Genomic DNA, 456358 nt, shown 5'->3' with positions numbered 1-456358 from the left:
CAGTTACTGTTGTTTGGCTGCCAATGTGGGCAAACTGCAGCCTACGAAAACCAGCAACCCTTGTAGTCCAGGCGAGACCTATTGTATGTGCCTGCACCTCATTAGGGGTCATGACAGTACTTGACTCTTTATGGGATTTGGAGCCCATGGATGTTATTGAGCTTCTCCTTTTCAAATGGTTTTTCTCAGGATATTTATAATAAGGCCTACTAGAAACAGAAGGTGGTATGTGTGAGTTGTGGGTGTTTGGATTAAAGGTGGGGGCTTGACTTGAATACTGTGAGGACAAGGTTTCTTGATTTCCTCGAAAAGGGGGAAGTGTTTAATGACAATATGCCATTAATGTGTTGGGTGTCAGAGTGTCCTCTTTAGGGAAAATGGGGAATACTGTGCTTCATCCAATGAAGTAATAACATCTCCCCCGTAGTTGTCTCCTCCCATGTGACCCTCCCTCATAAAGCCACCCTCGCGGTCAGTATCAGGTAGTGGCTGCCTTCCCCTAGCTACATGGGAGGAGATCTCCACCGGGGAATCTGTGATGACTCCACTGGAGTCATCACATACTGTATTTGCTTTCATTATCAAATTGAAGTCTAGAATGGAATTTATTTTGTATTTTCTGTGAATAAAAATTGTACATATATTTCAAGGAATTACATTTTTTGCACTAATTGTGACTCATTTGAGTATATTAATAGGTGTTCAGTAAAGTAAATAACATCTTTGAGTATCATGTATTGTCATGTTCAAGTATCAGTGCACTAAGTAGTGTTCACATTTAGAGATTAGATGTGACAAAACGTATACAGGTGAGACATAATGAGCACTTTTGGCTGCATCAAGATACATCAAATTTCTTAATTTCTTAAAATTACATCAGTGCGGTGTGAGAAACCTGAGGGTATGCTCACTCCTAGACCCCTTGAATCCTCTGTGCAGGTGGCCAGGGAAAGGCCATCACTATTGGATCCTGACCCTGAAAAAGTGAGGGAGGATCACTGGGGATGAGCGTCTGTGGGGTCTGGGAGTTGGGTGCCCTTAGGCGTGACATGGTATTCCCCTTTCCCGAGTGACAACCAACCCAACCCTTTGCCAACCTTTATGGGCTTTTGTTAGCCAGCTACCCTCATTTATCCACAATTGACAGTTGACAGTACTGGAACGAAGGAGAGGCAACTAAGAGCAATAAAAACTATGCTCTTTCACCACTCTAGAACAAGGACGAGGAAGATGACTGCTAAGAGCAGTGAAGGTCAGGCATGTCCCTTTAAATGTGATCAGGCAAGGCTGAGTAATCACCCACACCTGGAGTTGTCAAGGGGCTGCAGGTATATAAATGGGGCCCTGGCAAATGGCAGAAGGGGGCCACAGGAGAAGGACCAGGAGGTTGGTGCATGCAGCTTAGGACTTGACAGTGTGGTGTGGGAGCTGGGACTCCCTGAGGCAGACTGCAAAATGCGACGGGTGCCAAGCAGGAAGGCTGCCCCTTTCGTTTATACTCAGCGTGCTTGGTCCACTGTGGTGAAGGACCACCTCAGGAGTGTCTGATGGGTAGGAACTGGAGCCCGCAAACTAAAGGTAGAAGGTTGTGTGATCCGCGCAGCAGCAGCAAATTCTTAAAGCGAACAGTGAGTTTCTGGTGATTGAGAAACCCAGTGCGTGCCTGTGTGAACTTGAACATTTCCTGAATACTTTGTATCGGAATGGTTGCATGCTGTAGATTAACATGTTTTCAAAAGTCTGATAATTTCATTTGTCAGTTATCAAACAAAGCTGAAATACTTCGTATTGGAGTAGTCACGTGTGGCAAGAAACATGCTTTCAAAGGTCTCCGAGCAATTAACTATTCAATTAAAGTGAAATGAACAACTATTGAACTACATTTAAAGGGAAAATGAACCATAAGCAAGAGATATAATTATTGAATACCTAACTGAACTAAAACTTTGCTACCAATCAAAATTAAAACTGTTGGAATCTCAAAAGGGGAAAGGAAGTTTAAATCCAGCCAAATCATCATATATTGAAACGCTAAAATGTATATATTTCTCACCACAACACAGTATGCTGAAATCTAATATGACTTTAAACAGTACAGGCATACAAAGGACACTGAAGCCTGATTTACAGTGCCATTTTCAACTTGTATGAAAGTTACAAATTATTTGAACAAACATTTGAAAATAAAATTGACTGAACTGTGGCATTTCATTTCAAGGTTATTTGAATTTTGTGACTTGGAGAAGGGAACAACAAAACTTGAATATGACTATTGTATCCTAAATTCAAGAAAGGGAATTCTGAGTCTTTTTCTATGTGAAACTGTTTTATTCTTGGGGAAGGGAGCTGAAAGGAAGCCATGAGCTAGAAGAAGCTCAGAACTTTGCGTCAAACACTGTTTTCTTTTTGTTTGCCGATATCCCTACACATTGTATAGTTAAAGTTGTGAGGGAAGTATAGGGTTTAGACACAGACAGATTCCTTAGTGGAACTCTTTGACTCAGACTTTCCTTAGTTTTATTTAGGTAGGGAATCCCACCTTATCTTAGGGCAAGTTAGGCCTTTTTTGTCCTGACATTTAAGTTAATAAAATGGGTTGTTTTTTAATTTGGAATCTGTTGTCTGTGTTCTTCTTCATGATGGCTTCACATATCGTGTCAGAGTGGGATGCATCTCCACCGATACAAGTTGTGAGACCCCAAAACTTGAGCAACTCAGTGCCTGAGCATCAGACCTTTCAGTATCCACTAAGGGCTCTATCGGGTTTGACATGTGTAGTAGGGACACAACAATTCCTCCAGGTGAAAGAAGACTGATACCTACTGACTTAATATTGATTCCACACCCTGATACCTACATCAGGTTAGCACCCAAGTCAGGGTTAGCATGGAGATTTGGGATTGATGTTTAGCGGGAGTGATAGACCCAGACTTCTGAGGTGATGTTATGGCATTACTACAGAAGCATGGAAAGGACCCATTCCGGATCCATCAAAGAGATAAAATTGCTGAATGGGTGCTTGAAAAAACAGTATTCCACAGGCTTAAGGAAAAGTCTGGAAAGGGAAGCACCGACAGGGGAACTCTAGGCTTTGAGGAAGCTGACAAACACCCGAAGACCCTCCCACAACTGAAACTAGAAAACCTACGGAGGAAGAGCCCAAGACCCTCCCTGGTTTAGCTTTTACTCAGAGAAATGACCCCTTGTTGGCTGAAGCCTTCTTGTGGGCAGTTTTGGAACCCGAGTGTCGAGAGAAAGGGGACCCATCTTTTTTGCAACATCTGGACTTTTTATAGAGGAGATGACACTTCGGAACGTCTAGTAAAAACACAGTTGGTGGTCCCTAAATGTCATAAGCGGGTGGTATTAGAGATAGACCTTTCCCCTCTGACTGGAGGTCATCTGGGGAAGGGTATGTGAGAAACCTGAGGGTATTCTCACTCCTAGACCGCTTGGATCCTCTGCGCAGGTGGCCAGGGAAAGGGATCAGTATTGGTCCCGACCCTGGGGGCGGAGAAGGGAGGGAGAATCACCTGGGTGGAGGGTCTGTGGGGACTGAGAGTGGGGTGCCATTAGGCGAGACATGATATCCCCCTTTCCCTAATGGCAACCAACCCAACCCTTCCCAAACCTTTATGGGCTTTTATAAACCAGCTCCCCTAATTTCTCCACAATCGACAGTCGACAGTACTGGGACGAAGACGAGGCAACTAAGAGCAATGAAGACTATGCTCTGTTACCACTCTAGTACTGGGATGAGGAATATGCCTGCTAAGAGCAATGAAGATCAGGCATGCCCCTTTAATTGTGGTCAGGCAAGGCAGAGTAATCATCCATGCCTGCAGCCTGTCAAGGGGCTGCTTTGGGTCTATAAATGGAGCCCTGCTCATTGGCAGAGGGGAACGAAAGGAGAAGGACCAGGAGGTTGGTGCATGCAGCAGAGGACTGGACAGTGGTTCCATGTCATTTCATTGCGGGATGTTTTTTCGCTGGGTTTTTTACTGCAGATTATTTTTTGAAAAAACTCATCTAATTTTTTTTTTTCCTGGAGGGTTTTTTTCTTGGGGGGTTACCCCCCAAACCACCTATCCCCTTTAATTTTATTTTTATATTCCTGTACACCTACACCCAATTTATATAATTTTTTTAACCCCACCCAAAATATTCAATTAGTTTTTTCGAAAAAAAAATCTGCGGTAAAAAACCCTGCGAAAAAACATCCCGTGATGAAATGACGTCGGACCTGGACAGTGCGGCGTGGGAGGTGGGACTCCCTGGAGCTGACTGGAAAATGCAAGGGGAGCCATGCAGGGAAGCTGCCCCTTTCCTTTCTACTCAACGTGCTTGTTTCCATGTGCTGAAGGCCCACCCCAGCAGTGTCTGAGGGGCAGGAACTGGCACCCCAACAATAAAGGAAGAAGGCTGGGTGATCTGTACTGCAGCAGCAAACTCTTAATGTGACCAGTGAATTTCTGGTGATTGTGAAACCCGTTGCACGCGTGTGTGAACTTGAACATTTCCTGAATATTTTGTATCGGAGTGGCCATGTGCTGTGGATTAGCACGTTTTCAAAAGTCTCTAATAATTTCATTTGTTAATTATCAAACAAAGAGGGAATGCTTTGTATAGGAGTGGTCGCATGTGGCAAGAAACATGTTTTTTGAAGGTCTCTGAGCAGTGACCTATTCAATGGAAGTGTCATGACCCACAGAACGTGCCCCTTCTGGACTTCCTGGTCCTTATCGCGGCGGGGCTTGCATTCATTGTTTCTCCCAATATGGCCGTATTACGTGACACGCCTCGCACCAGCCTTCACGGCGGACGTAGTACATCCCACAAATATGCCATGCCCCCGGGGACCCGCGCGTCTCAACGCTATCAACAGGTAGTGACTAGACGTGTACTGCGCAGCTTGGCAAACCCTTCTGTTATCCAAGTTCCTGGACCCTTATTCCCACTCCTTCCACTCTCTCCTTTCCACCCTGTTCCTGGAATCCACGTATCCTTGCGACTGCTTCTTCCTTCCTGGACGTCCTGAACCCGTGAGTATCCTGGAACGCTGAACGCACGCTGGAGTCAGAAGAGACTCGTGCCGGCCTGTACAAAACCCGATCCGCCCGCAAGAAGAATCTTCCCGCGGATCCCTGCAAGAAGCGATCTCAGGTGAGATGGTGGAGATTCACGACAGTTTGAGACGCCGAACGACCGATATTGAAACCGATATGGAAAAGGCCGTCCAGGATCTCATGCGTGGCATGCAAGAACTAACAACCGAGGTGCAGAACTTAAAAGCAGAGAATGCTGCATTAAAGAAACTTGTTTTGTCTCGCGATTCTGCTACAAAAGACATTGTGTTAATGGGTGGTGTCGTAGACAAGTATGATGGGTCTGCAAAATCCCTTTGGACTCCTGTTTGGTGCATTTTACCTTTAAGCCCTATTATTTTTCAACTTCCAGGGCAAAGGTGGGCTTTATAATCTCACACCTCGCAGGAAATGCATTGACTTGGGCTACTCCCTTAGTCAATTCTGGAGATGCCCTCCTAGATGATTATGACGGATTCATACAGGCTCTCAAAACCATGTTCGACCGCCCAGAACAGGTTTATAGTGCCCAGGAACGCCTACTTGACTTTCGGCAAGGATCCCAGGACATGCTAATGTATGTCACAAGATTCAAACAATTGGCCAAGGAAGCAGATTGGTCCTAAGAAGCAAGTTTCACTCTCTTCCATAGGGGCCTAAACGAGGATATAAAAGATGAATTAGCCCGAGTGGCTCGTTCTAGCTCATTCCAGGCTCTTATGGATTTAGCCATGCAGATAGACTTTCGTATCCAGGAAAGAAAGGCAGAGAGAAAAAAGACCAAGATGCCCTTCCAGAAAAGTTCTCTTGAGACTTCAGTAAAAACTGATCCTGTTCCAACCCCTGACACCAGAACCCATGCAAATAGGAGCCTTCCGTGGACCCATTTCCCAACAAGAAAGGGTGAGAAGGATCCACACAGGCTTGTGCATGTATTGTGCATTGGATAAACACCTGGTTAGAGAATGTCCTCTAGCCCCTCCACAGCGTTCGGGAAACACCAGCTCCCAATCCTAGATGGAGCGAGGTGTCGGGAGAGAGATGTTTGCTCCACATCTATTCCATCCTTGAACTCTCCTGGACAGAACAACCTAGTGGTTCTACAAGCCTTCTCATCGTTATCAAAGAAGGAGACCTACCCCATCCTGCCCTTGGTGGATTGTGGGGCTATGGGAGTATTCATTGATCAAGATTGGGTCTTTAAGCACCACATTCCATATGAAGCCCGGGGTGTAATGCAACCTGTGGAGGCAATTGCTGGAAGACCCCTCAGTTCAGGACCCATATCCTTGCAGACCAAGGAAATACAACTTCCAATAAACCATCACCAGGAATTGATCAAGTTTGATATTATCAAATCAGCCCACTACCCCATGGTACTAGGCATGCCCTGGTTGCGAAAATGCAATCCATACATCAATTGGACAGCAGGATCCTTGTTTCTTGGTTCACAGTATTGTCTGTCTCATTGTTTATCCCCGGATCCCTCCTCGATATCGTCTGAAAGTAATCCAGCAGATCAACAAGAGGAACTCATGGTTTCCAATATCATTCAGGTCCCAAAGGCCTATAAAAGTTATGCTGATGTGTTTTCAACTGCCATAGCTCAAGCTCTACCCCCTCACAGACCTGAAGACTGTGCCATAGACACAGAGCCTTCAGCAGTGATTCCCTTTGGGAGGATGTTTATTCAATCCGAACCTGAAAAAAAGGCCCTCTGAGAATACTTGGATACCAACCTTGAAAATGGCACCATAAGACCATCGAAATCCCCAGCTGGAGCCTCGCTGTTCTTTGTTCCCAAGAAGGACACCAAGGAACTTAGACCTTGCCTCGATTAGTGTGGATTAAATCAATGCACCCTCAAGGACCGCTACCCCTTACCCTTGATCTCGGATATCCTGGAAGCGGTGAGAGGTGCTGTAATCTTCACGAAACTGGATCTCAGGGGTGCCTATCATCTGTTTCGTATCAAAGAAGGAGACGAATGGAAAACAGCCCTTAGAACACCTTTTGGACACTTCGAATATCTGGTCATGCCCTTTGGACTTGCTAATGCCCTGTCATGATGCCTACCCCCGGGGACCCAGACCACGTCCAGCAACCCCGGAAGCAGGCATCAAGTTATCCTAAGCCAGCCCAATAACCCCTGCTAGGGGCTATTTGGGTCCAGTCCTGGCACCTACGCCAGGCTCATATGGAGAGTCAGTCCTGGCGCCATAGGCGCCAAGCTCATAGATTAAAACTTACCTGATGCAGACCATGCTGCAAGAGCTCCAAGACAAAAGAAGCTTGGAAGGGACTACTTTACTTAGGGACTATTTTTTACTCGGGCGGGGCTGGGGAGGAATACTTACCTGGGACTACTTTGGAGGCTAAACCACGCCCAAAGAGCAGCACACACTTCGCGTTATTCTGCATCCACCAGCGTAACGCTCACCGTGCCTGCAAGTCTGCATCCAGCCTTCTGCCACGCCCGCCTCGAGTTTGGAGCTCCTAGAAAAAGGGAGAAAGAAGAAGAAAAGGTTAGAACAAGAGCAATACCTTTAATCCTTACCTGAATTCCCGATCCAACACGCCTTCGAGCTGGAAGAAAGAAGTTATTTTATGCGCGTCGCCTCGCCTGCTGCAGCGCCGCGCTGAACTCACCGGCCTTCGCAGCATCTTCACATTCCACCGCATCCTCCTGCATGTTCCCGCCGCACTCCGGCACCTAAGGAGAAGACAAGAACAGCAAGGTGAGCCAAGGGAATACACAGAGGAATATTAGTTACCCCCCCATAGACTTACCTGATTTTACCACCGGGGTACTATTCCTCTTCGCGGGTCGGCGCAGCTTCCACTGCATCTTCGCCGAACCCCGGCCCCTAAGGGGAAACAAAAGGACAGCAAGGTGAAACAAAGGGACTAACAAGGGGAACCCTCCTCACCACAATAGACTTACCTGATTTTACAGCCGGAGGTATTATTCCCCAAGACTTCATACTTTCTCTCAGCACCTGAATAAGGGAGAAAGCAACAGGTTACATATTGACATTATTTTATCGAACTGTGTTGGAAAATACAAATCCTTACCAGAATACTACCGGTTGCCACGAGGAACTCTTCATTAGGGTCAAGCTGCAACCTGCAAGGAATCGGACAAGAGTGAAAGTCAGGCATTTGAACTCTTACGAAATTTATACTTACGGCGTCTTGCCGGGAATCTCGGAGTCAATATTGTTCTGGAACTCACCAATTCCTTCGAGCCAGTGAAGCAACTGGTTATCAACGCGCCCCTCCGCTCAATGCAGGATGGAGAGCTCATCTTTTCAAACCATCAGGTGAGACTATAAGAGGGGACATCAAAAGCGATCTGTGGGGAGAACAGCAGGGGGTGGGGGGATTTACGCTCAACTCCACAGGTGGTTAATTCCCTTTCTCCATTTGCAGAAGAATATTCCTACGGGCCAAGCAAACGAAGCTAGGTGGGCCAGTCCAGTCCGTCATCTCAGCCCTACGCGTCACATTGGTGGCGATCGCAGCTGTCCAGTTCCGATCGACGCTTCTGTGGGAGCAAGGTGAGCGTAACAGAACGCGAAGCCTACCCACAAATTCTCACCCGGGCGTTATGGATACCTCAGAGACTGACCAATTGGCCCAATTACTAGGGGAACTGAGGGCTGAAGTGCATACCGCCCATCAAGAAACCAATGCTCTTAGGAGAGAACTGATTTTGTCAAAGGAGCGAACTGATGACCTTGCTAGGCAACTATTGCAAAGCCAGGCTGGACAAGCACCCCTACCTGGTTCCGGGGGAAATGCAGCTCCTGTGTTATCGAGTAACCCTGTGCAAATAAACCTACCAGGAAATATTCCATTAGCTCCACCCGAACGCTTTGCCGAAGATCCCAAAAGGTTCGCCGTGTTTATGAACCAATGCCGCTTGCACTTTTTATGCAGACCTGGAGCCTTCCCAAACGATCAAGCCAAGGTAGCCTTTGTATTGTCATATCTCAGCGGCAGTGCAGCTGATTGGTCAATTCCACTAGTTACTCAGGGTGACCCAATTCTTCAGGATTTTTAGGGCTTTCAAACGAGCATGGAAAGACTATTTGCCCGGCACTCCCAAGGACAGGTCCTGGATAACAAACTTTTGTCCCTACGACAGGGTAACCAGGACCTTCTATCCTACATCGCAACCTTTAATAGGTTGATAGTGGAAAATGGATGGCCTGAGGTAAAACGAATCACGTTATTTCATCGAGGGCTTCGAGGAGAACTCAAGGATGTCTTGGCTCAAGTCGTGAACCCACCTCAAGACTGCGCTGAATATATAGACTTAGTGGTCCAGTTAGATCACAGACTTCAGAACAGAAAGGCTGATCGAGCCAAGTTTGAAAATCGGGTGTTGGTCAAAACCCACGCTAACCCCAAAGGAGCAGATGCTTCAGAACCCATGCAAATCTGAAGGGTTAAAGGATCCTTAACCCAGAAGGAAAGAGAAAGGAGATGGCAAATGCAATTGTGTCTATATTGTGGAAATTCTGGGCATTTTCTATGGGATTGCCCTGTCAAACCACCCAAGAAGGTGGTAGGAGCTGCTGATAAAAGCCAGATGGAGTCAGACTCGGGAAACGACCACGCCCGACAAGCGTAGAAGTCCGCTTGCCGAGCTTGAAGAAGGATACTCAGACCTCGCATTTCATCATACCAATGGTCCTCGTAGATACAGGGCAGCCATCGCGTAAGCACGCAGTAAGGGCATACATTGATAGCGGGGCCATAGGAAACTATGACGACTATGAATAGGCTTCCAGGATGAATCTACCTCTCTGCCGAAGAACCACCTCAGATGTCATCACCACAGTCGATGGAACTGAAATGGTCTCTGGGCCTGTAACCCATTCCACCGTAGAGATGACACTATTGGGTCAGGATGGGCATCGAGAAACTATTGTGTTTGATCTAATCAAAGCCCCACAGTTCCAAATAATACTGGGGATACCTTGGTTGGAAACACATAATCCTTGTATTGATTAGCGAGAGAAGAGAATAACCTTCCCGGATTGTGCACAAACCTGTTACCCAAAGAAAAGTCAGAACGCAGGCCTGGCCACAGTTACCACAGTAGTCATGCAACTACCTCCAGAATACCAAGAATTCCAGGATCTCTTCCAAAAAGAACAGGCAAACACCTTACCTCCTCACAGATCGTACGATTGTCAAATCGATCTCATACCCGGTGCACAACCCCCTTGTAGCAAGATCTATGCCCTTACGGAACCTGAGAACCTTCACCTACGACAATCCTTAGTACCTTGCCAATGGCTTTATTCGCCCATCCAAGTCCCCTGCATCTTCAGCTTTGTTCTTCGTGCCCAAAAAGGAAGGTGACCTCAGAACGTGCATAGACTACCGCGCATTGAACCAGATAACTGTTAAGAACCGATACCCATTGCCTCTGATCCCTGGACTACTAGACCAAGTGAAGGACGCTTGTATATACACTAAATTAGATCTCCGGGGGGCATACCATCTGGTACGTGTAAAAGAAGGCGGCGAATGGAAGACTGCTTTCCGCACTAAGTATGGGTTATTCGAATACCAGGTGATGCCTTTGCCTGAATAAGGGAGAAAGCAACAGGTTACATATTGACATTATTTATCGAACTGTGTTGGAAATACAAATCCTTACCAGAATATTACCGGTTGCCACGAGGAACTCTTCAATAGGGTCAAGCTGCAATCTGAAAGGAATCGGACAAGAGTAAAAGTCAGGCATTTGAACTCTTACGAACTACATACTTTTTGGAGTCAATATTGTTCTGGACAGGCCAAGCAAACAAAGCTAGGTGGGCCAGTCCTGTCCGTCATCTCGGCCCTACGGGTCACATTGGTGGAGACCGCAGCTGTCCAGTTCAGATCAACGCCTCTGTGGGAGCCAGGTGAGCGTAACATGTACTCCTTTAACTGAACTTGGTGATGGCCACTTAAGGATTGCGTCCACCTTTCGTGAGTCCATTCGGACTCCCTTTGGGGTCAGGATAAACCCAAGGAATTCAAGTTCTGTGGCATAAAAAACACATTTTTCTAGTTTTGCATATAGTTTGTGCTGGCGCAATTTCTCAAGGCCTGCTCGGACGTGCTTCACATGGTCAGATTCTGAAGAGGAATATACTAGAATATCATCGATATATACGACAACACAAACGTCAATGAGTTAACGAAGGACATCGTTCATGAAGTATTGGAAGGCTGCTGGTGCATTGCACAACCCGAAAGGCAGCACCTGGTATTCGAATAACCCATACTTAGTGCGAAAAGCAGTCTTCCATTCGTCGCCCTCTTTTACACGTACCAGATGGTATGCCCCCCGGAGATCTAATTTAGTGTATTAACAAGCGTCCTTCACTTGGTCTAGTAGTTCAGGGATCAGAGGCAATGGGTATCGGTTCTTAACAGTTATCTGGTTCAATGCCCGGTAGTCTATGCACGTTCTGAGGTCAGCTTCCTTTTTGGGCACGAAGAACAAAGCTGAAGATGCATGGGGCTTGGATGGGCGAATAAAGCCATTGGCAAGGTACTGATCTAAGTATTGTCGTAGGTGAAGGTTCTCAAGTTCCGTAAGGGCATAAATCCTGCTACAAGGGGGTTGTGCACCGGGTATGAGATCGATTTGACTATCGTACGATCTGTGAGGAGGTAAGGTGTTTGCCTGTTCTTTTTGGAAGACATCATGGAATTCTTGGTATTCTGGAGGTAGTTGCATGACTGCTGTGGTTACTGTGGCCAGGCCTGAGTTCTGATTTTTCTTTGGGTAACAGGTTTGTGCACAATCCGGGAAGGTTATTCTCTTCTCTCGCCAATCAATACAAGGATTATGTGTTTCCAACCAAGGTATCCCCAGTATTATTTGGAACTGTGGGGCTTTGATTAGATCAAACACAATAGTCTCTCGATGCCCATCCTGACCCAATAGTGTCATCTCTGCGGTGGAATGAGTTACAGGCCCAGAGGCAATTTCAGTTCCATCGACTGTGGTGATGACATCTGAGGTGGTTTTTCGGCAGAGAGGTAGATTCATCCTGGAAGCCAATTCATAGTCCACATAGTTTCCTATGGCCCCGCTATCAATGTATGCCCTTACTGCGCGCATGCGCGATGGCTGCCTTGGATCTACGAGGACCATTGGTATGATGAAATGCGAGGTCTGAGTATCCTTCTTCAAGCTCGGCAAGCGGACCTCTAAGCTTGTCGGGCGTGGTCATTTCCCGAGTCTGACTCCATATAGCTTTTATCAGCAGCTCCTACCACCTTCTTGGGTGGTTTTACAGGGCAAACCCGTAGAAAATGCCCAGAAGTTCCACAATATAGACACAATTGCATTTGACGTCTCCTTTCTCTTTCCTTGTGGGTTGAGGGTCCTTTAAACCCTCCTACTTGCATGGGTTCTGAAGCATCTGCTCCTTTGGGGTTAGCGTGGGTTTTGACCAACACCCGATTCTCAAACTTGGCTCGATCAGTCTTTCTGTTCTGAAGTCTGTGATCTAACTGGACCACTAAGTCAATATATTCAGCGCAGTCTTGAGGTGGGTTCAAGACATCCTTGAGTTCTCCTCGAAGCCCTCGATGAAATAACAAGATTCGTTTTACCTCCGGCCATCCAGTTTCCACTATCAACCTATTAAAGGTCACGATGTAGGAACGAAGGTCCTGGTTACCCTGTCATAGGGACAAAAGTTTGTTATCCAGGGCCTGTCCTTGTGAGTGCCGGGCAAATAGTCTTTCCATGCTCGTTTGAAAGCCCTGAAAATCCCGAAGAATTGGGTCATCCTGAGTAACTAGTGGAATCGACCAATCAGCTGCACTGCCGCTGAGAATTGACAATACAAAGGCTACCTTGGCTTGATCGTTTGGGAAAGCTCCAGGTCTGCATAAAAAGTGCAAGCGGCATTGGTTCATAAACACAGTAAACCTTTTGGGATCTCCGGCAAAGCGTTCGGGTGGAGCTAATGGAATATTACCTGGTAGGTTTATTTGCACAGGGTTACCCGATAACACAGGAGCTGGATTTCCCCCGGAACCAGGTAGGGGTGCTTGTCCAGCCTGGCTTTGCAATAGTTGTCTAGCAAGGTCATCATTTCGCTCCTTTGACAAAATCAGTTCTCTCCTAAGAGCATTGGTTTCTTGATGGGCGGAATGCACTTCAGCCCTCAATTCCCCTAGTAATTGGGCCAATTGGTCAGTCTCTGAGGTATCCATAACACCCGGGTGGGAATTTGTGGGTAGGCTTTGTGTTCTGTTACGCTCACCTGGCTCCCACAGAGGCGTCGATCTGAACTGGACAGCTGCGGTCTCCACCAATGTGACCCGTAGGGCCGAGATGATGGACTGGACTGGCCCACCTAGCTTCGTTTGCTTGGCCTGTAGGAATATTCTTCTGCAATGGAGAAAGGGAATTAACCACCTGTGGAGTTAAGTGTAAATCCCCCCACGCCCCCTGCTGTTCTCCCCACGGATCACCTTTGATGTCCCCTCTTATAGTCTCACCTGATGGTTTGAAAAGATGAGCTCTCCATCCTGCATTGAGCGCAGGGGCGCGTTGATAACCAGTTGCTTCACTGGCTCGAAGGAATTGATGAGTTCCAGAACAATATTGACTCCGAAAAGTATGTAGTTCGTAAGAGTTCAAATGCCTGACTTTCACTCTTGTCCGATTCCTTGCAGATTGCAGCTTGACCCTAGTGAAGAGTTCCTCGTGGCAACCGGTAATATTCTGGTAAGGATTTGTATTTCCAACACAGTTTGATAAATAATGTCAATATGTAACCTGTTGCTTTCTCCCTTATTCAGGCACTGAGAGAAAGTATGAAGTCTCAGGGAATAATACCTCCGGCGGTAAAATCAGGTAAGTCTAATGTGGTGAGGAGGGTTCCCCTTGATAGTCCCTTTGTTTCACCTTGCTGTCCTTTTGTTTCCCCTTAGGGGCCGGGGTTCGGCGAAGATGCAGTGGAAGCTGCGCCGACCCGTGAAGAGGAATAGTACCCCGGTGGTAAAATCAGGTAAGTCTATGTGGGGGTTACTAATATTCCTCTGTGTATTCCCTTGGCTCACCTTGCTGTTCTTGTCTACTCCTTAGGTGCCGGAATGCGGTGGGAACATGCAGGAGGATGCGGTGGAATGTGAAGATGATGCGAAGGCCGGTGAGTTCAGCGCGGCGCTGAAGCAGGCGAGACGACGCGCATAAAATAACTTCCTTCTTCCAGCTCGAAGGCGCGATGGATCGGGAATTCAGGTAAGGATCAAAGGTATTGCTCTTGTTCTAACCTTTTCTTCTTCTTTCTCCCTTTTTCTAGGTGCTCCAAACTCGAGCGGGCGTGGCAGAAGGCTGGATGCAGACTTGCAGGCACGGTGAGCGTTACGCTGCTGGATGCAGAATAACACGAAGCATGTGCTGCTCTTTGGGCGTGGTTTAAATAGCCTCCAAAGTAGTCCCAGGTAAGTATTCCTCCCCAGCCCCGCTCGAGTAAAAAATAGTCCCTAGGTAAAATAGTCCCTTCCAAGCCTCATTTGGCTTGGAGCTCTTGCAGCATGGTCTGCATCAGGCAAGCTTGCAGCATGGTCTGCATCAGGTAAGTTCTACTCTATGAGCCTGGTGCCTACGGCGCCAGGACTGACTCTCCATATGAGCCTGGCGCCATAAGCGCCGGACCGCCCCCAAACAGCCCCTAGCAGGGGTTTTTGGGCTTGCCCAAATAACTTGATGCCTGCTTCCGGGGTTGCTAGTTATTTTATGCGCGTCGCCTCGCCTGCTGCAGCGCCACGCTGAACTCACCGGCTTCGCAGCATCTTCACTTTCCACCGCATCCTCCTGCATGTTCCCGCCGCACTCCGGCACCTAAGGAGAAGACAAGAACAGCAAGGTGAGCCAAGGGAATACACAGAGGAACATTAGTTACCCCCCTATAGACTTACCTGATTTTACCACCGGGGATACTATTCCTCTTTGCGGGTCGGCACAGCTTCCACTGCATCTTCACAGAACCCTGGCCCCTAAGGGGAAACAAAAGGACAGCAAGGTGAAACAAAGGGACTAACAAGGGGAACCCTCCTCACCACAATAGACTTACCTGATTTTACCGCCTGAGGTATTATTCCCCAAGACTTCATACTTTCTCTCAGCGCCTGAATAAGGGAGAAAGCAAAAGGTTACATATTGACATTATTTTATCGAACTGTGTTGGAAAATACAAATCCTTACCCGAATACTACCGGTTGCCACAAGGAACTCTTCATTACGGTCAAGCTGCAACCTGCAAGGAATCGGACAAGAGTGAAAGTCAGGCATTTGAACTCTTACGAACTTTATACTTACGGCGTCTTGCCGGGAATCTCGGAGTCAATATTGTTCTGGAACTCACCAATTCCTTCGAGCCAGTGAAGCAACTGGTTATCAACGCGCCCCTGCGCTCAATGCAGGATGGAGAGCTCATCTTTTCAAACCATCAGGTGAGACTATAAGAGGGGACATCAAAGGCGATCTGTGGGGAGAACAGCAGGGGGTGGGGGAATTTACGCTCAACTGCACGGGTGGTTAATTCCCTTTCTCCATTTGCAGAAGAATATTCCTACGGGCCAAGCAAACGAAGCTAGGTGGGCCAGTCCAGTCCGTCATCTCAGCCCTACGTGTCACATTGGTGGAGACTGCAGCTGTCCAGTTCCGATCGACGCTTCTGTGGGAGCCAGGTGAGCGTAACATGCCCCTGCAGTCTTTCAACGATTCATGGATAGGGTGTTCTCTGACATGCTGTTTCTCTTCGTCATCGTCTACCTGGACGATATCTTGATTTACTCTAAGGACCTTTTAAAGCATGAAGAGCATGTAAAGGCAGTCTTACAATGACTACGTGAACACAGACTCTTAGCCAAACCTGAGAAATGCCTGTTTCACGTTACTTCTGTTCATTATCTAGGATATGTCCTTAGTCCAGAAGGAATTGGTATGGATCATTCGAAGGTAAAGGCCATACTGTCTTGGCCAGCTCCCACTTCCGTGAAACGAGTTCAATCCTTCCTGGGGCTTACCCACCTTTTCTGAGATTGTTCAACCAATCATCGCTCTCTTGAAGAAAGACACTCCCTTTCTCTGGTCTGCACCTCAAGACAAGGCATTCCAATGACTAAAGACAGAGTTTACTCAAGCCCCCATCCTAGCCCAACCTGACATTAATCGGCCATTCCTAGTGGAGACGGATGCCTCTAACTACGCCATAGGGGCAGTCTTGAAGCAAGAATTTGAGGACAAGTTGGAACACCCCATTGCTTACCTTTCACGAACCCTGACTCCCAGTGAGACACATTATTCCGTCTTGGAAAAGGAACTGTTAGCCATCCGCCAAGCCTTCACAGAATGGCAACATCTACTCGTGGGAGCTAGACATCCAGTCCAGGTATGCACGGACCATCGAAACCTTCAAGTTCTACAATCCTTGGAGTGTAGGAACAGTCGTCAGGCCCGTTGGGCATTCTTCTTTGCCCAGTACCATTCCACATCAGTCATGTTCCTGGATCACAAAACATAATTGCTGACGCCTTATCTCGACGTCCTGATTACGAAACTATTTAAGATCGGGCCTATCCCAAGATGTTTCCCCACACGATTTTTGTAGCTCAAGCAGTCAGTCTTTGTGAAGAAGTCCAGATGCAAACCCAATCCTCTGAGCTCTGGAAGGATATTTCAAGGAAGAATCCATGGAATCTGAGAACCAAGGACGGATATTTGTTCAAAGATAATGCTCTAGTCATTCCCACACAGAAACTACAACAAAGGATAATAAACCTCTGCCACGATACCCTCCACTCCGGACATCGTGGCATCACCAACACTCTCCGTCTTATACAAAGACACTTTTGGTGGCCTAGAATGAAGACTGATGTACAACTGTACATCCGAGCCTGCTCTATCTGCAGTCAAAACAAACACGATAACAAGAGACTGGCGGGTCTCCTACTGCAACCTACACTACCGACAAGGCCATGGGAATTCATCGCTACAGACTTCATTGTGGAATTACCACCTTCCAGGGGATACACGACTATCATGGTCACCATTGACTTGTTCACTCATATGGCTCATTTTACACCCCTTTACAAACTACCATCCTCATCAGAACTCGCTGGAATCTTCCTGGAACACATTTTCCGCCTTCATGGACTTCCTTCCAAGATCATATCAGACGGAGGACCTCAATAAGTCTCACAATTCTGGAAACATCTCTGTCGCATTCCAGGAATCCAACGTGCTCTTTCATCTGGTTACCACCCACAAACTAACGGAGCTACGGAACGTGTAAATCAGACCCAAGAACAATTCCTTTGTTGTTTCGCCACCAAGGTACAGGATGATTGGTCGCCACTTATACATGTGGCTGAATTCGCCTACAACAATTCCGATCACTCAGCAGCCAAGACCAGCCCCTTTATTGCAGTCAAGGATTCCACCCGTCAGTTTTACCTTCTGTTCTTCCACATCCTACACCAGTACCGACCGTCGACTCCTGGATCGAAACTCTCATCAACATACACAAGGAAGCCAAAGAACATTTAGAAAAGGCCCAAACACACACTAAGCGTTATGCGGATTCCAAGAGAAGACCATGGCCTTCTTATTCAGTCGGTGATCAAGTCTGGTTGTCCTCGAAACTACTACCACGACATTTACGACCAAACAAATTGGCCCCCCGGTACTATGGGCCATTTTCCATAAAAGAAGTCATCAACCCAGTCTCAATCCGGCTCAAGCTACCAGACTCCTGGAAGAAGATTCACCCAGTTTTTCACACTTCTTTATTGAAACCCTACATCTGATCCTCCCAGAAATCCTGCAGACCCAGTCCTGTGGTTGTGGATGACCAACTGAAATATGAAGTATCCAGAATATGCGATTCCAGGTATAAACGGGGTCAACTTCAATACCTGGTGGAGTGGAAAGGATATCCTCCTAGTGAAAGAACCTGGGAACCACTTTCTAACCTGAACACCCCTCGATTGCTCCGAAGATATCATCTCATACACATCGGCAAACCTGGTGGAACAGGTTTTCGGAGGAGGCATGCTGTCATGACCCACAGAACGCACCCCTTCTGGACTTCCTGGTCCTTATCGCGGCAGGGCTTGCATTAATTGTTTCTCCCAACATGGCAGTATCACGTGACACGCCTCGCACAAGCCTTCACAGCAGACGTAGTACGTCCCATAAATATGCCACGCCCCCGCGGCCCCGCGCGTTTCACCGATATCAACAGGTAGTGACTAGATGTGTACTTCGCAGCTTGGCGAACCCTTCTGTTATCCAAGTTCCTGGACCCTCATTCCCACTCCTTCCACCCTCTCCTTTCCACGATGTTCCTGGAATCCACGTATCCTTGCGACTGCTTTTTCCTTCCTGGACGTCTTGAACCCGCGAGTATCCTGGAATGCTGAACGCACGCTGGAATCGGAAGAGACTCGTGCCGGCCTGTACAAACCCGATCCGCCCACAAGAAGAATCTTCCCGCGGATCCCTGCAAGAAGCGATCTCAGGTGAGACGGGGGGAGATTCACGACAGAAAGTGAAACGAACAACTATTGAACTACATTTAAAGGGAAAATGAACCATAAGCAAAAGATATAATTATTGAATACCAAACTGAACTAAAACCTTCCTAGCAATCAGAATGAAAACAGTTGGAATCTAAAAAGGGGAAAGGAAGTTTAAATCCAGGCGAATCATCACATATTAAAGTGTTAAAATGTATATATTTCTCACCAGACCACAGTAAGCTGAAATCTAATATGACTTAAATTTAAACAGAATAGGTAAACAAAGGATACTGAAGACTGATTCACAGAGCCATTTTCAACCGGTATGAAAGTTACAAATTATTTGAACAAACATTTGAAAATAACATTGACTGAACTGTGGAGACAAGAATATTTTGTGTTTCTTTTTTCTTTGAATAGTGTCACTTGGAACGTCGGGAAGGGAACTCTGAGTCCTGACCAGAAGCCTTCCATTTTAAGGTTGTTTGAACTGGTGATTTTGGAATGGAACTTGGGGAAGGCAACCCTGAGTCCTGACCAGGAGCATTTCATTTCAACGTTATTTGAATTGTGTGACTTGGTTCTTGGGGAAGGGAACCCCGAGTCCTGACTTGGGGAAGGAAACCTTGAGACTTGTGTAAAACTATTGCATCCTAAATCCAAGAAAGGCATGTGGAGGTGTTTTATACGTGGGGAAGGGAGCAGAAAGGAAGCTATGAGCTGGAAGAAGCTCAGAACGTTGTGTTATACACTGTTTTCTCTTTGTTTACTGACATCCCAACACATTGGGCCTCATTATAAGTTTGGGGGTAGCCTTGCTGGTAAAACCATTCCAGCACCCACGAATGGGCAATTACCAGGTCCTTACGGCCCTGCCGGACCCGGTAATTGCCCATTCGTGGGCGCCGGAATGAAATGCTCCCCATTCCCATTGAGCCGCTTTGGGCTCAATGGGAATGGGGAGGTCGGATGCACCGGCACCATTGAGAATGGTGCCGGCGCATCCAACATGCCCTGCTCGCAGGTGCCGGTACGGCCGCCAGAACAGACCTGGCAGCTGTAATGGCACCCACGAGCAGAACTGGTAGTTTACGGTCGAGGAACTACGGTACCGGCAAACTTGTAATGACCCCCATTGTATAGTTATAGTTGTGAGGGCAAGTATATGGTTTGGACACAGACAGATTCCTAAGTTGAACTCTTTGACTCAGACTTTCCTTAGTTTTATTTAGGTAGGGGAATCCCACCCTAGCATAGGGCGAGTTAGGCCTTTTCCATACTGACATTCAAGTTAATAAAATTGGTTGTTTTTGAATTTGGAATCTGTTGTCTGTGTCCTCCTTCATGATGCCTTCACAGCGGGTACCTGGAGGGAAGGATACTCATGAAGAATCAGTGCAACAGCAGTCATTAGAACTACAAAAACACTCTGTGACATCAGAGATTTAGTGTTTTTGGTTATGGTGTATTCAAAAGTTCCTTTTCTTGTTCCTGCGCGTGCACTCCAAGAGAGTGCTCCAGTGAGTGCTCCAGTGAGTGCAGTTGCGGTTTGGCAGTCCATTATGCTTTTCTTTGGATTGTGCTGGTCAATAATTGAGCTTTGGCTCGAACTGCTGACCCATCCCCCTGCACCTGGGAACTAGAAAATCACCACAGTGCACTCCTGCGTGCACACTCCATGAGAGTGCTCCAGTGAGTGCAATTGCAGTTTGGCATTTCGGTGGCTCTGACGGCTACCTTCGTTGAACGTGTCTCATCGGTAAATCAGGAAAACTGGCTGAGATCGTAGACAGCATGGATACCTCTGAAATATATTTGATACGAAAACAGAGGTATAAACTGAGACAATTAAATATTAACAAGACCAAAAAAGATCACCCTATTGTCAACAGTAAGTCTTTGGCTGGCGAGAGGGTAGGAGATGCACTAGTGATCACGCCTGATAAACGAGCATGCAAAAAGCACCCACGAGGAGAAAAAGTGAAGCAAAGAAAGCGGGAACCCTCACAAGTTTGCTATTGAAAGATCAAAAGGAGGGCAATAAATCTGCACATGAAGTACTCAGTGAACTTGAAGAAACCGGGTCTGATCTTGAATTATTCACAGAATTATTCACAGAATTATTGTCGACAGATGTTCAACACCGGATACTTCTGTAACTGAACCACAAACTGCTAAAAAGGCCCCTATGTCGCATGATATTGGAGATAAACTATATTGTAATCCTACTGACCCTGTTGATTCAAGAACTGTGGTTATGACCAGTGTGAAAAACCTAAAGGTCTTTCCCAACCTATTCCTCGGGGATCTTCTATGCAGATGGGCAGGGGGGCGGGCCATCGCTTTTGGATCCCAACCCTGGGGTGGATAAGCGAAGGAGGATCATCTGGGTAGAGGGTCTTCAGGGATTGGGGAGGGAATACCTTAGGGCAAGACATGGTACCACCCCCTTCTTGATAATGACCTTTCCAAACCCCCTTCAGCCTTTAAAAGGTATATTCAAGGACACACACTCCTCCTTTCCCTAAACACTATTCAACTAATGAGATGAAGAAGAGGAAATAAAGAGGAGTACAGATTTCCCATGATAAACATGTCCCATTAACAAGGCAAGGCAGGGTCAGGCAATTGACTTCAACTATCCCTACCTGTGGCCTGTTAACTATTTAGATGGATATAAAAGGAACACATGCTTGGCAAGAACAACAAGTTGGGGAATGAGTTGGGGACAAGTTGGAGCGCGAGTTGGAGAACGAACTGGGGGTAGAACACAGCAGAACCAGGAACCGGGCCAAGGAGAACGGGATGCTGAAATGCTAAGGGGCTGTTAGATGAAGCCGAGAGAAGCATGGCGAGGGAGCCATATCTCCAGGGAGCTGGAGGTGTCTGCATGTTTTGCTTCAGCCCGGCCACGTGGGGAGATTACATGCTTACACTCTCTGGACCTTGCAAAATCCGTTATTGGACCACAATTACACATACAACGCTGGTTATAGTTATAATATAAATGGCGCGTTATAGGCCCTTTATTCATTCATAACATACAGAAAGAAAAAGAAACAAATAATCAATTATACATAGACAAAGAGAAAATTCATGACCGTTAGTTTTGTTGCAGAAGACACCTTCATCTCGTTCACTACGACACTGCTTAGTCCCACAGCAGGTAGGCAAAGAGATTGATCGTCCTAACGGGATCTGGAGCGGAGCGTCCTCCTTCTCAACAAGACTTTTATCACCCGGGGTCCAAATTCTAACTGCTTTCCCAAGAGTAAAACCTCTTCTCTTTATGGGGCTACATTCGATCCCCACCCCTCATGGGTTACCATGCTGCCCTCGGCCGAAGAGCAGACAATAAGAATGAGGCACAATAAGAGTGGAACATTCCAGTTAGAAGCGGAAAAAACCCAGCTTCTCTTCTTGCTCTCCTTCCCATTGTCCCTTATAACTGCACCTGCAGAGCGCTCTGACTTCCTTTATGGATTGTCCTTCGGTGGACAATACAACTTTTCCCCCCGGCTTGGTCATCTGACATAAATATGTGATCTTGTCTTTCCTGCAGAAATACATGTTTACTTGCTGCGCCCGTGAAAACGTAGGCTTTCATTGTTATTTAATTGCAGTAAATGGAGTTAAATATCCAAGATGGCCGTGCATCTGCGCCATGTTTTCTGGCTCATTTCGCACACGCACTGCACTGCAGGAGGAAGGCGAGGGGCGTGCATATCCTGTGGTGTATGCTGTCCAGTCCATGCTCGTTCCACTGGGTAAGAATAAGAGCCCAGGAGGATATGCGGGCAGATGGGGAGGCCCTGACCTGAGCCGCGATGACCATAACAGAAGGAAAGCTGAAGGGGGCTGTTAACTCCTTTGTCGGTAAAGAAAAGGCGTCATACATTCTATCAGAGTGACTGCGAGTGAAAGTGTTTGTCATTGAAAGTCCGTGTACCCAGTTTAACAAATGTGCAATGCAAAACGAATACCTTTCATAAGAAGACAATGGTAAAAGCGTTCTGGAAGGAAACAGTATCACAGAGTGCTCACGTATACGAATAAACGCATTTGAAAGTCTCTGTGAAAACAAAGTGAAGCGCCGCAACGTCAGGGGAGCTGTGCATGGCTGAAAACTGAGCCAAATAGAAATCCTTACAAAAGCTCCTCGTCGGAAAGGGAATGAGAAGAAAATGGAAGTAAAAGGGAAAATAGAAGTAAGAGCAAAACTGTGAAATACAAACAGAGACATTGCGAGGGAACGAAAAGCAATTAGAAGCATTGGGGGTGGCCCCAAGGCAGGAGGCTGATCCAGGAGGGCCAAAGAGAATCCATCCTAAGAAACTGTGAGTAAAGTTAGGCACCTGGTTGCGCGACCTGTAATGGGTGGAACGTGTGGTCTGCAAACTGCGCCACCATCAGGGCACGTCTTGGTATAAGAAAAACTTGCTTATGCATGGGGAAGGGAGTCCCACAAGGAACCAATCATGGGTGATATTTTCTGAAGGAACTGTTTTATACTTTTGTGGTTGAAAACAAAGTTAAGAAGAACTTGTTTGAGATACCAAAGTTGAAGGCCAGAAGGACTTGGTTTTGCATGGGGAAGGGAGTCCCTCATGCAACAAGTGAAGAGTGATATTTGGAACTGTTGGGAATTATCATTTTGTGTTTGAAAATAAAGTAGCTTTGAACATTGACACTTTGAAGGATAACCAGGAGGGTCTAAGCTCAAGACAGGGGAGCCTGGAAGACCCTGAGAAGAAGTGAATCCAGATAAGGAAAGGTACTGTGAATTTTGCCAAGTGAATCCTAAGAACTTGTGGAACGTTCTTACCCTGAGTTTCTTTAATTTGGGAAAGGGATCTGCGGAAGAGCTCCACGTTCACATTGACTTTGCTTTGAACACTGTTGAGTTGGCCAAATCCCACACATTCTATTTCTTTATAAGGCAAGCATTGGTTTTGACACAGACAGTGATCTACTTTTGACTTACAAACTTAGACTTACATTGGTTTTCTTTTCATTAGGATGTATTACCACCCTAGAGTTAGGGAAAAATAGTTATTTTTCCATCCTGACCACTAAAAATGAAGGTTTTCCAAATGTATATATTTGTCTGCTTCATCTTTTGATACCATGCCTGTTTCACGCCAGTTTGTATTCAAACAACCTGAACCAAATAATGAACCATTCTGTTTTTTTTTTTCATTTACTGCAGTTAATTCCCTGTTTGAAGGTGTTGTGCATCAACACTCTGGAATTTGTTGAGATCATTGTGGGATCTAGGATGAATAGGACTCTTGTACACTGTATATCTGTTGTAATTTCAGAATTGATAAAATCGCACACAGCTGGTTTTCTCAAGTTAGGATTTTATTTGGCCATTGAATTACCAACAAGAATGTGGAAGTCTAGCAATAAAGTTGGAAAGTCCAAAGCATTTCTGCTAAAATCCCATGCAGTAACTGCCCCAATAATTATGACCCCCTAACCAAATCAACGATGAGCAGGGTTGGAATTGGCTTGCAAACTGTCTACCCATCATGTCAAAGGGGTCCCAATGAATGAGTATATTGTCATGGAATACTTGTGGGCACTATCATCTGCTGGACCTGGCTGGCTCCTTTAACTTGTTAAAGAAGAACAATATTTTTATGTTACAGGAGTGCTGGCTGGTTTCAGAATTGGTAATGGATGGGTATACCATGTTTCAAGATGTTTCTTCTGAGGGCCCTATTGGACGTCTGCAAGGCGGATTAGTAATTGGGGTACATCACTGCATGAATGTAAATAGCATTAACGTTCCATCACATGAGGAAAGCATTCTAGTGGTGGAAATCCGCTTTTTGAATTTGTATAAACCCTATTGTGTTGTCCGGGGACCTTAATGCTTATTGCAAGGATCCAGTTGTAATAGAGGGTAATTAATAGGTTTCTGCTAGTAGTGTACGTGCCCTAAATAGATCAAATAGTCAGGGTAGATTATGCACAAAATGAATGTACAAATTATTAATGATCATGCTAAATGGCTGCACGACTAGAGATCTTCCTGGTGGACATACCTGGCATAGTGGGGAAAAAATTGCCACACTTGATTACTTTTTCTTTTCTAGCGAATTTGTTAACTTTGTTAGACATTTAGATCTTATTGATGTTGGATGTAGTGATCACAACGCTTTCGAATTACAGATTGCTGTTGACTCTGGAAGCCTTGAAATGGTAACACATGCAGGGGGCATAGCCAATCCCAGCAGTAACAGGATTGGTTGGTCCGCTCGAAATCTTGATAGAATCAGAGAGTTCGTAGAAGGGAAATTAGAATTGGTGCTCCCTGATTTTATGGATATGAACGCTGACGATATTGAGAACTGGATACTTGAGTTGTCCAGAAATGTTGCCTCTGTCAGTTCCAATGGCATCCTTAAAGGAGGCCAGGAGTGGAGAAAATACTATGATAAAGAAATACCAATGGTTAAACACAGGGTAAGATATGAGATTAGGGTTGCTGATGCAGTTTTTGGTAACACGCTTGAGTATAGAGGAATTGCAAAAAGAAAACAAAATAGATATTTTGAATTGGTCTAAGCGACACAAGCATTCTGTAAACAACATACTATGGCAGAAGATGATACAGGTACTTGCTGTTGGTAACTCCAAATGCATATGGGAAATGTCGGGATCGCATAAAGGTAATTCTACTCCTTGCACTATTAATCCTATCTCAGAAAGTACTAGGAGATATTATATTACAGCTACTCTCTTTTATGAAACAGTATTATTAATCAACAGTGCAACCTTTTCAAATGGGCCTTTTGATCTCCATTTTGATAATGATGATGTCATGCAGATTATAAAGAGACTCAAGGGCTCACGAGGTAGGGGGCCCGATGGCTTGCTAATGTAGTATTGAAACAGAACCCTGGAAAATGGGCCATAATATTAAATATACTATTCACAAGGTTTGTCAAGAAGGTCGAGTCCCTATGTCACAGAGACGATCTATACTGTTTCCTGTCCATAAAAAAGCCAGAAGAACTAATCCGTCCAATTACTGTTTATTGTCCATGCTGGACGTAACCAATAAAATTTTAACAACTTTAGTAAACAGGGAGCTTCAGAAGTGGGCTGATTAATCACACGTAATAGGAACCTTCTAACAGGGTTCAGATGAGGTTCTGCCACTGTCCACAGTATGTTAATGCTGGACACTTTCATGTGTAACGCACGTTTCGTTTAAAGGGTGCTCCGTCCCTTTATGTATTGTACGTTGACCCAAAAGCGGCGTTGGATACTGTCAATTGCTATAAACTTTGGCAGAAATTATGGAATTACGGAATATCTCCTTGGCCGCTTGTGGTCGTCGTGCAATTACATGTATCCACATCGGTCCTGCTACATTTGGAGAGTGGGCGGACTGGCACTAGCCCTATCTTCAATAACAGAGGAGTCAAACAGGGCTGTGTTGACCCCCTACTTTTCAACTTGTACATGGCTGACTTGCCTGACCGCTTATGAACTGTAAATCACTGCACACCTGACAGGGTAATTCATAGAATTTCACAAAAAAGTTGCGCACGCGGCTGTCGCACAGTGTGCGCGTGCAAATGTCTGCGCCAGCCGCGTGCGCTAAAATCGATTTCCGCGCACAGCGTATTCATGGATTTTAGCCTCCAAAAGCAACCGTGGCGCAGAGTGGCGCAGCGTCCCTGCAGCAGCGCCAGTTACACCCCCAAGAAAAGAAAAGCCATCAAAATCCCCAATCCAGCGCAAAGGGCTGCCCTAACCCAGGACCAGTTTACCGGGCTGCCAAACAGCAAAGCCAAGCGGGGAACGTGTATTACTGGAGTGCGCGGGAAGTTTTACACGCAATTTCAGCAGGGTACGTGTATTTCAGGGGTGCGTGGGAAGTTTTACACGCGATTTCAGCAGAGTACGTGTATTTCAGGGGTGCGCAGGAAGTTTCACACGCGATTTCAGCAGGGTATGTGTATTACAGGGTTGCGCAGGAAGTTTCACACGCGATTTCAGCAGGGTACGTGTATTTCAGGGGTGCGCAGGGAGTTTCATACGCGATTTCAGCAGGGTACGTGTATTTCAGGGGTGCGCGGGAAGTTTTACACGCGATTGGCCTGGGTACGTGTATTTCAGGGGTGCGCGTGAAGTGTTACACGCAATTTCAGCAGGGTTTGTGTATTTCAGGGGTGCGCGGGAAGTCTCACACGCGATTCGATGCGAGTACGAGAAAGGGCCTGTGCGAGTAGGGTACGTGTATAACTGGGGTCCGCGGGAAGTTTCACCCGCGATCTCAGCAGGGTACGTGTATAACTGGGGTTCGCGTGAAGTTTCACACGTGATTGGAGCAGGGTACGTGTATTACGGGGTTCGCGGAAAGTTTCACACGCGATTTCAGCAGGGTACGTGTATTTCGGGGGTGCCGGGGAGTCCTACACGTGATTTGGCAGTGTGGGAACTCCCAGGTATTCCCTGTACACCCTCCACGGCCCCTGCAGACAGCCCACACCACAGGGGACTACCCTGCACCCCTGGTCATGTCCCGCAGGCAGCCCACCCAACATGGGCATGCCCCCCAGCAAAGCCACATGTCTCCTTGCACTACTGATCACCAACTAATGTCCCCTTGCACCCCTACCCCCCAGCAGTGCAGGGCACCTGCCAGCAGGACCCCACTCATGTCCCACTCATGTCCCCTTGCACCCCCACCCCCAGCAGTGTGGGGCACCTGCCAGCAGGCCCCCACTTATGTCCCACTCATGTCCCCTTGCACCCCCACCCTCCAGCAGTGCGTGGCACCTGCCAGCAGGCCCCCACTCATGTCCCACTCATGTCTACTTGCACCCCCACCCCCCAGCAGTGTGGGGCACCTGCCAGCAGGCCCCCACTTATGTCCCACTCATGTCCCCCTGCACCCCCAACCCCCAGCAGTGCAGGGCACCTGCCAGCAGGCCCCCACTCATGTCCCCTTGCACCCCCACCCCCCAGCAGTGTGCAGCACCTGCCAGCAGGCCCCCACTCATGTCCCACTCATGTCCGCTTGCACCCCCACCCCCAGCAGTGCGTGGCACCTGCCAGCAGGCCCCCACTCATGTCCCCTTGCACCCCCATCCCCCAGCAGTGTGGGGCACCTGCCAGCAGGCCCCCACTCATGTTCCACTCATGTCCCCTTGCACCCCCACCCCCAGCAGTGTGGGGCACCTGCCAGCAGGCCCCCACTCATGTCCCCTTGCACCCCCACCCCCCAGCAGTGTGGGGCACCTGCCAGCAGGCCCCCACTCATGTCCCCTTGCACCCCAACCCCCAGCAGTGTGGGGCACCTGCCAGCAGGCCCCCACTCATGTCCCCTTGCACCCCCACCCGCCAGCAGTGTGGGGCACCTGCCAGCAGGCCCCCACTCATGTCCCCTTGCACCCCCACCCCCAGCAGTGCGTGGCACCTGCCAGCAGGCCCCCACTCATGCCCCCCTGCCCCCAGGTCATGACGATCCTCAATCATGGCCCTTATGGCCAGCCTCCCCAGCCCAAAGACCCAACCAAGTATTGCATCCACCCACAAAGAAAAGGCAATTACATGATACAACCCCAATGGCAAGTATGTAAATAAACACATGTCCGTCACACACACACAATGGTTGCAAGTGAATGTGAAAACCCATATCATGACATGCATGAAACCAATGAGATAATACCACACATCGAAGTATGAACAAAAAAATGTATTAAACACAACATGAATGTAATGAAAATCAAACAAACAACAATGGTAATTAAAAAAAGAAAAGCTGCATGTCCGTTAAAAACTGAAAAACAAGAAATCAGAATCCAAAGAAATCCAAAGGAAATAGTGTCCAAAGTCACAGTCCAACAAAGCAAATCCAAGGGAAAAAAGAAAAGTGAAAACCATTGCTCCATGGTGAAATAAAAAAAAAAGAGAAGAATCCAATGGTGAACTATATACAGATGAACAATCCAGGCTCCATGAGCCCAACTGAAGAAATTAAACCTATCAAAAATACTACCTAATAAAAAACTATATACAGAAACGTGGTCATTGTCCAAGCGCAACCAAAATAAAGAAAAAACAAAAGGAAACCTAACACTATCTAACTATATACAATGGCGGTGGGCAAGTCCAGCAGCTCACCGCCTGTGGTGTCCCGGGCCAGGGAATCATCGAACTCCATGTCGATGTCCCGGAGGCGGGCCTCTGCCCTGGCCCCGAGGTCTCGCAGGGAGGCACTCATGGCCTGTTCCAACTCCCTGCGAGTTGCCTCGAGGCACTCTGCCCGCCTCAACGCCCGACGCATGGAGTTCTCCGCCCTGACCATCGTGAGCCGCGCCTCTTCCACCCGCCGCCGCTCCGCACCTATCTGCTGGCCCAACCGCAGCCACACGGAAGACACTCCCATTCCTGGGTCCTCCTGCCCTATGGCCGATGCCTGCCCCTCCGATGTTGATGGCCCCGAGCCATCATTGCTCCCACCTACAGCCTGCTCCTGCTGCTGCTGTTGCTGTCCATGTGCCCTGTCTGATGGTGCCTGCACATCCTCCATCTGCTGGTCTCCAGTTGTGGTGTCCACCCCTGCTGGACCGCCAACTCCTGACTGTGGCAGGGATGGGATCTCCACCAAGCTGGCTGTGTTGGTCAGGCCAGGTCCACAGGGGGCCCTGGTGGAATCTGGGCCGGAAGGCGATGTGGAGAACGACCGGCTCATAGCCTCCACAGAGGAGGAGAGGTCCGCCAGAGTGCGCGACACATGTAGGAACCCACCGACCAGGGCCCCTCCCAGCAGTGCCACATCACGACGCTGCTGTTCGTGATGGCGTGCGTATTCCGCCCAGGAACAACGCACGTCATCACGAATGTCACGTGTGCGCAACGCGACACCCACCAGGACGGATCCCATACGGTCGCGGGACCCCTCGCCCGCAGGTAGTGGAGAGGCAGGTGACATGGCACTCTCCCCTATCTGCAGACGGGCCTGGGACAGGGCCTCCCTGCTGGTGCATGATGGTGCAGTCACAGGGTCAAGGACAGGGACATGCACAGGCCCCTCTGCGGTGACCTGTGCTGCCTCCTGACCCTGGACTGCACCACTTGCACCAGTGGTACTACCCCCACCAGACACCATGTGCGGCTCAGTAGCGGGCTCCTCCTCCTCTGTCGAGACCACCAACCTGGATGTCTCCGCACCGTCTTCCGCCATTGGAAGCCCCTGTGGGGGCTCACCCGGCCCTTCCGCCACAGCCGTTGTGGCAGAAGCGGCACCAGCCCCCTCGCTCCCGGATGATGGTAATTCCTGGGAGAGTGGCTGGGCCTTGCGCCGCCGCCCAGTGGAGGCATCCCCGCCGCTTGGCTCCACAGCGCCGTCTCCGCCCTCTTCTTCACTTGATGCTGCGTAGAGGGAGACATAGAACACAAGCATCAGGGTACAGCACAAAATACCGTAGACAGGAAGCAATAACACATGAGTGGCACTGTCAAATGTCACTTCCATCCTGTCCTTCCACAACACATGGGTCAATGCATGCAACACACATGCAGAAACACTCCCGGCGCCTGCAATCAACATCAACACCCATGTACAAGGGCCCCTGTAAACCAAGATGTTGCCTTCAAAGTCACATGCATCCATGGCGTTTCAAAGTCAAACACACACTTCTCTGGCGCACACACACACACACATACGTGCACCATACATGTACATGACATCAGCACCCATTCCTCACCCCCCCTCCATGTCCAGGAACAGAGACTGCCATGCTTTCAGGTGTGCATTCTGCTAGAGGTCCTCATGTTGCATTAAAACACATGCACCTACCATGTGGTTCACACATAACTGGTCTCACATGGATGACCATGATGTCCCTGCACACACACATCCATACATGGCCTATGTCACACATACAGGCAAGTATCAGACTACCAGCACACTGCAACATGACCTGTCTCACACAGCACTGCTTGGCCACTTACCGCTCAACTCCAGACGGGTCTGCCTCCGAAGGATCTGGGCATGGAGTGCTGGGCCTACGCATTCCAGGACCCCCATCTGGATGTTGCTCAGGCTGACCCGGCCCCCCTCCGCGAGGCGCCGAGCCTTTATGAGAGTCCTGGACCTGAAGTCCCCCCAGCGCTTCTTGACATGTTGGTAGTTGCGGGTTGCCACCCCCTCCGCATTGATGGCAACCACTGCGTCATCCCAGATCCTCTCCCGTCCTTCCTTGTTGGCGCATCTTGTTCCGAAGAGGGCATCATAATGCCCCAGGACATGCTCCACCAGGACACCAACTTCGGTGGCAGTGAAGCTGGTGGCCCTATGCCTCTCTGGCTGGGGGTTGCCAGTGGTGCCAGATGGAGATGTGCCTGACATGGCAACCCCAGAGGCAGGAGTGGGTGGGCAACTGGGTCCTGGGGTTGGGCTGTGGAGTGATGGAATCCCAGTCGGGAGTCTTCTGTTCCAGCAGGGGTGGACACAGCAACTGGTCCCCTGCAGATAGCTGACGTGCAGGCACCAAATACCGGGGCACGTGGGCAGCAGGCAGGCAGGCAGCAGCAGATGGCTGGTGGGAGCGTGCTTGGGCCTCTTGGGGGCAGGAAAATGGCCTTCAGGGCAGGAGCGTGGTCTTCCGTGTGTGTACGCGTGGCCAGCTTGATAAGGAGTGATTTGGCACATGAAAATCTTGCACGTCAGCATGTAATTCGAGGAAAGGCCCTTAGCGCGTAAGCGCGTCAGCACACGTAGCGATATCATTGGACCAAAGGCCCTTAGCGCGTAAGCGCGTCTGTGACATATTGTGCATGGGCGTTGCCCTTTCGCGTGTAAAACTTGCCGCGCACCCCTGAAATACACGTACTCCGCTCGAACAGGGCCCTTTCGCGTGTGAAACTTCACGCGGACCCCGTAATACACATACCCTGCTGAAATCACGGGTGAAACTTCACGGGAACCCCGTAATACACTTACCCTGCTGAAATCACGGGTGAAACTTCCTGCGAACCCCAGAACTACACGTACCCCGCTCGCACAGGGACAATATTTCTGGGGGTTCGCGTGAAGTTTCACACGCGATAGGCCCTGTGCGAGTGGGGTACATGTACTACTGGGGTTCCCATGAAGTTTCACACGCGATAGGCCCTGTGCGAGTGGGGTACGTGTATTACTGGGGTTCGCGGGAAGTTTCACACATGATTTTGCTGTCAGAGCGGGGTACGTGAATTTCAGGGGTGCGCGGGGAGTCCTACACGTGAATTGGCAGTGTGGGTCCTCCCAGGTGTTCCCTCTACACCCTCCACGCCCCCTGCAGGCAGACCACACCACAGGGGACTACCCCGCACGCCTGGTCATGTCCCGCAGGCAGCCCATCCACCATGGGCATGCACCCCAGCCAAGCCACCTGTCCACTTGCACCACTGATCACCAACTCATGTCCCCTTGCACCCCCACGCCCCAGCAGTGCGGGGCACCTGCCAGCAGGCCCCCACTCATGTCCCCCTGCACCCCCACCCCCCAGCAGTGCAGGGCACCTGCCAGCAGGCCCTCACTCATGTCCTCCTGCACCCCCACCCCCCAGCAGTGCAGGGCACCTGCCAGCAGGCCCCCACTCATGTCCCCCTGCACCCCCACCCCCCAGCAGTGCGGGGCACCTGCCAGCAGGCCCCCACTCATGTCCCACTCATGTCCCCCTGCACGCCCCAGCAGTGCGGGGGCACCTGCCAGCAGGCCCCCACTCATGTCCCCCACAACATGTCATCACGATCCACAATCATGGGCCTAATGGCCACCCAAATCCCACCCCACGCCACCCCAGTCGAAACACACAACCAAGTATTACATACACCCCACATTGAAATCCCCATCACATGAAACATCCCAAATGGCAAGTATGGACATCAATACATGTCCATCACACACACACAATGGGTGCAAGTGAATGAGAAAACATGCATCGTGACATGCAGGAAACCAAGGAAAGCATACCACACAATGAAGTATCAAATAAAAATGTATTACACACAAAAGCAAGGGAATGAAATGAAATCACACAATAATGTAAATAATAAATAAAAAGCTGCATGTCCAAAATATGAAAAAGAAGATGTGTGAAACCAGAATAAAAATCAATCCAAAAGCAAATGGGTCCAAAGAGTCTGTCCGTCAAATCAAATCCAAAGTGAAAAAAAAGAAAAATCCATTGATCCATGGTTAAAAAAAAAGGCAAATGAAGTGAAATCCATTGTGGAACTATATACAAAGTACAAATCCAGGGTCCATGAGCCCAACCATTGAAAGGAAACCTACAAAAACCCTACATAATGAACAACTATATACATAAAGGTGGGGCATTGTCCAAGTGCCCCAAATGAAAAGAAAAACAAAAGGAAACCTAACACTATATAACTATTTACAATGGCAGCGGGCTAGTCCAACGGCTCACTTTCTGATTTCCCGGGCCAGGGCATCATCGAACTCCTGCTCGATGTCCCGGAGGCGGTCCTCTTCCATGGCCCCGAGAGTTCGCAGGGACGATGACATCTGGACCTCCAGGTGCCTGAGAATGGCCTCGAGGCACTCGGCCCGCCTCAGGGCCCTATGCATGGAGTTCTCCGCCCTGACCATCGTGAGCCGTGCCTCTTCCGCCCGCTGCCGCTCCGCATCTATAGCATGGCCCAACCGCTGCCACATGGAAGACACTTCCCGTCCTGGGTCCTCCTGCCCTCTGGCCGATGCCTGCCCCTCCGATGTTGAAGGCCCCGAGCCATCATGGCTCCCACCTTGTTGCTGCTGCTGCTGTGCCTCTGCCTGTGCCCTGGCTCCTGCTGCCTGCACATCCTCCTCCGGCTGGCGTGCAGTTGGTGAGGTGGCCACCCCTGCTGGACGTCCGACTCCCGACTGTGGCAGGGATGTGTCCTCCACCAGCCTGGCCGCAGGGTCAGAGGCAGCTCCACAGGGCACCCAGGTGACACATGGGTGGGAGGATGGCATGGAGGACGACTGGCGCATAGGGGGTTCAGTTGAGGAGGGGGTCGGAACAAGGTCCAGAAAACGGAGGAATCCGGCCCTGGTGAGCTGTCCCAGTGGGTCAACGCGGTCAACGAGCCATGCGAGAAGACGTGCAGTCTCCTCATGAAAAGACTGCAGGTCAGCTCGCATGGCACGTTGACGCAACGCCTGTCATGCCACGCGGTACTTGGCGCCTGTGGAACCGCTGGCGGCGCGGACATTATCCGGCCGTGCACGCTGGTAGCCTGTCACGCCCACTTTCAGTTCCGCCCGTGCGTATGCGCGCTTACGCGGCCCGGAGTATAAATACAGCTCCTTCCGGGTTGTGTACGCGTTGCAACGCTTCCGGTTTCCTCCGTTAGTGCTGTCTGCCTTTTCGCCTGCTCTCACTCACTGCTGGTTACCCGAATTCTATCGGGTCCTTTTTCCTATTCCCCTTGTCTTGCCTTCTGCCCTTCCTGTTTTTCTCCTCCTGCCAGCCTCTTTGTGTACCAGACCTAGGCCTGTTTTCTTGGATTGCTGATTCTTCTGATTCGGATACCTTCCTCTGTGATCCCCCGTGTACCAGATCCCGGCCTGTTTAAGGACTGCCTACCTTCCTTCGGAGCTTCATCCTATACCACGGAGTATCTGCTTCAACCGACTGCATTCCAGCACATTCCAGCTCATTCCGAAAGAGAGTCACGCAGGTCGCTTCGGGGTTTTTTGTGCCTTTCGGCTTTTTCCCCTTACCGGCGTTCCCGGGAGGAAGCACCGGAAACCCTTTTTGGGTACACGGTGGCTTCCTTCCGTGGGCGCCCCTACCTACATAAAAAAAAGGAGCGACCAAGAAGTAAAGGGAAGAAGGGTACTGGAAGAAGAGACGAAGGTGAGGAGTTAGGGGAGGGTGGCGAATCGGATTATACGTTCTCTGACGAGGATATCACCAATCCTGGTGACAGTTTGCAACGCCTAATTGAAGTTGAGATGGCTACACCACAGCAAGTACAGGAACTTGTAGCAGCAGTCCAGAACTTAAATATGGAAATGCAGAATCTCAAGGCCGCCAATGCCACCCTTCAGCAACGAATAACAGAGAGAGAACGACCTTCCACCGATCTTCCACCGCTCCCCCTTGTGTCGGGCAAGTTTGATGGCACTCCAAAAAAAGTAAAAGAGTTTTTGGATGCGTGCCATTTGCACTTCTCATTCCGCCCTCAGACCTTTTCCTCGGACCATGCCAAGGTGGGGTTTATGATAACACACATGTCAGGTAATGCCCTGGCATGGGCTACTCCGTTGGTGAACCTGCCGGATCCAGTCTTACAGGATTATGATGCTTTCAAGGGCTTGATACAACAAACCTTTCTACGTACTGAAAGTACCTACCTGGCTTCAGAGGATCTGCTGGACATCCGTCAAGGAAATTCGGATCTGCTAACTTACATTACAACATTTAAACAGGTGGCAGCTGAAGCCGGGTGGCAGGAACAGGCTCAGTATGCAATCTTTCGGCGAGGTCTGAGAGAAGACTTAAAGGATGAGCTAGCCAGGACAGAAAGACCTGTATCCTTTGCGGATCTACTTACGGCAACCCTCCGGATAGATTTCCGCCTGACCGAACGACGGATGGAAAGAAGAAAGACCAAGACAAATGCTCCCCCTCTTCTGGAAACACACCCGTCTCCTTCTGTACCCTTCTCCCGCTCCTCCAAGGAGGAGCCCATGCAAATTGGGACAGCGCGTGCTCCGCTTACCCCTGAGGAACGCAAACGGCGCAGGGACGGCTGCCTGTGCATGTATTGCGGAGCTTCTACTCATATGTTACGAGACTGTCCGGAGGTTCCACCCAGAAGGTCGGGAAACGCTCGCCCTCGGTAAGTGTTGGGACTCACTACCGAGGGGCTGGTCCTAGTCCTTACGTTTCTCTATCTGTGTCATCTCCCGAAATCCCTGAAGACTCTCGTCGTATGGTGCTCACAGTTACCCGCAAACTAGAGTCTACAGATGTGACTACATTAGCTCTACTGGATTGTGGTGCTGCCGGCAACCTCATCGACATTCACTGGGCCAAACAAAAAGGTCTTAAAAGAATTGCCAAACAGGAAGACCAGAAGGTTGAAGGTGTGGATGGTGAACCTTTGAGCTCAGGCATGATCACCCACACCACCGAGGAACTCACCTTGTCGATACAACAGCACACGGAAAGAATTATTTTTGACATCATCAGAGCCGCGCACTTCCCCATCATTCTGGAAATCTGCTGGCTACGCAAGCACAACCCCAGCATTGACTGGTCAAAAAATCTATTGAGTTTCCAATCTTCCTTCTGTAGAGCTGAATGTTTACCCGAGCCAAGATTCGAAACTGTCAAGACATCTAATAGTTGTGAAACCAAGTCTGTCCATTGTTTGCCCCATTATCTAAGGGAGTTCACAGAGGTGGTGACAGAAAAGATACCTATTGAACTACCTCCACACCGGCCTGAGGACTGTTGCATCGAACTAACTCCAGGACCTTTAGTACCATTCGGCAGGATGTTTCCTCTGTCACTGGAGGAAAAGCAATATCTCAGAGGTTATCTGGACGATAACATGGCTAATGGACTGATCCGACCTTCTAAGTCTCCTGCTGGAGCTTCCTTGTTTTTCGTTTCCAAAAAAGATTCGAAGGACCTAAGACCTTGCATTGATTATCGAGGCTTAAATAAAGTCACTGTTAAGGACCGTTATCCAATGCCTTTGATAACTGAGATCTTACAAGCCGTCCACGGTGCAACAACATTTACTAAGCTCGATTTAAGGAACGCCTACCACCTTCTCCGAGTACACAAAGGAGATGAATGGAAAACTGCCTTCCGGACTCCGTTTGGGCTCTTTGAGTACCAGGTCATGCCATTTGGGTTGGTTAATGCCCCTTCTATTTCCCAACGGTTTATGGACAGACTGTTCTCTGATTTGTTGTGCCAAACAACTCTAGTGTATCTTGACGATATTCTAATATTTTCCAACAATGCCAAAGAACACGAGGAACATGTCAAGGAAGTTTTCCTTAGGCTTAAGAACAATCACTTGTCGGTTAAAATTGCAAAATGTGTTTTCTCCGCTTCATCCATACCTTATCTGGGTTATATCTTGTCCAGTCAGGGTATCTCAATGGACCCCCACAGGGTGTCATCCATCCTAGACTGGCCTTCACCCTCTTCAGTGAAAGAAATTCAAAGATTCCTGGGTCTGGCGAACTTCTATCGTAGGTTCATTCCCAATTTCTCCCAGAAGATCCTGCCCATCACTACTCTCTTCAAGAAATCTTCTGAGCCGTTCAGATGGTCGGCTGAGGCCGAGGATAGCTTTGGGGATCTTAAGAACGCTTTTTGTGCCGCACCCATACTTCTACAGCCTGACCAGGAGCTGCCCTTCATTCTGGAGACCGACGCCTCTGCTGCTGCCATAGGAGCTGTCCTTCTCCAAGAGGTTCGGGGAGTAGAGCATCCTGTCGCCTACTTCTCGAAGACACTTAACGCCAGTCAAAGAAACTACTCGGTCATTGAACGAGAATTACTAGCAATGAAATCGGCTTGTGTGGAATGGCGGCATCTCCTTCAGGGAGGCAGGTATCCATTTACAATCCGGACTGATCACAAGAACCTGCAAGTTCTGAGGCAATTCGAGTGCTACAACACCCGACAGGCCCGATGGGCTCATTTCTTCGCCCAATTCGATTTTCACATCACTTATATCCCAGGAAAGATGAATGTGTTGGCTGACTCCCTTTCACGGCGTTGTGACTACCTACCCGATTCCGAGTCTCCTCGTGAACACATGTTTCCCCGACCCAGAAGCATCGGAATGGTTTCGACGTTCCTCAGTCAGGTAAAAGATGAATCGGGAGGGCGCTTTGAAGTAGAGAGACATCCCAAAGGATTGACGTACGAAATAAGAGATGGTCTTTACCTGGTCAAAGGTAGACTCTATCTACCCACGCCTGCCTTTCGCAAGATGGCCTTGAATTGGTGTCACGACACTAAACTTGCTGGGCATCGGGGGGGTACAGGCACCCTGGAATTCCTTCGTCGTCACTTCTACTGGCCTAGAATGAGGGAGGAAGTGGATCGTTATGTACAATCCTGTATCATCTGCCTCCGAAGTAAATCCCCGCGTCAACGACCTATAGGATTACTCGAACCTTGTGCTGTGCCTGACGGCCCCTGGAGCTCAATCTCTACTGATTTCATTGTGGATCTTCCCATCTCACAGGGGTGCACATGTATAATGGTGGTGGTTGATTCATTCACTAAAATGGCTCACTTTTCCCCTTTGCCCGGAGTTCCCACTGCAGCCAACATGGCCGAAGTATTTCTCCAAGACGTCTTTAGACTGCACGGTATGCCCTCTAAGATCATCTCTGACAGGGGAAGTCAGTACACCTCTCATTTCTGGAAGGCTCTCTGTGAGCGGCTGGGGATTGAAAGAGCTCTCACGTCGGGGTTTCACCCCCAGTCTAATGGACAAACTGAACGGCTAAACGGAACTCTGGAACAATACTTAAGGTGTTTTACTAATTCCCAACAAGACAACTGGCACTCGTTATTGGCTCTAGCCGAATTCTCCTACAACAATTCCGTACACTCAGCTCTTGGGGTTAGTCCATTTTTCTGTAATTATGGCTACCATCCCCGGTCTATTCTTCCTATCTCCTGTCTTTCTACTAATATACCATCTGTAGATTCCTCACTCACCCGCCTTAAAGAGATACACAAGAAGGCTATGGAAAGCCTTCAGGCAGCGCAGGAACGCTATAGGTCCCAAGCCAACAGACATCGTCAACCCGTGCCAGGTTGGGAGGTTGGTTCCAGGGTAATGCTTTCTACGAGATACTTACCTCGTTGGGCCCATCCATCCAAACTATCCCCGAAGTTTTTAGGGCCTTATAAGATTGTACAAAGGATCAACCCTGTGGCCTTCCGTCTTAAACTTCCTGCCAGCTTGAACAGAGTTCATCCTGTCTTTCATGCGTCTCAGCTTAAGCCCTTTCATGTTGATACCTGGAGCCGTCAAGCTGAGGGAGTTAATGTTCCTCAGGATTCCACTCCGGAAGAATACGAGGTAGCTCAAATTTGCGACTCCAGATATCATAGAGGCAGACTAGAATACCTTGTACGATGGAAGGGCTTCCCCTCCTCTGAGAATTCCTGGGAACCCCTCTCCCATATTTCTGCCCCTACACTGTTGCGCAAATTCCACTTTTACCATCCGGGCAAACCAGGGGGAGGGTCCCTTGGGAGGGGGCATACTGTCATGCCACGCGGTACTTGGCGCCTGTGGAACTGCTGGCGGCGCGGACATTATCCGGCCGTGCACGCTGGTAGCCTGTCACGCCCACTTTCAGTTCCGCCCTTGCGTATGCGCGCTTACGCGGCCCGGAGTATAAATACAGCTCCTTCCGGGTTGTGTACGCGTTGCAACGCTTCCGGTTTCCTCCGTTAGTGCTGTCTGCCTTTTCGCCTGCTCTCACTCACTGCTGGTTACCCGAATTCTATCGGGTCCTTTTTCCTATTCCCCTTGTCTTGCCTTCTGCCCTTCCTGTTTTTCTCCTCCTGCCAGCCTCTTTGTGTACCAGACCTAGGCCTGTTTTCTTGGATTGCTGATTCTTCTGATTCGGATACCTTCCTCTGTGATCCCCCGTGTACCAGATCCCGGCCTGTTTAAGGACTGCCTACCTTCCTTCGGAGCTTCATCCTATACCACGGAGTATCTGCTTCAACCGACTGCATTCCAGCACATTCCAGCTCATTCTGAAGGAGAGTCACGCAGGTCGCTTCGGGGTTTTTTGTGCCTTTCGGCTTTTTCCCCTTACCGGCGTTCCCGGGAGGAAGCACCGGAAACCCTTTTTGGGTACACGGTGGCTTCCTTCCGTGGGCGCCCCTACCTACATAAAAAAAAGGAGCGACCAAGAAGTAAAGGGAAGAAGGGTACTGGAAGAAGAGACGAAGGTGAGGAGTTAGGGGAGGGTGGCGAATCGGATTATACGTTCTCTGACGAGGATATCACCAATCCTGGTGACAACGCCACCCCACCCCACCCAGCACAGGCTCAACCCGGTACCGGATAGCCACATCCGCAGGGAGAGGAAGGCCAGTTGGTGTAAGCCGATCCCCTCCCTGAGAACGGGTCTGGACGTAGGCATCCCTGCTGGTGCGGGATGATGCAGTGACAGGATCGGGGACAGGATTACACACAGGCACCTCTGCGGCGGCCTGTGCTGCCTCCTGTCCCTGCCCCTGCACTGCACCACTAACACCAGTGGAATCCCCACCTCCAGACCCCGTCTCTGTCCCTTGCATGACCTCCTCCTCCACCAAACCCCCCAACAACCTGGATGACTCCATGCCATCTTCCTCCGTCGGACCCTGTGGGGTCTCAGCTGCCCCTTCTGCTGCCAAGGAGTCCAACACCGACCTCCGCCTCTTGGACCTACCCTCGGCAGCTGCGGCCTGGGACGCGGCACCGGACTCCTCACTCCCCGACGAGATCACAACCTGGGAGGAGAGCCGGGCCTTGCATCTCCGGCTGGCGGTGCGATCCCTGCCGCTGGGCTCCACAGCACCCTCTCCGCCCTCTTCATCAGTTGATGCTACAGACAGGGAGAGATAGGAGACAGGCATCAGGGCACTGTACAATGGACTGATACACACATGACAGTTCCACATGAGTGGCAGTGTCAAATTTCAGATATGGCATCATAATCCCCAACACACATGTCATTTGAAATCACACACATGAGCTATTCCACAGCCATATCACAACGGCCAGCACCATCCATACACATACAACAGCATGAGCAGCTAAAGATGAGCCAGACATCACATGAAACACAGGGAGTGCACTAGACATGCACACACGCCACCACACTTACATGCATGTGTACACCTCCACCAACTGTCACAGTGATGAGATCGGCATCCATGTCACATCTGGCAATCAGCCTTCCACATATCAGTGTCACATGCATCCATGTTGCAGCACTGTTGCACCCTTGTCAAATACACACACATGCACATGTACACGGTGCAGATACATGCAGCTGGAACCAACATCCATGTGTGACATCACTACCATGCCAACTTACAAACACAGTCATTCAAACATGTGTGCTCACACATATGCATTTGGCCTGCATGCTTACCCACACATACAACATCCATGTGTCTCACACATGAGAGGACTCACATGTGTTAGCCTCACGGCCCTATACATACACATCCATACATGGCCCTACAAAACCACATGTGCAACCTGCACACTACTGGCACACCACAACACGCACAGCTTCCAATCAGTATGCATGTACACGTACCGCTCGACTCCAGACGGGTCTGCCTCTCAAGGACCTGGACGTGGAGCGCTGGGCATATGCGTTCCAGGACCCTCATCTGGTGTTCCGACAGGTGGCCCCGGCGCCCCTTAGCATCCGCTGCCTTCAAGAGGCACCGGGCCTTGTTGAGGGTCCTGGACCTGAAGTCCTCCCAGCGCTTCTTGACATGTTGGAATTTGCGGACTGCCACCCCCTCCCTTTGATGGCAGTCACGATGTCTGTCCAGATCCTGGTCCGTCCTTCCTTGTTGGCGCACAAACTTCCAAAGAGGGCATCATACTGCCCAGGACTTGCTCCACCAGGACACCAACTTCAGTGGCAGTGAAGCTGGTGGCCCTCTGCCTCTCTGGCTGGGGGTTTCCAGTGGTCTCAGATGGGGGTGTCCCCGACATGGCAACCCCAGAGGTAGGTGTGGTTGGGCAACTGGGTCCTGGGGCTGGGCTGTGGAGCGATGGTATCCCAGTCGGGAGTCTTCAGTTCCAGCAGGGGTGGTCACAGCAACTGCACCCCTGGCTGATGTGCAGGCAGCAAATAGCAGGGCACGTGGGCAGCAGGCAGGCAGGCAGCAGCAGATGGCAGGTGTGAACGTGCTCTGGGCTCTTGGGGGCAGGAAAATGGCCTTCAGGGCAGGAGCGTGGTCTTCCGTGTGTTTTCGCGTGGCCAGCTTGAAACGGAGTGATTTGGCACGTGAAAATCTTGCACGTCAGCGTGTAATTCGAGGCAAGGCCTTTAGCGTGTAAGCGCGTCAGCACACGCATGCGATTCCATTGGACGAAAGGCCTTAGCGCGTAGGCGAATAAGTTACATTACACGCGCGGGCGTTTCACTCATAGCACGTGATGACGGAGCACACGTGGAAAAACTCCACCTCTGAGTGTCATGGCGTGTAATTGGATGAAAGTGCCCACGTACACACGTCTCTGACGTATACGTGTGGGCCGATTTAAAAGCTGCGTGTAGGACGCCATTTCCTTGTACGTGCTTTTCGTGGAGAGTGAGTGGGTGAAATCTGTACTTCTTGTCAGTTCACACGCGATTACTTCACAGCGTTTCTAGTTCGTACTCCCTGTTACCTCTGACAGTTATTTTCTCAATTTTTGTGTGCGCGTATTTTTCACGTTCTTTTTCCAGGCAGACGGTGAGTTCCGCACGTACTTAGCAACTGTGCTTGCCCCGTGTGTCGCCCTCCCCTTCAGAGGTCATTGTAGGCTGCGTGTATTACGCGTACGCTTATTTTTGTGTTTCTGGGTGCCACAGCGTAGTGCGGGTTAATTTTTTCACGCACGTGGTCTACGAGGGGTTGCGTGCATGTTTATTTTTGATTTTGGGCTGCCTGTGCGTTGCGTGACCCGTCATATTCCCCCAGGGGTCACAGACAGAGTTGTTAGAGCACTAGGGTACGAATTCCATCTGGTATCCTACCCATTTGACCCCCAATTGCCCAGGACAATAGTTTACTGCAACTCCCATATGCACAACAACATCAGTGCCATGGCTGGGAGGCGAGCAAGCGGTAAGGGAGGCAAAGGTGGCCGACCCTCAAAAGGTGGGCGTGGTGGGCGCGGTAGGGGACGTGGCCCAGATTTGCAGGGTGCCCCTATGCCCCCATGTGCAGAGGAACCATCAGGGACACCCAAGCCCCCCCCCATGGTTGAGGGAAACGTGGCTGACACCATCCAAGCTCAGCCCCTGTTGGACCAGCCCATTGTGGCACCTGACCTGGCACAGGATGACTCCCTGGCTGACTTCCAGGTCAGCAAGTCGAGGCCATGTGTGGCGGTGCAAGTTGTTGTCAACAATCCACGTGTATGTGGGGCAGCTATGTCATCTGCTGCCCCAAGTATGCAGGGTGGGGAGGCTGCAGGGGCAGCTGGAGCTCCATCCGCCCCAGCTCTGACTCTCCCAGCCAGGACAGTGTCAGTCCCAATCCATCAAACTGACGTTCCCCCTGCCAACATTATCCTGCAACCAATGCTTGCATCAAGGAATATGGTCATTGTGCATTCCCACACTCCTACTACCCAGTCCACCGGTGATTCTGCCCCTACTGACCAGACCGGCGTAAGCCACTCTGGCTCTGCTCCCCCTTTAAAGAAGAGGAGGAAGGGTGCTCTGGCACGACAGGCTGAGACCCCAGGCACAGCTACACACTCCGGTACCTCAAGAAAGCCTTGCTTCAATGATTCGGAACTTGATGCACTTGTGAGCTATGTGTTGGCACATAGCCACGAAATGGTGGTGACTGCAGGGTCCAAAACCACAACTGGTCAACGTAAGGCACACTGGCAGACCATCGCCGACCGCATAAGTGCCCTTGGGTTTGTGAGGCGCTCAGCTGATGATTGCTACAAGCGGTGGAACGACCTGAAACGCAGAGCAAAGAACAAGCTGGCCTCAAATCATGCCGCTACTCTGGTGACTGGCGCTGCGTCTCCACAAGAGGACAACGAACAGACAATGAACATGAGTCTGTTGCTGGAACCTTCGTCACAGAGGAACAGATCCGAGGTGTGGGAGAACTACCCGATTATGACACATTGTCCGGTGAGTGCCCATGCGTGTGTGTGTAATGCATGTGTATGTTGTTTGGGTGACGGGTTCTTATTGAGTGGCAGGTGAGGGTGTGTGTGACTGAGTAGTATGGGTCACCCGTGTGCTTCATCGAAAACATTCCGCTGCCTTGAATTTGGGTGTGACAGTATCCCTTCTGCCCACAGTAGTAATTTAGCGCAACATTACTGTAGTTGCCCTTGAGGTGGCATCATGCAACAACATTGTTTGTATTTTTCAGTGTTCTTTCAGGCTGATTATTTCAATTCTCCCACTTTTGCAACGCATTCCTCAGCCCTATTGTGACATATGTGAAATTCTTCTGTCATTGACGAATCCCACATTGGCCCACATGTGTCACCTTGGTAGTTGAATGATTTCACCATTCAGGCTGAATGAGTATTGTCCTGATCACATGATGTTTTTGGGCCTGTTTGAATGTGGAACATGCTAGTTGTTTCCTGTCATGTTGAAGTGCACAACCATTGATGTGTACATGGCCCTGCAATTACTTTATTTTTGTACACTGGATGTGTTGCAGTGTGTGGCACATGGCGTATCTTTTCACACTATGTGGCATTTTTCATCTCTTCATGTCCATCTCACATGGATGGGTGACAGTACTCATTCACTGACATATGGATGTACTTGTGGAATGTACCATGGCTATGGTACATGCCATCTGTGTGATGGCATGTGTCATTTATGTGTATAGAACATGCCACTCACAGACCAATGTGTGATGGCATTGCTACCCAGCATGCAGCAAATGTGTTGATCTTCCATCTTGGTGTCATCAGTGTCTGGCTTTTGCCTCCCCTTCCAACTCTGTGACAGTGCATGCATGGGAGTGTTATAGTCATGTGGGACATGTGTAAATCATGTACTGGTTCTGTAGCTTGTCAGGCCTATTTGTGTGCTATGGTGCTAATGCCTGTTTCCATTTTTTGTCTTTCATGTTTTTGCAGGGGCTGACGCACTTGATGCTGTTGAGGTTGAGGACATGGTGCAGACCCAGGAGGAATCTGAGGCACAACCGGCCACCAGTGGGGGACGTGGTGTGGTGGTGGGTGAGAACCCACTCTTGCTGCAGACGATTGTGTCAAAGGGTGTCTCTGGGTGCACCTCCCCAGACCTCTATTCAGGTGCTGATTCGGATGATGAGACCTATGTGGCGTCGCAGGTAAGTGATTCTGGAAGGGATTCTGTTCTGTCCAACCCACCTGCACCAGGGGTAGAACCCTCTATGGGGATGTCAGTGTTGGTTAGTCAGCCTTTGGCGGTTACGGGTGCAGGGTCACACTCCACAACATCTGATCCTGTTCGTGGGCCAGCAGATGAGAGGGGGAATGCAGTCCTGCAGCCTCAGGCAGTGCCGGCACAGCAAGGCGCAGATCGCCTTGCCCCAAACAGGTGTGGTGCCCGCCGACGTGGTGGCCGTACGCCACCAGGCAATACCGCATGGGAACAATCCATGTACGGTATGGCAACCCAACAGGCAGCATCAGTTGAGATGATGGCTCAGGCAATGGAGAGGGTGGCCACTTCCATTGTCCCCCCTGAAAGGCAGATGGAGCAACTACAGCAGGCAACAGACTCCATTTGCCAATCACACAGGGAGGACATGTTGGCGTCCAACAGGGACAGACGGGCGGCACTGGAGACTCTACGCCAATCAATATCAATAGAGTCCCAGGGCCACAGGGAAGCCCTGAGGGTAGAACTCCATCACCTCAGGGAGACTCTTGTTGACCTTGAGACTTCCACTAACTTGAGGACAGAACAGCAGCTGGAGCGGCTCACACGTTCGCTCTCAGCTGAGATGCAGGCAACTTGGGAGGAGATCCGGGCATCACGCCAGGTGCTGCATGGGGATCTCCGCACTATAATCCTCCAGAACGAGACCTTCCACACCTGCATGCTTGCTGCCATGGAGGACCATACCAGGGCTTTGCGTGGGCTGCCTTCCATAGCACCACCACCTCCTGTGGCAGCAGCAGAGGGTGTTCAGAGCGACAGCAGCAGTTCTCCCACACTGGCATAGCCGTGCAGGCCATGAGCCCATGGAGGTGTTTTTTTCCCCAACATCAACACAGGCGGCTGTTGGTGCGCACCCTGTCCTCGGACCTTCTGGGTGGCCTCCCCCCCCCCAGCCCCCACATGGCCTTTTTTGATTTTTGATTTTTGATTATTTTTTGACAGTGAGTTGCCTTGTGTGGCTCCCGTGGGCATCCACTGTATTCCGACTGGGCACATGCAGGCTTGTCCTGAGTTTGGGTTCGATGCTTGGGTTCGTGAGACACACACCCCTCCTGCTTCCCGTTTCCATGGGCTTGCAAAGGGTGTGACCAAGTGACAGTGATGTACACAGTGATGAGTGCTCCCATGAGCTGTGTGGGCAGTCTGTAGTCAATATTGTGTAGACATTCCTTGTGTAAATTATTGTTGTATTGTACACTGCATGTTGTAATTATGTATGCTTCTGCTTCCATGTCTCCCTCTAAATTTGCAGGTTCATTCCTCATGTCTTCACAAGGCCGTCTACTTTGGAGATGGAGTTCATGTTGTATGCAGTACACAGACAAGTTTTGAAGCTTGCAAGACTACAGTTGGAAGGGGGCGATGTAGTGGCATATTCAGGTTGTAAGACTACGACTACTTTAACTTAGTGCTGTCATGTTTTAGTTATGTTTGAGCTTGTGTAGCTGCATTGTATTGTTGGTAAGTATTTGGTCATGTGTGTTGTTAGTTCAACATTACTGGGAGCATATTGCGTGTGGCCAGTTTCCATTAGGGACACTGTACTTTGTGACACTTGTGTCAGGTTTTCGGGATTGCTTTGTTTGCTCTCACATAGCATGACATGACATGGTGTGTTGGGTGGCGGTGCTGGGGATGGGTTGGGTGACATGGCACTGTTCTCATGTTGTATTTTGCAAGGGGGTAATGCATTTAGCAGCATATGTGTCTTTTGATGACACAGCATTGGTGGTGTTTCTGTAGGTAGGGATGCACACATTGTGACACTTCCAGGTGACCAATCTCAGGCTGGTATGGTTGTGACAGTTGACTGTCCCTTATGTCATCATCATTGATTGTCAGCTGGTATGTGGCAGGGCTGTGTGCACTCCACAGGGGTGTGATTCTAAGTGAAGTAATTTAGCCACCAGCTGCGTTCAGGCTGCCTCACCCCGTGCACTTCCCCTCCCATGCGCAGCGGGCGTGCATGTGGTTGGGGATGTGGGGGCACCACCATGTCCACCGGCAGGCCCCAGCGTGTTGCAACTTTGTGCAGGACACATGCTGCCACTATGATCCTGCACACTACTGGGGGAGCGTATAACAGCTGCCCTCCAGAACGGTCAAGGGAGCGAAAGCGTGACTTGAGCACTCCGAATGTGCGCTCCACTATGCACCAGGTTGCAATATGGGCTGTGTTGTATATTACCTCGGGTGGCCTGGTGGGGTTCCGAATTGGCGTCATCATGTGGGTGCTCAGAGGGTAGGCACTGTCCCCTGGGGAGGTGGTGATGGGTATCATTAGTGGGGTTGTGACATTACTCAGTATCTGGCATGCATGCATGTGCTGTGGCATTTATACTCACCAAGCAGCCATGTATCGCCATGCCGCCCAGCTTCTAGGTCCCGGTTTAGGGTTGACGTTCTGTAAATGAAACTGTCGTGGGTGGACCCTGGATAGTTGGCATATACTGAGGTGATGATTCCCTTGGCACCACATACTACCTGCACGTTGATGGAATGCCAGTGCTTGCGGTTTCTATAGATGTGCTCTGATGCCCTGGGGGGACGTAGAGCCACATGGGTGCAATCAATGGCACCTAGTACTTTGGGGAATTGTGCCACCCTGTAGAAATCCTGGACGGCAGCCTGCCTTTCTGCAGGTGTTCTGGGCAGGTATATGTGACTGCGGACTGATGGGCGTGCAGTCATGATGACCAAGACCTGGTGTAGGCAGCGTGACTGCGTGGCCTGTGACACCCCCCCACTATGGCACTTGTCCACTGAAATGATCCGGTGGCCAAAAAGTGCAGTACATTGAGGACCTTCTCCAGGGGGAAGAGTGCTTGGGAGCAGAGGGTGGGTGATGTGAGGTCATCCTCCCACTCACTGACCAGGTCGAGTATTATGTGAGGTGGAAACCTGTACCTCCCATACACTTGGTCATCAGGCATCCCAAAAAGGCTGGTTCTGGGTGTGAAAATTCTGGGCCTAACTATCCTCCTCCTCCTCCTGCGGTATCCCACGACCACTACTGCTAGGAACGGTATGTTCATCCTGGCGTCTGAGCTTGCTTGTTGTTTGCGTGCACTTTTATGCTGCGCGGGTCCACGTACGCCTGCTTCCTGCAGGCGTACGTGTTTCCGGATTAGCGCGTCTTTTTTGGCGCACGCTTTACCCCCTTTCGATTCCATGAATACGTGTTTTGGACCTGCGTGTGGGCGTTCGGCGCATTTGCCTCCTGTACTTCCCCGCCCACCCCAGTAATACACGTACCCCGCTCGCCCAGGCCCAATCGCGTGTAAAACTTCCCGCGAGCCCCTGAAAAACACGTACCCCGCTCGCCCAGGCCCAATCGCGTGTGAAACTTCCCGTGCACCCCCGAAATGCACGCTATTTTTGACACAGCGGGTGTCCGTGTTTGTCGCGTACCCCTTTGCACGTTCTTTGTCCTAGAGGGCCACAGTATGGGACATTCATCAGAGCTGTATATACGTGCTTTTTGCGCTACCGCCTGCCTTCGTGTGGCGGACGTGTGTTGATGTACATAGTTGACTTTTGGTTTGTGTCATGAGATCGCCATTTCACTGCTGGGGGGTGGGGGTGCTGGGGGACATGAGTGGGACATGAGTGGGGGCCTGCTGGCAGGTGCCCTGCACTGCTGGGGTGTGGGGTGCAAGGGGACATGAGTGGGACATGAGTGGGGGCCTGCTGGCAGGTGCCCTGCACTGCTGGGGGGTGGGGGTGCAAGGGGACATGAGTGGGGGCCTGCTGGCAGGTGCCCTGCACTGCTGGGGGGTGTGGGTGCTGGGGGACATGAGTGGGGGCCTGCTGGCAGGTGCCCCTCAGTGCTGGGGGGGTGCTGGGGGACATGAGTGGGGGCCTGCTGGCAGGTGCCCTGCACTGCTGGGGGGTGGGGGTGCAAGGGGACATGAGTGGGACATGAGTGAGGGCCTGCTGGCAGGTGCCCTGCACTGCTGGGGGGTGGGGGTGCAAGGGGACATGAGTGGGACATGAGTGGGGGCCTGCTGGCAGGTGCCCTGCACTGCTGGGGGTGGGGGTGCTGGGGGACATGAGTGGGGGCCTGTTGGCAGGTGCCCCTGACTGGTGGGGGGTGGGGGTGCTGTGGGACATGAGTGGGGGCCTGCTGGCAGATGCCCTGCACTGCTGGGGTGGGGGTGCTGGGGGACATGAGTGGGGGCCTGCTGGCAGGTGCCCCTCAGTGCTGGGGGGTGGGGGTGGAGGGGGCCATGCGTTGGTGATCAGTAGTGCAAGCTGACATGTGGCTTGCCTGGGGGGCATGCCCATGGTGGATGGGCTGCCTGCGGGACATGACCAGGGGTGCAGGGTAGTCCCCTGTGGTGTGGGCTGCCTGCAGGGGCCGTGGAGGGTGTAGGGCGAACACCTGGGAGGAGCCACAATGCCAATTGACGTGTAGGACTCCACGGCAGCCCCGAAATACACGTACCCTGCTGAAATCGCGACTTGAGACTTCCCGCGAACCCCAGATTTACACGTACCCAGGCCAATCGCGTGTGAAACTTCAGGCGAACCCCAGGAATACACGCACCCCACTCGCACAGGGCCTATCGCATGTGAAACTTCCCGCATACCCCCGAAATACACGCACACGCTATTTTTGACACAGCGGGTGTCCGTGTTTGTCGCGTACCCCTTTGCACGTCATTTGTCCTAGAGGGCCACAGTATGGGACATTCATCAGAGCTGTATATAGGTGCTTTTTGTTAGCGCACATTTTGGCGCACATTTTTTTCATGTGCAGAGACTCTACCGCCTGCCTTTGTGTGGCGGACATGTTTAGGCCTGTGCGCATCTTTGCCCGTGCGCTTGTTTGCCCTATTCGATTCCATGAATACGTGTTGTAGGCGAGCGTGTGGGTGTTCCGCGCACTTGCCTCCTGTACTTCCCCCGTGACGCCCACATTTTCATGCGTTGTTCCCCATTCCGCGTGTCACGCCCCGTGTTACGCCTTTTTTTGTTATGTGCGCCGCGTTATGTGTGCTTTCGCTGTGGCCGTAGCGCACGCCGTTAGATGACCTGTGCTCCCGGCGTGCGCTACGCAGATTTTCAGCGCACATCCCAGATTTTACTCGCGCATCGACTTCCATGAATCGATGTGCGCAGGGTTTTGCTGCGATTTTCGCACTTGCACTGTGATTTTTGCACTTGCACTGCGATTCGGACGGTTTCGCACGCTTGCACGGGAATTTTCAGCGCACATTAATTCCATGAATCGGCCTCTAAATTGGGTAGCGTTCAAGTCGAATGGCTGCCCTATGTGGACAACATTTTTTATTCGATCATACTTATGTTGGACTGCATAGGACGGCTATTGAACTGTGTACGTATGTCCAGGGAAACGATCTGGTCTTCAACGTGGTTAAGACAAAGTACATGTGTTATGGCAGTAAAGGCTGCATGAAACCCCCTCTGCACCTGATGGAAGATGATGTGGAGCTTGTATATGAATATAAATATTTAGGGCTTTAGTTTGGCCATGGAAAATACATAGTTATTTGCTGAGAAAAGTCATAAGGCTACGTAACAGATGGCCTTGATTATGAAATGTGCAGGCAGTACCTCTGGTTACAGTTATCAGGTGATACTCCAGTTCTATAAGCAGAGTTTTTGCCCCGCAATAATGTATGGCTTGGAAGCATATCTCTTAACCTTTCATGGCCCTTGGGCGGGCGAAAACACCCAACTTTTTCATTTGGTGGGTGAAAGCCCCTTGATTCCTATGGGCGTGTAGGGAGCTTGGCGGGTGAGTGGCATACATGCCAACCCTCCCGATTTAGGCGGGAGACTCCCGATTTTAGAGAAAAAAGATTGCTATTTGTTTTTTACTCCTGCCTCAAATAAGTAAAACCCTAATGCATTCCTATGGGGAAATTCCTTTCTCCAGTTTCTGGAGTCAAATCTCCCTCCTGGGTAGTCGAGAATGTTGGCATGTATGAGAGAGCTGCCTAAGTGGCAGGTGACACCTGCCAAAAGCGTGTGAGTTGAGAGGTATGTGAGAGGCCCTGAGGATTTCAGACTATCATTGGCTTAACGTTTTAGAGGGGAAATTTTGGAGGACACTATTACTGCTGCCTCAATGTGTCCCGATAGAACTGTTGCACCTGGAATTTGGATTTAGATCCCTTGTCTGCTTGGTGCTTAGAAAGAAAGAGATACATTTAAACGCAATTTTAGCCTTATAGAATACCCGGCCCACATTCAAAGGCGATATACATATTTGAGACGCCAACGTTATTTGATTAAATGGTAGGAGGTCTTCCAGCTATGATGTACCAGACCACGCATTGAAATAAGGACACAGATGCTAGTTATCACTTAATAACCCTTCATCATTGGTAGGAGGTCTTCCAGCTATTATATACCAGACCACGCCTTGAAATCAGGGCACAGATTCTAGTTATCGCTTAATAACCCTTCATCATTGGTAGGGTGTCTTCCAGCTTTGGTGAACCAGACCATGCATTGAAATCAGGACACGGATGCTAGTTATCGCTTAAAAACCCCTCATTATTGGTAGGGTGTCTTCCAGCTATGATGTGCAAGACCATGGCATCCAATGCAGGGGAGGGCTGTCGCTTATTATTTTATAAGTCTTCCTCATTGGTTACAAGTCTTCTAGACATAATGTGCTAAACTTGGACATCCATTCCAAGGAAGGGCTGTTGGGTATTGCTTATAAGAATTCCTCATTGGTAGGATGTCTCCAAGACTCAACCCTACACCATACAATGGTGAGAACTTCAAGTATTGAGAAGTGGATTGCATTTTGCGGTCAACTCAACTTGCACTGACAATACTGCACACTAAGCACCTCACCGTAGTCCGTAGAGTGTCTGCGACTAAAGACTGTGTGGTGTAACTTTGAGATTAGCCTAACTCATTCATAAGAACAGCCTTTTATCTTTCTTAGGATTTTTTAAGATGCTTATTGCAAGCATGTCTCTCCCGGAGGGTGTTGGGTTATTTGTTTGGGGATACCATAGGTTTAATCGTTGACTTCTATGCAAGCTTTTCCATATCATGTTCCTGGACGTTGTCGTTGTAACTGCATGCCTTGATGTAACCGCTTTGCAACATGAGGTCAGGCTTTTCCATATCATGTCCCTGGACTTTCTAATTGTAACTGCATGCCTTGATGTAGCCGCTTGCAACATGAGGTCAGGCTTTTCCAATGCGTGTACTTGGTCATTAATGCACTTTGTAATTGTTGTAAACACATTCTTAAGCTTAAAGCATCCAGATACCTCAGGGTTCGGGGCGCTATATAAATGTCAAAATAAATAAATAAATAGACACCTGGGCTGCCTTGGCTAAAGTTGCGGCACCAGCCACTCAAGTTCAGTTGCACATTTCCCAACACAGACATTGTTAAGACTGAGGGCCAAGAGGTGACCCTGATGTCTCATGGAAGTTGACTTTGCCTGTTGACCGCAGACCTCTCATTTAAACAAACACATATGGCTGTAATGTGTACACTGGCAACTCTGACAAGGTCCCATGTCAAAGTGCAATGGTCTTGATGTCAGCTAGACAGACAGCTCAGAGAGTTCACTGCTCGCAGCAGGCATATGGGTGCAGCTTGCACTGCAGAGGCTCAAAATACTGAAAGCTTAACATAGCCATTCGTTGTTCCAAGGCTGATAAAATTGAGTACCATTAAATTAGGTTATTACAGTACTAGAAGCTGGAGGAATCTGGCATGAAGCGCTATATAAAACCCTGATGCTATTATAATTTTCTATTGGTCCATTTCCCCATGTTTCTCGCCTTTTAGTCTCCCGTGAGGACTTGCTCCTTCTAGGCCGAACGTTTATGCCTTATTCAGTGCCCTTTTGCCAGAAGCCCCCCTCAGGTGCCCATTACTCAACATCAATTCCACGCCTCACGTGCCCCCGCAGCAATGTTTCTTTCCGGGGGTGTGGAATTGTTTATCCAATGAGCCTGGTGGTTTGACTGACATATCATTAAGGATGTTTATCTGCAGTCTCTGCTTCCAGGAGACCCCTTGTGGGCCCACACTTTCCATGCGACTTTTCACTGGGGTCTGGCCCAGAATTCTAGCCCACTCCTTAATGGCGAGATAGCAGCTGCTGCCATAGAACGGGGAGGGCGGCAGAGGGGTTTCCACCCGCACCCAACCTTCCAATCACCAAGTCAACAGGACAACAAATTATTTGAAGGCAGCCAGGGTCGCTGGGGCATGTCCCGAGGCAGCCTGGTCGGATTCTGTGCGGTAAGTATGCAGCACCTCTGGTTGGCATGGAAACCGAGCTCTGGCACTTGGCCCCTCTCCCAGTGAACGGCTCCTACAGGCATGTTGAGTGGCAGGCAGGGTGAGACCTCATTCTGCCCTGCCTGGCGTAGGCCTTTCTCCCACTATGCAGGACTCTCAAATCTAGCTGCGTTTTAGGATTGTACTGAATTATTCAATTGTTTCTCAAATCCAGATGTGCATAGTATTATACTCAATTGTTCGGTTAGGCGGGGGCCTCTCGCATCACGATGCAGGACTCTCAAATCTAGCTGTTGTCGCACCATGCAGGATTCCCAAAATCTAGGCATTTAGCCATTTTGTGAAGATTAGCTGCAAAACATATAACCCACTAACAAAAAAGCTCAAATTCTCTGCATACTTAAATCATTAAAAAAACTCACACAACCACCTCTCGCACTGCAAGCCGCATGCCCTTCACCACACTGCAACAACACATAAGCTGCACCAACAGCACACGAGGTCTGACATCGCTCTGATACTCGCACCAAAGCTCAGCACACAGTGTATACTGAGATGAAGCTGTCAACAGAACACCACTCCTCTCACTATCCTACTCCCTCTCCACTCTACTAACCCATCCTGCCTACTCGTTTGCAGATCCGCCAGAGCGCCTGGGGACCAACTCCGTTGGTGACGGTGCGCGGTACAAATCCTTTTAACATTTAACATCTGTCTATGGAAGAAGATTTCATTTAATGCTAAGGCATAGCTCTCAACCATTTGTGTTGCAAAGGCGGGTGAAATCACCCGATTTTGTTTTTGGCGGGTGAGACGCCCATTGGAATGAATGGGCGTGCAGGAGGCTTGGCGGGTGAGTCAGCCCTTTACAAGGCGGGTGACACCCGCCAAAAGCGTGTGAGTTGAGAGCTATGGCTAAGGATAGATCAACTTCCCATATAGGGTCCAAAGCTGTAAGTGCATCGGGAATAAAGGACATGTAGAATGTGCAAATGGCCTAATGTGCTCGAATCTGCTCAGCATGTTTTGACAGCTTGTAAAGATTTGTGTTTGTTGTACATGAGTAGATTAGTGTGATTTGTACATGACCATGAACCAGTCCATGGTGATGTGTTTTGGCATTTTTGACTGAACTCTGGTTATACAGCTATGTTGATTGTCTTATTTGACATAGGAAAGAAGTGGGAGCCAAATGAATTGCGGATATAGGGAATTCTGGTTGACACAACCCTTTGGATTTCATATTTTATTGAGTCTCGTTTTGTTTTAAATATATATTGCTTAAAGTGTTTATTGATTTAATATTTCAGATTCATTTTAACGTGTGTGTACAGGCAGTATTTTTTCTTATTAGAATTATTGTATGAAATGACTTTATTTTACACTACAATCTGTTCGTGCAAAGGTCAACGGCACACTGACATGGAAAGATGGACCATATTTTGACGTAAAGCCGGAAGTATATTGATTTTCTCTTTTTTATGTCTACCCACGGGAGGGTGGCCAAACGCAAAGAAAGTAACTCACGTCAGTTTGGCATCCATTATGGTGTGGGAAAGGGACAGGTGCTATGTTTTCGCGGTGTGAAATTGTAGAACTGGAAACGACACAGACCCGTTCTAAGATGGTGGCATGTTGGCAGAAGTTGCGAGGGCTCCTTGTTGTGACCAGGACGTTCTCCTGCTTTATGACGGTTGCTCCATCTGCCTGCGACGCCAATGACCGCCATGTTAGAACGGAGACGCTCAAAGCGGAAAGAGATGCAGAGCACAGGATGCGAGTCCGTTCCAAGATGGAGCTTGCGCTGTGAACCTGGCAGGGCGCTTGCCAACGAGTGAGCAGCAGTTTATTTACGACAGTTCTGTTTGGTTCCGTCCTGTTTTCAGGCCGAAGCTGGGGGAGCTAGAAGGAGTAGCAGTAACAGCAGCAGCAAACAGCAGATATGGCGCGACTGGTCGCAGTCTGCAGGGACGGCGAGGAGGAGTTTCCCTTTGAGAAACGACAGATCCCTCTCTTCATCGACGACACCCTGACGGTGAGTTCGAGGGGCCAGTGTGACAAGTCCCGGTGTTAAGAGTACTGTGCACTAGGCCTTCCCTAAAATAAACTCCGTCTTCTTACATGGGCCCGCCTTTGCTAAAATAGTGCTGCGTTAGCCTCAGAATAAGCGACAGGGTCCGACAGGGTCTATATTCCTAATCTGTGTTTGTTCACTGCCAGACACTATCCGTTCAAGCCCAAGTGCTCCTCTCCGAAAACCTGACACATGTTAAGTGTATGATTGTTGTGTTGCAGTGCAAGCAGATGAAAGCTGTCATATCAACTTCATTCAGCGCACACAACCTCCTGCCTTTTCATAATTGATAACGCTGTCTTTGCATATCCGATCCAGAACCAAACCATGTATGCCTGATCACATTTTGAGCTACGAATGTTTAATAACACAGCCAGTTAACTTTTGTATCACAATTAAGAGTTCCTAGAAAAAAATCACGTGCACGGTGATTGTTCTGCACAGTTTTTGATGCGAGCACTGGCTTGTCGCAGTGTCACGGGATAAACGAGTACTTCTCTGAAAGAGCAAAGGCTCTGCGTTGCAAAGCTTAGTGGATCACTTGCTAAATTGCTGGTTAGCAGACTCTCCAGAAGTAGGGTTTGTGGTAACACGATTTGTTTTCAAGTTATTTGTTAAATCCCCAAAAAGGTAATGGCGTGATACAATAATGTAATCGAGGGCTTCTGCTGAAATGATAAACCATATGACCTACTGACTTGTCATTAACTATTACTATAACCCAGAGCTATATTAGGACTAAAGCAGGGTTATCGTTTATGTTATGCATATTAATGACCATCCTTCAGTGCTGTTTATGCACCCGGCAAAAACCCTACTCTTAATATTTAAGTTTTTAGGCCTAAAATTGTTTGTATAGGTGTGCATGGTTTTTCTAAACTTTCTTGTGGCATCGCAAGATTAGCTTTTGTGTAGGTGTATTACTTCTTCATGCTGGTCCATCGACTTTTGGCATGGATGCTCTAGTGTGTGGTGTCACTGTGAGATTTATTCAAACGCATTTTGCAGGATACATTGTATTTTTTTTCCATGCAAGTGACTAGTACGAGCCAATGATACATATTTACACTGAAGTTGTTAATGGCTCTAGCAAACTGGGAGTCTTGCCTGCTTTATACAAATTTGAATAGGATATATTTCCCACCGAGTTGATGATGCAGGTCTTTATGTAAGAGCCAGATTCTTTTGCCTTGTTGGGTGCCAATTGGCACATTTCTTTGGGTACCTCTAGAATAATGTAATGTCTCCTGGCTAAACATATTAAACAAAAATCCCTAACACGTTTAAAACGAATGGGCTACATCATCTACCATTCATTACCTCCATACCCCCCTTCCTCACCCGAGTACGTACTTGTGCGATCCGAACCTCCCATCAGGAACACATTCTTTTATTTTAATAAACCGTGCATGCTCCACCCCTCTTTACTGAGAGCCTAACACTCCCAGCCACCACAAAGTGTCAGTTTTAATTTTCCAGCCATCCTGACAGGAACTCTGGTGGGTAGCTGGCCTTCTGCTGCTCAATCAACATTTGTAAGCTTCATCCCCTCTCCTAATGGGACCCTCAGCACTTTTTGCTGGACTTCTGGACCTTGTTCTGAAATCCTGATGAGTGGAGCTTTCTTCTATTCATTCATTCTTATGGGTTGTGTTTTACCTGTCCTATGGGGTTCATAGTGATAACATCGAAAACAAAAAAGTCGAAAGTCATAATTTCGAGAAAAAAAAAACGTCAAAAAATAAAAAGTCGAATTTCTTAATGTTTTTTATTTGAAATGGGGGGACTACCGTCCTATGGAGTCTACTTTCCTCCATACCACTTTAAGGCATCTGTATTTTACCATTGTACCACACAGCTAATTATGGGCACAGTTGCTGGGGACCCTTTGGGTCCTCCTTGGAGATTATTTTCTTTATCCTAGGTAACTACAGTTTTTAGTATCTCTCCTAAAACTTTATATTCTGAGAGATTGACACACCCCCACCTTATGTGGAGTGCCAAGTGGATACTTGGTATCCCCCGCCCCCTTCTCTGCTCATGTGACGTTTTGGTCACATAAGACAACCTCCTAGTTATGGCTGGTGGCAGTGGACGTGTTCTACTACTTATTGTATGAATTGTCTACAGCAGGCTATGTCCTTAGCCCTGGTAGTGCACAATAGGGGCATCCAAGTACTAACTGGGGCGGGGGAGGAGGGGGGACTTTTTTCACCATTTCTAGATTGGCCGTTCTTTGTTGGCCCTTCTAGCATTCTGGGAGGGCGAGGTCTGTGTGTGTTTTGCCTTTGGCTGAAACCCTTGGGTGTCCCTGCATAGGCTCCACAGTATCTGGGCAGGCAGGAAGTGGGGGAGAGTTTTCAACCCCACGTTCTTTGCCTGCCAGAGTGCGTGAATGGGACCAGCTCCCACTAGGGGGTCTGGCTGTCCCGATTTGGACAGCCATACACCCCCATCTGTAAACTGCTGAGCGAGATTGCAGAGGAGTGTGTGCTGGAACCGTATAAAAGGTGAGGCTCCTAGAGTGAACATCAAGTCGACCACTGGAAACTGAATTAACCGAAGAAGACAACCAGAGACGCCTGCAGACCCTTTGCAATGCTGTCAAGAGTCCACTGCTGTCCTGACCCTGCTTTCTATGCGACATACAAACTCTGAAGAGCAGTCAAAGGCCAACTTTAATTTGAGCAATCTACCGAGGTCTGGTGACTTTCCGGAGCTGCAGAATCCCACTACCAGGACACCGGCAACCCATTTGAAGTGCATAATCATGGAAAGGCTTAATTCATCTGTTTGCTGAGCCCTCCAGGACACTCCAGAGACGCAGTCCGACTCGTCCGAGTCCCCTGAACAGAGTGTAGAACTGCAGGAACCGAAGATTGACTGGGCGAATCACATCCTTTGTTGTGCTGCAGAAAAGGCTCCAAAACCAGAGTGACCATAGAAGTTGATGAAAGCTGTGCCAGTGACTCCCTCGAGACTGCTGCTGAGGGATCCCATCCATTGTCCTGCCTTTTGTCATCGACCAAGGAATCCGTAGGGCCCAGAGCTGCCACATCGCGAAGCATCCAGCCACGAACATTTTTCTAACCAAAGGTACTATGGGGAAAAGGTATTGCTTACCTTTTAATCCAGAAAGTCACTCCAGAGCATTGGAATGTACCTGGAGGTGTCCAGGGCAACCCCCTCTTACCTCTGACCCAAGCCGCTGCTTGTGTCCTCTTAGCAAGTCCTTTAACGGGGTCTCCGATGTTGCATTTATTATCCTAGAGACTAGAAAAAGTATCCACAGCAACTTTTGACTTTTTAAGCCCCTATTAACTGCCTTTTAGTTAGGTACGTTTTGGTCTTTAAAAAAATTGCTGTGCGATGAAACTGCCTCTAGAACCTATATTGGTACACTAACCAACTATTTTCTTTCCTAAAAATCACTATCTTTTATGTCTTTGCTAACTTAATTCAATTACTGTTTTACTTTGTGGGTGTGCGTTATTACCGATACAGTAGACCTGTTAAAACTCCTGTAACAATTATGTGCTCAGCAACTACCAACTAAGATGTGGCCTGTTGAAAGTATCTACAAGTATATCTGTGTGTTTTTGGTTTATTGCGTTAAGTATTTAACAGTGACTCTTGTATAAATATAATTTATATTTTAATATACATTTATGTGCAAGTGTTTCTTTTGATGTGCATTACTGACTAGGTTCAGTTTACTTACCTACAGCTCACGTCTTCCTCTTATAAGCCTGACTGCTCTGTCTCTCTTACCAAGGCTCCTGAGTAGTAAGAGTTGGGTATCTACAAACTACTGGGATAGCTTACTAAAGTCTTACCTCCAAGTGGGACTTTAAGTAAACGCACAGCGGCCTATGTACCGGTGGCTGTTTCTTTGCAGCAGCCTAGGATGGAGAGTCCTTCTACTCCAGGGCATCAGTAAGGAGGGTGGGGGCTATTAATTGGCCCAGGTAAACATTCCCTGTCATCTGGTACAAACCTGTTAGCAGAAAGTAACAGGTTGGAAATGGCATAAGCACACAATTTACATGTTTTTAACAAAGATTTTGCTTACTTCGTTCTGTTCTTTCCTTTGAATTTTCTTTGTAAAATAGAATCGGCTTCTGGGATATTGGAACAAGCAGGTGTTTGACCTTAGCAATCAAAACCTTTTAAAAAAGAGGGATAGCTTTGAACTAAGTTTGTAATGTTCATTACAGAAACCTATTAACCTCATAAAATACTCCCATTACGAATTGAATTTTTTTTACTGTCTAACAATCGTTCTGCTCCCAATTTTACCGGAAGTAAAATCCCACCTTTAAAATCTTGGGTATTGGTGACAAGTGAGGATAACATCCTGGTGGCAAGAAGGTTTACATCTTGGATTTACATCACATGCAAGTAGTTATAATTGTAAGGGTTTGAAGTGATGTTACACAATCTCCCCAACACTTACCTGTCCAGACAAGTCGGTTGTGCTCTGCCAAAACAAATAATTGAGAAAATGTTGAGTATGGCCAAAATGTGGAGGATGGCCATCGTCTCATCAGCTTCCCTCAATCGATGCAAACTCGGGTCTGAATCTTTCGAACGTTTTATATCGGAAATGCCAACTTCATGCTACAGTCCTTTAACCATAGGTGAGATACTTGTATCAGACCTTTACCCCCATCCTGAAGAGATCCTACTTGGTGGACAAGATGTCTGATCTTTTGAAGGGCTTACCTATCAAGAAATCATTTGGTTAAAACATGAACCTTTTTTTACAAATCAAGGTAAAGATAATGCATTCAATTAATAAAACCTAGTGTAAAAATTAGTTTATTACAAAATGTGTGCATTAATTCCTCACATTTATCCATTAAATAATTTGTTTTCCCAGGAATCTTGGGTACCCGAAAAACAGATAGTTTGTCCACCATTATACACTGCCAAGCAATTTCTGTTTACACAAATCGCATTCTGTTCACAAAACCTTTAAAATACGTATGTAAAAACAAGGCACGGCAATGCAGGGTGTGCTCGATATTTTAAATTTCCTGTAAAGTAAAAAAAACTGCAAAAGGATAAAGTTTTTGATTGTGAATGCACATTATTTCCCTAGTCTGTAATAAATTAAATCTAAACCTCATAAAATTATTGCAGTAATTAGCATTGGGGAGTTTTATTAAGCAAGGAACGGGAGTTGCTGATTTTCTTTTTCTGCTCCTTCCCACGAGGGTTATAAAGGGTATATTTCTGTATTGCAGTGTAGATGTCTATCCAGTCTTTACTGATTTACAGTCATTTTCACCCTGCTGGGCTTCTGAATCAAGACTTTGTTGGTAAGATGTATATCAGATAAATATTTCTGTACAGTTTTCTTTATTTTATTTTTTTTGGGGTCCTAAATCTCTGTGACCGCACAACGGGGTCTTTCTAAATCGAATAGTTGCGCCCCTGCCGCACATCAGTACGTGCAGGGACTAATGGGCTCAGCAGGATCCGGAAGCATGGGACAAGGAAAACGGTTAAGCATGTGGGTGCGTGTGTTTTGGTGATTTGGATTAAGGGAGTCTTGGGTGGTGACGGATGGGGCGGGGGCTGAGAGAGGGGGGCTCTGGGGGTTTAAACCTGGATTTGGAAGTAATAGCGCAGGAGAGGCGGGGGTGGTGGGTGGAGCGAAGGGGGATCGGAGGCTGACACCCCTGCCAGATTGTTAAAAAAAGAAAGCGGTTCTATGTGAAAAGGCCTCATTATTAAGATCTCATGATATACGATCAAAAGAAAAACGGCAATAAAAATCGGTCTCTTTCATGAGACCTTAATGAGGTCTTTTCACATAGAACCGTTTTATTTTAGAAGCTTTTACCAGGTTGCCTAATGTTTCTGCAGCTATTGCAGCAAGACTAATACAGCGGATGGGCTGGAGCTTCTGAAATGTTGCTTCTGTGCAACTCAACCTTTCAAGGATTGGAGTCCTAGTTCATAGCTAATGCTGGTAAGGGAACACAGTTCAGCAAGAAAAGCGACTTCCTCCAGATGAGTGCCTCAAAATCCAATTTTTCAAAAATCCATAATCTCTAAACCCCAAATTTAGGAACAACTTTTTTCAAGTAATTTTATTTTAATATTTATATAGCGCCGGTAGCTCGCGAGTCTCGGGACGCCGAAACAAGAACACGAAAGACAGACAAGTGGTAGGACGGATAGGACGGGACGAACACAAGAAATTACTCTGACTGGGAGTTGGAAAGGTTGGCAGATTATTTGAATATATGGGTTTTTACCATATTGCGAAAGCGGGTGTAGTTGGGTTCCAGTCTTAGATGGTCCGGAAGGTTGTTCCAAAGACTGGCAGAAAGGGTCGGAAAGGCTCTGCCTAGGCCGCTTTTAAGTTTGTGTGGGGCCATAGCAATTTTGCCGAGTTGGGACGATCTCGGTGTTCTATTTGGGACGTATGGTTTGATCCTCATTTTTAGGTACGTTTGTGCCTTTCCGTGAATGCATCTATGAACAATGGTTAATGTCTTAAAGTGCACCCTATCTTCAATTTTCAGCCAGTGAAGCTCCCTTCTGGAGTTGCTGATATGATCTGTTCTAGATTTAAGCTTGACAATTCTTGCAGCCAGGCCTCCAGATAAGGTGCGTACCTGGCCTTTTTACGCATGAAAATCTTGCAAATACGACAGCTTTTTTATTTTCCTGCGTACATTTACACATAGGTTTAGAGCAGAGGGCAGTGCAAAGGTCGGGTTACTTGACAGAAACCAGAAGACTTCTTTTGATTTTTATCTACATGGATGTAATTGCAAGCCACCTCTGAAACAGAATGTATTTCTCTGAAGCCGGCTAGGTTTTTGTGATTTCAACATTTAAATATATACAGGAGAGATCAAATGGCCAGACCTTAGAGAAATAATAAAAGGTGTATTCTGTCACAATGCAGAAAGCTGCCGTACGGTAAGGATTTCCATACAGTTTGTGCATGCGTCGCTCGATGTCACATACATTTTACTCTCTTGCAAAGGAGAAAGTCATTTCTACTCTCGTAAAATCACATTTACTCTCAAAGTTTAAAAACCGGGAGTAAAATACTCCCACCTCAAAATCTTATCTGGAGCACTGCTTACAGCGTTGTTCTGTACAACTTGGTAGCTTTGTAAGCACTGCTTGGAGGCACCCAGGACTAAGGCGTTGCCATAGTCGAGGCGCGACAAGATGGTGGCTCTTGCTATGGTCGCGCAGTTGTCCTCTGATATAAAGGGTCTGATGGCTTTTATTAGTCGGAGGTGGTAGGCACAGTTTTTATTTAATGTAATACAAGTACGTGAATCAAGAGCAATCTTCAACATTTCCTGTTCATTTTAACTTTGCACTGCTAACATTAGTGCTTTTCGCTTCAAGTAGTCTTTTACTTACTTACTTTTTTCTAGGATGTGCAGTTAGTGTTTTAAACCTTTGTGCTTGGGAATATTATCTGACGGTTGGGCTAGTTGATTCAGCCTAACTTGTGTGGAGGTGAACAATAATACAAAGGCCCACAGGAATTGTCTATCATGCAAATTTCACCCCCACAGCAGGTGCTTGTCTAACGGATCGAAAGCGACGACTAGTTAAATGATGCCATATAAATTGGGACAGAATGCCTGCCCCAGTCCCTTTCTTGTAAACTATTTATTGTAAACCCTTTAATACTAGTACTGTTTTTTTTTCATCTTTATTTAACATTTATTCCAAGAATATAAGAGAAACATTCAAGTGAGAACAAAGCATAAATAACTATATGCATAACATTATCTTAGCTAAACAGTACAGCAAATTCCAGCCCCAAAATAGACACACACGTGACAAACACACAGCACAAAACACCCAACTCCTGTCCTTTATCCTTATTATACACAAGGATAACAAACCTACACCATATCCAAATAAAGCGTTAAAAGAACCCCATTACTCACTATATTCAGTCTCCCGATGAAGTCTAAATGCATGGGACTTCTCATAATGCAAAAGTGGTCGCATGTCCGCTAACCAAATTTCAGGGTGCGTTTTTATTTTCTCTAGATTTCCACACTTTTCATGAAATGTTTTATTAACAATGCCCTATCGATCCAATCTGAGTTAGACATTTCCTCACTTCTACCTTCAGCTGAGAGGAAGACTACAGACAAAGTTTGTGGAAATGATATACTCCCACCAGATCAATCCGATTCAAAACATTCTTTCCAGAAGTCTAACACTCTTTCTCCCTCCCAGAGCATATGCAAATATGACCCTCTTGAACGGTTACAACCCCAACACAGGTCCGTATCCGCCAATACCCTCAAATTCATTCTCACTGATGTCCAATATATACGACCTAGAATTTGTTGGTGAATAAACCGCAGACTTGAATCCATTTTGGCTTTACTGTCACCTTCCAAACATCATCCAATACTTTCTCAGATGAGTCTCTTCCGAGTTCTGACACCCACTCTATTCTCAAGTCTCTCCCAAGAACCCTGCATACATTCCTAGGAGGCATCAATTTAGAGGAGTACTAAACAACTCGCATACTTACTTGACGGACTCGCATTGAGCGGGAAACCCAATGTTTTCCCCAATTTACCTTTTTATAGCCTGATATTTCCATATTATTGAGTAGAGACCCTCCATCATCTGGATTTGTTAACACCATCGTCAGATCATCAGCGTACGCCAAAACTTTCACCTCACCATTCCCTATCTTCCAGGCGCAAAGATTCTGCTCCTGCCGAATGAATTTCAGTAATGGTTCAAGGGCCAAATTGAATAAAAAAAGGCGAGAGCGGGCATCCCTGTCCGGTTCCTCTAAACAGCCTGAATGCTTGAGACAATACATTATTGACCCATAACTTAGCATAAATATTATATTGTAAGGCACCAATTGCATTCAAGAATTGTGGACCAAGCCCCATCCGAAGTAAAGTATAATTCAATAATGACCAATTAATGCAATCGAGCGCTTTCTCGGCATAAAATAATATTTCTTCTGTTCTAGTACTAAATAGACCTATTATATTCAGTAAAGTCCTGATGTTGTCACAGCCATACCCAGTGCCCCAGATAAGATTTTGAGGTGGGAGTATTTTACTCCCCAGTTTTAAAGTTTGAGTAAATGTGATTTCCAGAGAGTAAAAATTACTTTCCTCCTTTGCAAGATGTGACATCCAGCCGACGTGTGCAAAAACTGTATGGAAATCATTCGAAGCGGCGGCTTTCTGCATTGTGACAGAATACACCTTTCATTGTTTCTCCAAGGTCTGGCCATTTGATCTCTCCTGTATATATTCAAATGCTGAAAACACAAAAAACTAGCCAATTACATTGTACAGCAAACATGAATTGTGTTTTTGAGGTTCGATAGAATTGTTTTTGATGTTTAATGAGTTCTCATTTCCTGGAGCTATTACCACCTAATGTTATGCTAAAACAGTGCAAAGAGGCAAGGACTCCATGCTAAATTATATATCTAAACTCAGGTCAAATATATTTATCACATGTCGGTACTCCTTTATTGACCTCGAAAGGATGAAAAGGCTGAGTGGGCGTTGCCGGGTTTCGAACCTACAGATTGCAGCAATGAGCTCTTAGCTGACTGAGCTATCTTATTGGCTAACATCCTTCAGAGGTTACTAAACAGAGTATCGACTCAGGTATAGTAATCTGTGCCTAGATGTTGGACGAACCATGTATGAAGTGCTACATGAAGTTAAATACCCATCTGGATTATCACAGGGACAGGTTTTGCTGAGATTCTATTTCAATTACAAATGTAACTTTCTTTTGTTTGTTTTTTAACAGCGCCTGCACTTCCTGCAGAGTCAGGTTTTTGATGTTTTAATTATAGTCTTGAAGATTTGAGAGGCTAGAACACCTGTGATTGTTGTAATGACAATCGCTCACCCTTGAGCAAAGACTGCTGCCACTGACCATTTATAGTGATGTACCATGTTGAATGGATGTAAACTAGACAGTGCATACTCCATGTTATATAATGTTTTTATAATTGGAGTGTAAATTTAAATTAGAAGTGTAAAAATTCTCTACCTCCACATGATTAGCACAGGAACTCTGAAAAATATAATTGTGCAATACTGGTTTGCTTTTACTAGGGGAAAAAAGTATTTGTTACAAAAGATTAATTCTCAATTGCAACTTAGTTTTCCATCTTATTAATTATACAATCCTAAAATGCTAGGAAAACAAATATGCACAGTGCTTCTGTTTGCTCCGTGAGCATCAACACAGCAGAATCTGAACAGAAAAACAATTCCTTTTTCACAGAGTGCAGTTTCTTTTTTTGAAAGGAGAGAAAGGCATTCTGTTTCAAAGGCTTTTATCCATGGCTTGCAATTGCATCCACGTAGATAAAAAATCAAAAGAAGCGTTCTGGTTTCTGTCAAGTAACCTGACCTTTGTACTGCCCTCTGCTCTAAACGTGTTTTGTAACTGTACACAGGAAAATAATAAAGCTGTCGTATTTACACGTTTTTAATGCGTAAAAAGGCCTAGTGAACACCTTATCTGGAGGCCTGGCCAGACCTATTGCCCATAAATCCCACTTGTGAAGAACCAATTAGCTCCCCTATATATTTATTCAATCTAATGGCCATGATTTTTGCAAACATTTTTACATCTACATTCAGTAGAGAGATAGGTTGGTAGTTACCACATTTAGAAGGCACTTTCCCTTGCTTAGGAATCAGTGTAATGACTGCTTCGCGCATTGAAGGACATAATACCCATCCGAAAGAAACTGATTATATAAAGCACACAATTTAGTCACTAAAGCTGTGCTAAAGGATCTATAAAACTACAGGTAAACCATCCAAATCCAGGGATTTACCCGTACTAAGTTGACAAATAGCTCCCTTCAAATTCAATGATCTGTGCAGCTAAAGCATCCCTCCCCTCATCGGAATAAACGGGGAATTTCCATCTTGGCAAAGAGACTAGCTAACTTGTCATCTTCGATCTGTGGCGCATCCGAATAAAGGGAGGCATAGAATGACCTGAAGCATTCACAATGTCTTTGCGTTTAACCCTAAAATCCCCTTTCTCAGCCTTTATCTTTTGGATAAACGCTCTTTCCGATAAGCTCTTCAATTTGTTTGCCAGGAAGCACCCTCTTTTGTCCCCCTCCTCCCAAAATGTTTGCTTATAAAATATAAGCCTTTCTCTGGTAGTTCATCTAATGCGTCCATCAATTTATCCTTTGCGCAATCAATCTTCAACTTATCTACCCCTTTATTGGTTAGAGCATATTTCTGCTGTAATGTTTTCTGATTCTAAATCTTTAACTCTTGCCTCTCCCAGCCTCCTAGCTCTTTGACGTCCAATTAATCAATCACCCTTGTAAAGTCGACTTAAAAACATCCCACACCAGCAAGCTATCCATAGAATCCATGTTTTCAGTAAATCTTGCAGTATAAATGTTTTAAGTCTCCATTTAATATCGATCGGTCCGTACTGACTCCAACACATGCTTAACTTCACCAAGAGTGGTCAGAAGTTCCCCTATGTCAACTTCTGAAACCACAGCGACCAATCGACCAATCTATCTGAGATCAGTAAGTGATCCAGCCTCGAATAAGAGTCATGAACTGGAGAGTAAAACGAGAATTCCTTTTCAGTAGGATGTAATGACCTCCAGCTATCTACTAAGGCAAAGGTGTCAAACTCCCGAAGGGCACAACTAAGTTTGAGGCCTGTGAATCTACACGCTGATATCTAGTGTGGCATCTAAAACAGTTAAAATCGCCCCCAAGAATAATGCAATCACCATTCATGCTCTTCAGGGATTCTGTCAGTTCCTTGAAAAAACGGACACCATTAGTGCAGAGTATACACAGAACCCAACGCCATCACTTTCCGTTCATGTTTAACATCCACTAAGATAAAACGGCCTTCCTCATCAATGAGTATATTCTCTACCACCATACCTAATGTTTTACTAATTAGTAATCTTACTCCTCTCGAGCTTCCTGAATAGCAGTTCAGCAGAACCTTCATGGACTTGGAAGCGCCGTAAAATTGATCAGGACGCTCTGACAAGTGTTTCTTGTAGAAAAATAACATCCGCTTTTTCTCGCCGTAACCTTACCATAACATTTTTCCCCTTCTTGGGGCAATTTAGTCCTTTAACATTCCATGTCACAAATCTCAAGGACCCCCATCACATACAATAAAGAAAATCATTCCTTATCATTCACTTGAAGACTAGTACACACATACTAATTCTTCCCAACACCTTGAAGTGAGATAATCAAAAATAATGGTGTAGATCATTGAAATCGCCCCCCACACATATAACACATAAAACACAACACGTGACAACAGCAAGCCATTTAAATTGGAAATTGTCCATCAGCCTGGACCAATTGATGAGGTCTAAATATATGAACCTCTACTACTAAATTGCAACCCCAAATTCCTATGCCCAATAACGCATAGATATATATCAATACATCCCTTCCTATCGATCTCTAATCCTAGAAATACTTCTCCATAATGACTTAATATCACCATAATAACACTCCCATATCCTAATACATCCAACACTAAGAACCATTAACACCCATAGTATTTGCTCCCTTCCCAGAAGACGGCCATGAACATCGATCCCCATTAATCCTTAAAATCTTGCTATCGGCATCTAAGGGGGTAATCTGTTTGTACCTTTTTGGATCCATTTTATTCCCTTTAAAATAAATGTGAACCATGTATGAGGTTTTACGCGTGATGGGAGTTTTATGATGGCATATAATGTATTTTAATTAGGTAAAGGATTGGGCCCAAGTATCTGAGGCTTCTTTAAGTCTTTGAATTCGGACCCCCTGCTCTGGTGCCACTTGCTTTATTAATGATTACACCTGTATCTACGGGCTGAAAATGTAAGGCACGATGGGGAACCAGGTTCACATCCGGCTCAAGTTCCTGCTCTTTCCAGTAGTTATCCAAAGAAATTCACCCATACATGTTCCAGACTAGGGTTAATTTGGCTTTTCACTTGTTTTGTCTCGAGCATTCCTGGCGGTCCAGAAATATAATTTGCCCGCGACCATAACTAGCATAGTTTCCCCGTCTCGTTGAAGGAGCAAATGGCAGTGCTGTTGCGACCAATCCTATTATTTTTGTCGCTCTTTGCTGATTGCCCTTTTTATGTGATGTGAATCAGGGCCATTACTCTTGATATATTTAACCATATTCCTCAAGTTTCTTTTTTGGGCAAAGACTTGTTAGTCAAACACGTCTGGGTGTTCTCCCTTAACCAAACATCTTGAATGACATCCTGTTCATACTGAGGCTTTATTACGAATTAGTGAAATTGATCTGGAGTGAACGTGTCCAATTTCCATTCCAATGTGGTACTTGTAAATATACTACTTTTTTTTTTTCTTCTCATTACATTTTCTCATGTTGCTGTCATTCCATTTTACATCTTCCCACAATATATTTCTAGTTCAGTTGAACCCTCATTCGTAACGTTAACTTGTAGGTCAAATGTTGATGTGATCATGTTATGGTTACTTAACGAGTGATTTAGTGTGCTAGACACTACTTTATGTGGCTCCATAGAGACAAACGTGTAAACTGGGGTGTAGAAAATTCTCATCTATGTGTTGTGCTGTTCATTGGAATATCTCCAGCTAAATTCCCATTAAGCATGTGTAAACCCCAGGATTCTACAGTATGAATCCAGATTCCCATGGTGTTCCATATGAGTTTGTACATCATTGATGTCATAGTCTGTCTCTTTCCAAACACGATATCACTGTGTGCAAGTGGAACTTGCATAACCCACCAGGGTTATATTTCCCCTAGAATACCATTTCACAAGAAATATGGCTATTCTGCCCAAAATGCGGTTAAGCTTGCTAAATCCTGGATGCCAATGGATGTTAAGAATACAGAGCTCTACAGTGGAATTTTCGTGTTTGAGAAATAGTGGTTGCTAGCGTGCCCCTCTCAATAGTAGATTGGTTGACCACCTAAATACCAGCATTGTGCTGAATAGCAGTTAAGCCCCCAGAAGGCGCCCCTAAGGGCCTTATACTGCAGCCCTTTACCCCATCTTGAAGAGCTCCTACTGCAACGTCCTTGATATTGGATATTGTGGACAACCGGTATCTTTTGAAGGGCTTGACTGTGAAGAAATCATTAAGAATTGCCCCTTCTCTAGACCTTTGCTACAGGCTGCAACAATATTTCGCAACAATTTGCAAAATAAAGCTTAGTAATGCTTATTCACAATCTTGAATTTCCCCCATCTCCTTGCATTGCACATAATCTGCATTCCCCAACTCTGGGGTTCTCTGCTTCTGACATACTGAAAGCTATTCATGGAGCTGGGCACTAGGGTCCAGTAATGATTTCTTGCTCGGCCTCGATCTTTTCTTAACCTTCAACTCCCAAACTAAAAGTAGTCAACAAATCCATTTTCCAAATTATCTTTATTGGTTTTTTTTAACATACAAATGCGTAACATATAACAATTCATACCCTGTCTGTTTCACAATAACTTTTCAAATTCATAAATTGATCAAATATTCCTAAAACTGATTATTCAAAGTTAATTGATAGAGGGAAGATTAGTTCGCAGGCAGAAACGTCGAGAGGGGGGGGGGTGTAACTAGGGGAAAGAGGGGCAAATATAGCACAAGGGGAAAGTGAAGAAAAAAGAAAACGAAATGACCGAATCGGGTCAGTAAGCCATCAATTCATAGTCTGCATTGAGTATCAAGGATTCATAAAGTGTCATCAGTTGAGGTTGAAAATACATATGTTCTGTCTGAAACATAGTCTAAAAATAGGCTCCAGGTTCTTACCAATTTCAGGAGTTTCCCTTCAAGTATAGCTGCATGTTTCTCAATCCCAACAATTCCCACACCTTTACCCACCAGTATGCTATTTGTGGTCCGTCTACAGTTTTCCAAAATCGGGCTCTTGTAATTCGGGCAGCGATAAGTAATTGTGAAATCAAAGTATCCCTGTGTCACGTAATTGGAAAAGACCCATCCGCTGGTGCATCCCCTAGTACCAACACTCTTGGTTCCATGGGGAGTAGAAAACCAGTGATTTCTTTATTTGTAGACCTCCCCTCCAGCCAAAATGTTTGGATAACTGAACAATGCCACCACATGTGAGCTAGATTTCCCCCCCCCCCACTCCCTGCTCACCACAGCCATGCCAACATGTCTGGCTGTTCTGGATTCATTGCGTGAAGCCTACTTGGAGGTAAGTGCCACCTGAAACAGACCTTGATGGCTTTCTCCTTCACTATGGTGCATCTCAAACTCCTTTGGACCCTCTGCCAGATCTGTTGCCATGACTCTTCTGAAATTTCCAGGGCCAATTCCCTTTCCCAAGCTGACATATAAGGGAGTTTCTCCTCCAATGGAGAATTCTCCAAAAGTCTGTAGCATGTGGCTAACTTATGAGATTTTTGTCCCTCTAGGATCTTAAGTTCTATATCGGCGGGGGTTCTTAAAGCGGCTTGGCGGGTGCCCTTATTTGTCAGCCAGTTCTGGTATGTACCTAAATCGTTCTGTCTCAGAGACCCTGAGTTTTGCCTTGCATTCTTGAAAGGTCGGGGGGTTCCTGGGATGCATATAAATCCCTCAACCTCAGGGGTTTATCTAAACTCCAGTTTTGGTAAGACTTGGCGCATAAACCTGGGGTGGATGCAGGGTTCTGAGAGATGGGGGACAACAAGTCCAACCCTGACACAATACCCCTCTGCGAACATGCCCTATCCCAACTTCGAAGTGTGGCTAAGGTAGTGGGTAACAATTCGCCTTGGTACTTCCGAGCCTCCTTGGGAAGAAATGGAAAATGATCTAGGGGGAACGGGGTCATCGCCTGTTCAATCTCCTGCCATCTCGCAGGTTCCGGTGAGTTCCCCCAAGATAACATCGCCGCTACCTGGGCTGCTCTAAAATATCGTGAAACCATGGGGAGGCCCAGCCCCCCACCATGTTCCCTCTTGTGAGGAGCTTACAAGGGACCCTTGGTTTTTTCCTTTTCCAAATAAACTGGCCAATCTCTTTTTGCATAGCTATGAGTTTGTTCTCGGGGATAAGTACTTGCAGGGAATGAAGTGTAAAGAAGTTTTGTGATCAGAGACCCCTTGACCGTGCTAACCCGGCCCAGCAAGAGATCTCTTAGAATCCCAGTGATGAAGCCATTCTTGGCTTCCTTAAGTAGAGCAGGGATGTTTGCCTTATGAAGGCCAGCATAAGTCTGAGTCCATTTTATTCCCAGATAAGGGATCTCATTCGAGGACCATGGAACTTGTGATGTTGCTTGTGTGCCCCTTAATCTAGAGGGATCTTCAGTTAGGGCCATTCCCACAGAGTTAGTTGGGTTCAACTTTAAGCCAGAGATCGAGGCAAACCAAGCCAGGAGATCCATAAGAGTCGGAATTGATCTGGCAGCGTTGTTTAAAAAACAGCGCAAGTCGTCCGCATATAGAGCTACTTTATGACATTGCCCTGCTACTTCAAAGCCGAGAATTTCAGGATGTAGTCTAATATGTTGTGCCAGAGGCTCCATTGCTAAAGCAAAGACCAGGGGAGAAAGGGGGCAACCCTGCCTGGTGCCTTTACCGAAGACAATTAGTGGGGTCCAATTCTTATTCAGTCTGACCCCGGTCGAAGGAATCTGGAAATTTTAGAGAATCAATTTCGAAAACCCGGAGCAAAACCCCTCTAGTACAGCTTCTAAATATCCCCAGGACATGCTATCAAACGCCCTCTGGGCATCCACCGACAATGGGGACAGTCTCCCCGGGATCTTCAGGGGCAAGGCGATCAGATCTATAGCTCTGCGAATATGAGGAGTTGCTTACAAGCCTTGTATGGTCATTCCCCATCGGCGAAGGGAGAATTCTTCCTAACCGTCCCGCAATTATTTTACCTGGGAGTTTTGTCTCTGTATTTAACAGCGCAATTGGCCGGTAAGAGGCGCAGTTCGCAGGGTCCTTCCCGGGCTTCTGCAGCAGTATTGTGGCTAGTTCGGCCATTGTTTCCCAGACCACATTAAACAGTTTTGTTAAATGGGGGGGGGGGGGGAAGAGTGCGGTCCTGTTTATTCGTAAAGCCATCCGTCCCTGGGGCCTTGCATAGGGGAAGGGTTCGAATAGCTGCATCTGTCTCTTCCTCGAGATCGGTTCTTACAAAAGCCCACAAAGCTTCAGAGAAATCTGCGGGAGATGCACCTCCTGTATAAATTTACGGGCTAGCTGGGAGTTCGTGATATGAGGGGCTGAGTGTTCTCTGAAGAACTTTTCAACTACCTGGAGTTTCTCGATCTCTGAATAAACTTGCTTCCCATCAGTATCCCCTTAAGGATTCTATACGATTACACCTCGTTTGTTTTTTTAGTTTAGCCACTAATAGCTGGTTGGCATTGTTTCCTTTTGGATAATGTTTAATACGCATCAAAACATAAGCCACCCAACTCATATGATGAGCTTTGAGCGCTTTCTGGGCCACCCTTGCATCCCTAAGTGCTCGTCGGGAAGCCCTTTTTTGTGCCTTTCTTTCTTTTGCAGTTCCAGCTCCAATTGGGCTTGGGTTTGTCTCCTGGTCCTCCCCTTTTCTACCGTTTGGGCTATAATCAGAGGTGCGGCTTGACACATTTGGTCACCGCCTAGTGAACCGTGTCGGAAGCGGCCTCACTACGTTGCGATACTGACGAGTGTCTTACAGAGGTGTGGTATGACGCGCACGCTGTATGCGCGGAGCAAAGAGTGAGGGTCCTTTCCTCTAACTGTGGCGAGCCCACGAGAGCTCTGTACTGGGCGTGAGGAGTAATCGCGCAAGTGACTGCCCGTGAGGTCCTGAATACGAGGTGGTCATACGAGTCTGCTCCGGACCCCTGGAGCCAAGGGCACGCACAGGAATCGGTGAGCAATGAGTACCCTGGAACGCTGAAGGGTATTATAACTTCAGCATTCTGTAGGCTGAGTCCTACACTTGACAGGATAATACGTCTTTCCAGTTACATTTAGCTGCCACTGTTATCTATATCCTATTGTGTTGTAGGCTGAGCTCCATTTCATTTACATTACTATGCTCCACTCTCTTTAACAGTTCTCGAAAGAAGGAAAGTAGGGAAACTGAGTTGTATCAGGAGAAACTGGCCAGGAGACTGACCTTTGAACTTGAAATTCGGAAACGGTTTTCGTAAAAGCACTCTTAAACTGAGGTGCATGGGATAAAGCAGGTGAAACTACGGGGAGACTGGGAGATAATCCTTTGATCCCCGTTGTTAATTACTACAGTTGTATATGCTGTTTGTCCCTGGTTATCTGTTTCTTGCATGAGGCTGACTTAAAAACGGTGCTCAGCCAGTAAAAATTGCACACTCGATAGAAGTCATCGATACTTTGTAGTTGGAGTGTTATCAGCCTCCTGGTGATCCTCCACTTAAGGAAACTTGTGGAGAGATGAGTACCTGTTCGGTGGGGGCTGGTTATAATCTGCGTAAAGCGAAACAGAGTACTACCAGTGAGAATTGATAATAAAATGGATAAAAGTAAAAAACCACTCCCGGTAACAATGGGAACTATTACTGCCTTCTTTCAACCCAACCCACCAGCTGAGGGCAACATGACACAAGAACAGTATGTGGTACCACCCAGTGATCTGAATAATCACTCATTGGAGCAGACCATTAATGGAGAGATGGACAATAACTCCCTCCTGGATATGTCTCTCAATACAAAGGCAGATGACTCCAGGAGTGATGATAAATTCCGGAAGTGCATACTTTGAATACCTTGTCTCCCAATTCAATGTAATCATTGAACATGGCATTTAGGCTGTCTGCCTCGCCAAATTTTGAGGCATTGGTGGACCTGTCGGCAGTCGACTCTTCCAATGGCTCCTTTACCTCGACGTGTGGGTTCAAGGAGTTACAAGCCTCAGTGGCGTCATTGCAATTTGCGCTTAAAATATTATTAAAAATGTGTGGGCGTATCCTTGAAAATACCATCAATGTGACTTCGGCAAATGAGGCTAACTGCAGCGAAATGGACGATGTGGAGAATAATCTCAATTGCGGCTGGTATGGTAGAGGCAGAACCAGAGAATGAGAACTCGGTTCAGGAAATCGAGGAGCAGACAGACTCTGCAATTTTATTCTCTCGTAAACAGAGGAGAATGGTCAGAAGGGCTATAATGAGGAAGAGACCAGTGGTTGAGGCCTCAATACCCCCATCAACTGCTGTACTCATCAAGACTACAAAAAAGCTAAGAAAAAAAGCTTAACGGGCAAAGATACTAAAGTTGGTAAAAGAGGGGCGCCTCACCAGCTGGTTGATTACTGAGAAGGCCAATGAAGATAATGTGGTAGAATAATTCAATTGCCCTTCCGGATTCATTCATGGAAGAAGATCCTGACAAGATCTCTTCTACTCCTTGTAGTAGAAGTATGACCTCCCTTATAAGAGAGAATGTCAATTTAACGATGAAGGAGGTAGATTTGGACCAGGTGGGGAGCAAGAGGAATATATATATCATTAAGAACCTCTACCAAAAGAATGAATCGGATTGACTTACAAGAACTGAATTTCTCACTAGACTGTATTGTATTCCTCAACTGAGAGTCTCTTAAGATCTGAGGATTTTGAATTTATTGAACCTTTGACTTGTGTGAATACCAATGTCTCGGCTATCCACTGTAAATTTCAATCTACTATACAACTGATGTTATCATAGAAAGATAACTTGGTTGAGGTGAACGTGCAATTGGATGTAGATCCTGAAAAGGAAGACCATAATTGCCCTAGGAAGAAGACGCCGGTGACCAAGAATAAAACTATGACGCCTGTGGTAACCAAAGAGAAATCTCCCCAGATAGAGGACATCCAGAATATTTTGAAGTGGTTGGTTGAAGCATTACCAGCGGTCCTCAAACTAGAATTGAAATTTTGCCGCTATGTCTTGGAATTGTAAGGGTTTTAACCATCTTTTCCAAGCAGGAGGCTCACTGTCTACAGTAACTAAATTCCCTTGTTTTTGTCTACAGGAAACATGGTTAACCTCATTAGTTGTACTAAATGGATATACAGTATATCAATCCATGGCTAATAAGGGTCTTCGGGGAAGACCTTTTTGGGGGTCTGATTGTGGGAATTAAGCATAATGTTAAATCTCGTCAGATTAAGACTAATTCAGATGAATTTTCTTGTTGCTTTAGAATTTGAATTGTGCTCTATGGATCATATAGAAAACATCTTGTTAATCACTCTGTACTCCCCGCCTGGTGCGGTCCATATTGAAGCAATCCAAGAATCTCTGCATGAGACTATGATGATATGGTCTATAAAGCAGGGAAACAAATTGATCGCGATTATGGGGGACCTCAATTGCCACATTGGGGGGGGGGAGGGAAATGGTCGTCAAGTAATCCTCTCAAAAGGGCTGAGAGTAACATTCGCCAGAGGAGGACTGACATGGTGGGATTACAATGGTTGAGTTTTTTTCAAATTTTGGGACATGGAAATGATTAACGGAAGATCGTTGGGTGATAATCTGGGTGAAGAAACTTGGGGGGGGGGGGGGGGGGGGGGGGAAATGGTACAAGAGTACTCTTGTTCTTTTGTTACCCCGGAACTGGCTACCCTTAGAGACTTTGTGGTGTTAGAAAATGATTGGAGTGACCATGCACTACTCTCATTGACAGTTGCCCCTTACATGATTAAACATGCTCATAAATCTCTGGGGACTCTGAGGGTAAATCATGCCGCCACACATATTAGCTGGTCTGAGAAAAACATAGCTAAAGCAGCCCAGTTTATAGCAGAGACGAGTCATCCAGAGAGAGCCATTTTCCTGGAAATGACAATAGATAATATCGAGAACTGGATATCTGCCTTTTCCATTGAACATGCTTCAGCGAGTGTGGGACTAGCCTGGACTGAGCAATTTAAGGTAAACGAGTATGATTTGGAAATTAGGTATGCTAAAAGATCACTTAGAAACAGCAATTTGTAAAGCTAAGAAGTCCTGTCCCACTATACAGTCCTTTCATATACTGAGTAGATCGCTTAAAAATAAATGTAAAACGTGGATAAAGCAAAAAAGATACTTAAATAAACTCAAGCAGTGGCAGGACACAGTGCGAGGTTTATGCACTAAGAACACTCGTAATATATGGGCAATACTAGGGGATATTCAGGGTAATAGGGTAACCCCTATGATCAACCCTATTAGCTCAGAAATGGGAAAGATTTTTGTCAGAAAGTAATGGATATGGGAGAGAAAAGCAGCCTGATGTGGAAGATTATTCCTCCTTTCTCGATTACTGTTGACCAACTTATTAATAAAATAAAAGAATTAAAATCATCCCGAACACCGGGGGCGAACGGTTTGGCTAATGTAGCACTGAAAAACAAGCCGAGGTTCTGGGCGGAGCTCCTAAAGATCCTGTTTGATAGTCTTTCGCAAAGGGAAAATCCCAGACTCGTGGTGTAGGGCAATACTGATCCCTATACACAAAGGGAGACAAGTTAGAGCCAACAAATTATAGACTATTGTCCATGCTGGACTGCACTAGTAAAATCTTTGCCAGTTTCCTATTAAAATAACTTCAAAGTTGGATTGATCGGAAGTCTTTTTTTATCGTTTCCAGAGTGGTTTCAGGCAGGGATATTCCACTACGCACAATTTGTTTATTTTGGATAGCTTGCGGATGAACGCTAGTAAAAAGGGGAATCCCCCTATTTATGCCTTATTTGTAGATTTCAAGGCGGCTTTTGACTGAGTACGCAGAGAGCTACTTTGAGCTAAATTAGAATTGATTGATTTGTCCTCAAGGTCTTCTATTTAAGACTCCTACATGAAAATAATACTCTTTGCCTAAAGCTTGACACACAAGGTAACATGACAGCACAAGTGGAGCATAATCGAGAGGTTAAACAGGGATGCGTCACTGCACCAACGTTATACAATCCATTTGTGTATGACCTCCCCTTAGCTTTTGATGTATATAACTGTGCGCCGCGGATAGGGGCTGATAGATGCCCGGTACTGGCTAACGCAGACGATCTTGCCATTCTTGACCACATATTTAGTGGTCTGCGACGGTCTGCGGAAGCACTCTGGTCATATAGTAAAAAGAACGCGCTGGAAATTAATTTGGAAAAGACCCAAGTGATGGTTTTCTCCCGTAAAAAGATTGCGCGTGTAAAGTCCTAGAATCTATTATGTTATACTCCTTCTGATAGATATCTGGGCATTGAGTTCAAGATGTCCAACGACTATGTGCATTGCATTCAAGTACGCAAAATTAGAGCAGCTCAAATCACAGCGCTAGTCTTTTACTCTGTCCCATGGGGGTTTCAGCATTTGGGCAGCGCGGCAACTGTTCCAGCAGGTCTTCGCCCCTATGATGATATATGGCCGGGATGCCCTTCAAAAAATTGATCTTAAGTGGCTACAGGTGGTGGAGGGTACATTTTGGAAAAAAGTGCTGGGCCTCCCCACCTGTATCCCGATGGCCATCATTAGACTTGAACTGGGGTTGTTATCCTTGAAATCGGTGGTACTCGAGAAAAGGACTGAAGCTCAATAGTACCTCTTATAATCAATTGTTGGTCTCTTTATGGCAAGAACTGTGCATGGATCTAAGATCACTTCTAAAAACTAGTACTGAAAATTTTCTGCAGACTATAAACTGGAGCTGTCGCAAGGATATATTTACTCTAGCAGCTAAATCTGCTCTGTCAAAGAAAATTGATTTGGCTGACTGGATAGACAATTATGCCCATTTAGAACAACAAAAAAAAAATACAATTCTGTGATGTATATACATACAAAAAACCTCAACTGTATTTAAATATATGTCCACGCGTTCGACTCCGACTACTGACTAGGATTAATTATCTACTGGTATTAGAAAATACTGGGGTAATAAATTAATGAATGAGGAGCGATGCTGTAGACTATGTGAGGACAAAGATATAATTAAGACAGGGCCACATGTTTTGACTCGCTGCTCGAGAATGGTAAACTCTTACAATAGACACTATGGGAAGTTTGTGCAAAATATGGAGCATATAAAGGAAGAAATATTCTGGTGGCGGAACCTGAACTCCACAAATTTTGAAATGTGTGGTTAGGGATTGAGAGACTATTGGGTATCTCTATTTGAGTCAATTGCAATGCCCCGGAATTACTTACGTGCACAGCTAGAGGTAATGGGAATGAAATATACACTGGATATCCTTGGATGTACATATGTTTTAGAGTAGATTTTATTGAATGTATTTTAGGTATTTTGGTATGGTTTTAGTAAGTTTTATGAGTATTAACTATGAATATGTAATTTGGTTTCTTTTTTGCTATTGGAATATGTATATAAATAACATTTTCACATGATTATATAAACTGTAACACATTAATAATCTGACCCCCGGATTACTGCTTTTGCCGCATCCCACACTACAGCATAGCCATCTCCTCCTTATCGTTGTCAGTGAAATAGTGAGTTATAATGTCTGAAATATGGGAGCAGAACTGTGAATCCCCTAGGAGAGTTCATTCAACTGCCACGTACGTGCAGGCTCCGGGGGTATTGTCTAAGGGAGCTATTAACATCACAGGGACGTGATCCAACAGTCTTTTGGAGGATCTCTGTCAATTGTTTGCGGGATAAGGTTATCTGAAAGAAAGAACATATCTAGTCTAAAGAACCCTCTATGTACCGCAGAAAAAGTGTAGTCCCGCTCCCCATGGTGAAAGAAACGCCAAACTTCTATAAGTGAATGTTCTGGGAGGAGTGTTGAGAGCGAAGACCTTTTTTATTTTTTTTATTTTATTATTATTATTTTTTTTTGTCTGCCACAATTGGAGGCAAAGACTTATCCTCCAACGGGTTAATCACTGCATTGAAATCCCCTCCCCATAATGAGATCCTTCAACTTGTTCATACATTATCTTTGACATGGAGGTGAAAAACAAATCTGGCTGAGAATTGGGAGAATTGTGTGCATATAAAGATATCTGGGTCACCCTCGTCTCTTGCAGTGTAGCCACTACTAAAATGTATCTCTCTTCCCTATCTCGCAAAATCCTTAACAGAACCCCCTTTCGTACCAGAATGGCTACTCCGTGTCTCTTTAGCCCCGAGGAGGCACAGAATTTGACTGGGAAGAGCGTTTCATTGAGTCTAACTTCGCCAGAAGGTAAAAGATGAGTCTCCTGGAGAAACAATATATTGGGGCAAAGTGTGCCAGTGGCCAGAGGATGGAATAAAGCCTTCCGCTTTAGTGGGGAATTTAATCCTGTACATTCAGGGTGAGACGGTTTAAATTCGGAATTGCCATTCTGGTGACCCACACCCCCGTTCCTCATGCACATCCAACATAACTGATTTCCCACATAAATTCCTCCCAGAGAATTCCCCACTCCCTCCCCATTGCCCATGTGACATGTATCCGGATTCAATGGACTATCCAGGATAAACCACTCCCCAGATTAACCGTGTTGTAGTGTGGTGTCAACTCTCCCATAGTGCTAACATTGCAGGCTAAATAGTGTTTCCAGTAGAACTGACCAACATTAAAACAAAATTTTCAAATTAAAACCCATGAGAGAACATGAACATACAGAACAAGAAAAACCATTAACTGATAGGCTTCAAAAGCCTTTAAGAGTTTAAATTGTAACCCACTCAGGGACACTATGGTCGGTGTAATCCATATATTGGGCACCCATTGATATTAGATTTCGCATTTGCCCTTCTGCTAACTACAAAACAAAAAAAAAACATTCTGCAAAATGGAATGGTGGTATGTAGAGCACAGATTCAGCCAGTGGAGTTAACTTATGAGCCTGCAGACCACAGACACCTGTGTGGAAACCATTGGGATTAACACATAGGAACCGCTGACGAAAGCCATTGGGAAAATTTCAACCAGTGCCATCACTCTGGAATGTCATTATTAAAGTATCTCCCTCCCAGGGAAACTCCCTATGGCAGAGAGGCAATACCCTTCGATGAGTCTTCTTGTGAGAGAGACAGCAGCTCTCCAGAGTCAACCAGGGGGATGAAAGGCAAGAAAAGAAGCAACCAAGTAAACGGGAGAGACGATAGCCGGCTTGCATCAGGTACAGTCTACACCCCAGGGGCCAGCAATGTGTTTCCGCAGTAGGTATAGTCTGGGGACGAAAACCCACCTGTACAGAGTTAGTGTTTAAGGTTGACATAAGGCCGTCCTCTTCGGACCCTCCCATGGAGCAATTCACTGTGCTATTATTTCTGCATATCATTTGAGGTGCGCACCGCCTCTTATTGCGCCAGAAATCCCCTTCATTGCATGCCAACCTTTGGGTTTCCTTCTTACATTTTTCGGCGTGGGGCTGTGGGATCGATCTTCTGTAACATCGGCTCTCGTCCCAACATAACTACCATCACCTTCGTCTCCCCGCATTAATTTCTCTGCTTCTTCCTCAGAGTGAATTGCATAAGAGCGGTTGTGGTATTCAAAAAGCAGTTTGCATGGATAACCCCATCAGTAGCAGATCTTCTCCCGGAGCCAGGCTGTGACCTTCTGAAGCTGTCTGCGATTTGCCAGAATAAGAGGAGAAAGATCTTGGAAAAGAGTCAGCGTGGAGCCCCGAAACCTCACCGGCTCGGCCATTCTTGCTGCCGTATGATCTCCTCTTTTTGATTAAAAAAAAAAAAAATGAACTCTTGTGAGAACATCAGGCAGAAGAACTTTTCTCTGTTGGATTGAAGAGTAGACTCGATGGGTCCTGTCAAGTCGGTTCCCCACATGTTGTGTTCTTTTTAGAGTACCTCGTAGTCGTGCTCCTGCTCACATGCCGTGTTCTCTAACTTATTGACCCTGTCTTTCAGACCTTTTAGGTGAGAGTCCAATTCTGCGATAGATTGAGTCCTTGGAAGATTTTATTTTGGATTTTATTTCTTGCGTAATATCTTGTTTGAGGGCCACCATCACTTTCTCAGTATTGTTTAGAGAGCGCGGGTTCCATAGAGGGGTCAACTTCCTGCAGGGAATTAATGTCTGCCATTGTTGATTGCATCTTCTGCTCCCCCCTGCCCTCGAGACGTTGAATATGCCGTAATTCCCCCCCCCCCCCCCTTGTGCTTCTGTGCAGACCTGGGCATTGCCAGATGAAATAGTTGTGCCAGCCCCTCCTAGGCTTCTTCTGTGTTCTGTCGTTACATTAGCCTCATCTAAGAGCGCATTGAAGCCCCTGTGAGGTAATGGCCTGCGAATTCCTATTACAAGCTCTGTGCCATATTAAGATATCTGTAAGCGATTCCTCCACTAGGAGTAGGCGTTCTCAGTGGGCCCACTCGTTTGAAGGGGGGGTGAGGGCTGCATTATGGCTGTGTTATGATGGAGGGGGCGGCGGGGGATTCACCGCCACGCAGGCACGAGCAAACCGAGCAACAACTCAGCAGCCAGGTCCGATTAGCTCCTTCTCAGCTCAGACCTCTTCAAGCCTCGCCCCTCCCCCAGACCCGCAACTGGCGGACCGCGTTATCCTTGGGGCCTCGGGCATCAGCTTACCGCTCGCCCGCAAGTCCAAAACTGAAACCAGGCAGGCTGGCAGCGTGAGGCACACCACCACCCGCCGGGGCTCCTCACATCAGCAAGCCCTCTCCTCGCCACAGCAGGTCGCCGCAGCAGCTCGTCCGTGTCTTGGAGACGCCCGCCATTTTGTCTGCAGCGGGCCCAGATGAGCGAGTCCAAATGCCGGCGTTCTGCTAATCAAGAAATTCCAGGACGAACACAGGGTTCTGGCACCATCCGACCACCACTCCAGTTAAACTCTTGCTTCAGGGCGCCATAAATAACAACAATGGGCGCCTCAATACAGAGCTTACAGCAGCTGCTGTATGGCGTGCTGCCTAGCCACGCCCCCCAACAAATGTTTCCTTAAGATACCTTCCCTTGATCCATCCTTACACTTCACCTACCATCTAATGTGACTGTGCTTGGAACCGAGAAACCTGTGAGTTGCCTAAACAGTTTGTCATCAACCTTTTCGTATCACAAATGAACAGTCACATGTTGGTTTCCACAAATAAACAGACCAAATAACTGGCCAAATTCAAGTGCCCTTCTAGGTTTATAGCACCTGCTTAATCTGGTCATGTTATGCAAGCTGGAAAGGGGAGCATGATATGTGGGAGCCGGATAGGGAGAGATTAAAACGCTGAGACAAATTGAATTCATGGCAGAGTTGAGTAATGCTTTTATTTTTGGTTGGGGGGGGTGTGGGGTGGGGTTATCCAAAATGGATTGATCTACAGTCAGGGCAATTATTTTATTGCAGCAGTTGCCATACCCGGGTCGATGCGGTCTTGTCATTTGTCCACAATATTTATGGAAATCCCAAATGAGACACTGGTGTTATATATTGAAATGTAAATGTTTATTCAAGATACACCCCTACTTCAAAACGCTTGCTTTAAATGGTCCGTTGCTAACATCCATGCTACAGTTCAAGTGAGTCTTGTGGTGTAATGAGAGTAAAAGTACAGTTTACTGTGTGATTGACTGGTGGACTGTGTCCACAAATTTGATGTCCTCCATAAGAGTCCATTTGATAAACTTGCCAATGACTGGCAAGTGATATTTAGCTTCTTGGTTGCCAATTGTTGACAAATGCTCCCTTATTCTTATTTTAAGTGGTCTGATAGTGCTCCCTATATATTTGAGTCCGCAGACACAGATCACACAATACACCACAAATTTGGAATTACAATTTATGAAAGATTCAATCAAATGGTCACCTAATGTATCAAAGTGGACCAATGAAGTTTCAAAAGCATGGATGCACATGGAGCAGCTCCCACATTTATGGCACCCTTTATTTTGGGCCAAATTCAGCCAACACGATTTCTGTGTAGGGTTACTCGTGAATGATGGAGATGGCTTGTTTTTAAGAGATCGGCCCTTGCTAAAGGTAAAACTCTGGTTTAGACAACCTGCGTCTTCCCACCGTCTAATAGCTCCCTGCTCCAATCCCAGTGTGACCTGGGGATTACGAAATGGGGGCATAAACAGGGAAGGGAAATGTGGTGATACCAGTCCGCCGTACCTCTGAATCCCACACATTTCCTATTGGGGCTGTGATTTAACTTCTACACATTAGCGGGCAGGTCGTGCCATGAGACTTCCTGAAGGGGCCTACCCACCACTGCTCTGTCCATCCGCAACCAGATTCTCTTGGTCCGTCCCCCCACAATCCCCAAACCATGCCTGGATGATCCGCAGCTGAGCCGCTTGATAAGTTCTGAAATTCTGAGCCCCTATCCCTCCTCTGTGTGGGCACTATTAATGCACTCCACCCTTGGTTCCTTTCCATTCCATATAAAGATCCCCACCATCTTATTGAGTCTTAACCTTTCTGACAGACCGATATTGGAAAGCTTGAAAATTATACAATACCCTTGAAAGGACCACCATTTTAATTACATTAATCTACCCGTCCAGGAAGTGGTCAATGAATTACGAATCTTCAGCTACTTGTTGATTGAATCTAGTAACTGGAGATAGTTTGCTTGATGCATGGATTCCAAGGAATTGGTTAGCTGTACTCCCAAATAACGTAGACTTCCCCCCCCCTCCCCATCTGTCCTGACGAACTGACCTGTATCAATATCCTGTTCCTTTGGCCATGCCTCCTTGTAACATTTCCGATTTATGAATATTAATTTTCAGGCCTGCCACTTCCTGGCTACTTTTCAGAGTAGTGCATAAAGCGTGCCCACGTGTTCAGGCTCCCAGAATGAATTGCTGTAATCTTTTCTGCCACAATGAATTCCCAGCATTTTGACCACCATAATGGGGTTGAGGGGTTCTCCGTGTTTTTCCATAGTCGGGCCAGTGTGATTTGCGGCAAGCAGGAGGTGAGTGCGAATGCCCCTCCCAATTTTCTCCCAAGAGAATAATTCCTGGGTCCCACGGGATAGTTAGTCCTGTAATTGCTTTAATATGGCCCATAACTCCTCCCCCACCCCAATAATACCTTTCCGCCCTAGGGCATGACCACAGAAGATGGAACAGAGTACCCCTCTCTGCACAGCCCCTCCAGCAGTTCAGAGGGATGTCTGCGTTGGCTCTATTTAGCTGTGCAGGGGTGGTATAATATCTATAGCATATATTATAGCCCCCTTCCTTATTCGTGATGCATTGGGCACTTTTATGTAGCCTGGTCCAGATTTTCCACTATTCCTCTACGTCTATAACTCGGCTGAGGTCCCTCTCCTATTCCAGCATAAACTTTCTTTCTTGGAGGGGTCAGTTCTAGCTAAGAGTTGCGGGTACCTTGTATGCTCTAATGCCATCAGGACTCTCGCCCCCTTCTCCCTCACTGCCTTAGTTGAAGTCCAGTGCCGCAGCTGGGCGTAATGAAACATTTCTGCTTGTGCTACCCTAAATTTCTCCTTACATTTATCAAAGGTTAACGGAGAGCCTTCCTCCAAGAAGTCTGAGTTTACGTAACCCTCCCTCCTGCCATGCTGCAAACCCATGTGGGGGCATTCCAGGTGTAAAATCCGATTGTTCCAAATCGGCGCAAGTGGTCCTAGCAAAGTTGTACACCCCAACTTTCGTGCCGCCGCTTTCCATTTTTGCACAGTGTTTAATTTTGCCGAGAGGGGTTCTAGTTTGCCCTGGGCTTTTATGTACGGTAAGTGCGGGTGATCCGCTAACCGGACCGGGCACCATGCCTCCTCTATTTGTCTCCATAGAGGCTGGGTCTGATAAGCGAACCTTAGCGAATGCATGCGAGTCGCGCTGCCTGTGCATATCTAACTGCATCTGGAACGCCAAGCCACCCACCCCGGTACCCCAGAGCATATTATTTGCTAGTCTGGGTTTCTGGTAGTTGGCTGCTTTTCTGGAATCTGCACCTGAAGTGCAGCGCAGTGGTACAGTAGCCTAGGGACCAGATACATTTTCGCCGCGGCTATTCGGCCAAACCACAATTTCTCATTAGCCAATGCTCCAGATCATGCCTGAACTCGCCGAATAGCTGCGGGAAGTTGCTCTGATATATGTGGGAGGAATCTCTGGGGATCTGAACTCCCAGGTACCCAATCGTGGAGACTGCCCTGGGGATTGGTATTGCCGGACTTATGACTGCCTTTGTTTATTAGTGAGGTTAATTGCCATAGCTTCCGAATTATCTAGATTCACCCTGAACCCTGAGACCCTCACGAATTCCTCAATTTCTTCCCAAAGCGGGCCCAGAGAGGAGCTTGGTTCGGTCGTGGCGAGCAGTACATCGTCCCCCTAGAGCGCAACTTTATATTCTTGACCCCCTCCACACCCCACAGTGAGCCCCTTTTTATCTCTGGATTTTGCCGGATCCTATTGGCAAAGGGCTACATGGAAAGGGCAAAGATCAATTGCGATAAGGGACAACCCTGTCTCCTTACCCTGGAGATCAGAATTATTTCAGACATGTTATCATTCACCTGCAGCTGCGTAGTAGGCATTTGATAATTAGCCATAGCCCATGTTATAAAGTTTGGGCCAAAATCCCAGTGCCGTAAAATGTTCTGGATATAGCCCCAGTCCACAAAGTCGAACGCCTTGCGGGCATCCAAAGAGATTACCAGCATTCCTTCCCCCTGTCCTACCTGCACTTTCAATGAGGTCTATGCTACGCCTGATATTATCGTGCGTTCCCCCCCCCCTCCAACCCGTTTGGTCTTGGGCTATAATGTGTGGGAGAAATGTTTTTAGCCTGGCTGCTAGTACTTTCAAGTACATTTTCCCATCATTATTCATTCGGGTGTTTGGTCTGTATGAGGCTGGTTGTTCGTGATCTTTCCCTGGTTTGTGAATGCGAATTGTCAGTGAATTTTGGGACAGTACCTGTGTTCAGAAAGGAGTTAAATAAGTTGGTCAATCGGGGAGCTAGAATGTGCAAGAAGGATTTATAGAATTTTGCAGTTAGCCCATCCGGGCCCGGTGCTGAGTTTTTCAGTGATTATGGTTTCTTCCTGAGTAATGGGATAGTCTATGGAGTTAATAGGATTTTATATTGGGTTTTGCTGGCTCGCAGATAGCTGGGCAGATCAGTTGGTGGGCCAGTCATTATAGCTTTATGCTGATTAACCAGCACCTCCATCTTGTCCCGCTCCCTGTATTGGGCCTGACCCTTTGGGTCCTCGAGGCAAGATATGTTGTTCCTGGTGTGTGTTTTCTTCAACTTGTATTCTAAAATATGATTTGCTTTGTTACTTTTACTGTAGTAAAACTGTTTTGTGTAGGCCAGTGATTTTGCCGGTCGAGGCAGCCAGTGCTATTTTGGCTTTACGTAATGCCCTTTTCCCCCTTCCTTGTCCAGTGGGATTGCAGAGCTTTTTCCCCGCAAGGCTACTGTCCCCTTTAGTTTGGACATTTGGATTTGCGAGACCTTTCGCTGCTCCACCCCAGCACTAAGAGTGTTCCCCATCACCATCGCTTTCATGGCATCCCAAACTACGCTGATGGGAGTATCCTCTGCAGTGTTTTCCAGAAAGTAGTTAGTTTCCTCCGTTTCCCCTTTTATGTTTGTATCTAGCAGCATGGAGTCGCATAGCTTCCAGAACCTCACTGGGGTTTGGGGGGGAACCGTTAATACTCAGGTCGGCCGATACTGGGGCATGATCCGAGAGTGCCCGTGCGTGTATCTCCACCTTGTCCAAGTATGGGTACATTGCATCTGTAACTAACAATAGGTCAATTCTTGAGAACCCTCTATGTGCATGCGAGTAGTGGGTATAGCAGCTGGCCCCCTTATTAGCCAGCATCCATGCATAGACTGTTCCCGTTGCCCTAAATAACCTAGCCAGTTATAGTGCCAATGTATGGTCCAATCCGGTTTATCTGCTTCAGAGACCATATTGAAATCCCCACCCACAATTGGTTATCCCTCCGAGAAAGCCAGGATTGGCGAAGAACCTTTTCTTAAACCTTTTGAAACTGACCGTTTCTCGTTGCCCTGGAGCAGGTTAGTCTCCTGGAGAAACCCTGTCTCCTGCGAACTGATCTTGTGCTCCACTGACAGTTTCCCCGAGGAATTGAGGCCCAGGACATCCCATGTAAGGAGTCCGAGTGTCCTTTCGTCATCCGACCCCATGAGTTTCCTTAATGGGTACAGCTATGGTAGAAATGTCCACCGCCCCCATTCGGGCTCCCTGTGTGGTATTGTTCTGGTGGCCCATACTTGTGATGTTTGAGGATGTCAAGTGCTGTAACATAGCGTTAAATGTGGCAGAGTACTTTCTTGCGCCCCTCCCCCGCCCGAACCACCACCACCCCACCCCCTAAGCCCCCCAAACTAAAGAGATATTCTCCTACCCAACGGGGCAACTGGGAGTGCTCCAACCACGCGTACCACTGGCCAGCCGTGCCCAACTTGTCAATAGCAAAGCATAGTATTAACTCGGCTTCACAGCACAAAATGGAGTTACTAATCAGTATTAATTTGTTATGAACTGGACTAACGCAGATGTTTGCGAGTACACATCACCCCACCCCCTTCACACTCCACTCTACCCCTCCCAACTCGGCCAGGGATGAATTTCCAGCTGTGTATCCCTCACCCTCCTAATTGTCAGAGACCCCGTGGGGTCTAAAACTAACCTTGATTGCCCTCATAATTCAGTAGCTGCTTATACCGGTTTGGGTTTTCTACAGGGGGTCGGGGTGGAGGTTTGGGACACCGGATCCTGCGTCTTCTGTTCACCATCTCAGGTTCCGTAAACACCTCAAAACCTTCCTCTTTGCTTCTGCTTTCTCTCCCCCTCTCCCCTGCTGAATTCCTGCTGGCTGATACTGCACTGGTTACCTGGCCGCCCTGCTGTTCTCGGGCCCAGGCCCTGCCAGCTGCACACCTGCACTGCCTCCTTGGCAACCCTTGCACCTGGGGACTGTTTTCTGTAGCCCTACAGTCCCCTACCAGCACTTATCTGCACTTACCCTGCACTTGGCGCCTTCTGGCCGTTACTATCTTGTTGTTCTACTATCCTATGTACTGCACTTCCCCTCTCCCTCTCACTTTTCCCTTTCCCCTTCCCCCCCTCCCATTTACTTTGCGCGATCTGAATGACACTGGGCCTAGTAAGATAGTTGTCTTCCCCTGTTCCCCTCCCTTGCCTCGTCGCGCCTTGAAACACTTGTGTATAGGCGCGTTATAAATGTCATATCGTATATAAAACCCTTGTCCATGTCAACCCTTCCTGCTTTTTGGAGGGACCTCCGGTGGTTGTTTCTGCTTCAGACTTCTCATTTACTCCGCCGATGCCCTTAAGCTTTTACAATGTTCACAATTGTACATCAATGCATTACAAATCTAAAACGTTTTAAAAATAGTTTTGAAAAATGTATCCTACCCAACTCGACATAACTGGTTTAACCTCAAGCATTTGGCATTCTCATTTGACTCAAATTATACGCCCCGTTTACCTTTTATTTCACACCAGATTGTGTTATATCGTTCGGTATTTAGACAGTAGCTCCAAAATGCCTCCGTTTTTATGGAGTCCTACCGGCTCACGAATTTGACCAATAAGCACATATACCTTGTGATAATTTTTCCACACTGGGTCAAGGTTTGTCTAGTAGTCTCTGGTTTATCCGGGTCTTGACAAATACAACCAATTTGCTGGTCCTTGGGCATTTTGGTATGTTCCCCCCTGGACAGTAAGTAAAGGTAACTGGCTTATCCTAAGCCACAGCCTAAAACTACGTACAAGGGTACTTGGATTTCTAGTGAAATAATACTGTGTTTGTAGGTATTTATGTGAGACTCCCACCACCGATCCATAGCTAAGCTTGAGAATCCTAAATTCTTTCCTTAAAGTTGCGCTCACGTTAGTTTCCATTTTGCCCATAACCGCATTCAGTTGTAATTCCAGATCTTTCTGTAACAAAGCCAGTTGTTTTCCTCTTAGGGCTCTCTTTACAATTAACTCGCCCCTCATGGTTTAAATTTAAAAGCATCTACTCACACATGACCGGGTCCCTCAATAAATGATCTGGAAATGTCCAGCGCCTCAACCCTGACCCTTATATTTCTTGATGTAGATCTATTGTTATGGGTGCCTGCTCTGATACAGACAATTGACCTGGGGGCTATTAATTAATCTGGCCCAACAAATTAGCCGACGCCCAAATATAATCAAACCTAGAAAGACTGATGAACATGGGATTAAAATGTGTATCACTATTTTATTCCCCTCTGAGTCTCTTTCCAGGAATCCAGCTTAGCCAATTGAGACATGCATGATTTTAAACTGTGTGGCACCTCCTGAGATGACTGACCACCTTCACTCCTATCTAGCGAAGGATCCATTCCATATTAAAATCCCCCATTAATATTATTTGTCCTTCTGCATATTTTTCAAGTTTAATCGGAGCCCCTCCAAAAATGTATCTTGCCCTGTATTTGGTGCATATAGGGTGGCTCCGCCATTGAATACAGGCAAAGATGTGTCTACCCTGTTTGTCCACCTCCTTCGCTATTATCTGTAATCCAACCAGACCTTTGTCGGCTATGAGTACCCCTCCCTTCTTAAACCTATTAGCTTCCAATATATGTGGGTACCCGGTAATCCTTAATGTGTGACTATCACTCCTACTTAATATGGGTCTCCTGCAAGGTCACTATATCCAGCTTGCCACGTTTCAGGAATGTTTCTACTTTACTTTAACCGGGGAGTTTAGCCCCTACTATTCTGCATCATTTATTGAAACCCTTTATTTTTACCCCCCACAACCGCCATGGTGCAGTGAATCCTTCAATGGTAGCTTGTCTTTGTAAAGCTAAAGCCGTTACTACATCACATCGTCTGGCCCCCGGATCCCCTCGCTTAGGGCCCACTCTGTGAATGCGATCTAGGGGAACCTCTTCCCGTGTACAACTCCAAGGAGGTCTGCAAAAACCTACTGCACTTAACTTTTCTTAAGGCCCCTTTGCGTTTAAGCAAAATGCTTTCAGTGTGGCCTCCTTTTCAATAGCTTCTTATCTGTAGGTCGTGCCTCCTTCCACTGAATCCAGTATTTTCACCCCCTCCACACCCAGTTCCAAATGTTTTCTTGATAAGTGTACCTCTCTTCTCCTGCATTAGCGATTGGACCCCCTCTATCTTATGAGTTGTCTCCTTGTTCTGCACAGCGTCTCCTCTCACTGATCAACCCTTGAACGTTACTAGTCCCCTTTTCCAGAAAGGGTAATGGCCGCACCACCACCTGCTCTGTAGGACCTGCAGCTCAGCTCGACATTAATGTTCTCCTTCGCCACGCCTTCCATGGCCTTCTCAACTCATTCCGGGTCCAAAATGGCGACTGACACGCCCAGGCCAGGCTACATGGATCTTTGCTAGAGTGCTCTGCACTGAGTGGAATCCACCTCTCTCCGAAAATTCCTGTGGCACCCACTAAGTTCTCGGGGGCACAACAATGATCCACTATCACCACTGAGGGAGGATCAGCTGAAACAATTCAATGAGGTAGACCGCGCCGGGTGGGAGTCCGCATCGCACAGTGTTTGTATCCCGGCGGCCATCATGGAATCCCCACACGCCATTTCTTGATGAGCATGACTTGCCAAGTACATCAAACGGCTGAGATTTTTTTTTTAATTATGATTTAAAGGATGAAATGTTTAAAAAAAAAAAAAAAAAAAAAAAAAAAAGTTAAATGTTTCCAGGTCTTTGTACTTTAAACACCCTGGGGTTCTATGTTTTACTAATGGTCTATGTCCTAATGGCATGTCTTAACAATTCCCTCTTCCTGTTGTACTATTAGAAGAGACTGGCGTTTTTCTATTGCTGGACCTCGCCTTTGGAATAATTTCCAATCCAGCTTCCATCTATGACCTCATTTTTAGCGTTTAGAAGAAACCTTAAAACCTACCTTTTCTCATTTCATCTGCACAACTTTATCCGCGCACAATACTTCTGTAAACCCATAACTCTCGTGGAGTAATCTGCGCCTAGACAGTGAATTCTGCCCAGTACCCTAGCTTGGGTTTTGTGTCCTATCTAAAATTAAAACCCATCTTGGTGTTTGCTCTATCGCCACACATTGATTTTCCTGTGAATGTCTAATAGTTTGTCAGGGACTGAAACATATGGGACATTATGTACGGCTATGATAAATTATATTTATGTATGTGTTGTGCTATTTATTGTAACTATGTACTAATGGTCATTGTTGGTATGGAGTATTTGACCTATGTTGTTTAAAATAAGATGTTGGGGGGTATTGTTTTCTCTTAAATTGGGGTATGTTTATTTCAATTCGGAGTTCTTCTCTTTTCTGTATTCCCACACTGCCCAATAGATTCTTTAGTTATTTTTTGATTTTTGCCCCCATGAGACTATTGTGGGGTTTCTGTTTACCTTCAGTGTTCTTTTTCCATAGCTAATCTTCTTGCTAGGTGTCCTAATTTTAGTCTGTTTCTCCTCATTCTTCTTTTATATTTCATGCTTGACTTGCAGGCCACAGATTTCTCTTTCCTATTCCTTGAAGTTTTTATTACTAGAACATTCCTAAAAAGTAACTAGTATCCCCAAATCAAAAAACACTCTTGGCATCTCCTTTTTAAAAGTGTGTGTTTGTAGTTCCATGGTCTTCTGGAAGGTTTGGAGCTGGATACCCCTTTTTCTAATTTCTGCTTATACTTTTGAATATGAAGATTCAGCTCTGTTCCTGCTAGTAAGGATGCTGCTCAAACATAGTCTGTACCATGGGAAGTTGAAGCTGCTGTTTGGTCAGAGTAGCTCCTTGTGACACTTCCCTCCTGCGTTGACGCAGAAGACCTAAAGCCTGGTGAGACATGCCACTCCTAGCTAGTCTTAGAAGTTTGAGTTCTCCTTCAGGTGAGGAGCTCAGAGTAAGATGCTGCTCAAGAGAATACTGCGAACACCTGTATGTGTTGGGTTCTGGAGAACCAGCCTTCATGGGGAGTCGAAATAAACTCTTTAACGGGTAGTGTGCCTCCACGAATGATAGGCTCAACATAGCAGTTATGTCCTGATTTTTAAATATTGTAAAAGATGGCAAGGAGGCAATGTGCTAGTTGCTGAAGTCCGTATTGGACTCTGCTCATTGTTAGCCAAGCAATGGCAGCTAGTTCTGTCTTGCAGGTATTTGCCTGGTTGCATAAATCTGGCTCCGCACCAGATGCCCAAGCACGGCTTCTAAACATGCCTTTCGATGGCTCCTATTTGTTTGGCTCCAAGGCAGATGAAAGCTTGGAAAAGCTTCAGACCTCGCGCAGCAGCAAAATCGCTGGACGCAGCAATTTGACAGCTGCAACAGACCCACAGTTTCTCAAAGTTGGAGGGCCGGTCCTTTTGCTACTTTTCGTCGGTTGGGAGGACAAGGGGTCGGAGCACCCCAAAGGGGCCAGAGGAGATTACTTTGTGGTGGGCGAGGACATAAGTCCGCCCAAGCAGTTGCAACCTCCTTGCCACCAGCAGCCCCCACCACTATACCAGAATCTCCATGAGTCCTTGGTACACAGGACCATGGTGAGGTCATGCTGACTCAATCTGTATGAATGGTGCAGCATTACTTCCGATGCTTGGGCCCTGCAGTCTGTAGCCTAGGGCGACTGCCTACCATTCTTGAAAAGGCTCCTGATTGTTCACCGGGGAGTCAATCCTTCAAGATACTGGATCTACTCCTTTTGCAGGAGATTTGCATCCTGCTCGAGAGGTGCTATAGAGCCAGTACCTGTAGCCAAGAGGAACCACGTCCCTTTTCTTAATACCAAGGACCGAGACCCATCTTGGACTTGAGATGTTTGAACAAGTTCCGAAAGGACATGTTCAATATGTCTCACTCTTTCTCAGATGGTCCAGCTCCAGGATTGGATATTATTGGCCCTTCAGGAGGCTTACTTCCATGTGCCTATTCATCACAAGCACAGGAAGTACCTGAGGTTCGCCATTGGCCTTTCCTATTTTCAATTTCTGGTTCTGCCAGTCAGGCTCACATCTGCACCAGGGTGTTCACCAAGTTGATGGCAGTAGTGGCAGCTAATCGGAGGAGGGAAGGAAGTCATATCTACCTGGACGATTTGGCTGGTCAGGGCCTGTTCTCCCGAACAGGTACTGGAACATCTCGGCATCACATACCACTCTGCACAAACTGGGCTTCTCCTTCAATTCCATGAAGACCCACAACTTCTCTGAAGCTTCAATTAATTGGAGCTATCCTGGGGCTTCCTCGGGGCGGGGGCATGCCTCTACACCCATGGTGAGAGCTCAACCAATTCAACAGATCATCCTGTTTTAGAATGGCCAATGTCTACCGGGCATCCTTTTTATTTTTTCCCTGAGGTTGCTCAGTATTGTGGCATCCTGAATTGTTCTGGTACCAGAGACCTGTCTTGAGGATGAGATCCTTTCAATGGGCCCTCTGATCTCAATGGTCAAAATTCTCCAGTAGAATGATGGTCCTATTTCAGACTGTGAGCAAGTTCACACAGGATTTTCTGCGGTGAGCCTGTGAGGAGAATGTGTTTTAGGGGGGGGCCTTTTGGCAACCATGGCTGGAGGTCCCATTCTTCATCCAGAAATCGGACCCTGAACCTTCACGTCTGGTTTCTGAGAGGTTAAGCTACAAAGATTGGGACCTCCCGGAAGACGTAATGGAGATGTTGCTTTCGGCTAGAAGACCAGCAACAAAGTCTATGTGCCTGTGCCACTGAAACAAGGTTTGCAGCTAGTGAAGAGCAAAGACACACTGTTTCTCTTGTGAAACATTGGTGCTGGTCTCTTTGCTTCATTTAGCCCATCGGGGGGGCTGCAAGTTGCGAGTTCGGAGATATTTGGCAGCATTGTACATCGTAAGCACTTGCCAGAGCAGGGTTGGCTTTTTAGGTTCCAGTCATGATCCAGTTTCTAAAGGGGTTAACTAACTTTTCCTTCCTGTCCCATTTTTGTACTGTTCTGGGATCTAAATATGGGGCTGAAGTTTCTCATGGGAGCTCCATTTGAGCTTCGTCCGTTAAAGATGTTGACCCTTAAAGATGCTGATTCTTGACTGTCTTAACAGCTATTACCTCTGCTAGTAGAGTCCGTGAGTTGCAAGCTTTATCATGTAATCCTCTACCACCTTTTACAAGAAAAAGGTTGATGGTCTTCCCTTCTTATTTTAATTTGGCACAGAAGATTGTGCTGCCTACTTTTTATCCCCCTCCACGTACTTAAAAAGAGGAGTGGCCTAATCGCCTGGATCCATAAAAGGCCTTGAGTTTCTACTTCAATAGACTAGCAAAAAGACAGGACGATCAGCTTTTTGTGGGATATGCTGAGTCAAGCTACAATCAAGAAAACCCTATCCGGTTGGAATTGTTTATGCATTTCTGAAGGAACTCGTTCAGCTTTGCAACGGGAAGGGAAATGAGGGGGCGGGGGGGGGGGTTACCAGTGCTGCAACTTGGTCTTCTCTTCATGCCTTCACAAGACATTACCTGGATTCTGCATCGGGTCAGGAGGCAATGTTTGGGAGAGCTGTTTTGCACAGCATTAATGGAAAGTAAATTCTTTGTTGCCGCCTCTTACAATACACGGCTAAGTCTAGCAAAGATGAGGACTACGTGGCAGGACACAATCCATTCAAAGAAGAAATTACATGCCCCAGGTAATGTTCTTTCGACTGGATTCATCCCACGTAGTTGCCCTTCCGAACCTGCCTGCCCCTCTACTTTCGAGAGAATGTTTTTATTTTACACTTTCCTCACTTCCAACATGAGAGCATCTTGTGGCCTTAGCTACGTCTGTGCATACGACAGGGGAAAAACTAAAAACTGAGGTAACTGGCAAGATGTGTGCTGTATAAACCGACATCATGCGCTAGAGAGGAGGGCTGCTGAGGGGCAAGAGATCGTTGCACGGCACCCTTTACTGTGAATATTTTTTCAAAGCAGCTGATGCTGGGTGGGATGTATATCAAAGAAGAGTATATCAAAGATGAGGAATATGTGGGAGAAACAGCCAGGCGACAGAACATTACCAGGGATAAGTAATGTGTTCTTTTACATGTCCTCACCCCCTGCTGAAGCCTTTGTCCTTAGAATAGCTTCAAGTTAAAGAAAACATAACCCCAGATTAAGGGTTAAATATTCTTGCAAATATTCCCAAATTCTGCTAGCGAAAGCCAAAAAGGTCTGCAGCTCCTCTGCATTATATTAGACCTTATTAACACCCCTGGCTCTGGTAGACTTGACACATTCAAGGGAAGGGAAGGAAGCACTGATTTGGTTCCCTTTCATCCTGGCGTGAGTGCTGCAGGGTTTAGATGTGCAGTTCAGGAGCCATAATCTTTACCTTCTTTCGGTAAATCCTCTTCCAGCTACTTTGGGATTAGTCCTAGCATTTGTGAAGGGTATAGAGCACACAATCCTCCTTGTATAAGGATGTTGGGTACATAATGCACGTTCTTCCTCCATTCAGCACACTGAACTATTCAATTACTTGGCGAGTACCCAATTACTAATAGTTACCAGAGTTAAACGTTGCTAGGTTGCTTTTAGCTTCTCATTGGACTATTCTAGTGGTGACTTCAGGGAACAAGCTTTTGTTCCTTGGTTAAAATGGCTGGAGACGTGTCTATTCTTCTGAAGATTAACAAATGAGGTGGATGAGGAGCAAAGCAGGGTGACTTGCTTGGGGCTACATACTGCAGTGCCCTTTTGGGGTACTTTGAAATGGATTTGTGGACTCCCAGGGATACTTGCACTGAGGTACATCGGCTTTGAGGTCCTGGATGGGCAATTCCTGAGGCAATTCATTGCTTGAAGCATGAAATCGGGAGTCTCTCCAAGTCAGTTTAGGGTGTTAATCTCAACCGTGCATTAAGCAGGAGCGCACGGAGTCCATTGGCGCACCCCTCTCATCTAAAGCCTTATTGTCTCTGCCCCACCCCCGTAGATCCCTCCCAACCGTCCCTCAGTAGAGCAATTGGAAAGCTAATCACACCAAAGCTGCCAAGGTCAATTCATGTAATCCGCCAAGGTAAATGATGAATAAAGTAAATTAAAATATTTAAATTGTGCTTTAAGACTAGGACAATGCATCATTTTCAGAATGCAATAGGTTAGAGCGAAAGAACAGGCAAATCTTTCGGTGTGCAGAGGTAAAATCAGTCTAGTATATGCAGGTTACTTGGGATATATACTTTGACAGAGGAGTATGCTGATTGAAGCACATCTAAGCCAACTCGCGGTTAGTTGTAAGTTGCTAATGGAAAGAAGGGATGAAATGAGAGCGGTTGATGTATTACTGTTGGTATGCTAGTATTATCGAAATGAGTGGGGTCTTGGGTGAAATTTAACTTTCTATTGTCTTCAGTGTTTTTATTGTTAAGAAAAAGGTCTCCCAATATACAGAAAGGTGCCTACTGAAATGGCAGAAAAACATTTGAGCCCCCTTCTCGCATCTGTCGTGCTTATTATCTCCCCCAAATATACTTTTATAATTCTCTAAAATTACTTAACCATCAGCAAAACCTACATTCCCAAATAAGACCATGCTGGGGGTAGGAAGGCGAGACGATGAGCGGAACCAATGTGAAACCCCTTCCTCCAGGCCCCAAAATGTCTGCTTTAGCGGGTGATGCAGATTTTACAACCAAGTATAGACTAGTAGGTAAGGAACCATGTGCAGCTACCACCCAGTGAAAACACTTTGTGCAGGCTGTCTGTTTGGCACAGTTACCAGCCCATCACAGACTGTTTGCACTACCGTAGGCTTCATGAGGTCAGTTATTTGCCTTGCGGATTAACTTTAACTGTGCTTGGTATGCAGCTGTGGGGGTAATATCAATTTTTGTAAGCTCCTTCCTAGCCTCCAACAAGGGCATCTTCCTAGACGGTTTGCGTCGGCAAAGACCTGGAAACGTTAATCCGATTTTCTACTATAGTAGTTCTTTTAAGTAGTGCTTCCCTTGTCTTTCAATCTAGGAGAAGCAAGATTATTCTGCCTCATCACCCTGTTATCCCTGCTTTAACAGCCTTGTATGTTCTCTAAACTGAAGGTTATCCACTGACTCATTTACCGCTTCATGTATGAATCCCTATAGAAAGCAAACACTTAGCTGTAGTTTGAAATGCTGTATGCTACAAAGAGAAGGTTCCTGTCGGAAAAGCGGGACAAATTATAATTTGTTTAAATTATTCATAATCACAAATGTGGAAGTAAAGGCAATCGGCATCATTCCAAATTTGAATAGCATATACAATTTTTATTTTAAAAAAAACAAGCATAAGACACATTTTGAGAAGACAAACTGACTGATTACAAATAACATGATCTAACAATTAATACAAAATTTGTCTTGCATGCTTAATGTCACGCAGTACAAAGATATAATGTGAAATACAAGTCCATCACCATCATTGAAGGATAGACCTTGTTAGGCAAGATTGTGTGCAGTACCCTTTGGGTACACTAAAATAGCCCTCACCTCCTGGCAAAAGGGACCCAACCTTGGGTTTAAGTCTGAACTACACAGGTTGGTAGTGTGGCTGAGCAGCCAGACTTATTTTAAGAGGGGCCAGTGTGAGCAGTAATGTTGTGACAGTTTCACCACACAATTATCCAAATAAACACTTTTCTGATGTTTGTTAATCTGCTTAGAATCACATGCTGTGCATAGGTCCGACATCCAGTGGTCACTGCAGAGTATTGCCTTTTGTTTTTCGTAGTCGAAAAAGGGGACGTCGACAAGGCGTGTCTGTAACACTATCCCTATAGTGACGTGCGTTGTACCCACAATCCCTCACGCGTCGAGGTCCCTCAGATTGTTTTTTTCCGCCCAGTTTATGGTCGCCTTACGCGGAGCTCCTAGAGAGACATTGCAAAACAGTTACTACGGACCTCGGTCCTTAATATATACTTATTGTAAAGATCCCTCCCCTCGACGTTAGCTGTGAAGCTGTTTCTCCGCCGTGCAAGTTCTCGACGGAGGGGAAGAGACGGAGGAGATCCCTCGGCGCTGCCGAACACGTGGCCAGGCCTCGCCGGCCAACATACAGTAGGGAGAGTGGGGGTTCGAACTTTTTTCTTCTCGTCGAGAATGTCTTTCTTTCTCCCCTATCTTTCCCTTGGGGTTGTTATCACCAGTTTTTATTGCCTCAGCTATGGAGAGGACACCTTTTAAGTTTTGCCCACGCTGTAGGGGCAAATACACTTGGAAGGACAAACACAAGCTCTGTAATCGTTGCTTGCCCCTCGATCATAAAGAGGACAGCTGTGCGGCCTGTAAGCTCTTGAAACCAAGAACACTTAAAGAGCGGAAAGTTAAAAGGTGGGCAGACTACGCTATGTCGAAGTCAGTTTCCTCACCCGCTGCCGCTGTTACAGAAAGTGACGAGGAGGGTGATAACTCGACGTCCGTTACCGAAGTCATTAACCCCCAGAAGGAGCGCTCGCGCTCCTCGACGTCCGTCCCCGGCCCCGACGGGCTCGGCTCACGCCCTGCTTATGGGGATGAACACCCCGGCGACAAGGACGCACACAGACCCCATAGGCCTAAGCACACAACCCACGGCTCTTCTTCGTCGAGGACGAAGGATCCACCAGCGCCGAAGGGGACGCAGGGCACTCCGGCGTCGACCTCAGACCGCAAGGGTCTCAAGCCCCACCCGCAAACGCAGCCGCGACCAGCGATTGGGCTTTCATCTAACACCGGCGCTACCTCAAAAACATCCGACGTAATGCTCCATAGAGCGGCTGTCGAAAAACAACGCGCAACGCCGACTCCAGAACCCTCGACTGACGAACTCGTCGTCGAGAGTCTGGCGAGAATTGTTTCCGAGGATAAACGTAAGCGGACGACGAAACAGACGTCGAATACCGCACCCAAGGAAATAGAAACGCCGAAAAACCACAAAAGTAGTCAGGAACTGCCCCATTCATCTAAAGGCACTTCTGAACTACCGGAGGGCTTTTCTGAGGGCGACGGAAACCTTTCGTCGACGTTGTGGGAGCGTTCGAAGCGTTTTGAAGGTGATAACACTGATTTCCCCCCTCTAGACTATTCAGGGGTTCCCCATGAGACCATGGAAAGACTCCATTCTTGTATGGAAAAGATGGAGAGGTTTTTGGGTAGCCAAAACCCACCCACACCCAAAAGACCAAGGGAATGGACCCAGGATGACCCTAGGGTCAAGATTCCTAGGCTGTTTCCCCCTTCTACAGATGCATATGACCTCACTGAAGAGGAGCAATACCTCCAGGAAGATGAGGAGTGTTTAGGTGGAGAGGAAGAAAATGAGGAGGAGAGGTTTGAGGAAGACCCTTACACTTTTGAGGAAGATACAGCTACCTCACAGCCCTGGCACTCCCCATCAGTGCAGCCTTGGCAATCCCCATCAGTGCACTCAGACCCTGATGTCTTTCACCCTTCTCCTCCCAAGGACTCACCTATTGGGAACACCTCCCCCATAGATGACCAGCCTCCACTTAATGCACTATTGCGCAAGGCAGCAGCGCATTTTGAAATAGACACAGGGAAGACTCTTCCGGACATAGACTTTGTAGAAAAAGTTATCAAAGAAAAAGCCTCAGTCAGTCCATTCCACTCCTGGCTTCTATAAGGAGAAGAATAACTCCTTCCCTTTCCAATCCGGCCTTAGTCAGAGGGGTCAACCCTCGGATAGAAAAGCTCTTCAGCCCTTCGTCTTCGGACTCTCTGTACATCAGGGGACATTCTATTCCGGACTCTCTGGTAGTTACTAACGCAAGAAAGAGAGCGGGGGTACCACTATCTACTAGTGAGGCACCACCTGACAAAGAGGGCAAGAAGCTCTATGCACTTGGGAAGAGAATCACGACCTCCGCCGCCTTCTCAACTAGGATTGCGAATAACAATTCCCTATTAGCTAGCTACGCAGATGCACAGTGGAGCAAGCTGCGCAGCGAAGCAGAGGATGCACCTGAACCCCTGCGTTCACGCCTGTTGGCTACTATATCAGAGGGAACTCTTGTAAACCAGGGCATCGTAAAGAACTCCTTGGATGCCGCAGAGACAGCTGGACGTTCCCTGGTTCAGGGACTACTTCTCAAACGCCATGTATGGCTGCGCAATTCGGGATTTAAGCCAGAAACCCAGGCTTCCCTAGTAAATAAGCCCATAGAGCAAACACATCTGTTTGGAAAAGCAGTTGATGAGGCCCTAGAACATGCGAAGAAGGAGTTTGATACCATCAAGACTCTTGACCAAATTTCTAGGCCACCTAACAAACGCAGCTATGGCAATAGACGCTCCTTTCGTGGCCAACGCCAGCAGCATAGCCAACAACAATTTTACTCTGCTACCAACTGGCCCTCTAACCAAAGCACCCAGTTCAGTCAAAGAGGCCAACGTCGTGGCAAAGGAAGAGGGCGCGGCTCCAGCCCAAAAGGCCCCACGCCCAATACCAACAAATGACCCAAAGATTCGGGTCCCCTCCCATGCATCACCGGTCGGGGGCCGGCTAACATCGTTCCTTTCAGCATGGGAGGGAATAACGTCAGACCGCTGGGTATTATCCACCATAGCCCACGGATACTGCATCGAATTCAACGGTTCCCCAAAATACAGACCCCCACGGAACCGGCGCATGACACCGGAACACCTCACTATTCTTCTTCAAGAAGTAGAAGAGCTACTGAAAAAAGAAGCTATAGAGGCTGTCCCCCTATCGCAGGTAACAGAAGGTATTTATTCAGTGTACTTCCTTGTACCCAAAAAGGATTTAACCATGCGCCCTGTATTAGATCTGCGTCCAGCGAACAATTTTGTCAAACCCCAAAAGTTTCGTATGGTAACCTTGCAGGATGTAATCCCACTGTTATCACAGGGGGATTACATGACAACACTGGACATGAAAGATGCATACTTTCATATTTTAATGTTGCCAGCGCACAGAAAATACCTCAGGTTCAAGATAGAAAACAAACACTACCAGTTCAGAGTACTACCCTTCGGGATAGCATCTGCACCAAGGGTATTTACGAAAGTACTGGCAGTGGCAGCGGCCCACCTGCGCAGATTATCCATCCCGGTTTACCCGTACCTCGACGACTGGCTCATAACGGGATTCTTACGAAACATGCTTCTCCAATACCCAAAGGACCGTAGACCTTTTGTCCCAACTGGGCTTCTCCATCAACGAAAAGAAGTCCAGCTTAGACCCCAGCCAAAGCAAACAATTCCTAGGGGCTCTAATTCGAACAAAGGACGGCCTCGTCTTCCCCTCCAACGAGAGGGTCCAAAACATGCTGTTTCAGATCCCCCATTATGGGACAGGTCGAGAGGTTACGGTACGCAAAGCAATGCGTATGCTAGGGATGATGGCGTCATGTATTTATTTGGTACCTCACGCGCGCCTGCGCATGCGCCCAATGCAAGAGTGGCTCTACAGCCAGTGGTGTCAGGCCAGCGGACAATGGGACGATCTAGTGGTGGTCTCGCAGGCCTTGGTTCTCTCGCTACGGTGGTGGACAAAGGAAAACCTGTTATTAGGGAAAACTTTTGCCACACCCGCAGTGGAAGCCACTCTAACCACAGACGCATCCCTTACAGGATGGGGGGGCTCACCTATCCCATCAGACTGCTCACGGAGTGTGGACTCCGAGCTTAGCATCCAAACATATAAACCTGCTAGAACTATTAGCAGTGTTCAAAGCACTGAAAGCCTTTCAGGAACACTTACAAGGAAAGACAGTGATGGTCCTCACAGACAGCACCACAGCCATGTACTATCTCAACAAGCAAGGGGGCACTCACTCTCCAGGACTGTCCAAGCTGTCCCAGAATATATGGAAGTGGGCTCTCAAACACATGTTCCTACTATCACAACATGTACCAGGGGAACTCAATCTGCTAGCAGACAAACTCAGCAGAGACTTCCCCCTACCCAAAGAGTACGAATGGCAATTGCAAGAAGACATCGTCTTAAACGTCTTCACGCAATGGGGTTTCCCGGAAATAGACCTGTTCGCAACCCTGGAGGACTCACAATGCCAAAGTTACGCCTCCAGGTACCCCCAGAACCAGTCCAAGGGGAACGGTCTGTTGATTCAATGGTCAGGGAAATTTGTTTACGCCTTTCCCCCGACTCCCCTCCTCAACAAGGTGGTGCACAAGATGCACCAAGAGCTGGTGACCATGATACTAGTGGCCCCAATGTGGGCCCGGCAGCCATGGTTCGCTCACTTGATGGAGATGTCCCTATCTCCCCCAATGAAACTTCCTTGCCCGTACAACATGCTGTCACAAGACAAGGGCAGGACACTGCATCCATGCCCTCAGACCATGAACTTAGCAGCCTGGCTCCTGAGATCATAGAATTTGGACATTTACATCTCCCTCAGAGATGTATGGACATCCTCAGGGAAGCCAGAAAACCTAATACTCGCCACTGCTATTCTAGCAAGTGGAAAAGATTTGTCATCTGGTGTAGAAGTAAGAACATCAACCCGGTTGACTGCTCTGCCACTAACATTATTCTGTACTTGACCCATTTACTGGATTCAGGTCTAGTGTTTAATTCCATTAAAGTCCACCTAGCGGCACTTTCTGCATACACCACTTCCCAACTTAAAGTGTCGTGGTGGAAGATACCAATTATAAAGGCCTTCATGGAAGGGGTAAAGAGAATACACCCCCCCGATAGCTAGCCCAGCTCCCGGATGGGACTTAAACGTGGTACTTTCTAGACTCATGGGCACTCCTTTCGAACCCATGCACAAGGCAACTCTTAAATACCTCACTCTTAAGACTGCCTTCCTAATAGCTATCACCTCCATTAGGAGAGTAAGTGAACTACAGGCTCTTTCTGTATTAGACCCCTTTGTATCAGTTCACAAGGATAAGGTGGTTCTTCGCACACACCCAAGGTTTGCACCAAAATTCATCTCTAAATTTCATGTAAACCAATCTATAGAACTACCAACGTTCTTTCGAAACCCTTCCAACTTGGGGGAAAAAAGTCTGCATACACTAGATGTACGCAGAGCTGTCATGTTCTACATGGAAAGAACCAGACCACTGAGAAAGACTAATCAGTTCTTTGTCTCGGTGGCAGCAGGAAGAGAAGGAGATGCAGTCTCTAAGTCCACTATATCTAGATGGATTGTACAATGCATCACTCTCTGTTACACTCTTGCTAAGAGAGAACTACCCTTCAAGCCAAGAGCACATTCCACTCGAGGCACTGGGGCATCCATAGCATTCATTGCAAATGTTCCCCTTGAGTCCATCTGCAAAGCGGCTACCTGGAGTTCTGTGCACACCTTTACAAAACACTACTGTCTAGATGCACACTCAAGATCTGACTCCCAGGTGGGACAGGCAGTATTAAGACATCTTTTCTCTACTGTTCCTTCTCATAACCCACCGCCAACTCCGGGTACTGCTCGCTAGTCTATGCACAGCATGTGATTCTAAGCAGATTAACAAACATCAGAAGACAATGCATTACTTACCGTAAAAGCATTTCTGATGGTTGTATCTGCTTAGATTCACATGCGCCCACCCTTCCTCCCCGCTCGGATGGAAGGAACATAGACTTCCTTTTATATCTTTCTCTTCTGTACTCACTCACGTCTAGAAGGCTCCCTCAGGGCAGAAAAATACAAACAGAGGGACCTCGACGCGTGAGGGATTGTGGGTACAACGCACGTCACTATAGGGATAGTGTTACAGACACGCCTTGTCGACGTCCCCTTTTTCGACTACGAAAAACAAAATGCAATACTCCGCAGTGACCACTGGATGTCGGACCTATGCACAGCATGTGAATCTAAGCAGATACAACCATCAGAAATGCTTTTACGGTAAGTAATGCATTGTCATACTCAAGGTTTCAACAATTATTAATTTAGTTCAGTCAGTTATATAAGCCTTCAGAAATGTAGCAAAACATGCAACACTTAAATATACTTCAAAACACACTCTTAAGTTTCTCTAAATCAGATGATACCCATTGGGGATGGCACACAGACCCTTCCTACACCCTCAAGTGACTTAAATAGCTAGGACACTGTACATTGATTTATCACTGGTATATTCAGAGCAATACTGAGTTTGGTGGGGAAAAAAATAGAAGAGAGGAATACAACAAAGGTTAACACATGATTCATAAACTGGTAAGTACTTTTAAGAACCTTCCTAAGCAGAGTAAATTAACCATTTGCTGGGGGAAAGGCCAAAGCACAAAGTCGGAGGTAAGAAGAGTCACTCAGGTAGCCAGGACGGCCAATGTCAATTGTACGATGTCAAGGGGGACTGAAGATATGCTTTGCAGGTAGGTAAAAAGTCTTGCACAATGTTTTTAGAAAATGGAACTTGTGAGGGGCAAAACTTTAGCAACTCTGCAAGGTAACCAGGACAGGTCTTAATCGAGAGCAAGTATGGCTACACAACAAGAGGCAATTTCTCTTAGACTTTACAGTACCTCTGGTTTGAAGAAATGCTTCCAGCTGGCTTCTGTTCCTATACAGCTTTGCAGATCCTGTTCCTGAGCCTCAGTGGTGGGGTCAAGAGGGAGGAAGTCTGGGGACTCCTGCTCTGCAATGGGACGGACAGCGGCAGCAATGGTCAAAATTCATTTCAGAAGTCCTTCAGTGTTTCAGCTCCACGTGTCTGACCGCAAAGGGCAACACTGCGGTTCTCGGATACCCCTTCAGACTTTCCACGCATCTGGGGTCCAGCACTCTGAGGCGGCTCAGGCTTGATCAGTCCAGCATCAGGGAAGTCCAGAGGATCTTCCTAGCACTCGGGTCTGACTTATAGCAACCCACATAATCTAGTGTTACTCTCCTTGGCTCTTCGGTTCCATCAGCAACTGCAGCGGAAATACAACCAGCTTTGAGAAGTTGTTTAGATGGATTTACTTTGGAGTTGATTTGGTCCCACCAACTCAAAAAGAGAAGTCATCGAGGGGAATTCGGAGCTTCAGCACAGCAGCAGACCTTCACCGTGCAAACCAACGGTCCAGGTGTTCCAAAAGGCGTCTCTTCCAAGTTCTTCTTCGGATTCCTTTGTCTAGTGGTCGACTCTGCCTTCCAAGCCAACAAGCCTCACCTTTTTTTTTTTAATGCAGGTTTCTCCCATTAATTCCAGCCTAGCTGTCAATCATACAGCAGGGTGGCTGTCCTTGCCAGACAGCCGGCCAATCACCTTTGGGTGCATTTCTGTAACCAAGGGGGATTAAGCACAGGGAGTTGTGGCCACCTCCCTCACTTTCTGCCCCTGCCAGACATACTGGAGCCAGAGGCAGGCTTCACTTGTGAACCCTGCCAAAGACGAAACTAACAAGGGGACCAAACCTGGTTTGTCGTGCAGAGTAAATCTCAAAGTACCTTTCCAACAGAAAATGGTGAAAAAAGACAACCAGGGCCATTTTGATGAAATGGGCACCCATGGGTGCCTTACCGTGGCTGCAAACGCAGCCTGTGGTAAAAACACAATGTTAGTTAGAAGTAAACCACTGCCACCAGCCATTAATTGTAGAAAGGCTAACAAAAATGTTACATGAGAAGCTAGACAAAGAGGATACTAAGTAACCCCTCCACCCAATTGTAAGATAGTGTGTGCTGTGTCTAGAATGTTACAAAAGGTAAGCGAAGTCGATTTCTGTTTACTGCTCTTGGAAACAGTAGTTTCAACAAGAGTAGGTATTTAAACCTTTGGGAAATGAGACTTTCTTGTGCCACTGCACTGAAGGCGTTGTGTGTGACGGTGTTAAGATGCCTATGGAGTTTGTCAGACTAGTCAAAAGAAACACTGAGAATAAATCACATTAAAATTATATAAGATAAAGTCCTAAAAACCAGCAAAAAGAGATGGTGGGTGGGGATGGGGGTCTCAAAGGTAGAAGGGAATGAACACATTTCTGAGAATTCACCCTATCTCACCCTCATATCAAATCCAGATTAATGATTTCATTTCCCAGCTGGTTCATAAAATCAAACAGGCCCATCTTTGACACTGACACTTCAACCTTTGTCATGATCTCCTGGTTTGTGACGCCCTTTCAGCTAGGTCCTTCGGTCTGTCCACTGCTCAGACCTCACTCTCTAGCCAATCCATCGTTGCGTGCAACGTGTCAGACGATACCCAGATTCTCCTACCACTTACTGTGGATTGAGGAATATCTGGCTTTGGTGAATAGTCTATAGCATTGTTCAGGCATGGATGGCTAACCATGGCCTGTGTCTGAACGATGACAAAACGGAGCTCATCATCCTGGGCACTGCAACTCGCATCTCAAAGCTCAACCTTAATTACTCGGCATTCATTATTGATGGGAATACTATTAAGGTTGCCAGAGAAGTAAAAACCTTAGGCTTTTACCTCAACTCAACCTTATCCCTCACTAAACGGGTAAATTAATTGGCTTCATCTACGGCCTACACATGTAAACTAATAAGAGCAGGAAAAACAATTCCTGTCAGTTGACAGTTGCTTAACCATTAACAGAATAAAAGTTCTACAAATAATGCTCTCAGTGCTGCTCTAAGCATCCCTAGAAAAGTTCACATCTACGAAATAAGAAGGAAACATAAATGGCTCTCCACCCAAGAAAAAAATAATCTTCAATCTGTTTCCCTCATCCACAAATGCTTAAACAAAGCCCCTCGCTACCTAACGGAACGATTATCAAACTACATCAGACCGCCTAGAATAGCCAACCCCAACTGTCTTCAAGTGCCAAGATTCAAACGGTCTACCATTGGAGGGTCCAGTTTCCCAGTTAGGGCAGCACAATTGTGGAACTCCCTGCCCCACACACTTGGATCTGACCAAACATTTATCAAATTCAGAAAGAATACAATTAAATGGCTCATGGAGCAAGATATGTAACCCACTCTCCCGACCATACTAACTTGGCCCTGCCTGCATGCAATGTATTTCGGACATAGTTTGGTTAAATATGTAAATATCTGTAAATGACGACATATCTACATTCATATGCCGTTATACCTGTCCTATGCTATCTACCTTCTTCCTGTAACATGGAGGTAACCTGTCTTTACCTTTTCCCCTAACTTCTGTAAACCAAGCTGTAAGTTCTTTTGTAACCTGCGCCCTGATACCTCTGGGTCCGGCGCGCACAACAAATGAACAAATGGAGCTCAAGGTTAGGTTTAAAAAAATAATTAAAAAATTAAAAAATTGCCAGCGCCCGCCATGTCCCCCATTTCCACCCCACGACCCCCCCACCTCCCTCTCCCCACCGGTATCCCTGCAAGGGTCGAGCCACAGTGTTGAGTGATTTTACATATGTTAAATTATTCCTTCCCATCCGCTGTGGAACCCTTAGAAACAGTGATGAAGCAAATTGCTTCTCCTTTAGAACTCACACAGCCTGGCATATGTACCATAAATTGCTCCCAGCCCACATTCGAAAAGCCTACAGTTTCACTTTGTGAATCTTTTACTGCCTGTTGGAGAATGATCCCTCGGAGACCGCCTGTGGCTTTTGACATTTATTTTTAAATGTTTTTATTTTTTTGGGTGTTCTGTCTAGGTGTTTGGTTTTTGATACAATGTAACATATTTTAGCTTACAGCTTGTGCCAGGCCACTGGGCTGTGTAGGGTCAACTGCTGGGTCTGAGAGCCTTTCTTGCTGGCTAGCCAAGATAATGAACCTTGTCCTTGTTTAATTTGTGCTTCAATTACAACTCTTCACACGCATCATCATCATCATCATGGGGGATGCAGGCGGGGATTCCTCCAGGACCAAGGTTGACTGAGAAAGGCGACTCCTAGCCTGGCTGCACAAGCCTGGAGGTGAGCAGTCTGACAAGGTTGCAAAGGAGGAAAGTGCTGATGGGGGACAAGAGGCTGGTTTGGAAGGCTGAATTCAAGTCTGTGAGTGCTCTAGCCGGGGAGTGTGTGTGTGTGTGTGTGTGTGTGTGTGTGCGCCTTCAGATGGGCTTCAGATTCTTCACTAGGCGAATAAATCGGTGACTTGCCACACATGGCATTTGAGGAAGGTGGTCTACCATAGGCCGACGAAGAAACCACTGACGTTGCTACCACAGTTGCTATCTATAGGTGCTTAAATGCTACCCTTAAGTGAGCAGCTATCATCTGAGCCCCAGCGTCGCTGAGGAACCACCCACTTTCACAGTCTTCAGAGGTGGTTGTGGTGTTGCCGGTGAGATTTCAGTTGCCAATCTCAGCAAGCTGCCCCTTGCTCTGCTATCAAGGGATTCTGGTTGTCAGGTTCTCAATGCTGATGCTCATTGTCAACAGTACCGACGTTGCTTTGCCAAAGAAGGCATCTGAGCAGAGGTGGTGGCCAGAGTTCCCATGGCTGTGGCAAGCAATGCAGATGGTATGGTACCTTCTTGGTTGGAAAACATTGAGATGGTCCAGCAGTTCAGTGCAAATGACCTTGGACAGAACGTAGTCACTGCAAGAGGGTTTGGGGGTTCACAGGGCACACACCTATATATTTCGAGGAGGTCTCAAAGAAATAAGGTATACTGGGAGTAAGCCACTACTTCAAGGGAACTACTCACTACTGCCCTTCTCCACAGCATGATATTATGGCCTTTCAGCATTTGATGGTATGGTTGGCTACCTCCCTCCAGTTGGAAGTTTAAGGGCTACCAGAGGAAGCAGGCTTTGTACTTACAACCAAATTAAACAAGTCCTGCAAGTCTCTTCTTCTTGGCACGCAGATGCTAGCCAAGTGTCTCTTCAATACTCCAGCATCAACTCCACTCCTCAGGGTGGACATGAAGTGGAGGGTCCCAGATTCTGCTCTAGTGGGCACTTCAGATACCAACCTCTTCTGGATTCAGTTGTGGCGACTGCACTGAGATGTAAGTAGACCATTCTTGGGGCTTGCCTTATTTGGCCTCCTGAAGGACCCCAAAGGAGGAAATGGTCCTTCTATCTTGGCATCCTTGATGGTAAGGTCATCAAACACTGTACCCAACCTCGCCCGGTAAGAGACTTGTGGGACAAGGTGCACACGCTGCTTGACTTCCTTCAGAAAGACCAGCAATGGGAGCCAGAAGTGTTATGTCAGAAAGAGGTCCAGACCTCCCAACATTAATCAGGTCACCTTGGATTTTGTTAACCATAGCTTTTCGAGGCATGATCCGCAGGGTGGCGCTTTAAGTGCAATCCTGGTTGAAGCCAGTAGGCTTTAGGCTGGAGGTGCAATCACTGTTAAACCACCCGTTTGATGACATGCAGCTTTTTGGCAAGAGTACTGATGACCCCCTCATGTCATATAAAATCGATGGAGAGGGCAGCTGGGATAATGCTCTCCAGAAGTCAGAACTGTCTATAATCATTGAGATGCCGAAGGTTGTCTCCTTAACGTAGTTTTCCATCAGAACCAGCCTCGCACTCTGGAATCTAAGGCAAGGTTTGAAGCACCACCAGTCTTGAAGGGCAGTGTGCCTTTTAGATCACTTTAGGGCATATAGAGGAGGAAACCGGGTCAAGGTGGCAAAGCAGCATCGCTCCGAGCTAGCCTCCCTTTCCACTCCACTGGATCGTCCCAATAGCACCCCATCCTCACAGGAAGAGGGATGGCAATCATGTGTCATCTTGGCAGTCAAAAAAATCTGAACAATCGTGGCTGGACATCATGGCGAGACAGACTAGGTGGGCGGACAAAACCCTGTTGGATAGTGTGGGGGGGGAGGGTGTGGGGGGCGCAAAACCCCGGAGGTGGGGTATAGGAGAAATCTCTGTCGGGTGGTGGTGGGCAGCTGCATCTGAACCCTGGTGGGGGGGGGGAGCGGACTGATGAGGGCAGAGGGAGGATAGCTAGAATAAAGTGGCAAAGGAGGTAGACACCGAATCGTAGTGAGACACTGAATCAGATGGAGAGACAGAGCACAAGGTGGCTGGGAGAGGGGGACAGCCAAAATGGACAAGGAGGTAATGAGCAGGAGAGTGTAAGAGGGGGACGGAGACCAGAAGAGAAAGCCGAGATGGAATTAAAATCTGGGTAAGGAAGAAGAGTAAGACTGAAGAGGGTATTCAACAATGAGGCAGTGATGAGGTGATGACAACCTAATGATGCAAGGGGGTTAGTTGCTGCACTACACAATGTAAATCCCATGCTGTGGCATCATTTGGATGCTGTCTGGTTGATGTGTGCTCACACTTCTGCATGGGAGGCTGCTGGAGAAGCTTCTCCTGAACCCTCCTACTACAAAAAACATCTCTGCTTGCCATCCTTTTGATAGTGCGATTAGTCCAGTAAGAATACCATTAACACTTCAAATTCCTGATGATGAATTCATGGGGCCATCCCCCATTTCACTCTCCTTGGAGACTCAAAATGTTCAGCGTTGTGTATGAGTGCTACCGGCTCTCCGCTCTTCCCTCTTAACCTGGATAGAGGTGGTCTCTTAAGCTGTGTCAGCCTCGGTGGAAGCGAGATAAATACTGTTTGGCTTTTAGGCCCTTGCCTCTAGCCAGTAAGATTTTAGATGGTAGTGGGTTACTGATCTCTTGTGACCATCTTGGGGAAGTCTGGACTAGGGTGGATGAGCCGCACAGGCACTACAGAAATGCTGGGAGAGAGCTGCTGACAGCCCAGAGACCCCACTGCCCCTTAAATTATAATAACCCTTGCAGTTATTGAAATTAAAATTGAATTAGCGGAAGCTAAAAGCAGCTCCTGGGTATCCAGCATTAACCAGTGACCAGGAGCTACCACTAGGGAGTGATGTGCTAGTACATACTGTTCCGCAAATCTAACTTCCACATGAGATGCAAACATTGGGGGTTGGGAGGGGGAATGCAAGAAAGTCGCTACATACCACTGAGGACTTACTGCATCATCTGGCATTCTTGGTATACGAGAAGAAGCCCATGGAGTCAGATTCTAGGAAGTTGCTGTGGCTGATGGCTCTTGACCTGACGCAACGTGGGGTGTGCTTTTTATTCTGTTCTGCAAGCTGCAGAGGAGTGCTGCAGGAGCAGCTGCATCTTTAGTGGCATCTGCTGAATGGGGCTTGGGAAGAGAAGTGCAGTTGGGTTTGTTGGAGTCACCTACTCGATCTAAGGTAGTTGGTCAGAGGCGACGGTCCCCGTCGGAAATGAACTACGCATCATTTGATCGTTTTTTTTGTATAGCACCTATACACAATGTGTTTCAACGCGTTTTTTATGGATTTAAGGGAGTATGATTTGCTGTCTCTAAGGCCCTCCTCTGCATGGTCCCGAGAAGGTGCATGGTGTCCGGGAAGGTCATCCGGCACCAGACTCCCAACACAACTCAAATGTTTTGCAAGTCACTGACTTTGTCCGAGGAGGCACAAGGTGCTGTGATGGTGACAGGTGGTATTGTCTGCTCGAAATCTCATGGGGTTTAACTTAATTGCAGATATTCTTGGCGCGGAGCTAAAAGACTGTCACGCATTGGAGTTTGGTACTCTCCTTTTCTGGAAGATATATTTGGCATGTGGTTTTGTCCAGAGGTTGGTCTGTTTAAAACCACAGAAAATATATAGGCTTAACCTCTACCGTTACTATGCAGAGTCTCGGGGGTGGGAGGATGTCAGTTTGGATCAACTGGTTGGGTTTAATTTGTTTATGGTTTTCCTCTCCCTGGTATTTAATGTGCCCAAAAATCTGAAAAGCACCCACCTGCAAGATGATCCTGTGGCACTGACCTGGGGCAAGCACCACTGCTGAAGCCCTGTAATTTGTTGCTTTGTTGATGCAAACTGGTGGCCAGGGCAATGTGTTCCAACTCTCCAGCTGTTCTCATTCTGCTTGATCTCTCATTTGATAGTCAACTCCATCATTAAACTGCTCCATGATACCCTGGGTATCTTGAAGCGGGCACTGGACTGGATGTGCTCCTTCCTCAGTGACTAGCTGTCCCTGGTTATTTTGTGCTCTTTCTACTCCCCCACCTCCATCTCCACCTGCAGTGGTTTCCCAGGGCTCCAACCTCTCCCTGGCTCAGACACCTATCTTGCGCCACTGCTACACCTCATTTCCACCTTCTCCCCTAACTTCCAGTGTTACGCAGATGACGCACAACTCTTCAAATTTCCCTCTGACCCTTTCATTACTACTTCGATCAACCCTGACTGCCTATCCAACATCCAGTCCTGGTGCACCCAAATGATCTCTGCCTCAATGCCAGTAAGACTGAGATCCTGCCCATCTGGACTCCCTCTTTCTTCCACTCACTCTGGCCATCCTCTATGGGCTCTTCCCTTCTCCATCTGAAGCCAGAAACCTGGGAGTCTTCTTCAACTAATCTCTTTACTTCCTCCCTCACATTCAGGACATTGTCAAGAAGTCCCACTTTCAACTTTATCTCCTCAAAGGAGTTCTCACTTTCCTTACTTTCCCCAGAAGCTCAATGTCTCCAGAGCTCTGGTTCTCTCTAGCCTAGTGCAGTAGCATTTTTCCTTAAACTACCCTCTACTTCCCTTTGACCCCTCCAGCTAATCCAGAATAGAACAGCGAGACTTATCCTTGGCCCCAAGCCAAGGGACTGCATCTCTCCAGCCCTAAAAACTCTCCACTGGCTGCTGACAAGGATCAAATTCAAATCGCTCTTCATCCATACAAGGCTGTCTGGGGTCGAGACCATGCTATCTACAACTTACACTCACTAAATACTCTTCCCTCCAGAACTTTATGCTCCTCCGGCACCAACTCTGTCAAGCGTTTCGCTAAACAGAGCTGTTGGCCGATCTCTTTAGTATGTTCCCTCCTTTGGAACAACCTCCCCTTCCTCTTTGTCTTGAGCCGTATCTCCAAAAAAAAAGAACAGAAGCTCCTCAGGCTTTTCACCTCTTCCTTCCCTTTCTCCCTCCGTTGCTAATCCTAGAGTTGCTGAGATTGATGACCAGGGCTCTTGTGTCCTTCTAGGCCCTGTCCTCCCACACCCCATTGCCTTCAATCCCCCTCCTGCTTCCAGCACTTACCTTGGCACCATTGGCCTATGCAGGAAGGTAAGTAAGTGGGCACCACTTGTTTAAATTCACTTTCAAACAGATCAAAAAAGGTTGAGGTTATAAATCATCTTTCAAAAAATTCACAGGAGCTGGCTACGATGAGTCTGGAGACACCATTGGCCTATGCCACTGCATGCCTGCACATTTATTGGCAGCTGTCCACTGCCTAGCACTTCCCTCCTAGCTTTCCCACCCCACCCCACCCCACCCCACCTTCCCTTCTCTTCTCTGTACTTGCGCGTTCTGAATGCTCACTAGGCCTAGTAGGTCCGCCTCTTTCCATCATTGTCTTAATTTGATTTTCATTCCCATGTTCCCTACTTGTTTCCCTGTGGGCCCTTTGAAACACAATTTACTTGTTGTATGAGCGCCTTACAAATGCACATGCCATGATATACAGGCCCCCAAGCACCATCTCCCCTTCCTATTGAATGGGCTTATTTTCTCCTCTCTCCTGACTAAACTCCTCCTCCTGGGTGACTTCAACATCCACCTCGACTCTTCAGTCATGGCCTCCACTCTTTTCTGTGTTCCCTGCACCTCGGGCCATTCTCCCCTCTGGTTCTACCCACTCAGCTGGACACTCGTGGCCATCATCCATGCTGGTCTAATGCTCTCACTCTCTCCACCCCGCTCTCCTTGTCCGACCACTCCCTCCTCTTCTCCCACCCCAGACCTATCGGCCTTCTGACCGAACCTCCTCCAGCTCTGCCAGCCTCGTTTGCGGGCATCTGCCCGATGAAACGAGTGTCAGTTGCAGCAGCTCCCCCTCCGACTCACCCACTGACTCTGCTCTCAGCAATCTCATCTCGCCATCACGAACACCCTCGTCATTCTTGCCTCGGTCAAGTGGATCATCCTGAAACCTGTCACCAAGCGTAACAATTGGTATGATTCTGATTTAGCAGCCCTGAAATGCAAGTGCAGAGCTGCAGAATGGAAGTGTCGGACCTCAAGCTCATCCTCTGATAAACTTTCTTGTTGCCTACTCCAAAGGCAATATAGTCTCCATTTGCTCCAAGAAGAGGGGTCGCATCCAGGGCTGCTGTGTTGGAGCTTCTACCAACACGGCTGAAATTTTCAAAATCTGCAAAGAATTGGCCAATCCATTCGCAGTCTCTACTTCGCCTCTTCCTTCCCACTGCACTGGCCACCCACTTCAATGCTAAAACTCAGGACATCCTGACTCATCTTCTCCCCCCCCCCCCCCCCCTCTGCCTCCACCCCTCCTCCTTTGCCTCCTGCCACCCTTGGCCTCTCCTCCCCCATCCACTCTCCTATCACATTTGACGAGATCACTAGAGTTGTCTGCTCTGAGGGTCTCATCCAAGCAGGTCTCCTCCTGCTCTTCTAGAGCTATTAAGGACGGCATATGTTCTCTTGCCCCTGCACTTGATGATTTTGGCAACCACTCGTGCATCTGGGTCTTTCCCCTTTGTCTCAAGCACTTCCATGTGCACCCCCTCCTGAAAAAGCCTTCTACCGACACATGTCTGGCTAATTACTGCCCCATCGCTATTACGCCCTTCCTTGGGAAGCTCCTGGAGAAGTTGGTCCTCCCCCTACTGACCCTGCATCCTGAGCTTGTGGGTTGCTTGCACAACACTCTCCACTTGTGGCTTTCCCCAGGGCTCTAGCCTCTTGCCTTGGCTCTTCAACATCTATCTTGCCCCTTTTGCTCATGATCTCCACCTTCTCTCAACATTTCCAGTGTTATGTAGATGGCACCAATAATTACTTAAAACTCCCTTCTGCGCCTCTTCCTACTTCCTGTACCATTCCCGATTGCCTGTCTGCTATCCAGTCCTGGTGCGCCTCTAATCTTGTCTCAATGCCAGCAAGACTGAGGCGCTCTTGCGCGCGCTCGCTCGCTCGCTCTCTCTCGCGCTCGCTCTCTCGCTCGCTCTCTCTCTCGCTCTCTCTCTCGCGCTCGCTCTCTCTCTCGCGCTCGCTCTCTCTCTCGCGCTCGCTCTCTCTCGCGCTCGCTCTCTCTCTCTCTCGCGCTCGCTCTCTCTCTCTCTCGCGCTCGCTCTCTCTCTCTCTCGCGCTCGCGCTCGCTCGCGCTCGCGCTCGCGCTCTCTCTCTCTCTCTCTCTCTCGCGCTCGCTCTCTCTCTCTCTCGCGCTCGCTCTCTCTCGCGCTCGCTCTCTCTCTCGCGCTCGCTCTCTCTCTCGCGCTCGCTCTCTCTCTCGCGCTCGCTCTCTCTCTCGCGCTCGCTCTCTCTCTCGCGCTCGCTCTCTCTCTCGCGCTCGCTCTCTCTCTCGCGCTCGCGCCTGCTCTGAATGTCATGAGCCCTAGTAGGACTTTATTTTTTATTTATTTCCTTTGGCTTTTCATTGTTCTTTTATTCCATTGTCTTGTGTCCTGTTCCTTACCCTTTTGTCTTGTGGGCGCTTTGAAACACACTCCTTACAAATGCCCAATAACTAATACATTTAGATTTGCTTGCTTACCTGAGCATTTGGAAGCCTCAGCGGGGTGCACTCCAAGTCTTGCAGTGGCACTTCATCGATGAGGCTGGAGGAAACTGCTCCGACAGTGGGAGTGCACGTGGGTAGACACCCTGAAATCTTCAGGACAGTAGCATAGGGTGTGCGTGGCGTTTTGCTACAGGCGGCTCCACCTTTGAACTATGCCATGAAAAACTTCAAAACAGATATACTAAACCAGGCCTACCCTCTTTGAAAATCAAAGACGGGGGGGGGGGGGGGGGGGAAGAGAACGAAAGCTGTTGAACTGCCATGATGCAATCAAGAATGGAACATCATGAATTGCAAACTAATTGGCCTACCTTTTGAAAAGGGAACTAGGGATCGTGAAACTTTGAGGTGTGGTGTTTTTCTTTTCTCTTCCTTTTAATATGCCATAGAAATCCCAAATGCATAACGTTTCTGACACTCACTTGCATCTGGGGTCTTGCTCTCTCTGGGGTCTTGCTCTCTCTGGGGTCTTGCTCTCTCTGGGGTCTTGCTCTCTCTGGGGTCTTGCTCTCTCTGGGGTCTTGCTCTCTCTGGGGTCTTGCTCTCTCTGGGGTCTTGCTCTCTCTGGGGTCTTGCTTGTGCGCTCTCAGCGACATTCATGTAGCATCACCGGTGGCTGCATGCAACAAAGAGCAGTTTTAGGGTTGACTAGATTTTAAAGACAGTTGTGGTAGTGGGGTGTTAATTGGGGAATACAGGAGGTGTGGAGGTCTATTTCATTTATATCTTGACTGATATTTTTTATTTTAGACTTGGGGGCTGTTTTTCTGGTTGTATAATTAGGTGTACATTTTGGAGGTCAAGATTTGGGTAGATCATGTCTAGACTTGGGACAGTTGACATAGGTGACTTAAAAGACATACATCTGTAATAAGTCACCTGTTTTATGTGCCAGCCTCCTTCTAGTCTCTTGGTACATCTCCTGACTTCACCCGAACATGCTCTGTTGCTCCCGGGTATTCTTCCCTTGTGATTTCAAATTTCTCTCCAGCAAGATATAAGACCTGACGGGAACCCTCTTATATGGACAATTTAACATTACTCTATAACATCTGGCCACTTAAGCAGCCATGGTGCCCCCGGCGATTGCACAATAACTTGGCAAGATCCTTCTGCTTTCTTTGTCAACTTTGAGATGGTTGCTGAAACAGCAGAATGGCACTGTGACTGCTTGCCTAAGTGCATGCACCACTGACAGCAGAAGCCCAGCCAAGCATTCCAGGCCTTAAACCGGGACTGAAGAACCCTCTGTGAAAATCTGAAGAGGGGCTTTCTAGAAGGTCTTGGACAAACATTCAGTTATTTCTCTTACAATTCTTTTACAACAAGGGTAAACTCCTAGACAACACTATCTAAGAGTAAGGCATCTCCTCAGAAAATGGCTGAAACCTAAGAGGAGGGGAAGGCAATTCTAGTATTCGAACAATTCATTGACCCTCTGACTTGCGTCCCCTGCCCGAGTACCTGCAGAAAGTAATCTGGCAGTTGAATTAGCCCATCCTAAAACAGGAAACCCAATTAGCCAACGCCCACTGGATGACTGTGTATCCCAGGGACATCAGTGGTTGAGGGAGGGTGGGGGGTTGGGGGGGGGGGGGGCATGGAGCAGCGAACATGAAGGACACGGTTTTTACAACAGGATTTTTACCTAAATTAAAGAAACTCTTTACTGTTCCTACTGTTTGTAGGTAATTTCCCTACCTACTAAAGTAAGGGTTCTCATCAATACTCGTCAAAATAATAAACCTTGTCCTCTGTCCAAACACGAACCTCTAAACTGGCCATATAACTTTGAAAAACAACTCAAAAAGAGAAGTTGTAATATAGGTTGCACTCCATGGGCCACACTACCAGTTCAGCGGTGTGGTTTAAAAAAAAAAAGGTAATGCTGTGTTAAGTTACCAAGGCATTACTGCCACAGTGCCAAAGTACGGGTTCCGAGGTTAGTCAGAGGGAACTCCTCCAGCAGAATGCTGGAGCTAATGCCTCCACCTTACTCCCCAAAAACGGCCAAATCGGCGGTATTGCTGCCAGTGGGAATAACGCCAAAATCCCTGTGGAGCCCTATGGACTCAGCTAAATGGGGACTAATGGACTACCACCACTTGTAATTGGATGGTAATACCGCCGGACCAAGTGGTGGTAATGGTAGTACTTTTTGTGTCGGTGGTATTGCTGCTGTGATGCCACCAAACTTGTAATGTGGCTGAATGTTCTTTGTCTTCCATTCACAGAAATGTCTCCTGATATTTTTTTTTTAGTGTTTTCAAAGATTTTATAGGAGGCATGTGTCCTAACTTTCAATTCTTGCCCATCTTGGTCAAGTTCCTAAATAAAAGTATATAGCATAAACTCTCTAGTTCCAACAAGTCAATTAGCTCAGTGCTCTTAGATAAGAGATCTCTTTAATCTTCCTCCACTAACTACTTGGATCTCTTCCCCACTGGAGTCCAGACTTGCTTTTATTCTGATTTTTCCTTTTGGGTGATTTGATTCATCGTTTCATAGGTCCCTTGGTTCTCTTGTTCTCAATTGCTCACTAGATTGACATGTGTACGGGCATTCCCTCCTGGTAAATACATGGGTTACACAATGTACCTCACACAATTAAGAAAAAAGGGGTCATTAAGGGCTATGGGACTATAAAAATGCCAGAAACAATGTGAGCTTTCAGCGCACTGGTAATTCAAAAAGACAAACCAGGTCTCCCAAAACGAGCAAGAATGCATGATGGTGAAAAATCTAAATCGCCCTAAACGTTATGAACAGACTGGTAGTGCTGGGGCTCAAAAGTAGTGGAATGATTTGCATAAAGAAAATCTCTAGCAGCAAGTTATCCTCCAACCTATGAAGACCTAGAGCGCAGGTCTGGAAAATCAGTTAAGGTACCCACTTCACCAAATGTCTGCTGCCATGTTTGAGCGATCTACATGCAAGAATTTTTGTACTCTTGCCTGTAGATCGCTCAAGCCATGAATACCTCAGTCTGTTATCCCTTTACTCTAAGTTCATATGAATACATGTTTCGAATAGTGTCCTCATGTAGTCCTCATCTTTGATCTAGTGACATCCAGTGTCTGCTGCTTTTGGAGGTTTTTTCATAGCAGAGGGTGCCGTACGTGTCTCGTGTCCCTTGGCAGACTCTCTCGGCTCTCTAGTACGACGCGGTTATATAGAGCATGCACCACGTCCGTTACTTCGGTTCTGTTTTTCTGCATGTTTCGACAGTTCATTTCTACTGCATAGTAGCAGTTTTCTTACAAAATTTCTTCCTAAAAGGGGCTTCAAAATTATTGTGGGTTGAGGATATTTATCACTGACTTGGGTGCCTTGGAATCGACCACAAGGTTGACGACTGCAGTTGTGGTTCCTGTCGGGTTTTGACTGGGAAGGCCTTGAAAGAGAGGAAGGGGAAAATCTTCCTTGGTAGGCCCCTTTTCGAAGGGCGTTTCACCTCTTCGGAAGTGCTCAAAATCCTCCAAGTGCGCTCAATCCAGAAGTAGTTCCCACCACTCTTCATTTTTTGGAGTTCCGCAAAAGATCGAAGAGGCGGCGTTGTTCGTGCTCTTCATCTTCGGACTGCTTGCCCGACTGCAGAGTTTCCCCAGGTAAATCTGCTTCGTAAGCCGAATGCAAGGATTTTTGCCTCGTGTAGAATGTTTTTGAGAAGACTGCTTCTCCTGCTCCTTTGAGAAAATTGAAGAAGGCTTCCGACCCTATAGTCTCATAAGGCATCCATGAAGGTTGCTGCTGGCCTGCACTCTAGCCTGGGCAAAAACCTTTGAAATTTCGGAGACCTCAAAGTCTCAAGAGAAGCTGAAGGTTGTTCATGCCATGGCAGATTAGTTTGCCGATGAAGGTTTTCAAACCTGCCTAGAACAGACGTTTAATTCTGTCTTCAATTTTTGGCATGGAATCTGGAACTCCCAATGTTCTGAAGCCTAGGACTCTATATCTGGTGGACTCATTAAAAGATGCTAGTGGGCTAGATGGAATGTGCCATCCCAAACCCTTCTGCACATGCAGATGCTTCTTGTAGAGGATTAGGGTCACTGAGTATCTGGGCTGGGGAAGGCCAGCTGCGGTCTGTGAACAGGAGGACCTCACGGATATTCTAGAAGAGGGCCCTCCTAAAGACCTGTTTCGAATGGATTGTGTCCTCCAACGTATTCCTCATCTTAGATATGTATTCGTCCAGCTTTGGCTGCTTCGGAAATGTTTTCTCGGCAGAGGGCACCGTGCGTCGATGCCGAGTCCCCTCGAAGGCCTCCGTCGAGGGTGACTTCATCGGGTATACAAGTAGCACATGCGCTGCCCGTTGGCCTCAGGTGCTTCGGAGACTGCACGCCTCCATAGTTCTGTGTCAGTTATTGTGAAGAGAGATTCGAGATGTCCTCATCATCGATCCCTACTACCCCGCGTTAGGGGTTCAAGAAATGTAAAACCTGCGGTTCCAAAATGTCGATCACAGATCCGCACCGGGAATGTCTGTGGTGCCTCGGCGGAAACCATGACATGGAGGCCTGTGAGAAGTGTTGGGCTTTGACGAGCAAGGCCTTGCGATGGAGGAAGGGAAAGTTACAGGTAGGTCGAAAACCCTCGAGCGTCGAACCCATGAGGAGAAATCTCGACGCGAAAGGCAAAAAACATAGGTCTAGGTCCCGAAGTGGTTTCCACCACTCTTCGTCTTTGACGAAAAAGTCTAAAGAGACGCCACCGGTCCCCTTCCACCTCGTCTTCTGATGAATCTCCCAAGAATATGAAATGCCCCACAAAACATTCTTCCGAAGAATGGGAAGCATTTAGAGTTTAAATGATGATTTTTGAAAAGGCTAAGCCTTGGTCCGCGCCTTCCTCGGAAGCCGGCCGAGAGCGTTACTGTTCTGACACTCGTGCACCCTCGAGTCCGGGTGATCGAAGGAGAAAAGATCGGGAACCTTCCAGGACCCTGAGTGCTGAGGGCTTGAGTCGACCGCTGGATGTCATCGACGCTGTCTGGAACCGGACACATCTCGAAGGACTAGCCTTCAAAGAGCTTTTCGATGCCCTCGAAGCCAGCTGCATGAGCGACTGTTTCATTGACGCCTTTGTCGATGACCCCCGAAGCCTTTGCTGCCAAAAGTTTCAAAGGCTCCAGTTCAGCCAGAAACTGACAAAATAGCAGCAAAAGAAAAAGCTGCAAAGACTACAAAGCCTTCAGCCTCCACTGTGACAGCTCCTCCAGAAAAAATGTATAAACCTCTGCCAGGGAAAGAATATTTTAAATCCTTGTCTTCAATTTTTGAAGAACAAGAAATGTCTGAGGAGGATGTTCCTTTTGGCCTAGAGTATGGCACCCCTAATGTCCCAGAATGTCTTATTTCTGAGTAAAGCAGAATGAGGTATTTAGTGGAAACTTTGCTTAACGCAAGTGGAGTTGACACATCACCTGAGACAGAATTTGGCACACCAGAACCAGGGGAACATGCCAGTCCCTCATACAGGCAACTGATGACAAAGGTGGTGGATTATTTAGGATGGGCTAGACCACCAACTCAGTTCACCCAGAATGACCTGACTGACATACTGGATCACGGCCCCACCAAAGATCCGATTTTACCCTTCCATGTAGCCTTACAAAATAGGGTGGCCAAAAATTGGGAGACCCTGACTCAATATGGCCTGTGAATAAGTCCCTTGAATCAAAATGCCACCCTTCCAGTAGCGAGCCCGGCTATCTGTCAAAACACCCCACTCCTGAGAGTCTGGTGGTCCAGGCAGCCACAGCTATATCAATTAAGGTGGCATACCCTTCCCTCCCTCCCGGATAGGGACAAGTGTGTGGATGGTTGGGCATGCAAGGTATTTTCAGCTGTGAGTATGGCATTAAAATCGGTCAACTCCACATATGCCTTTGCAAAATTTTCGTACACTCATGGTATTGCATTAAAATGGAGGTGGATCAAATACCAGAAGGGCAAGGAACGGAAGGATTCCTAGCCATCGTTAGAGATGGAAAGGAGGCTATGCAGGAATCCCTTCAGTCCGTATTGGACACTGCAGATAGTGTGAGCAGGTCCATGACCACTAGCACAGTGATGCGCAGATTTGCGTGGTTGCGAAGTCTGGTTTCGCACCAGACTTGCAAAACCGTCTTTTGAACATGCCTTTTGATGGGTCTCACGTTTTGGGCAACAAGGCTGACGAGAGCATTGAGAGGTTGCAGACCTCGAAAGCAGCTGCCAAATGTTTAGGAGCTGCTATTGGGCAACCTCAGCCTTTTCGTGCATCAGGACAATCTTGGAGGGGACGATCCTATCATTACTCCTCATATGGAAAGGCGAGAGGAATAGCCAGTCAGAGGCCAGAGGAAAACAACTCGTGCTAGATGAGGTAAACATGCTAAGCCAGCCCCAGCTGCAGCTTCACCATCAACAACCGCCACAAAACCACTTTGAGGACCTGCATCACAAGACACCTGTGGGAGGCAGGCTGTCCCAGCATCTGCAAGAATGGCGAGCCATTACTTCAGATGTTTGGGCTCTAGAAATAATAGCCCAAGGTTACTGCTTTCCTTTTCTAGTGCAACCTCAAAGCAATCCACCGGGGAGACACTCTTGAAGTTTCCAGACCCGCTCCTACAGCAGGAAGTCTTAACCCTTCTAGAGAAAGGTGCTATAGAACCAGTACCTGTAGCGGAGAGGAACAAGGGATGGTACTCCCCATATTTTGTGATTCCCAAAAAGGACCAAGGACTGAGACCCATCTTGGATTTAAGAGGCTTGAACAAGCTCCTCAGGAAGGACAAGTTCAAGATGGTTTCTCTTTCTCAGATCCTTCAGGCACTTCAACTTCAGGATTGGTTGGTGTCATTGGACCTTCAGGATGCTTATTTTCATGTGCCAATCCATCTCAAAATACTTGAGGTTCGCGGTTGGTGACTCGCACTATCAGTTTCGAGTCTTACCATTCAGGTTGACCTCCGCCCAGGGGGTCTTCACCAAGTTGATGGTAGAGATGGCAGCGCACCTCAGGAGAGGGGATTTACGCCTACCCCTACCTGGACGATTGGTTGATCAGGTCACGTTCTGCTGAGCAAGCCCTGAATAATCTGAAAGTCACCTGCCACTTCCTCCACAGACTGGGCTTCTCACTCAATTTCAAGAAGTCACAAATGACACCTTCCCAACAGCTCCAGTACATGGGGGGTCGGGGGGGGGGGGGGTGGGTGGGGGAGTTGCATTACACATCCTTGGGAAAGAGCTCTCCTCCCAAGTCGAGGGCTCAAGACATTCTTCAGATGGTTTCCAAATTTCAAAATGCCCAAAATCTCCAGGCCTACGACTTCTTGAGGTTGCTTGGCCGCATGGCATCCTGCATTTTCCTAGTGCCAGAAGCACGCCTGAGGATGAGATTCCTTCAATGGGCTCTAAAGACTCAACGGTCCCAATTCTCAGGACAAATGACGAATCTCCTTCAGATTCCGAACATGGTTCAGCAGGATCTTCTGTGGTGGACTTGCACAGAGAACATCCTAAAAGGAGAACATTTTTGGCAACCGTGGGCGGAGATTACAGTAGTGACGGACGCCTCACTCATGGGGTGGGGAGCTCATGCCAACGATCTGACAATCAGCGGTCGTTGATCTCCATCTGAGTCCAAACTACACACCAACCTTTTGTAGCTGAGAGCAATAAGACTAGCGTGAAGGCTTTCCTGAATCTGTAAGGGGAAAAATAATGGAAAACAGTGGCTATGCATTACCTAAATAAGAGGAGGTGTAGGGTCCCTACCTCTGTGCAGAGAGGCAATGCAGCGCTTGTATTGGGCAATTCAGGAAGGAATCTCGTTCTCAGCAGTTAATCTAGCTGGGGAGGAGAATGACGGCGGATGCTCTGAGCAGGCAGAGTACTGTGTCCCACGAGTGGAAACTGGCTCAGGAAATCCTTCAGGAGATCTTTGCCCTTTGGGGAACCCCTCAAGTAGACCTGTTTGTGACCGGAATCAACCGAAAGTGTGAAAGGTATTGCTTAAGGGAATTTCCCCCTAGAGGATTCCTAGTGGACGCGTTCGTGGTGCAGTGGAACTTCCCACTGCTATACGCGTTCCCTCGATACCCATCATTCCTCAAGTCATCAGGGGGTTAAGACGGTTCGGAAACCACATTATCCTAATTTCCCCGTATTGGGCCAGGAGAACGTGGTACCCAAACCTTCTAGATATGCCCATCTGCCCTCTGTTACTACTTCCTCCGAGAGAGGACCTTCTCTCACAACCTTCTCTCACAAAAGGAGGGCCAGATTCTCCATTCAGAGGTCAGGACTCTTAACCTTCATGCTTGGTATCTGAAAGGCTGAGGTACAAGGGTTGGGACCTTCCAGATGACGTCATGGAGGTGTTACTTTCGGCAAGAAGGCCAGCAACAAAATCTTTGTACTGTTGCCGCTGGAAGAAGTTTTGCAACTGGTGCAGGGAAAAGAATCTTGATCCTTGTCCTTCCTCTTATCACTGGCACATGGAGGTCTCAATGTTGGTACCATTAAAGGTTATCTTGCAGCGCTTTCCATTTTCAAGCGCTCTTCGGAAGAATGTTCCTATTTTAAAATTCCTTTTTAATACAATTCTTAAAGGGACTCCCCAATGTGTTTCCTCCTCCTTTCCAAGTCCCAATTTGGGACCTTAATCTGGTTCTAAAGTTTTTGATGTGTGCCCCTTTTGAACCTTTGCACACATGTCCATTAAGATTACTTACGTTGAAAACCGTTTTCTTGGTTGCTGTAACATCTGCACGAAGAGTGAGCGAATTGCAGGCACTGTCTTCTGGGCCACCCTATACTGTGTTCCACACGGACAGGGTTGTATTGAGGGTTAAACCCTCATTCTTACCTAAAGTTGTGTCCGATTTCCATTTGAATCAGAAGATCATTCTGCCCGCGTTCTATCCTCCACCTCATCACAGCAAGGAAGAGGAAAGCTTACACAGGCTGGACCGGAGAAGAGCTCTAAGCTTTTACATTTCTAGGCTCTCCACGCTTACAGTGGACGATCAACTTTTCATTGGCTACACCGGAAGGAAGTTGGGTCAATTGGTGTCAAAACAAACCCTATTACGTTGGATTGTGCTTTGCATCTCAGAATGCTACAGATTGGTGGGCAAAGATCCACCAGAAGGCTTGAGGGCCCATTCAACCAGAGGCATAGCCTCTTCGACAGCCCTTCAAAGGTGTTCCCATCTAATCTTTTTGTGAAGCCGCAACTTGGTCTTCGCAGCACACATCCAGGCTGACACCTGGCTACCTGCACCATCTATACAGCAGAACAAGAGGGGGAAAAATAGAACTGAGGCCAACGGCGCCGCACGTGCTACTTGTATACCCGATGACCCTCAACTGAGGCCTTCGAGGGACCTCAACTCGACTACATTGAGAAATTTCCGAAGCGGCCAAAGCTGGACGAATACATATCGAAGATGAGGAATACGTTGGGGGAACATCCAGTCGAAAGAACGTTACCAGTTGGTAAGTAACTTGTTCTTATTTCCATACTGCTCTGAAGAGCAGAGTCATAGCAAATTGGGGAAAGTCCTGATACAAATCCTGCAGTTAATAAGGATTTCACCTAGAAATAAAGACCTTCGAATGTAGATCCGGAGTTCTTATCAAAACATCCATCTCTGGAGAGTCTAGTGGTGCAGATGGCTACTTCTTCATTAAGGGCAGCCGCCTATCCTACAATTCCTCCTAATAGGGAAGATAAAAGGTTTGATACTTAAGGAAAGAAGTATATTGGCCAAATTTACATTCACGTTGTGGGAAGTGGGTGCTATGGCTGCTCAACACATCACATAGATGTAATATTGTAAAGGATGGTAAGGATGCAATGTGCCAGTCCGAATTAGATTTAGCTGACCATGTTAGCCGTGCGATGGCAGTCAGTACTGTCTGGTAGAGATTTGCCTGGTTGTGCAAGTCTGGTTTTGCACCAGATTTCCAAGCAAGGCTTCTGAACAAGCCTTTCGACAGCTCCCATTTGTTTGGCTCCAAGGCAGATATAATCTTGGAAAAGCTTCAGTCCTCAAAAGCAGTGCTGAAATTGCTGTGCGCAGCAAATGACACCCACAACAGACCCAAATGGCTTCTCAAGGTTGTAGGGGCTGGCCCTTTCCATATTTTTCATCGGTTGGCAGGACAAGTGGTTGGGGCACACAAAGGGACCAGAGGAGATTTCCTCGTGGTGCACAAGACGTGGTATGTCTGCCCAAGCAGCTGCAACCTCCTTCCCATCAGCAGCCGTCACTGCTACACCAGAACCTCTGAGGAACTTGGTCCACAGGACCATGGTGGTGGGAAAGCTGACTCAGCATCTGGAAGAATGGCAATGCATTACTTCTGATGCTTGGGCCATGCAGACAGTAGCCCAAGGTTGCCGCCTCCCATTTTTGCAAAGGGCTCCGGATTGTCCACCAGAGAGGCAGTCCTTCAAGGTACTGGGTCTACTTTTTTATAGGAGATTCTCATCCTGCTGGAGAAAGGCGCAATGGAACCAGTGCCTATAGCTGAGAGACTCCCCTTATTTTCTCATACCCTAGGAGGACTGAGACCCATCTTGGACTTCAGATGCTTGAACAAGTTCCTCGGGAAGGTCAAGGTCAAGGTCAAGTTCAAGATGGCCACTCATTCTCAGATCCTCCATCTCTAGGAGTGGATGGCATCATTGGACCTGCATGATACTTACTTTCATGTGCCTATTCATCACAAGCACAGGAAGTACCCGAGGTTCACCATTGGCAGTCCTCATTTTCGATTTTGGGTTGTGCCTTTTGGGCTCACCTCTGCCCGAGGGTCTTCAACAGGTTAATGGCAGCAGTGGCAGCAAATCTCAGGGGAGGAATTCATATCTACCCCTACCTGGACAATTGGCTGATATGGGCCTATTCTTCCGAACAGGTCCTAGAACATCTCTGCATCACTTGCCACACTTTCCACAGACTGGGGTTCTCCCTCAATTTCAAGAAGTCCCTCCTGATACCTTCTCAGAAGTTTCAATTCATTGGAGCGATCCTGGATATTTCCTTGGAGCACTTCCATCTAAGTGAGGGCTCAACCTATTCAGCAGATAGTCATAAAGTTTCAAAATGCCCAATGTCTACCAGCCTTTCGACTGTCTAAGGTTGCTTGATCTCCTGGCATCCTGCATTTTTCTGGTGCCAGAGGCCCGTCTGAGAATGAGGTCTCTTCAAAAGGGGCCTCATCTCCCAGTGGTCACAGTTCACGAGCAGAATGACTGATCTACTTGGGGCCTGAGCAAGGTTGCGCAGGATCGCCTGTGGTGGCACTGCGAGGAGAATGTGTTGAAGGGCGGGGGTCGGGGGGACACTTTTCTCAACCATGAATGGAGAGAACAGTAGTTATAGCCACCTCCCTGACAAGTTCAGGCGCTCACGCCAACGATCTGGCAATCGGCAGTCGCTGGTCTCCATCGGACTCCAAACCACACATCAGCCTTTTGGCGATGAGGGCAATCAGACTAGCACTGATGACCTTTCTGCCCTCTGTGCGATGGAAGAATGTCTGATGAGGGACAACATGGTGGCCATGCATTACCTCAACAAGAGAGCTGGTGTAGGGTCACTACAATTGTGCAGAGAGGCATTGCAGCTCTGGTTTTGGGCACTGCAAAAAGGAATCTCTTTTGGCTATTCACCTTGCCAGAGAGAACACAGCAGCTGATGCTCTGAGCACGCAGATCAGTCTCCCACGAGTGAGAGCCAGCTGAGGAAGTCCAAAAGATCTTCACCATTTGTCAGTCCCCTGAAGTGGATCTGTTCACGTCAATTTTCTTACAGAAAGCGCAACCTGTTCTGCTCCTGGCAATTTCCTTAGAGGAGCTATGGGTTACCCATTTGTAGTGGACTGGGAATTTCCACTCCTATACGCGTTTCTTCTATTACCGGTGAGTCGTCATGTCAGGAGTTTGAGTAACTCGGGAAGCCCATTATGCTCATTGCCCTGGATTGGGCGAAGAGAACGTGGTACCCGGACCTTCTGGACATGTCCATCTGTCCTCCAATTTGTCTAGCACATGTGGTGCTGTCCTTTTTGCTTCATTTAGCCCATTGGGGCTGCAAGTGGCGACTGCAAAGGGATATTTGGCAGCATTGTTTATCTTTAAGCACTCGCCAGAGCAGGGTTCTTATTTTAAGGTCCCTGTTGTGTGATCCACCCCTCTCCCTGTCTAATTCATTGTACCGTCTGGGATCTACATCTGGTGCTAAGGTTTTTCATTAGCTTTATTTATTAATTTCCTTTAAGGATGCTGTTCCTTAAAACGGTCTGCTCATAGTCTGAGTTGCAAGCATCATCTTGTAATTCTCAGTTGCCCATCTTTTTACAAGGGAACCGGTTGTATTTAGGGTTCGCCCTTCTTTGCTACTGAAGGTCTCCTCTGAATTTCGTTTTGCACAGAAGATTGTGCTGCCGACTTTTTATCTGCCTCCATATCCTTCAAGGAGATGCTTAATCGCCTAGATCCAAAAATGTGGAATTTCTATATCAATAGACGAGCAAAACTCACAGGACGATTAGCTTTTTGTGCGTGCTGTTCAAACTGGGTCAAGCTGTAACCAAGCAACATTTGCCAATTGAGTTATTTTATGCATTTCTGAATACTACGACGTGCCGGGCAGGGATGCCCATACTGGCCTTACGAGCTCCTTTTACCAGAGGTGTGGCTACTTCTCTGGCTTTGCAACAGGGGTATTGGGGTTGAGGCGAGGGGAAAGGGGGAGGTGTAATAGTGCAGGGTATCTGTAGTGTTACCTGGTCTTCATACATTCACAAGGCGGCATTACCTGGATTCTGCATCGGGTCAGGAGGCAAAGATTGGGAAAGCTGTTTTGCACAGCATTAATGGGAAGTAAATTCTCTTGTTTTCCCACCTCCTACAACACACGGCTATGGGAGTCTTATCAAAGATGAGGCATATGTAGTAAGGCCCAATCCATTCGAAGACCAAATTACTTACCCCTGGTAATGTTCTTTCAACTGTATGGTCCTTTCACTTACTCATTGCCCTCCCAACCTGCTCATCTACCTTGGGGCCAATTCCGTTTTACACTTTCCTCTCTTTCAACATCAGGTCATCTTGTGACCTTAGTGATGTCTGTGCATACGAGAGGGAAATACTAAACTGAGCGAACTGCTGTGGTGCGTGCTATATATAAACACTCATGTTGAACGAAGGTCAGACAAGGGACATGAGATGGACCCATGGCACCCTGGGCTGCAAAAAATTTTTTGAAGCTGGATGGGAATATATCAACGATGAGGAAAGCGTGGGAGGAACATCAAGTCGAAATTTCCACGGGTAAGTAATTTGTTCTGTACCTCTACAAATGCTATATAGCCCTTTGATGGACAGACGATGCCACTTTGTGTAAAGGGTTTAAAGCAATAATATGGAATCTCCCTTGTATGTGTTAAAATCCAGGCCATGTTTTGAGCCATTCAGGATGTCTACATTATTTTGGATACATTGTGTATTTCTATTCAGGTATTTTGCTGGTTTAAATGTTTTTGCCACTCTTGATAGGCATCATTTATAGGTCTAGTGGTCTATTGCACAGACACGTTTTTGACATGCAGAAATAGTAGATTCAGTTGAGGCCTCCACCCTAATGAAATTTCGTTCTGTATTGCCAAACTAAGGCGATTTCAAGAATTTACCCAGAGTTGTTTTTTGCAGATGAATGTTATTTTTGTTTCCTTTTTCATCCCGATAAGTATGCAGTTGTTGCACTAATTGAAATGTTCCAGCATACAGTTTAGTTTGGTGTTGATAAGATGAAGCAACTCCATGTTAAACGCAGAGACAACAAAAGTTGATATAACAGCTGGCCCTGAAGTGCATACACATCTTGGTGCAGAAAGGGTTCAGCATTTGTAATGTGTATTTTTTTTTTAAAATCTTGAGGCCTATTGCTTAACTTTGTTCAAATTCCTTATTTTTTTTAGATGGTTATGGAATTTTCCGACAACATGATGAATCTTGATGGGCATCACATTAATAGTTCACAACTGAAGCAGTTTGTCCAGGTAAGTTGGAACTGCGCTATAAAACTTGTAGCTCTTAATACAGAATTGTTTGATTTAGTAATACAGAATTTAACTATTATCAGAATGGTTCTCTTTGCTGGCCTAAGGACATTTACAAATGCACAGAAAATGAAGTCCAAGCACAACCTACATTTTCTCATTCCAAAATCAAATCCACAGGGGCCATTCAAAGCACCAACCTTCCTCCTAGCACCTAATGAAAAGTGAATTTGACTGGCTTACTAGAATCACTTTATACACGCAATTGCACAGTTTTCCAAGGTACATGGTCGGAGGCTAACAGACCTGACAAATCACTTCCTCAGGAGTGTAGAGGCCTCCTAAATTTTGCAACACTTTACTTGACTGGGAACCAGAGTGCGTGCCTTGCCATCATTCTTAACACTTTCCAAGACATTCCCAATCTTTTGTCATACTCTATTGCTTAAGTGAATGCAATAACATCTTGAATATGCTCTGCTGTGTATGGCTTCCTTGGCTTGAACAATCTGTTATCTATTGACCTGTGCTATACCTTGTTTTTTTAGACAATAAGTATCAGTTATTGATCGCTCCCTTTTCTCACCCCAACATGGAGACCCTACATCCATCGGAGCCTACCTTGCGATGGCACAAGGTAGCAGTCCTTAACGCCTAAACAGACTATATTTAGGTATCCGGTGCTATGAGATTCTTTACATATTTGCTTAGATAATTCCATTGATTGCTTTACATCAGTGGTCTTTGACTGGTTAGATGCTTTGGACTGCACCACTCAACAGCTATAGCCAGAATAGTCACTGGTGGGGGATTATGAGCCGTTTACACGGTACATGAACTATCTCTTACTCTGCTAGTTAAAAAAAAAAGGCCTATCTAAGCCAAATTGTTTCAAAGCATCAATCTAGAGGTACAGACCTTCATTTATTTTGAAAGGGCTACCGCTGCCTCTTAGCACCTCCACTCCTCCTGTGATCCTCAGTATTGCAACCTTAACTAGTGTGCCCCAGAGCAACACTGCATGCTTGCTTTTAGAACACAAACTAGCAAAGCTTTCTGAAAGGGCATTCATCAGCACACTATTATGAAAATCCACTGCCTGTTTTCAGGAGGTTTTCTGGCCATGTCAGTACCATTGCATAGCTTGCCTACAATTGATGTTTTCACCAAATTTGTGTTGCGTTACACCGTTCTAGCAGCACGTTCAAACCATTGGCCTAGTGATTAAACAATTTTGTTGTCTGATAGACCCCTGCTTAACACTGATGTCAAACTGATGGGTTTCCACCACTGCTATTGATGAGCAACCATGATCTGTCAAACCAAATAAAAAGCCCAGAATCTCTGTTGAAGGCATAAAGATATGCCTTTGTTACACCAGACCTATTTATGAACTTTCATGGCACAAAGCAATGCACTATTTTTTTTTTTTTAACCTCAAGCCTCCTTTAATTCGATAACTTAAGTTTAATATCTTCAATGAGAACTGCTAGGCAGCAATCTCGACACTGTCCACTTAAAAGTAGGATTGAGTAGGTTGATGGGTTTCGTGGGAAATCCTAGTCTTAAGAAAGCTTTTGAAGCAGAGAACACAACTGTTTTGCTTGTTTGAAATAGTTCAAGCATCCGGTTATAAATGTCGCTGTGCTACCAGTTGCCTTGTCTCATCACAGCACCTGATGGGCTCTTACCAACCTTTTAGCTTTGATCAGACTCCTGTCCTTGAAGCACCCATCAGCCTCTCAGTTTCTATTCTGTTGTTCATGTGGTTCATGGAAGCTTTCGTTAACCTCCTTGGCTTTATCAGGTACTTGTCCCTTAGACTTTTGCAACTACCTTGGTAAAAAAAGTTGTGCAGACTCTCCAAGCTTCTTGGTTTTGTCAGCAAGACCACCCATACTGTAAGGGTTGCCTGCAGACCTATCGTCCAGTGGCTTCTGCTTTGGATGGTCTTGTGCAGCTAATGTTTCCTGCCAATTCATTGGTGCTACTTCCTAACGGATGCCCTTCCTTGGCATGTAATTTTTTTTTTTCTTTTCTTGTGCATAATGTGTTTGCCTACTGTGGATGCAGTGATTCTCTAGTGTTTCTGGGTCCAAGTTGGCGTCGGGGCTTTCAGCCGTACTCATTCACCCCCTCCCCAAACAGCCGTTGGGTTGTTTCACTTATGTGGAATGGGAAGGGTTACAAAACATCAGTGACCATTTTGTTTCTTTGCAAATGTTTGGACGGTCTGGTATTTACGTGGAACGAAATGTTTAACTGTGAGTAACTTGGCATTGTTTTGGTTCTCTTTTCCACATGTGAATAATGGGCCTGTTTCAGTATAACGGATGCAGGAACTGATATCTAAACTACCATGGATATAGGGACATGGTGTTTTTTTTTTTATTGCTGAATTTAAAGTCTTGAAAAAGTTCTCGCAGCTCTAAATATATTTCAAATACATCTCAGAAAAGCCATAGTGGCCTAAGACTGTGATTCTTGCCTTTTCCCTGATGGTAAACTTCTGTACAATAACGGGGCCAATCCTTAATGTCACGGAAGCCAGGCACACCCTGGAGTGTTTCACCTTGGTGACGTGACTAGGCATTAATTCTTCATTAGCAACAGTCTCACTCCCATCAAGCACATGTCATTGCAACCCTACATGTTACCACATATATTTTGATTTCAAGTGTCAGTTAGGGATATACCTCTATGCTGAAACATTGATATCCAACACATTAGTACAATGTTCTACAAATGCCAATATTATGTAAGTATTCATCACACTAAAGTTTAATTTTGAGCAAACCGTGGCAATAAAACCCTACAAAAAAATGCAAACATGACATTCATAGGATTAAAAACCTCTTGCATCATTAAAATGCAAATCTCACACTGAATAAATAAAATACATTGGAAAAGTATACATTAATAAAATAAAGGCACACAGGCTGACAAGTTTTCCATACAAGCATGGTGTACCTGGTTGTTGGGGAGATTTTCTTTAAGCCCTCTGGTCACGGTCTTAACATATGTCTTTCCTGTTTAGTTACCAAGGCTTCCCACAAGCTTTACCAAACATGGTAGTGTGGCAGAGCAGCACCGGCTTGAGACTTAAGTGGGTTAGTTACCAGGTACATGCAAGAGAATGTCCACACGCTATAATACTTTTATAAGAACATCTTTATATAAGAAAAGGCAAGATCTAAATCACAGGTAATCCAATCTTCTAAAATCAAATCAACACTGTCAACAACCCAGTTTTTGCAGATTTTGGGCAGTCCACAGCGGTAGGTTCTGAAGCTCCGGTGGTGCTTTGACCTCTCGTCGTCATTGGGAGTATTTTGTGGCTTAAAATGAAAGTTCAAGCGAAAAAAGGACTCTCCAGCAGTGCCGGATTGTCTAAAGAGCAATACCCCAAGTAAAAACAGTTTTGCAGCAAGCAGTTTTGAGGTCACTACATTTTTGGTGACAACCGTAGGTTAGTGTTGACACCATGGTACAGGAAGGACTGAAAAACCCTGGCAACAGTGATTATTGTGGATTTTGTGATTTCCCCAGTCGAGGGTTTGAGCTAAAGGCGCTGAAAGTCAAAGATGCAGTCAGCAGTAATCTGGTATGCAGGGTTCGTCTGTAGTCATCGGGCATAGGATTTAGCCTCTGAGACTGAGGAAGACTTCAGAAGACTGCAAGAAAATCTTCAATAATCTCCCTTTCCTGGAGAGTACACTTGAGGCTAGTTTGTTGATGCGGTTGCAGGACCAAGAGCAGTACAGGCCCTGGACCTTCTCAGATTGGGGAAATTAACTAGGAAGCTTGCCTGATGTCTTGGGTCAATGAAGCTCTGTGACATCTCTATGCAAAGGGACTCCCATCTCTGGGTATGGGGATGTATGCACAGTCATCTTCAGTGACCGACCTTTAAGCAGGTAGTGTGATCCAGTTATACCCACCTGATCAGTGCGAAGGAGCGCCATAGTCTGTGGTCTTGGAGTGGCAGAGCTTCTCTGTTCTGTTTCGGTTGAGCGTCCATCGATTCTGTTGCTCCTTACTTTTGCATCGGGCCCTCCAGGAGTATGGCTTCAGTGCTCCAGTAGTAGAAAAATTGAAAGAGTAAAGCGGTCTGCTTTTATAACGCTTGGGGATGCTGTGAGTGACAGCACCAAATCACTCTTAACGTTTTAACTGCCATGCGTGCCCCCCCCCCCCCCCCTCCCCAGTGCTAAGGCCTTTTTTGGTGATTTTGGTATTTCGCCATTCAATGCCTTCTAACGTTTTCTGTTTCAGTAACCCCTTAAGTGCCATGGACGAGATATCTCGTCCTTGGCAACAGGGAGTTCTCCAGCATGGGGTCTGGCATGGATTCACATGCTCATGAATATTCCCCGTCGTCAGGCTGGGAATCCTCGGTAAAGAAAAAACCAGTATCAGTTTCGTTTCTGATCTGTCTTTCGTAGTAATAACCAATCACTGGTCTCTGCGTCATACTGACCACAGCCAATGACTGCCCTCTACCTAAGCACCGCCTCTGGCAGCCATCTTCAGATTTTTACCGCACGTTCATGTGTTGGGATCCTCGTGCTATTGCTCTCGAGCGTTAGTGCTATTTTTTCGCGCTTTTTACAAAAAACTTCGATTCTTTCGGTCAAAAGAGCCTCAAGCTCCACCGATCCTACATCCGATCAACGGGGACCCGTGTCGGATTTATCTGTGCCCCTCAAGGGTGAAGATTTCGTCGAGCTACACTTCGGAGGACTCCAGAAGCTTCTCAGGCCCTGTCTCGGAGATGGCCCAGGAGAAGGGAAGCTCGACGCCCGGAAAGCTGTTCAGGGTCTGCCCTGGATGCCAGCTGCAGAACGTCTTCAAGGAGGACGAACACTCTTTCTGCCTTTACTGCCTTCATGAGGACAAGACGCACGTGGAGAAGGACTGTGCGTTTTGCGGCAACATGTCGGAACGGACCATGAAGGACCGCCATCAACGTCTCGCCAACTGGCTGGAGGGTAAGAGCCCGTCTGGCGAGAAGAAGAAGAAATCCGAGCGGTCTTCTAAGACCTTTGAGGGCGCCCCGGCGACGGGGGCCCAACATAAGGCCAAGCACCGCGAGTCCGCTGGCACCGGGAGCGCCGAACGGTCGGGCTCTACGGGCGCCAGGCAGGGCGCACCCTCCCCGGCACCATCAACCACGAGCCAACGCTCTGGGTCGGGTAAGAGGAAGGCCGAGCACCCGGCGAAGCTCCTGGAGAGGCCCCGGTCGAGCTCTAAGGCAGAGGAGGAGCGTGGCAGTGCCCCCTCCCTCAAGGATAAGGCGGTGAGCGCACCTAAGGTGGTGAAGGCCTTGATCCATCCGTCCAAGCCCTCTATCGAAACGGTCGCGGCGGCCCTGGCTCAGCCTGTGGTGGCTGCACCAGTGGTGGCGACCTCAGGGCCCAGAATCTCCCTGCCTCCTCGGAGGGAGTCTTCCTTTGTGCCCATCGATAGGACCCCCGTGAAACCCTCCGTGGGGAAGAAGAAGGGGGGGCAGGGCGTCGTCGTAGAGTCGGCCTCAACCTCAGAAGAGGAGCTGATCGAGGTCTTAAGCCACGGCCTAGGCGTGGAAGAAGGCCAGCCCGTCGGAATGGACCCCGACGCAGGTGACGACGACGACATCGTCGAGGATACCGACGGGGCCCCTGCTCGCCCGTCGGATTCCCCTCTGCCAGCGCCGCAAGACAACTCGGCGGCCATTTTGTTGGCCATACAGTCCTTATGCTCCGAGATAAGGACGAGGCTACCGTTACCGACGGAGGAACCTCTCCCGTCGGGGGATCCAGAACCGGGACCTTCTGGTGTTCCCTCTACCAAGAAAAGAAGGATCCATCCACCACCTCCTTTTCAACCGTCGCGCCCCTTCCAGCCCTCCTCCCCGTCCACCCGAGGGGATGATACGGGGACTGACACGGCAGCGACGGGTACGGACGACGAGGCATACGACGAGGATTTTCCGTCGTCGCCTCCCACCAGGGCCTCTCCGCCCGACGAGATCAGATCTTTCCACTCCATGATCTCCAGGGCTTCCGAGCTTTTCCAACTCTGCCCTGAGGAGAAGAAAAAGGAAGGCTTCCTTTATCAGCGGCGCGAGGCCAAGAGGAAGACGGTCCTCGCAGTGCCTCTGTTGGACGACATTTGGGATGAGGGCCTTTCCCTCCTCAAGAACCCTTCCACGACGCCAGCTAGAAGAGACCGGTACGAGAAAAAGTACCGGGTCCCGGACACGGCCCCCCTATGCCTCCGGGCGCAGCCTACCCCGGACTCCGTCGTCTCCGCGGCAGCCAGGAAGAAAGCGGGGGGGGGTGCGGCCTCCACATCGACTTCCCCGCCGGACGGCGAGGGAAAGAAATTGGATACTATGGGGCGTAGAGTCATCTCGTCGGCAGCGACGACGATTAAAGCGGCCAACGCCTTGGCTATCGTGGCCCGCTACGACAGGGAGCTCTGGTACAAGATGGCTCCCCTGCTGGATTTTCTGCCGGACGACAAGAGGGCGGAGGCCCTTGAGATCCTGCAGGAAGGTGAGGTGGCCTCGGACCACGCCATCACCGTGGCGACGGACATCGCCGACACTGGATTCCGCCAGCTGGGCAACGGTGTTTGCCTTCGACGTCGTGGATGGCTCAAAGCTACGGACTTCCGGCAGGACGTCCAGACCAGGGTCCTGGACATGCCCTTCGACGGGAACAACCTGTTTGGTAAGACAGTGGACGATTCCCTTCAGGCCATCAAGGCGGATACTGAGACGGCCCGGGCCCTTGGAGTCCTGCAACGACGGACGCCCTTTCGGAGCGGCGGAGGCAAGGGCGCCTCCAAAGGTTCCGGCGGCGGTTTCGCTTCCTACCGTCAAGCGGCCCGCTCGTCGTCGCAAGAGGCCTACAGAGGACGAGGCAAGTCTAGCGGACCCCGCCGTCGTCGCCAAGGAGGTCAAGGCGGCAAGGCCACTTCCAAGCAGGATTGAACCGGCCTTGGGGTCGGGCCCCCACCGAAGCACCCCGGTGGGAGGCCGGCTGGCGGGCTTCGTCAGCGTGTGGGAGTCCATCTCCACCGACCGTTGGGTGCTGGACGCCCTGGCCCGGGGCCACGCGCTCGAGTTTCAAAGAAGGTGCCCGCGCGTCCCCCCCGTGGCCAGGAAAGAACTTCACGTCCCTCAACTTCTCCTGGAGGTAAAGGCGATGCTCAGAAAGGGCGCCATCGAACTCGTCCCAAAGAGGCTTCGGGGCTCCGGAGTCTACTCGAGATACTTCCTCGTGAAGAAGAAGACGGGAGGATGGCGCCCCATCCTGGACCTGCGACGTCTGAACAAGTTCATCAAGGCGCAGAAGTTCCGGATGGTCACCCTCCAGCACGTCCTGGGTCAGCTGGAGGAAGGAGACTTCCTATCGTCGTTGGATTTGGAGGATGCCTACTTCCACATTCCCATCCTAAAGGGGCACCGCAAATTCCTCAGATTCGTGGTCCAAGGGCGTCATTACCAGTTCAAAGCCCTTCCCTTCGGACTACGGTCGGCACCCAGGGTATTCACCAAGTGCCTTGCACCGGTGGCGGCGCAGCTGCGCCGCGAGGGGATCCACGTCTACCCCTACCTGGACGACTGGCTCATCCGCGCCAAGACGAGGGAGCTCGCCGTGGTCCACACGGCAAGGACCGTCCAACTCCTCACGGACCTGGGATTCTCCGTGAACTACGCCAAATCTCACCTGGTGCCCACGCAAGTCGCACTGTTTCTGGGAGCGAGGCTCGACACAGTGTCCCTTCTGGCCTCCCCGTCGGAGGAGAGGACCAGGACCATCTTGGGCAAGGTGCAACGGATGTTGGTGGCCGACGCGGCCAAAGTGAGGTCCATCAAGTCCCTCCTCGGGATGATGTCTTCCTGCATCTACCTCATTCCCATGTGCAGGCTCCGGATGCGCCCGTTGCAAGAATTCCTGGATGCGCGCTGGATCCAGACGACGGGCAGCTTCGAGGAAAGGATCAAGCTCGACGAGAGTTTCCGACGAGCGATACGGTGGTGGGGCACCCGCGCGCATCTGACGGCGGGCATGGACTTCCAGACCCCAGCCCACCAGGAGACTGTGACCACGGATGCCTCCCTGGAAGGGTGGGGAGCGCACACCGAAAATCTGCACGCAAGGGGACTCTGGCTCCCGACGGAGAAGTCCCTACATATCAACGTCCTGGAGCTCCGTGCAGTGTTTTGGGCCCTCAGGTCCTTCCTTCCGTCCCTCAAGGGCAAGGTGGTGAGGATCTTCACCGACAACACCACCACCATGTTTTACATCAGGAAACAGGGCGGAACCAGGTCCCCAGCGCTGTCCAAGGAGGCGCAGAACCTGTGGCATTGGGCCGTCGCCCAAGGGATTTTTCTGGTGCCGTTTCATCTGGCAGGGATAAAAAACACCATCGCCGACTCACTCAGCAGGGAGCTGCGCTCGTGCCACGAGTGGGAACTACGGCAGGATCTGGTGGATCGCCTCTTCCGACGGTGGGGCACACCCCAGATCGACCTGTTCGCGACGGCGACGAACACCAAGTGCCGGAGGTTCGCCAGCAGGTTTCCCCAGACGAGGAGCATGGGCGATGCTTTCTCGTTCCCCTGGGAGGGCCTGTTCCTCTACGCGTTCCCTCCCTTGCCTCTGCTAATCCGGCTCGTCAACCAGCTCAAGAGGTCACGGTGCAGGATGATCCTCGTCGCACCTGCGTGGCCGAGGCAGATATGGTTCCCGGACCTTCTGGACTTGTCAGCGTCCCCGCCGATCAAGCTGCCGGCGGACGCGGATCTACTCTCCAGGGAAGGAGGCGCCATCCTCCACCACGACCCTAAGTCGCTGAACTTTCAGGCCTGGCTCCTGCAGCACTAGAGTTTGGAGGATACGACATACCGGCCGATTGCAGAGAGGTTCTTGCAAAGGCCAGGGCGTCCTCGACTCTTAAATGCTACGGACACAAATGGAAGAGGTTCTCTGTCTGGTGCCACGCACAGAAGATTAACCCTCTACGGATTACGGCTCCCCAAGTACTGCCGTACCTGCTGACGCTGGCCAAAGCTGGTCTGGCACATGCGTCCATCAAGATTCATCTTGCTGCGATCTCCCGATGCACCAGAACCACGGGCCGGACGTCCTTGTGGTCTCATCGTCTGGTGAAAGAGTTCATGAAGGGACTGTTCAGATCGTTCCCGCCGGTGAAGGCTCCGGCCCCGGCGTGGGAGCTCAACGTGGTGCTGACCAAGCTCATGGGACCTCCGTTCGAGCCTCTGCACTCGGCCCCGTTGAAGTTTCTATCGTGGAAAACAGCTTTTCTTGTGGCCATCACCTCCGCACGACGAGTGGGAGAGATCCAGGCCCTTTCCTGCAAGGCCCCGTACTTGACTTTCCACGACACGAGGGTAGTGCTCAGGACGCACCCCTCCTTCATGCCCAAGGTACCGTCGGACTTCCATCTCAACGAACCCTTGGTGTTACCTGTGTTCTTCCCGTCGCCTTCGTCGCCGGCTGAGAGGACTTTGCACTCGCTGGATGTAGCTAGAGCGCTGAAGTTCTACGTGGACCGCACGAAGGGTTTTCGGAAGACGTCACAACTCTTTGTGAACTTTGGACCTGTCAATCAGGGGAAGGCTCTCTCGAAGGCTTCCATCTCCAGATGGCTCTCCGGCTGTATCATGGTTTGTCACCGGTTGGCAAACCGACCGCTGCCTGGCCGTCCGAGAGCCCATTCCACCAGAGCGATCGCAGCTACCACGGCGTTCCTATCTGGTGTGCCCCTGCTGGACATATGCAGGGCTGCTACGTGGAGGTCGACGCACACCTTCACGAAATTCTACTGCGTCGACCGGGATTCCAGGGAGGAGTCCAGGGTCGGCCAAGCAGTGCTGCGCAACCTGTTCGCCTGAGGTGAGCCTGGTGAGGAGGTAAGATGCTTAATGTTGAGTTGATGTGATGCTTAATGTTGAGCCTTTGCCACCTCCCGTGGTTGTGCATGTGTGTACTGCTATGTATTCTTTATTCATGAGCATGTGAATCCATGCCAGACCCCATGCTGGAGAAGGAACAAGTTACTTACCTGTAACTGTTGTTCTCCAGCATGGGTCTGGCATGGATTCACATGCGAACCCTCCCGCCTACCACTCTGCGGCTCTTCACTTGGTCATACTGCCACTTCACGTGCTTCCAAATCTGAAGATGGCTGCCAGAGGCGGTGCTTAGGTAGAGGGCAGTCATTGGCTGTGGTCAGTATGACGCAGAGACCAGTGATTGGTTATTACTACGAAAGACAGATCAGAAACGAAACTGATACTGGTTTTTTCTTTACCGAGGATTCCGTGCCTGACGACGGGGAATATTCATGAGCATGTGAATCCATGCCAGACCCATGCTGGAGAACAACAGTTACAGGTAAGTAACTTGTTCCTTAATCCCAAGGACGAGACACCTTGCCCTTGGCAGTTAAGGGGTTAAGCCTCCAAAGAGTAGGGTTGTTTGCAAATGGACTACAATCCCTCCAAGCACACCTAGGCAAAAGGAATGGGGTTGAAATAAAACAGTGAGGGAATCCGCAGTGTCCCAGACTGGCATCTCAATATGCCAGTCGGAACTGGTTTCAAGTCGACTACAGCCACCAGATCTAGAACAGGCAGCAAGTGACCAAAGATGGCCTCTTTCCAAAACTCGCACACGCTCTCTCGCACACGCACTCTCGTACATGCTCGCTAACCTTGTGTCGTCTAGGCGCAGACTACTTACATTTTCTGACATGGAGGATGGTCAAAGGACGCATCCAAGTAAATTGTTTTCCAAAAAGTGGAGCTATTTTAAACCAACCAAAAAGCTACCACCATCCTTGGTCTTGCGAGAATAGCTCGCGGGCAACATGCTCGCTTTGGAAGCAAGACTCAGAGCAACATAGGTTCGATCCCTGGGTCCACGCTTGGAAACCTCTGGGTATTGAGCGTTCTAAATAACCAATTAAATTCAAATTAAATCCTAGCCATGTAACTGCTCTTTGGCACTACAGCACAGAAAAATTAGTCGGTCGGGCTTTGAAGCCTGACTGAGGAAAAGTAAAAAAGCAGTGAATCCGGAAAATGTGGAGGGGTTCCTCAGTTGTTAAAATAGGATTTCTGCCCTAAAAATGATAAATAGCTCTCGTACAAAAGGAGTGTCTATGGCAGCAGTTTTATGCACCCATAGTCCCTCTTATATTTTTTTGTATTTGTTATTAGAATGATAGTTTATTTCTAAACTTCATTTCTATACATTGCATATAGATTTTTACAACAAATTAGTATAACATTTCCTCTGTCTTTACATCTTTTGTAATATTCCTCCAAAAATGAATAATCGTATAGGTTAGTTTCTTATTTCCTAGCAAAATTTGGTCCCACCGTTCCTTTGCATCTAGCTGTAGCATAGACGTCAGTACATTCCTCCTATTTCAAATAACTTTTTTTCCATCAGTTCCTTGCATTCCATTAATGCATGGAAGAGGGATTCAATCTTTTCTGGGTCTTTACAGAATCTGCAAAATGCCTGTGTACGCGGTATTTGTTTGATTTTCGACAAGCGCTCTTGTGTGGGGAGCAAATTAAGGCGTAATCGCAAGGAATATATCTCTTATGTCTTTTTGTCTGGGAACAATTTCAGGTAGTTCAGAAGCTGGTTAACCGGCCTGGTCTTCAGATCGCAGTTGAGATTCATGTGATATTGCGTCTTCACTTGCATTGTAAGAATCCAGTCATTAAGCAGTATTCCTTTTTTTTTTTTCCCGCATGCTGCAGGTGTTGGGATCAACATTTCCATCAAAATCTCTGCTTTCTCAAGTTCTTCCTTTTTATTTTTCCAATCATTCAGCGTATGCTTATTGATTGCTGCAGAGTTTGTCCGGAGTATCTCAATTGATGGAATTTGGTCCTCACACTGGATTTTTCGGAGCAGATCAAAATGTTTCCACATTACGATGTATTGCAGTGACTGAGTTGCGGTTTCATAGCGGATCCTTACCCTAGGAACCGTGGGCGGTAATGCTAACCCCTTTCGCCAAAAGATGTCTTCTACCTGTTGCCATAAATCAGGATCAAGATCAAAATTGATCCTTGGTTCTGCTCCATAGTCTAGGATTGCTACCACTTTTTGACAGAAAAAGGTTACCACTGATTTCAGTGAATATTTCCTATGGATATATGCCCCTTGTCTAGCTAATGCGTGTGCTCTGGATTTTAGGTGTAGGGCCCATTCTGATTCAGATTTGGATTGGTTGATCCATACACCTAAATATTTCACTGTTGACTTGCATACGTTTGTTATTCTGTAGAAACCAAGTGAATGTCGATTTCATCTGTTTCTTCGTTAGCAGCATGATCTGCGTTTTCTGTGTTCATTTGTAGTTCATTCAGCATCATGTAGCTTTCCAATCGGTTTAGATATATCTGCAGACCGCGCTGCATTTTATCAAACGCCACAATATCGTCTGCATACATCTGTGGTAGAGAGATGGCATTGACTTTTGGTGGATTTCCAGTCAAGATATTCATATAATCGTCGAAATCAGAGGTAAAAAGATTCAAGTGTCGCCGCCAATGGACAGCCCAGTTTCAGGCCATTCGATGTTATAATCTGTGCAGACACTATGCCTTCTGCCATCATGCGAATTTGAATGCTGGTGTTACTGTATAGTAATTTGACTGGCTCCAGGATTTCAGGGGGACATCCCCAGGTTTCCAATTTATTCCATAGTGCTTGTCTTTTGATCATAACAAATGTAAGTTTTAGATCGCCAAACACTGCGTATATCTGAATTTTATCACATATGGACTCTTGTTTTAGAAGGTTTAGTAGATGTTAGTGGCAACCTTTTTGGACAAAACCAGTTTGTCTTTTTGCTTGCCAATTATTTTTCGCAGCCCAGATGTGTAGCTTTTGCAATAGGTATGAGGCAAACCTTTTCCCTAACGGGTCAAGCAGGGTGATGGGATGATAGTTATTCGGCTGCTTTCTGTTGCCCTGCTTAAAAACCGGCACAAGTATGGTAGATTGAAGAGTCAAATGCCATACCTCGAACATGGCAATCAGTTTGAACAGTTGCATACATAGTTTTGTCCAATGGTGAGGATTCTGATTAATAACTGCGTTAGATAGCCCATGTGGTCCTGGTGCATGAGACATATTGAGCTTAGCGATAGCTACCTGGATGTCCTCTTGATTAAATTCAAGTGTCCATTTTGTCGGTTGTTTTTCAAGTTACGCCTTCAAATTGGAGTCTCTTATAAAAGTCAACTGGCCAGGTTGCCGGCCTTGAAGGAGTACAAATTTAAAAGGCAGTTGACCTTGCCTAAAGTTAATATTTTTTTTAACACCAATGCAATTACTTTCCTTCTAATATCTACATGCACTGACTTTTCCAGCAACCTGTAACTGCATTGATCAGCAAGAGTTTGAATCTTACTCGCATTATCAAATGATAGTTTCCTTAACTGCACAGAGTAAATGTGATTGCTCAACAAGTGGGTATGATGACCCCCAATGGCAAACTGGTTGCAAGAGCCACCTGTTGCTCTTCTTGCCGATCGTACCATTTGGTAAATGCTGTCGCAGCTTTAGTTAATAATTCCTCACATTTTCCTCCTGCCCATTGTTGTGGTGATTTTAATGTGATGCGTTTGAGCCTATTTTTCTCATGATGATTTTGTGTGGCTATTAGAAAGCATGTACCATGAAAGTCTATGGTACGATCTATGAAAGTCTCATCAAAGCAGGTTCTCCCCTGTTCATGTTTAACAATCAAGGACCACATTGACACCCTTGCTCCAGCTTTGGCCGATTTCTGCAATCACTCCTTTGCCACTGAACTTTCCCCTCCCCCTTAAGCACTCTTGTGCACCCCCTTCTCAAGAGACCGTCTGCTGATCCTTCCTCTTCGGCTAACTATCGCACGATCTCCATCACTCCTTTCCTGGGCAAACTCTTAGAAAAGCTGGGCATCTCCCAGCTTAATCTACATACTGAATCTGTTGGTTGTCTCCATGACCACCAGTATGGCTTCAGAGCTGCCAGAAGCTCTCCACCAGTCTGGACTCCAATCCCCCCCCCCCTGCTGTACTCATTCTCCTTGATCTATCCTCTGCTTTTGACAGTGAACCATGCCATCCTGTTCAGTCGTCTCCGGGACAACCTTGGAATTAATGATCGGGCCCTGGCCTTGTTGACCTCCTTTCTCACTGACCCTCTGGTCTTTCCTCTCCTCACTCTCTCTCTATTTGGGGTGTTCCCCACGGGTCTACCCCTTCTCCCTGGCTTTTCACCACTACCTGGCACATCTTGCCCACTGCATTGCCACTTTCTGCTCCAGTTTTTAATGTTATGCGGATAATCCTCTGCTCTCCTCCAGGCTCCCCTCAGCCATCTCGGCTTCTTCTCTCATAACGGACTGCCTGGCCGCAATTCAGGAATGGTGTGCTGCCAATGATCTCTGCCTTAATTCCAGTAAGACCGAGATTCTTCTCATTGGGGCACCCACTCCCTCATTTCCGCTCTCTTCCCACTCTAGGCCCTCTTTCGGCCTACTTCCTGTGAAGCTAAGATCCTTGGTGTCATCTTCAACTCCACCTGCTCCTTCACGCCTCACATCTGACGTCTCTAAGAAGTCAAAAGTATCAGTTGCACCTCTGCAGAGGTATTGTTCCTTCTCTCTTTCACCCAGAAGCTCACGGTCTCCAGCGCTCTTGTCCTCACCACGCTGGACTATTGGAACAGCCTCTTTCGAATCTTCCTGCCTCTACTCTTCGACTTTTACAACTTATCCAAAACAGGACTGCAAGACTTTTCCTTGGACTCCAGCTCAGTGATTGTATCTCTCCAGTTCTGAAATCTCTTCACTGGCTCCCAGTGGCTGCAAGGATCAACTTAAAGATGCTCTGCATTGTCCACTGCAGGCTTTCTGGGAATTGGCACCGCTCTACCTCCAACTTTCTCTTCCAAAACATCTTCCTTCTCGAGCTCTCTGCTCATCCACCTCCAACTCTGAGGGTCAGATGCTTCTCCAAGCAGAGAGTTGGGGCGGCAGATCTATCCCCTCGGCTGGGGCCTCCCTCTGGAACAGCCTCCCTGCCTCTCAAACTTGAGCAGAACCACCTCTGGTTCCGGAAGCAGCTCAAGACCTTCCTTTTCGCTTCTGCTTTCTCTCTTCCTCTCCCCTGCTCATGCATATGACTGCTCCGAGCACTGATCACCTGTCACCCTCAGAACTCTAGCCCAGGCTCCTGCATGTCCAGTTGCCCTCGAACTGCCTCTGCACTCCCCAGCACTTGGGTCTATCTGCAACCCTACAGTCCCTTCTCTCTGCACTTATGAGCCACCCGCTGGCTGCACTTGTGAGTTAACTGCACTTCCCCCTTCCCTCCTGCCCCCCAGCACTTCTCTTCTCTCTTCCCTGCACTTGCGCCATCTGAATGACACAAGGCCTAGTAAGATCATTTTGTCGTCCCTTGTTTCCCCCTAGTCTTTTTGCGCCTAGAAACATTTGTGTACAGGCGCATTATAAATGCCATATCATATACCATGGATTAATAGTCAATCATCTGTGGGGTGGGACTTAGCAAAGGTTTGGGGTTGTAGATTTGCACCTCTAGTGCCTGATGCTTCATAATTCTGAGAGTACAGACATGATGATTTGGTGGTGGTGGATCCGCTGTCTGCTTAATAAGGTGCTTTAAAGTGTAGATGTAGTCTGTTTTGTGCAATGGCTTCTTGATCAGTCTGCAGTTATTCTTCATGACTTTTTGTACAAATGACTAGTAATTTTAATTGTGCAGACCCATTTGATTTTCCAGAATTTTGCTGAAATCCCCCTGACAGATTAACGGTTGAGTAAGTCTGTAGCAATGAGAAAATTGGCCATACATTTGTTGTGTTGGTGGGAATAAATATTCACTTTTAACCTTTTTTGTTTCACTTTTGTTTTTCTCCCTACAGCGACATGGTATGCTTAAACAGCAGGATCTCAGTATTGCTATGATGGTAACCACACGAGAAATCTTCAGTGCACTTTCTCAGCTCGTCCCTTGTGTTGGTTGCCGCCGTAGTGTTGAACGCCTATTCTCCCAGCTGGTAGAGTCTGGAAATCCAGCATTAGAGCCCCTCACTATTGGACCCAAAGGTGTCCTTTCAGTCACACGGACTTGTATAACTGATGCAAAAAAGCTTTACACATTGTTCTATGTGCATGGGTAAGTTGCTTTGTATTTTGTGCGTAGTTTTACCTGTTCATGGGTTGGAGTAGTTCGTAGCTTCATGGGGAACAGTGTATATGAATAATTGGCTTACCCAAAAGTAATGGTTTGAATCAGTACCACTGGACATTACTCTGGGCAGCTTCATCAAACACCTTTTATAGCAGTCCTCATTCTCACACGACAATGACAACTCTGACCACCTGGTCCAATTAATTCAGCCATTCAAGGTTGAACTTGGTGTTCCTACTACCTTGAAGTCTAATTGCACGGATGGCTCAATAGCATGTGCAATCGCATTACAGGTGGTCACTGCTACTTGTCTTGTTTCAGTTAAATCACTGAGGAAGCTCTGATACAGAATAGAATTCTGTAGTAATTACAAACTTTTTAACGCTATTGTTTAAACAAAAAAAATAGGGGAACACGTGTGTTGATAGCGTGACATTCACTGTAATTTCAAAGAAATGTATTTGTTATTGCAATTCTTTACCTGTGTCCAGTATAAGCCATATAGAAAAGCAAGGGCCCACCCAAGTGGTCAAGTGCCCAATTCACTTTTGGAATTTAAAAATGTAGTTATTATCGGTATTGATGGCATTTCTTTTACAGGTCCAAACTAAATGACATGATAGATGCAATTCCAAAAAGCAAGAAAAATAAAAGATGTCAGTTGCACTCTTTAGATACACATAAACCGAAGCCTTTGGGGTAAGTTTGTCTTTTTTGCGGTCTGTGTCCGTTCCTCTTGAGGAAAATGCTCACCTATGTGTAAACGTGGTTTTGACCGCTCGGGCTGAAGTAGAGGATTGGCGTAAATGTATTGCTTATTTAGTATTCACAATGCATGTCTGTTCGCTTTGTTATAAGTCCAAAGCTATGGTCTCAAAAAACATGCAGAAGGTTGGGCAGCACGGCTGTGCAGGAAAATAAGGTTGTGCCCTTGTCATGCCAAACTGAGTATGACAGCTGTGTGCTTGACAGTAGATGTTTCGAACTTCCTATAGGAAATTGTGAATCGGTGAGTGCAGAGTAATCACATTTGGTCCGAAAATATATTAAAAAAAGCATTTTATTTTTACTTCCCAGCAGGTGCTAAAGATTAAAACTAAAGGGTCCTAGAGCAGCCTTCCATTTTAACCAATGTTCATTATTTCTCCCTTTTTGGGCGGGTCCGTCCATACTTCATGCTTAATGGCAGGCCGACTACAGAAAGTACTTTCCAAATCCTTAAGCAGGACTAATGTTTGTCCATCAGTTAGTAATGGATATGAAGTACTGGCAATATTTACAGTTAAGACCAAGTTTGCCTAGATGAAGTGTCACTAGGCATCTAGGTGCAGAGTACACTTAGGACAGCAGCTTCTGCTTCCCTAAATAAGTGCATTTGACGTTTATCTGCACTTAAGATATGCATCTGAGATTGAGAAATCTTTTCTCTTGCCTAGAGGTCATATTGCAATCTTCCTTTCTAGAGCTTTCCTAAGCTTGCTAGTTTCATTTTCTATTGATCAGGTTTGCTGTAACTTGCCTTTCTAGAGCTTTCCTAAGCTTGCTAGTTTCATTTTCTATTGATCAGGTTTGCTGTAACTTGCCTTTGTTAGGTGTGTGCATATTTGGTAACCTAGATGAAGGCTAGGACATTACCACATATTTTATTCCTTTTAGGTGCCAGCATTGTTGCAGACCACATTGATTCAAAGCTGGTTTTACGATCAGGGAGACTGACTGCCTTCTCTCCCTTTTTGATAACTCAAATTATTGCATTATATTAAATTGTTGATTTGACCCCACACTCTTCATGGTCTGTTGGTCTGGTGAATCTGAAAAAGAGGGTGCTAGGTTTGCCTAGTGGTTAAACTGCGAAAATGCACAATGGCTTTGCTGTTGATTTTTGCAGTTTGGTGTCCAGGGTACTATGTATGGGTCTGTTTTCTAAGTGGCTCATGTCGAAAGCATGTCGGAGGGGATCATTGTGTGCATGTGGTGTAAGGATGCAATGGTCTGGACTGTAATAGGGTGGTTGGAGAGTTGTAGCATTTCAATGTTTGTTGCAGTGATGTTGAATTGTCGTCTGTGGGTGGCTTAGTTGGTACGTGCTTTGGCTGTTGAAATTGAGGTTTTAAGCATGTTAACACGGGGTGCAGGTTGTGTAGCTTTCAATGCGGATTTGCAGCATCCACCTGGTGTGACCCTGCTGACATGGTTAGTAATGCTTCTTAGGGCAATTATAATGTCCTATGCCCATTGCAAAAGGATGAGTTAAGCAAGCCAGAAACACTGCATAGTTCAAAACCAGGAGATCAATCTGAACGGATGATGGGCAACAAACTTGGGCAGCGTCTTCTAGGAAAACTCTGAAGAGCACTGCTGCCTGCGTTTACTAGGCCTTTGTTACATCACCGGAGTGGGGCGGGTGTGCTTTACACACAGTGGAGCTTTCTGGGTGTTGTAGTTCTGCCGTCATAATGAACAGTGCATCGTGCTTGGTAATGTCCCTAGAGGGAGATCCACTGGTGCTAGACTGTTTCCAGACCCAAAGGAGCTTGTGCGATTTCTAATGGCAGTAGAAGCCTGTTTGTGACACTTTAACTCTCAAATGACCTGCAAGTGGAAATTGAATCCACTTTTTTTTTGTTGTTGGTAAAATTGCTATTTAAAGTGAGTTGAAAAACCTCTGCTTTTGATGCGTGCAGTAATTGTTCTATGTCGGATGTCTATTACGAACACCTATGCCCGTTGCATAAAGTGTCTTAAGGGCTTGCCATAACAGCGAAAGCTGTGATGTCTTCCCGGGCCAGGCACTTCATGGAGCATGAACAGTATGTCGCAAGCGAAGGCGACTTGTCTGCCACTGGAAGGTTGCAAGGGCGTAGCTGGCACCCACTGAACACTCGTGAGGTAGGGGGCATAGACGCAAGTTCTTTTGCTGGGTTCAAAGGGAAAAAGCACAGCAAAAGATTTAATTGCAGGAGTCCCTGAAAATCCTCTAAGCAGAAGCACTCCAAGAGAAATTCTCCTTTCAAGGACCCACCTGTCGAATTGGTGTTGGTAGTGTTATGGTTCTATTGTGGACACACTTTAGTCTCCATTGAAAGGTTGTACATGTTCTTGATTCTCCCATGATTCCAGCACCCTTAGTTTGCTGGTTTGGGAGAGTTCATTCTCTGCCATTGTAACAATCTATATAGAACCCCAAAAGGGTTGATACTGCTTTAATTCCCACGCTACTTGTTAAGTAAACAATTCAACATGATGGAAGCTTTAGATTACTTGTTTATGAAACATTCTCAAAACTACCTTAGCCTCGGCCAGAATAAAACCATGATTGGTTGCTCCAAGGCCTTCGGAAGCAGACGCCGTCATCAGGGACTGCAAGGCAGCCCGTCTACCTCCAAGCAAGATTGAACCGGCCAAGACGTCGGGCCCCCACCTGTCCACCCCGGTGGGAGGCGGTCTGTCAAACTTCATCGGCATGTGGGAGGCTATCGCCACCGACAGATGGGTGCTCGATACTCTCGGTCAGGGACGCACCTTGGAGTTTCGTCAAGTGTCTGCGAACACCACTGGTGGTCCGACGGAAAACCACATCCCTCCGCTGCTGCTGGAGGTTTGGGCCATGTTACGAAAAGGGGCAATGGAGCTGGTTTCACAGCATTTCCGGGGCTCCGTATACTCAAGATATTTTCTTGTAAGCAAGAAGACTGAGGGCTGGTGGCCCATTCTCGACCTACGACGGCTCAATAATTACATAAAGTCTCAGAAGTTGAGGATGGCCGTGCTACAGCACGTGCTCGGCCAGCTGGAGGGGGGGGACATTCTGTCGTATCTAGAGGACTCGTACTTCCACATCCCCATACACAAAGGACACCGCAAGTTTCTGCGCTTCGTTGTTCAAGGCACTTCCTTTCGGACTGAAGTCGGCGCCCAGAGTCTTCACGTGCTTGCCGTCGGTGGTGGCCCATCTGCGACTGCAAGGGATCCACGTTTACCCCCTACCTGGATGATTTGCTAATACAGGCCAGGTCAAAGGACATTGCCGTCGACAACACTGCACAGACCGTCCGCCTCCTGACTGAACTGGGGTTCTCAGTGAATTATGCAAAGTCCTGCATAACTCCATCGCAGGACACGCTGTTCCTTGGATCCAGGCGGCGTCATGCCTGGTGTCACCGTTGGAGAAAACGATATGGGCCATCTTGGGCAAGGTGCAACGGCTGTTCGCACTGAAGATCGCCACAGTGAGAACCATAGAGGCTCTACTCAGCATGATGTCATCGTGCATAGACCTGATTCGGCTCTGCAGGTTGTGGATGTGGCCGCTGCAGGAGTTCCTCGATGCCTGTTGCTTCCAAGTGTCTGGAAGCTTCCAGGACCGGTGTCGCCCGGAGACAGTCACAACGGATGCTTCCCTGGAAGAGTGGGGAGCTACACCGACACCTTCACGCCAGAGGCCTGTGGCTGCTGGAGAAGACACTGCACATCAATGTTCTGGAGCTACGAGCAGTGTTTTGGGCCCTCGAGTCGTTCCTGCCGTCCCTCAAGGGCAAACTGGTGAGGATCTTCACGAACAATAACACCACAATGTTTTACATTCGGAAGCAGGGGGGGAGGGCGCACCAGATCAGCTCTCTCCAAGGAGGCACAGGACTTGTGGTACTGGGCCGTCACCCAGGGGATGTTCCTCATTCAGTTTCACCTGGCAGGAGTAAGGGAGTTCACCTGGGAGCTTTGGCAGTTTCAAGTGGACATTTTCCTAAAATGGGGTAGTTCCCAGATCGATCTGTTTGCGACGGCAATGAACACCAAGTGCTGGAGGTTCGCCAGCAGCAGGTTCCCCCAGCATGGGAGCATGGGGGGGGACGCATTCTCATTCCCCTTGGAAGGCCTGTTTCTGTATGCGTTCCCTTTGCTTCAAGTCCTCAATCAACTCGGATGGTGCCGGTGCAGGATGATCCTCGTCGCATCAGCGTGGCCGAGGCAGATCTGGTACCCGAACCTTCTGAGCATGTCAGCGTCCCCCTCCAATCAAGCTGCCATTGGTCGCAGATCTTCTCGCTAGGGAAGGAGGTGCAATTCTGCACCACGACCCGAGGTCTCGGAATCTGAAGGCCCGGCTCCTGCAGCATCAGCGTTTGGGGGCTACAATCTTCCAGCAGACTGCAAGGAGGTACTCGCTAGGGCGTCTACTTTAAAATGCTAGGGATACAAATGGAAGCGATACGCAATTTGGTGCCGTTCCAGAAGATCAACTCTGAGGGTCACGGCCCCTCAAATACTCTATTTGCTGTCATTGGCTAAATCGGGACTGGCTCACGCCTCCATCGTTCATCTGGCGTCTATTTCCCGTTATATTAGATCTCCGGGACGGTCTTTATTGTGGTCGCACCGTCTAGTTAAGGAATTAATCAAGTGACTGTACTGTTTGTTCCTGCCGTTGAAGGCTCCGGCCCCGGCATGGGTACTCCCATGTGGTGCTGACTAGGCACAGGCGAGCTCCGTTTGAGCCTATGCATTCAGCTCTGCTCAAGTTTCTGTTGTGGAAGATAGCTTTCCTCGTGGCCATCACCTCTGCATGACGAGTGGGAGAGATCCCGGCCCTATCCTGCAAGCCACCCTACTTTTCCACGATACGAGGGTGGTGCTGTGGATGCACCCCTCCTTCATGTCCAAGGTGCTGTCGCTCATTTCATCTTAACAATTCCTTGGTGTTACCGGTGCCTCCCCAACCCCTCCCCATCCTTTGTTGCCAGCTGAAAGGACCTTGCACTTGACGGATGTGGCTAGAGCGCTGAAGTTTTGTAGCCCACACAAGGAGTTTCTGGAGAACCTCTGAGCTTTTTGTGCATTTTGGTGCTGTAAACCATGGGAAGGCTCTGTCCAAGGCTTCCATTTCCCAGTGAGACTCTGGTTGTATCGCTCACTGTCACCGGTTGGCAAACCGACTGCTGTCTGAGAGCCCATTCTACCAGATTCATCACTGCCTCTACGGTGTTTGTATGGTGTGCCCCTGCTGGACATTTGCAGGGCTGCTACATGGAGGTCGACGCACACCTTCACGAAATTCTACTGCGTCGACAGGGATTCCAGGGAGGATCGGGTTGTCCAAACAGTGATGTATGGCATTTATAACGCGCCTATACATGTTTCAAAGCGTGACGAGGCAAGGGAGGGAAAACGTAGGGAAGACAGACAACGATCCTACTAGGCCAGGTGACATTGAGATCGCACAAGTACAGGGAAGGGGGGGGCAGGGAAACGTGCAGGGGGGAAAGGGCAGTGTAGTACATAGGATAACAGTAAAATATGCAATAAATAAAAGTGCGGCCAGCTGGTGGCAAGTGTGGACAGCAAGAGTCAAGTGCTAGTAAGGGCTGTAGGGATGCAGCAACAGTCCCAGAGTGCAAGGGCTGCCAGGGGACAGTGCAGGTGTGCAACTGACTGGGAGGGGACCTGGGCCAAAGATCAGAAGGGGACCTGGGCCCAAGATCAGAGGGTAGTCTGGTAACCAGTACAATTACAGATTCAGCCAGGAGATCAGCAGAGCAGTGGAGAGAAAGCAGAAGCAAAGAGGAAAGTCTTTTGTATTTTTGTTTATTTATAACGCACAAGCCATCAGGCCCGGAGGCATCAGGGCGCAATTTGTACAAAGTTACAGAAATGCATATATACAGACATAAAAATTACATTGACAGAAATGTTAACACTGTATCTATCTACATATAATAGTGGTTTCAGTGCCGCTTAGGCTTAACAGTGGATATACCCATAGGGTGTATAGAAAAAATAGTAACGGAGGTCAGTGGGCCAGAGTGTGTAAAACAGGGCGCAGAACATGTCTTAGTGCTGGTCAAAAAGCCACGATTTGGTTTTGGCTTTAAATGTGTTGAATGAGTCTTCAGCTCTGATTGTAGCGGGGAGGGAGTGCCATAGCTTAGAGGTTAGGACAGGGAAGCTAGAGCCCCCCGCTTTTTAAAGTTTAAACCTAGGGATCGTTAGAGAGAGGGTTTGGGCAGTTCTTGGAGGTCGGGAGGTCGAGTGGCGAGACAGCCGACTGCAGAGGTAGATTGGGGGGGGGGGGGGCTTATTAGCCACGCATTTGTGCGTGAGGGCAAGTGATTTTAGTGAAATTCTCTGCTTGACAGGTAGCCACTTTAAGTTGGTTCTAGATTCTGAAATGTGGTGGTTGCGGGGGATGTTTAGGGCAGCACAAATGGTGTTCTGGGTTATTTGGAGTTTATTCAGATTCTCTTGGCTGGTACCTAAGTAAAGAGCACTACAATAATCAATTTTGGCCATAATGAGGGTTCTAGCTAGTGTGACACTGTTAGGAGTGGTAAGAAACAGCGGTCTGCAGGCTGCAATAAGTTTGCATGTGTATGCAGAAGCAGATCTGACTGCATTTATTTGTCGGGATAAGGATAGGGTAGCGTCCAGGTAAAAACCTAACGTTTTGGTATCTTTCGAGACTCGTATGGTATTACCGTCTATGTTGAATGACTGATGGGACGGCTCTAGTTTGCTCAGGCGCTGTGCGGTGCCCAGGATAAGGCGCACCGTCTTCTTGTCATTTAGGCATAACTGGTGTTGGGCCATCCAGGCTTGGATGACCAGGTAGACATCGTTAAGGGCCTTGGTGTCAGCTAGATAATCACCTGTGATGGTGATGAGTATCTGGGTGTCGTCCGCATAGTTAGTGTAGGAGACACCCAGATAGTCCAGCACATCAAAGAGTGGTTTCATGGAAATGTTGTAGAGTGTAGGTGACACGCAAGATCCCTGAGGTACGCCGCAGTGAATTGGGGAGGGGTCCGCAGCTGCGGAAGGGGCAAAGACCCTCATGGATCTATTGCTCAAAAAGGATTTGATCCAGGCCGCAGCAGAGGACGAGAAGTTGGCAGCCGAGTGGAGGTGCCTGCATAGGATCTGGTGGTTGACCAAATCAAATGCGGCAGAGGTCGAGCAGTAGTAGCATTGCTAGTTTGCCCTTATCCTTCAAAACCTCAATTTGGGTTTTTAGGTCTATTAAAGCAGTTTTCGTCCCGTGTCTGGGATGAAATCCGGATTGTCGTAGACCTAGCAAATTGTTTGATTCCAGGTAATCTTGGATCTGAAGGTATGCTGCGCGGTCTAAAATTTTAAGCAGAAACGGTACCGTGGTGATGGGTCGGAAGTTAGTGGGTATGCTTGGGTCTAGGGAAGGTTTTCTGAGCAGTGGGATCACCGAAGTGTCCTTAAGGTTGTCCGGGACAATACCTGTTTTAAAGGAGGAGATAATGAAGGCCGTATGGATGGGGCCAAATCATGTGCAGAGCCCTTTATGATGGGAGCTGGGCAAGGGTCACCTTGGCAGTTGGATGGTTTGATTCTCAGGATGATGCTTTCTACCTCAGTAACGGTAAGCGGTGAGAAGGCAAATGGTTTGGTGTTAGCAGTGTCTAGAGGGAGGGCCCTAGCAGGGGAGAGAGCGGTTGTCAAGCTTCAGGCTGTCCTGCTTGTCTTTGATTTTAGATTGTAGCGTGGAGATTTTATTTAGTAAGGCTGCTTGAATGTTAGCACACCATTTACTATCTTTCGTGCAGCTGTCTGGGGGGGGGCGACTGGAGTTTCTAGCTCTTTTAGGATTCTGAAGAGTTCTTTTGTATTCGAATCAGCTTGCAGAATGCGTTAAGAGATTCTTTTTTTGCAGTGATGATAGCATCTTTGTAGGTGAGTGAGGCAAGAAGGAAACAATCTTTATGCTCATCAGAGGGGTGGCTTTTCCTGCGATTTTTCAGCACAGCGCTTAGCTTTGCGGAGCATTCTTAACTGTGGAGTGAACCATGAATTAAGATGTGCTTGGGGTTTGGCCTTCCTAAGTTTGATGGGTGCTATGGAATCTATGGCAGTGAGCATAGTTTGGTTATAGGTGTCTGCTAGTGAGGTGGGATCATAACGGGTGTTGGTGGCCGCAATGAGGGAAGGGAGTAACAGTGGGAGGAGTTTCTCCTTAGTTATGTCCTTTTTACTTCTAGTTGGGAGTGCTGGGGCTATTGGTGTCGGAATTCGCGGGGTTGCTTCAATATTCAAAGTTATGATGTGATGGTCAGACCATAAGCAAGGGGTATTGTCGAGAACTTTGATATTGCAGTTCGAGCCAGCTAACCAGTCAAGGGTTCTGCCTTTGATATGGGTGGGTTCTTGAATGTACATGGTGAGGCCGAGGTCAGTTAGAACATTCTCCAGATCTATTGCCACAGGGTCTTTTGGGTCGCCAAGGCCTAAATTAAGGTCGCCTAGGATGATTGTTTGAATTGTTTTTGGTTTTGTCGAGGAGGAGAGTGGATATTTCACTGACAAAGGTCTGTGCCGGACCTGGGGGCCTGTAGATAAGGTGGAGTGTGGCCGTTTGGTTAGGCGTTAGTGATAGTTTGACTGACAGCGACTCGGCTGATTCAAGTTTATAGTCGGATATCACTCTTAGGTCAAGAGTTTTTATGGATGAAGGCCACGCCACCGCCTCTGTGATGGGCAGTGTTACGGTCACATTGCGTGATGCCGTAGTCAGGCGGTAGAGCCAAGGATAGTGAGGGGCCAGATGCAGCATGTAGCCACGTTTCGGATATAGCGATGAAGTCAAGGTCAGAGGTGGTGATGAAGTCAGCAATGTCTAGTGCGTGTGCTGTGAGGGATCTAGCGTTGATAAGGGCGCCCCTGAACACAGGCAGTTTAACCTCTGTGGTGGATGAGGGTGAGCCCGGTGGTGTATGTGAGATTTGCTTGGTGGCGTTGTTGCAGGAGTGTCGTAGGCGGAATCTAGTGCCTAGTCTCTTGTTTCTAAGGAGGAGGGGGCAAGTTTGGTTGGGTGTGGGTTTCCTGGCGCAGTGTTCCAGCTACAGAGCTGGGTCATTAAGGTCTTGGTTGATATGGTTACTAGAGTAATGTAGGCCTGCGGTGGTTGCTGCAAGGCCTTATAGGAGTCAGTCATAGTAGGCAGTGCTTGGTGGTGTCGGTTCGGGCTGGCCAGACTGTTGGGTGGCTGATTGGGTTTAGCCCCAATGGGGTAGGTTGTTGCAGTGGGTAACTGAGTGACTGGGGCAGCCTGTAGGGCTAGAGTATAGTAGAAGGAGCACACTGACGTGCATGATGGTAGTACTAGTTGTAGGATATCTACTAAGTTCACACAGGTCAAGATTGGGTCTCATTAGATGGGACTATAGTATCAATGACCCGAGGGGCACCGTGAATACAAGTGCCCAGATTTGACTAAGTGTCAGCAAGCATATGGGTGACCTGTGTACAGTGTGTGCAGATGCCTAGCATTGACTAAATGACCTCAATCATATAGTGACCAGGGCGGCACAAAGGAGAGTTGGGGTTAGTCGGGCACAACAGGTTAGGGCAATGCAAAATGCAGCGCAGCTAGATTAAAGTGTCGGGCACACCAAGTAAAACCATGCAGAATGTACCAAGCAGAAGTCGGGTTGTTGGGACAAAGGCTAGGCAGTGCAGAGTGCAGCTAGGTGGATGCCAGGGTGGATGAGTCAGTGAGCAGCAGAGGCATGGCATGGCCTAAGCACGGACATCTGGATTCAATATAGCAGTGAGGGCCAGAAAGGCACTAAATTCAAATGCATAAACAAAGCCAGAAAGGCACTTTATTCAAATGCATAAACAAAGCCAGAAAGGCACTTTATTCAAATGCATAAACAAAGGACACCTAGATGCAGGGTACACAGGCAGAGATACATCTGGGTTAGGCACTGTTGCAAATGTTAAGTGGCATTCAAGTCCAACACAGTGATTAGTGCACATGGCAAGTGCAGTTGAGGTAATGGAAGGAGCTGTTTAGAGTGGATAGATATATAGAGGGTGAAGAGGAGGTCAGTTTGACAGACAAGGATTACTCTGACTCTGTCTCTTGGGGTATGACTAGGGGGTATGGCCCTGGGCTCTGGTCAGCTTGGGACTGTCTCAGGACAGTTGCTGGCCTTACCCTCAGGCCTTTCCAGGAAGGGCCGGCTTACGCCTGCCGTTTTCCGGTAGGCTCAGAAGGGTAGTCCACGGCCCAATCAACACCAGGCATCTCTCTGGTGGGGATGCCGAGCCTGGCGTGCCATGAGAGTAACACGGGCGGCCATCTTTCAAATGAGCACACCTTGTGTGTTGCAATGCCGACTTGGTGCTTGTTTATGAATTCGCTGGGGCAGCGCAGCTCATGTGCCTCAAAAGCACATAATAATAAAAGCACACTATGTTGTGCAAATTTCAGGGGCTACCGCGCTTAGTGCGCTAAGAATAGCCAATTCCTAGTGATGCCGTGCTAAAACTAGGGTCCGCAGCATACCTTCATGTAGGGCTGCCTTGCCTCGGATGGTGCTGTGAACCACTGTTCCTTGAGGTGCTTCGGAACCGGTGATGGTTCTCCAAGTTTCAGAGAGGCAGGGAGGCTGTTCCAGAGGGAGGCCACCGCAGAAGAAAGATCTACCACCAACTGGCTGCTTGGAGAAGCGACTAACCCGGAGGGAGTTGGAGGCGGATGAGCGAAAAGCTCTAGGGAAGATATTTAGGAAGAGAGTTGAAGGTATTGCGGTACCAGGCCCCAGAAGGTCCTGTGAACAATGCAGAGGATTTTTAACTTAATCCTCGCTGCCACTGGGAGCCTCTACAGAGATTTCAGTCCTGGAGAGATACGATTCCTGGGCTTGAGGACAAGGACAAGTCTTGCAGTCCTGTTTTAGATAATTTGCAGAGAGTAGAGACGGGGCAGATTTAGAAAGAGGCTGTTGCAGTAGTCCAGCTTAGAGAGAACCCAGTGTTCTGGAAACAGTGAGCTTCTGGGGGAAGGAGAGGAAGGGAAGAATACCTTGGAGGAGGTGCAGCTGGTAGTGTGACTTCTTAGAGACGTCAGATGTGAGGCAACAAAGAGAGGATGGAGTCGAAGATGACCCCAAGATTGGTGGGAGCAGGAAGAGGCCAAGAGGCCAGCCTGGAGAGTGACAGGAAAGGAGGGAGCAAGTGTGCCGAGGAGAATTTCTGTCTTACTGGCATTAAGGCAGAGATCATTGGCGGCACACGACTCCTGGATGGTGCACAGACATTCAGAGATGAGAGAAGGTGGCAGAAGGGAGCCTGAAAATGAATTGCCATCCGCATAGCACTGAAAGTTGGGGCAGAGAGCAGCAATGCGGTGTGCAAAAAGTGCCAGGTATTGGTTGAACAGCCAGGGAGAGAAGTTGTACCCCTGGGGTGCACCACAAGTTTAGAGATGGAGGAGAGGAAGGGCCCAAGTTGGACCTGGGAGGTTCGGTCTGAGGTGAAGGGTGACCAAGCCAGGGCCTGATCTGTGATACCTAGGTTATCACGGAGATGGTTGAGCAGGATGGCATGGTTGACCGTGTCAAAGGCAGAAGAGATCAAGCAAGATGAGGACACGGGGTGTTGGAATAGAGGTTGGAGAGCAGGGCTTCACGGATGTTCATGAGAGCAGTTTCCGCGCTTCTGGTATCTCTGAAGCCAGACTGATGGTCATGGAGACAACTAACAGGATCAGAGTGAATATTAAGCTGGGAGATGGCCAGCTTCTCCAGGAGTTTGCCCAGGAATGGAGTGATGGAGATTGAACGATAGTTAGCCGGGCAGGAAGGGTCGGCAGAGAGTTTCTTAAGCATAGGGTGCACAAGGGAGTGCTTTGGGGGGGGCAGGGGAAGACTCCAGTGGCAAAGGAGTGGTTGTAGAAATCAGCCAGAGCAGGAGCAAGGGTGTAAATGTGGTCCTTAATGGTTTTGGAGTAACAGGGGTGAACCTGTTTTGATGACTTTCTAGAAACCTCATCTGAGGAAAACAGGAAAGGCAGAGGCGGGAGGAAAGGTGGCCGAGTAAGGGTTTGGCCACCTGTTCGCTTGAAGGGGAGCCTGGTGGTGAGGTGTGAGTGATTCTGTTGAGCCTTGCCACCTCCCATGGTTGTGTATTGCTATGTATTCTTTATTCATGAGCATGTGAATCCATGCCAGACCCCATGCTGGAGAAGGAACAAGTTACATTACTTACCGTAATAGCATTTCTGATGCTTGTTAATCTGCTTAGATTCACATGCTGTGCATATAGTCCAACATCTAGTGGTAACCGAGGAGTATTGCATCTCGTCTTTCGAGGATTGAAAGGGGACGTCGACATGGGCGTGCCTGTAACACTGTCCCTAACGTGACGTGTAGTGTACCCAAAATCCCTCACGCATCGAGGTCCCTCAGATTGTTTTTTCCACCCAGCTAGTTGGTCGCCTTATGCAGAGCTCCTACTTATTGCAAAGTTATTTCCGGACTTGTGGCTGTTTATTATTGCCACCTTCGATTACTTCCTAAACCACCACCACCGACGACGGCAAAGAACAGGCTTCGACAGCGGGTGCTCCGGTTGGCGCTGCCGACCACGTGGCTGGGCCATCTGGCCAGCTTATATAGTAGGGAGAGTGGGCTCTGGGGGTTTTTTCCATTCTTTTCAATAATGCCTTTCCGCCTTTCCTTCTCCCTTCTTTGATCTTTTGGTTTTGCCATTGCCGTCACACACCTGAGCTATGGACAGGACACCATTTACATTTTGCCCTGCCTGTAAGGGAGAATACCCCATGAATGACTACCACTGTCAGTGCAATAAGTGTCTTCGCCGCAATCGCAATGAGGCATCCTGTAACCCCTGCCTACTCCTGTGTCCGAAGACTATTGAGGAGCATCAAATAAAGCGGTGGGCGGCCTATGCTATGTCGCAGGCAGAGGGTAGCTCCCCTGCCGCAGCAGCCGGCGAAAGTGATGAGGAGCGAACCGACGTCCATTGCTCCAATCCGGCTGTCGTTGACCTCACATCTGAGCGTGTATGCTCCACGACGTCTGTACCCGGCCCCACCAGGCACGCCGGTAGTCCTGCTATGGGGAATGTATACCCCGGCGACAGGGATGCACACGATAACCTTAGGACCAAACGCACAACCCTCGGTACCACCTCGGCGGATCAGTCGAAGCGGTCCATTGCACCAATGGGTACATCATGCGATCGGCAGATGCCGTCGAGAAACCCGATCGGCTGCTCTCCCCATAACCGTGTCAGCGGCATGTGTCCAGGCAATCTACAAGTAAGGGTGCCAGCACTAAGCATTGAGACGCCTCCTAAGAGTGCGCTGACACATAAAGCTACAGTTGCGTCGAAGTCTGTAACGCAACCGTCTAAGTAGCCTAAACCCCATCTGGTAACGCCGAACATTGTTTCGGCGGCCAGTAAACAAAAAGACCAGTCTAAAGACGCGTCGATACACGTCTGAACGCCGGAAGGGCAGGAGGATTATTCTGAAAGCCCTCAGTCCTTATCTAATACCCTCATTGAGGAATCTCTGCGTTCTAGGCTAGGGGATCCCCAGGAGGAGCACTTTCCCCTCTGGACCCATCTGGCTCTTCTCCATGGACCAGAGAGAAATTTGAAGGGTGTATGTACAGGTTGGCTACATTTGTGGACTTCTCTGAGAGGTTCACACCTAAGAGGCCTAGGGAAGACTACCTTTTATCCTGCAGTGGCCAAGTTTCAGAAGATATCCTGCCCTCTTCATGAGGAGGTTTCTGACCTTGCAGATCAAGAAGAGCCACTTGACCCTTACTTGCAGGAGGGTGATCCCTTTGTGGATACCACTGATCAGACCCAGGATTGGGGGATGACCAGCAAGGGGGTGGGGGAATGACCAACCCTGCCTTTAACCCTCCCATATCCTGGACCAGATACCATATGTATGAACCCTCCCTCCTCCCCTTCGTCAGGCTTTGCCCGTCGATCAGATGGCGTTTAACGCAATTCTGAAGAAGGCAGCAGAACACTTATTAAAGGAGAAGCCTCCTTTACGCGACTTGTTTGGCAAGGCCATTGAGGAGGCACTGAAAATGGCCAAGAAGGAACAAGTCTTTAAAGACTTTGAATCACATCACTCAAAGACCCTTTCAACATGGGGGCAAGACCTTGTTGTGGGTGCTTTTTGGCAGCACCAATGCAATGTAGTTTATTGCTCTGTCCCAGCAGCTTCCCCATAGATTTCAAACGTCTTCCAAGCTGGGATTCTTCGCGTTTCTCTCCTGTGAGAATATTTGCATTTCTTTCAAGAACATTTTTTTTTTTTTTTTTTTTCCTCATTCAAATTTCAGCTTTCTGGTCTTTTTGACCTCCATTATGGAAAAATTTCAGGACTGAAAGTCCTTGTTTAGGCCAGGTGAGACCTGCAGCCTGAAGAAAGTTTGAGGGAGACAGGCACTCAGACTGCCTTTACTGTCTTTACCCAAACCATTTGGCTGACGGATGCAACATCTGCCATGGGTTCTCTCAGACGACTCTTAGAGATGGAAACGGAAGCCTTATCTGTTGGCTCAATGGAGGGGCCAACCCCGCGTCAGGTTTGCTCGTCATGGAATGGGAGAGCAACCACTCGCTCTGATAAGAGGTCACAGTCACGTTGGAGGTCTAAGTCCGAGGAACCTGTGGTGAAAAAGCATAGGACCAGTAAGGCTAAATCATCTTTGGCCCATGACGAGGCCAAACGCCCTTTTTGCCTCTTGTCTAATGGTGAAAAGTCCCATGCAGTGTCCAAGTACTAAGAGTACTGCATCGAAGTCGCCGTTGGACAAACCAGGAGAGAAGGACCTGCCCCTTGCTCAAAATCCACAGACTCGTCCCGGAAATCCGTTGACAGACTAGCATAAATCTAGGCCGGCTACAACCTCCTCCACCTTGTCGGTGAAAAAAAATCTGCTTTGACCACCAAAAAACACATTCGTTGTCAGGATATCACAGATCTTCCTTTGGCCACGAGCCCTCTTCAAGACCTCACTCAACGACCAAATCGTCCAAACCCTCAACACCATCTACGACGGAATCGACTACTAGGACGTCTACAACATTTTCGTCACCGTCTGTCTCCTGTCGACAGCCACCTCGACGACTGCCTCGACTGACGATCCTGACAACCACCCTGACGATGACAAAGTAAAAATCACCGGCTGAGAAGCCGACGCCTACATCGTCCACCGGGCTGGAGGTTTCAGGAATGGAAACAGATGTATTGTCCCCGATAGGTATATTTAAAACCCTATCTGGGGGCCACGGTACAAGACCAGCCCTCCCTGGAAATCTCTTCAATGTTGTCATGCCAGAAGATATTCTGCAGTACGAGATCACGTATGACTTCGAGCCCCCTCCATATGAATGCCAAGGGGTGTTTGAATCAGATCCTGAGGAAGAAAGGTTGCAGGTTCCCATTCGGGAACCAATTACAGTGTTTGACTTGCCTCAAAGGTCAAAACACCTTTTCTACCATCTGCATCGGCAGACAAAGGAGGTATGCAAACACAATACTCTCATGAATCCTCCATCCTTGCTGTCCATGCAGGTCCTTTCCACACTACAATCTCTTCTGGGTCAGCTGGATGACAGACTTCCTCTGCCTCAGGCTCCAACAATCCATCCTTATGGAGACCCACAAGTTTATCCCTCTTCAAAAGGAGGCAACTTGCCCCTTTCAAGACCAAGGTGCACGCCCTAGAAGGCAATCTCCTCTTAGACTGCCTCCACCTCCGCATACATTTAGTCCACGAAGGAGGGAACAGGGTGAATTGGTCGACACGGACCAGGACACTGATCCGTGAATCGCGATTTCCACCGCCGCCTCATCTCCAAGGAGAGCTGACACATGGCACACAGATTCAGACCAAGACGCACCAGGTTGCCTGGCTTAACCTTCTCCCCCAGACTTTATCGGAGTGTTTCACTCCATGATGGCGAAAGCCTGCCAAGAGTTTAGCCTAAGTCCGGAGGAAGAGGAAAAGGATGGTTTCTTATTTGGTAATGTGGGAAAAAGAATGAAGGCAGTTTTTTCATTCCCTATTCTCGATCATGTTTGGCAGGAGGGCCTCCTTACCATGATACATCCCTTTACGGAGCTGGCAGTTGGAAGAGAAATTTAAGGCTCCAGATTCCACTTCAAAATGCCTTACTTCACAACCAACGCCAGAGTCGGTCATTTCAGTTGCAGCAAGCCGAAAAGAGTGAACACAACTTAAGTGTGCCACTCTTCCTGACAATGACAATTGAAAATTGGATGCCTTTTGGTAAGCAGCTTCTTACCATTGGCGCAACAACGGTTAAAGCCAACAATTCCCTAACTATTGTCGCACGATATGACAGTGAAATGTGGCATTGTTTAGCCCCTCTATTGGAACACCTGCCAGAACAACAAAGAAAGGAGGCTATTCTGTTGGTGCGAGAAGAGGCGTCCAATCACAGCAACACAATAGCTGTAGATCTGGCTGAAACTGGCTTTAAACAGATCAGCAATGGGGGAGTCCGCAGACGCCAGGCATGGCTTAACTGTACAGATGTTCGCCAAGAAGTGCAGCACAAAGTTGTGGATATGCCGTGCGAAGGTGAGAATCTGTTCAGCAACAAAATCGATGAAACCCTCAAGGCAGATTCAGACACCTTAATCTCTTACAGCTCTACAAAACAGGAGATCCTTTCGTTCCTTTTGGGGAGTCTCGGGTAATTCAAAATTCTCATGCTCCAGAGACAGCAAGGGCTATAGTAGACCCAGAAATTTTTCTTGGGGCTACAAGCGCAATTACCAATCCACCCAGCACGATAGATTACCAGGGACAAAGGAAGCGCAGATCTTCCACCACACAGCAATGACTGCGGCACCGGTAGTCAAGTAGGAGGAAATGTGGTGTTCTTCCTCGAGTTGCAAGCTATAACTGCGGGCAGATGGGTGCTAGATGCAATCCAGTATGGCCACTGTTGGAGTTAAAGTGCCTACAGTTCCCAATTCCCCCAATAAAGGTATCTCACTCGCACCATCACGTCTTACGGTGCAAGATATGTCACATGCTAAGGAAAAGAGTCATCGAAAAGATGCCTCTATCAGCAAGAGCAAAGGGTGTACTCGAGGTACTTTGTGGTTTTAAAAAAAAAAGATGGCAAGTGGCGCACGATTTTGGACCTATTCGTAATGAACAAACATGAAGAAACAAATTCAAAATGGTAATGCTCCAAGAGGGAATAAGAGCTGTGCAGTCGCAGGAATTCCTCGCTTCCCTACACCTCGTACACATACCTCTGTGTTAATACACCCAATGCCCTGTAAATACTTCAGGTTTGTAGTGGGCAGATGCCATTACCAATTTTGGGTTCTACCATTCGGCCTAAAATCGGCACCCTGGACATTCACCAAGTGCCTGGCGCCAGTAGCAGCCTTCCCACGGAAGCAAGGTCACCACGTTTACCTGTACTTTGGCGATTGGCTAAGTCGGGGAATCCACGTACCAACAAGCCTCATCGTCTCTTAACAAAACGGACACGCTGCTCCAACAATTGGGCTTTACAATCAACTATACAAAATCCTGCCCAATTCCTTCAAAGAACTTGGTCTTCCTGGGAGCACAATTCCTTACAAGCCACAATCGGGTAAAACCTTCTGCGGAAAGAGTCATAAGATTGCTTACTCTAGCAGACTCATTTACACCGAACAAGCTGGTTACAGTCCGCTCATACATGGCCAGTGCAAAAAATTCCTCACAACCATATTGTCCCAAATCCATGCTTCCTGGTCAGACAAGGTATCTCCCGGTCGCTGTCAGACATTCTGAAATGGTACACACCTCTTCAAAATTGTGAAAGGAATGCCACTGGTGGAGATCAACTTCCAACTCACCATTGTGACCGATGCCTCCCAAGTGAGATGGAGTGCTCATTTAGACCAGCACCAGGTCAAAGTCTTCTGGTTACCCGAAGAAACCGTACTGCATATCAATTTTCTAGAGTTGCGAGCATTACACTGGACTCTCATATCCTTTCGCCCCTTATCGAAAACTGTTGTACATGTCCTTGCCAACAGCACCATCACAATGTTTTACCTACGGAAGCAAGGTGGGACGCGGTCAGATGCCTTATCCCAGGAAGCACAAACCATCTGGCATTGGGCCAATTGGCACAACATTCGGATCCAGATCCTCCACTTACCAAGGATGCAGAGCAAGCAGATGCCCTCAGAAGTAACTAGTCACAGACGCACAAGTGGCAACTGCACAGCATCCAGATAGCCAAAATCGTCTCCAGTGAAGTCTTCCCCCTCTGGACCTCTTCGCCAGCCCATGCAAGACCCAATGCCAACAGTTCACCAGCAGGTTTCTGCATCAAGACTCTCGAGACTCCTTCTCCTTCCCTTGGAACAGGGTGTTCGCCTAAACGTTTGTCCTTTCCTCTCGTAAGGAAAACCATACAAATGATACGCAGGGCTCTTTGCAGGATAATCTTGGTTGCCCTGTACTAGCCCAGCCAGACCTTGTTCTCTGACCTGCTTCAGTTGGCATTGGACGATCCAATTCATCTAGGGTCCCAAGCCAATATTCTGTCCCAGAACAGGATGATCTTTCATCAGTCACTGGTGTACAGACCAATGACATACGATGCAACCTTTGTCAACAACTTAATTGAAGCCATCACCACCATAGCCATCAACCACGAACACCTAATCATCCTGGGGGACTTCAACATCTGGTTTGAAGACAGTCACACCAACTCCCAAAACTCTCTGATCGAACAGCTCAACACCATGAAATTACGACAACTAGTCAAAGGGGCAAGACGCTCGGCAGGACACACCCTTGACGCAATTTTCGCCAAAAATAAACTATCACCACGGCACCGCCGATACAAATACTGTGGAGTGACCATCTCATTCGTGATCACTCTGCCTATTCAAGTCCACATCCACCCTCCCAAACTCACAACCACCACAAAAAGAAACTGGAAACACGTCAAAGAAAGCAACCTATTCGAACTGGAGTTAACCAAATCCTCAACTACAGAGCTGGCCGCCCCTACCTTCTCTTTCAAAACTATTCAAGAGAAAGACATGATCAACATCATGAAAAACATCAAACCCGCCAACTGCAAAGGGCACCCCTGCCCCGCTTCCATCATCAAAGACTGCACAGACACCCTTGCTCCTTTCCCAACAGCCTTCGTCAATGCCTCCTTCACCACAGGGAGAGTCCCCTCATGCCTCAAGGAAGCATGGGTCCGACCTCTCAAACCTACACTTGACCCCACCTCCCTCAACAAATACCGCCCCATCACCAGTCCCATTCCTCCTCAAGATTCTAGACAAGGCAGCCTACCTGCAGGTCCAGCACTTCCTCGAAGAGCATAACCTCCTAGGACTAAGACAATCCGGCTTTCGGCCTAGGCACGGGACAGAGACCGCCCTACTCTACCTCAAAAACCAAATGGATGACGCAAGGGACCAAGGCAAACCTGTCCTGCTCCTTCTCCTCGATCACTCTGCAGCTTTCGATCTTGTAGATTACGACATCCTCTGCCATCACCTCACCTCCACAGCCAACTTCTCCCAAGAAGCTACCACTTGGATCACCTCCTTCCTGCAAGGTAGGACCATGCAGGTCTTCTGACCTAGCCACTGCGTCACCCACCATCATGCTATGTGATGTGCCCCAAGGCTCCTACCTCTCCCCTACCCTATATAACCTCTTTACCCGCCCCCTCTTCCTTCTCCTTGACGCCATGGCCATCTCCTACACCAACTACGCTAACGACACTCCGATCCTTCTCACACTAACAGGTGACTAGTACACTGACTGCGCAACTCTCAACAACATATACAACACAGTCCAAATGTGGATGGCTAGCAACGGCCTTTGCCTCAACTCCGACAAAACTGAGCTCCTTCTCGTAGGATCCCCTGACACCCTCAAGAAACTTGACTCCCAGTTTAGCCACTTTACCATTGACTCAATCAGAATTCCAGTACTCAACACGGTAAAAACGCTAGGTGTCTATCTAGACCAGGGGTGCACAACTAATTTTGACAGAGTGCCGAAAGTACCTTACATGAGGGCTGTAGTGGGGCGAAAAGTAAATGTGGACGGGGCGTGGCAGGAGGCTTTTTCAACCCCCAATTTGTATTAAACACATGGAAAAAATGTTTTTGAGGGGTAACGATTTTTATTGCATTTCAAACTTATATTTTGTACTACACATTTTCCATTGTTATAATTTATTTCGATTTAGTTATTGTATATCGTCTGTTTAAAATATATATATTTCTGAGGCTTGTGGAATCTGCTTAGATCACATGCTGTGCATAGGCCGACATCTAGTGGAAGCTGCGGAGTATTAGTTTGTTTTTCGAAATTCGAAAATGGGCGTCGACACAGGCGTGCCAGTAATACTATCCCTAGTGTGACGTCCACTGTACCCAAGATCCCTCACGCGTCTAGGATCCTCAGATTGTTTTTTTCCGCCATACTGGTCAGAAGCATCTTGCGGAGTCCCCTGGCCTTAGCCATACTTTTGCTAATAATTGAAATTTATAATTCTTTATTGACATCCTTCCCCACCCCAACGTCGACCCTCGCCACTCGACGACGGCTGGAGAAGACATCGACCGTCGGCTGCCGCACGACGGATCTGGGCCTCGGAAGGCCGCTGGCCTCGGCCCTGCAAGTAGGGACAGTGGGGGGTGGTACATACTCTTCACTCTTGGTATACAGATACACCTTATCTTATATATTTCCTACACTTACCAGCCCGCTGCCTTTAGGTGCTTATGGAGGGTACCCCTTTCCAATTCTGCCCCAAGTGCAACCGCAAATACCCTTGGGTTGACAGGCACGCCTCGTGCAATCTCTGCTTGCCGAGGGACCACCCCGAAGCGAACTGCAGAGCGTGCAGTAGGTTTAAACCTAAGACACTTAAGGACCGTTCGACTAAGCGTTGGGCCCACCACGCCAGGCAGGCGGCCATGGCAGCGGAGGGCGCCTTCAGCGATGGCAGCGACGCCGTACTTTCGGACGGCGAGGGCATTACGGCGTCGAAAGACAGCCGAGCGCAGGTCCCCGACCTCGGAAGGTCGTCCGGCAGGGCGGCTATGGGGAAGACCCCTGGCAACGCAAGCGCTACACACCCTACACACACTAAGCACACGAAGTCCAACCGAACCTCGACGACGTCGACTTCTCGGAAAAAGGCACAAATAGAACGGTCCGACTCGGTGTCCTCTGGGCGCTCTCGATCGAGATCGCCTCATGACGCAAGGCAATCATCCACTCTTGCCAAGAGTGCCTCGCTCCCTAGACTAACGGAAGTTCGATCGTCGGAGGACGAAGACGACTTCCACCCCCAGGCCGCGCTCCAAGAGACGGAGCCCGCAGTTAACACCAGCGAGGCCCCACGCTCGAAAAACACAGATACCTCTCCCGATCCTCGACGCCAGGCGTCGAAAGTCTCCGGGGCCTCCAAGGGACAGGGAAAACATTTTTCCACGCACGGGGAGGGGGGGAAACAGCGGAAAGCACATTCTTCCACCCCGGTACGACCATCCTTCCCCCCTAAGCAGACAGACAAATACAAGTCTACTGAGAGATCAACATCCAGCAAGGGTACCCTTGATAAGTCCCCTAAATTGCCTACTAAAGTCATCCCCTGTTCCAAAGAATGGTCCAGTGAAGACATAGACAGGGTCATGTCAAGGATGTCTTCCTTGGCTGATTTCTACGACAAGAATCCAGAACATTTCCTCTCGTATGACCCTCAGGGGGCCACACCCTCAGGTTCCACTGATCCTATCCCCCTAAGTAAAAAGGCCCGGTTCGAAAGTCCTGAACCCTTCAGGGTGCAGCCTTACTCTACTCCATTCCCTGAGGGGGACCAGGAGTTTGAAATTATGGAGGAACAAACCGGGACGGAATACTATGCGGATGATGGGGATCAGGAGGAGGGAGAAGATGAGCAGGAAATTTACAGAGTAGATTCCCCGGTAGAGAACGAAGCCCCAGTTACCGACTTGCCAGTCGATAACCAGCCCCTCCTTAATGAGGTTCTCGCTCGCGCGGCAGAACATTTTCACATCGACACCCACGGTGTACAGGAGGAAAGGGACTTCGCAGAAGAGTTGGTGGGAGAGAGGAGGCCGGTCGCTCAGACCATCCCTATCCTTAAATCCATCCAACGAAGAATAGATCCGTCCCTGGTGAACCCAAACCTCACCAGAGCAGTCAACCCCAGGGTCCAAAAGCTTTTCCGGGCAGCCCAGTCTGACCCTCTCTATATAAGAGGACATCTTAAACCAGACTCCCTAGTTGTTACCAACACTCGGAAGAGGGCTGGAACACCCTTATCTTCATCAGAAGCTCCTCCCGACAAGGAGAGCAAGAAACTTTACGGGTTTGGCAGGAAGGTAGCCTCAACGTCCGCCTACCAAGCAAGGATTGCTAACTCCACCACCCTGTTGGCCAGCTACAACTGCCATCAATGGGAAGAGGTCGCGGCGCTCATAGCCTCTGCTCCTGAACCGTTAAAGGGCCAATTGGCTCGGATCTCGGCAGAAGGGAGAGCCGTGTCTGGTTGCATATTAAAAGCAACTTTCGACGCAGCGGACAACGCAGGAAGATTGATAGCAGAAGGTACTGTTATCAAAAGACATGCCTGGTTACGGCAGTCGGGGTTCAAAACAGAAACTCAGGCTTCATTAATAGACAAGCCGGTGGAACCCGATCTATTGTTTGGGAAAGCGGTCGAAGACGCACTGAAAAACGCCAAGGACGAATACGAGACACTGAAATCCCTTGGCCAACTAACCAACAAACCCCCTAACCAGAGGGGGAATAGTAATTTTCGTCGCCCATGCGGCCAAAATTCACAAAGAGGCAACTATGCCCAGGGACAGGGTACACAGTGGAACAACAACCAGCAGTCTACCCAAAGTTACGGCAGGGGTAACAAAAGAGGGCGTGGAAGAGGCAGAGGCAGCCCCAACAAAGGAGGTGGCACGCCTCCACCAAAGCAGTGACGCTGAGTTCAGGGTCCCTTCTCACGCAACCCCAGTAGGGGGGACGCATTTCCAACTTCACCCAGGCTTGGGAAGGGATCACCTCAGACAGATGGGTGCTGTCAACAGTGTCCACAGGATATTGTATAGAATTACTGCAGCGTCCCCGGAACCATCCTCCACGACAAAGAGTACACTCCTTAGAACATCAGAAGATCCTTCTCGAGGAGATCGCCATTCTGCTAGAAAAGGACGCGATAGAACTCGTCCCAGGACACCAGGTAAACAGGGGTATCTATTCAACTTACTTCCTTGTGCCAAAGAAAGATTTGACTATGCGCCCAGTACTGGACTTACGGCCTGCCAACAAGTATGTCAAGCCCCAAAAATTCCGTATGACCACGCTACAAGAGGTAATCCCCCTCCTAAAAAAGGGGGATTACATGGCAACCTTGGATATGAAAGATGCTTATTTTCATATTTCTATGCTCCCGGCGCACAGAAAATACTTGCGCTTCAAGGTGGACAGTCGCCACTACCAATTCTAGGTACTGCCCTTCGGGATAGCTTCAGCACCAAGGGTATTCACCAAGGTACTGGCGGTGGCAGCTGCACACCTACGCAGGGAAGCAATCCCAGTGTACCCTTATCTGGACGACTGGCTCATAACGGGGGAAACCCCAGGAATTTGCAGGACAAACATTCAAAGGACTATCGACCTCCTCCACGAATTAGGCTTCTCAATCAACGAGAAGAAGCCAAGCCTAGTGCGAAGCACCTCAAAACAGTTCCTAGGAGCAATCCTAGATACTCAGAAAGGGTTGACCTTCCCTTCGGAAGAGAGAATTCGGAATATACTACTGCAAATTCCACATTATCAGTCCGGTCAACAAATAACGGTACGCAAAGCAATGCGGTTACTGGGCATGATGGCATCATGCATTTACCTGGTCCCCCACGCGCGACTGCGCATGCGTCCTATGCAGGAATGGTTGGCGAAACAGTGGTCTCAGGCAAATGGTCAGTGGGACGATCTAGTGGTCGTTTCGCCAACACTTGTACAGAGCCTACACTGGTGGACAAGAGAGAATCTCGATACAGATGCATGCCTGACTGGGTGGGGAGCTCACCATCTCCACCACACAGCTCAGGGTCTCTGGTCTCACTCAGTAGCCAAGAACCACATCAACCTGCTAGAGCTTCTGGCAGTATTCAGAGCGCTTCGGGCGTTCGAGCCCCATCTAATAAACCTATCGGTGCAGATCCGGACAGACCGCACGACAGCCATGTTCTATCTGAACAAGTAAGGAGAGACTCGTTCGCCAAATCTGTCCAAGCTTGCCCAGAAAATCTGGATATGGGCACTCGGATGGAACATCTTCCTGTCATCGCAACATGTTCCAGGGGAGCTCAATTCCCTAGCGGATGCTCTAAGCAGAGACTCCCTCCCAGAAGAACACGAATGGGTCCTTCACAGAGAGATCGTAGAAGATCTCTTCTCTCAGTGGGGTTTCCCCACTATAGACTTATTCGCCACAAACGAAAACAAACAATGCCGAGGATTTGCATCCAGGTTCCCCCAGCCAGACTCCCAAGGGAACGCCCTGTGGATGAACTGGTCAGGGATGTTTGCGTACGCTTTTCCACCAACTCCTCATCAGGAAGGTAGTGTACAAGATGAACACGGAATCGATGACGCTCATCCTAGTTGCTCCCATGTGGGCGAGACAACCATGGTTTCCGCACCTACGGAGGATGGCGGTGTGCGAGCCCATCAAACTTCCAGCCTGGTACAACCTACTGTCCCAGCAACAAGGTCAAACAGTGCACCAGCAACCCAACTCAATGAACCTGGCAGCATGGCTCCTGAGGTCATAGAGTTTGGACATCTCAATTTACCACAGAGGTGTATGGACATCTTAAAAGAATCCAGGAAACCAAACACAAAGCACTGTTACTTTGACAAGTGGAAGAGATTCGTTATTTGGTGCCAGAATAAACATATCAACCCGGTTGATTGCACTCCTTCCAACATTGTGACATACATGCTCCGCTTACAAAAGGAGGAAACCCGGAACACTACTGACTAATACCAAATTAGCAGTGTATACTTTGTCTATATCCGGGAGGATAATAATCACTGTATACAGTGACATACATGCTCCACCTGCTGGATGCAGGATTGGTTTTTAACTCTCTGAAAGTACACCTGGCTGCCCTCTCGGCTTACACCACATCCCATAACAAGGTGTCGTGGTGGAAAGTACCAGTAGTTAAAGCCTTCATGGAAGGAGTAAAGAGACTTCACCCTCCTATTTCTAACCCACCGCCAGGATGGGACCTTAATGTGGTGCTAGCTAAGCTCATGGGGCCCCCCTTTCGAACCCATGCATAAAAGTAGTCTCAAACACCTGACTTATAAAACTGCCTTCTTAGTAGCCATTACCTCTATAAGAAGGGTCAGTGAAATTCAGGCTGTCAGTGCAGGATCCTTTCTTTACTATCCACAAAGACAAACTGGTTTTATGCACACACCCTAGGTTCTCACCTAAATTTATATCTAAATTCCATGTAAACCAGTCCATCGAGCTTCCGGCTTTCTTCCAGAACCCGCAAAGCTCGGCTGAGGTGAAACTACACACCCTAGATGTGCGTAGGGCGGTCCTCTATGTAAATAAAACCAGACCGCTAAGGAAAACAGATCAACTGTTTGTCTCCGTAGCTACAGGCAGAGAGGGAGATCGCGTCTCTAAAGGCGCTATCTCGAAGTGGATTATCAACTGTATACAGCTGTTACTCTCTTTCTGAAAAAACTCTGCCTTTTACGCCAAGAGCCCACTCTACTAGAGGCATTGGGGCCACTCTGGCTTTCATTGCAAATGTTCCCCTCGACACCATTTGCAAAGCAGCTACTTGGAGCTCTATTCACACTTTTACTCAGCATTACTGCATTGACACTCATTCCAAGACAGATGCACAAGTGGGACAAGCGGTTCTGAGACACCTGTTTGCTCATGACTCTTCTCACATCCCACCTCCTTCTTCTGGTACTGCTCGCTAATCTATGCACAGCATGTGATCCAAGCAGATTCCACTAGCCTCAGAAGGGATACATTACTCACCGTAATCGTATTTCTGATGCTTGTATCTGCTTAGACTCACATGCGACCAACCCTTCCTCCCCTCCGAGAGAAGACGCATGATTGCTTGTAGTCTTACCTTTCTGTCTATCTGCTTGGATTATCTGTACTCGCGCTACTCCTCCTGCTTCCTCATGTCAGAAAAAATACAATCTGAGGATCCTAGACGCGTGAGGGGATCTTGGGTACAGTGGACGTCACACTAGGGATAGTATTACTGGCACGCCTGTGTCGACGCCCATTTTCGAATTTCGAAAAACAAACTGTAATACTCCGCAGCTTCCACTAGATGTCGGCCTATGCACAGCATGTGAATCTAAGCAGATACAAGCATCAGAAGTACGATTACGGTGAGTAATGTTTTTATTAGTTTTCAGGAAAAAGCAAAGCAAGCTTATGCATATAGTATACATTGGGCGCACGCCCATAACTTCAAAATATAACAGAGTCATAAGGCTTTAATGCTTTCAACCCCCCAACCCCCATTCTCGGGACTCTGTGACCACATTTTAAGAGTCTTCTCTTCGGGCAGCACCGGCCGGGCCCGTGGCCAACTATATCCAATCGCCTCCCATGATTCCCATGCAAAGGGGTCAACACCAAAAAAAAATTTGGGCCGGGTGGAGAAGTTCGGCTACCCTCAGGGCTTGTCCTCTGTGTTGGCAAACGCCTCCATGAATTGCAGCCAGTCTGTTTCGATCTGCGCACTTGAGCCTTGTATTGTGGCCGTTAGTTTGTTCATAAAGTAGATGTCCTTGGCTCCTGCCACCCATTCCCTCTTTGTTGGAAGGGCTGGTCTTTTCCAGGTCCTGGCTCGAGCCGCTCTAGCCGCTAGCAATAGCGAGTGTCACGTCTGGTAACTTTTCCCAGTGCTCATCTCTGTTGCAGGCCGACAATCACCAGTATGGGGTCCAAACTGTAGTCCCCCCCCCCCCTCCCCCACCTCCCTAATCCAACTAAGCACCTCTGACCAGTAGGTCTGGACCCTGTGGCACATCCACCACATGTGCCAGTAGTCGGCTTTCTCCCCGTCCCCGCATCCATGCCAACACATTGGGACTATTTCCGGGAACACCCTAGAAGGAGAGATCGGGTCGTACTGCCACCTGTGGAGGAGCTTGACAGTGTGGGACTTGTATTGGCATGAAATCGGCGTCTTTAAGGCCCTAGTACAGAGTTTCCCCTAGAGACCATCCCCAATGGTGCAGCCTAGGTCCCTCTCCCATTTTCTCCTGAGGTTCCTGGTGGTTCCCTCACGAGGGGTCAGAAGAGCAGTGTACAGGAGGGAGATGAGGCCCTTCATTTCCGTGTGGGAGTCCAATATTTTTTCCACCGGGGTGAGTTTCCTCTGTATGCGTTCCTTCAGTTTCGGGTTCATTAGGATTCCCTGAAGTCTGCCGATACCTAAAGCCTCCTCTAGTTCCTGGATAGGTATGAAGGAGTCCACCCTCACCAAGTGGCCAACCCTGCAGAGCCTTGCTTCATACCAGGACTGGTAATGCTCTTGTCCTGCGTTCTCTTCCAGATCTGGTATAGATCATATGTGACTGAGTGGGGACGGCCATGTTGTGACTCTTTCCTAGTGTCCCTTCCCTGCTAGTGCCTTCCACATAGTTACCATAATCGGGTGGCCCATAATCCTTCTCTGGAGTTTTTTTAGTTGGACCCACAACCATTCACCTACGGTAACTGGACTTACGAGGGAGTTCTCAATGTAGACCCACTGTTTGTTGGGGTCTTCTCTAAGGTGGGGGGGGGGCAAGAACTCTTGAGCTGGGCGGCCCTATGATATGTATCGAGATCTGGGAGTGCAACACCTCCTCTTTCTTTGGGAAGGGTGAGGGTCTCATAACTTATTATGGGTTTCTGGCCTTGCCATGCAAACCTCACTATGCGCATCCTGGCTTCGCTGGGGTATGCCTCCGGGACCTCCAGTGGGAGCATCTGGAAGAGGTAGAGCACTCTAGGGAGCAGGTTCATCTTTATAGCATTTATTCTACCCATCCATGAGATTTGCCCCTTTTCCCCCAACCCTCCATTTCCCTGAACAATTTCTCAAACCGGGGGGATAGTTTGCCTGGGTCAGGTCTTCATTAGGTCTTACAATGTTGATCCCCAGGTATTTCAGCCCACCCACGCAGACCTGGAGGCCCAGAGGGGGCAGTTCAGTTATGCATCTATCAGCGTCTGAAGCAAAAGGGAAGATCGACTTGCCTACATTGACCTTCAAGCCTAAAACGGCCAAACTGGTCGATAATCTGAAGGGCCGCCGGGACTGAGCGCGTGGGTTCCCTCAGTTGTAGCAGGATGTCGTCTGCGTACAGGCCGAGTTTAAAGGTGCAGTCTCCCACCACTATGCCCCGCACCACAGGGGAACCTCTGAGGTACTCTGCAAGGATCTCCATGGTCATGGCGAAGTGAAGGGGGAGAGGGGGCAACCCTGCCTCGTCCCTCTCTGGAGGCCAAAAGTACGTGACAGGCGACCATTGACTGTGACTCTGGCAGATGGTGACACATATAGGGCTTTGATGGCCTGTCTGATCCCTATTCCAAACCCCAACTTTTCTAGGACCCCATGTAGGAACTCCCAGTCGACCCGATCAAACGCCTTCTCTGCGTCGATGGACACTAAGACCGGGTTCTCACCCATCGGGGCTGCGATACGCATGAGGTGTAGAGTTTTACGCAGGGTATCGGCCCCCTGCCTCCCCTGTATAAACCCCACCTGATCCGAGTGGATTAGGTTCGGCATATGGCCGTCCAGCCTCGTTGCTATAATCCTTGTGAATAGCTTTGCGTCCACGTTGAGGAGGGAGATAGGTCTATAAGAGCGGCAGTCCGCTCTGTCCTTCCCTTCCTTCAAAATCACTGTGATCAGTGCTTTACCGAATGACGGGGGTGCCTTCCCTGTCTTCATTATGTTCGAGAATAGGCCCACTAGGAAGCCCGCCAGTAGGCCCGAGAAGGTCTTGTAGAAGCCTGCGGTAAATCCATCTTCCCCCAGGGCCCTTCCACCTTCAGGCCCGAAATGGCTTTCAGCACCTCCTCCTCTGTTATGGGGGCATCGAGGGCTACGGACTCCAGCGTTCCTAGGGTCGGAAGAGAGACCTCCTCGAGGTATACCTCCCGCGCCTCCCTCTCCACTTCTCCCATATAGGGTCTCATAGAAACTAGCAAATTTCTCTGCTATGCCTTTCGGGTCTGTACTCTCCTCCTCCGCATCGTTCCCAATTCGTTGGACCCACCTGTCCGCTCTCTGGCCTCAGAGTTTGGCCGCCAGCATGGCGTCGGCCTTATCCCCTTTTTCATAGTACCTCTGGCGCAGGTGTTGGAGGCCGGCTACTATTTTGCCCAATTCTGGGTCCCTGAGTTCCTGTCTCTTCTCTCTTGCCAAATCTAGGTCTCTTTCTCTCCTTCCCCCTTCCCCTCGGATCTTTCTAGGGAGAGTATGTCTGACCTTAACCTGTGAGTTAGGAGGGTCCTTACCCTTTTTTTGGAGGCTCCTTCACTTATCAGCCTACCCCTCCAGGTTGCCTCCAGGACGTTGAGTGAACCAAGTCTGATCGTCTCAACCCGGCCCTTTCTTTCACTGTCTGCCATTACCCCTATGCATGGAGTCCATTAGTTTCCTGATTCGGCGGGGGCTGCCCTGTCCCCCATTAACGCTGGATCTGAGGAGAGCCCGAGAATTCCTTCTCTCCCCCCCCCCCCCAACCTGTCCTCCCCCATTATCCCCCCCCCCCTCTTTGACGCCTGCCAACAGGCAAGCCGCCAGGGCAAAAGCATGATTGTGCACCGCAGTTCTCCTAGTTGAAAATCATGTCCCCGGCCGGGGTTGCGTCGCTAGAGTCCTGATGCGTCCCAGCCACTCGTTCTCGTTCTGTCAGTCACCTCCCGCTTCCGGCGGAGAGGTGTTCGGTTTTTTAGATTTTCTCCTGCCCTTAGTTTTTTTCTTTGTCGACCAGGGGTCCACCGGTCCCCTATCAGTTTCTGTTCTAGACTGTGTTCCTGCTCCTTCTCACTCCTCCGGAGGGTCTCCCTTAAGCACCTGTAGGACTTTAGTAGCCTTCTTACCGCTAATCACTCTGTAGTCCACTCCTGCTCGTTCGAAGGATAGGGCAAACGGGAAGGACCATCTGTAGCTCATGTCCTGGCTTGTTAGCCACTGTGTGAGTGGGTGGCATTCTCTCCTGCGTGTGAGCGTAAGAGCAGATAGATCTTTGTATATCTTAATGGTGTCACCTTCAAAGACGAAGCTCCCAGCCGTTTTGCCTTCTCCAAAACTTCTACTTTCTCCCTGTCGCTGAGAAACCTCGCCACGATGGACCTTGGGCCACCTCCGGCACCTCCTCCACCTCGGTGCACCCTTTCTAGCTGGAGCTCTTTGCCCCCCTCCAGTGCAAAGAGTTGATTAATCAGGCCCTGAACTTTCCTCCCCACATCCGCAGGTGTCTCCCCTCTTTCCTGGGACACCCCCATAATGCGCAGGTTGTTTTGACGTTCCCTGTTCTCTAAATCGTCCATCTTGAGGATCATGTCCTCCTTTCTAATTTCCAGGTCTGTTAACCTGGCCTCATACTTTATATCTAGGAGGTCCGCCTGGAGATGATTGTTTTCCATTCCCTCCATTTTGTCTTCCAGGGTTTCCACTCTCCCCTTGAGGTCTACAGTGGAGGCTTGTATATCTGTGCGGATCGCCTTAATCTCTTGGAGGATGTCTTTAAGGTCGTCCTTAGTGAGTGGGGTTGGGGGTGGATCCCCTACGGCAGGCATGGTGGCTCTGGGGGCCTCGGACTGGGGTGGGGGCCGACGGCGAAACTGCTGTAGGGAGCTGATCACTCCGGGGAGTGGGGTCTGCTCCAGGATCAAGGCCAGGCTGGGCACCCGGGAGGCGGTGTCTCTGTGCCGGTTCCCCCAGTATAGACCTAAAAAGCTCAGGTCGGGGATTTAGGTGGTATGATCTCCGGGACACCCAGGGAATTCTGTGGTCAGGGCCGGGGCTTTCTTTTCAGGGGCCCTGGTGTGGCGCCAAAGCCTGGGCGTCCGGTATTAAACTTCTCCCCTGTCGCCTTCAGTTCCGCGCTCCCTCGCCTCGCCGTCTCCCCACTGGGCCCCACCGTCCATGCGCCGTGTGAAGCTGAGCGGTTGGGTTGAGGGCAGGAGGGGGGGGCTCAAGCCGCCACGACGACAACTCACTTCCCCCCCCTCCGGCTCCTCACCTTATCTTGGCGTTGGGTCGGGCCCCTCCGCTCCCCTTATATGCGCGGCCCTCCGGGGCCTGCTTTGAGTCCGGGCACCTGGGCGCTCATGCGGAGGACAGACGAGGAGCGCCTGAAACAGCGCGGAGCGGGCCCATCTTCTCTGGCCAGGGGGGGGGCCGCCGTGTGTCCTCGACGGCCTCGACTTTTCTCCACACGTCCCGGGATTCTGCATGCTTGATGTTGGCACCTGGTGTCTCCCTCCAGATAACGGTAGAGGGGGGGCCTTCCCCAACACCTGGCAACCACGCTATTTTGGTAGACGTAGGGGGTGGTGATTCCTGCCCCGCTGGCGGCTCCTGTGGACCTCCATAGCGCCCGCCCGGAAAGGGCGTGAAAGTGTCTCCCCAGCCTTGAACGCCGGTCACGTTAGGCGGGCTGTCTCTCTCCCCCTCACGGTGGCTCTCTCCGGGGTTGCGCCGGGGGAGGCTGGCTTCTTGGGCTGCTGGGCGGGTGGGGCTTGGTCGAAGGACTGGGGTCGTCTCCGGGGCCGCTTAGAAATCCCAGCCGGGGATCCTAAAAGCACACTAGTCCCTGCGGTGCAGACGGAGCGCGAGCTCGCAGGTCCTTCATGCTCCGTGCCCCCTGGCGGTCTCCTATATATATTTTATTGACCTATGATTGGACATTCCGTTATTTTGGACTGCTATAGGTTGCTGTTTGGGTTGCCCAAGAGGAGTATGGCCTTCATTGAGTCAGGTTTCCTCAAAAAAGCAAAGGCTGTACATCTCCTAACTGTGCCTGTTTGCTTTATTATTGGGTTCACTCTTGGAGTGCAACACTATGCCCCATGGCTCCCACCCCCAACCAAAAACTATGCCCCATGGCTCCCACCCCCAACCAAACACTATGCCCCATGGCCCTCTCACCCCCAACCAAACACTATGCCCCATGGCTCCCACCCCCAACCAAACACTATGCCCCATGGCTCCCACCCCCAACCAAACACTATGCCCCATATCCCTCACCCACAACCAAACACTATGCCCCATGGCCCCCTGACCCACAACCAAACACTATGCCCCATGTCCCTCACCCCTAACCAAACACTATGCCCCAAATGCACTCTGGCACCAGCTTCCCCTACCTTGCTGCTCTACATTGGAACACCCTTCCCACCTCTCTGCGAGCTGAACCCTCACTGACTGCTTTCTGCAAAGCCTTAAAAACTACCTTGTTCACCTAACCAACCCCACATGTTTATGTATTATGTATTATGTATTATGTACTATGGTGTATGATGTACCTTGTACCTTGTTCCTATCGCTTAACACAGGATCCTGCCTCACTGTAACCCAAGGCACAACCTGTACCTGTAACTAAGTTCCCTTACAAGTAACAGCGCCACAATGCCCCTGGGCTGCCTGTGCGCTATATAAATGTAATAAAATAAATAACCTAGACGAGAAAGTGGAACTGCTACACAAATGGATTGGACACAATCGACAAGATCGCCCCAGAAAAACCTTTAAACCCTTAAAAAAAAAAAGCAATGGCAAAATGGTTCACTCACCATGAAAAAGGAAAACAAAAAGATGGAACTGGAATGGAGGAAAGAATGCAACCCAACAAAAAAAACAATGTCCCAGAGACAAATCTGCGCATACAAGAAGGAAATTCTAAATGCGAAGAGAAGGCATTACGATGACAGAATCACCAATGCCACCAACACTCAAGTGTTCAACATAATCAAAGAGATGAGAAACCCACCAGGCTGTGACAACACCCTCAGAGAAACTGCAACGACCTGGCAGACCACTTCAAGAAAAAAATCAATGCCATCCGACAAACCATACAGAACATACCAACCAACCACAACACACTACCGAGTGATCTTATCTTAGAACCTCAGCACAAACTCAAAAACGTTACTGAAATACAGAGGCATTCGCAATGCTGGTAAAACACAGCAAGAACGCTGGATCACCCATGGGTCCCTGTCCCCCGGACATCTACAAACCAATACTCGCTCAAGGAACGCCAGCAGAGAACTATAGAAACCTTTTGAAACAATCACTATTAACAGTAAATGTACCGAGGATCTTCAAATCAGCATATGTCAAACCACTTCTGAAAAACACAAGTGGTGACGTAGAAGAGCTCCAACTACAGGCCGATCTCCAACATACCCTACCCGGCAAAACTCCTGGAAACCTACGTGTATAAATTAACCCAAGAACACGTAGAAAAACATCACCAAAAAACATAGTCGTCAGATAGCACAGCGAGTAGAGTGCTCGCTTTGACATCTGTGCACAACCTGCTGACACAGGTTCGAATCTCTGCAGCGCCAAACTCGGCCTTTCATCCTTCCGAGGTCGATAAATGAGCACCACACACCGTGGGAAATGAGCAGAGCTCAGATACCTGAGGTTTCGTAGCGCTTTATAAATGCACAAACAAAACAACAACCTGCTAGACCACGCTCAAGTCTGTTTCAGACCTGCAAGAGGAATGGAAACAGCACTACTATCCATCTGGGACGACCTAAAAACTAACGCAGACTCAAACACATCAGCCCTTATCCTTCTCGACCTCTCTGCAACTTTCGACACTTAGTCATGACACCCTAACCAAAAGACTAGAAGACATAGGCATAATTGACATAGCACTACTCTGGACTAAATCATTCCTAGCGGACAGAACAGAAACCGTTTGGATCACACCCTCAAATCCACTCCAAGAGTTGACTGCGGAGTGCCACAAGGATCCTCACCATCACCACTGTACTTCAACATCTACCAGACACCGGCTATCAGAATCTTCAAAAAATACATCATCACATGCTATAATTACGCCGACGACACTCAAATCATCTACAAAATCAAAGACACCCAAGCCGATCACGCAACCCTAATCGAATGTCTAAAAGAAGTCTTGAACTGGATGACTGCCAACAACCTGAAAATCAACCCAGGAAAGCCAGAAATCATGATCATAGCCAAAGACCAAGAAAACGAAACCGCCATCCCATGGCCAACAGAAATGGGAACCGCACCGTCGCCATTTAAGGTAGTAAAAAATCTGGGGGGTCTTGATGGACAACTCCCTAACCTTGGAACCACAAATAAATGCAACGGTCAAATGTGTTTTCCTACTCCACACGGCAAGAAGAATACTACCTCTCGTCTACGCACAAAACGCTCATTATCGTCGCCCTCATCATGTCAAAAGTCGACTATGCAAACAGCCTCTACCTCGGAATACCAGAATACCTCCTGAAGAAACTATAACTCATCCAAAATACAGCTGCAAGACTACTCCTCAAACTATCAAGAAGAGAACACATCACTCCTGCCCTAAAAACACTACACTGGCTCCCAATAAAACATTGCATCACCTTCAAAACAATGTGCATAACGCAGGGCAATCGGCGGACAAGGAGCAGAATTCCTACAAAAGAAAATAACAATCTACAAGCCTACTAGATTCCTCAGGTCATGCAACAAAATCCGCTTGGAACCAAAACCATACCTCAAGAAAAATGTTTGAGGCACCTCCTTCTACCACTTAGCTGCAAAAACCTGGAACAACATCCCAAAATAAATAAACACCAAAGATCACCTAAAATTTAGGAAATTACTAAAAACCTGGCTATTCAACACCACAGACTCAAACTGAAAACGGAAACCAAAAGAAAAAATGACTAGACAGCTCCCAGAACTTAATGGGAAGCTCACCCGGACGAGTCTCACCGGGTAGAGTGTAAAACTACGGACACCCACGGAGACAGAATCCACAAACCCTACCTAATCCCACCCAACATACGCACTCGCCCCTTAGTTACCACCAGGTACCACAGTGGTTGAATTGTCAGGATACGTAGGCGTAGGCAGGTGCAATGGCTGTATGAGTGGGAAGGGAAGATGGGTAGCGCTGTGAGGCAGACTGGGGGAGGAGGGGGCTAGATGTAAAAGGGACCTTGAAGGCTGGACGGACTCAGATCATGACAGATGCATGGGAGTGCTACCGAAACCCATCTGGGGAGAATACAGAAACCCACCACCTCAAGTCAGGATAGAGATGCCAACTAACCAACTGCACTAACAATTTGCCCTCTGCATACATCTCTCAAACTCCAAACCAAACACAACCACAAACCTACAGCACAACAAACTGCACAAACTTCACTATACGGCAACAACAAAACAAAAAACGCACATACTCGCACAACAGTACACTATGACTACTGGCCGCAAAACACTCCAGGCCCAGCCAACGGACCGACCGGGCTGAGGCCGCCAACAGCACATCACTGCTCTCTTGCACTTTTCCAGCTCCTTCCCACTAACCCCCCCTTCCCTTTTCAGAGCCGCCAGGGGACCACTTCAGTGGTGATAGTGCGCGGTACAAATGTCCTTAAACATTAACACAATCCAGGCTCTCAAGTTGATATCATGGCTCCTGACTACTCCGAATTCGGAAATCTGAATATTCCTCAGGACTGCCGTCGCATTCTAGCAGAAGCAAGAGCTCCATCCACCAACATCTTGTGTAGCCGAAAGTGGAAAAGATTGTGTATGGTGTGCACAACAACTTGAACTACAGCTGCTAGCGATAACACCTCATCAGCTACTTCCTTATCTGCTGAAATTAGCTACAGAATGTCTGGCGGTCTCCATCAAAGTACTCTTATCAACGATCTCTAGATTAACACAGAAAATAACTTCACCTGCGCTCTACAGTGACAGGATAATTAAACGTGTATTGAAGGGCCTCTTTCGTACCTTTGCGATAACAATGCTGGAGAAATGTAGTTACAGGTAAAGTACTCCCATACTAAAGGATGTACTCTGGATTGGATCGCAGACATCAGCTGCGCATCCTGCATAACAAATACTGAACCATGCGTGTGGACAGATCACTACCCGATATCACTCACCATCCAAGACAGTCCTCAAACTAATTTGACTAGACCCATGGCCCCACCGGCCCCAACAAGAAACAAAAAACATAAGTTCCCAACCTCTTACCCCTCATACAAAATATCACCAACACCATGAACCTTCCCTCTAACCCGACAGATTTGGTTGACCTGTACAATAACACCATCAACTCTGCTATTGACTCCATTGCACCACTTAAACTCAGCAAAGAGAAACCTATAGCCCACTTGAACTCGTGGTTTAGACCCAGCCTAAAAGCCCTGCGCATTGATGAGACCCGCTGAGACCATATGGAAAAACAGCCCGACTGATCAGAATAAGTACCTTCTCTCCTCCCTGACCAACAAGTATAAAAAGGAAATCATTCAAACCAAAAAAGACACTTGACGAAAGAATAAAAAAAAAGCCAACTCTAGTACAAGAGAAATCTTCTCAATCGTAAGAGAACTGGAATCCCCGGTCACACCCAGGGACTCTGCATCAAAAACAAATCCTGCTGCACAGATATCCAAGACGCCCTCTGCAACAAAATAACTTTGCTCCAAAAACAAATTAGTGCTAAGAAAGCCACACTACACAAGATTGCCTTAGAAACACAAGAAGCTATCTTGCAAGAAACCTCCACTAAACAAATCTCACCCAGCCACCAATTCAATTTCAGCTCTATCTCAATTACTGTGGCTGAAAAGATAATCGCCTCCCTCAAACCCTCTAAATGTCTAGGACACCTGTCCAGCACCTATTATTAAAGAAGCCGCTAAAGACCTAGATAATTTCATCTCCAGATTCATCAACTCCTTCAAATCATGTTCGGTTCCCACCAATCTCAAAGATGCATGGGTAATGCCTCTACTAAAAAAAAAAAAAATTTAGACCCCCAGCATTCCCACCAATTACAGGCCAATCGCAACCGTACCTTTATTTTTTCTTATCCTTGATAAAGCCGCTTATCTTGAGATAAACAACCTACTGTACACTCAGCAATCGGGTTTCAGGCCAAGACGCGGAACAGAGACGGCCCCTGAAGAATCATTTTGACGACCGAAAAGACAAAGGAAAAGCCAACCATTCTTCTCCTTGGACTTGGTCGACCATAATGTGCTATGCAACCACCTCCAAAACAGCTGCCCATTTCTCCAAGGAAGCCACCACATGGATAAGCTCCTTTCTGGATAACAGATCCATGAGTCTTCTCACCCTCCTCCGCAGCAGACCCAGTCCCCATCACCTGCGGTGTACCCCAGGGCTCCTGCGTTTCCCCTACCCTGTATAATATATTTACAAAACCCCTTTTTGACATACTTGACCATGTGGGTGTCTCATATACCAACTATGCTGACACCCAGATTCTCATCCCCATCCATGGAGACTACGACATAGATGTAACCATGATCAACAAAATCTATTTAATTATACAAACATGGATGGTCACCCACGGGCTTTGCCTCAATGATGAAAAGACGGCGCTCTTAATCGTTGGGGTCCACTAACAAGCTATCTAAACTCTCTACCCAATACAACTTCGTCATCATTGATGGAATTAAGATCAAAGTCTCTAAGGAAGTCAAGACCCTAGGCTTCTACCTGGACTCGGCTCTCAACTTTAATAAACAAATCAACGCCACAGCCTCTCTCAGCAACTACACGTGCAAGCTGATTCACACATGTAAACCTTTCCTGTCCACAGAAAGCTGTATTACGATTGCAAGGGGCTTGATCTTTTCTAAGGTAGACTACTGCAATTCCCTGTATCTGTGCACCAGCAAACGCAACCCCAATAAACTCCAGACTCTCCAAAATATAGGCATCCCAAAACACAGCATATCTCACATGTGAGACGTGCCACCATCTGGCTGTCCATTAATGACAGAATCAAATTCAAATCTCTTAACCTCACGCACAAATGCCTGTCCAACAAGGCCCCTCTATACCTCACTGATGGATTCACCAAATACACCTCAGCATGACCCATCAGAAAAGTGCAATGCAACAGCCTGCCTCAGAATTCCAAACTTTAGAAAAAAAAAAACAGGAGGCGCCAGCTTTCCAGTTCAGGCTGAACCGTGGAACTCTGTTCCTGACTTATTAAGAGCCATATCTACCTTCCACTCTTTTGACCAGCATCAAGAAATTGCTGCACTCCCGAGACCTGTAACCTCTTGCGCAAACATCCTTGTACCTCCTCCTGTTGACTTAATCGAACCAAGAAACCGTAACCATTAGAATTTAACTGTTGTAAATATATACATTGCTGCCATAAAATGTAAATCTATGTAACCTTATAGGCCACAAAATGTATCTGTGTATATATCTGCATATATTTGTATAGAGCTTGTATCTGGATTTTACCTCCAGTTCAAGCGCAACTATGCCACAAAATGTCTCTGTATATACCTGTACCTCATCTCCATGTCATCCTTAACTATGTAACGTACTACGTTCCAAGATGCCTACGGGCCCGGTGCGCTTTACAAATAAACAATACTTGTTCCCTCATAGGTTTTAATTGTTGACACTATTATTGCTGGGATAAAAGTTTACCAGCCTCCTTTTTAGGAGATTATAACTGAAAGTATGTTCTAATTCTAACCTTTAACCACTCAATAACTGAAGTTGTAACTGAAATAAGTGCAATACTGACCTTTACTGAAGTCACTCTGTGTGCTGGAACATGTGCTAGCATAAGAAGTCTTCACCAACTTGTATTGTCTTTTTAAAAACTGAATCCAGACTTTGACTGTAAGTAGATAACGCTTTTAAAGAATGCTTATTTAAACCTTGTGTATATTATAAATATTTATTTATAATTTTGTAAGTGTTACTACTTGTACTTACTGATTTTTCAATTGCATAGTTCTACAGCTCACATTACCCCTTCTTAAGATGAGCCTGGCTGCTCAATCACACTATCAACGTGTGTGGTACAGGCCTATATTAAATGGTGGGTTAGCTAATACCAAGAAGATAAGTCTTATGTAGTCCTCACCAATTGGACTGCATTAACTATTACCTAACAGCCTTTGGCCCCACTATCCTAGGACTTTGTGCTCAATACTTCTCGGACCCGCTTGTTGCCTCTGGGCCACCAATGGGCTGTGGGCTTTAATGGTGGCCCTGCGTTCTGCAATCTACCAAAGCATGTGACCTGGCAAAGGGACCAGTTGCCATAGCCGTCGGCCAGTGCCCTTTGTAAACTTGGGTGGGAGAAGGGGCTGCTTGCGTCATTCCTGGCCATATGTCCCAGAAGGCGTGCATAAGGATGTATAGCCTTAAAAATACAATACGTTTAGTGATTAAACAAGTGTTCAGGGCTGGACTCTAAGCAGCTTTCCTCCACTTTCTGTTTTGGCGTTGATGCCGAATGAACTGTGCCAATTCTTGATCTGCTTTAGTTTTATTTTTCTTCTGTATTTGTCAATGCTTTGCTCTACTTCATTCGAAGTTCTGGCACTTTTATCTTGGCCCTTAATTTATTTTGTGTCGCTTTTTGGATGCCGGGTGTCTGAAAAGCACGACTTGACGTGTGCTGGGGCCTGGCTGCGAGGAAACATCCATTGTTTCCTCAATACAAAGCTCTTCTGTATCGCTTTTTAACCAGACTGAGGACTGCTCAACCTCCAGGCCTTCTACAATAGTGGTGGCCTTGCCTTGGGATTTTTTTCCGACTGCATGGCTTATGCAGCCCAGTGCTTTCTTTGGTGCTCCTTAAGCTTTTTGACTTGAAAAGCTGGCACGCTCGGCATTGAACCTTGTGATGGTCCCTTGGAAAGCAACGGTTGCACACGAGTTGTCCTTCCAAAGGAATTTAGAATTGCAACTTGGGCAACATTTTAAAGGTGTATTCTCCATCGGAGCGGCGTTCCCGAGGAACTGATGTTCTGAAAATAAAGGGGAGGGAGACATTCTATAAATGGGACACGTGTATGTGACTTAGGTTGGCATTGCCCCTTCCTACTGTGTGGATTGGTGTTGTCAAATGCAGCCGCCTAGTTGCTCTTGTTCATCCACATTGCTCATTGTCAAAGATCTACAGTTTGCTGTTTGGATTTTTTTTAAATGTTAGCAACCATCGCTAGTGGAAAAGTCAAACTGTAACTGCATGTACATGTCCAACCCAGTGGTGGAAAAAACAATCTGAGGGCATTGCATGTGGGAATCAGGAGTGTACATGTAGAATACAGATGGTGTGACAGGATTGTACTGATTGGCTCCCCTTTTTGAATTTGAAATGAAATGGATTCTAAGCAGATGCAAGCCACAAAGACTATTATTGGGTAAGTAATGTTTTTATCTAGCTATCATCTCGCACTCTGTGCTGCCTATAAGTGGGAGGGGGTCGGCTCACATTCTGCCCTGTTACACCCATTGACAAAATAGAGCTGTGCTGCGATTTTGAAGCCGCCTTAAGATGACTCGGATTGAAGGACTTTCCCGGCACACCGGACAACAGCCAGGAAAGCAATGGAATTGGCTTCAACTGTTACGCAAGGACCGAAAACAAAACTCCAACTGGACTCCAGACATGTGCAAGCTGAAACTGAACTGATGCATTGAAGGTTTCGGACCTACAGCGACATCCGTCCTACTGGACAAACTAAACACTCCTATACCCTTCAGAAAGGCGGGCTATAAAATCTGAGCAGCAACCAGAGTATTACAATCAAACCAGCAAAGTAGAGGAGCAGTTGTCCTAATGAACACCAGTGACTATATGCCGAAGGCACACACGCAACGTTCTTAAACAAGATACTACAAAAAGCTACAGGAAGACCCAACCAAATAACATATAAGGGAACTTGAGAACATAAAGAAACTTCTGAATGATATCCAGGAACACATTCAGGGCCTGGTACCAGATAACCCAATAGTCTGTACTTGCAACATGCTCACCAAGGCACACAACCACTGTGGAGGCCCAATCAAATCTCTATCGGGCATGCTGACTTGAACATCTCTGGATGGGTTGAAAACCTCTTGAAGTCTCTTCTAAGAGACCCCAGCTACATCAGGATACCGCTTGTCTACTCCACAGCATGATCTAAATCCCCTCCCAAGAGGCACATTACTAGCATCCATGGACATGGAGTAATTGTAGTCAAATTTCTGATGTTTGTTAATCTGCTTAGAATCACATGCTGTGCATAGTCCGACATCCAGTGGTCACTGCGGAGTATTGCATTTTGTTTTCCGTAGTCGAAAAGGGGACGTCGACAAGGCGTGTCTGTAACACTATCCCTATAGTGATGTGCAGTGTACCCACAACCCCTCACGCGTCGAGGTCCCTCAGATAGTTTTTTTCCGCCCAGTTATTGGTCGCCTTTATGCGGAGCTCCTCGAGAGACATTGCAAAATTATTTCCTCGACCCTTGGTCGTTTATTATTAACTATCACATAGATCCCTCCCTCGACGTAGCTGCAAAGCTGTTCTCCGCCGAGCAAGATCTTCGACGGAGGGACGAGCGGAGGAGATCCTTCGGGGCTGCCGAACACGTGGCCTGGCCTCGCCGGTCTAACACAGTAGGGAGAGTGGGGTTGTTGGTCATTTCTTTGTTTCACTGTGAGAATGCCTTTCTCTTCCCCTCCCTCTCTTTCGAGGTTGTAATCACATTTCATGCCCTCAGCTATGGAGAGGATGCCCTTTAGGTTTTTCCCGCGTTGCAAGGGCAAGTTTACCTGGAAGGACAAGCATAAACGGTGTAACTGTTTCTTACCCCTCGATCACAAAGAGGACGGCTGTGCGGCCTGTAAGTTACTTAAACCCAAAACTTTAAAGGACCGCAGGGTCAAAAGGTGGGAAGCCTATGCGATGTCTAGGTCTGACTCCTCGCCAGCTGCCGCCGCCGAATGTGATGAGGACAGTGATTACACGGCCTCTGCAACGGAGGCTGTAGACCTCTTGAAGGAGCGTTCCCGCTCCTCTTCGTCCGTCCCCGGCAAGCCCGGCTCACGCCCCGCTTATGGGGATGAACACCCCTGCGACAAGGACGAACACAGAAAAACACATAAGCACATACCCCACGGCACGCATTCGTCGAAGACCAAGGCAGCCATAGCGTCAACGGAGGCGTCGGGTCCACTGGCGTCTTCCGCCGACCGTAAGGGTCACACGCCTTCCGCGACCGGCGACTGGGCTTTCTGTAAATAAGGGCGCTAACCCCAAATCCTCAGGCGATGCGCCTCGCAAGAGTGCGTACGTTGCCAGTAAAGACTCGGCACTGCCTAGCGCGATGGCGAGCGATTCCCCCGACGGAGAAGCTGATCGCCGAAAGCCTCACGCGTATAGCTTCTAAAGACGGCCAGAGACGGACGGCGGGTGACACGTCAAACTGCTCACAAGGCCAAAGAAACGCTGAGGACGCCGGAGGGTAGGCTGGGACTGCTCCCACCGTCGACGGAAGACCCTAGCCAGCGAGAAGGTTTCTCAGAAGGCGAAGGGACTCTATCTTCGACACTATGGGACAGAACTAAGCAACTACAGGGAGAGGAAACTCCCAGACCGCTCTGGCCTACCTTACTGGACTGTAGAGAGGTTCCAGTCCTGTATGGACAAGCTAGACAGGTTCATGGCCATCCCAGAAAATAAGACACCCAAGAGGCCAAGGGAGGTACTCCAGGAGGGGCCATGGGCTAAATACCCGAAGCTATTTATCCCCCTACACGAAGACATGAACTCTTACGACCTCACTGAAGAGGACTCTCACTTCCAGAAAGAGGATGAGTTTGTGAATAATGAAGACCAACAAGAGAAAGGTTTTCATGATGGCACTAACCTAGGTGAGGAGGGCTACGAGGAGGACCCAGGTGAAGGTGGCTCACAGCCCTGGCAGTCGCCATCCGGTGTCTACAGACCCCGACATTATAGACATTTTCTTCTTCTCAGACCACACCGGTCAGGAACCCATCTCCAGTAGACTATCAGCCCACCCTAATGCGCTACTGAGGAAGGCAGCAGCGGATTTTGAAGTTGAAACTGGGGAGGTCACCCCAGATACTGATTTCTTAGAAAGGATTATTAAAAACTTCCCACTAGTCAAACTATTCCTATCCTCGCCTCGGTTAATAGACGACTCGCCCCATCACTGTCCACCCCCGCGCTGGTAAGAGGGGTCAATCCAAGAATCGAGAAATTGTTCTCACCCTCTGTCAGACCCATTATATATCAGGGGTCACTCAGTCCCGGACTCCTTAGTGGTGACTAACACAAGGAAGAGGGCTGGGGTTCCACTGTCAACCAGCGAGGCACCCCCAGTTAAAGAAGGGGGAAAAAGCTTTATGCCTTGGGCAAAAGAATTTCCGCCTCTGCAGCGTTTTCAATTAGGATTGCCAATAATAATACATTGTTGGCAAGCTATGCTGATGCTCAATGGGGAAAGCTTAAGCAGGACATCGAAGAAGCCCCTGAACCTCTAAGAACTTGCTTATTGGCTACAGTTACAGAAGGAGCTCTGGTCAACCAGAGCATCATTAAGAACACTCTTGATGCGGCAGAAACTGCTGGCCGTTCTTTGGTGCAGGGAATTCTGCTGAAGCGTCGCGTCTGGCTTCGCAATTCTGGTTTCAAGGCAGAAACGTAGGCGTCGCTCATTAATAAGCCAATAGAAGAGTCAAATTTCTTTGGAAGGGCAGTGGACGACGCACTGGAAAATGCGAAGAAAGAATTCAACACCATAAAGACCTCGGACCAAATCTCAAAGCCTCCAACAGGTGGGGATTTGGGAACAAGCACTTTTTTCGTGGCCAACGCCAACAGCAGCAACAGCATTACACTGCAGGCAACTGGCCCCCTAATCAGGGTACCGGTAACCAGTATAACCAAAGAGGACAACGTTGTGGCAAGGGCAGAGGCCAGGGCTCCAGCCCCAGAGGCACCCCGGCAAGTAACACCAAATGACCCGAAGGTTCGGGTCCCCTCCCATGCGTCTCCGGTTGGGGGCCGGATAACATCGTTCCTATCAGCATGGGAGGCAATAACATCAGACCGGTGGGTATTGTCAACCGTAGCCCACGGGTACTGTATAGAGTTCAATCGGTCCCCCACCTACAGACCTCCAAGGGGATGATGCCTGTCACCAGAATTCCTAGTCATCCTCCTGCAAGAAGTAGAACAGCTGCTACAGAAAGGAGCAATAGAGGTCGTGCTCCTATCTCCGGTAATGGAAGGTATTTATTCAGTGTACTTCCTTGTACCCAAAAAGGACCTAACCATGCGCCCTGTACTAGATCTGCGCCCAGCAAACAAATTTGTAAAACCACAAAAATTTCATATGGTAACATTACAGGAGGTAATTCCCCTGCTATCTCAGGGGGACTACATGACAACACTAGACATAAAAGATGCATACTTTCATGTTTTGATGTTGCCAGCGCACAGAAAATACCTCCGGTTCATGATGGAGGGCAAACACTACCAGTTCAGAGTGCTACCCTTCGGCATAGCGTCTGCACCGAGGGTATTCACGAAGGTACTGGCACTGGCAGCGGCCCACCTGCGCAGGTTGTCCATACCGGTATACCCTTACCTCGACGATTGGCTCATAACGGGGGAGTCCTACGAGACATGCTTCTCAAACACCCAGAAGACAGTAGACCTTTTGTTCCAACTGGGCTTCTCCATCAACGAGAAGAAGTCCACCTTAGACCCCAGCCAAATCAAACAATTCCTAGGGGCTCTAATTCGAACAAAGGACGGCCCGTCTTCCCCTCCAACGAGAGGGTCCAAAATCTGCTGTTTCAGATCCCTCAATATGTGGCCGGTCGAGAGGTGACGGTACGCAAAGCAATGCGCTTGCTAGGAATGATGGCGTCATGTATTTATTTGGTACCTCGCGCGCGCCTGCGCCCAATGCAAGAGTGGCTCAACAGCCAGTGGTGTCAGGCCAGCGGACAATGGGACGATCTAGTGGTGGTCTCGCAGGCCTTGGTTCTCTCGCTACGGTGGTGGTCGAAGGAAAACCTGGTAATGGGGAAACCATTCGCCACCCCTGCAGTGGAAGCCACTCTAACCACAGACGCATCCCTCACAGGATGGGGGGGGGCTCACCTATCCCATCAGACTGCTCACGGAGTTTGGACTCCGAGCGTAGCTTCCAAGCACATAAACTTATTAGAGCTACTTGCTGTGTTCAAGGCACTAAAAGCCTTCCTAACACACCTACAAGGGAAGACAGTGATGGTCCTCACGGACCGCACCACAGCCATGTACTACCTCAACAAGCAAGGGGGCACTCACCCTCCAGGACTGTCCAAGCTGTCCCAGAACATCTGGAAGTGGGCTCTCAGACACATGTTCCTATTGTCACAACATGTACCAGGGGAACTCAATCTGCTAGCAGACGAACTCAGCAGAGACTTCCATCTGCCCTCAGAGTATGAATGGCGGTTACACGAAGACATCGTCTTTGACATCTTCACACAATGGGGCTTCCCAGAAATAGACCTGTTCGCAACTCTGGAGAACTCGCAATGCCTAGATTACGCCTCCAGATACACACAGAACCGCTCCAAGGGGGAACGGTCTCTGGATACCATGGTCAGGGAAATTTGTTTACGCTCCCCCCCCCCCCCCCCCCCCCTTCCCCGACTCCTCTGCTGAACAAGATAATGCACAAGATGCACCAGGAACCAGTCACCATGATACTGATCGCCCCGATGTGAGCCCGCCAACCATGGTTTGCGCACCTGATGGAGATGTCCTTGTCCCCACCAGTGAAACTGCCCTGCCCGTACAACTTGCTGTCACAGGACAAGGGCAAGACACTACACCCATGCCCACAGAACATGAATTTAGCAGCCTGGCTCCTGAGGTCATAGAATTTGGCCATTTACAACTCCCTCACAGATGCATGGACATGGTCAGAGAAGCAAAAAAAAAAAACACTCGCCACTGCTATTCTAGCAAGTGGAAGAGCTTTGTCATCTGGTGTAGAGGTAAGAGCATCAACCCAGTCCACTGCTCTCCCACACAAATTGTCCTTTACCTGACCCATTTACTGGACTCGGGTCTAGTGTTCAATTCTATTAAAGTCTATCTAGCGGCACTTTCTGCATACACCACCTCTCTACTTAAGGTGTCATCGTGGAAAGTCCCAGGTATCAAAGCCTTCATGGAGGGGGTAAAGAGAATACACCCTCCGATAGCAAACCCAGCTCCCGGCTGGGACCTTAATGTGGTACTTACAGGCTCATGGGCTCACCCTTAAAGAGAATACACCCTCCGATAGCAAACCCAGCTCCCGGCTGGGACCTTAATGTGGTACTTACAGGCTCATGGGCTCACCCTTTGAACCCATGCACAAGGCAACTCTTAAGGAGCTCACTCTTAAGAATGCTTTCCTAATAGCCATCACCTCCATTAGGAGAGTAAGTGAACTACAGGCTCTTTCAATTCTAGACCCCTCAGTAACAGTTCACAAAGATAAGGTGGTTCTACGCACACACCCAAGGTTTGCACCGAAATTCATATCGCAATTCCATGTCAACCAGTCAATAGAACTACCAACGTTCTTTCAAAACCCTTCCAATTTGGGAGAAAAGAGCCTGCATACACTCGATGTGTGCAGAGCTGTCATGTTTTATATGGAAAGAACTAGGCCACTGAGAAAGACTAATCAGTTCTTTGTCTCGGTGGCAGCAGGAAGAGAAGGAGATGCAGTCTCAAAGTCCACTATATCTAGATGGATTGTTCAATGCATCACTCTGTTTCTCTCTTGCTAAGAGAGAACTACCCTTCAAGCCAAGAGCACACTACTCGAGGCACTGGGGCATCCATAGCATTCATTGCAAACGTTCCCCTTGAGTCCATTTGCAAAGCGGCAACCTGGAGTTCTGTACACACCTTTACAAAACACTACTGTCTAGATGCTCACTCTAGATCTGATTCCCAGGTGGGACAAGCAGTATTAAGACATCTTTTCTCTACTGTTCCTTCTCACAACCCACCTCCAACTCCAGGTACTGCTTGATAGTTTATGCACAGCATGTGATTCTAAGCAGATTAACAAACATCAGAAGACCATGCATTACTTACCGTAAAAGCATTTCTGATGGTTGTATCTGCTTAGATTCACATGCGCCCACCCTTCCTCCCCGCTCGGATGGAAGGAACATAGACGTCTTTCTACATCTCTCTCTTTTCTGTACTCGCGTATAGAAGGCTCCCTCAGGGCAGAAAAAATACAAACAGAGGGACCTCGACGCGTGAGGGGTTGTGGGTACACTGCACGTCACTATAGGGATAGTGTTAGACACGCCTTGTCGACGTCCCCTTTTCAACTACGAAAAACAAAATGCAATACTCTGCAGTGACCACTGGATGTCGGACTATGCACAGCATGTGAATCTAAGCGGATACAACCATCAGAAATGCTTTTACGGTAAGTAATGCATTGTCATTCCCCACATTGATGGCACTAAGGCATGTAAGCATGTGCTTGGCGAACATGACCTGCTTGCTGACACTGTAGCCCAGTACATAGAATGAATCTTTACCCGCAACTATTTTGACATTTGATACTGATACCTCTCTCAACGATGCAGACTGCCATGGGTACTCTTATAGCGTTTCAGTATTCACATTTCTTCATGGCATAATTGGAGACTGATTTCCTTGTCACTTGTCCCGCAGACCTTTTTAGATCTTTTGTTCTCCTCTTGATGTGAATTGCGGGGGCACAGGTTATTGTAAGCTTCCACAGAAGATTTTATGAATTCTATGCAACCATCAACCTTTAACTCCCCAAACCCCCTAAATAAGTACTTTTCCGTGTCAACAAAATGCCAATTCAAGATGACTAGCTTCAGACCACAGTAGATCGCAAACCAACTGACCAGGCCAGCGAGTGACTTCCTCCACCCAGTGCACACAACATGCTACAATATTTAGCCAAGCATTAAGAGCCAACCAAATAGGCTCAATAGAAACATACAAGTTTTGAGAACAGACTTTAATAATCATGGATGCAGCTAGAGAATTGTGAAAATGCCAGTGCAGTGCAACACAAATCTCCCAGAGTAACTTCTTAGGATATTGGTCCAAACCTGGGTGCCACTGGTTATCGCTTACAATCCAGAGTTGGATGCACTTGATAAGATTGCTAAGAAGATCCATACAACTCATTTCGCAACAAGATGAATGTCTGAGAACCTTTGCCCGAGATGCCCCTCGTTGTTTTCATACAGCCAGCAAACCTGAAGGGAATGATTAAACTAAGCAAACTACAAACAAATGGCACAGAAAATGGAACAAAGCTGTGCAAAAACAAGATGCATAATCTGCCCACCTAACATTTTTGGATACAATCTAGATGACCCATACAGGGCAGTACTGCAAAATGTTAGGGTGTTTTACATGCACGTCTACGAACATTGCATTCTTGATTATGTGCATGAAATGTCCTGGGTGGGGCAGCTATATAGGGGGGAAGCAAGACAACCTCTATGTAAATGCATGAACCTCCACCATCAGAGTGTCAAGCGATGCACAACTGAGAGCCCAGTTGGTGAGCATTTTTTATGGGAAGCAAATCATATGCTTGATCTCAAAATCGCTGTACACGGGGGTCATTTCAGGACTGACAATGGCAGGAAGACCTTTGGATTAAAATGCATGCACATTTTCAATACACTGACTGCTTGAACAAACTCTTTCCACCTATAGAGAAGATGTGATCACAACATTCAGACGACCCGTTCCATTTTTCCAAAGCCATTCAGGGTCATCCGACAGCCTCCCTAAGGCAATGGCTCACTACCAGCCTCTGCCCAACCCATATCTATCAGCCCTCCCAATGCCCCAACAGCAGACACTTCCCAGAAACATGCGAGGGCCTAGTCACTTTGCCGTTTTCACATGATTGTGATGTACAATCCTGACATGGTATTTGACACACTCGCCACACTGTGCTCTTAGAGTCAAAGACCTAACACGTGACTGGCTGTGCCTCCTCCCTATTAGCCTTCTAGAGGAAAAAGCCTGATTTGTGGATGATTGACACCACTGATGTGGCTAAGAGACTGGGTTGACATTGAGTTTCAACTGTATTGGCACTATCCCATCTCTTCTTCCTGGAAGCACTACAACGTGGAGTTTATGCTTTTTCCCTTTTTATTTTCTTCCCTATGCCCAAGCCCCCCCCCCTTAAGTTTCACTGATTCCTGCCTCACTTAACCATGGACCATTCAAACCTTGAAGTCTGCAGCGTGTGTGTATGTGTGGGTGGGGCTTCAACATCTAATGCATGCCTCTCAAAGCAAACTACAAATCTGATTCACAGACCAGCATGGATGAGGAAAAAGGAATCTCGGGAGGGGCTTTATAAGCTGTAATGCTTTTCAGAGACTGCCAGAGGAAGTGATGAAGACCATGAAAGCTAGCAAATAAATTACTTTGTGAGCTTAATTAAGTTAGTGTTGATCAAAAGGAAAACCAGTCAATTTCTGAAGTATTAAATCTCTGGGAGGGCTGAGTTTTATTTTTGAAGGGCCTGCATTATGGACTTCTAATGCCCATTGTGGGACATAAGGATATTTGAGGAAAGTCAATTTGATGGACTGGCTTACTGATCAAGTGTTTGTTCACTTGGTGACCCTGATGCTATGGGCTCCCTCACATTACCATTGCCTACCCTCTGCGAATGCACTTGGTCTGATATTCCCTCTAAAGGTAGTTTTGATGAGAATTGCACAGGGGATTTGAAAATGTTGACTAGGTAGCAGATGTGCTCATTGTTCGCAGCTTTTTGCCAGACCAATACATAGTGCAGTGCACCCCACTACCCCCTGCACCCCTCCCCCCCAGCCACTTTGCTGGTCAAGCTTGAATTGGATCTCAGCCTCTGGTAATGTGTCGGAGTCTATAGGCAGAGTACTGTAGTTGCTAAAATGGGCACTTATACTATAATCTTGGCAGTGGTTACCTTTTTCACTCTATGGCTTTCATGCAGAATTGGATTCGATCTAGACCATGAAAGCAATCCTGTTCAGCGTAAACGAGCCTTGTGTGCTTGGCTTTTGAAACGGTCTGATCTGCCCAATTGTTACGGTCTCCTTTATTAACTTGTGTAGCATAATTTTTCAGGAAAGTATTTGTTTACTTACAAGCATGCATAGCTATTAAATGTCTGTTTTAAAACTACTACAGTGAAGGGACCGGTAGCACTGTCAATACTGGAAAAACGTTAGGCGCAGATAAGAAAAGTAGCGAAGACCTCAAGAAGGAGATGAAATGTAACATCCTTTTCCACTTTGGACCTTTCCAGGCGCCATTGAGGTAATCTTAAAGAAATCGGTAGCAATGGCAGATCATAGGTTTTGTTCCTTTTAACTTAGAGAAAATAAGATGCATATATTTATTGTAATTCCTTTTTAGAGCTCACATCGCCAAGTTGCTTTCTAAGACTTTTATATTTTTGCTTAAGCAGTGTTTTGCGAAGGAATTATTTATCCATTGGTACAGCTGCTTTGACCAGGCATTTCCAGTAGGACTGTATATGGGAAGCACACGTTAAGACATTCAGGCAATTAGTTTGACAATGTGCGAAGTGAAATACATTTTGCACACACAGCATTCTTGCAACATGTGGGTATTCTCTCAGCAATGATACGTGACATCTCTCTCCCTTAGCAAGTAATACAGATTTGAGACCTGTCGTAAACTCATGCAAACGTATTTCATGTTTTTATGGTGCTTCTGTCATTGGACTGAATATAAACACTTTTGGGTGTCTGACATTTGCTTGCATAGAATGGTTCAAAGTATTATTTTTTTTTTTTATGTTGACAATTGAGCAGCTCTCCTTCAAGATCAGCGGGTATCCTGTTTGGTTACTGCATCTCTACTACTCATTCTGATAATTGTACTGTCAATGTTATAGTTGCAGCTACTGCCTCCACAAACATGCAGAAATGGTACCCTTTAGTGTTGACTAGGTCTAGGCCTTAAACCATTTTGTCTGGTGTTTAGGCCTATTTTGTCACATCGTGTGGAGTTCATAAACATCAGACCACTCCCTCTTATGAAATTGATGGGTAAGCCAGCATTGTTTGTTGGTTTTACTGTTTAATCCTATTGAAAATATGTAGTGTCAATATTCAGCATTTCTTGACGCACACGCCTTTTGTACGTTTTCACAATTAAGAAATGGGATGAAAAATCTTTGGACAAGTTCAACAGTTTTTGTTACTAAAATATTTTTATAGGAGTAATGATTGGTCTGTAAACACAACAGTAAAAGGAAAGACTAACTAGACTCAGCAAAGCTGTCTTGTCCTCCCTCCACTGCCGATTAACTAGGCAGATCGAGCACGTATGTTTCAGAGTAACACAGCTGGGCCCAGACAAGCCAACAATTGATGGGGAGACGATGGCGTGGAGAAGAAAAGCCACGCATTAGGCATTCAACTGACAGTGGTGCTCAAAACTTACTACTGAATCCTTTTACGCAATTCACATTATTTCCTGATATTTTGTGTAGATTACTGCATCCTGGATCTCTTATTCAGTTTGCTTCTTTTTGGTCTTCCAGATCGTGAGCATGTCCTTTTTGGTCAGTGTAAACTCTCTGAAATGCCACAAGAATCAATAGTGTATAATGCAATCGCGTTTGCAGCACAGATAAATGAGTCCGTCATGATGCCCTAGCCACACCAAGAATGTTCTCTGTCCTGTTCAGAAGCTGACTAAGAGTTACACGCAAGCATTTCCACAACATGTGGCCTAATGTATTGTTGTGTGACTTACAAGCCCAGCAGAATTCTGAATTTCTTAATCCCCTCAATCTTTCTTGCTGGAGTACACAGTACATTGTTAATACTGTTCTTTGTGTGTACCTCAAGTTCACATTGTCCTCAAACCTATGCCTATTCCTAGCTACCTTTACAGCAGGCCCTTTCCCATTGTGCCTTAATGATGCACATTCTGAACTGACCAGACCACAAAGTAAGTATATGCTTTAGCACTTTCAGACGTCACAAAGACATGTAGCGTTATAAAACCGCAAAATCATTTAAACTATCATTTAAAGACACGAGAGGCAGAAATAAATGATTTTTTAAGAAGACTCCTCTAAGCCAAATCTGTACGCTCTTGGAAGTGTACTGTTAAACTGAAGTAAAGCCTCTTTTATTCAAACTGCTACAGCTGACTCTTCCCCCCCCCCCCCCCCCCGCCCCCAACTCGCGTATTTGATTTGATCTTTCAAATGTGTGCACATTGCCTCGACACTGGATGTCTCTATCCCGCATTATTCCAAATTAAATCATGTAACTTTTTGCTGACCATTTCAGTCAAGGTTGTGTCTCAATTAAACTAATACTAGGTCCGGTCCCCTTTCCTCCATACTTTCGGGAGCTCATGACGAGCAGTGGATGAGAACAGAGCCTTCATACAGCAACACATGTGCTTCATTTTTAAATGTGTGAAGAGGTGGGCTTCACATGCATGGTTTGACCATGTCACCATCAGAGACGTAGACCGGGTAGGGCCTGAGCGGGCACGACCCACCCAAAATCTGCAAATGCCCACTCAGCAGAGCTGCAAGACCATTTACAGATGCCAATATCACTGGGATGCGCACAACTACATTAACTTCAGGCCCCACTTGTTGGACAATCCTGGCTATGCCTCTGGCCACCATGCTCCTTCACATCACTCCCCTTTTCTGCATCCGACAGATCGCATGCCTCGTGCAGCACTTTTTAATTTTTGCTGCTTCATAATTGGTTATTTATAACGTGCTGAATAACCAGAGGTTTCCAAGTATGGGACCTGGGGATCGAACCTGTGTTGCTCCGTGTCTTGCTTCCAAGGTTAGCGTGTTGCCCCATCCTCCTTTCCTGTTAGGTAGATTTTCCTTATTGAGTGACATTTTCCCCACTTTGTGTCCCTAGCATTTTTGCTGGACTATTGGATTTTTGGACGGATTCTCTTGAGTGAATGAACATCTTTTTCCACACTCATTCAGTTACTCTAACCTTGGGGAACCCTTTTTATCTGTTTGATACTTTTTAATGGAGTTCTGCTTTCCTCCATGTTTTGTGGCATCTACATTTTATTATTGCAGTACACAGCACTTTCTGTGCAGTGTTCCTTGAAGATCCTTGATCCTTCCTTTTTCCTTTTATGTGTTGACACAAGTTAGCAGGGCAGGGTACAACCTTGTTTCCCTCCTGTATTTTATGTTGAGATCAGCACATCCCACATTATGTGGAGTGCTGAGGGGAAACATTGTCTCCCTTATCTCACTGTTTCAGTAACATTTTACTGTTAGAAGTTCATCTGACAGGCAGGTGGCAGTTTACCTTTACAACTTCTTGTGAAACTCTGTTGCAGCCTGCTATTGCAGCGTTGACGGGGGATAGGGGGACCATTGCCTAAAATGGTGGCTGTACTTTAAGCCCTGTTCATGACTTGTTCCTACTTGAGCCTTCTACCTGCCTGAGTGCTTGAAAGGACATGAATTGGGTGAGGTGACCGAAACTCCCCTGGTCTTGTCTTGCAGTGTGCCTGCCAGGAACCAGTTTGTGCTGGGAGGCTGGTTGTGCCCTTTGGACAGCCAACCCCCAGATTTGCATGACGGCTTCACTTAAAAGGTACTGTTCAGCCACTAATACTTAACTGGGGCCTGCTTTCTTGTTCCTGTGCTTCAGGGTGTGGGGGCAGGGCGGCGGCTGTAGCTAAACTGTTAATTGCATTCCCTCCTAGGCCTCCATTGAGCTACATTTGGGTGGACAACCCTTTGTGCTCATACCAAAAAAAATCTGATACTTACCTGTAAACCTGAATAACTTAATAGATTCTGCCTCGTTTGCTGCCTACCTACTTTTCCTCTTTTGTGCTTGGTCGCTGGACCCTCTGCGCCCCCCCCCCCTAGACTCTGAGACTCACTTAGAATAGGGCTGGACTCCCTAGGATTTGGTTAATAAGGGGTTAATTAGTTTCTGATGTTTGTTAATCTGCTTAGAATCACATGCTGTGCATAGGTCCGACATCCAGTGGTCACTGCGGAGTATTGCATTTTGTTTTTCGTAGTCGAAAAGGGGACGTCGACAAGGCGTGTCTGATAGAATAGGGCTGGACTCCCTAGGATTTGGTTAATAAGGGGTTAATTAGTATACACGTTGGTCTACAGTTTACATACCTGTTTGAAGTTTTTGCCATTTGTGTTACTTTAAAAGTGTTCTAAGTACCCTTTATCCTTTTTATATTGCATATATATTCTGTCTTTAATGCTATTGTGTGATAGTACCTACCTTACTTAAAAGTTACAAGCTTCTTTAGTCTATATACATTACTTATATTTGTATATAGCTACTAGTGTGATTCCTTGAACTACGTGTATGCCCGGAATACTGTGTGCCTCACTAGAGCCCCCATCCCTCCTAGACTAAGCCTGGCTACTCAGCCATAGCTACCAAACCTTTGGGTAGTTCAGGCCAAACCTAAGGAGTGGCCCCCATTGATTCAAGGTAAGTTTTTAAAGTCTTATTAGAGATGGCACTTTGGTCAAGCCTCCTAACACTGTGCTACTTGATTTTCTTTTTCTTTCCTCTTCATTTCTCTCCTGCGTATGACTGGTAAAATAGGATTTTCTGAGCACCCGCTCGAGTGAGACACCATGGTGTGGTTCGCCTGGTACCAGTGGCGGACACTTCCACTTTGTTTTTGGGCCCTCGTCACTGCTGGAACTCCTGTGCACTCTTTATGCTCTTTCTTGGATGCTGCTCAAGCATTGGTTGGCACGGTGGACGGATGCTCCATCTGAAGAGCTTTTTTGCTTCGAAAAGTAAATCCTTTTTTTCTTAGTCACTACATCCAGGAGATTCTTTTCCGGGGACCGAGCAGGTTGGTAGGGCACCGTCTGGGCTGCTTGTGGCTAGCCACCGTTTTACCGAGTCTGAGAAGGCGGTTACCGGTCCTCGCATGCAGGGCCCTTCAGTCTGAGGGAGCTCTGGCCACTATGAGGGCTCTTACCGGAAGCCTTCCAACAGCAGAGGGTGAGAGTGGGTGGGCTGCGTAACTTACTGGGATTTGTCCTGAGGCCCATCCCACACCAAGCACCAGGCTTTGTCGTGGAAGGCCTGAAACAACACAGGACCGGTATGGTGCACTGTGCTTCTGTGGTGATCGTGTCAATTTGTGTTCCACTCAGTACCTGGGTGACTACCAGGTAATCTCCTATTTCTCCTGGCCGGAACAAAGGTGTAAAAATGGATTTTCATAATCTTTTGGGCAGGTTGAGAGGCCCCCCCCAATTCTAGTGAACTGGTAGAAGGCACAAAAGTCTAGCCTAGCTCTATGAAGGTAGGTGACGGAGAAGTAAAGCTTGGACTCTGAAGAGTTAGGGGGCAATGAATGGTCCAGTGAGACAAAAAACAATATTTATTAAGCCTGAACACACTGACGATTCACTGTCATGTCTCCCCCAAAGGGAGCCCAGTCACATAAGGCTAGGGAGGTGAGGCCGCTACCAAATATTTCCCCTGCCCCCCCCCACCCCTACGGGTGGTTTAATGTGGGAGGACTTCATGGGGGGAGGGACTCTCCTCTTAGGGGATAAGCATGACCTCCTGGGTAAAAGTTGGCACAAAACCCCAAACCTAACCCTCTCGAGCCCGTTGCCACCTTTCAATCCCGCACTTTCCCACCTTGATGGCACTTCTATTTGTTATTGTAACATACCAGTTATTTCTACTGAGACGAAGATTGCTAACCATGCAAATAGTATGACTGACTCAAATACTGGTACGAAATAGATTACCAGCAAGACGGTTCTGAGTTGAGGTGGCCACCAGGACCCATGAAAAATGGGTTATAAAAGATGCTGGAACGGTATAGACTTCCGCCGGGGCGACATGGGGAGTCTTGAGAAATGCATAAAAACGGTCAAATAAGGGATACGAAGACCAGCACGAATGACAGTCCAGTCTGGGAAGTTCAAAGGAGACTTGGTGGGAAAGCCAAGAGCAGTCTGCTCCCAAAGGCAAGAGGCTGACGACTGAGTCCTTTGTCCGGCGTTGTGGAGCAGGTCAACATCGGGACTGAAACCTGGTAGATGCACCCACATAGTTTGTGAAGAGACCAGGAAGAAGGTATGCAGAGCGAAAGCAGCAGAAGCCAGATGTCGGTGCAGCCCCGCGAGAAGGCTTGAGCATCCAAGAAGAACCAGGGGTAAGAGTCCCATGGTAAACAAAGGTAACTGGCACATAGCGGGGACTGGTAGGGGCTTAGAGGTGCGGTAGAGGCCAGCCGCATGGGGGATAAAAATACGAAGCATTTTCCTTATGGCAGTACTTGGGAGAGTCACCCAAGTTGGCCTAGGGAGAAGGGAAGAGAACGAAGGGTCTGGGCACCAAACAAGGTGAAATCTAGAACAATAACTAGCATATTCCTCGTGGCATTACCTGGCAGGGGAGTGAACCAAGTGGGCGTGATAAGAAAGGGGAGCAAACTGGGTCTGGGACCCAAAGACGTATAAGGTGAACATCAGAGGGAAGAACCCCTATACCATGGTAGTGAAAAGACCACTGACTGGAAAAGGAGATCCTGGAGCTGTTGCAGTCGTTACCCAAGAAGGCTGGAACGGAGCCATCCCCCCTGATCTTTACTGGCACTTTGAAACTAGACGTCCATGGCAAGGGAGTAATTCCCTTTGAACACAGTTGGAACTTTGGTGATGCCGTTATCCAGGACAAGGGAGTCCATTATTTCCCCCCACTTCCCCCCCACGCCTCAGGATCCAGCTTGAATATTACCAGAGAAGCCAGGGGAAAGGTGTCATTCCTCCTGGCCTCGTCTGGAACTGTGTCCAGATCCAGACCAGGCGAAGGGAGTCATGAAGACTGTTTTAAAACTCCAGAACAAGGGAGCCATTCTCCTGGTGAGAGAACTTTACCTTTAAGACTGTTTAGGTATAGTGTAAGGGATAGAGGTAATGTTTTGACTGGGGACGGTGCATTATTTAGTTGGACGTTCTGGCAGACACGTTTGTTTTTAGTTTGAGGCAGGGAAACGCATACTAAATTTAGGGATGGCTAGGTTTTTGAATTCAATAAGTCTTTGCCAACCACCATGACACTTCCTGGTCATTTGCCGCCTTCTCCACCCTTACAACTTAACTTTTATAGCAAAGTGTTGTATCACTAAATCCACACTATGCACATGTATGTTCACCATGCAGTGCTTTTGCTGAAGTGCACCAACACTTTTTTAGACTGTTAACTTGCGTTTCTTAACTGAACTATATTTAACTGTAAGTGAAGGAAAACCGGTAACCAGAACAAGTTAGAAACTGGTAAGTATTGAGAGACCTGCTGAAACAGAAATACACTGCCTTTAAAATTGAAGTCCCAATCACCTAAAAAGTAATTCCCTGCTAAAGAGGATTCACCGGATACCCTTAGTCCCAAGTCCCCGTGAGTTAGTTGTAGAACACGATTTGGCAAAGCCAGCAGATGAGTGCAAGAGAAGAGGTAAGTAAAGTTCTTTAGTGGTACTCTCCAAATCCCACCACGTTCGAGAGAGCTTGTTCAGAACTCCTTTATCATGACCTGGCATGGCAAAGGTGGAGCTAGGACTTTGCGCACTTTAAACCCTATGTTTGTGAGGGGTATAAACCGTTATGTAAACTTGCACCCTTTACTCAGATTATTTTAGAAACTCCCCTGGGCTTTCTGAATCCACTGGGTGTACTTCTAGTCTTGGTTGCTTTGGACGAGGTTGCAGGGGTGGTGGTGGTGGTGGTGGTTAGGAAAGAGTTTAGTTTTTTAATTTGTATTTTTTCCTGCTCCCCCCCCCCCCCCCCCCCATAGACTTCAATTTTTATGGGGAGACTGATCAGGCCATCAGATTGTGCAGAGCTTTTTTTATTGATGGCTTGTATTTTTACAACTGCACACATCATGCTAAAGTGTAGTGTGGGTATGATACTTTGTGTCCTTGTTTTGTAATTTTTGGTTACAAATACAATCTGTGCAGGATGGGCTGTTGGCAGTGGATATTTTCTTACTGTGTTGACTTTTTTTTTTTTTTTTTTTTTTTTTACTTGTGCTCTTTGCAATTATCGCAAATGACTGCCAAGTGTGGCAAACTGTTGAAGGCCGTGACACACAATCTTTGCCTGTCCTTTGGCCATATTGTTCTTTAGCCTTCTTACTGCACTCTCAGGGCCGGAAGTGCCTTTATACGGAATGCCCTTTTCTGGGAAAATCTGCTGCTTTTGCGGGCTAAGTGGTGGCCTGTGTGGCTAGATGTGGGGCTGGGTACTGTCTGGGCCCAATCCACATCCCAGTGCCTGAATGTTTGTTGCTGGGCAGATTTTGTTATCGGTGTCTTGCCATGATTGGATAGTCAATGCAACTTTGAATGGTGCAGATTGTTACTATTAGTTGAACTGGGCGAGCTTCCAGTCCAAATCATGGATAAAAGGAGTCCTCCTGCAGCCATTCAATAAATCCACTTTAGATACCACACACCTATGAAGATCTGCAGCTGCTGACATCCTTTGCACCTGACCAGCATCAACTCCTGTCAAGACTGTTGGGCAAGACTGCATGCAGTACCCTTTGGGTGCACTACAACAACCTTGACCACCTGGCAATAGGAACCCAACCTTTGGTATAAGTCTTTACTACACAGGTTGTTAGCGTGTTGAGCAGCCATGCTCATCTCAAGAGGGGTCAGTGTGGCTGTAGGGGAAGTTACAGAGATTCACAGTGACAAGTATTCAATTAAACTTACACACAAGGTTTCTTGATTAATCAATTATTAATTTAACAGTCAGAGTAAGCCGCCTTCAGAGGGGTGGGGGGGGGGGGCAATATAATAGTAACACACAAATACACTCTTAATATTTCTAAATCAGGCGTTACCCTTTTGGGATGTCCTACACCATCAGGTGACTTTAGTAACTAGGACACTGTGGACATTAATATACTACTGTTGGCATTTCGAATCGGATTTAAGAGTTTGGCAAGGTTATTAGAACAGAGCAAGAGATCACACCAATATTCTGAAGCAGGTAGGTACTTTTGGTAACTCCAATGCAAAGTTAGTTCACCACTTCATGGAAGGAAGACAAAACGCAATGTTGGAGGGAAGAGTCATTCAGCGAGCCAGGCTAGGCCAAAGTCAATTGGGCAAATGTCTAGGTGAGCTGAAGCACTTCTTGCAGGTACGCAAGTCTTGCACAATGTTTTAGAAGTCTTTGTAGAAAAGAGGAATTCACAGCAGGGCCACAAGCTGTTGAGGCTTGTGAAGTAAAGAAGCAGTCAGCAACTCTACAGAGCAACCACAACCAGTCTCACCAACAAGAGTGCAGTTACACGACAAGAGGTAAGTTCTCTTGGACTGTACAGTACCTTTTAGGTTGAAGAAAAGTGCAGCAGATGGCTTCTGTTCCTGTGCATCTCTGCGGATCCTGGTGTTCCTGGTCCTCAGTCGTGGAGACCAGAGGGAGGACGTCTGGAGACTCCTGCACTGCAATGGCACGGTCACTGACTCCAACCGGCAATCTTCAAACAAGTGGCACTTCGGTGTTTCAGCTCCTGCCGTCTAATGCAAATAGCAACGCTGCAGTTCCTGGCTGTCGAGATCGGCTTTCTTTGCATCTGGGGTTCAGCTCTCTGAGGTGGCTCAGGCTCGGTCAGTCCGGCTTCCTGGGAGTCAAGAGGATCTTCCTGGAGCTCTTGGCCAGCTTAAAATCAACACACACCATCGGGTGTTCCTCTCACTGGCTATTCGGTTCCAGCAGCAACTACAGTGGAATTTCAACTAGCTCCGAGAGGATATCCAGATGGCTTACTTTCAGTTGATTGGTCCCACCAACTCAAGGGGAGAAGTCGTCCTTGCAGGGCTTCTCTAGTCGAGACGAAATTGAGTTTCAGCACAGCAGCAGGGCTTCACCGGGCAAACCAACAGTCCAGGAGTTGCTGCAGGCGTCCTCTAAAGTTCTTCCTTGGATTCCTTCGTCCAGTGGTCGACTCTGCCTTTCAAGCCAAAAAGCCTCTCCTTTTATGCAGGTTTCTCCCGTTCATTCCAGCCTAGCTGTCAATCACACAGCAGGATGGCTGTCCTTGCCGGACAGCCAGCCTGCTAATCGCATAACAGTGCATTCCTGTATCCTAGGAGACAGCACAGGGAGTTTCAGGCACCTCACATGCTTCCTGCCCCCGCCAGACACCCTGGAGCCAGAGGCGGGCTTCACTTGTGAATCCCGCCAAAGGCAAAGCGAACACAGGGACCAAACCTGGTTTGGCCCGCAGAGTAAATCTCAAGAAGGGCCTTTCCAAGAAGAAATGGTGAAAGACTGGGGCCATTTTGACAAAAATGACACCCTTGGGTGCTTTACCGCAGCTGCGAATGCAGCCCACGGTAAATGCACACCCCGGTAGTAAAACGTAAACCACTGCCACCAGCCATTAATCGAGGAAAGGGTAACATAAAAATGTTACACGAGAAGCTAGACAAAGGGGATACTAAGTAACCCTTCCAGCACCCTATTGTAAGATGGTGTGTGCTGGGTCTAGAATGTTTACGATGTAAGTAAAGTCAATTTCACTTCACTGCTCTTGGAAACAGTAGTTTATCCAAGAGACAGTATTTAACCCTTGGGAATTCTAAAAGACTTCCCTGTGCCACTGCACTGAAGGGGCTGTGTGACACAATTTTTAAAAAGATGATGCCTATGGAGTTTGTCAGACTCAACAACCAAAAGAAAGAGTTCAAAATCACATTAAAATACACGAGAGTGTGGGGAAATGAGGGTCTCACTCTCTCCAGGCAAAGACGTTAAGTCCTAGAGTCCAGCAAAAGAGCTGGGGGTCTCCAAGGTAGAGGAATTGGCACATTTCTGAGAATTCTCCCTAACGCAGGCCCTGTGAAGCCCTGCTCCTCTACCTGATCGATACACCCTCATTGCAGATTTGACCCGTGGACTGGTGGAAACTGCCAATCTTGCTCGAGGATCTGGCCTTCGGAATTGTCCCTGCACCAACCAGTGCTGTCCTGGGCTACCTCGCTGCAGCAATCGCTGTTCAGAGTGCATTCTTGGAACTTGAAGGGTCTTTAGCGTGTACTACAAGATGTCTGCTCCTGCACTTTCAGCCTGCTTGCATCAGTGGAAGCCGTGCAGGGCCTGCTTCTTTGTTAGTCCATTGAAGATTGTCTGCCTCTGCCTAATTGTGGTGACTCCAATGCAATCCATCGTCTTCGCTCCTTGGAGGTGTCCTGTAGTTGCCTGCTCTGCAGACGTCTTCATTTTTTCTTTGCATAGGTGTTGCTGGAAGGTGCCTGGAACCGAGATTCGTGCACTGCAACTGACTGAAACTGAGCCTGCATCTGAAAGTGACCTGTGCTCCTGCGACCCCTGGCCATCCCTTGTCTGGAACAATCACAGAATGGGTCCCCAACAGATTCTGGAACCTCAGGGGTGGTCTCTGGAGAAATCGAATAAGGGTGGGGGTAAGTTTACGCCCATGTAACCCTATGGAGAATGAGAGATTTGGGGGAACAATGTTAAGTCCTGTCCCTGTTACTTTCCTAACTAAGATCGGTGGTGATTTTGGTCAAGGATCCGTTACTAGGCCTATCCTAGTGTAGTGGGATTGAGCGAATAACTTACATGAACTTTCCTAAACTTTAACTGAGTCACTACCACTGGCATCAGCGAATTGCATAGTAATCCTTTTGTTTACTAAAGTGTAACTTTGCAACTAATGACTTTAGGACACAAAGCCCCCAACCATCTTTGGGCTGGGCTTTCTAAGAGCTAGGGGATTGTTTTATGGTTTCTACTGAACTTCATGCACCACAGGACTTGCCTGTTTTTACAATGGTTATTGAATCAAATGCTTTCTAAATACGATGTATAGTTTTATATAAGTATTAAGGTTAAATAAAACTTGGTTTACAAAAATCTGAAATTAATTTAAGGTAAAAGACACACTTATTTTAAAAAAAATATTTAAATCAAATATGTTAACTTTAACTCACCCCGTTTGTGTTTTGCTAAGTTTTATTGTTGGTCTCAAATGCTTCAGTCACAGTAATGTGCTGTGAATATTTGTTTTTAATGTGCATTAGATTTGTCCTGATTTAGTTTTTTTTTAGTTTTTTTAACCAAACTCGTGTAAAAAAAATAAATAAATTCTTTACGGTTAAATAATTGATTTTGAAGGTTTGTTATAATGGCTTGTGTTGTAATAGTATGTACTATGTATGGGGAATTAAAACAAATAAAGCCATGTGCTGTTATGCAATATGCTCTTAAGTGCCAGTGGCCAGGCCCTTCAGCCATTCCCCTTTTATATTATAACACATCGGGGCAGTAGCCATGGCCTTCAGCAATGGCTAGTGTCCATGGCCTCTGGCTGCACTCGCTGTATATTTTACAACTAATCGGTCACTAGCCATGTCCTTAGGCCATTGGCAGTGCTATCAACCTTCAGCCGCGCCCACTGTATATTGTATCACATTAGGGGCCACTCTCTATGGCTTTATTCCATGACCTGTGGCTATGGCCTTCGGCTGTGCCACTGTGTATTGTACGACACTTACCAGCCACTAGCTGGCCATGCACTCCGTCCACAGCCTTGGCAAAGGCCAACGCCTAAATAGTTTAAAGCTTTTAGCCAAGGCATTAATGATCTGTCTGATGCCACCTGTGATGTAAAACATTGTGGTCATAGGCTGCAAAACAGGGGGCGTGAAGTTAAGGTGGATTGAGGTTAAATTTCAGGGTTTGGGGTGTTAGGTTCCCACCTTAACGTCCCTGCAACTAAAGTTTTTTTTTTTTTCCTTTTTGAATTTCAAGGGTTTGTTCCATAGATTCTTTTCCACACCATGTTTTAGAACACTACCAGACCACTAGCCGTGGGCACGGCTGAAGGCCACGGCCAAAAACACTTTCAACCCATCGCTCAAAAACTACGTTAATCGATCAGACTGGTTTGACAGTGGCATTATGTATAGAAGATGGCAGGCGTTGAGAACTCAAATTCTTTTTTAGGTAATGCGCAATGAGATTAAATGCTTTGCTAAGGATCACACTTTGGTTAAGCAGCGTGCCACAAGCCCCTAGTTTAATGATGGGCCTCTGGGTGACTGTTGTGATACATCGCACAACCTCCAACTAACTGCATTGAAGCAGCACGGAAAAGGGGAATAAATTACCGGCTTCAAGAATATTGGCACCCATGGATATACGCACAGTAAGTGAACATATATCTTAAAGTGAAATATACAAATGTAGTTCAATTGACCTTCCCCCTTAGAAGTGTGCAAGACAAAATAGCATTGGACTTAAATTAAAAATGAACGCCAGAAAAATAATCTGCAAGAGGAAATGTTCCAATAAATATGCTGGCAAAGTATAAAAGGTGCTCATGTTTTCAACCCAGCAATCTAGCGAAATATTCCCTGGAAATCAAAATCCCAATATGAAACTAGTGCTTTTGGTCTTGTGGGTAAGCGTCTAAGCGTCTGCACTGGGAACATGACAACCGGAGTAAAATCCTGGTAGCCAAATACTTGAGCAAGCTTGCCAACCTAAGAAAAAACCCAAGGTGTTGTGTCCGCCCTCTGAAAAAAGTTACACATTTCATTGACGCGTCCTTGACTTGTGACCTGAAAAGCAGCCACAATCGGGAGAAAATACCTGCACCTAGGATTTCAACCTTTTGCCCCATCCTGGGCAAATACTTACTTGCCCTCCCATCGTTTCTCCTCTTCACCCAATGTCTGGCTTTTAACAATAGTCTGCTTTAAAGAGAACTTAAAGTACATGTACCATTGTTAGACCAGATTGTATGCAGTAATGTACCTGTGAGAGACTACACCAGTCTTGTTCTCTTGGTATTGGGTAACCCACCTATTGGTATAGGTCTGTACTACACAAGTTGGTCGTGACTGAGCAGCCAGACTTATCTGAAGAAGGGTAAATGTGAGCTGTAGCATTGAAATCCACAAATGCAAGTATACAAATCAGTTTTACACAAGGCTTTCTAGAGAAATAATTATTTAACGATCAGTTTTAAATGAGCCTTCTTTAAAAAGGGCAATATGCAACAATACGCTTAACATGTTCTCAGAAGCAATATAAGCAAGTAGAGTTGCTTCATACACACTTCCTATAGGTGATTTTCAATTACCAGGACAATATTGGCATTTGTATCACTTTTTGGACTAAAATTCGGAGGTTGTGGAAAAAGTTAAGGAAGGAAAAAGGTTAACAGGTTCTCGGAACATGTGAGCACTTTTCAATCTCCCATTGAAGTCTAGATTAGATCTTTCCCAGCAATACAAGTGAAATTTATGCACCACCTATGCGGGACAGTTGGAATCAAACTCAGTGGGTCAGAAGAGTCTGCAGGGGGCCATGACAGCCAAAGTCAATTTGATCAATTTCTATGGAGTGAAGGTACTTTTTTAGATGGCACAAAGTTTAGAGTTTTGTAAGAAATCACTGTTGGGCCAGAGGCTGTTAGGCTTGTGAAAGACTCCGTTCTGTCTGTGTCGGTTGTCCTAGTGTACTCCTGTTTCAATATTGGCGATTAACTGATTTAATAAATTAGTAATGGGGTGCCGGGGAGAATAGCAACCCTGACACTGGGTTGTACAACTATTTATCAAACCTATGTCCACAAGCTTGTGGATCTCTCCCATCCCCTGCACACCCAGTGTATTGTATAAACAATCAATTAGTAAATTATATTGGATATTAAATTCTGAATTTTAATCCTACCATTCTTCATACGTGTATTCTTTTTTTAAAAAGGGTTTTTACTGGAAAAATGTTTTGTATTTCTGCTATAACACATTTTCAATATGAAAGTTCATCACTTGGTTCATTTCACAATGGAATAGACAGTTACAAGTCTTAATTTGCATATCATTAAACATTCAATAATGACTCGGAACAATTTCTTATTGAATGTCCAATCCTTTACTTGTGTCTCTACACATTTCGGAGTGTATTGGCACCCTTCTTCAGGAGTTGTCTATTCCCTTTAACGACTTTTGTGGTCTCATCTATAACAGGTTATTAACATTTTACTATTGTCTCTTATTGTTAATGTAATCATTTGTCACTCTTTTCTATATCATAATTACCTGAATACTCTAAATTCAGTAAGGTTTATTCTTCAGTGAATTAGAAAATGTTTCCTGTGAAGACCAAAAACACAAAACAAAACCAGGTAACCCAACTAACTACCAGTAAAAACAAACCCATAAATGGGTGTTTAAAGTGAGTAGAGTGCTCGCTTTGACATTCGTGCAGATCCTGCTAACGCAGGTTCGAATCCCGGCGGGGCCAAACTCAGCCTTTCATCCTTCCGAGGTCGATAAATGAACACCACACACCGTGGGTAATGAGCAGCGCTCCGATACCTGAGGATTCGTAGCGCTATCTAAATGCCAAATTATTATTATAAAAATCAGAGTATATCATTACTTTGTTCAAAATTCACCTGTCTTTTGAATCTCTCAGATGGAACAGGTAGTGCGCATTTCCTCACCGATATCCAATTGCTATGCTCTCTGGGATCCATTTAGGTCATATTCCCACTTACAATCCCTTCAGTCTCCTGTAAAGTAAATGTAGGAACCATTATTGTATTTTGCTAAGTGCTTTAAATCATGTGCTTGCTTTTATTAACTCAAAAGGTTTCTTACACCCATGTGTTGTACTTGTTGTCATCACACCCTGGGTTGTTCGGATTGGTATAGATCCTTCATACGTCAATAGTCTGCTGAAAAAAAAAGGTAAATGCCAGATTGAGCATTCCTCTATTCCATAGCTTGGGGTACTATTTTTCAAATATCTGCCATGGGCGTCGTTTCAGAAATCACTTAGTGTGCCCATTCTGGGTATTACTAGGTCTTAAGTGTAAGGAAACTATAGTTCTAGTGTCTCACCTGTGTTATTTGGGTTTCAGGAAAGCGATCGACTCCTGCAGCAGTCTTAATCGCGGCGTCTCAGATGCCGCAAAATAGCCACACTCTGTTTATTCACGTTGTTACAGCGTGATGTCATACACTATCCCGTGACGTAGAACAAGATACCCGTGTTCTAAATAGTTTGGTTATATCGCTTACCTTGAAACTATTGAATATCTTCCTTCCCCATCCTCATTACCTCGTGTGTTGATCTGCCCAAGATTCATTTGTTGATTTGTAGGTACGTTTATTAATGTCTCATTCTCTCATAGCAAATCTCTATGTATGTAACTAAAGACTAAAATGTCAGGGAAACGAGCAATCGTGAGATACAGAATGTGCTCCCAATCTGATATTTTTTTATATATTGATTAGTGAAGTTTACATCAATCACATTTATATACCAAAGTTGCATACATCATCAATGTGAGAAACGGGTTGAGTTACGTTTTTTCTCTGTCAAACATCTTCAGCTCCTCAAGATAAATGCATTTTGATACTTCATTTTCTTTTTCATTGTCACTTCAAATTGTTTGTCGCAATTATTCACAAACACTCCTAAATTGTACTCCTCATTCATGCCCCTAGGTGCCGAGCGGTTCAATTTTTCCACCCAGTACAACTCCCTTTGATTTAAGCGTTTTGTATGGTTACCGCCTCGTGGGGCTCTCTTCACACCTTCGAGGAAAATTACTTTCAGTTGTGAAATGTTTTTTTTCTCATTTTAGTGACGGCCACTGGTGACCTAATATTTGTCCTTATGTTGCTCTTGTGTTCATGCCAGCGTTCCTTGGCTTTCCTGTTCGATTGGCCGACATAAAATATCCCACAGGGACAGCTCAGTCCATACACTATTGATGGTCACATGTAGTGTAGTCTCTTAATTTGATTTTAGTACCATTGTATGGGTGTTTTACATGGGTGCCCTTCATGATGATGTTGCAGTGTCCAGTTTACACAGGGAAAGGTTTTTGTTTTTCTTGTTCGTAGTGTCAATTGTTTATCCTTTGGTGGTCTTTCTGCTTGAATTAGTTGATTCTTAAAGTTGCGGCCCCGTTTATATGCTATGATTGGAGGTTTAGGAAACAACTTTTTTAATTGAGGATCCATACCGATGATTCTTGAGTTCTTAATCATACGGGTGATGTGGTGGCTTTGTCCTGAATATCTCAATGCATATATGAATGGTGTTCCTTAGGGGTTAATAGCTCATTCCTTGTCAGTCTGTTTTCTCGCTTGCTCTTTCAATAATCTTTCTTGGGTATCCTCGTTTTCTATATTTCTCGGTCATTGTTAGGTTCTCACCTTACAATGTTGGTGGTGATATGGTGCGTTTCAGGCGTAGAAATTGACTGTATGGTAAGTTGTTACGTAGGTGATCCGGGTGGTGGCTCAGATAGTGTAATGTATTGTTAACATCTGTTTTTTATGATGTGTTTGTTATTAGGCCTTCGGTCCAATCTCAAGTTCCACATCCAGGAAATGCAGTTTTAGAGTGCTCACCTCCATATTGAATTTTATTCTTTCATTTATTGAATTTAAATACTCGAGGAATAAGTCCACATCTGTTCTTGTTCCTCTCCAGACGACAAATATGTCTATAAATCTTTTCCATGTCACCAAATGCGTTCTCCATCTTTGTTCAACCAATATTTGTGTGCTTTCCAGACTATTTGTCTGCTCCTGCAGGATTTCGGCACAGGGACCTGATAGAATGAAAGGCCCACGTTAAATCCCTGCCCGAGCAGAGATGGCATCAGAATCAGACTGGTCCTTAGGTTCCCTGGCAAACATGTTTTCAGAGATAAGGGAAGAAATGCTGAAGTCGAGTAAGGAGGCTTCTGAGTAGTGCTAGGATGAAGGAGTTAAGACTTTTGGTGTGCAAGCATAGTGCAGGTGAAGGAAAAAAAAAGTGGTTCAAGATGGAGTCTGAGCAGGGTTCCTCCAGGTTATATCCAGAGTCGGAGGGTGAGGTGTCAGCAGAGGTGTGGAAAAGAGAGGTGGGGATTTACCAACAATCTCTAGTTACAACTCCGTTGGCTACACTTGAGCATTATTCTGGAGATCATCAGAAGTTCAAGTCCTTCCTTATGCAATGTAAATTGCATTACATGTGTATACCAGTCATTTCCCAATGAAAGGGCTGAAGTGGCTTTTAAAATGTTTTTTTGTCAGGTGTTTGGTCTGTTCCTTTGGTTGGAGGAGAAATGAGAGAGTTGGATTGGGGAACTATTTAAAGCAGAGTTCAGCAAGATGTTTGACAGACTGACTTTAACTGAAAGTGTAGATGGTGAGTTTATTAGAAACACAGGGAAATCGAGATTTGTCGGTTTATATCACCCAATTTAGAGAGTTAGTTCTGGAAAGCGCATGGCCTGAGAAGAGTTCTTCTCTTTTCTATAGGGGTGTAAGGGAAGTGTTAAACGATGCGTTGATGGCTGTGGTGGAAAGACCAGATTCTAGTGAAGAATTGATAGCTCCTGTGTTAAAGTTAGATGCAAGATTAAGTGAGACTTCAGGAACGCAAGAGATTATTTCCTGAGGGGAGGTCCTGGATACGTAGTGAGCGACCCAAGCTAGATGTAGGTTGAAAAGAAGTGAAAAGTCTGGTAAGAGAAAGACCGGTCAGCCCTCCTTTACCTAAGGAAGAGAAAAGGCGAAAGGAAAATCTTTACTTATATTGTGGTGATAGCCGTCACTTCAGAGTTAATTGTCCCAGAAAGCCCCCCAGCTCGTCCATCCCGTCCCCGGCGCCTCCCCACAGAAGATTTTTAGCATCAACCAGAAGCTGTCAGATGGTGGCAAAAACAAATTGATCTTCAATGCTACATCACAATTAACGTATCCTTGTATTGAAAGGGTGGATTGAGATGTGGGTGTCTGTGTTGGACTCATGTGCAATTGGAAATTGTATGGATAGTTCCTTGGCAATTAGCTTAGGAGTGCCAACAATAGCTAATGAAGTTCCAGAACCGGTCAGGGCAGTAGATGGAACACAACTTAGTTCAGGACTAATTACACAAACCACAGAACTCCTAGGGTTGAACATTTCTGAAGGGCACTGGGAGAGGTTTGCACCAATTGCTAATCATTTTGGGTATCCGTTTTTGGTTTATAGGTCACCAACTCTTAGTATAAGCTTTTACTACTCAAGGAACATTGGTAGAGTGGCAGAGCAGTCAGGCTTTTCATAGGAGGAAGATGTGATCTGTCAGTAAGTATACTGAACCCAGTTAGTACAGTAGTCCAAGGAAACAAACCAATGCTTTAATTAAAATATTTATTTACACAAGGAATGTCTTAAAATACTTGGATCCATGTATAGGATTACTTAGTTACTTTTCAAAGGTCACTGCTTAGTTGGTAGTTGCTGCGGTCCAATAGTGTTTGGCACTCGTATTATCGGTATGACTGCGCACAGACCGATTTACGGTAATTGTATTTAGTTAGCAAAACTTTATAAGATGGTCTTTTAGGAAAGAAAGGTTGGTTAGTCAAAAATTAGCAGAGCTTCAAATTCTAGAGGTGATTTCTGTACAAACTAAAGCTTTTAAAGTGTGATCCCTAACTATGAAGTCAGTTAGGGGAGGGCTCAGTCTTACAAAGCAGCAGAACAGCAAATGTTCCTGTGGATACTAGGTAAGGTTGCTTTTGGGAAAGTTTTTCTGCAGTCCAACTAAGGGCTTAGTAAAGCCATTCAACTGACAGTACAAGACTCCACTCTTAATATGAGGCTGTACCACCTGAGTTCATGATAGCGTAGACGGAGCAGCCAGGCTTATTTTAGCAGGGAGAAAGAGCATAATCAGTACAAAGAAATTGTAATACAAATGGTCCAAAGAAACACTGAAACCATATGTATTGTAAAAATAAATGGTTAATTTAAATATAAGCCGGCCCAGATAATTCTTTGGGGGGGGGGGGGGGGAGAAGGAGGGGGAATAAGTACGATCACATTATATATAACCACAATTATGAAAACAACACTATGCTTTAAAGTTCACAGGCCAAAGCATAGACCTTATTTAGAAATCTAACACAATTTCTAGGGAACGCAGACCTTTGTATACGCATTAAGTATAGAGCACACCTATTCTTGGGGAGTAAAGCCATACGTTATTTCAGTTTACTTTACGGTTACTCAACGGTAGCAGACCCTGTGAGTTACAGTGTGACGGTTAGCAAGAAAACACTTGGTAATAAAATTGGACAAACTATTTTTCTTAATAGTGCCACACTTATTCTGGGATCAGTAAAAACCTATTACTCTGATTCGGGAGAAGTTATTCTAGTGGAGTTGGACCTTGGGATGTAATATTAAATTAGTTGCTTTTCAGTTCACAGACGAAGTGAAGCAATAACTAACTTATTTTGGGGTAACCGTTATCGAGGTAAGTAAAACCTATATTTTTTTTGTAAGGAGCTACTAGCAACCTGAAAGGTTAGTATGACGAAGGCAGACTTATTCTGGACAGGCTAACAGCAAGTCGGGGGGCGGGAGGGAAGCAAGACCCAATTGGGGACACTCGTACAACTATCCTAACCAAAATAGCAAGTGAAACCAACATTACTTTTGGGAAGAATGGAACCCAATTCAGTTGACTGTGTTAACTCTTTACCTACTTTCTGTTAGAATGGTGAAATAATTTTTATGGAAAGTAAGACTGTTAGAATACTTAAGAAGGTGCACAGCTTATTCAAGGTAAGTAAGTCCTATATATACTTTTCAGAAGTGCAAAACCTCTCTAAGGTAAGTAATAACGTTTTGTAACTATGAGTTTAATGTTACCAACTGACTCATTTACAAGTAGGTCAACCTTTTTCAACACTTGGTTTTTCTTTTCAAGGCAGTCCCCTTAAAGTATCCAGCCCTTCCCAATTCTAGTACATGAGTTCTCTGAGGCAGAAGAGGGACCCCAGTGGTCTAAGAGCCAGCTGTAGGCGGAGTGAGCTGGGGCTCAGTTGCAGGCAAGGTTCAGAGTTCCAGTGGAAGACTGTTGAAATAAGTATTTTACGAGTTAGTTGAGGGTCCAGGGACTTCAGAGAAGACACCATAGGAGGCGTCCAGCAGTTGGCCTAGGTGAAACACCCCAAAACTACACCGGAATCTCAAGAGACTTAAGGTAAGTAAATACCCAAGCCAGCTCAGTACCTCGGCACAGGAGAAGAGTTTTCAGCAGGATGACTTCAGGATCTCTAGCCAAAAATCCAGGTACTGCATTTCTTGTCAGGAGGACAGAAGACTGGACCCTGGATGGGCTTTTTCAGCAGGCAAGGGTTTCTTTGCGGCTGGATGAAGCTCTGACTTGGGCACCTTTTCAGGAGCACATAAAACAGAATATCGCCGGTCAGATTCTTGTAGTTTGCAAGGTACAGCACTCTGATGATGGCACTTTTCGGACTCTTTGACGTCTCTTGATGTCCAGCAGTATGTCCACAAAGATTCAGTCAGATTAGGAAATCCGAAGACTGTGCACCACACAATGGCGTTAGGTCCCAGGGTATTTGGGTATTGGAGCATGCAAGGTCGCAGCACGACATAGGATGGCTCAAAATGCAGATGGTCTTGAGTCTAGTAGGTCTTAACAGGCTATGGGTTGTCTTTATTGGAGTCCCCCGGTCGATTGGAAGAAGGGGCCACAGCAGACTCTCCAGTTTCAGGAAATCGTCTCGGCCACGTTTCTTTCATCCACTTCGGTATTGGTTTCAGTGGCCGACTACCTCTTCAGCTTCCAGGACACTAAAATGGCAGACTGGCCATTTTGGTAAAATGAGCACCCATGGTGTCTTTGGCTGTGCAAATGGCCTGCGGTAAAGGTGCACCAAATTAATAAAAAGGTTCACTGCCACCAGCCGTTAAAGTTAAGTTTGTCCTTGTAACATAAATGTTTAAATTTAAAATGAGAAAGGGCATACTCTGCATCTACACAGTACTCCACATGAGGCGGGGTGGTAGGTGGTGGCCTGGTCTGACCTAATAAAATGTAAAGGGGATCCAAACACCCTTTCTATCCGTGGGAACATTAGTTCTCGCAAGTTTAGCCAGAGAAAGTTAAAAGGGGAGCCCCTAGGGCAACCTAGCAACAATAAGCACTTACTGCCAAAAAGTTGTCAGAGGATAACTTGTAAAAGACACTATGGAGAGTAAAAGATTCTGCGAATTTGGAAAAAGGTTCCCACGCAGCGTTATAAGTAAAAATAATCCACCAGTAAAAGTAAAAGGTTCTGGGGTTGACACAGGTCAGGAAGATTTATCATTGATATGAAAATCCTACCTAACAGATGCTAGAAGAATTAATACTGTGTTGCAGATCCTGTTAAAGGACTCACAAAAGGGGCACAAGCTGACAGCTTGGGTCTGAGCTCAGAGTGGACACCTCTTTGTGGACTCTAACATTCTGGAGCGACTTCTTGGTTTAAGGTAAGCAATACCTTTTCACCCTACGGTACCTTAGGTAAAGGTAAATGCGGTAAAAACACATCCACTGCCACCAGCCATTACTAAAGGGTTGTCTTTGTGAGTAGTAAGTCACAGGAACAGAAAAAAGTGGGATGGTAGGTATCCCTTTAGCACTCCACATAAGGTGGGGTGTGCTACTATCTCAAAGTATAAAGTTGTTGGAGGGCTACAAAGTATCCCTCGGTCCTTACCAACTGTAGTTGGTAAGGATAAAGATAATCTCAAAGGGTTCCCTTCAAATCTACCCATAAGGAGCTGTGTGCAGCAAAAGTAAAACACAGATGCCTTAAGAGATATGGAGGAAAGTATAACTATACACTAGTAAAAGTAAACTGGAGAACAATGTTCCAAGAGTAAGAGCAAATCGGAATGAATGAGTGTAAAAAGACTCCACTCAATCAGGGTACAAAGACCAAGGTCCAGAAGTCCAGCAAAAAGTGCTGGGGTTCTCCCCAGGAAAAGGGATGAAGCATTTGCTTTGTGGAACAGCCATGTGGAAGGATGTGGCAGGCAAACCAGTTTGGAAGCAACTTTAGGGGCTGGTTGATTGAATGGTTTCACAATGATTGTAATCCGTTTTTGGCCTGCTTTATGCACTCTTTTGGAGTGGTGTGAGTGGTTGGCTCTTATTATAAAAGTTTTCTAATTTTATTTGTGTTTATATTTTTGGGTGAGCACTGTATGCTAATTTGGTGTCTGCCTAGTGTGTTTTGGCTTCTGAGCCCGTTTTTCTGTACTGGGCTGCATCCAAAGGGTGCAGTCTGTGGGGTTTAGTCCTTTGTTTGTGTCTGGCCTTTTACCAGTCCCACCCGCCCCCCCTCCAACCACCCTGCTCCCCTGATTGGTACATTCACCTGGCCATAACTGACCTTCCCAGGGCAGCCCTTTGCCTGGCAACCCCTGCGGCTAAGGACAGCTTCTACATTGGCGGCTCCAAGACGTGTCAGCAGGTGTCCGCAGGGGAAGCCAATCAAGCTAGCAGTCAACAGACCAACACAAACTGTGTGGCATGGGTGGGGTGTAGAGCAATTACTTTACTCGAGAAAGACCTCGCCACTCTACCTTACCTTTCCATAACGTAGACTGTCATAGACTTACACCATGCATACTTGGAGATTTGTGACCACCAGCTCGTATCCATTCACAGCTGGACTGTAAATGTTGCATTGCATTACACACTAACTTACTTGCCAATGTTAGCTAGTCCCACACGCAGAGAGAACTGATGATTGACCTGCGTCGCATCTAGATTGAAATGGGAATGTTAGCATGCGCCACACTTAGATGGATACGTGATCACTAGCCTAGCCTGCCTTATATCTAGATAGGATATTGAAGATTAGCAAGTGCCACACTTAGATGGAATAGTGAATGATAGCATCACACCTAGACATAATTGCAAGGACAGCAAGGCCAATTAACCGATCCACTAACAATTTCACCCCTCTGAATACACCTCAAACTCTAACCAAACACAATCCGCAAAACTTCACTACACTACTACAACAAAACACACATAGACTCGCACAACAACACACGACTTCCGACCGTAGAACACCCAAAGCCCAGTCAACTGACCAACCGGGCTGAGGCTGCCAACAGGACATCACTGCTCTTTTGCACTTTTCCAGCTTATTCCCACTAATTCACCCTGAGTGCCAGACTCCAGTGGTGATGGTGCGCGGCGCAAATGTCCTTTGACATTAACATAACCTTACCCCAGAACTGCGAATGATAGCATGTCCCACACTTAGTCAGAATTGTAAATGGCAGCATGTCCCATAAAATTCAATTTAGAAGGTATTCCCAACATCACTGAATGTCCCTAATAGTGTCACTGTGCTAAAGTTGAATCTAGAAAGTGTGCCTAATAGCGTCACAGTGCCAAAGTTTGCACTTAGAAAGTATGCCTAATAGAGTAATTGTGGTATAGTTGAATTTAGAAAATGTGCCTAATGGTGTCTCTGTAGTATAGTCACTGTGGTAAAGTTGAATCTATAAAATGTGCCTAATAGCGTAACTGTGGTATTGATGAACTTAGAAATTGTGCCTAAATTTACGCCCCCTGTCCTGCTCTTGTTCTTGATCACAGGCGTGTTATTGGTACTCGCCATTTGAAACTACTACGCTTACTCTCCTATACACCATCATTCAACTAGAACACAGCTGTACTATGATGCATTCGGTCTAGCTGTTCTCATAATTAACATGATCCCACAAACTCCACATCATCCTAATAAAACACAGCTAGCTGAGCTCATCCCGGCTATCTTAAGTGTCCCTTCAGGCTTAACGCAGCCAGAACTCAGTCTGGGTGTCCACCGTCCAGACTGAACACATCCAACTGATTTCCTCAGCACCACACCTACTGCTAAGAAGCGGCTTTCATGCAACAACCACACCAGCTGCACACATCCGGTGCGCCCACGCACCAATCCACATTCTCTCTGACTGAACTGCGGTTCTCGAGGGCGTTCAACCTACCAGCGCTTTGAGATCATACCAATGATACAAAAGGCGCTATATAAATGCCAAGTAACATAACATAGAGGGAACTCCTAAGCTTAGCATGTGCCACATCTAGATATAATTGTAAATGTCTGAATAGGCAGCACTTAGTTGGAATCCTCAACGTAGCCTGCGTTGCATCTAGATAGAGATGTTATTCAATGATTGATATACGACTCTCCTGCCAAGCCTTGATAAGCATGCTATCATGAATCAATAACAACCCACTTACAATTTCACTCCTCTGCATACACCTCTCAAACCAAACACAACCACAAGCCTTAAACTCAGCAAACCGCACAAACTTCACTACACTGCAACAACAAAACAAATCACGCATAGACTTGCACAGCAGCACAAGACTACCAACCGAAAAAAACAAACCAGCCCAGCCAACAGACCCACCGGGCTCAGGCTGCCAACAGCACATCACTGCTATCTTGCACTTTTCCAGCTCATTCCCACTAACTCACCCGCCTCACTCTTTTTCAGAGCCGCCAGGGGACCACTCCGGTGGTGATAGTGCGTGGTACAAATATCCTTTAACATTAACATAAAAATGATACATCTCCATAACACTATCCTAACAGGATATTATGTGACATGAGGGGGGGGGGGGGGAGTATCCTAGTGCATTTGGGTCTCCTAGGAGACTAAGCACAGGGAGGTTTGGGCACCACCCTCACTTCCTGCCTATCCCAGAGACCCTGGAGCCAGAGGCACGTTTCACTCGTGAACCCCGCCAAAGGCGAAATGAACAGAGGCCGTTTGGCACGTAGAGCAAATCTCAAGAAGGACCTTTCCACAAAGAAATGGCGAAAGTAGACGGGGCGCCATTTTGACAAAGATTGCTCCTGTGTGTGCTTTAATGTAGCTGCAAACGCAGCCCGCGGTATAGGCACACCATGGTAGTTTAAACAAAACCACCAGCCATTCTGTGCGAAAAGGGTAACATAATGATACTAGGTAACCCCTCCAGCACTCTATTGTAAGAGTGGGTGCTGGGTCTAGAAAGTTACTATGGTAAGTAAAGTCAGTTTCACTTTACTGCTCTTGGAAACAGTAGTTTATCCAAGAGAAGGTATTTAAACCTTTGGGAAATCTGAGAGACTTCCCTGTGCCACTGTGCTGAAGGTGCTGTGACACAATGTATAAGATGATGCCTATGGAGTTTGTCAGACTCCACAACCAAAAGAAACGGTGTTCAAAATCACAATAAAATACATGAGTGGGAAAAAGGGTTACAACTCAAAGTTAAAAAAAAAAAAAAAATCAAGTCCTCAAAATCCAGCAAAGTTACTGGCGGGTGTCTAAGGTAGAGCGAATTAGCACATTTCTGAGAATTGTCCCGAACGGTTAAAAGCAACTGGGCCGGATAGTGAGAGAGCTTAGTTGGGTAACCAAGAGAAAAGGGTGGCCAGGAACTGGTACAGATCAATTTTGTTAAGTTTTGGACCAAGGGTAGTGCCTGACTGGGTACATACTGAATGCCAATTTAAGTCTACCAAAAACAAACTTTCGTTTTCAAAAGCATGTTTGCAAGAATTTTTTTCTTTCTGGATTAGATAATGGGTGGTGTCATGATATGGAGAAGTTTGTTCTTTGCACATTTTACTAGGTTATCGAACGCAGACTGTCATTGTATTTGTCCTTCCTCACATTTAAAGCCAGTAGAAAAACTTGGCTGAGCAACAAGTCTCATCACTAAGGGGCCTCCACCATGCTGAGCATTGTCTATTTATGCTTCTGCTCATCTTTTGTTTGTCATACTACTGTATATTATCTTCTACAAACCCTGTAACCAGGGCCCCCCTGTTGTCTCTACAATGGATTGTAATATGCCTGCCTTATCTGTATGTAACCATTGTTTTTCAAGCGCCCAGTTACCTCAGGGTTTGGAGTGCGATATAAATGATAAACAAATACAAAATGTGTGAATTGTGCAAACAGAATGTATTGCTTACAAGTGTTTTCTCAATGCTTTGTTCTTCAGGGGGTGTTGGATGGACGTATGGGAGCTGATGTCTCAGGAGTGCAGAGATGAAGTGGTTTTAATAGATTCTAGTTGTCTGTTGGAAACATTAGAAACGTATCTACGGAAACACAGGTAATATAGTTTAAGATGGGGAGGGGGGGAGCGGTGCAGCTTCATATATACTTGAATTGTTTGGTTCTTGTGAACACTACTTGGATGTTTTGTTCTGCCCTAAGTGACATTGTAAATCTGTCCTAGAACATGAAAGCCAATGAACGTGTTAAAAGGGTGGAGGTTAGGTTTACAAACCCTTAAGCAATGGTGCTGAGCGGCATGCATCAACCATGAGCTGCATGCATCAACCAATCTCTAGTCAGTGAATGTGTCAATTTGTTTATTGAAAGTGTACTTTATTTTGAGTAACGTTCATTTTCTGAAACAACAAAGGGTCCCAAGACACTCTGCGCCAAGAAAGTGCAAACATTAACTGCAGTCTGATGTTTATTTGGAAAGATCAGAACAGCCTGACACGTGTGAGCTCAACCGGCTCTTCTTCCGAGGCTTGTAGTTCAATTGAAAGGTTCAAGCAAATAAAGGCATAAAGTTTCCTGTGATGATAAACTCTAATGCTTTGCAGATGCGGAAGGATTCTGCACAGCAATCTTGGATGCAGAAACGGATGGCTCGAGTGCCTTCATTTTTTGAAACACATTTGTTTGAAATGTTCGACATGTAGCCTTGACTTATTTTTGAATGTTTATCCAACCTAAAATCCTTTTTTTCCCATTTTTCTATTCAGGTTTTGCACAGACTGCAAAAACAAAGTACTTCGAGCCTACAATATTCTGATTGGTGAGCTAGACTGCAGTAAAGAGAAGGGGTATTGTGCTGCACTGTACGAAGGGCTGCGCTGCTGTCCGCACGAGCGCCACATTCATGTCTGCTGCGAGACCGACTTCATCGCTCATCTTTTGGGTCGGGCCGAGCCAGAGTTTGCTGGAGGGTATGAGTACGTGGTTTGCTAGAGTGGGCTATCTAGCGCTTTGCTTACTTATATTGATGTTTTAATATGTGCGAATGAATGTGCTTTATATATCGGGCTGCATTGATTTTGCTCTTTGGGTTTTCCTGTTTGCACTCAAGTGAGTATTTTTGGATAACTTATGGCAGAGAATAAGATGAGCCTGAAGTGATTCATTCAGCAGCTGCTCGCTGTGCAATTGCATCATTTGGTTTTTGTGTATGCAACTCTTGGTGTGCAGTGCCTTTTTATTATTTAAGTCAAAATGGCAAATTTTTGTTTTCTCAGTCATTAATTCTGAACATCTTAACACTGTGTTGGTGCATACTCTCACCTTCCATTTGCCTGTTCCTTGTAGGATTTTGTCTTGAGATAAATTAAGATTACAAAACATTTTTTTACTTTTTTTTTTTATTTCAAAAGATTTTTAACAATAGGTAAGTCGTTCACAATTAACTATCCGATAAACTACTGCTGACCTGCTACCAAGGTACCAAACAAGCTTTTTACTAAAAGAATCTTCAGGACAGTGTGACACTTTTCTTTTTCTTAAATCTTACTTCCGTTATGTCACGGACATTAATGACATTCTGACTAATTAAATTGCATGTAACACAGACTAAGTCTGGATAACTGAACATTCCAATGGTGTTCTTGCCAGTAAATGGAGCAGAAGTCAAGGATGCTTCCCCAAGCTTACTGAACAGTAATTTGTTTTTTTAATGCCCCTACCCAGCCTTCAAGAAACTTCTAAAAACTTGGCTGTTGGACAAATATGATTTACACTCCGCTAACTTGGTGCATCCTCCCACCTTTGTTAGCCCTTATTTCACGTTCACCTGTCCATTCTATCTAACTTGTGTAAAACCATGACATATTGTATTTATACTATGCTGCTATTCTTGTACAAATGCTCCAAAGGTAAATAATTCAAAGTGCAGGCTACTAACCAGGAATGGAGTCACCTCAATTGCCCGCAACACACTATTTCTTACTTCCCCTTACCAAATTGAGGTTTGTTATACATATACAATGGCAACTAAATATATTATACTAAAAGTAATAAATATGAATATTTGTAAGTATTCAATACATCTGAAGCATATTTAAAACATTCACCAATTAAAAAACGTTAATGCACAGCAGTAAAGTACTGTAGCATACATAATTTTAATCAGCTCATGGGGAACGGATTGATCGAAAAAAAGATTTAAAGGGATGGTCTAGTAAAAATTTGTATTTAAAAAATAGGCAACATAAAAAAAAATACTAGCATTCTCCGTTTTAAAACTTCCTATGTAAAATTTTGAGCTATTCAAGCTCAAAATTCGCAAAAGCAAGCACATGGGCGCATCCATTTTGTGAAATGGAGGCCCTCCTGTGCTGGCTTTTGCGGCACTAATGAAGGAAAAGCAGCCAGCTGTGGTAAACAAAGGCTACTGCTGGGTGGCTTTCCCTTCATTAGTTCTGTAGGCGGAGGACGGGGACCGGAAACCAGAGCAGGAAAGCTGCAGCTGAATCTCGGTAAGTGCTATTTATTTATTTTTTTAAAAATAAGCACTAGCTGTGTTTTTTTTTCTAAATTTTCCGGGCTGGAGGAGCCCGGAAAACTTAGAAATAAAACCACAGCTTTGAAAACGTTGTATTTATGTTTCAGGTTCTCACATTGTGTACCTCACTTTGACAATCTTCTTAGGAGAATAGGGTATGTCAAAAACAATTCCAGGAAAGTTAGAAAGGGAAGGTGGTTGAAATATTAGATAAATTTAGTTTTGTGAATAGAGCATTTCTTTTAGTTTGTTCTATTTCCCTTAACTAACTTTCAATTAGAAAGATGAAATGCCCCCAAGCCAAGATGGTGGAACATTTTCACAATAGTGATTGGTTCAGTTCACAGCACGCAGCATTGTGATGTCATTAGAATGGTAATAACAATTCTCAACTGCCTTTCATTAAAGTATGCTTCAGAGTAGGTCACATATTAGTTAGCTCCAGTAAAATTCATTTAAAGTTTCATTTTTAAGGAGAGTAATATCCTTTTAAGAGTTCCAATAATATAGTAGTAATTGTAGTTAAGTAACAGGAGACGTCTGCAGAAGAAGAATTCCAGTGAGATTCAGTTGCTGAGCCAGAGAAGAGTCAAGTTCCATGAATAAAGATAAGCTAAGTGGACTTCTGAATTTTTAAGTGAAGACTCAAATAATTTTGAAATGTTAATTATTTAAAGACTTTCAATTGAGCATTTCGTTTTTTGAACAATAGAATCCTTATATTATTTATTAAGAAATAGTCAAGGAATCTTTAATGAACTATATATAAAGAAGGTTCAGCAATTCATTTTTGTGTACATTTTTATCTTTTCTCAATACTAATAAGGTGCGCGGTTCGTATCGTGTTTAAAAACATTTAACCTAATTATTAATATATATTTAACTAACTTCAGGTTCGTTTTGTTTTCGAGCCTGCGTCGCGTATTTCAGTGCATTTGCAAGCGCGCTTCAGAGGAAAGGACCTAACGACGTCGCGCGTGCGTCGCAGCCATTTTGGATTTTCATTGTTTTCCTCATTTTTTTTATTCGTTGCTCGTAACGGAAGAGAAATCTATTTAAGGACAGCGTTTGCAGCCTGATTGCGCAGCGTTTTGCGAACAATTGTTTTCCTCGATTAAGAGAGTATTCAGAAGAAATACATGTGTAGCAAGAGACATTTATTGAAAAGCACTCCGAATGTGAAAAAGGAGTATAAAAAGTTTACAGCTGAATATTTTACAAAGATTCTTCAGAATTCAAAAGGTAATTACCTACACATATTTATAGAGTATATGATTCCTAGAGCATACGGCAAAAGGTATAATAGACAATAGTAACAAATATTTTTTTGGGTATATTTTATTAAAAGAGATCAAGAGAGCAGAAAGACAAATAGAAGAGATATCGCTAAGAGTATCTACAGTCAACATACATCTTCCTGAAGCAGCCTATTGGCAAATCAAGCTTAGGCAACAGGTAAATGTAAATGGAGAAAATATAATCTAGAGAGTAGTCGGTAGTGATTAGAAGACTGATATATTTAAAGTTGTATTTCCTTTTTAGGAACATCCCATCTGAGTCAAAACTTTCCGAGAAGACGGTCTGAAGTACCTGCAGTCGGAGTTCTTGTCTTTTGTTATTTTCTCCATTCCCCTTTCCCCTTGGGTTTGCCTGGCCAATAGTTTTAAAGAAGCAGGATTGTTGAGCAGGCAGGCTTAGTGGGCTAGGTGGGCCAGCTTCACTCCTGCAGGATCCCACTACTTCAGTTTCCTGACAATGTTTGCGGTCGCTTTTGAAGCGACCGCAAACATAAATACGTTATTGTGTTGGAAAACGCTGCGGTTTTTCTTTCCAAGTTTCTCAGGCTTCTCCGGCTCGAAACAACGCGGCATTGCGGAAAACAACCGCGTTGTTTCTGCCTAAATCTGCTTTCCCATTTGGGGCTCTCGGGCTCCCGAGCCCGAGAGCCCCAAATGGGAAAGCAGATTTAGGCAGACAACGCAGCATTTTGCATTTCCCATTTGGGTCTCTCGGGCTCCCCACGGGGAGCCTGAGAGCCCCAAATGGGAAATCAGCTGCAGGTAGAAACACTACGCGGCATGTAAACATAACCGCGTGTGTTTCTGCCTGCTGTGGCTTTCACTTTGGGTCTCCGGTGCTCCCCTGGGAGCACCGGAGACCCAAAGTGATAGCCACAGCAGGCAGAAACACACGCGGTTGTGTTGGAAAACGCTGCGGTTTTTCTTTCCAAGTTTCTCGGGCTCCTCCGAGCCGGAGGAGCCTGAGAAACTTGGAAAGAAAAAAGCAGCGTTTTCCAACACAATAACGTATTTATGTTTGCGGTCGCTTCAAAAGCGACCGCAAACATAAATAAGTTTTCAAAGCTGCGGTTTTATTTCTACGTTTTCCGGGCTCCTCCAGCCCGGAAAACTTAGAAAAAAAACCGCAGCTAGTGCTTATTTTTAAAAAAAAAAAAAATAAATAGCACTTACCGAGATTCAGCTGCAGCTTTCCTGCTCTGGTCTCCGGTCCCCGTCCTCCGCCTACAGCACTAATGAAGGGAAAGCCACCCAGCGGTAGCCTTTGTTTATTACAGCTGGCTGGCTTTTCCTTCATTATTGCCGCAAAAGCAAAAGCCAGCACAGGAGGGCCTCCATTTCACAAAATGGATGCGCCCATGTGCTTGCTTTTGCGAATTTTGAGCTTGAATAGCTCAAAATTTTACATAGGAAGTTTTAAAACGGAGAATGCTAGTATTTTTTATTTTGCCTATCTATTTTTTAAATAAACATTTTTACTAGACCATCCCTTTAAAGAACCAAGACCACCAATATTTACTTAGGCTAAATGTGTTCACTAGACGAAATTCTAAAATTTGACTTTACCTTAAAATAAAACTTTAGGTTACAAAATTAAAGATTTTCCCAAAAACTACCATTCCCATTGCTGGTCACTCGTAGTATTCTCTAAATAAAGCAGGCTTCTTTGTCAAACCAGTACTTTGACAGAAGCAGTGCAACATTTTTAATTTAGATTTTTTGGGAGCTTTTAAATTGTCAGAAAAGGTATGACTGCCATAAAAGGCCACTGAAACTATTGTATTTTTATCTATAAACTGGTGTTACTGGTGAGATTAGTATTGGATAAGTACCAAATTCTCAATTGATGGTGTCACAGATTTTGTAATTTACAAAGCAGCTGAAGCCAGGATATTTTAAGGGATGTACTAATACAAAACAAGCACATTCAAATTACAATTAACTATTTAAAATATGTATTTTAATTAGTTTTGCATTCTGATTTTGGCAGCTTCCTTTAAAAAAAAAAGACCAAATCTAGCGCTTTGGTCATATGCGACTCACATGGTCCCACTAGATATATGCAAAAGGGTTGTGCTTTGTCAGCGGAACCATAACCTTTTTCCGTGTAGTGATGCTTTTGTACCTTGGCACTTCAAATATAGTGGCAGGAGCCATAGCCATTAAGGTTGAGTATTACTAGCTTGCAGTCTTGACCACTAGCTTCATGCACCAACCCGAAGAGTCCAGACTGATTTTCGTGTCCACGTTATGGCACTCATCTTTTAAAGTTTGTTGGCATTGCCCATCTTTTATTTACATTTTCTGTATTTTTTGGGGGATTTCTCTTGTATTTTTAATTTCAATTTTTTTTTTTTTTTTTTTAGGCGAAGAGAAAGGCATGCAAAGACAATCGACATTGCCCAAGAAGAGGTTTTGACTTGTCTAGGCATTCATCTTTATGAAAGGCTACACCGAATTTGGCAGAAGCTACGTGCGGAGGAGCAAACCTGGCAAATGCTCTTTTATCTTGGTGTTGATGCTTTGCGCAAAAGCTTTGAAGTAAGTAATTAATAATATACCAATTTTTTTATGGTAAGCGATTTGGATGAATAATTTTCCTTTGTGGATCTTGACAGCAAGTTTTGTACTTTGTCCTAACAGGCGCACAATACAGAAGAAAACAGTTTCTCAAAAGTCCAACTAAGGTCTTCATACTGCCATATCTGAAGCAGTAAAAAAAACTGCCCTCTTAGTATAAGGCTGTACGACCTGAGAACATTTGGCAGCGCAGACAGAGCAGGCTGGCTTATCTTGGGAGGCAAAGGGCTGTAGCTTGGTACAAAGACATTGTAGCATACATATGGTCCAAAGAAACAATATGTATTGTAAACTAAAGGGTTACAAGTAGGCCAAGATTAATCTTGGGGAAGGTAAGTGTTGGGTAAGAATTGGTGTAGTCTCACACAGTGTGAGTGCACAAGACTGATCGGCTTGGTATTCGGTAACTCACCTTTTGGTGTAGGTCTGTACTACACAAGTTGGTAGTGTGACTGAGCAGCCAGGCCTATCTTGATGGGTGAATGTGAGCTGTACAGAAGAAATCTGTCAATACAAGTAACACTTAACACTCAAGGTTTCAGTTATAAATAGTTATATTTTGTAAATCCGATTAAGTATTCTTTTAAAAGGCAATTGTTTGTAACAGTCAATTAAAACTTTAGAATTACTTTTCAAAAATCAATAAAGCTGGTGAATACTCTTTGGAGATACCAATACTTTGCTTCTACATCTTCAAGTTACTTCAATAACAAGGATAGTATTGCATTAATATATAACACCATTATACTTTTTAGACTTTGAGTTTCTGAAAGGTAGGGTTAGTTAATGTTAAAGGATATTTGTACCGTGCACTGTCACCACCAGAGTGCTCCCCTGGCGCTCTGGCGGCTCTGAAAAAGGGAGAAGGGGGGGTGAGTTAGTGGTAGAAAGCTGGAAAAGTGCAGGAGAGCAATGATATGCTGTTTGCAGCCTCAGCTCAGTGGGTCCGTTGTCTGGGCTTGGGGTGTTTTACGGTCGGTAGTTGTGTGCTGTAGTGCAAGTCTGTGTGGCTTGTTTTGTTGTTGCAGTGTAATGAAGTTTGTGCGGATTGCTGTGTTTAGGTTTGTGGTTGCTTGGTTAGAGTTTGAGAGGTGTATGCAGAGAGATGAAATTGTTAGTGGATTGGATAGTTGGTGTTGCTGTCCTTGCAATTGTCTAGCTGTGATGCTTGCGATCATTCGCTATTCCATCTGAGTGTGGCACTTACTAATCTTCAGTATTCTGTCTAGACGTGAGGCAGGCCAGTGATCACGATTCTATCCAAGTGCAGCACTGGTCATCATCCCCAGTTTCATTTAAGTGTGGCAGATGCCGACATTCACATTTCTATCTAGATGTGATGGGAAAATAGTAAGGATAGAACATTTACTAATGTTGAGGACCAGGGGAATCCTCCAATGAAGTCTGGGTAAGCCTTTCCCAGCAGAAAGTGTTCAACACATTTCACCCTATGAGGGTCCAAGCAATGCCAAAATCCATGCGTTTAGAAAGGTGCCTTTAGGGAGCCTGGTCAACCAGTCATTTGGACTAAGTCAATAGTTCTGATGCACTTCTTGGATAAGTCTTGCACACAAGGTATATAGTTCAGAAAATCACTGTAGGCACACACGCTGTTAAGCCGGTGGAAAGGGAGTTGAAATCAACTCAAAGTTAAGCATTGTCAATCTCAGGTGAGACAGCATGACTTAAAGCAAGAAGGTAAGTTACTCCCAAGCCCAAACAGTACCTCTGGTTAGAAGAAAAGTGGTCCAGCTCGATTCAGTCTTGCTACAGCCATGTAGACCATGGTTCCTGAGCCTCAGTTGTGGGGACAAGAGGGAAGATATCTGGAGGGCTCCTGTGGCAGTACTACGGAAGGTGGTCGGCAGCTACGGGCTATTAGATTCAGTGGCACTTTGCGGTTTCAGCGCTTCACAAACGGCACCGATTCTGAACAAATATCTGGTTGGACTGGACTTTCCTTGCTACTTCGGTCCTGGACTCTGGTGAGGGGACTCTGAATCAGGATTTCCTGCTTCTGGAGTGTCCTTGGGAGGCTCCTGGCGCTTATGGCCAGATTCGTTCTGTGGCAGACGTTGTACTCTACTATGGCCACTCGACCCCTGGCATTGGGCTTCTTCAGTAAGAGGCACAGCAAGTCGGGGATTGCACCAAAGTGGAGTTCGTCTCGGGATTAGTTGATCCCACTAACAAAAGGGAAGAATTTGTCCCTTCTGGAGCTTCTCTCGATTTGGAAAGGTCAGCACAGCAGCAGGGCTTCACCGGTACTCCCGAGTGCCAGAAGGTTGTAGCAGGCTTATTTTCATGATTTCTGCTTCAGATGTTTCTTCATTGGTCGTCTCTGCCTCTAGTCCCAAAACCCTCGCTGTTTAAGCGGGTTTCTCCCAATCATGCATAGTCTAGGCTGTCAGACAGCAGGGTGGCTGACAGCCAGTCGGCCAATCGGGACTGGTTTAGTTCATGCGCTCCTATAGACAAAGGACAGGGGAGTTTCGGAAACCTCCCTCACTTCCTGCCCTTCCAGACACACTTGAGCCAGGGGCAGCGTTGGGCAAGATTGTTTGCAGTACCCTGTGGGAGACTGCATCAGCCTTGTCCTCTTGGCAATAGTTAACCCAACCTTTTGGTATAAGCATGTACTACACACATTGGTAGAGTGACTGAGCAGCCAGGCTTATCGCAAGAGGGGTCAATGTGAGCTGTAGGATTATCACACAGATTCAGTGACCATATCCAAATAAACACACTCAAGGTTTCTTGATTAAACAATTATTTATTAAACAGTTGAATAAGCCTTCTTTAGAAGGGAGCAAATATATGTACATTAGGGAGAATTCTCAGAAATGTGCTAATTCCTCTCTACCTTAGATACCCCTGCACTTCTGCTGGACTCAAGGTCTTTTATTTTTAACATGGAGAGACATTTTTCCCACTCTTGTAATGTTCTGTGATTTAACACTGTTTTTCTTTTGGTTTTGGAGTCTGACAAACTCATAAGCATCTTCTTTGCATTATGACACACAGCATCTTTAGTGCAGTGCCACAGGGAAGTCTCTTAGATTTCCCAAAGGTTTAAATACCTTCTCTTGGTGAAACTGTTTCCAAGAGCAGTGAAGTGAAATTGACTTTACTTGCAATTTGTGACTTTCTAGACCCAGCACACACTATCTTACCATAGGGTGTTAGAGGGGTTACTTAGTATCCCCTTTGTCTGCTGTCTCATGTAACATTTTTGTTACTCGTTCTACAATTAATGGCTGGTGGCAGTGGTTTACTTTTTTACTACCATTGTGTTTTTAACCACGGGCTGCGTTCGGAGATGCAGTAAAGCACCCATTGGTGCCCATTTTGTTAAAATGGCCCGTCTTCCTTTTTCACCATTTCTTGCTGGATAGGTCCTTGAGATTTACTGTGCGCCAAACCAGGTTTGATTCCCTTTGTTTTGTCTTTGGCAGGATTCACAAGTTAAGCCCGCCTCTGGCTCCAGTATGTCTGGCAGGGGCAGGAAGTGAGGAGGTGCCTGAAACTGCCTGTGCTTAATCCCCTTGGTTACAGGCATGCACCCAAAGGTGATTGGCCGGCTGTCTGTCCAACAAGGACAGCCACCGTTCTGTGTGATTGATAGCTGGGCTGGAATGAATGGGAGAAACCTTCATAAAAGGGGAGGCTTTTTGGCATGTAAGGCAGAGTCGACGACTGGACCAAAGAATCTGAAGAACTTTGAAAAGACGCCTGCTGCAACTCCTGCACTGTTGGTTTGCCCGGTGAAGCCCTGCTGCTGTGCTGAAGCTCTGAATTCTCCTAGACTAGATAAGCCCTGCAAGGACGACTTCTCCCCTTGAGTTGGTGGGAACAATAAACTTGTTTGCACATATTCTCCCAGCTGGCTGTACTTCCGCTGCTGCTGCTGGATCCGAAGTGCCAGGGAGAGCAACACCAAACGGAGTGCATCCACTTAAGTCTGACCCGAGCTTATGGAAGATCCTCCGGTCTCCAAGTAAGCACGACTGACCAAGACTGAGCCACCTCAACAGAGTTGCGGAACCCCAGATGCGAGGAAAGTCCAGAGTGGTATCAGAGGCCGCTGTGGTGCTATTTGCTGAGACCCAAGCAGCGGAAACGGCAGTGTCACTGAAGAGAAGTTTGTCATTTTCTGCCTCTGACGTCCCATTGCAGTGGAGTCCCCAGAAGTCCTCCCTCTTGTCCCCACTACTGAGGCACAGGAACAAAAGGATCTACAGAGCTGCACAGGAACAGAAGCCAGCTGGAACCATTTCTTCTAACCAAAGGTACTATAAAGTTTGAGAGCACTTGCCTCTCGTTTTAGCATTACTTGATCTCAGTTGGCTTGTCTTGGTTGCTTCTGTAGAGTTGCTTGCATCTTCTACCTCTCACAAGCCTCCCAGCTTGTGACCCTACATTGATTCTACTTTTTCTACAAAGACTTCTAAGACATTGTGCAAGACTTTTACTTACCTACAAGAAGTGCTTCAGCTCACCTAGACTTTTGCCCAATTGACATTGGCTGGCCTGGCTCCCTGAATGACTCTTCTCTCCTCTGCTTGTGTCCTCCCTTCCCTCCACAAAAGGATTAATTTACTTTGCATTTGGTGGTTCGAAAGTACTTACCTGCTTCAGAATATCTGTGTGATCTCTTGTTTTATTCTGAAATCTTTACTTTAACACTCATCTCAGTATTGCTCTAAATGTACCAGTGCTATATTAATGTCCAGTGTCCTAGCTATTTGTCACCTGAGTGTGTAGGACGCGTCTGTGTGCCATCCCAAATGGGTACTTGCTGATTTAGAGAAACTAAGATTGTGTATTTGTGTTACTATTTTATTGCTCCTTCTGAAGGCTTATTCAAATGGACTTTTAATTAAATTAATAGTTTAACCTAGGAACCTTGTGTGTAATTGTTTATTTGGATACTTGTCACTAATCTCTGTAGCTCCCCTACTGCTCACATTGACCCCTCTTGAGATGGGCCTGGCAGCGCAGCCACACTAACAACCTGTGTGGTACAGACTTATACCAAAGGTTGGGGTTCCTATTGCCAGGAGGTCAAGGCTGTTGTAGTGCACCCAAAGGGTACTGCTCCCAATCTTGCCTAACAATGTAACACAAAAATATACTTCAAAACTACACACTGTTTCAATGAATCAGTAGATATCCATTTGGGATGGCACATACACTTTCTACACCCTGAGGTGACTTGCATAACTAGGACACTGTAAATTGATATATCACTGGTACATTAAGAGCAATACTGAGTTTAGTGTCAAAAGGAAAAGGGGTAATTAAAAAAATGGTTAACAAATATTCTTGAACAGTAAGTACTTTTTGAACTCTCCAATGCAAAGTTAATTAAACCTTTCCTGGGGAATAGTTAAAGCACAAAGTTAGAGTTGAAAAGTCTTTCAAGGAGCCAGGCCAGCCAATGTTAATTGAGCAAAATGTCTAGGTGAACTGAAGCACTTCTGGTAGGAAAGTAAGTCTTGCACAATATTTTAGCAGTCTTTGTAGAAAATGAAATCACTGTAGAGCCACAAGCTGGGAGGATTGTGAGGGGCAAAGCTGCAAGCAACTCTGCAAAAGAAACAGACGGGTGTCAACTGAGAACTAGCAAGGCTACACGACAAGAGGTAAGTCCCCTTAGTTTTACAGTACCTTTGGTTTGAAGAAATTAGTTCTAGCTGGCTTCTGTTCCTGTGTAGGTCTGCAGATCCTCTTGGCCCTGGTCCTCAGTCGTTGGGACAAGAGGGAGGACGTCTGGGGACTCCTGCACTACGAATGGAAGGTTGGTGGCAGCAATGGGCAGATTTCTGATCGGCGGCACTTTGTAGTTTCAGCTACTCGCGGCTCTCACAAACAGCACCACCGTGGTTCTCGAATACCTTTTAAGGGCTCTCCTCGGATCTGGGGTCCAGCACTCTGTTGAGGTGGCTCAGGCTTGGTCAGTCCTACTTCATGAGAGTCCAGAGGATCTTCCTGGAGCTCGGGTCCAACTTAAAAACGAGACTCCCATCTGGTGGTCCTCTCACTGGCCATCAATTCTGCAGCAGCAATGGTAGTACAGCCAGCAGAGTGGTTTCAGTCGAGTTAGTCTTGGGGTTGATTGGTCACCCCAACCCATGGGAGAAGTAGTCTTTTGTGGGGCCTCTCTAGTCATGGCAAATTCATAGCTTCAGCGCTGCAGCAGGGCTCCACCGGGCAAACCAACAGTCCAGGAGTTGCAGCAATCTTCTCTTCCAAGTTCTTCTTCGGATTCCTTCATCCAGTGGTCGACTCTGCCTTCCAAGCAAAAAGCCTTGCCTTTTTATGCAAGTTTCTCGAATTCATTTGCAGCTAAGTTGTCACTCACACAGCAGGGTGGCTGTCCTTGCCGGACAGCCAGCCATCCAATCACCTTTGGGTGCATTCCTGCAACCAAGGGGATTAAGCACAGAGTTTCGGCACCTCCCTTACTTCCTGCCCTGCCAGACACGCTGGAGCCAGAGGTAGGCTTCAGCAGTGGAACCTGCCAAAGACCAAACAAACAAAGGGACCAAACCTGGTTTGGCGTGCAGAGTGCATCTCAAGAAGGACCTTTCCAACAAGAAATGGCGAAATGAGACTGGGGCCATTTTGACAAAATGGGCACTCGTGCGTGCAATACTGCAGCCGAGGATTCGGCCTGCGGTAAAGCACAATGGTAGGAAAAATAAACCACTGCCACTAGCCATAAATTGTAGAAAGGATAACATAACAATGTTGCATGAGAAGGTAGACAAGAGGATGCAAAGTATCCCCCCTGCACTCCACATAAAATGGTGTGTGCTGGGTCTACAAAGAGGAAAAAGTTAAGTAATGTCAATTTCACTTTACTGCTCTTGGAAACAGTAGTTCAGAGAAAAGGTATTTAAACCTTTAGAGAAATCTGAAGGACTTCTCTGTGACGCTGCACTGAGGGTGCTGTCACAATACAAAAGGGTGATATCTATGGAGTTTGTCATACTCCAAAACCAGAGTCAAAATCAAATAAAAATACATGAGTGAAAAAAAGGTCTCACTCTAGGATTAAAATTTAAGTCCTAAAGTCAAAAAAAGTAAGAGAGCTGGGGGTCTCTAAGGTAGAAGGGAATTACCACAGAAATTAGATTTCTCCCCAACAGCCCGGGCAAGTGGTATGTGCAAACTCCCAACCACCTGAATCGCCCCCTCAGCCCTACAGGATGCACATCAGACTTAAGTTAATAATAACTAAGCCTACACAGTACCTTTAGGAGAAAAGAGCTTGTGGGTGGATGCCTTCAGGATACAGCCGCACAGGACCTGGTACCTTGGTTCTTGTTCTGGAGACAAAAGAACTGGACACTGGATGGGGGCTTGCAGCAGTAGTCCGAGGAGGCGTCCAGCAAAGGTTTCTTCACGGATTGTTGCAGATCTGTGGATTTGGCGTCTTTTTACAGCAGCCAGATGAAAAATGTATATTGCCGGTTGGAGGGGACTTCAGGGATTCAAATAGTCTCTATGGTGGTCCAGGAGGAGTCCACCAAAGTTCCAGACGAATTCAGACTTCGGAAGGCTATGCACCGCAATCTGGCTTGAGATCTCAGGGTATTGGCAGTTTGTAGCCCAGCAAGGTTGCAGCACGTCATGGGATGGCTCAAAATGCAGGTTGTCCTGTGACAAGTGGATCTCACCAGCCTCTGTGTAGAAGTATTCGTTTTCGGTGCCCTGGGTCGATTGTGAGGAAGGGTTGCATCAGGCTCTGGTTAAACAGCAGGCTCTACAGTCGCTGGAAATCGGCAACAGATGTCTTTTCTTCTTCGCTTTCAGCTCCAGTGGTCGACTTGTCGGCAGCTTCCAGTTTGGGAGTGTTTATCAGGAACTACAGCACATCTTCTGCAATCTCTCCCTGCAGTTTACAGAAAGGGACGGTCTGGCTTTCCAATCGGGACAGCCAGCCCAAAATTCTGTTCTTTCAGGCAAGGTGAAGGACAAAGAGCTTCAGAGCTTTGGATTTCTCCTTTCCTTACTGCCTTCTCGGACCTTCTGGAGCCTAGGTGGGGAATACAAAGTATTCCTGCTGAAGAGAAACCTTCCACTAGGGTTGTTCCCACCTAGAATGGCAGGGGAGGTCCTCAAACAGCAAGCACATGAGAAATGGTGAATAAAGGAGCCCACCATTCTAGCAGAATGGTGACCCTTCTGTGTTACAGAGGCTGATTTAACAGCCTGCGAGTAATACGACGAAAGTAAAACCCCTGCCACAGAAATGGTACCACTAAGTAAGAAAGGGTATATTTTGGATCCCCTCCACCCGCCCCCCGCACTCAACAAGGTGAGATGTGCTGGCTCACTATATAAAATATAAAGGGGATGAAAATACTTATTTACTCTTGGGAACAGTAGTTCATCCAAGAGAAAGTAACAGGGAAGCCCAAAGGGGAAACCCAGCCTAATCCAAACATTGTAGGAAACTAGAACTCCAACCATACCCTATGGACTGGCATAAAAATGTCGCCCCTAAAGAGTAAGACTAGGTGAGGGGAAGATAAAGATTCCCACTCCCCTAGGGACAAAGTAAAATAATTGGCAAGTCCAAACAAAAGGTTCTGGGGTTGACGCAGGTCTGGAAGATGCATCACAAATATGAAAATCTTACTTAACTGTCCCTTTTTGAGTTTCTAAAACTAATCATGTAATACTCCATGGCTACCAATAGATGGCAGCCTATGCGTAGCATGTTCGTATAAGTAAATGCAAACATCAGAAATGAGATTACCGGTCTAGAACTGTCAGCTCCAGGGATGGCAGCTTGATTGCTGTGCTCCTGTACCTAACCTTTTTCATGCTCCCTGATATTATACTGTGATTACTATAATAATAACTCGTGAAAGGATGTCAACCCCTGCTACTCCGGATGCTAAACGGCAGAAAGGTGATGAGAAGAATACTTCTGGTGAGACAAGAGAGGACAAACTCTTTGAGATGCTGAGCAAAATGACACTGGACATTGGAGAAATAAAGACGGCCCTTTTAAAGTCTGAAGAGAAGTTTTCCACAGTGGCCAAAAGAGTGGATTCAGTTGAAGATCACTTGAATGTGGTTGATGAAAAAACTTTAAAACTGATGGACCAGATAAGGGAATTGGAGATGGACAATAAGAGGTTTACTCAGAAGCTCTCAGAGCAAGAACATTTTTCACGGCGGAATAATCTTCGTTTTGCCGGTTTTCCAGAAAAAGCAGAAGGAAATAACATCATTGATTTTCTAAATAAGACCTTACCCAAATTGCTAAATATTGATACAGCTGTTTCATTGGAGTTGGAGAGGGCCCACCGGTCTCTGGGACCTAAACCAGCACTGGGTGAGCGGCCAAGACATATTATTGTTAAATTCCTGAGATTCCCTGTGAGAGAGTTGGTACTGAGGAAAGCCCGGGAACTGAAGGATCTTGCCTGGGGTGGAAACAAAATAATGGTGTTCATAGACCTGAGTAAGGATATCATGGATAAACGGAAAACTTTTATTGGGGCTAAGATTGAAGCACATGAGAAGAACCTAAAATACTACATGGTTTATCCAGCAATCCTGAAGATTGTGGTAGATGGTCGACTGCACTCATTTAATGAGAGCAAACTGGCTGAGAATTTCCTAACTGGCTTAGATTTAGACCCAATGGAAGGCACTTCATCTGGTCTGGGGACCAGGGAGAGACTGAGGAGGAGAAAGGGTCGATCTGACACACATTAGTCTGTGGTGATGACAGATGCTTAACTGCACGTATTTCCCTTTTTTTAAAAAAAAAAAAAAAGTTCTCTACTTTTATTACTTTGCTGTTGTTTTTTAATGGATAAAAATGGCCGCCGCCTGTATTCCGTTATTTACAACGGTTTCGAATGTTATTTACTTATACCTTTTCCCGGAATAAGAGTGGAGTTTGCCTTCCCGGATGGTGAATTTAGAGTAAGGCACCTTGTTCTATTTTTGTTACGTACGACGTAACGTGGCTGACATGGATTGTACTTCCTGGTTCAGTCGATCATGATCGGGATGGTGCAATGGGAGCGGAACTCGGCTGGATCACCCTGCGGCCTATAGTCCGTCATGATCAGTGCTTCAGCCACTCACATGGATCCTCCCAGTGTGCTTCAGTTTGCGCAACCTCGTTCCGGCTCGCGTTATGTGGAGCCCCCGTTTTTCCTCTCCGCAACTTGGTAAGCCTGTGACTTTTCCATAACTTTGTTACGGGGGGTTGCGTCGGCTCATACATTCCGTGGCTGTCTCCCAAATGAACGAACTTGTGCTTCATGCTCATAGCATAACTTGAGAGCGTACGTGCCCCTCAAATGCTTTTGCTGCATTAATCGTGCTGAGTAACTTGCCTATAATGACAATGGATGCACCGCAATCTCCTGAGAGCCCCCTTCATGGCGTGCATGTGCGCATATGCTGTCATCAATTACCTGTATTCTCTTCATTCGTTGCCCTCGCTTCATGGAAGTGCTTTATTATTTGGTCTTATTTTGGCTGAGCTGGGGTATAATGGAACAAGAATCTGATGCTTAGGGGAGATTCATTGGATCACCTTTCACTGGAAAGGATTGCACACGCCTGACTTCTGCTGAACATCATTGCAGGGACCGGGGTCACATCGGAAGGAGGGAGACTCTCACAAGACTTAAGGTGGTATGGAGGAATTTAACTAGCATTCAGGCAGAGCTGTAACGCACCACCCAATACGAACGTGTTGGATTTGAGGAATGTTCTGGGTTATGGGACTTTGGAGCTGTGCACTGGAACTGCGGCTGGGAGACTGGATATGGGACTGATGATAGCATCTGGTTGTTTTTCTGGTTTGCATATATGAAAAAGGAAAAAAAAAGAAAGAAAAAAATGTTTTTTTTTTTTTAACAAGAATGTTCAAGGGCCCCGAGTTATTTCTTTAAGTGGTTATGACTAGTTGCACTATACATTTCATGAAAATTCCACAGTTGTGATATTCCCAGCTGGTTTATCTCTGGGATGCTGCTGTATATGGGGTACATGTGGGTTGTTGATCTTTTGAAGGGGGTGGGGGAATGTTGAAATGTCATCCCTTATAGACTTTATTGCTACTGCAGTACCCCTGAGGGATGAGTTATATGGTTGCAGATATTTTCAGGAAAGGGGTAGCACATAACTTTCATTTGAATACGAGAGGTTCTTGGAGGCATACATCTTCAGCGCTCTATGGTCCTTTTTATGGTTTTATGGAGGTGTTCCTATGACTTCCTGCTGCTTACACTCATTCCCTCTTCCCTCTCTTTCTATATTTTGTTCCGTTAATAGGGGGGGGGGGGATAGTCTTTTTTTTTTTTTTTGGGAGCCCGGAAACTGTTATGAGGGATCCTTGAGTCAAATTAAATATGGGTTGAATGCTTTGTGTTCTCTGGGTCTACTTGGAAACTGATCTCTTTTCACACCCTCATGTCCGGTCTCCTAGGGGGATGGGGGTATGGTACTGAGATTTTTGCAGGCTGACATATTGATTTCATTGATCACTTGACTCATGTTGACTGTGGGGTTTAAATGGGGAATGGTTTAGTGGGTTTATGGGGTATTAGTAGTTGCCTTTGTATGGGCTCTGAGTTTTGCGGTTGGGGAATTGTGTATATATATATGGTGTACTGAGGTTTTTTTTTCTTTTTTTTTTTTTTGGGGAGGCGGTGTTCGGATTAGATCTCTTAGGTGTTTGTGAGGATTAGTTGATAGGGATTAGTGTGTTGGGTTGTGGGGTCATGACGGGCTTGCAGTATTTAATTCTGGGAATATTCTGAGAATGTGTTTTTTACCTGATCAAGATGTGGGGGGGGGTGGGTGGTAAAAAGGGAATTCACATGAGCTGGATTGATTTCGGGGGGTGGAATATTATTGTGAATTACTTTATATAAGGTTTGGGTTGGAGATTCGTCTCTGGTGGGTATGGTTCAGAATGTTTTACTTGATGTATATAATATGACATGCGATAGGTCCGCTGCTTATCGGACTGGTTTTTTTGTGCAAAGCTTGTACTTTCTATCTGTTTGTTCGTTTAAATGTTTTGTTGTTGTTGTGTCTATACACTTTGTTTTTATTTTTTGGAACTCTGCCTCTGATCTTGATGGTTACTGCTCCTATGATACTTTTCTAATTTGGGAGTTATGGTTGCGTTAACTTTTGTTTCTTGGAATGTTAAGGGGATTGGGAATGTTGTGAAAAGACGCAAGGTTCTAGCAAGATTGTGGAGGAGTGGTGCTGATGTAGTCTTTCTTCAAGAGACTCATCTGGACGAACAAACTGAAAAATACTTGGCCAACTCGAAATATTCTAGAGCGGTCTCGAATTATTATGATTCTAAATCTAGAGGGGTAAGTATTTTGTTTAGGAAAGGCTTGTTGTTTAAGATTGAAAAGACAGTTATGGATGGGGAAGGTAGAATCCTGTTACTTGATGTGCTCCTTGATGGGAAAAAAATGACATTTGGATCTGTGTATGCGCCATGCTCGCCAGCTGTATCTTTTCTTGATCAATTGAGCCTTTTGTTGGATGGTATGGAGGGTGATTCATTAGTGTTGGGTGGTGACTTTAATCTAGTGATGGATAGTAAAATAGATCGTAGATCAGAGTGTAGGTATTATAATGAGAGGATTAGTGAGGAACTCAGGACATTTGTGTTCAAATACAATCTTATTGATATATGGAGGGAACTTCATCGTGGTGAAGAAGAGTTTTCCTTTCATTCGCCTGTTCATGATTCTTTCTCCAGAATTGATTACTTCTTTATTAGTATGGCTTTGAGTGATCAAACAATCTCAACAAACATACTAGAGAGAGGTATCTCAGATCATGCTCTGTTGGACCTCCAGTTGATTTTGGATAGTAAGAGTACTAAGACGAGGAGGTGGAAGATGCAAGCTGAAATGCTGAAAGATAATTTGGTTGTAGAGGGCTTGGAGGCTTTCATTGGTCATTACTTTAATGAAAATTTAGACTCGGCCAGTATGAAGTCTGTTTGGGACTGTTTTAAGGCGGTTTTGAGGGGTGAATTGATTAGTAGAGCTGCCCATGTGAAGAAAAAAAAACGTTTGATTGGTGATTTGGAGGAAGAGATTAAAAATTTGCAGAGAGTCTGTGCTACTAACGGTTCAGGACAATCCAAACTGAAATTGCGTAAGTTGGAGGCGGAATTGGAGACCCACATTCAAAACTTGGCAAGTAAGAGTTTGTTTTATTCGAAACAGAAGTCCTGGGAATCGGGTGATCGTAATGGCAAACTATTGGCGTATAAGCTTAGGGAGATGGTGTCTGATTCATGTGTCTCTTCTATCCAAACTGATGGGGGAGTTACTTTAAATAGAAATGGCGATATTTGTAGTTACTTCAAGGGTTATTATGAGGCATTGTATGGAGAAGATTGTGACCCGACTTCTGATAGACTGGACACATTTTTTGAGAAAATTTTACTCTAGCCTGACTCAGGAACAACGTGCCTCTCTTGATGCTGCAATCGAGGTTGCTGAGGTTAGTTTGGCTATATCGCAAATGAATGATGGAAAATCGCCGGGTTCAGATGGTATTGTCTCAGAATTTTATAAAAAAATTGATGTTCAGTTGGCACCTGTGTTGTGTGACCTTTATAATGATTTTGTGGTATCGGGTATGATGTGTGATTCCATGAAAGAGGCAATGATTGTGGTGATCCCAAAACCTAATCAAGATCACACAAGATGTGGGAATCATAGGCCTATCTCAATGCTAAATGTGGACCTTAAAATTTTCACAAAAATTTGGGCTAACAGATTGGGTTTTTGTATGAGAGATCTGGTTGATGGGTCACGGGTGGGTTTTATTCCAGGGAGATATGGTTATGACAATATTCGAACCGTGTTAAACGTGGTTGATGACCGATTTGGGAAGGACACAAATGAAGTCATAGGTTTTTTTGATGCTGAAAAAGCCTTTGATAGGGTAAACTGGAAATTTCTAGAATTCACTTTACTGAAAATGGGTTTTGGCCCGATTTTTATGAGGATGGTAGATTGTATTCATAATGATGTTAAGGCCCGGGTGTTGGTTAATGGGGTGGTTTCAGATCCATTTCAGTTGTTAAGGGGCACGAGGCAAGGCTGTCCGTTGTCACCTTTTTTGTTTGATTTGGCGTTGGAACCTCTTGTTACTTATCTCCGACAATGTGAGATTATTAAGGGTATTAATGTTGGGAAGGTTGAAGTGAAAGTTCTATCGTATGCTGATGATATGCTCCTTATGTTATCGAATCCGGAAGTGTGTGGAGATGTAATAAAATCAATGTTTCAAGAAGTGGGTGAATTGTCAGGACACAAGGTGAATTGGGACAAGACTGAGGTTTTTCCTTTGTCTGGTCGGCGTGTGAATACGGTTTTGAACACATGGAATTGTAAATGGTCTCCAGAGGGGGTTAAATATCTAGGAATTCATATTATTGGGGACTTGAAGAAATTACAGCAATATAATCTGAATTTGGTGCATGCGCAAATGTCATTGTTAATAAGGAGATGGGAGAAATTGACTCTGAACCTGTGGGCAAAGATCAATGCAATTAAGATTGTTCTTTTGCCAAAAATCTTGTTTCTGATGTTTGTTAATCTGCTTAGAATCACATGCTGTGCATAGGTCCGACATCCAGTGGTCACTGCGGAGTATTGCATTTTGTTTTTCGTAGTCGAAAAGGGGACGTCGACAAGGCGTGTCTGAAACACTATCCCTATAGTGACGTGCGTTGTACCCACAATCCCTCACGCGTCGAGGTCCCTCAGATTGTTTTTTTCCGCCCAGCTTCTGGTCGCCTTCACGCGGAGCTCCTCGAGAGACATTGCAACTCCTCGACCTTTGGTCGTTTTTTTCACATAATATTAATAATCCCTCCCTCGACGCAGTTGTAAGCTGTTCTCCGCCGAGCAAAATCTTCGACGGAGGGTCGAGCGGAGGAAATCCTTCGGCGCTGCCGAACACGTGGCCTGGCCTCGCAGGCCATATACAGTAGGGAGAGTGGGGTCGTGGGACATCTCTGGGTCTTTTCTGAGAATGCCTTTCCCTTTCCCCTTCCTTTCCCTTGGGGTGCTTATCGCGATTTATTGCCTCGGCTATGGAGAGGACACCCTTTAGGTTTTGCCCGCTTTGCAAAGGCAAATTCACTTGGAAGGACAAGCATTCACGGTGTAACCGCTGCTTGCCCCTCGATCACAAGGAGGAAGGTTGCGCGGCTTGTCGGCTTCTTAAGCCTAAAACTCTAAAAGACCGTAGGGTTAAAAGGTGGGCGGCCTACGCGATGTCTAAGGCCGAAGGTTCACCCGCCGCTGCTACCACCGACCGTGACGAGGAACGCGATAACACGACCTCCGCTACGGAAGTCGAAACCCCCTCTAAGGAGCGCTTGCGCGCTTCGTCGTCTGTCCCCGGCCCCGACGGGCTCGGCTCACGCCCTGCTTATGGGGATGAACACCCCGGCGACACTGACGCACACAAAGACTCACATAAGCACACAACCCATGGCTCTTCTTCGTCTAAGACGAAAAGAGCTTCGGCGCCCAAGGAGACGCAGGTTCCACCGGCGGCCTCCTCGGACCGTTCGGGTTCGAAGCCCCTCTCACAACCGCAGCCGCGACCAGCGACTGGGCTTTCGGCAAATAAGGGCGCCGCCCCCAAACCATCGGCCGGCGCGCATCAACAGAAGGCGCATACCGCCGTAGAGCGTTCGACACCCATAGCGTCGAAAACGCAAGCTTCCGCCGACAAACGAGTCGCCGACAAACGAGTCGCCGAAAGCTTGGCGAGGATCGCTGTAGCCGACGCCCAGAAGCGTACGCCGAAGAACACGTCGAGCGCTACGCATAAGTCGAAAGACACGCCGAAAAAGCCCGAAGAAAGGCAGGGACTACCCCCTTCAGTCGGGGGGTCACCCAGCACACCTGAAGGTTTTTTCGGAGGGCGACGGGACACTTTCCTCGACGCTTTGGGAGAGGTCGAGCCATTTCGAGTTAGATAACCCTATGTTTCCCCCGCCAGACCGCTCTGGGGTACCCCATGAAACAATGGAAAGACTCCACCTCTGTATGGAGAGGATGGAAAGGTTCATGAGCACCCAGGCCTCTCAAACTCACAAGAGGACTAGAGAAGGGCCTCAGGAGGACCCCAGGGCCAAAAATCCGAGGCTAGTCGATCCCCAGCAGGACACAGCCTCAGACTTCCAAGATGTATATGACCTCACTGGGGAGGAACAATACTTCGAGGAAGAAGATGATTTCATAGACAATGAAGGACAGAACCAGGAGGAATGTCTGGAAGACAGAACAGACATTATAGAAGAAGGCTTCGGGGTTAACCCAGAAGAGGGACCTTCACACCCCTGGCAATCACCATCAGTGTATTCCGACACTGATGTCCTAAACCTAACTCCTCTGGACAATTCTCCAGTTAGGAACACGTCTCCAATTGACGATCAGCCCACTTTCAATGCACTGTTGCGCAGAGCAGCAGCGCATTTCGAACTCGACACCGGGGAACTCTCTCCAGAATTGGACTTTGTAGAAAGAGTGATTAAAGAAAAACCCCTGGTCAGCCAGACCATTCCCCTCCTCGCTTCAGTAAAAAGAAGGATCATACCTTCGCTGTCCACTCCCGCAATGATCAGAGGGGTCAATCCACGGATTGAAAAACGTTTCACTCCTTCACCCTCAGACCCCCTCTACATTAGGGGACATTCCATTCCGGATTCCCTAGTGGTATCTAATACTAGAAAGAGGGCAGGGGTACCACTTTCCACCAGTGAAGCACCCCCTGACAAGGAGGGCAAGAGGCTATATGCCCTTGCAAAAAGAGTTACTTCCTCGGCTGCCTTCTCAGCAAGAATTGCCAACAACAATTCCTTGCTTGCAAGCTACGCAGACGCGCAGTGGGCCAAACTGCGAAAAGACGCCGAGGAAGCACCGGAGCCTTTACGTACGCACCTACTGTCAACTATTGGCGAAGGAACCCAAGTGAACCAGAGCATTGTTAAAAACTCTCTGGACGCGGCAGAAACAGCAGGACGTTCCCTGGTACAAGGAATACTCCTAAAGCGCCATGTATGGCTGCGCAACTCAGGCTTTAAACCAGAGACACAGGCGTCTTTGATAAATAAACCTGTCGAGGACGCTAACCTCTTCGGAAAAGCGGTAGATGAAGCCCTAGAGATGGCTAAAAAAGAGTTCGACACTATCAAGACTCTTGACCAAATCTCTAAGCCCACTACCAGGCGCGGCTATGGCAACAAACGCTTTTTTCGTGGCCAACACCAACAACAAAGTCAACATCAGCAATACCCTGCCACCAATTACCAAACCAATAGTGGGCAGTACAGCCAAAGAGGCCAACGCCGGGGCAAAGGGAGGGGTCGGGGATCCACCCCCAGAGGCTCCCAAGCCCCCAACAACTCCAAGTGACGCGAAGATTCGCGTCCCCTCCCATGCAACACCGGTCGGGGGCCGGATAACATCCTTTCTCCCTGCATGGGAGGAGATAACGTCAGACCGTTGGGTACTTTCCACCGTAGCCCACGGATACTGTATCGAATTCAACAGTTCCCCATCCTACAGACCCCCGAGGGGACGTCGCATAACACCGGAACATCTTGCCATCCTTCTCCAAGAAGTACAACTGCTGGAAAAAGGAGCCATAGAGGTCGTGCCTCTATCTCAGGTAACGGAAGGTATTTATTCAGTGTACTTCCTTGTACCCAAAAAGGATCTAACCATGCGCCCTGTATTAGATCTGCGCCCAGCGAACAAGTTTATCAAACCCCAAAAGTTTCGTATGGTAACCTTACAGGAAGTAATCCCACTGCTTTCTCAGGGAGATTACATGACAACATTGGACATGAAAGATGCATACTTTCATATTTTAATGTTGCCAGCGCACAGAAAATACCTCAGGTTCATGATAGAGGGCAAACACTACCAGTTCAAAGTGCTACCCTTCGGCATAGCATCAGCACCAAGGGTATTCACGAAGGTGCTGGCAGTGGCAGCGGCCCACCTGCGCAGGTTGTCCATCCCAGTTTACCCTTACCTCGACGACTGGCTCATAACAGGGGATTCTTACGAAACATGCTTCTCCAATACCCAAAAGACAGTAGACCTTTTGTTCCAGTTGGGCTTCTCCATCAACGAAAAGAAGTCCAGTTTAGACCCCAGTCAAATCAAGCAATTCCTAGGGGCTCTAATTCAAACAAAGGACGGCCTCGTCTTCCCCTCCAAAGAGAGGGTCCAAAACATGCTGTTTCAAATCCCTCAATATGTAACCGGTCGAGAGGTGACGGTACGCAAAGCAATGCGCTTGCTAGGAATGATGGCGTTGTGTATTTATTTGGTACCTCACGCGCGCCTGCGCATGCGCCCATTGCAAGAGTGGCTCAACAGCCAGTGGTGTCAGGCCAGCGGACTATGGGAGGATCTAGTTGTGGTCTCGCAGGCCTTAGTTCTCTCGCTACGGTGGTGGACAAAGGAAAACATGGAAAAAGGGAAACCCTTTGCCACACCCGCGGCGGAAGCCACTCTAACCACAGACGCATCCCTCACAGGATGGGGGGCGCACCTATCCCATCAGACTGCTCACGGAGTGTGGACTCCGAACGTAGCATCCAAACACATAAATCTACTGGAGCTACTAGCTGTGTTCAAGGCGCTAAGAGCCTTCCAGGAACACCTACAAGGCAAAACAGTAATGGTCCTTACAGACAGCACCACAGCCATGTACTACATCAACAAGCAAGGGGGCACCCACTCTCCAGGCCTGTCCAAGCTGGCCCAGAATATATGGAAGTGGGCTCTCAAACAGGACATGTTCCTACTATCACTACATGTACCCGGGGAACTCAATCTGCTAGCAGACAGTCTCAGCAGAGATTTCCCCCTGCCCAAAGAGTACGAATGGCGCCTGCACGAAGACATCGTCTTCGACGTCTTCACACAATGGGGATTCCCAGAAATAGACCTGTTCGCAACCCTGGAAAACTCACAATGCCTAAGTTACGCCTCCAGGTACCCCCAGAACCAATCCAAGGGGAACGGTCTGTCGATGCAATGGTCAGGGAAATTTGTTTACGCTTTTCCCCCCGACTCCCCTTCTCAACAAAGTGGTGCACAAGATGCACCAGGAACAAGTGACCATGATACTAGTGGCCCCAATGTGGGCACGATAACCATGGTTCGCTCACTTGATGGAGATGTCTCTATCCCCCCCCAGTAAAACTCCCCTGCCCGTACAACATGCTGTCTCAGGACAAAGGCAGGACTCTGCATCCATGCCCCCAGAACATGAACTTAGCAGCTTGGCTCCTGAGATCATAGAGTTCGGACATCTACAACTCCCGCAAAGATGCATGGACATCCTCAGGGAAGCCCGAAAACCGAACACTCGCCACTGCTATTCTAGCAAGTGGAAAAGATTTGTCATCTGGTGCAGGAGTAAAAGCATCAACCCTATTGACTGCTCTCCCACACATGTGGTCCTATACCTGACCCACCTATTGGATTCAGGTCTAGTGTTTAACTCCATTAAAGTCCACCTAGCTGCACTTTCTGCATACACTACTTCCCAACTCAGGTGGAGGATCCCTGTTATAAAGGCCTTCATGGAGGGAGTAAAGAGAATACACCCCCCGATAGCTGACCCAGCTCCCGGATGGGACCTTAATGTGGTACTTACCAGACTCATGGGCTCTCCATTCGAACCCATGCACAAAGCATCTCTTAAACACCTCACGCTTAAGACTGCTTTTTTTCATAGCTATCACCTCCATCAGGAGAGTAAGTGAACTTCAGGCTCTTTCTATTCTAGACCCCTTCGTTACAGTTCACAAAGATAAAGTGGTTCTACGCACTCACCCTAGGTTTGCTCCGAAATTTATTTCTAAATTCCACGTAAACCAATCTATAGAACTACCAACGTTCTTTCAAAATCCTTCCAATTTGGGAGAAAGGACTCTGCACACACTAGATGTACGCAGAGCGGTCATGTTCTACATGGAAAGAACCAGACCACTGAGGAAGACTAATCAATTCTTCGTCTCGGTGGCAGCAGGAAGAGAAGGAGATGCAGTTTCAAAATCCACTATTTCTAGATGGATTGTTCAATGCATCACTCTCTGCTATACTCTTGCTAAGAGAGAACTGCCCTTTAGGCCAAGAGCACACTCTACTCGAGGCACGGGGGCATCCATAGCATTCATTGCAAATGTTCCCCTTGAGTCCATCTGCAAAGCGGCTACCTGGAGTTCTGTGCACACCTTTACAAAACACTACTGTCTAGATACACACTCTAGATCTGACTCCCAGGTGGGACAGGCAGTATTACGACACCTTTTCTCTACTGTTCCTTCTCATAACCCACCGCCAACTCCGGGTACTGCTCGCTAGTCTATGCACAGCATGTGATTCTAAGCAGATTAACAAACATCAGAAGAGAATGCATTACTTACCGTAAAAGCATTTCTGATGGTTGTATCTGCTTAGATTCACATGCGCCCGCCCTTCCTCCCCGCTCGGATGGAAGGAACATAGACTTCCTTTATATATCTCTCTCTTTTCTGTACTCACTCACGTCTAGAAGGCTCCCTCAGGGCAGAAAAATACAAACAGAGGGACCTCGACGCGTGAGGGATTGTGGGTACAACGCACGTCACTATAGGGATAGTGTTTCAGACACGCCTTGTCGACGTCCCCTTTTCGACTACGAAAAACAAAATGCAATACTCCGCAGTGACCACTGGATGTCGGACCTATGCACAGCATGTGAATCTAAGCAGATACAACCATCAGAAATGCTTTTACGGTAAGTAATGCATTCTCATGTTATTCAATCCATCCCGTTGTTGTTGTATAAGAAGCAGTTACTTAAGATTGAGAAACTATTTTCTTCTTTCTTGTGGGGTTCTGGTAAGAGGCCTCGGATTCCGAAATACATGCTAGTGCAAAAAGTTGAAGATGGAGGTTTTGGATTCCCTGACTTGATGAAATACTATAAAGCATTTGTACTTAAAAAAAGCTCATATTACTTTAGGGATAGAGCGGTGAATGAACCAATTTGGTTGCGTATGGAAAGGGGTGTTTGTGCTCCCTTTGACTTGAGATCCATATATAGTATGGATAAATTGCTGATTAAGAGATTGAAGTTGCGCCCGGTTGTGGCTACTAGACAAGTAATTGGGGAGTGGTTTCGGGATAATGATACGAGTTATGGATTCAGTAGAGATGCTTCTATATGGTACAATGCTGCTTTGCAGATTGATAATAAATGTTTGAGTTGGCCTAGTTGGATTAATAAGGGTATCCTGAAATTGGCAGATGTATTGGATGGGGATAGGTTATTGAGTTTTGAGGCATTAGTGAACAGGTATGGTTTGAGGCGAAGTGAATTGAATAGATACTTGGCTTTTGAAAATTTGATAACTTGTAGATTGGTTTTGGCTGATGGGTCTATTGGAAATAAACCGGAGATTGCTACCTTATTGGAAGGTCCGGAATATGGAGTGCGTACTTATATGCAATTTATGCCCATTAATGAGAAACTTCGGGAGGCATGGTCTAGATTGAGAAATGCTTGGTCTGATGATGTTCTGGATGAGATTTCTGAGTTGGATTGGAAATGCATTCTAAAGGTTAATTTGCATTTGGGTCCTGATATGGGCTTACGGTTAATTCGACAAAAAATTATTGGGAAGGTGTATTGGACACCTGTTAGGATGTTTAGATTGGGGCTCCGACCGGATGATTTGTGTTGGAGTTGTAACAGGGATAGAGGTACTTTAGTGCATTTACTGTGGGATTGCCCGAGAGTGCTGGACTTTTGGACGGCAGTGATTGATAGAATTGATTTGATTTTTGATGTGATTTTGCGGAGGTCGGCAGTGAATGTCATCTTACTTTCCCGTAAAGATAGGAGTGGTCGAATTGCGAGACATTCTTGATGGATTGATAGGGCCATTATGGTGGCTATTAAGTTGATTCTCAGGGTTTGGAAATCAAGGAAGAAACCTAATGTTGATGAGTGGCTGACAGAATTACATGTGTTGGCGCAGTATGACAAGGTTTCATTCCATAATAAAGATAAGGATGAAGATTATTTGAGATTGTGGGGTCCTTTTATGGCCTTGTATGGCTGATGGGGAGATGGCATGGTTTGGCGGTAATGGTATTCGAGGTGTAGAGAGTGGGGTTCCTCCTTTTTTTTTTTTTTTTTTTTTTCTTGTCTTGTCGTGGTTCTTTTTGATGGTTGTTTCACTATGGTTGGTTTTCAGCTTGAAATTAACTGTTTAAGATACTTTTGTCAGTTTGTAGATTTCATGCTTATACTGTCTGTGAAACATTGTTTCTCATATTATTGTTGTTTATGAGAAAACTAATAGTGTTGGGGAAAAAAAAAAAGAAAAAGAAATGAGATTACCGTGAGTAATGTATACCATATACGTGTATGTACAGATTTTCTTTATGATGCAAGTTTAAATACTGTGTCAACAAAGCTTTATATCAGTCTGCAATATTTTTTGTTTTAAAAGAACATTATTGAGAATCTTTCTATGGGTGGGAGGGAATACATTCTCTTCAGTACACACTTTCTGGCAATGCTTAGGCCCCTAGGCTATTAATTCTGGTTATACATCTATCCCAATTAAGAACTGGTCTTCTATTAAATTGTTCCTTTTCTATTCTTTATCTAGATGGCTGTTGAAAAAGTGCAAGGCATTAGTAGATTGGAGCAACTATGTGAAGAGTTTTTAGAGGAGGAACGAGTACAAGAACTCAAGCAGGAGAAAAAACGTCAAAAAAGAAAAAACAGGCGGAAAAACAAGTGTGTGTGCGAAATACCGGGTCCATTACAGGTTGTAGATGAAAATTTCAGCAGTCCTGAAAAGGTAACCTATTAGTTACAACCTTTTGAAATGTTGCTTTTTTTTAAAATTTATTTAACCAACTTTATTTAAGTTTTTAGAGCATCATAATCGTATGGGCATTAGTAACCAGTTGTTAACAAGCATACATTGTTTTTGCCTGCTCATTCTACCCCAAACCTGGGGTTTCAATGCAACTCAAATCCATTGCTCATATTTAAAACCATACATAGCAAACATTAACTGATCCCGCCCCACCACCACCCGAGCATATCCCAAATTATGGGTGAAAAAGTGTTCTGCTCTTTGTATTAAGAGGTCAGTTGGACCGCTTTCGGGGTTTTCATGTTTGTTAAATAATAGATATTACACGGAGCAGTCTGGGTTTGAAGTACATCTGCTCTCTATCGTCCATGAACTCATGTAGTGGTAGCCAAGTGTTCAAATATTTCGAGAATGAGCCAAGGGCTATTGCTTTCACCTTTTCCATACCCGTCACTCCCACAATCTCACCCACCACATGACTACTATTTTGAAATTGTTTTCTTCGTGTTGTTCATATTTAGGCTGCTTGTAATTGGATCATTTAAACAGCAATCAACAGTTTCCCAAGTGTTGTTTCCAGATTGTACCTTGAAACACAGGGTGCCCAGACTTGCTTTCATATCCTCTTGTATTAGTCTTCTGAGCTGGTGCTGTGCATGGAGCAACAATAAGTGATTCAATTTCATTTTTCGTGTTTTTCTTTACTTTATGCTTTTTGTTTCTGTCCCACTTATTATTATTCAAAAGCCAAGTAAATGTTCTTTGTGTCCTTTGCTGCTGAGATTTGCGACCCTTCAGGAGCACAGCTTTGCAGTCTATGTTGTCTTCAGATTGCGACTCTGGCTTCTTCAGGAAAAAACAGCATATGTCAATCTTCTGTAATGAGTCATTTTTCCGGTCGCTATCATTTTTAGTCCTCAGGGGAAAGGTTGTGCAGGTTCTTACTGATGGACATTGACGATCTTCCTGAGCCAACAGCAGTGTCTTTTACGTAGGTTGTTGGGTACAGTTTTTCTAAAGTCCAACTAAGGGCTTTATAAAACCATATGAGGCAGTAAAAAAAATCCTTAGTATAAAACTGTACTAGCTGAGAACCTTTGGTAGCGTAGACAGAGCAGCCAGGCTTATCCTGGGAGGGACGGAGGGAGCGCTGTAGTTTTTTACAAATACATTTTCATACATATGGTCCAAAGATAAACTGTGTATTGCAAAAATAAAGCATTTATATAAATACAAGTAGACTAAGATAAATCTTGGTTAAGTACTATGACAGCATATAAACACAATCATAAAAACAACTCAATACCTATTGTTTGTTTGTTTGTTTGTTTGTTTATTTATTTATTGTGCGCACCAGACCCTAGGGTAGCAGGGCGCAAGAGAACAAGGAGGTTTACAGCTTAGTTAACGTTTACAGGTTACAGATTAGTTAACGTTACAGGTTACAGGCATAGTGGACATTTTGAATCTGCAGGGTAGGGCAAGTGCAAGTGCAGATAAGGCGTAGCTAAACAGTCAAATCTATGGCGATCAAACAGTAAAAGCAGGTTAGTACAAACATTATAAGAAGACGTTACGTATAAAGTGACATACGCTATGTCGCATTCTCAATAAGCCATTTTATGGTGTTCTTTCTGAAGTTATTGAAGGTTTGGTCAGATCTGAGTGCAAGGGGTAGGGAGTTCCATAACTGTGCTGCCTTAACTGGGAAGCTGGAACCTCCAATGGTGGCTAGTTTGAATCTGGGCACTAGGAGGCAGTTGGGGCTGGCTGTCCTTGTGAGTCTCGTTGGATTTTTCCTGTTGAAGCGTTCTGAGAGGTATCGGGGAGCTTTATTGTTTAGGCATTTGTGGATAAGGGACGCAGATTTAAGGTTGATTTTTTCTTGGGTGGAAAGCCATTTGTGTTTTCGTCTTATTTCTGAAATGTGTGCACTTCTGGGGATACTTAGGGCCGCTCTAAGTGCATTGTTTTGGAGCACTTGGATTCTGTGGATGATTTGTTTGGTAGTCCCTATGTAGAGGGCGTTGCAATAATCTAGTTTCGATAAAATGAGGGCTCTAGCTAGAATAAGACAGCTGTCCTCTGAAAGGAATGGTTTCCCAGCTCGTATTAACTTGCATGTATAGGCAGTGGATGATGACAGTGAGTTCACCTGTTTGGTGAAAGATAGTGTCGCATCAAGGTAAAAACCTAGGGTTTTTACTTCTCTGGCGACCTTGATAGTGTTGCCATCGATGATGAAGGCGGAGTAGTTTTGGTTAAGTTTGGAGATACGGGCTGCCGTGCCCAGGATGATGAGCTCTGTTTTGTCATCGTTCAAGCATAGGCCATGGTTGGCCATCCATGCCTGAACGATGCTGTAGACTCTATTCACCAGAGCCAGATCTTCGACGTAATCCCCAGTAAGTGGTAAGAGAATCTGAGTATCATCTGCATAGTTAGTGTAGGTGATACCCAGATTATCAAGATCGTCAAAGAGTGGCTTGGTGAAGATGTTATAGAGTGTCGGCGAGACGCAGGATCCCTGGGGCACTCCGCAGGTGATTGGGATAGGGTCTGCTGCCGCTGCGGGGGAGAACACCCTCATGGTCCTGTCACTAAGAAATGATTGAATCCAGACTATAGCCTCCTCTGAGAAGTGGGCAGCCGAGTCCAAGTGATTACATAGGACTTTATGGTCCACCAGATCAAAGGCGGCTGAGAGGTCTAGAAGGAGGAGGAGAGCTAGTTTTCCCTCGTCTCTGAGTGAATCTATTTGGGCTTTTAGGTCGATAAGGGCAGTCTCTGTGCCGTGTTGCGGACGGAAACCGGATTGGCGGGTGCCGAGGAGATGGTTCATCTCAAGGAAGTTCTGGATTTGGGTGTATGCTACCTTGTCTAATATTTTTAGTAGGAAGGGAACCGTGGTGATGGGCCTGTAGTTAGTAGGAATGTTGGGGTCCAATGTTTGCTTTTTTAGGAGGGGGAGTACCCAAGATTCCTTTAGATTGCGGGGGATGGTGCCCGTAGTAAAGGAGGCATTGATAAGTTTTGTGATAAAGGGGGCTAAATCCCTAGCCGCATCCTTGATCAGTTGTGCGGGGCATTGGTCGCCTTTGCAATTAGAAGGTTTGAGAGTCAAAATGGTCTTCTCTACCTCAATTACTGAGACCTTGGAGAAACGGAATTGGGTGGATTCTGGGTTGTTGGATGAGGGAATTTTGACTATCAGAGGTTGAGTTGGCAGAGAGGCTTTCTTTAGGGCAATTTTTGTTTGGAGGTTGGATACTTTGTTGGTTAGTGCCAGTTGTATGTCTGTGCACCAAGTTTTGTCTTTGATGGAGTCATCCTGTACTGTGATAGGAGTTTCCAATTCCTTTAGGATGGAGAATAGCTCCTTCATGCTGGAGTTGGATTGGGAGATCCTATTATTATAGGTTTCTTGTTTGGCCAGGATGATGTCTCTTTTGTATTGCGAGGAGATGTTAATTAGGTTAGTTTTATTTTCAGCGGTCGGATGTCGGTTCCAAGCTGTTTCGCATTTTCTCTTCTGTAGTCTTAGGTTTTTTAGGTGGGGTGTAAACCATGAGTTCAAATGCTTTTTGGGTTTACTGATCCGAAGTTTAAATGGAGCAATACTGTCAAGAGCAGAGCACATGGCTGCGTTGAATGCATCCACTAGGATGCCTGGGTCAGAGTGGTCAGGTAGGGAATTTAGTTTGGGTAGGATGTGGGGCAGAATATTGTCGGCTGTGATGTTTTTCTTGTTTCTCGTTAAGGTGGGTGTGGCTGGCGTGGGTGTTAAGACTGTGGGTCTTTTGGTGTTGAGGGTGAAAGAGATAAGGTAATGGTCAGACCATATTTGGGGGGTGATGGCTGTTATAGAGGGGTAGCAGTTGTGACTGGCAATCCAGTCTAGTGTTCTTCCCTTGATATGTGTGGAAGTATTCACGAACTGCGTGAAGCCTAGAACTGACAGAGTATTGCCTGTGGCAGTAGCATGATGGTCGTTGATATCGTTGAGCCCTAGATTGAAATCTCCTAGTACTAGCGTTTGGGAGGATTCTTTTAGCTTCTCAGAGATAACAGTGGTGATGTCTTCAGTGAAGGTGCTGACGGGGCCAGGGGGTCTATAGATAAGGTGGATATTTAGTGTTTGGGAGTTTGCAGTCGGTAATTTGATAGAGAGAAGCTCGCAGGATTTGAGGGAGGGTGTGGGTGTGATTCTCATAGAGAGATTAGATTTGGCGATAATTGCAATTCCTCCACCGCGCGAGTCTGGTCTGTCAGCTCTGAGAATGGTATAATTCTCTGGGACTGCCAGAGTGAGAGCCGGACCTGCTGCATCGTGGAGCCAAGATTCAGTAATGGCAATGAAGTCAAGGCTATTATCCCGTATGATATCTGCTATGTCAGTGGCATGGGCGACTAATGATCTGGCATTGATTAGAGCAGCTTTTAGTTCAGGTTCTAGCTGTGCTGTGAGCGGAGGTTTGGCTATAAGTTTATTGATTTTATGGTGTGGTTGGTGTCTGAGAGGGGCGGTGATTACCAGTGGTCGGCATATTTTGGGTCGGAGGTGTTCTAGGTTAATGTTATATTTAGTAATAGGTTCGAATATTTTAGGTAGTCGAGCCCGGAGTCTAAGCTTCCTTTGTTCTAAGTTGCAGGGTTTAGAGATGAGTTGTATGTGGGCACCAAGGCCCTCTGTAGGCAGAACTGTAGGCATGGTCGTGTAGATGATGGTAAGGATAATTGTCAGTTTGGAGAATTGTGCAAGGTGAACTGGGTTGGGCATGTGGAAGTACATACTGTTACTACTAGCTGAGCTAGGTGGGCTGGAATTAGTTGCCGTGGATGGATACGGGGCAGAGTTGGCAGAGTACAGTTCACAAATACTTAGCGAGATTAATGCAGCAGTGACGTACTAGTCTGAGAGTAGCAGTCAGATATTGGGCTAAGTGCGACGGTCAGATGTAGGTCTAAAAACCGAGGTCAGATACTGGGCTGAGAGTGATGGTACAGTGGTCTCTGGGCGACCATAAGGCACTACACAATAATACAGTGGTCTCTGGGCGACCATAAGGCACCACACAATAATACAGTGGTCTCTGGGCGACCATAAGGCACTACACAATAATACAGTGGTCTCTGGGCGACCATAAGGCACTACACAATAGTACAGTGGTCTCTGGGCGACCATAAGGCACTACACAATAATACAGTGGTCTCTGGGCGACCATAAGGCACTACACAATAATACAGTGGTCTCTGGGCGACCATAAGGCACTACACAATAATACAGTGGTCTCTGGGCGACCATAAGGCACTACACAATAATACAGTGGTCTCTGGGCGACCATAAGGCACTACACAATAATACAGTGGTCTCTGGGCGACCATAAGGCACTACACAATAATACAGTGGTCTCTGGGCGACCATAAGGCACTACACAATAATACAGTGGTCTCTGGGCGACCATAAGGCACTACACAATAATACAGTGGTCTCTGGGCGACCATAAGGCACTACACAATAATACAGTGGTCTCTGGGCGACCATAAGGCACAATACAGTGCAGTGGTCAGTTAGCGACCAAAGGGCACGGCCAATAGCAGTCATGAGGCATAAAGCACTAGGGGCTGAAAATGACTGAACTATTAAAGAGGTGGCAGCAGTAACGCATAGAGGCGGCGGAGTTGGAAGCATAAGCGTATGTAGCAAACAGTTAAAACAGTTATCGAAGGTGAAAGAAACCGAGTTCAAATGTTTATGAATGCGGAATAGCAGAAGACATACCAGAAAGCACAATAGTGTAAACTGGGGGTATCCCCTTTACTCACAAAAGATTAAAGGTCCGAGTAGACACTGGCTCCGAGGCTCCGGAGGCAAACAAGGTGATTACACAAGGTGTTTGTGATGCCTGGAGCAGCACGGGCAGAGTTTGTGGCCCCTGGCTCCTGTGGCTCCGAACAGGCACCCAACAGGCCTTAGAGTGGCCTTGGAGCTGGCCGCCGGCGCGATCCGCCTGCCGGCGGTTACAGCTGATGTTAGCGAGGCTCAGCCTCGGTTTCAGGCCGCGCTGCGCCCGGCATGCGCGAGTCAGGCGGCGTGTGGGGACAGGGTCAGGCAGGCCCCTGTCCGTGTTCCTCTGCTGGGCTGGGGTGCTGGGGGGGCTCCTGCCCTCGCCCCACGATGAGGAAGAGTGGAGTGAGGGGGTGAGCAGGCACCCAACAGGCCTTAGAGTGGCCTTGGAGCTGGCCGCCGGCGCGATCCGCCTGCCGGCGGTTACAGCTGATGTTAGCGAGGCTCAGCCTCGGTTTCAGGCCGCGCTGCGCCCGGCATGCGCGAGTCAGGCGGCGTGTGGGGACAGGGTCAGGCAGGCCCCTGTCCGTGTTCCTCTGCTGGGCTGGGGTGCTGGGGGGGCTCCTGCCCTCGCCCCACGATGAGGAAGAGTGGAGTGAGGGGGTGAGCAGGCACCCAACAGGCCTTAGAGTGGCCTTGGAGCTGGCCGCCGGCGCGATCCGCCTGCCGGCGGTTACAGCTGATGTTAGCGAGGCTCAGCTGGTGTATGCAAACCAAGGTATAACCTTATTTAGAGAAGCACGTCAATGTGAGTTGAACCTTAGGTTATACATTAAGGATAGTAATCTACTATTCTTGCGGAAGAAGACCAGGTTAGATATACTTTTAGAATACAACCAGTATTTCAATGTTAGTTGACCCGGTCAGTCATGCAGGGAAACTCTGTTGTGAAATCACATAATAAACCAACCCTGCATTACTTTTTAGAACTCAGTTCAGAGATAGTAAATCAACGTGTATACTTTCTGTAGGGCCCTTGAGCTACTCTGAGCATGAACCATGTTAGCATGTCCCACTCTTAGCTTGAACTGTGAATATTAGCATGCATCACACTTAGATGGAATTGTGAAAAATAGCATGTGCCCTAATAGCATCACTGTTAAAGTTGAATCTAGAAAGTGTGACCTAATAGCGTCACTGTATTAGAGTTGAATTTAGAAGGTATTCCCACCATTCACTGAGTGTACCTGGTCGCATACACTTTACTGATTACAATATCACACTACTACGCTTACTCTCTCCTATACACCACCTTTCAACTAGAACACAGCAGTACTATGACACATTCGGTAAAGCTGTTCTCATACTAACATGACCCATCAAACTAGCCATCATCCTAATAAAACGCAGCTAGCTAGCACATTCCGGCTAGCTTAGGCCTCTCCTCAGGCCTTGATGTCCACCCTCCAGACTGAACACATTCAGCTGATCTCCTCGGCGCCACACCTACCGCTAAGAAGCAGCTATCGTGCAACAACCACACCAGCTGCACACATACCTGGTGCGCCCACGCACTTTACGACTCTCTCGCTCGCTCAACTGACTTGAACTGCAGTTCCCGAGGGCGTTCAACCTACCAGCGCTTTGAGATCATACCAATGATACATAAGGCGCTATAAAAATGCAAAATAACAGAACTAAACTGTTTTAGAATACACTAAGCAGTTCAAGGAAAGCCAAACCCAATTACAATTTAAGAAGAACTGTGAATTTCAAGAAAGGTAAATTGGCTTATTGGTACATAACTATCCTTTATCTAATAGATAGTTCTACCCAGTAAACGTTAAGAAGTGTATAATACAGTTACTAAGGTAAGAACTTTATGAAACTATTTTTAGAATAACACCAAAGCAATTCAGGGAAGCACAACCCAGGATTACAAGTTTAGAAGAGCAGCAGCTATTGAAGGTGAATAAGACCTATATACTTTTTTAAAGGAGCCTCCAGTTATTTAATGGTAGGTATAACTGCCAAGATTGTTTTACATCTGTATAAAGCAGACCAGGGAAAGCAAAACCCAATGTTACACTTTGACAGTGTTATTCCAGGCAGTTGAACCCCCATCAGTTAAGCAATGATAAAACTTAACACAAAGTATGTTTTAGAAGGGGGCAAACAACATTCAAAGTAAATAAATGTTGAGATGGATTTCTGAACTGACCTGATGGGCAAGAGGTTCAGAAGGCCAGCCTATTTTCTTGGAACAGGGTAAACTTCTGGACAAGCCAGACCAATCAAGGTAGCTTGGCGGCGGCCAAGACTAGGTCTCGGGAGGGGTGAGGGTGACTGAAAGACCTCAGTGAGCACACAGAGTAAAGGACACTTACAAATCACTCCGTCAGGTGTAGATATATTAAAAATACATAAATTTATTTCAAGGCTTTTGAGTTTCAAACGCACAAATCACTGTAATCCTTAGTAAGCCAACACAATCCTATCTAGATACATATATACAATACCAATAGGGTCTAAAGGGTTGATGCATGAAATGGGTCCACAACCTAAAAAGGGAAGGAAACGGGCAGTGCAAATAGTCTTTAGTCCCTTCTGCATTCAACACACTCCCAACTATGAGACAGTCCAATCCTGAAGAGGGGAGCCTAATGCTCAAATGTACATGCAATGCAAGCGCACGCGGTAGTTCAAGTGGGCAAAACGGGGTCTCCTCAAGGGTCTGTAGCAACACAGGAAGGTGGGTGAGGCGATGAAGAATAGGTTCCCACCTTTCGAGGAGGGTCTTCACTTAAGGTTACAGTCAATTCCAAGAGTTGGGAATAGTTTGCTAGTTCACACCAGCAGTGGAAAGGAGAGAGGCCCTCGGGGGCCACTTGTGCATAAAAATTGATGGAGGCTCTAGGACCACCAGCTAGGGTTGAGATTACCCACGGACTACTGGCGCACTCCAGACCAAACTTAGGCAGTCCAGTCCACTTCAGTTGCAGGTTTAAAGTGCAACAATTTGGCGGCTCAGCGGCTTTAGCGACGAAGATAGTGATGATTCCCAAACGAGACAGTGGCGATTTCTCTGCTCCTGGTGGACTGATCAGGCCAGTTTCACTGCAGCAGGCTTCAGGGGCAAGAGTGTCACCAATGCAGTGCACCTGCAAAGGTCACTACGGCTGGGCGACACAGTAACCGCACATGCTGCAGTTTGGGTGCACTCATCTCACTTCAAACCTGGGAACGCAAATTCGGTGTGAGGGTGCTGTGAACACAGAGCTAGCGATATACCAGGTTTCAAGGGCCTCCTTGAAACGATGGCGAAGACAGAGCAAAGGTCCTGCCGTAAGCTGGTCAGACCACTGGTTGGCCCAGGGACACTTCCGAGAAGGCTTACTTGCAGTGTTTGATGAAGGTGCCGAGAATAGTTGGTCCCACTATTCGAATGGGTTGAAGCGTCTTCGCAGACCTTCTAGGATGACCGGAATCAGAGGGGTCCCATGGGACGACAGTGGCTCAGGGTGCCAAACTTTCCAGTGGGTCACCAGCGGTTCCTCGTCTAAGCTTCTTAGCGTCAGGATACTTGGATCCTATCCTTTGTTCAGTGAGAACTCCAGAGATCGACCTGGTATGGGTGTTTGGGGCCTGCTCTTATCCAGAATCTCCTTTGTGCCAAAACAAAGAGGACCCAATGCGAGATGGCGTACCATACGTGGACCAATAACGGCAGCCCCAGGCATTCTCAGCACTCCAGACTCTCTGGCACCCAGGATGTGTATTGGGGACAGACACCCCAGCCCACATCCTGGAGGCGCACACACAAGGCATGCAGAAGCCCACAAAAGCTTGGTGTTTTGTGGGAAAATGCATGCCCAGACTGACCCGGGTCGACCTGGGGAAGATGGAGGGGCAAGATGACCAAAGAACAGGACAAAGTACCTTGTGGTATGGTCATTTTGGTGCCAGGCCACCTATTCGTGCCAAACACGGTAATCACGGTTTACCTGGCAGTAAAGGGTTCAAATTACATGAAAAGATAAACTGCCACCAGCCCTGTCCGTGACACATCTGCACATCTCCAAAAATAAAAAAAATTAAATCCCTTTGAGAGGATTTAGGGCCTTTGTGGAAGGTACATTGTACACTTGTTAATGAAACAGTCTCCCGGTACTGACTGTCTTAAGGGCATGTCAATTTCCCCATAACAAGTGAGTGAAAGCCCAGAGGAGTGCAGCAGATGGCAGGGCTCCCCTGGCAAAGTCAGACTATAGTGTTAAACAGCAGCAAAACAGTTGGGGGTGGGGGGGGAAAGAGTTCAACAAGTAAAGGGAAAATTACACATAAATGGAAATCTTTCCTAACAGTAAAGCAACTTGTACACTTTTCAGAGGTGCAGAAGGCAACTCCAAGGTAAGCACAAACTTAATGAACTTTGTAACACATAGTTACCACACTAACTTCTTTAGCAAGTAAGTACGATTACACTTATTTTTTATTTTATTGGACATTTGTAGGGCAAGTGTTTCCAGACGGCACAAGACTAAAGGGGGCGGAGGGTGAGGCGGGAGGAAACCAACCGTAACAGTCGTACTAGGCCTTGGACATTCTTACCATGCAAGTGCAGTGAATAGTGGTAGGGAAGTTGGAAGTAAAGGACCTGGCATGAGAACGGGGGTGGGGGATAAGAGAAGAGTGCAGGAGTGGGGGCCGAGCAAGTGCTGAAGGGGAGCCACGAAGGGCAAGTTCAGAGGAATGGGAAAGGGGGAAGTGCAATGGATGGGGTGGCTACTCTGGGAAGAGTGCCCGAGGGCAAGTGCTGGTAGGGATGCTGGGGGGTTGATGGGGACTGGTCAACAAGGGCCTGACCCCTATGGACTGATAAGGGACCAGGCATCCATCGCAGAGGGACATTAGCACGACAGGGGAGGAGGGGAGGAGAAAAGGAAAGTCTTGAAGTTTCCAGAACTTGAAGATCCAGTGCAAGTGTGAGGGGGTAAAGTAGGCCATTCCAGGGGGAAGCTCCTGCTGAGGAACGGATCTACCTCCCACTCTCTGCTTGTAGAAGCGTCTGACCTGCAGAGAGTAGGAGTTACAGGACCAAAGAACTCTAGCAGGGAGGTATTTAGGGTGAGAAAGCTGGATGTATAGACATCCCAGGCTGCAGACAGCCTTGTGGATCTTGCAAAGGGGCTTAAATTTGATCCCTGCGGTCACCAGGAGCCAGTGTAGAAATTTTGGGGCTGGAGAGATGCAGTCCATGGTCTTGAGGCCAAGAATAAGTCTTGGAGCCCCTTACTGGATCAGTTGAAGAGGGCGAAGGGAAGGGGGAGGCAGATTGCTGAAGAGGCGTTTGCAGTATTCCAGCCCAGAGAGAACCCTAGCTCTATAGCCATTCAGCTTCCGGAGGAAAGGGAGAATGCCTCTGAGGTGGAGCTGAAAGGTGTACTTGGCAAGGTTGTGATGTGCGGAGAGGGAGGAGTCAGATGACTTCAAGATGTGAGCCTCACAAGGGTGAGGGGACCCAAGGAGGGTGGCCAGTGAGTGGGGCATGGGGGGGGTGAAACAGGGAGCAGGTGTCCCAATAAGGATCTCTGTTTTACTGGCATTAAGGCAGAGATTAACGGAGCACCACGCCTGAGTAGCAGTCGTGTATGAGAGAGGAAGAACTGGAGGCAGAGGATATGATCTGATATGGCATTTGTAACGTGCCTATACACAAGTGTTTCAAGGTGCGACGAGGCAGCGAGGGGGGGAAACAAGGGGAAGACGGACAGCGATCCTACTAGGCCAGGTGTCATTCAGATCGCGCAAGGGGTAGGGGCAAGTGCAAGTGCAAGGGGAAGGGGAAGGGGAAGGGGGGGGGGAAGTGCAGTACAAGTAGAATAAAATAAATGGGGCCAGCTGGTGGCAAGTGCAAACTAAGTGCAGACAAGTGCTGGGAAGGGGGGGGGGCTGTAGGGATACAGAGACAGTCCCGCAGTGCAGAGGTTGCCAGGGAGGCAGTGCAAGTGGAGAGTGGTTGGGCCCAGGACCGAGGTCGGTGAGAGTGGCCCAGTTGCAGATTCAGTGCAGTTTCAGTGGAGGATTTAGCAGGGGAGAGGGAGAGAGAAAGCAGAGGCAAAGAGGAAGATTTTGAGGTGCTTCCGGAGATGGTTCTCCTCAAGTTTCAGGGAGGCAGGAAGGCCCCTGCTGCGGAGAGAGATCTACCCCCAGCTCTTTGCTTCGAGAAGCGGCTAACCCTGAGGGAGTTGGAGACGGATGAGCGAAGGGCTCGAGAAGGAAGATATTTAGGAAGAGAGTTGAAGGTATTTAGGCCCCAGTCCCCAGAAGGCCTTGTGGACAATGCAGAGGGTTTTGAACTTAATCCTCGTGGCCACTGGCAGCCAGTGTAGAGATTTCAGTCCTGGAGAGATACGGTCCCTGGGCTTGAGGCCAAGGACCAGTCTCGCAGTTCTGTTCTGAATGAGTTGCAGAGGGCGGAAAGTGGAAGCAGGCAGATTAAGATAGAGGCTGTTACTGTAGTCCAGCTTCGAGAGAACCAGGGCTCGGGAGACAGTGAGCTTCTGGTGGAAGGAGAGGAAGGGAAGAATACCTCTGAGGAGGTGCAGCTGGTAGTGTGACTTCTTAGAGACGTCAGATATATGAGGAGAGAAGGAGAGTGGAGTCGAAGATGACCCCGAGGTTTTTTGCCTTGCAGGTAGGAGCAGGAAGAGGGCCAAGAGAGGCCGGCCAGAGAGCTGCAGGGAAGGAGGGAGTGGGTGTGCCGATGAGTAGAATCTCAGTCTTACTGGCATTAAGGCAGAGGTCATTGGCGGCACACCATTCCTGGATAGCAGACAGTCAGAGATGAGGGAAAGAGAGGAGGAGGCCGAGGGTAGCCTGAAAATGAGCTGGGTATTGTCCGCATAGCACTGAAAGTTGGGGCAGAGAGCGGCAATGCGGTGGGCAAGGAGTGCCAGACACTGGTTGAACAGCCAGGGAGAGAGATTAGATCCCTGGGGGGGCACCACAGGTGGAGAAAAAGATGTCAGAGGAAGCACCCCAGTTGGACCTGGGAGGGTCGATTGGAAAGGAAAGAGGTCAGCCACGCCAGAGCCTGACCAGTGATACCCAGGTTATCACAGACGGTTGAGCAGGATGGCATGGTTGACAGTGTCAAAGGCAGAAGAGAGATCGAGCAGAATGAGAACACACAGGGTGTTGGAGTCGAGGTTCAAGAGCAGGTCCTCATGGATGTTCAGGAGAGCAGTTTCCGTGCTTCTGGCAGCTCTGAAGCCAGATTGATGGTCATGAGGACTACCAACAGATTCAGCGTGGAGGTTAAGCTGGGAGATGGCCAGTTTCTCCAGGAGCTTGCCCAGGAAGGGAGTGATGGAGATTCGGCGATAGTTAGCCTGGCAGGAGGGGTCGGAAGAGGTTTTCTTAAGAAGAGGGTGCACAAGGTAGTGCTTGAGGGGGGATGGGAAACTCCAGAGGCGAAGGAGTGGTTGCAAAAGTCGGCCAGGGCAGCAGCCAGGGAGTCGATGTGGTCCTTGATAGTTTTGGAGGGACAGTGGTGAACCTGTTTAGACGAGACTTTCATAGATCGGACTTGTCTGGAAACCTCGTCAGCAGAAAAAAGGGGAAAGGCAGAGAAGGAGGGAGGAGGGGTGGCTGCAGAAGGGGCAGAAGAAGAGCCGAGAAGAGAGGGAGGTGATGGGAGGAGAGTGAGGACAGGATGTCCTGAGTTTTAGAGATGAAGTGAGAGGCCAGTGCAGTGCAGAGGGCCTGGGAGGGGACAGGAGAGGTAGAGACTGCAGCAGGGTTCGGCAAGCTCCTTGCAGATTTTAAAGAGTTGGGCCGAGTTGTTAAATGCCGCAGAGATGCGGTCTTGGATAAGGGCTCTCTTCTTGGTGAGAACGGAGAGACGGTATTGCCTTTGGAGCAGGGAGCAGGCGGCAGGCCAGTTTGTCAGAGGATGAACACGAAGCACGCCATTTCCTCTCGGCCACCCTACACTTGCGTTTTAGGGTGACGAGATCCGAGTCAAACCAGGAGTTACATTTGGCTTTGGGCTTCAGGCGGATTCTCATGACTGGGGCAAGGACATCAAGAGTGTCAGATATAGCAGAGTGGAGCATGGAGAGGGCTGTGTCAGGGTAGGAGTCAGCCGAAGGGGGAGGGGGGCGAGAAGGTGGAATTATGATGGAAGCTTAAAGGAAATCTGAGCCATCAGCATAACACTGGAAGTGAGGAGAGAAGGTGGAGATAAAGTGGACCGGGGGGCAAGGTAGATGTTTAAGAGCTATGGCGATACGTATAGCTCTGAGGGACCCCACAGTTGGAGAGTGAGGTGGAGGAAAGGAAAAGGTGCCATTGCACTTTGGAGGGTTTGTTTGAAAGGAAGATCGTCAGCCACGCCAGTGCCTGTTTGTGATGTCTTGGGTATCACTGATGATTTATGAGGATGGCATGATTGTGTCAAAGGCAGAAGATCGAAGGATCAGAACAGAGGGAGAGTTGGAGTCCAGGTTGAAGAGCAGGTGTTGAGAGTGGTTTCCGTGCCTCTGGATGCTCTGAAGTCAGACTGGTGGTTGTGGAGGCAACCTGCCGATGTGGTGGGTAAGTTGGGAGATTACCAACTTCTCCAGGAGTTTGCTCAAGAAAGGGGTGATGGAGATAGGGTGATAATTATCTGCATGAATGGTCTGCAGATTGCTTTAGGAGGGGATGCACAAGAATGCTTGAGGGGTTGTAGAAAAGAGCCAGCGGCAAAGGAGTGGTTCTCCAGCATGGGGTCTGGCATGGATTCACATGCTCATGAATATTCCCCGTCGTCAGGCTGGGAATCCTCGGTAAAGAAAAAACCAGTATCAGTTTCGTTTCTGATCTGTCTTTCGTAGTAATAACCAATCACTGGTCTCTGCGTCATACTGACCACAGCCAATGACTGCCCTCTACCTAAGCACCGCCTCTGGCAGCCATCTTCAGATTTTTACCGCACGTTCATGTGTTGGGATCCTCGTGCTATTGCTCTCGAGCGTTAGTGCTATTTTTTCACGTTTTTTCTCAAAAACTTAGTTTTTTCGGTCAAAAGAGCCTCAAGCTCCACCGACTCTCCATCCGATCAACGGGGACCCGTGTCGGATTCGTCTGTGCCCCTCAAGGGTGACGATTTCGTCGAGCTACGCTTTTGGAGGACTCCAGAAGTTTCTCAGGCCCGGACATGGCCCAGGAGAAGGGAAGCTCGACGCCCGGAAAGCTGTTCAGGATCTGTCCTGGATGCCAGCTGCAGAACGTCTTTAAGGAGGACGAACACTCCTTTTGTCTCTACTGCTTACATGAGGACAAGACGCACGTGGAGAAGGACTGTGCGTTTTGCGGCAACATGTCCGAGCGGACCATGAAGGACCGTCATCAACGTCTCGCCAACTGGCTGGAAGGGAAGAGCCTGTCAGGCGAGAAGAAGAGGAAGAAATCCGAGCGGTCTTCTAAGACCTTTGAGGACGCCCCGGCGACGGGGGTCCAACACCAGGCCAAGCACCGCGAGTCCGCTGGCACCGGGAGCGCCGAACGGTCGGGCTCTACGGGCGCCAGGCAGGGCGCACCCTCCCCGGCACCTTCAGCCACGAGCCAACGCTCTGGGTCGGGTAAGAGGAAGGGCGAGCACCCGGCGAAGCTCCTGGAGAGGCCCCGGTCGAGCTCGAAGGCCCCATCGGAGGGGGAGCGAGGCAGTGTCCCCCCCCCCCCTCAAGGATAAGGCGGTGAGCGCACCTAAGGTGGTGAAGGCCTTAATCCATCCGGCCAAGCCCTCTATCGATACTGTCGCGGCGGCCCTGGCTCAGCCTGTGGAGGCTACACCAGTGGTGGCGACCTCGGGGCTCAGAGTCTCCCTGCCACCTCGGAGGGAGTCCTCTTTTGTGCCCATTGATGGGACCCCCGTGAAATCCCCGGCGGGGAAGAAAAAGGGGGGGCAGGGCGTCGTCGTAGATTCGGCCTCAACCTCGGAGGAGGAGCTGATTGAGGTCTTAAGCCACGGCCTTGGCGTGGAAGAAGACCGGCCCGTCGGGATGGATCCCGACGCAGGCGACGACATCGTCGAGGGTGCCGACGGGGCCCCTGATCGCCCGTCGGATTCCCCTCTGCCAGCGCCGCAAGACAACTCGGCGGCTATTTTGTTGGTTATACAGTCCTTATGTTCAGAGATAAGGACGAGACTACCGTTGCCGACGGAGGAACCTCTCCCGTCGGGGGATCCGGGACCTTCTGGTGTTCCCCCGCCCAAGAAAAGGATTCACCCTCCACCTCCTTTTCAGCCGTCTCGCCCCGTCCAGCCCTCCTCCTCGTCCACCCGAGGGGATGATACGGGGACTGACACGGCAGCGACGGGTACGGACGACGAGGTATACGACGAGGATCTACCGTCGTCACCTCCCACCAGGGCTTCTCCGCCCGACGAGATTGGATCGTTCCACTCCATGATCGCCAGGGCATCCGAGCTTTTCCAACTCTGCCCTGAGGAGAAGAAAAAGGAAGGATTCCTTTATCAACGGCGCGAGGCCAAGAGGAAGACGGTCCTCGCGGTGCCTCTACTGGACGACATTTGGGATGAGGGCCTCGCCCTCCTCAAGAACCCTTCCACGACGCCAGCTAGAAGAGACCGGTACGAGAAGAAGTACCGGGTCCCGGACGCGGCCCCCCTGTGCCTCCGGGCGCAGCCTACCCCGGACTCCGTCGTCTCCGCTGCGGCCAGGAAGAAAGCGGGGGGGTGCGTCCTCCACATCGACTTCCCCACCGGACGGCGAGGGAAAGAAATTGGACGCTATGGGACGCAGGGTCATCTCGTCTGCAGCGACGACGATTAAAGCGGCCAACGCCTTGGCTATCGTGGCCCGCTACGACAGGGAGCTATGGTACAAACTGGCTCCCCTGCTGGACTTCCTACCGGACGACAAGAGGGCGGATGCCCTGGAGATCCTACAGGAAGGTGAGGTGGCGTCAGACCACGCCATCACTATTGCGACGGACATCGCCGACACTGGGTTTCGCCAGTTGGGCAACGGCGTGTGCCTTAGGCGGCGTGGATGGCTCAAGGCTACGGACTTCCGTCAAGACGTACAGACCAGAGTCCTGGACATGCCGTTCGATGGGAACAACCTGTTTGGGAAAACAGTGGACGATTCCCTTCAGGCCATTAAAGCGGACACTGAGACGGCCCAGGCCCTTGGGGTTCTGCAGCAACGACGGACGCCCTTTCGGAGCAGCGGAGGCAAGGGCGCCTCCAAAGGTTCCGGCGGTGGTTTCTCCACCTACCGTCAAGCGGCCCGCTCGTCATCTCAGGAGGCCTACAGAGGACGAGGCAAGTCTGGCGGACCCCGCCGTCGCCGCCAAGGAGGCCAAGGCGGCAAAGCCTCGTCCAAACAGGATTGAACCGGCCGTGGGGTCGGGCCCCCACCGAAGCACCCCGGTGGGAGGCCGGCTGGCGAGCTTCGTCAGCGTGTGGGAGTCCATCTCCACCGACCGTTGGGTGCTGGACGCCTTAGCCCGGGGCCACGCGCTCGCGTTTCAAAGAAGGTGCCCGCACGTCCCCCCCGTGGCCAGGAAAGAGCTTCACGTCCCTCAGCTTCTCCTGGAGGTAAAGGCGATGCTCAGGAAGGGCGCCATCGAACTCGTCCCAAAGAGGCTTCGGGGCTCCGGAGTTTACTCGAGATACTTCCTCGTGAAGAAGAAGACGGGAGGATGGCGCCCCATCCTAGACCTGCGACGTCTGAACAAGTTCATCAAGGCGCAGAAGTTCCGGATGGTCACCCTCCAGCACGTCCTGGGTCAGCTGGAGGAAGGAGACTTCCTGTCGTCGTTGGATTTGGAGGATGCCTACTTCCATATTCCCATCCTAAAGGGGCACCGAAAATTCCTCAGGTTTGTGGTCCAAGGGCGTCACTACCAGTTCAAAGCCCTCCCCTTCGGACTACGGTCGGCACCCAGGGTATTCACCAAGTGCCTTGCACCGGTGGCGGCGCAGCTGCGCCGCGAGGGGATCCACGTCTACCCCTACCTGGACGACTGGCTCATCCGAGCCAAGACGAAGGAGCTCGCCGTGGAGCACACGGCAAGGACCGTCCAACTTCTCACGGACCTGGGATTCTCCGTGAACTACGCCAAGTCCCACCTGGTACCCGCGCAGAACGCACTGTTTCTGGGAGCGAAGCTCGACACAGTGTCCCTTCTGGCCTCCCCGTCGGAGGAAAGGACCAGGTCCATCCTGGGCAAGGTACAGCGGATGTTGGTTTCCGACGCGGCCAAGGTGAGGTCCATCAAGTCCCTCCTCGGAATGATGTCTTCCTGCATCTACCTCATTCCCATGTGCAGGCTCCGGATGCGCCCGTTGCAGGAGTTCCTGGATGCGCGCTGGATCCAAACGACGGGCAGCTTCGAGGAGAGGATCACACTCGACGAGAGTTTCCGCCGAGCGGTCCGGTGGTGGGGCAACCGCGCGCATCTGACGGGGGGCATGACTTCCAGACCCCAGACCACCAGGAGACAGTGACCACGGATGCCTCCCTGGAAGGGTGGGGAGCGCACACCGAAAATCTGCACGCGAGAGGCCTTTGGCTCCCGACGGAGAAGTCCCTCCATATCAACGTCCTGGAGCTCCGTGCAGTGTTCTGGGCCCTCAGGTCCTTCCTTCCGTCCCTCAAGGGCAAGGTGGTGAGGATCTTCACCGACAACACCACCACCATGTTTTACATCAGGAAACAGGGCGGAACCAGGTCCCCAGCGCTGTCCAAGGAGGCGGAGGACCTGTGGCATTGGGCCGTCGCCCAAAGGATGTTTCTGGTGCCGTTTCATCTGGCAGGGATAAAAAACACCATCGCCGACTCACTCAGCAGGGAGCTGCGCTCGTGCCACGAGTGGGAACTACGGCAGGATCTAGTGGATCGCCTCTTCCGACGGTGGGGCACACCCCAGATCGACCTGTTCGCGACGGCGACGAACTCCAAGTGCCGGAGGTTCGCCAGCAGGTTTCCCCAGGCGAGGAGCATGGGCGATGCTTTCTCATTCCCCTGGGAGGGCCTGTTCCTCTACGCGTTCCCTCCTTTGCCACTGCTAATCCGGCTCGTCAACCAGCTCAAGAGGTCACGGTGCAGGATGATCCTCGTTGCACCTGCGTGGCCGAGGCAGATATGGTTCCCGGACCTTCTGGACTTGTCAGCGTCCCCGCCAATCAAGCTGCTGGTGGACGCGCATCTACTCCAGGGAAGGAGGCGCCATCCTCCACCACGACCCGAAATCGCTGAACTTGCAGGCCTGGCTCCTGCAGCGCTAGAGTTTGGAGGATACGACATACCGGCCGACTGCAGAGAGGTTCTTGCAAAGGCCAGGGCGTCCTCGACTCTTAAATGCTACGGACACAAATGGAAGAGGTTCTCTGTCTGGTGCCACGCACAAAAGATTAACCCTCTACGGATTACGGCTCCCCAGGTACTGCCGTACCTGCTGACGCTGGCCAAAGCTGGACTGGCACACGCGTCCATCAAGATTCATCTTGCTGCGATCTCCCGATACACCAGAACCACGGGCCGGACGTCCTTGTGGTCTCATCGTCTGGTGAAAGAGTTCATGAAGGGACTGTTCAGATCGTTCCCGCCGGTGAAGGCTCCGGCCCCGGCGTGGGAGCTCAACGTGGTGCTGACCAAGCTCATGGAACCTCCGTTCGAGCCTCTGCACTCGGCCCCGTTGAAGTTTCTGTCGTGGAAAACAGCGTTTCTTGTGGCCATCACCTCCGCACGACGGGTGGGAGAGATCCAGGCCCTTTCATGCAAGGCCCTGTACTTGACTTTTCACGACACAAGGGTAGTGCTCAGGACGCACCCCTCCTTCATGCCCAAGGTACCGTCGGACTTCCATCTCAACGAACCCTTGGTGTTGCCTGTGTTCTTCCCGTCGCCTTCGTCGCCGGCTGAGAGGACTTTGCACTCGCTGGATGTGGCTAGAGCGCTGAAGTTCTACGTGGACCGCACGAAGTGTTTTCGGAAGACGTCACAACTCTTTGTGAACTTTGGACCTGTCAATCAGGGGAAGGCTCTCTCGAAGGCTTCCATTTCCAGATGGCTCTCCGGCTGTATCATGTACTGTCATCGGTTGGCAAACCGACCGCTGCCTGGCCGTCCGAGAGCCCATTCCACCAGAGCGATCGCAGCTACCACGGCGTTCCTTTCTGGTGTGCCCCTGCTGGACATATGCAGGGCTGCTACGTGGAGGTCGACGCACACCTTCACGAAATTCTACTGCGTCGATCGGGATTCCAGGGAGGAGTCCAGGGTCGGCCAAGCAGTGCTGCGCAACCTGTTCGCCTGAGGTGAGCCTGGTGAGGAGGTAAGATGCTTAATGTTGAGTTTGATGTACTGCTTAATGTTGAGCCTTTGCCACCTCCCGTGGTTGTGCATGTGTGTACTGCTATGTATTCTTTATTCATGAGCATGTGAATCCATGCCAGACCCCATGCTGGAGAAGGAACAAGTTACTTACCTGTAACTGTTGTTCTCCAGCATGGGTCTGGCATGGATTCACATGCGAACCCTCCCGCCTACCCCTCTGCGGCTCTTCACTTGGTCATACTGCCACTTCACGTGCTTCCAAATCTGAAGATGGCTGCCAGAGGCGGTGCTTAGGTAGAGGGCAGTCATTGGCTGTGGTCAGTATGTTGCAGAGACCAGTGATTGGTTATTACTACGAAAGACAGATCAGAAACTGATACTGGTTTTTTCTTTACCGAGGATTCCCAGCCTGACGACGGGGAATATTCATGAGCATGTGAATCCATGCCAGACCCATGCTGGAGAACAACAGTTACAGGTAAGTAACTTGTTCCTTACAGAGATCAGCCAAGGAAGGAGCAAGAGAGATGTCCTTGATGGTTCTGGAAGAGAAGGGGTGCCTGATTGAAGGAGACTTTCATAGAGCAGACTACTCTTGAGACCTAATCTGGGGCAATGGGAGGAGGGAAGAGGGTGGTGGGGCAAGGGAGATGAGGTAAGCAGGGGCAGGAGGGTTGACAGGCTGTCCTGAGTTTTGGTGGAGAATTGGGAGGCAATTTCAGTTGTTGCAGAGTGCCTGAAAGGGGAGTGGAGACTGCATTAGATTGACATGTTTTTTGCAGATCTTGAAAAGTTCAACCGTGTTATTAGTTGCCCCAGAGATGGGAGCCATCTTCTTGGAGCGGATGGTGAGATGCTATTGGCTTTGGAGCGGGCAGCAGCCTAGTTTGTCAGAAGATGTACTTCATGCCTGCCACTTCTGCTCAGCAGCTTTGCACTTGTGTTTCAAAGCTGCCAAGTCAGTCATGCCAGGAGTTGCATTTGGATGCATGTTTCGTGCGGATCCTCATGGCAGCAGGGGTAAGGATGTCAAGAGTGTTAGAAATTGAGATTATCCAGTGCAGAGTCAATGGTAGGGGAGGGAGGAGGGATGAAGGTGGCGGCAAATGCAGCAATTGACACATGCTTCATCCGTCAAATGACGGATGGAGAAGGAGACTGGCAGTGCGGGTAGAGGCGTGGTCTGGGGTGCAGGGAGCTCAAGATGGGAGGAGTGTGGTCAGACCAGGAGAGAGGAGTAGTTTGAGGGTTGGAGAGGGGGATGTTTGAGATGAGCATCCAAGGTGTGCCCGGCAGAGTGGGTTGGAACAGAATTATGAGGGAAAGAGTCGGAGGTTGCGAAAGAGTACAGTGGTCAAATCTGGAGAATCAGGATGGATGATAAAATCCCCAAGGAAGAGAAGTTTGGGGGAGGAGGCCAGTAGAGAGTAGAGGCATGCCCATTCCAAGAGGAAAAGAGGGGTAAGCCTGGGAGGCCTGTAGATGGTGGCGATAGTGAGGGAGAGGGTAGGAGGGACACCCTGCAGACAAGGCATTCAGCGGAGGAGTAGTATTGAGTGGGAATGATGGTGTCCGCAACCCAGTCAGAGGCAGCAGGTGGGGGGCAAATTGAAAAGAGACAGTAAATGCCTTTCAAGGAGGTACGGCCATGGGCCATGATAATGCCATTACTATGGACATTGATGGTGCACCTGGATGAAGAGAAGTGGGCCAAGAGCACTTCTCATCTGGTACCACCATTAATGGGTGAGGAGGAGAAAGGGGAGAAGACAGACCATATGCAGAGGCCATAAGTTCGACGAAGAGAATGTCAGTAACAGTCTGCCTGGAGGAAGCATTGACATACGTGTCTATTACTTTCTTCAAGATTTCGAGAGAGGGTGGATAGGTGATGGAGAAGCAGTTAGAATAGATGGGAGTGGAGCCACCAGGGGCCGCCGAGATGTACTGACGGATCTCGGCTGGTCTCAGTCCCGGGGTGCTTATTTCTAAAAACAGGGCCCCCCTGCCCACAGCATCGCAGGAGTTGCCCCCCCCCCCCCCCCTCCGATCCCCTCCGAGGTTCCCTGGTATGGTGGAGCAGCAGCGGAATGTGACTTTGGGGCCCGAGGGTGCCAGAGCTCTTGAGAGCACCTCCTTCCCTGCTGGCAGCGGGATCAGCGGAGTGGCCTTGTCCGCCAGAGAGACCGCGCAGAGATGTGCCTGCTGGCGGTGGGGGAAGGGCAGTGGCCTTCTTCGTGCACTCGCAGCCAGAGGAGATCCACGAGCGGGGTGTTCGCAAGCCGGATCCCGGAAGCTGTGCAGCAGCAGAGGACGGCTCGGGTGCCCAGTGTGGTGAGCCGTGGTGGTAGGCAGCCGCCGTGTGGCTGCGCTTGGACGCAGTCTGCGTCCCCATGCAGGCAGCCCTGCGGTGGGTAGAGACCCGGGGGAAGACCTTCCCTGCTGGCAGGTCCGGAGGCGAGCCGGGGGAAGGACACGGAGTGCGGCGGCAGAGCCCCCCCGGACACTGCACTTGCCAGGGGCTGCCTCATGGTCAGGACTGAGGACGGTGAGTGGGTGGCTGTGCTTGTGGCCAAACCACTAGTGCACATATCTGGGGAGGGTGGCTGGGTCTGGGGGGGGGGGGCTTGGGAGACCCCGGTGCGCGAGTGGCGGGCCGAGAAGTGTCCCCCCCACCCCCCTGCAGGAGTGGATAGCCGGTGGACGGTGAGGGGCCCCCCGGTGGACACTGACTGGCTGCAGCTGAAGAGCAGAACTGGAGTTGGACGGTAGGAGCGGGCCAGGGCCGACCTCCCGGCGTTGATGTGAACTCAGGAGTTTACCCGTCTGGTGTGCCGTCCCTCCAGGTGTGCTGCCCCCCCCCTCCGCTTCTGATCTTGCTACAGTTGGCAGAGCGTAAAGTACGGTTCCTCAGGTGGAGGTGGCCCATTTTCGGTGGACCCCTGGGCCAGGTCGGACGGCGGAGGTACCACAGGTATTGGAATTGCTGGGGGCGGGACCGGAGTGTGGGTCCAGGGGGCTGCAGGGGAGAGCGGTGGGACATGAGCTGGTCGTAGGTGCCCGCCCGTGCTTTGGATGTACTGGGCACAGGCCCTGCAGAGGTTTCGGCGGGCCCCCAATCTTCCTGAGAGCAGGAATAACATGCAGGCCTCGAACCACCCGGATGCAATGGATTCACAATCAATGAGTCGCAACATGGCAGCCCTGTTGGAGGAGAGCCTCTGTTTCAGGGCAGACATAAGGAGAAGGGTCGAATCCATTGATAAGAAGATGGACTCAGTGGAGGATTGAGGCCAACCAAACCTCCGCTAACCTCTTCGAAACGCAGTTTGACATGAGACTAGCTGAGCTGGAGAGGAGGGATTAGAAGGTTACCCTTAAGTTAGATGACATTGAAAACGGGGAGAGACGCTACAACCTGAGGTTCCTCAGAGTTCCAGAGCAGGATGGGGAGACTCCGTTTGACATTTTGAGTGGTCAAGGCAATCATTAGTGAACTGTTTTGATGGTGAAAATACCAGCGAACCTACAATTTGGAGCCCATAGAGCTGGAGGGCGTCCTGGTGGCCCTAGTTCTGTCCTGGTGAAATATTATTTTATGGAGAAAGCCAAGATTCTTGAGCTGGCCCGCAGGAAAGGTCTTATTGACTGGGAGGGTGCTTAAAAAAAAAAAAAAAAAAATATATATATCTTTCGGCGCTCACACTTGCGAGTCAGACTCTGTGGGCCCCTTACGAGGTTCCTGCACTCTATGGGAGTGCGATACAGGTGGTGCCACCCGTTCTCACTCTCTCGTGTTTGATGGTTTTAAGTACTCCTTGGTTGTGGAGTCTGATATCCAGAGAGTGACTGGAGAATAATTGGGGGACTCCACCTCGATGCAAGTTATGGAGGTAGTAAGGAAAGAGATCTAGGTGCACCCTCAGACAGCACAGGGCGACGTGGCATCAAAGGGCATAGGAAGTATAGAAAAGTGGCACCTCCCTCCCCAGAACAGCCGGTGACTTAATTTGGATGTTGGGGTTTTGGTTGGTTCGATATGCGATCCTCTGGGCTTTGGGGTTTGGTGTCTGCTTGTGCAAAGTTTTTCTTTGTTGCCTATGTCTCATGCCTTGGGGTTGCCAGTTGCGGTGGGAAGGGGGATGAAGAATACTACATGATTTCATCTGTTCTTACAAAGGGGTGGTGGGGGCTCAGAATTATGTGTTTTCTGCTGTTGTGAATCGCCCCTGTGGAGGCGACACTTGGTGGCCGGGAGGTGCGGCAGTCGCTCAGGGAAGGGGTGGGTGGGTGTCAGGGAGGAAGGGGTTGGTATTTTTGGGGAGGGGTTGGTGGGAGGGAGGGATTGAAGAGGTTGTTTATCTTGGTTGATGAGGGTTCCTCAAGGCAGTTGGGTGTGTTGGTGTGAGAGACCCATGGGGTCTTTCCTGGTTTTCACTTGTGCGCAGACGCTGGGGGTTGGAGCTGTCATAAGGGGCTCCTCTATGGAGTCGGCGGGGTTTTCAGGCTTTTCTAATGGGTGACTCTCCCCAGTCGTTGTCGGTGGGGTCCCTGAATGTACGAGGATTAAACTCTCCTACCAAGAGGTCTATGGTGATTAGGGAATTTTCTAGGCTCAAACTTCACTTGCTTTTTGTACAAGAATCCCATTGGGCCAGGGGGCAGGAACCGCCACTTAAGTCCAAGGCTATCCAGCATGTGTTCCGATCCTCCTATTCTGCGAAAAAGCGTGGGGTCGCCCTCTTTATTTCCCCGAATGCTTACTTCTCCCCCAAGTCTGTTAGGTCTGACCTGGAAAGGCGTTATGTTATGGTCAAGGGGGAGGTGAGAGGCGGCCAGATCTACACCTTGGTGGGCGTGTATGCCCCCGAACGAGGGGCAGGACGTCTTTTTGGGAAGGGATGGGGGAGAAAATTTGAGGGTTTGCTGAAGGCACTCTTACAGTAGGTGGGGATTTCAATATGGTTAAAGTAAAGAGAAAAGATCTCAAGTTGAGACTGCGCCCAGTTTTTTCAACAAGTGTTTTATTACATTGATGCCCTTTGTGATGACACGTTTTTCGGTCCCTCTTGGACCTTTCTAAAATCGGGGCTAATTTTATATATCAATCAAAAGAGAAGGTCACAAAACGTATACATATATTTACAAAATATGAAAGCCAAATAAAAAAATAAATAGAAGTGTTCATTCACATGTTTAACCAATTATTACAGTATTTGATGGGTTAAAGCAAACCATAATAAATAACAGCAATATGGTATTGTGTCCGGATCGTGACAGGAAGTCCCCCAAACCTCGGGAGGGATGAGGGTGACTGAAAGACCCTCACCTGCCCAGACATGCGGTCCCAGACGAGACTGACTCTTTCCGTCGGATTAACGGGGAGCTGGGCCTGGTAGATACTCATCCCTCCAAGCACGATCATGAATATCTTTTCACCTTTTTCTCCAGGGTACATCGGGCATTTTCCAGGATCGATTATGTCCTGGTGGACTCCTCAATAAGAGACTGCATTTCAGATTTTAGGGTAGAGACGATTCCATGGTCTAATCATGACCTGGTTAGGGTCAAGTTGGGGTCCCCTCACCCTCCCCCCCCCCCCCCTCCCTGTCCTTCGAGGTCTCGATGGATTTGTAATGATTCCTTACTGCAGGATAAGGAGTTGAGGCAGTCGCTGTTGGTCACCATGAGGGAATTTTTTGCTGTGGGGGGGGAAATGGATATGATCGTTCTTGTAGGTTGTAATTTTTTTTTGTTCATGCCAATTGTTGCTTGGCGGAAGCGTTGTTTGCTGAAAAGGTTAATAAAAATAAAGTGGAAAAAAACGAAATGATGGGAGAGATGGAGAGAAATGTTGATGAAAGATTTTCATAGTAATACAAATTCTTCCTGGGATGTGGCAACCCCAGAACTTCATGATTTTACTGGTGGATTATTTTTCCTTATACCTCTGAGTGGGAACCATTTTCCACACTCAGAATCTTACCTTTTTTATGGGTGTCATTTTTAAGAGACTCCAGTGTCTTTTAAAAGTTATCCTCTGTTAGGCAAAACGTGTATGCAGTACCCTTTGGGTGCACTACACAATTCTGACTACACGTATAGGAAACCCAACCTTTGGTTTAAGCTTGTACTACACAGTTTTGGTAGCACGTTGAGCAGCTAGGCTTATCTCAAGAGGGGTCAATGGGAGCTGTAGAGGAGTTAGAGATTCAGTTACAAGTATTCAAATAAACTCTTACACTCAAGGTTTCTTGCATAAACAATTATTACATTATTTATCAGTCAGTTATAAAGCCTTCTTCAGAAGGGAGCAATAGAATAGTAACACACAAATACACTTCAATACAAATACCCTTTTGGGATGGCCCACAGACAGAACCTACCCCCACTGGTGACTTCAATAACTAGGGTGCTGTGGACATTAAGATCTTACTGTTGGCATTTAGAATACTCTTAAGTTGGTAGAAGGCTGTCCAGGTGTCTGTCTTTGGAGTTGATTGGTCCCACCAACTCAAGGGGAGAAGTTGTCTTTGCAGGGGCTTGTCTGTCTATACGAATTTGGAGTTTCAGCACAGCAGCAGGGCTTCACCGGGCAAACCAACCGTCCAGGAGTTGCAGCAGGCGTCCTCTTCAAGTTCTTCTTTGGTTCCTTCGTCCAGTGGTGGACTCTGCCTTCCAAGCCAAAAGCCTCGCCTTTTATTCATTTCTCTCCCATTCATTCCACCCAGCTGGCCAATCACTACAGAGTGCATTTGGGCCTCCTAGGAGACTAAGTACAGGGAGTTTCAGGCACCTCCCTCACTTCCTGCCTATCCCAGACACTCTGGAGCCAGAGGCGGGATACACTTGTGAATACCGGCAAAGTGAACAATGGGACCAAACTTGGTTTGGCACGCAGGGTAAATCTTCCACAAAGAAATGTTGAAAATAGACAGGGCCATTTTTACAAAAATGACACCCTTGGTGCTTTATTGCAGCTGCGAACGCAGCCCGTGGTAAATGTTCACCACGGTAGTTAAAAGTAAACCACTGCCACCAGCCATTCAGTGAGGAAAGGGTAACATAAATGTTACATGAGAAGCTAGACAAAGGGGATACTAGGTAACCCCTCCATCACCCTATTGTAAGATGGCGTGTGCTGGGTCTAGAAAGTTACAAATATAAAGTGGGCGACAAGTGGTCTGTCGTGGAGTCGTGGGACAGTCTGCTTACCACTTTCATTGCTGAGGAGACAGAGACAGAGACTCTGACTCAGAGTCCAGCAGAGACTACTTTAGAGCATTTACAGCACGGAGAGTGGGCGACAAGTGGTCTGTCGTGGTCCGTCGGGAGCCGGAGGACGGAGGTGCCCCTTAAATTACATCTGTAGGTCATTGTGCCAGTCCGCCACCCACGTTACACACCTGTTTATGGTAAGTGGTGTGAGTGAAACTTGAACGTTTGTATCCTTGAATACCCACACGTCTGGAAACGTGCTGACCACCCCACTTGTAATTGCCTGCGCATCCTCTACTACTGACAAAATAATCACTGACCCAAAGACAATGGTGAATAAAAACACCAGAGCTGTGTCTTCCAGCGAGGTGGCTGAGGAAGAAGACTGGCGTTGTTTAAGAAGCTCACGTCTAAGGCTTGATGGAGGTAAATATCAAGTTAATCCTCCAAGTGAAAAGGGAATGTGCTTGCAGCAAGCCCACAGGGTCCCCAAGCAAGCAATAAATCTGCACAACAACAAAACCTCCCGTGCGGTTCGCAAAAGCCTCCAGGCTCAATAGTCATCACAGCTGTCAACACAAATCCTCCCCACTTACCTGGAAGTCCTGGGGATTGGGAGAGACTGGACGCAAGCAGCTCGCCTGCACGGCCGCACCACCGCACCACCAAGCCCCCAGCGCGGAGTTCACATCGCCGCGGCCCGGCACCTTGGCTTCCACCGCACTGACGCCTTCTGGAGGGAGGGAGGGCAGAGCGAGTTGATGCAGCAGACGCCGAGCTGGCCGGCCCGCGGGAATCGCTCCGCTGGACTGGGCGGAAGTTCAGCGCGGGCCTCCCATTACCCCTGCCGACCTGCTTGTGCTCAAAGCCCAGTGCGGGTAAGGAGGCGCAGGCGGGGGATGGATGTGCTCATGTATGCGTCGACGCGTCCGAGGTCTAGTGTGCCAACAGCAGTGAAAGAGAGGGCGGAGTTCTGCATTGTGACAACTTTATCCGCCCAAATACATGCCATACCAAACAGCGCGTCACAGCTGAACAATGTTACAACATCAGACCTGTCACACAGAGCCTCCTTGTACAGAGACAACTCAAATTCAGAACACAAAAAAGAGATCCAGAGAGGGCAATGGCCAGCATTTTAAACACAAGAAAATTAATTTAAAAAGACTTGGCCTTTGTCCAGAGCGAAAAACTCTGCAATTGCAAAATAAAAAAGACAGAGCTACTAACCTCATTAGCTCCGTTACTGCAACAAAACCAACCACATTGTGAATACTCGCTGATTTTTTTCAAGGCTCAGCTGTCAACAAAAAAAAATAAAGACTACGGAAAACTCTGATGCTGAAAAGCGCGCCGCCGTAAAGGATAATTTCCCTTGCCCCAAATATTGCAGAATTGACTGACAAAAGGCCAACTCGGGAACCTTTGACCCCGCACATATCCTTAATTACACCATGTGCTACCTCGCTAGAAGCACGGCCAGAGGTAACCATTACTCACTGTCACAACATCGAAATGGAGCAAGAAAGTCACCCAGTTATATCGGACAGAATCAGGCACAAGATTTGACAGTTGATAAAGCCAACAGCGACACTGCTTGGAATATGGAAAGTTCAAATGACACGTGCCTCGCACCTAAAGAAGCCATAACTGGTCTTGAAACAGCTATGGAACACACCTGGCTAGTGATTGAAAATGTAGATTTAGCGTTTCAACAACTTGGCAGTGCTGTGCAACCACACGACAAGCAACAGAAAACAGGACCTTCCCCTGCTGAAGATAATCCTAGTGGGCAGGCATCCCTAACATCACTGCTGGAAAACAAACTGCCTGCAGAGAAAGTTGCTCCTAGCATAAACTCTGCTGTCGGAAGACCACGTTTGGTTGAAGCAACACAACAGGCCAGGGCTTTCGACAAAAGGAGAAACTCGCTAGAGTTCCCAGGGCACAGTTCAGCCCACAAAACGCACAGTTCTGCCAATCAGCTTCACACACCAAGACTAAGATCAAACGATCAGCCATACCGGGAAAGGTCTACTCCTCGCAGCCTGCTCTTCCTATTCCTGAAACGCCAACAAGAAAACCAGACTTGAGTGTAATGTCTGCTATCACAATAGCCCTTGCCCCATTCTGTAAACTTTACCAGGCAATCAATGACACTACAAAGGATCAACAAACCATGTTAGCGATTATCCTGACTAAAGTAACTTACCTGGAGGGCTACATAACAGCAAAAGAAGAGCATAATGCCCACAACAACAGACTGGACAACTTGGCGACAAAGCCAACAGAACAAAGAGGAACAAAAATGTCAACTAAAGTTGCACATGACCATAAGTCGTTCACAACAACAGTTACCAAAGACTCAGGATCTCAAACGACCTCTATTATTGACTTAACCACAGACAACAAAACGAAACTTACTCCAAGACAGTATTCGCCTGGACCAGGAACCAAATCTAAAATAGCCACGACATTGGCCACGTCCGATACTCCTACGGTGGTATTAGTTGTAGATAAAAAAAAAAAACACAAATTCCAAGACGGGCATCGAGCCGACAGAGCCGGCATATTCCATTTTTGGAAAAGCAAACCCTAAGATTACGGAAGCCCCGGCTCGTTCTAGCAGCACAACGCATGATGATGTGGACCAGCTAAAACCTACATCTAACACGTCTGTACAAGTGCAGACACCTAGCACTTCATCCAGCAGCGCGGCTCCATACCCCACGTGCAGCAAGGGTGTCCATCTGAACATAAAGCAGGTGGAACCCGATTCACCTAAATCAGTAACAGATTCCTTAAAAGATGATATTCTAATGAACGTCAGCGTCTACTCAGACGATTCATCGCAAGTTACAACACCCGCCGTTAGCTTAAAAGACCAGATGCAAAGACAACTCGCTGACAGCAAAAATCATCAATTTCAAAAGAAAAAAAGAACAGCGTATCTTGAACGTGACTTTGAAACCCTGGAAGAAAGACGTAATCGATTATCCAACGCAATACTCCAAGGTAACAACAATAAGCCCCAATCGTACTCTTCCGAACAATCATGTGAAACGGAAGCAAAACGTTGTGTGTCTCAAAATAAAAGACAATCGCCTACGAAAAAGAACACAAAACCAGATGAAGCTCGAAAAAGTGATCCAAATGCACAAATAAGGCCCAGAGACAAACCGGAAAGAGCTAACAAGAAAGTACATTGTTGATCAAGAACAGAGGTTCATGAAAGATCTCATGGTAAACGCACAGATGCAAAGTGGTTACTCAAAATGGAACAAAGATCTAGTAACAAGGACAACCTCATTAGAAGAGCAGTCATGTTGATCTTTCACCAGATCACTAAACTGAAAGATATAAAAACAGAAGAGCTGTTCATCGTTGAACCTTGGCATAACAAGTACAAAGCAGTGACTCTTTTGTACATTGGTTCTTCAACAATTTACAAACTGATTTACAAAAACAAGCACAAAATGTATGGCCTCGGCTTCAATTTAGAAGACATAACGCATCATGAAGACCACACGCCAAGAGAGATCAACAGGACAACTGTAGACAAGGGCAACTACAAGGTGCATACGGACGACCACGATAAAAAGAATCGGTGCAATTCACCACAAGGGCATGATAAACGGTATACAGCAATCAAGTCTCAAAATAACGCAGAAGCCACCTCATCAAGACTTGAAGTGCAAAAAAGCAAAGACAAAGTCATGAAGATGGAAGATCGGAAACGGACGTGTCACTCCCATAACAACCAAAGTGATAGAGAACAGAGTGCAACAAGAAAATTCAGTGCAACATCAAGGACCTTCTCGCAAACAGTGCAAAACAGTCCCACACAACAGGTGGATCGACCTTGCAGGCAACAACTAAGGAATATGGGCCTGGTTACCGAAAGCTCTCATTGCATAGGAAGAAATAGCAATCCATCCACAGAGAGCATACGTTAACATCAACACTACAGGAAGATGACCCTTATAGCAAAGTAAAACTATGCTCGTGGAACACAAGAGGCCATTCGCATTTAACCGCCCCGGGAGATGTCAACCTTGGAGAAGACAACATAATTTGTCTCCAGGAGACCTGGTTAATCAATCCCCCAACTATAGAGGGATACCAAATTGCCATAGCCCCAGCAGCCAAAGGCCATCTAGGATGGCCGATGTCAGGGCTCATGTTTGCTTGCCGCACCGGACGTGGACTCCATTGGGACTACCTTGATCGCAAATCTCTCAATCTTGGCAGTAAGTGTCACGTGGAAACACAAAAAAACGAAAGAGCCAAGAAACACAGTAGTTATTGCCAACACATATTGGAATCCAGCCGCAATCAGTGAAGATGTATCACAATCTGCGAACATGTAATTGATGAAGCAATGATCAAGCTGTCGGTGACCTCTCTAATGAAATGTGGCGATTTAAATGCGATATGCACTCAGACGAGAACTCGAGCAAAAAAAACAGCTCTCAGCGGCCGAACAGCGAGGTAGAGCATGGCGTGATTTAATTCATTTGCGTGAACTGCATAATCTCGACCTCGCCTTCCCACAGCCAAATAGAATGCCCACTTGGGCACGAGCGGACTCGGCTGAAACAATCGATTAATTTTTGTCTCTAAACCGCTGCTATGCGCCACCAGCTCTTTCGATGTGCGAGGCACAATTGCAAGTGACCATAATCTCCTGGAGACCTGTTGGCAAATCCCAAGTGCAAAGATTCCTCAATCAGGAATGGACATTGAGAACAATGCTCAAGGAACACGGCTCAAATTAAGTGCCGCAGCGATCAAAGAATTAACACACAGATATAAAGGAGACGTCCTGAGGTTAAAACCTAAAGCAGTTGACTACCAACCACTGCTAGTGGCATACACACGCCCCAAAACAACTTTGAATACCACAGGTGTCATCAAAAAGCATAATTGCAACAAAGATTTGGTCGCGAGAAGACGCGAGTACAGAAGAGCCATAAGGACCATTAAAAAACATCAACCAATTGTAGAGGGCAACGCCACACTCAAAAGTTTTTAAATCAGAATACAGAGCCTGGGTTCGAGCTTTTTGAAGCAAACTGTACCAGTTGGACGCAGAAAGGATCACCAAAGCTTTAATCACGCACAACTCCAGAGATTTCTGGTCCTTAATGAGTGCAATGGAAGCCCCATTAGAAAACTCAATAACAAATATCACTCAGTTCACCTGGGAAAAATATTTCACTGAAGTGTTCAAATCCGTCACACCAGAAAATATAGAGGAGGTCCAGTACAACAACACAAAATGGATTAATATCGAAGACCAAGAAAACATCCTGGAGGTCATTAAAAAAATTAAAAAATTCCCGAGCACCAGGACCGGACGGGATTACCAACTTTGAACTCAAAACGCACCCGGAAGAATTGGTAGCCTTGATCAGTGAAATATTCAGACGCTGTGCAGACTCGAGATCAGTGCCTAAATCCTGGACCACAGCAATAATTCCCATCTACAAAAAGGGAGACATAAAGGACCCTCTAAATTTCAGGCCGATCGCGCTGCTTGATTCTATAGGAAAAGTCTATGGATCCTTACTTTTAAGGAAATTTCAAACCTGGGCTGCTTCCGCCAATTGCAATGACCATCTGCAATCTGGCTTTTAAAAAAATGCTGGGATGGCAGGCAACATCCTAATATTCAGCATACTGAAAAGTAAAGCCCTACAACTTGGGCACCGTCTCTTCGTTGTGTTCGTTGATTTCACCCAAGCCTTCGATCGCATCGAGACACCACCTTTGGACGAAATTAAGAGACTGGAACTGCCCAGAAGACATACTGGACCCCATTCAAGCTTTGCACCATAACACCTCGATGAGGGTGCGTCTAAGCCGTGAAGGAGACCAATCTGATGAAATCCTGATCTCACGAGGAGTCAAGCAGGGCTGCCCCTTGGCCTCAGCCCTCTTCTTAGCCTATATAGGCGATCTCAAAGAAAGCACAACCACCACGCGTGCCTTCCCGCCTAAAATTGGAAACCCTGTGATCGAACGACTCGTTTACGCTGACAATCTCACGCTTTTCGATCAGACTCCAGTAGGTCTGCAACGGCAACTTAATGGTCTCCAACAGTACGCAATTGAACATTTTCTAGAAATCAACAGAGGTAAAGCCAAGGCCTTGATTTTGCAGGAAAAGGAAAAGAAAATTGAAAATCTAAAATGGTTCCTTGGAGATGCAAAAAATCGAAACTGTTCAGAATTTCAAGTACCTGGGGGTACACCTTGATAGTACGAAGAGTGAAAGCACTATGCAAATAGCACTGTTCAAAAAGATCAAAACACTAGCTGCTCAGGCCAAGTCGATTGATCGCAAATTTGGGAAATTCTCGATACAACCGATAATCAATTTCTATAAAATGAAAGTGGTGCCTGTTGTAACATACGGCACCGAGGCCATGCCGACCATCCCAAAGAACATCTGGCCCAAATTAGAAGCCTTATTCTGGAAATCGGTGCTTAAGCTCCCGAATTCCACCTCGGGAGTGGCAATAAGACGTGAGCTAAGCCTCCAGTCCATGGAATTCACGGTGAATTGTAACTCACTAATGCTCTACAGGAAATGCAAAATGGTCGACGCAGTGTAATTTTCAAAATGATCAGGCATGAGATGGATGCAGGGAAATCAGAGATGTTAGTAAACTGGCAAAAGGAAAACACCTTGCTTTTGGATCACATCGCCTCGGATATAGAAGAGCTCATCATCAATCCATGCAGAATCCTGCGTAAAATCAAGGAAGCAGATTGGGCAAAGACGACCAAATCTGCCACAAAACAAACTCACCGCTCATCTGCCTGTCAACACAAAAAAACTGAACGAGCTGCAAAACTATATACAGAAATTTCCAAATAAACGAGCACGCAACCTGTTACTAAGAGCACGCCTAAACCTTTTACCATCGAATGAAATCCTGTACATTAGAGGTTTATCTCCAGCACCCAACTGTCGTTTCTGTCAAAACACCTTGCCTACACCACAAGAAACAATTTGTCACCTCCTAATGGTATGTGAAAAGACACGCACAATAAGACAACGGTACATCCCCCCCCATGCAGCAAGAGCTGATTCACTAATGGAAGAAGAAACGTGGTGGTGTAGGCTTATAGGTGGCGACAGAACCACTTGGCAAATAGCCACAGTAAAGATACTGGAATACATTGCGACAAATTTACTAAAGTGAAGCAGTGCTCCGACGTACATGCTGTTGCTTAACCACAACAGTCAACAAGCCCAACCGACATGAACAAACTTAAGCTAGCCTTCTCTTTTGGACAAGTCTCGAGACATTTGAAGAGACCTTTACATTTATATTGTAAAAATCTTATTTTTGATTAAACAATAATAAAAAAAAGTAAGTAAAGTCAATGTCACTTTACTGCTCTCGGAAACAGTAGTTTATCCCAGACAAGGTATTTAAACATTTAGGAAATATGAAAGACATCCCTGTGCCACTGCACTGAAAGTGCTTTGTGATGCAATGTAAAATATGTTGCCTCTGGAGTTTGTCAGGCTCCATACCCAAAAGAGAGAGAGAGCTCAGATCCCATTAAAATAAGGGAGTGGGGGGGGGGGGAGGTGTAAGGGTCTCACACTCCGGGTTAAAAAAATCAAGTCCTCAAAATCCAGCAAAGTTGCTGGGGGTCACTAAGGTGGAGGGAATTACACATTTCTGAGAATTCTCCCTAACACTCCTGTTAACCTATTTCTTTCGAAGTACAAAAAGTGACATATAAATGCCAATACTGTCCTAGTAATTGAAGTCACCTTAATGTGTAGGAAGTTTGTATGAAGCATCTCGAATATCTACTTGCTTATATTGATTCTGAGAAAGTGTTAAGTGTATTTTTATTGTTGCAAGAAGGCTTATTTAAAACTGATTGTAAAAAAAATATTTATTTTACTAGAAAACCTTGAGTAAGTGTTATTTGTATACTTGTATTTGTGGATTTGAATGCTACATTTACCCCTCTTGAGATGGGCGTGGCTGCTCAGTCACTCTGCCAACTTTTGTAGTACAGACCTATACCAATAGTTTGGTTAGCTAATACCAAGAGGACAAGACTGGTGTAGTCTCCCACAGGGTTACTACATACAATCTTGCCTAACACCCGCTGAAGACAAAACTTCCACTGAGGTTGTTCCCACCTAGAATCCCTGCGAAGCCACAAATGATAAGCAAGTGAGAAATGGCGCAAAAAGGAGGAGCCCACCATTCTAGCAGAATCGTGGCCCAAGGCTGATTTAAGAGCCTGCGAGTAATAAGACTCAAAAGCCACAAAGGTAAAACCACTGCCACCAGCCATTCAAGAAAACTTGTAATGGTGACAATGTTACCAGTAAGTAAGAAAGGGACACATTGTATCCCCCTACCACTCCACATAAGGTGGGGTGTGCTGGCTCACTATATACAATGTAAAGGGGATGAAAATCCCTCTTTAGCCCTTGGGAAAAGTAGTTCACCCAAGTACATTAGAGAAATTCACAGGGAAGCTGAAAGGGGCACCCCAGCCTAAGCCCAAAAGTTATAGGAAACTATAACTACAATCGTACACTATGAACACCCTACCACTCACCATTAGAAATCTACCTTCATTTAACCTATTCAAACACAAAGCCAAGCTCTGGCTAGCTACCTCAAAATAACCATCTTCTGGATTATGTATAACTTGACTCCCTACGTGCCTGCTGGGATACTGTATAGCTCCCGCACATTACTTCTCTCGTTGATGCATATATTTGTAACGCTAATTGTAACTTTGCCACAATTGTTTTTTCCACTGTGATTATATGTCATTGCTATGTAATGTACTGTTAAGATATGCGCCCGGTTGCCCTCGGGCCTGGCTGCGCTATATAAATAAAGCAAATACAAATGGAGAGACATAAAAAGCTAACCCATAAAAAGAGCAAAAGACCAGGAGAGGGTAAAAGGATTCCCACTTGCCCAGGGACAAGAAGAAATACTCCCCAAGTCCAAGGAAGGTGTTCTAGGGTTGACCCAGGCCGGGAGGATTTATCACACACATGAAAATCTTGCTGTTAGGGAGAATTCTCAGAAATGTGTTAATTCCCTTCTCCCTTAGACCCCAAGCTCTTTTGCTGGACTTTAGGACTTTTACTCTCATATGTGATTTTAATGCGATTTATCCTCTGTTTGTTTTGACTTTAAAGTTTGACAAACTCAATAGGCATCATCTTTACATTGTCACACATCACCTTCAGTGCAGTGGTACAGGGAAGTCTCTTAGATTTCCCAAAGGTTTAAATACCTTCTCTTGGTAAAACGACCGTTTCCAAGAGCAGTAAAGTGAAATTGACTTTAGTTACAATTTAACTTTCTAGACCAGCACACACCATCTTACCATAGGGTGCTGGAGGGGTCACTTAGTATAGTATCTTCTTTGTCTAGTTTCTCATGTAACACTTTTGTTACCCTTTCTACAATTCATGGCTGGTGGCAGTGGTTTACATTTTACTACCATTGTGGGTTTGTACCGTGGCCTGCGTTCGCAGCCACAGTAAGGCGCCCATGGGTGCCCATTTCGTCAAAATGGCACTTCTCGGGAAGGTTCTTCTAGAGATGTACTCTGTGCGCCAAACCAGGTTTGGTTCTTTTATTCGTTTTGTCTTTGGCGGGATTCACAAGTGAAGCTTGCCTGTGGCCCCTGTATGTCTGGCAGGGGCAGGAAATGAGGGAGGTGCCAGACTCCCTGTGCTTAATCCCCTTGGTTACAGGAATGCACCCAAAGGTGATTGGCCGGCTGGCTGTCCGGCCAGGACAGCCACCCTGATGTGCGATTGACAACTAGGCTGAAATGAATGGGAGCAACCTGCATAAAAGGCTAGGCTTTTTGGCTTTGAAGGCAGAGTCGACCACTGGTCGAAGGAATCCGAAGAATAACTTGGAAAAGATGCCTGCTGCAACTCCTGGACCGTTGGTTTGCCCAGTGAAGCCCTGCTGCTGTGCTGAAGCTCCAAATTCACCTCGACTAGAGCAGCCCTGCAAGGACAACTTATCCCTTTTGAGTTGGTTGGACCAATGAACTCCAAAGTAAGCACATCTGGACATCCCCTCGCTGCTGGTTGTATTTCCGCTGCTGGAACCGAAGTGCCAGGGAGAGGAACACCAGATTGTGTGCGTTGCTTTTAAGTCGGACCCGAGCGCCCCGGAAGATCCTCCGGACTTCCCTGATGCAGGACTGACCAAGCCTGAGCCACCTCAAGAGTGCTGGACCCCAGATGCGAGGGAAGTGTGAAGTGGTAGCCGAGAACCGCAGTGTTGCTATTTGCAGTCAGATGCGAGGAGCTTAAACACTGAGACCGCTGAATTGAAGTTTACCCATTGCTGCTGCTGACCTTCCCATTGCAGAGCAGGAGTCTCCAGACATCCATCCTCTTGTTCCCGTGACTAAGGCTCAGGAACAGGATCTGCAGAGCTGTACAGGAACAGAAGCCAGCTGGAACTATTTATTCTAAGCAGAGGTACTGTAAAGTCTAAGAAAGTACCTCTTGTTGTGTAGCCTTACTTGCTCTCAGTTGAGACCTGTCTTGGTTACCTTGCAGAGTTGCTAAAGCTTTGCCCCCCACAAGCCTCCCAGCTTGTGGCCCTTCGTGTTGTACTTCTTAAAACATTGTGCAAAACTTTTAACCTACCTGCAAAGCAGATCTTCAGCTTCCCTTGACAGTGTGCAATTAACATTTGCTGTCCTGGCTCCCTGAGAAACTCGTTTACCTCTAACGTTGTGCTTTGGCCTTTCCTTGGAAGGTTCTTAAAATTACTTGCCTGTTTATGAATTATTTAACCTTTTGTTTTATTCCTCTATTCTATCTTTTGCCCCAAACTCAGTATTGCTCTAAATGTAACAATAATAAATCAATGTCCAGTGTCCTAGCTATTTGTAGGAAGGACGTGTCAGTTTGCCATCCCCAATGGGCATCATCTTATTTAGAGCAACTGAGTGTTTTGAAGTATATTTAAGGGTTACATGTTTTGCTCCCTTTCTGATGAAGGCTTATATAACTGACTGAAATAAATTAATAATTGTTTTATCAAGAAACCTGGAGTATAAGTGTTTATTTGGGTAACTGTATTGTGAAATTCTGTCTCACCTTACTGCTCACATTGACCCTCTTGAGATGAGCCTGGTTGCTCAGCCACACTACCAACCTGTGTAGTTCAGACTTATACCAAAGGTTGGGTCCCTTTTGCCAGGAGGTCAAGGTTATTGTAGTGCACCCAAAGGATACTGCATACAATCTTGCCCAACACTTACCTAACTTGCAGTATGCAACTCTTGGACAGGTTTTAACTCTAAAACTGTTTTAGATCTGTATGAACCAGATTGGGGATAACAAACCCCAATGATACACTTTAAGAAGAACTTGGTTATTCAAGTTGGGTAAGCTTTTACACTCAGTTAATAATAAAACTGTATAAACCTAATTACTTTTACGAAGAGTAGAACACTGTTAAAAGTGCAAATTATATCATTTTTAAAGGAGAAACCTGCAACTTCATGGTAAGTAATAACTTGTGTAACACTAACGTATTCAATTGCAGAGATAGGTACAACCATAAGGAATTAAAGAATTTACAAATAAGTACTTTTACACTTATTTCAAGATGGACACCTCCCCTTCTAAAGTCCGTCCCTAGTCAATAGCATGGGTTTTCTCAGAGGCAGAAGATGGGACCTAGTGGTGTGGAAGCCAGCTGTAGGCAGTTTAGGATAGGTTCAGTTGCAGGAAAGTCTGTGTTCCAGAGGCTGGCTCGTCACACAAGTAAGTGTTAGTTCAAAGAGTTCAGGGGATTGGGGGCCCTCACCTGCCTCTTCCCCACTTTTGGGAGGTCCCCATACCCCCTTCACATCCAGTTCCTAGAGTTATCCTGGTCCTTATGAGAGAAGTCTTTCCCTGTGCTTTCCCAGTTTAGACACCATACTAGTACAAAACCCAGCCAGAGGTCTTGTTGGACCGCAGGCAATACCTATTCTATAAATGAATGTTCCAGCCAACATAGTTCCAAAAGATCCAGAATTGTACAATATTGGATATTGCCACTGAAGGCAGCCGGTTGGATGGCAGGCTTCCTAGACCATGTTTTTCTCTTGGTTTTCACATTTAGTCTCTTCTCAGACCTGGTTTCACTTGTGATTCTCTGGGGGGCATCTAAGACTTGGTTCTTAAGTTCTTTTTCCAGACCATGGGTTATTTTCCACAATTACATACACAGCCACAGTCTTCCTCCTCCTTTGTTTCTGAAAACATCTATGTGTTCTCTTCAGTTTTTTTTTTATAGATTCCTTTCAGTATTTTACCACCTTGGATGGTAGCCATATCCCAAAGAATATGCATTTATAAAAACCTTTTTGTGGAGGTCTACGCTTACAGGCAAGTAACTGATTTTCATTTGTCATCTATCAATATTTGTTTACATTTGTCATGTTGGATTTGATTTATTGAAATGGCTAGTGTGCTTGGTTAGGTTTGGTTTACTTCTCGCCCTACTCTGTTTTGAGTGCTCTATTTTTCCTACTAGATGGCATTAACGTGCACCAATGTTCTTCTAGGACGCCCTGGACTTGTTGGACAGCAGCTGCAAATCCTGTGGCAGCACGGACGACAGTCATATAGCTGTAGAAGTTATTGTTCCCAATGAAAGCACTTCATGCACTTGTCCAAGTAGTACAAGTCTTTTAGGGTCGCCGAAAATAAAGAAAGGTATGGATGATTTTTGGTTCTTTGTATATTTTTTGGAATAACTGGTTTTAGGGTCTGATCTTAACGATTTGGATGTTGCAATTATGAAATACTGCTGTTAATAGGAAAAGTTGTTTTTTATGCAATTGAAGTATTTTTTTTAAGGACTTGAGTGTTCACGGTAAGAGTGAGTAAGTTGATTGTGCTGAACTAAGGAGCAGCTGGTTTTTTAGCCATGCAAACATTACTATACAACACAACTCTGGAATCTAGTGACTTTAACTGCACATGAATGGGATGGATTTGGCAGAGCAGGACATTATTCTTCGCAATACAGAATCCAACAAGCTTTCACAGACTTGCTGTGTGGTAGTTGAGCTGTCAAGGGCCGCTCTTGAGAAGAAAGAAGGTTCGAGAGAATTCTGATCCAGATAACATTCAATAAGGGATTGTTCACATAAGGGGTAATTAAAAAAGAAAAGGGCTTTCTTTTGCGATCAAGTAATATTTTGTTCACTTTTTAAGTAATTGTCACTCTACCAGTTAGTGACTCATTGCATAGCCAATTTCAACTTGGCTATTCAGTACTGTCTTTACATAAGGACTGCAGTAGCCACTCAGCCAGCGATTAGTCTCTCAAAGGAGTTGAACAGGCGAGATGTACCAACTTCTGTTTGGCTGATTGGGAGACAGCCCTGAGACTGACACCCCTGTTGGCTAAGATTTTCATAGCAATGATAATTCTTCCTGACTGGTGTTAACCCCAGAAGTTTTTGCTTTTCTGGTGGATTCTTTTTCCATATAACTCGGTGAGGGGGAACCTTTTTCCACCCTCACAGAATTTTTTACTCTTTATATGGGTGCCGTTTTTAAGATTCCATAGTGTATTTTAATGTCATAATCGGACTACTTTTGGCACATACTACCTATTCTTGCCTTTGGGGCTCCCCTTTTAACTTTCTCTGGCTAACAATGTGAGACCTACACTTCTCAAGGGTAGAAAGCATCTGGATCCCTTTTACGTTTTATTAGGTGTGAGTTCCTCTCCCTCGGAAGCTGTGGAGTATGTTTGTTTTTCGAAACTCGAAAATGGGCGTCGACATAGGGCGTGCCAGTAATACTATCCCTAGTGTGACGTCCACTGTACCCATGATCCCTCACGCGTGTAGGACCCTCAGATTGTTTTTTTCCGCCATACTTGACAGAAGCATTGTTGCGGAGTTCCCTGGCTTTCAGCCATTTATTCATAATTTATCTAAAATACCCATTCTTACAATCCCACGTCGAGAGAACGAAGATCGACGCCAGTCCGAAGAACGAACAACCGTCGAGACTGCACGACGGACTTTGGGCCTCGGAAGGCCTCTGCCCTGCAAGTAGGGAGAGTGGGGGGTTATGACCGGCTCTTGGTCATAGGGTTCACTCCAAGGGACACTCGGGATACACAGGCCAGGTACGCATTGTGGTTACTTTATTAGCTTCTTAGGTTACAGGATCAGATGTCAACAAGTCATTAGGAGATAAAGAGGAAAGGGACAGGAGCCCACTGGCTCCCACCACCCAGGCTCACATAATCTAACTGCCTGGGTTAGAACCCATTCAACCCCAAACATTCTAATCTCACACTCCAGACTCACAGCCTACATTCTGATGGTGACATCAATCCTGGCTCAGCACACATGCAAGTATAAGAGCCAACCCTAACAGGGGTGGACCTAATCGCACTTGCTTTATTTCCTACATACACTCGCCCGCTGCCATTAGGTGACATATGGAGAGTACTCCGTTTAAATTTTGCCCCAAGTGCAACCGCAAGATCCCTTGGGTTGACAAACATACCACCTGTAATCTGTTTGTCAAGGGACCACCCCAAGGCTAACTGCAGAGCGTGTAAGCTCTTTAAGGCTAAAACACTAAAGGACTGCTCCACTAAACGTTGGGCCCATCACGCCAGGCAGCTGGAGGCCATGGAAGCAGTGGGATCCTTCAGTGATGGCAGCAACGCCACCGTTTCGGACGGCCAGGGAACAGGGGCGTCGAAAGACACCCAAGCGCTAGTCCCTGACCTCAGAGGATTGTCCGGCAGGGCAGTTATGGGGTACACACCCAGCGACACAAGCGCTAACCAATCTAATTCTACACTTAAACACACTAACCCCAGCCGAGATTCGACACGTGTGTCGAGTGCTCGGAAGAAGGAGGCAAATAGAGAGCGTTCCAGAGTCAGTGTCCCCTGGGCGTTCCAGATCGATCGCCTCACGAGGTATGGTAGTCAGAAGACTAATCCGACCTCCACCCCCAAGCAGCTCGTTCCACGTCTGCCGCAGAGTCTCGACGTTCACTCTCTAAAGATACAGAAGCTAGCCTACACACCCCCGAATCTCGGCGTCGAAAGATTCAGAGAAGGCCAGACTATCAGGGAAACGCTCCTCTACTCATGGTAAAGGGGACAAACAACAAAAGAAGTTGTCGCACAAAACTTCTGCACCCCAAGTCCACGAGGACACAGATGGGTCTTCAGATAAAGTTAAATCTAGGACCCCTGACCTTGTCACCAAGCCTAAAGTTATCCCTCCCACTCTATAGGATATGGGAATAGGAGAGGAACCTCAGCAGGAGGTGGTCATCTCCAGTTCCAGGGAATGGAGCTCTGATGACATTGCCAGGGTGATGAGAAGAATGTCTTCTTTGGCTAATTTCTATGAATAAAACCCTGATTATTTTCTGAGCTATCAGAGTACCCCTGACAACTCTACTCCTTCAGGATCCAAAGACCCTCAGCCTCCCAGTAAAAGACCTTGTGATGAAACTCCAGCTCAGGGACTGATTTCAGACCCATTCTCTGTTCAATACTACCACCAGAATGCTGAAGACCCAGACATACAAATGCTGGACGACCAAGCGGGAGCCGACTATTACGGAGACCAGGACCAGGATGAGGAGGAGGAAGACGAGGCAGAGGCGAATAATCTAGACTCACCTGTTAACAAAGAACCACTGGCTCACCTGTGGATAATCAGCCTCTACTGAATGAGGTCTTAGTTGGAGCTGCAGAGCACTTTCACATAGACACTCAAGGGGCTCAAGAAGAGAGGGACTTTGCAGAAGAAATCATGGAGGATAAGAAACCCATCGCCCAAGCCATACCAATTCTGAAGGTCATCAACGCAGAATGACCCTTCCCTCCTCACCCCTAATCTCACTAGGACTGTCAACCCCAGAATCGAAAAATTGCTCTGGGCCGCCCAGTCGGACCCACTTTATATAAGGGGTCAACTTAAGCCCGACTCGTTGGTAGTCTCTAACACCAGGAAAAGAGCGGGGACCCCTCTATCATCTGAAGCTTCCCCAGACAAGGAGAGCAAGAGGATTTATGGGTTAGGAAGGAAAGTGGCCTCCACTTCCGCTCACCAGGCAAGAATCGCCAATACCACCACTCTGCTGGCAAATTATAATTGCCACCAGTGGGAGCAGGTAGCCGCCCTCATCGCCTCTGCACCTGAACCACTAAAGGGCCAGTTAACCCAGATTGCGTCTGAGGGTAGATCGGTGTCCGGGTGCATTCTAAAGGTGACCTTTGACGCCGCAGATGATGCAGGCCGGCTCATCGCAGAGGGCACTCATCAAGAGACACGCTTGGCTCAGTCGGGGTTTAAACCCGAGACCCAGGCTTATCTTATCGACATGCCGGTGGAACCGAATGTCTTGTTTGGCAAAGTGGTAGAGGAGGCACTCAAAACTGAATGAATGCGATGCCCTAAAGTCCCTGGGACAATTGATGAACAAACCCACAAACCAAAGAGGGAGTAATAATAATAACTTTTGTCGCTCACGCTGACAAAATTCCCAGAGGGGTTCCAATTACTCAGAGGGTCAGAGTACATCATGGGGTGGCAACCAACAAAGTACCCAAAGTTATGGTAGAGGTAACAAAAGGGGCCGCGGTAGGGGGAGAGACGGCCCAGGCAGAGGCGGTACGCCTCCCAGCAAACGGTGACGCTCAGCTCAGGGTCCCTTCCCATGCATCCCCAGTAGGGGGGGGGGGGCGCATTTCCAACTTCACCCAAGCATGGGAAGGATCACCTCGGACAGATGGGTGCTGTCCATGGGGTCTGCAGGATACTGCATCGAACTGCTGGAGCGCCCCCCGCAACCACCCTCCAAGACAAAAAAATACACTCCCTGGACCACCAAAAGATCCTCCTTGAGGAAATCGTCAATCTTCTCGCAAAGGACGCGATGGAACTTGTCCCGGGCAACTAGGTAAACAAGGGTATTTATTCAACTTACTTCCTTGTGCCAAAAAAGATTTGACAATGCGCCCAGTATTAGACTTGCGCCCTGCAAACCGGTATGTCAAGCCCCAAAAATTTTGCATGACTACACTCCAAGAAGTAATCCCCCTCCTAAAAAAAGGAAGATTACATGGCAACATTGGACATGAAAGATGCCTATTTTCATATTTCCATGTTCCCAGCGCACAGAAGATTCTTGCGCTTTAAGGTGGACAGTTGGCACTACCACTTCAAGGTGCTGCCCTTCAGTATAGCCTCGGCGCCAAGGCTATTCACCAAGGTACTGGCGGTGGTGGCGGCACACCTACGCAGGGAGGCAATCCCAGCGTACCCTTACCTGGATGACTGGCTCATCACGGGGGAGACCCCAGTAATTTGCAGTTCCAACATCCAAAGAACGATCGACCTTCAAATTGGGTTTCTCAATCAACGAGAAAGTCAAGCCTGGTGCCAAGCACCTCCAAACAGTTCCTAGGAGCTGTCCTAAACACTCAAGAGGGGTTGGCCTTACCATCAGAGGAAAGAATTCGGAATATACTACTGCAAATTCCTCTATCAGCCCGGTCGCTAGATAAGGGTGCACAAAGCGATGTTTGCTAGGCATGATGGCGTCCTGTATTTACCTGGTTCCCCACGCGCACCTGCGCATGCGACCCATGCAGGAATGGTTGGCGAAACAATGGTCTCGGGCAAGTGGTCAGTGGACGATCTAGTGATCGTTTCGCCAACACTAAGAGTCTTCACTGGTGGACAAGAGAGAACCTGTCAAAGGGGAAACCCTTTTACGACCCAGAGATGTAGACCGTAGTCACTACAGACGCGTCCCTGTCGGGGTGGGGAGCACCCCTCCTTCACCACACAGCTCAGCGTCTATGGTCTCGCACACTGGCCAAGAATCACATAAACCTGCTAGAGCTTCTGACAGTCTTCAGAGCGCTTAGAGCGTTCAAACCCCACCTGTTGAACCTGTCAGTGCAGATCTTAACAGACAGCACGACCGGTATGTTTTACATAAATAAACGGGCAGGGACTTGTTTGCCAAATCTGTCCAAGCTTGCCCAGAAAATCTGGAAATGGGCACTCAGACGGAACATTTACCTGTCATCTCAACATGTTCCAGGGGATCTCAATTCACTAGCGGACGCCTTGAGCAGAGATCCCCTCCCAGAAGGAGGTGTCTACACGAAGAAGTCATAGGAGACCTCTTCTCACAGTGGGGTTTCCCCACTATAGACCTATTCGCCACAAGCAAAAACAGACAATGCCCAGGATTCGCATCCAGGTTCCCCCAGCCAGGCTCCAAGGGGAACGCCCTGTGGATGAACTGGTCAGGGATGTTTGCCTATGCTTTTCCACCCACTCCTCTGATGAGGAAGTTGGTCAACAATATGCACAGGGAATCGATGACGCTCATCCTAGTTGCTCCCATGTGGGCAAGACAACCATGGTTCCAACACCTGCGCAGACTGGCAGTGTGCGAACCCATCAAACCCCCGTGCTGGCACAACCTACTATCCCAGTACGGAGGATAAACAGTGCATCCTCAACCCAGCTCGATGAACTTGGCAGCATGGCTCCTGAAGGCATATAGTTTGGCCATCTCAATCTACCACAGAGATGCATGGATATCCTAAGAGAATCTAGGAAACCAAACACAAGACACTGTTACTTTGATAAATGGAAAAGATACGTTATTTGGTGCCAGAATAAACAGATCAACCCAGTTGATTGTACTCCTTCCAATATCCTAATCTACATGCGCCACCTGCTAGACGCAGGGTTGGTATTTAATTCACTCAAGGTACACCTGGCGGCGCATCAGCCTACACCTCCCATAATGTGTCAAAAGTACCAGTGGTTAAAGCATTCATGGAAGGGGTTAAGAGACTCCACCCTCCAATTCTAACCCACCACCTGGATGGGACCTTAATGTGGTGCTTGCTAAACTCATGGGGCCCCCCACCCCCTTTGAACCCATGCATAAAGCTAGTCTCAAACACCTGACCTAAAAAAAACTGCCTTCTTAGTAGCCATTACATCCATAAGAAGGGTCAGTGCAGGATCCTTTCTTTACTGATCATAAGGATAAACTGGTTCTACAAACTCATCCTAGGTTCTCACCCAAGTTCATTTCTAAATTCCACGTTAACCAGTCCATTGAGCTACCGGCCTTCCAAGAACCCAAAAGCTCTGCTGAGGTGAAACTACACACTCTAGATGTGCGAAGAGCGGTCCTCTACTATGTAGACAAGACCAGACCGCTAAGAAAGGCAGACCAACTGTTCGTCTCCGTAGCTACAGGCAGAGAGGGAGATGGCGCCATCTCAAAATGGATAGTCAAATGTATCCAGCTGTTAATCCCTTTCTGAAAAGACTGCCTTTTACGCCAAGAGCCCACTCTACAAGAGGCACTGGGGCCACTCTGGCTTTCATTGCAAATGTACCCCTTGACACCATTTGCAAAGCAGCTACAAGGAGCTCTATTCACACTTTTACTCGGCACTATTGCATTGACACTCATTCCAAGACAGATACCCAAGTGGGACAAGCGGTTCTAAGACATCTGTTCGCTCATGACCCTTTTCACATCCCACCTTCTTCTAACACTGCTTGCTAATCTATGGACAGCATGTGATCTAAGCTGATTCCACAAGCCTCAGAAGGGATACATTACTCACCATAATCGTATTTCTGATGCTTGTATCTGCTTAGATTCACATGTGCCCGCCCTTCCTCCCCTCTGAGAAGGCGCATGGATGCTTGTAGTCTTATCTATCTGCTTGGATAATCTGTACTTGCGCTACCCATGCTACCTCATGTCAGAAAAAATGGAATCTGAGGGTCCTACACGCGTGAGGGATCATGGGTACAGTGGATGTCACACTAGGGAAAGTATTACGCCCATTTTCACTAGATGTTGGCCTATTCCGAGGGAGGGAGATTGGGAGATCTCGATCTTAACTTGAATAAACTGTGTGCCTTCTTAAATAAGTATTCTTAGTCTTCCTTTCCTTAGAAACTGTCTTGCCATTCTAACAGAAAATATAGGTTAACTTACCTGTGAATAGGGCTCCCCTCTTACCAAAAGTAATGCTGTTGGTTTCACTTTAGTCCTGTTAGGATAATTGTACGAGTGTTCCCAATTGGGTCTTGCTTCTCTTGACGGGCTGTTAGCATTTCCAAAATACGTCTGCCTAGGTCATAGTTACCTTTTAGTTTGCTGGTAGCTACTTATAAAAGTATATAGGTTTTACTTACCTTGCATAGCTGTGCTCCATCCAGGTTTTTGCTTCCCTTAGTCTGTGAACTGAAAAGCAACTGTAATTTAATATTATACCAAAAGGGTCTTACTAACCTGGTATAAATGTGTTATCCAAAACTTAGTTAAAGGTTGATACTATTGCTAGAATCCGTTTTTCACTAGTTCAGACACGTATATTGTCCATTTGAATTACTATGTGATTTCTTGCCGAGTGTCATGGTACAACTGCAAGGGTCTACTACCCTTGAATTACTGAAAGTAATCTAAAGGTCTGATTTAGCTAGAAATACTATTGTGTTTCTAAATAGGGTCTATGCTTTGTACTTTAAAGCATAATGTTGTGTTTTTATAACTTGTTTTTCTGAGGCTTGTGGAATCTGCTTAGATCAAATGCTATGCATAGGCTGACATCTAGTGGTAGCTACAGAGTATTGGTTTTTGTTTTCGAAACTCAAAAAGGGACGCTGATGGGGCGTGCCAGTAATACTATCGCTAGTGTGATGTCTACTTTACCCATGGTCCTTCACGCATCACGGTCCCTCTGATTGTTTATTTCCGCCATCATAGTCTGACGCATATCGCAGAGTTCCTTCTGGGTTGACGCCATTATTTAGACAAATTTAATTCTATTTTTTTTTTTTATCCTTTCGATATCGGTTTACTGAAAGATCTTTGGCACATCTGCGTCAAGGACAAGTTTCTATTGTTGATTCTTTGTCTATGGCCTCTGAAGGCCCCATCAGGCCTCAGCCATGCACAGTAGGGAGAGCGGGGGGAAGGGAGGGGGTTCATATTCTATTCTCGTTAAGAGACTGTATATTCCCCTTTACTCCCATCTATTTTGCTAGGCTGCCAACCCCATACATCATTACATCATGGAAAACGCCACTTTTAAATGTTGCCCTTCCTGTAATGGGAAGTTCCCTTGGAAAGACTTGCACCGGGTGTGCAATCTTTGTCTCCGTTAGGCAAGATTTCGAGCAGTACCCTTTGGGTGCACTAAAACAATGACCTCCCAACATTTGGTATACGTCTGTACTACACAGGTTGGTAGTGTGGCTGAGCAGCCAGGTTTATCTCGAGGGGTCAATGTGAGCACTAGGGGAGTTAAAGCGATTGGCTGGATTCACAAGTGAAGCCCGCCTCTGACTCCAGTATGTCTGGCAGGGGCAGGAAGTGAAGGAGGTGCCTGAAACTCCCTGTGCATAAATTCCCCTTGGTTACAGGAATGCACCCAAAGGTGATTGGCCGGCTGTCCGGCAAGAACGGCCACCCTACTGTGCGATTGACAGCTAGGCTGGAATGAATGGGAGAAGCCTGCATAAAAGGCAAGGCTTTTTGGCTTGGAAGGCACTCGACTACTGGACGAAGGAATCCAAAGAAGAACTTGGTAGAAACGCCTGCTGCACCACCTGGACCGTTGCTTTGCCCGGTGAAGCCCTGCTGCTGTGCTGAAACTCCAATTTCGTCTCGACTAGAGAAGCCCTGCAAGGACGATTTCTCCCCTTGAGTTGGTGGGACCAAGTAAGCCAACTGGACATCCTCTCGGAGCTGGTTGAAATTCCACTGCAGTTGCGCTGGAAACCAAATAGCCAGGGAGAGGAACACCAGATTGTGTGCGTTGCTTTTAAGCTGGTCAAGAGCTCAAGGAAGATCTGCTTCCTGGGAGTCCGGAGGGACTAACTTGAGCCGGAGCCACCTCAACAGGGTGCTGTACCCCAGATGCAAGGAAAGCTCATCTCGACGGCCAAGAGTACGCAGTGTTGCTGTTTGCTTAGACGCAAGGAGCTGAAACCGCGAAGTGCCACTGAATAGAAGTTGGTCCTTTTTCTGTCGCCGACCGTCCCGTTGCAGTGCAGGAGTCCTCCAGACGTCCTCCCTCTTGTCCCCACGACTGAGGCCCAGGAACACTGGATCTGCAGAGCTACACAGGGACAGAAGCCAGCCAAAGCCCTTTTCTTCTAACCAAAGGTACTGTAAAGTCTAAGAGAAATTACCTCTTGTTGTGTAACCTCACTTGTTCTCAGTTGCAACTTGTCTGGGTTGCTTTTGTAGAGTTGCTAAAAGCTTCTGTATCTCACAAGCCTAATCCGCTTGTGGCCCTGCATTGATTTCTTCATTTCTACAACGAAATCTAAAACAATGTGCAAGACTTAACTGCAAGAAGTGCTTCAGCCCACCTAGACTTTTGCCCAATTGACTGCGGCCTAGCCTGGCTCCCTCTTCCCTCTGACATTGTTTTTGGTCTTCCTTCCATGAAGGGTTTAACTAACTTTGCATTGGGGGGGAGGGGGGTTTCAAAAGTACTTACCTGCTTCAGAATATTTGTATATTTGTGTGATCTCGTTTTATTCTTAAAATCATTTTCTTTGACTTACTCCTCAGGATGTCTCTAAATGCAGCAGTGATATATTAATGTACACAGTGTCATAGTTAATTAAGCCACCGGAGGGTGTAGCAAGTGTCTGTGCCATCCCAAATGGGTATTTGCTGAATTAGAGAATCTTAGAATTTGTATTTTGGAGTGTATTTGTGTTACTATTATATTGCCCCTTCTGAAGAAGGCTTACTTAAACCCAGAATTGAGTGCATCGTCTTTAAGGCGGACCCGAGCTCCAGGAAGATCCAGAGGACCCTCCCGAAGCAGGACGACCCTAGCCTGACCCACCTCACCAGAGTGCTGGACCCTAGGAGGAAAGAAAGCCCATAGTGTCCAAGAACCGCGGTGGTGCTATTGACTGGTGGCTGAAATCGCTAAGTGTCGCTGAATTGAAAAGAGCCCGTAGCCGCCACCGACCTTCAAACTTTAGTGCAGGAGTCCTCCAGACATCTTGTCTCTTGTCCCCACGACTGAGGCCCAGGATCTGCCAGACTACAACCAGAACAGAAGCCAGCTGGACCCTCTTCTTCCAACCTAAGGTACTGTCTTGACCTCTTGTCTGTAGCTTGCTTGTTCTCACTGGAGACTTGCAGTAGCTGCTTTTTGCAGAGTTGATTTCAGCTCTTCCCTTCACAAGCCTTACAGATTGTTTTGCTACAAACTCTCAAAACATTGTGCAAGACCTTTCTGCTATATAAAGTCACTCTGCTCCAAATACATTGTTCACATTAAATTTGGCTGTCCCGTCTCCCTTTAGACTCTTCGGACCCATTTGGCTTTGGTTCTAACGGTCCCTCATAGGTGGTGCATAAGTTTAAATTGTATTGCTGGGAAAATTCTAATCTAGACTGCATTGGGAGATTGAAAAGTATTCACATGCTCTGAGAATGTAACCTTTTCCTTCCCTAACCTTTTCCTTTTCCACCACCTCAGTATTGCATTAAGTAAAAAAAAGTGATATATCAATGTCAAACATTGTCCTAATAATTGAAGTCCCTTCAGGGTGTAGGAAGTGTGTGTAAGGCATCCCAAAATCTTGCTTATTTTAAATCTGAGTAAGTGTTATGAAGTGTATGTTTATTGTTGCGTATTGCCCTTTTTAAAGAAGGCTTACTTAAAACTGACTGTTAAAGAAATAATTATTTTTACCAGAAAACCTTTATTTGTACACCTGTAATTGAGTCTCTTACCTCTGTATAGCTCACATTTACTGCTTTTGAGATAAGTCTGTCTGCCCAGTCTCTCTACCAACGTGTGTAGTACAGACCTATACCAATTGGTGGGTTACCTATTACCAAAAGGACTGGTGTAGTCTCCCACAGGGTCACTGCCCCCAATCTTGCCTAACAAGGATAGCCAGCCCAAACGCAGGGAGAGATATCCTTCCAAGGGTCTCGGCTACAGGTTTACCAGGATCTGGCGACAACAGTCCAGAGACACAGAGCCCTTAGACAGCTCACTAACTTCTTAAAAGACCAGAAAATAAGATACTGCTGGCTGTTCCCAGCAGCCCTACAATTAATTTGTTTGAACGCCACACTTGTGTGATCAGCTCTCGAGGAGGCAGATGGCATTCTGTGAGGGGGGGGGCAATCCACCCCCAATGAAGATCTTAAATGCCCGTTCCCCACTGGGGGAGCAGGAAAAGCCCCAAAACCATGACGAAACGCCTGGGTGAGACTGACAAAGGGGGGGAAATCTCACACTCCCTGAAGCCAACATAAGCGGTTCCACTGTCCCCTCCCCTCCCCTCGCCCTAAAACCCCCTCTCTATCCCAGAGGTGCGGCCATCAACTACTCTAAGGAAAATTAACCTTGGCTCCCCGTAAGTAAGCGATCCGGAAGCTCTGGATTCCCACGGTTCACCCCAGCCATGAGCGAGCATACTCACTGGCTCAAGGGCCCAAAGAGCCAGTTGGAACTTGATTTTTCGATTATTTACCCTGGTCACAGCAGTCGCGCACAAAACCCAAAGCCTCAAATGGCAGATGACTGTCAACCCCTGAATATCCCACCTCCAAGAGCTGAGGCGCTCTGACAGGAAGACATTCCTCCGCATCAAAAGCTTAGCTTTGTGACTCTAAACATTAGAGGCCTCAACTCGCCTAGCAAACGAAAAGCAACTCTCTGCCTAAACGATCTGAACAGCTTAATGGTCTGCCTTCACGCACCTGTCCCAAGTAGACTTCCCATGCCTACGGGACAGAACCTTCCCAAAACAATACTTGTCGACCAGCGGCACCAAAAAGGGCAGTGCAGCAATCTTGATAACGAGGCATCCCATTCACTGAACGAGAAACTCTACAATGCTCATAAAGGCGCTATATTGCAGTGAAAGAGGAGCTGGTTGGCCAATTATATACCTTAATCTTAGTCTACACTCCCAACGAAAAGCAAGGATTCTTCATTGAACTAGAAACCGCTCTGCTCACTTTCCTGGAGGACCAAGCAGTAATGGGAGGAGACTTTAACAGTTTCCAGACCCTCTCACTGATGAATCAAACCAACCTGCACCTAGAGACTTTAAAACAGCCATGGGCCTACGTTGACTCTTCAAAGCCCTCCGGGTAGTTGACACTTGGAGTGTCCTACACCTAATGCCCAAACACTTCTCCTTTTTCTCACATGTGCACCGCACCTCATCCCGCATAGACCTACTGCTTGCCAGTCAACTCCTCTCCTTCACCGACCAAGTGCTGATAGGGATGAGGGTACTCTCGGACCATGCCCCGGTGATTCTGACAGCTTGCATCCAGTCCACACACTAACCCCCCCATCCACCCAGACTGCAATGGACCCTCTGACCAGATGCTACATGATATGGCTCTCCGAGATTCCCTGATCAAAGCCATTAAGAATTACTTTTAAGGGAAACCCAGTCGGCCCCATCTCGGCTCCCCTCTGATGAAGCCGGTCATCAGAGGGGAGCTGATAGCCCACACAGCGGCCACCAAAAAACGCTGGGCTAAGCTGAAAGAGCAACTGGAGAAAGAAATAGCCAGAGATTCATCTTAAGAAAGGTTGGTTGCCAAAAGCAGCACCGGCCCTAAGAATTGCCCGCAAGAAGCTAGAAGCGCACTACGTGGAACAGACCTCCCAATCTCTTATAAAGACGAAAGTTACTATGCCCACGGAAATAGAGCCAACAAGTTCCTGGTCAGAGAACTAGCCAAGGCCCACCAACAGAACCAGATAACGGGCCTTAAAGACCGCTGCGGGGGGGGGGGGTCGCTCAATATGCGGATGAAACTAAGCTACATTTGACAACTACACACCTAATCAACACCATGACGCCCACTCCACGACACTCGATATATTGCTGAAGCCGCCCTCCTGCATCTACCAGAGGCAGACTGAACAGACTAGCAAGGATCCTCCCTGTACTTATTAACTCGGACCGCACAGGATTCATTGCGGGGAGATGAACCCGGGACATCATCTGCCAGGCTCTGAACCTCATAGAAATAGCAACAGTGGAACACCAAGAACTGGCCCTACTCACCCTAGACACAACCAAGGCTTTTGACCTGGTTGATTGGTTGTTCATGCACCCAACGCTTAAAGCATTTCAATTCAGCCCCATCTTTCGCACCATGGTATTAGCCATCTAAAAGGCCCCCAAAACCTAAGTGAGGGTAAATAAAGTATGCCCTCTTTCTCCATTAATCTTTGCCCTAATCATGGAACCTTTTGCCCAAAGAATCCGCAATAGCAACCCCATCGAAGGAATGCCAGTAAAAGGCGAATATAAGGTTTCCCTGTAAGCCGACGACGTGATGCTGTTGCTCACTAATATCCCAACATCACTGCCAGCATCTCTACCGGAACTGGATGCCTTTGGACGAGTGGCAGGCTTCTCCATTAACTACACTAAATCGTAAGCATTAGGAGTGAACTTAACCAGGGAGATAATGCACTTCCTAAGACCTATCTGCTCACTGAAATGGAGCAGGACAACGACATACCTGGGAGTGCATATTGCTGCTAACCGCAAAAAGTTGTATGCATCGAACTTCCCCCACCTATTTAGCAACCTGAAATCTGACCTCCGAAGGTGGGAACATCAAGGAAATCTCACTGGGCTGAACGCACATGCCCCCAAAGTGGGCAAGCATCGAACAAGCCAGATACTGCTCAGCGCCCTACTATACACCTCCGTGTCAGCACGCAGACAATGGCCATTGATCCTCATCAACTAGGACCAGCCTAAGAATTTGGCACAGCACACTACAAAGGAGAACCACCCCCAAAGGTTTGCGCCCACTGTCCCCATTGCGCCACAGTCCGGACTTCGCTTCAGGTGACAAACTTCCAAAATTGGATCCAAGGAGGCCTAAGACCCCTCTATCAGCTGTTTGAGGGTGGATCCTCCTAAACTTCACAGAATGTAAATCTTGCTTCAACCTATTATAAATGGATAGATTCACCTATGCGCAACTATGTCACTGGATCTCCCAACCACTGAATAAACAGAGCAACTAGTCTGCTCCACGCCCTGGAACTCTCGCTGTAAGGACGACCCCGGAGAGGGCGCACCGCAAACCATTACAAACACTTGGAAGACTGCATGCTAGTCCGAAGACCTGCATATATGTCCCGGTGGGAAGCGGACCTGGGGCACAACATTGATGACCAGACGTGGGTTGACATCTGGACCAGAAACCACTCCCTCTAGATGTCTCCGTTAGGAAAGATTCCCATTTGTGAAATTTTCCCTCCAGTTGTGTACTCCCCAAACTTTTTGCTGATAACTCCTGGTCTTTTCGCTCACTTTTTATGGGGAAACTGACATGCCCTTAAGACAGGGTACTGAGAGACTTTGTTTCTTAGTCCTTTCCAATGTTGCAACTTTTCTGAAACATGTAACACATGTACAAAGTACCTTCCAGTACAGTGCACTTGGGTCTATTAGTCCTTTCCAAAGGCCCTAGATACACTCAAAGGATTTTTTTAGAAGTACAGATGTGCCTTGGCCAGGGCTGGCGGCAGCTTATTTAGTGTATTTCTAACCCTTTCCTGCCAGGTAAACCGTGTTTGGTACGAACAGGTGGCCTGGCTCCAAAAAAGGCCTCTGGCCATCTTGCCCCTTCACCTTCCCCAGGTCGAGCTGACCCGGGTTAGTCCTTATTTGGGCATGCATTTTCCCCTGAAACGCCAAGCTTTAGCAGGCTTCTGCATCCCTTGTGTGTGTCTCCAGGATGTGGGCTGGATGTCTGTTCCCAATACACATCCTGGATGCGAGAGAGTCTAGAGTGCTGTGACTGCCTGGGACCACGGTGGTCCGCGATTGGTCCATGTATGGTATGCCTGTGTGTGAGCAGATATCCCATTGGGTCCGAAGGAGATTCTGGATAAGAGCAGGCCCCAAACACCCATACCAGGTCGATCTCTGGAGTTCTCACTGAACAAAGGCTAGGATCCAAGTATCCTGAAACTTAGAAGCCGAGTCGAGGAACCACTGGTGACTCCCTGGAAGGTTTGGCACCCTGAGCCCTCTGTCCCATGGGACCCCTCTGCATCTGGTCGTCCTAGAAGGTCTGCGAAGGCGCTTCAACCCATTGGAATAGTGGGACCAACTATTCTTGGCACCTTCATCAAACCCTGCAAGTAAGCGCTTTCGGAAGTGTCCTGCGCCCAAGAAGCTTACGCAGACTGTTTGCCCTGATACCACTGCCGTTTCAAGGAGGCCCTCGAAACTTGCTACGTCGCTAGCTCAGTGTTCACGACGCTCACACCAAATTTCGTACCCTTGGTGTTCCCAGGTCTGGAGTAAAGTGAGTGCGCCCGAACCAGAGTATACCCGGTTACTGTGTCTCCCAGCCGTGGTGACGACTTTTGCAGGTGCGCTGCATTTATTCCCCTCTTGCCCCTGAAGCCTGCTGCAGTGAAACTGGCCTGATCAATCCACCAGGAGCGGAGAAATCGCCACTGTCTCTTTTGGGAATCATTGTTGTATCTTAGTCGCTGAAAGCCATAGAGCTGCCCAATTGCCTCACTTGAACCTGCAACCAAAGTGGACTCGACTGCCGAAGTTTCGTCCGATTTGTAAGTGTCCTTTACTCTGTGTGCTCATTGAGTCTTTCAGTCACCCTCACCCCTCCTGAGACCTAGTCTTGCCGCCACCAAGCTACCTTGATTGGTCTGGCTTGTCCAGAAGGTTACCCTGTTCCAAGAATTTAGGCTGGCCTTCTGAACCTATGCCCACCAGGTCAGAGTTCAGAAATTCATCTCAACAGTCACCAATAGAGAAGGGGCATTCAAATTGCTCTATCGATGGTACTTCCTTCCAGAGTGCCTGCATCACTTAAATAGCTCAATGGACCCTAACTGCTGGAGACTGCGGGGCCCGAGGAACCAACTTTCATGTGTGTTGGGATTGACAGGTGGCCCAATCCGTCTGGGAAAAGGTACTTCAAACTATAGAAGCAATTAACCACTGCTGACACTGGGAGTAGTTCTCCTCGGAAAGCCACTACTGGATTGCTACCCAAGATCGGAATCGGCCGCAAAGCTGATTACTGCTCTACTATTAGCGGAAAAGATCACTTGCCCGCAAGTGGAATCTCGGGAATGCACCCTTCTCCCTCTGTGGTGGACCAAGGTCTGGGACATCTTGGTAGCCGAGAAGGTCACGGTGGCCAAAGAAGGAACGCTCCACCACTTCAGATTGATGGGCCCCGATCCTGGAATATGATCCGGCCTTCCTGGCACTGACCTTCCAGCCACAACAAGCAAGACTCACTACGGCCCTAAGAACGTTTATATGGTCCGGTAAGGGGGAAGGGGTGCCAGAGGGAGGGAACAGGAATCTACAACCTTTAACAGGGAAGTGGGAGGTGGGAGGCGGCATTGGGCTGAAATAAATGTTCTGCATGCTGTGCATAGGTCCGACATCCAGTGGTCACTGCGGAGTATTGCATTTTGTTTTTCGTAGTCGAAAAGGGGACGTCGACAAGGCGTGTCTGTAACACTATCCCTAAAGTGACGTGCGTTGTACCCACAATCCCTCACGCATCGAGGTCCCTCAGATTGTTTTTTTCCGCCCAGCAACTGGTCGCCTTTATGCGGAGCTCCTCGAGAGACATTGCCAAATAGTTTCTATAATATCAATAACTTACATCCCTCCCTCGACGCAGAGCCGTTTCTCCGCCGAGCAAGATCTTCGACGGAAGGACGAGCGGAGGAGATCCTTCGGCGCTGCCGAACACGTGGCCTGGCCTCGCCGGCCATACACAGTAGGGAGAGTGGGGTTTTGTGCTCTTTCTTTCTTTTCTTTAAGAATGCCTTTCTCTTTCCCCTCCCTCTATTTCGAGGTCGTAATCACACTTATTACCCTCAGCTATGGAGAGGACGCCATTTAGGTTTTGCCCGCTTTGCAAGGGTAAATATACCTGGAAGGATAAGCACAAACGGTGCAACCGTTGCTTACCCCTCGATCACCAGGAGGACGGCTGGGCGGCCTGTAAATTACTAAAGCCCAAAACTCTAAAAGACCGCAGGGTCAAAAGGTGGGCGGCCTACGCCATGTCTAGGCCTGACTCCTCGCCCGCTGCCGCCGAGTGTGACAAGGAAAGTGACTACACGGCCCCCGTAACGGATGCTGTAGACCTCTCAAAGGAGCGTTCACGCTCCTCCTCGTCGTCCGTCCCCAGCCCCGACGAGCCCGGCTCACGCCCAGCTTATGGGGATTAACACCCCGGCGACAAGGACGCACACAAAAAAACACCAAAGCACATACCCCCAGGCACACATTCGTCGAAGACGAAGGTAGCCATAGCGCCAACGGGGACGCCGGGCCCACAGACTTCTTCCGCCGACCGTAAGGGTCGTCAGCCCTCCCCGCCACCGCTCCCGCGACAGGCGACTGGGCACTCTAAAAATAAGGGCGCTAACACCAAAATTTCTGGCGACGCGCATCGCAAGAGCGTTCACGTTGCCGGCAAGGACTCGGCGAGCAAAGGCTTGACGTTTCATAGCGCGACGGCGACCGATCCCTCGGAAGAGAGTATGATCGCCGAAAGCCTCGCGCGCATAGCATCTAAGGACGGCCAAAGACGTACGGCGAGTGCAACGCCGAAAACCGCGCACAAGGCCAAAGATGCGCCGGAAAACAATCAGGCCTGTTCCCGACGCCGACAGAAGGCCCTAGCCAGCAAGAAGGATACTCAGAAGGCGAAGGCTCTCTTTCTTCGACGTTATGGGACAGAACCAGACTATTACAGGAGGAAGAAACCCCCTTTTCTTTCCCAGACCGTCCTGGCCGACCTCAGTGGACCTTTGAAAGGTTCCAGACCTGTATGGAGAAACTAGATAGGTTCATGTCCATCCCAGAAGACAGGGCACCCAAGAGACCAAGGGAGGCACCCCTGGAGAGTCCAAGGGCTAAATACCAGAAGTTTTATAACCCCATACAGGAGGACATAGACTCTTACAATCCCACTGAGGAAGACACCTTCCAAGAGGAAGATGAGTTCACCTATGTTGAGGACCAACAAGAAGAGGAAGGTTTTCACGAGGAAACTAACCTATGTGAGGAAGGATTCCAGGAAGACACAGGCGAGGGCGACCCAAATCCCTGGCAGTCACCGGCTAGGTCGACTGACACAGGCAGTAGCAGTATAGTCATCAGGTCTACTGAAACTACACCAGTCAGGAACCCTTCGCCTGTCGATGATCAACCCACCTTCAATGCACTGCTGAAGAAGGCAGCAGCACATTTCGAGATCGAAACTGGGGAGGTCACCCCAGACACCGATTTTGTGGAGAGGATTATCAAAGAAAACCCCCCCACTAGCCAGGTTATACCCATCCTCGCCTCAGTTAAGAGACGTATTACACCTTCTCTTTCCACTCCGCAATTGGTGAGAGGGGTCAACCCAAGGATTGAGAAACTGTTCTCTCCCTCTCAATCAGACCCATTATATATTAAGGGTCACTCAATCCCGGACTCCCTGGTTGTGACTAACACCAGGAAAAGGGCAGGAGTCCCACTATCTATTAGCGAGGCACCCCCAGACAAAGAGGGGAAGAAGCTGTATGCCCTAGCCAAGAGAATCCCCACCTCTGCAGCATTCTCTACCAGAATCGCCAATAATAACACCCTATTGCCAAGCTACGCCGATGCTCAATGGGCTAAGCTCAGACAGGACATCGAAGAAGCTCCCGAACCTCTAAGGACTTGTTTACTGACTACAGTTAACGAGGGCTCTCTGGTCAATCAAAGCATCGTCAAAAATACCCTCGATGCAGCAGACACGGCTGGCCGCACTTTGGTACAAGGAATTTTACTGAAGCGTCATGTCTGGCTTCGCAATTCCGGATTTAAGGCGGAAACACAAGCGTCCCTTATTAATAAACCCATAGAGGAGTCCAACCTCTTTGGGAGAGCAGTGGATGACCCGCTGGAGAATGCGAAGAAAGAATTTGATACAATAAAGACCTTAGACCAAATTTCAAAACCCCCTAACAGGCGGGGATTTGGTAATAAGCGCTTTTTTCGTGGACAACGCCAGCAACAAAACCAACAGTACTCTGCCAGCAACTACCAAAGTAATAGCGGCCAGTACAATCAGAGGGGTCAACGTCGTGGCAAGGGAAGAGGCCGGGGTTCCACCCCCAGAGGCTCCCAAGCCAACACCACCACCAAGTGACGCGAAGATTCGCGTCCCCTCCCATGCAACGCCGGTCGGGAGCCGGTTAACATCCTTTCTTCCAGCATGGGAGGGAATAACATCGGACCGCTGGGTACTTTCCACCGTAGCCCGCGGCTACTGTATAGAGTTCAACAGTTCCCCAACATACAGACCCCCGAGGGGACGCCGCATGACACCAGAACACCTCGCCATCCTTCTCCAAGAAGTGGACCAACTACTGGAAAAAGGAGCCATAGAGGTCGTGCCTCTATCTCAGGTAATGGAAGGTATTTATTCAGTGTACTTCCTTGTACCCAAAAAGGATCTAACCATGCGCCCTGTATTAGATCTGCGCCCAGCGAACAAGTTTGTCAAACCCCAAAAGTTTCGTATGGTGACCTTGCAGGAAGTGATCCCACTGCTATCACAGGGAGATTACATGACAACACTGGACATGAAAGATGCATACTTTCATATTTTAATGTTGCCAGCGCACAGAAAATACCTCAGGTTCATGATAGAGGGCAATCACTACCAGTTCGGAGTGCTACCCTTCGGCATAGCATCTGCACCAAGGGTATTCACGAAAGTACTGGCAGTAGCAGCGGCCCACCTGCGCAGGTTATCCATCCCAGTATACCCTTACGACGACTGGCTCATAACAGGGGATTCTTACGAGACATGCTTCTCAAACACCCAAAAGACTGTAGACCTTTTGTTCCAACTGGGCTTCTCCATCAACGAGAAGTCCAGCTTAGACCCCAGCCAAGTCAAACAATTCCTAGGGGCTCTAATTCGAACAAAGGACGGCCTCGTCTTCCCCTCCAACGAGAGGGTTCAAAACATGCTGTTTCAGATCCCCCAATATGTGGCAGGTCGAGAGGTGACGGTGCGCAAAGCGATGCGATTGCTAGGAATGATGGCGTTGTGTATTTATTTGGTACCTCACGCGCGCCTGCGCATGCGCACAATGCAAGAGTGGCTCAACAGCCAGTGGTGTCAGGCCAGCGGACAATGGGACGATCTAGTGGTGGTCTCGCAAGCCTTGGTTCTCTCGCTACGGTGGTGGACAAAGGAAAACCTGATAATAGGGGAAACCCTTTGCCACACCCGCGGTGGAGGCCACTCTAACCACGGACGCATCCCTCACAGGATGGGGGGGCTCACCTATCCCATCAGACTGCTCATGGGGTGTGGACTCCGAACGTAGCATCCAAGCACATAAACCTACTGGAGCTACTGGTGGTGTTCAAAGCACTAAAAGCCTTCCAGGAACACCTACAAGGGAAGACAGTGATGGTCCTTACAGACAGCACCACAGCCATGTACTACATCAACAAGCAGGGGGGCACCCACTCTCCAGGACTGTCCAAGCTGTCCCAGAATATATGGAAGTGGGCTCTCAAACACATGTTCCTACTGTCACAACACGTACCAGGGGAACTCAATCTGCTAGCAGACGAACTCAGCAGAGACTTCCCCCTGCCCGAAGAGTACGTATGGCAATTGCACGAAGACATCGTCTTAGGCGTCTTCACGCAATGGGGATTCCCGGAAATAGACCTGTTCGCAACTCTGGAGAACTCACAATGCCAAAGTTACGCCTCCAGGTACCCCCAGAACCAGTCCAAGGGGAACGGTCTGTCGATTCAATGGTCAGGGAAATTTGTTTACGCCTTTGCCCCCGACTCCCCTTCTCAACAAAGTGGTGCACAAGATGCACCAGGAGCAGGTTACCATGATACTAGTGGCCCCAATGTGGGCCCGGCAGCCATGGTTCGCTCACTTGATGGAGATGTCCCGATCTCCCCCAGTGAAACTTCCCTGCCCGTACAACATGCTGTCACAGGACAAGGGCAGGACACTGCATCCATGCCCTCAGACCATGAATTTAGCAGCCTGGCTCCTGAGATCATAGAATTTGGACATCTACAACTCCCGCAGAGATGTATGGACATCCTCAGGGAAGCCAGAAAACCTAATACTCGCCACTGCTATTCTAGCAAGTGGAAAAGATTTGTCATCTGGTGTAGAGGTAAAGTATCAACCCGGTTGACTGCTCTCCCACTAACATTGTTCTGTACTTGACCCATTTACTGGATTCAGGTCTAGTGTTCAATTCCATTAAAGTCCACCTAGCGGCACTTTCTGCATACACCACTGCCCAACTTAAAGTGTCATGGTGGAAGATACCAGTTATCAAGGCCTTCATGGAGGGGGTAAAGAGAATACACCCTCGGATAGCTAACCCAGCTCCCAGATGGGACTTAAATGTGTAACTTTCTAGACTCATGGACCCTCATTTTGAACCCATGCACAAGGCAACTCTTAAAGACCTCACTCTTAAGACTGCTTTCCTAATAGCTATCACCTCCATTAGGAGAGTAAGTGAACTACAGGCTCTTTCTGTTCTAGACCCCTTCGTAACAGTTCACAAGGATAAGGTGGTTCTACGCACACATCCAAGGTTTGCACCAAAATTCATCTCGAAATTCCATGTAAACCAGTCTATAGAACTACCAAAGTTCTTTCAAAACCCTTCCAGCTTGGGAGAAAAAAGTCTGCATACACTAGATGTACGCAGAGCTGTCATGTTCTACATGGAAAGAACCAGACCACTGAGAAAGACTAATCAGTTCTTTGTCTCGGTGGCAGCAGGAAGAGAAGGAGATGCAGTTTCAAAGTCCACTATATCTAGATGGATTGTTCAATGCATCACTCTCTGTTACACTCTTGCTAAGAGAGAACTACCCTTCAAGCCAAGAGCACATTCCACTGGAGGTACTGGGGCTTCCATAGAGTTCATTGCAAATGTTCCCCCTTGAGTCCATCTGCAAAGCAGCTACCTGGAGTTCTGTGCACACCTTTACTAAACACTACTGTCTAGATGCACACTCTAGATTTGACTCCCAGGTGGGACAGGCAGTATTAAGACCTCTTTTCTCTACTGTTCCTTCTCATAACCCACTGCCAACTCCGGGTACTGCTCGCTAGTCTATGCACAGCATGTGATTCTAAGCAGATTAACAAACATCAGAAGACAATGCATTACTTACCGTAAAAGCATTTCTGATGGTTGTATCTGCTTAGATTCACATGTGCCCACCCTTCCTCCCCGCTCGGATGGAAGGAACATGGACACCTTTCTACATCTCTCTTTTCTGTACTCACTCACGTATAGAAGGCTCCCTCAGGGCAGAAAAAATACAAACGGAGGGACATCGACGCGTGAGGGATTGTGGGTACAACGCACGTCACTATAGGGATAGTGTTACAGACACGCCTTGTCGACGTCCCCTTTTCGACTACGAAAAACAAAATGCAATACTCTGCAGTGAACACTGGATGTCTGACCTATGCACAGCATGTGAATCTAAGCATATACAACCATCAGAAATGCTTTTACGGTAAGTAATGCATTGTCTTACTGCACAAAATTATGCATGTAATCTGCTGCAATTTGTTTTAAATTAAGTTGTTAAAAATATACTTATTCAACATTTTAATCATACACATTCACTGAAATAAATGTGGTCTAAAACAATTAAATGAATACTTTATCATAGTTCTAATTCGCTGTGTTTAACATAAATTGCTATGATAAATCGTACCAATGTCAATTGAAGCGGAGGAGAAACAATACATTTCACAAGTTACTCATCACATTTCATACGTGAAAAGCATTGTATGTACATATGTATGGATAACAATTGTGTGCTGAAATAAGAGTAAAATCACATCAGCAAAAGATATTTGTTTTCCTAATGGGATACTCCCCCATTAATACCACACTACGCGTTTGGGACCGTCAGCCCCTTCATCAGGTGTAACTTGTTATACTTTCCACCAATCTAGTAAAACAATACTGTCAGGTCCAGTTAAAAACTTCCTACGGGAGTGATGTTGTCCACCAGACCCCCTACGGGAGTGATGTTGCCCACCAGACCCCCCCCCCACAAAAGTCTGCCTGCCCTATAGTCTCTTAGCAGATATAACTACCAAGCTAGCAAACCCAAGGGGAATTGGGATAAAAGGACAAAAGCGGATCTTGACTGCTCACACTGCTCCTGAACAGCTTGGATATGTAAGAGTAGATTCAGAGATTCAGAAAGGGAGTTCCATGAGGACCTAAAATCAATCTCAACATAAACAATTACTGTCTGTTGTCTCCCATCCACTCTTACCTTATCTTCTTGCCCCTCCTATGCTTGATGAGCTTAGTCTTTCTTTTAGTTGACTGGAGATTCTGGCAAGTGTTGAGATTATACATACTTTTAAATGACAGAAGCTGATGTCTCGTCATTTGGTTTTTCTCATGCTCTTCTCGCTGGTTCTCATAGTCATTTAGAGTCTACATTAATTCTTTGCAAATGTTTTATAGTCTTATCAGCCTTGTCTTTATAAATATCCCTGTAGCTCAAATACTAAGAATCCACAGTTCAATCTGTTCAACTAACACTTTGTACATCTGACTTTGTAGTAAAAAACAACCTGGAATTAAAAGGTTCAACGATTCAGAGCACAGTTCAGAGTTCTTTCCGACTACTCCTGACGAGGTTCATTACTTGCCTCTTTAAATGTGACGTTCAGCGCTTCAAAATTATCCTTCGAAATTGCCTTGTGTCGTAGAGCTGAAATCAGCTGCTCCTTGACGAAAGTCTCAACAGAATGCACATTGCGGCTAGTACGTGCGTGTTAGGTTCTTTCCTTTAACTGGAACGAAACGATGCGAGTAACATAGTAGGTTAAAATAACTTTAAAGCTGAATTACGTTAGTAAACATTAGTTCGAGGGGATTGGGTCCTCCGACGTATTCCATATCTATGACAGGTAATCACCACAGCTGTGCTGCTTCGGAAACTTTTCCGGCGTCTGCGTCCTGCGTCGATGACGTCGATACGCCGATGTCGAGGACCTCCTCCGACGTCATCCGATGTGATAAGTAGGACGCACGACGCCTGTAGCCTCAGTTCCGTTTTTTCCGCGAACGTGTTGCTTCGTGTTTCTCGGTTCTAAGCCTCGACTCTTTGGAGTTCTGTTCTTTCTGGTTCTTCGAACCTGTTCGTTTGTGAATTTCGGCGATGTCTTCCACTTCGTCTTCAACCCCGCGTCCGGGCTTTAAGAAGTGCGGGGAGTGTGGGTCCAAGATGTCGGTGACTGACTCGCACGACGCCTGCCTCTGGTGCCTCGGGGAGGCCCACGACACGGATGACTGTGTTGACTGCCTGTCGCTCACGTCCAAAGCCTTACGCGAACGTAAGAAGAAGTTGTCGGTAGGTCGGGTGTCCAAGCCCCGGAAGTCGAAGTCGGCGGGGCTTTCGACGGATGATTCGAGGGGTGACTCTCCGCGTTATCGTCGGAAGTCTCGTCGGTCTTCTTCTAGGAGTGGGTCTCGCCACTCCTCAGCCTCTTCGAGGCATTCTCGGAAGCGCCGTCACCGGTCGCCTTCCAGGTCCTCTTCCGAGGATTCTGCCCGGCACGTCGGTTACCCCACCAGCCGTGCGACGCCGGAGGAATGGGCTTCCTTCGGGAAGAAAATGTTGGCGATTCTTGAGTCGCAGGGTACTCAGCCGTCCGCGCCCCCGAGTGGGGTCGGCCGTGTGAGGTCGAGAGACGCCGCTCGCAAGAGTGGTCGGCACGAGTCACGGGAGCGGTCCCGTTCGGACAAGGAGGCTCGTTCTCGCCGTACCCGTTCCAGGTCCCGGTCCTCGACGCGTTCGAGACCGTGTGCTCCTGTGAAGTCTTCGAGGAAGACGTCGACGTCTGAGGCGTCGAGGGCGTCGACAGGCTTTCTCGAGGCTCCGGCTTCGAGGACGTCGTCGAGGCCGTCGACGTTCAGGTCATCGAGGGACACGCTCGGGGCTCCGGCCTCGAGGGCTGTGTCGACGCCGCCGCCGATACTGGAGGCGCTGCATCTGACGTCGATTTCCTCGACGTCGACGCCGATCCTCTCGGCGCCGTTGCCGGTTTTCTCGGCGTCGGCGCCGATTCGCTCGACGCCATCGACGCCTTTCGTGTCGGAGGTGCCCCGTGTCACGGGTGTACCCCCTAGGAAGGCTCTGGTTAAGAGCAAGCACTCTCGGGTGCCTTTTCGCCACCTGGAATTTATTTCGGAGGCGGATGAGGATTCTGATGGCCTGGTTCCTAGTCTGGTGCCTGATGACATTGGCTCGGGCCGTAGTCAGTTTGACGATTTGAGGCAGTCACTGCATGATGCCAGTGGACTGGACACCTCCCCGGAGGTGGACTTTTGTAGGCCTGAGCCTGGCTCCCATGCCGATTCTTCGTACCGGCGCCTTATGGCTAGGGTGTCTGAGTATTTGGGATGGTCTGCTCCCCCAGGGGAGTTTGTGCAGGATGATCTGACGGACATCCTTGATGTTGGTCCCCCAACTGACCCGGTACTGCCGTTCCATATGGCTTTACAGAGAAGGGTGGCGGCGGCTTGGACTGCTCCGGAGAGTCTCCCGGCGGTGGGCAGTTCCTTGTCGCGTAAATACCGTCCAGCCAGTAGCGACCCCTGCTACTTGACCAGGCACCCCACTCCGGAGAGTTTGGTGGTGCAGGCGGCCACGGCCCCGGCAAAGCAGGCGTCGTACCCTACCATCCCTCCTGATAGGGACGACAAACGTTTTGATGGCTGGGCGAAGAAAGTGTTTTCTTCTGGTGGTATGGCGCTTCAGGCGGCCAACTCCATTTGTGCCTTGTCACGTTTCACGCACACTCTGTGGAACTGTGTTGCGTTAGCGGCTGAACATATTCCCGAAGGGGGTGAACGGGAGGGTTTCCTTGCTATGGTCCAGGATGGTAAGGATGCCATGTGTGAGTCCGTTCAGTCGGGTTTGGACTTGGCTGAATGCGTCAGTAGGTCCATGGCGGCGAGCACCGTGATACGCAGGTTTGCGTGGTTGCGGAAGTCGGGGTTTGCTCCTGATGTGCAGTCCCGGCTCCTCAACATGCCCTTTGATGGTGAACACCTTTTTGGCAGCAAGGCTGACGAGAGCCTTGAGAGGTTGCAGACCTCAAAAGCTGCAGCGAAGTCGTTGGGCGCTGCAGTTCGCCAACCTCCGCCTTTTCGTCCTAGGGGACAGCAGTGGAGGGGTGGTTCCTTTCGCTATTACTCATCCTTCAGTAGAGCGAGAGGAGCTGGCAGTCAAAGAGGCCAACGCAGGGGTACCAGAGGTGGACGACAGGGTACCCGTGGTGCCAAGGCCGCTCGGGCAGTTGCCTCTTTGCCCTCGGGTAACGCCGCAGCCGCTCCTACTCAGTCATGAGGCCATGTCCCATGGTTCGCCGGTTGGGGGAAGGCTGGCGCAGCATCTTGTAGAGTGGCAAGCCATTACTTCAGATGTGTGGGTTCTGGAGATCATAGCCCACGGCTACTGTCTTCCCTTTCGGCACAGGCCTCGCGACAATCCACCGGGGAACCTCTCTTTGAAGTGTCCGGATCCGCTCCTTGCGCAGGAAATTCAAGCCCTGCTGGAGAAAGGCGCTATAGAACTGGTGCCTGTAGCGGAGAGGAACAAGGGATGGTATTCCCCTTATTTTTTGGTTTCCAAGAAAGACGGGGGATTGAGACCCATCATGGACTTGCGCGGTTTGAACAAACTCCTCAGGAAGGACAAGTTCAAGATGGTTACTCTCTCTCAAATCCTCCAGGCCCTTCAGCTTCAGGACTGGTTGGTGTCACTCGACCTCAAGGATGCTTACTTCCATGTGCCGATCCATCCCAAGCACAAGAAGTACCTGAGGTTCGCGGTTGGCGACTCGCACTTTCAGTTTCGGGTCCTGCCGTTCGGATTGACCTCCGCCCCGAGGGTTTTCACCAAGCTCATGGTGGTGGTGGCAGCGCATCTCAGGCAAGGGGGGGGATTCACGTCTACCCCTACCTGGACGATTGGTTGATCAGGGGGAGCTCTCCCGAGCAAGTCCTGGATCATCTGTCCATCACCTGCCACTCCCTCCACAGGCTGGGCTTCTCCCTCAATTTAAAGAAGTCCCATTTGACGCCAACGCAGAGGCTCCAGTACATCGGAGCTGTGCTCGACTCTTCCCTGGGGCAGTGTTTTCCTCCCCAGGTGAGGGCTCTTCACATTCAGCAGATGGTGCACAAGTTTCAGCATGCCCAGACGCTCCCAGCGTTCGAGTTCTTGAGGTTGCTCGGCCTCATGGCATCCTGCATTCTTCTGGTGCCAGAGGCTCGCCTGCGCATGAGATCTTTGCAGTGGGCACTCAAGATGCAATGGTCGCAGTCCTCCGGCAGGATGTCGGACCCGATTCAGGTGCCGCCCTCGGTCGCCCAGGACCTTCTGTGGTGGGCCGTCGAAGGCAACTTGATGAAGGGGGCTCCATTTTGGCTTCCCTGGCCGGAGGTGACGATCGTGGCGGATGCATCCCTCACGGGATGGGGAGCTCATGCCAACGAGCTGACAGTCAGCGGTCGTTGGTCTCCGTCGGAGTCCAGACTCCATATCAATCTGTTGGAGCTGAGGGCCGTCAGGCTAGCCCTGAAGGCTTTTCTGCCGACTGTGCGGGGAAGGAATGTCCTGATCCTGACGGACAACACGGTGGCCATGCACTACCTCAACAAAAAGGGGGGGGCAGGGTCACTTCCTCTGTGCAGGGAGGCGATGCAGCTCGAGTTCTGGGCCATCCAGCAGGAAGTTTCGGTCTCGGCGGTTCATCTGGCCGGAGCCGAAAACGTGACGGCGGACGCTCTGAGCAGGCAGAGCGCGATCTCTCACGAGTGGGAGTTGGCTCAGGAGATTCTCCTGGAGATCTTCGCCCTTTGGGGGACCCCTCAAGTGGATCTCTTCGCCTCCAGTGTCAACCGGAAGTGCGGGAGGTTCTGCTCGCGGGAATTTCCTCCAAGAGGGGCCTTAGGAGACGCGTTCGTGGTGGATTGGTCGTTCCCGCTGCTGTACGCGTTTCCTCCAGTCCCCGTCATCCCGCAAGTGCTGCGGAGGTTGCGGAAGTTCGGTTCCCGGATGATCCTCATTGCTCCGGCGTGGGCTCGGAGGACGTGGTACCCGGACCTTCTCGACTTGTCCATCTGCCCTCCACGTCGTCTTCCCTACCGAGACGATCTGCTCTCACGGGAGGGGGGTCTTGTTCTCCATCCAGAGGTCAGATCCCTCAACCTTCACGCTTGGCTTCTGAAAGGTTGAGGTATAGGGATTGGGACCTCCCTGAAGACGTGATGGAGGTGTTGCTTTCGGCCCGAAGGCCCTAAGTCTCTGTACCGTTGCCGTTGGCGTAAGTTCTGCGACTGGTGCAGAGTTCGGAATGTGGATCCTTTTGCTTGTGACATCCCCATGGTTCTGTCCTTTTTGCTTTCTTTGGCCCACAGGGGCTTGCAAGTGGGTACCATTAAAGGTTACCTGGCAGCGCTGTCCATCTTTAAGCGCTCGTCTGATGAGTGTTCTTACTTTAAGATCCCTTTGATTTCACAGTTTCTGAAAGGGCTCACTAATGTGTTCCCTCCGTCACCTTTCCTGGTGCCCGGTTGGGATTTAAACCTTGTTCTTAGGTTTCTTATGGGTGCTCCGTTTGAGCCTTTACATTCTTGCCCTTTGAGGCTGTTAACTCTGAAAACTGTGTTTTTGGTTGCGGTTACTTCCGCTCGCAGAGTGAGTGAGTTACAGGCACTTTCAGTTAAGCCACCCTTCACTGTTTTCTACAAGGACAGGGTTGTCCTTCGTGTTCGTCCTTCTTTTCTTCCGAAGGTAGTGACGGAATTTCATTTAGCCCAGAAGGTTGTTCTTCCGGCATTGTATCCTCCTCCGCATCCTGGTAAGGAAGAGGAGAGGCTCCATAGGCTTGATCCTAGGAGAGCTTTAAGCTTTTATGTTTCACGCATGTCCCGGGTCAGAGTGGACGATCAACTCTTTATTGGTTACGCTGGTAAGCGTTTGGGGCAAGCTGTGACGAAACAGACTTTGTCCCGCTGGATTATTTTGGCCATCTCTGAGTGTTACCGCTTGGCGGGTAAGGACCCGCCGGCTGGCTTGCGGGCCCATTCTACCAGGGGCATGGCTGCATCTACTGCCCTGCAGAGGGGTGTTCCTATTCGCAACATCTGTGATGCAGCCACCTGGGCTTCAGTACATACATTTGTACGGCATTATTCCCTCGATTCCATCAGAGGGCAGGATCTGGCCTTTGGCAAGGCGGTCCTTTGCTCTGCTATTTGATTGGCTATTCTATGTTTGTTTGTAAATTCTTTCCCTCCTCCTTGCTCTGGTACTGCTTTGGGAGTCTGTCATAGATATGGAATACGTCGGAGGACCCAATCCCCTCGAAGAACAAGTTACTTTCTTACCTGGTAACGTTCTTTCGATGGGATGGTCCGACGACGTATTCCATATCGCTCCCGCCCTGCCTTCCCCGCTGCAGAATTTCTTTTGCGATTGCAGCTTACGTTCCGCAAGGCTTTGTGTCTGACTGGCAGTTGACTTCTGTCACACGTTCTGGGGGAAAAAACTACAACTGAGGCTACAGGCGTCGTGCGTCCTTATCACATCGGATGACGTCGGACGTCGGAGGAGGTCCTCGACGTCGACGTCATCGACGCAGGACGCAGACGCCGGAAAAGTTTCCGAAGCAGCACAGCTGTGGTGATTACCTGTCATAGATATGGAATACGTCGTCGGACCATCCCATCGAAAGAACGTTACCAGGTAAGAAAGTAACTTGTTCTTCTAGTGATCTCTAAAGTTTAATGGTTAACTATACAGCGCCGCACCCAGACAGCGAAGACCTGCATGCCTCATTAAGTGATTAATGTTAGCCTTGCACGAGCGCCACAAGATGCACGCATGCACTTCAGTAACGACTCGCGCTGGCTGGCGTTCTCCACAGCTGCTGCAGACTCTTTAGTGTTATGAATGCTTCTGGCTGAAAGTACTATAATCCAAGCGTGTCTTTCTACTACACGCCAACGTAATTTTACTAAAAGAAAACTGTAACATCACGAATAAATTGTAACTACAACAAATTGAGTCATAAGCACTTGGCTTTCTTCTTATTTACTCTCCATCTTCTGTACACATCTTTTCTTCCTCTGTAACCTCTTCCTAGGTTTACTTCTTCCTCTACAGTTTCTGAGGTCTTCTCCTTGTTAAATTGAACTCTAAACTTGAACTTCTTCAAACTTAACTAGAAATTCTGCAGAGCTGATAAAACTGCGACCTGCTTCCTTGAGAACTCGAATGAAAGGCAGTTTAGAACTCCCAAGAGTTCCAAACTACCTCACTGCCAGTCCCCTCCAGTCACTGCTGCTGAATTGAGGCTCCATCTTGCCTTGGGAAAACAATGGCATCCTGCAAACTTCATTAAGGAAAAGTTTCTCTGTTGCACACCATAACCTATATAACTACAACCTCCTCCATCTAAAGTGTTTGAGACCTGTGCATGTAACTGGATACCTAAATGGCCCTTTAAAGTGAATGCCCTCATGTGAAAACCTTACAGTGCACCCTGGAATCCTGACAAAAACATGTAGAGAGAAGTACCAGTCAGCTAATGTATAAGAATGTCATTGTGATTAAATATATAAAAATTATCTGCTGACCTGGCTGTTCTTAAACTGGCCGAGTGTACACCAATTCGGAAAAACTGAGATGCAAATACAGCGTCTCATAATCAAGTAAATTTGCCTCATGTGATTCATAGAACTAAGGATTCACATCACCCATCAGTGAACTGACCTGTTTCCTTTCCAAAAGGCCCCAACGAGAGTGATTCTTCCAAGCCACAGTGGTAACCAAGATTCATTCCATCTCTTTTCAATCATAAAAACATAACCATAAGATACCCTACATTATTTAAAATGAGCGCCTCTGGGCTGCTAAACCACCTCCATATGAAATATAAATCTCATTCCTTAACATTAGGATGTAGATGTAATGCCTGATAAAGGAACAGGGAGACTGCTGCAAGCACAGCCTCCTGTCCTCTACCGGCATATAAAGTAGATCGTAACCGTCAAGTGACAGGCGCATTGTGTAAAACGTCACGAGCCTCTGTTCACGATTCACCAAGTTCAATATTCAGGAATGCAATCCTGTTGGAAGGGTCAGAACCAACACAATTGTGTGTAGATTCCTAATCAATCTACTTGGAAAAACCTCTCCGATATAGAGATTTGAATGTTCTGAACATATGCGTACATAAATTATGGTATTTCTTTGTGCGCGGTTGTACCCATAATATGATAGAACTGTCATTGGTGTCAAACTCTAACAATAATTGATGTAGTCACACTGTGTGAAACTACACAACCCGTATCTTTTTGGTATTAGGTAACCCACCTTTTGGTATAGGTCTGTACTACAGAAGTCGGTAGTGTGACCCAGGCTGATCTCAAGAGTGGTAAATGTGAGCTGTAGCAATGAAATTCACAAATACATGGTTACAGTTCTAGTTTATTTAACATCCATTTTCATTCTTTAAAAAAGGCAAGATTGGTAACAATCAAATATACTTTTCCAGAATCAGCACAAGTTAGTGGATACTCTTTGGATATGCTTTTTACACACTTACTACACCCGCAAGTGACTTCATTCACAAGGATAGTAATGGCATTTATAGATCACTAGTTATACTTTGCAGATTCTGAGGTTGCAGAAAGGAAATAGTTAAAGGCTAAACCGGTTCTCGGGGTATGTGAGTATACTTAAATCCCAGTGCAGTTAAGACGAGCCTTTCCCCACAATAACAGTCTAAAACAAGTTACCACCTATGAGGGACAGAAATATCAAAGTCGGTGGACTAGAAGATTCTGCAGGGAGCCAGGACAGCCAAAGTAAATTGAAGCAGTGTCTTTGGAGCGGAGGCACCTTTTATAAAAGTCTTGCACAAAGTTATTTATGTAGAAAGCACTTGTAGGGTCACACGCTGTTAAGCCTGTGAAAAACAGAGTTGGAATTCACTCGAAGGTAAGCCACTGCAAGTATCAAAGGAGAAAAGCGCAGCTCAAAAAGACAGAGGTAAGTACCCCAAGTCTAAACTCTGGTTTGAAGAGTGATCCAGCTTGATTCTGTCCAGTTGCTGCGGTGCAGACCCTGGGTTCCTGAGCCGCAGTCGTGGGGACAAGAGGACGACGTCTGGAGTGCTCCTGCTGCAGTGATTTGGAGGTAGTCTGCAGCTACAGGCTCTTTTTGGATCAGTGACACTTTGTGGTTTCAGCGCTTGGTAAACAGCACCACCACGGATCTGAGATACCGGTTGGGTTTCCTGCACTCCTTGGGTCCTGCACTCTGGTGAGGGGACTAGAGCTATGGCCGTCCTGCTTTCTGGAGTTTCTGGCCGGATTGCAGATGTTGCACTCGACTGCGGATTTCTTGACCCCACTGGCACGCGTTTCTTGCAGCGAAGAAGTACAGCCAATCAGAGAAGTTGGTTTAGTGCAGTTTCCCGGGGTTTAGTTGGTCCTACTAACCCATGAGAAGACGTCGTCCCTTCTGGAGCTTCTATTGTCGATCATAAAAAGAAGTATCAGCACAGCAGCAGAGGCACCGGGCAGTTAAAAAGGCCCAGGAGGATGCTGCAAGCTTCGTTCACGGTTTCTTCATTGGGTGTTTCTCCCAGTGGTCAACTGTGACTCTAGTCCCAAAACCCTTGCCTTTTAAGCAGGTTTCTCCCATTCATGCACAGCCTAGACTGTCAATCGCATAGCAGGGTGGCTGTCATGAAAGGCCAGCCTGCCAGTCAGGACTGGTTGCATTCATGCACTCCTAGAGACAAAGGACAGGGGAGTTTCGGTAACCTTCCTCCCATCCTGCCTTTCCAGAGGCGGGCTTCAGTACTGAAGCCCGCCAGAGGCAAAATGAACAAAGGGCTTAACTTGGCCGCACAGAGTAAAACCCAGGAAGGACCCCACAAACAGAAAATTGCGCAAAAAGACCGGCGCCATTTTGACAAAATGGGCACCCATGGTTGCTGTACTGCAGCTGGGGGTTCAGCCTGCGGTAGAAAAGCACAATGGTAAGAAAATTAAACCGCTGCCACCAGCCATTAAAAGTAGTGAGGGTAACATAAAAAAATGTTGCATGTGAATGTAGGTTAAGGGGCTACTAGGGAATGCACCCCCCCCTGTCCCCCCCCACCAGCACTAAACTTAAGATGTTTCTACAAAGGGAAAAGATAAGTAAAGTCCATTTCACTTTACTATTCTTGAACAGTATTTCACACAAGAAAAGGTATTTAACCTTGAGAAATCTAAAGGATTTCACTGACACTGCACTGAAGGTGCTGTCCGTCACCATACAAAAAGTAGATGCCTAAGGAGTTTCAGACTCCAAAAATAAAGGAAAAATATTATTCCAAATTGGGTCAAAATACGAGGGTGAGAAAAAGGTCTCGCTCACTCCAGGGTTAAAATTAAAAAGTTAGTCCAGCAAAAGACCTGGAAGTCTCTAAGGTGGGAGTAATTTATCACTAAAATTTAAATTCTCCCTAACAGAGTGCATTTGTCGAATTGGTTCTACAAAAGTGGAAACTGCCAGTCATGTGTTGACTGACTGCCCAAACCTCTGGGACGTATACATTGGGGGATTCTCCAAATTTGGCAATTATGGTTCCGGCCAGTTTTGGATCCCAGTATTTGCAGCAGAGTCTTATGGAATTACAGCTGCTTCTTACCCCGTTTGGCTCAAAGTAACTTAACGGTTTACATTCTTTATAAATGGCGTTTTTAGGTCATTTTATGATTCTTTATAGTTTTATTTTTATATCAAGTTTTTCTTAAAGATTGATTTTTTTTTTTACTTTCAAGAATTGTAATCCACATGTGATCGTTTATGTATTTGGTCATTCTGTATTTTTGCAAAAGGGGCTAAATGCCTCCTAAAAGCACTTTGACTCAATAAAAAAAGAATTACCATGTGTTTAAGTGATGGTGTAAGACATTCCTTGTGTAAATATAAAAAATATAGTTTAATATGTTGCAGTTTCTTTGGACTACTGTACTAACTGGGTATAGTGTACCTACCTAGAGCTCGCACCTTCCTCCTCTGATGAGCCTGACTGCTCTTTCACTCTACCAAGGTTCTTTTGAGTAGTACACGGTTATGCTAAGATTTGGCGACCTGTATGCCATTGCAATGGTTTTATGAAGTTGTACCTCAAGTGCATTTTAGGAACTCTCTCCTAACAATACCCATCAACACCTGAGGTTTTGAAGGAGATGTATTGTATGCTTTGTGCATGGTACCGAGTTTTTAATTTTAGATGGCCCCACTTGGAACCAAACCCGAATAGTTTTACCTCTACGTGTCTTTTCAAATTGAGGGACAGTTTTGCTACCTGGCTTTGTAGTTTTCACTGCTTGGATTTGCATTTTGCCAGATCTCGAACTGTTACAACATTGATCCCCTTTTGCAGTGATCCAGTGTGCTCCAGTCATTGGGTAGAATGAAGATGTGGGATTACCTGGCAAAGCTTATTCATTAATACTAAACATGCCCTGTTGGTACGACCACTAGCTCCTTTGTCTCTTTTTTCTTTCTTCAGGTTTGTCGCCTCATTGCAATGGAAGCGATTGTGGCTATTCATCTAGCATGGAGGGCAGTGAAGCAGGGTCTCGGGAAGGCTCTGATGTAGCATGCACAGAAGGAATTTGTAATCACGATGAAACAGGTAAGCTTGGAATTTAAAGTGTTTGCATCAGCATTTCACTGTCTGATTGAATAATGCATTGTTAACTGTTACTTCTGAATTCCTCTCTGCAGGGGATGATTCGTGTGTCCACCACTGTGATGACAAAGATGACGACGATGGAGATAGCTGTTTGGAATGCTGGGCAAATTCATCCGAGGAGGGCAACATGAAAGGAAAAAATAAAAAGAAGAAAAAGAAAAGCAAACTTTATAAGTGTGAAATTGAGCATGTAAGTCTTATTGCACTCTGTTCTAGTGGGCTCTCTGGGTTACATAATAGGATATTGTATCTTCTGCCAAGTTATTGGATATCTCTGGACCATGCGGTCAGATGGTGCTTTTCTTTGACCAGATATTCCAATCGGGCAAAGATTTTCTTAGGGATTGGATGCAAGGAGATGTCACCCAATTTTGCCAACAAACCTTTCTTTTGTTCAGTCTGGCATCCAGAATGCGAAACATCCAACTTGAATATCTGAGCAAAAAATCTCCCGTTTGAACAGCAATCCAGATTATTCAGTAGTGTTTGCTACATGTTAGGCACACTTTGTATGCAGTGCCCTTTGGGACCACTACACACAACTAAGACTACAGGTGTAAGCAAAAACCAACCTCTGGTATAAATCTGTACTACACAGTTTTGGTAGCATTGCTGAGCAGCCAGGCTTATATCAAGAGAGGAATGTGAGCTGTAATGATGTTGCACAGAGGTCTACAATAATAAGTATTCAAATAGACTCTTACATTCAAGGTTTCTTGCTAAAACACTTATCAATTTATTTCAGTCAGTTATAAAACATTCACTAGAAGGAGGCAATCTATATCACACAAATATACTTCATTACTTTACATGGTACGGGTCTGAGGCATTTAAACTACTTTGAAGGAGAAGCAAAATGGCATAGGTTAATAAAAAGAATATTAGTTACTCTTAAGACAGTGCAAGTAGTTAGAGTCCACCAGAGGAGCCAATTCAATGGGTTAGGTTAAAGTCTTGTATAGGATAAAGCAGTTCTGGTAGTTAAACGGGAAAGTCTTTGCCAAAGTTATCAGAAGTAGTTCGTAAAAGAAAGATTCATATGTTGGGGTCACAAGCTGACTAGGCCTGCAAGTTGCAAAAGTTCCAAGTACTTTTGCAGTGAGAGGCAAGTTCTCTCGGTCGGGTTTTCACAGTACCTTACAATGAAGAAAAAGATGCAGCTGAAGATTTCTGTTCCTGCAGATCTCGTTCCTGAGCCTCAGTTGTGGGACTCCTGCACTGGGACTGGTCGCAAAGCTGGCAACTGGCAAATCTTCAATTCCGGTAGCTGTAGTCAAGCACACAAACTGGTGTCCCTCTCCCTGGTTATTCGGTTTCCTGCAGCACTCTGAGGAAAATACCATCTCTGAGAATGCTATCCAGGTGGCTTACAGTATGAGTTGATTGGTCCCACCAACTCGAAGGGAGAAGTCGTACTTGCAGGGCTTCTCTGTCTAGATGAACTTGGCAATCCGGACCTGCAGCAGGGCTTCATCGGGCAAATCAACGGCCCAGGAGTTGCAGCAGCTGTCCTCTTCAAACTTGTCTTCGGTTCTTTCGTTCCAGTGGTCAGTTCTGCCTTCCAAGCCAAGAGACTCACCTTTTATCCAGTTTCCTCCCATTCATTCCTGCCTAGCTGCCACTCAACCAGCAGGGTGGCTGTCCTGGCCGGACAGTCAGCCAGCCAATCACGCCAGAGTGCATTTGGATCTCCTAGGAGACTAAACACAGGGAGTTTCAGGCACCTACCTCACTTACTGCCCACCCCAGACACTCGGGCGCCAGAGGCGGTCTTCAGTCCTGAAGCCTGCCAAAGGAGAAGCAACAAAGGGACGACACCAACGGGGTAAACTTCAATTCAGCTGCACTTCACGGTTTCGGCAAATAGCAACCAGAGGTTCTCAGATACCACTTCAGACTTTCCTCGCATCTGGGGGTCCAGCACTCTTGAGGTGGCTCAGTCTTGGTCAGTCCTGCTTCCTGAGAGTCCAGAGGATCTTCCTGGAACTCGGGTCCGACTTAAACACACTCACTCGATTCTGGTGTTCCTCTCCCTGGCACTTTGGCTCCTGCAGCAGCAATGGAAGTACAGCCAGCTCTGAGAGGATTTCCAGATTACCTAGTCTTGGGGTCAATTGGTCCCTTCAACCCAAGGGGAGAAGTCGTCCTTTGCAGGACTTCTCTATAGTCGAGGCAAATTCGGAGCTTCGGGACAGCAGCAGGGCTTCACCGGGCAAACCAACAGTCGAGGAGTTGCAGCAGGCGTCTCTTCCAAGTTGTTCTTTGGATTCCTTCGTCCAGTGGTCAACTCTGCCTCCGAAGCAAAAAGCCTCGTAGAAGGAAGGCTTACTGAACTAACTTAAATAGTTTAATCAAGAAACCTTGAGTGTAAGAGTTTATTTGAATACTTGTCACTGTGAATCTGTGCAAAAACCCCACTGCTCACATTGACCCCTCTTGAGGTGAGACTGGCTGCTCAGCCACACTACCAACCTGTGTAGTACAGACTTGTACCAAAGGTTGGGTTCCTTATACCAGGAGGTCAAGGTTGCTGTAGTATTCCAAAGGATACTGCACACAATCTTGCTTAACACCGGGCATTTGAAAGAGGAGTATGTCTGCGTGGAATTGATAGAGGCAGGAATCCACTCAGGAAAGATCAAGGCTACACCCACTCTGGACCGGGTATATCTGGGTGCGGAGAGGATCTTGTAGCCGTCAGGGAGGAGTGTCAAAGCTTGTGACAGAGCTTGCCGTGAACCATATCTCTGTGAGACCGAGCACATTGAGGTAAAGTTCTTACAGGAGGTAGCAGATGTCAGAGGAGTGTTTGACAGAGCGAGAGTTTAGTGGCAAGATGAAGAATGTTGCCAGCCTTAAAAGCCATCTGGGGAGGGGTACAAATCAGAGGTACACCCTGCGGGGGTGAAGGAGCCCAAAGTGGGGCAAAAGAGGAGGGGTAGAGGGTAAGATAGCCGGGGGGAAGCAGGAGATGAAACTAAATTGATGAGGCAAGAGCAGAGCATATCAAAGAGGACAAGATTGGCTGGAGGGCTTTCGACCATGACAGTGTCATGAAGGTAGACATGAATGATGACCTTGGAGGAGTCGAAGGGAGCAATAAGGACTTCCCAACGGCTGCCACCATTAACGGGAGAGGAGGAGACAGGACAGAGCACAGATCATATGAAGAGTCCATAGCTCTGATGAAGTAACAACAAAAGAGGATGTCAGTGAGGGTCTGTCTGGAGAAAGCGCTGGAGTAGGTGTCCTTGATGGGGAGACCAGGGTTGGAGGCCAAGATATCCTTTTTGAACTTCTTCCTACCAGACTTGGTGAGAAGGGAAGGATAGTCGATGAAGCAGATGGAGAAGATGGGAGAAACAGCAAGCGCCATGGGTGTGGTAGCGAGAGAAAAAGGCAGAGGAGAAATGGGAGTGGTGGTGGGGGGAAAGCAGGTAAAAGTGAAACTGAGAACAGTGAAGTCACTGGGCCAGCAAGTTACAGAAAAGCAACAATACAAGCAAAGTGCAGAGCAAGTTAGCAAAGCACGGCTAGATTTGACTTGAATAAAATGCAAAACAGATCTGACTCCAAAGAAGAATAAATAGCTCTGGTTGGGGTTTCCCTGGTCCATCGGTCCATGTCTCTGGGTGAAGAATTCCTGTTCTGGAAGTCCCACAAAGTTTTGTCCGGATTAGTTTTCTCTGGAAGACGTTGCACTCGTCAGTGGTCCAGATACCCTGGGTATTTAGAAATTGCAGCCCAGGAAAGTCACAGCGACTCAGGGGTTGGGCTAGACGAAGCAAGTCTTGAGGCTAGTTGGTCCCACCAGCCTAAGGGAGGAAGAGAGCTCCCCTGTCGATGGGAAAACTGGGTCAAGGCTTCACCAGTGCTTTTGCGGTCCTGGAAGGTGCTGCTGGCGTCTGAGTCTTCTTCGGATTTGATATTTCAGTGGTCGACTGCCTGTAGTCCCAAAACCCTTGCCTTGCATGTGAAATCCCATTCATTCACAGCGCTAAAGCTGTCAATCACAGGGGATGTGGGGGGGTGTCCTCTAGGACAGCCACCCGCTCAGTTGGAACTGCTTTCAGCCTGGAATCCCTACAAAGGTCAGTGAAGTTTCGGGCTCCTCCCTCTCTTCCTTCCCAGACCCACTGGGTGGGTTTCAGGGCTGAGGCCTGTTCGGTAAGAACTGATGCAGTCCAACTGGTGTGGGACTACAAAAGACATCGCTTGGTATTAGGTAACTCACATTTTTTGTAAAAGGTTTTTTTAAACAATTTTTATTAGATTTTACAACATGTTTAACCAATCCCCCAACAATCCCTTCCTGGTCCACCGGCGCACTTCCACCCACCACCCACCACCCCCCCCCCCCCCCCCCCCCCCGAGGCAACTTCCACCCTGTTCCTAGTCCATTTCTCTCATGGACCGACCACCGACGTTCATTGTAGATCTAACATTCGAGGGGATTGGGTCCTCCGACCTATTCCATATCTGACAGTAATCACCACAGCTGTGCTGCTTCAGAAAATTTTCGCCGTCCTGCATCGATGACGTCGATATGCTGTCCTCTAGGACCTCCGTCGAGCCGAGGTCACCGGATGTTATAAGTAGGACGCACGACACCTTTAGCCTCAGTTCCGTTTTTTTTTGCAAACGTGTTCGCTTCGGAGATCTCGGCGCGCCTCGGGTCTTCCGAGTTCTGTTCTTTCGGTTCTTCGGACCTGTTCGTTGTGAAGATTTCCATGATGTCTTAGTCTTCTTCCACCCCCGTGGCCGGGTTTTAAGAAGTGTCGGGACTGCGGGTCCAAGATGTCATTGACGGATTCGCGTGACGCCTGCCTCTGGTGCCTCGGTGAGGACCACGACACGGATGTCTGTGTAGATTGCCAGTCGCTTACATCGAAGGCCTTGCGGGAGCGTAAGAAGAAGCTTTCTGTAGGTAAGGTGGCCAATCCCTGGAAGTAGAGATCCACTGGGCTTTCGACTGACGATTTGAGGGGCGACTCTGCATCGTCGGCGTAAGTCCGGGGTGTCTCGGTCCAGGAGTAGGTCCCACCATTCCTCTGCCTCTTCGAGGCACTCACGGAAGCGCCGGCATTGGTCGCCTTCCCCGTCCTCATCCGAGGACTCAGCCCGTCGGCGGGTGGCTTGTCCCAACAAGCACTCCACTCCTGTGGAATGGGATTCATTCCGGCAGGAGATGTTGGCTATTTTTCAGTTGCAGGGCTCCGTTCCATCCGCGCCATCGAAAGAGTCGAAAGATCCCGGCCGTGACGGTGCCTTCGGGCTCGAGTGGTCGTCGCGATCACCGGGCACCTTTCGAGGTCCCTGTCGGACAAGGATGGTCGCTCTAGACCTGCCCGTTCCAGGTCCTGGTCCTCGACGCCCTCGAGACCGTCGGAGACTGTGAGGTCTTAGATTCCCTCGACGCCTTTCGAGGCTGCTTTGTCAGAGGTACCCTGTGGCACGGTGGAACCCCCTATAAAGGCTCTGGCTAAAAAATTTCTTTGTCCCTTTTTCTGTGCCCTCCTTCCAGCCTCTGGATTATATTTCTGAGGTGGATGAAGGGTCTGAGGAAGGTATGGTTCCTGAGGAGGTACCTGATGAGATTTTGTCTGGTCATAGCCAGATTGAAGACCTGCGGCAGTCGTTGCACGACACCAGTGGTCTGGACACCTCTCCGAGGTGGAGTTCTGTAGGCCTGAGCCTGGCACTCATGCCGAGTCCTCGTACCGGCGCCTTATGTCGAGGGTCACGGAGTAATTTGTGGCCGGCGCCACCAGTGGATGTTCTGCAGGATGACCTGATGGATATCCTCGACCAAGGTCCACCAACTGACCTGGTACTGCTATTCCATATGGCCTTGCAGAGAAGGGTGGCAGCAGCTTGGACTGCTCAGGAGTCTCTCCCGGCAGTGAGCAAGTCTTTGCCGCGAAAATACCGCCCAGCCAGTAGCGACCCCTGCTACTTGACCACGCACCCCACTCCGGAGAGTTTGGTGCAGGTGGCTACGGCCCCAGCAAAGCAGGCGTCGTACCCTACCATCCCTCCTGATGGGGACGACAAGCGTTTTGATGGCTGGGCGTGTTTTCTTCAGGGGGTATGGCTTTACAGGCAGCCAACTCCGTGTGTGCCTTGTCATGTTTCATGCACATTCTGTGGAACTGTATTTCGTTAGCGGCTGAACATATTCCCGAAGGGGAGGCACGGGATGGTTTTCTTGCTATTGTACTAGATGGCAAGTATGCCATGTGAGTCTGTTCAGTCGGGTCTGGACATGGCAGATTGTGTCAGACGGTCCATGGTGGCGAGCACCGTAATACGCAGGTTTGCGTGGTTGCGGAAGTCGGGGTTTGCTCTGGATGTGGAAGCCCGGCTCCTCAACATGCCCTTTGATGGTGAACCTCTTTTTGGCAACAAGGCTGACTAGAGCCTTGAGAGGTTGCAGACCTCCAAAGCTGCAGCGAAGTCGTTGAGCGCTGTAGTCTGCCATCCTCCGCCTTTTCATCCTAGGGGACAGCAATGGAGGGGGCAGGATCCTTTCGATATTACTCATCCTTTGGTAAATCGAGAGGAGCTGCAAGTCAAAGGGGCCATCGTAGGAGTACCAGAGGTGGAAAACAGTACTCAAGGTGCCAAAGCCGCCCGGGCTGTTGCCTCTTTGCCCTCAGGCACTGCCGCTTCAGCTCAGTCATGAGGCCATGTCCCATGGTTCGCCGGTTGAGGGAAGGCTGGCGTAGCATCTTGTAGAGTGGCGTGCCATTACTTCAGATGTGTGGGTTCTGGAAATCCTAGCACACGGCTACTGTCTTCCTTTCCGGCAGAGGCCTCACGGCAATCCACCAGGGGATCTCTCTTTGAAGAGTCCGGATCGGCTCTGTGCGCAGGAAATACAATCCCTGCTGGAGAAAGGCGCCATAGAACTGGTGCCTGTAGCGGAGAGGAACAAGGGATGGTATTCCCCTCCTTATTTGATTTCGAAGACCCATCATGGACTTGCGGTTTGAACAAGCTCCTCAGGAAGGACAAGTTCAAGATGGTTACTCTTTCTCAAGTCCTCCAGGCCCTTCAACTCCAGGACTCGTTGGTGTCTCTCGACCTCAAGGACACTTACTTTCATGTGCCTATCCATCCCAAGCACAAGTACCTGAGGTTCGCGGTTGGCGACTCGCGCTTTCAGTTTCGGGTCCTGCCGTTCGGATTGACCTCCGCCCTGAGGGTCTTCACCAAGCTCATGGTGGTGGTGTTGGCAGCGTATCTCAGGAAAGGGGGATTCACGTCTACCCCTACCTAGACGATTGGTTGATCAGGGCGCGCTCTCCCGAGCAAGTCTTGGATCATCTGTCCGTCACCTGCCACTCCCTTCACAAGCTGGGCTTCTCCCTCAACTTGAAGTCCCACTTGATGCCAACTCAGCAGCTCCAATACATCGGAGCAGTGCTCGACACGTCCCTGGGGCAGTGTTTTCTTTCCCAGGTGTGGGCTCATCACATTCAGCAGATGGTGCACAAGTTTCAGCATGCCCAGATTCTCCCGGTGTTCAAGTTCTTGAGGTTGCTCGGCCTCATGGCATCCTGCATTCTTCTGGTGCCAGAGGCCAGGTTGCGGATGAGATCTCTGAAATGGGCTCTCAAGATGCAGTGGTCACAGTCCTCCGGCAGGATGTCGGACCCCGTTCAGGTGCCGCCCTTGGTCGCCCAGGACCTCCTGTGGTGGGCCGTCGAAGGCAATCTGAGGGGGGCTCCATTTTCGCTGCCCTGGCCGGAGGTGACTATCGTGACGGACGCGTCCCTCACGGGATGGGGAGCTCATGCCAACGAGTTGGCGGTCGGCGGTCGTTGGTCTCCGTCGGAGTCCATGCTTCATATCAATCTGTTGGAGCTGAACAAAAAGTGTGGGGGTGGAGGGTCACTTTTTCTGTGCAGGGAGGCGATGCAGCTCTGGTTCTGGGCCACCCAGCAGGAACTTTCGATCTCGGCAGTTCATCTGGCCGGAGACGAAAAGGAGACGCACTGAGCAGGCAGAGCGCGATCTCTCACGAGTAGGCGCTGGCTCAGGAGATTCTCATGGAGATCTTTTGACCTTTGGGGGGGACCCCCTCAAGTGGATCTCTTCGCCTCCAGTGTCAACCGGAAGTGTGAAAGGTTCTGCTCGCAGGAATTTCCTCCAAAAGGGGCCTTAGGAGACGCGTTTGTGGTGAGTGGTCCTTCCCACTGCTGTACAGGTTTCCTCCGGTCCCCGTCATCCCGTAAGTGCTGCGGAGGTGCAGTTCCCGGATGATCCTCATTGCTCCGGCATGGGCCTGGAGAACGTGGTACCCGGACCTTCTAGACTTGTCCATCTGCCCTCCACGTCGTCTTCCCTACTGAGAGGATCCACTTTCACGGGAGGGGGGGGGTCAGGTTCTCCAACCAGAGGTCAGATCCCTCAACCTTCACGCTTGGCTTCTGAAAGGTAGGGTTGGTACCTCCCTGAAGACGTGATGGAGTTGTTGCTTTCGGCCAGACGGCCTGCAACCAAGTCCCTGTACCGTTGCCATTGGAGAAAGTTCTGCGACTGGTGCAGGGTTAAGAATGTGGATCCTTATTCATGTGACATTCCTGTGGTTCTGTCTTTTTTTGCTTTCGTTAGCCCACAGGGGCCTGCAAGTGGGTACCATTAATGGTTACCTGTCGGCGCTGTCCCTATTTAAGCGCTCGTCTGAGTGGTGTTCTTATTTCAAGATTCCTTTAATTTTTCAGTTTCTCAAAGAGCTCACTAATGTGTTTTCACTGCCACCTTTCCAGGTGCTTTGTTGGGATTTGAACCTTGTTCTAAAATTTCTAATGGGTGCTCCATTTGAGACTTTACATGCTTGTCCTTTGAGACTGTTAACCCTTAAAATTGTATTTTTAGTTGCGGTCACTTCCGCTCGCAGAGTGAGTGAGTTGCAGGCACTTTCAGTTAAGCCACCCTTCAGGTGTCCTTAGGGTTCCTCCTTCCTTCCTTCCTTTCTTCCGAAAGTGGTGTCGGAATTTCATTTAAGCCAGAAGGTCATTCTTCCGGCATTTTGTCCTCTTCCGCATCCTGGTAAAGAAGAGGAGAGGCTCCATAGGCTGGATCCTAGGAGAGTTTTAAGTTTCTACATTTCACGCATGTCCCGGGTCAGAGTGGACAATCGGCTCTTTATAGGTTACGCTGGAAGGCGTTTGGGACAAGCTGTTACTAAGCAGACTTTGTCTAGATGGATTATCTTGGCAATTTCTGAATGTTACCGTTCCGGTTGCTTACGGGCCCATTCTACTAGAGGTATGACTGCCTCTACTGCCCTGCAGAGGGGTGTTCCTATTCGAAACATCTGTGAAGCAGCCACTTGGGCTTCGGTCCATACTTTTGTACAACACTACTCCCTAGATTCTAATCCATGGGCAGGATCTGGCCTTTGGCAAGGCAGTCCTTTACTCTGCAATTTGATTGGACATTCTAAATTTCTAAATTCTTTTTCCTTCCTCATACGTTGGTACTGCTTTGTGAGTCTGTCATAGATATGGAATACGTCAGAGGACCCAGTCCCCTCGAAGAGCAAGTTACTCTCTTACCTGGTAACGTTCTTTTGATGGGATGCTCCAACAATGTATTCCATATCGCTCCCTCACTACCTGCCCCGCTACAGAATTTCTTATGCGATTGCAGCCTACCTTACCGCAAGGCTTTCTGTGGTCATACTGGCAGTAGTTTGGTGCCACACGTTCTGGGGAAAAAATTACAACTGAGGCTAAGTGCGTCCTACTTATAACATCCGGTGACATCGGCTCGATGGAGGCCCTCGAGGACAGCATATCGACGTCATTGATGCAGGACGCAGACGCCGAAAATGTTCCGAAGCAGCACAGCTGTGGTGATTACTGTCATAGATAATGGAGTATGTCGTCGGACCATCCCATCGAAAGAACGTTACCAGGTAAGAGTAACTTGTTCGTCTTAAGCGCTGCGGACACCATATTGCACTAATCTTTCAGAAAGGCCAGCGTTACCTACCACAATCCCCCTCCACCCCGCAAATCCATAGCAAATCTTTCTAAGCCAGACCTGCATCATGGGAACCTCCTGGTAGTTTCCAGCTTTGTGCTATTATTATAGCCGCTAGCGTCAAGATTATCGGTAACCCACTTTTTAATCTAGACCTGTACTAGACAAGTTGGTAGTGTGACTGAGCAGCCAGGCTTATCTTAAGAGGGGTAATGTGAGGTGTAGAACTGTACAATGAACTCAGTAAACGCAGGTATCCAAGTAAACACTTACATACTTAAAGTTATACTATAAATATTTATTTATATATACACAGATATTTAAAGCTTTCTTTATAAAACAGCAACTAATAGTAACATTTAATCCCAAATTAGGATTCAATCAAAAATAAAGCAGGTGAGTAACTTTCATACGTTATATATTTTCCAGCACACTGAGACATCATATGAGTTCAGTAAAACACTTATTTTGTATCACCTTTGCAGTATTGAGTTAGAAAGGAGGGAAAGGTTATGGTTGGATCAGAACATATTGGTATTCTACAAACAGTTGGAGTCTCCCAGGGGGGTGCAGGCAGTCTTTTATCCCAGTAGTATTCAACAATTAAAAGCTGCAAGGGAACAAGCACTGCCAAAGCCAATGGGTTCAGAAGTGGGCTTTTAGGGAGCCGGGACAGCCAAAGGCAATGGGCCAGTTGATGCTCTTAGAAAATGTCTTTAAATAGTCAGTAGTTCTAATAGAAAAAAACAACTCAAGAGTCACCACTTTGAAGAAGCACAAGCTGAAACGCCAGTGCAAGTGAGTTGAGGTCAACTCAGAAAAGGGTAAACTAGAACTCCCCAAGGCAGGAAGCACCACAAATGGCAAAAGGTTGATGTACCCCCAAACCCTACAGTACCTGTGAACTGAAGAATGTGTTCCAGCTGGATGCCGTCTGGTTGCAGTGCAGCAGACCCTTGTTCCTGGTACTTGGTCATTGTGACGAAAGGGAGGACATCTGGCAGGCTCTTGCGGCAGCACTAGCAATGGATTCTCCTGGATTCAGTGGTTTTGTGGTTTTGGTGCCTTTCTCTCAGCACCAAAGAACGAACAGCTCTGGTTAGAAGTCACTTGATCCATCGGTCCTGGACTCTGTTGAGGGGAATCTGGATGAAGATTTCATGCTTCTGTAGGGTCCTCTGGATGCCCACAAAATTTTGGCTGGATTTGCACTTCGGAAGAGAATGCACTCTATGGTCAGGGATCCCCAGGTATTGGGATTCTGCAGCTTTGGAAAGTCACAGCAAGTCGAGGGTTGCGCCAAAATGAAGCTAGTTGGTCTCAACAGCCCAACAAGTCGTCCCATGTGGGTCCTCCCAGTTGAAAAGAAATACAGGGTCAGCACAGCTGCAGGGCTTCACCAGGCACACGGTCCAGGAGGGTGTTGCTGACTTCTCCATGTATTCTTCGTCGGATGTCCTCCAGTGGCCGACTCTGCCTCTAGTCCCAAAAACCTCCCTTTTTAAGCCAGTTCCCATTCATTCAAAGCCCTGGGCTGTCAATCACACAGCAGGGTGGCGGTCCTCCAAGGCAGCCAGCCGGCCAATCAGAACTGGTTTCACTCTGGCACACCTAGAGACAAAGGACAGGGAAGTTTCGGGATCCTCCCTCACTTCCTGCCTTTCCAGACTGTTGGGGCGAATTCTCCGAAATGTGCTAATTCCCACCACCGTAGAGACACCCAGCAACTTTGTTGGATTTTGAGGACTTGATGTTTTTTACCTGGAGAGAGGCCCTTTTTCCCACTCTCTCGTATTTTAATGCTATTTTTGAACTTTTGTTTCTTTTACATTGTCACACAGCACCTTCAGTGCAGTGGCACAGGGAAGTCTTCCAGATTTCCCAAAGTTTTAAATACATTCTCTGGGATAATCTACTGTTTCCCAGAGCAGTAAAGTGAAATTGATTTTACTTACATTTGTAACTTCATAGACCCAGCACACACTATCTTGCAATAGGGTGCTGGAGGGGTTACTTGGTATCCCCTTTGTCTAGCTTCTCATGTAACATTTGTTTCCCTTTCCTCACAGAATGGCTGGTGACAGTGGTTTACTTTTAACTACCATGGTGTGCATTTGCCACAGGTTGCGTTTGCAGCTGCAGCAAAGCTCCCCAGGGTGCCATTTTTGTCAAAATGGCCCGATCTTCTTTTTTTGCCATTTCTTTGTGGAAAGTTCCTTCTTGAGATTTACTCTGCGCGCCAAACCAGGTTTTGGTCCCATTGTTCGTTTACTTTTGGCGGGATTCACAAGTGATAACTGCTTCTGGCTCCAGGGTGTCTGAGGTGGGCAGGAAGGGAGGGAGGAGCCCGAAACTCCCTGTGCTTAGTCTCCTAGGAGACGCAAATGCACTCTGTAGTGATTGGCTGGCTGATTGTCCAGCAAGGACAGCCACCCTGCTGGGTGACTGACAGCTAGGCTGGAATGAATGGGAGAGAACTGAACAAAAGGTGAGGATTTTGGCTTGGAAGGCAGTCAACCACTGGACGAAGGAACTGAAGAACTTGAGGACGCATGCTGCAACTCCTGGACCGTTGGTTTGCCCAGTGAAGCGTTGCTGCTGTGCTGAAACTCCAAATTGGTATCAACCGAGAAGCCCCTGCTTCTCGGTTGATACCAATTTGAAATTTCAAGAGAAGAACCAGGTATGATTCTTAATTATTAGTTAAGGATTTAAAGTCTTTCCACTCTTAAGGTTGAGTAAGTAATAAAAGGATTTGTATCTGCTTTTCTTATATCCTCTGCAGGTTCAGCTTTGGTTAGCCTTGACGCAGTCAGCCTGGTGTTGTTTTGTTATCCACTTCCCCCTTTCCCTTTGGGGTGTAGTTAGCAGAGCTGAATTGAAACCTAGTTCTGAGAATTACATTTCAGGGGGATTGTCGGGGGTTCAGCAGCTTCCGCGGACACAGGACCTCTCAGCCTGACAATTGCAACTCAGCGTTGTGCTAGCACCAGCAGTAGGTTTGTACGTTTCTGTATTGCGGAAGGTAGATTACGTGTGCATCCCTGCATGGCTATCATAGGGCTCCTCAGAATCTGTTCTCCTACGATCGTTGAGGCGTGGTCAGGATATCGTCCCAGTAACTGCTGACTGGAGGGCACTCCCAGGCCAGACGAAATAGTTGCCGGGCAGTGCTACATCTCTCACAAGCTAGGGATATAGATTCATGGTGCCGATGGAGTTTGCGCGGGGTAACGTAGGTCTGATGAAAGTGGACCAACTTGAGTGTCGCGTTAAGGGCAACTTTTTGCGTTTGTTTTTGTATGTAGAGTCAGTCTTTGTCGCTTATGGTATCTGCTAGGATTGTTTCCCACCTGGTTTTGGGAGTTGGTGGGAGTTGTGTTGCTGCGAGTAATTCTTTATAGATGGTTGAGACCAATTTACCCTCTCCTCGGGCCAGGATTGTGTCGTGTAGCAGTTTCCATGGGGGTGGTCGCATTGAGAAAGAACTGTGAGCTGAGCATGTGTCTGACCCGGAAGTAAACAAACACGTCCAAGGAGAAACTCTTGTGGTAGCAGTAGTGGTACATTTGTAAAGAGATATGAATTTGGGAGTATAATCATTTTAACATTTGAGGCTCTACCCCAGAGTGTTAGGTGTTTCCAGCGGGTTATCTTCTCAGTGAGCAGGGTCATAGTTCTGCCGTAGTTATCGCGGAAGACAGCTTCACAGTTTCTGGACATCATTATTCCGAGGTACTGGACCCCAAATTGTTCCCATTGGAATTTGAAGTCATCTAGGAACGCCACTGTGCTTGGTGTCAAAGGGAAAATTATTGATTTGCTGTTATTGAGCTTTAGCCCTGAGAATGCGCCGAATTTAAGAACCTCCCTAATCACTGGATTCAGGTTGTCGGATGGGTCGCTGAGGAGGAGGGTCACGTCGTTGGCGTATGGGGACAGGATCAGTTTTTGTGGACCAATGGATAAGCCTTTGTTCATGAATTTGGATCTCAGGTTGGCGGCCAGGGGTTCCATGGCCAAGGCAAATGGCAGTGCCGACAGGGGACAGCCCTGTCTGGTGCCTCTCTTCAGTTTGATGGGAGTGGATTTTGGGGATCCTGTTGAGATGACTGACTGAGGGTGTTTATATAGCAGCGAGACGAGCTTAAAGCGCAACCCTAAACCCGTTTTGCGGAGCACAGCGAATAGGTAAGGCCATTCAACAGTGTCAAATCAAGGACGGCTATGGCTTGTGGTTGGGTCCAGCGCTTCTATGATGCCGAACATCCGAAGGATGCCAAAGGTGGTATTCTTTCCAGGTACAAAACCCACCTGGTCGGCCAGTACTAGTCTGGGCATTAAGGGAAGAAACCTGTTGGTCAGGATCTTGGCAAGCATTTATTGTCCAGGTTAATCAATGATATAGGTCTATACGAGCCACACCCGTCTTGTGGTTTGTCAGCCTTATGTAGTAGGATCAGATTGGCTTTACGCAGCGTCGGGTGAGGGGAGAGGTAAGTGACCTGTCTCTACAGCCTCTTCAAACACTGCCAATAGGAGAAGAGCCAACGTGGGACCCCTGGCTCTATAAAATTCCCCAGTTAGGCCATCTGGGCCAGGTGCCTTGGATCCCGGCAGTTCCTTTATGACTTCCAGTACTAATTCCAAAGTAATCTGTTTGTCTAGGTGTGCCTGCATTTAGTTAGATAACCAGTAAAGTTCAGTATCTTCCAGGTATTGGTGAAGGGCTTCAGTAGAGCCCGTGGACTTTGAGCTGTAGAGTTCTCCTGCATTGGATCTTTCATGGATTCACATGTTTAGAATATTCCCCGTCGACAGACTGGGATCCCTCGGTACGCTTCTAAAGCAGTTTCCCATAGGAAAACCTCAGACACTTTTGTGTCCTATCTACGTTGTTTTTGGGGCCGCCCACGCATGCCCCACTAGGATGTAGCGGTATAAAAGCCCCGCCCCCGTGGATCCCTTCAGATTTCAACCGTCTCCAAAGTAGTGGGAGCACCTCGTGTAGTCTACTATTTTGTCTAGGTTGTGCTGTTGGAGTTTTCTCCTGATGTCAGGAAAAGCACGGTTCTGCCCGTGCGCTACGTGCAGGTTGAAGGTGTACGAGGGTGACGGACATATGGATTGCATATATTGTCTACAACCTCATCATTCGGCAGACAAGTGCGACATATGGAAGGGCTTCTCCCAGAAGACTCTTAAAGATCGAGGTCTAGTGGCATGATTAAACGATGGAGCAGGGGCATACCCGCCTTCGGAGGTGGGCTCAACGCGCAGCGTGGCCTCAGTTTCAAGATCTTCAGGGGCCCCTGAGATCCCGCAAGAGGCCTGCCGACCAGAAGTATTCGACCCAGTTTTGCCGGAGACCCTACTGCAGCAAGAGGCCTTGTCGGTGTCCTCGGGAGATGAGGATGTGAGAGTAGCTGGCCCTGCAGACCTCGGGTTACGAGGGATTACCAGGCCTCTCCGGGAGCATTCCGGGGTCTACCCCTCTTCTCAATCCGCAGTCACTCTTGTCGCTGGAGGTTTTATCCACGTTGCAAGCGTTGCTGAAGACACTGGACGAGAGACTACCTCCAGCAACTCCGGCCAGGTCGGCCATTGACGAACCGGGCCCGTCTCGTCGGCCACCTCCGTCAACCCCCACGGCAGTGCCAGCGGGTGGAGACCTCACAGCTCCATGCCACGAGGAAGGAGAGCTGATAGATTTGGATTCGGACAGTAGAGCCTTATCAGATGTTTCACTTCCCCCTCCAGGGATCCAACCTGGGAGTCTGAAGCAGAATTAGAAACCCCGAGAAGCCAGGCTCAGCCGTCTCCCCCAGACGACATCGGGTCATTTCACACCATGATAGCCAAGGCTTGTACAGAATTCGGGTTGGCCCAGGAAGAGGAGAAAAAGGACTGTTTTCTTTTCGACCACATGGAGAAAAGGAGGTCTGGGTTTTCAGTACCCATCCTGGATCATGTGTGGCAGGAGGGGTTACAGACCATGCGCCACCCTTTCTCGGAACCGGCAATAAAAGGTCACCTGGAGAAACAATGTAAGGCCCCAGAAGCTACACCCCAAGTGTCTCTCCTCCCAACCAACCCCTGACTCGGTGGCGTCGGCAGTGGCGGCGAGAAAGGCGAGGGCCCAGCACAAGTGCATGACCCCCCCCATCCTCCCTGCCCCTCCCCAGAAAGTGAAGCCAGAAGACAGGATGCCTTTGGCAAAACAGTGCTCTTGGTAGGTGCTACTAAAGTGAAAGCAGCCAATTCTCTGGCCATAGTAGCCAGATAAGACAGGGAGATGTGGCACTGACTGGCTCCTATGCTGGAGCATCTTCCGGAAGAACATCGTAAGGCGGCGATGTTACTGGTCAGGGAAGGTAAAGAGGCATCCAATCATGCCATAAACATCGCGGTGGACCTCGCGGAATCGGGGTTTAAGCAGGTGAATAACGGTGTGGTTCTTCGAAGGCAAGCATGACTGAAATGCACCAACTTTAGACCAGAGGTGCAGTACAAGGTGCTGGATATGCCTTTTGAGGGAGACCTTCTGTTCGGCGAGAAGGTGGATGAGGCCCTGAAGGGCATGAAAGGGGACTCGGACACAGCGCGTTCCTTGGGGGCCCTCCAAAGTGGTCGAAGTTTCAGGCCTTTTCGTCCCTTTAGGGGAGCATCGGGAAACTCCAGATTCTCGGCATCGAGAGACGGATCCTTCAGTAGGCCAGCATACCCCTCCCAGGGATACAGACGGGCTTCTCAAGCGGCAAAACAAAGCCGAGACTACCAGGCCCCCAAGAAGAGAACCGGTTACTCGTCATCGACTAGGGATAAGCAGACTAAGGACCAGCAATGACTGGCATCGGAACGTTCTGGGAGGCAGGGTATCGTGCTACATCAACAAATGGGAGCAAATAACGGATCAATGGGTGTTGGACACTGTAAGATACGGACATTCCCTGCAATTCAAAAGCAACCCTCCGCACATTCCACCAGCGTTTGTAGCTCAACCCCATCTGAGCGTGTTGCAGCAGGAAGTAGCACTTATGCTACAAAAAGGTGCTATAGAATTGGTTCCGTCATCGCAGAGGGGTCAAGGGGTTTATTCCCGATACTTTGTGGTGAAAAAACCAAATGGAAAGTGGCGTCCCATTCTAGACCTGCGCAATCTAAACAAGACGTTGAAAAGCCTAAAATTCAAGATGCTCACGCTCCAGGAAGTGATCCAGTCAGTTCAGGAAGGGGACTTTCTGGCGTCTCTGGACCTGCAGGCCGTGTACTTCCACATACCAATGTGTCGGCGACACAGAACATTCCTAAGGTTTGTGGTAGGACGGACTCGCTACCAGTTCACAGTACTTCCTTTTGGGCTGAAATCCTCTCCCAGAATGTTCACGAAATGTTTGGCCCCGGTGGCGGCCTGGCTGAGAAGGCAAGGCCACCATGTATACCCGTATCTCGACGACTGGTTGGTGAGGGGGTCCTCTCTTATGTCGACTCACACAAGTTTGCAGGCCACCATGCACCTCTTACAACGGCTGGGGTTTGCGGTAAACTTCGAGAAATCCTCGTTCACGCCGTCGAGGCTTGGTGTTCCTGGGCGCACAATTCGAGGACCAGTCAGGGTTAGGGAAGCCATCCCTCGACAATCACCAAACTCAATCGATTGGCAGGTCAGCTGAAAATCAATACCAGACTATCAGCGAGAAAATGTCACAATTCTGGGCGCTATGGCGTCCTGCATTACTCTGGTGGGCAACTGCTGCCTGTTCATGAGGCATGTTTCTGGCGGACCGGTGGACGCAGGCCCAAGGGCTCTGGCCGGACAAACTGACCGTCGGCGATGACAAGCTCCTACTAGCTCTTCAGTGGTGGCAGAGCTTTCAGAATCTATCCAGAGGGGTACCCCTACAGGAGCCGGAGTTTCGGCTAACCATAGTAATGGACGCGTCCCTGACAGGCTGGGGAGCACACATGGGCACTCTACAAACACAAGGTCGTTGGTCTCGGAGGGAATCTCTCCTGCACATCAACGTTCTGGAACTGAGAGCAATGTGCTGGGCCCTGAAGTCTTTCCTGCCGCAACACCAGAGGGTCCATAGTGAGAATATTGACAGACAACACAACGGCAATGTTTTACTTGAGGAAGCAAGGGGGCACGCGATCCAGAACCCTTTCCACCGAGGCTCAGAAGGTGTGGCATTGGGCTCTGAAACACGATATATCCATCGTAGCTCATCTTCCGGGAGTAAGAAACGAGCAAGCGGACTTACTCAGCAGAAAAACGAACGAAATATACGAATGGGAGATAGACCGCGTTCAGTTGTCGAAGGTCTTTGAGAAATTGGGACGGCCTCCGCTGGATCTCTTCGCTACGAAGAGGAACAAGAAGTGCGAAATGTATGCCAGCAGGTGGCCACAGGAAGGTTCTCTGGGGGAAGCGTTCTCCTTCCCGTGGACGGACAAGTTCCTCTACACCTTCCCTCCGTTCCCTCTTATACAGAGAACTCTGCAGTGGCTACGCAGGTCCAGGTGCCGGGTCATCCTAGTGGCACCGTGTTGGCCGAAGCAGCCGTGGTTTTCCGACCTGCTTCACCAGTCAGTGGATCAACCAATAACGTTCCCGAAGGTTCCCAATCTCCTGTCCCGGGACAAAGGAACGGTGTGGCATCACAATCCAGACAGGCTCAATCTCACAGCTTGGCTCCTGACTTTTCGGAATTTGGTGCCTTGAGCATTTCGTCGGATTGTCGGAGAATCCTGCAAGCAGCGCAGGCCCCTTCCACCAACAAGTCGTTCGAGTGTAAGTGGAGAAGGTTCTGTACGTGGTGTCAAGGACAGACGGGAGTGCAACCTCTAAGGGTAACTCCGGAACAGCTTCTGCCGTATCTGCTTCACCTGGCAAAGAGCGGATTGTCGTTTTCATCAATAAAGGTACACCTGGCGGCCATCTCTAGGTTCATGAGGAGGAGGCAGTTGTCTCCCTTATTTAGTGACAGGTTGGTGAAACACTTCATGAGGGGTTTGTTCCGGACGTTCCCTCCGGTTAAACGTTTTCCACCAACGTGGAGCCTTAATGTGGTGCTAGCAGGGATAATGAAAGCACCCTTTGAACCAATGGCCACATCATCGATTAAGTTCTTGTCATGGAAAGTGGCTTTTCTAATAGCTATAACATCAGCTAGGCGGATCTCGGAGTTGCAAGCGTTGGTCGTAGACCCGCCGCAGGTTTTTTAAGGACAAAGTGGTTCTGTCAACTAATCCTCGTTTCATTCCAAAAGTTCCTATGGCTTATCACACTCATCCATTGTCCTGCCCACCTTTTTGCACGACCCCCTCATCGGCTGCGGAAAAAGTCCTCCATACGTTTTGGGCATAGAGAGCTCTAAAGTGTTACCTTCATCGGACTCGGCAGCTTAGATCTACGCAACAACTCTTCGTTGCATATGGTCCTTCGGCGAAAGGAAAAGCAATTTCAAAGCAGGGACTGGCCCGATGGGTCTCGTCGACAATTGCCTTCTTCATTCCAAAGCGGGAAAAACGCTACAAGGGCGTCCGAGAGCTCATTCCACAAGGGCAACTTCGTCGACGGCGTTGTGGGCAGGAATCCCGCTGACAGACATTTGCCAGGCGGCGGCATGGTCCGTGCCTCACACGTTTACCCGCCTTTACTGCCTCGAACTGCAGCATGCGGACGAGATACAAATGGGAAGAGCAGTCTTACGCCATCTGTTTCAATAAGGTAAGCCCTTTTCAAGAAGGGTCTGTACTTATTTTGACATATGCATATATGGATGTATATAGGGATATGTGTGTAATATATGCGCATGTACTGTTGCATATTTTTGAATTGGCATTTTACGTAAGCGTGGTTTGCTATACATATGCTTAGGAGGGTGCCGGATTGCATTCACACCTCTTTTTCAGGATCACTGCTGTGCATTCTATTCTAAGCATGTGAATCCATTAAAGATCCAATGCTAGAGAAGGGAATAGTTTCTTACCTGTAATTCCATTTCTCCAGCATTGGTATCTTTCATGGATTCACATGCGCCCGCCGGCCTCCCCGGAATGCAATCGTCTTGTATAACTAGGTTTCACCGCATTCTGCTTTGGAGGGGTCGAAATCTGAAGGGAGCACCGTGGGTGGGGCTTTTATACTGCTACATCCTAGTGGGGCATGTTTGAGCGGCCCCAAAAACGACGTAGATAGGACACAAAAGTGTCGTAAGTTTTCCTATGGGAAACGGCTTTATAAGCGTGCCGAGGGTTCCCAGTCTGTCGACGGGGAATATTCTAAGCATGTGAATCCAAGAAAGATACCAATGCTGGAGAAATGGAGTTGCAGGTAAGAAACTATTCCCTTCTTGGTAGTAGTCACGGAAGGTTGCTACAATCTTTTCTTCGGAATACACAAGCTTTCCTTGCTAGTTTCGGGTGCACTCAATGGCAGGGAGTTTCTTGTCTGCTTCCAGGAGGGCTTCAGGTCTTTGCCCCTCACTATATTGATGTATATGGTGGCTCCTCACGAGGTAGCGGGCCTCCCGCTCTGCATTAGACCTGAATTTGTCCAGTTCAGATTTTATAAGACCGAGCACGGCCTGGTCGTTGGTGGATTCGTAAGATAGTCAAGGCATGAGCTGGTCCCATGCACCCATGAATGGAAGGTGAATTCTCAGGATGATAAATGAGAGCGCCGCCATACATCTGTCAGTGTCAAGACTTGATGGTCGTGTAGACGATGATCCCTCCGTCCCCAAGTACCACTCGAGCAAACAAATTACTGCTCGAGCGGTCCTTGAGGCCACAGGTGGTGAATTTCGTCAGCCGGAACCAGGAATGCCGGAAGATGCCCCCCACGACCACTGTAAGGCAAACACGGGGTTAGATAATAAACACAGAACCCTAGACTTGAATATCAATACGTAAGAAATCTACAATGGGGCTTACCCTTAGGAGTTGGTCGGTACCCAATATTGGTGTAGGGATGTTATTGGAGGCAGCCGGCAAGGTTGACGACAGGATGGCAGCCTGGCAATGCACTAAGGAGGATGTAAATCACCACCTGACGTAGAAGCCAGAAACTGTGAGCCAATCAGGTATGGGAGTCCTGAAAAGTACGTGATCCAAGAACAGTTTGTAACAAAAGGGCAATCCAATAGCAGTCTGGGGACAAAACCGTGTCGAGTCCAGGAGAAACAGTTCCAGCAAGGTACAGCAAGGGAAATCCAAAAATCAATCCGAGGGAGGAGCCGAGGTCGTAACCAGAAGGGAGTAAGTCCCAGGCAAAGGTACTGTGATGGGAAGAACCAAATAAGAGTCCAAGATCAATCCGAGGTCAAAATAGCCAAGTGGTAGTCTGTAATCCGTAATGCGCCCAACAGGATCAGCTGTGAAGTACTGATGGCAGTCAGCACGTCGCTTTTGAACGCTGGGTAGCGATCACGTGACTCTTGTCATCCGTCACGTGATCGAACGTGCTGAGGAGGAGCTCCCAGGCGCCGGCAACGGAGACGTTGTAGAATGCCCCTGATGCGTCTCCACGGCAACTGCCAACGCCGGGATGGAAACCAACGCCGGGATGGGAAATGAGGCAGAAACCGGCGTCGCTGACCTTGTCCCACCCCTTGCCGGCAGGCCTGCAGGTGAGAGTATGTCCTGGCACGTTTTTTGGTGGTGGTAATGGGGGCTGGTTTATGGGGTGTGTCCACGGGACGCGTGGATGATGATGGCGTGACAGTCAGGTTGTAGGTGTCGCATATTTCACGGACTGGAGAGCTTGCTTTCGTATTTGATCTGGAATCTGTGCGTGACCTGTCGCACACGGGGTCTAGGACAGTGTTAAGATTCCCCCCACCCCCAGATAACCGTAGCGTTAGATATGCCTGCGAGTCGTTGCATTACCAAGTCAAAGGAGTTGGCGTTATCAACATTTGACCCGTATGAGTTCACCAGGACCAGATGTACCCCTGCCAGGATCCCTTCACTAGCAGTTTCCTGCCTCTTGTGTCCCCGATAACCTCCACCAGCTTGAAGTTGATGATCTTGCTGATCAAGATCACGACCCCTCTGGCGTATGAAGAGTAAGATGCATAATATCGATGGCAACCCCCGATAGGGGCCCAGCGATTTTTGGGAGATTGGGTCAGGTGGGTTTCCTGGATGAGGGCGATGTCCACTTAGTGTCGTTTTAGGGAGAGGGAGATCTTCGCTACTTGGCCGGGCTGCTGGCCCCTCTGACGTTCCATGTGATCAGGTTGAATGGGCAGCTGCAATGGTGCGGACTCTTGTGTGGATGGTATCCACATTGTCTTTTGGCGATGTGCATGTGTTGTGGCCCTGTGGGCTTGGACGGGGGGCGGGCGGCTCCGGACGGCTCCGCAGCAGGTGCAACCTCTAGAAATAAGAACTCTTACCTTTCCCAACCCTCCCTGACGGGCAACCCCCAACATCCTGTGACAGAACCAGCAAGGTGGAGCGCCGGGGACCGGGCGGTTGATCGAGATTCTGTGCGCCCTTTCCACCACAAAGAGTGGGGAGAACGTTGTTGCCCCAAAGAGGTCTTTGCATAGCTGTTCAACAAAATCCTCCATCTTCGATGGAGCCTGTTCCCGTATCCCCAACAGCCATGTATTACTTCAGCGGACGCCCTTCAAGGTCTTCATTTTTCACGGTCGCATCTTTCACTTGCCGCTCTAGCAACGTGACTCTGGTGGTTAATGCAGAAGCGTCATCCAGATCAGATACTTTGTTCTACAGAGTCAAGTCGATTGCCATGCTTGTCCAATCTGTGTTGAAGTGGTTTTTGGACGAGAGTGCATCCATTTGGACATCGAGATTGCTAATGCCAGACTTAAGATCAAGAAGGATCTCTCGAATATCAATTGGCGGGGGTGAAGAGGTCCTCTTCTAGGTCCGTGGTGGAGGACTCGGCCATTGTTGGTGGTATTGGTGTTTTGGGTGTGGTCCCGATTTCGAAGGTTAATTTACGTTGTCATTTATCAGTTTTGCCCATTTCGCTTCGCTGGAGTGATCCTGCTTTCACGGGTGGCCGGCGAGGAGCTGGGGCACAGAGCGGGGTTACAAAGTCTGGTGGGGCAGCGGGTCGCCCGCCGGAGGCGGCTGAACCGATTGGAAGGCTGCAGGTATGCCGCAGTTCCTATCATAACTGGGTGCTGCTTAGCTATGTCGCGAAAGCATAGGGTTGATGTAGCTTATAGGTGGTGAGGACTTCACGACGAGGTCACTCGACCTCGGTAGCCAGAGCCTCTCTCAGTGAGCCCCGCCCTCCTCTTCACGATGTGCTGCTCAGGCAATTCTAAAGCCATGAAGGCTGGGCTGAGGTTGGATAGAAAAACGATCAGACAGGATGTGGCGTTCGTGAGCTGCTATTCTTGGTGGAGAGTCTGCATGGTGTTGATGTAGGTCATCTGTAGGGCCGAGGGGCCATGCCAGTTCCGCAGTGGTAGCGGATTGGGTTGTGGAGTATTGACTGCCGCAAGGTTCCAGGCAGGGTCTCTCCCCGCTGGAACAACGGCCATGCTGCACGGCCAGGTAACCAGTGTGTGCGGCGTTATGTGCTCGTTGACTGTATAGGAGACTGCTGCTGTAGTGGGTCCACCCAGGGGCCGGGAGAGGCCGGTCTTGCGCCAGGATTCCACTCCCCATCCCGTGGGGGGGTTGAATGACGGGGGGACTGGGCTCACCCCAGGGCGAGATATTTGCACCTGCCGGAGCACTCTGGTGTATTAGCCCTGAGCCTGTAGGGGCCTGTGAATGTCACTTGGGTATGCCTTTTAGGCGAAGCTTGCCCCTGGAGCCAGTGGGGTGGTCGCAAATGCCGCTGGAGCAGGTTGGATGGCTTCCAGAAATTGTCGTAGATGTCTAGTGAAGCCCCTAGCCCCCGAGGGTGTCTATGAAGGCGGAGAAGACGCTCTGTTATGATGGATGGGCTGTCCCCTGGGGAGGGGCTAGGAGTCTCCCCCTGTCATTTGAAGCAGTGTTCTCGTCTGCCACCCTTGGTGGGAAAGGGGGTGTGGATTGCTTCAGCGGTCATCGTGAACGATCAGAGTGGCTCCGGGGGATGGGGTCCTGCAGGGGTGGATCTTGAAGTCTCCGCTCACCTGGGATCTGCCAGGTTGTGTGCTTCGGCCCGCTCTGGCTGCCCGAGGGGACGCGTCCCCGGGCACGGGCCTGCGGTCGGGGATGAGATGTCCTGGAGTCCGTGGGGCTGGCCAAGCCAGCAGGCTGTGCTCTTACCCGGTGCGCCGCTACTGCGTGTCCACACCGCCGGACTGCTGATACCCCTCAGGCTCGCCGTCAGCCACTCTGGAATATAGTGAGGCGGGGCGCAGGCAGGGCAGGGCGGTGACCAACCAGACATTGCTGGACAGGCTCCAAACTGCCCCAGCACACAGTCCACCCCAGGTCAGGTCGCCAACGCTCCTCTTCTCTGGCGCAGCAGGACCCTCTGAACGTGGCCCTGATCAGGTGAGCAACCCCACTCCAGGGGAGGTCGCAGCTGGGGTCTGCCTGCCTTATTGACAGCTATGTCGTTGCCGCCGAAGTGCCGTGCCGCATGGTGCCATGCACACCGTGACTAGAGTATTGGTAGTGTATATTACAGCTGCTGCTCACTGCTCTCTGGGTCTCTCTGGGAAAGCTTATTGCAGGTTCTATCGGCCTCATGAGTGTGGAAGCATTCAAGGCAACTATATTTCAGGATATGTCCGGGCACTGAACGGAGCTCTCTAGTGAGCTGACATCTGGGGAACTCAATCTTCTGGCAGACGTACTCGGCAGAGACTTTCCGTTGCCCAGGGAGTACGAATGACGATTACACAGACCTCGTTGCCAATGTTTTCGCACAATGGGGTTTTCCAGAGATCGATCTGTTAGCGACCCTGGAAAACACCCAGTGCCAAGATTACACCTCCAGGTAGCCCCAGAACCGCTCTAAGGGGAACGGTCTCTGGATAACCTGGTCAGGGAAATGTGTCTATGCTTCCCCCCCTCCCCCAAGTCCCTTTCTCAACAAGATGCACCAGGAACCAGTCAAAATAATGTGGGCCTGCCAACCCTGGGTCGCTCATCTGATGGAGATGTCCTCATCTCCTCCAGTCAAACTGCCTTGCCCATACATGTCGCAAGACAAAGGGGAGATGCTTCACCCATGCCTGCAGACATTGAACTTCGGGGCCTGGCTCCTGAGGTCATAGAATTTGGACACCTGCAGCTCCGTCAAAGATGTATCGACATCCTCAGGGAGGCAAGGAAACCTAACACTAGATATTGCTATTCTAGTCAATGGAAACTGTCATCTGGTGTAATGCAGAGCATCAACACAATCAACTGCTCTCCCACTCATTGTCCTATACCTAACTCACTTACTTGATTCAGGCCTAGTCTTCAACTCAATAAAAGTGCACCTAGCTGCACTTTCCTCATACACATCACAACAGAAGGTGTCATGTTGGAAGATACCAGTGATTAAGGCCTTCATGGAACGGGTAAAAAGAATTCACCCTCCCATTTCTAACCCGCCGCCCGGATGGGACCTAAATGTGGTGTTAACTAGGCTGATGATGGCTCCTTTCGAGCCCATGCACAAAGCAAGTCTTAAAAACCTCACCCTCAAGACAGCTTTTTAATAGCAATTGCCTCCATTAGGAGGGTAAGTGAACTGCAGGCACTCTATTCTAGATCCCTTTGTAACAGTTCACAAAGACAAGGTGGTTTTGCGCACTCACCCTAGGTTTGCGCCTAAATTAATTTCCAAGTTTCATGTGAACCAATCAAGAGCTACCAATGTTCTTTCAAAATCCTTCAAGCCTGGGGGAAAAGAACCCTGCACACACTAGATGTACACAGAGCTGCCGTGTTCTATATGGAAAGAACTCGTCCACTAAGGAAAACTAATCCGTTTTTCGTGTCAGTGGCCACAGGAAAAAGAGATGCAGTCTCCAAATCCACTATTTCCAGATGGATTGTCAATTGCATTACTCTGCTACTATCTTGCTAAGAGAGAACTGCCCTTCAAGCCTACAGCACATTCCACTCTAGGCACTGGGGCATCCATAGCATTAATTGCAAATGTTCCCCTTGAGTCCATTTGCAAAGCAGCAACCTGGAGTTCTGTACACACCTTTACAAAACACTATTGCCTAGACACTCATTCTAGGTCTGATTCTCAGGTGGGACAGGCAGTACTAAGACATCTTTTCACTACTGTTCCTTCTCACAACCCACCTCCAACTCCAGGCACTGCTCACTAGTCTATGCGCAGCATGTGATTCTAAGCAGAAGACATGCATTACTTACTGTAAAAGCATTTCTGATGGTTGTCTGCTTAGATTCACATGCGCCCACACTTCCGCACTGCTCGGATGGAAGGAACGTAGAAGTCTTGCCACTTTCTCTCTTTTCTGTACTCGCTCACGATGGTCATAAGGCTCCCTCTTGGCAGAGAAAATGCAATTGGAGGGACCTTGATGCATGAGGGATCTTGGGTACACTACACGTCACATAGGAATAGTGTTACAGGCAAGCCCATGTTGACGTCCCCTTTCGATTCTTGAAAGACAAGATGCAGTACTCTGCGGCTACCACTGGATGTTGGACTATGCCCAGCATGTGAATCTAAGCAGATACAACCATCAGAAATGCTTTTACGGTAAGTAATGCATGTCCTTTGCCTCGACTAGAGAAGCACTGCAACGGACGACTTCTCCCCTTGGGTTGGTGGGACCAATCGACCCCCAAAGCAAATTTGTCTCGGCATCCTCTCAGAGCTGGCTGTACTTGCATTGCTTCTCCAGGAACCAATTGTCGGGGAGAGGCACACCAGAATAGTGTCTCGTTTTTAAATTGGACCCGAACTCCAGGAAGATCCTCAGACTCCCATGAAGCAGGACTGACCAAACCTGAGCCACCACAACAGGGTGTTGGACCCCAGAAGCGAGGAAAGTCCAAAAGGTATCCAAGAACCATGGGGGTGCTGTTTGCAAGGGCCGCGAGTAGCTGAAACCTCGAAGTGCTTCTGATCGGAAGTTTGCCCATTGCTGCCGCCGACCTTCCATTTGTAGTGCAGGACTCCCCAGACGTCCTTCCTCTTTTCCCTATGACTGAGGCCCAGGAACAACAGGATCTGCAGACCTACACAGGAACAGAAGCCAGCTGGAACCAATTTCTTCTAACCAAAGGTACTGTAAAACTAAGGGGACTTAACTCTTGTCGTGTAGCCTTACTAGTTCTCAGTTGAGACTTGTCTTGGTTGCCTTTGCAGAGTTGCTTGCAGCTTTGTGCCTCACAAGCCTCCCAGCGTGAGGCCCTACAGTGATTTCATTTCTTTACAAAGACTTCTAAAACATTGTGCAAGACTTTTTACCTACCGGCAAGAAGTGCCTCAGCTCACCTGGACTTTTGTTCAATTAACATTGGCTGTCCTGGATCCCTGAAAGACTCTTCTTACCTCTTCAGGAAAGGATTAATTTACTTTGCATTGGAGGGTATAAAAAAAGAACTTGCCTGCTTACGATTATTTAACCATTGTTTTATTCCCTCATCTTTTCCATATTACACTAAACCTCAGAATTGCCCTAAATGTTCCAGTGACGGATCAATGGCCACATTGTACTAGTTATTGAAGTCACCTCAGGGTGTAGGAAGTATCTGTGCGTCATGCCAAATGGGTCTCTTCTGATTTATTGAAACTGAGTGTGTATATTATTGTGCTACATATATTGCTCGCTTCTAAAGAAGGCTTGTACAACTGACTGTTAAATTAATAAATAATTGTTTAATCGAGCAACCTTGAGTGTGTATTTGGATACTTGTCCCTGTGAATCCTTCTAATAACCCTAGAGATCACATTGACCCCTCTTGAGATCAGCCTGGCTGCTCAGCCGCACTACCAACTTGTATAGTAGATGCTTATACCAAAGGTTGGGTTAACTATTGCCTAGAGGACAAGGCTCGTGCAGTCCCCCACGGGGTACTGCATACAAGCTTGCTTAACAGTGTAACAAAATGTCACATGAGAAGTGGGATGGGGAAATACTAAGTAACCCCCAGCACTCCACATAGGATGGTGTGTGCTAGTCCCACAAAGATGCCGGTAAGTAAGACTGGGATCATCTTACTACTCTTGGGAACAGTAGTTCACCTACAAGGATGTAATTAAATATTAAGAAGTCCAAAGGACTTCTTAGTGGCACTACACCTAAGGTGCTGTGTCACCATGCAAAAGCAGATGCCTATGGAGTTTGTCAAACGCCATAAAACAGAAAACGCAAAAATCCTATTCAGGGAACACACATGAAACTGAGAAAAGGTCCCACTCGCTCATGAGGGCAAAATCACAAGCCCTAAGTCCAGGAAAAAAAGCTGCGTGTCTCTATGGTTGAATGGAATTGGCACCGAAATGAAAATGTCCGTAACAAGGACCACTTGGTGGGCGGGAGGATTTGGGGAGGGGATTTGATGCTAGGGCTCTCCCTCTCACTACTTCCCTTGGCGGTCACCCTCTCTAGCCAAAGAATCCGTAATGGTGGTTCTACTGAAAGGGGATACCTACTGTCTGTTTCTATGTAGAGTTGCAGTGGTTTCCCTAAATGCAGGTTTACTGACTCCCCAGGGGCCTTCGATCTGTCCCTCTCCTAGCCTCACTTGGTGGTCTACAGAGTTAAGGGATGGTGCTTTCTTCCACACTTTTAACACACATGCTCACCCTTGCCATCTTCTAAACTGGTATCCCACAATGTTTTCCTCCTCACCACACTACTATCCCTCTTGTTACGGTCTTCCTACCGCCACCCTTTGTTTCTTTCTTTACTCTTCCTCCTTGCTGTACTATCACTACCTCCTGCTACCACTATGCTGCTCTCTCCCATAAAACGACTTCACCTCCTTGCCACTATTAGCTCTTCTTTCCATACTCGCTTCCTCTACTACTCTCTCGACGCTACTACTCCCACTTTTACTTCAAAACACTATTAGCATTCACTACCTCCCCTTACGACCACAACTACCTCCCGTCTGCTGCTACTTTATCACTAGTTTGTTCGCTCATCTCACTCGCACACAACCATTACACAGGGCCCTCTCTCCAACAACCTCCACACTCCCTCCACTCTGTCCTCTGGTCTCTTGGACGTTCTCCTTCTAATATCCTGTCCTCACCCAACTGACCCACACCTCACTGCGCTCAATATAATCTTTATATAAACCTCCCCCTTGCAGGATCGGTCAACTTTCCCTACCCAATGTTAGGACAGTTTTTCTGAAGTCCAACTAAGAGCTTAGTAAAACCATACAAAAGATAGTACAAAACGCCACTCTTAGTATGAGGCTGTACCTCCAGAGTATGATACCTCTTGGGTAATAATTGATGCAGTCCCATTGTGTGAGACTACAGAAAACCTATCTGCTTGGTATTGGGTAACCCACCTTTGGTATAGGTCTGTGCTACACAAGTGATGGTGTGACTGAGCAGCCAGGCCGATCTCAAGACGGGGAAATGTGAGCTGTAGAGTTGTACAAATGAAATCCGTCAACGAGTAGCCAAGTAGCACTTGCACTCAAGGTTTCTGTTAGTTATTTAATTAACATTGTTTTTTTAAATATTAAGTATTCTTTAAAAAGGCAATTCATGTAAAAGGTAAATATACTTTAAAATTACTTTTCAGAATAAGTTGGTGGATACTCTTTAGATATGCTTCTTACACAATTCCTACCCGCTGGGGTGACTACAATCACAAGGACAGTAATGCGATTTATATATCGCACTAGTTGGACTTTGCAGATTCTGAGGTTGCAGAAAGGAAAGGTTTAAGGAAGGGAAAGTTTTTAAACAGGTTCTCAGTATATGTGAGGACAATCTTCCAATGAAATCTAGACATCTGGGACGAGGGACTTGTTGTCCTGAAGAACCCATCCACGACACCTCAACGACTGCCTCAACTTCTACTTCCCCACCGGACGGGGAGGGAAAGAAACTGGACGCCATGGGACGACTCTCTCGTCGGCGGCGACGACGATTAGGCTGCCGACGCCCTAGCTATTGTGGCCCGCTACGACAGGGAGTTGTGGTACAAGATCGTCCCCCTGTTGGACTTCCTACCGGATGACAAGAGGGCGGAGGCCCTGGCGATCCTACAGGAAGGTGAGGTGGTGTCGGACCACGCCATAACGGTAGCCACGGACATTGCCGACACCTCTTTCCGCCAGTTGGGCAACAGCGTTTGCCTTCGATGACGGGGGTGGCTCAAGGCAATGGATTTTCACCAAGACGTGCAAGCCAAGGTTTTGGACATGCCCTTCGGGAACAATCTGTTTGGAAAGACAGTGGATGAGTCACTGCAGGCCATCAAGACCGACGCGGCTCAGGCTTTGGGAGTTCTGCAGCAACGACAGCTGCCCTTTCGGAACTCCAGAGGCAAGCAAGGTGCCTCCAAAGGATTCGGCGGCGGCTCCTCGACATACCATCAGGCCGCCCGCTCCTCGTCGCAGGAAGCCTACAGGGGACGAGGCAAGTCAGGTGGATCTCACCGTCGTCACCAGGGAGGCCAAGGCGGCAAGGCTGCTGCCAAGCACGATTGAACCGGCCGTTGCGTCGGGCCCCCACCGGAGCACCCCGGTGGGAGGCTGGCTGACGAAGTTCATCAGCGCGTGGGAGTCAATCTCCACCAACCGATGGGTGCTGGATGCCCTGGCCCACGGGCACACTCGAATTTCTGAAGACGTGTCCCTGCATTCCTCCCGTGGCCAGGAAGGAAAAACCACATCCCTCAACTGCTGTCAGAGGTAAGGGCGATTCTCAAGAAAGGAGCCATTGAGCTCGTCCCAAGGAGGCTCTGGGGCTCCGCAGTATACTCAAGATACTTCCTCATCAGAAAGGACAGGAGGATGGCGTTCCATCTTGGACCTGCGTCAACTAAACAAATACATCAAGGCACAGAAGTTCTGGATGGTCACCCTCCAGCACATGCTGGGCCAGCTGGTGGAAGGCGGCTTCCTATAGTCGTTGGATTTGAAGGATGCGTACTTTCACATCCCCCATTCTAAAAGGACACCGAAAGTTTCTCAGGTTCGTAGTCCAAGGACGGCACTACCAGTTCAAGGCCCCCCCATTCGTATTGAAGTCGGCGCCTAGGGTATTCAAGTGCCTAGCACCAGTGGTGGCGCGGCTGCACCTGCAGGGGATCTACGTCTACCCCTACCTGGACGATTGGCTCATCCGAGCAAGGACAAGGAAACTCGCCGTTGAACACACAGCGAAGACCGTCCGGCTGCTCACGGACCTGGGATTCTCCATCAACTTCCCCAAATCCCACCTGGTCCCGTCACAGGTCGCACTGTTTCTGGGAGCCAAGCTCGACACAGTAGCGCGATTGGCCTCGCCCTCTGAGGAAAGGGTGAAGGCCATCCTGGCCAAGGTGCAGCGTCTGCTGGCCACAGACGTGGCCAGGGTGAGGTCCATCAGGTCCCTGCTCGGAATTATGTCTTCGTGCATCTACCTGGTGCGCCCGTGCAGGCTTCGGATGCGCCCCTTACAGGATGCAAGCGGCGGGCAGCTTCGAGGACAGGATCTTGCTCAACAAGGTTTTCCGCCAAGCAATCCGGTGGGGGGGGGGGGCACCCGTGCGCATCTCGCGGCAGGCATGGACTGTCAGACCCCAGCACACCAGGTGACGATGGATGCCTCCCTGGAGGGGTTGGGAGCGCACACCGGAAATCTTCACGCGAGAGGCCTTTGGCTCCCGGAGGAGAGGCCGCTCCACATCAACATACTGGAGCTCCGAGCTGTGTTCTGGGCCCTCAGGTCGTTCCTCCGTCCCTTGAGGGCAAGTGGGAACTACGCCAGGATCAAGTGGATCTACTCTTCCAGCAATGGGGGCAAACCCCAGATCAACCTGTTCGCGGCGGCCACGAACTCCAAGTGCCAGAGGCTCGCCAGCAGGTTTCCCCAGCCGAGGAGCATGGGCGATGCTTACTCGTTCCCCTGGGACGGCCTGTTCCTGTATGCATTCTTGCCGTTGCTGCTCCGACTCATCAACCAACTCAAGATGTCCTGGTGCAGGATGATCCTCGTCACACAGGCGTGGCCGAGACAGATCTGGTTCCCGGACCTTCTGGACTTGTCAGCATCCCCACCAGTCAAACTGTCGACGGATGCTGATCTTCTCTCCAGAGAGGGAGGGGCCATCCTTCATCAGGACCGGGAGTCGCTGAACTTGCAGGCCTGGCTCCAGCAGCACTAGAGTTTGGAGGGTACGATATCCCGGCGGACTGCACAGAGGTTCTTGCAAAGGTTAGGGCGTTCTCAACTCTCAAGTACTACGGACACAAGTGGAAGAGGTTCTCTGTCTGGTGCCGTGCACAGATTAACCCTCTACGGATTACGGCCCCTCGGGTGCTAATGTACCTACTCTCACTGGCCAAGGCGGGACTAGCGCATGCTTCAATCAAGATGCACCTGGCAGCGATTTCCCGATACACCAGAACTACAGGACAGCCATCCCTGTGGTCTCATCGCCTGGTGAAGGAATTCGTGAAAGGACTGTTCCGTTCGTTCCCACCGGTGAAGGCTCTGGCCCCGGCGTGGGAGCTCATCGTGGTGCTGACCAGGCTCATGGGGCCGCCAATCGTGCCTCTGCATTCGGCACCGTTGAAGTTCCTGTCGTGGAAGAAAGCATTTCCTGTGGCCATCACCTCCGCACGACGAGTGGGAGAGATCCAGGCCCTATCCTGCAAGCTTCCATACTTGACTTTTCACAAGACGAGGGTGGGCGGACTTCCAACTTCCACCTCAACGAGCCCTTGGTGTTACCAGTTTTCTTCCTGTCGCCTTTGTCGCCGGCTGAGAAGACTTTGCACTCGCTGGATGTAGCTAGAGCGCTGAAGTTCTACGTGGACCGCACAAATAGTTTTCGGAAGACGTCACAGCTGTTTGTGGACTTTGGACCTGTGAACCAAGTGAAGGCCCTCTCAAAGGCTTCCATTTCCAGATGGCTCTCCGGCTGCATCATGCACTGTCACCGGTTGGCCCAGCCGTCCGAGAGCCCATTCAATCAGAGCGATCGCTGCTACCACAGCGTTCTTGTCTGGTATGCCCATGCTGGACATCTGCAGGGCTGCTACGTGGAGGTCGCCGCACACCTTTACGAGATTCTACTGCGTCGACCGGAATTCCAGGGAGGAGTCCAGAGTCGGCCAAGCAGTGCTGCGCAACCTATTCTCCTGAAGGTGGGCCTGGTGAGGAGGTAAGAGTTGCCTAATGTTGAGTTTATGTGATGCTTAATATTGAGCCTTTGCCACCTCCCGTGGTTGTGCATGTGTGTACTGCCATCTATTCTTATATTCATGAGCATGTGAATCCATGCCAGACCCCATGCTGGAGAAGGAACAAGTTACTTACCTGTAACTGTTGTTCTCCAGCATGGGGTCTGGCATGGATACACATGCGGACCCTCTCTCCTACCCCTGTGCGGCTCTTCACTTGGTCATACTGCCACTTTACGTGCTACCAAATCTGAGGATGGCTGCCAGGGGCAGGGCTTTGGGAGAGGGCAGTCATCAGCTGGGGGCAGTATGACCCAGAGACCAGTGATTGGTTACTACTAAGAAAGACAGATCAGAAACAAAACTGATACTGATTTTTTACTTTACCGAGGATTCCCGGCCTGACGGGGAATATTCCTGAGCATGTGAATCCATGCCAGACCCATGCTGGAGAACAGCAATTACAGGTAAGTAACTTGTTCCTTCTGTCTTTTTATCATTCAGGTACTCTGTTCACAGGCGTCACGCTCCTCCACGGCGCATGTTGACTTCTACAGGGTTCAATAGGTGTTCATCCTGTGACGGACGCTTTCCAACTGAAGACCCCCACGCCCTCTGCCTACGATGCCTTGGCCCAGAGCAAGGCTGGCAAGCTTGTACCATGTGCAACGCGCGCTCCTCGAGGTCTCTGAAGAACAGACTAGCCAGGTGGAGGGAGCTCTTCCAGAGAGTGCCTCCAAAGGACCTAAAGGACTTTGTCCATCATCGATCCAAGCCCAAGGTAGTTCCACTCTTTTCCAGTGCACCCCGCAAGGGTGACTCCTTCCCAAGGAGACTCTTGCGCGGGAGGGACCGCTCAGGTCCTAGTACCTGCACAAGTACCAAGGCTAAATCGGCTATCGGCTGGCAGGCCGAGGGGGGGGGGGGGCAGTGGATCCTCCCAGTGACAGTGCTGAGGGACCGGAAGGTTCTTTTACCAGGTCTTCACCCGAGGGGCTATGCCCTAGTACCGGCATCCTGTCCGAGAGGGCGCCTATACAGTTGTACCGGCTGATCCGCAGAGGGCGAAGCGCCTACCATGCCTCGGCCTGAGGAACAGGTTAGGCCCCATGAACCAGTCATGGACCGGGCGAGGCCCAGCGAGTCGAGCAACACGATGCAGGCACGTATAGGGCAGCTCGACAAAATGGCCACCGTGCCAGACATCCGGCTGATGCCGCTCCCAGGCAGGCAGCAGGTGGAGGAACGTGTCTCAAGGTGGGACTGGTGTCAACCAGGTATGTGGCCTACAGCTTACCCTTCCTTCGCGCAAGGCAGGTTCCCACTGCGTCTGTATGGGTAGGGCACGCAACGGCTCCAGCAGCCGCCCGCTACCCCGTCAACATAGCCTACCACCTCTCCAGCTGCTGAGGACAGATTGTTCTAAAGGTTCCTCGGGCTCAAGAAATCTCAGATGGGGGTCATACACAGGGAGGCCATCAGGGACATGCTCCCACTAATGACTCTGGCGCCTCAGGCCCCAGCATAGGCGCCCCTGAAAATTGCAGATTTCCTCCCAGAGCTTCCGGCACAGAGCAAATCACGATTCCAGGCAGGATTGGCAGAGGCCAAGATGGTGGTGCAGGACATCATGGAGTCCACCGTGGCCCACATTGACACCTCTGGCTGGGCCACCTGCATTGCCACGGACATGAGAACGGCCTGGCTCCGGGCTACAAAATTCAACCCGGATGTTCAGGAACGCATCTTAGACCTTCCGTTCGAAGGGGGTGACCTCTTCCACTCTACCACAGACGAGCTGGACAAAAAGAAAAACAGCTCACGAACGGCCAAGTCTTTATTTATCCTTACAAAGACCCCGCCCATTAAATGTACACCCAGTCACAGCAGCGCTCTGAAAAGGGCATACATACGGAGGGTTCTGCGGCTTCCAAGAGCAGAGGTCCGGGCATTCTGACCATTCACCGATGCAAAATCCCTGCAAGCAACAAAAGGGGGTTTGAGGATGGGTGACTTTTTCAGTCCCCCTCCTCCACGACAGCCTCGGAGGGAAAGAAGGCATAAGATGCCCCTCCAGGTCCACTTGTCTCCAGTGGGGGGCAGGCTTGCGCTCCATGCACATTTCTGGTGCCAGAATTTTGTGGACCCCTGGATCCTCTCTGTAATATCCACTGGGTACCGCCTCACTATCCTATCCTAGCCTCGCCTCCCTCTTCTCCACTCCCACAGGTTGGGACAGCATCTCTTTTGGCGGACATCCGGTTGCTCTTCAAGAGCCAGACGGTGGAGGAAGTCCCAGCGAGGCTTGGGCTTTTACTCCAGGATTTTTGCCATTCAGAAAAAAAACAGGCAGGCCTAAATTGTGCTGAACCTTTCCACCCTCAACCTCTCCCTACCTCTACAAAAATTCAAGATGGTTACAGCAGCTTTGATAGCTCAGACATTGTGCAAGGGAGATTGGATGTGCTCCCTGGATCTGAAAGACGCGTATTTGCATGTCCCGATTTGGCAGCCTCATCATTCCTTTCTATGATTCAGGATCATGGGCTACCATTTCCAATACAAGGTGCTTTCTTTTGGCCTCAACTTGGCCCCCAGGGTCTTTACAAGGCTGATGAATACAGTGGCAGCCCTCCTCAGGCCTCATGGCCACCACATCTACCCCTACCTCAACGACTGGCTCGTCATGTCGACATCTACGGAAGCGATGCACCACACTTCCCATGCTCTCATGAATTTACTCCATGAGCTGGGATTTTCGCTCAACCTCAAGTCGCAGCTGCAGCCTAGGCAGAGACTGACCTTCTTGGGACATGTGCTGTGAGTTTTTCCTTCGGAGGACAAGATCATGGCCATCAAGAGGACCACGGCACACTTTCTCATTAGAGAAGTGACATCAGCCTGGTGGTACCAACACCTTCTGGGTCTCATGACAGCAGTTCTATTGGCCGCCCCCCACACGAGACTCTGGATGAGGATTCAGCTGCACTTTGCAGGGATCTATGTGATCACTGTACCCCCGTAACTACAACGGCTGAAAATGCTGACACTAGTTACGGCGCGGCGCAGTGATCACATGGATCACTGTGCCTGCTTCCCCCGGCCTACATTACCCCTCCCACTCCACTCAACTTTAGGGCGGCACACGCAGAAGTGTGCCGCCTGCCCCCTGCTATCCCTGCAGCGTCAGCTCTTCCCACTAACGTGGGTTAGAGCTGACGCTGCAGGGTGCTTTTTTCTTTTCTTGCGTGTCCCCCGCTTTCGGAAATGGTAAGCAGGGGACACCCCCGCAACACCCGCTCTGCTTGGGCACAGTAAATGTCACCCTCATTTTGTGTGCCTCCAAGTCGCAGGGGCGCACAAATGAGGGCGACATTTTTGTACAATACCCTTTGCAGCATCGTGGAACCAGGAGCGGGGCTCTCAGAGATGATCCATTCCTCCTTCTCTTCACCCTGACCTCACATGGTGGTCCAGGGACTGCAACCTGCGGATGTGCAAACCTTTTCTCTCGAGGGATGGGGCGCCACCCTGGACAACCAGGACCCAGCAGGAGTACCAGATCAATTGACTGTAAATGAAGTTTATGTGGCTGGCACTCGGAGCATTCCTTCCGGTTATAGAGGGTAAGGTCGTCTTCATTCAGACAACTCAACCAGCATGTTCTATGTCAACAAGCAGGGAGGTACCAAATCCCTTCCACTGTGCAGACTGGCAATCAGCATGTGGGAATGGGCCCTGGGTTGGGAGCGGACAACTACGAATGGCAGTTGAACAAAATAGTACTGCAGGAGATCTTCAGCAAATGGGGACACCCCCATGGGGACCTCTTTGCCTCCTGGGACAACAGGAAGTGTTCGCCTCTGGCAGGGTCAGGGCCCGGGCTCCCTGGGCGATGCATTCTAGATTCGGTGGGACGGAATTACAGCATACGCCTTCCCGCCCACACAGCTGATACACAAGGTGATATGAAAGATCAAGGAGTCTCGCCACCTCCGCATCATTCTAAAAGACCCTTGGTGGCCAGCCAGGCCATGGTTCTCGGAGCTTTTCAGCCTCTCGGAGAGACCACCTATTTTCCTTCCGAACGGACCAGCACATCTTCTGGAGCGGCAGGGGGCCGGGGGGGGGGGTCATCCACCCCGCTCAACAGAAACTAGCCCTCCGTGTGATTCCTGGGCAGGTCACGCTATGTCATCTCAGCCTTTCACAGGCTAATCTAGTGATGCAGGGCACCAGGAGCAAGACCACCAGTACCCAGTATGAGTCAAGTAGACCAGGTTCTGCCACTTGGCAGACTCAAAGTATATCAACCCCCTTGCATATACCTTGGATGACATGCTCTCCTTCTCAGTGCACCTTGCCCATTCCGGCGTGCAGGTACACTTGCTGCACTTACTTGGCGGCCATTGAGGCCTATAGAAACTCTGAGGAGGTTTTTTCATCTTCCAACCAGATTGTCAAACGTTTGACGGGACTCGCCAGACTCTGTGGGACCTCAACATATTTTTGTGTGCCCTGGCGCACAAAACGTTTGTTTATTTATATGGCGCACTGGACCAGAAGGTATGAGGGCGCAGGCATTACAAGTATATTCTCAGCTTAGTTACAGTGCTGTACATTATTTACATTATTATACCAGGACGCAGTGAGGAAATGCAGATACAGGAGACGGAGTACAATTATGAGAGAGTTACAGGATGACGGAAATTTACAAAGTCTGTTCTTTAGCCACTGGATATAGTTACGCCTAAATTGATGGTAGGTTTGTGGGGCTCTAACGGAGGGTGGTAGTATTTGTGTTGTGCTGCTTTCACCTGGAAGCTATTGCCACCCATTCTCGTTCGCTTGAATCCTGGAACAGCGAGCAGGTTAGCATTGCTATTTCTGGTGTCTGTTGGGCGTGTATCTAGTTATTCTGTCCGCTAGATAGCGGGGGACTGCATAGTGAGGGAGACTACCTTAAGCAGGATTTTGTCCGAGGTGGTGAGCCAGTTGTGAGTTCTCCTAATATTCGAGATGTGTTCTCTTTTAGGGAAGCTAAGCGCTGCTCTCAGAGCATTGTTCTGTAGGATCTGGATTTTATTGGTAACCTGTTTGTTAGCACCTACATAGAGGGAGTTACAATAGTCCAGTTTTGATAGTATGAGGGCTCTGGCTAGAGTAATGCAGCTTTGGGTGGAGAGGATGGGTTTGGCTGAGCGTATGAGCTTGCATGTGTAGGCTGTGGCGGAGGCCAGGGAGTTGATCTGTTTGTGGAAGGAGAGGGTGGAATCGAGGTAGATGCTGAAGGTTTTCACTTCCTTAGCTACCTTTACAGAGTTGCAGTCTATGGTAAAGCTAGAGTAGTTGAGGTCCAATTTGTTTAGGTTCGTGGCTGATCCCAGGATGACGAGTTCGGTCTTGTCATCATTCAGGCATAGACTGTGGGAGGCCGTCCATGCCTGGATGATGAGGTACACCTTGTTCACCAAGGCCAAATCCGTGTTGCAATCTCCCGTCAGCGGGATGAGGATCTTGGTATCATCGGCATAGTGTAGGTGATACCCAGACCGTCGATCATCAAACAGAGGCTTAGTGAACACGTTGTACAGTGTGGAGGAGACACATGACCCCTGAGGGACCCCGCATGTGATGGGGTCAGCGGAGGCTGTGGTAGAAAAGACGCGCATGGATCTATTGCTCAGGAAGGATTTGATCCAGCCAATAGCTTCCTGTGAAAAGTGGGCAGCAGAGCTCAAGGTGGTTAAATAGGATTTTATGATCAACAAGATCAAAAGCTGCCGAGAGGTCTAATAGTAGCAATAAGTCAGTTTTCCCAATATCTCTGAGTGTCGGTTATGTTCAAGGAATTTTTGAATTTGTAGATGGGCTATCTTGTCGAGGATTTTAGGACAGGGGCGGACCCAGGATTCTTTGAGGTTGTTGGGGATAGTGCCTGAGGAGAAGGAGGCGTTGATGAGTTTGGTAATGTATGGAGATAGGTCTCTGGCTGTGTCTTTGATGATTTGAGGTGGGCATAGGTCGCCTTGGCAGTTAGAAGGTTTGAGGCAGAGTATGATTTTTTCCACTTCTAGCGTGGAAACTTTGGAGAAGCTGAAGCGAGTGAGGGGGTTGGGGGGAGGGTGGTGAAGGCTGGTGCGTGTGGGGGTGGTGTTGGGTTTCGAGTTGGATAAAGTCTTTCTTGTTGTTAATTTTGATTTGGAGGCCTGCAACTTTTTTGGATAGGGCATTTTAGATGCTGGTTTCTTTCTTACAGGTGTCTGGGGCCGGGATACGGGATTTGAACCAATGCCATCCGCGGACATCAGGCTGGTCACCATTAAGGCAGCCTTGCTAGTTGGCCTCATCTCGCAGAGTCGGCAAAATGCAGGCGCTGGTCGCCTCAGAGCCCTATACTACGTTTCACAAGGATAGTGGTCCTGTGGACACACCCAGCATTCCTACCTAAAGGTGCCTTCTGCATTCCATCTGAAAGAAATAGTGCTGCCTATGTTCTTTGCTGAGCCCAAAGACGAGGCATAGAGTTCTTCACTGCCTGGATGTCGGGTGTGCCCTGAAATTCTACTTGGACAGGACCAAGGGCTTCCACAAGTCGGAGGCACTGTTTGTCACCTTTGGCAGATCAAGACCAGGGTATCGGGTGTCAGGACTGGCGTGACGTATTCCGCAGAAGCCGATCCCACAGACCCTCACTAAGAGTTCACTCGCCAAGTAAGGGAAAGTGGAGAAAACAACAAACGAGAAAACTGCAGACTCTCAACCTCCAGACGGTCTTTGGAATCTGTAGTGAAAAAATATTTACCTGGTTATAATTAAACTGTGTAACTAATCTTTTGGATAAATGTTAATTAAGTGAAAGACTTTTAACTGCCGAACCTCTGCTAACTGCTTAGAGGCTGAATGGTTCACTTTAGACTTTTAACATGTGAAAAACGAGTTTCCAGTTTTCTTCTGTACAAGAAATTGAGTTCAAAGGTTTGACTCTGTAAACCCTATCAAAAACTGTATCTGTTCTGTAACTGCATTTCAACCAGAATGAGATTGTAGAAATTGAATACTCCACTTATCTTTTGCTTATAATGATGAGCAGACAAAGTTCTTTTCGTTTTTGACTTCTGTTGAATGAACTCTTGTTTTCTGCTTAACATCTCTTCTGGTAAATGCATAAGTAATGTTGCTTAAACCTTTTCTTTTGAGAATAATCAACTCTTTTTAGAATTGCTGTCCTTTCTGTTGCTCTGCTTTCATTGTTCATACATAGTCTTGCAGAATCCTATAGAAAACATCTTGCCACTACAGCAGTTTTAGCAAGATGATACAAGTACGAGAATTTATTTGCACCTAAAGTTTATAATCAGTGGAAAAGTAGAACACGCGCAAAACAAATCTTAAAGAAACGTGCACAAGAAACGTGCACAAGAAAACCACGCGCTAATTAAAATAATGTTCCATTTACACGCGCCTCTTTTTTGCGCTGCCAAAATACGTAGCCTTGTGCTCACGTCACCTCAAACTCACACGCTTAAGAAACACGCGTATGTAATTGTTCCGAACTCGCGCTCAACTTTAGATGAAACACGCGCGCTTCTCTCGCGCTCCCAAAATAACGTTGCATCGCACTTGCGACGGCTCAAAAATTCACGCGCTTCAAAACACGCATTTAATTTGTTCTGAACTCGCGCGCCACTTCAGATGAAGCATGCACTTGAAAAAACACACGCGCTTAACGTTTCAAACTAATTCAAGTCTTGCCAATGTATTCAAAGTTGATTAAGCAGTAGCTGCCGACCACAAACTTCTCAGCTTCAGTTTCTTATACTTTTAAATGAACTCCGAGCTGCTAGTGAGATTAAATTACATCCTCTGATTATTTGTATTCAAAAAGTAATGCTCCCACCTGCAGTCTTCAGGAAAACGATTTCCTCAGCTACTGTTAATTTGTTACTTCTGATGCTTTCTCTGGATAAGGCCTTAAATTAAGGAAAACCTTAACACACAACCTGTCTGAGATTCTAAGTAATGAAATGCAGTTATAGAATCCTGCACACTAACCAGGTTCCCAATCAGATAAGCTCAGCATTCCTCCATCTTAACCTGGGGAAACCCTGCATTCCTCCATCTTAAAAAAAAAAAAAAAAAACAACTCTTAAAGAAACAACCAGCCCCCAGCCCTGACATCAAGCCTCCATAGCCCGTTGAGTGGTCTCTGCCATCAAAGAAGCTTACGAGGGACAGCATAAGCCACTGCTGGCCAACATGCACGCCCACGCAGTCATAGCCAAGGCAACAGCCATCGCATTCCAGAGGCATGTCCCCTGGCAAGGCATGAGCAGGGCGGCCACATAGGCCACCCCTTCAGCTTACTGCAAGCACTACTGTTTGGATGATGGCTCTAGATCAGACGCGGCTTTCGGACAGGTGGTTCTTAGTAACCTGTTTGCTTAAGGTGGGTCTCCTCGCCACCCGGGGGCTACACTCAGTTGTAATCACCCATGCAGTATGGAGGAAAGGAGACATGATGTAAGAGTACATTAGAACGTAGTGACTAATGTACTTGGTCCTTAGTCCCCTTCCCTCGGTTTCCCCTTCCCTCCGGTTTCCCTGGCCGCCAGGTAAACGTGATTGGCTATCTGCAGCCATCCGTTGGCTTGCCTCCACGAATGCTCCCTTCACACCTGATTGCAGCTTGACGTAGCAGGTGAGCACGGCACTGTTTTGAGACCTTGTCCCTGTTCCCTTCGACTCCATTGTGGATTTTGACCCCTCTGATCTCCCCTGCGTCCCTTTGCCTTGGTTTCCCCAACCCTCCCTGCCCACCCCCTCACCCCGTTTCGCTCATTCTATACTCTTAAAGCCACCTTCCCAGGGCAGCCCTCGCAGCGAAGGGCCCCAAGGCAAAGGGTGGCTCCAACAGTGTCTGCAGGTGAAGCCAGCAGTTAACAGACACCAACAAAAACTGTAAGTGTGGCATGGGTGGGGTGCAGAGCAATTACTCTACACCAGAAAGCCCCCGCCACTCTACCTTAACTTTCCAGAACATAGACCATGCATACTTAGAAAGATTTGTGACCACCAGCCTGAATTTATCCATGATATATTGGAAATGTTGCCTTGCATTGCATCATAACATACTAGTCCATGTTAACAAGTGTCACACCTGGAGGGAATTGTGGGCACTAGCCTGCGTCTCATCTAGATAGGTTTGTGAATATCAGCATTTGCCTCACTTAAATGAAATTACACAAGTTAGCATGTACCACAGTTTATAGAACTCTGATAGAAATGATAGAAAAGTGAATGTTGCATGCGCCACACTTAGATCGAATTCTTAAAGCCTGCCTCGCATCTAGATGGGATCATGAATTTTGGCATGCACCATACGTAGATGAAACTGGAAATGTTAGCATGTGCCACACTTAGACGGAATTCCTAACTTTATCTTGCATTGCATCTAGATAGGATTATGAATGTTAGCATGTGCCACACCTAGAGGAAACTGAATGTTAACAAGTGCCACACTTGGAGGGAATCGTGCTTACTAGCCTGCCTCACATCCAGATAGGATATTGAAGATTAACAAGTGCCGCACTAAGATGGAATAGAGCATGATAGCAAGCATCACAGCTAGACATAGTTTCAAGGACAGCAATGCCAATTAATGAATCCACTAACAATTTCACCTCTCTGCATACCTCTCAAACTTAGCCTGCGCCATATCTAGATAACATTGTGAATGGGAGCAGGCGCTACACTTAAGAATTGAGAACGTTAGCATGTCCCACACTTAGATAGAATTATGAACATTAGCCTGCGCCGCATCTAGATAATATTGTGAAGGTTAGCAAGTGCCACACTTGGACAGAATTATGTAGGTCTGCAAGTACTACACTTCAACAGAACTGTGAATGTTAGCATGTTAAATGTCATATAACCCACTAACCAATATAAGCTCAAATACTCTGCATACTTAACTCACTCAAAAAATGCACACAACCATCTCTTGCACAACAAGCTGCACACACTTCAGCACACCGAAAGACATAAGCCGCACCAACATCACACGCGGACTGACACTGATCCAGCACTCGCACCCCAAATCTCAGCACCTAGTGTCTACCGAGTTGAAGCTGCCAACAGTACACCACTCCTTTTGCTATCCTACTCCCTCTTCACCTTACTAACCCATCCCACCTTCTTGTTTACAGATCCGCCAGAGCGCTTGGGGACCAATTCCGTTGGTGACGGTGCGCGGTACAAATGCCTTTTAATACAACATGCGTCCCACCATCCCTTTTCCCCCACCAGCCCCCCCCCCCCCATGAATCAGGTATCATTAAGCAATGTTAATCTATTGTCAACACGTCTATGGGGACTGAGGTGTGGCGCAAGAGGGCAGAGTCAGGGCAGCGCATGCTCCCGGGGGACGCACCCTCGCGCCCCTCTAAATTTAAAGGGGGAAGGTTTTTTCTGTGAAAAAGGTTCCATCTCCCGTCCCTTGGAAGGGACGCCCATGCAGTATGGAGGAGAGTAAGTTCGTCACGACGGTGAGTAACTTATAATTTCTGTTAGACTAACTCACTTGAATGGCTGGTAGCAGTGTTTTTTTTTTGTTTTTTGTTTTTTTTACTACCTTGTGCCATGTATCTGCAGGCTGATGCCTCAGCTGCAGTACAGCACCCAAGGGTGACCATTGTCGCAAAATGGCACCTGTCTTCAACCCTGACCTCCTGGCAATAGGACCTTTGGTATAAGTCTGTACTACACAGGTTGGTAGAGTGTTGCGCAGCCAGGCTTATCTCAAGAGGGGTCAATGTGAGCTATAGGGGAGTTGCACAGAGATTCACAGTGACAAGTATTCAAATAAACACTTACACAAGGTTTCTTGAATAAACAATGATTCATTTATTCATCAGTCAGTTAGAATAAGCCTTCAGAAAGGAGCAATATAAAAGCAACACACACTCCAAAACTACACTTAGTTTCTAAATCAGTACAGACCCTTTTAGGATGGCCCACAGCCACAACCTACACCCTAAGGTGACTTCAATAATTAGGGTGCTGGGTACATTAATATCTTACTGTTGCATTTAGAATAACTTGGAACTTGGTCAAAGGAAAAGGTTATTAGAACTAACCAGTGACCACAAATATTCTTAAGCAGGCAAATACTTTTGGATCCCTTAAGCGCAGTCATTCAGTATAACAGGTTAAGCTAAAGGCAATTGGCGAAAGTCTATATGAGCTGAAGCACTTCTGGTAGGTAAGTAATAAACAGTCTGCACATTGCTTTAGAAGTCTTTGAAGAAAAGAAGAATCAATGTAGGCCACAAGCTGTTTAGACTTGAGTCGTAGAAGATGCAAGCAAGTCTACTATAAGGGGTACGTTCTCTGACTTTACAGTACCTTTGCATTGAAGAAAAAGTGCAGCAGATGTCTCTGGTTCCTGTGCAGCTCTGCAGATCTCACTGTTCCTGGGCCTCAGTCGTGGGGACAAAAGGGAAGACTTCTGTGGACTCCTGCACTGCAATGGGACAGTCACCATTTGCAACCAGCAATCTTCAAACAAGTGGCACTTTTCTGTTGAGACTTTCCTTGCTTCTGCGGTCCCACACTTGGTTGAGGGGGCTCAGACTCGGTCAGTCCTGCTTCCTGGGAGTCCAGAGGATCTTCCTGAAGCTCTTGGCCAACTTAAAAGCAACACACACAATCTGGTGCTCCTCTCCCTGGCTATTACGTTTCCAGCAGCAACTCTGTGGAAATTCAACCAGCTCTGAGAAGATGTCCAGGTGGCTTACTTTGGAGTTGATTAGTCCCACCAACTCAAAGGGAGAAGTCGTCCTTTCAGGGGCTTCTGTCGATACGAATTTGGAGTTTCAGCACAGCAGCAGGGCTTCTCCAGGCAAACCACCAGTCCAGGAGTTGCAGCAAGCATCCTCTTAAATTTCTTCTTTGGTTCCTTCGTCCAGTGGTCGACTCTGCCTTCCAAGCCAAAAGCCTTAGCTTTTATTCCGGTTTCTCCCATTCATACCAGCCTAGCTATCAGTCACCAAGCAGGGTGGCTTTCCTTGCCAGTCAGTCAACTGGCCAATCACTACAGAGTGCATTTGAGTCTCTTAGGAGACTAAGCACAGGGAGGTTCGGGCACTTCCTGCCCACCCCAGACACTCAGGAGCCAGAGGCAGGCTTTACTCATGAATCCCACCAAAGGCAAAGCAAACTAAGGAAACAAACCTGGTTTGGTGCGCAGAGTAAATCTCAAGAAGGACTTTTCCACAAAGAAATGGCAAAAAAAGACCAGGCTATTTTAACAAAAATGGCACCCTTGGGTGCTTTGCTGCAACTGCGAACGCATGGTAGTTAAAAGTAAACCACTGCCATCAGCCAGTCTGAAAAAAATGGCAACATAAAAATGTTACACGAGAAGCTAGACAAAGGGGATACTAAGTAACCCCTCCAGCAGTTTATTGTAAGATGGTGTGTGCTGGGTCTATGAAGTTACAAATGTATTTAGTCATTTTCACTTTACTGCTCTGGGAAACGGTAGTTTATCCCAGAGAAGGTATTTAAACCTTTAGGAAATATGGAAGACTTCCCTGTGCCACTGCACTGAAGGTGCTGTGGTACACAATGTAAAAAACAAAAGTTCAAAAATCACATTAAAATACATGAGTGGGAAAAGGGGTCTCACTCTCTCCAGGTTAAAAAAAAAAATCAAGTCCTCATAATCCAGCAAAGTTGATGGGTGTCTCTAAGGTGGAGGGAATTAGCACATTTCTGAGAATTCTCCCTAACAGTCTGGAAAGGCAGGAAGTGAGGGAGGATCCCGAGACTTCCCTGTCCTTTGTCTCTAGATGTGTGTGCGTGAGTGAAACCAGTTCTGATTGGCCGGCTGGCTGTCCTTGAGGACAGCCACACTGCTGTGTGCATGACAGCCCAGGGCTTCGAATGAATTGGAACTTGATTAAAAGGCAAGGGTTTTGAGACTAGAGGCAGTAGACCACTGGAGGACATCCGACGAACAAAAGATACGTCAGCAGCACCCTCCTTGACCGTGTTCCCGGTGAAGCCCTGCAGCTGTGCTGACCCTGAATTTCATTTTGACTAGCAAGACCTGCATGGGATGACTTGCTGGGCTGTTCAGACCAACTAGCTTCATTTTGGCGCAACCCCTGACTTGCTGTGACTTTTGAAGACTGCAGAATCCCAATACCCAGGGGCCCCTGACCATCAAGTGCATCGTCTTCCGAAGTGCAAATCCTGCCAAAACTTTGTGGGCATCCAGAGGACCCTACAGAAGCATGAACTCTTCATAGTCCCCTCACCAGAGTCCAGGACTGAGGGATCAAGTGACTTCTAACCAGAGCTGTTTGTTCTTCTTCGGTGCTGAGAAAAAGGCGCCAAAACCACAAAGAACCGCTGGATCCAGGAGAATCCATTGCTACAGTGTCCCTCTCGTGCTGCCGCAGGAGCCCGCTAGACGTCCTCCCTTTCGTCACAATGACTAAGAACAAGGGTCTGCTGCACTGCAATCAGAAGGCATCCAGCTGGAACATATTCTTCAGTTCACAGGTACTGTGGGGTTTGGGTGGGGGGGTACATCAACCTTTTGCCTTTTGTGGTGCTTCCTACCTTGGGGTGCTATTTTACCCTCTTTTGAGTTGACCTCAACTCACTTGCACTGGCCTTTCAGCTTCACCTTCAAGGTGACTTCTTGAGTTGTTGTGATTTTCTATTGGAACTACTGACTTTTTAAGAACACTTTCTAAGAGCATCACAACTTTGAACTGGCCCATTGCCTTTGGCTGTCCTGGCTCCCTAAAGGGCCCCTTCTAAACCTATTGGCTTTGGCAGTGCGTGTTCCCTTGAAGATTTTAATTGTTATGTTAACGGTACTTAAATAGCGCACCGTCACCAACGGAATTGGTCCCCAGGCGCTCTGGAGGATCTGTAAACGTTAAGGTGGGATGGGTTAGTAAAGTGAAGAGGGCGTAGGATAGCGGGAGGAGTGGTGTACTGTTGGCAGCTTCAACTCGGTAGACACCGGGTGCTGAGCTTTGGGGCGCGTATTGGATCAGGCTCAGTCTGCGTGTGCTGTTGGTGCGGCTTATGTGTTGTTGCAGTGTGGTGAAGTGCGTGCAGCTGGCTGTGCGAGAGATGGTTGTGAGTTAAGTATGCAGAGTTGGGGTTTATATTGGTTAGTGGGTTATGTGACATTTAACATGCAAGCATTGACAATTTTATCTAAGTGTGGCACTTGCTGCCCTACACAATTCAGTCTGAGTGTGGCACTCGCCAACCCTAACAATACCATCCAGATACCACACAGGCCAATGTTAATAATGCTATCAAGTTGGTGGGACATGCCAACATTCTCAATTCCTTTAAGTGCAGTACTTGGCAATCTTCATAATTCCGTCTAGGTGTGGCACTCGCTAACATTCAAAATCCTGTCTAGATACGGCACAGGCCAAAGTTAGGAATTATGTCTGAGTGTGGCACATGCTAGCATTCACAGTTCTATTTAGGTGCGACACACGCTAGGTTGAGGATTCCATCCATGTGTGCACATGTTAAGAATTCTCCAAGTGTGGTGCATGCTAAAAATCTTGATCCCATCTAGATGCGACGCAGGCTAATCTACACAGTTCCCTCCAGGTGTGGTACTAGCAGAAATTGGTAAGTAAGTTGGTATGTATTGCAGGGCAACATTTACAGTCCATTTGCAGTGGTTGCAAGTCTTTCTAAGTATGCATTATGCAAGTCTATGGCAGTCTATGCTATGGAAAGTTAAGGTAGAGTGGCAGGGGTTTTCTGGAATAGAGTAATTGCTCTACACCCCACCCATGCCACACTCAGTTTTTGTTGGTGTCTGCCGATTCCTGGCTTCATTGGCTTCCCCTGCAGACACTACTGGTGCCGCCTCTATTGGAGCCGCCCTTTGCCTCGGGTCCTTAGCCGCAGGGGCTGCCCCTGGGAGGGTCACTGATGACCTTTGGCACTCCAATCAGAATTCGAGTGGAATTGGCAGAGAGCAGGGGTTAGCCAATCGGGGTTGGAGGGAGGCGGGACCAGGAAGTGGGTTTCTGGGCCACGCTGCACGTGGGGCCTGGGGCTGCTGCTCTTATTCAAAAATGGGCTCGGGGGCCTTGCTGGGCAAGCGGCTCACCTGTGGTCGCGGGGGGAGAGAGTGGGAGCATGCCGATGGCTCCAAGATGTAGTCCGGCAGTAGAATACTTGTTGAATACTATTATTGCTGCGATAAGACTGCCTGCATCCCTCTGGGAGAATCGAACTGTTTTTGTAGAATACCAGTATGTTCTGATCTAACCATAACCTTTCCCTCCCTTATAACTCAATACTGCAAAGGTGATACAAAAGTAAGTGTTATTACTGAACACATATGATGTCTCAGTGTATTGGAAAATGTAGAACATATTCACCTGCTTTATTCTTTTTTAATTGAATCCTAATTTGGGATTAATGTTACTATTGCTGTTTTTTAAAGAATGCTTTAAATACCTGTGTGTGTGTGTGTGTGTGTGTGTGTGTGTGTGTGTGTATATATATAAATACATTTTATTATACCTTTTAAGTGTTTACTTGGATATGTGTTTACTGATTTCATTTTACAGCTCTACAACTCACATTACCCCTCTTAAAATAAGCCTGGCTGCTCAGTCACACTACCAACATGTCTAGTACAGGTCTATATTAAATGGTTGGTTACCTAATACCAAGAGATGTCTTTTGTAGACCCACACCAGTTGGACTGCATCAATTCCTACCAAACAGGGCTTCAGCCCTGAATCCTGCCCAGACGCCAGTGTGTCTGGGAAGGAAGAGGGAGGAGCCCGAAACTTCACTGACCTTTGGCAGCATGCCTGGCCGAAACCAGTTCCAACTGGGCGGGTGGCTGTCTTAGAGGATGACCCCCACTGCCCCCGTGTGATTGACAGCTTTAGAGCTGTGAATGAATGGGAATTTCACATACAAGGCGAGGGTTTTGGGGACTACAGGCAGTCGACCACTGGAATATCAAATACGAAGAAGACTCAGACGCCAGCAGCACCTTGCAGGACCGCAAAAGCACTGGTGAAGCCTTGCAGCTGTGCTGAGACCTAGTTTTCCCATAGACGGGGAAGCTCTGCCAAGGACTACTTCCTCCTTTAGACTGGTGGGACCAACTAGCCACAAGACCTGATTTGTTCTGGGCCAACCCAGGAGTCACTGACTTTCCTGGGCTGAAATTTCTCAATACCCGTGGTACCTGGACCACCGACGAGTGCAACGTCTTCCAGAGAAAACTAATCTTCGCCTAGAGTCCTGGACTGAGGGACCAAGGAAACCCCCAACCAGAGCTATTCGTTCCTCTTTGGAGTCAGATCTAACTGTTTTGCATTTTATTTAAGTCGAATCTAACCGTGCTTTGCTAACTTGCCCTGCACTTTGCTTGTATTGTTGATTTTCTGTAACTTGCTGGCCCAGTGACTTCACTGTTCTGTTTTACTTTTACCTGCCCCCACCCCCTCAACCACCTACCCCACTTCCCCTCTGGCTACCACACCCATGGCGCTTGCTGTTTCTCCCATCTTCTCCATCTGCTTCTCAATCGACCATCCTTCCCTTCTCACCAAATCTGGTAGGAAGAAGTTAAAAAAGAATATCTTGGCCTCCAACCCTGGTCGCCTATCGCTGACACCTACTCCAGCGCTTCCTCCAGACAGACCCTCACTGACATACTTTGTCGTTCCTTCGGCAGGTCTATGGACTCTTCATATGATCTGTGCTCTGTCCTGTCGCCTCCTCTCCTGTTAATGGTGACACCCGTTGGGAAGTCCTCATGGCTCCCTTCGACTCCTCTATGGTCATCATTCATGTCTACCTTAATGGCACCGTCCTGGTCGAAGACCCTCAGGCCAATCTCCTCCTCTTTGATGGGCACCAATCTCGCCTCATCAATTTACTTTCATCTCCTGCTGCCCCCAACCCCTTGGCTACCTTGCCCTCTCCCCTGCTATTGCCCCGCCTTGGGCTCCTTCACCTCTGCAGGGTGTACCTCTGATTTGTATCCCTCCCCGGAAGACCTTTAAGGCTGGCAACCTTCTTTATCTTGCCACTCTCGACTCTCGTTCTGTCAAACACTCCTGACTTATGCTACCTCCTGGAAGAACTTGACCTCAATGTCCTCGGTCTCACCGAGACATGGTTCACGGCCAGCTCTGTCGCAAACTTTGACCCTCTCCTCCCTGATGGCTACAAGATCCTCTGCACCCAGTCCAGCGTGGTTGTAGCCTTGATCTTTCCTGGGTGGATGCCTGCCTCTATCATCCCCATGCAGACATACTCCTCTTTCGAATGCCTGGTGTTAGGCAAGATTGTGTGCAGTATCCTTTGGAAGACTACAGCAACCTTGACCTCCTAGCAATAGGAACCCAACCTTTGGTAGAAATCTACTACACAGGTTGGTAGTGTGGCTGAGTAGCCAGGCTCGTCTCAAGAGGGGTCCATTTGAGCAGTAGTATTTTTAGAGATTCTGTGACAAGTATTCAAATAAACTCTTACACTCAGTTTCTTGATTAAACAATTATTAATTTAAGTCAGTTCAATAAGCCTTCAGAAGGGAGAAATATAAAATCCAAACACGTCTACTTCAAAATACACTTAGTTTCTCTAAATAAGCAAGTACCCATTTGGGATGCCACACAGACTGAGATATAGACATATGCTAAATTTATAGTCTGAAAAATTCATAATGTTTATAAAACATATCTTACCTCATTAGATCTAGGTAAATGTGTCACAAATCGCTTTTAGACAGTTTTTTACATTTAGACCATGTGTATTTGGAACTAGCAAATGTTTGCTTTTTACTATGTGATATTATTGAAAGTTCTACTTTGAATAATGAAACAGTATTAATGTTTTGATTACTATGACTGCTGATAAAATGCTATCTACTTCAGTGTATTATTTGCATACCCCGATTAAAAAGTAGAGCTACCACGTTCGAGGTACTATTCCCTCTACAAGTATATTGACACAGATAGTCCCTACACCCTGAGGTGACTTAAATAACTAGGACACTGTGGACATTAATATATCACTGGTACGTTTAGATAAATACTGATGTTGGTGTCGAACAAAAGGGTTTGGGAATAAAACAAAGGTTGCACAAATATTCTGAAGCAGGTAAGTACTTTTTAACCCTCCACTGCCAAGTAAATTAACCCTTTCCTGGAGGAAAGTTAAAACGGAGGAAAGAGTCTTTCAGGGAGCCAGGCCAGCCAATGTTAATTGAGCAAAAGTCTAGCTGAGCTGAAGCACTTCTTGCAGGTAAGTAAAAGTCTTGCACAATGTTTTAGAAGCCTTTATAGAAAAATAGAATCACTGTAGGGCCACAAGCTGGGAGGTTTGTGAGGGGCAAAGCTTCAAGCAACACTGCAAAAGCAACCAAGACAAGTCTCAACTGAGAACAAGCAAGGCTACAGAACAAGAGGTAAGTCACGTTAGTTTTACAGTAACCTTGGTTAGAAGAAATGGTTACCGCTGGCTTATATTCCTGTGTAGGCCTGAAGATCCTGTTCTTTCTGGGTCTCAGTCATGGGGACAAGAGAGAGGATGTCTGGGGACTCCTGCACTACAACTTGTAGGCCAGCGGCAGCAACGGGCAAACTTCAATTCAGCTGCACTTCACGGTTTCAGAAAATGGCAACACTGCGGATCTCAGATACCACTTCAGACTTTCCTCGTATCTGGGGTCCAGCACTCTTGAGGTGGCTCACGCTTGGTCAGTCCTGCTTCTGGGAGTCCGGAGGATCTTCCTGGAGCCCGGGTCTGACTTAAACACACTCACTCGATTCTGGTGTTCCTCTCCCTGGCACTTTGGTTCCTGCAGCAGCAATGGAAGTACAGCCAGCCCAGAGAGGATTTCCAGATGAGCTAGTCTTGGGGTTGAAGGGGAGAAGTCGTCCTTTGCAGGTCTTCACTAGTCGGGGCGAATTCAGAGCTTCAGCACAGTTGCAGGGCTTCACCGGGCAAACTGACGGTCCAGGGGTTGCAGTAGGTGTCTCTTCCAAGTTCTACTTCGGCTTCCTTCGTCCAGTGGTCGACTCTGCTTTCGAAGCAAAAAGCCTCTTGGAAGGAAGGCTTACTGAACGGACTGTTTAAATAATTGTTTAATGGAGAAACCTTGAGTGTAAGTGTTATTTAGATACTTGTCACTGTGAAACTCTTATGTTGCAACCCCACAGCTCACATTGACCCCTTCTGAGAAGCCTGGTTGCTCAGTCACTCTACCAACGTGTGAAGTAGACTTTTTCGTTTACTTACCAGAACTGCTTTATCATATCCAAGACTTTAGTCCATTGACTTTGGCCTAACTTATTGAATTTAATTGACTCTTCTGGTGAACTCAAAGTATTTGTACAGTCTAAGAATAATTGTAGTCTTTTATGTTCTGATAACCTTTGCCTTTTACTCCTTTTGAAAAGTATTGAAGTATATAATGCAAATATGATTTCCTCCTTCTAATGAATGTTTTAGAACTGACTAATTAGTATTTATCCACGAAACCTTGAGTATAGGGGTTTATTTGAACACCTGTGATTGTAAACCTCTGTAACATCATTACTGCTCACATTGCCCTCTTGAGATGAGTCTGGCTGCTCAACATGCTGCCAAAACTGTACAGACATGTACCAAAGGTTGGTTTGCTTACACCTGTAATCATAGTGTGTGTAGTGTTCCCAGAGGGTACTGCATACAAACTTTGCCTAACACTATCCTCCCGAGACTTATTGTTTGTACTGCTCTACCCCTCACATTCCTCCCTCCTAAAATGAGCCTGGCTGCTCTAACAACCTTTGTAGTACGCCTATGTTAGAAGTTGGGGCCCTAAAACCAAGAGCTGTCTTATGAAGTCTAACCCCAGTTGAAAAAAACGTACCTAACAGTAAGTCTTCTACAGTCCTACCACAGGTGGACTTTAGTAAAACTCCCTAACAATCTTCAGTGTCAATATTGGGTAATTCGATCTGATTGGGTGGTGGCAGGGGCCGGGGGGGGGGGAATAACCATGCCAGATTTACTACACAGACTAGAATAGATGGTTGGCTTTTTAGAAGAGGCCAGAGAAATGTAATCTGAGCCCTTTTAGGATAACATTTGCCTCAGAATATCTGTATGCAATGTGTTTTGCACTCTTTCTTGAAGCATGTGAAGGTATGCATTGCAACTGAAATATGGTTTCTTTTTGTTCAAGGTATCCAAGAAGTAGCCTTGCATTAAAAACTGATATTTTCTTCTTAAGTTTCATTGGCTGGGTTGCCCACATATAAAGCAAATGGTTACTTTAACTTAATCTCTTCAATTATAGAATCCTAAGCAAGGAAGTTGCCCAGGTGATCCAAGTTATCGAGAGACCTCAGGAAAAGGCCACATAGAGTGTCACCTTGACGAGACCAAAGTTGGTACTGTTGGGAGCTGCTGTAGCACATCAGAAAATACTGGGCAGTCTTGGTTTGATCACAGAAGTGGCGATGTATCGCAGTGTTCAGTATCTACAGAAACTCCTCCTTCACCCGAGGCTACAAAGGGTGCAAAGACTTTAAAGGAGCTCCTTGTAAGTAGTCTAAATTGATACTGCCGTTAATTAGTAATTGTGTAAAGAATTGGTTTGCTGTTATGTTTCTTCTCCAGCCCCTCCTAGGACTATTTAGGTTGGAGTCTTTTCCCAGATCTCTGAACACTTCATACCTGATGGGTGTTTAATATGGAAATGAGGGTTGAGCATCAGTTGGTTTCAATGTTCTTATGATTATTCTCGCAATGATTATCATGAATTAGAAAAGTATTCATCTTGGATTTAACAAAAGTCCGTTTTAAGGAGGTGAAATATTAATAGCATAGTACTACAAAGTGTTCCCCAAGTGTTTCTTTTTAAGTACTTAATTTTATTAATTTTAAGTCTGCTGACTGCTAAACAACTGAAAAGCTCCCAAAATTAAAGGTTTCCGGAAAGTATATTTATGGAAGCTGACATATTCTTGTGTTATAAACATGCTGCCATTTCGCAGAAGGATTTTTGTTAGGGTGATTTTTGTACAGCCTTTTGGTGAGGGCAGTACAACCACTGATAAAGTTGGGCACTGCACCCAACCCATAAAAGATGCTAGGCGTCTCTTAAGGACGGTTATGTGATGTAGCACTTGGGATTAATTCATAAATAGGAGTGGGGGAGTAGGCGCACACCCATAGGTACAATCAGTCGACACTTATACAAAATACACTACACTGATATACTGAGAAATATAATGCATCTTACCTTTTTATTAGGTTAGTGTTAGGAAAGATTGTTGTGCATCTCTTCATCAGTGCCCCCACCCTGCCCCCTCCTTTTTGGTTTTGTTTGATTCATATCCTAACTTTTTGAAAGTAAGAGCTTTTTTTGCTGTACTTGCTTTCACTCATCTGTTTTGAGGGCACTGGTCAGTCCCAAAGGCAACCACTGCAGAGAAATCCTGTCTCCCTTTATGAAATTACTTGTTTTTAGGCTGCACATATCCCCTTGAATTGTGACGGGTACTTTGTAGCCATTATCCATTACGTAACTTTCATTACTTGCCTGATGTTTTCAAGACAAGTAGCAGAGGATATTTTTCTACTATATTCTTTGTTTTAATGCATGAACTTCTGCATTTTACAGCACACCTTACTGATCACTATACACTCAAAATGCATGTGCCAAGTGTGACATCCACCCCCCCTCCCCCTGTCCATTGGACATCTTGTCCTTTTTAGTTTTCTTCGTGCCTTCTCAGGTCAGGAAATACCATGGAAGGTAAAGTCCTTTCCTGAGCAAATCTGTGGCGTGCCCATCTTGGCCAGGTGGTGGGAGGGTAGAGGGTCTCTGTTGCTGAGCAGATGTGGGGCAAGAGTCCAAACAGTATGGCCAGATATGGTCCTTAAAATGCAGCAATACTGGGAATCCTCCAGCAGGGGAAGAAACATGCCTTCATGCAGCAAATCTGTTTGGCCCATAAATCTACTACTTATCCCAGACCACCCCCACAGGATGGGACCTAGCCTGCGCAGGGTTCGGAACCAATTCAAACCACTATATTATGTGCCTGACTTGGCTCAGAAAGAGGCCACTTGTTCACAACTGACATTTTTAGGCATGCCTCACAGTTCTTTGGGGTGGGGGAAGAGACAGTACAAGACTCCACCCTTAGTATAAGGCTGTACCACCTGAGTGAAAGGTAGTGTAGACAGAGCAGCCAGGATTATCTTAGGAGGGGGAGAGAGGGCTGTAAGAAGGTACAAAGAACCTGTAGTATACCAAGGGTTCAACAAACACGGACAACCAGAAGTATTATAATGGTCATGGAATCAAAAACGCATTATAAAAACACAATGCTTGAAGGTACACAGACCAACGCATAAAACTTGTTCAGACAACTAACATTATTTCTAGGCAAGTCAGACCTTATCAAACACATTTTGTATCGGACACACCTATTCATGGGGAGTAAAACCATAAGTTACTTTCTGATTACTTTCAGTAATACAAGAGTAGTAGACGCCAGCAGTTGTGCATTGACACTCGGTTAAGGAATCGCTTAGTAAACCAACCTGGAAGTATACTTTTCTGAATAGTGGAACACTCATTCAAGGAGCAGTAGAAACCTATAACCACATTTAGGATAAGTTATACTAGGTGAGTAAGACCTTTTGGGTTAACAGCTCAGTGGTACAGACTAAGTTAAGCAAGAACTCTTTACACTTATTTAGGATTGCATCAGACAGACCAAGTTCCGCTATACCGACAGAACACTTTTTAAGAATGGCACACAGCTATTCTAGGCTGGTAAAAACCTAATGTTGTAATATAATATTACAGTTGCTTGTCAGGTCAGTGGGACGGAGACTAAGGTAGCAATAACTTCGTAACTTCTTTTAGGATGGTCCAAGGCAGACCAAGGTGTAAGTAAAACCCATTTCTCCAGCATGGGGTCTGGAACGGATTCACATGCTCATGAATATTCCCCGTCGGGCTGGGATTCCTCGGTAAAGAAAAAATCAGTTTCAGTTCCATTTCTGAACTGTCCTTCTAACAACCAATCACTGGTCTCTGGGATCATACTGCTCCCAACCAATGACTGGCCTCTTCCTGAAAATGTGCATTATCTCAGTATTAAAAAAAAAAAAAACAGAAAATTGCATTGACACCTAGGCCTTTCTCCCTCTATTTAGGATTCTCAAACTTAGGTGTGTTTTTTTTTCTCCTGTTTTGGAAATGTATGCATTGTCTCAGTATTAAAAAAATTGCATTGTGATAGTCCAGTCTGAGTGCGGTCGCCTTGTCCAATTGCTCAACCTTTTCACTGACTTGGCTGCTTGCACCCTGCCCTGTGTCCTTCCCTAGTGTTCTCCCCTTCCCTCTCCCCTTTCTACTCTCTGGTGCTCTGTGTCTCTCCCATTTGTTATTAACTGTTTCTCTATCGACTATCCTGCCCTCCTCACTAAATCTGGTAGGAAGAAGTTTAAAAAGGACATCCTGGACTCCAACCCAGGCCTCCCTATCGCTGACACCTATACCAGTACCTCCTCCAGGAAAACTTTCAATGACATCCTCTGTCGTTCCCTCGCCTGACCTATGGACCCTACATATGGTCTCTGTGCTCTCTCCTGTCTCTTCTGATCCCATTAGGGGGCACCCGGTGGGTTGCCCTCCTTCGACTCCTCTAAGGTCCTCCGATAGACGCTTCCCACGCCTCATCAATTTAATTTCTTCTCCTGCTGTCACCCCCTCCCCGGCTTCCTTGCCTCCCCAGCTACTACCTCCTCGGCTACCTTGCCCTCTCCTTCCCTTTCTCCCTCCCACCCTCGGGCTCCTTCTACACCTCTGCAGGGCGTACCTCTAAATTGTACCCCTCCCTGGAAGTCCTTCAAGGATGGCAACCTTCTCCATATCGCCACTCTTAACTCTCGCTCAGCTGTCGAACACTCCTCCGACATCTGCCGCCTTCTGGAGGAACTTGACCTTGATGTCCTAGTTCTCACCGAGACATGGTTCACGGCCAACTCTGTCATAAGCTTTGACGCGCTCCTCACTGATGGCTACAAGATCCTCTCCTGGCCCAGGTCCAACCGCTCCGGAGGGGGTGTAGCCCAGATCTTCCCCGAGTGGATTCCTGCCTGTCATTCCTACGCAGGCCTACTCCTTTTTCGAATGCCTAGTCTGCAGGCTCTCTCTCGATCCTAGCTATTCCCTGATGTCTACTATCGATCGGCTAACTGGTCAGATCTCCTTCCTCTGAGTGGGCTGACTGCTCCTCTTCACTCCTGGTCTCGACCACTCAACTCCTCCTCCTTGGAGACTTCAACATCCACCTGGATGCCTCCTGCCCTCAATCTGAACTCTTTAACGACCTCTGTGACTCGCTCTCTATTCTCCCCTCTGGCCCGACTCACTCTGGAGGGCACACTCTCGATCTGATCTCCTCGGACCTTCCCCTCTGTCCTCTCACCACTCCTCTCTCCTGGAGTGACCATTTTCTCCTCTCCTCCCATCTCACCGTCTCTGCCCCTCGGGCCAAGCTACTTCAATCCTGCCACCCACCTTCTCGGTCATCCGACCCATGAAGTGCGTGTCAGTTGAGGCTTTCGCCGCCACTTTCTCACCCCCTTCTCCCCCTTTGGCTGACTCCCACCCTGACACAGCCCTTTCGATGGTCAACTCTGCTATCTGATACTCTTGATATTCTTGCCCCTGTCATGTGAATCTGCCTGAAGCCCAAAGCCAAGTGCAACTCTTGATATGACTCAGACCTAGTCACCCTGAAACGCACAGGGTAGCCGAGAGGAAATGGTGTGCTTAATGTACATCCTCTGACAAACTGGCCTGCCGCCTGCTCCAAAGGCAATATTGACTCTGTCCTGACCAAGAAGGGCTCATATCCAAGACTGCGTCTCTGCAGAATCAAACATTTCGGCTGAACTCTTTAAAATCTGCAAGGAACTGGCCAATCCTGCTGCAGTGTACCTCTCCTGTCCCTTCCCAGGCCCTCTGCACGGCACTGGCTTCACACTTCAGCTCTAAAACTCAGGACATCCTGTCCTCACTATCCTCCTCTCCCCTCCCTCCCTCTTCTCCATAATCTTCCTATGGCCCTTCTGCAGCCACCTCTCCTCCCTCCTTCTCTGCCTTTCCCCTGTTCTCCGCAGACAAGGTTTCTCCCAGCTTAATCTCCACACTGAATCTGTTGGCTGTTTTCATGACCACCAGTCTGGCTTTAGAGCTGCAAGAAGCACGGGGAACATCCGTGAAGCCCTGCTCTCCAACCTTGATTTTAACACCCCCCTGTGTCCTCATCTTACTTGATCTCTCCTTTGCCTTTGACAGTCAACCATGCCATCCTGCTCAAACGTCTCTATGATAACCAGGGTATCACCGGTCAGGCACTGGCATGGCTGGCTTCTTTCCTCTCTGAGCGACCCTCCCAGGTCCAACTTGGGTCCTTCCTCTCTGCTATTGCCATGACCCTTAGCCCTGGCCCTCACTGGCAAGTCAGCCTTCTAGTTAGGGCCAGGTCAAAGGCCTTAAAACCTCATCCAAGACTCTCTTGGAGTCAGTCCTGGCTCATAACCATCATGAAGACCAACATTAGAATGTGACTATTTACTTGGCACTATTTAACTGGGGTGGGGGGGTGGGGGGGTGAGAGAGGGGAGGGGGAGGTTCAGCCAACATGGAGGCACACACATAGCTCACAAGGAACTGAGCTATGCGGTCTAGTCTTTTGGGTGTGGCAGGCCTGGGACTATTTTACCTGGACTACTTTACCTGAGACTATTTAAACCGCACTCAAACAGCAGAACACGCTTTGTGTTCTGGTGTGGGCAGCATAACGCTCACCGTGTCCAGTTCTTTGATGCCAGCTTACCTGACACCAAGGACTTGCAGAGAGAAAGAACACTACAAACCTGGAACAGTAGCCTGTCTTCAATCCATCGCAGACTTCAGTTCCACTCACCTGAAGGTACGAACTCCATCATCCAGCATCGCATGCATCCTGGCATACCATAACCTGGAAAGAGGAGAAAGACGGACAGCATTAGTAAGCGTTTACTCGCATTTCCTCCCGAATGAAGAGAGCGACAATTCTTACCTGGGTAGTCATCTCCTGGTCAGCATCATCGCTGGAACATTACGGCGCTCGGCGAGGAACATCGCGACCTGCAAGGAGAGAAAAGACACAAGTTAGCAATATAAAAGGCGAAACAGCGCAGCGCATTGCACATTACTCAACGGACTGCATCGCGCACACCGCGCTTTCGCCTACCGGCCCATGCTCATCTTCAAACTGCATGACAACACCAAAATACCTTTCCGTACCTAAAAGGAAAGAAGCAAGATGGTAACTGTCTCGTCCTCCAGGACCTTCAACTTCAGGATTGGTTGGTGTCTCTCGACCTCAAGGATGCTTACTTTCATGTGCCGATTCATCCCAAGCACAGGAAGTACCTGAGGTTTGCGTTTGGTGACTCGCATTTTCACTTTTGGGTTCTGCCGTTCGGATTGACCTCCGCCCCGAGGGTCTTCACCAAGCTGATGGTGGTGGTGGCAGCGTATCTCAGGAAGGGGGGGATTCACGTCTACCTCTACCTGGACGATTGGTTGATCAGGGCGCGCTCATCTGTCTGTCACCTGCCACTCCCGTCACAAGCTGGGCTTCTCCCTCAATTTAAAGAAGTCCCATTTGACACCTACCCAACGGCTCCAATACATCTGAGCAGTGTAAAGGGCAAAACCACTGTCCTAGACAAACAAGTGGGGGAGCTGGAGGGGGGACTGAGGCGGCGGAAACCACCCTCTGAGCACAGCCACGAGATCGAGAGAGGAGCGGACAGACTAGCCACTCAGGAAGCCAGATGCGAAGCCCTTGAACTCGAGCAGGAGGATGCAGAGAATTACCCCTGCTGCAACAACATATGCTTCAGAGGGATCCCAACCACCATTCCAGATGCTGACCTGGAACGCTATGTAGGTGACCACTTCTACTTCATTCTAACCCTGCCGGACTACTTCACCGCCCCCCCGCCACCCCCAGGGTCCACAGAACAAGAATGAGGGCAAACGCGACCACCCCGCCAGACGTCCTAGCGAGACTGCATTATTTTAAAGTTAAAGGAGAAATCATGTTTTATTTATTTCATTTGTTACACGCCCAGACCCTGGGGTTTCACAGCGTGGTTAGACATCTTCTTTCTTTTTTATACAAAAAGAAAGACCTGCAGAAGGTAACGGAAGGCAGGTCATACAGGTTAGGCACGATCAAAGTTACAGATTTGGGCAAATTAACATTTTGCTAGAATAGAAAAGAACGGGTTCTAGTATTGGTTGAATAACTAGGTTTTCAGTTGCTTTTTGAAGCTGGGGAATGTAGTCTCTTTTTTGATGTAAATGGGGAGGGAAGGGATTTCCAGTGTTTGGGTGCTAGTACTTAAAATCTGCTACCCCCTGCTCTAGTGTTGTAGCAGGGAGCTACTAGGAAGGGATTGTCTTTAGATCGTAGTATTCTAGTAGTTTCTTTTTTCTGTACTACATTATTCAGATGGGTGCTTTTTCTGTAAGGCATGTGTGTGCAATACAAAGTTGTAAAGATTATTCTGGCTTCAATGGGTAACCAGTGTGCATCCTTACTAATCTGCAAGATGTGATCAGACTTTTTTTGATCCCTAATGATGCCCTTAGTACTTTGTTTTGCATGAGTTGCAATTTGCTAATGTTGGCCTTTGAGCTCCCTAGCAATAGTACATTGCAATAATCCAATTTAGATAATACCAACGCTCTAGCTAGGATAAGGCAGTTGGTTGGGGTCAGCAATTGGCAGCTTAACGCTATCAGTTTGGATGTGTATGCGGTGGATGAAGAGAGGGTACTGATATATTTGGTCATCGTGAGATTGGCGTCTAGGTACACCTAGTGTTTTGACTTGCTGGAGTACTGGGACTGGGGAGCAGTCTGTTAGAGTTGTAGTCAGGGTGAAATGCAGCCATTTTGATTGGCGATCCCACAATGAGAATTTCAGTTTTCTCATCGTTCAGACAGAGGCTGTTTAATGCCATCCAGTTTTGGATGAGTATATTTTGTTAATAACCAGGGTGTCCTGGTCATAGTTACCTGAGATGGGTATTAGGATCTGGGTGTCATCTGCAAAATTGGTATAGATGACACCCATATCGTCAAGGGCAGAGAAGAGGAGCTTAGTGTATGCATTATACAATGTAGGGGAGAGGCATGAACCCTGGGGAACTCCTATGGGCACTGGTATAGGATCAGCAGCTTCCTTGCCTATGGCCACTCCGGAAGTGGGTTCCGCCAGGAAAGATTTCACCCACATTGTGGCATCACTGGAAAAGTTAAAATCATTGGCTAAGGAGGTGCAGAGTTTATCATGGTCCACAAGGTTAAAAGCTGCAGAGAGGTCTAACAGCAGCAGGATGCAGAGTTTGCCTGAATCTCTAATAGTGTCCATCTGGATTTTGAGGTCCAGAAGGGCCGTTTCCGTGCTATGGTTTGGCCTGAAGCCCGATTGTCTGGTTCCTAACAGTTGGTTCTGTTCAAGATGTGCTTGGATTTGTGTGTATGCCATTTTATCAATGAGTTTGAGTAGGAACGGAATCGTTATTGTAGGTCGGTAATTAGTAGGTACTGTGGGTTCCAATGTTGGTTTTATGAGGAGTGGGGTGACCCAAGCTTTTTTGATACTGGCTGGGACTATATTAGTGTTAAACGGAGAGTTGACAAAATTGGTAATGACTGGGGTGAGGGTGCTTGCGCAAGCTTTAACTAGTTTAGCTGGGACACTATCACCTTTGCAATTGGAAGCTTTGAGTTTGGTGATGATGATGATGAGTACTATTTCTTGTGCAACTGGGCTGAAGTGGAAGAGAGGCTTGGGTTTTTCGAGAGGGGTTGGTGAGGAGTTGGTGGTTACGGTGTTGTGTGCTAGAAGCCGTCTTGTTGGTAATTTTGTTTTGCAACAGCATGATTTTGGCGGAAAGTGCGTCTTGAATGGTGGTGTACCATTCTTTGCTGGCCTTCTCTGAGGTAGAATTGGGTGTAGGGTTTTCTAATTCTCGAAGGATAGAGAAAAGTTATTTGGCATCATATGAGGCATTGTTTGAGTATTGTATGCGTTGGCTTTGTGGGATATTATGGCTGATTTATAGATTTTGTTTGAATCCTTGAAGGCTTTGGCGGAGTCGGGGGTGGGACGTTTGTTGTAGCCATGTTCAAGAGAATGTTTGGTTCTTCTTACGGATGCTAGTTCTTCTTTGAACCAGAAGTGGGCCCTTTTGTCTGTGCAGCAAGTTTTGCTTGTAATAGGCACTACTTCGTCAATGGTAAGGGTGAAGCAATTGTGGTAGTAGTCTGCAATGACAGTAGGATCTTCACTGGTGACTAGGTTGGATAAAAGATTTTTTTTTTTTTAAGGGTGGGGGTGAAGTTCTCTACAGTGAGCTTGCAGGGAATTCTGGTTTCGATGGTGTCCAATACTTTAGATTTGGGAGGAGGGGGTTCATCACTCATGATGGTAAAATGTATACAGTAATGGTCCGTCCAGCCTATTGGGGTGATGGAATCAATGATTGGTCTGGTGTTTAATGTCAGAATCCAGGCCAGAATTCTGCCCTTGATATCAAGTGGGTTCATTCACCATTTGGGTAAAGTTCATATCTTTAAGAGCTGCTTGTAATATTGCAGCTTTATAGTATTGGTTGTCCTTATATCCTAGGTTCAGGTCTCCAAGGATAATGCATTTTGTATTGGGTTTGATGAGGGGTTTGATGAGGGGTGAGAGTCTAGGTGAGAGTCTAGGTGACTATTTGAACTGGGAGTTCTGGATATCACTATGATATTGATAGTAGTTTTCTCATTTATGGCAAGCTTCGCTAACAGTTCATAGCCTGAGATCTTCAATGGAAATTGATCTCAGTTGGATGTTACTCCTGGCTATGATGGCTACGCCTCCACCTATGGCATGTATTCTATCCGTTCTTAAGATGTTCTAGTCAGGTGGTAAGGCCAAACCAAGTAGAGGGCCTGAGGCTTGGTGAAGCCAAGATTCTGTGATTATCAAGAGATCCAGATTTTGTTCAGTGATAAGGTCATGTATTTCTATGGTATGGGCTCCTAGAGATCGGGCGTTGATGAGGGCACTTTTGAAGCTGGGTGGTGGCTCAGGCTTAACTATTGTGGCATTGTTAGGTGGTTGGCGTTGAACATCCTTAGGTGATCTGTTAGGGGCCTGGGCGGTAGGTAACATTTGTTTTTTTGATAAGTCTAGGGTAGTTGGGATTGAAAGGGTTGGGCGTCATGGTTGGGAGGGGGTGGTGATAATGATAATGTTTTGGTGCGAGATCTGAGGCGGGATGTTCTGGCACTGCCAACAATAGGTTTGGTATTGGGGTCTGCTGAGAGCTTGGGGGTGGATGAGTGAATAGGTGCATGGTTGAAGCTGGTTGCAAACGGAGGAGTGGATGGCAGGAAAGGCGTTGGGCAGGGTATGGGGTGGTGTCTGGGGCATGCTAGCCTAGATAGTCAGTTTCTGAAGATCAATAGGTGATTGCCTGTGCATGGAGTGCTTTCTGGGACAGCCCGGTATGGCAACATGGTGATAAGTAACCAAACATACATGCAATAATGCAAGAAGCTCCCCCCCCACATACTCTTCAGAGATGCCTCTATCTCCTTTTATCAGGATCTCGCAACGGCAACACTAACGAAAAGGAAGGCTCTGAGACCAGTCACGGAGTGGCTGAGGGAAAAAGGGATCTCATACAGTTGGGGCTATCCCACCTCCATGAACTTCCCCAGGGATGGCACCGTCTGCCACATACGCAATTTACACGAAGCTAAGTTGCTGAACCTGGAGGAGGGGAGAGTGCCCCAGATGGAAACTCACCCTCCAGGCAAGAGAAACCACAGGACCCGCACAGATCCTGGTCCCGAGTGGAGAAGAGATGCCGTAGGATTAGAGGCCCCCCACTGAAAGGAAAGCGACCCAGTAACGACTGGTAGTGCGAGGCCATTCACAGATGCCCGGCCTTCATAACCCGAAACCTTTAATCGGGGCTCACTGCCACAGTCCCCTGGTACGGATGCAGTGCCCTGGGGTAGGGCAGCCTACCCATTACACACCAAGTTTTCACTGCTCGACAGCGTAGGCCCAACTGCCTCCACACAAGTTGGCCGCGTTGGCTCAGCCGGAGGCCCCGTTGGTCGAAGGCTGGTCCTGATGACCAGGTTTTGTTTTCTACAAAGGGGTGCGGTGAGGGAACTGGGGAGGGTTCTGATCCATCAACGAAGGGAACAATCCGATCAACACACACCTCAGCTCCACTGTATGAAGGTGAGGAGGGCAGCCTCTGGAATCTGCTAACACGACTCAACAGGATGATGTCCCTCACGAAGGACCTCACCATGGTCACCTGGAATGTCCAAGGCCTGAACTCTCCCAGAAAATGTAGCTCTGTTGAGCCCCGCCTAGCCCATCTCATGGCTGACATTGTGTGCCTACAAGAAACCCACCTACTGTCCTCAGACGAGCAACAAAACTACTATCGAAGATACCCGAAGATACTTTGCTTCCTCTGGTCAGAAGGAGGGCAGGGTCGCAAACTTTCTCAGTTAACAAGCAGCCCTAGCAAATGTCAGTCAAGCGCGACCCAGGGGGCAGGTATCTGTTGCTCAAAGGTCTCCTGGTAGAGCTCCCAATCACCACAGCAGCAATCTACTGCCCTAATGACACACAGGATCGCTTTCTACACAAGATACTCCCAACGATGGCCACCTTCTCGGAGGGCAAGCTGCTGATCGGGGGGGACTTAAATCTCACTCTGGACCCCAATGTCGATGAGACTCTGCTGCCCACTAGATCAGACTTCTCCAAGGCCCTGGGCTTCGCAGAATTCCTGAGAGAGACTGAAACAATCAACACATGGAGGCTGGCGATTGACAACGCTCGATTACACCTTCTCGCATTTCCACAGAGGCTTCTCAAGGATAGACCTCCTGCTGGTATCCAGCGCTCTGTTCCCCTGCATCGAAGACATCCGCATCGGCCTGAGAGTAATATCTGACCATGCCCCAGTGATAGCTCGGCTATGAACGAAGGTGCTGCCGGCGCCCCTGCAGAGAGCCTGGAATCTGCAAGACTATATCCTCTCGGGCACTGCAGCTAGCCGGGAACTGTTGGAAGCTCTTGTCAACTACTTTGCAGAAAATGCAGGAAAGTTGTCATCTGAGGCTATAGTGTGGGACGCTATGAAACCAGTGATCCGGGCCATAGCTATCGATTGCACAGCGGCACACAAACCTAGACATCAACTCGGACTCTCTGAACGCGAGGCTGATGTGGTGGACAAAGAGGCAATCTTCAAGAAGCGCCAATCGATGAGGGCGCGGAGGGATCTCAGAGCAAAAGCGGCCCTCGCGATGCACCTAGTGGACCCTATGGCCCGCGCTCTGGCATACTTGAAGCAGTATTAATACCTCAATAGCAACAAGGCCAATCGACTGCTAGTGCACAAACTCAAGAAGCTGCATACAAGGAATAACGTCTGAATCCTTCAAGACCGAAATGGCAAGCCTTGCTGCTCGGAAACAGAAAAGCTATCCATCATGACCGAGCATCACAGGAGCGTGATGTTGATGGACCCCGCGGAAGTTGAGCCACAAACACACTATTTACAAGCGGTCCCGAGACTCCCTCTGCACCCTTAGATTGACTTAGTCACTTCCTCGGCGGAGATGAGAAGTTCCAGACATCCGCCCGATGAAGAGAACAGCCCCTGACCCTGACGGGCTGTCCACACTATTCTACAAGAAATACATCCACACCTTGGCCCCCCCACCTGACCTCTCTCCAACTCCTTCTTGGAAACGGGCTGCTCTATCCCCTCCATGGAGTAATCCTCCACAGTCCTTATTCTGAAACCTGTAAAGAACCCAGCACTCTGCTCATCATACAGACCCATCGCACTTATGAACATTGATTCGAAAATCTTCTCTAAGCTCCTGGTACGCAGACTCGCTAAAATCCTCCCGGATCACATCCACTCGGACCAAGCAGGATTCATCCCAGGCTGCAACACCCTAAATAACACCCGGCGCACCTTAAATAATATTGAATCCGCCAACATATCTGGAGAGGGTTTGGCGATCCTATCACTCGATGCGCACAAAGCCTTCGATATGCTCGACTGGGGCTATGTGGGTAAAACATTGAAGCACTTTGGGGTGGGTGTTACGCTCACCTGGCTCCCACAGAGGCGTCGATCTGAACTGGACAGTTGCGGTCTCCACCAATGTGACGCGTAGTGCCGAGATGACGGACTGGACTGGCCCACCTAGCTTCGTTTGCTTGGCCCGTAGGAATATTCTTCTGCAAATGGAGAAATGGAATTAACCACCCGTGGAGTTGAGCGCTACCCCCCCTCCGCCCCCCCACTTCCGCTGTTCTCCCCACTGATCACCTTTGATGTCCCCTCCTATAGTCTCACCTGATGGTTTGGAAAGATGAGCTCTCCATCCTGCAGTGAGCGCAGGGGTGCGTAGATAACCAGTTGCTTCACTGGCTCGAAGGAATTGGTGAGTTCCAGAACAATATTGACTGAGATTCCCGGCAAGACGCCGTAAGTATGTAGGTCATAAGAGTTCAAATGTCTGATTTTCACTCTGTCCGATTCCTTGCAGGTTGCAGCTTGACCCTAGCGAAGAGTTCCTCGTGGCAACCGGTAATATTCAGGTAAGGATTTGTATTATCCAACACAGTTCGATAAAATGTCAATATGTAACCTGTTTCTTTCTCCCTTATTCAGGTGCTGAGAGAAAGTATGAAGTCTCGGGGAATAATGCCTCGGCGGTAAAATCAGGTAAGTCTATTGTGGTGAGGAGGTTTCCCCTTGTTTGTCCCTTTGTTTCATCTTGCTGTCCTTTTGTTTCCCCTTAGGGGCCGGGGTTCGGCGAGGATGCAGTGGAAGCTGCGCCGACCCGTGAAGAGGAATAGTAACCCCGGTGGTAAAATCAGGTAAGTCTATGGGGGGGTAACTAATATTGCCTCTGTGTATTCCCTTGGCTCATCTTGCTGTTCTTGTCTTCCCCTTAGGTGCCGGAGTGCTTCGGGAACATGGAGAAGGATGCAGTGGAATGTGAAGATGCTGCGAAGGCCGGTGAGTTCAGCGCGGCGCTGCAGCAGGCGAGGCGACGCGCATTAAATAACTTCTTTCTTCCAGCTCGAAGGCGCGATGGATCGGGAATTCAGGTAAGGATCAAAGGTATTGCTCTTGTTCTAACCTTTTCTCCTTCTTTCTCCCTTTTTCTAGGAGCTCCAGACTCGAGGCGGGCGTGGCAGAAGACTGGATGCAGACTTGCAGGCACGGTGAGCGTTACGCTTCTGGATGCAGAATAACACGAAGCGTGTGCTGCTCTTCGGGCGTGGTTTAAATAGCCTCCATAGTGGTCCCAGGTAAGGATTCCTTCCCATCCCCACCAGAGTAAAAAATGGTCCCTAGGTAAAGTAGTCCCTTCCAAGCCTCTTTTGGCTTGGAGCTCTTACAGCATGGTCTGCATCAGGTAAGTTTGCAGCATGGTCTGCATCAGGTAAGTTTTAATCTATGAGCCTGGCGCCTATGGCGCCAGGACTGACTCTCCATATGAGCCTGGCACCATAGACGCCAGGACTGCACCCAAATGGCCCCTAGCAGGGGTTGTTGGGCTTGCTTGGAATAACTTGCCTGCTTCCGGGGTTGCTGGACTTGGTCTGGGTCCCCGGGGGTAGGCATCATGACAGCGGGTCCAAGTTTTCTGAAATGGACAATGGCAAATTACCAGCACCCCACCACGACACTCGGAATCAACAGCGTCGAATCCCTCAAGATCAGGATAACTAGAGGCACTCTGCAGGGCTGTCCCCTATCCCCCCTCATTTTTGCGCTGTCTATGGAACCATTTGCTTCCAGGATTCGCGAAACCCGCTGGTCCTAAGTTCTCGAGTTCAAAAATGAAACCTACAAAGCAGCCCTATATGCTGATGACGTACTGTTAATGCTAACCCACCCGGAAACATCTCTCCCTGCCCTGTGGGAGGAGCTGGACAGCTTTAAAACCGCATCCGGGTTCTCGATCAACCTAATGAAATCTACTGCTATGGGCATTAACATCCATAGGGCCTTGGTGAACTCCCTGGTGGCCAGGTTCCTGATCTCATGGGCCGGATCCCACCTTCGTTACCTGGGCATCCAACAACCGAGACGCATAGAGCGAACGTGAACTTCCCGCCCTGCTCAAAGAGCTGCGGTCGGACATGTCCCACTGGCAAAGGCAGGAGATATCTTTGATGGGGAGGATCATGGCACTAAATGAACTTCGTACCAAGACTATTGTTCCATTGCCTGGCTCTCCCGGTGTATATCGCCAAGAAAGACAGGCAGAAACTGAAAGCAGACACATTGCAATTTGTATGCAGGGAGGGGGAAGTGGAGGGGAGAAACCACACATCACCAGGTGGGTCCTGCTCAAAAGCCCTGGAACCGGAGGTCTGGGAGTCCCCGAGGTGGACAGATATTGCCTAGCGGCTCAGCGCTCGGCAGCATTGATGTGGCAACCAGGCCCCAATAAACCCTGCTGGTTGAAACTGGAGGAGGACTGGAGCCAATTCCCTCTGGAATCCCTGCCACACATCATCTGGCCCAGAACCCCTACAAACTCCAGGCGACTAGGAACACGGTGCAGAGCTGGAAGAAGGTGGCCAGGAAATGGAATTGCGGGAACATAGTGGGTCCACTCACCTCTGCCTGGGAGAACCCCCAACTTCACCCCTGGGTTGGGACCGAACGTTTTCTCCAGATGGATGGAAGGCATGCAGACTGAGGTACGTTGCAGCTTTCTACGCAGAAGGCACCCTGCTCTAATTCGAGGGCTGCAAAGATTAGTTCCAGGACCCGGAAAGCAAACGTTTTTGCTACGTCCAGCCAGACATTGGCTGTCCCACGACTCTATGAAGACACGCGGTAGCAGAGACCTGATGGTGCTGGAACGGACATTCACCGCGACCCCCACACAAGGGGAAAATATCAACTTTGTATAAGCTGCTGGACAGAGCATCGCCTGAGCTAAAGGAGCCGTACATGACACGATGGGAGCGAGACATAGGCAGAGAACTGGATGTGGCAAGCTGAAACAGCATATGGACGAGGACCCACAGGAGCTCCAAGTGCATCACAAACAAGGAGGGGGCAATCCAGGTCTGCTACAGATGCACCTGACACCGGAGATCCTACATAAGTGCAACCCTGCCATACCACCGCACTGTTGGATAGGCTGCACAGACTCTGGGACACTTCCACCCCCCTGTGGGAGTGCCTGAAGTCGATCCAGTATTGGAAGGCAATCCTGGAATGGATCAGGTGAATCACAGGCCTAACGATTCCATGGGACCCGGGCATAGTATTGTTGGGCGACACTGGCGAGGGGCAATTTCCAATGACGGGTTGACTGACGGACCTCTGCACGCACCTACTCACAGCCGCCAAAATTTCAATAGCTAGGCTGTGGAAACATCCTGAGGGCCCAGCGATCCCCATGTGGTGGGCAAAGTGTTGGGACATTGCTGCAGCCGAGAAGATCACTGCCTTCTGCTTTGGCAACAGGAGTACGTTTTAAAGTATTTGGTCCCCGTTCTTAGACTACGCACAACAGTTCCCCAGAGTAGCCAGGCAACCACCGCCCCTCCGTTGGCTGGAAAAAGATGACTATCCCTAACCAGCCTTGCCAGCAGTTGCCCGACCCACCGCCATGCTCAGACTGTTCCCTTCTTCCTTAACCTATGACTGAAGCGGTTGCCCTCCCGATCTCCCCCCCCCGCTCCCCCTTACATTTTATCCCCTCATCCCCCCCCCCCGAACTAGTTCACCTTGTGTGAGGTGGTGTTTTGATTTGTTACTTTCTCTTGACGTTACGTGTATAATGCATAACACACTTGGTTGTTTGTGAAAATACAATTAAAAAGGCTTGTTGGGAAAATAGCGCTCTTTAAAATGACTGCGCTTCCGAAACTACTATACATATTTCTTAATGTACCACTGTGGCCAGGGCAAACTTTTTTCCAAGAACTGGAAACTGAAATATGCAAGTACATTTGGCACTCTGGGACTGTCTGAAGTGGAGCACTCTATCACTACCTTAGGAGAAGGGAGGGGTTGCTGGCCCAGACTCATTATTGGGTGGCCACACAGGTGCAGTTTGCAACTGTCTAGTACTCTGAGGATTCACGCCCGAACCCCCATACACGCTTAGAAAAATACTCCCCGGGCGACCAGGACCTGCGCTCATTGATCCTCCTCGCCCGGTTCACCGACAGTTGTGGATTTGATCCAGTCAGTGCCACTGTGCTTGCCTGGCGCAAAATATGGAAAATAGTCGACACACCCGCCCCATACCATAAGAATCTCCCTCTATGGGACGGTTTACCCGGTCTACCACTTATGGACTCGAAGTCACGCAAAATCTGGATGCGACACGGATTCTACACCCTTGGGACTCTATACACAGAAGGTGACTTCATTCAGCCCAGCGATACGCCAGTGCTTGCACTTCACAATGGCTGCAATATGCAGGTTTACACATGGCATGCACAAAAAGATGGTTAAGACGGAAATGATGGGCCAAGAGTTTCTCCCCATCCCATCCCATTGTCTTGCCTGTTCTACATATTTGACTCTCTCATCATGAACAAGTTTGTGTTCGTCCAACGCATTAGTATGCATCTTTTAGCAAGAAGGCACAATTTTACAAACGTCCCCAATGAGAACCATTGGTTAAGATATTGTGTGGACCAACAACATGGAGAAACACTGGGCACAAATGCAACCGATTGACTCTTGTCCAAGAAACATTTGGGGGCCCCCTCACGGCTTACCTCTTAAGTGTAACCCCCCAGGTGCCGGCTCAGCCCCGGTCTCCTGATTGAAGAGTTGTATGTAATCAACTGTTTACAGAGTTTGTAAGAGGCTTATCCAGGGACATTCTTGGGCGGACCCCACATGGTTGCTTTCTTGAAATGCTGTCCCCTAGGATGGCCCAAAGCGCAACCCCTATGATGCCAAATACACTGTACTGTGAGAGGTATTGCCGTGAGTTAATAAAAGTAACAAAAAAAAATGCACCTGGCTAAACGTTAATTATACACATTGTCCAACGATTCAGTTCAGAAAAGGTGTGTAATGCCTTTTGTGGTAGGATCCAGTATGTCTTGAATCTAAAGGGCATAATTTGATTTCAGAATTTGAATGCAGTTAAATATTATATTCTTGAATTGATCAATTTAGAATGCAGTACTCCTTTGGGTTTTTGGGTGTTGGTCCTAGCAACTTGCATGTGAAACGTGCAAGTAACTTTTTTTCTATCTCGAGCTTCCCGTTATTTACTACTGTTATGATTTCCCCACCTAAATGCGATTGGATTTCTGGTGCAAGTGCTAGAAATCGACATATTTTTCTGCACTGCAATTTCCTTTTGTTGTGCTCTTCTGTTTGGTAGAATCTCCACGCTAGTCTCCCAAGGTGTCATTTTAGGGGCATAAGTGATGTGGTTGGTAGTGTTTGGTTACTTTTTGTAATAAATACTTTAGATAGGTTTGGGATCCTGGTGTACTGACCCGAGGTGGCACAACTATAAGCAAATCATTTGAAAGTGTTTTCATGACAAATTAAAGAATGGTGGGGAGGATACTTTGTAACAGAAATGGGCAGTGAGGAGCGATTACCCTGTAAAACAAATTTGTTATGGAGCCTTATTTTTTTGAAGGTGAGAAATATTTCAAATATACTTCCTCTAAACAATGTTGCATCTGTCTGGCATGCTAATCCCGCAGAGGATAGATTTTGCACTTGCAATTAATCTACTCTTGAAGACTAATTGCACTTCATGTGTTTCTTTATTTTATTTTTTTTGGTCCTGAATATGCTGTTGACCTACTTTAATCCATGTACCAAGGAAGTATTGTTTCAGAGAATCTCGGCAAACACTTCAATTTCTGCTGTTTTTAATGTGAAAGGTTTCAAATTGGTGCTTTAAAAATCCAATTATGCTCTTTATCATCTGTCATTTGTTGTGTATATTTATCTACTGTACTTTTAATTTGTTTTGATTACTTTTATGTAAAATTTTACATTTCCGAAATCAATGATGAACATGTGAAATATTTTACTCATTGAAATTTGTTTCCCCACAGGATGAATCTGAATGTACTTTAGACGAGGAGGTCTGTATCTCGCAAGATGAAATACAGGCGTTTCTGGCAAACAACCAGTCCTTTTACATCAACCGAGAACAGTACCGACAGCACCTCAAGGAAAGATTTAACAAATACTGCCGCTTAAATGATCACAGGAGGCCCATTTGTAGTAGCCGGCTGGCAACAGCCGGGGCAAATTAAAACAAACTAAATAAACAAACTAGCTCTGTCTTTCTTTGAAACACTCATGCGGACTACTGCGCCTTCTCTCGTTTTTCATAACCTATCCACTTGCTCCTCTGTGACAAAGCATTTTTCTTAAAATGAAATGTGATTTCCTTTAATTTAATCTTTACTTTTTTTCCTTTTTTTAAAAATGTTTTGGAACATGTTGGTGGAGGTAAATTACTTTCATTTTGGTCCACAGGCTTGTATATTTTAGTTTGAATAATTTTGCCAGCCTGGCTTATGTTTAAATCACCTTTTCCATTCACTGTTCCTCTTACTGTGAGATTTACAAAGAAAACACCTTTTAGTGGCAAAAAGATATGTTGTACTTATAATTCTGTACAGAAATGACAATGAGCTGAATATAAGATTTTACAAAAGTAGACATCCATTTGAAAATGTATGGATGTGATATGTAAAAGCGCAATGTGCAAAATTAAAAATAAAGAATATTTATTAATATGCATAGTAAGATGGTTTACATGTTCCTGCTTTTATATACTTTAAAACTAAGGCCTTTACTTTTAGGCAAACTTGTAAATTGAACGTTAAAATGTTCGTGTTTGGACAGGACTAAGATGAAGTTGAGTCAAATTTCTTTTTCTACACACTCCCCATTCTCACCTGTCCCACCTTCAATATGTGCTGCAAAAGACTCCCCTAATGCTGTCTGTGCAATGTAGAAGAACAGAACGATTAGGAAGCAGACATTCATAATCACCTACTCTGTATGACAGGCTGGAAATCTACTGTTAAGATGCTGCACAATGTAGCTATACAATTTGGAATTCCTGGTACTCTAGCCTCGTAAGTGCCCCACTCCCCTATTTAAAAGGCCCTCCCAGCCCAACCACCAGTTTAGGGGAATTGCTCTTCACACCCTTTCTAGTTTTTTGATCTAGGTACTATGTTTTTCCTTAACCTCTTGGTCATTTTAACTGAGAACCCGTTGCTTCTTACTACATGCCTTCTCCCAGTCTACCCCTGTGCTGTATTCTTAGTTTGTCCCTCTGATGTCTCTCCTACCTTCTCGGCCTCCCTTTCCTTTGTTACTAATCCTCCTCACTCTGCTCTGTGACCTCCTCCCTCCCTCTGGCTCGGCCTCCCTCCTTCTCCCTCCTCCTCCCTCCTCCTCCCACTCGCTCGGGCCCCCTCCCTCCTTCTCCCGCTTGCCGGCCCCCCTTCCTCCTCCTCCCGCTTGCTCGCCCCATCCCTCTCGCCCCCTGCTCTTCTCACTCGCCCTCCCTCCTGCTGCTCACTCAGTCCCTTTCCCCCCTCCTCCCGCTCCTGCCCACACACTAGCCAATACCTTTCCCTCTCCAGAAATGGCATCCACACTCTGCTGCTCCTTCCTCCCATGTGCTAGTCTTTGTCTTCCTCCTCCGACCTCACTTGAATAACCCCCACTTCCTGTGGTTACTTTTTAATCCCCTCCCTGTCTCCGTATTTGGTTCTCTGTCCTTGGCCAATCTGACTCTAGTTTCCCCACTCAGGATGTTGTGATTGGCAATGTTACAAGTAGCGGGCTAAGCCCTGCCTGTGTTTCTAGGCGCGACGAGGGAGGGAAGACAGAGAGAGGACAAAATAATTTATTAGGCCTGGTTTCATGCAGGTCGTGCAAGTGCGATAATGCAAGGGGGAGGGATGTGGCAGTGCAATAGGGCAGCATTGCTGAGTAAGTGCAGTTCTGGGTAGGTGCGAGGAGGCAGGGGACTGAAGGGTTACAGTTACAACTCCTAAGGGCGTCCTGAATGCATCTAGTTCATTTACAAAATTGAATCCAGTGGGCGTTCACTTGAAAGCTCGAAGTGCATAGATATTTCTCCAGCATTTGATCTTTCATGGATTCACATGCTGTGAATATTTCACGACATCCGACTGGGAAACCTCTAACTTTCATATAGCAGTTTTCCTATGTAAAACTTCGCCACCGAGTGTCCTATCCGACATCTTTATGGGTGCTTTGGGCTGCACCAATAGGAAATCCAGTATAAATAGCCCTGCTCCCCGCGGCTTCCCTTCAGATTTCAACCATCTCGAAACTGTTGAGATCACCTTGTGTTGTCTCGAGAAATGTTTGCTCTTCCGATTTTCTACAGCTTCACTGCTCCGGTGTGTTCCAGGCCCATCACGTCGTCTGAGGGTACGAAGAAGTCGTTCTGGCCATGCGAGACCTGCGGCCTCAAGAATGTTTATGAAGGGGACGGTCATGCGGACTGCCTGTACCCCAATAACTCTGTGGAGAACTGCAAGATTTGCCTGGGGCTCTCCCAGAAGATGCTCAAAGACCGTAAACGGCGGCTGATTTGCTGGTTGAACGAAGGGGCCAATCCGGGATCGGAGGTTGGTTCGGCCCGTGGGGGCAAGTCTTCTACTGCTTCAGCAAAGAAGTCTCCTTCGTGTTAGAGGGCGGAGCCGGCGCCAAAGAAACCGTGCCCAGGGGCAGTCTCGGCTTTGGATTTCAGAAAGAAAGGTGAGTCTTCAGTGGCAAGGCCAGTGCAGACAGACACTGGGTCCGGAGGCCCCGCTCCAGACACGCCTGCACCACGGGCTGAGAAGTCGGAAGATTAGAAAGGCTGGCCGGAGAATCCTGAGGATCCATCGCCCAGGCTGTAGTCGTCTTACAAGGAAAAGTCACGGTCACATTTGTCCTCATCGACAAAAGTCTTCGAAAGACTGGCGTCATTTGCCATCTGGCAATCTTCCAGACACCATTCCAGCTCTGCTTCCAAGTGGTCATCTTTGCCGACGAAGCCCAGGCAACCGGCTGGGGCCTCGATTCCGCAGACGATTAGCTTGTCAGTGACTGTAGCCCCGGTGACAACCACTTTGATGGCGACGATCCCTTCGTCCACTTTGCTGACGACAACCCCGGCTTTGGCCTTGCTGGTGACCACAACGTTGATTGCCTCGTTGACTGCTGTTTTGGCGGGAGTGGGACTCCTGAGTTCTGTGGTTCTGATGAGGTGCCATGGCAGTCTGGGCCCGGCTTTGCACCTTTGCTCCCGATGGAGATTCTACAGCAAGATCCCTCAACCTACGATTTTGCCTTGGGTCCAGAGGAGTCGTCTCATCAGTTGCTCGTCCCTTTGGCGTTGGGTCTATGGCCGACGGTTCCATCCACGTCGGGCAGCCTGGGGGCTGTTCCGCCTCAGTATCTGTTGGTCAACCCGCACTCCCTGCTCTCAATGCAGGTGTCTACGCTGTAGTCGCTCCTTGGACAGCTTGATGCCCGTCTCCCGGTACGCCAAACCCCGGTGGAGCCCTTGGGGTAGGAGTTACCGGCAGTTCCCCGACAAAGATGTGGTGGGTGCCCTTCGCCAGGGTCAACCACGGAAGTCTCCCGAGGTTCGGTTGTCTGTTCCATCACCTAGGGGATAAACCTCTCCTCGTAGGGATCAGGAAGTAGGGGAGCTGGTGGAGTCTGAGCCCGATAGCGTCCCGCAAGACACGCTCTTGACTGTTTCATCCTCACCCAGGCGGGCGGATACCTGGGATATGGACCCAGAGGTGGATCCCCCGACCTTTCCAGCACAACCCTTGCCCCGGCCAATGTAGGCAATTTTGATGCCAGGATGGCCTAGGCTTTCCAGGAGTTTGGCCTTACTCCGGAGGAGGAAAGACTGCTTTTTGTTCGATCATATGGGGAAGAGGCAGAAGGCAATCTTCTCTATCACCATCTTGGACCACCTGTGGCAAGAAGTGCTTTGTGCGATGTGCCATCCTTTTACGGAGCCTGCGGTGAAGGGCCACTTGGAGAAAGTGTAAGGCGCCAAAGTGCCTCACGTCGCAGCCCACTCAAGTCGGTGATGTCGGCGGCTGCCAGTAGGAAGGTGCATAGCCAGCTTAAGTGTGCGACTCCCCCGGACAATGAGGGCTGTAGGCTAGATGCTTTTGGCAAGAAGGTGCGGTCGGTGGCGACAACTGTGAAGGTGGCCAACTCATTGGCCAGCATGGCGTGCTACGACGGGGGAAATGTGGCACAGATTGGCGCCGCTGCTGGACCATCTACTTGAGCAGCAATGGAAGGAGGCATTGGAAGCCTCCAATCATAGTATTAACATTGCGGTGTACCTGGCAGAATCTGGGTTTAAGCGGATAAATAGGGTCGTCCTTCAGCGGCGGGCATGGTTGCGCTGTAATGATTTTCGACCTGAAGTGCTGCACAAACCGGTGGGCATGCCTTGGGAGGAGGAGCAGCTGTTTGGGGAGAACATAGACGAGGCTCTGAAGAATATGAAGGAGGATTCGGATACAGTGAAGTCCCTCGCGACGCTGCAGGGTAGGTGTCTGTTTCATCCCTTTAGCTCATTTCCGGGAGCCTCGGCGAATGCCAGGTTTGCGGGATCCTGCGACAAAGTTAACAGTTGCTCCAGCTATTCCTCTCAGGGGTTTCGTTGCTCTTACCAGTCAGCTCAGCAGAACAAGGACTATCAAAGTCAGCCAAAGAGGGGTTCCACCTCCTCTACTAGGGGCCGCCAGTCCAAGCCTCAACAATGACTGCCACAAGGGCAGTTGACTTGGAGGGAGATGGGCACACCATTTTCAATGTGTGGCGTTTGATTACGACGGAACGATGGGTGCTGGATGCAGTCCAATATGGCCACTCTGAGTTCTGGCGTCCGCCACTCCCTATTCCTCCGGTGAAGGTATCACAGCCGCATCGACAGGTCTTGCGGCAGGAGGTGCGTCTGATCCTGGAGTAAAGGGCTATAGAAAAGGGCCCGAAGTCGGAAAGAGGACAAGGAACCTACTCCCGGTTTTTCGTCATCAAAAAAACGAATGGAAAATGGCACCCAATTCTGGACCGAAGGCTTCTAAACAAAGATGTGAAACGCCAAAAGTTCAGGATGCTAACGTTGCAAGACGTTATTCGGACGGTGCGGCCTGGGGAGTTTCTGGCGTCATTGGATCTAGAAGATGCTTATTTCCACATCCCAATGCACCCCAAACATTGCATCTTTCTACAGTTTCTGGTCGGCGACGAGCATTACCAGTTTTGGGTTCTACTCTTTGGTCTCAAGTCGGCTCCCAGGATGTTCACCAAGTGTCTTGCTCCGATGGCAGCTTACCTCCGCAGGGAGGGACACCATGTTTATCTGTATCTGCACGACTGGTTGGTCAGGGGGGCGACATGTCAACGGACGTCCGAGTCTCTCCATGCAGCTATGCTCCTTTTGCGCCTGGGCTTTGCAATCAACTTTGCCAAATCTTGTCTGGATCCCATTTTCATATGCAGCTCCATCTGATGAAGCCATCTGTGGAAAGGATAAAGAAGCCGTTGTCCATGGCGGGTTCTTTTGTGCCGGGAACATCGATCACGGCCAGAGTATGGATGTCTCTTCTTGGCACCAAGGTGTTCTGCATCCCACTCGTACCGAATTGTCAGCTGTTCATGCGGCCAGTGCAGGAGTTTGTCGCTTCAAGATGGTCACAGGTCCTTGATTACTGCTCCGACAAGATTCTCATATCCTGGGCGCTTGCAGACACTCTACTGTGGTGGACTCGCTCCGACAACATAGTAAAGGGTATGCACCTGGTGGATCGGGATTTTCAGTACACGATTGTGATGCACGCTTCCCAGATGGGTTGGGGAGCCCTCCTCGAGTTGAGGGCAGTACACTGGGCTCTGAAGTCTTTTCTGCCCCTCATTCAGGGCTCAGTGGTACGGGTTCTGACGGACAACACCACGGCTATGTTTATCTCCGCAAGCAGGAAGGCATGCATTCACAGCCCCTGCCCAGAGAGGCTCAGGCGGTCTGGCACTGGGCCATAGCGCACAAGATTCACCTGGTGGCTTACTATTTGCCAGGGGTTCAGAACAAGCAGGCAGATGTTCTCAGCAGATAATCAGTTCAAATGCACGAATGGCAGCTAAAGGATGACCAAGTGGCAAGGATATTCAGGAAGTGGGGGACTCCCCCAGTGGACGCATTTGTCAAAGCCCAGAAAACGGGCAGTGCATGGTCTTCACAACACTGAGGCTCATCCAGACTCTAGGGGGAAGATGCATTCTCATTCCCGTGGACTGGCCTGTTCGCATACGCATTCCCTATGTTTCCTCTGATTCGATGGTGCGCAAAGTGATCCTGCTGGCCCGACAGACCTGGTTCTCTGACCACCTTCACCTAGCGGTGGACGACCCTCTTCATCTGGGGTCGGAGCAGGATCTTGTGTCCCAGAACGAAAAGGTGTAGGATCACGACCCGGGCTCCCTCAGCCTTGCAAGTTTCTCTTGTGGAAGTTTGCTTTTCCAGTGGTCATTACGTCTGCCGGGCTGGTTTCCGAACTTTAGACTCCGGTTATCGGCTGCTGTACCTGTGTTTCATGAGGGACAAGGTTCTCATATCTACAAATCCTGACTTTAATCCTAAGATTACATCTGAGTTTCATAAGAACACTACATTGGCTTTGCCTACCTTTTTTTCCGAAGACATCCACTCCAGTGGAGAAAGCGCTACATTCCTTGGATGTCAAGAGGACTTTGAAGTTTTACCTGGACAGGGCTCAGTTCTTCAGGACATTGACACAGCTATTGGTGGATTTCAACCCCTCCGATAAGGGGAAGCCGATTTCAAAGGAGGGCCTTTCCCATTGGGCATCATCTAAGATTTCCTTTTGCCATGAAAATGGCAGTAAACCGTTAGTCTGCTCCCAGAACCCATTCTATGAGGTCCACAGCACCGTCAGTGGCGCTGTGGGCAGGCATGCATACCGGTCAGTGACATTTGCCAAGCAGCAACTTGGGCGGTGGCACACACTTCACCAGACACTGTCCTGGTCAACCGCATTCGGATGATGTACAGGTGGGGTGTGCGGTCCTCTAACTCCTGTTTCAATAAGGTAAGCCCTGCGGCTTCGGGGGGTTGGTTTTTACTAATGCGTTCGGGCTGAATTACTGAAAATGCAGTTTTCTCTATTGTTGGTTTGTGGTTGCCTGGGGGCATGGGTCTTGTTTGCCTGTTATGCACCTCCATATTATCTTACTGCTATGTAGTCTATTCACAGCATGTGAATCCATGAAAGATCCAATGCTGGAGAAGGGATTAGTTTCTTACCTGCAACTCCATTCCTCCTGCGTTGGTATCCTTCATGGATTCACATGTGCTGGCTGGCCTTCCCTCTTCGGGCTAACATAAGTTTTGGGTTCCTCCATTTTGGAGAGGCTAAAATCTGAAGGTAAGCTGTGGTTGCGGGGCTATTTATACTGGACGTCCTATTGGTGCAGCCCAAAGCACCCATAAAAAGGTTGATAGGACACTCAGTGTTGAAGTTTGCCATAGGAAAACTGCTATATGAAAGTTACTGAGGTTTCCCAGCCCGACAATAAATAGTCACAGCATGTGAATCCATGAAAGATACCAACGCTGGAGAAATGGAGTTACAGGTAAGAAACTACTCCCATGCATAACGAAAACAGCCAGTGCAGAAACATGTTGCAGATGCATTCCTCTACCTCAAGATATGTACATAAAATGCAGGGAACAAATCCTTCAGTGGCACATAGTCCTTTATTAGTGGATCCCTCAGCAGGGATTAAAAGCTTGTATTACATGTTTCGCAACAAACCTGGTGCTTGATCACATACAATGCACACAATGTGGATAGTGTTCTATATGCAAGGGAGTGTGGTCTCTATGGTCAAAATGGAAAGCATGGTCCTTTCCTATTGTTGGCAGCATGTCGATGGGACTCATAGCTCCTGCAAATGCGGTCAGCCATGGCCATGTTTGAACATTAAATTAGCAATGAGCCAGGAAATAAACAGTTGCAAATTGCATTCAGATAAGTGCATCTTGCTAGCATTCAAGTCAGATTTTAAAGTGCATGGAGGGAACTTGTCATATGATTCTACTTATATCAACATGGAGCATTAAAATGAGCGCAACTCTATAATGGTTTTGCATCCAGAAAAAGAAAGCACTATGCACTTCACCGTTTTAAAGTGCATAGTGGTTAACCTGAATTTTCACAATAAGGTGCATAGTGCGATAAAGTGGCATGTGCATAGTTGCAACCACCAGGTAAGTTTTATGGTACCTGATGTTTGAACCTCAATGTCTCTAATAAGAGGCATGATGTTATTTGATGTGCAAATAGGCCGATTAAAAAAACCGGAGTTGGGGGCGCCGTTGCCTGACGACCATGGCCGCAGCCTGAGAGAGTTCCGGCTTGGGCGCCTATATCTTTTAAATACATCCTTGTCTCCCTGTATTGGAAACCCCACCAACGCTTCCACCACTGCCCCTCGGACCCGGCGCTACAAAATACCCCGACATCGGAGCTTCTGAGAAGCTGCAGCAGCTGCCTGAGACTGGGGAACCAGTGTGAGTCCTCTGGTGGGGCGGGGACACTGGAGTTGCCTAGCCGATATGCCACAGTCCCTGGGTGGATTGGAGGGGGCCAGTGAACATCCTGCCCCTACTACGTGGCAGAGGCAGCCCCGGAGCAGCTGCAGCTCCTCTGCCACCCAGTGGATTGTCATCAAGCCTTTGGGGTTCCCTGCACTGGCTTGGAGGTGAGCACAGCAAGAGGTTTGGCCAGGCGAGAAACCGTGCCGAGAACCCTGTGACTCTGCATCGAATTCTAAAGCCAGTGCTTTTCCACCACGCAGGAGCCCTTCTGTGTGGAGTCTGATCGAGATCTCAACCTGCGCATTGGCCTGGCCCAGAGCAGATTGAGTCCCAGCGCAACCGTGTGACCAACCCTCGTGTGTTGGTGTGTACCTGATCTTGGTGGCCCCTGTTTGATATGTGGCCTGCACCTCAAGGAGAAGGAAGGTGAGTACACCCGATCCCTGGGATCCCGTTCACCAGTACAGTCGGGATCTGTTGGCTGTGGTTGCACTGTGGTAGCTGGCCCGTGCTTGGTCAGCTGTGCCCCCTGCCAATTGACTGCTAACGGGCCCCATCTTAAAGGTGCACACAGGTGGAATGAAGGGCCGAGAGAGGAGCAGCGGCAAGATAAACCCTGCGGCCCTGACCCTGATGCCAACATTGATACCCCCCCAATCTCGCATAAGACTTGACAATCAAGAATTGACCAGTGGGCCACGGGGTAAGCCTGATCCCGAAGACTCGTGATGATCCCCCTCATGCACACGACCTGGCCCTGGTGTGCGTTAACAACCTTAGCTCAACAGTAAGCTTGTCCCTACAGTGTGGGTTGGCCGGTGCTCCTGACGTCTGTGACCCCCTGTGTGGTGGATACCCAGCAACTCGAGAACAAAGGTGGGGGCACCTGGACCCTATGACCCCAGACACCTGTGCAGTCGAGAACAGCAGAGGTGAATGCCAAGTTGACACTTTCCTATAGTTGTGTGCCGCGTCGACAGATCTACTGGGTGTAGGGTGGGGTAGGCTGGCACACCCTTCACTGAGGTACCCTACTAGAGACCTGGTGGGCACCTGCTGATAAACATAAGGCAAGTTTGACGATTCCAGAGGAATACTGCTAACTATTTATCCTACATGGTGCTGTTTCATGGTGAACCCCAAGAAACAGACCAATTTGCCAGCATGGAGACGGTAGCACCTCCCCAACCAGTGAACCCCAGACCATTGCAGATAGATGTCGCTGCCATTAATCACACTCTGCTGGCCCTTAAAATGAGTATGGAGTCCCTGGGCAGATTGGTGCTTTTACTTGTGAAGTAGATATCTCAGCAGTCCAGATTGATAAGCTATGTGGACGTATAACTGAAGCAGAGAACAGAATTAGCGAGGGAGAGGACAAAGTGTCGGTCTTGCAGCGGGAGGTCTCTTTTACAACCGACTGTTTAAACAAATTGCATGACTGATCTAGAGGAAAGATTCCGATGCAATAATGTGTGTATTGTTGACATGCCGGTGTCCCCCCCCCCCCCATTGGAAACATGGACCAATTTGTTGAAACACTACTAATGGAAGTAATGGCTGAAACCCACTTCCCCCCCCCCCCCCCCCCCACTATATCTCCAAGATGTTTCTTGTGGAAAGAGTGCACTGCTCCCTAGCGGCCAGGCCCCTGCCGGAGCCCTTGAACTCCCTATAGTTGCTCGGATGTTCAACTACCATGACAGGGATGTTCTACTTAAAGCAGCTAGAGACGAGGGAGAACTGCGATGGCAAACAGCGATGATCCAACTCTTTCCAGATTTCAGCATTCAAGTTCAGAAGCAAAGGGGAACCTTTCAATTGGCCAAGAATATCCTCGGACGGAAAGACATCCGATATGCAATGATGTTCCCGGCCAAGCTCTGGGTGATGTACATGGGGAAAGTAACCTTTTTTTTTTCAGCACCTGAAAGCAGCAGAGAGGTTTGCACTGGAACTGCCTTAGCCACGTCGGTCTCCGCCCCGCGATGCACAATGCGCTCCTTAATATGCCTGATATGGGTGCTTAACCCATAATACGGGTAAACACTGGCAGTTGACAGTGAGACTACATACTTTCAAGAAATGAGCTCAAGCCATTGGAGCCCGTCGGCTGCCAGCGGCTTCCCGTTACAGCAGCCACTGTGGGTTTTATGTGTTTTAGTTGTTCCTGGGATTTCTGTGGGTGGGGGATATTGCTGGTATGTTTAGGTTTCTGGTGTGAAGGGGGGGGGGTCAACAGGTTGTTTAAGGGGGTTGTTTGGTGATGCATGCATGCAAGTTCACTTAGGGGGATGTGACCCAGTTGGGTTTAACTTTGATATGACTACCATGGTGGGGTTGCTCCCTATGAGCGGCCTTTCCCAGACCGGTCAAACCGCTACCTGAGTGGTTATTGGGTGAAGGATGAAATATCAGTAATGACATGGAACGTACGTGGGTTTACCACCAAGAAAGCAAGACTAGTATCCAATTATGCTAGGAATCCGTGTCAATGTTCTGCATTTACAAGGGTCACACTTACCCAGGGATGGTAACCCTCCAAATTTGTCAGGATGGGGTGTGCATACGTATGGATCTTCCTTTACATCACACTCCAGGGTGGCCACCTATATACATCGCTGGCTGGAATTTAAGTTGCATGACCAGATTGGAGATGCGGAGGGCCAGTTCCTGCTGTTAGCTGGGGAGATGCTGGGATTGAGAGTGCTTATTATAAATGTGTACACTCCTAATGTGGACTGCCCTGAATTTATTTCAGAAATACGCCTCCTTTGCATAGTCTCATTTATGAATCAATATGGGTGGGAGATTTTAATGTTACACTGAGCCGATGAGGACCTGTCCATGTCTAGAGACAAACAACCCTTCCTAAAGCAGCACTGACCAGGCTGGATATAGCTGGCTATCATGGGTTTCACAACGCTTGACGATCGATGTATCCAAATAAACTGGAGTATAAAGAAGAGCCCCTTGACCCTTATTTGAAGGAGGATGGTCCCTTTTTGTGGATACCACTGATCAGACCCAGGATTGGGGGGGTATGACCCACCTTGGCTGTCCCCTACCCATACCCTGATACCATATGCATGGACCCTCCCTCCTCCCCTCAATCAGGCTTCACCTGTAGATGACCAGATGGCGTTCAGCGCTATTCTGAAAAAGGCAGCAGAACACTTCCAGATAGCCACGCAAGAGGCGGTTAGATTCAGATTTCGTGGATGACATATTAAAGGAGAAGCCTCCTGCCGGCCAGGCTATCGCTTTACTAAATTCAATCAAAAGGTGCATCGCCCCTTGTTAACACCCTCTCAAACCAGGGCTGTGAACCCTTGGGTGGATTTTTTTTTCTCTGCTCACCTTCTGACCCCCCTATATATTAGTCGTCATGCCACCCCAGATTCTCTTGTGGTTACGACTACAAGAAAAAGGGCAGGGGTCCCCTTGTCCACGGGCGAGGCACTGCCCGACAAAGAATGTAAAAATGTGTATGCTCTTGGGAAAAGAATCACTGCTGTGGCAGCATATTCTACCCGCTTAGCCAACACCATGCTGTTGGTCAGCTATTCTGATGTCCAATGGAACCTGCTGCAGGAGGGCCTACAAAAGGTCCTTTAACCAGTGCATTCTCTGAAACAATTGTTTCAGAAGGTAAGCAGGTAAACTACAACATCCTCAAGAACATTTTGGATGCTGCCGAGACAGCAGGGGGAACCTTGGCCCCGGCTACCCTTTTAAAACACCATGCCTGGTTGAAGAACCGGCGTCATTCATCAACAAACCGGTTGAAGACTCAATTTGGCAAGGCTGTTGATGAGGCACTGGAAACGGCCAAGAAGGAATACGAGACTTTAAAGACTTTGAATCAGATCACTCAAAGACCCTTTCAACAGAGAAGGGGAAGTTCTTGCTGCTCCTTTCGTGGGCAATCCTACTCTTGTTCCCTCCCACAACCAATATGGCTCAGGCAACAATTTGGTCCTCAGGACAGGGGTCTGCCCCGCAAACACATATATCCACCCAGAGGACAACACTGTGGGAAAGGAAGGGATTGCAACGCCACCCCCAGAGGCCATTAGTCCTCCAGTCAGAAATGACCCTCAAATCTGGGTCCCCTGACATGCCTCCCGGGTCAGGGACGTATAACATTCCTGCACGCATGGGAGGGGATTACCACAGACCAGTGGGTGCTCAAGACTGTCACCTACGGTTATTGCATCGAGTTCAGCTGGCCACCTCGATACAGACCTCCAAGATCCATGCGCCTAACACTGGAACATCTGAAGATCCTGCTGTAAGAGGTCGAGATCCTGCAGGAAAAGGGCGCAATCGAAGTAGTCCCCGTTCTATAGGTAAACAAAGGTATTTATTCAGTGTATTTCAGTGTACCCCAAAAAGGATCTCACCACGCGCCCTGTGCTAGACTTGTGCCCAGCAAACAAATGTGTCAAACCACAAAAGCTTTGAATGGTAATCTCGCAAGAGGAAATTACTAACGCAGGGGATTTACATGGCAACATTGGACATGAAAGATGCATACTTTCATATTTCAATGTTGCCGGCACACAGAGAATACCTAAGGTTCATGATAAAGGACAAACACTATCGGTTTGAAGTCCTTCCCTTCGGCATTGCCTCAGCCCCAAGGGTATTTCCAAAGGTACTGGTAGTTGCATCAGCACACCTGCGCAGGCAATCCATCCCAGTTTATCCTTACCTCGACGACTGGCTCATTACAGGGGACTCCTACGGAACATGCCTGTCGAACACTCAAAAGATGATAGACCTCTTATTCAGTCTGGGATTCACCATAAACAAGAAGAAATCTAGCGTAGACCCAGCCAAGTCGAGCAGTTTCTGGGGGCTCTAATTCAGACAGAAGACTGCCTTGTCTTCCCCTCCAACGAGAGGGATCAAAACTTGCTGTTTCAAATCCCTCCGTATGTAGCCAGTCGAGAGGTGACGGTACGCAAGGCCATGCAACTGTTGGGGATGATGGCATCCTGCATTTACTTGGTTCCTCACGCATGTTTGTGCATGTGCCCCATCAAGAGTAGCTCAACAGCCAGTGGTGTCAGGCCAGTGGACAATAGGATGTTCTAGTGGTTGTCTCAGCAGCCCTTGTTCTCTCTGCAGTGGTGGTCGAGGGAAAACCTCTTGAAAGGGAAAACCTTCACAACCCCTGCAGTAGAAGCCACTCACGACGGACACATCTCTCACGGGGTGCAGGGCTCACCTCCTTCAACAAACTGCACAGCGTTTGGTCCCCAGCAGTAGCATCCAACCTCATTAACTTGTTGGAGCTGTTAGTGGTATTCGAAGCACTGAAGGCCTTTCAGACACAGTTGCAGGGAAAGACTGTACGGATCCTCACAGACAGCACCACAGCCATGTACTACCTGAACAAGCAAGGGGGCACTTCCTCCAGGACTGTCAAACTGTCACAGAACATTTGGAAATGGGCTCTCAAACACAAGGTGTTTCTATTGTCTCAACACGTTCCAGGGGAACTCTATCTTCTGGCACACGTGCTCAGCAGAGAATTCTTGTTGCCCTTAGAGTACGAATGGCTACTACACTAAGACATTGGGCCTCATTACGAGTCAGCCGGTCCGGAAATAACTGTGGCGGTAAACCCCCCTCCCCCGCCACCGTTTCCGGACCGGCTGATCTCGAGTTCTACAGGTGGGAGGCGTCACTCCCGCCAGGTCTGACCTGGCTGGTTTAATACCACTTGCCTGGAGGCGGACGTGGAAACACTGGCACCATTACAGCATGGTGCCTATGTTTCCACTTCCCCATTTCCATGGAGTCCTATGGGACTCCATGGGAATGGGGATTTACCGAATTCCGCCTCCGGAATTACCGGGTCAATGGGGTTGTAATGCCTCGGTGATTCCGGGAATCACGGAGACGGAATGGTAATACGAGTCCAGCGGTAACCTGCTGGTTTTTCCGGCTCGGTTACCGCTGGACTCGTAATGAGGCCCATTGTCTCCAACGTTTTTTGCAGAATGGGTCTTCCCAAAGATCGACGTGTTCGCAACTCTGGAGAACTCACAATGCCCAGATTACGCATCCAGGTACCCTCAGAACTGGTCCAAGAGGAAGAGTCTATGGATAACCTGGTCAGGGAAATTTGAGCATCAATCCCATTGACTGCTCTCCTACTCGTACTGTGTTATACCTGACTCACTCACTAGATTCCGGTCAGGTTTTTAATTCCCTGAAGGTTCACTTAGCCGCACTGTCAGCCTATACCACCTCCCAACAAAAAGTGTCATGGTGGAAGATCCATGTTATTAAAGCTTTCATGGAACGGGTTAAGAGAATTGATTCCCCCCCTCCCCCATTTGTAACCCGGCTCACGGATGGGACCTAAATGTGGTATTAACCAGACTTATAGGGGTCTCCCTTTGAACCTATGCATAAGGCAAGTCTCAAAGCTTACTTACAAGACCACCCTCCTAGTGGCAGTCATTTCTATAAGGAGTGTTGGTGAACTACAGGCTCTTGAAATTCTAGACCTTTTTGTCACATTCACCCTCGGTTTGCGCCCAAATGTATTTCTAAGTTCCATGTGAACCAGTCAATAGAACTACCAACTTTCTTCCAGAATCCCACTAACTGGATGTGCGCAGGGCAGTCATGTACTATCTGGAAAGAACTAAACCACTAAGGAAGATGAACCAGTTTTTCGGTTCAGTGGCTGGTTGCTAGAGAAGGAGATCCTGTCTATCTATACGGTATCAGCCATCTCTAGGTGGATTGTCAATTGCATCACACTCTGCTGCACTCTTGCCAAGAGATCTGCCCTTCAAGCCTAGAGCACACTACGCAAGGCACTGGGACTTCCATAGCATTCATTGCAAATGTTCCCCTCAAGTGCATTTATAAAGCGGCAACCTGGAGTTCTGTATACACCTTTTAAAAAACGCTATTGCCTAGACACTCACTCTAGGTCTGATTCTCAGGTGGCACAAGCAGTACAAAGAGATCTTTTCACTACTGTTTCTTCTCACATCCCTACGCTGGGTACTGCTCGCTAGTCTATGCACAGCATGTGGTTCTAAGCAGATTAACAAGCATCAGAAGACATGCATTACTTGCCGTAATAGCATTTCTGATGATTGTATCTGCTTAGATTCACATGCGCCCACCCTTCCTCCGATGGAAGGAACATAGACATCTTACTATTTCTCTTTTCTGTACTCCCTCATGATAGTCATAAGGCTCCCTCACAGCAGAAAAAATACAATCAGAGGGACCTCGACTCGTGAGGGATTTTGGGTACACTACATGTCACGTTAGCGATAGTGTTACAGGCACGCCCATGCTGACATCACCTTTCAATCCTCGAAAGGTAAGATGCAATACTCTGCGGTTGCCACTAGATATCGGACTATATGCACAGCATGTGAATCTAAGCAGATACAAACATCAGAAATGCTATTACGTTAAGTAATGCATGTCGTATTCTGTTCACTCTTGGGTGCACAGTAGCTCATCTTGAATAGATTAGGTGATTGTATCATCCGAATTGCTACACCGGGTCAGTAAGTCCAGAATCCTTCCCTGCACTCTGATCACTCCCCAGTCTGGGTCTTGCTCTCACGCCCCCCCCCCCCCGCACAACTGCACTGGCAGTTTTGGGCCAGTGCACTACAGGACACCCTGTTTTGAGAAGAAACTGCTTAAGACATAAACACCTTCCAAACCATGGTCCATTCCAAATAATGGGGTGATATGGGAGACCTTTATGGATCAATAAGGGGTTGCTCTGTCTTGAGAGGGTGGCATCCTGAGGGCACTGCAACCCTCAATGACCACCCTCGAATGAGAAATCAAGGACCTAGAACGACTGCAAGGATCTGATGACTAAGCTGCACTCCAACACAAACTCAGGGAAAAGAGAGCAGAAGAGAGCAGCCATGCACACATTTATGGAGCGGGAGGAGAGGTTTCTCTGGGACCCTGTTGCAGCAGCTACATACAGGGACCACCCAAGCCACGCGCTGGCATGGGGCGTTGAGCGAGAATGTCAATTGGAGGACATCGCAGAGATCGAAGACTCGTCTGGGACCACAACTCCAGATGCCAGGGCAATGAGGTCTTTCAGGAATATTACGAGAAGCTATAATACAACCCTGAATCTCAAATGGGACGTGATACCATTTCACAATATTTAGACCAGGTGACCATGGACGGCTGGGTGGATGCGGACATTGGCGGCAGTTTGAAAGTACCACCCCCCCCGCCCACTCCCCTGAGGAAGAAATCCAAGCAGCAATCCATTCCCTCCCGAGGGGCAAGGTCCCGGGACTGGACAGCATTACGGCAGAAGTATATAAAGAGTATAGTGACCTTTATAGTTCCACATCTCTGCAGTATGTTTGAATCCTCATTCGTGACTGGGGTCCTGCCTGAGTCCACTAGAACTGCTTTGGTTACAGTGCTGTTGAAACCAGGAAAAGGCCCCGGTAAATGTTCTTCCTACCGCCCCCCGATGCTAATAAACATGGAAAAAAAATCTTACCGAAAATCCTAGCTGACCGACTGCTATCACACATGCTGCCACTGGTCCTTCCCGACCAGGCCGGCTTTATTCCAGGTAGATCTACTCAAAACCATCTCGGACAACAGTTCATGCTTATGCATAATGTGAATACTTAAATTCCCATAGCTATAGCTGCACTAGATGCCGAAAAAGCTTTTGACTCTGTAGAATGGCCACTTTTGTTAGAGTTGCTTTGTCGTTCCGGGTTGGAACTGGTGTATTTGCAATGGATTCAACTGCTGTATACAGCCCCGAGAGCCGCAATTTACACCAACTGGTTGTGGTCTGATTATATTTACCCAACATGTGGTGCACGACGGGGGTGCCCCCCCACTCCCGTATCCTATTTGCTTTGGCTACGGCGCCAGTCGCCTGCTTTCTTAGGGAATACAATGCCCATTGTGGTGGTGGGATACACTTGCATGTCCATCTGCCTGTACATGAAGAACATGTTGTTGTATATTAAGCATCCACGTGACAACTTGCAATCACACACTTTGGTAACCTCTCGGGATTCAGAATAAATTGGTCGAAATCCGAATTGTTGCCGTTGACACTGGGAGCGGCCAAAGTGATATAATGGTAGACTTCAAGTGGTGTCCACAAGGGATATGATATTTAGGAATACATGTGGCCTTGTCCCCCGCTGTGCTCTGCACCGAGAACTACCTGAAGGCCCTCGAGTACCTGGAGCACAGAGTTGAGGGGTGGATCTTACTCTCACTGTCTCGGGCAGCCAGGTTCTCGTTGGCAAAAATGGTGCTGCTCCCTAAATTATTATATATTTTCAACAATACTACCACCTTCTGGTCTTGACTATGGACCTTGATTCGGTTAATGTGGGCAGGCAGGCCAGAATCTCATATCATGTTGACCCTACTATATGCAGAGGGAGACCTAGAATACCCTGACGTGTATCACTACTTCCTGACTGCCCAGATCCAATCCTCGGTGTGGTGGTGCCTATCCCCTGCACTACCACACACTGCAATAGAAAAGGTGATAATGTTCCTGGATGATCTGAGGGGTTTGGTTTGGGAGGGGCCTCACTCAGTGGAACAGACTGAGATTCAACCAGTGGAGGTTACCTGCAAAGCGCAGGAGCACCTGAAGGGGTGGTGGATGTGGCTGTCTGCCACTATCCCAGGACTCCCAATAAATGCAGTGCGGTGAGTCCCTATCACCCATGAGGTCTTCCGCCATTACTTTGGAAACCTGAGGGTTTACACATTGGGAGATCTCATAGTGGAAAGACAATTCATCACCTGGGATACCCTAAGGGAGAGGGAAGACCAACACAATCACATTATACTACTGGTTTCGAGTGGTACGTCAATCTAAATGTTCGGACTAACCACGAGCGCCCTCGCTTCAATATGTTTCTCAATTTATTGAAACAGAGGTTTCTGGTCACCTTATAGTGCACCTGAAGTTGAAATTAGCTAAAGGTTGAATAATGTTCCAAAAGTCATATTTGTTTTAACATGAGGTGTTTTAATTCAAAGTGATCCTCAAAACGTTATTCTTAAATAGTGCCCTCAACATGTGTTTCACCAAATCTAGGACTCATCGGGAGGGATTTGTAACAGAAAATTAAATTCAAATTAATTGGTCAAATACAAAGATGCCTAACAGAAAACTGAGAAGATAATAATTAATTGATGTGCATGTCTAACAATGTGAAACGGAGAAACTGATATTTGTGTTCCAAAAATATTCTTTGTCGCGAAATTAGATTAACAAACTTGAGAGAACCAGGCAGTAAGTTCACTTAAAGATAAAATTAAAAATGAACATGTTGTTGGCATGATCATTTGTTGTAAATATCATATGAAGTCTTACCTAATGGTTAAATGTTTGCATTCATTACAAAAGTTAACACATGGATGGTTGGCTTCCAATTTACTTTGAAAATAAACTGGTCTCGGTAACATTTGTAAGTTAGGTTTCCCCTGTGTTGTTACCCCAATTGGCATTTCTAAGAAGAAAGAAAAGGATAAGGTGCTATTAGGGTGGATGCCAACTATGTTTAGAGATTCTATATATCCAAGTCAATATTGGAATGTGTCTGCATTTATATTGACGAGAAGTGGGCGAAAAGTACGTTCATAGCGTACTTCTTACCTTTTAAAGTCTTGTGATTGAGACTTAAATGCATCTGTTTGTCGTCCTCTTTCCTTGTTACTAGGGAAGGGAATTATCAAAATGGTTGGAAATTGCCACATTAGAAAAATATCTGGAGGTAGGAAGAATACCAAGGGGCCTCAGAATATGCTTCTTCCCCTCCTTCAGTGAAGAGGATGTAGATGACCTGAAAGATTGGGAGGACTTATTAGTCAATACATCAAAAAAAATGATTTACAAAATCATAGCTAATACCAAGAAGACACATAGAAATTGAAGTAAGTCGCAAAAATATAGAAGATCTCAATATACCTGAAGGAACTTTCAAAAATGTTCAAATACTGGACAGTTATCTAGAAAAGTTCGAACAAGAGATCAAAATAAAAAACAACAAACCTTTCTAAGAGACGAAATATACTATAAATTCAAACCTGTCTATACATTTCACAAGAGAAATATTAATAATCCAATAATCAAAAAGAAACCAACACCAGTGTCAGCATCTGAAACTGAAGCATCAACGTCAGCATCAGAAATGGAGCCAACTAGTGAAGAGGAAAATGGAACTACATCTGCTAATGATAACACTGAGGAATCTCTAAGACCATATTCTTTTTTTTAGAAGAATACAAAAAGCACAAGCAATGGAAATCTCAAATCATGACCAGATCACAATTCTTTATGGACAGTCATTCCAAAGATTTGAACAAAGACACGAGGCCACAGGGGCAGATGGAGTATTAGGAAGCAACGCAAAAGAACAAAGAGTCTCAGCAAGAGCAAAGAGCCAACAACCAAAGAAAGCCTAATACTTAACATTTCAAATAAAGAATGTTCGAAAGCGCTTGAATCCGCACTAAATAAAGGATTATCTTTCAGCCCATCTTCCCATTCAGATTACTTCCAAGAGAATGTGGATATATTCAAATTTGGAAGACTTCTTAAATTAAAAGATTTCTTTGCAACAACAGACAGAACAAAAAAACAAGTGATAAAAACCATTCCATCAAACCTCAGTGTTTCTCGCAACACTGTTGAATTACTAAACATTCAAGAATTAGAAGACACTCATACTATTGAATCATTTGCGACCGATCTAGAAGTGGAACTCGACCTAGCAGAAACCACATCCTTAAAAAACAAATCAACATTTTATTCTCAATAGCCAAGTGGCAACATCGTGGATATTTTTCAAAAAGCGGTATTAAATGATCTTAGAACAAACTACTTGAAAATAAGAAAAAAACAGGGTCTGAACTTCAAATCCAATCTAACTCTCTTAGAGAGAAAAGCCATAGACGAATTAAAACATGACGCAGATCTAATAGTGAAACAAGCTGACAAAAGGGGAAAAATAGTCTGGCTGAACACCAAGGACTATCTTAAAATGGCTGAAATACATTTGAACGACAAACTGTTATGAAAAATTGAAGGAGAACCTTATTCCGCAACTACCATGAGTAAAGAATGGAATGATGCTGACCTTCTGACAGATGATGAATTTGACTTTATGAACAACCAATATCCAATAATTTCAAGCATTTACTTTCTTCCCAAAATCCATAAACACTTCGATAACCTGCCAAGCACCAGGCCCGGCTCCGGGGGGGGGCCAGGGAGGCCAGGCCCCCCCAAGAACCTGCTCTGGCCCCCCCCCTAGAAAGGAGGCCTCTGCTCAGCCTGCACCTCTGTTTTTTTTTTTCCATGTACTGTTTTATTTTCATTCACGTTAAATGTTACGTGAGTGAAAAGAAAATGGTACATGATGATGCACACAGTGCACGGGAAGTTTAAGCCATACAGGCTGCTGCTGCTATTATTAGATGCAGCCAGGCTGGAGCAGTACATCACAGGGCACTCGCCACACGCACGCAGGGCAAAACACTGTAGCAACTTGCAAGGCTGCTGTTGCTGGATCTGCGCACAGGCTGATTTAGCCAGGCCCACGCCTGCGCATTGATTAAGCAGTGACTTTCTAATTTCACGTGCCCTCTCTATGCCCAGGCGTGGGCCAAGCCTAAACACCCTTCCCTTGCTGGCACAAAATCGTACTACAGTGCAGTTGGCCTAGCCCAGGGGTGGACACCTCATGCTGCGATTGATCTAACCAGAAAGTGGCAGACTGGGCACTGGCAGAGGACTCAGGACTGACGGTCTGACAGGTACTACAGAGAAAAAAAAATGCCTGTCATTAATCTTATATGCTTTCCGTGCTTCACTTTGCGATTGGGTCCGCCTGGGTCTGCTGCATTACACACAAGTCCTCATCAATTCATGGCTATGCCCACTTGCACTTGGTTGGCACACACTTCATATAGGCTGTGCAAGGGGTGGACTGGCAAGCAAAAGAGGCCCTGGAAATAATGTTCAAAGTGGCCCCAAATTACACATCTTCAGCAAGCCCACCCGTTTTCCTTTGAGAGAATGTGGAAATGCCACACAAAAGAAGCCCAGTGTGATGTGGCCTACCAGGGAATCTCCAGAGTTCCCTATAGGCCAGTCCATCCCTGGTGAGTGAGGAGGGAGCGCCACTGATGTGAGGGGGAAATGTTAGCGTGAGGCTCAGGAGGGTTGCATGGGGCACGAGAAGGGGCAAGGGCAGCCACTCTGGAGGGGAACTGGTGATGTGTACAAGGGTGGTTGGTGGAGATATTAAAATCCAGGCGGGGCATAGCAAGCAAGTGGTGTGGCAAAAGGAATGCATCCACATTCAGTGCGCCCCCTGCAGGGCTGCTCCTGCACACACTATTGAACCAGCGATGCATGCCTCAACTGTTGGATTATAGTAGCATGAGTCCAATGGCCAGTGTCATGGACTTGGCGCTGGCCATTGAATTGATATTGCATTCTGGGACTTGTAGTTTGGCTTTCTCAATCTAAACATGAGACTACAAGACCCGACATGTAAAGTGTTGGCTGTAGCACGGGATGACCATGTCACTCATGCCATGTATGTAGCGAGGAATGTTGAAAACGGCTGGCAAAATCTTTCCAACCTTCCCTGGGGTTATTGAGCATGGCAGTTGCAGAAAGGTGGGGATCAGAAGTCAAAAAGCTGAAAGACATTGCAAGGACGTGCTGCACGGATTGCACAGCGAGTTAAGCGCTTGCTGCTGTACTGAATTGCCATCTGCAGGACGCGGATAGGAATACTGTCTGCGCCGATACTCCCTGTGCCAACGTCGATATAGAAAGTACCCCCCCATAAAAAAGCGTGCTACTGGCCATGCTAAAAAAACAACAGAAATGGGTGTAAAAAGCGCTATAAGAAAATGCGCTGTTATTATCTTTGGTGTAAACCCCTAGATAGCAGCGCAGGAGGTCACAGGAAGGCCCTGTGAAGGGGGTGTAATCTCCAAGGTTAGAAGGGGATTTCTGGATTCTTAAGTCAACAAGGGCAGACCCGGCTGAAGATGTGTGGGAGCCCATTTTAACATGATGGTTGGGGCACCCCTATTTAGATTGAAAACAACCTGCGGCAGTGACCTCACACTCACAAACAAAATAATTAATAGTCATTTTGTAACCTGCACTTTTCACTCCATAGATTCCATCTTGACGCACACAGCTGTAGGAGTGAGCTGGCTCGGCCCTGGAAACCCTTAGCACTTGGCAGACAGATAGTTTGTACCATACCTGCGCTGAGCTACAGGCTGCCCTGGCAGCCATAGCAGCACATGCCCATACCTTTTTGAGTTTGGTTGACTTGTAATGGAACGGAATCCGGATACAGGCGGCAGCTAAGCTCGCCTCGACGTCGGAGGAAGGTCGGCGCTCAGCACGAGCGGTCTGTGCTGCACCTGCACACGAGGAGCAGTCAGTCACACGGACAATAGGGCACATGCGGTTTGCTAAAGGCCGGGCCCCAGGCAGTAACCCTCACACATGCGCAGACGTGAGCCACAGCCTGCGAGTCCCAGGGAGAAATGCAGCAGTCTGTGAAGAGCAAACCATTCGTTCCCATTATGGATCCTTCCCCAAAGCAGGAAAAGAGGCCTTCTGCCTCGAGCCCTACCGGGGAAAGTCCTGGTGTCCTGGTGGGCCAGTCCAGCACTGGGCTGTGCACAGTGATAAGTTCACGTCCTTTGGAAGTCAGGGCAGCTAACGTCCAGAAGTGCCTACTGGGGTGGTTATGTGCCGTGGGGTGCTGGGCTTGGCTGTCTTTTCGTGCCCACTATCACTGGCACAGGATTTACATTTTGTCAAGACCTGGTGGTTTTTTTAGATAGTTTCACTTATATCCGTTCCCGATTTCTAAGAAGGCCGACAGGCTGTTTGGAATCTATAATCGCCCCCTGTGATTGCCATTGGGTACTGGGTATGGTTTTGCTCCCAGGTGTGCATGGGTGCCCGCCAGTTTATGACCGTGCCCATTGCTATGCTGCTGTTGGAAGTTATAACCCCCCTCTTTCTCTGGGCCACTCTGTCATTGATAGCATTCGTCATGGCAACCACGCAGGCTCCCAGGTTGCTGGAAACGCGTGCCCCTGCTCGTACCTTTTGGGGCGCCGTGAATCACTGCCGCACAGGGCTTTGTGCGCCCATTTCGTTTGTTTAAAACCTTTGCGGTTTTGGGATTTTCCCTGCCTGGGCTATTGTGTGCACTCCCGGCCAGAAGCCCGTGGATGCCATGGTCACCCCGAGCTTTGAATTAGGGCCTAGTGTATTGTGTATTGGAGCAGACCCAATGACGGCCACATTGAGGGGGCGCTGGAGGGAAAGGTCAGCTCTCCCCGAACGCAGGGGGTAGGCTGTCCTGGGAGAGGACGGATGTGGATGTGGATGCGGATGTGGATGCGGCTGAGGTTGAGGCTCACAGCAGCAGACCATGGAGGGGGTCATTCTCTGCTTCCACAGGTCCTGGCTGGCACCACACTCCTGAGGATATATGTAATCCTAACACCACCATGTCTCGGAGAGGGCAGGGTCTGCTCCACAGAACTTGGCACCACACTGCTGAGGGTATACATAATCCTACCACCATCAGGTCTCGGAGAGGGCCTTGTCTGCTCCACAGAACTTGGCACCACACTTCTGAGGGTATATATAATCCTAACACCACCAGATCTCGCCTTCCAAGATGCATGCTCATCGCAATAAAAACAGCTTTGTGGAACATTTCCAAGTTTAATCCAAGAAAAAAACTGTTTCATTTCGGTTTTAGTTGACACCTGGTCGGGAATTGAATAGGAAATATTGCACAAATCTATTTTAAAGGCATGCACTTTTACTTTGAAAAAAAGATTATTTTGAATTAAAAGCAGCAAGCAAGACAGACACACTTTTCACATATTGGAACTTTTTAAGAGTGCAAAATCTGATGTAAAGCAAACGGTTCTTGGAAATTCCAATATACTGTAATTGTGACTATGGAAGAGTTTTCACCACAGTGAGCGAACAGGCCCACACAGACTAAATCACCCTTGGGTGTCGTGCTACCAGCTTCAGTGAGAACGAAGGACAGACTGGTCTGGCAGGGAACAAGGTTTGAAAGCCTGATGCTCTCAATGCCGGGCACTGTAACTCTGCTGCCCTTCTGGGCGTTTGTATTTGCAGCAGGAGGTAGGCAGAGAGACACGGTAGTGGGCTAGTGGCTGGTAGTTTGTTGTTGTTGCTTTCTTGGCTGTGCAGGGTTAGAAAGTGAAAGGGAGAGGTTCCATGCTTCTTGAGGAGAGCTACACCACATGTCAGAATGAGGTGCATGGAGAGTTATATTGCATGAGGAAGACAGCAATGTGTGGTGGGGTTGGGAGTGAGGAAGAAAAATGGGAGGAGGCGCCGTAGTAGAGTGGTGCACTTGACAGTAGGGTGCATGGGAAGGTTGTAGTCATAGAGGGAGAAGTAAACTGAGAATGAGCAGCTTAAGTATTAGTGAGGTAGGTTCAGAGAGCGTGGTCTATGAGAAATATAGCTAGCAGGACCTGGAGACAGGGTTTGCACAAGAGAGCTCAGCTGTTTAGGAGAGAACTGTGCACTGTAGAAGTGAGAGTGTGGCAGTATATAGGGAGAACCCAGTGTTAGTTGCTTAGGGGAAGAGAGGAATATGCTGTCAGTGAAAGTGCTATTGTGGGAGGGGTACAAAGACAGGGACTATGCCTTTAAATTCTTTGTTGTGCTTTCTATGCATTGCCAGTCTGTTTCATGCACATTACTCTATCAACCTGTGCCATGCTGTGCACAGTCCTGCTTGAATGCCGCGTTAAGACTTGCCATATGTTGTTATCCCATATTGGTACCTGTTATCAATGGTCGACGTGGGGCTAGCCTTTGGGAGCAGACTCCTCTACTTATTTTCTATGTTTTACTGTTCCTATACTTTTATTTTTTAAAGAAACAGTTCCGGCATGGTTTAGTTTTAAAATAAGTGTGGGGAGAAGTTGAAACTTGAACTTCACGGCACTGCAATGAACGTGCCCTTAAATAGCAGGTATGCTTGTTTGGGGGTTTGGACTGCACGTTGGAGGGGGTGTGGCAGGTCAGCAAGGAACATAGTTACACTACTTCTTTTCGGACACTTCGACTACTGGGTGCAGATTGCTGGTTAACATATTGGCATACACTGTGGCCACAGTTTCCTTGCATCCGTTCCTTTCATTTGATTCCTGTTAAAACAAGCATTTGCAAAGCCAACAATATTGAACCTAGCATAGGTATTAGATAAGCATTTTCCAGGCGATGTCATACTATGCTCATGTACTTAGACTATTTACCTGCCAGCTGGTGCCGTATTATGAACAGGCAGTACCATCGTGGCATTGTCTGCAAAATGCCCATGTCATGTCTGCAAAAATGCTAAAACTGTTTGCCGCTTTGCCAATGCGTGTTCACTCCCAATTGTTTTTTTTGTATTGTTTCAATAAGTCCCAGGTGTTAAAGACAGCAGCATCTCCAAAGAGTCAGAGAGAAGAGTGGAAATCTTCTGGTGTCTGTGAATGGGCGATGGGGTATGGCCCAATATCCATGCACAATGTAAAAGCTGCTGCTGGGGGCAAAGTCCATTTAAGGCCCTGTATTCAGGGAGTCTAATCATGGTAGTTGTATTACTAAACATCAGGAGAGCTGCAGGTTGCAGACTTCATTGTCTAATCATTCAGTGCAAAGCTTCATTCATGCAACGAGGGGATCAATTTTAATAACAAAACACAGGCCTCTTAGTTGGGTAAGCAGGAGGAATGTGTTCATGTAACACATGGCTCTATTTTAGTTGCACCTTTTCTTTTGCATAACGTTTTCAAGGATCTTTCCAGGATCTCAAGAGAGCAAAGCATTTTTTACTTTTGAGGAACAAAACAAAGGGCTTGCCATAAAAGGGCAGGTGCTCTGGCATGCAGACATTTCTAATCGGGTCACTCTGGAGTCCATTTTACTGTGCTTATTTCACATCTAATTATCTTTTTTGTTTTGTTATTTATTGCAGTGTTTTACTCTAGCTCGAGCCGAGCATCATGGACAAATTTGTCATTAGAAGAGGTTCTGTAGAAGCCACCCACAGTGCATCACAGTTTCCATCAAGTTCTCTGTCCGTACCACCCTCTTTTTGTGCAAAAGAGATGAAACGGCCTGATCAGCTAAGCACTATTGACCAAGCACAGCATCAACATGTGCTAACACAGACAATATTATTGATTTGAATAGGGAAAAACCATCCCAGCCTTTACTGCAGTCCTATCCAAAAAGTAAATTTGGTACCCGTGAAAGAGCATTCAATTCAGAATGGTACAAAACCCGAAAATGGCTGGAGTATTCTGTAAGCAAGGATGCTTGCTTTTGTTTTCCTTGCCGTGTGTTTACCACTGGGCAGAATGACAAGGACATTGTCTTTACTGTAACTGGTTTTCGCAATTGGAAACATGCCTTGGAATCTGGCAAAGGTTTTGCGAAACATGTTTTAAGCCAAACACACACCTATGCTGCTCTTGCTTTGGCAGAAAGTGCAAAAAGGAGACACAATTTCCTTTTTATTAGATACAAAAGTAATTGAAAACAATAGGTATTACTTAAAGAGCATTGGAGAAGTGATTCAGTTTCTCGTTAATGAACTTCCTCTTTGTGGTGACACAGAAGATGTGCTGGATTTCTCAGGTGGCTTGTTTTTAAAGCTGTTTCAGTACACTTTGAAAAAAGATAAAAAGCTGGCTGATATTGCTCAATCCGTTCCCAAAAATGCCAGTTATACCTCAAAAGATATTCAAAATGAAGTAATAGATACTTTAAAAAGCATGGTTCTCTCTAAAATTGAGCAAAGGTATGACAATTGTGATTCAAAGAGTTTTTGTATCAAAAGTGATGGTACTCGTGACAAATGCAACATTGAAAATTTGTCACTTATAGTACGTTTTGTAAGTAAAGCCAAGCCAGAAGAGCATTTAATCGGCCTTTTACAGTTAGAAAAGCTGGATGCAGAACACATTGCCGAAAAGATATTAAGCCACCTGACAAAATTTAATTTTAGACCAGAGCACATTATAGCTCAATGCTATGATGGAGCGTCAGTGATGAGTGGCTATAATGGGGGAGTTCAGGCTGTCATACAAAGGCAGTTAAAACGATGTATACCCTATATTCACTGCTATAATCATCAGCTCCATCTTGTTGTTATACATGCAATTCAGAGTGAACCAAGTGCAAAACGTTTCTTTGATTTATCTAATTTTTTGCATACTTTCTTTCATCGCCATTACGTAAGCCAACGATATAATGGGCCAGCTCTTAAGAGATTGCTTGAAATCAGATGGACTAGCCATTATGAGGTAACCAAATGTGTAGTTGAAAACATAGATACAATTTCTGCTCTTTTCAGAAATATATAATGATGACAGTGCTTCATCTGAATTGCGTGCTGAGTCACGTGGCATATTATCTCACATACGAAGAGAAAATGTATATATTGTTGGCACATTTTTATTCAACTTGCTGTTAATCCTGAAACCAGCCAACTCTGCATTCCAAACAGCGCAAACAAATCTTTCAGTTGCTGTAGAGATTGTGCAATCTACACTTGGGGCTCTAAAAAGTATGCGTGCTGATCCAATGTTTTATATTAAATATTGTTCTCCTTCTACTGCTGAAAATATTTCAGGTGATGTCACACATTTAGACAATGGACCAAAAAGACGAAGAACCCTAAATTGCTGATTTTCAGATTCTGTGGTATGTACCACAGTTGGACAATCTGAAAATGACAATGATTCATCAATTACAGAACAGCAAATGCTAAGGAAACCATTGCTGCACATTCTTGACAGAGCAATTGCTGAAATGGAAACTAGATTCTCCCAGAAAAACACTATGCTAATAGAAGCCATTGCTGCTTTGGTTCCCTCATCACAGCATTTTCTGGATGTCAATGTATGTTCACCTCTTTTAGACCTAAAACAGATCAGAAAATCTACTTTGGAGGCAGAACTGGTAGTGGCAAAACCATTGCTGCAAAAAAAATCACAGCAGATTCAAATATTGCCACAATTTGTGAAGTGCTAAACAATTATGCAGACGCTTTTCCAGGACTGCATGAAATATATGTATCTGCACTTGTCAAAGGCATTTCAACTGCGTCCTGTGAGAACTCATTTTCTACTATGTCCCGTGTAGTCACAGCCTTTCTGCGCTCAATGCTTCATGATCGTAAAGAAAATCTGACCATATTAGCACACGAGAAAGAACTGACGGGAAATCTTTGCATGGATGACTTTGTAAGGGAGCTTTCAAAGATAAAGAGAAAATTACCCCTTTAAATCAGTTGTCAAAGGACTATTCTCATTTGTCAAGAATACAGTTTATTTGCATGGATGTCTTTGTAAGGGAGTTTCAAAAGTTAAAGATGAAATTACCCCTTTAGTTTAAACCAGTTGTCAAAGGAAAATTCTCATTTGTCGAGAATAAAGTTTATTGGAGAAAAAAATGTATGTCTTGCTCATTTTTTACTCTATTGATTTTTTCAAATTATTTTTGGTTTTGGGGAGTACACCTTAAGTCTAACCTAATTAATCATAAATATGTATGCAGTTTGAATTCTACAAATGAAAACAAATTGAAAGAACACAGATAGGCTGCTTGGTTAAAAAGGCAAGGGCAAAACCAACGGTTTGAGCTTTTGGTTAGGTATGTGGTAGGCATTTACTAGGCACTGATATTATGGTGGTACTACCTGGCCATAGGTTTGCAACAGTGCCGAGAAAATTATGTGATTACCTAGACATTTGATAGGAGTGCTTGGCAAATTCCTATGTAATACCTATACATAAGCCAACTGGCTTTGTCAATGCTTGTTTTTAACAGGACTTCAGTGCAAGGAAGGAATAATAATCAAGTGACTAATAGCACACTTGGTTAAGACCTGTTTATTACACCATTAGCCATTTACTTCTGCAATACACTCTCAGCAGACTGCTTACAAATAACTGGCAGACAAAAGTGTGATATTTCAGATTGCTAGAGTGATCTCAAAGAGATCTCAGGGGGATGTGTTTTGGGTGGCTGTAGTGGGTGTGGCCCTGGGCAGTCCATGGCTGTGTAAATAACCAAACAGCTGCAAGTTATGTGTCCTTTCTCACTTGCCAACTCCCACTTTGCTGTACTCAAATACAATAGTTCGGATTAAAGGTGTCACTGAAGTGCCACCTAATAGCCCAAACTAAAAATACAATGGCTAAGATGTGCAGGTATGGACTTTGCAGAGCTCTTAATTTTCACACAAACTGCATGCAGAGTGCCAACCTAATAACCATGCTTGATCACTGCCCTAATTGAAGATGCCAAGAATGTGACTTTCACAATGTCTCTCCTATACTTTTGGGTGTCAGGCAGTCTGCCCTGCCTGAAAATGTGTCACGGCAAGAATGATGACTTTGTTCCTCTTCACTCTAAGGGTACCTCTCATAATGATTCCTACCTAATCAGAATGTATTCTTTGTACTTGGGAGGGTTTAGTCGCTTGCCCTGCATGACAGGAACTAGGGCAAGAGGGTGAGTATGGGCCGTGTTTCAGTGCTTTCTGTCACAGGTACTTACTGGTGGGTTTCTGACCAAGTGTGGAAGACTGCCCGGCCAGAGGATGTCATGGATGGGACTGTTTATAAGTACTGATCTTTATTAGCTCATGCAGTTTGGGTAACTGTCCATAGTGTTTGTATGGAAGCAGAATCTAACCTGTGTATTGTTTCTGCTAGAGGTTTGGAAGGCTATATAAAGTAGCTCCAGGGTGGGTTAGGCTACTCTCAAACCAACTGGAATTTGTACCCTCCCCCCAATAACACCTCTGGCCCACCTAGATGATACATTCTAGAGCCGGGCCTGCCAAGCACCAGACCAATAATAAACAGCATAGGATCCATGACAGAACCAATCTCAGCATATATTGAGACTCATCTACAACCACTGGTACAAAACCTATCTTCCTTCATCAAAGACATGAAAGATGTGATCCAGCAGCTAACCTTCATAAACTGGGAGTATGATTTCAGATTAGTGACCTTCGATGTAACAGCACTCTATACAAGCATCATTCATGATAAAGGCATCCAAACTGTCCAATCATTTCTATAGACAAGGTCAATTTCCTATTCCAAGCAAAATGAGATGATCTGCAAAATGTTGGAATTTACTCTCAAGAACAACATCTTTCTATTCAACAAAAAAATGTACAGACAAAAACAAGGCACGGCAATGGGTGCCAAATTTGCCCCTCCCCTTGCCAATCTATACATGGGTTCTTTTGAATTAAAACATGCATGGAATCGTAGCTCATTCACAGACAACCAACAAATGATGTATTGGGGAAGATACATTGACGACCTTCTTATCGTCTGGAAAGGATATCAGAAATCACTCAAAGAATATCACAATTACCTCAATAACGACTATAACCTAAAACTAACTATGAATGAAAGCATCGAAAAAATACAATTTCTGGATTTGGAACTATACATTAAAAAACACAAAATTCATTCAACTCTATGTAAAACTATCTGCTGGAAACAGTATATTATACGCAAAGAGCAACCATCCATCCCGCATAATTAACAACATCCCTTATGGGGAATAAATGCGCATCAAGCGAAACTGCACTGAATCTGAAGAATTTGAGAAGCATAAATATTTAGCAACAGAAACATTAAAAATAGGCCATCTAAAAACATTTTGAAAAAAGCACAAGATAAAACCAGTATGAGAACACGATTTGACCTTTTACAAAACAAATCTCAAAGCATTAATATACAGTCACAAAAGCTCAGATTCATAACTACTTACAATTCAGAAACAACATTTCTGAAGAAAATCTTATCAAAGCACTGGTACCTTCTACAATTGGATCCGGATTTACAGCTGTTTCTAGATGAGCAACCCAAAATCACTTTCAGAAAAGCCAAAACTTTGAAACAAATCATCAGTCCATCTCATTTTGAATTACACTGTAAACAAAACGGACTCACTCAACTTTGGAATCAGACTGCTTTAACTGGTAACTTCAAATGTGGAACATGCAACATGCATCAGTATTCCGACAATGGCATCTCAAACCTTGCAATGCCAAACAGTCATAATCATAAAATTCGAGACTTCAGAAACTGCAAAAGCAAATGCATTGTGTACGCAATCAAATGTCAATGCTCCAGACTCTGTGGGAAGCACAATCGGAATGCTGAAAACAAGAATCTCAGAACACATAAGAACCATTATTAACAAAGACCTCAGATTTCTACTTGGACTACATTTTGAGTGAACATTCAGAAACACAAATGGACAAAATCAAATTTTTTGGAATCGAAACAGTCACGATGTCTACAAGAGGAGGAACTATGAAGAAAAGACTAAGATAAAGGGAAGCATTCTGGATTTGCTCTCTGGACTGTTGCAATGCAGGTCTAAATACGGATACGGAACTGGGACAGTTCTTATAATCACTGTCATCAACCACTCTTTATTTAACAATAAGGGGTCATCAGCTTAATATTTGTCTGTTTTGAAGATGCATACATTTTTCTTGTTTTCATCTTATGAATCACATACAACCAATATTCTACACAATCTTGACATCCATCAATGTTGGCACCTAACGCAACAACAGTTTTACTTTAGACCTCCTAAACCCGTGTCCTATTACACTATATTTTTATGTATCAAGCTTTGGGGACTGATTTTTCAATTCAACACAATCATATTTTCTGCCCAATCCCACATGGCACCTCTTACCGTGCTCTCTTCAGAATATCCTTATACTACATTAAAACATATACTTATCTGAATTGATATATTCTATCTACAAACAAATGACCCAAAACACCTACGTTTGTATTTCGGAACGTTACATCTTTTGCCCAAATTTAATGCACACCATCCTATCGCGTTCTATATGTTAAACAATGCAGACTATGCCCAACCGACTGTAGAAATAGAGGATGCTCATAAGCCTTTCTTTCTGACCTATTTAAAATAGTGACATCCTGAAAGCCATTGGATACGCCATCACACAAGTGTTCACGTTTGCGCATGCATTATATTATCTTCTATCAAATAGTAAAATTTTCTTTTTTCGAATATTTTTTTTTCTCTCTTTTTGACCCATCGACAAATGGTATTCTTCTAATAACCATATATTAATGTTATCCGCATACGGTATCACAACATATACGCTATGCAAAGCAGATTATGCCCAACTGACCCTAGAAACGAATTAAGAGGACGATCACAAGTCTATCTCTCTGACCTATTCACAATGGCGACCTCCTGAAGGCCATTGGTAACGCTAAAGCACACGTGATCACGTTGCACATGGAATATATTGTAAAACATGCCCAACCGACTCTAGACACAAGGAAAGACAAACAGATGCATTTAAGTCTCAATTGCAAGACTTTAAAAGGTAAGAAGTACGCTATAAACTTACTTTTTGTCCACTTCTCGTCAATATAAATGCGGACACATTCCAGTATTGACTTGCACATATATCTCTAAACATAGACGACATCCACCCTAATAGCACCTTATCCTTTTCTTTCTTCTTAGAAACGCCAATTGGGGTAACGCAACACAGGGGAAACCTAACTTACAAATGTTACCGAGACCAGTTTATTTTCAAAGTAAATTGGAAGCCAACAATCCATGTGTTAACTTTTGTAATTAATGCGAACATTTAACCATTAGGTAAGACTTCATATGATATTTACAACAAATGATCATGCCAACAACATGTTCATTTTTAATGTTATCTTTAAGTAAACTTACTGCCTGGTTCTCTCAAGTTTGTTAAATCTAATTTCGCACCAAAGAATATTTTTGGAACACAAATATCTGTTTCTCTGTTTCACATTGTTAGACATGCACATCAATTTATTATTATCTTCTCGGTTTTCTTTTAGGCATCTTTGTATTTGATCAATGAATTTGAATTTAATTTTCTGTTAAAAATCCCTCCTGATGAGCCAATAGATTTGGTGAAACGTGTTGAGGGTACTATTATTTAAGAATAACGCTTGGAGGATCACTTTGAATTAAAGTACCTCAGGTTAAAAAAATATGACTTTTGGAACATTATTCAACCTTTAGCTAATTTCAACTTCAGGTGCGCTATATGGTGACCAGAAACATCTGTTGTTTCAAAAGATTGTGTCACACTCGGCAGTCTGAGTGTTACTGGTCACCACGAAGAAGCACCCATATATCTTTATCAAAAGTAAACAACAACAACTAAAGACCAATTCGCTATCAACATTTTTTGGAGACTGCAAATGTACTAATATTATGTTTCTCAATTTATGCACAATAGGAAGCTGGTCTCTTCTATAAATAGATTCATTAGATCCCTGAAATCCCCCTGTATACACAACTATAGAGTTCAATGGGAGGACGTGCTGGGCAAGGAGTCTGCAGACTATCAATGCAAATGTATTTGTATGCAGACAATGGGGGTCTCCCATAATAACCGGCTATGCCTGATGCACTTTAAATTCCTACATCAGGCCCACTACTCCCCAACAAGACTACATAGATTTTACCGAGACAAGTCCTCTTCTTGTAATATATGCAATATGGAAAGCGCAGACTTTTTTCATGTGGTTTGGACCTGCCCCTGTCTACAGTAGTTTTGGGAGGTGGTGGAAAGGGCGGTGGTGGATATCTCTACCCCGCTGGAGTATTGGGCCGAGTTATGGTTATTGGCCCTGATAAACGATGGCCCCTAATATAAAAGGAGGTTTCTTGGTTTGGCAAAGGTGGCACTCAGGCCACTAATCTCTAGAGCTTGGGGTAAGCGTAAGGCATCCAGCTTACAGGCATGGCTAAATTTCAAGAATGTATGAGCGAAGGGAAGTAGCGTATGCAAACTTACTACCGGTCAGTCGCAGACCCCTAGATTATTGCCCCCCTCTCCACATCCTGCATGTCGAGGAGTATGGAAGACATAGACGCCCCTTAAGTAGACATGAACTCGTAGACCTAACGGGGCACTAACTAATGGCTGTGTCTGAACTATATTTTGCTGCGCTGGTTCTCCCACCTATAACCGTTCCCTTGTCAAAACAATTGCTTCTTCTTGTGTGTGTGTGTATATGTATATATTTCTATCTGAGGCTTGTGGAATCTGCTTAGATCACATGCTGTGCATAGGCCAACATCTAGTGGAAGCTGTGGAGTATTACAGTTGTTGTTTTCGAAAACTCAAAAAGGGATGTCAACAGGGCGTGCCAGTAATACTATCCCTAGTGATGGTCACTGTACCCATGATCCCTCACGCGTCGAGGTCCCTCACATTGTTTTTTCTGCCATACTAGATGGACGCGTATAGCGGAGTTCCTTTCGGCGCTAAGCCATTGACTTCAAAATTAACAATAATATTTCTTTCTATCCTTTCACCGACCTCCGAAACACCACGCAGGTGAAGACAGAAAGACTGCCCGTTGGAGACAACCGCAATGGACCTTTCAGCCTTGGAAGGCTGTCCCGGCCCAGATAGTAGGGCGAGCCCATTTTAGAATGCATATTCTCCCATTCCTACACTTTGTTCGCCGAGCTGCCATAACCATTACCTATAATTATTGAAAACACAGTTTAAATTTTGCCCCAAGTGTAACCGAAAATTCCTGTGGTTAGACAAACACTTAGTTTGTAATTTGTGTCTTCCAAGAGACAACGTTGAAACGTCTTGAGTGTGCAGGCTCTTCAAGCCAGAGACGCTAAAGGACTGCTCCACAAAAACGCTGGGCCCACTACACCAGGCAACTCGAGGCCATGGAGCTAGAGGGAACCTTTAGCGATGGCAGCAACGCCGTACTTTTGGACGGCGAGGGCAATGGGGCAGCTTCTACAACTAAAACGCAAGCCCCTGACCCCGTAGGACAGGCCAGTGGTCATGTTGAGGGGACTACACCCGGCGTCGGCAGCGCTAAAAAAAAAACACACACCACCAAGCACAAGCCCTAGTCAAGACTCGACACCCAGAGAAAGGTCCGCTGAGTTCCGCTCCTGGGCAATCTCTATCAAGATTGCCGCACGACAGGGTTCAACTGTCGAAGGACGGCAAGGGTGTCACTCAAACTCCCTCCGAAGGTCGATCGTCCGCAGACAACGCTTCGACACCCGCATCCAAAATTCGACACTCTACATCGGATAAGGCGGCAGGCCCCAAAAAGTCTGTAAAACACTGCTCTGGGCCCCAGAGTGTGGGAAAACATCACAAAAAACCTCCAAGACCCCTCCTAGGGACAAAAGCCCTCCTAGGGAGAAGACACCGCAGAAGGAAAAGCCTAAATTATCCAAGCCCATAGAAAAACCTAAGGATTCTAGGCTAAAAGTAATACCTCCCACTAATGAAAATTTAGGACTTACCCCTCAATCTATGGTGATCCCAAGTTCTAAGGAATGGTCTTCCCAAGGTATTGATAGAGTAATGGGAAGAATGACCTTCATAGCCAATTTTTACGAGAGAAACCCAGATTAGTTTCGGAGTTTCGACTCCACTCCTCCCATCAAAGCCCCTTCTGGCTCTCAAGCCTCTGCCTTACCTACTCAACCCCCTTCTAAGATCTTGCTCTAATGTTCCCTTACAAAGTACGGTTATAGATGTCTATGACCCTGAATCGGACCAGGAAGATCTCTCCTTTGTGGAGGCATCTGATTCTCAATTTATTGAGGAGGATACAGATTAACCTTATTATGGGGATGACTAGGACCCAGAGGCAGACCAAGAGGCTAACATGTACTCCATAGATTCCCCTCTTAACCAAGACAGTCCAGTTGTCGATTTCCCCCATTGATAATTAACCCCTCCTCAATGAAGTATTAGCCAAGGCGGCTGAACACTTTCAGATTGACACACAGGAGGTACAGGAGGATTGTTACGCTCACTTGGTCTCTGCGGAGGCGTTGGGGCACGGTTGCAGCCCTGCCATGATTTAGATCTCCCCCTTCAGGTCTCTTCCCCTGCGGATAAGCTGTGGGCGGCGACAATTGGGGGCACTGCTCCTGCGTGGATATGAGGAAACGTGAGTGCGCTGATTGGTGACTGTTATACCTCTCCAACCCTTCCACCCAAGGTGCGATTTCAGTGGGCCCGTACCTGCCCATAAGGCTCACCTGGTAAGTATGGATGATGAGCTCTCCGTCCTGCTACTTCTGGCAGGGGCGCTTGTTGGTGGGATCTACTTCCTTTTCTGATCCGGGTAAGTAATAGTCCAGTCCAGCTGCGACTATGCTCCCCTGATTGGTGGTAAGTGTCTATTAATGGCTCTTGCCTTTTCCCTTTTCTGTTTTCTCTCAATGTCTCTTGCCTGTTCCTCTTTCTGTTTTTCTGTCTTGATATTACTGCTCTCGATGTTGTTAACGTTTTCTCTTCTGTTTTCTTCCGAGTAGCTGGAAATGCGGCCCAAAGCAACTGTGGAGATGACTGAAACCGCAATGTCTGACAACAGATGAGTGATGGTTTAAGGGAAAGCGCGAGGTTCGGTGGTAGGGCGACCCTAAACGTAATGGTTTAGTGTCTAACCTTGCCTTTTGTTTTTATTTGCAGGTGCTGCGGTCGCGGGTGACGCCGTGCTGTGGTGTCTAGATGAAGATTTCAACGTCATGGATGATGTGGAAGTGAGCCGCGGTACCCTAATAAAGATGTCTGCACTCCGCAAGATTTGGAGGTCAGCCGCGGTGCCAAGATGAAGATGTCTGCTCTCTGGAAGATTTGGAGGTGAGCCGCGGTGCCAAGATGAAGATGTGCACAGGTGAGAGCAGGATCCCCCAGATGGTAAGTATGGAGGCAGGCAGGAGACGAGGTTTCCAAAGGTAAGCTGAATCCCAGGCGGCGTGAGCGTTACGCTGCATGGAAGTGCAGAATAACGTGTAGCGTCTGCCCCAGGGATCTGAGCAGCTTTTATAACTGTGATCGTGGGCACGCCCACTAGGCTTGGTTTGCCTGCCACACCCTGCCACTCCTAGTGAGTCAGTACGTGCCAGACGATCCAATAACGGCAGCCCCACCCAAGAATACACATGGGGCTGCATTAAAGATGAAAGTTCCATGTGAAATACACTATGCACCCAAAATGAAAATGCCATGTCCATAATAAAAGCATTTCTTCTTCAAATGAATGTCTTGTTTATTGTTCTTCATGAGCCTGGCCAAAGGCGCCATGACTATACCCATCCGGGCCCCCTGTGTGTGTGTGTGTGTGTGACCCTGTAAGGTCGAAGTCCTTGGACCGATGACCATGACCATAGACGCTAGACTAGACAATAGACACAAAAGATAGAGACTTTGCCGAACAAATCCTTGGAGACAAAGACAGTGGGCCAGTTTATTCCCCTACTAAAATCAGTGCAACGCTGGATACAGCCATCCTTGGAAGCACCTAATCTCACACGGGCCGTTCACCCACATGTGGAGAAATTATTCAGGCCTGCCCCCTCAGACCCTTTATATATTAGAGGGCAACTAAAAGCAGACTCCTTAGTTGTCACCACAACTAGAAAGCGAGCAGGCACACCCCTTGCTTCCTCCGAGGCTGCACCTGATAAAGCAAAAATATCTATGCCATGGGCAGAAAGGTCACCTCTTCTGCGGCCTATCAAACCAGGATAGCGAACACCGCAACCCTCTTGGCTAGTTATAACTGCCACAAGTGGGAGGAAATATCTGCTTTACTTTTATCTGCCCCGGAGCCACTCCGATCCAAACTAGCTCTAGTGGCAGCAGATTGAAGGGCCGTGTCTACCTGTCTCCTTAAATCCAATTTTGATGTGGCGAACAATGCCAGGAGAGTCATTGCAGAGGGGACCGTTATAAAAAGGCATGTATGGCTGCATCAGTCAGGCTTTAGACCGGAAACGCAGGCCACTCAAATAAACCTGCCAGTGGAACCTAACATGCACTTCGGCAAGGCCGTTGAAGACTCACTTAAAACAGCAAAGGACAAGTATGACATCTAAAATCTTTAGGTCAACTCACAAACAAGCCTACTGGACAGAGCGGTAATGAGAATTGTGGCCTCAAACGGTGAACATTTCCAACGAGGATTCAGCTACAATCGGGGCCAAGGCTCCTCCTGGGGAAGTAATCAAAGCCAATCCTTCCAAGGCTATCCCAGAGGACAAGGCAGAGGTTGTGGTGAGGGCAGAGGCCCTGCTAGAGGTGGCACTCCACCTTAGAGCAAGTGACATTCCGCTCCAGGTGCCCTCCCATGCTTCCCCAGTAGGAGGACTCATTTCCAACTTCACCCACGCATGGGAGAGGATCACCACGGACAGATGGGTGCTGTCCACAGTAGCAGGGGGATACTGTATAGAACTACTTCACCATCCTCACAAGCACCCCCCACGACAGAAAATCAATTCAGAACATCAGCGGATCCTTCTAGAACACTTCGAATGGATTGTGTGCTCCAATGTATTCCACATCTTTGACATGTAATGTTTACAGCTGTGTACTTCGGAAACTTTTTCGGCAGAAGGCTTCCTGCGTCGATGGCATCGGGTCAATGTCCCTCGAAGGCCTCTATTGAGGGCGACGTCACCGGATGTTATAAATGGGATCCACGGCGCCCATAGCCTCACTTCTGTGTTTTCCGCAAATGTGTTTGCTTCTGAGACTCGCTGCACCTTGTGTATTCCTCGCATGAATGTCTTCTTCAACCCTTCTGACTCCGCAGTCTGGTTTCAAGACTTGCCGGGACTGCAAGTCGAAGTTGTCGATTACCGACCTGCATCGCATTTGTTTGTGGTGCTTGTGTGAGGGTCACGATACAGACTGTTCCAAATGCCAGTCGCTAACTGCTAAGGCCTTGCGGGAGCATAAAGGGAAAGCTTCAGGTAGGTTGAGGTTCTTAACCCAGTAAGTCCCATAAATTTAAATCCAAGGGTATGTCCACTGAAGACTCGAGGGGCAACTCTCTGTGATGGAAGGAGTCCTGGGGATCTTGGTCCCGGAGTGGTTCCTGCCATTTGGCCTCCTCGTCTCTGCATTCTAGGAAGCGCCGTCACTGGTTGCCTTCCCCGTCCTCCTCGGAGGATGGTGCCATGAGGAAAGTGGCTTGCCCAACAAAGTCCTTGACTCCGCAAGTATGGGCTGCCTTCAGAGAGCAGATGGTGATTTTCCAATCGCAGGGCACAGTTCCGTCCGCGCCTTCTAACGAAGCCGGCATGGAACAGTCTCGATCTGTGGCTCGTATGCCTTCGGGCTCGGGTCCTCGGCGCAATCCTCATCAGGAACCTTTGAGGTCCCTTTCAGACAAGGCTCAGGATGGTGCAGAAGAAGTGCTTCCAGGTCTCGGTCCTCATCCCCAGTGAGACCGCAGAAACCTGCTAATTGGTCGGCGTCGACTGTGAGATACGGACGTCGAATCTTTGCCTTTGTATCATCCGTCGGCGCACTCGTCGAGGTCAAAGCCATCAGCGCTCTCGACACCTTTGGGGCCCTTTGGCCAAAATGTACCATCGGAGATCCCTGGTACTGTGGATCCTCCAAGGAAGGCTACTTCCAAGTCTGTTAGGCCTGCTATGGACTACAGACCCTCAGCTGTTCTGAGACAGGGATTTTACCTCCCTCTGGATGACATCTATGAGGAGGAGGAAAGGTCAGATTTATATATTGACCCTGTTGAGCCTGATGTGGCTCCTGTCTTTTCAGGGGATAGCCAATTGGAAGACTTGAGACAATCTCTCCATGATGCTAGTGGCCTGGACACTTCACCAGAGGTGGAATTTGGCAGGCCTGAGCCTGGGGCTCATGCTGTGTCGTCATACAGGAGACCTATGGCTAGAGTAACTGAATACCTTGGTTGGTCCAGTCCTCCTGAAGCTTTTATTCAGGATGACTTAACGGACATTTTGGATCATGGTCCGTCCTGTGAGCCGGTGTTGCCATTTCATTTGACCTTGCAGAAAAGGGTGGCGGCTGCTTGGCAGGCCCTGGAATCTTTTCCCGGCAGTTAACAAATCTTTAACTAAAAAATACTGCCCTTCCGGTAGCGACCCCAGCTACCCTTCATCTCACCCCACTCCTGAGAATTTGGTGGTTCAGGTGGCTACGGCCACCTCGAGGCAGGCGGTGTACCCTACCATCCTTCCTGATAGGGATGACAAACGCATCGACGGTAGGGGACGCAAGGTTTTCTGCAGGGAGTATGGCGCTGAAATCCTCCAACTCCACTTGTGCCTTGGCAAGATTTTTACACACTCTGGAACTTTTTTCTCTTGCGGCTGAGGATATTCCCTAGGGGGAAGAAATGGATGGGTTCCTGGCTCTCGTGCAAGATGGCAGGGATGACATGTGCAAATCCCTTTGTTAGGCAGAATCCTGTGCAGTGCCCTTAGGGACCACTACACACAATTAAGACCACAGGTGGCAATACAAGTTTTACCTTTGGTACAAGCCTGTACTACTAAGTTATAGTGGTAGCAGTAGCAGAGCAGCCAGGCTTATCTCAAGTGTATATGAGCAGTAGCAGAGATTACACAAAGGGACCACAATTACTGTGACTCAAGCAAACACTGACTCAAGGTTTCAGGTAAAAAATATAAGTACATTTATTTTTAAACCATCAGTTATAAACACAACACTTCTATTAAACTTGAAAGAAAACCACACTTTAAAAATACTACAACTACCACTTCACTTTGTACAGTATGTCTCAAGGTAAGTACCCTGTGTTTAAATGAAACGGTGTTATGAACAAAACATGCTACCGCGGATATGGTTGCGGTCACTTTTTGACAGTTCGGTCTACTCAATAAATGCGTATCCGTGATATGAAATGCTACCGGGGCAAAACACACTTAGCACCTGAGATACCCAGAGGGAGTTGGAGGCAAAAATCACAGGCAATATTTAGGTTAGGCAGACAGTATCGAGAAACACTCAGAAACAGGAGTGCAAAAGTCAAAGGGTCGGAGGCAGGTTTAAGTGACACCGGAGACCTGTTGCCGAAGATCACACCGTTAGACAGTTCACGATTCAGCGTAGCCCAAAAGTACTTGAATATTGTCAATGTTTGGAAGCAAAAGTTATAAGAAGGAGGGAAGACCAAGATGAGCCTTGAGGATGAAGAAAAGGGATGCACCCAGTTTCCTCGAGTAGAACAGAGTACCTTATTCCATGATGCAGCTGGAGGCCTGGCAGTTGTTCCTGTTGGTTTCTCGCAGACCCACGATTCCTGGAGCTTTGTTGTGAAGGAGGACGTCTCAAGGGGGTCTGCACCACACAGGGATGAAGCCGGCAGCAGCGACAACGAATAAAAGATGCGCTCCTTAAAAACAGGAGAGGCTCAGCAGGTGGCTATCCGGACCACTACAGCAGTGTGCAGCGATTTCAACCACGGCCGAGATCTCTGGCTGAAGAAGATGAGCTGGTTATCCCCACCAGGCTCAAGGGAGGAAGACTCCGGACTGGATCTCCTCTTAGTCGTCGAAGGGTAGATAGCTCAGGACTGCAGCAGGGCTTCACCGGGACGGGGTAGTTGCAGCAGCCGTCGTTCTCTCAGCTTCTATTCGGTTCCTTGTAGTTCCAGAGGCGACCCTGACTTCTAGCCCAAGAGACCTGCCTTTTATGCGCAAAACCCCCGTTCACACAGCCTGGCTGTCAATCACGCAGCAGGGGGGTTGTCCAGCCGGAACAACCACCTCAGCCAATCATGGCAAAGTGTGACTTGGGTTTCCTAGGATACCCTGTGCAGGGGGTGACTACACCCCTCCCTCACATTCAGCCCACCTAGACAACCAGGTGCCTTGAGGAGGGCTTCTCTGCAGAAGCCCACCAAAAAGACGGTGAACAAAGGAGGAGATCCTAGTTTGACGCGCAAAGTAAAACACGAGAAGGACTTTAACAAAAAGAAATGATGAATAAACCCAACCAGAGCCAAAAGAAAGACTATTTGGTCAAGCGGGTTATGTTCGAGGCGAATATAATAGCCAAGAACAGTACCACGTTTATCTAATATAATCGCGGTAGAAATGTTAGGGTAGATACCACTGCCAACAGCCAAGTCTAAATGTTAACAGAGCGAAACAATGCTCAGGGAGGCACAGACAGAAAAGGGGTACAGATTATCCCTTTCCAGTACTCCATGTAAGATGGGGTGTACTGGGTCTGTGGTAAAAATGACTATGTAAGGTAAATGGAAAATTTACCTTTCTCTGGGGGACAGTAGTCAGCCCCAGTGAAATGGAGTTAGGGGGAAGTCTTAAAGACAACCCTGGGTTACAACACTGAGGGTGCGGTGTAACCCATACAAGAACAGGGGCACCTGGAGTGGTGTGCTCCAGTGCCCAAGATCACACAATGAGTAAAAACACATAGGCCAAAACACATGTAAGAGTGGAAAAAGATGTACACTCTTACCAGGTGGAAAGAAATAAACTCCAGAAATCCAGCAAAGCTGCTGGGGGACTCACTAGGTGAGGGCAATTAGCCCTAGAAGGAGAATTCTCCCTAACACCCTTCAGTCGGGTTTGGACACGACCAACAGTGTTAGCCGGTCCATGGCTGCGAGCACTGTTGTACGCAGATGTGCGTGATTGCGGAAGTCCGGTTTTGCTCTGGATGTTCAAGCCCGTCTTCTGAACATGCCCTTTGATGGCGCACATTTGTTTGGCAGCAAGGCTGACGAGAACCTTGAGGTTGCAGACCTCAAAAGCTGCAGCAAAATCTTTAAGCGCAGCTGTGCGTCAACCTCTATCTTTTCAGACAGGGGATAGCAGTGGAGGGAGGCTCTTTTTGTTACTATTCCTCCTTTGGTAGAACGAGAGGAGCTGCCAGTTAAAGGGGGTCAGCGAAAAAGTACCCGTGGTGGTCGGGGAAATGGAGGTGCCAAAGCCATTCGGCCAGGTGCCTCTTTGCCTTCAGGTGCTGCCGCAGCCGCTCCACACCAGTCATGAGGCCATGTCCCACGGTTCGCCGGTTGGGGGCAGGTTATCTCAGCATCTCAAAGAATGGCAAACCATTACTTCGGATGTGCAGGTTCTTGTTACAATCGCCCACGGTTACTGCCTTCCCTTCCTAAAGCGGCCTCACAACAATCCACAAGGGAATCTCTCTGAAAGCTTCCAGATCCGCTCCTTGGGCAGGAAATCTTGACCCTGCTAGAGAAAGGCACTATAGAACTGGTGCCTGTAACTGAGAGGAACAAGGGATGGTATTCCCCATATTTTTTGATCCCAAAGAAAGACTGGGCATTGAGACCCATCCTAGACTTGCGTTGGTTGAACACACTTCTCAGGAAGGACAAGTTCAAGATGGTCACTTTCTCAATTCCTCCAGGCCCTTCAACTTCAGGATTGGTTGGTGTCTCTGGACCTACAGGATGCTTACTTTCATGTGCTAATTCACCCCAAGCACAGAAAGTACCTGAGGTTTGCTGCTGGCGAATCGCACTTTCAGTTTGGGGTCCTGCCATTCGGATTGACCTTCACCAAGCTAATGGTGGTGGTGGCAACCTATCTCTGGGGAGGGGGATTCAAGTCTACCCCTACCTGGACAACTGCTGATCCCTGCGCGTTCTCCTGAGCAAGCATTGGATCACCTCGGCCACACTGGCCGCTCCCTCCACATGCTGGGCTTCTCCCCTCAAATTCAAGAAGTCGCATCTGACAACTTCCCAACAGTGGCATCGTGCATGCTCCCAAACATCTGGAGCTGGTGGGTCTACCCCAGTCACTGGCACCCATAAGGACTTATAAAGCCCCAAAAGGGTGTCCTAGGACTTCCTGGATTCAGTCCTGGCGCCTTTGGCGCCAGGCTCGTATTTCATCTGGTGGTAAACTGCATGGGACTACTTACAGCCCAGCCTAATGGGCTGAGTCATCCAGCCTACCCTGGGTGTGGCTGAGGGACTACTTTACCTGAGATTGCAAGATGAGGCTGGAGGGACTATTTTACCTGGAACTACTTACAAGGCTATTTAAACCACACCCTACAGCCAGATCACGCTTTGTGTTATTCTGCATTCCTGCAGCGTAACACTCACCGTGTTCGTTTAGCTCCAGTACCTGACCTTCAGCAGCCACGCCTGTCCTGGAATCACGATCCATCGGCATCTGGGAAGAAGAGAAAGAAAGGAACAGGAATTAGAACAGAAGTTGAGGCCTTACCTGAAACATTCATCCGAACGGCCACGCCTTCTGCTGCTCTCCGGCTCATTGACCCTGCAGAAAAGAAAGCATCTGCAAGAATAGCCGATACTCACCCGGAGACTGCTTTCTTCTGGGATTCTTCAAAGCGGTTCATCCAATCGCCGCTCAGAGCTGCGCTGCACCTGCATTGCAGAAAAGGAAAGAAAACAGCAGGTTAGTCGCACACGGGAAAGAAACCATGATTAAAGACATTCAGCGCCACGCACTCGAAACCATAATTAAAGACATTCAGCGCCACGCACTCGCGCTATATTCACCCGCAGGAAATCTGCTTAGCGTTGTAGGAAGAGGCAAATCTTCATCAGCAAACCGCTCAAGGCCGCGCCTGAAAGAAAAGAGAAACAAAAGTCAAAACTTGGGCAATAAAGACATTAAGCAACTATACCAAGCATCTATTGGCATAGAGACTTACCGGCTAAGTCAAGCTATTCAATACTACAGCCCCACAGGATCAGTGAAGGAACTCTATCCAGGGAAAGACTAAACGTATTGCGCCCCTGCTAGAGATCGCAGGACGGAGGGTCCACCATTAAAAAACCACGGTGAGGCTGAAGCAGAGCGGGGGCATTAGGAGGTGGGAACCAAACCCGTTCCTCACGGCTGGCTAATATCTTATTTCGGCATTTTAGGCAAATGCTTCCTGGGAAGTGACAGTGAGGGAGAAGCTGCGTGCAAGCCTCATCACGCAGCCCCGTGTAACCCCAGTGCAGACATAATTCGTGCAGCTTCATGCAACGCCCCAGTGGAAACCAGGTGACCGTGACAAACCGCTCCAGTACATCAGGGCTGTGTTGGACACGTCCTTGGGGAAGTGCACGCCTCCCAAGGTGAGGGCTAATCACATTGTGCAGATGGTGGACAAGTTTCAACATGCCCAGAGTCTCTCAGCTTTGGAAATTCTTAAGGTTGCACAACCTCATGGCATCCTGCATTTTTCTGGTGGCAGAGGCCAGGCTGAGGATGAGATCCCTGCAATGGGTTCTCAAGATACACTGGTCTCAGTTCTCAAGCAAGATGTCGGATCCCGTTCAGATTCCACTCTCCATCTCCCAGGATCTTTTGTGGTGGGCCAACGAAGGGAACCTGATGAAGGGGGAGCCGTTTTGGCAACCACGGCCAGAGGTGACGGTAGTGACGGACGCTTCCTTCACAGGATGGGGAGCTCATGCCGCAGACTTGACAGTCAGCGGTCGTTGGTCTCCGTCCGAGTCCAAACTCCACATCAGCTTGTTGAAGCTGAGGGCCGTCGGGCTAGTCTCTGTGTGGGGGAAGAGTGTCCTGATCATGACAGACAACACAGTGGCCATGCATTACCTCAACAAAAAAGGGGGTGTAGGGTCACTCCCGTTGTGCAGAGAGCAATACAGCTCTGGTTCTGGGCAATCCAGCATGAAATTTCGCTCTCAGCAGTTCATCTGGCCGGAGAAGAAAATGCGGCAGCAGACCCTCTGAGCAGGCAGAGCACGATCTCTCACGAGTGGGAGTTGGCTCAGGAAGTCCTTCTGGAGATCTGCGCCCTTTGGGAAACCCCATAAGTGGATCACTTCACCACCAGTGTCAACCGGAAGTATGAGAGATTCTGTTCCAGGGAATTTCCTCTGATAGGAGCCTTAGGAGACGCATTCGTAGTGGACTGGTCATTCTCACTGCTGTACGCGTTTCCTCCAGTCCCCGTCTTTCCTCCAGTGTTAAACAGGTTACAGAGGTTCGGATCCCACCTGATCCTCATTGCTCCGGTTTGGGCCAAGAGAGGGTGGTATCCGGACCTTCTAGAAATGTCCATCTGCCCTCCACGCCGTCTTCCTTACTGAGAGGATCTGCTCTTGCGCGTGCGAGGGGGGGATCAGGGGGGTGTGTCAGGCTCTCCATCCAGAGGTCAGGACTCTCAACCTTCACGCTTGGTATCTGAAATGTTGAGGTATAAGGATTGGGACCGCCTGGGTGACGTGATGGAGGTGTTGCTTTCGACCAGGAGGCCGGCAACAAAGTCCTAATACCGTTGCCATTGGCGTAAGTTTTGCAACTGGTGCAGAGGACAACATGTTGATCCTTTGTGTTCCATTTCAGTGGCTCTATCTTTCTTGCTTTCTTTGGCCCACAAGGGCCTTCAAGTGGGTGCCATTAAGGGATACCTGGTGGCAATGTCTATCTTCAAGCGCTCGTCTGAAGAATGTTCTTACTTTAAGATTCCTTTGATTTTCCAATTTCTTAAAGGACTCACTAATGTGTTCCCGCCGTCCCCTTTCCATGTGCCGGTTTGGGATTTGAATTTTGGTTTTGGAGTTTCTCATGGGTGCTCCGTTTGAACCTTTGCACTCTTGTCCTTTGAGATTATTGGCCCTCAAGACCGTGTTCTTGGTTGAGGTTACTACCGCTCGCAGTGAGTGAATTGCAGGCACTTTCATCCAAGCAGCCCTTTACTGTGTTCCACAAGGACAGGATTGTACTGCGGCTACGTCCTTCCTGTCTACCTAAGGTAGTTTCTGAATTTCATTTGAGCCAGAAAGTGGTTCTTTCTTCCTTTCTAACCTCCTCCTCATCCTGTTAAGGAACGGGAGGGACTCAATAGGTTGGACCCTAGGAGAGCTCTGAGCTTTTATATTTCTAGGATGTCCAGGATCAGAGTGGAGAATCAACTCTTTGTGGGGTATGCTAGTCACAGATTGGCGAAGGCTGTGTCTAAACAGACCTTGTCGAGGTGGATTATCCTCACTATTAATGAATGTTAACATTTGGCGGGCAAGGAGCCTCTGGAAGGGCTGCAAGCTCATTCCACTAGGGGCATGGCTACTTCCACTGCCCTGTAGCGAGGAGTTGATATAAAAAATTATTTGTGATGCAGCCACGTGGGCTTCTATCCACACCTTTGTTAAACATTACTCCCTGGATACAATCCATGGTCAAGATATGGCCTTTGGTAAGGCGGTTCTTTATTCTGTCATCTGATTGGGCACTCTAAATTATTTTCCCTGCTACATTTTCTGGTACTGCTTTGGTAATCTGTCAAAGATGTGTAATATGTTGGAGGACACAATCCATTCGAAGAACAAGTTACTTACCAACTAGTAACGTTCATTCGATTGGATGTTCCTCCAATGTATTCCACATCGCCCTCCCAGCCCGCCCCTCTGAAGAATTTCCTATGCAATTGCAGCTTACATTTCCGCAAGGCTATGTGCAGTTAAGCAGGCATTGGATATGTGCATGTCACACGTTATGGGGGGGGAAAAACAAACTGAGGCTACAGGCGCTGTGCGTCTTTATAACATCCGGTGATGTCGCCCTCGACGGAGGCCTTCGAGGGACATCGACCTGACGCCATCGACGCAGGACGCCCTCTGCCCAAAAACTTTAAGAAGTACACAGCTGTGGACATTACATGTCAAAGATGTGGAATACTTTGGAGGAACCTCCAATCGAAAGAACGTTACCAGTTGGTAAGTAACTTGTTCTTCTATTAAAGGACCCCATATAAGTGGTCCCAGCCAACCAGGTAAACAGGGGAATTTATTCAACTTGCTTCTTGTGCCAAAGAAAGATCGAACAATGTGCCCTGCATTAGATTTATGCCCTGTAAACAAGTATGTCAAGCCAGAAAGGTTCTGCATGACTACGCTACAAGAGGTAATCCTGCTACCTAAAAAGGGGATTACATGGCAACACTGGATATGAAAGATGCTTATTTTCATATTTCAATATTCCCAGCGCACAGAAGATTCATGCATTTCAAGATAGCAAACAAGCACTACCAATTCAAAGTGCTGCCCTTTGGAATAGCCTCGGCTCCAAGGGTATTCACAAAGGTAATGGCGGTAGTGGCAGCGCACCTGTGCAGGGAGGCAATCCCAGTGTACCCTTACCTGGACGACTGGCGCATAACAGGGGAATCACCTCTGATTTGCAGACAAAACATCCAAAGAACAATCAACCTCCTCTTTCAATTGGGCTTCTCCATCAATGAGAAAAAAAATCAAGTCTAGTGCCAAGCACTTCAAAAGAGTTCCTATGAGCTGTCCTAAACACAGAGGAAGGATTGTTCTTTCCTTCAGAGGAAAGAGTAAAATATTTGTTACTGCAAATATCACATTATCAGGCCGGCCGCCAGATAAGGGTGCGCAAAGCAATGCGTTTAATAGGCATGATGGCATCTTTCATTTACTTGGTTCCTTACGCGCGTCTGGGTCCCATACAGGAGTGGTTGGCAAAAAACTGGTCTCAGGCAAGCGGGCAGTGGGACGATCTAGTGGTCATTTCGACCAACACTTGTACAAAATCTTTGCTGGTGGACAAGAGAAAATCTAACAAAAGGAAAACCGTTCTACATCCCGGAGATACAGGCAGTGGTCACAACGGACGCCTCACTGGCAGGGTCGGGGGGCTCACTACCTTCACCACACAGCTCAGGGTCTGTGGTCTCATACTGTGGTCTCATACTGCAGCTCAGAACCACATCAATGTGCTGGAACCTCTGGCCGTATTCAAAGCCCTTCAGGCATTCGAACACCATTTAACAAACCTGTCCGTGCAGATCCTAACAGACAGCACTGCAGCAATGTTTTATATCAACAAGCAGGGGGGTACACGTTCTCCAAATCTGTCCAGACTTGCACAAAAAAATCTGTAAAAGGGCACTCAGACGGAAAATGTTTGGTCATAACATGTTCCAGGGGAACTCAACCCTCTAGCAGACTCGTTGAGCAGAGATCTCCTACCTGAGGAACACGAGTGGTATCTACACGAAGGAGTCGTAGAACAACTCTTCTCTCAATGGCGTTTCCCAACTATAGACTTAATTCGCCACAAGCGAAAACAGTCATTCCCCAGACTTCGCGTCCAGGTTCCCCCAGCCAGGCTCCAAGGGGAACGCCCTGTGGATGAGCTGGTCAGGGAAATTTGCTTATGCTTTCCCCCAAAATCCTCTCATGAAGAAGGTGGTGAACAAGTTACACAAGGAACCGATGACGTTTATCCTTGTTGCTCCTATGTGGGCAAGACAACCATGGTATCAACATCTGCGCAAACTGCGGATGTGTGATCCCATCAAACTCCTGTGCCAGTACAACCTACTCACCCAGCACGAGGGACTAACAGTGCACCCTCAATCACACTCCATGAACTTGGCAGCATGGCTCCTGAGGTCATAGAGTTCAGGCATCTCAATCTACCTTCAAGATGCATGGATATCTTGAAAGAATCAAGAAAACCAAACACTAGGCACTGTTACTTTGACAAATGGAGAAGATTCGTAATTTGGTGCCAGATTAAGCAGATCAACCCCATAGCATCTACTCCATCTAACATTTTCACTTATATGCTACACTTGCTAGATGCAGGGTTAGTGTTTAACTCCCTAAAAGTCCACCTGGCGGCCTTGTCAGCCTACACCACTTCCCATAATAAGGTCTCATGGTGGAAAGTGCCAGTCATCAAAGCATTTATGGAAGGGGTAAAGAGACTTCACCCTCCAATTTCTAACCAACGGCCAGGTTGGGACCTCAATGTGGTACTCGCTAAGCTCATGGGACCCCCTTCGAATGGATTGTGTCCTCTAATGTATTCCATATCTTTAAATTTTTTGTCTCCCAGCTCTGCTGCTTCAGAAACATATTTCAGCAGAGGGCGCTGTGTTCGAGGCCACGGAGTATTAGTCCGTTGAGGGCCGCCGTCAACGTCATCCGCTGTATAAAGGGCTCGAGCAGCGCCCGTTACCTCAGTTCCGTTTTTCCGAGCAACTGCTTCATGTCAAGAACGGCACATCAGGCTTTTTTTTTTGACGATGTCCTTGTCATCTACTCCCACCACACCCAAGACAGGGTTAAAAAAATTTCAGAAGTGTGGTAGGAAAATGTCAATAACCGAGTCCCATTGGAATTGCCTCTGGTGTCTCAGCCCAGACCATAGGGTTGACTAGTACGGTTCCTGCCAGGCCATGTCCAACAAGGCTCTTAGTGAACGTAGAGGTAAGTGGGCGGTGGGGGAGGAAACTTGAAAGTCTTCTAAAGACAAAAATATTTGGATGAATCTAGTCGAAAATCTAGACATGGGTTGGAGGTCGAGATCGAAGAGTCCCTCGAAGAAATCCTCCTCGTCTTCGACTAAGAAGTCAAAAAAGCGACGTCACAGGTCTTCTTCCTCCTTGAGAGGTGAGTAACTTATCCATCAAAGCACGATTCCCCTGAAAAATGGGAGGCCTTTAGGGCTTCGATGCTTAAAATATTCGAGAAAGCGGCCCAGACCCCCTCGAAGATGCCGCGTGGTGATCATGACTCTACCCACTCTAAAAGTGACCGACGGAAATCAAAATCTAAACATGTGAGAGCCGAAAAAGAGTCGAGAGTGTCATCAAGGGAAAGTTCCTCGATGCCTCGTACTAAGACAAAATCTCTGGTGCGTAAATCGGTGGTAGCGTCATCAGTGTCGAAGTCGAAACTTGACTCCACACAGTCGATGACTACTGTGTCGAAAGCGCTGACGAAAATGGCATTGATACCTTTGACTGTATCGAAGCCTTCTTTGAGAGTATCGAAGCCTCCTTCGAAAACGTCAAAGCCAGCGTCTTCTTTATCGATGCCTTCAAGGCCTTTATCGAGGCATTCTTTAATCCCGATACCCAAGTCGACGCCGTTGCCCATGCCTAAGTTGATGCCACCCTCTTTACCTGAAAAAGCTTTCCATCCTCAACCCAGACAGGAATTTTTCAGATCCATGTCATCCATTTTTGAAGAACACTCCTCTGAAGAGGATGTTACTTCAGCTGGAGTTAGGTTTGGAGCCAGAGTGGTCCCTGAATAGATAGTGGACCCGAATTCCAAGATAACAGATCTTTGACTGTTTACAAAATGCCAGTGGCCTCGACACTTCACCTGAAGTGGAATTTGAGAGACCAGACCCTACAGATCATGCTGACCCTAGTTATAGAAATCTCATGGGAAGGATCATTTATTTTATGGGTTGGAAGGCAGCTTCCCCAAATTTCGACCAGGATGACATGACAGACATCCTGAGTGAAGGTCCTCTAAAAGATCCTGTTCTTCCATTCCATTAAGCACTTCAGAAGAGGGTGATGGTAAATTGGAATACTCCTGATTCTATTTCAGCAGTAAACAAGAAATGTGTACCAAAATACAGGCCATCTTTATCAGATCCGGAATATCTATCTAAACATCCTTCCCCTGAAAGTCTAGTGGTTCAGCTGCAACCTCCACTAGGCAATCGGCTTACCCCTCAATACCACCAGACAGGAATGATAAAAAAGTTGATGCTTGGGCCCAGAACGTTTTTATCTTCGGGCAGCATGGCCCTTATCGACTAATGTAACTTGTACTTTAGCAAGATTTACATATGCCCTGTGGGACTGCATGACATCACTGGCTGATCGCATCCCAGAAGGTGAGGAACGGGATGGTTTCCTAGCTATAGTAAAAGATGGTAAAGAGACTATGGAGGAATGCCTTCAGTCAGGAATGGATACTGCTGATGGTGTAAGCAGGTCCATGGCATCTAGCACGGTCCTACGCAGGTTTGCATGGCTAAGGAAATCTGGCTTTGCACCTGATGTGCAATCTAGATTACTTAATATGCCCTTTGACGGCTTGAGGTTGTTTGGCAGCAAGGCGGACGAGAGCTTGGAGAAGCTGCAGACCTCAAAAGCGGCAGCAAAGTCACTTAGCCGTCAGCCTCAGCAACACTAAGACAGCCTCAGCAACACTCTTACGCAGGCTCATCTTCCTGGAATAGTTGCCCCTTTTGTTTTTACTCCTCTTTTGGAAAAGGTAGGGGACAGGCCAGTCAAAGGCCATTTCTCCACTTTCCGTGGTGGAAAAGGGAAAAGTGCTAGATCAGCCACAGCAGCGGCTACTACCTCCTCAGCCGCTGCTGCAGCCGCTGCAAAGCCACTTTGAGGTGTTCACCCACAACACCCCGGTGGGAGGCAGGATCACTCGGTATCTGGATGAATGGCGGGGCACTAGAGATACGGACCCATGGTTACTGCCCAGGGGCCTAGGAGACACATAAAATCTGGGTGCGGGGGGACAGGGGACACCTTGGGGACTTTGCTTTTTTAAATGTATTTATTGTGTTTTAGTCAAAGAACTCAACTTTTTACAAAATTAAAACAGCAGTATGTATTAAATTAAAAATATCACCACTGTATAAAACAAGAGAAAAGAAGACAAGAAAACGGAAGAAAATTAAACGATGCAGAAGCAAAGAACATGTCTTTATATGTTGCATTTCTGGATTTGTCATCTGACTATAAGCTCATGGTAAGAGAGGAAATAACAATTACTTCCAGTGGGCCACAGCTAGGACACCAGCTCGATAAGAGGCAGATCACCTGTAAGTGGATTCCTGCCAAATAAAGGAATTGCAGCCTTTTCTACCAACTGCAAGTTGCTAGTTTTTTTGTGTGGAGCAAGGAGATGTGCATGTCTCTTGGAATGGAAGGATGGGGGTTTCAAAGAAAGAGGAAATCTTGCTTGTACCTCTGAGTAAGCCCTGTTATTGGAGTAGAGCAGGGGTGCACAACTGATTTTGACAGAGGGCTGAAAGTACCTTACATGAGTGCCATAGTGGGCTGAAAAATAAATGTGGGCAGGGCGGTAGGTGGGGCTGGCAGGAGGCTTTTTCAACCCCCAATTTGTATTAAACACATGGAAAAAGAATGTTTTTGAGGGGTAACGATTTTTATTTCAATTTCAAACTAACATTTTGTACTACACATTTTCCATTGTTATAATTTATTTCTATTTAGTTATTGTATATCGTCTGTTTAATTTAATTATATATATTTTATTGACCCTAGATTGGACATTCTGTTGTTTTGGACTGCTATAGTTTGCTGTTTGGGTTGTCCAAGAGGAGTATGGCCTTCGTTGAGTCAGGTTTCCTCAAAAAGCAAAGGATGTACATCTCCTAACTGTGCCTGTTTTAGCTTTATTATTGGTTCACTCTTGGAGTGCAACACTATCCCCATGGCTCCCACCCCCAACCAAACACTATGCCCCATGGCCCCACCCCTCAACCAAACACTGTGCCCCGTGGCTCCCTCAACCCCCAACCAAGCACTATGTCCCATGTCCCTCACCCCCAACCAAACACTATGCCCCATGGCCCCCACCCCTCAACCAAACACTATGCCCCATGTCACTCACCCCCCAACCAAACACTATGCCCCATAGCACCCTCGCCCCCAACCAAACACTATGCCCCGTGGCCCCCACCCCTCAAACAAACACTATGCCCCTCTCCCCCAACCAAACACTATGCCCCATAGCACTCTCACCCCCAACCAAACACTATGCCCCATGGCCCCCTCACCCCCAACCAAACCCTATGCCCCATAACACCCTCACCCCAACCAAACACTATGACCCATGGCCCACTCGCCCCCAGCCAAACACTATGCCCCATGGCCCCCTCACCCCCAACCAAACACTATGCCCCATGGCCCCCACCCCTCAACCAAACACTATGCCCCATCGCCCCCTCACCCCCAACCAAACCCTATGCCCCATGGCCCCCTCACCCCCAGCCAAACCCTATGCCCCATGGCCCCCTCACCCCCAGCCAAACACTATGCCTCATGGCCCCCTCACCCCCAACCAAACACTATGCCCCATGTCCCCCTCACCCCCAACCAAACACTATGCCCCATACAGACCCGAACCCCCCACCCCCAACTCAGCACACAAACTCTCAAGCATGCTCCCATACAGACCAAAGCCCCCGCCCCCCAAGTCAGCACACACACTCTCAAGCATGCACCCATACAGACCCGAACCCCCATCCCCCAAATCCGCGCACACACACTCAAGCAAGCACCCATACAAACCTGAACCCCCCCTAACCCCTAACTCAGCACACACACTCTCAAGCAAGCACCCATACAAACCTGAACCCCCCAACTCAGCACACACACTCTCAAGCAAGCACTGATACAAACCTACACCCCCACCCCCCAACTCAGCACACACATTCAAGCAAGCACCCATACAAACCTGAACCCCCCAACTCAGCACACACACTCTCAAGCATGCACCCAAACAAACCTGAACCCCCCCACCCCCCAACTCAGCACACACACTCTCAAGCATGCACCCATACAGACCCAAACCCCACACTTCCCAAATCAGCATACAAACTAGCAAGCATGCACATATACAGACCCTGCATCTCAACATACACCGCACTTACACTCCAAAACAAACATTCATGCACACCTGACACCCCCCCACCACTGCATC

At 47.7% G+C, this 456358-nt stretch overlaps 1 protein-coding gene across 4 annotated transcripts; it reads left to right on the top strand.

Annotated features, from left to right (window-relative positions):
• Positions 1–54555: 54555 nt before the first annotated feature.
• On the top strand, positions 54556–401943 carry GGNBP2 (gametogenetin binding protein 2). Of its 4 annotated transcripts, none has more exons than XM_069614699.1 (14): positions 54807–55109; positions 129577–129657; positions 145641–145894; positions 146510–146608; positions 197164–197292; positions 223917–224030; positions 224698–224907; positions 230134–230308; positions 253089–253283; positions 293271–293421; positions 328483–328608; positions 328701–328858; positions 382313–382558; positions 401241–401943. In XM_069614699.1, exons 1-14 carry the CDS (start codon positions 55017–55019, stop codon positions 401442–401444), a joined length of 2235 nt encoding a protein of 744 aa, XP_069470800.1. In that variant the 5' UTR covers positions 54807–55016; the 3' UTR covers positions 401445–401943. The 4 variants fall into 4 exon arrangements, with proteins under 4 accessions (XP_069470802.1, XP_069470804.1, XP_069470800.1 ...); XM_069614700.1 differs by having other exon boundaries at positions 54880–55109; positions 224698–224901; XM_069614701.1 differs by lacking the exon at positions 197164–197292 and having other exon boundaries at positions 54556–55109.
• The last annotated feature ends 54415 nt before the right edge of the window (positions 401944–456358 follow it).

The sequence above is a fragment of the Ambystoma mexicanum genome, chromosome 9 (genome assembly GCF_040938575.1).
Source record: "Ambystoma mexicanum isolate Mex_15411 chromosome 9, UKY_AmexF1_1, whole genome shotgun sequence".
Classification (NCBI taxonomy): domain Eukaryota; kingdom Metazoa; phylum Chordata; class Amphibia; order Caudata; family Ambystomatidae; genus Ambystoma; species Ambystoma mexicanum.
The sequence above is the reverse complement of the archived record's forward strand: the minus strand, read 5'-3'. Positions and strand labels throughout refer to the sequence as shown.

Bases quoted from the DNA above. Each gene is read 5' to 3' on its own strand.
- GGNBP2 (XM_069614699.1), top strand. From the start codon at position 55,017: ATGGCGCGACTGGTCGCAGTCTGCAGGGACGGCGAGGAGGAGTTTCCC. The intron at 129,658-145,640 runs GTAAGTTGGAAC...TTCTCCCTACAG, and splicing joins AACTGAAGCAGTTTGTCCAG to CGACATGGTATGCTTAAACA. The intron at 145,895-146,509 runs GTAAGTTGCTTT...TTTCTTTTACAG, and splicing joins ACATTGTTCTATGTGCATGG to GTCCAAACTAAATGACATGA.